Genomic DNA, 576,716 nt, shown 5'->3' with positions numbered 1-576,716 from the left:
AGGTCGATATTTTGAATTTTCAATATTCTACATATTTATACATCCTTAATTAATTTTTCAATCCACATGAAATAATTGTTTCTAAAAAACAATATTTTTTAACAATGGACATAAAAATAACCATTTTTAACATAAATATAACAAAAAAACTACACGTTTTGATAATTTTTTGCTAGAATTGACATGTCAAAATCACAATTTTTATAGGAAAATTTTAACTAAAAATGGTTAAATAATAGTTTTTTTTATGAATTTCATGTCAAAAAAATAATAATAATCACCCTTTTTTTCAAAAAATAATGATTAACTTAAAAATCAATGCGAAAATCACATATTACAAATATTGAACGCATAACAACCCTAATTGAGTGTTTATTCTTCCCATAAAATGTCAAAGTCAAAAAATTGCAAAGCTTGATTTCCAAGCATAGCTTAAATTTAATCAACAATGTCACATAATCCAAACTCTTCGTCCTCTAGAGTTTCATCATTGTCTTCTTCCACAATATTTTTTGCTTCCTTTTGCTCATATTCCTCTTCTAATGGATCTTTGATGTCTGCGAATCTCCCAATGTATGTCTTTCCAAACATTCCATGTAATGGTGGTTGGGGTTCTTTTCCCTTTTTTGCCACAAGTGATTCACTAAAGTCCCCTTTCTTCAACCCAATTTCTTGCATTGCATCTGGAAGAAATTGAAGAGCATTAATTCTTTGATAAATGAAATTGCATTATACTGGATCTTTTTCAATTGCAATGCAATTTCTTCCTTTTGAAGGCAACATGCTAGTGTTGTACCTAATTATCAAGCACAAAAGAAATAATGAACTAAATTAGTACAATGATGTATTAATTGAAAAATAACATATTGAAATTCAATTCCATATAATAAAACTTACCTGAGCCAGAAAATAAATCCAGAACCCAATCTCCTTCATTTGAACATATGTCTATAAGATAGTTAATCAAGAATTGTGTTTTTTGATAAATGTTAACTATCTCTCCTTTTGCTTCTTTGTCTTCATATGTTAGTTTTCTCACAACAACATCATAAGTCAGTATTTGGCTATGACTCTTCCCGTCTACCTGATTAAAAATCATAGACATATGGCTATCATCTTTTGCCCAACTATCAATATGATTGAACTCACAATCATCTATGAATTGTTGATCTTCATTGTTAAGAAGATTTGACTTTTGCCTGTAACATGAAACAATAAAATTTCAATTAACTTGTACATAAATGAATTTTTCAACATTAATCAAATATACATTTTAAACGTCTTACCATGTAAGCTGCATCCTTGAATTTTTTTTCCTCTTGAAGCTTGACAATATCATTGCCAATTGTGTGTCTGAATTAAATGTCACAAATCTCCATAATGGTGATGACGTGACTTCTACAAATCCCGCAACCACTTTACTAAGAGCTTGATAAGTACAAGGGTCACTATCATAGTCAATGTTTGGAATATTGAAACCATGGGGAATATCTGCAATGACTAGGGCATAATCCCTTTTAGGTATGAGTTTAGCAATGTCTTCACAGTCGCCTTGTATTACTTGATATTGAATGGTGTCTAGCCCATTCCAAATGAAATGATTAAGAGTTGGATCGAGTTCAACATTCTTAAGACGTTGCTTCCTTAGTCTTTCGATCTTTATTTTTTCAATAAAGGTTTTGAAACTATCTAGCACTCCATTATCATCCTTCCTCATCTTTTATAAAATAAACAAATTTATGTGTAAGTTATAAATTAAAAATAGTACACATATGAATAAAAATGAATGTATAAATCAAGATACCTTTTTAAATGCAAGATAAAAAGCTTTTAATGTTGATGTAGAACTTGAATTTGGATAGTTGCATACAACATCATCCCAACTATCTTCATTCAACAATCTAACCATTTGTTCTTGAATTTTCATGTAAACTTTGTGACCGCATAGATAAAGTAACAAAAACTTAATATAATGATTTGTATAACAAATACTACTAAGAACAACATGTTTTATTTAAAAGATAAATATAATCTAGAAATAAATAAAAATAATTCAAAAAACTTACTTTTGAAATTCTTCAGACATTTCCTCCAACGATAATTCCCTTGACTTCACACGGGATAATATTGTTTTGACAATTTTTTCATCTTTCACTCCTTGCATCGCCCTCCAAGGTGTGATAGTCATTTCGTCTAGAAGTTGCTTCATTTCAGGAGCTGATTTATTGTTTCTACATATCAATGGCTTAGACTTTTTGACCCTCTGGTTTTTAATGGCAATGTCTTCCCACATGATAAAAATCTCATCAATCAACTTCCAAACATCTCCAGTTCTAAATGTCAATTGGAAAATGTTATCAACACCTCTGAATGAATTACTATTTTTGTTGCCTTTTCCAGCTTTTCAATTGGTTTTCTCTTCAATTTGATAGCCTATTTCTATTCAACATTCCTTTCGGAAATCTACAGTAACATTTATCCTATCCCCACCACATTTTTCCTGAAATTTACTATGAATAAATCTAACCCTTTGGATGAAAGTCATAGACATCCTATATTCATTATCTGAATTATGATCCCATGCCACTAACTTTGCTTCTGTATCTGATAAACTAGCATAGATGATACATTTCATTGTTTCAAAATGTGGGTTATTAGGATATTCCTCCATCAATTGTCTTTGAGCTTCTACAGAATGGTTCCCCCCAAGCACATAATAATTGTATTCAAAAAATTTTGACTTATCAAATGCTTCTTTGTTGGGAAGTTGAAGTGGATCAACAAGAATCACATAATTAACCACATGAGCATATGGATTGTACCTCATCAATGTCTTCAAGTTGTGAACATGCAGATGATGTGGCTTTCTGACTTGATATTGACATTGTCCTTCACTTGCCTTATAGGTTTGGCTGACATTAAGCTGAAATGTACGACCACCATCAATTAAATTTCTCTTTGTCAATTTCTGTCGAATTCATTTTGTTTTGATAATGCCATCATCTAAATCAGCTCCTGGTGTAATGATTTCTTTGCTTTCTTTTGAAGTTTCACTAGGTTACTGACTGCTGGTAATGACTACATCAAAATCTTCAACTTTACTTTTCTTCGTCATAACATTCTCAACAGATTTATTCTTGGGAATTTTTACTTTTGGTCCTTTACGGATCTTCTCAGTTCCAATGTCATCTTCAGTAATGGCAACATATGCTTCACTGTCAGTTTCAACTTCATCGTCCCCAAAAGTAACTTGTTTACCCTTGCTAGATATATCCACCAGAGGCCTTTTTTTCTGATTCTTTGGATGTAGTTTTGTAGCATCATCAATTACTACATTTTGCTTGTTTTCCATATCTTTTTCTGATACTGAGTAAAAACTGCTGACAACTTTCATGATATCATGCTCTATGAAATGAATGCCTCCCAACCTAATTGAACAACTTTCAACAAAATTTTGCCAAACAAAATATCATATAGCAATAAAAACAAAGTTAAAAATATATAGCGAGACACTTTCAAGAATGCAAAATACAAATATAAATGGCAATACTTACGATGTTGTGTGTCATCTCATTTACGATCTGTTTACACAAATTTGTAGATGCCTCTCTCGTGTCATACAATGAATATGATAGTTGGTATTTAATCCTTTCATGTGACTTGGGAGCTTTTGTAAGTATGTAAACAACTTCAGTGTTCGGTACCGAACACATATCTACGACTCTTCCCATCACCTCAAATTTTCCCTTATCATTCGGTATATCAATATACAGATATATATTCGCATTTGTGCTTTATTTTTCTTTCACATACCAGATTCTTGATGGAAATTTCACCTCTTTTGAATTCTTCTAGTCTGAAATCATCTTCTTATCACTTGAGGCACTTGAAAGATTTGTAGTCATGAGCTCAGGTGGAGTTCGTTCACCAATGTTTCTTGAGGATGCACCTTTAAGAGTCTTTCGTCTAGAAAGATTCATAGAAATTTTCTTTGATGCCATTTTCCTGAAAAATAGAAATACATAAATTAGTAAATAAAAAAACATATTAACTTAAATTAACAACAAAAATATATCATAAATTTATTATTTGTATAATCAGAATCGCCCCGCCACCCCTAACGGGTGGGTGGGCAGGTCGGTGGGCGGACGAGAAGTCGAGTGAGGGATGGTGGGGTGGGGTGGCCAGCCAGGCAGGTGAATGTGAGCAGGGTCGGCGGGCGGGCCAGGTGGGTATGGGCGAGGGGTGCACGTGTGTGGGCGGGCGGGCGGTGGGTAGAGGCGAGCGTGCGGGGGGGGGGTCAGCACCCAACCTCCCCAACCTTAGCCACACCTAGCTTCCTTCCACCCCCATCCTGATCATCTTCACTCACACCCTCACTCCCTCCTAACCATCCCTCCCCCTCACTCGCCCTCCCCACGCCCTTCTCCACCTTCCTCAACCCCTCCGCCTCCCGCTCACCCTAACCCACACTCCGCTCCCTCACCTACCCCTCTCCCACACCCTCTTCCCCACCCTCTTCTTCCATCCCTATCCCACCCACACCCCCTTCCTACCTCCGTCCCCCTCCCCTACGCCCCCTAACCCCATCCCCTTCTCCTCCCCCCTCTCCCCTTCCCACCCCCTTCCTCTCCCTACTCGCCCTACCTTCCCCTCACCCATGCCCCCTTCCTACCCCCCTCCGCCTCCCTTCTCACCCCCCTAACCCCCTCTCCCCTCTACCCTCGCCCCTAACCCTCCCCTCTACCCTAGGCCACCCCTCCCCGTAATTACCCCTACCATAACTCTCCCCTCGCCCTACCCTAACTCCCTCCTCCCCTCTACCCTCGCCCTACCCTAACCACCCCCACCCCCTAACCCCTCTCCCCCTAACCCTCTACCATATCCCTCCCCTTAATCTCTCCCTCCCCTAAACCCCCCTAACCCCCCCAGCCCTCCCCTAACCCCAACCCCCCCCCATCCCTCCCCTAACCCCCCCCCATCCCTCCCCTAACCCCCCTGGCCCTCTCCTTAACCTACCCCCTAATCCCCTCTCCACCTAACCCCCTACCCTCGGCCTCCCCCTAACCCCCCCTCCCCTTAACCCCCCTAACCCTCTAGCCTGCCCTCCCCTAAACCCCGTAACCTGCCCCTCCCCTTAACCCCCCTAACCCTCTACCTCTCCCGGCACCTCCCCCTAACCCACCCCCTAACCTGGTGCCCTCGCCCGCCCCCCACCCGGCGCACTCGCCCACCCCGCCACCCGGCGCCCTCGCCCACACCAGCCCAGTGCCCAGCGCCCTCGCCCGGACCTGCCCGGCGCTATCACCCGCCCCGCACCCGGCGCCCTCCCCTACCCCCCCCCCCCCCAACCCTCCCCCCTACCCCCACTAACCCTCCCCTCACCCAACGCCCTCCCCTACCCTCCCTAACCCTCCCCCCTACCCTCCCAACCCCTCTAACCCTCCCCCCTACCCCACTAACCTTCCCCTAACCCGGCGCCCTCGCCTGCGGCCAGCCCTCGCCCACCCCGCACCCGGCGCCCTCACCCGCACCCGCCTGGCGCCCTCGCCCGCCCCCCACCCAACGCCCTCGCCCGTGCCCGCCACCCACTCGACGCCCTCGCCCGCACCCGCCCGGCGCGAGGCGCCCTCGCCCGCGCCTGCCCCCCACCCGATGCCCTCGCCTGCACCCGCCTGGCACCCTTGCCCGTGCCCTCTCCCCATCCGGCACCCTCCCCTCCGCTCCCTGCCCAGCCCCTGCCCAAGAGCCTCCCCCACCGCCCCTGCACATGGCTCCACCCCACCATTTGGCCGGCCACCCAATTGAGCTGTGGGGCGGGCCGCCGGGGTGGCCAACCAACTGGTGGGGCGGAGCCGTGTGTAGGGGTAGTGGGGGAGGCCCGTGGGCAGGGGCCAGGCGGGGAGCGGAGGGGAGGGCGCCGGGTGGGGAGCGGGCGAGGGCACCAGGACAAGGGCAGGCGAGGGCGCCGAGCGGGCACGAGTGAGGGCGTCGGGCGGGGAGCGGGAGCGGGTGGGTGCTAGCGAGGGCGCCGGGTGGGGAGCGGGCACGGGCGCGGGCGAGGGCGCCGGGTGGGGAGCGGGCGAGGGCGCCAGGCGAGCGTGGGCGAGGGACGGGCGAGGGCGCCGTGTGGGGCACGGGCGAGGGCGCCGGGCGGGGGGAGGGCACCGAGCGCCGGGTGGGGCACGGGCAAGGGCACCGGGTGGGGGAGGCCTGTGGGCGGGCGCGCTGTGTGGAGGTAGGACTCGTTGGCGTGGGCGGGGGCGGTTGGAGGGGGCAGCGGGGAGGGGGAGTGGGTGAGGGGGCGGGTAGGGGAAGGGTGAGGGGGAGTGGTGAGGTGAGGTGAAGGGTGGGCGAGGGGGAGAGGGTGAGGGGGGTGGTGAGGTGAGGTGGGGTGGGAGGGGTGAGAGGGGTGGTGAGGTGAGGTGAGGGGGGGGGGGGGGGTGCGAGGGGAAGGGGGTGAGGTGAGGTGGGTGGAAGAGGGGCGAGGGGGGTGGTGAGGTGAGGTGAGGGGGGGGCGAGGGGGGCAGTGTGGGGGGAGGTGAGGTGGGGTGTGAGAGGGGGGTAGGTGGGCGAGGGGGAGAGGGTGAGGGGGGTGGTGAGGTGAGGTGGGGTGGGTGGGGTGGCGACGAGGGGAAGGGGGTGGGGTGAGGTGGGGTGCAAGAGGGGGGAGGAGGGGTGAGGTGAGGTGAGGGGGGCAGGTGGGGTGGGTAGGGCAAGGGGGTGTGAGGTGAGGGCGGAGGGGAGAGTAGAGTGGTGAGAGGACGGGTAGGTGGAGCGGAGAGGATGGTGAGGTGAGAGGGGGCGGGTAGGGTGCTGGGAGGAGTGAAGGGGGGGTGGGTGAGTAGGGGGAGTTTGATCAGGCCCACCATTCTTACGATGGACGTAATTGTTATTTTGGTTCAGAAAAATTATTAATTTAAAAAAAAAAAAATTCTTCTTCATTAAAGTAATTTAATATGAAAATTTTCAAGGAAAAAATTTAACTTACCTTTCAATTGCGAGAATTTTTCGTTGAATATGTTGTTGATAGCAATGTAGCTGCTCCACAAATTCACGAGTCTTTCAATGAACTTCAAAAAACGTGGATGTGATGTGAGTAATAGTGATAATGAAATTTAATATATAAGTGAAATTACGGAGATGTTTTATCGTACAGTTAATGTGGGATAATTTGTTTTAAAATTATATAAAATGAATATTGTAGAACTGTTTTACAACGGGTTGAATGTGGGATTAATTTATTTTAGAATATATTATAAAAATTAAAAAAAAAATTCAATTGTTTAGTAAATATTATAAACTTTAACTATTAAAATAATTAATGTAGAAGTTGTAGTTTACAATTTTATTTTTAATGATTTATTTCATAAAAAAAATTAGTTTACATTTTTCAATAAATTGTAGAATAAAATAATGAAAGTAAATAAATCTAACAAACGTTTTGGAGGGAAATATTCTCGCAAAACTTTTTGGAGGGAAAATTTCATTCTTTAAGCTGTATAATATCTTTAGGAGACTCTCCATTTGTATCATTCAACATCTTCTATTTGAAAGGGATGGATTGCTCTGATAGTGAAGTTTCGATTTATACACCAACATCTTCATCGCATTTCATATTGATGAATATAGCGGGAATTCTTCCACTATGAATAGAAAGTCAATTCTTCCACTTAGTCCTGATTCTAAGGACTATGAGAGCAGCACTGATGAAAGAGGGGATGGAGAATTTCAAATAAATAAAGAGTCACAGATTCCACTTAGTCCTAATTCTAAGGACTATGAAAGCAACAATGATGAAGAGCATGATGGTGAAGTTCAAAAGAATGGAGTGTCACGATGTCCACTTAGTCCCAATTCTGAGGACTATGAGAGCAGCAGTTTTGAAGAGCATGATGGTGAAGTTCAAAAGAATGGAGTGTCACAGTGTCCACTTAGTCCTAATTCTGAGGACTATGAGAGTAGTAGTTTTCAAGAGCATGATGGCAAATTTCAAAAGAATGGAGTGTCAAAGTTTCCACTTAGTCCTAATTCTGAGGACTATGAGAGCAGCAGTTTTGAAGAGCATGATGGCGAATTTCAAAACAATGGAGTGTCAAAGTGTCCACTTAGTCCTAATTCTGAGGACTATGAGAGCAGCAATTTTGAAGAGCATGATGGCGAATTTCAAAAGAATGGAGTGTCCTAATTATAAGGACTATGAGAGAAGTAGTGATGAAGAGCATGATGATGAATTTCAAAAGTATAGAGTGTCACGGTGTCCAGTTAGTCCTAATTCTAAGGACTATGAGAGCAGCAGTGATGAAGAGCGGGATGAATTTCAAAAGATTGGAGTGTCATGGTGTCCACTTAGTCCTAATTCTAAGGACTATGAGAGAAACAGTCATGAAGAGCGTGATGATGAATTTCAAAAGAATGGAGTGTCACAGTGTCCTCTTAGTCCTAATTCTAAGGACTATGAGAGCAGCAGTGATGAAGGACAGGATGATGCACTTAGTCCTAATTCTAATGAGTATAAAGGTAGCAGTGACAAAGGACAGGATGTAGCATCTTCAATAAGTAAACAATCACATTTTCCACATAGTCCTAATTCTATGGACTATGAGAGTAGCAATGACAATGCACATGAGGAAGAATATCCATTAAACATTGAGTCAAATTTTCCATTCAGTCTGAATTCTAAGGACTATGACAGTAGCACTGAAGAAGGGGAAGATGAAGAATATCCTCCAAGTCAATATTTGAAAAGCAGAGCTGGTCATAGAGTGGATAACATTCCACTTAACGATGATGAAAATCCTTATACAAATGATGATCCAATGATGGAGATGTTGCCAAGAAATATTATATCAAGGAGTAGGAGCAGGCCTTTTCATATCAATGCAAGCTGTTCTAGTTATACAAGGGGTAGAGCAGAATATCTGACGAGAAGAAGTTCTATCAGCGCTTTAATTTCAAGTGAATGTTTCCAAAAAGATTGCTTGAAACATATGGATTTCAAATTTGCATTAGAAAGTAGGAAGAGATATTTGTCAATGAATAAAAGCATGCAAAATTCATATTTAGTTGGGTGCATGCAATCTACATTGTCAGGTTATGATTATCATATTAGGACTTTATTTATCTGTAGAAAATCTTTCAAAATGTTTCATTCGATTGGGAATTTTCATCTCTCGAGAATTCAAGCAAATTTGGAAAAGGATCCCACATTTTATTCAGAAGTATGTCATAAAAGACAGTTTGGGCTATTATCAAATACTGCAATGTCATGGATGAAATATTTCTTTTCAAAGCATGGAGAGTGTATGAGAAATAGAGAGACAATACATATTCCAGATAATTTTTCAAGATGAGAAATCTACAATTTATAGAAAGAATATGCAGAAGTTGTTGAGGGACATGGCAGGTTTATTACATATCAATATTTTGTGAAAGTATGGAAGAAAGAATTCAACAATGTCCGTATTCCTAAGAAGACAAGGATGGGGATTTGCAGTACATGTGCTTCTCTTAAATAAAAAAGGGACAAATTTGAAGGGTCAGAAAGAGGTAAGCATTCATAACTTTAACTTTTAAAATTGTAAGCCATCAACTATAAAAACATACTTCTTAATGAATTTTTTTATGTTGTGTAGATTTAATTGTCAAAGAACTTCAGGAGCATCGTGAACAACAAACAAACGAAAGGAAGAAGTTGTACAAGCATCGAAAGAAGTGTTATGATAATCCAAATAAATATTTGGGTTTGATAATTGATGGTATGGACCAGAAGAAAACACTTTTACCACATTTTGTTCGCACACCCAAAAATTTACAGGAGGAAAATTTATTCAGTTTCACTTGGTCGGTTGTATGGTCTTCAATGGGAAAATGTTGCCAAGGGTGTACTTCATAGCTCCAAATATTCATAATGATGCAAATATGACCATAACCATAATTCATGATGTGATTTCTCATTGGTTTGGTAATCTTCCTGAAGTTCTGTATCTACAATTGGACAACACTTGCCGTGAAAACAAAAATCAGGTTGTTTTTGGATATCTAAACATGCTTATTGAATCGAGAATTTTTCAAAAGGTAAAGGTTGGTTTCCTTCTTGTTGGGCACACTCATGACCATATTGATCAGATGTTCAGTCGTTTTTCAGTCATATTGAGGAGGAAGCAAGTTGGGAGCTTGCCATCATTAATTGAATGTCTTAAGAAATCATACATGCCAGAGCCTACTTTTGATGTGTTGGAAGAAACTGTTGACATGCGAAGGTTTATTTTGGGATCATATGGTGAGGGGAAATGCATTGAACAACTTAATAACATTAGCTTCCAACATCAATTTCGTATCAAAAAAATTGATGGGAAAACACTAATATGGGGCAAGAAGTATTCAGCTACTGCAGAATGGGCACCATCATCAGGTTTGCAATTTTTGAAGTTCATTCCAGATCATCCAATATTTGCATAAAAAATATTGTTATTACAATCAGTTGGTGAAGTTCAGAATGCACACAGACAAAATAGAGATATAAATTATTCTGATTGCCTAGAAGAAATTAAAAAATGTATTAGATATACATATGAGTACTTTGACATTGCTGATTCAGTTTGGTGGGAGTCATTTTTCAATAATCAAAGTGATATCATTTCAACAACAAAAAATGAAGATATACCTTTGAAAAATCCATTTATTTGGCCACAAAAGGTATTGAATGAACATGAGGAAATAAACATTGTTGAACAACAATAATCTAAAGGTATTATTAATTCTTCACAGGCAGAGGAAAGAGAGATGTATATTTGTTCTAGAAGATCTCGTGCACAACGTGAAGCCATGGAAGACCTTTACAGGGGTTCAGTAGAGGATATTAAGGAGGGTTGCATGATTGCAGTGCTAGCAGATGGAGATCCCAATGGCTATCCATTCTAGGTTGCTAAGGTTATAAAGGTCTTTACAGAAAATGAGGATGTTACAAGTGTTGAAGTACATTGGTATGCCACAAATACAAACCCATTCAATGGTGTGTATAAGCCAGAGACGGTAGTTGACAAAAAAAATGGTGGAAAGAGAAAAAGAAAGGGTACAAATATAAATCACCGCCGCACAGACATATTAAAATTGGAGGATGTTGACATACTTGTTTATGACTTCAATTTAACAAAGAGAGGAACTCTTCGCTTCAAGACGATAGAGATTCTGAAAAATTTGTTACTAGAAGGAACAGTGTTGAGATGGGAGTCTGTTGAAACCATTCGTAGATCTAGAAGAATTTTGAAACCTGAAATGTTGGGCATGCATGTGGACTTAGATGGGGCACTAGTTGATGAAAGAGAAGAATATGGAACATATTCGTTAGCATCCAATCATTCATCTGAAGATGTGAATTCTGATGGTGTGCAAGAAAATATGAGTGATTTTGAATAATTGTCTAAGACAGTTTATATAACTGATGTATGCATCGTATCTTGAAATAAAATTAATGATTTCCATATGGTGTTAAATGAGAAGTTGCGAGGCATTTTTATGTTGTTGGATTATATGTCTTAATTATGGTAATTTTTATTGTTTAAAATATCTACAATGCAATATTAAATTAGAGATATAATGTATGTTTTATTCAATATACAAATAATGACTTTTGAATTCATTTAGTGATGTAATTTGTTCATAATGTCATGGTTTTTTAATTTTATAGTTGAAAAAATTTCAATTTCTTTTGTATCTAGCATGTTATGGTTGAAAACATGTTGAATTTATATTTAGGAAAGAAAAATGATATTCTACCAAAAACATTAATGTGTTTTTTTCCTCATAAACAACTTTGTTTGGCACATAAAAATTTGGTTTTACTAGCATTTTTTAAAAAGTTTGAAAATTGACCCTAAAAAAAAATCATTGTTCCAGTATCATCACTTTCGTTTTGAAGCTATATTTTGCATGAAAATTTCGTAGTAAATTTTGTAGTCACTGCCATTTTTAAAACATGTTCAAAATTGACCCCTAAAAAATAAAATCATCGTTCTAGTATACACACTTTTCATTTTTAGCACTGTTTTTTATGTTTTTTCGGGGTTTTTTGGCCAGAGTTCCCATTTTGAATTTATAGTTCCCATTTCAAAGTTTACATAGTTTGTCATAGGTGGGGTAATTTTGGACTGTGTATGAAAGTGTCTCACTCTTATATGCCACTAGATGCCCCTACTAAGTAATAACTGCACCAATAGCATAGTCAGAGGCATCTGTATCGATCTCAAATGGTTGTTGCAGGTCTGGTAATGTGAGCACCAGTGCAGAGAATATGCGATAATTCAACCTGGAAAATGACTTCTATTGGGATTCAGACCAAAAGAACTTTTCTTTCGCTCCACCCTTGATGACTTGACTTAAAGGTCAAGTGATATGAGAGAACCCCAGCACGAATCTGTGATAGAAATTGGCAAGACCTAGGAAGTTGCGGAGCTCTGTTAGAGTGGTTTGCAATGGTGATGAGCCTCATCATTGGGTAACTATATGGACCTTAATACACATCCAAGCTTATTAAAATCAACTCTTCTCATAATTCCTTACATATTTTAATTTGAGATGAGTAAAAAGAAGGTGTTATGTCTAGTGGTCTAATGTGCATTGATTGTAGGTTTTTGAGAGAAAATCATGGCAATTTTGGCTAATTAAGGGAAGAAACTCGAATGAGACAAGGAGGAGAGATTATAGGAGACAGATCCTCCTCGTTTAATCCTCACTCATTTGAATATTCCTCAGTCAAATCACACTAGCTCAGAGTTGCAAGCAACTGAGTCATGGAGATCATAGGCAGCCGAGCCAATGACAGTTAAGAACCATTTCATATTGAGTTTGGGAGACAAGACTCCCTAGATTTAAGGAAGTCATTGAAGTCTTCAGTTGTATAAATAAAGAGGCCTAGAGCCTCATTAGGATTCAGTTTTTTATGTAAAGAGCACTAAGCATTTTCGAGTTCAAGTTTTGTTGAAAAACATTGTTATGTACTTTTTCTGATATGATAATGAGAATGAGCATTTCCTTGATCTAACACTGAGCTGACTCAGAGGGATAAAGCTATTGGGTTAGGGCCCAACCCTAGAAGCAAAGGCTCCTTTTCTTATACGTGTATGCTTAGGTGATTTCATAGATTAATGGTTGAATTGGTTTTAGCATTGTTTCATTGCAAGTAGTTGTGAATTTGATTAGTTTGCTTCCATTTGTGCATTGCTTTAGCAGTAGCTTAGAAAGATAAAGGAATAACAAAAAAGATGATAGCAGGTGGATTTGGCCTCACTCCCCCCTCCAGGGACCATGGTTTGAGGAAAAAACTGCTATGCAACCCCAAAAAGGTAGAATTATGATTTCTCATGGAATTTAGAGTTTTCTACTACTTAGGCGAGCATCTTTTCAGTTTTCAAGGATAGGATTCAATTGTCATTTCTTATATCTTCAGCTTTGTATTATATCTCATAGTGTTTCACATTATTTTGCAAATATTTCAATAGATGAACTAGACACCTAGATAATGAAATTTTGTTTTCTTAAGTTAATTGAAAATATTTATTGGTTGACATGATTCATGGATAAATGGCAGTCATTAATGCAGCGCAGGAGTTTCAATAGTGTAGGAAAATATTGTGACCAGCAACCCCAACTTATCCTCATCCACCCATGATCACCAAAAGCCACTAAGTCCCTCAACCAATTAATCATTCCATAAGAACAACTTTCCAGGTTTGTTGAGCAAATCCAACCATCTTACAAACTCTATTTTGAGCTTTAAAGAAGTCCTAGCCACTCCCTTGCCCTATTTCTTCCATCATTCACCTCCCCTAAGCCCTACAACACCTTCCAAATCACTCCTATTGCTCTCAGCCAGATCCTGTAGGAATATAGGGGATCCTATAGGAGCATTAGGACATCATGTAGGAAGCATTAGGACATCTTGTAGGAAGCCCTGTAGTGGCCTGTTACTAGGCCAATTTGTGGAAAAAAGCATCCTGAAGGATAGGAGAAGACCCCTACTTTCCTCTCAAGCCATATGACCTTTCACCACCATCTCTAACCCACCTGCCACATCACCAAGAAGATTCAACATTCACATTTTCACAAAAAAGGACAAAAAGGAAAAAAGAGTTATTGTTTTCGTTCATATGCGCAGCAATAGAATGTTTGGTCATTTCAAATTGCATGCCTAGGATAGTTAGGATTACAGACATGTTAGCCTAGAATCCTTTTGAAGCAAGATCTCTTAGCAATTAGTTAGATGAGTGGTGTGTTCAAAGAATTTGATTTCAGTCTTTCCTTACTGCAGTAGACATTGTTTCAATTCTCCCAATTAGTGCAAAATTCCCCTTTCCTCATTGGTAATCAATCTTCTCTCAAATCAATAGAAGGCTGGTTTGAGAAACCATAGTGGTCTATCGCTAGCTCAGGAGTGACAAAGAGTGGATCGATCGCATTTGCTTGTGTATATAGCACTGTCACCTCTAAGTTTGTATGAACCCCGGGTTGATAAAGTAAAGTTGGTAGCCCCAGGAGTTGCAGCATTCTTGCTGCAATACTGGTGCTCATCAGTTTTTGGCACCATTTTTGGGGATGTGTCTGAGTAATATGTGATTTCTTCTTTCTTTCTTCCATTTCTTGTCTCTAACATTCTACTATTAGCTCCATTTCTGCAAAGGTAACTGTAAATTGGTTTTCTTTCTTTTCGATTCTCCAAGTGAGATTTCATTCAACATTTAGTTTCCATTCAGTTTGTTATTTCAATTCTATAATTAGTCTCAAAGCTTGAAAAAAAAACACAAACCAAAACAAAAACACTTCTTAATGCCTCGTAGGAATAGGGATAACTTAGGAAAAATTCTACCAAATACCCCCACCACTTCAAATAGCCAACCTTCCCTCTTCTTCATTGGTTGTGAATTGGAAGACCCATTAGATGAACAACCAGAGATTTTTGAAGAGCCTACAGGGGGAGAAGAAGAAGGAGAACCCATTCCAACTGACCTAATGGATGAAAATAGAAATGACAGAGGAGATAGAGAAAGAATTGAGGGTTCCTTTCCCATCAGGGAGACTAATGGGGATTCCAAGATGAAAAACATAAGCCCCTCCACTCTTCCTCATTTCCATGGCCTGACCTCAGAAGATCCAAATACTTTCTTGTTTGATTTCATTGTCATATGCAAAACTTATGATTACACCACTGATGATCAGAAGTTGAAATTATTCCCATCCACTCTCAAGGATGCAACTTTGCACTGGTTCATGGGTTTACATGGGGATAGCATCACAACCTGGGCTCAAATGCAGCAAGCCTTCAAAAATAAGTATCGAGACTATTGCAGGTCCAAAGAAACTAAAGAGGAAATTTTTAGAATGACCTTGGGGCATGATGAATCCTTGGAGGATTATGAGGAAAGATTCCATCTTAGCTACAAAAGGGCCAGGTGCACACTTGAACCTGAGTCACTGAAGCTAGTCTTGCTCAGAGGGGTAAGGGAAGATATTCTGGATACCCTAAACCTGCTAGCAGGTGGGGACATCTACCAGCTACCCTATGAAGATATCAAGACTGTCTTTAAGAACCATTCTAGGGCAGCTAGGAAAAAGGGTAGGGGTAGTCAACCAATGGCCAGCTCATCCTCTTCCAACACATACATAAAAGGTGAAATTGGAAATATTCTGGAAGATTTCAAGAGTGAAATGTTGCAAACCCTTGCCCTACAAATGGACACTATGCACATCAAGAGGAAGCAGGAGGAAGCAGAGAGAGCATTAGCCATCTTCTGCCCTAGATGCACAAGGAGGAACCCTAGGAATGAATGTCCATTAAACCTGATAAAAATATGCTCGGTTTGTGAAGAAAACCACTCCACAGACAAGTGCCCTTCTCTACCTGGACTAAAAGTTGTGTATCAAGGAACTGAAGGGGTGACTGAACAACTCTTCTACATAAATCAAATAAGACCTCATGGGCCTCGACCATACCAGCAGGTCATGCAAGGGTCATCCTATGCATGTCCCCCCTACTCATCCTTCTTGGTCTACACCTTCTCCTTGGTCTTTTGCACCTCAGTACCATTCCCAACCAGTAAATGAGTCATTTCAACCATATACTCTGCTACAACCTCAGTGGAATGCACCACCCCGGGGGTGGAGCCCCCCATACACAATGCTCCAGCTTTATTGCCTTCACCTCCTACTCAACTACAACTTTTACACCCTGCTCCACCTAAACAACCTCAGATGCCTACCCAGCCAAATCCAAACCTGAACAACAGACATGCACAATAAGTATACAGTGGAGAGCATCCTACCCTTCTTATGCTATGCAAATTCAGGAAATCAACCTAAGGTTTGGGAGAGTACTCCCGGACAACCAACCTCCATCTCCACCTAGGGAGAGTGAGGAGGAAATAGAGGAAAGTATGCCTATAGTGAATCCACCACCCTTTTCTGAAATATTAACTCAACCAGTCCAGCTTACCCCAGAACAGAATGAACTTCTGGGTGAATTGAAAAATCTATGTGTCAAAATTCCACTTCTCCAAGCCATTAAGGATGTACCTATTTACAACAAACTGATTAAAGAGAAGTGTTTCAAACATCCATGGAGGCAAAAAAGAGACACCCCTACCATTAATGTCATTGGACAAATGTCTGACTTAATGATGGGGTAGATAGTTTGCCCAAAGTATTCAGACCCTGGAAGCACTGTAGTAGATGCGCACATTAATGACTCCATTGTCCCACATACCTTGATTGATCTTGGGGATGCCATTAATGTAATGACTAAGGACACCATGATCAAGCTCAATCTCCAGGGTTCATTAAGAAAGACCACAATAGTCTTGCAGCTTGCAAACCATTCCACAGTAGCCCCTGAGGGGATTGTTGAGGATGTGATGGTATCCATCGACTCCTGGGAGTACCCTGCAGACTTCCTAGTTCTCCAGCATAAGGCCAAGCTTAGTGGTTATCCTCTCATACTTGGGAGACCCTGGTTAGCCACTGTTGATGCCTACATCAGCTGTAGAGCTGGAAATATGACTATAAAAAATGGGCATATGTCCAAGCAGTTGGTATTGTACCCTCCTGCTCAATAATCTTTAGAGAATGATTCACCTTTATTGCTATAAGAGGAGGAAGAAGATGAAGTCTACTTAGCCCAACTTTATACCCTAGAAACTGCCATGGGAGGAGGACAGCCAGATGAAGATGATTTTATTGAACACATACTCCAAAATCCAACTCACAGCACCTTGTCCTTAGAGGAAATAGTAAAGGAAACCAAGAGCAACCATCATATTGATATATTCTTAGCTGATTCAAACCCTACTCGTGTCAAAACAATAGAATTCGGCCCTGAGAGAACTTTGAAAAATCAACCCCTCTCTTTCGATACACCGAGAAGAAGAGTAGTGCAACATGCTAAGGGAACATCTAGATGGCTTTGCTTGGAGTTACAAATAAATGAAGGGAGTGGACCCTTTAGTGTGTACTCACCACATTTATATCAAAGAAGGTTTCAAAATAGTCTAACGACCCCAAAGGAGAATTAATCTAGCTCTCAAGGATATAGTCAAAGAAGAACTACAAAAGTTGTTGGATGCAGGATTCATTTACCCTATCTGAGACAGTGAGTGGGTTTCTCCTTTAGTGTTGGTTCCAAAGAAAAATGGGAAGTGGAGGATTTGTTTCAATTACAGAGATTTAAACAAAGAAACAAAGAAGGACCATTTCCCTCTACCTTTCATTGACCAAGTGTGAGATGGCCTGGCAGGGAAAAAGTTTTTCTCTTTCCTAGATGGGTTCAGTGGGTACAATCAAATCCAGATCAGCCAAGAGGACCAATATAAAACCACCTTCACGTATAAGGTCCTTCCTTTTGGCCAATGCAATGCCCCTGCCACTTTCCAGAGGGCAATCCTGAGTATCTTTGCCGAGCTAGTCCATGATGCAGTAGAAATTTATATGGATGATTTTACACCCTATGGGTGTGATTTCCAAGAGGCTCTGTCCAACTTGGGTAAGGTTCTGAACAAATGCATTGAAATGAACTTGTCCCTTAGTCTTGAAAAATGTGAGTTCTTGATGACTTGGGATTGTTCTAGGTCATTCAATATCCCAGAAAGGACTGCTAGTGGATCCAAATAAGATAGCCATCATCCAAAGGGTCCCACCTCCACAAAAACAGAGGGATGTCAGAAGTTTTCTAGGTTTAGATGGATACTATCAGAGATTTATAAAAGACTTCAGCAAGTTAGCTTCTCCTTTATTTGGGTTATTGGCCAAAGACTCTGAATTTTTATGGTCAGAAAGTTGCCAAGAAATCTTGGACACCCTAAAGGACAAGTTGACCACTACACCTATTCTCCAAGGCCCAAATTGGGCCCTTCCTTTCCATATACATGTTGATGCCTCTCACAAAGCCATAGGAGCAGCTCTAGGCCAAATAGATGACAAGCTACCTTATTCCATCTACTTCATCAATAAGAATTTGCCAAAAGCCGAGCTGAACTACACGTGACTGAAAAGGAGCTCCTAGTTGTTGTTCATTCATTGAACAAATTTATGCATTACATTACAAGTTACCAAACATTCATACATACTAACCATGCTGCAACTAAATACTTGATGAATAAACCTAATGTAAATGCCCGGATTATTAGATGGTTACTTTTATTGCAATAATTTGATTTAACTATTATTGATAAGCCTGGCAAAGAGAATGTTGTTGCAGATTTTTTATCTAGATTGACTTTACCTGCTGGGGAGGAAGGAATGGTTGATGATCAATTACCAGATGAACACTTATTCACCATTTCAGTTCTCTCTCCATGGTTTGAAGACATAGAAAATTATTGTGTCTACATAGTTTCCACCAAATTTGTCCTCTAAGAAAACGAGCAAGATTGTGAGGAAGAGAGCCCCATTCACTTGGATTGGGGGCAAGATCTTAAAGCTAGGCCCAGATCAATCTGAGAAGATGTTTCATGGAGGAGGAAGTATTTGACATCCTTCTAAACTGTCATAATGGGCCTTGTGGAGGTCATTTTGCAACCAAAATGACAACATTCAAAGTGCTACAAGCTGGTTATTACTGGCCCACTCTTCACCGGGATGTGAGGAGGTATACTAGTCAGTGTGATCAGTGCCAAAGGATGGGAAAACCTACCCCAAGGGATGAAATGCCTCTGCAACCTCAAGTGACTTTCGAATCATTTGACAAGTGGGGCATGGATTTCATTGGACCCATTGACCCTCCATACAGGAAAAAGAAGTACATCATTGTGTGCACTGACTATTTAACTAAGTGGGTCGAAGCCAAGGCCATCAAAGTAGCAACAGAAGATAAAGTGGTTGAGTTCTTAAGGGAAAATGTATTTTTTAAGTTTGGGTAACCTAGAGAATTGGTCATTGATCAAGGCAGTCAGTTTACATCTCACATGATTGAAAAATTGTTAAGCCAGCACAAGATCAAGCATATAACATCCACTCCTTACCACCCACAAGCTAATGGGAAAGTGGAGGTAACCAACAGAGTGATGGAAGGTATTCTGACCAAAGTGATTAGCAGCAGTAGAAAGGACTATGAAGATGGATTAGTTGAGGCCACTTGGGCCTACAATACCACCTGAAAGACCACCACTGGATTCACTCCTTATGAGCTGGTCTATGGGAAGAAATCCCTGTTGTTAATATAATTTGAATACAACACCTTAAGTATGGCAGCACAACTGGATCTAGATCTCACCAGGGCACAACAGGAGAGATTGCTCCAGTTGAATGGGTTAGATGAATTTAGGATGCAGGCCCTCCTACACACATAGGTGACTCAATTTCAAAGGAAGATTTAGCATGACAAGAACATAAAGGACAAACATTTTCAATAAGTTGATTGGGCTTTGTTGTATGAATCTAGATACAAGGATTTTAAAGGCAAGTTAAGGACTGGATGGTTTGGGCCTTTTGTCATAGAAATGTCATGACAATGGTTCATTACAGAAAAGAACCATTGATGCAGAGGCTATCCCTTTACTTGTTAATGGGTACAGATTGAAGGTCTACAAGAAGCCCTTGTCAAAGGAATAATTCATTAATGGCGTCAGCAAGACAGTGATGGTGGTGGAGCAAGTCTCAAATTCTACCCCATCAAGTCCCTGAAAAAAAAAGAAAAAAAAAATAAAAAAAGGAAACAAATAAGGAAACTCAAGTGAAAACCTCCATGAGGCACCTGACTCCCACTGTTGTGTTGAAAACCTTTTGAGGCAGCCCAATGGTGTTGAAAAGAAAAGAAAAGAATAAAAATATCTCTGGTTGAAAACCTCTTTTGAGGCACTCAGAGCAAGCAGCTAGGATGAAAACCTCTTGGAGGCAAACTAGTTGTTTTCAAAAAACAAAAAAAAAAAGAGAGAAAAGAAAAAGTTTGAAAATGTTGTTTGTAGGTCAGCAGGAGGAGGAACAGAAGGACCTAAACAATCCATATTTTCATTCCTCCATCCCATATTCTTCATTATCCCATCAATCCCTCCATTTATGAACTCCTCTAGCTCAGTTTACACAGGCTCTGTGTTTTCTATAGGATTCCCTGTAATCCTACAGGATTCCCTGAAAACCTACAGGAGTTTCCTGTAGGAATTATAGTGGCTTGGGAATCCCAAGAAAAGTGACCCTAGAGCAAGGGGATGACCAGCCTGTGTCAAAAAATAAAATATTTACTCCACCACATCATCACCATGCCTCTCATCACCACGTTACCCCTGCATCCATCCAATAAGTCAATTCAAAAAATTACAGTTTTCAAAGAAGAAAAAACAAATAGAAGAGGGTGAGAATAGAGGACAAAGGGACACTACCTAAAGGCTATACCTCTCACCTCCCAATCAATAGACTCCTTCTCTACCCATTTCAATAATCCTCATGCTCCAGAAGTGAAGGAAAGTATGAAAATTTTAGGGAGAGGTAGCTACAGGACATCTTGTAGTTTTCCTGTAGGAAATCCTATAGTAGCCTATCCCACAAAAGAAAATTTCATAAGGTTGCAACCATCTTCAGCATAGAGATTCCAATGTCAAGGAAGCTCCTCCAGAGCTCAACAGCAGTAGCAGGATCATCAGCATCACTCTCCAATACCTGCACATCAAAGGAAACAAGCATCAAAAGAGGCCAATACAAAAAAATATGCAGCAAGTACACAACATAGGGACATCATTCTCCAACAAGCATCATCATCAAAGCATCTTACCCACAAGTATGTCATCTTGCTTATGCTCTCTCGTTAGCATGATATGATAAAAAATGTAGGATTATGTAAGAGTTGGTTTTATAAGCAAAGGTGGCCAGTTAACTTGGCCAACTTTGGCCACCACTCCACACGTATCAGCAGTCAAATCAGAAGAAAAAGGAGATAAGGCCAAAAATGGTTAAATTACAGATGATCGAAGTGGGAGATGATTATGAGGTAAGGAGGAATGATGGAGTGATAGTGGGACCAACGGTCCAAAAGGAGGTGCTTATACTTATGCAGCTAGCACACCATCCCACACGATCACCCATATAAGGAAATAAAACATTGATTTCCATGCAAAGAAAGCATTATCAATCTCGAGGATTCATCGAAATAAGGTTTCTCTCGGCTTCTTTAAACAGTATCTACAGGAAAGTCAGTGAACATTTTGTAGCGCAAGAGCACCTACATGATCCTACAAGATCCTATAGGAAGACCTACAAGATATAGAGAAGTCATCTATAGGATTATGAGTGAGCACTAAGGGAGGAGAGATCAAAGGTTGTCCTCATCAGACAGAGTCTAGCGAGGTAGGAGCTATACGTTCACATATTTTCCAGTTAAAATAAAGAAAAAATCCTCCATTTGGTTAAGGAAGTTGCAGTCTTGGGGAATTATAGTGCAGAGTTATCATTTAAATCTCTCACCCACTAGAATTCTCAAATTGTATCCATACAAGCCTCCACAATTACTAAGGGAAAGATGACAGGGAGTTTTAACAAGAGAGAACCCCAAAACACAGTAAGAATTTATCAGCACCCTCCTATAGTAGAAATCTTCACAAGGTGCAATTGGATGGGTTTCTTTGAAAGAATGAGAGGATACGATGATAACGTGGCCAGATACTTTGCTCTCTCACTCATACCCCTCACTAGGACCCATGCCACTGCTGTGGTGAAAGGCCTATCAGTAGAAATCACCCTTGAAGTTATAAGTAGAATCACCACACTCCCTTTAGGGTTACCTTGGAGAAAAGAAGATAAGGGTAACAACACCCTTGCAAAGAAGAAATTCTTTTTGGAAGGGGAGGAGGCAATGGAGGAAAAAAATGGGGTCAAAAGGGAAAGGCTTCCATACCCTTGGAATGAAGTTAGTTACTTCCTCATTAAATATATATCATGTGAAGGGAGATACAGTGTGGTGTATGGATACCATTTCAGACTTCTCCAAGAACTAATATTTGGAGCAGACACACCTCCTCAAAACAGACTAAGTATACCCTACTTTCTTCTTCAATCAATGATAGATATGAGCATCAAAGTGCAGGAGGGAAAACATCAACAACTAGCTCATCATGGGTTGATCAAACTTATCCTAGAAGATTCTCTACAAAACCTAAGACTCCCTATTACATGGACAAATTTCAGAGACATGCAGGTAGAGGGAGCAATTCAAGCACTTGAATATGAAAAAAGCCCCACTACTAGTGAGAGGGATGAAGAAACAGAGGGAGAAGATGAAGAGGAAACAAAGGAGGAAAAAGATGAAGAAAAGGAAGAGGAAAATGAAGAAGAGACAGAAGAAGAAACAAAAGAAGAGATAGATGAGCAAAGTGAGGAACTAAAGGAAGAAGAGAAAGAGAAAGACAAGGATGAAAAGGAGAATGGCAAAGAGGAAATAGAAGGGAAGGAAGAACAAAGGTCTACAGTTCAAGGCAAAGAAGGGAAAGACTCACAAAGGGTATCTCCAGAACCCACCGAGAAAGAGGCGGAAGCTGCTTTTACTACCCTAAGTACATCTATCAAGTCAAAATGGAAGAGATAGAGACAAACCCCATTATAATTTAGGACAAGAAAAAGCACAAGTATCACACAAGGAAGACCTCAAACACCCACCAAAATTCCTATTTTCATTGAAGACTCACCAAAGCAGCAAGAAAAGGTAGCTCCTCTTGAGAAAAATCAAGGAGAAGGATCATCAGGACAAGCCTCTCCCAAATCTCCCATCACTTATATTAGGAGGCATATCAAAAGGTCTACCTCATCAAAGGGAAAAGGCTTCCTACAGGAGACACAGAAATACCTACAGGAAGCAGAGGCCATCCTACAGGAAACTCTACTAAACCTACAGGAAACTCAGAAAATGGACCAAGAAGGTATCACTCAGTAAGAAACAAAAAAGGAAGACCCAAAACTGAGAGAACCTAGTCCACAACCCAACCTCAACTCTTACTACATGTTCATTGAAGGGGCTAGGGTCATCCCACAAAAGTTTGCCATCCCCTTATTCTTTGAGCTTGAGAAATAAAGGGAAAGGACACACAAGTGGATGTAAATTGTCAAATCAAAAGTAGTGGAGGATGTAAAGCACATGGAGGAGAAATTGAAGGAGATGGGTAGAGAACTGGGTAGAATAAGGGACAAAGAGGCAATGATGAAAGCTCAGTTGGTGGCAGAGAATGCATGGCTAAGGGGACAGCTACAAGAAAGGGAAATTCAGTTGGCAAATATGGCCAATTTATCCTTAGAGGTAATCTAGTGCAGGTTTCCAGCAAAGTCTTATGCCTTGTATATCAAGGAACAATAGCTACAATTCCAAATTAAGACTTTAGCACAGAGAGGCACTATGCCCTTCCAAGACTATAGACAATTCATTGATCTCTGTGATCAAAGAACCTTGGAAGATAGAGCAAAAATTTCTTATTTTTACATACACAACTTGGCCTTAACAGATTTGAACGTGTGGGACCCAAATTAAAAACTAGGGGACTTGCAATTGATGGCTTTAGCATCATGGATGAATCATGAGGAGGCAAGAGATGCGAAAATGAAAAAAGTAATGGCAAGAGAAGAGACAAAACCCCTCATGATAAGAGCTAAGAAATCTAATCCAATGGTTGCCATTAGCACCAACAACCTAATTGCACATTATCCTAAGCTTGCACCTAGGTACCTTGATGCACAAGAGCAATCAATCACACACTTTGAAGACATGTTCAGATTGCTAGGAGATGACAACATGCAAGCTTGCCAAAGGAGATGGAACACCTTGCCTTATAGCCTGAAAATCAGAGAATACCATTCTCCCCAGAGGATGAGAGAGGCACTAAACAAAACACCCATGTACAAGCAAGCTCTACAAAGACCCCAAGTCAATTGGATTGGCATGAGACTCAGTCCACCACTACTATTGGGAATGTTGGAAGGAAAGAAAGCAATGGGAAGAAATAGACAGCAAGGCGGGATTTTATTCAGAAGAAGAAGAAACTACACCAGAAGCATGGGATGTCAGGGAGGCCACCAGAGCAATGAAGGACATGGATATAGATTAAGTTTCTCAAAGGATGAGAAGAAATTTCAGTAGGGGGTGATGATGAGACTCATCATTGGGTAACTATATGGACCTTAATACACCTCCAAGCTTATTAAAATCAACTCTTCTCATAATTCCTTACATATTTTAATTATATTTTTCTTAATGAGATGAGTAAAAGTAAGATGTTATGTCTAGTGGTCTAATGTGCATTGATTGCAGGTTTTTGAGAGAAAATCATGGAAATTTTGGCTAATTAAGGGCAAAAACTCAAATGAGACAAGGAGGAGAGATTATAGGAGATAGATCCTCCTCATTTAATCCTCACTCATTCGAATATTCCTCAATCAAATCACACTAGCTCGAAGTTGCAAGCAGCTGAGTCATGGAGATCATGGGCAGCCGAGCCAGTGACAGTTAAGAGCCAGTTCATCTTGAGTTTGGGAGCCAAGCCTCCCTAGATTTAAGGAATTTGTTGGAGACTTCAGTTGTATAAATAAAGAGGCCTAGAGCCTCATTAGGATTCAATTTTTTTTATGTAAAGAGCACTAAGCATTTTCGAGTTCAAGTTTTGTGGAAAAACATTGTTATGTAATTTTTCTGATATGATAATGAGAATGAGCATTTCCTTGATCCAACACTGAGTTGACTCAGAGGGCTGAAGCTCTTGGGTTAGGGCCCAACCCTAGCAGCAAAGGCTCCTCTTCTTGTACTTGTATGTTTAGGTGATTTCATAGATTAATGATTGAATTGGTTTTAGCATTGTTTCATTACAAGTAGTTGTGAATTTGATTAGTTTGCTTCCATTTGTGCATTGTTTTAGCAATAGCTTAACAAGATAAAGGAATACCAAAAATGATGATAGCAGGTAGATTTGGCCTCACTCTTCCCTCCAAGGACCATGGTTTGAGAAAAGAACTCCTATGCAACCCCAAAAAGACAGAATTCTGATTTCTCATGGAATTTAGGGTTTTCTACTACTTAGGCCAGCATCTTTTCAGTTTTCAAGCATAGGATTCGATTGTCATTTCTTATATCTTTAGCTTTGTATTAGATCTCATAGTGTTTCACATTATTTTGCAAGTATTTCCATGTGTGAACTAGACAACTAGATAACGAAATTCAATTTGCTTAAGTTGATTGAAAATATTTCTTGGTTGACATGATTCATGGATAAATGCCAGTGATTTATGCAGTGCAGGAGTTTCAATAGTGTAGGAAAATCACATGACCAACAACCCCAGCTTAACCTCATCCACCCATGATCACCAAAAGCCACTAAGTCCCTCAACCAATTCATCATTCCATAAGAACAACTTTCGAGCTTTATTGAGCAAATCCAGCCATCTTACAAACTTTGTTTTGAGCTCTGAAGAAGTCCTAGCCACTCACTTGCCCATTTCTTCCATCATTCACCTTCCATAAGCCCTATACCACCTTCCAAATCACTCCTATTGCTCTCAGTCGAATCTGGTAGGAATACAAGGGATCCTATAGGAGCATTAGGACATCATGTAGGAAGCATTAGGACATCCTATAGGAAGCCCTGTAGTGGCTTATTTTGAGGCTGATTTGTGGAAAAAGCATCCTGGAGGATAGGAGAAGACCCTACTTTCCTCCCAAGCCATCTGACCTTTCACCACCATCTCTAACCCACCTTCCATATCACCAAGAAGATTCAACATTCACATTTTCACAAAAAAGGAAAAAAAGGAAAAAAGAGTTATTGTGTTCATTCATATGCACAACAATAGAATGTTTGGTCATTTCAGATTGCATGCCTATGACAGTTAGGATTACACAGATGTTAGCCTAGAATCATTTTGAAGCAAGATCTCTTAGCAATTAGTTAGATGAGTGGTGTGTTCAAAGAATTTGATTTCAGTCCTTCCTTACCGTAGTAGACACTGTTTCAATTCTCCCAATTAGTGCAAAATTCCCCTTTCCTCATTGGTAATCAAGCTTCTTCTAAATCAATAGAAGGCTAGTTTGAGAAACCATAGTGATCTATGACCAGCTCAATAGTGACAAAGAGTGGACCCATCGCATCTTCTTGTGTATATAGCATTGTCACCTCCAAGTTTGTATGAACTTGTTGAGGCCCCAAAAATCGGGTCGACAACAAGGGGGATACCCGCCCGGTCCGGACCTTGGTTGGATGCTCCTTATCCGTTTGGTATAGCGGGTCCAACTGGGGATAATGGAACCAATTTCCCAATCTATGAGTGTGTGTGGGTAGAATTTTATGTTGCTGATCTAACAGTTCCTATCTAAGCTATTCTATTTCAAACTTTTAATCTAATTCTATGCTATTGTAATCTAATAAACAACACATCTAAATCTATACTAACCCGGGATGTAATTCTTCTATTATGCGATCTAAAGAGATTTCAAATAAAAACTGGTAATAAAGATCATTCAGCGATTATAAGAAAGGAAATCAATTTAGATGAACTACTTCGCATAAAAAGATAGATGAAACAGTTGTGAACAACATATCACATAATGAGCTATTCATACATTAAACATAAATAAATAGCTATCACCGTACAAAAGTGCCAAATGATAACTCAAGCATTCATGCAATAATATATAAACAACTAAAAATTGTATATCACTTTAACATATAAGCAGAAATGGTCAAGAGATAAAAGTACCATTTATGACTAGTCCTACTCATAAGCTTCAAGCAACAATGATTTATCTCTCCTTGCTCTAACATCCTCTAAGAGTACAGAAGTGCAACATCAGTAGCAGATATCAAATGCAAACATCAACAAATCTTGATCCATTCATTCACCAAAACCTCTTCTGAGGGTGCAAAAGTGCATGTTCTGAGGACAAGTTTTTGATAAATTTCTGGACCCTTCTCTAAATGCATGAGAAGGGTTTAAATACTACTAACTAAATAACTTAATTACACAGATTCAGGATACGGTTTAAATGACCACCATTTTTCTAAACAAAACTATTTCTAAAAATTAAATCTAATATCTAACTATTTCTACATTTGCTCCTTAATGTTGCGAGCATTCAATATTTGCCTGGGTAGAGTCGGCTGACTGTCTTCCGCTTTTGGTTGAGCTAAGCAAACAGAAATGGTAAGAGCTGGCACCATTTTTTCAGCAAAATTGATAATATACTCGAGAATCATCCTCTGGCTATGTGGATTTACTGTTTATGCCCAGTAATAATCCAAGTTTCACTTGGTTAGCCCTCGAATTGCTTTTGCCTTTGCTTTCTTGCATTTTCTGGGCTTACGAGTGACTGAGTAGTTAGAGGCCTTGCTTTTTGAGAAATTTTCTCAACGATGCGCGATTAGCACTAGGCGCCAATCGCGCATCGGAAACTGCCTCTGTTCTTTGATCCGGGCCTTTCTGATGCGTTTTTCCCCTTTAGCGCCTTTTCCTTCACCGGGTATAAGCTTCAAAATTTGTAAACATACCGCTTTCGTGAGCTTCTGACCACGAGTGTTAAATTGCCTGTTGATATCAGCACTGTTCAACTACTCATTCAACCATGGCCGTGAATGAAAGATCTATAATGGATAGCTCAACAGCACTCTGTGAATTTGCGGCTCTGTTGCATGCGATATCCGTTCATGAGGGCATCTCTTCTCTATTTCTGAGCATTGGAGATTTACCTTTTCCCCCATGGCTTCTTGCACATTGCTTCGTGTTACTTCTGTTTTTCGTTCCTGCGGTTAACACATGAGGAGAGAGTAATGATAATAAAAATCGACAAGAAAGCTCTAAGCTCTACGGATGTACAAAACATGCCACCTGACGTGAACTAACTCTTTGAAAAACACAAAATTGTCTTTCATTAACAACTGGCGTATCATTCATTAATTATCGTTAAAGCGCGTATCCAATTTTTGGTTTATGGAGAGCTTTTCTTGAATGTTGAGCCGAGGAAAATCTGCGATGGAAAGTTTCTGCGATCCGCATCGCAGCATCGCAGTGTCGCATTATCGCATTTTTCATTAAGATGTGTTATCGTAGGGTTGCTCGATCGCACTATCGCAAGATCACGGATCACACTGTCGCGCTATCGCAAAATCGCAGATCGTTACAATCGTTAAATGGTTATGTGTTTTTCATGCAACATTACGATATGCGATATCGCATATCAGCTATCGGCGATTTTTTAAGGTTTTCCAATATGAGCGTTTCTTAATGCATGCGATGCGATGGAATTCGCGTCGCACTTTCGCAGTTTATCATTTTTACTCATAAGGAAATGCCCTATCAGTCTTTGCGCGATGCGATGTTTTCTTAAGGAGTAAAATACATGAGCCTTAATTGAATTTTTTGAATTTTTTACTAAGGGTCCCCACTTACCTAGTGTTATTGCTAATACTATATAAGGAGGGGGGTTGTTGGTGGCCACAACAATTGGCGATTCACTTGGAAGAGCCAGTTATCTCTGTTTATCTATTGAATTTTTCAAACTTTCAAAACAGAAAATGTTTCAGAAAATTAAACTTTTTTATGGAAAGATAGAGTACATTATGCTCTAAACTGTCAATGATATTTTGTTTCAACCACTTTCTACTCTAATTATTTGCTTCCTCAGGCTAGTCCTTTTATTTACATCAGCGATTACTTGGTCTTTTAAAGATAAAACAAAGTCTTCTCCGTAAACCAGTTTTAAATATGCTCATTTTTCATAGGTAGAGCCTCTGTTGCCAGCAGGCGTTTATAGCCTCGACAGGGTTACTTGTTACCCAACAATGATCCTGTATCCTACTTAAGGTGACCTACAACTTTCAAAGAAAAATCCATATCAACACTTATTGCTTTGATTTTCTTTTTTATTCTTAATGAAAAATGCCTTGGTTTGGTAGCCAAATTATGACACAGTCATTCACTTGATTTATAACTTTGCTGAACAAGCTAGCTCGTGATGCGACCCCTTGTATTTTGATTGCAACAATCTTGAGTCATTGCCCTGTTGTGGTGTACAGTATTGGCAAAGTCAGCAAGTTATAATATCTGTGATAATGATAAGCCGGCTCGTGATGAGACCTCTTATTCTTCAGGATAAAGTGTATCCTTGGGTTATTCCTCTGAAAGCTATGATTTCCTTAGCAGGGAGGAAGCCATTGTTTCCTTAAGATAGCTCTGGATGACAATAATAGAGTTTTTGGAAACAACTGTTCTACAGAGAATCTTTATTTTGTTATTGATACCTTTCATTGTACTGAGATAAAACAATTTCTTCACTAAAGGTTGCTTTCATCAAATTTTTTGAAGTTGAAACTAGTATCATATCTAGGCTAAAGTTTTTAACTGTATCTATCAATAATAAAGATCAGTTTTCCAAAAGATTTGCTATTTATACAAGCGAAAAGTTCAAAATCTGAAAGAGAATTGGTGTCTTTTTCGTAAATGCCTAATGTAACCATTCACAACGGGTTTTATTATGAAAAAGAAAAACTATTATACAAAAATAGAAGAATAATATTCTATGGAAAATATTTCTTGAGAATTTGTCCATTAACAGGTAAAGGATCCCTCTTACCTGCTAAATCCTGTAACACAAACGTTGATGGACCTATGACTTCAACAATCTGAAAAGAACCAAGCCACATCCTTTGAAATTTTGTATGTTTGCCCTTTTATTCATGAGCCTTATCCCACTTTAAAACTAAATCTCCCATCTGAAAATCTTTTCTGGTCATTATGTTTGAATCAAAAGAGGATTTTACTAGCGCTTGATGATGAGCATGTGTTTTCCTAGCTTGTTCTCGTTGTTCTTCTAATTTAATTATTTCCATTTGTCTTAGTTGTAAGGAGGAAGTGGGTACTTCATCAATGTATTGTACTAAAGACAAAGAGGGAATGGCTAAGTGAGTCAGAAGAACCACTTCTTTCCCATAAACTAAATTAAAGGGAGAAGTGTTGATAGAAGCTTTTTGCGTTATCCGATCTACCCATAAAGCATATATCAAAGCCTTGCGCCAATTATTTTGATTTTGGTCAACTGTTCTTTTAATAATCCTGATTAGGTTTTTATTTGTTGACTCAACTAACCCATTACCTTGCGGGTAGTAATTGGCCGAATATTTAAGTTTGAATCCTCTTTTAAGTGCAAATTCAGTTATTGCATTTCCAAAAAAGTATGATGCATTATCAAACATTAAAGCGGATGGCAATCCAAACTTGGTGATTATAAATTGATCTATGAACTCAATGATATTTTCAGAATTAGCCATCTTGATCGGAACTACTTCTACCCATTTAGTAAAATAATCTGTTGCTGTGAGGATGTATCTATGCTGCTTAGAAGAGTGAGGAACGATCTCACCTATTATGTCCAATCCCCACTGACTGAAAGGTTGCTCAATTTTTACCGACTGTAGTGGCAGGGACGGCTTCTTTTGTCTTCCAGCAGTAGTTTGGTAGACTTGACATCTTCTCACGTAACTGTGCGAGTCTTTAAACAACATGGGCTAGTAATATCCTGTGCATAAGATTTTATGTGCAGTAGCATCTCCAGCATAGTGTCCGCCTGCTGGCCCATCATGGAGTTCCTGCAAAACTTTTTCAGCTTCAGCTTTCTCAAGACACCTAAGAAGAACAGAATCATAATTTTTTCTAAAAATAATATCATTTATGAGCTGATATTGCTTAGCTTTCAACCTTAGGGCTCTTTTCTTAGTATGATCAAGGTGTGAAGGAGCATACCCGTTCTTGAGATAATAAATGATATCAGCATATAATGGTTCTGCATCGTTTAGGCTTACCTCACACATTTGTACCTCTTCAGATGGAATTTTAGAAATTTGCGATGCTCCAGCCAGCATTTTGCAGAAGCCTTGACCTCTTACAATGTTTGCTGGTTTGATCTCAAGTTCATATTCCTGTAAGGCAGTAACCCAGTTGGCCCTTTTCTCACCCACATCCTTCTGTACTAGAAGATTCCTTACGTTGGAAACGGTACTATGATCTTAGTATGGGTTTTAAGTAAGAAGGGTCTGAAGTATTTGACCGCTTTGAAAACAGCATAAGCCTGTTTCTCCATGTCTGAATAATTTAGTTAAGCACCCTGTAAATTTGAGCTAAAAAACGCAATTGGAGCTTCTGCTTTTTCTCGATTTGCTTGAGTTAGAATCGCAGCATATGACTTATTTTAGGAAAATGTGTATAAAATAAAAGGCTTTGAAAAATTCGGAGTCGCTAAAGATGGAGCATTAATAATAGCTTGTTTGATCAGGTTGAATGCTTCATGTTCATCTTGTCCCCATCTAAAATTTGAATTCTTTTTTATCATGGTTTGCAAAGGAGACACGATTCGTGAAAAATCTGGAACAAATCTCTTTACAAAATTGATCTGACCAAGGAAAGATTGCATGGACTTTTTGTTATGAGGTAGGGATATTTCAGAAATTTCTTTGATTCTGTAGGGATCAATGTGAATAACAGATTTTGACACTATGAATCCTAGAAGTTTCCCTTCACTTAGCGCGAAAAAAGATTTCTTTGGGTTAAGTGAAATTCCATACCTTAAACACCATTGAAAGATTTGTTTCAGGTCTTTGAGATGGTCGCTTCGCTTCTTCGAGTACACTGTTATATCATCCAAATAAATTACTACAGATTTATTGACTAAACCTTTGAATGCAATGTCCATGGCTCTCTAAAATGTGGCACCAGCATTAATCAAACCAAATGGCATCTTCCGATATGCGTATGTGCCCGATTTAGTTCTGAATGTGGTTTTCAACTGATCATCAGGATGTACCAACACTTGATTGTATCCGGAAAATCCATCTAAGAAAGACATTAATTCTGAGCCCGCCACTGCCTGCAGTATCTGTTCCATAGGAGGTAGAGGAAAATTATCTTTTTGACAGGCTTTGTTAAGGTTCAAAAAGTCAATGCAAATCCTAATATCTCCGTTTTTCTTTCTAACGGGTACCATATTGGAGACCCATTTGGAATGTCTGACGGGAAAGATTATCCTGGCTTTCAATAACTTATTGAGCTCAGTTTTTATCTGATTTTCTAAATTGGGGCGGATCTTTCTCAACTTTTGTTGGACAGGTTTTTCATTATCGATCATGGGAATAGTATGTTGGATGATGGAAGTGTCGTATGTTTTCAGCTCATCATAATTCCAAGCAAAAACATTTTTATATTGTCTCAAAAGACAAATATACTCTAGTTTCTCTTCAGGGGCTAGGCCGAAGCCTAGATTAATGTTTTGTGGTTTAGCATCAGTCCCTAGTTTTACTAATTCGCAGTTTAGGGTTGAACTTTGGAGTTTTGAATTGGTAGACCTCTTAAACCGATCTTTCAAATCGTACAAGTCTTCTAACGTGACCACCGACTTAGGTATAGCATTATTAGTGCTATTTTGTTGCAATTGTCGATCGTGCTGGTCTTCGTCAATTATTTGATTGGAGTAGGATCCTTCAGACGTGAGGAAATTTACGATATCAGGATCGTCATTGAATACTCTCCAATTTGTGATGTTGTCAGGAATGGACAGTCTAAATATTAATTCTATTAAGAATCTATCTGGACTAAAATCTTCGGACGAAATAAGCTTAGAAGCTACGTTAGCCAAAAGGTCTGCACTTGCGTTTTGGAGCCTGGGGATTGAAGAAATATTAACCGCTATGAAATGTTCAGTCAGATCTTGTACTAAGGATTGATATTGTTTTAAATGACTTGATAATCAATGTATAGTGTTACGTACCTGTTTAACCACAATCTCAGAGTCTCCAAAAACTTGAAGATACTTGACGTCTAACCCGATTGCTTTGTACAGGCCTTGAACGAAACCCTCGTATTCTGCTGTATTGTTTGTGCAATCGAATTCGAGTCTGCATGTGAGCATGATTTTATCTCTTTCTGGACTAATCAGAACGCATCCTTCTCCTGCTCCTTCGTTAGATCTAGAGCCATCAAAAAATAATTTCCAAAACAAAGATTTATTTACAGGTTTATCTAAAAAATTGATACATTTCGAACTATCAGTTCGTGGAAAATTTTCGACTTGGGACAAAACAGAGTGTTCTAAATAGGGTGACGCATGAGCATTGAAATTTCCAAGGAAAGAATCTATCGATTAATTGCCAATAATGCTATTGTTATACGCTACTGGTTCATTTTCTCCCTCTAACTCCGTTACTATGTATTTCTGGTGTAGCTCTCGTTCAACTTTTATTTGATTTGGTTTACCGTTGTAGGGCAGCCACATGTGTGACCAGTCAGTTGCGAAGTATCCATGGAGTTTTTCTGACCAATCCCTGCTAAGAATTAAGCCATAAAATTATGGGATATCGGCAACTAGAATGTCAATAACCTGGCATACCTTCGGGTTGTATGACAACCTTATGGTTACTTGATTTAGTTCGCCAATCACTTCGACTTGAGATCGATCTAGCTGAACTATGCGCACTGCGGATTTCTGTGGTTGAACATTTAACTTGGCACATATAGATTTGGGAAAATATTTGATGAAGCACCAGAATCTACCAAACAATTGTGCACATTTTTATTGAAGATTTCATAAGTAAGGAGAAACGGGGGAGTGTGAGATCTTGATCTTCCTCCAATTAAGGCGATGTCATTTGGATCAATCTTATTGATCACGTTAGTTGGAGGTCTTCCCATGTTATGGGAAGCTTGAGAAAGTACAGCGACAGGCAAAGGTGCAACTGGCACGGCATGTAATTCTTTCATCATTATCTTCTGTTGATGTTTCAACTTGCTCAGTTTGTAAAGGGTGATATTAGCCCTAGTATTCTTCATGTCATCAATGATATTGTACTCCATTTCATCTGACACTATCAGTGTTTTAGATGGAGTCGTTTCATCTGCTTGGACTGGGCTAGTTTGAGTCGTTTTAGATGTCGTTTTCTTTGTTGCGACTTTATCCTTTGTTGCAGAGCTTGCGCTCTTCGGCTTAGGGTTAGTTTGGGGAGGATCAAGCTGATTTTTGCTTCGTGTGCTAACTGGAAATACTTCTTGATCTTCTTCTTGTGGGAGGATGAAATCCCACATTCCTTGTAATTCCACAACTTCTTCGTCATCAGTCTACCCTTCAGTGGCAATTTCCTCTTCCTCTTCCTCGGATTCAGCATTTGAAATGGCATTGGGTGGCTTTGCATCCATTGAAGGACCTCTTTTAAAAGCTCTGTAGGGCTTTTTCAAAGAAGTTTCTGCTACTTGATTTTTTATATCGACCATTTCATTGGACATGGTCTTTAGAACTTTCTGCAATCCTTCCAAATCAAATGGATCTTTTGCTTGTTTCTTCTTGTAGTCTTCCTTGAAGGTGACGTTTTTGGATTTACGTTCCTCTATCGTGGATCTCTTTTCCAGGGCTATTATTCGTTTCTCTACTGCTATCGCTTCTTTCATGTTATCAGCTAAGATTATTTTATTTGCCCTGTCCACGAAGATTTCTATGTTCGATGGTAGAGTGGTAATATACCATTCACATCGTACTTCTTCACTGGGCTGGGAAGCATTAGGAATTTTGTTGAAAATTTTGTTGAACCGTAAATTGAAATCCTTGATAGGCTCTCTAGCTTCAGCTTTAAGATTAGATAGGTCATTGATTAACGTTACCGTCGATCTGTCATCACCAAACTTGGTTAGGAATTGGTCCTGGAAGATGTCCCAACTTGTGATGGATCCGAAGGGTAATGAAAAGTACCATGACCCGGCTGTTCCTTGCAGTGTATAAGGAAAAAGCCAAACAACAACATCTTCATTAGTAACTCCATTGAGATTAATGGAAAGCATGAAGTTGTTTATGTGCTCTTCTGCTAGCATGCCTGCCTCGAGATTGAATTTAGGTAGCCATTTCTCAGGATGGGCCGGTATTTGACTCGATGGTGAAGGCATTAGTATTGCCCCAGGGTTATTCCATGGAGACTGAGCCATTATTGAACTGCTAACAGAGGAAAGTGCAGAAGATGATCCCTGCGGCTGGGAGGATGAGGATACTACGATTGTAGATGATTGAAGAGGGGTTGTGGGGGTTCCGGTGGACGGATGGACGATGATCTGGAGTGGAGGAGTGGATGGTTGACTTCGCGGTGAAGTAGTTGAGATGGACGATGCTGACGAAAGAGTCTCACTATCAGACTCTTGCGGTGATTTCCTCGCTCTTTTCCTGGTGGGAAGAGGTAATTCGGTTGGTTGGACGCCAAACTTTTCACTCTTTAGCCTGGTCAAGGGATGAGCAGGGTTGTACTGCGAAGTCATGCTGCCTTGAGATTTATCAAACCTCTGAGGAGAAATGGAAAATCGCTGAAGTTTGTGAATCAGGGATTCAACTTCAAGAAGTTCAACGGTAGATTGTTCTGAAATATCAGGGTGTGTAGCAATGGTTGATACTTGAGTGACTTCTGACTCTGGATTTAAATGTAATGGAGAAGTCGGGGGAGATGATGAGGGCGATTTACTCTCAGAATGGTATTCAGATTTGGATTTATTTGTCATTCATAGTTCAGGCCCTCCTTCTAGCGCCAAATATGTTGAGGCCCCGAAAATCGAGTCGACAACAAGGGGGATACCCACCCGGTCCGGACCTTGGTTGGCAGCTCCTTATCCTTTTGGCATAGCGGGTCCGACTGGGGATAATGGGACCAGTTTCCCAATCTATGAGTGTGTGTGTAGAATTTGATGTTGTTGATCTAATAGTTCCTATCTAAGCTATTCTATTTCAAACTTTTAATCTAATTTTATGCTATTGTAATCTAATAAACAGCACATCTAAATCTATACTAACCCGGGATGTAATTCTTGTATTGTGCGATCTGAAGAGATTTCAAATAACAACTGGTAATAAAGATCATTCAGAGATTATAAGAAAGGAAATCAATTAAGATGAACTACTTCGCATAAAAAGTTAGATGAAACAGTTGTGAACAACATATCGCATAATGAGATATTCATACATTAAACATAAATAAATAGCTATCACTGTACAAAAGTGCCAAATGATAACTCAAGCATTCATGCAATAATATATAAACAACTAAAAACTGTATATCACTTTAACATATAAGCAGAAATGGTCAAGAGATAAAAGTACCATTTATGACTAGTCCTACTCATAAGCTTCAAGCAACAATGATTTATCTCTCCTTGCTCTAACATCCACTAAGAGTACAGAAGTGCAACATTAGTAGCAGATATCAAATGCAAACATCAACAAATCTTGATCCATGCATTCACCAAAACCTCCTCTGAGGGTGCAAAAGTGCATGTTCTGAGGACAAGTTTTTAATAAATTTTTGGACCCTTCTCTAAATGCATGAGAAGGGTTTAAATACTACTAACTAAATAACTTAATTACACAGATTCAGGATACGGTTTAAATGACCGCCATTTTTCTAAGAAAAACTATTTCTAAAAATTAAATCTAATATCTAACTATTTCTGCATTTGCTCCTTAATGTTGCGAGCATTAAATATTTGCCTGGGTAGAGTCGGCTGACTGTCTTCCGCTTTTGGTTGAGCTAAGCAAACAGAAATGGTAAGAGCTGGCACCATTTTTTCAACAAAATTGATGATATACTCGAGAATCATCCTCTGGCTACGTGGATTTATTGTGTATGCCCAGTAATAATCCAAGTTCCACTTGGTTAACCCTCGAATTGCTTCCGCCTTTGCTTTCTTGCGTTTTCCAGGCTTACGAGTGACTGAGCAGTTAGAGGATTTGCTTTTTGAGCAATTTTCTCATTGATGTGAGATTAGCGCTAGGCACCAATTGCGCATCGGAAACTACCTCCATTCTTTGATCCAGGCCTTTCTGATGCGTTTTTCGCCTTTAGCACCTTTTCCTTCACCGGGTATAAGCTTCAAAATTTATAAACATACCACTTTCGTGAGCTTCTGACCTCAAGCGTTAAATCGCCTGTTGATATTAGCATTGTTCAACTACTCATTCAACCATGGTCGTGAATGAAAGATCTGTAATGGATAGCTTAGCAGCGCTCTGTGAATTTGCGGCTCTGTTGCATGCGATATCCGTTCATGAGGGTATCTCTTCTCCGTTTCTGAGCATTGCAGCTTTACCCTTTTCCCCCATGGCTTCCTGCACATTGCTTCGTGTTACTTCTGTTTTTTTTTCCTACAGTTCACACATGAGGAGAGAGTAATGATAATAAAAATCGACAAGAAAGCTCCAATCTCTACAAATGTACAGAACATGCCAACTTACGTGAACTGACTCTTCGAAAAACACAAAACTGTTTTTCATTAACAACAGGTGTATCATTCATTAATTATCATTAAAGCACGTATCCAGTTTTTGGTTTATGGATAGCTTTTCTTGAATGTTGAGCCGGGGAAAATCTGCAATGGAAAGTTTCTACGATCCACATCACAGCATCGCAGTGTCGCATTATCGCATTTTCATTAAGATGTGTTATCGCAGGGTTGCTCAATCGCGCTATCGCAAGATCGCGAATTGCACTGTCGCACTATCGCAAGATCGTGGATCGCACTGTCGCGCTATTGCAAAATCGCAGATCGTTACAATCGTTAAATGGTTATGTGTTTTTCATGCGACATTGCGATATGCGATATCGCATATCGGCTATCGGCGTTTTTTTAAGGTTTTCCAATATGAGCGTTTCTTAATGCATGCGATGCGATGGAATTCACGTCGCACTTTTGCAATTTATCATTTTTACTCATAAGGAAATGCCCTATCAGTCTTTGCGCGATGTGATGTTTTCTTGAGGAGTAAAATACATGAGCCTTAATTGAATTTTTTGAATTTTTTACTAAGGGTCCCCACTTACCTAGTGTTATTGCTAATACTATATAAGGAGGGGGGTTGTTGGTGGCCACAACAAAACCCCAGGTTGATAAAGTAACATTGGTAGCCCCAAGAGTTGCAACATTCTTGCTGCAATACTGGTGCTCATCAAGTGGCCAATCCTAAATGACTAGTATCTTGGCTGGGTCAACATGCACACCCCTCTCATCAATGACGTACCCCAAATATTGAACGTGGATCATGCCCAAAGTGTATTTCTCCAAATTGGCACACATCTTGTGTTGTCACAGGGTTTGAAGGACCTGTTGAATATGGTGGATGAAGCATAAAAATTGATAGCTTGTAGACTTAAATGTTAAAATACACGAGGTATTTAAAATAATAATTTATTAATATATATAAAATTGTACAAGTGATGAATGTTACAATGAGGACCCACATTTATATACCTAAGCAGGTGTCCTTTCGTGAATGGGCATGTCTTTTAGACATGCCTTTTCACTTAACTTAATGACTATTTAAACTAATTAATATTTGATTATTTAATATTTATATTTATTTTATTTATTTACTTGTTATGAATTATATTCATAACATAGCCCCTTCCTTCAGAAGCTTTGTCCTCAAAGCTATATTGCTAGAAATTGTCTTTAGTGTTGTCGTCTCGGCATATGGAAGGTGGAAGGTCTCCGTCACTAGTGGCTCACTAGTAACTCTATTTTGAGTCCAAGGTTGTCTTCCCTTTTTTTATTTAAGATTTTTTTTTTTAATTTATATATATATATATATATATAAAAGGGTACGACGTGACTGTTGACGAAGCCAGAACTTCAATTGGGCTGCAACGTTTGACGGAAATAGACATACTTGACTGCAGTGAAAAAACATTCGGATGGGTTTTCTGTCAGAGGGTGTCAGAGGGTGTCAGAATGTCATCGCAAAGGGTGCTTTTTGTTGCAGTGGATAACCCACACAAATGCAGGTAGATAGTGTGGTGTTAGTGCAACGACGGGAGGGTTTTCGTAATAGTGGTAATATGGAGTCATAGTGGTACAACAACCTCTGTAAATGACAACGTTTTCTAGAATACCAAGAAGCGGGGACTTGTGAGGTTTCTGTGGGACAATGGTATGTGGCAGACATAGAATTGATGGCAGAGGTCTTTGTTGGAACGACATTTGTCTGAAAAACAGGAGTCGAGGGTGGAAGCATGAAGGCGTAATCCCCTGACAGAATTGTCAAGTTAAATTCACCTATAAATTCGATCTCCTTCATATTATTCGCAACATATGTCAGAATGAACTGTCTTTTATGCACAAACTTTCTTAAAATTTCAATGCAGTCAAGGTCACCATCAACTTCAACAGCCAAATTTTTTCTTTGCTTTTGGATGAGGGGATAGATGCACTATTCTCTGAGTTACCCCTTTCAAGGACTGCAAAATATTCAACAGCTAAGCTAACACCCTCCAAATCACTTGTTTTAACGTGCTTCCTATCCCCATACGACATCTTCTCTGAATTACCAGGTAACAACCCTTTACCTGCACAATGAGAATGGACTGTCTTATCCACTTTGGGAACCATAATTTTGATCCCTTCACACTTTTCCAGCAAATATGCCTTATCTGGCATTGCTTCTTCACAATTTCCCAATAAATCTCCTCAATCCGGCATTGCTTGATTTGTAATCTCTTTTGAAGAGATTTCCATGCATGTAGGCTTACAAGTACTCACTTTTGGAGATAACTCATTTTCCTGCTCCAACCAAACTTCATTTTCAACTCTCAGGGAAGGAACAAGAGGGGCGTTGTCTTCTATGTGGAACAAAATTGTTGGCAGATGATTGTTGTTTACATTTTCTCTAGATAGACTATGCCTCTCTAATGAAAGTTGCATTGAAGTCACTGCCTCAATCATGTCTTTAGGTTATGCTATTGTGGTTATATCACCAATGCTCTCCTTAAGATACAATTTATGTCTTAAAGATGTAGCAGGTTTCCTGGTTGTGTTTCCTCTCTACATAATAAAAAAAGAAGGCTTCAACGGTGTATGTTGATATTCTATAGAAGCTTCTGGATTCTGACATTGACTCATATGTCCTTTATTGTTATCATCCATATCCTTCTTAACCACAATATTTAGCTTGTCTCTGGGTACCTTCTTACCACTGCTTATATCAGAACTCTTTAAGATGCTTCCTGGTGTGTCTTGGATTTTGTCTGGCATATCAACCTCTATTGAAGTGTCTGCCACATTTTTTTTAACAATTTCTCCTAAGCTTGGAATATCATCTCTATCATTTCCTTTTGGATCATCATCTTTTTTATTTTCTACAACACCTTCATCTTCAACATTATCATCATTCTGATCAAAATCTTCTTGATCTATATCAGCTTCATCGAAATCATTATCTAGATCAGTTTCCTTATTATTGATTTCCTTTCGACATTCTTTAATTTCTGTAAATGATTTTTCTAAACATTGAAATGCTTCTAGAATTTTACTAGACTGCTCAACGCCATCAGGACGTGAACGTAATGGCACATTGTGCGGTGAAAAACGTTCAAAAACTTGCATGATTATATTGTGTGCCATGGCTCTGATACCACTGAAGCATAAAATCTGATAGCTTGTAGACTTAAATGTTAAATACGCGAGGTATTTAAAATAATAATTTATTAATATATATAAAATTGTACAAGTGATGAATGTTACAATGAGGACCCACATTTATATACCTAAGAGGGTGTCCTTTCGTGAATGGGCATGTCTTTTAGACATGCCTTTTCACTTAACTTAATGACTATTTAACCTAATTAATATTTGATTATTTAATATTTATATTTATTTTATTTATTTACTGGTTATGAATTACGTTCATAACAGTGGAGGTGCTCTTCCCAACTCTGGCTGAAGATCAAGATGTCATCTAAATACACCACCACGAATGCATTGGTGAAGGGTCGCAAGATGTCATCCATAAATCTCATGAAGGTTGCGGAGGCATTCGTCCAACAAATATGCATGACCAACCATTCAAAAAGGCCCTCCTTGGATTTGAAGGTAGTATTCCACACATCAGAGGGTTCGATAGGCACTTGGTGATAACCAAACTTCAATTCAATCTTGCTTAAATATTTGGCACCCTTGAGCTAGTCCAGAAGGTCATCAATCCATGGGATTGGGTACCTATTCCAGAAAGTGATATTGTTCAATGCCCGATAGTCAATACAAAGTCTCTAGGTCCCATCCTTCTTCTGTACCAATACAATTAGGCTCCCACAAGGTGACGAACTTGACCTGATGTGCCCTTTCTGCAACAACTACTAAATCTGCCTCTTGATCTCAATATTCTCTAGAAGAGGGCGTCAATAGACCAGTCCATTGGGTAGCTGCGTGCCTAGGGCCAGATAAATGGAGTGCTTGATCTGAAAGTGTAGAGGTACCCCTATAGGTGAGGTGAAAATGTCCCTGTACTCCTCCCTGACCTTGTCCATCTGTTGTTGTTGTGCTGAGAAGCCATGTCTGGAAGTCGTGACCACAACCTTATTCTTGCCCTGACGGCATATCATAAGGAAAAAAAATTCCTAGTCTGGCAAATGATCTTACTGCATTTCTTTGCAGTGATTAAAGAGATGGAGATAGGTGAGGCTACCTCTGGTATCCTATACAACTTATCGCCCAAAGTAATAATCAAAGAGCGAGGTCTAGACTCATATACAACATGTCGCTTCCACAAGTATGGTTGTCCTAATAATACATCACAGAATTCAAGAGGAGAAACATCACATAATACCTCATCACTGAAGGGCTTGATGTTATAGGGAAGGTGACGATGTTGGTTGACACGAAGATCTTGTCCTTGGTGAAGCCACCCGATGGTGTACGGTTGCGGATGTGTTGTAGTTGGTACACCTAGCCACTTCATGACCTCTACTGAAATGAGGTTCTTTTGGCTCTCATTGTCGACAATGAACTATAGTGGAGAACCCTTCACCCACATTTGTGAGTGCAAAAGGCATTCCCCCTCTTCTAGATCTTCAAGCTCATTCTTCTGGATCTTAGTGGTGGTGTTGGGAACAGGTCCCCTAGGGTGATTTTTGGAGTTAAAAGCCCAAGTTTTTGTATAAAAAGTGTAAAGTATCCACATTTTGTGGTCGCGGAGTGCGAAGATGTGAAGTATCATAAAGGGTTTCCGCCCTTAGTTTATGTAAGTCATGTCGGCTTTAGGAGATCTACCCATGGTCCGCGGACCATGGGATTGTATAAAAAGGGAAGTCTTAGAAGAGTTTAAGGCAGTTCAGTCTTGGTATGTTTTGAGTCATTGATGAATGTAATGGGTCTGTGAGAGCTAAGGGCGAAGAGTGTTAACGTAGGAAAGAGGCTCTGCAGTTGTGTGCATAGAGACTTAGGGTAGAAGTCTGCAGCTGAGTGCGCAAATCTTGCAGCTGTGTGCGCAGGACGGTCAGAGTCTATAAAGATGATCTGAAGCATCAATAAAGAGAATTATTCTGGAATTAGCTGTTTATGATCTATTTTACTTCTATTATAAATGCATATGATTATGTTATGATGAATACTAGATTTATGTTTTAATGCTGTATTAATGCGTGAATCCATATGTTTTTCTTTGTTATATGAATGCAAGTAAGAATATCTGTTTATGCGAAGATCATCTTAATGCATGTTGAAGTTATCATATACTTAAGCTAATTTGGGTAAATATGAAAGTAAGAGTAGTATTAGAGGCGCGTAAGTGTCTGATCCACCTATCTAGGGTACACGAAGGACAATCGTAGACCTTTGCAGAGGTCTAGAGGACAACTAGGAGGAGTATATTGATAAGCCCTAAAAGGATTATTGACCTACGCAAAGGAAGGTTTAGGGTATAAAACAACATCACTACCATCTCTGGGTGTGGAAACTTGGTTCTTGCACCCCCCCATACTACTTCGGGTGAGACTTCAGAAAGCACTCCGCAAATTGATGCTGAAAGGGTCGGTAGTGTAGGGATTTGCATGGATAATTAACATTGAAACTGGGTCAGGGCCCATCAAGCACAAATGGTTCTGTTTTTGGGACCAAGATCTGCATAAAGAGATGTGTGATGTCGCATCATTGGAATCCAAATAAGAAGGATATCGAAGACTAGTTCGATAGAAAGATCTACGAATTCGCGACGCAAGAAAACAGGAATCCACGATTGACGAAAGAATAGTGGTTGGATAGATATCTGTACACAGATATACATGAAATCTTCTTATGTTCCTTCCTGGTTGAATTATACGAGTGGATCGTGAAATTGGAAGATGACCTAGGAAGGTGGAGGCTTGACGGTCCAATAGTCTGGACCGCGGAGTTAGTGCAGAGATTAGAAGCCTCTGAAGATAAGATCACACATGTCGATCATTGGCTCGATCATATCATAGGAGGATTTTTTACAGAGTTTGCGGTCTATACTTCGATCAATTACAACGAAGCAGAGCACCGCTTCTTCAAGGGACCGTGAGGTAAGTATTTAAGGTCTTTAAATACTTGGATTAATATGCTCATGTGTGAAAAGCGAGTTGTTCAGCTACCTTGATGTTTATATCTACGTGAAATGGAAAGATATTCAGGGATAGAGGGAAAACGGGCCCTAAATATAACCCACTGATTGGACCTCCTCTGATTGATGACGAGGAAGCAACATAGGCTTCTCCATAGAGCACTGTTCAACTGATAAGACAAGGGTTCCAACGAATACCCCATCCACCCACACCACGTCCATCTTCACCTCCGCCGTATATGCCTTCACCCACACCACCGCCACCTCCGCCACCATCCAATATGGCGAATTTAGTAAAATTTCCTGTGTTCAAGGGGTCAGGAACTGAGGACTCAGACCAATTTTGGTTCGTCGCGAAGGCTGTATGGGAAGCTCAGGGTATTACAGATGATCAAATGAAGAAAGCAACATTGGTTACTGCTTTGTAGGAACATGCACTAACATGGTACATTAAGTACTGCACTGATAATCTGATGACTTCATTAGCAGACATTTAGACTGCGTTGAATAAGGAATTTAGCAGGCCAAAATCTGAAGCTCAATCAATTGTGGGATTCAAGGAGATCATGATGAAGCCTAGCGAGACACCCTGGGATTTCGATAAGAGGTTGAAGTGCACAATCTACGAAGCCAGCATGAATCTTACGGGTGGGAAGTACTGCGAATGGTTTGTGGCTTCACTCCTGCCTCATCTAAGGGTTGCTTTGTCACAGTAAAAGATTGGAACCCAGGCGGAATCCTTGGAGATTGCAATGAGATTGCATGAGACACTGATGAAAAATGCTAATTTAGGGGTTCAACATATCACACACAGTTGAAAAACCTATGCCTAGAATTTAAGAGTCTGAAGAAAGATAGAACAGTTTGATTAGAGATGCGCGAAGAAGTTTGGTGCCAGAATTGCAAAAGTCAGGGACATGACAAAGATCACTGTCCATTCTTCACGAATTATGTTGTAGTAGGGGGAACAATGCCTCTAAGGCTGAAAGCTCAAGCAGGGCCAAGTACAGGGCCCGCGCTATGGTGTGCTATCTGTCAGGTAGCTGGAAAAAATGCAACAGATAATTTCCATTTGTTATATAAATTTGTACGGACATCACAACAAATCTTCTGTAAATTCTGTCAATCGGTGGATCATGATGAGCGTAATTGCTTTAGTTAAGAGCTAATGATGGATAGAATGCCTACATATGGGGTGCGGGTAGAAACCCAGCCTCCGGACCAAGGTGTTGGGGTAGTGCAAGGTGAATATCAGGGGCGCAGACGAGGCCGAGGTGGAGGAGGACCTGGTAGAGGTCGGGGACAGGTCATTTGTTACAACTATGGAGGACTGGGACACTACGCTTGAGATTACACGAACCTGACACGTATGTCATGCCGATATTGTACTCAGTTTGACCATGCAACAGAGGATTGCCCTGTATTATTAGCTAAGATACGTGAAAAGGGGGCGCAACCTCAACAACCAACTCAGAACCTGTAGATGATGAGGGTTGAGCCTCGCAAGGAGGATCCTAAGGTAAATATTGTGTTGCGGAGTGGAATGACAACTGGCAAAGATAAGGGGAAGCAGCCTAAAGAAGGTGAATGGGTCCACAAAGCACCAGAAAAGGAGATTGGGTTTGATCTAGAGCATGCAATGGAAACATTTATGGAAGAAAAGAAGAGCTTTGCTGAGGCCTCTACCTCGGGAAGTTAGGATAAGCCAGCTAAAGAGATGGACCCTTCCATGCTTACTACTTTCTTGGGTACCTTTATGAAGTTGTTACATGATAGCAAGGTTGTGAAAGGACTGTAGGAGTTGATAAATAAGTGTGCTGGAAATTAAAACGTTCCTGACGGACCGCACGTATACAGGAAGATTGGTAAGCATAAGGCAAGAACGGGTCATGAGATGAGGCTCACTGCGCAAATAGGAGAATATGAGATGAATCAAGTTATTTTAGATCTGGGGTCGAACATGAATGTTTTTCCTAAATAGACATGGGAGAGGATGGGGAGACATGCACTGCAGTGGTCTCCAATTTAGTTAAGAAAGGAAAATAAACGAAAAATCATCCCCATGGGAAGATTGCAGGGAGTGACAGTTGATATTAAGGGCGCGAGTGCATTGCCTGATTTTGAAGTCATAGAGATTGTGGATGATAGCAATCCCTACCCTGCACTCCTTGGGATTGATTGGGCTACTGACATGAATGGGGTAATCAATTTGAAGAAGCGGAAGATGATATTTGAGAAGAAAGCTCTTTGCACAGTAGTGCCCCTAGACCCTGCAGAAGGACCACACTATACTAAACTGTCCGCGATTATGAAAGCGATGATGATTTGGACCAGATTTATAAGATAACTGTGTGAGACTGGGATTGGGTGAATTTGATAGTGGATGGATGCATTTCCTGGGACCGTGAAAGTTCCTGCACTTCAGATTCAGATGAGGAGTAGGAGCACTAGCAGAATCGACTGCATGAAGTATCTATGCTACGTTGTAATATGATGACCAAGTCAGTGTGTTGTGTATCATCGGAGGAAAAATAAGTTTTCCCTATTATGATGGTTTAACAGATGTAAATAAATTTTTGGATGCATTCAAAAGGGAAGTGCTAGAGAAGCATCGCTTCCAGGTCTTAGATTGGGCGTTGCACGCTATGCCTACGAGATGGTGGGGTATGCACCAAGACAGTTTTGATGATTGGAGCGTGTACAAAAAGATGATGAGATTATGGTTTGGTCACCCACAAGTGCGGCTAACAAATAAATATGATGGAAGGGATGATCAACACAATCACCTGGCCAAATGGACTAAGGTTTATGGAGCAGAGCCTTGGCCTGAATGGGTTCATCTGTTTTGTCATACTTTGGATGTAATACCAATGAACTGGTACTTGGAAACAGAGCTCTGTCATGGCACTGAAGAATGGGACATTTTGCAACAGGGATTCTTAATGATGTTTAGTTTTGAGAATGGGTTTGAAAGTGTTTATGAGGCATTGCAAGAAGTCAAGGCAGCAATCTTCAGAGTACCGTAGGATCCCTTGGACTTAATTCAACCATATTGGACCACCTAGTTGTGCCACACACTAGAGTGCTACAATGTGATTGCCAAAGAAGAGGAAGAGGATCTGATGAACATTAATATCACAGAGACTGAAGGTCACCGCGAAGTTGAAGGACCGCAAATTGAAAATCTAGATATCACCGTGCTGCTAAAAAAAAGACAAGTGAACATTGGAATAGAGGCGGAGCCAAAATTTGCAAAGATTGGGGACCACTGGGATGACACAATAGTATATAAGGTTGATTAATTGCTTTTTGAATATCAAAACTTGTTCCCTATGAATCTTTCAGAGTTGAAAGGGATAATAGGGGACCTGGGAGTTATGAAAATTATGTTGAAACCGGACGCAAAGCCGATCAAGTAGAGGCCTTACCGCCTCAATCTAAAGTATAAAGAAAGGGTTCACTTAGAGTTGGATACAATTCTTGTGGTGGGTATTATTGAACTAGTAGAAGAGTCTGATTTGGTGAGCCCAATAGTAGTTCAGGAAAAGAAGCAGAAGGATGAAATAAGGATATGCATAGATATGAGGAAGTTGAATGATGCCTATGTACATGATCCATTTCCAACTCCATTCACTGATGAAGTGTTGGATAATGTACAAGGATAGGAAGCATATTCGTTCACGGATGGGTTTTCGGGGTACCATTAGATCAAGATCGGGATAGAGGATAGAAGTAAGACGACCTTCGCCACAAACTAGGGGTGATTTTTGTATACCGTAATGCCTTTTGGACTGAAGAACGTGCCAATGGTCTTTTCGTGCGTAGTCATCACAGCGTTTAAGGACTTCATTCACAAGTTTCTGGAGGTATACTTTGACGATTGGATGGTGTTCACGCTGGTGAAACGCCATGTAGCCAACCTACGATTGATGTTGGATACATGCCGAAGGTATCAGATTGCGCTCAATTTGAAGAAGTGTTTGTTTTGTGTTCCTTTCAGAATCTTGCTGGGCCATGTGGTGTGCAGACAAGGATTAATGGTTGACCCAGCTAATATAGTAGTAATAATTAACTTAGAGGCACCAAGAAGTGTGAAACAGCTGCACGCAATGTTGGGTCATACAGGATACTATAGAAAGTTCATTAAGAGTTATGCCTAGATTACCGCGCCGATGGAGAAGGATGCTACATTCTATTGGAATGAAGAATGTTAGAAAAGATTAGATGTGTTAAAGGAAAAGATGGTCACCATGCCAATCCTAGTCTTCCAGGATTAGAAGAAGGAGTTTCATGTGCATGTGGATGCATCATGTATTGCGCTCGGGGCAGTATTGGCACAGGACGGTGAGGGAGAGTTGGATCACCCTATAACATTTGCGAGTAGGAAGTTGTCTAAAGCTGAGAAGAATTATTCAACAAAAGAGCGCGACGGTTTGGCTATGGTGTACATGATCTAGAAGTTCAGACACTACTTACTAGGTGGACACTTTAAAATGTATATAGACCATTCTGCATTGAAGTACTTGGTTAAAAAGCCTTTGTTGGGGGGGAAGATATGCAAATGGCTGCTGTTATTTCAAGAATATGATTTCGAACTTATTGTGAAGCCAGGATGATTGAATTTCGGACCGGATCATCTATCATGCATTGAAATAGGAGAGGAGCCTACTAATTTGGAGGAAGGACTGCCTGAGGTGCATCTCTTTGCAGTGCATGTCGTGGACAACCACTTTGCAGATATCATACACTTCCTGACAACGGGAATGGCTCCAGAGGGGTATACTAGTCAACAAAAGAAGGAGTTGGTCGTGCGCGAGACATACTTTTGTGTCATTGCAAGGACCTTATATAAAATGGGGTTAAATGAAATACTACGACGTTATGTTCTTGAGTTTGAATGAAGCAACATCCTCGTTGAAGCTCATGGAGGAGCTACAGGAGGAAATTATGCAAGAAAAACAAAAACGCAGAAGATTTTACGCGTTGGGCTGTGGTGGCTGACACTTCATAAGGATTCCAAGGCTTATTGTAAGGCATGTGATGCGTGTCAGAGGATAGGAATGCCATCACGAAGGGATGATCTGCCTCTAAATCCATGGCTATCATTACAACCAATTGAGAAGTGGGTGATTGATTTTGTAGGACCAATTCATCCTCTAGGAAAGAAGACAGGTGCGCGATACATCATCACCATCACTGAGTATTTGAACAAATGGGTGGAGGTGCAGCCTGTGAAGGACTGTATAGGGGAAACAACAGCAAAGTTCATCTTTGAGTATGTACTGACTAGGTTTGGTTACTCAGAGATTTGATGAGCGGTCATGGTTCGCATTTCCTTAATGAGACGATCAGCGCGTTCACGGAGGAATTCCAAGTTTATCACCAAACGAGTATGTCGTATCACCTGCAAGATAATAGGACGGTTGAAGAATTTAATAAGATATTAGAGAACGTGCTGACGAAGGTTTGCAATGCACAAATAAATGATTGGGATGTGCATGTACCCGTGGTGCTATGGCCGTACAGAATGATTTGCAAAAAGATGATTGGATAAATGCCTTTCAGGTTGGTTCATGGCGTACAAGCTATGATGCCAATGGAGTACATTGTACCTATTCTGTGCATAGTGTAATTCACAGGAATGGCAGATCGCGGAGCCCTAGAAGAGAGGCTCACGCAGCTAACAGAGCTGGAAGAGGATAGAGTTTTGGCTGGATTCCATTAGCAAGTTCAAAAGGATCACGAAAATGAATGGCACGATCGGCACATCAAGTTGCGCACCTTCAAGGTAAATGATTTAGTGTTATTATATGACAACAAGTTTCATAATTTTCCAGAAAAATTTCAGATGCGTTGGCTGGGGCCATATTTCATCAAGGAGATTACCGATGGTGGAGCAATTTAGCTGGTGAAGTTGAATGGAGATCCATTTCCAGGCAAGGTAAATGGCAGCCAATTGAAGACATACACCAGGGATCTGTCCAGATGACTATATGGTGGAAGCACAGTCTTAGCGCTCCAGGCAGCTAAAAGGAGACATGAGACTATAAACTACACTGCTCGGGGTGTAGAGCTACATGACGGGGGGACTGCGCAGAAAGGAGGAACGTCACAGTATCAGCAGATGCGTGAGGGGAGATACACTATAAGAGGAGCAACAATGCAAGGCAGCCAGAAAGTGACCGTTACGGTTATTGTTCATGATTTGACAGTGATAAAATGGCTAAGAGGAGAGGGCGGCGACATTTAAGGCCAAATTTAAATGCGAGATCTTTGAAAATCTACCACCAACCTAGCCTTTATGAATGGATTTTGGGGGGAACGGTCAAATTTGAATTCGAATTTGTCTATAAATTACAGATGGCCACCCAATGAAAAACATTTTTCATTTTGAGAATTGAGGTGTCGCGCTATTAGTTATGGATGAACCCTAAGATTTTTGAGGCTTTGGTGGCCAATTCAGTGTTTGAAATATTGCCTAAAGCAACCCAAGAGCTTCTTACTAGCCTCATGTCGGTGCCTGTGGAAACCGCAAGTGCTGGAGGATCAATGGCCTCTGAGGGAGCTGCCCCTGAGGTCGTAAGTGTTGAGGCACCCGCAAAAGTGCCAAAGCCGTCAAGGTCGCCTAGGCCAAGGCCTACACCACCAAAAGAGGGGCCTAATACAAAGAAAGACAAGCATAAAGTGACACAGCTGGTGCTCGAGTCACCGAAAAAGCACCAGAAGAAAGAGAAGCCTATTGTGCAGGAGAAAGGCAAGGTGGTAGACCTAGAATTCGATGAGGGTGTGGAAGACACTGGTATGGGCACAGAGGATATCGATATTGAGGGGGTAGACCCTATTTCCAAGTTATCAGAATACATCCCTCCACGCTAAGGCAATGTGAAGGTCTTGAAGGACCCAGAGGAGGGAAAATTTTTACTTAATACATCGTTGTTTCTAGACCATATCACATTCGAAGGTCCGCGCTTGGCATGTGTGCCAAATCTGAAGTTAGAGGATTGGGACTTGGCAGATACTAAGTGGTTCCCCCACTTGGCGAATGATACATTTATGACCGATGTCTTCTATAAATATTTTGGTGTGACCGTGCTAGAGTCGAGGTAGTGGATTAAAGGGGTGGACAAGGCATGATTTTTGAACTTGTTATGGGTGCTGCATTACAACCGCGCACCCATAAGTTTGATAGTGATCAAACAATTGTTATGCTTGGTGCATGACGGGTGCCTATGGTTAGGAGAACCGATATCAATCACCAATATGTTGATCTATAGGATCACATTGCTACGACAATCAGGTATGAATCCAGCCAAGGCATTTGGTGGAAAGACGGGCGAGTGTGACCTCGCCCAGAGAAGGAAGGACAAGTTGAAGATTATCGAGAAGCTGCATTGCTACTCAATTTCTAGCATAACGAACCCTGTGGTTAAGGTAGCCACCTAGATCCTGGCTGGGAAAATAATGAGGAAGTGTTGGCACCAGGTGTGTCATTAGAGGCCTAGTGCGTGGAGGACGTACAATTCAATTGGGTGTGCTACCTCTACAGCGAGTTCCTCATTAACTTCAGAGAAGCACAAGACTAGAGTAACACCTTCTATTATGCATGGCTTCTGCTATCAATCGTACTGGTCACATGGGAATTACCTGAGGACAACCAGTTTCCTCCGATCACATCAAATCCTCCAAAAGAAGTGAAGTTCGCTTCACTTTGGGCCACAAAGGACCCCGAGAGGGTTAAGGATAGTAAGATCTTTTGGGTGTTGATGGAAGCAAGCATCTATGTTGCGATAAACCGCAAGCCACACTATCACCAACTGTGTTCGAGTAGTTGTCGGGCTATGTGGAGTTCAAAGTGGACTTCCACTGTGTCTCCATGAGGCACAGAAGGACCCTGAGAAAAAGTGGTACGATCTCCCATACCTTGCGACAAACGATGCAATCACAGGGGTCCTTGATCAGTGGCCAACAGAGTGGCGCACGACCTCATATTTTTCAATTGGATCCAGTAAGTCCAAAGGAAGGCAGAAGAAGGAAGATGCCCGATTGAAGATGCAGCAGTTGGTTGACAGGAGGAAAAAGGAGGTTGAGGAAAAAGCCAGAGAAAAGCACACTGCAAAGGAGCAGGTCATAGAGAAGGAAAGGTAGGAAGAGCGTGACTCCGATAAAAGTCAGAGGTCCCCTTCGTCGCAAACAGAGGATGATGAGCAGCAATTGGAATAGGGTGGTGGAGACCAGGAGAGTACTCTGTTTTAGATAAAGAACAAGTCTCAGGAGGAGGAAAAAGAAAGGTCGCAGAAGAAGTCCAAGACCAGTAAATCATCGCTCGACACGATCACCTTGACAGAAGGTGACTTGGACGACATCAGAGATAAAGTACGAGATGCAACCACGGAGCTACTTTAGCAGTTTGAGAAACAGTAAAGCAAGCATTGGTTGCCATTCAGACGGGTCTGCATGAACTGCAGATCCAAACTACTCAACTGCAGACTGGTGTCAAGCGAGGTAGCGCGGCATCAACTAGTTTGGCACCAGGGACCTCTGAAGTAGCGGAGATGGTTCGCTCCTTGGATCCCCGAGTCATCGTGCTGCTAGATGGAGCTTTGACTGCTGAAGCAAAAGCTAACAGGGCTTCTGTAATCATTATCAAGAAGGTACAGTTGAACTTGGTCGCGCTTCCAAGTGAATCCCTTCACACCTTATAGGTAGGTGTGATCGCAGAACTTCAGGATCGAGAGCAGCACACAATGAGTTTGATCAGCGAATAAAAGGTGAAAAATTCGCAGCTGTTTGTCAAGAAGACTTCATCAATTGACACATGGAAGAGTGTGCACAAAAGAGTAAGCAAACTGTGGCAGTAGTCGCTGAAGCATGCAGAATCGTTCCAGATCTGCATATCCTAGAGGAAGCACCAGTGGAGGCCAAAATTCAGAAGCTCCCTGTAGGTGTGCACGACGCAAAGATAGAGTTGGCCAAGGTTCAGTTTGAGATGAACCTTAAGATCACAAAGCTTGAGTTAAAGGCCCAACCTTCAACTCCACCAAAGGTCAGAGAACAGTGCGAGGCAACTGCCAAGGATGTAGTTGCTACAGTAGATGTCATGGTAACAGATTGCACCACGCTCTTTGAACAGTCATTGGAGGTCCTTACTAGTCTGCAGGAAGATCCCAAACTGCAGAGATTAGCAATAGAGGTGAGGGAATTACAGTAGTAGTATGATGAGGTTAGTGTGACAGCATGCACTGTTGCCATCACATAGAGGTTGGCCAAGCTGCAGGAAGCAAAGGGACTGAAGGAATAGGTGGACGCAGCACAACGAAGAGAGGTAATACTAAAGGCAAGATTGGAGCCTTGGATGGATGAGGCCTATGTGCTCACTGCCACCATTGAGTGAAAATTGGCTAGCCTACAGGCAACACAACAACAAATCAAAGCAAATAGCACAGGACCAGCAACAAAGCAGTTGGTGGAACAGGTTAAGCAGGTGGCAATGTAGTGTGCCACCGAAGTTGCAGTGGTATAAGTGGAGCTGGGAGGTCTTCACAACAAGATCTCTACACCAGCAGAGTGACTCGAGGGAGAGTCACCATATTTGTGTTGGGGCCCTATTGCGAACGGGTCCCCTAGGGTTATTTTTGGGATTAAAAACCTAAGTTGTTGTATAAAAAGTGTAAAGTATCCACATTTTTGGTCACGGAGCGTGAAAATCTGAAGTTTCATAAAGAGTTTCCACCCTTATCTTATGTAAGTCATGTCGGCTTTAAGAGATCTACCCATGGTCCACGGACCATGGGATTGTATAAAAAGGGAAGTCTTAGAAGAGTCTAAGGCAGTTCATTCTTGGTATGTTTTGAGTCATTGATGAATGTAATGGGCCTATGAGAGCTAAGAGTGAAGATTATTAGCATAGGAAAGAGGCTTTGCAATTATGTGTGCAGAGGCCTAGGGTAGAAGTCCGCAGCTGAGTGCACGAACCCCTGCAGCTATGTGCGCAGGGCAGTCAGAGTTTGTAAAGAAGATCTGAAGCATCAATAAAGAGAATTATTCTGGAATTATCTATGTATGATCTATTTTACTTTTATTATAAATGCATATGATTATGTTATGATGAATACTGGATTTATGTTTTAATGTTGTATTGATGCGCGAATCCATATGTTTTGCTTTGTTATACGAACGCAAGTAAGAATATTTGTTTACGCGAATCTTAATGCATGTTGAAGTTATCAGATACTTAAGCTAATCTAGTTAAATACGGAAGTAAGAGTAGTATTAGAGGCGCGTATGTGTATGATCCACCTATCTAGGGTATGTGAAGGACAGTCATAGACCTTCGCGGATTTCTAGAGGACGACTAAGAGGAGTATATTGATAAGACATAAAAGGCTTATCGACCTATACGAAAGAAGGTTTAGGGTATAAAATGACATCACTACCATATCTGGGTGAGAAACTTGGTTCCTGCATTCCCCCATTCTGCTTCGAATGAGACTTCAACCCGCGCTGTATGGATTGATGCCGAAAGGGCCATTAGTGTAGGGATTTGCTTGGCTAATTAATTTTGAACCTAGGTTAGGGTCCATTAAGCCAATAGTGGCCACTATGGCACTGGGCTCTGCATCAATGATCTGCTTCCATTTGCCATTCCCCTTGTCAGGTTCCAAATCAGAGTTGGAACATGCATCTGATTCGGAAGCCTTCATCTCGGCCACCAGTGATTGCTTCACCCGACACTCAGTTGTGTTGTGAGTGGAGCTCTTATGGAGCTCACACCATATTCTCGTGTTCTTCTTTGTCTTCATGGTGTTGTTCTTTTCTTGTGGCTTCGGTGGGTTGTCTTGGGTCGCTCCGTCCTATATTTTTCCTTTGCTCTATGGTTTGGGGGCGCCTTTTCCTTGCTTAAGATTCGCATATCCAAAGTCTTGCTTCTTCTATTTAAACTTCTTCTCAATATTGACATTGTATCAGTATGTCATTCCAGATGTCCAGGAACTCCATCTCATCCTGTATGTACTTGTGTAGACAACTGTGGTACTTTAGTACTAAATTCCGTTCAAAATATTTGATACATAGCTTCGTGTGAAGGGTATGGAAACCATTTTTAAACTCTATCACATCTTGGTCCCTTCCCTGTTGTAGCATGGTCCACTTTATGTATTTATCATCATAGCTCCCGATAGGGTAATATTGTTCCCTGATAGTGTCTCAAAAAGAATTCCAAGTGGGTGTGGCTGAAAATAGTGAGGACTCCTACTCATTATTTTGTTCACAGTAGGTGTCCCACCAGTCCTTGATGTGTGGGGTAGATTTGACAAGTGAAAAAAGTAATCTTTTCCCGATTGGAAAATTCATGAATTGAAAAATATCCTTCCAATAGATTTAACCATTTATCTATGGCATCTACATATATTTGGCCCTAAAATATGGGAATATCAAAGTTACAATATGTATTCTATATTTATTATTTTCACATGTGTTGCACATTCTTCTCAGATCTCTATGGCACATAGTCACTAGATGTATTTCCTTTTATTTACAAATTCGTTTTAAATCAGACTTTGGTTGAAAGAAGGTCTGTGTGAATGACTGAAATTAATCTTTATATGTCAATACCAATATCTTAGCATTCATTTCGATCTTTCTCTCATCTCTTCACTTCGAATCATGTATATGTAGAATTCTTGTTTCTCTAAGCTCTTCATAGACGTATTCCTTTATTGAAGAATCTGAGGCAATTAGGAATTACAATGATTCTTCTATAACATACTCACAATTTGTGAAGTATTTAAAAAAATTATATTAACTTGATCTTTCATTCATTATCATTGTGTGTTTTTAATTCATTAAACTACTACCAAAATCAAAAGAGACAAGAACACAAATATTTGGCTTTCTTCCAGGGCCAAAACCTCTCCCTCTTGGAGAGGAAAAACCCACGCAAAAATTCTTCTTATAGATATTCCATTGAAAAATACCAATACCATGAATCTTAATACAATCTACCTCTCCAAGACCAAGACATCAATCATCTGCACCATCACTATTGAGATATTCATGATTGCTACACCTATGAAGTCCTTACTGCTGCATATTTCACACATCACTGAGATCTATTGAGATCTTCATTGTGTTCTTCATTTTATGCTTTCATTTAGGGCTCCATTCTGACAGTCCTTATGATGATTGTTTTACCATGCTTCATTCAGCACTAGGATCATCACCATACCTTACTAATCACATGTCAATAGAATATGTTAACATTGTAATCCTATTTATGCTGAGACAGTAAGTCTATAGATACATCCTTCAAGATAGCGATCTAAATCCTTATCCTTTTATTAATGTCAAGACTATGATATTGTTGTTGTCAAAATTGTATCTTCGATACTGTAATCAAGTATAACAATATACTGCGATTTGATGAGCATATGTGAGGAGGTAAGATACACTTATATATTTATGCCATGATAATATGCCAAGTATGTATGTCTACCTCTTGTAGGCCAGGTCACTTATGTTTACTACGTTTAGGATTCAATAGGAATGCCACCGAGTTCTATGAGTCAGAACTGCCATGCGAGATCATATATTTTCGAGATTGTCATTACAAGAAGTGTGTATGTCCCAGAATGCATGCTAACACAGTGTTCACATCTGCAATCTTCTCTAATCTATCCATCCAAGAATTTCACCTCTAAACCATAGGTAAGCCGAGAGTATATTAGCTCAGGATCTGCTGCTCCTTATACCCATCTGAGGAGGCAACTGTACCCTAGATCTAGCCCACCAAAATGTGGATCTTCTGCTCCTTCATCACCCGAAATTTCAGAGACAACTTGCGAGATTTCTTGTGTGATTTGCGTTGACCCCTCGTGGGTATTTATAGTAGTTTGTGCACATATAATAAGTTGACGTGAATCCATGAACCGACGTCATGTTTTTCTCAAGTTGACGTGACTTTAAATTATGCATTTAATTTATTTTGGAGCTGACATTAAGATCTCTTCATTTTTTTCGCTTGCATATTTCTTGGAGGATTATGCTTTGTATTTCGAGGGCTACCACACATATTGTAGGCTATAATACATGGCACATAGGCTCTTTAAGAGCTCTTCAATACATGACATGGCTTTTTGATAATTAAATAAAAACCTAAAGACATCAAGAAGAAGTCTTTGACCAAATTACACTTCTTGCTCATGAAACCCATGAGGTAAGATTTACAATAATAATTTATTACATCAGTTATAAAGATCATATCGTTATGAAGAACAAACCTAGTTACACTTTCTTCAACACTCCCTCTTAACGAGGGAGGTATTCATAATGGTACTTGGTCATTCTCAATCTAAATAATTTCTCATAATAAGAATCGGATTTGCAATCCATATTTTATAGCATCATTTCAACCAAAATTGTTTCCATTTAGCAAGGCCTTGACTAACAACTTCATCTCTCACTTAGATAAGTGCATAATGTTGGTGAGACTAATGAATGATAGGCACACATCATCATTGTCTCTGTTAGGGTCATACCCACCTGGGTGTTCTCTGAGTATGCCCTACTAGAACTATTCTCATCTTGGATTCCCAACCCTCAAGAATATTGGTCCTCTTGCCCACTTTTGTCTTGGATTCCCTACCACATTCTCAAAGAGTGTCGGATACTAAATGATTAAACAATCCTCCATTCTTTCTTCCAAACTGAGCACAAGAATGTCGTGTCTAACTCTCCCTCTTAACCAGGGATGAGTTCCAAGTTTCTATTAGGCCCCTATACTACTAGTGTAACCCCTTATTGTTATTAGTACAACCCCCTTATTATATTGTTGTACCCATGTAGTCCCCATATTGTTACTATTGTGCCCCATAGAAGCCCACTATTATTATTATTGTGCCCTTACATTATTATGGTTATGTCGGCTCTGATTATATTATGACCCCTTAGACTCCTATATATAGAAAGGAGGTCTTTTCATTTGTATCATCTAAGAATTGTTCATTTGTGTAATGTAAAGGAGGTTGCCCCCTCGAAGAGGCTTATTTCTAAGGCGTTCATTTATATTTTCTATCTTTTTGTGAGCCGGTTTCATAACATTTGGTATCAGAGCTTTGGATTCTAGGGTTTCGCTGCTCCAAACAAGTCATCGTGAAATTTTCACTATAACTTTGTTTCTACGATGTTTCAGAATCTAAAAGAAAAACCCATTTCAGAAGACATCGTGCTCAACGTTGGGTCCAAAGTTTAGATCTTGTCTCGCTATATTTTCAAATATATAATATGAGGAAGTTAGGGTTTCTGCAGGCTTCTGAATTACATCACAAACAGGTGACCTTGGGAAAATCATCATAACTTTCTCTTTGAGAATCAGATTGAAATTTCATAAAAAGTTACAGAAAGAGGACGACCTGTAGTTTTCTGTGTATATTTTTCAAGTCCTAAGGTCAAAACAGGGATACCTGGCACTTCGTACAAGTTTTCTCTTATGAAAAGGTATATAATCAGGTCATCTTGGGAGATTGTGCATAACATTTTCTTCAATAATCCAATTTTGATCAGACTGGTGGCATTGGAAAGAGGATGAGGAGAGATACCGCAAGTTGTGATTTCAGAAATGGAAGATCCGAAATTACAAAGTTACAGTTGTTTCAAGATCGAGCTCCAAAAATCAAGAAAAGGCGATATGAGGAAGTTTGATGGCAAGGATCTGGTAAATTGGATAGTACAGATGGAGAAATATTTTGATCTACATGGTGTACCACTGTTGCAAAAGGTATGTATTGCATCTTCATATTTAGAACAAGATCAATTTTTATGGTATAAAGGGCTTTGTTCTCGTAAACAACTTGTTATGTGGTCAATTTTCACGAAGGAAATGATAGAACATTATGAGGATATAATGAGAAACACCTTCTTTAGAGCAACACCCCAACAATTGGAATAAAAAATAGAAAAAAGGCTTTTTTACAAAGCGGAAAGCAAAATTATGGCAACAAGGAAGTCTACCCCTCACAATTATAAAGATGGAAGTATTGTTTCTCCTAGCCTTCCACAACCTACAAGGGTTACACCACAACAATTAGAAGAAAAAAGAGAAAAAGGGCTTTGTTACAATTGTGATAGCAAATGCACTAAAGGTCATAAGTGTGCTAAGAAGAAATTATTTTACATAGAGTATGAAGAGGAGGAAGAAAAGGATTAAGAAACATCAGAAGAAGAGGATATATGCCAGGACCCAACCCCAGAGAAAGAAGAAATTAATCCAACCATATCTTGTAAAGAATTGGCAAGAAATACCACTCCTCAAACTCTCAAGATAGAAGGACATATCAAGAAGAAAAAGGTTCAAGAAGTGAAATATCACATCGAGAAAGAAGAAATGAATCCAACCATATCTTGTAATGCATTGGTCGGAATTACCACTCCTCAAACTATCAAGATAGAAGGACATATCAAGAAGAAAAATGTTCAAGAAGTGAAAGATCACATTGAGCATCAAGAAATGAACCTGACTATATCTTGTAAAGCATTGGAAGAAATTACCACTCCTCAAACTCTCAAGATAGAAGGACATATCAAGAAGAAAAAGGTTCAAGCAATGAAAGATCACATCGAGCATCAACAACAAGTTCTCCAACTTTTAAAGGATAACACCACTTTGGTGCAGAATCGAATGAAACAACAAGTAGATCAACATCACAATGAAAAAACATTTGATGTAGGTGATTGGGTATTTTTACAGCTACATCTAAAGCAAGCTATTTATGAGAAGGAAATGTTGGAAATACTACATGTACTTAAGAAATGGCGACCTTATCCAATGGGAAGACACTTCAAGGTAAAAATGGATCATGATAGTCTTAAGTACTTTTTAGAAAAAAATATTATCTTTAGAAGAACATACAAAAATGGGTCACAAATATGTTGGGTTATGACTTTGACATCATCTATAGAAAAGGGAAGAAAATTTTTGTTACAGATGCACACTCAAGAAAGGATGAGGATGTGGAAGCACTATTTTGTGTTATTTCTATTATCCAACCAGATTGGATAAATGAAGCAAGGGATGAATGGAAGAAGGATGAAAAAGTATGGCCACTCATTCAAAAATTGTAGAAGATCCCAATTCAAACAATATTGCCAGAACTTGAAGAGTGTTGATTGATTCAGGTAGTACCCATAATTTTATTGATTGTAAGATAGCCAAGGAATTGAATTGCTTCCTATATCCAGCACCGGAGTGTCAAGTGATGGTTGCAAGTGGAGGAACCATAAATTGCTCTGGAAAGTGCCATAATATCAAGCTATCCATGGGATCATATGTATTGAATAGCCCAATGCTTTCCATACCAATGGGTGGTGCAGATGTTTTACTAGGAGTCCAGTGGCTACAATATTTGTGTACGATAGCTTTTAATTTTCAAGAACCTTTCTTGACATTTTTTGGGGAAGGAAAGGAAGTTGAATTGAGGGGTATCGAAGGAAAACCTAGAAAGATAATCAACTCTAATAGCATGACAAAGCTTCTAAATAAAGAACAACAAGGTGTAATTGCACAATTATGTTCGCTAACTGTTCGCACATCGAAATCATGTATTTCTCCAAATCTCCAAAAAGTCTTGGACAATCATTCCAAGGTATTTGAGACTCCCAAAGGTATCCCATGTATTCGTGATCATGATCATGTTATTCATTTTATTCCAGGATGTGTTCCTCCAAACATCAAGCCTTATAGATATTCATATGCCCAAAGGAGTGAAATTGAACATATGGTTGCAGAAATGGTAGAGGTTGGTACAATTATCCAACCAAATTTGATAAAAAAAAGGAAGGTATGAATGGAAGAATGACGAAGCAGGGTGGGAACTCATTCAAAAGTTGTCGAATATCCCAGTTCCAACAATATTTCCAGAACTTGACAAGGAAGGAAAAAGCATATTGGAACCTGGAGCAGTCACAGAAATAAGAACCCGATAGCTACGAAATTGATCAATTTCAAAGTATCTCATCAAGTGGAAGAACTTACCCATTGAAGATTCCACATGGGAGGAAAATAATTTTATACAGAAGCATCAAGAACTACTCAAGCGTTGATGACAACACTTTTTGAAGGAGAGGGGCATGTTAGGCCCCTGTACTACTAGTGTAACCCCTTATTGTTATTAGTACAACCCCCTTATTATATTGTTGTACCCATTTAGTCCCCATATTGTTACTATTGTGCCCCATAGAAGCCCACTATTGTTATTATTGTGCCCTTACATTATTATGGTTATGTCGGCTCTAATTATATTATGACCCCTTAGACTCCTATATATAGAAAGGAGGTATTTTCATTTGTATCATCTAAGAATTTTTCATTTGTGTAATTTAAAGGAGGTTTCCCCCTCAAAGAAGCTTATTTGTAAGGCGTTCATCTATCTTTTCTATCTTTTTATGAGCTGGTTTCATAACAGTTTCTCTTCACTCCAAAACTTACTCAAGTTCCTTTACTCATATGAACCTCCTAGAGCTCCCTCTTATCTAGGGACTCTATCATCAGTGATTTATAGGTTCTTCTAGTTGTCTAATGAACCAAAACTTTGATGTCATCAATTTATTCACATGTAGGGTTCAGCCATCCATCACTTTCCTTCGTCATGTCATTCCTTCTTTCCCGAAAAGTATCCTCCTTGGCTTTGCATCTGGGGCTTCCTTCATAAGGCCATCTATCTTCACATTTTCTTCAATGGTGGTTTACAAGGTACATAGTTGTGACATCCTTCACAAATCTCCTTACCTTGGCCCTGCACACATACCCAGAATTTTCCAAGAGCTCAGACACCAAAAACAAATCACATTTTACCTTTTGGTGATGGAATTCTATCAATGACATCTTCTTGTAGGCATCAATCATCTTGTATACATGTTGACACATCTCTCAACGATATTTGTTGTCAAGGGTCTTCATCTTTTCAGACTTCCATCAAAGTCTTCACATCATTCTAGAAGATTTCCTAGTCAAGTTTTCCTGATATTTTGGATGTTGATTACCTTCATCATGGTTGCATAATTCACAATCTCTTCCATCCTCATGTCTTTTATTCCAAAGAGCTCTCAAATTTCTTCAATTGTAGTCAACTACCTCATACTTCATATGAGGACATATTATGTTGATTTCATCTAGTTTGACTTATGTCTTTCTGCATCCTTTCAAAGGAGGAGATCCTTTCCCTTTTGATTATGCTCGATCCATTTTATTTGCAACCATATATCATGACATTACAATATTAAATGAAGATACAAATACAATCATACATACCTCATTTTTCCTTCAGGTATTTTCCAGCAGCTTCTTTGATTGAAAAGATCTTCAATCCCTTGGTCTGCTTCATTTCTCATGTAATTGAACCATCATCTCATGAGTTCCAAAAGTTGGAATTCCTAACGAGACATTTGTTGCCTTCCCAGACTAGGAGATCCTCCACTGAGATTTCTATCAAAGATCCTTCAGGATCTAGTATATCCCCATCTGGAAAATGTTTCCTTTGTCCTAGATGACTTCTTCTTTTCCTTCAATGTACAATGAGATTCCCAAGAGCTATATCCTTCATGATTCATACGACCTCTTATGTTCATCATGCCACGATGCATCTTCTTATCATGGTCATATCTGTAAGGACTTTTGGTTGGATCACTTTTGTGATGGATACCATCTCATTCATAATGGAGATCTATTAATCCCTCTTTCCTTTAGCTTCCTCCATCCTTCAGATGATATGAACCATTTTTCGTAATCCTTTCATAGTATTTTCCTGTCAACCTTTCCTTGGCACATATTGTCTTTCTTTATCTAGCATAGGGACCACAAACTGTTGATTGAGATGACCTTCTTGTTCATAGACATTTGTCACTTTTTTTTATCAATGATGATTATCTATTCATCATTTTACCAGATCTCTCAATTGAGATCTCATGAAGATATTTCTTCATTCTTTGGCACCTTCTGTACTTCATTTCAGAGAGTATATTCTCTAGCATTTCATGTAACCTTATTATGTCTCTTTTCTTACTTCAAAGAACCTTAAGAGTTCTCGTAACTTCAAAGGAGATCTTGATGTACTGACTTCACTTCTTCATAAGGATTCTGTCAATCATACTGCAAGAACTTTTGATGACCCATCTAACCCATAGATATTCTTGCATTGATGAATTCAATGAACCAAACTTGATTATAGAATAAAAAGACACTTACTTGATGCGTGAAGATGAGATCTTCACCTTGATCATGTTGCCTGTTATTGAGGTAGATGCATTGATGCTTCCTTCGGATATGATCTTTTCTAAAGCAGCATCGACTTGAGGTTGTTGCCCATGATGTATAGAGACCCATCAAATAGAGTTATTATGGTTGTGCCAATGAACACCTTCATTCTACATTGAGTACTTTCCATCCAACTTATGGCTGAAGTGTAGTGAGACCCATTACTATGTTGTAGATGATCTAATTTTGTATGCCCTTGAGTATCAAGCTTTTGACAATACGATGTGTCAGGACTATTCTCTTTATAGAATTAATTCAATCATTGGTATGTTGAGATTATGCCATTGTGAAATGATTGAGATCACTATGGTGTAGATCAAAACTGTGGGAGTCACCAAATTCATTGCCATGAATGCTTCATCCTTTGACTGTTGTCTTCAAACCCTTTGTTGTAGACTTGATGATGTAGACTGCTTCTTGAATCTAGGTCTTGTTCTTTGATTGTAGAACTTTCAGCTTGAGTGTCTCTTTTTTGCCCCTTTCCTTGACTGTTGAACCAATCCCTCTAATACCATGTTGAAGAATCTAGGGAAGTTAGGAATTACAATGATTCTTTTATAACATAATAACAATTTGTGAAGTATTTAAACAATTTATATTAACTTGATATTTCATTCATTATTATTGTGTGTTTTCACTTCAGCAAACTACTACCAAAACCAAAAGAAACAAGAACACAAATATTTGTCTTTCTACCAGGGCTAAAACCTCTCCCTCTTGGAGAGGAAAAACCCACACAAATATTATTCTTATATATATTCCATTGACAAATACCAAGACCAAGACATCCATCCTCTGCACCATCACTGCTGATACCTTCATGATTGTTGCACCTATCAAGCCCTTATTGTTGCATCTTTCACACATCACTAAGATCTATTGAGGTCTTCATTATGTTCTTCATTTTATGCTTTCTGTTAGGGCTCTATTATGACAATCCTTATGATAATTGTATTACCATGCTTCATTGAGCACTAGGATCATCACCATACCTTACTGATCATATGTCAAGATAACATGTTAATACTGTAATCCTTTTTATGTCAAGATAGTAAGTATATAAATACATCCTTCAAGATAGTGATCTAAATCCTTGTCCTTTTATTAATGTCGAGACTGTGAGATTACTATTTTCAAAACTGTATGTTCAATACTATAATCAAGTATAACAATATATTGCGATCTAGTGAGGATACGTGAGGAGGTAATATACCCTTATATATTTATGCCGAGATAATATGTCGAGTATGTAGGCCTACCTCTTGTAGTCAAAGTCACTTCTTTTTCTTACATTTAGGTTGCTATGGGAATGCCACCGAGTTCTATGAATCAGAACTGCCATGAGAGATCATATATTTTCGAGATTGTCATTACAAGTAGTGTATATGTCCCAGAACACATGCTCACACAGTGTTCAGATCCACAATCTTCTCTAATCTGTCCATCTGAGAATTTCACCTTTAAACCATAGGTAAGATAAGAGTAGATTAGCCTGGGCTCTACTGCTCCTTATACCCGTCTGAGGAGGAAATTTTACTCTAGATCTAGCCCACCGAAATGCGAATCTTCTGCTCCTTCATCACCTGAAATTTCATAGACAACTTGTGATATTTCTTGTGTGATTTGTGTTGACCCTTCGTGGGTATTTATAGTAGTTTGTGCACATATTATAAGATGATGTGAATCCATGAACCGACGTGACCTCTTTCTCAAGCTGATGTGAATTTAAATTATGCATTTAATTTATTTTGGAGCCGATATTAAGATCTCTTCATTATTTTCTCTTGCATATTTCTTGGAGAATTACACTTGGTATTTGGAGTGCTGCTACACATCTTGTAGGCTATAATAAATTTCACATATGCTCTTAAATAGCTCTTCAATACATGCCATGACTCTTTGATCATTAAATAAAAACCTAAAGACATCAAGAAGAAGTCTTTGACCTAATTACACTTCTTGCTCATGAAACCCATGAGGCAAGATTTACAATAATAATTTATTACATCATTTATTACATCAGTTACAAAGATCGTGTCATTATGAAAACCGAACCTAGCTACACTTTCTTCAACATCCTTTCCTTCTTTTTTTCTACCATAACACCTCTAAACCAAAATGGGTTGTAATCCCCTGAATAAAGTTGGCCATTGCTGATTGATACATTATATTATTGTGTGACTGCAAAGCATGAGGGCTTGATAGAATGAGTAATTTCCCATGTGTTTTGAACCACTCATAAACAAAAATCACAAGTGACTTTAGTAAGGTTCTCTTTACTTTCTATTGCATGATTATAGATGCACCTAATTTAGATGCCTCGGGCACTGGTCTATTTGCAATCTAGAGGTTGTCTCTGAGAACTACAACATCTTTTGGCGTTGTTGTTGGGGAACATATTAGATGATTTTTCCCCTGGGATACGACATTCAACAATTCTTTGTTAAGGTGAGAAAATAAGCCCAGATTGCAAGTTCATCACCTTGGTGACTCTACTAGTTAATTCTTGAGGTATCATCCTAGTTTATAGAAGACCTCACACCCATTCTAATACATCTCAACAAAAGACACCATCTGTGTCTGATCTAGAAAGGATAATCTCCAGGAGAATTTGGAAAAAATAGACTCCCACCATTGATGTCATTTTGTCTTCCCATCTTGATGCCTCTTCATCTAGTTCTTAGCATGTTGTTATTTATTGCCCAAATATCACTCCAATAACTCTTGTATACCCTCATGAAAATAGCTTTCTCCCTGATATTTTACCCTTAGAGATTAAAGAAGAGGACGTCTCAGTTAACACCCCTTATTTCTCATTTTCCCTTCCTCCTGATGTGGAAGAGGTAAATAATTCTCACACCTACAACTTATTCACGATTTGAGCACTTCCACTAGCCTCAGCACAAATATCCTCCCTCATGTTATCCAAATACAGAGAGATTTGATAAATCTAGCCCCATCTTTACTAGTACCAATGGTTGTCCCGGGATTTTCACTGAACAAATATGCTCCATTAAACTTCCCCGAACCATTAAATGAAATGCATCAAGATTACCTTAAAGTCATGCCTAGGTTCAACGGAGAAGATGAGATATCAGCACAACAACATATAGAAGTCTTTTGTGTGTTTGCAAAGAACCCAAATGTTGAACACCTAGATGTGGTTCTAAGGCTCTTCATTTAATCTCTTGATGGGGATGCTTGGAAGTTGTTTAAATTGCTACCAAATGCCACAATAGCTACTTAGGAAGAGTTAGAGAACTTGTTTATGTAGAAGTGGGGAGAAAAGAGAGATCACGGGTATATCCTAATAGAATTCAATACTATAAAGAAAAATCCGAATGAGGATATTTCAAAATTCATAAATAGGCTCAATAAATAGTATAACAACCTACCAGCTGAGATCAAACCTCCTCAGGTAGCAACCAGGGTAGTATTTGCTGGAGCTTTTGAATCTGAATTTGGTTTTACACTAAGAGAAAGGAAATCTCCCACACTGGATCAGATCTAGGTAGATTCCCTTGAGGTAGAGGTGAAATTTACATCCACAGGGAATTCAAGAGGAAAGACCAATCAAGGGGACAGGAAAAAAGGAAATGAGGAAGCATCCTCCTCCAACCAGATAAAGGAGACCCAAGAGAAGAAGTTAGCATAAATGGATAAGTTGATCAAGAGATTGTCCAGCAAACTAGTTAAGCTTGAAATGGAGAATAAAATCCTCCCAAGATAGAGTGCCCAAGCTCCTAATCGAAGTTTCAATCCCCAGTATCAAAGGAAACCCTTGCAAATACTACAGAGAGAAAGGAAGGAAAATTTGGATCATATTTCCCCCCCACTATATATATAGAATATGACCCAAATGAGTAGCCACAAGAATCTCATGAAATTCAAGGGAACCTATACTCTTCCTTCCCAAATGAAGAGCAAGAAGGCAGGGATTTCCAGGAAAGGTTGCATGAAGAAAATGAAGTGTTGAATGATGGAGAAATAGGTGATTATTGCAAGCAATTTGCAGAGTTCATGTAAGCCAAATTACACCGAAAATATGACCTCAGATCTTCTAGGAAAATGTCCAAAGAACAAGACCAAAATAAAACTTCTCCTCCCCCATAGATCCCTAGAGCATCAAAAAAGGAAAGGCGGCCCCTAGATCCAAATATGCTAAAAAATAACGATCACTTAAATTAGGAGTGATGTGTGCCTAAAATCCTTATACAATGGAAGCCTCCTCTTCTCAACAAGAAATAAGTTGAAAAAGAGAAAGAACCAGTTGAATTTGGTAATGTAGAAAGGGGTATGAATGTCTCTAGTCTACAAAAAGAACTAGAAATAGTCAAGATCCCAATCCCTCTAGCTGAACTCCTTAAGCAGCCTAATTACAAAGCTCATATCTCCTATTTTATGCATCCATCCACTCTAGGCCCTTCACATGACTACTTGAATCTTTAGGAAGAAAGACCAATGGTATTTTTTGGTCCCCACGTCGAAGAAAAAGATCCCTCAGTGGCACCTTTCTATGTTACTTTGATAATACATGATCTATTGCTACACAATTGCATGTTGGATTCAAGTGCCTCTCATAGCCTTATGCCCTTAACAGTAATGGAGCAACTTGGTATGCAAATAATGAGGCCTTACAAAGATCTTTACTCTTTAGGTTCGAAGAGAGTTATGTTTGGGGATGATAAAGGACTTGGTGGTGAGCTTAACTCAAATTCCAGTCAGGGGAATGGTAATTGACATTGTGGTTGCTGATATCCCTACCAGACTTGGCAGGCTTCTATCTAGATCCCGGGGCTCTAAAATTGGAGGATCTATTAAGTTAGATTTTTCATATTCCACCATCCCTACTTTTGGAGGGGAGGGGAGAAGATTGTATAGGGAGTCCAAGTTCATGAAAATAGTTACAATAGCTGAAGGTTCAAAAAATGAACTTGTGTATGAAAGAGAGAGTGATCTTTCCTGCCTACTATTTGAAGAAGATGACTACATCCTTGAGGAAACTCAAGTACACTCGACAATATAACTAATGGAACAAGGCAGAGACAAAGATAAGGCATGGAAATTATACTTTTATGGAGTGAACTCTAAGGAAGGTAATGGAGCAGGTGTGCTACTGGTATCACCAGAAGATAATCTCATTCCTCTCTCATTTAAACTAGAATTTGAAGCAACCAATAAAGTTGCAGAATATGAAGCTTTATTGCTTGGATTACAAATGACAAGAAATATGAATATAGCATGTCTATCAGTATATGGGGATTTTGAGTTAGTAGTGAAGCAAAAAAGGAATCAGTGTCAGACTAAGCATCTCAGGCTAAGGACATACAAAAATGAATTATGGGACTTAATTGATAATTTCTTCTTGGCATTCAATGTTCAGTTCTTGCCTAGGGAAGGGAATAATTGCAGATTCCCTAGCTATAGTTTCCTGTAATTTCAAGCCTCCTAATAATCCACTCCTTAGATATGAAGTGGAAGTTAGATACCGACCTTCTGTGCCTGATAAAATAAAGCACTGGTAGGTGTTCGAGGATGACGGACGGATCAAACACTTCATTGAGGTTATTGGGGAGTTTTCAAGTTCAACTATTGATTAAAAGGAGGAAAAGGAGGAAGAGAAGAAGAAGCGCAAATGATGTACCCACAAAGCCGATCGAGCAAGGGACTTACGATCAAGTAGAAGGCTGTAACAATGGGATAGAAGAGAAACCCCAGCTAATCAAATTTTCGAGAGAGATCCCTCCACACTACAAACAAAGGTATTTAAATCTTTTCAAAACTTATAAAGATGTTTTTTTCTTGGTCATATGATGATTTGAAAACCTTTGATACTAATATTATTCAGCACAAGATTCCCCTCAAAGGTGGAATAAAACCCTGTAAGAAAAAGTTGAGGAAAATTAACCCTCTCCTACTTCCATCTTTAGAAAGAGAGCTCAAGAAACGTTTGCAGGCCAAAATCATAGTACCACTTAGATATTCAGAATGGGTGGCAAACTTAGTCTCGGTCAAAAAGAAGAATGGGGAGATAAGGCTGTGTGTGGACTTTCGCAATCTATATAGAGCTTCATTAAAGGACAACTATCCACTGCCCAAGATGGATTACATATTGCAGAAAATTGGTTGGTTCAGCTAGGATGTCCATGATGGATGTATTCTCCAGATATAACCAGGTGGAAGTACATCCAAATGACCAAAAGAAAATGACATTCAATACCCCTTGGGGTACTTTCATGTATGCACGTATGCCATTCAGTCTCATAAATTCTAGAGAAACATTTCAAAGAGCCATGGACATAGCCTTTGTGGGGGAACAAGGCAGATTTGTAGTAGTCTACTTGGATGATATCACAGTATTCTCAAAAACAGATGAAGAGCACATCTTGCACTTGCAACTTACCTTCAATAAATGTAGAAGATATGGATTGTCCTTGAATCCTAAGAAGTCCCAATTTGATTTGAGTGAAGGAAAATTGTTTGGAAATATAGTTGCACAAGAAGGAGTTAAAATCGATCCCAAGTGGGTAGAGGCAATCAGCCACATCCCCCTACCAAGGAACAAGAAGGAAATACAAGTGTTTTTGGGAAGAATCAACTTATTGAGAAGATTCATACCCAATTATGATGAGATAGTAAAAGGAGCCACATACATGCTAAAGAAGGAAAGCGAGGTAAAATGGAACCCAACTTCTTAGGAATCCTTTGCTTGAATCAAGGTAGCCTTTGCAGAAGCACCTGTTCTAGTCAGTTCAGACTATGCTGCATCTTTTTATATTTTTTCCTTTGCTTCCCCTCATACTGTTGTAGCTATTTTTCTACAGAAGAATGAGGAAGGATATGAACATCTGATATCCTTTTTTAGCCATGTGCTCAGAGACGCTGAGCTAGAATACAATATTCTAGAAAAATAGGCCTACACTTTGGCCAAAGTGTTAAAGGCATTCATAGTTTATGTCCTACAATCCAATGTCATAGCCTATGTCCAAATGGTTGCATTTGAAGACATACTCATGCAAGGAGACAGTGAGGGAAAAATGGGAAGGTGAATCGCTAAGATTCAGTAATATGACTTGGACATAAAGCCTACAAAGCTCATAAAGGGCTAGGGGTTGGCCAAGATCCTATCAGAATCCAACTACCAAGCTTTGGGAATAAATTTTTAGTAGGTGAGGATGAAGCAGGGGTACAATAGAATGACATCAAGACCTCAGAACAAAGAATTTATATCAAATACAAAACGTCGACCTGGTATAAGAATATCATTCATTATATATTATTTCTGAGGTGCCCACTCGAAACAGATAAGTCCAAATATCAAACATTGAGGTTGCAAGATCAAAAGTTCATCATATCAAATGGCCAGCTCTATTGGAAAGATCTTGTTGGGATCCTGTTGTTGTGCTTATTGGAAGGAAAAACTCACAAAGTAATTGAAGAGTTCCATGGAGGTGTTTGTGGAGGTCACTACAACTGGAAGACCATTGCACACAAGATCTTGAAAGCCGGATTTTATTGACCCACACTCTTTAGATAGGTTCATTCTCAGTCCCGGGCATGTCAGAAATGCCAAGCCTTCGCTGAAAAGAAAAATCTAGCTCGTCCCCCCTTGATCCCAATAAATGTGGAAGAGCCTTTTAGACAATGGGGGCTAGATTTCATAGGAGAAATACATATGCCCTCCAGTGGTCAACATAAATGGATACTCAGTTCCACTGACTATTTTACAAAGTGTGTGGAGGCCATCCCAACTCAAAATTCTACTGATTTCTGTCGTGATTAAGTTTATGGAGAACATCTTGTCTCGTTTTGGTTGCCCTACGAAGATCATAAGATACAACGCTTAGGTCTTTAAGTCCACTAAATTTATCAATTTATGTCATACGTTTAATATCACAATAGGGTGTTCCACTACCTATTACCCTCATGGAAATGGGTTAGTTGAGTTCTCTAATAAAATAGTGGTAAGGGTGTTGGAGAAAGCCATTATAGAAAATCAAATAAAATGGGACTCCCAACTAAAAGTGACGCTCTGGGCTAACATAGTAACCTCTAAATGTTCCACTAGAAAGTATTCAAGCTGGAATATGGAAAAGCAGCAATATTCCCAATCCAATTGGAAATTCCAGACGTGAAGTTATTGCATGAAGTAGAGGAGGAACCAAACTTTGTAACTCGAAGGATAAATCAATTAGTTGAACTCAAAGAGAGCAGAGAAAGAGTGGGGGTAAAATTGGCCAATTATCAACTGAAAATGAAATCTTTGTTCGACAAAAAGGCCAAAGACAAACCTTTACAACTGCGTGATTTGGTCCTATGATGGGATGTTAGAAGAGAGGATAAAGGAAAGCATGGGAAATTTGACCCGTTATGGCTTGTTCCTTTCAAAATATCTGAAGTGAAAGGAAATAACACCTATCTGCTAGAAAACTTGGAAGGAGAATCACTAGAACTACCAGTAAATGGTCAGTTCCTCAAACTCTATTTCCATAATTAAAGGTACTCCTCCCACACACATTGTAAATACCAGTGTGTGCATGTAAATATTTTTTGATGTTTCAAGTTTTTAAATGTTTTCTTTTGTAATTTTTTTTTTTTAAAGACTCCATGCCCAAGAAAGAAATTACCAGATTGCAGGTTCTCGATGCATTGAAATCCAATGCCCTATCCCCAGTTGGAGCCAATGTTATCTCCATCTCTCTGAAAGTCCTTCTAAGGATGGAAATGGTATGTAAGACTTATAAAGTGGAAAAGAATACCCATTCTCTGATGCTTATCTCACCTACAACACACAGGAGGTGCGATGCATCCAGACTACCAATGAGAGATAGTGCGATGGTCCAGGAACGAGATTGAGCTTGGTTTTTGTTCACAGTTTGCAGCTACATTCAGGGGTTTAGGCTGAGCTAATGATAGGCAGTAAACACAAAGTATAGGGGCTAATCTAATGAGGTTACTCGAGTTACCACCAGGGCACCTAGGATGTTTGCAAGTCAGTTGTTCAGTTCATCAACAAACCCGGAGATTGACTGAAGCAGCGTTGATCTACTTTGCACTTGCATAGCAAATGCAGTTCGAAGGCTAGCTGGCTTAACTTCAGGCTCCGTCTGTAGTATATAAAGCAAACAAATAGAAACAAGCAAACAAGCTATTCGCTCCCCAGCGGAGTCAGCATTTTGTTATCGGGAAAACTAGTGTCCATACAGAGCTGCTAGACCCACTAAGACGGGTAGCTATCTTAGAAACAAACAAACTAAAGTTACTTGTGTTTTCCTTTATGAGAGATAGATGAGAGAGAAGCAGAGATTACCAACCTCAATCTTTCGCTTAGCTCCTTGCTTGTTTCCTCCCTCCTTTGACAAAGCTTCACCACTCCTTCCTTACTTGTCCTGCTTCAAAGAACACCTGTAGAGTCAAAGCAGCATAATACCATCAAAGCATAGAGATCTATAACCATAAACAATATAGGATCAGATGTATATTAACCATACAAATGCATATATCAATACAAGATTTAGAGATATACAAGAATATGGAGGAAAACTCAAATAGCTTTATTGATAGAAGTAGTAGAAGAGAGGATTACAACCCATTGGTCTGACCCAGCGCCATCCTCCCAGCATGAAAGCCCTCTTCACCTCATGAAAAGCTAGATCACCCAACAATACAATGTTGCACAGAGAAACCAACAGCACTTCCTTACAAAATACAAAATTCCAGCCTTTGGATCTCTAGGATGAGGGATCCATATATAGATATTTACAGGTGGGTGAGTCAGCTTCTGGGATTTTGATTAGTGTCATATCTCTGATAGTTCTTGGTTATACTTGAGATTTCATGATCTCCTACTCATCTCTGGGCAAATTCAGAGAGGCAAGTGTCAAATGGGCAGTTTCTAGAAGATTCTCTGGGTTTCCACCTAGCCAACTGCCTCTGCCATTTGTCTACTCTCGCTCATCGCACCCTACAGAAGGGATTTTCAGTATGCATCATACTTTTTTCATGTGGCAGGTGAGATGCATCGCACCCTTAGCACTAAGCAGTCTATATGGTCCAGTTTTGACTAGATCTGAGTAGTTTTTCAGGGAGAACTTCTAGGAGATGATGTAATCAGTTGACCTTGTTCCTTTAGAGTATGAGACAACACTTTTAGGGGCTTAGAAGCCCTTGGTTTATGGACATAGGAGATTGGGGTTGCAGTGCCCAAATATGTATATAACAGTTGCCACCTAAAGCATGAGGTCGTAAATCTTCTGACGTCGGGTGAAATTCTTTATCATGAGGATCCGAGGTTTTTCGAACTGGAAAGGTGGCCTGTAATAAGATACAATACAATACATTATATTCATGATATTTTCATGATCTATCTGAGGTGAGAATTCCCATGCTCAGCTTTATAAATTCATTTTCATGTACATAGGATAGACAACCGTCTATGTGGCAGACTGATGATTCTGGTAGAGCCATCATCCCTTAGCTTGGATGATCATCTGTGCAGCTATGATGTACATTTGATGTCTCTATTTTCCTGAATATATCACAGCCCGGATGGATGAAACTAGATCCGGGGTCTTCAAACTCGTTCAATGTTCACCCAAAGTACAAGTCGATCCATGTGAAAATATGTTCTGGTGTCGAACATGGAAAGACATCGCCTTATTACCAGCCAATGATGTAAGCTGTTAAAGGCATGAGAGGAATCACCGATAATGATAATGACCCTCAATGTACTGTAGTACAATTCACGTGGTGTGAATACATGAGTCGATGTCAAACACCACACAAAATATTTCAATCGAAGGCCATTGATGTAAACCTATCGCTGGAAGTGAGAAACTTGCCATTGAGGCATGAAAGCTTCAAAGTACTAAAAGGGTTGTTCTTAAGTCAACTTCTTGGATAATGAGCTGATGTCGACAAGAAGTGACCCGTCGTAGGAGGGCCTTAATGAATCCCACATCTACGACACGAAACGGAGCAAATGATTTTGTGGAGGTGAAAATGATCTGATGATACAAGGTTCAGGGTGGCGGTCATGAAAGAATGAAGCGTGAAGGTATTACAGTGGATGAGACATAAGCTGGGTTGGTGAATCTTCTGAGTGACTTCTCTTGAATACATTGGCGACACTGAAATGGATTGATAGCGTTAACCCCAAAAATGGATGGTACAGAGGACCAATGGTGATATGACCAGTGAACGGAATAACCCAACCCAACTCAATCATGGTGATGGAGTGAAAGTGTCATGTTCAAGAGCGACCTACTACCAATAAAGTTTCTTTGAGTTTTCTTCCCAATTTTTCCCTAGTCATTGCTGACCAGTACCTCTTTATTTTTGTCAAGCTTGAGGAGGATAACATATGCTTGTTCTAAATTTTCCTGTCGGGAAAACCCATCACTATGTTTTAACGAGCCTAGCGACAGTTAAACTCGCTCTTGTCTGCATGGACAAGTTTTTCGCCATTGTTTTAACAAGTTTAATGACAAAGATAACTTGGTCCTTTTCAATTTTAGAGAGTCTGAAAAGAGACGGAAAGGAAACTCCAGTAATCATTTTTCGAAATATAATCCCTCAAGTCCGAAAAAGTATAAAATAATACGAAATGGATGATCTTTCGATAGTTTTAATGAGCCGAACAAGACAAGCGCTCAATATTTTTGTGTAATGATCCCTCAGGTCCAAAAAGATTAAAATCTAGAGGAGGGATGGCACTTCCAATCACTTTAACGAACTAGAGAGGCCAATTGCTTGGCAATCTTTTCATATTTTACGAGTCAAATGAAAAGAGCTTAAAGTAGACTCATTTTTGAGGAACAAGCGATATTTTCGGATAGCAGTTGGTTCCAGGTAAGGTTTGGAACTTTTCAATCACGGCAGTGTAAAGAAGGTGGCTAATAGGATCACTCGTCGCAGCTGTTCCTCAAAAGGGGTAAACAATCAAATGGAGGCGTATGATCGGCTAAAAAGGAGTGGAGGTGATGGTAAGAACATGACCAAGGTTCAAAAGCTGATAATTATGCGATCGCAATGGTTATTTACCAAAGGTGGGTTCATTTTTTAATGAGCTTAAACTCTGGTGGAACATATGCTCACTGCTAGGTTTATTTTTTAACGAGCTTGAACTTCGCGTAAAACTGCTCGTGCCAGTCGTAAAATAAGGATGTCTCATCAGTAGGTTCATTTTTTAGGGAGCTTGCCCCATTTGCAACTTTGCTCCAGAGCCTTTTGTTATGCAAGCTAGGAATGACCAACCTACGATTCTAAAGGGTTAAGAGCCTACAAACTAAGAAAAGAAATGGTCGCTTTTCACTTGCATGCAAAAAGTTTTGCATGCCCCTAGGTATAAAGTAGAATTTCTAGGTCACCATATGGAAGTTTCTTGCACTAGCAAGATTTTTCCATCCGTGTCGCAGACAAAACACTTCCTTGGTGATGTCCATCGAAATGGAAAAAGGTGACTATTGTTAGCGCCAATCACATAACCTTGATGAGGGAATCTTATTCTAGTCTAATCCCATTTTCCTAAATAGATGGGTGTGTCAGACTAGTCATATATCCTCCACGAAAACCTACCCTATACTTAAAGTTTTCTTGCCGAAGAAGACCAGGGCGCATGCCCTGTGGGTTTCAGTCACAATCACCGAATCACTCACGCTCATCAGGTGGATGGACTGGATATTGATGAGACGTTCCTTGTGCAAAAAGACCAATTAGGGATGGCACTTGACTAGTAGCTATGTGTGAATCAGGGAATGAAAGCTGGTCTATGAGCTGGACCACTCTACCTTCATGCGGAAAACACATCACTCGAAAGAGAGAGGAAACAATAGCTCCCATGCTATAAATGTAGTCACGCCCAAGGAGTAGATTGTAATCTAAAGGTCCTTGGACTACCATCATGTTTAGATCAACGGTTTTCCTTCTCAAAGTTATAGGCAAATTTGGAAGGATCCCTAATGGTCGACTGGTTCCTTTGTCGAAGCCTGTTAGATTTTGAATCTCAGGTAGAAGCTATGGCGAACCAAGCACTTTCCAAGCAGTTGAGGAAAGGATACTCACAGTAGCCCCTTCATCTATAATAGTACCAACCATGATGCTTTTGTAAGCTTGTACTATGATTCGGAATGGTACATTAGATGGTAGGCGGGTCTGCCTAGTAGATTCCAATCGAAGGAAACAACCAGATTGCTTGGAGGTGGGACCGAATAAAAGGCCAGATAAATCTATAACGAACTTCCTTCCTGCGGTAAAGGAATGGGTAGATTGCCCCCATGTTCAACGGAGTTTGTGTTTACGAAAAGAATTTGAACGGTGTCGTTCTCATTCTCTTTGGTGACAGCATCATCTGAAGGTGGACCTTCTGAAGACAAGACTGGGTCGACTGCCATCTCGACTTGTTGACTTTGGTCTGGTGTGGACTCAGAGGGTTTTTATTCAATGATAGGTGCTTCAACCGACAACAAAGGTGTGTCAGTCATATTTTCAACTAGCGATGGACTCGGAAAGAGTTTCTTGTATCCAAGAGGAAGTCACTGCGGTGACGTAGGACAGTTATCCAAGAATCTTTTAGCTTCATCCAAGAAGGGACAACGATGGAGGGCATGATCGCCTTCACACAGTCTACAAGGAAATTTAGATATTCCTTTCTGTCCATTGACTTCGTTTTCACTAGTTGACGGTGTACTTTCAACATGATCATCAGAGGTTGAGGACACCGAATTGTGCAAGCGGGGAGACCAGTCCCTTAAGATCCATGGGATGCAAGGACAATCTCGATGATAGTGGTCTCCTTTGCAAATGACACATGGAGATTTAGGTTTGGATGGTGCAGTGTGTGGATTTTCGCCAGATGATGCATGGTTGCCCCCTTTCGTCGTTGGCTTCTTCTTCTTCTTCTCCTTCCCTTTTGTCGTTGGCTTCTTCTTCTTCTTCTCCTTCCCTTTCTTCTTCTTCTCAATTACTTGGTTTTTAGTTTCATTAGCTTCACCAAGCGAAGAGGAAGAAGGAGAGGGAGAAACAAATGAAGTAGAAGGTTGGGGGGTAACTCTAGTATCATCTGGTTGCTGATTTGATTGCTCAGGAATCACGGTGTTTTGAACGACAAAGGTCAAGAAAAGCCATACTGGTAGACCAATTGTAAGCCCTGGAAGGGACAATGTAGCCATATGAGGTGCACTAACATCTCCCGAAGAGGAGAAGGGACTAGGATTCCCCCCAAGGAGAAGGGACTAGGATTCCCCCCAAGGGGAAATCCTTGATTGGTGGACTCCATTTTCTCAACCTAAGACCAACAAGGGAACAATGATGTTATTCTGATTAAAATAAATTTTATGACGCTTTGACACAACTTGCTTTTTCAATTTTTAAGAGTTGAGAAAAAGCTAAAGATGACTCTAGTCGCCTTCGATTTTTAATGAGCCTAAAGTGACAAGTGCTCAGATGGAACTTTTCTTTTAAGGAATTTGAAAAGGAACAAACGTGACTACTCTGGAAATCTAGACAGAGGGATTACCAAACCAATCGCAAAACTGCAGAATACTTTTTACAGTACAACATTCAATCTTCCCGAATGCTGTGTTCAGTGCATTGCGATCGATAGGGTGGCAGACACGGCTTCCTAAGGATAAAGGATATAGCCTGTTGTGGTCTCCCAATATATACTCGACGGTACATGGGAGCACAAGTCCGTACTGGCACTTTTCGTCTCAAAGAGGAGGAATCACCCAACCTACGATGAAAGCGATAGTTACCAAGCTTTACGACATCAGAATACGTCTCTAGCCTAGACTTCTAGATGTTGTGTGTTAGGTTCCAAAGAATTTTTATGTTCATTAAAATTTATTTTACAGTTGATATTTCTTAAGAAGTTTTCCTTTAAGGTTCACCACGTGATGTAGATATACAACTCCTAAATATGCAATCTAAGATGATAAACAGTCGTTTACTTTCTTTTTGCAATGAAAATCCTAGCTACTAAGAAAAGAGAAGTAAAATCCTTTCAACATAGAGCAGAGAGCACACACTAAGATGCATTGTCCTAAATCAATTTCCACAAGCAATCTAAATGCAAATGCACATGCATGTATTTGTTTTCTGCTTTCTTAATGTGTGAATGACAAAAGGAATGTTAAGTACAGATCTGAACTATTCTTCTTTCACAGTGACAGTACTAACAATTTTCTTTTCAAAAAACGAAAGGAAGATTAAGATGACACTTTGCGATTTCGAATTCAAAAATTGCTTTCGACACTTGAAATATTAATAATTCAAATCAAATACAATGGAAAAAGTGTAATCGACTATCCAAAGAGGAAGACTCTTTTCTTTGACTGAAAACGACACTTGCGACACTTTCAAATCAAAAGACGACAATTTGATTAAGCTATTGTTTGCCAAGGAGAACTGTAAATGACGAAAAATACATAAAAACATTCACAATTCTTTATCAATGGAGGCTGAATAATGCAAAGGAAGGGAGTTTCAATAGTGACATACTGATCACAGACAGCAAAACTACTTAATAAAGCTGAAGACAATGAAGAAAAACCAAAATCTAAAGGCAGAAACAGTGTTACCTGATTATCGCACTTGTAACACAGGGAAACAGGGATGCATCTCACCTACAGCACACGAGAGGTGCGATGCATCCAGACTGCCAATGAGAGACAATGCGATGGTCCAGGAACGAGACTGAGCTTGGTTTTTGCTCACAGTTTGTAGCTAAGTTCAGGGGTTTAGGCTAAGCTAATGATAGGCAGTAAACACAAAGTATAGGGGCTGATCTAATGAGGTTACTCGAGCTACCACCAGGGCACTTAGGATGTTTGCAAGTCAATTGTTCAATTCATAAACAAACCTGGAGATTGACTGAAGCAGCGTTGATCTACTTTGCACTTGCATAGCAAATGCAGTTCGAAGGCTAGCTGGCTTAACTTCAGGCTCCGTCTATAGTTTATAAAGCAAACAAATAGAAACAAGAAAACAAGCTACTCGCTCCCCAACAGAGTCACCATTTTGTTATCGGGAAAACTAGTGTCCATATAGAGCTGCTAGTCCCACTAAGATGGGTAGCTATCTTAGAAACAAACAAACTAAAGTTACATGTGTTTTCCTTTATGAGAGATAGATGAGAGAGAAGTAGAGAGTACCAACCTCGGTCTTTCACTTGGCTCCTTGCTTGTTTCCTCCCTCCTTTGACAGAGCTTCGGCACTCCTTCCTTACTTGTCCCGCTTCAAAGAACACCTGTAGAGTCAAAGCAACATAATACCATCAAAGCATAGAGATCTATAACCATAAACAATATAGGATCAAATGTATATTAACCATACAAATGCATATATCAATACAAGATTTAGAGATATACAAGAATATGGAGGAAAACTCAAATAGATTTATTGGTAGAAGTACTAGAAGAGAGGATTACAACCCATTGGTCTGACCCAACGCCATCCTCCCAGCATGAAAGCCCTCTTCACCTCGTGAAAAGCTAGATCACCCAATAATACAATGTTGCACAAAGAAACCAACAGTACTTCCTTACAAAATACAAAATTCCAGCCTTTGGATCTCTAGGATGAGGGATCCATATATATATATTTGTAGGTGGGTGAGTCAGCTTCTGGGATTTTGATTAGTGTCATCTCTCTGATAGTTCTTGTTTCCACGTGGAGATTTCATGATCTCTTACTCATCCCTGGGCGAATTCAGAGAGGCAAGTGTCAAATGGGCAGTTTCTAGAAGATTCTATGGGTTTCCACCTAGCCAACTGCCTCTGCCATTTGTCTACTCTCGCTCATCGCACCCTACAAAAGGGATTTTCAGTATGCATCACATTTTTTGCATGTGGTAGGTGAGATGCATCGCACCCTTGGCACTGAGCAGTCTGTATGGTCCAGTTTTGACCAGATCTGAGTAGTTTTTCAGGGAGAACTTCTGGGAGATGATGTAATTAGCTGACCTTGTTCCTTTAGGGTATGAAACAACACTTTTATGGGCTTAGAAGCCCTTGGTTTATGGACATATGAGATAGGGGTTGTAGTGCCCAAATATGTCTATAACACTAGGTTGAATGGAAAGTTAACTTTGATTTCTGGCCTCTTAATATAGAGATTGAGAACGAATCCCCAGTCAGCACAGACAAAACACAAAAGAGGATTGTTGACTCTTCAAGGACAACTGACATGGAGGAGGGACATGTTCATAAGGATAAAAGAATTCAAGGGCCTGAATAGGGACAAGGACTGGAGCAGGATGAGGAAGAGGAAGAACAGGGTATACAGCTAGAAACACTAGTGTCTGAATCCTTTGTTGAAAAATGTGCAACAAGAAATGCTAAATTTAGAATGTGCTAAAAATAGACCTGCTAAAAATAGCATGTCTAAAAATAGCAGTTTGGCCAATGAGGTCATTGGCCACATTGGGTGAGAGGTGAAACTGCTAAAAATAGAAAGTTCTAAAAATAGCATTTTTGGGTCCCTTCCTATTTATAGCAGTCCTTAGTCTATCTATAGGAAGTAAAATTAATTTTGGTCTTAACAGCAGTTGGAAATATTAATTAATTAATTCAGTTGAGTTAATTAGTTAAGTAAATTCAAATTTGAAGTCTTTGTGAGCATGCACATGAGTTGTCCCACTAATTGAGAAATTTATGCTTAATTCCCTTCACTGATTGAGGGAATAAGTATGAGTTCTATAATGAGAGAATCAGTTGACTTAGTTCTAACTAGTCAAGTCCAGTTAGATTATTTTAACAAGTTGTTAAAATAATAAAATATAGTTTGTTAATGCTTGCATGTGTGTGACAACTATTATTTTAGATAACTGAGGATTCACTCATGGATAACTGATGCATGTCAGTTCTGTCAGAGACCCAGTTGAGATCAAAGAAGGGACAGTGTACTATTAGTTGGATGAATATTTTTCCTATAAAGGAAGCTCATCCATGATGAGGATTTATCTCCTTCAGGTTTGTGCAGTTAGATAAGAGGTTAGTGAGTGTGTGAAGAGGCTAATTCACACAGGTGGCAGCACTGGACCCAAGGAAAACTACACAAGGAAATAGGAGGCTTGGAGGGTAGAAGAGAAGGTTTGTGAGAATCCTTTGACTGTCTATGAGTAGTAGAGGTATTGTATTGAGAGCTGGATAGCTTCCGAGCTAAGGCTTTGTGTAATCCAAACTATATTTCCACTTGTATGATAATACAGAGATGGGGTTTTAGGTAGGTGCTTTCCCTGGGTTAATTCTTCTGTGTTATGTGTGATTGATTCCTTCTTATCAGTTATATGTGTTCTTATTGATGTTGCTCATGGTTGATTAAGCTTCTGCTAAATTTATGGTAGAAGTAGATCAAGTGTTTTTCTTTAGTACATTACATTACCAGGTTGATCTATCGGTGGGAAATTTTTACATGGTATCAAAGATAGTTGATTTGTAGAAAAAGTTCTACATGGTATCAAAGCTAGCTGATTTGTAGGAAAAATTCCACAAAATTCTAAATGGTATCGAAGCACAGGTGATCAAGGAGAGAACAGTATACTGAGAGGAGATTTCAAAGTTTTGAGTTTTGGGTCGAGAGTTTGCAGAGCAGATCTGAAAATTTCTGTACAAAATTTTTAGAAATAAATAGAAGATTTGGATTCCTTGCGGAAAAATACCCAAAAAAAAAAAAAAAAAATCGGCTGAATCGAAGTTCAGATGAGGGAGATATCGTTGATTTAAAATCAACTCTTTTTCTAGAAAATTTCGTGATGGCGGAAAAGTGGAAATAGATTGGTGTGCTAGCCAAGAACTTGTATGCACTTGAGGTACAAGATGCATGCAAAGCCTTGAGGAACAAGGCAAAGGTTAGAGACTTGGTGGTTGAGAGGGAGAGTATATTACCTCTCAAAATGCAGTGACAAAGAAGTCTCAGACAATTGTGGAGGAGCCATGATTGGTGTAGCAACTTCAGGAGGTTGTGGAGCAGCCACAATAGGAGAAGCTGAGAGAAGATCGAGTAGAGACATCTACTCACACAGAGACCTCCAGTAGGGGGAAACTTTGAGCCAGGTGGGCAAAGGGATCACATGCAGCCATACCTCTAGGTAGGAGGTGGGGCAATATAGAGTGATTGTCCCAAGGAGGAGGGGCAGGATCCTTGAGGTACCCAACCTCTTGGATGAGACCTTGTTATAGGAGCCCCGATGTGGAGTAGCAGGAACTGACTGATTGGGTAGAGATAGATGCGGATGGAGCGACAGAGAGAGCTACAGTGCAGGGAATCCTAGGACAGCACATAACTAGCAGGCTGCAGCAATGCGAGAGGCACAAGTGTTTTGCACAGTGCTAGGTGGCACAGAGAGGTGTGCAATGGTGCGAGATGCATGGAGATGTTGCAGTAGTGGAGATGTCAAAGAGGGAGCACTTGTCAGCAGCAGGTAGAGCTTCAGCATCAGAGTATGTTCCTAGCCCAACAGAGTGGTCAGTTGGGAGTTTTTTTGTTCCAAGTGTTGTTGGAGCAAGTGGACTGGGTAGATGTGTTGCATGCAGAACATTCTAGAGTTACAGGATCGGGTTCGAGAGGAAGCCTTTCGTTTTGAGAGGGAGTGTTGAAAAATGTGCAACAAGAAATGCTAAATTTAGAATGTGCTAAAAATAGCATGTCTAAAAATAGAAATTTGGCCAGTGAGGTCATTGGCCACATTGGGTGAGAGGTGAAACTGCTAAAAATAGAAAGTTCTAAAAATAGCATTTCTGGGTCCCTTCCTATTTATAGCAGTCCTTAATCTATCTATAGGAAGTAAAATTAATTTTGGTCTTAACAACAATTGGAAATATTAATTAATTAATTCAATTTAGTTAATTAGTTAAGGAAATTCGAATTTGAAGTCTTTGTGAGCATGAACATGAGTTGTCCCACTAATTGAGGAATTTATCTTTAATTTCCTCCACTGATTGAGGGAACAAGTATGAGTTCTATAATGAGAGAATCAATTGACTTAGTTCTAACTAGTCAAGTCCAGTTAGATTATTTTAACAAGTTGTTAAAATAATAAAATATAGTTTGTTAATGCTTGCGTGCATGTAACAACTATTATTTTAGATAACGGAGGATTCACTCATGGATAACTGATGCATGTCAGTTATGTTAGAGACCCAGTTGAGATCAAAGAAGGGACAATGTACTATCAGTTGGATGAATATTTTTCCTATAAAGGAATCTCATCCATGATGAGGATTTATCTCCTTCAGGTTTGTGCAGTTAGATCAGACGTTAGTGAGTGTGTGAAGAGGCCAATTCACATAGGTGGCATCACTGGACCCAAGGAAAACTGCACAAGGAAATAGGAGGCTTGGAGGGTAGAGGAGAAGGTTTGTGAGAAGCCTTTTACTGTCTATGAGTAGCAGAGGGATTGTACTGAGAGCTAGATAGCTTCCGAGCTAAGACTTTGTGTAATCCAAACTATATTTCCACTTGTATGATAATACAGAGATGGGGTTTTAGGTAGGTGCTTTCCCCAGGTTAATTCTTCTGTGTTATGTGTGATTGATTCCTTCTTATCAGTTATATGTGTTCTTATTGATGTTTCTCATGGTTGATTAAGCTTCCGCTAAGTTTATGGTAGAAGTAGATAAATGTTTTTCTTTAGTACATTGCATTACCAATTTGATCTATAGGTGGGAAATTTCTACATGGTATCAAAGCTAGTTGATTTGTAGAAAAAGTTCTACATGGTATCAGAGCTAGCTGATTTGTAGGAAAAATTCTACATCCTCAACTCAGGTAGTTTTCCCATAATCAGAGGATAGTCTTTATCCTGCAAGAACAAGTTGGTCACTAGGAAAGTTCATCCAAGTAAAAACCAGGAAAGCAAAGGAAAAGTTGCACCAAGAAATGGCCTCTAAGATAATTTCTCATCACACCAGAGTACTAATAGCAATGGACCTAGAGAAAGAAGAGATGAAGACAATATTGCAGCATCCCTCAATACAAACCCTACCTTATGGCCCTCAGTTCCAGGACTTGGACGTTTCTTTAGATTTAACTAGTGTCCCCTTGGCGGATAAAGTCTACTTACACAGGCACATTGGAGAAATGTTGTATAATGACCTTAACAAGAACTGGATGACCACCGATTGGGACTAAACTTATATAGAAAATATTGTTGAGCATCAATTTTGTTCATTTTTTATAATGTTTCTAAGGCCTTGCTTTCCCCTTTAGAACTCTTTTTTATCCTTAATAACTCTCTTTTTTCCATACTATATGTGTTTTGACCAAAAGGGTGTTGTGAGCTTTAAGGTATGCAAATCATTTTTAAAAGTATCATTTCACTTTACTCTTGAGTATTTTTGAATTTAAAAGTTACCTAATCGAATTATCTACAATTTCAAGAGTGTTAACTGAATCTTATGCAAACCAACTATCTTCCGAATTAGTTCCACAGTTTCCTGCAAACATCCTGCGATTTCCTGTAGGATCGCTGATTTACTATAGATACGTTGATTTCCTGCAACCGCTTTGATTTCCTGCAGTGATCTCGATGGTTGAGTATGTTCCGATCAGCCTCAGGGAGAATGAAAACATGGGTTATGTTAAGAAACTCGCTTACATGGATGGTGTCCTATTGGCTGCCTCAAAACTACCATCGAAACCGCCAAGACCTTCAATCCTCTCATAGATGTCCGTATTGGGAAATAGCTCCAGCAACTCAACGAGATTAGTTTGATCCATGATTTCAGTCATGGATCAAACTCAGCATGTCTATTTTATTATCTTTTCCAGTTATTGTTAGCAACCAATTGCAGTATGTTAGTTTTCCTAATTCGAGCAAGTTTATGCCTATGCACTTATATAAATACTTTTATGTTTCATTTACAAGGGAGGATGATATTCCAGAATTTTGTATCACTGTAATATTTATCCAAATTAATATAAAATTCCATGTTCTGCTGATCTTGTTGTGTAAACTCCTTTAACAATTGAAGGGGTTGTGAGTAAGGGAGGGCCTCCTTTACTAACAACTCGAGTAGTTGCAGATTTGTGTTTCCTTTAATTATTTTTATGAATTTATAGAATTATTACACAAATTTTGTTCCTATTTTCTAATTTGTAGCAACACATGTATGATGGTTAAATGGTGAAGCTTATTTGATGAATATGTTTGTAGTTATTTGATCAAGATTTAGTTTACATTGTGAAATGTTGAATTGGTTGAATTGTTGTTTGATTGTTCCATTACCTTTTTCTGATCAGCATCAACAATTTTAGGTGTTATAGAGGGATGATTAAATCCGCTCCATATCCTTTTCTGCTAAGTGTTGATGAGGAAAAGAGATATTGAAGCTGTGTGTGTGTGGTTTTGTTTGGAAGTATTAGTCTGCATATATTTTGTGCAGCATCTCATAAGGTTATCTACCCCTAGTTGATGATATGTCTGTCAAATTATAAGTCTATAAATTTCCCAAACATTTTGGCGTCATTGCTAGGGAGGTGCTAAGGGATGATACTGAAAGTGTTTTAGTTTGATTTCTTTGTGTCTGATTTTTTTTTCAGCACTGGGGGAGGAAAAGTGGTAAGTCGTAGGATAAGGCCTACACACCTGTAGAGATCAAAATTCGCCAAAGCCATGTCCTGATTTTTTGGTAAGTAGAAGTTTTGAATTTTTATAAATAGGGGCCAATATAAATTTTCAAATATTTTTATTGGTGGTGTGAGCACCACTTCGGTCACTAATAAATTGGCTGGGAAAAATAATTTTGTAAAGAACAAGGTAAAGGAGTTAGGGGAATCTACACCAAGGACTGACAGTTCTAAGCAGGGATCGACAGTTGATCCTAAGTAGATTGGTACCCCCACAACAGAGAAGAATCCTTCTGACAGAGAATCCTATGTTGCTGCTCATCAAGAATATCCTCTTACTTGGGGGACATCATTTTTTCTTAGTGGTCAACCTGAAGAGGAATTCCTCTTCAATCCTATTCAAGAACTAGAGTTCCAGATAACTGACTCTGAAGGATTTGTAGCTTACCAGGGTCCCACTCCCTTTTGGTTCAATATGGCTCATTTAGAGGGTACTAGTACTACAAATGGGGACTATCATGAGAAGGAAGAGGAACCATTTACATTTGAATTTCCTATCAAATATTCTGTTGGGGCCAGTCAGATGAAAAACATTCCTCCCTCTTCTTTGCCTAATTTTCGTGGTACCTCTAGTGAATATCTTGATGCCTTTTTATTTGAGTTTGATGTATTGTGTAGGAGCTACTATTATTCTTCAAATGCTCAAAATTTGAAGTTGTTTCCTGCCACATTAAAATATGTAGCTCTCATATGGTTCATGGGACTGACTGCAAATTCCATTTCGACATGGGATGACATGAAGAAGGTGTTCCTGAAAAAGTATCAAGATTATTGTAAAACCAGGGACATCAGAGAAGAAATCTTTGGCATGACCCAGAAGGAGGAGGAAATCTTAGAAAGATTCCAATATAATTTTCAAAGATCCAAGATGAACCAAATGAACAAGGAAACCCTGAGAACAATTTTACTAAGGGCCATAAGACCAAAATCTCTTGAGGTTTTGAACTTGATGGGAGCAGGTGATGTATCAAAATTGAGTTATGATGATGTGTGGGAGTTTTTTTGATGATATTCGAGGGGAAATTCTAAAATTTGGAGAGGATCAAGAGATACTTCTTCCAGATTCACTAAATCAATTGCGGGGGCTGGGGTAACCAGAGCTGAAATGAGAAATTTATTTGAAAATTTTAAAACTGGCATTCTTACAACTTTGTCTTCACAGTTAGATGTTTTGCAAGCTAAGAAGAAGTAGGAGGAAGTGAAGAAATCCTTGGCTTTGTTCTGCTCCAGGTGTAGAAAAAAAAATCCCTTGAGAGAATGTCCTACAGAAAGTATAGAGGTATGCCGAATTTGTGAGGCTGATCATTCTATTGATTATTGTACTTCTCTTCTAGAGATTAAAGCAGCATACCTAGTAGATCAGGAAGTTGTCAATGCACTTTATGCAATGACACCTCAAAAACCATGGCAACCACGTCCTACGGGTATGTCATAATAACATTTTTAGTTTCCTTATGCCCAGAATCAAATGTGGAACATTCCAATGCCTTGGCAGCCTTGGCCTCCACAAAAACCTTGGCAAGGGAATTTTCCTTACCCTATTGCACCAAATCCCCCTCAAAACCTTTATTCACCGCAACCCATACCACAACAAATGGTCCAGCCACAATAGCAGCAACTTCAGTTTCTTGCCCCACCAAATCAACCACATCCCACACAACTTCCTGCCCAGCCAATATCCAATCCCAACAATAAAGTCATCCAATCTACTCACAATATTGGAGTGGCCACTTATCCCACTTTTCCTACCTATTGTATTATACCACAACCTCTGTAGGAAATTTATGTTCCAGTGTTGCAAGAATTTCCCATGTCACTGCAGGAAATTAAACTCAGATCAAGAAAAGTGGTGACTCAGCCTAGAAAAATTGAAGAGATTATAGAGGAAGACACTCTAGGCACACCTGAAGTAGAAACACATCGGAACTAGTAGAAAAAACTATTTAAAAGTCACAAGAACCTTCCTCGTCCCACACTATCCAACCTCCTTTTCCAAGGAGGTTGGAGATGAAAATAAATCAGCCCGAGTTCGATCTTGTGTCCGAAATGAGAAATGTATGCATTAAGATCTCGTTACTGCAAGTAATTAAGGATATCCTGATTTATGCCAAAACGGTGAGGGAGATATGTACCAAGAAACCAAGGAGACAGAAGAAAGAACCCTCCACAATTAAAGTAGGTGGGAAACTTGCAAGTCTTATGTCCACCAAATTCGCTACTGAGAAATATGTAGACCCTAGAATCCCTGTGGTTACCACCTTTATCAATGGGTATCCAATAAGAAACATTTTAATCAATTTAGGTGGAGTCATCAATGTGATGACAATGGAGACATTATCCCACATAGGACCCTTTGACTTACTTCCTACTCCTACCATGTTAGAATTAGCAGACAAGTCTAAGGTAAAACTAGAGGGTGTATTAGAAGACATTGTCATTTCATTGGATTCCTGGGAGTACCCTGTAGGTTTTTATGTTCTTCAACCTAAGACCAACTTGGAAGGGAATCCTTTGATCTTGGGGAGACCTTGATTAGCTATAGCGGATGCCTACATAGGGTGTAGGTTTGGAAACATGACCATCACTCATGGGGTTGAAACTAAACACATCAACCTATACCCCCTGCCAAACCCCTCTTAAAATCAAAAAATACTTATTGGGATGATGAAGAACATAATTCAGAAATTATTCACCCAGTGTTGACTATAGCCCAAGCCATGAGCCTTAAGGAAAGTACGGAGGAAAATATAATAAATTGTTATATTTCTAATCTTGATTTTTCACAGCGGTTAGAAGGGAAATCTAGTCCTAATATAGATATCATTATTGACCTGCAAAACTCTTATAAACATAGTACAACAACTGAATTACATTCAGTCCTCTTATCTGCATTCCCTGCATATTCAATGACTAAATGTGGAGGTAAGGTAATTGAAATTTTTCCTGGAAAAACTCTAAATATCAATTCTGCCTTGACTCCTGAACAGGAGAAACAATTTATTCATACATTAAAAGAATTTACGAATACATTTTCTTGGGAATATACAGACATGAGGGGTATTCACAGAGACACATGCATTCATCATATCTACATAGAGGGAGATGCCAAGCCTGTCTGACAACCATAAAGAATAATGAACCCTGCTTTAAGAGAAACTGTAAAATATGAACTGCGGAAATTGTTAAATGTAGGGTTCATCTATCTTATTTCAGATAGCCAGTGGGTATCCCCACTAGTTATCATCCCTAAAAAGAATGGTAAATGGCGAGTGTGTGTAGATTATATGGAACTAAACAAAGCTACATTAAAATATCACTTTCCCTTTCCTTTTATAGACCAAGTGCTGGACACTTTAGCAGGGAAGAAGTATTTTTCTTTCCTAGATGGGTTCAACGGGTACAATCAAATTAAGATAGCTCCAAAGGACTAGGAGAAGATGACATTCACATGTCCCTGGGGTACCTATGCATATAACGTACTACCATTTGGTTTATGTAACGCACCAGCCACATTTCAAAGGGTGATACTTATTATTTTCTCTGATCTTTTGCATGATTGTGTAGAGGTTTACATGGATGATTTTACAGTAATGGGTGATACTTTTGAAGAAGCTTTACAAAATCTTAGGGGAATTTTGTAGAGATGTAGAGATACTAATATTTCATTGAGTAATGAAAAATGTTTTATGATTATGACTGAGGGTATTGTTTTGGGTCATCATGTTTATGCTGCATGAATTAAAGTTGATCCACCTGAGATCAAAGTAATTGAAAATTTTCCCCCACCAACCACTCAAAACAGAGTTCAATTTTTCATTGGACATGCAGGCTACTACAGAAGGTTTGTTGAGAATTTTACAAAGGTAGCCTCACCATTGTTTAAATTATTGACTAAAGAATTTGAATTTCATTCGAGTGTGTTGGGTCAATTTACTATCCAAATTAACACAAGTATTTACTTATCAATCTGAGCTTGTAAGCTTGGAAGCATGTCCAAAATATATGGATTTCAGTTGTAGTCAATTTTAGAAGATGAAATATAAAGATTGAAAGAAATGCATATTACAAATATAAACTCTAATTAAGTAATTTCTAATTCACTTAAATAATATGTGGGATGAGGCTCCTAACTTAGGAGAACCTGGTTGTCCTTCCCTATGATACTATTTCCATGAAGAGAAATCCAAAAGCACTAATTAACAATGGTTTATGATGCATAAGATGTAAAAGAAGAGGCTCCTAACTAAGGAGGACTAGGTTTTCCTTCTTCACAATTCTTTGCTTCAAACCAGAAATGCAGAAATAACTTCAAATAAGAAAAGGAGAATGAAATTCAGTTTTAGTTCAAGATAAAATAGAATGGGAATTTAACTTAAATTCCTGTGTGTCCCTTTATATGTAGATTAGAATTAAACCAATATTAATTCAGCAATCATCACACATCTAAAAAAAATTGAAACAAGAACTAATTTATGAAAACTATGAAAATTTAACCAAGAAATGCACTTAGCTCGGTGTGGGGGACCCTCCACCCTTGCCTTGCACACTTGAAGAAATATCAGCTACAAAAACTTTAGTAAATCAACCAAGCATGAATAAAAAATTAAAATGAAACAAGTTCTTCAATTAACTTTCAGTCTTCAAAGAGTCTCAAAATCAGATTACACAAAGTCTACATTCTTAAGCCTTCAATAGTCTTGGCTTAAATAGGGAAATAATAAACAAAATTGACTAGAAAATCTCTAATAGCCTTATCTATCCTAATCCCATCTATATTTGCCGAATCCACCCATTCAATTACACAAAATTTGGAAAAATCCCAAAAATCACTAATTTTGGCCTATTTCCTAGGGATTTTTTAGACAGCGGGTCATGTTTGACCAGAGTTGATCGAGCCTGTTTTAGATCGGTTTGACTGAACCAATAGGTACAAGTTCATTATTAGTTCTCGAGATTTCTAATCAGCTCACACCTGAGTGTCCTGCAAGTATGACTTCAATGGAGCAATTACGAGAATTTTCAGTTCTGTCCAAAAATACTCTTAAAAGCCCAATTTTTACTCAAATTTCTAAAAATTGAAAAACTTAATCTAATTGCCTGAATATGCAAAATAAGGGTAAAATGAAGCATATATGAGTGGAATAAGGTGTAATATGATGGTAATTAACAGGTTTTATGAGAAACAAAAATGACCAAAATTGAGGGCCAACAGAGTGATGAGTGTCAAGCTGCATTTGATACACTTAAGTAGAAAAGCTTTCTTCAGCACCTGTATTGAGAGGTCCAGATTGGAAATTACCCTTTCATATTTCCATTGATGCCTTTGATTCAGCTATAGGAGTGGTATTGGGCCAAAAGGGAAATCTTGTAACCCATGCTATCTATTTTGTTAGTAAAAAATTAACTCCTGCAGAATTGAGTTACACCATAACTGAGAAAGAGTTCCTTGTTGTAATTTATGTTATTAATAAGTTTAGACATTAAATCACTTGTTACGAAGTTTTTTTACATACTAATCATTCTGCTATTCGATATCTCATGAACAAACCAGTCACTAATGGAAGGATTACTAGGTGGCTTTTGTTGTTGTAGGAATTTGACATCACAGTATTGGACAGGCTGGGAAAAGAAAACCAGGTAGTTGATTTCCTATCTAGGCTCAACCATGCATGTGAAGATATTCCTGTTAATGATAGCTTTCCCGATGATAATTTGTTTGTTATTTCTATCAAAACACCTTGGTTCGCAGACATGGACAATTACCTTGCTACAGGAAAGTTACCACCCTACTTCTCATCTAGTTAGAAAAAGAGAATTATTAAAAAAGTGTTGATTACTCTTGGATAAAAGGATACCTCTTTTTCACCAGACCTGTTTTGATTATTCGCAGGTGTGTCAGAGAGGATGAGATATATGATATCTTGAGAGCTTGTCATGATGAACCTTGTGGAGGCCATTTCAAAGATAAGCGCATAGCCTATAAGATCCTCCACTCAGATTACTACTGGAAAAGCTTTTTCAAAGATGCAAAGGAGTATGTTCATAGATGTGATAGCTTCTAGAGAATAGGGCTACTTGTTCAAGTGGATGAAATGCCCTTGCAGCCACAAGTTCTCATAGAACCATTCGAGAGTTGGGCTCTTGATTTTGTAGGTCCCATCAATCCTATGTCCAAAGGTAAGAAGTATATTTTAGTTTGTACTAATTATGTTATGAAGTGGGTGGAAGTGAGAGCACTACCTAGAGCAATGGAGAAAGCAGTGGTAGAATTTCTTTTTTTTGATATTTTTTAAGATTTGGGGTACCAAGGAAAATTGTTACTGATCAAGGTACTCAGTTTGTGTCAAAGATCGTGCAGGGAATTGTACAGAAATATTAGATTACTCATCGAAAGTCCACCCCTTACCATCCACAGCCCATTGGGTAGGTGGAATCAACAAATAAGTTGTTGGAGACAATCCTGACTAAGATAGTACAATTACATAAGAAGGATTGTTCTGATCGACTTCTCGAGGCATTATGGGCCTACAGGATCACATGGAGAAACATCGTCGGCTTTTCTCCATATGAATTGGTGTATGGAAAACAAGTTTTACTGTCAATTGAATTTCATATCAGAACTTTTAAGATGGTGGAAGATTTGGGCATAAACCTTAATGAAGCACAACAGCAAAGAATCTTGCAACTTAATGAGTTGGACGAGATTAGGCGGGATGCTTTTCAACATACTGATCTAATCCAACAACAACAGGCTAAATGGCATGACAGATACATTAAGAAAAAGAAGTTCAAAGAGGGAGACTGGGCATTGCTGTTTGATTCGAAATTTAAGAATTTTAAGGGGAAATTTAACACACATTGGCTTGGCCCCTATGAAATTGAGAAATTTTTTGATAATGGATCTGTTTGGGTTAAAAAAATTGATGATGGAAATGTTACCTTCTTAGTGAATGGGCACAGACTCAAGCTATATCAGAAGCCCCAATCTAAGGAGGAATTTGTGGAAGAGATTGTGAAGAAGAAAGAGCTGGAAATGGTGGGAAAGGGAGTCATTCCTTTCACTACCTCTTCTTGATTTTCTTCCATAATAAAATGAGCTTACTTTGTTCCTTCTCGTGCTTAGTAAACCATGAGAGGAATGTCTATTGGGTATAGGTTTATTCCTTTTCTGGACCCAATGGACTAATTACGAAAAATGATCCCCCTTGGAGTATTCTTTTTCAATATTTCTGACTCTCTAAAATTGAAATCTAGCGAGCATGAACTGCCCTGGGCCCTGTTAAAATCATAGGACATTAGATCCTTTGGGATCCTCAAAATAAATTATGTCTTTTAGTTAATTTTTTGTTTTCTCGTGTTGGACTAATGTAGGATCTCTTTAGGCCCTCCTTCCAACAATATTATCCCATCGACATCAACAAATTATCTGGGTTCAAGATTAGAGACTTTTGATGCCTTGAAGCTTGTATACTTTAATGACAGGCTATCTCGTCAGTAGCAATGGAGATTCATCATGGCTCCTTGACTGTTGGATCCTATAGGGGGTTCAACAACAACTCATACATTCACACCTGATAGGATGCATCAGAGGTACCTTGGTCCTCACTCTCATTAATGATAATGGAACTCATGTTGGTTAACAACTGACCTTAATGGATGGTAATCCAATGAGATTACTATACATTTGACCTCATCACCTATATTCATGTGCAATAAACTGTACAAGAAAAAGGGAGAATATGGTTTCCTATAGAGGGATTTCCTACAGAGAAGTTTAGTAGTTTCATTTCCTGCAGCAAATCACTTATTTCCTAAAGAACGAATTTCAAGAAGAACATTATCCTAAAGAATCTGGCAAGTACTGATCATCTTCATCATTAGTTGAGGCCATGTAACTACACTATCTTGCATATGATATGGTTTTCAAGTGGTTTATTATTCCAAACGAAGTGCAGTTGTCACCCAAGGTACTCGATTGTTGTAACGTAATATCGAGAAGGTACATTTGGCATCAGAATACTTAAGATAAAAAGGTAATGGTACGAAAATTTTGAATTTTCATAAGAACGAGTCATGGCCACCCTCGTGGAATAAGGCGACTATGATTTGTTTGTGTCCTAATGCAAGTTCCCATTCCCGATTATTATTTGATGTGTACATCAGCTATCTTCCCAACACTTATCCCACATAACGGATCATGATGGAAATAATGATCATGTTCCGTGTCGTTTGAAGTTGCCTCATTACCCTACACCTTTCTTAAATTAAACCATTCTTGTTCTTAACGAGTTTTAAATTATCTCGCTTGGGCTTAGAAGCATATCAACGAATTGGATTGAACTCTGCTCTTTCCCACTCCTAGCTACTATTGAAAATGTTGTCCACCATCAAGTTTGAACCTCAGCATCCTGCATTACTGGTTGCTTACCCACAAAGTAAGGCAAGGTTTGAGAAGGCAAGATAGTTGCCTCTGCTCCTAAAGTTTAACGAGCATAACTCAGAGGTTACGAAGTATTTTGATCTAAACTTAAAAGGCAACAGGGTGTAGGTGGGTAATGTAAGTTCAGATTGACAGAGGAGTTGGTAGTCCAAGCTTGTGGAATTCCACAGGAAGGAGAGCATTGGTTTAGAAATCAGCAATTAAACAAGGAAATTTGTGCACCCTTCCTCATAAAATATCATGCAATCCCAGACTGGAGCAAGGGGATTCTACAAGATTACCTTAGAAGTAAGTACCGACATCTCTTGTTTCTCCTACAGAAGTATATCACCTGTGAAGGTCGTTTTGAGTTACCTTTCCTATTTCATATTTTTCTCCTTAACCATTTTCGAGACAAACCCTTGAATTTACCATATTATATTAGAATGTCTTTGTTGAAGATGGCTACTTCTGCCAAGGAGAGGGCATCACATATAGAGGAGAACCTCTATCACCACGGTCTTGTCAAAATTATCATGATGGAGGTTTTGAGGAAACAAAATAAAACATGGAAATGGTTTTTGGTAGAGAATTAATTTGTGGATGACGAGAAGGAGGCCGATTTACCGGAAACCAAGGAGGTAGAACCAGCAGAGAAGCCGAGAAAGAAACCCCAGACCTATGTTCATTTGACAGAGGAGGTTACGAAAGATGAGGAAGTTACCTCTACTCCTGCTAGGTGTTTTACGAGAATCCAGGTGACGAAGCTAGTGATAAAGGAAACTACAGAGGAGGGGGTACAACAAGTTAAAACTGATAAGAAGGATAAGAAGTCCCGAGACTTGTCTAAGGGGAAGCAAGTGAAGATTGAGTCAACTACATTCATTGACAAAGAAGAGTGGGAGGCCGCATCTTTCTAAGACCCACAACTACAGGAAAGTGGGGATAAAACAATCGAAGATTGTAGAGAGCGGGAGGAACCAAGTCTGCCTCAGTCCTCTCAAGGGCAGGATGGGGATGAGGGAACTTCTAAGAAAAAGAAGTCCCTAAAGGAGATGGAGGAAGCTATCACTAAGCTCATTGTGTCTGAATGGGTTCTTCGGAAGGAAAACAAAACTCTAAAGGAAAACAACCTACGCCTGCAGAAAGAAATGGATGAGTGGAAAGCGAAGCATCGAAAGGCATGTTGAGTCATGAAGAAAAACTAGGTTTAGATCGAGCACCTGCAGAAGGAGAATGAAGATTATTGAAGTAAAGCTCAGAAAGTGGAGTCTAGCAAGGCACAATTGGATCACCTGGTTGCAGTAGTTGTAGCTCAGGGAAAAGAGTGAATTTTCCTTCATAGTTGCAACATTTTTGCTTGCATAGGGGACATGCAAGGAGCTAGCTGTGGGGAAGATGTTGAGTCTCGATTTTGTTCATTTTTTATAACGTTTCTAAGGCCTTGATTTCCCCTTTAGAACTCTTTTTTACCCTTAATAACTCTCTTTTTTCCATACTATATGTGTTTTGACCAAAAGGGTGTTGTGAGCTTTAAGGTATGCAAATCATTTTAAAAAGTATCATTTCACTTTATTCTTGAGTATTTTTGAAGTCAAACGTTACATAATCGAATTATCTACAATTTCAAGGGTGATAACCGAATCATATGCAGACCAACTATCTTCCAATGCGGTTCCGTGATTTCCTACGGACATCTTGTGATTTCCTGTAGGATCGTTGATTTCATGTAGATATGTTGATTTCCTACAACCGCTCTGATTTCCTGCAACGATCTCAATGGTTGAGTATGTTCTGGTCAACCTCGAGGAGAACAAAAACATGGGTTATGTTAAGAAATCCGCTTACATGGATGTTGTCCTATTGGCTGCCTCCCAACTACCATCGAAACCACTGAGACCTTCAGTCCTCTCATAGATGGTCGTATTCAGAAATAGCTCCAGCAATTCCACGAGATCAGTTTGATTCATGCTTTCAGTCATGGATCAAACTTAGCATGTCTATTTTTATTGTCTTTTCCATTTATTGTTAGCAACCAGTTGCAGTATGTTATTTTTCCTAATTTGGGCAAGTTTATGCCTCTGCACTTGTATAAATACTTTTATGTTTCATTTACAAGGGAGGCTGATATCTCAGAGTTCTCTATCACTGTAATATTTTTCCAGAGTAATATAAAATTCCATGTTCCAATGATCTCACTATGTAAACTCCTTTATCAGTTGAAGGGGTTGTGAGTAAGGGAGGGCCCACTTTACTCACAACTCCAGTAGTTGCATATTTGTGTTTTCTTTAATTATTTTTATGAATTGATAGAATTATTACACAACTTTTATTCCTCTTTTCTAATTTGTAACAACACATGTATGATGGTTAAATGGTGAAGATTATTTGATGAATATGTTTGGAGTTATTTGATCAAGCTTTAATTTACATTGTGAAATGTTGAATTCGTTGAATTGTTGTTTGATTGATCCATTATCTTTTTCTGATCAACATCAGCAATTTTAGGTGTTCTAGAAGGATGATTAAATCTACTCCATAGCCTTTGCTGATAAGCGTTAATGAGGAAAAGAGATATTGAAGTTGTGTGTGTGTGCGGTTTTGTTTGGAAGGACACTTAAAGTATTAGCCGACATATATTTTGTGAAACATCTCATAAGGTTACCTACCCCTAGTTGATGATTTATGTCTTTCAAATTATAAGTCTATAAATTTCCCAAAAAAGGATCTCCAACAAGGTGAAGATGGAGAAGATCAATTCCCGGCAATTTTTCTACAGAAGGAGACCTATAAATATTTTATCATGAAGATGGGGGTAGATCCCAAGGACAAGGGAGCAGTACTAGCTATCTTACAGGCCACTCAGCAAGAGAACTAGGAGTTAAGGTGAAAGTTAAAGATGCTTGGAGGCGAACATGTTCAAACTCTTGAGTTGATTTAGGTTGAAAAGGAGAAGGAGGCTCTAATAAAAAAGTTGACTGAGAGCAAGATCAAAGTATCTGCCTTGGAGCAAATAGTAGCTGAGTTGTCGAATAGGATTGCCTCTCATATCTACACAATAGTAATTCTTGAGGACCCTCAAATCCCACTCAGTACCTCACTTAGGCATTAACAGAGCTACAGTTGTCTGAAGGGGAGTTAAAGAAGGTTAAGAGGTATCCAGATTTTGCCAAAGCCCAAGTAGCCCAGAAAGAAAAACAACTCCAAACTTCAAATGCCAATGCAGACAAGGTCTCTAGGTATCTATAGATTGCCACTCAGGAAAATAAGGAACTAAAGGCCAAGCTCAAAGGGAGCATGTCTCTTATTGAGACTAGACAGTTGATATGGGATGAGATCATCCACGATATCAACCTTAGTTGGGAACAAATAGCCTTGATACATGACCAAAAAATTCTCAGTGTAGAATGTTCCCTCTCTCTCCTTAACGACAAACAGGTAAGCATAACTAACTCTTAGTATGCTAAGAAATACATTCACTTCCTAACTGAGAGGTCAATTGAAGAGCTAAGGTCACTAGATATAGTCGATAGAATGGGTGCGGTGGGAGATATTTCTAAAGTAATTTTAAAGGACGAAGCTAGAGCCAGAGAAAAACAAAGTCTTACCATGTTGCAAAAAGAGGTGGTTTCTTTCAATGAGGAATTCAGAAAGCTTCTACAAGCTGGGTTACTGAATTTGTGGGGACCCAATGGGGAGTTGTTTACACGAGCGCTATATAGTCAGAAAATGATTGAGGTCAAGAGTAAGATAGGGGTATCCCCTTAGAATACATGGGTTCTCAAAGGGATAACTATAATGAATTTCCTTAAAAAGGAATTTCATCTTTTTGAGTTGGTCAAAAGTATCTTTCATCGCAAATTAGACTATTCAGGGGTGGTCTATCGGCTCAACTATAGACAATTCAACTCTATTCGTCAACCTCCTCCAGCCATGTGGCAGTGGTGTGAGCAATTTGCTAACCCTCCACTACTACAGATGGTTTTCCTCTTGCTCCAACGACTCCCATCGAGCATATTCATCATCCCATTGGCCCCGAGGACGACTCAGATTGTGCCAGCAATGACATTTTATTTTACTTTAAGTTATTTTTACTTTATGATTTTACTATACTTTGTTAAATACATTATGTGTTGGTTAGAATAGTTATTCCCTCACACACACTAAAATTTTGAAGCATGTTTTGAGATGATGTGTGAGATCAAGAGAGAATATTATTCTAACGGCATATTAATGTTTGAAAATGCCTATATATATGTGATCTCAACAAATGAAGAATGGTTCAGAATTTTGGAGGAAAAACTCTGTTTATTTTTGCAGAAAGATAATTTTTGGGTTGCATCCATGTATGCTTTTTCACAGATTATTAATGAATGATCTATAGTGATTCCCATGTTTTGGTGTTACAGTATGTCTTATATATTTAGTATTTTCACCTGTGTTGCACATTATTCGCAGATCTCTATGGCATATAGTCACTAGATGTATTTCTTTTTATTTACAAATTCATTTTAAATCAGACTTTGGCTAAAAGAATGTCTATGTGAATGACTAAAATTAATCTTTAAAGATAACTATCGAGATCGTAGCATTCATTTCGATCTTTCGTTCATCTCTTCACTCTGAATCGTGTATATGTAGAATTATTGTTTCTCTAAGCTCTACATAGACAGATTCCTTTCCTTCTGTTCTTCTACCATAACTCCTCTAAAACAAAATGGGTTTTAATCTCCTGAATAAAGTTGGCCACCGCTGATTGATACATTATATTATTGTGTGATTGCAAAGCCTAAAGGCCTGATAGAATGAGTAATTTTCCATGTTTTTGAACCACATATAAACAAAAATCGCAAGTGACTTTAGTAAGGTGCTCTTTACTTTCTAATGCATGATTATAGATTCATCTAATTCAGATGACTCAGGCATTGGTCTCTTTGCAATCTGGAGGTTGTCTCTGAGAACTACAACAGAAAGGATGAAATTAACCAACATATCAATGAAATTAGATCATAATGTAAACAATAAATGAATTATGAACAAAATTGATGGATAAGTGCACCCTCTAGTTTCAAAAGAAAGAAGAAAATCTTCAAGGAGATCATCTAAAGATACTTAAAGAGGTTAACATCTAATTGAAGTTCATAAAATTCTAATTGATAAACTTGGTAAAAAAGTTTGACAACATTATATCTCAAGAAAAAACAACTAAAATTTAGGCACAAACGCCATAACATTTTTCTTTATTAGAAAGGATGATAGGTGCAAAGTTGGTAGAAGATGAAGAAGAACCATCAAGAAATTTGAAATGAGCGATCAAAGAAATCAATGGATTAGTGTACCTATTAGTTTAGCTGAAATAATAAAATCTACAAAGAGATCATTTCAAGGTACTTGAAGAGATGAATGCCCAAAAAAATTTCATAAAATTCAAATTTACAAGCTTAAAATTATCTCGCAGTGGCCCATGGGGCATAAAGTAATCGATGAAAAGGTGTTCTATTAAGGCACTTCCTGACATGAAGGTCACCATTTCAAAACTCCACGAGGAAAAAATCTAGCCATGCTAAGGGCTAATGTGGCCCAAGAGAGTGCAATCCCTAGGTAATTTTGATGGCTTAGATGCCCCTATGTTGTTTCTACTAAAGCCATAGGTTAGTTGTGTTGAAGAATCAAGGGAAATTAAATGTAGTGTGTCCTTCTTGACTTGATAACAGTTTGTGGAGTATTTTTACTTTTTCTTGTTAGCTTAATTTTCTTCCTATTATTATTAATACATGTGTGTGTACTTCATCAAACTGCTACCAAAAACATAAGAATAAGAACACAAGATGTTGGATCTTTTCCAGGGCCAAAACCTCTCTTCTTTTGAGGAAAACCCTTTAGTAAGTTTCTCTTATTGAAGCTTCTTATTGATCAATTTCCAAACCCTAAACCGTTGACTAGAATGTCCTCCAAGCACAAGCCAAATCCTCTCTCCTTTCTGCACTTTCTTCCCAAACATTTAGTCTTCCTTCTTCCGGCACTTTGTTCCCCGACACTTTTTCCTCCTTCTTCCAGCACTTCTCTCTTCTTTCAAATATTGGTATACCTTGTTGCACTTTCTCTAGACGATATACCTTTGATGAGACCATTTCCTTATGATGGTCCCTTCCTTCTCTTCACCAACCAACAAACTTGTAAGAATGTAATGGGATGGCTATTATGATAGTAGAGACAACCTCCTTCTCTTTGCGCGTGTGACTGTAATAGGCTTTAGCACAACCTTATTAGCTTTCTTATTCTTCCTTGTATCTTCACTTGAGTGGGAGGCCCTTTAGGCCTAGGTTTCTAGCCCAAATGATGAGATATGTTGACTGTGAGTTGTTGTTGTTATGACCGCAGGAAGACCCTTCCTTTTTCGCATGCGTGACTGATTTTTACCCTAGAAATTGTCCTTAACCCTTCGGTGATGACTTCTCCTTCTTTCGTTCTTCAACAACCCTTTATTTATCCTTATACCTTCGCTGTTTTCAGAGAGAATTTTTGACATTATAATGGAGTGGACAACCTCTATATATAGAGGATTGTCCCTCCTTTAGGCCAACTAGAAGATTACAGGCCGACTTGCCATAGATAGCTCGGATTTCTTCTTTGGGGGTGTCACATGATTGGAGGAGACATGACTTTGCTTGGAGGTGACTTATTTGACTCTAATACATAAGTATACCCTAGTAACATGCCCTTAAGGTCTTCAACATAATTCTTTTGACTCTTTGACTCACCTATAACACTTTTAACATGTGCTAGATCTATTTCAACGAGAAAGAAACTCATTGACATATATTATAAAATTAATATTTCTTTTATTGAATAAATACAAATATGAAAAGTCCATTTATGAAGACTGAACCTAGTTACATTTCCTTCAACACTCCCTCTTAACTAGGGAGGTATTCATACAAAATTACAATGTGTTTAGCTATGTTTCAATCTTGAAGAATTCACATAAGAGAAACCGGATTGGCAATCCATCTATTATATCATCATAGTAACCAACATTGTTTCCATAGCAAGGCCTTGACTAACATCTCTATCTCTCAATATATCAGAGCACAATGTTGGTGAGACCAATGACTTATAGACACCTTAGTTATTGTCTCTCAAGGTACATACCCACCCGGGTGTTCACTGAGTATGACCTTCTAGGACTATTCTTGTCTTTGGTTCCCAACCCTCAAAGAATATCAGTCCTCTTGCTTATTGTTGTCTTATATGCCCTACACATCCTCAAAGAGTATCAGATTCCAGATGATTACCCAATCCTCCCATTATTTCCTCCCAAGTGAAGAAAAGAATGTTGTGTCTATATCTCCCTCTCAATTGAAGAAGATATGCCCAAGTATCCTCTGACAAGGTACTTTTCCAAGTTCCTTTGTAATTGGGAACTTCTTATAACTCCCTCTTATCTAGGGACTTGTCCATTCATCAACAACTTCTTCTTCGTGGGTCCTCCAAATGCTTGATCTCCTTCCTTCCTTTGATGTCATGAAGTATTTGCTCGAACTTCTTCTTGGTAGGGAACCATCCAAAAATCACTTTCCTTCCTGGTTGATCATGCCATTGCTTCCTTCATGGAAAGTGGCCTTGTTGTCATATATCAGGTTCTCTTGTCATCTAGTTATTCCTTTTCATATTTTCTATGCTTCGAACTACTCTTCACATGGATGCTTCTTTGTACTTTCTTTTTCCCATGCTTTGATATAGTATCCCTTCATGACTTCATCCTAATATTACTTCAACACTAAATGGTGCTTTTGTTGGATGGCTTCTTCATCATGACATCTTTGTAGAGTAGAATCAGTTATCTGCACCTTTCATATCTCCAACGCCTTCATAGGTGTCAAGGTTCCTTTGATATTTTTCTTCCTTTGTCAGAGTTGTCATGCCTTCTTTCGGAGATGTCTTCAAAGTATCTTTGTCAGATAGTGATTCATTGTGATCATGGTGTTCTTCACATTCTTGGTCTCTTTCTTCATTTTCTTCTTCATGGATGGATTTTCCAACTACCTTCTACTCCTTGTGGGAGCACTTCTTCATCATGGACTAGTCATCATTTCTTCTTGCTTCTTAGTCAAAAATATTATACTCCTTATCTGAGTATTTTCCTTTTGTTGACCTTTATTTCATTGTAGTACATGCCTTTGAGCATGTCATTGGCGAAAGAGATCCTTTCATACTTGATCATGTCATAGAACTATTCCCACTCAATAATATACATATGATAACATGACTAAACTTTGATGCATACATACCTCATCTTGATTCTCCTTTGATCATCTTAGCTTCATTTGGTTGTCCTTGGAGTGTCCCTTGTTGCTTCATCTGAGCTTGCTTGCATATTATCCTTTTCTTGAATCCCATGAATGGGATTCCCAATGAGACATCTGCTTTTGTTTATGAATCTTCTTTTGAAGATTCCATCATAGGATCTTGAAGACCCTTACCCTGCAAATTTTTCTTTCCTTTTGATGATGGAAGTCTTCTAATATTCTTAATCATGTTCAATTTTCTTTCATTGTGGATGAGGTTCTATACTAGGTATGTTCCTTCTACATGAATATCTTGAGCTATATCTACCATGCTCCTACATTCTAGAAAATATTTCTAACCATGCATTTTGTTCTGTTTATAAATTCTCCTTCTACGTGAGTATTTTGAACTTTATGTACATCATGCTTCTAGATTCTAGAAGATGTTTCTAGCCGTACAATTTTATTCTATTCCTACATTCTCCTATACTACTCAAAAATTTGAAAGAAGACTTTAAGTAAAGTGTTGGACACAGATTGTCCTTGATGTCATTATGGCAATATTCGAGGAGCAAATGGAGCCAAGTGGAGCAAATAGAGCAATCATAGGAGCTAACAGAGCAGTCAGAGCCATAGGAGGAAGCAATCAGAGCAAAGAGGCATATCAGAGTCAAGAGGAGCCAGATATGTATATGGAGCACACAAAGAAAACATAGTCATCGTATGTATATGTCATATATATATGCCAAAGCAGAGGAGCAAACAGAGCCATCAGAGAGCTTATATGCATGCATTTAATAGCAAACAAAGTTATCGGAAGCCAAACTCATATATATGTATATGTATATGTATATGTATATGTATATGTATATGTATATGTATATGTATATATATATATATATATATATATCATATATATATATATATATATATATATATATATATATATATATATATATATATATATATATATGTATGTATGTATATATATTTATGTTATCGGGCCCGTGAAACCCATGTATGCATGCTTTAACACTATCGGCGGGCAAAACTATGAAATACATGGCAAATACACTATCGGAGGCCAAAAACTCACGTATATATGCCTTTATACTATCGGAGGCGGAAAACTTGGCTTTAGGGAAAATACACTATCAGAGGCAGATTGCGGACTTGTAAATATATGCACGGGAGTTTTGGGATCCAATCGAGTCTGGGACTTACATCGCATCGGCATATCAATGCGGGAGTGTGTCAAGTGTTAAGCGCCATTGTAAATTGCAAATTGCAATCAGCGATATCGCATCGGACCAAAGGCAGAGCGCCGATAGTGTAGTCCATTGGGACCTCCAATCGGCGATTTGATCTGGACCGTCAGATCTCATCGCTCCAGATCAACGGTCACAAATGTGTGCACCGATAGTGCAGTCCATTGGAACCTCTGGTCGCTGATAAGACAATTTGATCTGGACCATTAGATCTCATCGCTCCAGATCAACGGTCACAAATGCTTGGCGTGTTGACTTCGGCATACGGTAAGCGTTCCAATAGGAAAAGATAAAAACCAGTGTTTTGGGGTATTTTTTTTCAAAGTATTTTTGTTTAAAATGAAAAGGCATGGATTATGTGGAAAAGGTTTGGGGCCTATTGCGATGAAACTATGGAGGAGAAGATCCATACAATATTAATGTGGGTGTATGGATTCTTGAAGTCCACCCTTTTGTTTTTTGGCTGTGTTCCTTGTATATTCCTGTATATTTGTGTTTATGCATTACACGGGTTTTTTGTCTGAAAGGCCTATGATAGCTGCTCCTATGATTCAAGAGGCTGAATGTCAGTTAAATGGGGTGCATCATGGCGATGGAGATTACGATTGGGGCATAACACCTCCGTTAAATTGAAAAACTATGTGTATGCCTGCAATCATTGTCAAAAGGAGCGTTGTTACAGTTAACCAAGAAGATGTGTTGTTCGTGGATTATTTGGATCTCTCTAATGAATCTACGTGTCCCGAAAAGAGTCGGTGAACTTGCACAGCGCAGAGGAAGCCACAGCGACCGAGGAGGAAGCCAAAGAGGCAATGTAAGTGGAAACAATCAGTCAGAGGTGCCTGAAACACATAAAACAGAAACACAAGGAGAAGTGTGAGTTGTTGAATGTATAATGTGAGAGAGGAAGCCTAAGAACAGGCAAGAGGTAGAAGAGACCAGAAAAGCAGGAGAACTGGAGAAAGGCGGAAGCTGAGCAATTTTTGGTGTAGAAAACTACAACAAAACAGTTGATACCAGGTTTGGGTTGGAGCCCAAGAGGTTGGAGCCTCTAAACTAAACAGGATTGAAATCCTTGGGAGTTGGTGCTCCTAAGCGTATAAGTATTGCAAGACAGAGTTGGTTCTCTGGAGGTTGGAGCCTCACTGAAGTCCAAGTTGGATCTTGACAACTAATTGCAACCAGTATATATATATATATATATATATATATATATATATATAGATATATATGGTACTCATTTCATTTCACTATTATTTTGTTAATAAAAGAATTAATTCCAACTATCTGTTTCTATGTTTCATATATACATATATGTGCTTTTGGTAACAAAAATAACAACAAAAAAAGAAAGAAATACTGATTCACCCCCCCCAGTATTTCCAACAATTGGTATCAGAGCAAGCTTCTTCATACTAGCCTAATAGCTTGAAGAAGGATCCACAGCTATGATGAGAAATCATGAAGCATCAGGAAGACCTCCTCTATTTGATCGCACTAACTTTGGTTTCTGGAAAAAATGAATGACCTACTACTTGATGTCCCTTGGACCTGAAGTCTGGCATTTTGTTCAAAATGAATACCAAATGACTACCACTCTTCCAACAAATCAAGAAGAGAGGAAAGCCTACATCGCAAATGCAAAGGCCTTGAACTCCATCACTAGTGGAATCATTGATTCCAAGTTTACAAAAGTCATGAACTGTACCTCTGCCAAAGAAATGTGGGAGAAGCTAGTTGGCTTATACGATGGAGACTCAAAAGTCAAGAAGGCAAAGCTTCAGACTCACAGAAGGCAATTTGAAATTCTGAGGATGGAAGATGAAGAAGATATTGCATCATACCTCCTTCGAGTAGCTGAAGTGGTCAACTCCCTTAAAGGATTGGACGAAAAAATTGAATAAAGTACCATTGTTCAAAAGGTATTAAGATCTCTTCTAGACAGATTTGACTCCAAAATAAGTGCCATAGAAGAAGAAAAGGATCTAGATGCCCTCAATATGGATGAACTCCATGGAACCCTAACTGCTTATGAGATGAGGAAAGGTGGCCCAAGCTCCAAAGATGAAGCATTCAAGGCCTAAAAGTCAAAGAAGGGGAAAGAAAGGAATGACTGTAGTGATGAATCAAATGTGGAATCCAAATTCACTCAATATGTACGAAAGCTAAAGAAAGAATCTAAGCTTAAAGGCAAGTACCCTCTTATCTGTTTTAAATGTGGAAAAATAGGTCATTATGCAGCAAAATGTCCTCATAAACATGGTAGTGATGATGAAGGAAATTCTAAAAGAATGGCACACAAAAAGAAAGGGTTCAATAAGAAGAAATTCTTCTCTAAGCAAGATGAGTCTGATGAGGATGAGTTTATGGTCATCAAAAATAAATGAGATGAGGAAAGTGACCATGATGAAAACCAAGAAACATTATTCATGACATTCACAAATGATGATGACTCAGGGCTGGAAGGAAATGTAGATGAATTGTTGATAAGTGACATTGAAGAAAATGAGAAACTGTAGAATAAAATCATTTCTCTCAAAGTGGAAAAAGAGGAAACAAGAAGGAGAGAAGATCTCTTGGAAGCAAAACTAAAAGAAAGAGAAGAGACTTGCAAATAACTTGAAGCTAACATTGTGTCTCTAAGAAAGGAGTTGGAGCAAGTTAAAAAGGGCTGTAAAAGCTCTCAAATACTTGAGACTATTCTAAAAAGTCAAAAACCTCAACATGACAAATCTGGAATAGGTTTCAAAGGAGAATCCTCAAGCACTAAGAATAGTGTGAAAAGCTATGCCGATGCACTTTCCTACAATCCAAAAGAGGAAAAATTATGTTATCAAAAGCGCACCCCAGATCCAAAGAATGAAGAGAGAATTACTCCAAAGAAGAATGTGGAGTCAAATCATGGATACTACAGAAAATACAAACCTGTACTTAACCAAGGGCCCATCTCAAATTCAAAGAATGAGGCAAGAGTAATTCCTAGGAAGGAAATCGACTCAAGCCATGGCTACTTCAACAGGTACAAAACTATCTTTCTTGGACATTGTTTTCACTGTAAAAACTTTGGTCATCAAGCCAGACATTGCATGGCTCGCAGAAGTGAAACGCAAAAGCTAAAGGACTGAAAAATCAATTCATATGCCCCCAAAAGGAAGGGACAAATCAAAACCTTCAATTCATTTGATCCCTTGACCAAATTTGATTTGATCTGCTCATTCTGCTACAATAATGGACACTATGAACAAAACTACCCACTCAAAGGAAGAAAGACGAGTAGTAAGAATTCCAACATGGATAAATGCAGCCTGGCTCTATATGCTCAAAATAATGGAAATCATTGGTTTGTGGATAGTGGGTGCTCCAGACACATGACAGGAGACAAAAGGAACTTTGTCTCATTGAGCAAAAAGGAATGGAATCTGTCCTTTGGAAGTGGATCTGACAGAATTGCGAGAAAAGGAACTGTTACTCTGATCAATGGAAAAGGAAAAGCTCAAGATGCTTTGCTAGTAGACGGGCTCAAACATAATCTCCTGAGTGTCAGCCAAATTTGTGATCAAGGACATAAGGTTGTCTTCAGCACTAAAGGCTGTAAAATAAGGAACTCTTCCTCAGGGGAACTTGTGGCGAGAGGGGTTAGAACAACAGACAACATTTACATTTTGAGCAAGATTCAAGAAAATAAATGCTACCTGAGTCAGACAGATGAAAGTTGGTTGTGGCATAAGCGACTTTGACATACAAGCTTCGAAAATCTGATCAATATCAGCAAGATTAGAGTCGTACAAGACATCCCAAGGCTATTCAAACCAAATCAAGGAGTATGTGGTCCATGTCAACATGGAAAGCAAACCAGAACCAACCACAAGACAAAGGAGCTCTCTACATCAAATCCCTTGGAGATCATCCATGCTGATTTGTGTGGATCAACTAGAAATTAGGCACTCCAAGGAGAAAGGTACTATGTGTTATTTGTTGATGACTATACTAGAATGATGTGGATTTTTTTCATAAAGTATAAATCTGAAATTTTTGAGTGTTTTAAGAATCTAAAAGCCCTTGTAGAAAATGAAAAAGATTCAAAAATTAAGTGCCTCAGAACGGACAGAGGGGGGGAATTCACATCAAACGAGTTTAGTGAGTTCTATAATATTCATGGAATTAAAAGGGAATTCTCTGCCGCCAGAACACCTCAGAAAAATGGGGTAGTTGAAAGAAGAAACCGAACAGTCCAAGAAATGGCAAGAACAATGCTATTAGTAGCAGACTTGTAGCCAAAATTCTGGAGAGAAGTAGTAGGGATAGATATCTATACATTGAATCGAACTCAATTAAGACCAAACTATGAAAAAAATCATTATGAGTTATGGAAAGGAAGACCTGCTTCAGTGAAGTACTTCAAGATCTTTGGAAGCAAGTGCTTCATAAAAATCAAGGATGGCTCACCAAGAAAGTTTGATTCTCGGGTTGATGAAGGGATATTTCTTGGATACTCTACACGGAGTAAGGCTTACAAGTGCTACAATTTTCGATTGAAGAAAATAGTGGAAAGAATTGATGTAAAGGTTGATGAAGACCTTCCAGAAAAATAAATTGAAAAACATGAAGATGATCTTCTCATTGAAGAAGAAATAGATGAGTAAGGAGAAGAAGAGGAGAAAGAACCACCTCATACCCCTTCAAAGATGAAGTTTATCCAGAAATATCATCCAGAAGAATAGATTTTTGGCAATAGAGATGAAGGGATGAAAACCCGAAGAAGGGTGACCATCACACCAAAGAGAAACGTTATTGCTCTGCTATCTATGATAGAACCAGAAACATTTGCAAAAGCAAGTAAGGATCCTCATTGGGTAAAAGCCATGGAAGAAGAAATGTCCCAAATTGAGAAGAAAAAGACATGGGAGCTGGTACCTCGTCCAAAGGACAAAAACATAATAGGAACCAAATGGGTGTTCAAAAATAAAATGAATGAGGAAGGATAGGTTATCAGAAACAAGGCAAGGTTTGTCTGCAAAGGCTACTCACAAATTGAAGGAATTGACTTTGAAGAGACATTTGCACCAGTAGGTCGTATGGAAGCTATCAAGATGTTCTTGGCATTTTCTTGCTCAAAAGGATTCAAAATCTATCAAATGGACGTGAAATTAGCATTTCTGAATGGGGAACTCAAGGAAGAAGTCTGCATGGAGCAGCCAGAACGGTTTGATCTAACAGAAGGAAAGGACTTAGTCTGTAAGTTGAAAAGGGCTTTATATGGGTTGAAACAAGTTCCTAGAGCTTGGTATTCAAGATTGGATCACTATCTACAACAACAAGGATTCAAAAAGGGAGTGGTTGGAAGTAATCTATACATAAAGACAGATGAAGGTAAGTTACTAGTTACTCTTATTTATGTCGATGATCTGATTTTTGCCAGCAATAATGATGAAATGAGCCATGAATTCTCTCAAAACATGTCAAAAGAGTTTGAGATGTCAATGATAGGAGAGTTGTCTCACTTCCTTGGACTTCAAGTATCTCAAACCAGAGTAGGATTGTGTATATCTCAAACCAAATATCTAAAAGACATGCTCAAACGATATGGAATGGAGGACTATGCACCCATGAGCACACCTATGACCACAAACTGCAAATTGAGCAAAGATAATGACTCCCCTCCAGTAGATGAAACTCATTACAGGTCAGTAATCGGAGCCCTTATATACTTAACAACAACAAGACCAGACATAATGCAGGCAGTAGGAATGGTGGGAAGATTTCAATCTACTCCCAAACAATCCAATTTATAGCTGTAAAAATAATTCTCACATATCTGAAAGGAACTCCTGATTTCGGTCTTTGGTACCCAAGGAACTCAACACTGACTGTATCTGCATACACCGATGCTGATTGGGCTGGAAGCATAGATGATCATAAAAGTACTAGTGGAAATACATTCTTCCTAGGAGACTATTTAGTATCCCGAGTCAGCAAAAAATAGTCATCCATATCATTATCCAAGGTCGAACCCGAGTATATTGCTGCAACAAACTGTTGTACTCAAATACTATGGATAAAGGAATCTCTAAAAGATGTTGAAATATGTACAGATCAACCGATTACCGTCTATTATGACAACAAAAGTGCTATGAGTCTCAGCAAAAATCCAGTGATGCACTCAAGGACAAAACACATACCAATCAAGTATCATTTCCTCCGTGAACAAGTAGTTGAACAAAACATCGTCCTGGAATATATCAGTACTAAGGAATAGATATATGATATTTCACAAAACCTCTTCCTTGAGAGGAATTCAAACATCTACGTCAAAATATGGGGGTTATCTCTTTATCATCACTCAATTTCATTCTTAAAGATGTAGCAGGACAGGGGGAGTCCGTAGGCATTCCTTTTCCATTGATGTCAAAGGGGGAGAGCAGAAGAATATTGCCATCAATAACAAAGGGGGAGATTTTTGGACACAGATTGTCATTGATGTCATTATGGAAATATTCGAGGAGCAAACGGAGCCAAGAGGAGCAAACAGAGCAATCATAGGAGCTAACAGAGCACAGAGCAGTCAAAGCCATAGGAGGAAGCAATCAGAGCAAAGAGGCATATTGGAGCCAAGAGGAGCCACATATGTATATGGAGCACACAGAGCAAACAAAGCCATCGTATGTATATGTCATATATATATGCCAAAGCAGAGGAACACACAGAGCAAACAGAGCCATCGAAGAGCTTATATGCATGCATTTAATATCAAACATAGTTATCGGAAGCCGAACTCATATTCATATATATATATATATATATATATATATATATATATACACACACACATTATCGGGCCCTTGAAACCCATGTATGCATGCTTTAACACTATTGGCGGGAAAAACTATGAAATACATGGAAAATACACTATCAGAGGCCAAAAACTCACGTATATATGCCTTTATACTATCGGAGGCGGAAAACTGGGCTCTAGGGAAAATACACTATCAGAGACAAATTGCAAACTTGTAAATATATGCACGAGAGTTTTGGGATCCAATCGAGTCGGGGACTTACATTGCATCAGCATATCGGTGCGGGAGCGTGTTAAGTGTTAAGCGCCATCGTAAATCGCCGATTGCGATCAGTGATATCGCATCGGACCAAAGGCAGAGCGTCGATAGTGTAGTCCATTGGGACCTCCGATCGCCGATAAGGCGATTTGATCTAGACCATCAAATGTCATTGCTCCAAATCAATGGTCACAAATGCGTGCACCGATAGTGCAATCCATTGGAACCTCCAATCGCCTATAAGGTTATTTGATCTAGACCGTCAGATCTCATCGCTCCAGATCAATGGTAAAAATGCTTGGAACGTTGACTTCGGCGTACGGTAAGCACGCCGATAGGAAAAGGTAAAAACCAGTGTTTTGGGGTATTTTTTTCAAAGTATTTCTATTTAAAATGAAAAGGCATGGATTATGTGGAAAAGGTTTATGGCCGATTGTGGTGAAACTGTGGAGGAGCAGATCCGATACAGTATTAATGCGGGTGTATGGATTCTTGGAGTCCACCCTTTTGTTTTTTGGCTGTGTTCCTCGTATATTCCTGTATATTTGTGTTCATGCATTACGCAAGGTTTTTTGGTCGAAAGGCCTATGATAACTGCTCTGATGATTCAAGAGGCTGAATGTCAGTTAAATGGGGTGCATCGTGGCAATGGAGATTACGATTGGGGCATAACACCTCCCTTAAACTGAAAAAATCTATGTATGCCTGCAATAATTGTCAAAAGGAGTGATGTTACAGTTAACCGAGAAGATGTGTTGTCCGTGGATTATTTGGATATCTCTAATGAATCTTCGCGTCCCCAAAAGATACGGTGAGCTTGCACAGCGCAAAGGAAGCCACAGCGACCGAGGAGGAAGCCAAAGAGACTGTGTAAGTGGAAATGATCAGTCAAAGGTGCCTGAAACACATAAAAACAGAAACACAAGGAGAAGTGTGTGTTGTTGAATGTACAATGTGAGAGAGGAAGCCTAAGAATAGGCAAGAGGTAGGAGAGACCAGAGAAGCAGGAGAACTAGATAAAGGTAGAAGTTGAGCAGTGTTGGGTGCAGAAAACTGCAGCAAAACAGTTAATACCAGGTTTGGGTTGGAGCCCAAGAGGTTGGAGCCTCTGAACTAAACGAGATTGAAATCCTTGGGAGTTGGTGCCCCTAAGCGCAGAACTATTGCAAGACAGAGTTGGTGCTCCTAAGCGCAGAACTATTGCAAGACAGAGTTGGTGCTCTGGAGGTTGGAGCTTGGCAACTATATTATATATATATATATATATATATATATATATATATATATATATATATATATATATATATATATATATATTGTATTCATTTTATTGCACTGTTATTGTGTTAATAAAAGCATTAATTCTAGATATTTGTTTCTGTGTTTCATATATACATATATATGCTTTTGGTAACAACAAGGAAAACAAAAAAAAAAAAAATATTGATTCACCCCCCACTCTCAATATTTCCAACATAAAGAAGTAGACTTAGTCATAATAGAGATCTAGAGGATCTTCCTTCTTTTGCTTCTTGTCTTCTTCTTTCATTTCTTGAGTCACATTAGCTTCTTCCTTTTTTATTTTTTTGTTGTTCCCCTTCTTCAGTTTAGGACAATTCCTTTTCTAGTGTCCATATTCTTGGCATCCATAGCATTTGATTTTGAACATAACTTTGTTGTTTGTTCTTCATGGACCAAATTTGCCAAATTTTCCCTTTCTCTTGGACATGGTAGAAAATTCTTGTTCCTTTGATCCCACATCTTCCTTTGCTTTAAGTCTTGTTTCCCCTATCTTGCATAGAGACCACATTTCACTTAGTGGGGTGGCTTACTTCTTAGCATATATGCTTGATGTGAAGTTTCCCCAATCCTTAGGTAGAGCATTGAGAACTATAGTTGTCATTTCCCTATCGAACATAACTTCCCCTAGCTCTTGAAGTTGATCCCTCATATTAGAGGCCTTCATGAAGTAGGGATTTATTCCATCCTTTCATATCTTCATCTTGTACAATTCATTTCATAGAGATATCACTTCTCCAGTTGTGGTTACCGAGAATAGCTCTACTAGTTTTTCATAGATTTCTTTGGATGTCTCCAACTTGGATACATAAGGAATGAGAGAGTCTTTGATGGATTCTATTAGAATCCTTTGGGATCTTGTCTCATACTTATTTTACTTGGCTAAGGCTTAAGTTTGTTCCTTAGCAAGGATAGCGATATTCCCTTTGAAGTGTTCTAGAAGTCCATTCTCCTTGAGAAGTAAATCAGTCCTCTTCTTCCATGCAAGAAAGTTATTGGTAGCTACCAATTTGTTGCTTTACTTGTAAAAATAAATTGATGTATATTCAAAAGGGGACATATATTTGATAGATTTTGAGATGTAGTGGACTTTCCTTCCTCTTGAAGACTTGATGGCTTGCCTTCCTTAGATATTGATGTTCTTCAAGTTGCTTTCTCCAAGTGGACTTGCTTGATGATGAGATTTGCTTGATGACTAGTAGTTTTATATAGGTCCTTCTTTGATTTGTTTTTCTTATAGGTTCCGTTATGTAAGGATCTTCTTCTTGCTTTATAGTCTTCCTTGATGAATGATAGATGGTAGACCTTCTTGTCCTTGAAGTGATTGAGATTTCTTGGCTAGATGCTTCAACTTTTGTAGATGTCCTTCCTTGATGAGTGTTCTTGAGATGCCCTTTCCTTGATGTGTCACCTTAGCTCTGATACCATGTTGAAAAATCAACATAAATTAGGTGTAGTGTGATTCTTCTTCACTTGATAACAATTTGTGGAGTATTTTTACTTTTTATTGTTAGCATAATCTTCTTTTTATTATTATTAATGTATGTGTGTGTACTTCATCAAAATACTACCAAAAACATAAGAAGAACACAAAATGGTGGCTCTCTGCCAGGGCCAAAACCTCTCTTCTCTTGAGAGGAAAACCCTTTAGTAAGTTTCTCTTATTGAAGCTTCTTATTGATCAATTCTCAAATCCTAGACCCTTGACTAGAATGTCCTCCAAGCACAAGTCAATTCCTCTCTCCTTTCTACACTTTGTTCCCCGACACTTAGTGTTCCTTCTTCTGGCACTTTTTCCTCCTTCTTCCGGCACTTCGCTCTTCTTTCATCTGTTGGTAGACCTTGTTTCACTTTCTCTAGACAATATACCATTGATGAGACCTTTTCCTAATGATGATCCCTTCTTTCTCTTCACCAACCAACAAACTTGTAAGACTGTAATGGGAGGGTTTTTATGACAGTAGAGACAACCTCCTTCTCTTCACACGTGTCACTATAATAGGATTTAGAACAACCTTATTCTAGCCCAAATGATGAGATATGTTGAATGTGAGTCGTTGTTGTTCTGACTGCAGGAAGACCCTTCCTTTTTCACACGTGTGACTGCATTTTACCCTACAAAAAGTCCTTAAGCCTTTGGTGATGACTTCTCCTTCTTCACTTCCCTTGGAGATTCTTCTTTCATCCTTCAACAACGCTTTATCTATCCTTCTACCTTCACTAATTTCAGAGATAGTTCTTAACGTTATAATGGAGTGGACAACCTCTATATATAGAGGATTGTCCTTCCTTTAGGCAGACTTGAAGGTTGACTAGAATACTGTAGGCCGACTTGACATAGATAGTTCATATTGTTTCTTTGGTGGTGTCACATGCTTGGAGGAGACTTGACTTGTATTGGAGGTGACTTCTTTGACTCTAATACATAAGTATACCTATAGTAACACGCCCTTAAGGTATTCAACATAATTATTTTGACTCTTTGACTCACCTATAGCACTTTTAACATGTTCTAGATCTATTTCAATGAGCAAGAAACTCATTGACATATATTATCAAAATAATATTTCTTTATTGATAAATGCAAACAACAAAAGTGCATTTATGAAGACTAAACCTAGTTACATTTCCTTCAACAAGTTGTGCATTCATCACAAGGCTCACATAAACTAGCAAGCAAAAAAACAATTATTTGAAAACATTTTATGTAAAGAAAAAGCAATTGAAAATTAGGCACAAAGGCCATAACATATTTACTTTGGTAGAAAGGAGGATGTGTAAAAGTTTGGTAGTAAGTGAAGGAGAGACATAAAAAGTGAAACCATATCAATATATTTGTTACAAATAAGCTATACACGACAAGAGAATAAAAAATAGAAAAAATAAATCGAATTAAATCCAAACAAGTGATCATCAACAACATTTATGGAACCATAAGTTGAGGAATAGTTATGCAAAAAGATATTATAGAGACCAACAACTACAATAAATTGAAGTTACAACAATGAACATAATTAAAAGGTAAAAAAATTGAACACAACATCAAATTATCAAGGACTAATAGTTACAAGAATTAATTATAGACCGATAAATTAGCAACAAGACAAAAAAAAAGAGAGGAAGTCATGTTGCTTGATTTCATCATATGTAAAACCCTCAACTATAAAGCTTTGAATTCAAAGTACATACATAGAAAGCCAAGTGGCAAAAGTACATGCGGAGCAAGCCAAGTGCCAAAAGTATTAATAAAGGTCATCCATGACCTTCATGGTCTTCATATGGTAGTAGTAAGTAATAGAGATCCAAAGATTCATAGGTAATTTTTAAAATAATTATGGGAGATGAGTGGAACAACACTAGTGATGAGTTAAGCATATCATCCAGAAACAAATGGTTAGACAAAAATAATAAACATTTAACAATTTTTAGAGAGTTATCTATGACGTTAGTCTTTAGATAAGCAATCTCAATGGATTAAGTGAGTTCATATAGAAATATGTGGCATAATACTACTTATCATACATCTACTAAAATGACTCCATCTGAAGCTCTTTATGGATATCCAACTCCCATTATTTAATATTTTTGACAAGATAAGTCCAAAGTACATGCAATAGAGTCACATATGGAGAATACTAAATAAACTTTGATAATTCTTAAGGAGTAGCTTCAAATGGTGCAAAAGAAGATGAAGTAACAAGCATATCAACATTTAAGTGAAAAGAAAATTTAAGGAGGGTGATTGGATATTTCTAAGACTATATCCTTATAAGGAATCTTCACTTGAACAAAAGAAGAATAAAAAATTAGCTCTAAAAATCTATCGACCCTACTATTTTATTTGCAAGGTTGGACAAGTAACATGAGTTAGATTTGTTTCCTTCTCATATTCATAAGGTATTCAATGTATCTTGCCTAAAAAAGGTTGTGGAACAAACAATGCTAGTGCAAACAAAACTTCCAAAATTAGATGAAGGAAAGTTGATTCTTAAACAAGAAAAAAATTATGGATTGGTGTTCTCTATCTCTTCATTATATAATCATTACGATGTACCTAATCAAGTGGATGAATATGCCTCTATAAGAAGCTACATATGAAAATTAGTAGTTGATGAAGAAACACCCTTAATTACAAGATTTGAGGACAAAGCTTTTTTAAAAAGCATGAACTAATTTAAGGCCCTTGGGGCACCTATAATAAAGCCCTATTAAGCATTCATCATTATTTTATTTTTTATATTAGGAGGTCAACTAAAACCTTTCACTAAACCCTTTAATTTTAATTGTGCTCTTAGTCTTCTATATAATATCAATGAAATCTAGTAATAAGATCATAAAATATTGTCTTATACATTATATTCATTGTAAAAGGAGGTTTCCCCTTCAAAGTGGATTGTAATTATTCATTTTTTATCATCTTTAAGGTGCAAGGTTTACAACATATGTTCTTTATGTATGTAACATATACGACTACCATCTAAATCCTCTAAATTTATTTGAACAATCAAATCATAGACAACATAACCATCAGATTGAGATGAAATAACTTGCAAATATTGCTAGCATAATCTCAATCAGAGAGAAATAAACAACCTGACAGTTAGATGTAGATGAAACAACTTGCAAAATGATCGCACGAGCCTAAATTGTAGAAAGCAATGTCTCAAATGGAATATCTTTCACAAGTTGTTAAAGGTTTATTTCATTTACAATCGGATAAGGGTGGCATACAAAAGGTGAAATGCACCTTTTACTCTTGAGCACTCATTGCAATAGTTTGCTAAATTTCATCATTGTTAGTAGTAGACATATAGCTATCAAATTTAGATACCCAAGAAAAGAACAAGGATCGTGACTCATAGAAAGGAAATACACAAAGTCGCAAACTATTAACCAATAAATATGGAAATGAAAAGAAAAATAGACAAACGCAATTTAGATATAGACCTTCTTGAAGATTTAGAAATGTAGTACCTATCAAAATGGTCTAGTTCACATGGTTGAGAGGAAAATAAATCATCCTCCCCACATGGGTCCAATTCCCGCTTTTGACATTATCTCTCTTTGAAAACCAATTTTGATTGATGTTAGCAAGGCACCAAAAATCCCATTCTTACTTATGGGATTGAGGGTGGGACAAGATATTATATGTAAAAAAATATGTATCTGTACTTCTAGAACTGAATAATGGGAGTATAAAGTACATCATAGGTTTTCCAATTGTAATGATAGATGAAAGTAGTCTAAAGCCACTAAAACAAGCTTATTACTGGATTATGATTCCTGAAAGAAAAAATATGTTTAAACCTACATTAGAAGATTTTGAAATTATATAATATAACACAAGTTTGTATCTCAATTAATGTGGATTGTTAATGTTGATTTAATCATGTAACTTGTAAGTGATGGTTATGGTGATTAAAATCATTTATTACATTAATATCTAAAAATCGTTGATTAATAACACTACCAGCGAAACATCAATCTTTATAATTATTTGAGGAAACGTTGAGACTCAAATATAAACAAAATTGCAATATTTTTCCCATTTAAATAAAACACTTGAACATTACTTGAAAACTATAGCTCAAACTTCTTGTGATAATGTACCACTCTAGCGCTTGGCATTTAGGTCCTCCTTTTCGGCATCGCAACCCCAACAAGTAAACCTTCAAATGTTGAAACAGATACCAACTCATCTGAAAATTTAACAGTTCATAGAGGGGAAATGACTAAATATCAATTGCATAGATTCTTTAGTTTAAATAGATATACTTATATATATGCACATATTCTTCAACATCCTCTCAAATTATGGTGGTGAAAATAGGAAGGTCAACTTCTGAGTGACATAACTTTTACATACAAATGATGTCAGGGATTAAGGCGGGAGATGTTTTTTGAATGTGAGTCTTTCAACATTGAACCAGCGCTAGAAGACGTCCTTGCTCGTTGGGGGCATGATGTTTCCGAGAAAAATCTGCAATATTTCTTTTCGAATAGCACAGCGAACTCACGTTTGCTTGACAAGGCGGTGGGAGGAGGGGGTTTGAAAAATGGTGCTCAGGAAAGGGTCTCTGTAAAAATCCCTATTTTGGAAGGGCTTCTCCACAGCTAGACACAGTTTTTGTCCAACGAAGAGGTAGGAGGGGAGCTAAAAGGTTCCGGAGAGGTGGGTCAAGTACGAAGACTGGTCCCGGCCTCTGGCATTGGGGTAACAAGGACGGTTGTGGAGGGTGTTGAAGGCAACAGTGACCCTGTTGGTAGGCGACCTGAGTCGCTTGGGGCAGAAGAGGCAGATGCTCCTGTTAATTAGAATCCAGGAGAAGGAGAAGGCAAGAAGGAGGATGTGGGTGGCAAGCGGAAGAAGAACAAGTCCATCAGAAAAAAGGAGGAGTGTCCTAGTTGTGTTTTTGGAGTGGATATTCGTATAGATCAAGCGATGGAAGCCTCAGAAATCATTTTAGTTGGCAGAGTTCATGGAAGAAAGTTCTCAATAGACTACATCAAGGTTTGGGCTCAGGCAGAATGGAAAGAAGCTCCGAGTCAGCCAGAAGAGATCAAGATTCTAGAGCGAGGTTGGTTTAGCATTCGATTTGGGAAAAAGGAGCATGTCGAATGGGTGTTGGAAAAGAACTGGAGCTTTGGGAAGAGACCAATTTTTTTCAAAAGATGGGCGTCCCTGTTTGATGCCCAGAAAGAAAAAATGGTGGACTCTCCGGTTTGGGTCAAATTGTCGGGTCTCCCTATGCAATTCTGGACTGACTCGGCCTTCATTTCAATTGGTGATACCCTGGGGAGTTTTCTTGATGTCGATAGATCATTCTTACGAACACATGATTGGAGTGTTGTTCGTATTCTTGTAAGTTTAAACCCTAGAGAGGGTCTGGCAGATGCTATGAATTTGAAGTATCGAGATCTAGAATTTTTACAGACCCTGGACTATGAAAATCTTCCTTTCAAATGCCATCGTTGCCATAAATATGGACATCTGGCTCGGGGGTGCCCTCTGGGTCACCATCGCCACCGAAGACAAAAGAGAAGTGCAAAAAATCAGGAGACAAAATAGGAGGTGTTCACACAGGAAGAAGGGGCTCAGATCAAGGAGAGCGATCCTAAGGCAAATGCTCAGGGGTTGGACCCGGAGCAAGTGGAGGAAGAAGATCAGGAACAGCCTGGGTTTGCAGCAATTGAGACTATCTCTTTCCCAATGTCCTTTCTGGGACCCCCATCAGTCTCTAAAAAGGCAGGGGCATCTCAGGCGAGTATGCTTCTATCCCCTTCCTTTTCCTTATGCTCTTCTATTGTTTTATCTCAAACATGTTGCGATGAGCCTGGTCCTTTTTGGCAGTTCCTGAATGACTTGCCTGACCTGAGGAAGGGTCAAGCCTTTGTAGATAGTGGTGTCATGGCCATTCCATCCTCTCCCAATTTTTCCTCTATTCCCATGGTTATTGTCTCCTCCGCCCCTTCTATTGCTTGTAGCCCTGACCCCCCCAAAATATTAGACCTTTGGCCAACAGAAAGGGGAAGGGCTTGCTGTGGGAGGCCTGGAGCTCGACTTGGTGTCAGTAGGCTCGAGGAAGCTAAGAGGAAGGAAATATAACCTGTCGAAGGCACAGTTGAAGGTTGTTATGGATATAGCTGATGGGAAGCAGATGTCTCTGTTAGGGGTGCTTAGAGCAGAGCGAACACCCCTTGAGAGTTTTTGATGATCATTTTATCCTACAATTGTAGGGGTCTAGCTAGTCTACCCAAAAAGCTAGCTCTGAAGGAACTGGTCAGGTCCAACAAACCTGATATTATTCTATGCCAAGAAACTCTGGGGAAGGGGGAAGAAGTAATAGGATGCCTCGTTAAGCTTTTTTCGGGTTGGAGCTTCCATCCCATAGATGCTAATGGACGTTCGGGAGGGGTGGCACTGGGTTTCAACGCGAAGGTTCTTCGAGATATTTCCTCTTGGGGATCGGAAAATGTATTGGTTGTAGAACTATACTCCAATGAGCTATGCATCCCTATTCTTATTCTAAATGTATATGGACCTGTTTTGGATAGGGAGAGGTTCTGGAATCCCTTTTTCGTAAAATATTTTTTGGCACACCCAAATCTTATAATCGGAGGAGATCTAAATTTTTCTTTGGGGATGTCAAAATCATGGGGGGTCATAGCTGTTGAGAATGCAACAAGATGATGGATCTTAGTGGAAAGAAGTCACCTTCACTAAGTGGGCCCGCAGACAATTTTTGGCGCAGAGTCTATTTTTAGACATATGGATCATGGTCTATGAGTTGCAGGATGCTATTTGTGGATGATTGGTCATGTTGGTAAAAATAGATGGACTTCTATTTTTAGACATATGGGCGGATTCTATATTTAGACTGCTAGGCTAAAAATAGAACAGTCAAATATTATTAGCTCATAATAATATTTGGACTATAAACATTATCTTATCCTCTTGGAGCACTTCAGTTTGAGCTACAGATGTGGCACATACAGCTATCAGAAGGAAATACGCTTTTCTTGTGGGTCAGTTGAGCTATTGCATGATGGACTTCAGTTAGAACTCATGTGGTTGTGTTTGGTGGAGTTGATTGAGGAGTTGATGGAGTTGTGTTCAGTTTGACTTGGTTAAACTAGTTGTATTTAGTCTAACTGCAGAATACACTAGTGATGAGTGATGTGAATTAATTGTTAATTAATTCACTAATTATTAACTCATAAAGCAACTAAAGAATACATCAATTAACTCAGTGCATGGACAGTTCAGTGGAGACAGGTGTTAGAGGCTGAGATTGCTATCAGTTGTGACTATAATTGTGCATGAGATCTTGCACAATCAATGGATTGAGTAATGCCAATGAGGATTGCATGGTTCAGCCAAGGAAATACGAGTTTGGATCGGCCATTCATCATTATTCTCATGCAGGATTGCGCAGTGGAGGCAGGCAGACAATGGAGGAGATTTGAACCTGTGATTGATTCAGATCTGAGCTAGTTTTGTGTGTAACAAGTGGAGATAGTATTGAGTACTTGTGAGGAGTATTGTACTATGTATTGTTACATGTTCTCAATCATTATAGTATATATATATAGTGTGGGGTTTTCAGCTGTATGCTTTCCCCGGGTTACACACTGTATTAATGTGCGCATGCGATTGATGTTTCATTGTTTTTAATTCCGCAAAATTGATGATCAACATAGAGGAGGTTATGTATTATGCATGTATTCCACAATAGTGTATAATCGAGATAATCTCTATGAATACATGTCATATTATTCAAAATTTCTACATGGTATCAGAGTTGTTGATCATCAAATCTATTATTCAGAAAGTGTTTACATTTTATTTCTTCAGGCAGAGTTTGTAACCGGGCCAGGTAGCCTCTGGATTCATCCTTCCTTTGGAAGGTGAGATATCCGGTAAAAGCCCATACAGTAAATCTCTGTACGAGAAAAACTTTGTTCTCACGAATTTCAAATCAGAAGCAGTTGAGTTTTGAGCTGGTGGAATTCGAATTTGCAACAGTGTTTTCTTGGTGTCAAAGTTGAAATGTCTTTCAACGGATTGCAATTGGAGTATGCTCTTGAGGGCAGCTCGAATTATATTTCATGGAAAGACAGGATGGAGGCAGTGTTAGATGATAATGGGCTGAAGGAGTTCATAGAGGCTGAGGTCCCAAAGCCTACTGATATTGCTCAAGTTGAGGCTTGGCAAAAGAAGACAGCAAAGTGTCGAAGGATTCTGTTGGAGGGCGTGAAGGATCACATTGTGTCCAGCCTGCATGGAAAGGCTTCTCCATACTTGATGTGGAAAGCGTTGACAGATCTATTCCAAAGAAAGAGCGACCAGAGGAAGTTGGCGCTCAAGGATAAACTCAGAAACATTAACTGTGAGAAAGGAGACAGTATGCCCAAGTATCTCACGAAGTTCACTCAGTGCAGGAATGAGCTGGGAAGTGTGGGGGTGACTATCGATGATGAGGACTTGGTGAGATTGGCTCTCCTTGCTCTTCCAAAGAGTTGGCATTCCTATCAGGACTCTGTCAATGGTCAGAAGAAATTTCCATGATGGGAGAGACTTTGGTCAAATCTTGTGCAAGAGGAGATCAGGCGGAATACCGGGGACGAATCTTCATCAAAGGCACCTAATGAAGAGAATTACGCTTTGGCTGCTAAAGAAAAGAAGGGGAAGAACAAGAAAGCTTCTCATTCCAGTGCGAAAGGCAAGAAGCAGGACATGTCCAAGGTGAAGTGCTTTCATTGTCACCAACACAGACAGTATGCCACAAATTGTCTGCAGAAGAAGAAAAATAAGAAAGTTGTTGGATCTGCAACGGGAGAGGCCTTAGCCTTGTAGTTTGAGATTGATTTCTCGTTGATCGCATGCTTGGTATCAAGTGTGATGGGATCAGTATGATTCTTGGATAGTGGTGTGCCTTTTCACATGACAGGAGATCGAGATTTGTTTTATGATCTGGAGGAGAAAGATCTTGGAGTGCACATCGAGATGGGCGATGATGGTAGATACAGTGCAACCGGTATCGGTACCATTTCCTTTGAGAGGGAGTCTCATAAACCCTTCGTATTGAAGGAGGTGATGCATGTTCTAGGATTGAAGAAGAATCTTATCTCTGTGGCGATGTTAGAAGACAAGGGATATGATGTTGTTTTCAGCGAGGGAAAGGCTTTCCTGCGCAGTAATACCACTGGAGAAACCCAGAAGATAGGGGTTCGAGTCAAGAACCTTTATCAGTTGCATGTAGATGGTTGCGCAGCAATGGCATGCAAGGCAGAAGGATTGGTGAGCCGGGATGATGGTGAGCTATGGCACAAGATGTTGGGCCACCTTCACCATGGAGCCTTGAAGATACTACAATAGATAACTATTGGGCTTCCTAAAGGAACTCTTGCCTAGTCAGATCAGTGCAAGGGGTGTACTTTGGGAAAATTTTTGAAAGCCACCTTTCATGAGAAGGATAGTCACACCACGACGATCCTTGAGAGAATTCACACAGACGTGTGTGGACCTTTCTCAGTAGCTTCGACAACAAAGCCAGGTACTATGTGATCTTTGTTGATGATTTCTCTCGAAAGTGCTGGTCCGATCTTCTTCATGCAGAAGAAGAGTGAGACATACTCAAAGTTTTGTGAGTTCAAAGCACTGGTCGAGAAGGAGTCGGGGAAGAAGGTGAAGGTTCTTAGGAGCGATGACGGTGGTGAATTCATCTTTGGCGAGTTCAAATACTTCTGCATTGCAGAAGGGATTCGAAGAGAGCTCATAGCTCCCCATAACCCACAACAGAACGGGGTTGCTGAGCAGAAGAAAAGAACGATTGTGGGTGTTGCACGAGCGATGTTGCATGATCAGGGCCTACCCCTTCACTTATGGGCGGAAGCATGAAATACTGCAGTATATGTGCAGAACGGTTGTCCTCACAGGATACTTGGCATGAGTACACTCGAGGAGGCTTATTCTGGTAAGAGGCCTGATATATCTCATTTGAGGATTTTTGGTTCTAACGCTTACATGCATGTGACGAAGGATGCCAGGAAGAAGCTGGAGCTGACCGCAGAGGTTGGGATATTTGTGGGGTACACTGATATGCCCCACAACTATCGTGTGTATTTGCCAGACAGTTGCAAGACTGTTGTGCGATGGGATATAAAATTTCAGGAGGAGAAAGCCATGAAGTGTTTGCTTGAGAGGGAGCCACACTTGCATGCAGATGAGGAGCTATTAGTTCCTAAGGATGAGCTTCAGGACGTGGATTAGCCACAGGACGAAGTTCATGGAGTGGAAGAGACCACTCATGCAGCGCCAACCATCAGAGGGCGAAAGCGCATGATAAAAGCTAAGCGACTGGCTCAAGATGTAGAGAAGGTTGTAGGACCACCTATAGCTCAACGTAGACAGAGACAGTCACCTGATCGGTACACTGGATACATGGCTCTTGTGAGAAAATGTGTTGTGACTGAGCCATCCTCTTTCGAGGAAGCTATGGAGGATCCCGCATGGGTAGATTCCATGGTGGAAAAGTATGATTTGATTGTCAGAAACAATGCATGGGAGATTGTCCCAAGACCGGAAGGGAAATCAGTGGTGGGTTCGACATGGATCTACAAAGTGAAGCAGGCCGCTGACGGGAATGTGGAGAAGTACAAGGCAAGATTTGTTGCCTGAGACTTCTCACAGATAGAGGGGATCAATTATGAGGAGACCTTTGCACCTGTCGCAAGGTATTCTTCCATATAGACGATTCTTGCTCTCTCAGCACAGATGGGGTGGCACATTCATCAGATGGATGTGAAGACTGCGTTCCTCAACGGAGTCATTGAGGAGGAGATGTACATAGAGTATCCCGAAGGTTTCGAGATCTTTAGCAGCGAGTCGCATGTGTGCAGGCTCAAGAAATCATTGCATGGGTTGAAACAAGCACCACATGCTTGGTACACACAGATAGACAATTATTTCACCAGACTTGGATTCTCCAAGAGTGAGGCGGATCCTAACCTATACCAGATTGTGGTGGAGGGTAAGTTGCTTATCATTGTACTTTATGTAGATTATTTGATTCTAATAGATGATGAGTTGTTGATACTTTCATGCAAGGATGATCTTGCTAAGGAGTTTGAGATGAAGCACTTGGGCCTCCTTCATTATTTCCTGGGATTGGAAATTTGGTAGCGCAGTGATGGACTATTTGTTTCCCAGGGTAAGTATGCACGGGAGATACTGGAGAAGTTCAACATGCATGGCTGCAAGCCTGTTGACACTCCTCTTCCTGGAGGTTGGAGGAAGGAGGATGATACTTCAGCAGAAGAAGTGGATGACACTGTTTATCGATAGTTGGTGGGGTCGCTTATGTATCTGGTCAATACACGACCCGATATATGTTATGTCGTTAACCAGCTTTCACAAGCTATGGTTAAGCCAACCAAGATCTTCTGGAAGGCAGGCAAGCATGTATTGTGTTATCTCAGAGGCACATCGGGATATGGATTGTGGTATAGACAGGAGGATGAGGTGAAGCTATGTGGCTTCACGGATGCAGATTGGGCAGGGAGCACAACGGATAGAAAGAGAACACCTGGAGGGGTCTTCGGTATCGGGTCGACAACGGTTTCTTGGTACAGCAAGAAGCAGAGATCCGTGGCACTTAGTTCAGCAGAGGCCGAGTATATGGCAGAAATTTTGGCTGCATGCAAGGCTATATGGATGAGGAAGATCCTGGTCGGGTTGTTCGGTTCATACTTGGAGCCTACTGTGATTTATTGTGATAATTAGAGTTGCATTAAACTCTTGGCTAATCCAGTATTTCATGATAGATCTAAGCACATTGACATCAGGTACCATCATATCAGAGATTGTGTGCAGCGGAGAATCATGTTACTTTCATATATTCCAACAGAGGATCAGGATGTTGATATCTTGACGAAGGCGCTCACCAGGAGAAAATTCGAATACCACCGAGGCAGGATAGGGGTTGCTGATAATCCATATCTTGTTGAGAGGGAGTTTTGATAATGCAACAAGATGATGGAGCTTAGTGGAAAGAAGTCGCCTTCACTAAGTGGGCCCGCAGGCTATTTTTGGCGCAGAGTCAGACTATGTCTATTTTTAGACATATGGATCATGGTCTATGAGTTGCAGGATGCTATTTGTGGATGATTGGTCATGTTGGTAAAAATAGATGGACTTCTATTTTTAGACATATGGGCAGATTCTATTTTTAGACTGTCAGGCTAAAAATAGAACAGTCAAATATTATTAGCTCATAATAATATTTGGACTATAAACATTATCTTATCCTCTTGGAGCACTTCAGTTTGAGCTACAGATATGGCACATGCAGCTGTCAGAAGGAAATACGCTTTTCTTGTGGGTCAGTTGATCTATTGCATGATGGACTTCAGTTAGAACTCATGTGGTTGAGTTTGGTGGAGTTGATTGAGGAGTTGATGGAGTTGTGTTTAGTTTGACTTGGTTAAACTAGTTGTATTTAGTCTAACTGCAGAATACACTAGTGATGAGTGATGTGAATTAATTGTTAATTAATTCACTAATTATTAACTCATAAAGCAACTAAAGAATACATCAGTTAACTCAGTGCATGGACAGTTCAGTGGAGACAGGTGTTAGAGGTTGAGATTGCTATCAGTTGTGACTATAGTTGTACATGAGATCTTGCACAATCAATGGATTGAGTAACGCCAATGAGGATTGCATGGTTCAGCCAAGGAAATAAGAGTTCGGATCAGCCATTCATTATTATTCTCATGCAGGATTGCGCAGTGGAGGCAGGGAGACAGTGGAGGATATTTGAACCTATGATTGATTCAGATCTGAGCTAGTTTTATGTGTAACAGGTGGAGATAGTACTGAGTACTTGTGAGGAGTATTGTACTATGTATTGTTACATGTTGTCAATCATTATAATATACAGATAGTTTGGGGTTTTCAGCTGTATGCTTTCCCCGGGTTACATACTGTGTTAATGTGCGCATGCGATTGATGTTTCATTGTTTTTAATTCCGCAAAATTGATGATCAACGTAGAGGAGGTTATGTATTATGCATGTATTCCACAATAGTGTATAATCGGGATAATCTCTGTGAATAAGTGCCATATTATTCAAAATTTCTACATGGTATCACAGCTTTTGATCATCAGATCTATTATTGAGAAAGTGTTTACATTTTATTTCTTCAGGCAGAGTCTGTAATCGGGCCAGGTAGCCTCTGGATTCATCCTTCCTTTGGAAGGTGAGATATCCGGTAAAAGCCCATACAATCAATATCTGTACGAGAAATACTTTGTTCTCACGAATTTCAGATTAGAAGCAGTTGAGTTTTGAGCTGGTGGAATTCGAATTTGCAGCAGTGTTTTCTTGGTGTCAAAGTTGAAATGTCTTTCAACGGATTGCAATTGGAGTATGCTCTTGAGGGTAGCTCGAATTTTATTGCATGGAAATACAGGATGGAGGTAGTGTTAGATGATAATGGGCTAAAGGATTTCATAGAGGCTGAGGTCCCAAAGCCTACTAATACTGCTCAAATTGAGGCTTGGCAAAAGAAGAGAGCAAAGAGTCGAAGGATTCTGTTGGAGGGCGTGAAGGATCACATTGTGTCCAACCTGCATGGAAAGGATTCTCCATACTTGATGTGGAAAGTGTTGACAGATCTATTCCAAAGAAAGAGCGACCAGAGGAAGTTGGCGCTCAAGTATAAACTCAGAAACATTAAGTGTGAGAAAGGAGACAGTATGCCCAAGTATCTCACGAAGTTCACTCAGTGCATGGATGAGCTGGGAAGTGTGGGGGTGACTGTCGATGATGAGGACTTGGTGAGCTTGCCTCTCCTTGCTCTTCCGAAGAGTTGGCATTCCTATCAGGACTCTATCAATGGTCAGGAGAAATTGCCAGGATGGGAGAGACTTTGGTCAGATCTTGTGCAAGAGGAGATCAGGCGGAATACCAGGGACAAATCTTCATCAAAGGCACCTAATGAAGAGAATTGTGCTTTGGCTTCCAAAGCAAAGAAGGGGAAGAACAAGAAAGCTTCTCATTCCAGTGCGAAAGGCAAGAAGCAGGACATGTCCAAGGTGAAGTGCTTTCATTGTCACCAGCACGGACATTATGCCACAAATTGTCTGCAGAAGAAGAAAAATAAGCAAGTTGTTGGATCTGCAATGGGAGAGGCCTTAGCCTCGTAGTTTGAGCTTCATTTTTCGTTGATCACATGTTTGGTATCAAGTGTGATGGGATCAGTATGGTTCTTGGACAGTGGTGTGTCTTTTCACATGACAGGAGATCGAGATTTGTTTTCTGATCTGGAGGAGAAAGATCTTGGAGTGCACATCGAGATGGGCGATGATGGTAGATACAGTGCAACCGGTATTGGTACCATTTCCTTTGAGAGGGAGTCTGGTAAACCATTCATATTGAAGGAAGTGATGCATATTCCAGGATTGAAGAGGAATCTTATCTCTATGGCGATGTTAGAAGACAAGGGATATGATGTTGTTTTCAGTGAGGGAAAGGCTTTCCTGTGCAGTAAGACCACTGGAGAAACCCGGAAGATAGGGGTTCGAGTCAAGAACCTTTATCAGTTGCATGTAGATGGCTGTGCAGCAATGGAATGCAAGGCAGAAGGATTGGTGAGCCGGGATGATGGTGAGCTGTGGCACAGGATGTTGGGAAAGCTTCACCATGGAGCCTTGAAGATACTAGAGCAGATAACTACTGGGCTTCCTAAAGGCACTCTTGCGCAATCAGATCAGTGCAAGGGGTGTACTTTAGGAAAATTTGTGAAAGACACCTTTCACGAGAATCATAGTCACACCACGAAGATCCTTGAGAGAATTCACACAGACGTGTGTGGATCTTTCTCAGTAGCTTCGACAGCAAAGCCAGGTACTATATGATCTTTGTTGATGATTTCTCTCGAAAGTGCTGGTCCGATCTTCTTCATGCAGAAGAAGAGTGAGACATAGTCAAAGTTCTGTGAGTTCAAAGCACTGGTTGAGAAGGAGTTGGGGAAGAAGGTGAAGGCTCTTAGGAGCGACGATGGTGGTGAATTCATCTTTGGTGAGTTCAAGGACCTCAGCATCGCAGAGGAGATTCGAAGAGAGCTCATAGCTCCCCATAACCCACAACAAAACGGGGTTGCTAAGCGGAAGAACAGAACGATCGTGGGTGCTGCACGGGTGATATTGCATGATCAGGGCCTACCCCTTCACTTGTGGGCGGAAGCATGCAATACTGCAGTATATGTGCAGAATCGTTGTCCTCATAGGATACTTGGCATGAGTACACCCGAGGAGGCTTATTCTGGTAAGAGGCCTGATATTTCTCATTTGAGGATTTGTGGTTCTAACTTTTACATGCATGTGACGAAGGATGCCAGGAAGAAGCTGGAGCCGACCGCAGTGGTTGGGATATTTGTGGGCTACACTGATACGCCCCACAACTATCATGTGTATTTGCCAGACAGTTGCAAGACTGTTGTGCGATGGGATATAAAATTTCAGGAGGAGAAAGCCATGAAGTGTTTGCTTGAGAGGGAGCCACACTTGCATGCAGATGAGGAGCTATTAGTTCCTAAGGATGAGCTTCAGGACGTGGATCAGCCACAAGACTCATGGAGTGGAAGAGACCACTCATGCAGCGCCAACCATCAGAGGGCGAAAGCGCATGATAGAAGCTTAGCGACTGGCTCAAGATGCAGAGAAGGCTGTAGGACCACCTACAGCTCAACGTAGACAGAGACAGTCACCTGATCGGTACGCTGGATACATGGCTCTTGTGAGAAAATGTGTTGTGACTGAGCCATCCTCTTTCGAGGAAGCTGTGGAGGATCCCGCATGGGTAGATTCCATGGTGGAAGAGTATGATTCGATTGTCAGAAACAATGCATGGGAGATTGTCCCAAGACCAGAAGGGAAATCAGTGGTGGGTTAGAGATGGATCTACAAAGTGAAGCAGGTAGCTGACGGGAGTGTGGAGAAGTACAAGGCAAGATTTGTTGCCCAAGACTTCTCACAGATAGAGGGGATCAATTATGAGGATACCTTTGCACCTGTCGCAAGGTATTCTTCCATACAGGCGATTCTTGCTCTCTCAGCGCAGATGGGGTGGCACATTCATCAAATGAATGTGAAGACTGTGTTCCTCAACAGAGTCATTGAGGAGGAGGTGTACATAGAGTAGCCCGAAGGTTTCGAGATCTTCAGCAGTGAGTCACATGTGTGCAGGCTCAAGAAAGCGTTGTATGGGTTGAAACAAGCACCACATGCTTGGTACACATAGATAGACAGCTATTTCACCGGACTCGGATTCTCCAAGAGTGAGGCGGATCCTAACCTATACCAGATTGTGGTGGAGGGTAAGTTGCTTATCATTGTACTTTATGTAGATGATTTGATTCTAACAGGTGATGAGCTGTTGATACTTTCATGCAAGGATGATCTTGCTAAGGAGTTTGAGATGAAGGACTTGGGCCTCCTTCATTATTTCCTGGGATTGGAAATTTGGTAGCGCAGTGATGGACTAATTGTTTCTTAGGGTAAGTATGCTCGGGAGATACTAGAGAAGTTCAACATGCATGGTTGCAAGCCTGTTGACATTCCTCTTCCTGGAGGTTGGAGGAAGGAGGATGCTACTTCAGCAGAAGAAGTGGATGCCATTGTTTGTCAACAGTTGGTGGGGTCGCTTATGAATCTGGTCAATACACGACTCGATATATGCTATGTTGTTAAGCAGCTTTCACAAGCTATGGTTAAGCCAACCAAGCTCTTCTGGAAGGAAGGCAAGCATGTATTGCGTTATCTCAGAGGCACATCGGGATATGGATTGTGGTACAGACAAGAGGATGAGGTGAAGCTATGTGGCTTCATGGATGCAGATCGGGCAGGGAGCCCAACAGACAAAAAGAGAAAATCTGGAGGGGTCTTCATTATTGAGTCGACAACAGTTTCTTGGTACAGCAGGAAGCAGAGATCCGTGGCACTTAGTTCAGCAGAGGCCGAGTATATGGCAGAAAGTTTGGCTGCATGCAAGGCTATATGGATGAGGAAGATCCTGGTCGGGTTGTTCGGTTCATACTTGGAGCCTACTGTGATTTATTGTGATAACTAGAGTTGCATTAAACTCTCGGATAATCCAGTATTTCATGATAGATCTAAGCACATTGACATCAGGTACCATCATATCAGAGATTGTGTGCAGCGGAGAATCATGTTACTTTCATACATTCCAACGGAGGATCAGGATGTTGATATCTTGACGAAGGTGCTCACCAGGAGCAAATTAGAATACCACCGAGGCAGGATAGGGGTCGCTGATAATCCATATCTTGTTGAGAGGGAGTTTGATAATGCAACAAGATGATGGAGCTTAGTGGAAAGAAGTCGCCTTCACTAAGTGGGCCCGCAGGCTATTTTTGGCAGAGTCTATTTTTAGACATATGGATCATGGTCTATGAGTTCCAGGATGCTATTTGTGGATGATTGGTCATGTTGGTAAAAATAGATGGACTTCTATTTTTAGACATATGGGAGGATTCTATTTTTAGACTGCCAGGCTGAAAATAGAACAGTCAAATATTATTAGCTCATAATAATATTTGGACTATAAACATTATCTTATCCTCTTGGAGCACTTCAGTTTGAGCTACAGATATGGCACATGCAGCTGTCAGAAGGAAATACGCTTTTCTTGTGGGTCAGTTGAGCTATTGCATGATGGACTTCAGTTAGAACTCATGTGGTTGAGTTTGGTGGAGTTGATTGAGGAGTTGATGGAGTTGTGTTCAGTTTGACTTGGTTAAACTAGTTGTATTTAGTCTAACTGCAGAATACACTAGCGATGAGTGATGTGAATTAATTGTTAATTAATTCACTAATTATTAAATCATAAAGCAACTAAAGAATACATCAGTTAACTCAGTGCATGGACAGTTCAGTGGAGACAGGTGTTAGAGGTTGAGATTGCTATCAGTTGTGACTATAGTTGTGCATGAGATCTTGCACAATCAATGGATTGAGTAACGCCAATGAGCATTGCATGGTTCAGCCAAGGAAATACGAGTTTGGATTAGCCATTCATCAGGATTGTGCAGTGGAGGCAGGCAGACAGTGGAGGAGATTTGAACCTGTGATTGATTCAAATCTGAGCTAGTTTTGTGTGTAACAGGTGGAGATAGTACTGAGTACTTGTGAGGAGTATTGTACTATGTATTGTTACATGTTCTCAATCATTATAATATACAGATAGTGTGGGGTTTTCAGTTGTATGCTTTCCCCGGGTTACATACTGTGTTAATGTGCGCATGCGATTGATGTTTCATTGTTTTTAATTCTGCAAAATTGATGATCAACGTAGAGGAGGTTATGTATTACGCATGTATTCCACAATAGTGTATAATTAGGATAATCTCTATGAATAAGTGTCATATTATTCAAAATTCTACAAGAGCCAGGGCAGATCCTCTATCTGACTTCTTTCTGAATAAATTGGCCTCATCTCTCCTGGTGGATGTTTCCCTGCTCAAATTGCGCCCGACGTGGAGGAACCGAAGAATAGGAGAAGAATGGATTGGGAAGAAACTTGATTGATTCCTGCTCTGTGAATCATTGGCGGAAAATTTATAGGTTTTTAGACATTGGGTTGGGGATGGTGTTCTCTCGAATCATCTCCTGGTCTTTCTGGAAGTAAAGGGAGATTTCACTAAACCAGGAACTCCCTTTAAATTTAATTCCTCATGGCTCTCAGATGCATCTTTTATTAGCCTCTTCCATAAAACTTGGAAGAAAGTTGACCTTAATGAAGATGAGAGTCACAACAGGGTTTTTATTGATAATTTAAAAATGATGAAGGTCGCCTCCAAGCATTGGGTCCTCCATAAGAAACTGAAGGAAGAAGAGATCCTAGAAAATGTAAACTCTGAGATTGCCCTCCTTGAAGACCCAGGCGGTAATGGATATGGAACAGTAGAGTCTCAGGCTAGACTTCAAGGGTTGGAGACGAAAAGGAGGAGAATCCTCCAACTCATGGAGGAAAGTTGGAGCTTAAAAAGTAGAGCGATTTGGTTGCAGGCAGGGGATGAAAATACAAAAAAAATTCAGAATTATGCTAAAGGAAGGAAAACTATAATACAATCTGGGAAATGAAGAAATCCAATGGTGAACTGGCTCACTCTTTTGAAGATTTGGCCTCATTAGTGGTCGATTATTTCAAGAATCTTTTCAAAGTGCCAGAGGAAGTTTCTATTGCAAAATTTATAAGAGTCGCCCAATTCTTTCCTAGGTTCATAGAGGAGGAAGGAAATGACTCCATCATGGAACTTGTTTCTAAGAAGAAGGTAGAAAACATTCTCAAAGCAATGCAAAAGGAAAAAAGCCCCGGTCCGGATGGCTGGACTATTGAATTTTTCCAACATTTCTTCGAGTTCATTGGTGATGAGTTAGTGGTTGTTGTGGAAGAATCCAGGTGTACAGGATCAATCTATCACCCCTTCAATGCCACCTTTCTAGCCCTTATTCCCAAATCTGACCACCCGGGCTCTTTTGATGAATTCAGGCCCATCTCCTTGTGCACCTATGTATACAAAATTATTGCCAAAGTTATTGCCTCCAGGCTAAAATCTTTCCTCTACCAAAACATTTCTTCAAAGCAATTTGGCTTTCTAGATGGAAGACAAATACATGAAGCAGTAGGATTTGCTCAAGAAACTCTTCATAGTCTAAAAATTGGGAAAAAAAAGGAGCCATTGTGAAAATTGATCTGTTGAAGGCTTATGACAGAATCAGCTGGATGTACCTTAGGCTTCTGTTAACCCATCTAGGATTCATGTATGATTTTGTGAGATGGGTTATGAGTTGTGTTTCTTCATCATCCATAGTTGTCCTGATTAATGGAGTGGCCTCTAGCTTTTTTAGTCCTGAACAAGGCCTGCGTCAAGGTTTCCCTCTCTCTCCCCTTTTGTTTCTACTGGCAACAAAAGGCATCAGTCTTATGATTCATGACGCAAAAAGAAAGGGGACTCTCAAAGGTATTGAAGTAGTTGTTAATTTTTGGGTCACTCATCTCCTCTTCATGGATGACATTATTTTGTTCAGCAATGGAAGCCTCGAGGACTGTAGGATGCTCAAGAGGATCTTGGACCTTTTCCTGAAGGCTACTGGTCTCTGCATAAACGAGAGAAAATCCACACACATGCTCAGGTTTGTCCAAAGAGATGGTGCATAGAGTGGAGTTGGTCCTGTATTTTGAAGTCAAATCTTTGGAGGATACTTTTAAATACTTAGGGTTCTTTCTAAAGCCTGATAATTACAAGATCAATGAATAGAAATGGATCTTTGCTAAAATCGAATCCAAACTGAAACATTGGAGTTTTAAGTGGCTTTCCAAGGCAGGTAGGATAGTGTTAATTAAATCTGTTCTTATGGCAGTTCTAGTCTATTGGGCTAGTCTAACATGGGTTCCCAAAGGAATCATATGTTTCTTTGGGCGAGGTCCAAGTCAGAGAAAGTTACCCCTTGGATTGCTTGGGATAAAGTGGCACGACCTAAAGAGTGGGGAGGCTGGGGTATAAAAAATATTGCATGCTTCCAATCTCTAGCAACAAAGCTCACCTGGACACTCATATCTTTTGAGAACTTGTGGTCCTTTGTCACTAAAAGAAAATATATTGATCCTCTATCAATGCTAGATTGGATCAGACTGCCGCAAAAGACTTCCAAAAACTCCTCGGTGGTTTGGAAAGCTGTGGTTGCTTCTGTCAAAGTTTTTGAGAACGGTTTGGCATGGAGTGTGGGGGATGGAACCCAAATCAGGCTGGGTAGAGACCCCTGGATAGGATGTACCGAGAGTTTTTCTCTGTCTCAGGGTCTGGTTTCGGCTTTAAAAGATAGGGGACTCTACACTTTAAATCAGGTGGTTGATCCCCAGGTTTCCACCATATGGAGTCAAGGGTGGATTCAGGGAAGAGATTTGCACTTGGATGAAGAATGGTTGGAGGAATGGGACAGTTATAGAAGGGACCTACTCAACTCATCAGTCAAGCTCTCTAACTCCCCGGATGAACTCAGATGGGTCTTTTCCTAGAATGGTCTTTACTCTCCAAAGATGGGTTATAAATGGTTGATGTCTCAAAATGGGTGGGAGAATATAGCATGGTGGGATAAACCACTTTGGAAGTTAAAAGGGCCAGCAAAAGTAAGATTGTTCTTCTGGTGTGTCCTGCTACAGAAAGTTCCCACTTGGGATTTTCTTCAAAGAAGAGGAAGGATTGGTCCTGGCTGGTGCCCCCTCTACAAAAGTAGTTACGAAATAGTACAACACATGTTCCTTTTATGCCCCTTTAACACTAGTCTATGGGCCAAAATGCTAAGGTTGCTCAAAATTCCTTTAAGGTGCGAAGGACAAGGAGTCTTGGAAGCTTGGCAGAGGTGGTGGCAAGAAGCTTCAAACGACAGAGAGAGATCCATCCCGCTTCTCATAACTTGGGGGACCTGGCTTGCCAAGAATCAGGTCATTTTTAAGGACACTATCTTCCCAATTGGAAGACTGGCTGCAGAAGGAGCTGCTATTTATGATAGTATCCGTTTTCCGCAAGCTCCTCCTACTACCAGAGCTGTCTGTCAAGAATCTATTAGATATTCAACTCCGTGGGCTTATTTTGACAGGGCCTATGACATTAATGGACATTGTGGGGCTGGTCTGATTATACATCTATCAAAGGAAAAGCTTGTTAAAGCATCTGTTGGTCTTGGTCAGGGATCCAATAACTTTGCTGAACTGAAAGCCTTACACTATCTCCTATGTTGGCTTATCCTTAGGAATGTGAGAGTAGTCCAGATTTTTGGGGATTCAATGAACATTTTCAAATGGTTTAATGGGACTCAACATTGCAGGAATTTCATTTTTCATCCTCTACTTAAAGAAGTTTCTCGACTTAAATGTCGTTTCATGGAGATATCTCTTTGCCATATCTACAGGGAAAGGAACCACGTTGTTGATCGCCTATCTAAAGAGGGTGTTGAGAAATATATGGGGTCATGGACAGCTATGGAGGAAGAAAATGGGGTGCTTCAACCACTCGAACAACCCAATTTTGTTTAAAATTTGATTTCCAGAAAACTGTTCTTGTTATTGTACATATTACGAACTTATTTTTTTTGTCATTGTTGCAAATTTTGAAGAACTTCTTCAGGGTACCAGGGTTGTTTTCCTCTAAAAGGAGGTCCTGGCTCTCTGTTTTAAATCAACGTTTTTTTTATTTCTTTGTATGAGAATCTGTATAGTGTTTACTATGGATTCTCTGAGGTTTTTGGTTGCCTCATTGTCTTCTTAGACTCACAGCTTCTATTTTACTACACATCTCTTCTTCGGACGTTTATCCTTTAAAGGATTCTGGGAGGTGTGCAAGGACAGGACTGGTCCGTTGGCTTGGTTTGATGGTGGGACTGTTGTGCAAATACTCTGGTTTCAAGTATTTTCAAATAGTTGTGACTGCTTTTTCCCTTTTAAAGGGTGAAAAACGAGTCTTACAGAAATGCTCTGCATATGCTTTGTAACTTTCTATATATAATAAATGGTTCGATTTTTTCCTGTGGAAAAAAAACTTTTACATACAAACTCTTATTGACATGATTCTTGTGTCATTGGAAAGGTATTTGTGTGTAGAATAGTAAAAATAGGTGTGGTCCTAAAGCACCAAAACTTTACCCCCAAAAGAAGTCATTTGATGCCTTAAAACACTCCTCGAATGTTTCAGACTTGTTTTCCTAAACTGGGTCCCAATGGTAAAAACAATTTCATTAGTTGATTCCTCCATTTTTTACACTCTGAAAGCACCGACATGGAAGGAAAAAAAATATAATGATCCAATCCATACCACTTCAAATCCTAGATGCACACATTTCTGATTTCCTTAGCATGCAAATATTTCACCCAGTAAATGTGCACTATGTCTCATGGAAATTCTTCACAATTTTCCTTTCTGAATTTCTCTTATGTATTTTGTCTTCATCCTCTCCCTTAAGTTGATTTTATAATTCTCCATAGGCCAAATCCCTAATCTCCAAAGTGATTGAGGCCTAGGATTAAATTGTATCTTTCTTTGATGAGGGATGGAGATTAGATCTAAGCCACTTAAATAATTAACTATTTATCCTTGAAAAAACATTAGCCCAAAGTCTGCAATAACAAAATAATTAATCAATATAGTTTTCCTTAGTTAAAACCTAAGGAGGAGATCATATTAGTTACTCCTATCGAACAACCACCTAAAAAGGACTTTTCCTACATGCAAGAAACAAGCCTATGCATATGACCTTCCTAAGCTACAAAAATGAACAAATGTATGAGCAACTATTCTATAAATTGTAATAATACTTTTAGGCATTGTACTCCATGTGACATCCAAAGTATTGTGCATGCAATTTTTTCTTATTTTAGTATGTATAATGTTCATTACAAGTGGTGGATGTTTCTTGATTGACCACCATCAAAGTGTATGCATCTCACTATAAAGGTTATAACTTTTGCTAGAGACCTCCAAAGTGCGAGCCTTAAAAATTGTTGGAAAGATGACATACTTGAATATCTTCAGTCAAAATTTAAGAGGAAGAGGCACTCAAATATCAAATGTACAATTCATACAAGATAAGGTTTCCACCAATTCTATCACCTTGCTAAAACTAGTAGGGTTCACTAAAACATGCATATCTGAAGATGGCCACGTCCAAATTGAGTGAGAGTAGAAGGATTTAAAAGATGCAGGAGTGTGTTACGAGTTCAAAATTTGAATTATTTTATGTGAAATTTTCAAAGCCAATGTATGTATAAAATCACTCTTCCAAAACATGACAATTCCACAACTTCCACTCAAAAACACTAAATTTGATTAGACCGATGACATTCAAGAACAAATATCTTACATTGCACAACACAATTTCAAAGAAGTTGAATTAGAAATCTCATTTATATAACAAGGATAAGGTCAATTTGGAAAGCAACCCCCCCATAGAGTTTAAATGGTAAGTGTTATAGAATCTAGGGCACAGTAGTGTTGTGATGATTCTCTGAGAATTGATAACAATTTGTGAAGTCTTTTTACTTTTATTGTTAGCTTATTCTTATTCTTCTTATTATTAATGCCTATGTGTGTGATTCATCAAAATTATATCAAAACAAAATAATAAGAACACAGAATTTGGCTTTATGCCAGGGACAAACCCTGTCCACTCTTAAGAGGAAAACCCTTTGTAAGATTTATCATATTGAAGCTTCTTATTTGGACAACTGCCAAACCCTAGAACCTTGACTAGGATATCCTCCAAGCAATAGTCAAATCCTTCCTCTTTCTGCACTGTCACTTCTGGCACTTCTTCCGGCACTTTGTCTTCTAGGTTAGGAAACCCTAGAATATTGGGGCTTACTTCTTTATAGATAGAGGCTTCTTCGATTTTCTTTGAATACCTTGTAGGCCTAGGTATACATATGAATGAGGATATTCATGTTGTTGCCTTAAACTATTTCCAAACCCTTCCTACACATCACATGTCTGATTGTTTCTAGCCCTAGAAATATTCCTATCTTCCTTGGTTATGTCTCTCCTTCCTTCATTTGTGAGGTTACCTTCAACGCTGGAGTAGGAGGCCTTTGTAGGCCTAGTTACTAGCCCAAACCCTAAAGAATATATTACTGCAACTTCACTACTAATATGGCCGCAGACTTATCGCTTATTCCTTCACACGTGTGGTTGTCGTTGTTTCTTATCTTTGTTGTTCTATCTCCTTAACTTGCTACCCTTGTAGCCCTCTTCCTCGTCTTGTCTTCGTTCACCTTTTTCTTCCTTTTTCCTTCTAGATTTCATAGATTAATTGATGTCATTTTGAGGAGTGGACAACCTCTATAAATAGAGGTTTTTCCCTCCTATTCAAGCCGACATGACTGTCCTTAAAGCTGACTTGACAGTTTGCTCTTAAATTCATTTTTATTCATTATTTTGTTGCTTGTAGACTTCGTTGCTGCTAGGAGAGGATTTGACCATGCTTGGAGGTGTTCCCATGACCTTGTATGATGAATTACATGATGTATCATTCCCTCAAAGGGTCTTATCACATTTACATTTTGACTTTGACTCTCTAGATTCAACACTTCAAAATGTGCTTGACCTATTTTCAATGGGCAAGAAACTCATTTACAAATAATACAAAAATAATTTATCTTTTCTTGAATACGTACAATTATCAAAATTACATTTATGAAGACCTAGCCTAGTTACATTTCCTTCAACGCTCCCTCTTAACTAGGGAGGTATTCATACAACATTACAAGGTGTTTGGCAATTTTCAATCTTGAAGAATTCACACAAGAGAAACCAAATTTGCAATCCATCTGTTATAGCATCATATTCATCAGTGTTGTCATAGTGCAAGGCCTTAACTAAAAGCTCCATCTCTTTACGAGACCATGAGCTACAATGCTGGCAAGACCAATGATTTATAGACACCTTCATTATTGTCTCTCAAGGTACATACCCACCTCGGGTATTCACCAAGTATGACCTTCTAGGATTATTCTTATCTTGGGTTCCCAACCCTCAAATAATATCGGTCCTCCTGCCTACTCTTATCTTGGATGCCCTACACATCCTCAAAGAGTATCGGATGCCAGATGATTACCTAATCTTCCCATTCTTTCTTCCCAAGTGAAGACAAGAATTTTGTGTCTATCTTGTGTTTACATTTCCACTCATGGCCTTCATCTACACTTATGGTTGTTAGTCCTGGTCTAGTGCATGATCCATGAAATGGAAAACACAATTCTCACTCCTTTGTAATCATGGGTGATCCAAAAACTCCCTCTTGATCAAGGATGTCAGAGCTCCCTCTTAACTGGGGACTCTTTCCTTCATCAGCAGCTTCTTCTTCGTGGGTCCTTCAGTTGTTTGATCCTCTTCCTTTCTTGATGTCATGAAGTCTTCAATCAAACTTCTTCTCTGTAGGGCACCATATCGATCACTTTCCTTCTTGGTTTGTTAAGTCATTTATTCATGGAAAGTGATTATCAGGTTCTTCTTGTCATCTTGGCTACTCCTTTGTCATCTTGTCCATGCTTCAGAATGCTCTCCTCATGGATGCTCCACCATACTTGCTAGTATCCCATCATGACTTCATCTTGGTATTTCAACATTGCTTTTCCTTTTGTTGGATGGCTTCTTCATCACAACATCTTCCTAGAGTAGAATCAATTATTTGCACCTTTTATATTTCCAAGGCCTTCATAGGTGTCAAGGGTCTTTTCTTCCTCTATCAGAATTTTCCTACCTTCTTTCGGGAGATATCTTTCAAGGCATTTTGTCATATAGTGATTCTTGGTGATCATGGTGTTTTTCACATGCTTGATCTCTTTCTTCATTTGTTTCTTCTCAAATAGATTGGTAAACCATATAATGCTTCTTGTGGAAGCATTCCTTCATTGCTTGCTTTCTGGACTTGACAACATTTCTTCTTGCTTCTTAGTCAGCAATCTTATCCTCCTTATGTGAGCATGTTCTTTTGTTGGCCTTCATTGTATTGTGGTACATGCCTTCGAGCATGTTCTTGGTGAAAGAGATTCTTTCATGCTTGATCATGTTATAGAACTATACCCATGACTAAATAATATACAACTGAAAACATGACTTAAACTTTGCTACAAACCTCATCTTGATTCTCTTTTGATCATCCTTTGGTGTGTCCCTTCTTGCTTCATCTTAGCTTGCCTGGATATCATCATTTTCTTGAATCTCATGAATGGGATTCCCAATGAGACATCTGTTTTGGTCCATAAACATTCTTTTGAAGATTCTATCATAGGATCTTAAAGATCCTTACCTTACAAATGTTTCCTTTCTTTTTGATGATGTAGGTTTTCTAAGATTCTTATCATGATCAATTTTCTTTCATCATATATGAGGTCCTATACTAGGTATGCTTCTTCTACATGAATATCTTGAGCTATATTTGTCATGCTCCTATATTCTAGAAGATATTTCTACTTATGCATTTTTGTTCTTATCATAAATGCTACATCTACATGAGTGTCTAGAACTCTATGTACATTATGCTGCTAGATTCTAGAGGGTGATTCTAGCCATGCAATTTAGTTTATTCCTACATGCTCCTATTCTACTCAAAACTTTGAAAGAAGTCTAGAAGAAAATATTTTGACCTAGTCATAGTAGAGATCCGAAGGATCTTCCTTCTTTTGCTTCTTTCCTTCTTCTTTCATCTCTTGAGTTATGTGAGCTTCTTCCCTCTTCCTTTTGTTATTATTGTCCTTCTTAAGCTTAGGACAATTCCTTTTGTAGTGTCCATATTCTTGGCATCCAAAACATTGGATCTTGGACATGTCTTTATTGTTTGTTCTTTGTGGACCAAACTTGCCAAATTTACCCGTTCTTTTGGCCATGATAGAAAATTCTTGCTCCTTTGATCCCACATCTTCTTTTTCCTTAAGTTTGGCTTCCTTTGTTCTGCATTGAGACCACATTTCACTAAGAGTGGTTGCTTCCTTCTTGGCATAAATTCTAGATGTGAAGTTTCCCCGCTCCTCAGGTAGAGAATTGAGTACAAAAGTTGTCATCTCTCTGTCAGACATGACTTCCTCAAGCTCTTGAAGTTGATCTCTCATTTCAGAGATTTTCATGAAGTAGGGAGCTATTACTTCCTTTATTATCTTCATCTTGTACAATTCATTCCTTAGAGATATTACTTCTCTGGTTATGGATACCAAGAATAACTCTACTAGCTTGTCATAAATTTATTTTGATGACTCAAACTTGGAGACATAGGGATTGAGAGATTCTTTGATTAATTCTATCATAATCCTTTGAGCTCTTGTCTCATCCTTATTATACTTGGCTAAGGCTTGAGTCTGTTCCTTAGAAGGGATAGTGATATTCCCTTTGACATGCTTTAGGAGTTCATTTTCCTTGAGTAGTAGATCAATCCTATTCTTCCATGCAAGAAAGTTATTGGTCCCTACCAATTTATTGCTTTCCTTGCAAAAAGATATTGATGTATATTCAAAAGGGGACATGTACTTGATAGATTTTGAGATGTAATGGAATTGCTTCCTCCTTGCAAGCTTGGTGGCTTGTCTTTCCTGGATCTTGATGCTCTTCAAGTTGCCTTCTTCAATTGGACTTGCTTGATGACTTGTAGCTTGATGTAGGTCCTGCTCCAATCTACTCTTCTTTGTAGGTGCATTTATGTAAGGCTCTTCTTCTAGGTTTGTAGACCTCCTTAGTGAATGATGGATTGTAGACACTTCTTGTCCTTGAAGTGATTTGAGACTTCTAGGCTTGATGCTTCGACTTTATAAATGTTTCTCCTTGATGAGTATTCTTGAGTTTCCCTTTCCTTGATGTGTCACCTTAGCTCCGAAACCATGTTAGAGAACCTAGGGAAAAGTAGTGTTGTGATGATTCTCCAAGACTTGATAACAATTTGTGAAGTCTTTTTACTTTTCTTGTTAGCTTATTCTTCTTCTTCTTATTATTAGTGCATATGTGTGTGCTTCATCAAATTGCTATGAAAACAAAATAATAAGAACACAGAATTTGGCTCTCTGCCAGGGACAAACCCTGTCCACTCTTGAGAGGAAAATCCTTTGTAATATTTCTCTTATTGAAGCGTCTTATTTGAAAAATTGCCAAACCCTAGACCCTTGACTAGGATATCCTCCAAGCATCAGTCAAATCCTTCCTCTTTCTGCGCTGTCACTTCTGGCACTTCTTCCGGCACTTTGTCTTCCAACACTTTGTCTTCTAGGTTAGGACACCCTAGAACATTAGGGCTTCTTTACTTCTTTATAGATAGAGGCTTCTTCACTTTTTTTTGGATACCTTGTAGGCCTAGGCATACATCTAAATGAGGATATTCATGTTGCTTCCAAACCCTTCCCACACCTCGCAGGTGTGACTATTTATAGCCCTAGAAACAATCCTATCTTCCTCGATTTTGTCTCTCCATCCTTTGTTTGTGAGGTTACCTTCAACGTTCGAGTAGGAGGGCTTTGTAGTCCGATTTACTAGCACAAACCCTAAGGAATATATTACAACAACTTCACTGCTGATGTGGCCGTAGACTTATTCCTTCACACGTGTGGTTGTAGATGTTTCTCATCTTCATTGTTTTATCTCCTTAACTTGTTGCTCTTGTAGCCCTCTTCCTCGTCTTATCTTCGTTCACCTTTTTCTTCCTTTTTCCTTGCAATTTGATAGATGAATTGATGTCATTTTGAGGATTGGACAACCTCTATAAATAGAGGTATATCCCTCCTATTCAAGCCAACATGACTGTCCTTAAAGCTGACTTCACAATTTGCTCTTAAATTCATTTTTATTCATTATTTTGCTGGTTGTAGAATTCGTTGCTGCTAGGAGAGGATTTGACCATGCTTGGAGGTGTTCCCATGACCTTATATGATGACTTACATGATGTAAAATTCCCTCAAAGGGACTTATCATAATTACATTTTGACTTTGACTCTCTAGAAGCACTTCAAAATGTGCTTGACCTATTTTCAATGAGCAAGAAACTCATTGAAAAATAATACAAAAAAAATTCTCTTTTCTTGAATAAGTACAAATATCAAAATTACATTTATGAAGACCTAACCTAGTTACATTTCCTTCAACAGTAAGTAAACTTAAAATTGTCATAGATTTCGTTGCAATTCCTAATTAATGTGATTCAAAATAATTTTGAGATAGGATGGAAGAATATATATGAGAAACATTTATGATAAATTTTATGAAGATATTGATGTTCAAAGTAGGGGTTCAGACAACACCTCAAATTTTAAAGTCCAAAATTGGTGAATATGCACGGTTTCACTGGAGATAGAGATGAGATCGATCCTATAGGAGGGGTGAGATACTACAAATGATAATTGAAAATTATCTTATCTACAAGTTATGTCTAGGATGAAATGTGTTGAAAATAGTGTAACAAGGTTCGGTCTTCATCATGTCAAATATTGTAACAACGTATTTTTGTATCAAAGAATTATTTTATTGTTGCTCAAGTCATGGGTTTCATGCTCAAGAAGTTTTTGCTCCAATTGAGAGCCCTAGATAAGTCATGTAAACTGAAGGCAATCATGTATTATTGTTCATGTAAATGTAATGAATGTAAGTCAAGAATCCTTCAAGATCATCAATGAAATACTCCAACATGTACCCACGAAATTGTTGCAAGGAAACCGCTCAAAGAAATTATGGAAGCCTTCTATACTCATGTCGACCTAATCATTTGATAAAAGGAACATGTCAACCTAATCTAGGATCATGTCGGATCAATAGATGAGAGGGAAAGCCTATATATAGGCTACGTTGGCTCCTCCTCAATCCACATTCACACTCACTAACTCACGAAGAGAAGCAGCAATGAAAAGGTCAAAGAAAGGAAGGGTAGCCGCAACAATTGAGGAGGTCTATTCCATCATGCAAAGATATCAACAAGTCTTCTCTCCCATACGACAATCCGATCTTGACTAGGGCTTCACGTTTCATGACTATATGGATGGGTTGAAAGGTTGTTCTAGCCGCAGATGCAAGGAGAAGATCACAGCCGAAAAGGTCAAAGGTATCATAGGGCTATAAAAGCCCTAACCCTACTCTCATATATGACTACACTCTGAAATAAAAGAGTTATGTTCTCGCTGTATTGGACAGTCACTATTGTTGCATTACGAAGCCTTAAATATCAAGCCCTAATCATCGCTATGAAAGTAGTAAGGATCTTTATGAAATGCGAGGATAGAGACAGGCTAGAAGAGCCTACCTGAGATTGCCGATGTAGACTGTCATGCTCATGCTACAGACCTAATCCACTGTAGAAATATACAGTATATTTGGGTACATGTTTGGAGGTATTGTCATTTGATGTTGAAGGCATTTCCGGGTCAATGTTTGGGTCATGTAACTTCTCAATAAAGATTCTATAAGAAAGAGTTCAAAGGGTTTTTCTTCTCAAGTTTAGGAGAGGTTTTTTCCCTGGCTTGGTGCCAATATCTTATGTACTTGTGTATCTTGATCTTCTTGTTTTGGTAACTGTTTGAAGATAATAATACATAAGAAGCATAACCTAAAGAAGTAATATCTCAAGCAGCTATCATAGTTAAGAGAAATGGAATAATTAAGATTACCCTTAATTTCTCAACATGATATCAGAGCGTGGTTCAACAAAGGGCGTAAAGAAGATCAACTCCCTCATGCAGCAATTGGCAAGTATTCGTCTATGGTTGACAAACCTCATCAATCAAAATATCAAGAAAGTATGGGTTTATCTAATCTCCAAAACTAACATATCTACAAAAGTTGATGGCTTATTCTCTGCATTCTCGGGCACATTCTAGGATGAGAACATTTGGGTAATAGACAATGGAGCTTCGAGACATATGACCAGTCACCATCATCAACTCAAGAATCTCTCCAAGGGAAAGTCCTCCTATTTTGTGGAGCTTAGTGACAACAAAAACTATCCAGTGAAAGGCATAGGATCTACCTCCATCAAGCTTGAAGACCGAAGCGACATTCATCTCAACAACATCCTCTATGTTCCACGTATGTGCAAAAATATTATTTCTATTTCATCTTTAGAAGAAAAGGGAGATAGAGTTGCTTTTATAGATGGAAAGGTAGTTGTTTGGGTTAAAGATTCAAGCATGGATAGGGATAGAACCATTGGTGTCTGTGAAGGTAGATTATATAAATTAGCCTCTCCTATAAATCAAGCACTCGTTCATACTAAAATCATTCCATGTGAATTATGGCATAGAAGGTTGGGTCACTTACACTTCAAAATTCTTCCAACCCTAAACTCCATAGTAAATGGAATCCCAAATCTTAAGAAAGAACGTGAAGGTGTATGCAAGGGTTGTGCATTGGGCAAGATTGCAAAGAAACAATTTGGACATAACACATCACGCACTCAAGAAATACTCGATCTCATACACTTTGATGTCTATGGTCCCATGAACAAATCCATTGGGGGTCATCTATACTATGACACCTTTATAGATGACCACTCCAGGAAAACTTGGGTTTACCTTCTTAAATCCAAAGATGAAGTCCTTTAAAAATTTCAAGAATTCAAAGCTGAAGTGGAAAATCTCACATAAAGGAAAGTCAAGATTTTGAGATCTGACAATGGGGGAGAATACACTTCTAAGGAAATTATAGCCTTCTGTAAGGAGGCTGGGATTAAGAGGGAGCTCATAGTTCCATATAATCTCGAGCAAAACGGAGTAGCTGAAAAAAAGAATAGTGCTATAGAAGAAAGTGTCAAAGCAATTATTCATGACCAAGATCTACCGAAATTCCTATGGGGCGAAGCAACAAAGACTGTTGTCTATATTCAAAATAGAAGTCCCCATAGGTCTCTAAATAATCAAACATCCGAAGAAGTCTTCACTGGAAAGAAGCCTACTGTGGATCATCTCCGAATATTTGGATGTCCGGTATATATCCACATTCCCAAGGATAAAAGGAAGAAGCTAGATCCAGCAAGCAAGAAGGGAATATTTGTGAGATATAGTAATTCATCCAAGGCTTACAGAATCTACATCAAGTTAGAACATCATATAGAGGTAAGCCAAGATGTAATCTTTGATGAGAATATTGCATTCATAAGGTCAAAAGACATTTCATCTGATTCCGATGAGGAAGGTCTTCCTATATTTGAGGAAGAAGTCAATAAAGAAGAAGAAAATGCTCATCAAGAAGATGAAGGTCCTAGCGAACCTGTCACTATCCCTGAAAAGAGGAAGTGACCTAATTGGTTGACCGCCACACTTAAAGACACTGAATGACATCAAGCAACGGAAAATTTAGAGAAAGCAAGAAACCTAAAAGGTACTCTGGATATGCAACCTACATGTCAAAATTGATAAAAGATGACCCATCCACATTTGAAGAAGCTTCCAAGCACCCTGAATAGAATTTTTCCATGATTGAGGAATATCAATCTATAACGAAGAATGGAGTATGGGAAATTGTTCTTAGACCGGAAAACAAATTTGTGGTAACCTCGAAATGGATTTATAGGATTAAGCATGTTGTGGATGGGAGCATAGACAAATACAAAGCCAGATTTGTGGCTAGAGGTTTCTCACAAGAAGAAGGAATTGACTATGAAGAAACCTTCGCTCCTACAACAAGATATACCACCATTCATTCACTGATTTCTCTGGCTGCGTCCATGAAGTGGAAAATGCATCAAATGGACGTAAAGGCTGCACTTCTGAATGGCACCAAAGATGAAGAAGTCTATATTGAGAAACCTTTTGGATTCGAAGTCAAAGGTACAGAAGGCTATGTTTTCAGGTTGAAAAAGGCTCTATATGGCCTCAAGCAAGCACCTAGAGCATGGTATGTCGAGATGGACGCTTATCTGCAAAGATTGTGCCTTACCAAAAGTTCGTATGATCCCAACTTTTACATCAAAGTGGTAAAAGATGAACTTGTCATCATCTTACTATATGTAGATGATCTTCTACTAACTGGTGTAGAAGAACGTATTCAGGAATGCAAGAAAAAACTGACTACAGAACACAATATGAAGGATCTATGATCCATGCACTACTATCTGGGATTGGAAGTATGGAAAGAACCCAATGAGATTTATTTGGGTCAAGGGAAGTATGTAATTAAAATTCTCAAAAGGTTTGATATGATGGAGTGCAAGCCTATGATGACTCTAATGATCACGAACCTGAGACTATTGAGAAACTCTGAATCCAGTCTGGTGGATCCCACAAGGTACAGGCAATTAATTGGATCCCTGATGTACATAGTAAATACTTAGCCATATATATGTTTTGTAGTGAATGTGTTCCAAATGGAGCCCCGTCATGATCATTGGGTGGCATCCAAGCATACACTGAGATACTTGCGTGGAACCATACATCACTGCCTAAAATATGAGAAAGGAAAATATGTACTTCTGATAGGATTTACTGATTCCGATTGGGGAGGCGGCAAGAAGGATGGAAGAAGCACAATCGAAGGATGCTTCAGTCTAGGATCCTCGATGGTCTCTTAGATGACCAGGAAGAAAGAGACAGTTTCCTTAAACAGTGTTGAAGACGGAGTATGTTCCCACTGATGAGAAGACTGCCGACATATTAACGAAATCACTTCCAAACAAGAAGCTTGTATACTTTAGAGACAAGCTTGGTATGGTTGAAATGTCATCCCTATTTGAGCGGGAAATATAGACACTACATTTCTATCTTCCTAGAATGAAGAAGAAATGGAGGATTGAGTTATCATCTGGCATCTAACACTCTTTGAGGATGTGGTAGGCATCCAAGACAAGAGTGGGCAAGAGGACCGATATTCTTGAGGGTTGGGAACCTGAGATAAGAATAGTCCTAGTAGGGCATACTCAGTGAACACCCGGCTGGGTATGACCCTAAGAGAGACAATGAAGAGTGTGTCTATAAGTCATTGGTCTTGCCAACATTATTCTCTGATCTATTTGAGAGATAGAGCGATTAGTCAAGGCCTTGCTATATGGAAACAATGTTGGTTGAAATGATGCTAGAACAGATGGATAACTAATCCGACTCTTTGCTTATGAGAACTCTTGTATTGAGAATGTTCATGTTCCATGTATGTATGAATACCTCCCTAGTTAAGAGGGAGTGTTGAAAATAGTTTAACTAGGTTCAACCTTCATCATGTCAAATATTGTAACAATGTATTTTTGTATCAAAGAATTGTTTTATTGTTGCTTAAGTCATGGGTTTCATGCTCAAGAAGTTTTTGCTCCAATTGAGAACCCTAGATAAGTCATGTAAAATGAAGACAATCATGTATTATTTTTCATCTAAATGTAATGGATGTAAATCAAGAATCCTTCTAGACCATCAATGAAATACTCCAACATGTACCCATGAAATTGTTGCAAGGAAATCGCTCAAAGAAATTATGGAAGCCTTCTATATTCACGTCGGCCTAATCTAGGTTCATGTTGGCTCAATAGATGAGAGGGCAAACCTATATATAGGCTACATTGGCACCTCCTCAATCCGCATTCACACTCACTAACTCACAAAGAGAAGTAGCAGTGAAAGGTTTGAAGAAAGGAAGGGTAGCCACAATAATTGAGGAGGTATGTTCCCTCATGCGAAGATATCAACAAGTCTTCTCTCCCATACGGCAATCCGATCTGGACTAGGGCTTCACGTTTCATGACTATGTGGTTGGGTTGAGGGGTTGTTCCAGCCGCAGATGCAAGGAGAAGATCATAGCCGAAAAAGTCGAAGGTATCGTAGGGCTAGAGGAGCCCTAAGCCTACTCTCATATATGCCGACACTCTGAAATAAAAGAGTTATGTTCTCGTTGTATTGGACAGTCACTATTGTTGCATTACGAAGCCCTAAATATCAAGCCCTGATCATCGCTCTATCAAAGTATGAAGGATCTTTATGAAATGTGAGGATAAAGAGGTGTTAGAAGAGCCTATCCAAGATTGGTGGCGCAGACTGTCATGCTCATGCTACAGACCTAATCCACTACAGAAATATACAATATGTTTGGGTACATGTTTGGAGGTATTGTCATTTGATGTTGAAGGCATTTTTGAGTCAATCTTTGGGTCATGTAATTTCTCAATAAATATTCCATAAGAAAGAGTTCAAAGGGTATTTCCTCTCAAGTTTAGGAGAGTTTTTTGCCCTGGCTTGGTGCCAATATCTTGTGTACTTGTGTAGCTTGATCTTCTTGTTTTGGTAACTGTTTGAAGATAATAATACATAAGTAGAATCTAAAGAAGTAATATCTCAAGCAGCTATCATAGTTAAGAGAAATTGAATAATTAAGATTGCCCTTAATTTTTCAACATGGTATCAGAGTGTGGTTCAACAAAGGGCATAAAGAAGATCAACTCCCTCATGCAACAATTGGCAAGAATTAAGCTATGGTTGACAAACCTCATCAATCAAAAGATCAAGCAAGTATGGGTTTATCTAATCTCCAAAACTGATATATCTACAAAAGTTGATGGCTTATTCTCCGCACTCTCGGGCACATTCTAGGATGAGAACATTTGGGTAATAGATAGTGGAGCTTCAAGACATATGACCAATCACCATCATCAACTCAAGAATCTCTCCAAGGGAAAGTCCTCCTATTTTGTGGAGCTTAGTGACAACAAAAACTATCCAGTGAGAGGCATAGGATCTACCTCCATCAAGCTTGAAGACGGAAGTGACATTCATCTCAACAATATCCTCTATGTTCTACGTCTGTGCAAAAATATTATTTCTATTTCATATTTAGAAGAAAAGGGAGAGAGTTGCTTTAATAGATGGAAAGGTAGTTGTTTGGGTTAAAGATTCGAGCATGCAAAAGGATAGAACCATTGGTTTCCATGAAGGTAGATTATATAAATTAGCCTCTCCTATAAATCAAGCACTCGTTCATACTAAAATCATTCAATGTGAATTATGGCATAGAAGGTTGGGTCACTTACACTTCAAAATTATTCCAACCCTAAAATTCCAACCCTAAAATCCATAGTAAATGGAATCCCAAATCTTAAGAAAGAACATGAAGGTGTATGCAAGGGTTGTGCACTGGGAAAGATTGCAAAGAAACCATTTGGACATAGCACATCACACATTCAAGAAATACTTGATCTAATACACTCTGATGTGTGTGGTCCCATGACCAAATCCCTTGGGGATCATCTATATTATGACACCTTTGTAGATGACCACTCCAGGAAAACTTGGTTTTACCTTCTTAAATCCAAAGATGAAGTCCTTTAAAAATTTCAAAAATTCAAATTTGAAGTGCAAAATCTCACATAAAGGAAAGTCAAGATTTTGAGATCTAACAACGGTGGAGAATACACTTCTACGGAAATTATAGCCTTCTGTAAGGAGGTTGGGATTAAGAGGGAGCTCATAGTTCCATATAATCTCGAGCAGAACGGAGTAGCTAAACGAAATAACAGAGCTATAGAAGAAAGTGTCAAAGCAATTATTCATGACAAAGATCTACCAAAATTCCTATGGGGCGAAGCAACAAAGACTGTTGTCTATATTCAAAATAGAAGTCCCCATAGGTCTTTAAATAATCGTACACCCGAAGAAGTCTTCACTGGGAAGAATCCTACTGTGGATCATCTACGAATATTTGGATGTCTCATATATATCCACATTCCCAAGGACAAAAGGAAGAAGCTAGATCTAGCAAGCAAGAAGGGAATATTTGTGAGATATAGTAATTCATCCAAGGCTTACAGAATCTACATCAAGGAAGGATATCATATAGAGGTAAGCCGAGATGTAATCTTTGATGAGAATATTGCATTCAAAAGGTCAAAAGACATTTCATCTGATTCCAATGAGGAAGATCTTCCTATATTTGAGGAAGAAGTCAATAAAGAAGAAGAAAATTCTCATCAAGAAGATGAAGGTCCTAGCGAACCTGTCGCTATCCCTGAAAAGAGGAAGCGACCTAATTGGTTGACCTCCACACTTAAAGACGTTGAATGACATCAGGAAACGGAAAAAATAGAGAAAGCAAGAAACTAAAAGGTACTCTGGGTATGCAGCCTACATGTCAAAATTGATAGAAGATGACCCATCCACATTTGAAGAAGCTTCCAAGCACTCTGAATAGAAGTTTTCCATGATTTAGGAATATCAATCTATAATGAAGAATGGAGTTTGGAAAATTGTTCGTAGACTGGAAAACAAATTTGTGCTAACTTCGAAATGGATTTACAAGATTAAGCATGTTGTGGATGGCAGCATAGACAAATACAAAGCCAGATTTGTGGCTAGGGGTTTCTCAAAAGAATAAGGAATTGACTATGAAGAAACCTTCGCTCCTACAGCAAGATATACCACCATTCGTTCACTGATTTCTCTAGCTGCATCCATGAAGTGGAAAGCGCATCAAATGGACGTAAAGATTGCATTTCTGAATGGCACCATAGATGAAGAAGTCTATATTGAGCAACCTTTTGGTTTCGAAGTCAAAGGTAAAGAAGGCTATGTTTTTAGGTTGAAAAAGGCTCTATATGGTCTCAAGCAAACACCTAGAGCATGGTACGCCAAGATGGAAGCTTATCTACAAAGATTGGGCCTTACCAAAAGTTCGTATGATCCTAACTTTTACATCAAAGTGGTCAAAGATGAACCTATCATGATCTTACTATATGTAGATGATCTTCTACTAACTGGTGTAGAAGAACATATTTAGGAATGCAAGAAACAACTAACTACAAAATTCGATATGAAGGATCTAGGATCCATGCATTACTATCTGGGACTGGAAGTATGGTAAGAACCGAATGAGATTTATTTGGGTCAAGGGAAGTATGTAATTAAAATTCTCAAAAGGTTTGATATGATGGAGTGCAAGCCTATGATGACTCTGATGATCACGAACCTGAGACTGTTGAGAAACTCTGAATCCAATCTAGTGGATCCCAAAAGGTACAGGCAATTAATTGGATCCCCGATTGACATAATAAATACTCGGCCAGATATATGTTTTGTAGTGAATGTTCTCAGTGAGTTCCAGATGGAGCCCCATCATGATCATTGGGTGGCAACCAAGCATATACTGAGATACTTGTGTGGAACCATACATCACTGCCTAAAATATGAGAAAGGAAAAGATGTACTTCTGACAGGATTTACTGATTCCGATTGGGGAGGCAGCGAGAAGGATGGAAGAAGTACAACCGAAGGATGCTTTAGTCTAGTATCCTCGATGGTCTCTTGGATGACCAAGAAGCAAGAGACAGTTGCCTTAAACAATGTTGACGCTGGAGTATGTTCCCACCAATGAGCAGATTGTCGACATATTAACGAAATCACTTCCGAACAAGAAGCTTGTATACTTTAGAGACAAGCTTGGTATGGTTGATATGTCATCCCTATTTGAGTGGGAAAGATAGACACTACATTTCTATCTTCCGAGAATGAAGAATAAATGGAGGATTAAGTTATCATCTGGCATCTGACACTCTTTGAGGATGTGGTAGGGCATCCAAGACAAGAGTGGGCAAGAGGACCGATATTCTTGAGGGTTGGGAACCCAAGATAAGAATAGTCCTAGTAGGGCGTACTCGGTGAACACCCATGTGGGTATGACCCTAATAGAGACAATGAAGAGTGTGTCTATAATTCATTGGTCTTGCCAACATTATTCTCTGATCTATTTGAGAGATAGAGTGATTAGTCAAGGCCTTGCTATATGGAAACAATGTTGGTTGAAATGATGCTAGAACAGATGGATAACTAATCCGACTCTTTGCTTATGAGAACTCTTGTATTGAGAATGTCCATGTACCATGTATGTATGAATACCTCCCTAGTTAAGAGGGAGTGTTGAAAATAGTGTAACTAGGTTCACCCTTCATCATGTCAAATATCGTAACAATGTATTTTTGTATCAAAGAATTATTTTATTGTTTCTTGAGTCATGGGTTCACGCTCAAGATGTTTTTGCTCCAATTGAGAGACCTAGATAAGTCATGTAAAATGAAGACAGTCATGTATTATTGTTCATCTAAATGTAATGGATGTAATTCAAGAATCCTTCTAGACCATCAATGAAATACTCCAACATGTACCGACGGAATTGTTGCATGGAAACTGCTCAAAGAAATTATGGAAGCCTTCTATATTCACATTAGCCTAATCTAGGTTCATGTCGGCTCAATAGATGAGAGGGAAAACCTATATATAGGCTACATTGGCTCCTCCTCAATCCACATTCACACTCACTAACTCATGAAGAGAAGCAGCATTGAAAGGGTCGAAGAAAGGACGGGTATCTGCAACAATTGAGGAGGTATGTTCCCTCATGCAAAGATACCAACAAGTCTGCTCTCCCATACAACAATCCGATCTGGACTAGGGCTTCACATTTCATGACTATGTGGTTGGGTTGAAGGGTTGTTCCAGCCACAAATGCAAGGAGAAGATCATAGCCGAAAAGGTCGAAGGTATCGTAGGGCTAGAGGAGCCCTAACCATACTCTCATATATGACGACACTCTGAAATAAAAGAATTATGTTCTCGTTGTATTGGACAATCACTATTGTTGCATTACAATCCCTAAATTTCAAGCCCTGATCATCGCTCTATCGAAGTATGAAGGATCTTTATGAAATGCAAGGATAGAGAGGCGCTAGAAGAGCCTATCCAGGTTGTTGGTGCAGACTGTCATGGTCATGCTACAGACCTAATCCACTGTAGAAATGTACAGTATATTTGGGTACATGTTTGGAGGTATTGTCATTTGATGTTGAAGGCATTTCTGAGTCAACCTTTGGGTCATGTAATTTCTCAGTAAAGATTCTATAAGAAAGAGTTCAAAGGGTATTTCCTCTCAAGTTTAGGAGAGGTTTTTTCCCTGGCTTGGTGCCAATATCTTGTGTACTTGTGTATCTTGATCTTCTTGTTTTGGTAATTGTTTGAAGATAATAATACATAAGAAGTAGAATCTAAAGAAGTAATATCTCAAGCAGCTATCATAGTTAAGAGAAATTGAATAATTAAGATTTCCCTTAATTTCTTAACAAAATGGATACCAAAAATCACTACATGTTCAAAGAATTTCTAAATTTCTTCCAAAACATACGGACAATGAAAAAGAAATCAAAGTAAATGGATACATTTCATGTTGAATATTAGGAAACAATCAATGAGCAATTGCAAAGCTAAATTTGAAGTTTCACAAAAAGATCAGCAATTCTTTAAGATGCACACTTCTAATCAAATACTTATTAAGGAGGTTAATAAATTGAAAGAATAAAAGGTGAACATTTTGAAAAAAGAAATGATCAACTCAAAGAAAAATGGAGAAAGAAAAACAAAAGAATAAAATGTTGCAAAAAAATAATCAAGTTGTTAAAAATATTAAGAATTAATGTGTCTACAAGATGCAAAAGCAAAGATCATAGATCTAAAAAAGACCAAGAAAGTTCAACAAGGAACTTGTAGAAAGGATGAAAGAAACCAACATATCAATGATATTAGATCATAAATGTAAACAAGAAATGAATTATCTACAAAATTGATGGATAAGTGCAACCTCTAGTTTCAAAAGAAGAAGAAAATCTTCAAGGAGATCATCTAAAGATACTTAAATAGGTTAATATCCAATAGAAGTTCATAAAATTCTAATTGACAAACTTGGTAAAAAGGTTTGAAAACATTATATCTCAAGCAAAAGAAACTAAAAATTAGTCACAAAGGCCATAACATTTTTCTTTAGTAGAAAGGATGATAGGTGCATAGTTAGAAGGTGAAGAACCATCAAGAAATTTGAAATGAATGATCAAAGAAATCGATGGATTAGTGTACCCATTAGTTTCAACAGAAAGAAGAAAATCTACAAAGAGATCATTTCAATATTTGAAGAGGTGAATGTCCAACAAAAGTTGATAAAACTCAAATTGACAAGCTCAGTGAAATTATTTGACAGCGGCCCATGGGGCATAATGTTAAAATTGGCAACTAGGGCCAAACTCCATATGGGTCACTTTATTCATGGCTGATAATATTTTTCCTAGATTCCTCTTGTCGAGAGGTGTAGAATTGATCTAAAGATCATCCGATTCCGATAAGTATTTATGGAGATATGAATTTATTTTGATTATGGAATAATTATCAAGCCGACCAGCAACTCATGTAGGCTCAGAAGCCCAACAGATGCATCTATTCATCATCAATAGTTGTATATAAATACAGGAGGTCTTTTCCTTATTTGTACACACACATCTCATCACATCTCTCTCTCTCTCTCTCTCCTGCACAGAAAAGAGGCTCTTCTACTATTGCGCAGAAAGGCCAGCATTGACCATCAGAGTCTCTCTCAGAACTGCACAGTAGGTGAAGCTGACTCTCCTTGGAAATCCGGATGATGTCGATGATGTCGGTGATGCCGATGACGCTAATGCTGGTGATGCCGATGATGCTGATGCAGGTGATGTCAGTGATGCCGATGATACCGATGTTGTCGGTGATGCCAGTGATGCCGATGATGCTGATGTCGGTGATGCCAATGATGTCGGTGATGTCAATGATGTTGATGCCGGTGATGCCAATGACGCTGATGTCAGTGATGTCGATGTTGCTGATGCCGGTGTTGTTGATGCCGATGATGCCGATGACGCTGATGTCGGTGATGCCGATGACGCTGATGTCGATCATGCCAATGCCGATGATGTCGATCATGCCAATGTCGATGATGTCGATGCCGATGATGCCAATGATGCCGGTGATGCCGATGATACTGATGCCGGTGATGCCGATGCTGCTGATGCTGATGCCACTGATCTAGGGTTTGCTGCTACTGATATAAATCAGATTTTTGTACTATTTCTCTCTTCTTAATTATTGAAGATAAAAGAAGATTTGATCAAAGGGTTTCCCCATATTGGGGTTTGTTCCTGGCTAGCCACCACATCTGGTGTCTCATGTCTTGGCTTGTTTTTCCGTCGATCGTTTAATGTTTTATCTGCACTTTACTTACTGTACATGTGATTGTTAATCTGTGGATAATAATAATAAAAAGAAGTAAATTGCTCTAAGCATAGAACATACCATAACTTAACATGGTATCAGAGCTGAGGTGAAGACAAAAGCCCGAGCAAGAGCAAGAGCAATCACCGAAGAGAAGATTGGCAAGGCTATCCTAAGAGAACTATGGGGTCCTCAACACTCTTCCCCACCGAAGACAAGCTCCATGAGAAGTCTGACTATCATGGATGGAAGATGTCTCTCGATCTAACCTTAGAAGATCAAGGAATGTTGGACCATGTGAGAGGCAATTTTGTTGAGCCTCCATCAAATGCACCCACTGCTGCCAGGAACATATGGAAAACGGGTGAAGTCAAAACAAAGAAGACCATCCGGGACTCTATCGATAAGCACTTGGTGGCCTCCATTCAAGAAGGCTGGAAATTCCAGGATGTATTATATGTACCTGACCTCAAAAAGACCCAGGTGTCCATGGAAGACAAAGGCTATAGGGTGACCTTCAGCGATGGCAAGGTACGTGTATGGAAAAACAACGTTAAATATACCTTTACTCTTGGGCTTCGAGTTGATTCATTATATCAGGTTGGTGGAAGTCCGCTAGGTGTCATGTCTTGTGACATATCTCTTCAGTCTAAACTTTGACATCGGAGGTTTGCCCACCTTCATTATAAAGCTCTACCTGATCTAAGACAAAGGGTGACAGGGATGCCCAAATTCCGAGTAGAGAAAGAAGGGGTATGTCTGGGATGTGCCGAAGAAAAGCTCAAAAGGGGACCATTCCCCTTGAGCCAAAACAAGACCTCCAATATATTACAATTAGTTCACTCAGACATATCTGGTATGATGCCTGTGAACTCCTTGGGAGGATGTTCATATCCTTACTTTTACAGATGACTATTCTTGAAAGACTTGGATATACTTCTTCAAAAAAAAGGATGAAGTGTTCTCTTGGTTTCGACACTTCAAAGCCTTGATCGAGAATCAAACCGAAAAGAAGATCAAGATCGTAAGGACTGATAATGGGATTGAATATGAAATCTAACTAGAACATGACTTTTGTAAAGAGGTTGGCATTAAGGGGGAGACTACTACACCATATACTCCTGAACAGAATGGTGTGGCGGAAAGGAAGAACCGTACGATTGTGGAAGATGCCCATACCATGCTCCATGATCAAAGAATTCCGAAGTTTCTATGGGCCGAAGTTGCAAACACCGCTGTATATGTACAAAACCGATGCCCTCATCAAGCATTGGGTTCCAAGACTCCTGAAGAAATGCTCGGTGGTAAGAAACCTGATATATCTCATTTTAGAATTTCTAGAAGCCCTGTATATTTTCATGTGCTGAAAGAGAAAAGGAATAAATTGGGTGCATTTGGAAAGAATGGAATCTTCGTGGCTATAGTGAAAGGCTATAGAATCTATGTAGTCGATCAAAGGGAAGTCGTGATTAGTCATGATGTCACCTTTGACAAAGATATGGCTCTCAGCCAGGTGAGCAATCTTCCTACAGCGAGGAGCTCTCAAGAAGCTGACACCAGGGAACTGAAAGAAAAAAAGTATGACGAGATATTTGCACTTGTTGCCAGATATACCACCATCCGCTCGATCATAGCCCTTGTGGCTTCACAAGGACGGAACCTACATCAGATGGATGTCAAGACCGCGTTCTTGCATGGTTCGATCAAAGAAGAGGTCTACGTGGAGCAACCCGAAGAATTTGAGATTTATGATCGAAAATCTCATGTATGCAGGTTGAAGAAGGCTCTCTATGGGCTGAAGCAAGCACCCCGAGCATTGTATGAGAGGATCGATAGCTACTTGATGAAGTTGGGATTCACTAGGAGTGACGCCGATCCTAACCTTTACTCTAAGGTTGAAGATGACAAACCTCTCATACTGGTGATGTATGTGAATGACCTCTTTCTAACAGGTGCAGACCCTCTCATTCACAAATGTAAGAGGGAGCTGGTTTCTGAATTTGAAATAAAGGACCTAGGACTGATGCACTATTTCCTAGGACTTGAAGTCTGGCAGAAGCCAAGGGAAATTTTCCTACCTCAAGGAAAATATGTGGTGAAGATATTGGAAAGATTCGGTATGGTGGACTGCAAGCTTGTAAATACCCCGATGGAGCTTGACTTTAAGAAGTTAAGCGGTAGCACTGTTGGACCTGTTTTACGAAATGCCACCGAGTATCGTCAACTTGTTGGAGCATTAATGTTCTTAGTGAACTCCTGTCCAAATATATGCTTCGCAGTCAACACGTTGAGTCAACATATGGTTGAACATCACCACATACATTGGATTGGTGCCAAAAATCTGTTGAGATGTCTTCGTGGCACGATTACTTATGGGTTAAGATACACTGCCGGAGATGTGACACTACTTGGGTATACTGATGCTAATTGGGCAGGCAGTGTGGTGGACCGAAAGAGCACTTTCGGGTTTTGTTTCTCTTTGGGATCTGCTTCGATATCCTGGATGAGCAGGAAGTAGAAGTCGGTGGTTTTGAGCACCGCCGAGGCAGAGTATATTGCTGCTAGCATGGCCACCTGTGAGGCAGTCTGGTTATGAAAGCTCTTCAGTGAGCTGTTTGGATTTACATTGGATACCACTATGATCTTGTGTGATAACCAGAGTGGGATTTGTTTATTAGAGAATCTCGTATTTCATGATCGCTCCAAACATATCAATATCAGGTACCACTATATTCGAGATATGGTGCAGCGGGGAGCTATGAGACTCCAACGTATCAGTACAGATGAACAGATCGCTGACATTCTGACAAAGCCCCTGGGAAAGGTCAAACTTTTGACTTTCCGAGAACGACTTGGTGTCGTTCAAAAACCCTCTTATGAGGGTCCTGTATGATGTATGGAACTCTTGGAGCTCCGGGCAGGTTGGGGGGGGGGAGCCGGGGGGGGTACTTCTTGGAGCGACATATGACCATAAGGTGACTCACCATCCCCTGGAGGTGTACGTGTATAGGGTAAAAGAATCAAACTTTCCCTGTGACACCCCGTGGCGACTATGTAGCAGGATGATTAGTTCTCCTGTGAGGTCTGGATGATGTGTTCTCCATGACAATTGTGTAGCACGATGATTAGTTCTCCTATGAGGTCTGGATAATGTGTTCTCCATGACGATTGTGTAGCAGGATGATTAGTTCTCTTGTGAGGTCTAGATGATGTGTTTTCCATGACGATTGTGTAGCAGGATGATTAGTTCTCCTGTGAGGCCTGGATGATGTGTTCTCCATGGCGATTGTGGAACAGGATGATTCGCTCTCCTGTGGGCCAGGATGATTCGCTCTCCTGTGGGACAGGATGATTAGATCTCCGTGGCATCCACTGGACAGGATGATTCGATCTCCTTTGGATAGGATGATTAGTTCTCCTGTCGAGGCATCCTACCCATGCAATCTGGGACTCATGGGAAGTACCTCTCATCTGATCAATGAGCAGGAAAGTGAGGATAGGGACCATAGTAGTACCGATGGATGCATCGATGTATCTTCTTGGAGCGACATATGACCATAGGGTGACTCACCATCCCCTGGTGGTGTACGTGTACAGGGTAAAAGAATCAAACTTTCCCTATGACACCCCGTGGTGACTATGTAGCAGGATGATTAGTTCTCCTGTGAGGTCTGGATGATGTGTTCTCCATGACGATTGTGTAGCACGATGATTAGTTCTCCTATGAGGTCTGGATAATGTGTTCTCCATGACGATTGTGTAGCACGATGATTAGTTCTCCTATGAGGTCTGGATAATGTGTTCTCCATGACGATTGTGTAGCAGGATGATTAGTTCTCTTGTGAGGCCTGGATGATGTGTTCTCCATGGCGATTGTGGAACAGGATGATTCGCTCTCCTGTGGGCCAGGATGATTAGTTCTCTGTGGCATCCACTGGACAAGATGATTCGCTCTCCTGTGGATAGGATGATTAGTTCTCCTGTCGAGGCATCCTACCCATGCAATCTGGGACTCATGGGAAGTACCTCTCATCTGATCAATGAGCAGGGAGGTGAGGATAGGGACCATAGTAGTACCGATGGATGCATCGTCGTATCTTCTTAGAGTGACATATGACCATAGGGTGACTCACCATCCCCTGGTGGTGTACGTGTATAGGGTAAAAGAGTCAAACTTTCCCTGTGACACCCCGTGGCGACTATGTAGCAGGATGATTAGTTCTCCTGTAAGGTCTGGATGATGTGTTCTCCATGACTATTGTGTAGCACGATGATTAGTTCTCCTATGAGGTCTGGATAATGTGTTCTCCATGACGATTGTGTAGCAGGATGATTAGTTCTCTTGTGAGGTCTAGATGATGTGTTCTCCATGACGATTGTGTAGCAGGATGATTAGTTCTCCTGTGAGGCCTGGATGATGTGTTCTCCATGGCGATTGTGGAACAGGATGATTCGCTCTCCTGTGGGCCAGGATGATTAGTTCTCCGTGGCATCCACTGGACAGGATGATTCGCTCTCCTGTGGATAGGATGATTAGTTCTCCTGTCGAGGCATCCTACCCATGCAATCTGGGACTCATGGGAAGTACCTCTCATCTGATCAATGAGCAGGGAAATGAGGATAGGGACCATAGTAGTACCGATGGATGCATCGTCGTATCTACCGTACTCCCTATGCTAGGATGACCTTCATTGATCTAGGATCAATAATACTGGTCTAGGACCAGTGGTAAGAGTTGTACCCACTATGACACTGACTTCGGGTCAGTTGAGGACTGGTCTGAGACCAGTGGTACACACTCTGAGACTAACTTTGAGTCAGTGGAGGATGGTATGATACATCCTCGATCACTTCTTCTTCTTCATAATTCAAGCAAAGCAGAACAGAGCAGAGCATAGCAAGGCGGAGTAGAGTAGGGGTCAAGTTGTTCAGGGCAGTGCACTTGATGGATGAATAGTAGTGACGGTCAAACGAATTGTAGATGGAGTTCTCCCTAGTTGAGAGGGAGTGTTAAAATTAGCAACTAGGGCCAAACTCCATGTGGGTCACTTTATTCATGGCTGATAATATTTTTCCTAGATTCCTCTCGTCGAGAGGTGTAGGATTGATCTAAAGATCATCTGATTCCGATAAGAATTTATGGAGATATGAATTTATTTTGATTATGGAATAATTATCAAGTCGACCAGCAACTCATGTAGGCTCAGAAGCCCAACAAATGCATCTATTCATCATCAACATTTGTATATAAATACAGGAGGCCTTTTCCTCATTTGTACACACACATCTCATCACATCTCTCTCTCTCTCTCTCTCCTGTGCAAAAAAGAGGCTCTTCTACTGCGCAAAAAGGTCAGTATTGACCATCAAACTCTCTCTTAGAACTGCGCAATAGGTGGCGCTGACTCTCCTTGGAAATCCGGATGATGCCGATGATGCCGGTGATGTCGATGACGCTGATGTCGATGATGCCGATGACGCTGATGCCATGATGTCGGTGATGCCGATGATGCTGATGTCGATGATACCGATGATGCTGATGTCGATGATGCCAATGATGTTGATGTCGATGATGCCGATGATGCTGATGGCAGTGATGCTGATGATGCTGATGGCGATGATGCCAATGATGTTGATGTCGATGATGTCGATGCCAATGATGCCGATGATGCTGATGATGCCGGTGATGCCGATGAAAATGATGTCAGTGATGCCGGTGATGCTAATGTTGTTGATGCTGATGCCACTAATCTAGGGTTTGTTGTTGATGATATAAATCAGATTTTTGTACTATTTCTCTCTGCGGAATTATTGAAGATAAAAGAAGATTTGATCAAAGGGTTTCCCCATATTGGGGTTTATACCTAGCTAGCCGCCACATCTGGTGTCTCGTGTCATGGCTTGTTTTTTGTTGATCGTTTAATGTTCTATTTGCACTTTACTTACTGTACATGTGATTGCTAATCTGTGGATAATAATAATAAAAAGAAGTAAACCACTCTAAGCATAGAACATACCATAACTTAACACATAGAGTAGTCAGTGACAGGGTGTTCTATTAAGGAACTTCATGATGTGAAGGTCACCAGTTCAAAACTCTATGCGAAAAAAGTTTAGCCATGCTAAGGGCTAATGTGGCCCAAGCTGAGTGAAATCCCCAAGTAATTTTGATGGCTTAGATGCCCCTAAGTCACAACTACTCAAGCCTTGTGCAGTCATCTCAAGACTCACATAAACTAGTAAGCAAGAAAACAATTATTTGACAACATTTTATGTAAAGCAAAAGCGATTGAAAATTAGGCGCAAAGGCCATAACATATTTACTTTGGTAGAAAGGAGGATGGGTACAAGGTTGTTATAAAGTGAAGGAGACATAAAAAGGGAAACCATATCAATATCTTTTTTTACAAATAAGCTATACACGACAAGAGAATACAAAATAGAAAAAAAAAATATCCAATTAAATCCAAACAAGTGATCATCTACAACATTTATGGACCCATAAGTTGAGGAATAGTTATGAAACAAGATATTATAGAGACCAACAATTACAACAAACTAATGTTACAACAATGAATGAAATTAAAAGGTAAAAAAATAAATGCAACATCAAATTATCAAGGACTAACAATTACAAGAATTAGTTATAGATCAATAGATTAGCAACAAGACAAAAAAAATATGAGGAAATCATTTTGCTTGATTTCAACATATATAAATCCTCAACTACAAAGCTTTGAATTCAAAGTAAATACATAGCAAGCCAAGTGAAAAAAGTACATGCTGAGTAAGCCAAGTGCCAAAAGTGTTCATAAAGGAAATCCATAGCCTTCATGGTTTTCATATGGTAATAGTAAGTAACAGATATCCAAAATTCACAACTAATTTTCGAATGAATTATTGAAGATGAGTGGAACACTAGTGATGAGTTAAGCATATCATAAAAAAAAAAGATGGTCAGAAAGAAATAATAAACACTTAACAAATGTTTAGAGAGTTATCTATGATATTATTCTTCAGATAAGCAATCCCAATCGATGAAGTGGGTTCATCGAACAAAATGGTGTTATGATACTGCTTTCTACTAAAATGACTCCATTTGAAGCTCTTATAGATATATAGCTCCCAATATTACATATTTTTTACAAGATAAGTCCAAAGTACATGCAATAGAGTCACATATGGAGAAGACTAAATAAAATTTTAAAATTCTTAAGAATGGCTTCAAATGGTGAAGAGCAAGATGAATTAGCAAGCAGATCAACATTTAAGAGAAAGGCAATTTAAGGAGGGTGATTGGATATTTCTAAGACTACAACCTTATAAGGAATCTACACTCTTACAAAAGAAGAATAAAAAATTAGCTCTAAAATTTTATTGGCCCTATAATTTTATTTGCAAGATTGGACAAGTAACATGTTAGATTTGCTACCTTCTCGTATTCATAAGCTATTTGATCTATCTTGCCTAAAAAAGGTTGTGGAACAAACAATGCTAGTGTAAACAAAACTTCCATAATTCGATGAAGGAAAGTTGATTCTTAAAGAAAAAGTTATGGATTGTCGTTCTCTACAAGAAGCTACTCAGGAAAATTAGTAGTTGATGAAGAAACACCCTTAATTACAAGCTTGGAGGGCAAAGTTTTTTTAAAGCAGGAACTATTTTAAGGCCCTTGGGGCACCTATAATAAGGCCCTAATAAGCAGCCATTATTATTTTATTTGTTATATTAGGAGGTCAACTAAAACCTTTCACTACACCCTTTAATTTTAGTTGTGCACTTGGTCTTCATAGAATACCAATGAAAGCTAGTCATAAGATCATAAAATATTGCCATTATATTCATTGTAAAAGGAGGTTTCCCCTTCAAAGTGGACCATAATTATTCATTTTTTATCATCTTTAAAGTGCAAGGTTTACAACATTTATTCTTTCTTTATGTAACATAAACTACTACCATTTAAATCCTCTAAATTTATTTGACCAATCAAATCATAGACAACATAACCATCATATCAAGATGAAATAACTTGTAAACGTTTCCAACATACTCTCAATCAGAGAGCAATAAACAACCTGACAGTTAGATGTAGATGAAACAACTCGTAAAAATGATCGCACGAGTCTAAATTGTAGAAAGCAATGTTTCAAATGGAATATTTTGCACAAGTTGTTAAAGTTTTATTTCATTTGCAATCGGATAAGGGTGGCATCCAAAAGATGAAAGGCACCCTTTACTCTTGAGCACTCATTTCAATAGTTTGCTACATTTCATCATTGTTAGTAGTAAACATATAGCCATCACGTTTGGATACCCAAGCAAAGAACAAGGACCGTGACTCATAGAAAGAAAATACACAAACTTGCAAACACTTAACCAATAAATATGGAAATGAAAAGAAAAATAGAAAAACACAATTTAGATATAAACCTTCTTGAAGATTTAGATATGTAGTTGTACCTATCAATTGGGTCTAGTTCACATGGTTGAGAGGAAAAAAGCCGTCCTCCCACATGGCTTCAAATCCTGCTTTTGACATGATCTCTCTTTGAAAACTGATTTTGATTGATGCTGGCAAGCACCAGAAATCCGATTCTTACTTATGGGCTTGAGGGTGATGAGACTAGATATTACGTGTAAAAAAATATGTATCTATACTTTTGGAACAGAATAATAGGAATATAAAGTGCATCTTAGGTTTTACAACTGTAATGATAGATGAAAGTAGTCTAAAGCCATTAAAGCAAGCTTATTTACTGGATTATGATGATTCCTGAAAGAAAAAATATCATTAAGCCTACATCATAAGATTTTGAAATTAGATAATATAGCACAAGTCTGTATCTCAATTAATGCTGATTGTTGATGTTGATTTAATCATGTAAGTGATGGTTCCCGTGATTAAAATCATTTATTACATTAATATCTAAAAATGGTTGATTAATAACACAGCCAAACATCAATCTTCATAATTTTTTGAGGAAACGCGGATAATCCAATATAAAAACAATATTTCAATATTTTTACCATTTAAATAAGACACTTGATTATTACTTGAAAACTATAGCTCAAACTTCTTGTGATAATATACCACTCTAGCGCTTGGCATTTAGGTCCTTTCGGGCATCGCAACCCCAGCGAGTAAACCTTCAAATGCTGAAACAGATCCCGACTCATTCGAAAATTTAACGGTTAATAGAGGGGAAACGACTGAATATCAATTGCACGGATTCTTCAGTTTAAAGAAATATATTTATATCTACGCACATATTCTTCAGCTGATATAAACATATTTATATCTATGCCTTGTTGCAAACATAGTATTAAAACAGGGATAAAACTAGTGGAAGGTGCAAATACACACCACAAGCATGTGCAAAAAAATAATTTGATTTAACTATTTTAGTGTTACTAACAAATCAGTTCTGGAAGGCAAATGAAATTGTAACATTTTTGTTCTGTAGCCCAATATGATACTGCAAACACAAGATCACAGGAAGAATGCCCTTGAGGTTTTCGATAACTGTACTGATGACATCACAAGTTATGTGCAAAGATAAATTTACATGACTTGAAAAAGAATCTTGTTAAAGCAAGGAAATATTAGATCAGAGAGCACAAGTTACCTGCCAAGTATTGCATATTAATTTTATTTGCAAACATGCCTTACAAAAGAATGGAAAATTCCACTGGGTTTCTCTGCAACAACTTAAACTGCCAGCCCATTGCAAAAATCATGAGACCAAAACCACATCATATAAGATTACTGTCCAGAGTCAAATAATTTGAAGATGGATTACTACGCCATCATGGCAGTAGAGTTCTTTTTACAAATAATAGATGTAAATTGCATACGAAAACCGTTGTTATGTAGACACTTACCATTTCCATAATGTATTAAAAAAATGTCCAATGGCTGAGCATTCCAAAGCGAATGAGGTAACAGTGCTATAAGTATGGTTTGACCTCCTTTTCCAGTTTTCAAGGAGTCTTGTATAAGATCAGGCTTCTCTCCTTGTGAAGAAAGCCAGCATATCTGTTCATGACAATAGTCTTGTCGCTGCTAGCTAGAGATTTTCTGGCCCGATTCTATATTGAATATGGCATTTAGAATCTGAGCTTGTGTGCTTATCTGGATACCAGCACACAATCTATGTGGAATGTTGTTCAAATTGCTGCACGCAAGTCTCAAGGTCCACCCTGGCACGCTGCGAACTTGATGAACAGTAGTCAATTTCCAGGCCAGCTACTGTTAAGACCTTGTGCCTGGCCTCACTACTATCAGCTTTGAACGCTGCTGTATCTGCACCAAGTGGTGCCATAAGAAAATTCGTAAATAAATAGACCTTACATCGAAGTTTGTGTATCTAACAAGCCTTCATGCAAACTTGGAAGATGCTATGTACTCCTTTTTCACAGCCTAGAAGAGAATAATATATTTTTGATGTTAAGGTTCAGATTGTTTATTTTGAAAACTTGCCAGAGATTAACATAATTTTGAGGTTAAGGTTCTAATTATTTATTTTGTCACATTTCTAGACACAGTTGGCTGCTTGAGTTTTGACTGATTCGATTTCTGTGCCGTTTCTCACTCATAAAAAATTTAAATGTTTCGGATTGTTCATGGATGTTTCTAACATTTTCCATTATAGCTATATTTCAAAATGCTTCCACTGTAAATGGATTTGAGTTCTCATAACTTGGGGAGCACATGCATAGCCAAGGAATTGTTTCAAATATATAATGGACTGTGCATACAATTAAGGTATGTTTGAACTGATTTACAAATTGGAACACGAGCCAACACTCTTCATACCACTCATAAAGGAGAATATATTGTTGAGTTACCAAAACACTGCACAGAGAAGGCGTATAGCTATACTGTGAGCCAGCTTAGACGATTTCCTAGGCACGCAAACATGGCTGGATGCTTCACTTGTACTCTAAATAATGAACAATTTTATTCCAAAGAATGAACTTCCTGTTCCTATTATTATCTCATTGAGATGTTTTAATACAAATAGCCAATATTAAGACAAGCAAATATACATATCAACCATAACTTCTCTTCTGGATGTTGGAAAATGGGACTCATAACTAGACACAACTTACCGATATGCAGAACTGTATCTTGTTTTTGAAGTCACAAAACCAGATAATTTACTACCTGCTACAGAATAAAACAAGGAATTTGAGAGACACCATGCAAATAGGGGACATTTCACACCCACCAGTGCTGCAATAGAAATGTTTCATTCAGAAAAATTGGATGCCAAGTCAGAAATAAACATATTTTTAATTATGTAGAGTTAACCCTGTTTTCTTTCCCATTTTCCCTCACGCCTGGCATCTCTTTCTCTACGCTCTACTATTTGTCTAGGTTTGGTACTGCGAGAACCTTGTCTGTGTGCAGCACCAAAGCCGCCTGTACCCATAATATCCATGGCTGACCCAGTCTCTGGGTCACCAACACTACCAGCATCACCATTATCTCTATTACCATCAAAATTATCATCATAACCTCGCTCATCACCACGCTCACGGGCATACAAAAAAGATGAAGATTGTGCATAAGACCTGGAACTGTTAGTGACAATAGTTGGTGTAGATGAAATTGTGCCAGAAGTTAACACAGAGATAGTTGAAGGACTTTCTGTTGGCGTTGCAGGGGGTGTTGTACCACTCTCACGCACACTGCTTCCGGAACTAGTAGACCTTAAGCTACCATCCTGAGCAGGCCTGCCACTCTCTCTTTCTCTGTACCTTTCCCTTGGCCGGCTGCAAAGTTAATAATTCATGCAGTTAAAAGACTTAAAACAAAATCCTCCAAAATTTAGTTTCTTAATGTTTCCCATACTAACCTGCTTGGGGTAGAGGTAGAAAACTCCCTGCGCGACGATCTCAGTCCTGATTCTCTTTGCTCCAGCTCTCTTTGAATGTCCCTCTGTCAACGAGACATGTTGATCTGAGCAAGAAATATCAACACAAAAAGGGGAAAAAAATGCAAGTAGAGCAAGAGACAAGCAACAGCTTTTCTTTCTTAATATTTTCTTCAAACGGAACTCTCCAGTCTCATTCTGCCTATTCTTTCCTGCCATGTCTTACTAAGATGCTTATTTATTTGATGTCATGAGAGACAACAGCCCAATGAGATAGGGTGATGTCAAATCAGGCACAATATAAAGGCTATTCAACCAATTTCATGAGACCAAAAATCTGAAGACACCAAGCCAGTTGGAAGAAGATAACCAGGTCGAGAAGGATCATCAAGGCAAAGCACTTATTAATGTCTGCTAGAAGCATGTGCACAGCATTTAGTAATTTCAATTTGTTGCTTTCTAATGCCTGAAAAAGATTAAGTGGCAAAGTGGATAATCAGGATTATTTTGGAAGGAATGTTATGCCAGTTCAAGGTCTGACATTTTTCCCAGTGTTTATAGTGATCATTCAACTTGTAAATTCTGGTTCAGCCTTCAGGTGCAAGGAAAGGGTTTTTCCCTTAATCAGACAGTAGCTCCAATGGCAAAGGAAATCTTTTCTTGAGTTTTCTCCTTTTTCCACCAGGTTTAATGCAGACTAACATTTAAAGTTGCAGCTATTTAATCACGAAATTTTGTTGCTATTTAAAAGGGTTGTGGTCGAAAGAGACACATCTTAATGCACTCAAACTAAGCTTGTCAAAGTTTGTCCCAGCAGTATCAAGATTGAGCTCTTATGGGATATATATATATATGTTTGTCCCAGCAGTATCAAGATTGAGCTCTTATGGGATATATATATATATATATATATATAGTTTCTTGGGTCTGTAGGGTATCCTCTTTTTGAGCTGAAAGGTATATCTCCTTTGACTTTTCAAATGTTAAATCTTGATCATTTTGTTGAAAATTGGCAGCTAAGGGATGAATTTCCCTAAGGAGAAATTTCCCCATTTGATTGAATAAACAAATGATGAGGACTTCATCAAGTCGGCTTGACATAATAAAGAGAATTTAATTTGTGCAAAGGATATAGTTATTGTGCTAAAGTTGGCTCCAATTCAAAGAGGAAAATATTAAATTTCAAATTTGGTCTCCAAAAGGATCAAGTCGGCTCACCCCGAAGATGTGTCCTTTCGCACTCAGAATCAAGTATAAATTAGGCACCTCAACATATCAAATAATGAACTCACATCGCATACATTGGTCGCACTTTTGTCGATATATGTATCTATTCTACAGGCACGATTATGTGTTATGTGGCTCGCATTAATATTCTGAGGTTCGATTCTATGTTCTATAGCTCGCATCTTATATTTCTGCGGTCCACAGGGCTGGTATTTGTTTTTCTATGTCTCAACTATGTCCCTATGGCTCGTATGACAAATCTAGCTCGCACAACATTTGGTGACTCATTATGATTTGATGATTCTCTATCAATGTCCCACATTTGATGGCATCGCTTGACTATACGTTGCGGCACGAATTATATTAACTCGCATCAAATACAGTGGCTTGTTTGACTGCACAGTGGCAATAACATCACATGTGCCATTGTTACATAGTCGCAATGACATCACTTTCCTACTGGCTCTATATTTTCGTTGCATCGCAATTCTTGGAGGTTTGTTCTTCTATATAAGTGGCCTGCAACTATACACAAAGGCACACATACTACACACTGTTGAAAAATGTGTAACTAGGTTCGGTCTTCATAAATATGAAATGTACTCTTGATTCTTGTATATTGTAAAATGAAAGAAAAATTACTATTGTTATTTTTGTAGAATGGGTTTCATGCTCAAGGTCTTTTATTTAGAGGTCAAGCACCCATTGAGTGCTTCTAGGGTTTTTCCTAGGGTCAAGAAGTCACAGAGTCGTTGTCATATGAAGAAGACCCCATCGGGCACATTGTAACTTGTAAAACAAATTATTTTGTATTTAAAAGTGTCAAAATACCCTCCAAGACCAAGTCGACCTGGTAGCTAAGAAGTCGGCCTCAATTAGGGCATTTCATCCACCTTGGAAGCCTATATAGGAGGGAACTCGATCTCCTATGGACATCATTCGTTCTCTCATCATTCAAGCGAAGGAGAAGAAGAAGAAGGCTAGCGAAGAAGGATGAAGGATAAGTGTATGGGTTATTTTCTCTCTCTCTTTTCACACGTGTGATGGAAGGTGGCTAGGGCTTTGCTACTGCAAGATCGAAAATGGAGAAATTGTAGAAAGAAGGTCAAAGGAAGGTATATTAGGTCATCCTCAACCACTAGAAGAAAGAGAAACTCAAGCAACGGTCAAAGGAAGATTTGGAAGCCCTACATATGCTCACACGTGTGAAGGTAGCAACTGTTGTAGAGGCCAAAAATTTCAGACCTGCAGTAGAGGCCGAAATTTTGTAGTTGGCAGTCGAAGTTGTGTAGCTGGAAGAGATTTGACTGGGTTTGACTTGGACAAAGGAAGCACATCATCAAGAAGTTTGAACTTAGTCTTGGAAGGGTATTGGTCCTGGTCTAGAGGTCTTGGAATTCATCATTTGAAGAATCTATAAGAAGAGAATATATTTATGGGTTTTCCTCTCAAGTGGAGAGGTTTTGGCCCTGGCTTGTAGCCTATATCCTGTGTTCCTAACTTCCTATGTATTGTTGATATTCTTGTTTTGGTAGTTGTTTGATGATAAGAATAACATAATAACAAGAGAAGAAGCTAATAAGTAAGAAAAAGTAAAAAGACATCACAAGCAATTATCAAGTTTAAGAGAAATCATCCTAACTATAGCCGTATAGGTTTCTCAACATGGTATTAGAGCTAAGCTTGGCTAAGGGCATGATGAATCAACGAATCAAGGCAATATGGAATCCCCTATTATCCATCAAGAAGAGTATGACCAAGACTTCTACAAAGGACGAAGGGTTATTCTCAGCACTTACTGGCACATTTGAAGATGAGAATATTTGGGTAATCGATAGTGGAGCATCAAGACATATGACAAGTGAGCACAAACAACTAAAGACCTTATCAAGAGGAAAATCTTCCTACTCCATTGAGCTTGGTGACAAGAAGAGCTATCCTGTAAGAGGAATTGGATCAACCTCGTTGGAGCTAGAGAATGGAGGAAACATTCATCTCAACAACATCCTATTTGTTCCAAGTTTGCAAAAGAATCTACTTTCTATTTCATGTCTAGAAGATAAGGGAGATAGAATCGCTTTTATAGATGGAAAGGTTGTAGTATGGGATAATAACTCTAGCATCAAAAATGCAAATATCATTGGGACTTGTGAAGGAAGACTCTACAGATCGTTGACTCCTCTCTCTAAGGCTTTGGTTCACATTGAAGTCAATCCATGTGAACTTTGGCATAGAAGGTTTGGTCACCTTCACTACAAAATCTTACCAACTCTAAGTTAAATGGTGAATGGCATTCCTGAACTCAAGGAGGGTCATGAAGGAGTATGCAAGGGATGTGCATTAGGTAAAAATGTTAAGAGACCATTTGGAAGCAATGCTTCAAGGTCAAAAGAAAATCTAAATCTCATTCATTCTGATGTATGTGGTCCTATGTCTACGAAGTCTCTTGGAGGTCATCTATATTATGTAACATTCATTGACGACCACTCAAGGAAAACTTGGATCAATTTGTTTAAGTCCAAGGATGAAGTATTCAACAAATTTCAAGAATTCAAAGATAAAATAGAGAACCTTACAGAAAGGAGAATAAATATGCTAAGGTTTGACAATGGAGGAGAATACACTTCTAAGGAACTCATAGCTTTTTGTAAGGAGGTTGGGATTAAGAGGGAGCTAATAGTCCCATATAATCTCGAACAAAATGGAGTTGTTGAACGAAAGAATCGATCTATTGAAGAAAGTGTAAGAGCCATGTTACATGATCAAGACTTGCTGAACATTTTGTGGGGTGAAGCAACAAACACTGCTGTATATGTTCAAAATTGAAGTCCTCATAGATCACTAGACAACATGACTCCTGAAGAAGCATTCACTGGGAAGAAACCAAGCGTGGACCATCTCCGAATATTTGGTTGTCCTGTCTATATTCACATTCCGAAAGATAAGAGAAAGAAGTTGGATCCTACAAGCATGAAGGGAATATTTGTTGGCTACAGTAATACCTCAAAGGCATATAGGATCTACATAAAGGAAGGACACCAAATAGAAGTAAGCCGAGATGTGATCTTTGATGAAAGTATTGCATTCAAGAAATCAAAGGACCTCCCGATGGACTCTGATGATGAAGAACTTCCAATATTTGAAGAAGAATGCACCAGGGAGGAAGAGAACTCAAATCATGAAGATGAAGGTCCCAGTGAACCTATGCAACCTGTGATCATCCCTGAAAGCAGAAAGAGACCTAATTGGTTGAAGTCTACTCTTCTAGATGCAGAAGGACATGGAGCAGCCAAAGGCACATTCAGGGAAAGTAAGAAGCCCAAAAGATATTTAGGGTATGCAGCCTATATGACGAAATTAATTGAAGTAGAACCATCCACCTTTGAAGAGGCTATCAAACATCAAGAATGGAAAGATGCCATGAATGAAGAGTATCAATCAATAATGAAAAATGGAGTTTGGGAGATCGTACCTAGGCCTGAAGACAAATCTGTGGTAACTTCCAAGTGGCTCTACAAGATTAAACATGCAGCATATGGAAGTATTGATAAATATAAGGCAAGATTTGTGGCTAAGGGTTTCTCTCAGCAGGAAGGCATCGATTATGAAAAGGCATTTGCACCTACAACAAGGTATACAATTATATGTTCGATGGTCTCTTTGGTAGCATCGATGGGATGGAACATCCATCAAATGGATGTCAAGACAACATTCCTGAATGGCACTATCGATGAAGAAGTCTATATAGAACAACCCTTGGGATTTGAAGTAAAAGATAGAGAGACTTATGTCTGCAGGTTGAAGAAGGCATTGTATGGCCTTAAGCAAGCACCAAGGGCATGGTATGCAAGGATGGATGCATACCTACAAAGATTGGGCTTCTCGAAGAGTTCTGTTGATTTGAATCTCTATATCAAGGTTGTGAAGGATGAGCCCGTAATCATTCTTCTATATGTGGATGATCTTCTCATGACAGGTGTAGAAGGTTGTATTCAAGAGTGCAAGAACAACTAGCAGCAAAATTCAATATGAAGGATCTAGGGCTGATGCACTATTATTTGGGGTTGGAAGTTTGGCAAGGACCTGATGAGATTTATCTAGGTCAAGGAAAGTATGTGATCGAGATGCTGAAAAGGTTTGACATGATGGATTGCAAACCTATGACAACCCCTATGATCACAAACTTGAAAAGACTAATAAGCTTTGAATCAAGCCTGATGGATTCGACAAGGAATAGACAATTAATTGGCTCACTGATGTATTTGGTAAATATTCAACCAGAAATTTGTTTTGCAGTGAATGTTCTCAGTGAGTTCTAGATACAGCCCAAGCATGATCATTAGATAGCAGCCAAGCATATATTGAGATATCTGCAAGGAACAATCCACTGCTGCCTAAAGTATGATAAGGCGAATGATGTCCACTTGATTGGATATACATATTCTGACTAGGGAGGTAGTGAGATGGATTGCAAACCTATGACAACCCCTATGATCACAAACTTGAAAAGACTAATAAGCTTTGAATCAAGCTTGGTGGATTCGACAAGGTATAGACAATTAATTGGCTCATTGATGTATTTGGTAAATATTCAACCAAACATTTGTTTTGCAGTGAATGTTCTCAGTGAGTTCTAGATACAGCCCAAGCATGATCATTAGATAGCAGCCAAGCATATATTGAGATATTTGCAAGGAACAATCCACAACTGCCTAAAGTATGATAAGAGGAATGATGTCGACTTGATTGGATATACATATTTCGACTAGGGAGGTAGTGAGATGGATGGGAGAAGCACTACTACAGGATGTTTTAGTTTGGGATCCTCCATGATATCATTGATGAGTAGCAAGAAAAAATCGATTACTTTGAGTAGTGCTAAGGCTGAATATATTGCAGCGTGTGAAGTAAGCGGGGAAGTTGTTTGGTTGAGGAATTTGTTGCCTAACTTGTTTCAAGGACTGATGGACCTTACGATGATACATTGTGACAACACTTGTTGTATAAGGTTGTTTGAAGACCCAGTGTTTCATGGAAAGACAAAGAATATAAATAACAAGTATCACTACATTCAAAAGTTGGTGCAATTTGGAGTGTTGCAGCTACAGTATATCTCCACTGGTGAACAAGTAGTTAACATCATAACAAAATCTCCTCCTAATAAGAAGCTTGTGTATTTAAGAGACAAACTTGGATTGGTTGATATATCCTCACTAGTTGAGAGGAAGAGATAGACGCATCATTCTTGTCTTCACTTCGTGAAGAAAGAACGAAGGATTGGGTAAGCATATGGCTTTTGATACTCTTTGAGGAAGAGGTATGGCATCCAAGATAAGAGTAATTGAAGAGGAAATTCCTTGAGGATGTTATATTCCAAGATAGGAAGTACATACTGTGTGAACACCTAGGTGGGGTATCTGCCTTGAAAGACAATGATGATAGTGTCTATTAGTCATTGGTCTCGCCAGCATTGTGCTATGATCTTGTGGAGAGAGAATTGTTAGTCAAGGCTTTGCTATGTGACAATGTTGGTTGGTATGATGCAAAGAGAGGGTTTACCAATCCGACTCTTCTTATGAGATATCTTCAATTTGAGAATGTCCATGTACCATTTATGAATGCCTACCTAGTTAAGAGGGAGTGTTGAAAAATGTGTAACTTGGTTCAGTCTTCATAAATATGAAATGTACTTTTGATTCTTGTATATTGTAAAATGAAATAAAAATTATTATTGTTATTTTTGTGGCATGGGTTTCATGCTCAAGGTCTTTTATTTAGAGGTCAAGCACCTATTGAGTGCTTCTAGGGTTTGTCCTAGGGTCAAGAAGTCAAAGAGTCATTGCCATGTGAAGAAGACCCCATCGAACACATTGTAACTTGAAGAAAGAATTATTTTTGTATTTAAAAGTTTAAAATTACCCTTCAAGACCAAGTCGGCCTCACAGCTAAGAAGTCAGCCACAGTTAGGGCATTTCGTCCACCTTGGAAGCCTATATATAGGAGGGAACTCGGCCTCCTATGGACATCATTCATTCTTTCATCATTCAAGTAAAGGAGAAGAAGAAGAAGGCTAGACAAGAAGGAAGAAGGACGAACGGCAAGTGTTTGGGTTATTTTCTCTCTCTCTTTTCACACATGAAAAGGAAGGAGGCTAGGGTTTTGCTATTGCAAGATCTAACTCGAAGAAATTGCAAAAAGGTCTATTAGGTCATCCTCAAACCCTAGAAAAAGAGAAAGTTAAGTGAAGGTCAAAGGAAGCATTGGAAGCCCTAGATTTTCTCACATGTGTGAAGGTAACAACTATTGCAGGGGCCGAAAATTTCAAACCTGCAGTAGAGGCCGAGATTTTGTAGTTGGGAGTCGAAGTTGTGCAACTGGAAGAAAATTGAAAGGGTTTGACTTGGACAAAGGAAGCACATCATCAAGAAGGTCGGACTTAGCCTTAGAAGAGTATTGGTCTTGGTCTAGAGGTCTTCAAATTCGTCTTTTGAAGAATCTATAAGAACAAAAGGGATTTGTGAGTTTTCCTCTCAAGTGGAGAGGTTTTGGCCCTAGCTTGCAGCCTATATCTTGTGTTCCTGTGTATTGTTGATCTTATTGTTTTCGTAGTTGTTTGATGATAAGAATAACATAATAATAAGAGAAGAAGCTAATATGTAGGAAAAAGTAAAAGGACATCACAAGCAATTATCAAGTTTGAGAGAAATCATCCTAACTATAGCCCTATAGATTTCTCAAAACACACATTGGCTCGCATTTGATTTCTAGAGACTCGCATCAGTTTATAGTGATGTATCATAGTTCGCATTTGTTATTTTATGACGATGTATGGAAAGTAACCTTAATCTGAGTTTGTGATCAATATATCAGTGAGATAGTGATCTACTTAACAACGATCTATATGGAACTGAGTCTGTGGTTTAATTAACGTGACCTAAGGACATTTGACATAACTCAATGATATTTTATATGGATGTAACCCTGACATAACAGTAACTTATATATGACAATGTCTTTGATTTATATGGCTATGAAAATAATCGTTGATGTGTTGCAGTAACCCTAACTAAGATAGTGACCCTTGATGACTGACAATGGCAATCACAGATACCTACTTCCATGATAGTTGTGACATTGTTCTTATAATACATGATAGCAGTGACATTATTCTTATGTTACATGATGATGACTTAGTTCTTGTGACACATGATAACAATGACATTAATGTTTGGTTATGACTAGTAATGCATCTCTTATGTATGGCTTGAACTATGTCTCTTAACAGTGATTATACTTATAGTTGGAAGCAATGACCTTGTCATTAGCAAACACCCCAAAATGTCGCAGATATGGCAACAACTTCTATATCACATTCATGGCAGTGATTGTGATATGAAGGTGTCGATGACATGACAATATGACTATGATAGTAACCTTGATGACAGTGATAACATGATGTATGGAAAATGTGACAGTGCTACTATGGCAGATATGATATTGTAGCAACTCTCTTGGACTTATCTCGTTCAGTTCACAAGCTAAGTTGTGAACTGACTTGGGTTGGCCCTAGGAGGCCTGATATGATTGATGTATCTCATTCTCATTGTACTTTCTATCACAGCTAAACAATTGATGAATATCTAAAAGAAGAAGAATTTGGTTGGGTTTTCCCCCTTGTAGGGTTTTCCGCTGGTCTCTAACCTAAATCATGGTGTCTCTATTCGTGTATGATTTTCTTATGTTGTTACTTATTGTTCTATTGCATTGTTAATGTTTGTTGTTACCTTTACATAATTGTTGATGATGATATGATGTTATGGGGTGAATGTAATGTAAAATGTTGAAATAGTTCATAAATGCAATTATTTATAGCTGAGAACAATCAAGCCCAAAAAATTAACATGGTATCAGAGCTCGGCTGAAGAAAAGTCATTGAGATCACCCCTGTGAAGACACTGTTGCAGAGTGAGTGGGATGAAGATAGCAGAGACCTGAAAGAACGCTAGGGTTTGTAGGAAACTCTAGGGAAGACCTTTGTTCCTGGAATCAAAAGCTAGGGTTTGGAAGAAAACCTAGGAGTGGCCTTAGATATGGTAAAGGCCTGGGTTCTATAGTATTGAAACCCTAGTATGATCAAGCCATCAAGTTATTAAGTTATTTGGGACAAATTCAGAAACCCTAGGAGAGGGTATGCTAAAGATTCAGTGGTCATTGTATACATTGATGATTGGACTTGGTTGCCGATGAAAGACATAAAGGATACATGTGGTCCTCATGAGGATGCATTTCTTCAATGGACGGTGATGCCTCCTGGCCAAGAGGGAGACAGGACCAAGAGGGCATTGTGAGCCTCCTCCAATCTACATTAAGTTACATACTTTCAAGACTTGTGTCATTTCTTTGTGTTATTATTGTGAATTTATTCTTTTCGATTATTGGTGATTCTTCCTACATGAGTATTTTATTTGTTTCACTAACTTCTTGGATGAGGATGTGATCCATCTTGAGGATCACCAAGATGCAGAGTAGTGCGGGAAAGGTTAGCTCCAAGAGGGACCTGGTGTAGAAAAATGAAGGAGCCACTCTTACATCTAGAAAAGAAAGGTACTCCTACCTCATCACAAGTACACTTTCATTATGATTATTTACTTTGCCATTATTGCTCTTGCTCTTGTTTTGGGGTTACAGGTATATCTGATGAATGTGAGGACTAAGTCCTCTATATTGAGATTGAGGAAGATGTGGAACCATCCCATGATTAGAGTGGCACTTGAAAATGGACAAGAGCTCAAGACCTCGAAGGAAGGGTTGCAGTATCCTTGGTTGATAACTATGATTGAAGAAGCTTCCTATTCAGAGGGAGTAGATTGAGTGCAACAGTCTGATATGATGTTGAGAGCGATATGTCCTTCATGCAAGGACTATTCTCGATGACTAAGATGTAGTAGTGTTTGATGCTTCCATGATATGGTTCAAACTATAATAGGAAGTATGCTCTCAATGAAAGAAGGTTATGATGAGATCCTAGCTCCTGTTGCCAAATTCATTATTATCAGATATACGTAAAGTAAGCTTCCTCTATGGAGGAAGGAGCATATTTGTAGTTATCTCAGGACTTGAAGGGGCATGAATAATAGACTCATGATTGCAGATTGAAGAAAGTTCCATATGACTCTAGTAAGTCCCCTAAGTTTAGCATGCTTGGAATGACAAACATCTAATGCAGACCCTGGCCTCTCTTCATAATTGAAGGTACGCCTCCAATATTTGGTTGTATATGTTGACAACTTATTTATGACAGAATCAAATCATCTCCATGATCAGTCCCAGAGGGAGTTGACCCCTGAGTCTTGAGATTAGAAGAGATGATGAGGACTTCCTTGATAAGAGAAGTATGTTGATGGAGATTTGGCATGATAATTTACACTAAAGTAGTTGAGAGAGACTCCGCTTCAAATACATATTTTTTGTTGAATCATGTGATGAGCAGGTAGCGCAATGGATCTTTGTTTTATGTACTCTGGGCCAGGTAAATCCTGGACATAAATATATGCTGAGATATCTACATGAAACTATTGGTTATGGACTAAGACACACTGTTAGATACTTGAGAATTTATGGATACACTGATGTTGAGAATATTGTTGACTGGAAGAGCACATCTGAGTATTGCTTTAGGTCTGCCTTGGTTTCCTAGATGATTTCCTGGCATAGAAATTTGTTTCTTTGAGAGGCAGTGTGCATTGTTGCTAGCATGGTTGGCTACGAGACAATATGGTTGAGAAATCTCTTTGGAGAGTTGTTTGAGCATATGTTGGGCATGACTATGATATAATGTGACATATTATGGGATCCAACATACAAAGAATCATGTGTTCCATGATAGGTTCAAGCACATTGAGATCAAATATCACTATATCTGGGATATGGTGCAGAAAGGAGCAATGAGACTCCATCACATTTTGATTGATGAGCATGCAAACAATTGGATCCTTGTGTTGTAGCATGTGAGCTTGTGGTTGACTCGATATTCTCTAGGTGTCATGCACTATGGCCAGGACTAACAGTGGTAAGCCTAGTGAAGGCACTAATGAGATGAAGCGGTCCTGGCTGATCAAGGACACTAAGCCATGGCCTTCCCCCCTATTTGAGCTCACAATGAGAGGAATTGAGCCAAAGAGCTCCTTCGATTAAGGGAAATTTGGACAATAGGATAGGGTGTGATGATTGATCCTTATCCTTGCGGTAAGTAGATCCTGCCTGTTGTCACTGTAGGGTGTGTGTGTGTGATCCTTGTCATTTATGACAAGTGGGTATCTCCCCCTACCATCAAGTTTGGGACTTGGCAGAGTATACCGCAATTGGCATCCTACCCACAAGTTGGGCTTGTTGGGATTGTTCCTCCCAATTTGGCCAATGGGTTGAGGTGACTTGAGATAGGGTGTGATCTTTACCATTTATGGTAACTAGTATCTTGCTCACGCGATGTGATGCATGTGTTCTACCACTTGACTCTTGAGGGTCAAGGTGGGAAGGATCAACAGACAATAGGATAAAATGTGATCCTTACCTCTCATGGTAAGTAGATCTCGCCTATTGTCATAGGTCAATAGGATAGAGTGTGATCCTTACCCTTGTGATAAGTGGATCTCGCCTATTGTCCTTGGATATAGGGTGGTAGCTAGAGCTCCCCTATGATGATTCTTCTTTAGATCGAGACATCATTGTTCAGTTGATGATCAAAGGAAACATGTTGAGACAAGATGTGATAAGAAGGATGTTTGGTTGATGTACCTGAGATGAAGGTCATGGAACATAACCTAGAGAATAGTAGGTTTTGGAAGATCTAATCGATCTCCCCTACTGTAGATTGTGGATTATTCTTCTTCTATGAGACAAGTCCAAATGCAATGAGGATGTAGTTGCATGCCTTCTTATATTGAGACATGTCATCCGAGATGAGACTTATAATGTGAATGGAAATTCCTCCCTAGTTGAGAGGGAGTGTTGAAAATTGGCAGCTAAGGGATGAATTTCTCTAAGGAGAAATTTCCCATTTGATTGAATAAACAAATGATAAGGATTTCATCAAGTCGGCTTCACATAATAAAGAGAACTTAATTTGTGCAAAGGAAATAATTATTGTGCTAAAGTCGGTTCCAATTCAAAGAGGGAAATATTAAATTTCAAATTTCAAAGTTGGTCTCCAAATAGATCAAGTCGGCTAACCCTAAGGACGTGCTCTTTCGCACTTAGAATCAGGTATAAATTAGGCACCTCAACATATCAAATAATGAACTCACACTGCATACATTTCTTTGTGGCTCGTTTGTTCTATTGGCTCACACTTCTGTGGATATATGTATCTATGTATCTATTCTATAGGCACAATTATATGTTATGTCACTCGCATTAATATTTTGAGGTTCGATTCCATGTTTTGTAGCTCGCATCTTTTATAAAGTTCGCATCCTATATCTCTACGGTCCGCATGGCTGGTATTTGTTTTTCTATGTCTAAATTGTGTCATTATGGCTCGTATGACAAATCTGGCTTGCATAACATTCGATGACTCGTTATGATGTGATGATTCGCTATCTTTGCCTGTCATTTGATGGCATCGCTTACTATACACTACAGCACAAATTATATTAACTCGCATTCAATACATAGTGGTGATAACATCGCTTGTGGCATCGTTACACAGTGGCAATGTCATCACTTTCCTTTTGGCTCTATATTTCAATGGTATCGTGATTCTTGGAGGTTCATTCTTCTATATACAATGGCCCGCAACTATACACAGAGGCACCCATACCACACGCATTGGCTCGCATTTGATTTCTAGAGGCTCACATCAATTTACAATGACGTATCATAGCTCGCATTTGTTATTTTATGATGATGTACGGAAAGTAACCTTAATGTGAGATTGTGATCACTATGCCAGCGTAGATCCATCTTAACTCTGAACCTACCAAACACTGAGAGGGATCAAATTTCTTGAGATGCAAACCTCTTTTAAAGTCAAAATAGATTTGATCTCTCGCGACACTTGGTAGATCTGGAGTTAAAATGAATCTAGGTTGATACAATATATATGTAGTTGACATTGAAACATTTTATTTATAATTCATGTCCTCCACATTAAAATGTTAAAACATGCCCCCCTCATATTTTTTTCCTGTATGCATAAATTTAATTAGTTTTATTATTAATATTTTTTAAAATATTACATAACAAATCCATATTAAGCATTCAAAGAATTACAAATATGCCTCATACATTGAATTAGAAAGCAACTATTAATAGAATAAGAATTCTCTCAATCTTTTCTCTCTATATAGGTTTCATGTTAAAATCTTTTAATCAACCTGCCTATTGAAATATTTTATTTATCCCTCGCGACACTTGGTAGATCTGGAGTTAAAATGAATCTAGGTTGATACAATATATATGTAGTTGACATTGAAACATTTTATTTATAATTCATGTCCTCCACATTAAAATGTTAAAACATGCCCCCTCGTATTTTTTTTCCTGTATGCATAAATTTAATTAGTTTTATTATTAATATTTTTTAAAATATTACATATCAAATCCATACTAAGCATTCAAAGAATTACAAATATGCCTCATACATTGAATTAGAAAGCAACTATTAATAGAATAAGAATTCTCTCAATCTTTCCTCTCTATATATGTTTCATGTTAAAATCTTTTAATCAACCTACCTATTGAAATATTTTATTTATGACCTATGTTAAACTTTTCTTGTTATTGATATTTTTTAAATCTTATATATCAACTCCATATTATAAATAAAATAATTTACACATCTCCCTAATTATGGAATGTGAAAATATAAGAATTTTTTTTAGTTTAAATTACTTTATTTTTCTATACATAAAGTAGATATAAATTATGTTATTTAAATTGGGCATTGAAATATTTTACTTATGGCTTACAGTAAAATATTTTTTTTTGTTATTAATATATTTTTGTTTTAAATATCATGTGTAAACTGAACGTAGAATGAATTACAAATAATATAATATCAATAATACTATTTCCTGCCATCTCCATGTTAAGTAGTGAAGAAATTACATTTCTTCATCATACTAATAGTAAATTAATTCTTTTAAGTCATCTCCATATTAAGTAGTGAAGAAATTACATTTCTTCCTTATACTAAAAAGTATTTTTTCTACTTTCGATTATGTTGTCGCGCGGATTGACACGACAATGCTCAGACCGGGGGCTGTCACTCTGATCCCCGATCCCTCCGTTTAAGCCTGTTTCCCGCGGCTAAGGGGGGTAGTCCCTGTGAGATGATGAGGCCAACTGTCGACCAGTTGGCCTCATCATCTCACAGGGTCTACCCCCCTTAGCCGCGGGAGACAGGCTTAAACGGAGGGATCGGGGATCAGAATGACAGCCCCCGATCCGAGCGTTGTCGTGTCAATTTGCGCGACAACATTTTTGGCGCCGTTGCCGGGGACAGAGTTTTTCTGTCCCTGGAGTTTCATCGACATTCATCTTCTCATCTTCTCATCTCTCATTTGAGCTGGCAGATTCAATATTTTGGCATCTTTTCATCACATATCAGCAGCATCTCTTCGGTGTGTTTCTTGTTTGGGTGGCGACTCCATTTTTTATTTTTTCCCAGACAAGAAGCCTCCCGCATATCTGTTTGTTGGTTACTTCTTGGATCTTAGAATCAGTTTTATTGTTCAAGTGGCGACTCCACTTCTTTCATCTTTTGATTTTCTTGAGCAAAGAGCTAGTTCTATCGTCCATCTAATCCCTTATTGTTCATCATGGATTATTCATTTAAACCATGTCATTTTACTGATAATCTCCATGATCTTCCGAAAGAGGCCATTGGTAAATTACTTAAGTTCTCGGGTGATGATTCGGTCGCTGTTAAAAGGCATTTAAACATGTTTACTTGTGTAATGATCTTATACTGTAGATTTCCTCAATATAATAATGAAGATTTCAAGATGCGTCTATTTGTCCGTTCTTTAGAGGGTGATGCCTTGAATTGGTTTAATAACTTTCCTAATGATTTTTTCACTTCTTTACAAGACATTCTCAATGCTTTTAAAGATAGATATGATAGTCCACACAGCTTGCCTTCTACCTCTAAAATTGTGCAAAAAGAAGAAAGTAATCATATTAAAGGTCAAGCTGTTGAAGAAAGAGTTCAAGATCAGAATATGTCAGATCAAGTTCAGGATAGTGAAAAATCAGTGATAAGTGACAATGAAAAGGAGGAGCAAAAGCAAATAATACAAGATTTAAAGATGCTGGTAAAAAATCTGGAAAGCAACCAAATTAATCTTATCAATGATGTTAAAACTTTACGCACCCATCTAGAAAAACGTAATAAGGAGATTGAGGACACGCAAAATCAGCATGCTAAGGAAATTGAGGCCATGAAAACTAAACATGAAACGGAAATCGGAAACATGCAAGCGAATCATGAAGAAGAAATAAATTCCATGCAGCATTGCGTGATGAACATAAAGGAAGAAAATGTTAAAGTAATAAAAGACATGGAAGAACATCATGCCAGACAAATTAGTGCTATAAAGGTTGAACACTCTAGACAGATGGATGCCATTAGAATACAGGTTCAAAAATTTCAGCAATTGGAAAATGAAAGAAAACATATAACATCAATAAACCAGGAGCCTTCTCATTTGTAAGAATGATGTTAAAACTTTACGCACCCATCTAGAAAAACGTAATAAGGAGATTGAGGACACGCAAAATCAGCATGCTAAGGAAATTGAGGCCATGAAAACTAAACATGAAACGGAAATTGGAAACATGCAAGCGAATCATGAAGAAGAAATAAATTCCATGCAGCATTGCGTGATGAACATAAAGGAAGAAAATGTTAAAGTAATAAAAGACATGGAAGAACATCATGCCAGACAAATTAGTGCTATAAAGGTTGAACACTCTAGACAGATGGATGCCATTAGAATACAGGTTCAAAAATTTCAGCAATTGGAAAATGAAAGAAAACATATAACATCAATAAACCAGGAGCCTTCTCATTTGCCGCAGCAAGTTCCACCTTACTATGAGGAGGTCATTAGGTGGATAACTGAAGGTGATCCAGATAAGCTTAAAAACGACAAAAATCAGATGCAAGACACAAAAAGACTTAGCATGCACACTTCATCTGATAGCTTCGAAACAGAAAGTTCGAGATCATCAGTAATTCATCCTGCCAGAAAGAAGAAGCGCAAGAGGAAGAAGATTAGACGAAGATTTGATGCATCAGACGGCCGTGAGCAGCTTGATTTTCGGATAGGAAAGAGTCCTACCATATGCAGAATTGGACATGGCACATCCGACAAGCAGCCGACAGATTTGCCTGAAAGCAGGCAAATGCTCAGTATGCACTATATTGAAAACATCTGATGCCGTAGGGCATCCTTTGTATCGTATTTCTAACCCTACTCCTTGTTTTTTCCGCATTTTCGTTTTTGTTTTAAATAGTTAATAAATGAAGAGCTTTTATCTTTATTGTGCTTAGCGTATATGCTGATTTTTGGATGGACGCTACTTATTTTTGTGTTGTATGGATGCAGATTCTGGATTCTCACATTCTTGCAAGCAGCAACGTGTCCCCAAGTAGAGCCAGATGTTGACCCCTACTGGTCAACTACCCATGCAGTGCACCCCGTCTTTTCTTGACAGAAAGAAGCAGCACCTGATCAGCATGTCCGTGCCATCCTGCCATCATCAGCAGTTTGATCTTTCTGATTGTAAACCCAGTCTGCATGTATTAACTGTAAATAATCTTAGCAGACATGAAGTCATGTATGTAATTTGCCTAGGTGGACCTAACTTTCTGATGATAATCTACGTCCCGGAAGGTTTTTTGTCTCACCGATCCACGGATCGGCAGAGTTTTCCTTCAAACCTGACCCCAAAGCCGGGATTGATTTTGTCATTAGAACTTTAGGAGAATCCTAGTGTGTTGATCTGCTAGATTATCGTTGTGTCGCAGAGCTGGGTGTTTTGTGAGGGTCTGTATTAAATGGGTTTGTCCCTTAAGATGTAATTTTGTAAAAGTCATGATGTAATGTGTCCTGAGGGTCGAGAAATGTTTTTAATCCCCTCATGAGTCCTAAGTCCTAAGTCCTAGGTGATGTTTCCGAAGGTTTAGTTCAGTGATCCATTTTAAAATGAATTAAAAAATTAAAAAATGAATAAAAATAATAAAATAATGAAAAATAATAAAAAATTAAAAAATCAAGCAAAAACCCTAACTAATAAAATAATAATATTTTAAGTGAATAAATCGACGGATGAGATCAAGAGATGTCTTGATCCTCATCAACGGTCGAGATCATTTCTACATGGATCACTCGAACTAGCCGTTAGGAAGATTTCCTTTATATAGGGGCTTAGGGGGTCATTTCAAGTCATCTGATCTGTGAGTCTGTATTGAGAAAGCTCTCTTGTAATCTGATTTTCTGATTAATAAAAAGACTTTGGGGTTCAAAACTGGCTGGTGTTACTCTCTGGAATTGCTGTGAGATTTTCATTTTTCTGCATATTTCAGTTTTCAGCAGTTAATAATAGCTGGTTTTCAGAGTATTGTGAGTACAGGTATCTTGCTCACGTGCTAGGGTTTGAATGTTGTAGGGTTTCTGGAATAATGGCAGGTATCTCCATTATTCCTTGAAATCTAGCAGCATTTCTTGCCCTCTTTACTGATGTTTGCTTGAGGTGTGCAGGAGATCTTTAGGTAAAAGGTACAGGTGGGCGTTTGGGGAAGTTCTGGGCTGAACCAGCCGACTCCCACAGGCTTTTCTGTGCAGAGCCCAGCTGATTGTGCCCTGGGTTAATCATTAAGAGTTTCTTTTCTGTTTTACATTGAGAGATTTTCTTTCTGTTCACAGTGAAGTTCAAAATTTCTGATATATTGAAAACAATTACTGCTGTTATTGCTAAATCTGGCATTTCAGGGGCCACAATCTGTAAATTATTAAGCTGTCTTAGGGTTTCAAATTTTTCTGTTCTAGGGTTACAATTTTTTTCATTAGGGTTTTGTATTTCTATGTTTGCAGCCACAGGGTTTTCATCAAGAGCAAATTTTTCAGAAAGAGATCGAGGCTGCCCAGATCATAGCATTCAGCTGCCAGGCTTTGGACGAGTTCTGAGATCTTTTCATACGCTGCCTCCTTCTGAGCCACATCTTGTCCCTACTTAATTAAAATCGTGGTCAGAACCAATGTTTAAATAATATTTTGAAGGATTCAAATACTTGTAACCCGAATCTGCACGTGCCTCCTAAAATAGCTGGGAAAGGGCAAAATTATGCTCATATTCTTGTGGAGACTCTGCGGATAGATGCCATGTACAGGGGTTTTCGGCCTCCGTAAATCAGCTCTTGGCTCCACAACTCTCAGAAGCACCTGAAGGGGCCGCGAGTTAGCCAGGCACGGGGTTACCATTCGACTGATAAGCATTAAAACTGGCAGTCTCTTCCTATCACCGCAAATACACCTGCAAAACGCTCAGAAATTCACCGCCGGCCCAGGGAGGTTGTGACTCTGTCGCTTATACATTTCCGATACGCCAAAAAATCTTCCGGAAAGCATTCAAGCTATCTGCCATCGGGTTAGCATATGCATCTGCATAGAAATTCGATTTGAAAAATCGATCTAAACTTGCTGCTGTCAAAGGTATCCGCGGGCAGAATTACTCAGTCTTCAGCGTGAGGACGTTCCGGGTTTACGATTCAGGTAAGGCTCAATCCAAGACGCGCAGGTATCGTTTAAGCCCTCAGCCCTTCCGCCATTCGATTCCCTTTTTTATTTATGTGGTGAAGCTTTTGGTCGTTCAAACCCGCAGCTCGAAAATTTTCACGGCCTACGCTTATTTCGTTTCAGTTTATAGTTTTTTTTTTTAAATTAAAATTTCAATCTTTTAAATTAGCGTAGGTTTGGTTGAGTTTTATAAATCAAAAATCAAAAAATGTGTTTTGATTCTATTTTTATTTTTCTAGATTTAGTTTGTAAATAATTTCATTTATAACTTTTGCATAGTTTAGAAATGAATTTTTTTTGACTTAGGTTTTCATTTGAATGATTTTAATTAGATTTAGTTTTATGTTTTAGTTTTAACTTTAATTAGATTTAAAATTTTGTTTTAAAATATAAAAAATATAAAAAAATTCTTTACATTTTAGATTTAGTTTTAAGTTTTCATAGTTTAGATTTTTTTTTTTTTTTTTTTTTTTTTTTTGTAGTTTTAATATAAAAAAAAATTAAAAAATATATATATATTAAAATTTTGGAAAATTATTTTTGCCAGATTTCAGTTGCTTTCACGTTATATCTTTATTGCTGAGATCTAAAGTTTTCAAGCCGAGATGCGAAATATGATATCTGGTTAATTTACGATTCTTGTGGTGGTTTTAAGCATTCATCTTTTCGAAGTTTTCAATTGCTGGATATCGTTTTGGCCATGTGATTTAGCTGATGATAGATGGTTGCTGTTCATGGTCCATGTTTTTATATCATTTAACAAGTAATCGTCTTATCCGCAATCTCTTAAGGCACTGGTCTGCTCAATTAATTAAATCTTTTTAGTGCTTATCCTAATCGTGTCTCGTGTCTCCCAACCAACTGGTCGACAGTTGGCCTCATCATCTCACAGGGTCTACCCCCCTTAGCCGCGGGAGACAGGCTTAAACGGAGGGATCGGGGATCAGAGTGACAGCCCCCGATCCGAGCGTTGTCGTGTCAATTTGCGCGACAACAGGTTACTTTATCTCTATATAAAGTTATGTAAAATTAAGGTGCACATTGAAGTACTTTAATTATGGCCGACATTAATTTCTTTTGTTATTACTATTTTTAATTTGTTAATTTAAATTATTATTTAATGTTTTTAAATGTAACGTTATGTGACAACATCTCTCCCATACTGGGTTGTATAGTGCCTCTCAACGCAACCAGTAAGACAACGATATACTTAACAATGATCTATATGGCAATGAGTTAGTGGTTTAATTAGCATGACCTAAGGATATCTGACATAACTCAGTGATCTTTTATATGGATGCAACCCTGACATAACGATGACTTATATATGACAACATCTTGGATTTATATGGCTATGATAGTAATCCTCTTATGTGTGGCAGTGACCCTAACTAAGACAGTGACCCTTGTTGATGACAAACAGCGGCAGTAGCAAATACCTAGCTCCATGATAGTCGTGACATTGTTCTTATAATACATGATAATAGTGGCATTGTTCTTATGTTACATGATGATGCCTTAGTTCTTGTGACACATGATAACAATGATATTGATGTTTGTCTATGGCTAGTAATGCACCTCTTATGTATGGCTTGAACTATGTCTCTTGATAGTGATGATACTTACTTGGAAGTAGCGACCTTGTTATATGGCAGACAACCCAAAATGTGGCAGATATGGTAGTAAGCTCTATGTCACATTCATGACAGTGATCATGATTTGAAGGTGCCCATGACATGACAGTATGACTGTGATAGTAACCTTGATGACATTGATAACATGATGTATGGCAAACGTGACAGTGGTGTTATGGCAGATATGATATTGTAGCAGCTCTCTTGGACCTTTCTCGTTCAATTCACAAGCAAAGTTGTGAACTGACTTGGGTTGGCCCTAAAAGGTCTGATATGATTGATGTATCTCATTCTCATTGTACTTTTTATCTCAGCTGAACAATTGATGAATATCTAATAGAAGAAGAATTTGGGTGGGTTTTCCCCCTTGTGGGATTTTGCCCTGGTCTCTGACCTAAATCATGGTGTCTCTATTTGGGTATGCTTTTCTTCTGTTGTTAGCATTCTTGATGTTTGTTGTTCTCTCTACATAATTGTTGAGGATGATATGATGTTATGGGGTGAATGTAACGTAAAATGTTGAAATAGTTCGTAAATGCAATTATCTACAACAGAGAACAATCAAACCATAAAAATTAACACATTTTGGTAATGGGGATATCATTGGACTCCTTAATTGCCATATACAACAATGAATACTATTCCTGCAATGATAGCCTTGAGGCTTTCCTTACAGGAGATGGTGATTAAAGGGGAATATTCCATGGTCCAATGTTTGGAAACTTAATGCTCTTGAATTTATGTTTGTTATTTTACCCACCTGTGGTCTGTGGTTGAGAGCTTATGAATAAAGCCACATAAACACTATTGTGGAAGAAAAGCATCTTCCATCCATATTCTATAACACAAATCAGTACGGACATCCCTAGAATTGTACCTTCCTAGCAACCTGAGTTTAGCGGATGATATTCAGGAATTTACCATAGTCACACCAAAAGGGGAATACCAACGGGTGATAAGCCACTAGATGTTTTATGATTGAAGCTAGATGCAAGCCCTGGGTGTTTTCAACAGAATTGTTACCTTATATTCATGGCTTTTTCGCTAGAAATGAGGTTAGAGCTTAATGATTAGAAGTGTGTCAAGCGTATGTATTATGATGTTCATGTTGACCTTTGGTAACTTTATGATATTAATTAAAATTGCCTTTAATTCACAAGGTGCCTCGGAGATGTGCAAAAGTAACTTGTTCTTAAGTTGAGAGATCAAATGGCAAATTATGGGATTGAATAAAGGAATTTGGACCTAACTGCCTTTCAAAAAAACTATAAGATAGAACAAACTTAGAGAAGCCTCACAAGACAAGCACCACAAAGAATGAGAAATATGTGGTTAACTGACGATATAGCATACCATCTACCTCTCTTGTTCCATCATCATTATAGAGTTTGGCATTCTGTTTTAAAGGAATTAACATTGCATTACATTGATTCATATTGAACATTTTAAGTAGTTCCCTTGTATATTTGCTTTGTGTAACCAGTGCCTGAGCAGTGTCACGCAATATTTGAAGACCTAAGCAATAATGCAATTCACACAGGTCTTTCATCTCAAACACATGTGACAATTGTCTTTTAACTACATCAATCAACTTAGATGCATGACTACTTATATTAAGATTATTAACATACAAGGAAATCAAAGCAACATGCTCCTTCTAATCTGACCTGATATACAAGCTAGGATTACTCTTTTCATAAAGCCTTTCTAAAGAAAGAAAGAGTCGATCTTCACATACCAAAATCTTGGTGTTTGTTTCAATCCATATAAAGTTTTCTTAATTTTACAAACAAGATGCTCTTGACCATTCTTTACAAATCCTTCTAGTTGAACAAGATATACTTCTTCCTTTAGTTCTCCATTCAAAAAAGCAAACTTCACATCTAGCTGATGTAGTTTCCAATTATATTTTGTAGCTAATGCAATCATTAATCTAATTGTGTTTAGCTTAACTACAAGTGCAAAGGTTTCATCATAATCAATTCCCTCTTTCTATGAGTAACCTTTTGCAACCAATCTAGCTTTATTTATCTAAACTTCCATTAGCATTAAATTTGGGTTTGAAGTACCATCTGGATCTTATGGGTACTTTATTCTCAAGCAATTCAATTAATTCCCAAGTATCATTTTTCATTATGGAATCATACTCTTCCTTCATTACATCTCTCCATTCTTTATGCTCATTAGCTTGTTCAAAATTCAAAGGTTCTATACATTCATTACTTCAATCATCAAGGCATAGTCTTTATACCTTATAGGTAGTTGAGTTTGGCATGATGACCTCCTTGGTGCTTCACTACTTTCACTTCTTCTCCTGCTTTTTGGTAAATCATCTCCTCCTCTTGGTGTGTTGTGGCTGCTAGAGGTGTCCATGTTGTTTGATTATTCCTCATGTTTCTATTCTTGTTTATCATTTGCTTCTTCTTTGACATGATCACAATCATAAGGAATATGCCTATAAGACTTATTGAATTTAGTCTGAGTTTTCAGTGTGTGATTTCGTCAAACAATTTGGGCACAAGTGGTTGTAGGTGCACTTTTTACAATGTATTTCAAAAGGGATGAACATAGTGCCAAAAATATGCCCTGGAAATGTTATAACCCATCTGAATAAATTTCATAACAAACTCATAAATACAGGTAGCATTTAAATATGTTCACCACAATGATAAATTGAACAATACTCAGCATTCCATTAGCTTACAACAGAGATAACAGTGTGCAATGAAATGAGGAGCCTGATTTTAGTTTTAACAGTGTAGGCTTCAGTACATCAATTCGATTTTTAAGAACAACTTCAACATTATATTCTTCGGGAATATCAAGGCCCAAAATGCAAGTAACTCGACCCCTTTCTCACAGGAGTATTGGTCCCACGCAAGACTATAAGCACAGTCCACAAACCAACAGCTAATCGACCCCTTACTCTTGACATTTCGCCCCTACGGATGACTATAAATATCTATCAATCCACTTAGCCAACAAACAATTAAACTTGTGGCCACTACAACAGGTGTAAACTTGACTTGCTATGATGTCAAACTCAACCACCAAGTCGTGAACTTTCCAACAAAACAAGGTACACTCGGTCCCTTTCAGTAGTGGAGCTCTATAATAGATTGACCCCTTTATAGTGAGAGAACTTAGCCTTTTTTCCCAACAAAACTTGGCCAACAAGCATAGATCGAACTCGACCTAGTCTTCTAGCAAGCCACAGTGATTCAGCCCTTTAAACAAACACAAAACTCGGATATTGTGAGCCCAAACTATTTAAGTATAGAAAACCGAAAGTCAGTGTCTAAAATCACCAGATAACACCACTAACTTACTCCCCCTGCTAATGATGCCTCCGCTTAAGCACAATGGAAAAATCTAAATGATCCCACCCCGAACTAGCTAGGGTGTATGGTTTAAACACCGAAACTAGCAACCAACAATGAGAGTTTCCACAAACCTTAGACTCTTTCTCAAGAGCTCTCCAAATTTCTTTTTCTCAAGTGAGCAAATGCAAGAATGAAGATAGACTCCCCATTTTCCCATTTTATAATTCATTTGCCACTTTTACCACCTTTTTACCCTTGTATTTCAATAAAGTCACTTTAGTGCGTTTTTTCACTTTATAATTTACAAGTGACTTTTCATTAGCCTGAGACACATGTCCCACTTTCACTATAGCTTTTGTAATGTTTTCTCCTAGGTGAATCATGTTCCCTTGATTAATTTTTCCCACCCTAGCCTATGGGAACCTTTATAGGCTAGCGGATCCCCTTCCTTATGACTCTTAAGCAAATGGGGACATTGTTGGCGCGTGGGATTCTAAAAGACCCGAGATTTGCTACGTAGTGGCCAACAAAAACCCACTCAACATCATCCCTTTCAGCAATATCCACAAAATGGATGAAGTCTCACATGAGATGCTAATGGATGACTATCGGAACCAGGTTTCCACAGTCTGACAGGATTGTCTATGACCTATGACCCTGGATTCCCACCAATGAAGCACATCACCATAAGTTTAGTACTTTGCACTGCGCAGTGCCTTGAGCCTCTCGACTTACTAGACAACGCACAAGTTAGAGGAGACAATGTGAGGGAGGTCACATTAAGTTATGCTTTCAACCATTAATGGTTATATCGGCAATATAAAAGGTCAATTCCCTCACAAACAAACAACATCATCTATCAACATTAACTGCCTTACAATTATCCAAACCATTAAACACATTTGCAAGCATAAAAAACAATTATAAACCATTTAGAACAAAAAAAATCCTATATGGCATAACCAACATCTAATATTCAAACATCAACACAAAATATAAGGGTGACTCAACCATCCATTAGATTATATTATCATAAACGAAAAAGGCGCTAAGCATTGAGTTGCAATCATGAGACCAATAGGCTCACCAGCCCTTCAATTATATACCATGCACAGACCGTGAACAAAACCCATAGTCCAAAACCCAGATATAGATATATGCATGAGTATTACAACCAAGTTGCTCAACAACTATAGACTCTAACATACACGCCTACAACTATGGACATACAAACATAGACATTACATAGCCAAGGACAGGGTCCACATTTCCACTTGCTCCTGTTGAGAAATCAAGGGTTTTGCAGATTAGGGTTTGATTCCTCTTACTAGAAAATTTCTTGTGAGATTTGTTGGCATTTAATTAATTTGTTATATCTTCTTCATCAAGCAATTACCAAAACCATAAAGTACATGAAGATCACAAGAACAAAAAAGAAACACAAGATATAGCCTCCAAGCTAGGAAAAACCCCTCTAAGGGGAAAAAAAGTAAACTATAAAATGAGAACTGTATCGAGTACCCGTTATTTTGAGGTAGCAAAAAATCATCCAAATTTGAAAAGTGATAATTCATAATATACCTTTCTTAAGCATATTTTTGACACTTTAAATTTTCTTATGTATCAGTATGAACATTTTTTTAAATCTTAGTGATTTTCACGCTGATTTTGAAAAGTGTTGATGCAGTATCAACCTTTTTTATTAAAGGGCATATTTTTGACACTTTAAATCAGGGAAAATTTTACGGATAGAAGTTTATCTTAAAGTTTAGAAACCTTGGCGAATCTTACTAATTCCTAATATGCAAATTGTAAATCTTTTGTTGATATTTTCGTAGAAATATTTAGATTCCAATGATTTTATATTATTTGATATAATAGTTTGGCGATTTTTAAGGTCCAATAATGGTGTACTATAAAATTTGGGCGAATCATTTTAGAAAAAAATGGAAATTGGCGAATCATTTTTCGGAAAAAGCATTGAAAGTTAGCCCACCTACGAATATTAGCCCCTAAAATTTTCCCTACTTTAAATTTTCTACTGTATTAAGTGTGGATAATTTTTTCTAAATGTTGGTGATTTTCATGCGGATTTTGAAAAACATCAACAATTTTTTTAAGGCATATTTTTTACACTTTAAATTTTCTTATGTCCGAAGTGCGCACAATTGTTTCTTAAATGTTAATTATTTAATTGTTTTCAAGTTGTCTTATTCCTCTTCTTATTTTTCGTCCTAAGGTGTTTTTTTAAGAGTTTTCCAAATATGTGTTTTTTGTTTTCTTTTGCAATGTTTTTTTCTAAGTTGCACTGAAATGGATACGGATACGGAGTTTGAAACGAATACGACAAATTTTCAAAAAATACGAATACAATACAGCAGGGAACGACACACACACACACACACACACACATATATATGTATATAAAACAAAATAAGAATTTCATATTACTATTCATCTTTTAGAATCTAGATTCTATATCTAAAAATACATAATCAATTATCATCTATCATCATCATCAATTCAGCATAAACATTGTCATCATCATTAATGATTATTATAACATTCATGATTCATCATTCAACATATCATCAAGTTTCTGTTTCAAATTTCAATCATCAACATGACAAGTTACAACATCATTACCAAAATTAATAATGCATACTACATAATACAAAGTACAAAATGAACTATGATTGGCAGTCTACTATCATTATTCATAATTCATATGGTTGTTCAAAAGTTTAAAAGTTAAAACACCATCATAAATTACATTTACATATCATCAAATATGTCTTCATTTTTGTCACTAAGAAGTTCCACATCCTCTCCAGAAGTGGGAGCATTGCTGCCATGTCCACTTGAAGATCCACCTATTGGTGACTCCGCATCAAACAAAGTCATATGAGACCTAGCATTCAACGTCATATCCAAGTCAGGCAACTCTGGTTCCACATCCCATAATTTGGTGTCCCCAAATTTGTATTCGTCTCTCTTGTGTGACAAAAGGTGAAGGTTTGAATGAACATACACTAGTTCCTCAGCCTTCTTAGAGCCCAATCTGTTTCAATTCACTGAATGGATGAAGCCATATGTACTCTAGTTCCTTTCTGCTGAAGAGGAACTAGCAACTTGTGACAAAATCTTGATGTCCAATTTTTGGATACGTGGAAGTTCCCCACCATAGTAGTTTCACCAATCAATTTGATTCATTGCCCTCTTGTCCCGCATACAATCAATATCAGAACCCCAACCCTTTGATCTCAAAAAATGAGCACTCTGCACAAATCCGAAGCCCAATTTCATGATCTACAAAAAGCTTTCTAAAAGCCTTTTCAAATCCTTGTGAGACTTCTGGGTCTTTGCTTGGCGCAGTTCTTTCTGAATCACTTAGCAACCCTGCAACATAATATTTTGGATTCACTGTATAGGCCAAAAGGCGCAATGGGGTAGTCATCTTGTTCCACCTTTTGGTCAATATATCTTTTACTTCTTTGTAAAAGAATTCATCTGGGTCATTCTCCTTGGCATTTATAACCACCCTTGTTTTCTCTATCATGGAATCAATGCGCTCATACACCTCTCCCAAATTAGGCATATCTATGTCAAACATACAAAGCAAATCCACAATTGGCTTAGTAAATGCCAAGAGGTACTCCACCCTATCCCACCATTCATCATCAACAACCAACTTTTTCACTGCTTGTGCTCTATCAGATTGGGATTGCCTCCATTGATTCCAAAGAGAACTGCATACCATTGATTGTAATGCATCTTTCACCTGCATAAGCCTTGTTAAGACTATGATGTGAGAAGAAAAACGAGTCTCGGCAACCTGCAGGTGCCAAATTGCCAATGTTTCAATAAATTAAAAATCATAATTTGATTGAATAACTATTATGATTCACGAATCATGACATTTGAGAATCCAATTTACATATTTGAATTTAGAGTCATAGAAATTAGAATTTATGAAATAAACTTTAAAGTTTAGGTACCTTAAGGAGCTCCAACTTCGCAAATTCCCTGTAGATGCCTTGGGACATGTGGTGGTTTGTGATGAATGCTTGAATTTCTTTTGCATCTTCAAAAATAACTCAAATCCACTCAATTTGCATCCTCGTCTTGCTCAACATGAGGTTCAATGAATTTACAACACAAAGAGTCCAAAAGATGTGCTGATATTTTCCTTCAATAATTAGGCCTGCTGCTCTACACACTGTTGCATTGTCAGTTATTACCTGGACAACATTTTCTGGCCCCATCAATTCAATTGCTTCAATCAAGATGTCAGCAATGAATTGAGAATCTTTCATCTGCCCCTCACAATCCACTGCCTTCAAAACAATTGCCCCCTTTGGGCTATGAGAAATCACATTGATCAAAGACCTATTCCTTTGATCTTTCCATCCTTCAGAAATAATGGACACCCATGAAATGCGCCATGAATTACAAATGGGGCTTAATTTAGCCTCAAAATCTAACTTTTAAACACTCAATATTGTGATGTGGACCTTCACATATCGAGGGCTCTTGAACCCTTTTGGGGCTTCATTCACTACTTTTATCATCCTTGCCCAGTAAGGAGATCACACAAGGTTAAAGGGAAGGCCATTTGCATAAATGCATTAGCCTATAGCTGCAATTTCCATCTCTCGAGCATCATTATTGAAACTCCTTTCAAGCAGTCCCAAATTAGACTGCTTTGAACCAACAATTCCATGAGAATGAAGTGGAGGTTTTGATGAAGATGCTCCCAACCTTGTTGGGTGTTTCAATTGAAAAGCAAGATTTCCCTCATTTGCTTTAGCATTTTCCTTGTCTTTTTCTTTATGATATTTTGCAAGTTTTTCCTTGCTTAAACCATTTCCATCTGTCCCATTCTCTTTAGGTGGGCCATTGCATATTCGAACCCCATTGCCTTTTAACCCAAGTAAATGTGCTTTAACCCATGTGTATGATCCCTTATACTCCTTTTTACACTCACTGCAAACCCATGCTAATGATCCCCCTCCTTGGATCTTCCCAATAGTAGTTACATATTTCCAAAGTGGTGACTCTAGATCAACTCTACGGGCAGATTCAATTTCATGTTCCACTTCCTCTACCTCACGAATCGCTGAACTTGAAGTTTCCATGAATGATGATAATGATGTAAATGAAACTGAAAAATAAAATTGACAAATATGTATTTCAAAACAAGTTACAAACTTACAAGCCTTGAAAAAGAACAATCATTATTAAAATCAATGATTGGCCATGTAATCTAAGTGATTTCACATGTAATCTACTTCTAGAAATTGCTTGTTGATTGCCTTTCCCTTTGTATAGGCTCTCGTTGTTTTAATGTCTCGAGAAATTTTCAAATTTGTTGTTGGTCATAATATCCTATGACAGGGGATACTTGGTTTACATGGTCAGTGAGCCAGTCGCACAGATAATGTTTCGCTTGTAATATTGTACACGTCAAATATAATTGATTGTATGATAGAACTGTCAAATGGACTGGACAGAGTTCCAACTTCAGCAAATTACTTTTTTTTTTAAATAGAAAATCTAACACTAGATGACAAGCTGGATCATTCAAATAAGAAAAATTATTAAGTATAAAATTTGGGGTATTCAACAAGGTTCATATATGGACTACGTGGCTAGCAATATTTTCTAGGTGCCAGAAATCAATACACTTTTTACTGTAAATTGCATTCTTTTGTCTGGTAAACTAAATGGAAGACACAGTAAGTAAACATCACCAGAGCTCCTATACAAATTTCTCTTCAAAGTACTGAAGAAAATCAAATCACAGTGCAAATGATATGATGATGCAGAAGAAAGTTACGAATCCCAAGAGAGATGAACATTCCTACATGGATGCCCTCCATGCACATAAAAATAAAGAGAAGAGCGATAACTAACAAATAAAAGAGTGAAATAAATCATAGAAAATAATTACTGCAAAATATGGAAGCGAGTAGTTCAACTAAAGAGCAGGAGCTTCAGACATATAGTTGAACCAAGACCTCCCCTAAACACACTACTCTACACATACTAGAAAAAGAAGCAAGAGGTTCGAGGAGCAAGAATACCATGTCACCATGGATGTGAAGTGAAGAGGCTCACTCTGCACAGTCGGGACTTGGCAATAGCTCACTCTACACAGTCAGCAGCTCAGTCACTCCAGCAAAAAGCAATCACTCCATTAGGCGACTCACTCCAACAAAAAGGACTCACTCCAGTCAGCAACGGACAAGTCACAAAAGGCATTGATTAGGTTAGGTTTGCACAAATATGAAAACCAAAGTAAAAAACCGTTCCTGTAGGGCAAATTTCGGGATACGTTTTACTTTAGGCGAATACGGATCAGTAAACCGAAAACATTTTAACGTTTACTGAAAACAAGTTGTTTTTCCCAAAAAACACCTAAAAAATGTTTTAAATTCATACATGTTGTTTCCGAAAATAAAAAAAGCCCCAAATACATTTTCAAGTCGTTTATCCAGCATTTCGTACCAAGACTCAGATCCGAAATGGGAAACGGTGTTTCCGGGGTTGAAGGTAGTCGTTTTCGACAATTTAGATTTTTTTATAATAATTTTTTTCCTTGCAAAGTTTAAAAAAAATAATAATAACATTAATATTTTGAGGTTAAGTTTTTTTTATATATTTATATATCATTAATTAATACTTCAATACACATAAAATAATTGTCACTAAAAAATAATAATTTTAAACACTCGACAAAAAATATACATTTTGCATATATATATATATATATATATATATATATATATATACGTATTTCATGACCTTTTCGCTAAAAATGACATGTTAAATAAAATATTTTTATAAAAAAATTGAATAGAAAAAGTTGGAAAAATAACAAATTTTATGAAATTTTTATGAATTTTATATCCAAAAATGATAACATTTGAAGTTTCATTTTTCCAAAAAAAAATGATTCAGATAAAATTTTAAGTAAAAATAACAAAAGAAAGGTTACAAAATATTAAAACATACAATTAAAAAAAAAAGAAACTAAAATAACAAAATCCTTAAAAATAAAAATTAAAAACATTAAAAATAATAATAATAATAATAATAATAATACAAATAAATTAAAAATACAAAACATCAAAAATAGTAAAAAATAAAAACATTAAATTGAAAAAAAAAACATTAAAATAAAGAAAAATAAATAAATAAAAACAAATAATAATAATAATATTAAAATAATAATAATAATAATAATAATAATAAATAAATAAATAAATAATAAATAAATAATAATAATAATAATAATAAATTAAAATTAAAATAAAAAATTAAAATATTAATAATTTTACCTGAGACTAATATTATTAATATTAATTGGAAATTAACATTATAATATTAGTTTGGAGTTAATCTTATAATATTACTAAAGGTTATTACAATAATATTACTATTAATGACAACAATTTAATAATTTGATATAAAAATAAAAATAATAATTAATAATAATAATAAATAAATAAAAATTAATAATAATAATAATAATAATAGAATATAAAAATAAAATATAAATTACCCTAATAATAATATTCAAAAATGTTAATATAGTAATATTAGCCTGAGGTTAATATAATACAATAATATTACTGTAAATAAATAAATAATAACTCAAATAATAAAAATAATAAATATATATTTATATTTATATATTATAACCATTAAAGGACTTTTTAACCGTTGCCCGTTCATATAGCCGTTTACATAGCCGTTGAAGGCCCTGCATACTCTATTTAACGGATCGCTCAGACTTGTTTCTCAACTTGTCCTGACGATGAACCACACTAGTTGATTCGAAACGCGTCAACAAATGATTCTCTATGTGATTTTGCTGAAATCTCTAACAATTAAAAAAACACATAAAAAATAAATGAAAAAAAACATTAAAAAATTTTAATTAAAAAAAATTGAAAATAATAATAATAATAATAAAAATCGCGGCTCCACGAGGCCTAGTTGGTCAATGGCCTTGCCACGCCCAGGGCATTGTGATTTTTTTTTAACTTATATATATATATATATATATTAGTGTTGAAAATATCGGTATTGGCAAAATATCGGCGAGGGTCCAGAAAACATCTTATCGGCAATATCAGCGAAAATATCGACAAATATCAGTAAAATATCGTGATATTTTGAAAATATCGGCAAAATATCGACTCTTTTTAAAATATATAAGAAGTTCATTTTGTTTTTTACATTTTTTTGTTTGGTTTTTTTCTTTTTTCATATTTTTTTTATATTTGTTTTTTTGTCATGTTTTTTGATTTTTTTTTATGTTTTAATATATTTTTTTATTTATTTCTATTATTTTTTAAAAAATTGTGTTTTTTTTGTTTTGTTTTTATTTTTTTCAATGTTTTAATCTTTTATTTTTCTTTTTTTTGGGTCATGTTTTTTAATTTTTTTTTTATTTTTTAATATATATTTTTATTTACTTATTATTTTTTTCACTGTTTGTGTTTTTTCTTTTCAATGTTTTAAATTTTATTTTCTTTCATATTTCCATTTTTATTTATTTATTATTTTGTTTTATTTTATTTTTTATGCAGGGCCTGTGTCGATCCTCGACTAGCAATCCGATCCCATTATGTGTCAATTTGATAGTTGATTTTAAAGTTTTTGTTATTATGGATTGAGTCCACTCCCACAATGTGTCAATTTTACGATTGGTTAAGTTTATTTACAATGATTCAAATTCACCTACACTTCATGTCAATTTGATGAATGATTTTTAAATTTTTGTTGCAATGCGTCAAATTGTCTAAAATTTTAAAATCGTTATACTTTTAGCATTTAAAAAATAAATTATCCTTGGTACAATGACTCTTCATTCAGTTGTTCATTTAAAAATAAAATAAAAATAAAATAAAAAATTGTCATAAAAAATTTCCATATTGTCATTGTTAAAATATGTTGAAAACTTTAGGTTTTTCCTAGTCATGATCTTTGGTTTTAATTCTATGGTTGAAAAATTGTCCAAATTTTAAGATTTTCCTGAGTCATGATATTTTTATTAGAATATTTCTATTTAGTCTTTAATGCTCATTCTTTTAGCTGTTGCTATTTTTATTCTTTTAGCAGTTTCTTAGATGAAACTATTTGTTCCCATATTCTACATAGAAACCTGATGTTTCTATTATTGTAAATATCTTTGTATTATCATTGAGCTGTTGGCTCATTCCTAATGAATTGATTCAATATTCTTTTACATGTGTGTTTCGCACTGTTTTATGGTATCAGAGCACAGGGATTTTTTTTCAAAATAATTTTTCATAGTTTGAAAAATTCAGTAGTTCATTTCGAAACTGCTCTCAGGGTCTGTAGATTCCTTGATCAGCTATCCTCTTCATTCCTTTCTAAGGTCGAGCCCTCTGTAAGCCAGGTAGCCTTCACTGAGTCTTAGCCTCGGCTTTGCTCACTGTGATAAAAGCTTACAGTCGTCAATCTCGATACAGAAAGGGATTCTTCTCCTGCATTATCATTTTATGAGGAATTAACTTTGTGGCGGTGCTCGGAATCGTGAAATTGTCTTGAAATTAAAATCCGGCATTTCGAATCCGGGGGCAGCAGTCGATTTGTCGGTTGATCAGTTTATCTGTTTTGAAGTCTTGTTTATTTCGTGGCCCGTGAATCCTCAGCCACTGAGCATATCAGTGTTCAACCCTCGTTTTCACGTGAATCCTCAGCTGAGACGTTAACCACGGGAACGTGGCATCACAGTCTTCTTCTGTCACAATACTTGGAATCACACGCATATCAATCTATTGACTTGGCATATGTCTCCTCTACCAGATCGAGAGCCTGAATCAAAACTGGAAGCGGTAGCGGAAATCAAAGTTAAATCGTTTTTGTTTGCTCACGTATTCGACAGAACCACGTAACGACACTTTCCAGCGGCACCAATCTCCCCAAGGCGTCGGGTATTCTCGTCAACACTTTCTCCGATCTCGAAGCTCCGTTTCTCGACGCCCTCCGCAGCGGACAGGTGATGGAGGGATTACCTCCCGTGTATTACTTTCCACGGACGCCATTTTCCAGATTATAGTGACGGCATTTTCCATTGAAGCGGTGGGACCAGAACAGCGTGGACAGCTTCAGTCTACGTATTTTTTTCTCTTCAAATCAGTTTTAGTGACGGCATTTTTCATTAAAGCGGTGGGACCAGAACAGCGTGGACAGCTTCAGTCTACGTATTTTTTTCTCTTCACATCAGCTTTAATCTTATAAAGATACATGTGACCTCTTGTCTGGTGTTTTGATCTGGTGTTTTGGTCCGGTGTTTTGATCTGGTACAGATCTGAGTTATTTTTTTTGTGCAAGCCTATTTCTTTCAAAGCAGAATTTGTTAAGGTTTGGTACAGTCATCCTGAAAGAGGAATTTTAAGCAGGCAGCTACATTTTTTTGTGTCAGACTTCTGTATTGTCTTTAGGAAAATGGCCACGCTCACCAATCTGATGTTAGAAGGAAATCAACGCTTTAATGGCAGCAACTATAACATTTGGAAACAAAGAATGCTGACCATTTTTGAATACAGGTGTCTTGATCAGCTCATTTTGGGCAAAGAGCCTCGTCCCGGTACAGCTGGTACCGATCAAGATAAATTTGATGATCGAAATCGAGAGGTTGTTATGCTTCTCAAGCTCTCTGTCGCTGATGATCAGTTATCACAGATTCCTTCTGCCAAGGCCGCTGCCGAAATCTGGCAACAGTTGAAAGAACTGCACGAGACATCTGACAAAAGCAGAGCATTTTTTCTCAAAAATCAGTGGTTCTCCATCATAATGGATGAACATATGTCTTTACAGGAACATCTCAACAGAATTAAAGACATTGGAGATCAGCTCGAAGCCATTGGTCGGACCATGGAGGAAGAAGATATGGTAGTTATTACTCTGAAAAGTCTACCGAAATCTTATGAACACTTCATAGAAACTCTCAACATTACGACCACAAATGTTGATCTGAAGTTTCCAGATTTATGTACCAAACTTCTGCAGCAGGATCGGTGGAAACAGCAGTTTGGTAGTGGTGCTTCATCAGTGCCCTCGGAAAATGCATTTGCTGCAAAATACCAGTCCTCTCAGTCCTTTCAGCAGAAAGGCTCTTCTCAGCCTTTTGATCCTGCTAGGAAGAAAAGTGTGCAGTGTAATTACTGTCACAGGTTCGGTCACATGAAGAAAGATTGCCGACAGAGGATTGCTTCTGAACAGAAGAAACAGGGAGGGCCACATCAGACAGCAAATGTTGCAGAACATTCCGAGCAAACAGATTCTGCCTTTTACGCCTTTATGGCTAAAAGGTCTTCAAAACATGTTCCTTCCTCTGCATGGTACATTGATTCTGGTGCATCACATCACTTTTCTCACAGGCGTGACTGGTTTATTGACTTCTCACCTTTCAGTGATTCCGTGGTATTTGGTGGAGGTGAAAAGTACACTGTAGCTGGCAGGGGTACAGTTCAAATTCAGTCTGGTGGACACACACTCATATTTTTGAATGTATACTATGTTCCTGGTATGGAGATTAATCTGCTATCTGTCAGCCAGATTATGAGGAATTCTCCTCAGCTTGATGTTGTGTTCAGTGCACACAAGTGCTCCATCATTGACAGGGAGACCAGTCTAACAGTTGCTGTTGGCCTAGAGGACCATGGTCTATACAGGCTACTTGACACCGGTGACTCTCCAGAAGTGGCTCTAGCAGCACGTGTCTCTCCCATCAGCACTCTATGGCATCAGCGATATGGGCATCTTAATATGCAGTATCTCTCTCAGCTTTCTCGGGAGGGACTTGTGTCAGGATTACCTGATATTCAGACTCAGCAGTTGGGGATATGCAGCGCCTGTCAAGCGGGAAAGCAACATCGGTCTTCATTCAAAAATGGAGAATCTTGGCGAGCATCTAAGGTACTTCAGTTACTTCATGCTGATATTTGTGGTCCTATGAATACACCTTCTATCACTGCTTGCAAACATTTTTTACTTATTGTAGATGACTTCAGTAGAAAGATGTGGGTATATTTTTTTAAAAATAAATCTGATGCTCTTAGTACCTTTCAGAAGTTTAAAACCTTAGTTGAAAAAGAATCTGGTTATAATATCATGACCCTTAGGACCGACAATGGGGGGAAATTTTGTTCCTCAGCTTTTGCCAACTTCTGTGATATTCATGGCATCAAACGTCAATTAACCACTCCTTACACTCCCCAGCAGAACAGTGTTGTAGAGCGTCGCAACCGCACGGTTGTTGAAATGGCTCGTTCCATGTTACAACACAGGAGTGTTCCAAACAAATTCTGGGCTGAAGCAGTATTTACTGTTGTTTACCTTCTTAACCGATCACCTACTCAGGCTGTTAAAGGGAAGACTCCTGAAGAAGTTTGGTCTGGTCGTAAGCCTAAGATCAGTCACCTCAAAGTATTTGGCTCAGTTACATATGTTTGGATTCCACCTGCTAAGTGCTCTAAGTTGGATTCCAAAAGCCAGAAACTCATGATGACAGGTTACAGTGATCATCACAAGGCCTATAGGCTGATAGATATAACCACTGGTCGTCTTAGCTTCAGTAGAGATGTAGTATTTGATGAAGACAGAGGATTCTTTCAGTCTTCTTCTTCTGAGCAGCGTTCTGAGGATCAGCCTCACAATGTTCTTCTTCCGGTCGGTCCACCTGATGGGAAGGATGATGTAGCATCAGTATTTGATAATACTCTATCTGAGCTTCCTCCAGCAACTAACCCTCCCCTTGCTGCCCCTATTGCTCTTGAGTCTTCTCCACCTTCTCCTGATATTGGTTCCTCTACTCCTGATATTGGTTCTTCTACTCTTCGGCCTAAATGGTGGGCTAAAACCATTGGTGATCTCCGGGATGATGAGCTCCTTGAAGGTAGAACTTCTAGACATAAGAACAGACAACAGTCTATAGTCAATTTTGCTCTTATGGCTAACCTACACAATATTTTTGAGCCTCAAACATATTCAGAGGCTAAGGGTACATCTGAGTGGGAACAGGCTATGGAAGCCGAATTCCAGAGTCTTCAAAAGAATCACACCTGGACACTCTCTGATCTTCCTGCCGGAAAAAAGCCCATAGGCTGCAAATGGGTGTATAAAGTGAAATACAAAGCTGATGGAACCATAGACAAGTATAAAGCTCGTCTTGTGGCTCGAGGGTTCTCACAGAAGGAAGGCATCGACTATGAGGAGACTTTTGCTCCTACAGCCAAGATGAGTACCATAAGGCTTGTCCTTGCCCTAGCAGCTCAGTTCAATTGGAAAGTTCATCAGATGGATGTAAAGAGTGCTTTCCTAAATGGTGATCTTCAAGAAGAAGTCTACATGACGCAGCCTCCAGGATTCAAAGTTGCTGGTCAAGAACAGAAAGTGTGTCGGTTAGCTAAAGCAATCTATGGATTGAAACAAGCTCCTCGGGCTTGGTACATGAAAATTGATCAGTACCTGACAGATCAGGGTTTTCAGCGGAGCCCATCTGATGCAAACCTGTATATCAAGCATACTGGTAATGATATCTTGTTTGTGGTTGTCTATGTGGATGACCTTATCATTACTGGCAGCTCTGCACATTTGATCCATGGGATCAAACAAGATCTATGCAGCACTTTTGAGATGACAGACTTGGGACTTCTTCATTACTGTCTGGGGGTTGAAGTTTGGCAGACTGAAAATCAGATCTTTCTCTCTCAGTCCAAGTATGCCAAAAATCATGTGGAAAGGTTCAGAATGCAGGATTGCAAACCGGCCACGACTCCTATGGAGCCAGGGCTCAAACTTTCAGCACAGTCATCCTCTCCCCTTGTGGATGAAACTTTATTCAGGCAATTAGTGGGCAGTCTCATCTATCTTACTGCTACCAGACCTGACATCAGTTTTGCAGTAAGCTACATTTCTCGCTTCATGTCAGCTCCTAAAGCTGATCATTGGATAGCAGCAAAGCGGGTGCTACGATATGTGCGTGGTACTTCTGATTATGGCCTCTTATATACTCGCAGTTCCAATCCTATTCTCAGTGGCTACACTGACTCTGACTGGGCAGGTTCGGTTGATGACCGTAAATCTACAGCTGGCTATGTGTTTAGTCTAGGATCTGGTGCTGTTACTTGGACTAGTAAGAAGCAACAGGCAGTGGCTCTCTCCTCAACAGAAGCCGAGTATCGGGGAGCAGTTAAGGCATCCTGTGAGGCAGTTTGGCTTCGACGTATGCTTGCAGATATGCATGTTTTCCAGACAGGGCCTACTTCTTTGTTTTGTGATAATCAGGGAGTGCTCAAACTTGCCAAGAATCCAGTCTTTCATGAACGAACAAAGCATGTGGAAACTCATTGCCACTACATTCGCCAGCTGGTTGAAGACGGCTCAGTTCAGTTGCAATATGTTCCCACAACAGAGCAGCCCGCCGACATTTTCACCAAGCCTCTTGGCCCTGATAAATTTGTAAAATTTTGAGGGTCTATTGGTGTTGTAAATAGATTGAGCATTAAGGGAGGGTATTAGAATATTTCTATTTAGTATTTAATGCTCATTCTTTTAGCTGTTGCTATTTTTATTCTTTTAGCAGTTTCTTAGATGAAACTGTTTGTTCCCATATTCTACATAAAAACCTGATGTTTCTATTATTGTAAATATCTCCGTATTATCATTGAGCTGTTGGCTCATTCCTAATGAATTGATTCGATATTCTTTTACATGCGTGTTTCGCACTGTTTTAATTTTATGTTTAATGCTACGATTGAAAACAGTTATAAGTATTTTATCTTTAACACCATGGCTGAAAATTGTTGGAATTTTAAGGTTTTTCAGAGACGTGATATTTTATCTTTAAAGTCATGCCTGAAAATCGTTGGAATTTTAAGGTTTTTTCGGAGTCATGATATATTATCCTTAACATCATTGCTAAAAAATGTTGAAAATTTGCCTTGGAAAAAGAAAAAAGAAAAAATGTTATTCTAGCATCAAAACTTTTCGTTTCCAAGGTTTCTTTTGCACAAAAAAATTGGCTTTTATTGGTTTTTACTGTCATTTTTTAAAAATGTTGAAAATTTACCTCGGGAAAAAACATAAAAAATAAAAATAAAGCGCTCTTCCAGCATCAACACTTTTCTTTTTCAAGTTGTTTTGTCATGTTTTTTGGCTAGAGTTCTCATTTTGAGTTTACAGTTCTCGTTTGATAGTTTACATTATTAATACCCTGAAATTTTTTCTCTTCTTTTAGAATCATTTCAAATTGAAACATTCAAGACTCAAAGACCAAGATCAAAACCTACTCAAGCACCAAGAGAGCCCTCCAACAAAGCCTTCTTCAAACAAGTAAAAGTTCACAAGGTCAACTGCATCAAAACTTGCCCAGATCAAAATTTCAACCCAACTTCACATAATTTTCGATCTTGTAGCTTCATAGAAATTTCAGCCCTGCAACAAGAGAGATTTTCAGCCCTGCAACTTGTATAAATGCCCCGAAATTTCGCACGTGTGAGCAAAAGATGTCAAAAACAGAAAAGTTCTTCTTGCTTGCCTTTCTCCCTCCTTGACGTTCACACTTCTTTTCTACTTCTCTTACTTGGAGATAGAACTTGTGAGTGAATATATCCAAATGAGGTCGAAGTCTCTTCCTTTTATAGCCTTTCATGTGGTCAAATTAGGCCTCCTTTAGGCCGACTTCTCTTGGCAAGGCCAACTTGGTCTTGGGGGTCAAATAGATTCTTCTAGACACGAAAATAATATTTCCTTTTGATTACAAATTGCCTGAAAGGGACTTTAACTCATGAGAAAAAAAATTATTGACTCTAGAAGCCCTAGAAGCATGAAGAATAGGTTTATCTAGAAAAATAATAATAATAATCAATTTTCTTCTTCTTTTTTCTATTATTTTTCATAAAAATTTACATTGATACAAGTACAAATACAATTATGAAGACCGAACCTAGTTACATTTTCTAACACTCCCTCTTAACTAGAGAGGTATTTGTAATTTCACAACAAGGTATATGAATAATCAATTTAAAAAGTTCTCATAAGAAGAGTCAGATCCATAAGCCATCTAGTAAGCATTACAACCAGCATTGTTAAACTCAAGGATAGCAAGTCCTTTGACTAACAAGCTCTAACTCTCCACTAGATTAGAGCACAATGTTGAGAGGCCTACAAATGGGCACCAACCTCTCAAGGCACATACCCCATCCAGATGTTCACTAGGTATGTCCTTCCAGGACTATTCTTATCTTGGATTCTCAATCTTCAAAAAAATATCAATCTTCTTCGACTACTCTTATCTTGGATGCCCTATCACATCCTCAAAGAGTATCGATCCATTGGACTACTTCCTTTCTTGGATTCCAAATCCTCAAGGAGTACCAGTCTCTAAAACAGTGTGAAACACGCATATGGATTTCCAATGAATGAATTGAATTGATGAGCAAAATGAAGCTCAATAATAATATAGAGATATTTATAGTAATAGAAACATCAAGTTTCTATTAGAAAATAGAAACAACCAGTTTCATCTAAGAAACTGCTAAAAAGATAAAAATAGCAACAGCTAATAAGAATGAGCATTAAACACTAAATAGTATTATTCTAATACCCTCCCTTAATGCTCAATCTATTTACAACACCAATGGACCCTCTGAATTTTACAAACTTATCAGGACCAAGAGGCTTGGTGAAGATGTCTGCGGGCTGCTCCGTTGTGGGAACATATCGCAACTGAACGGATCCGTCTTCAACAAGCTGGCGAATGTAGTGGCAATGGGTTTCCACATGCTTTGTTCATTCATGAAAGACTGGATTCTTGGCAAGTTTGAGCACTCCTTGATTATCACAAAACAAGGGAGTAGGACCTGTCTAGGAAACATGCATATTCGCAAGCATTCGTCGAAGCCAAACTACCTCACAAGATGCCTTAACTGCTCCCCGATCAGTGTTGCACGAAGCGCCCCCCCCCCCCCCCCCCGGATCGAAGCTCTGAAGCGCGCCCCGTACGGAAGCGCCTAGGAAGCGTCGTACGAAGCGCGCTTCGGAATTTTGGAAGCGCGCTTCGTGAAATTTTTAGCGCTTCCTGGAATTTCCGAAGCGCCGGCTCCGAAGCGCGCTTCGTACGGCGCTTCGGGCCGCCGAAGCGTGGCGCTTCGGAGCAGGAAGCGTGCGCTTCACGCACGCTTCCGTACGCTTCGGCGGAAAGGGGCGCGCCCAAGGGAGAAAAACACATTTTTTTTAATTTTTTTTTTAAGTTATGTTCACTCAACCTTAAGGGGGTGGGTTAGGGTGAGGTTAGAGTGAGGTTAAGGTGAGGAATGAAAAGAATAAAGCCCCCATTCATTCCTCATTTTCTCACTTTGAGTTTATGAGAGTTGGAGAAGAGAAGAGAGGAGAGGAGAAGAGAAGAGAGGAAAGGAGAGGAGAAGAGAGGAGAGCTTGGAGGAGTGAAGAAGGAGGAGCTAGGAGAAGGAGGAGGAGCTTGGAGCAAGAGCTTGGAGGACTTCATCTACAAGAGCTAAAGAGGTAAGTTCAAACCCCAAACTCCCTTGTTTTTTTGAAAAAAAATTTGTATTTTTCTCCTCCCTCTCCTACTCTTTCCCATTGTTTCTACTTGCTCCTTTATTTACAGGTTGCCGTTGTCCACCACCTATATCCATATTCCAAGATGGTGTTCTTTTGGCTTCTATGTATCATTCCACTCTTGGTTTTAATGATGGCAAGGGTGAGGAATAGAAGGGAAGAAACAGAAAAGGACATTGGTGATGGTCCTAATAGTAATGACCCAATGTATGATGAGGAGGAAGGGTTTGAAGAGGAAGGGGATGAACTTGAAGGGGACACTGAAACACAAGATGGGAAAGCTACATCAACACCCTTGTGGAACTATGTGACCAAACTTGATGGGGGAAAGGGTGGTGGATCTTACAAATTTGTGTGCCTTCATGGTTGTCATGGAGGAAAACCATATTGTGGTTCATATACCCGTCTGAGGAGGCATCTTTGTGGGGTGCTGGACAGTGATGAAAAAAAGGGTTCTGTGGGGGTACAAATTTGCCCAAACATTTCAACTGAAGAAAGAAGAAAATACATCCAAATAGAGATGGTTGCACAACAAAAAAACAAGAAACAAAAAACTCATTCTGAATCAAGTGCAACCTCTAAATTTGGTAGTTGCTCATCTCCTCATGGTACTTCTGCAAGCTCTGGAGGTAGAAGAACAATAGGGGATTTCCTTAATGTTGCTGGGAGGGATGATGTGGATGGAAAGATAGTCCGTTTTCTTTGTGCTTGCGGTGTACCATTCAATGTGCTTCGCTCTCCCTATTGGCATGAAATGGTAAAGGCCATCAATGAAGCCCCAAAAGGATACAAGGCCCCCAACTATGAGAAAGCTAGAACAGTGTTATTAGAAAGAGAAAAAGCTAAGGTTCAAAGAGCTTTGACACGTTTTACAAACGAGTGGGTAGATTCTGGGGTATCCATTGTATCAGATGGGTGGACAAATATTAGAAACCAACATTTGATAAATGTTCTTGGTGTTTCTTCTAGTGGTGCAGTATTTATTGCATGTCATGACTCCTCCTCCATCACTGCATCTGCACAAAACATTGCAGATCTCCTATTGAAATCAATCAAAGATATTGGTCCGAATAATGTGGTTCAAGTGATCACAGATAATGCAGCAAATTGTAAGGCAGCAGGAAAAATTATTGAGCGTACTCATCCACACATCTTTTGGTCTGGGTGCCTGGTTCACACATTGAACCTTTTGATGCATGATATTGTGAAACACAAAGAATGTGGGTGGATTGCTGAGGTTTACAGGAGAGGGAAGCAGCTCATTAAATTCATCACAGGGCATACAAGGGTAAACTACTTCTATGGCACTTACTCCAAGTTGCAATTGCTTAAAATTGCAAAGACAAGATTTGCTAGTTATTACCTCACCTTTAGGCGGCTAGTGAAGGTGAGACAAGCTTTAACTAATCTGGTGTGTGCTGAAACATGGGATGAAATTAACACTGACATAGATGGTGCTAATGCAGTCAAGGACACTGTTCTTGACAGTTACTTTTGGGGACAGGTTAAATATGTTTTGCAATTCACCAAACCAATTTATTACATGATCAAGTTTGCAGATTCAGATCGACCAGTAATTGGGGAGGTGTATGAGCAAATGGATAGCATGTTGGGGCAGATTAAAGACATTGTTGAGCCTATAGATATCAACTTGTACAATTATATTCGTGTAGAGCTGCAAAACCGATGGGAAATGCTAAATGTTCCATTGCATGCATTAGCATATGTTTTGACACCTAAATACTATCATCCATCATGGCTTTCAACACCAGCACCTGGGGGGGGAAGCAGGAGAAAACCACACCAAGATCAAGAGGTTCACCAAAAATATATGGCTGCATTGAGTAAATTAATCCCTGATGAGGAGGAGGCTGCATTGGTACGGAGACAGGTGAGCAACTATACGCTCAACACTGGTCCATTTGGGAGCATGCATGCAATTAAAGATCGAGAGACTTTTTCTGCTCTTGAGTGGTGGAACATGCATGGAGGGGGTACTCCACTTCTACAGAGTTTGGCATTGCGGGTGCTATCACAGGTGGTAAACACTTCTTCTGCAGAGAGGTGTTGGAGCTCTTATTCTTTCATCCACAGTGTTAAAAGGAACAGGTTGAATTTAGACCGGGCAGAGAGCTTGATTTATGTTCATTACAACTTGCGATTGTTGTCCCATTACTGTGAAGATGCAAAGTCTAATAAAGACTTGTTGATTTGGGACAAGAATCCAGAGGAGCCCAATTTGGAGGATGGAGTGTTGCGACTAGAGCAATTAGAGGATGCTCTTATCCAGGTATGTCCATTGTGGTATGAATTTTCCAATTTTCCCTTATAAAGCATTTCTCTAATTCATGTTTTTAATTTTTTTGTTAACTAGTGTTTTTTTTTTTGCATGAATTTTTTGAGCGATTCTAGGATGATGATGACCGTGTTGATATGCCACCACCCCCACCCCCATCTGGTCCCTTGGTTCCTAGGTTCCATGGTTCAACACCAACAGCAGGGGGTTCTTCTTCATCAGTGTCAGTGCCACGACTTCCACAGGCACCATCTTCTTCATTGCCACCACGTGGAGGCCCGCCACCACGTGGAGGCCCGCCACCACGTTCTATTCGTGGTGGAAGGAGGAGAGATTAGTAGATATATTCACAATCTACTACTTTTTGTCATAGATTACTCATTAGACTTGTAGACTTGTGAATTTGAATTTTGAACCTTTTTGGCTTGGCGGTGACCAAGTGACATATTTTGTAAACATTATTATTTGAATTTTGGGCATGACAAATGTTGACAGTTGCTCACTTGCTAGATAAATCATAATATGCTCTATGTTTTATGTTTTATAATATGCTTAAATGTTTTATGTTTTATAATATGCTTAAAAATTTGATGTATGTTTGTAATAGCTAGAATATAGATGATTGTTGTACATACTAGTAACTACAATGGAATCATGGATGCCATATCTATCTTGATTTATGCAAAAATATGCATGTTTTCATGTCTTCTACAATTAATTTGGTATTTGGGATGTTTGTTTTGAGTATAAATGCAAAAAAATATAAATATATATATATATATATATATATAGCAGACGCTTCCGCGGACGCTTCGCTTCCTAGATTTTTGGAAAATGACGCTTCGGCGTCCCCGCTTCCAAAAAACGCTCCCGCTTCGCTCCCGCTTCGTGCAACATTGTCCCCGATACTCTGCTTCTGTTGAGGAGAAAGCCACTGCCTGCTGCTTCTTACTAGTCCAAGGGACAGCACCAGATCCTAGACTAAACACATACCCCGCTATAGATTTACGGTCATCAACCGAACCGACCCAGTCAGAATCTGTGTAACCACTGAGTATAGGATGGGAACTTCGAGTGTATAGGAGTCCATAATCAGGAGTGCCACGCACATATCGTAGCACATGCTTTGTTGCTATCCAATGATCAGCCTTAGGAGCTGACATGAAGCGAGAAATGTAGCTCACTGCAAAACTGATGTTAGGTCTAGTGGCAGTAAGGTAGATGAGGCTGCCCACTAATTGCCTGAATAAAGTTTCATCCACAAGGGGGGAGGATGACTGAGCTGAAAGTTTGAGCCCTGGTTCCATAGGAGTCGTGGCAAGTTTTCAATCCTGCATTCTGAACTTGTCCACAAGATTTTTGGCATACTTGCACTGAGAGAGAAAGATGTTGTTCTCAGTCTGCCAGACTTCAACCCCCAGACACTAATGAAGAAGTCCCAAGTCTGTCATATCAAAGGTGTTGCATAAGTCTTGTTTGATCCCATGGATCAAGTGTGCAGAGCTGCCAGTAATGATAAGGTCATCCACATAGACAACCACAAACAAAATATCATCACCAGTATGCTTGATATACAAGTTTGCATCAGATGGGCCCCGCTGAAAGCCATGATCTGTTAGGTACTGATCAATTTTCATGTACCAAGCCCGAGGAGCTTGTTTCAATCCATAGAGTGCTTTAGCTAATCTACACACTTTCTGTTCTTGACCGGCAACCTTGAATCCTGGAGGCTGCGTCATGTAGACTTCTTCCTGTAAGTCACCATTTAGGAAAGCACTCTTTACATCCATCTGATGAACTTTCCAATTGAACTGAGCTATTAGGGCAAGGACAAGCCGTATGGTACTCATCTTGGTTGTAGGAGCAAAAGTCTCCTCATAGTCGATGCCTTCCTTCTGTGAGAACCCTCGAGCCACAAGACGAGATTTATACTTGTCTAGGGTTCTGTCAGCTTTGTATTTCACTTTATACACTCATTTGCAGCTGATGGGCTTTTTCCTTGCAGGAAGATCAGAAAGGGTCCACGTGTGATTCTTCTGAAGACTCTGGAATTCAGCTTCAATAACCTATTCCCACTCAGATGTACCTTTAGCCTCTGAATATTTTTGAGGCTCAAAAATACTGTGTAGGTTAGCCATAAGTGCAAAATTTACTGTAGACTATTGTTTGCTCTTATGTCTAGAAGTTCTACCTTCAAGCAGCTCATCATCCTGGAGATCACCAATGGTTTTAGCCCACCATTTAGGCCGAAGAGTAGAGGAACCAATATCAGGAGGAGGTGGAGAAGGCTCAAGAACAATAGGGGAAGCAAGAGGAGGGTTATTTTCTGAAGGAAGCTCAGGTAGTGAATTATCAAACACTGATGCTGCATCATCCCTCCCATCAGGTGGACCTACCGGAAGAAGAAAACTGTGAGGTTGATCCTCAGAACACTGCTCAGAAGGAGAAGACTGAAAGAATCCTCTGTCTTCATCAAATACTACATCCCCACTGAAGCTAAGACGACCAGTGGCTATATCTATCAACCTATAGGCCTTGTGATGATCATTGTACCCTGTCATCATGAGTTTCTGGCTTTTGGAATCCAACTTAGAGCGCTTAGCAGCTGGAATCCAAACATATGCAACTGAGCCAAATACTTTGAGGTGATTGATCTTAGGCTTACGGCCAAACCAAACCTCTTTGGGAGTCTTCCCCTTAATAGCCTGAGTGGGTGATTGGTTAAGAAGATAGACAGCAGTAAATACTGCTTCAGCCCAGAATTTGTTCAAAACACTCCTGTGTTGTAACATGGAACGAGCTATTTCAACAACCGTGCGGTTGCGGCGTTCGACAACACTGTTCTGTTGAGGAGTGTAGGGTGTAGTTCACTGTTCTGTTGAGGAGTGTAGGGTGTAGTTAACTGGCGTTTGATGCCATGAGCATCACAGAAGTTGGAAAAGGCAGAAGAACAAAAATTCCCCCCCCCCCCGTTATCTATCCTAAGAGTCATGATATTATAGCCAGACTCTTTTTCAACTAAGGCTTTAAACTTCTGAAAGGTACTAAATGCATTAGATTTATATTTTAGAAAATACACCCACATCTTTCTACTGAAATCATCTACAATAAGCAAAAAATATTTTCAAGCAGTAATAGAAGATGTATTCATAGGACCACAAATATCAGCATGAATTAACTGGAGTACCTTAGATGCGCGCCAAGATTCTCCATCCTTGAATGAAGACCGATGTTGCTTTCCAGCTTGACAAGCGCCGCATACGCCCAACTGTTGAGTCTAAATATCAGGTAACCCTAACACAAGTCCCTCCCGAGAGAGATGAGAGAGATACTGCATGTTTAGATGCCCATATCGCTGATGCCACAGAGTACTGATGGGAGAAACACGCACTGCTAGAGCCACTTCTGGAGAATCACCAATGTCAAGAAGCCTGTATAGACCATGATCCTCTAGGCCAACAGCAACTGTAAGACTAGTCTCCCTGTCGATAATGGAGCACTTGTGCGCACTGAACATTACATCAAGGTAAGGAGAGTTCCTCATAATCTGGCTGACAGACAGCAGATTAATTTCCATACCAGGAACATAGTACACATTCAGGAAGATGAGTGTGCGCTCACCAGACTGGATCTGAACTGTACCTCTGCCAACCACTATGTACTTTTCACCTCCGCCGAATACCACAGAATCACTGAAAGGTGAGAAGTCAATAAACCAGTCACGCCTGTGAGAGAAATGACGTGATGCACCAGAGTCAATGTACCAAGCAGAAGACGGGACATGATCTGAAGACCTTTTAGCCATAAAGGCGTAAAAGGCAGATTCTGACTGCTCGGAATGTTCTGCAACAATCGATGTCTGATGGGGCCCTCCCTGTTTCTTTTGTTCAGAAGCAATCCTCTGTCGACAATCTTTCTTTATGTGGCCGAACTTGTGACAGTAATTGCACTGCACATTTTTCTTCCTAGCAGGATCAAAAAACTGAGAAGAACATTTCTGTTGAAAGGACTGAGAGGACTAATATTTGGCAGCAAAATCATTTTCTGAGGAGGCTGATGCCGCACCACTACCAAACTGTTGTTTCCAACGATCCTGCTGCATGAGTTTGGTGCATAACTCCGGAAACTTCAGATCAACATTAGCAGAGGTAATGTTGAGTGTTTCTATGAAGTACTCATAAGATTTTGGTAGACTTTTCAGAGTGATGACTACCATATCTTCTTCCTCCATGGTGCGACCAATGGCTTCGAGCTGATCTCAAATGTCTTTAATCTTGTTGAGATGTTCCTGCAAAGACATATGTTCATCCATCATGATGGAGACCAACTGATTCTTGAGAAAGAAAGCTCTGCTCTTGTCGGATGTCTCGCGCAATTCCTTCAACTGTTGCCAGATCTCGGCAGCTGTCTTGCCAGAAGGAATCTGTGGTAACTGATCATCAGTCACAGAAAGCTTGAGGAGCATAACGACCTCTCGATTTCAATCATCAAACTTATCTTGATCGGTGCCAGTTGTACCAGGATGGAGCTCTTTGTTCAGAGCGAGCTGGTCAAGATGCCTATATTCAAAAATGGTCAACATTCTCTATTTCCAGATGTTATAGTTTGTGCCATTAAAGCGCTGACTGCCTTCCAACATCAGGTTTGTAAGAGAGGCCATCTGCACGTTTCCCAAGATACAGAAAAAATCTGACAGGTGATTCTTTCACACAGGATCGAACACCGAGAAGCACAATTTACGTAACTAATCACTGGTTTAGGAACTGTTTTAATTTGTAATACAGCAACAAATTGAGCCGCAGAATCAACGTCCAATCTAGCCCCTGACAGCTCTGTACTGGCCCCAGATTACCACGTCCAGCACCCTTAAAAAAAAATGATTTCCCTGTCCCTTTAATTTGAATCAGACGGAAACTTAGTACAGTGACAACACTCGTATTTTTAAAAACATATGCAAATAAAATTTCAGTTACCCAGCACCCTTGCCGCTGTATAAAAAAATCCGCTGGAAACACCGGTTCACACGAAATCGATGAAAAGTGCCTGGTGCTGCTAGTGGTGGGGATTGTAATTCAGCATGGCCGCTTCCATGTTTCGAACCTTAGACCTCGTCTCCCTACAATCTCGAGTCTTCATTGTATTCCTTGCCGCTACTATTCTTCGCACTTGCCTCTTTGAGATCGTGCACTGGGCATTTTTTTTTTAATAGCGCTTCCCCGCGTCTCTCATCAAACTGATTGAAAGATTCATATTTTCCATATGCAATTGTGTAATAATATTTTATTACCTGAGTTGTCCACGCAGGCAGCTCCAGGATTTACTGCAAAGGCGGCACTGTGGCAGTCTAATATATATATATATATATATATATATATATATATATATATATATATATATATATAGCCGGCTCCGCATTCCCGTGCCACAAAAAAAACAAAAAAAACGTCAGCGTTCACGCCGAAATTCCAACAAGCACACGTTGTTCCGGAATGCTACACCTGCGATTCAGTTGCCGTCGTTCTGGAAATGCTTACTGTGTCGTCGTTGTGTTTGGCCAAAGCACTGCTGCAGAAAGTGCCACATGTGGATGACACGAACCAATATGCTCGCAAACACAAACACAGGAACGAAGGCTCCCCCACTTCCCGTCGACGTCACGGTTCGAATCACCACGAAAGCCAAAATATTGACCGGTCTTTATGTTTTCTAAAGCGTATACAGCCTCTTTGAAATACGGTCCCGAGGGTTTTGAAAAAAAACCCGACTTTGAACTTGAACCCACGCGATGGTGACGGAAGGGGCTTCTAACCAGTAAGAAAAAAAAATTCTCCCAAAGGCGGCGAGTTGCTGTTTTGTGGTGCAACACAGTGGGATTTGATCGACCGGAGGATCAACTCAGATTGGGTTCGGTGCCAAAAAAAACACGGTCCAAAGTATATTCCAGCAATTAAGAAACCCTCGGAGTAGTCAAAAACCCACAAGCGCAAAATAAACAACGATGTCCAAAGAAGAACATGATGCCCAAAAAAATTTCAGATTCCAAGAGAGCAATTTGGCAAAGTCATTAACTTACTCCTCGGCTAAGTCACCTGACACAGGATTCGGGATTCGACGAATATGGGGATTCGAGTGTTGGATACAGACACGTTGACCCCCCGGGACAACACAAGTTCAGATACGATATATATTATTTTATTAATATATATATAGTAAAATTTAAAAATTAGATATATATATTTCAAACATAGATCTTCATCTAAATGTAAGTTTTACAAAGTAACATTATGCATACAAATACAACTGTGACATAAATGATAAATAATAATACAAATTCAATTCATCAATGATCCAATAGGAGAAAGACAAGATAGTAAGATAAAGATAATGTAGTTTTCTTGTTAAGTCATCAAAATCAAAATGTGTTACATAGGTAGTGCAATGCCAATGGCAAATAGAAATAGCAAAAACAAAACAACTACAAGTATACAAGCCTCAAGGCAATAGCTAGCTCATGACTCGTGAATCATCAATCCTCATAGTCATCATAAAAATCAGCACCACTATCCTCATCATCATGGTCAACACTGCCCCCCTATGTTGCATCCTCCTCCCCTATATCCAAGGTCATCTCTGCATCTGCTGGTGTGGTGGATGACCCCTCTACAGTATCACCATCATCAAATGCAACAGGCTCTAGCACTAGATCATTAAGATCCAAGTTGGCCAATGCCAACTCAACACTGTTGTCCAGAACCATATTATCAGGAAAGACATCCCACATCTTTGTCTTTCCCTTCAACCACTCATCCCTCTGCCTGTAAATAAGACAAAGGTTGGTGGGAACATACACCATTGTCTCTACCCTGGACTGCTCAAGCCTACTCTTCTTGACACTATACAAATCCCCATATGTGCTCCAATTCCTCTCGTAAGAACAGGACGAAGTCACCTAAGAGAGGAGCCTCATGGCTAACTATTGTAGAGGAGGGGCTTGTTGCCTCATGATTTGCCCACCAAGAATAGGACTTCTTAGCCCCCTTGTCTCTAATCAGATCATACCTTGCAAATCGACCAGTGCCAGTAGAAAACTCTGCAAAGGCATCCTCCACCTCATCAAGGGATGCTCTATCCTGAAAAACCCGCTTGAATGCATCTTTCCTCCCCTGTGAGATTTCACCATCCATATGAGGAGGGAATATCTGGGAAGGTCCACCATTTAGCCACTCATGGTTGTAGTATTTTGGGTTCAATGAGCGAGCCAAACAATGTAAATGTGTGCAATTATTGTCCCATCTGCTGACAAGAATATCATGTAACTGGTGAAGAAGGCTTTAGATGATGTCTCATACTCGGGGCATTCATTATGTAAAATAATGCTCCTCACTGACTCAAACATGGAATCCCATCCCTCATAAACCTCTCCTAGGATGGGTTGGTCTATATCTGAAAATCAAAGCAAGGAAATGATAGGGTCCATGATTTGAATAAATAGATCTACCCTCTCCCACCAAGCATCATCTAACATTGTGTCCTTCACTCTTTTAGACGCTACTTGATCTATCTTTCTCCAAAAAGACCAAAACTCTGAAATAACCATGGCCCCAAGAGCGGTCTTGACCTCCCTCAACCTCTTCAACATGATGAATGAAGAGGCAAACCGTGTATCCGCAATCTTCAACAATGACATATTGTTGTACTTCTTGTAGATAGTGAGGGCATTTGTATGATTTTGTACAAAATTACGGATATGTCATGCATCCTCAATAATGTTACCAATCTAAAGCACATCAAAAGCAATAGATTCCAATGCTAAGTTCAATGAATGGACAATGCAAGGTGTCCAAAACACTTGTGGATATTTAGCTTCCACAATCATGCTAGCAGCCTTGCAAACAGGTGCATTATCTGTAATGATTTGCAAACAAGAATCAACACCTACATCTTCAATAACTTTAAGAAACAACTCACCCATATATTGTGCATCCATATATTGTCCAAGTGCATCCACTGCATTCAAGAAAACTGGACCATTCAAGGAAGACACCATGAATTTGATGAGTGGGTGTCGTGTTGGATCTGTCCATCCATCAGAAACAATGCTAACCCCAGATGTTGGCCATGATGCTTTAATAAGCTCAAGCATTTTTTCCACCCCTTTTTTCCTTCATCAACAATGTGGTTCTAAGCTTCTCTGACCCAGGAGGCACATACCCTGATGGAGCCCCATGAGTTAGAGCTTTCATATCTCAGTAAATAGAGGTGAGCGTGCAACATTAAGGATATGAAGTTTTGATAGAAAAAAAACGCAATGGTGAGATCAAGCTCTTCCCATTTCTCCTTCTGAAAAATCTTGTCCATTGGACCAAGTGAAATTGCCTTTCTTTTTGTTGCTTGTCCCCCACCAGAACTCTCAAATTGGAATTTGTTGTTGTTTTTCCTCAAGAATGGAAGGGGGTCATCATTCTTGGTTTTTTTTTTATTTTGCAGCCACATTTTCCATACCAACGTTGGACTCTCTTTCCATTTCTTTCCTCTTTGGTAAAGGCACCTTTGTATAAGCTCTAATTCCACAACCTGGTAAAGCCAACGAATGACCTTTCACACGGAAATATGTACTCATGAAAGTATTGCGGCAATAGTTGCATTTCCAACTCACACTGCCTCCTCCCTTCACCTTGCTACTTGGCCCTTGATCTCTTGTGACATATTTCCACAAGGGATATTTGTTATCTTGAGGAGGAAGTCTTCCCTCAACATTTGAAGATGTTGTTGCAGCCCCACTTGCAATAGAGGGAACACTTGCAGCATACCCTGAAGAAATTGGGAGAGGAGGGGCATCTCCAATGGGGACATTCTTCCCCTTATTTTGCCCCTTCCCTATTACCCTTGACTGAGCCACGAATGCTATAAGAAAAAAACCAAAAATGCAAAAATTTGTAAAAGAAATGCACATGCAAACTATTGTAATAAAAATGCAAAAAAAATTGAGAGAAAATGCACTTATCTGTTGCATGAATCTCCTTGAAAATGCCCCCACACCCTTTGCTCCTTGCTCCAAAACACTCACAGCAAACCCACACCAAACTAAACAACTCAATGTGAAAATAGAATGGAGAAGATTGTCTTTATAACGCCGCACAAGTTCCTGATTTCCGGATTCGAATCCGAAAATCGAGACATGATCAAAGAAGACGTGTCCTGATCTTCGGACTCGAATCCGCCCGAATCGTGTTTGACTCGCCGGATACGGGACACGACGAGCCTGGGGGACGAATCTGGTTTCATAGCTCTTGGTCCTCTTGTGATTCATATGTTTGGCAATTTCCTTGTTTTAGAGTGATATAATTATTGTTGTCCTAACATCATCATAAGTAGCTCTTTCATAATTTTTTGGGTTCATAGTGGTTTGTGTTGTTAAGCTCTAACAATTGCTTGTCTTGTGTTAGATTTTGAGAATTTGTTAACTTGGCACTATGATCACTCATATACCTAAGTTCTAATCTTGTTGAAGAGTTAAGATACTGTGAGCATTTGAAATATAATTCGAATAAGAACATCAATGGAATATCTTGAGCTATTGTGATTAGAATCTTGTTTTGGTAATCATTGGCTAACTGATAAGTGGATAAGTGCCCTAAGTTTCTTTAATTTTTGTCATTGGTTAAATATCTTGTGGATTGAACTATTGTTGGCACAGAGTAAATTTGCACTTTTTTGGCTGTGAGAGTGCACATAACTCATTGATAAGTACTCTTGTCGTTAATGACTCATCATAACTTAATGTACTTAAAACATTAGGCTAATCTCAAAACTAGGAATTTCACTCATTATCATTAAATAAGCATTCTAGGCTTAGCATGCATTAAAAACTTACCTCCATGCATAAGCTTGGTTCATAGATTCCTACGACAACTCTTTCTCATCTAGCTTGAGGGATTCAGCCCTTCTTAATGGTTAACACAGTGACCTTGACCTTGCAGTCGTCAAAGCCACAGTCTCTACAGAACCAGAGGCACTGGGTGGTTGGAACACAGGGGGAGGTATTGTTAATCAAGTCTTTGCCTGCTTCTCGTTGGCTTCCATCCCACAACCTACTCTGAAGACTGTTCTCAAAACAATTAAAGGCTTCATTTAGACTAGGCATATAATTTAAAACTAACCAAGATCCGTGCATTACACCTAGATCCTAGGATTTGCACAAGCATACAGGTTAGTCAATCATTTAAGTAGCAATTCTCCATCTAGTTACTTGGCATTAATTTACAATAAGCAAGAATTGTGACTCCATAAGGCACTGGTCTCATACTTAAATCTAATATAATCATTGATCTTGCTAAAATTAAATCAAGTAGCTAGGCCACTCAATTGTGTCTCTTGGACAAGTTGGTTTCCAACTTGTCTCTCATCATCTCATTTCCATAGGGACTACCCCCCATAGCCAGTTGTTGGGACACAGCTAGAACGGAGTGGGCGGGGATCAGAGTGACAACCCCCACCCTGAGCAGTTGTTGCGGTGCCTGTACAATCTGAGTGACAACAGTGCCCAATCATGATACTTTGGAAATTACTTAGTTCATTTTGATCCTTAAACTTCTAAATGGGATGGATAATAAACTTGTCCACGAGGGAGGAAACCCAAAGGAGACAATGTAATGACAGAAAACATAGCAATAAGAACTAAACATTAGGTATATGTTTAAAGAGTTTATCTTTCAAGCTTTCTAGATAGTCAAGTCTATTGGATTGAAGTTTGAAGATGGCTTGCATGATCATGTGACCTGCCACCACCAGTGGGTGAAACCCATAGGAGAAATTTTCCCCTAGATTTGTCCTCAGCTAGCAATCAGCAGCCACTGGATAGCTCGATGTGCCACCATTCTCCACCACCTGAGCCAGTAATTATGTGCCCTCACTTGTCTATTTTGATCGTGTGTTTGAAGGTGGGCCTTCCAACGCTAAAGGTATGGATCTTGATTATGTAATTGGGTATTTTTGCTTACTTGTCATGGACACATTTGGACATTGATTAGTGGGGGGGTTCGGCAGAAAGAATTGGCTTGGTTTGTACTCTTGTCCCCTTGTCCAACTTCGTGATTAGTCTTGTATCCTAGTCTCGTGGGATCTCCTTTATTGGCTACTACCTTTAGGAGTGGTGCTACATGGGAAACCCTGATTTTGGTTGTGTAGTCCCGCTTCCCGACACCACATACATCACTCCCCTCCGCTCATTATAACCCCTTTTCACATATTTCCCATTCGCGTCCACATTTGTCCATTGGGTCCACAAAGGGTTAGCCCCCCCCTCCCCTTGTCCACACTTTGGGTTGGGCCTAAAACGATGCCCCAGAGGTTGATGCAGCTAAAAAGAAAGTTAAAAGCATAATCTGGCCACTTACAACAGGGAATGTACCATAAAATGCAAAAGTTGTTCGAACATAAATATTTAGCACATGGGAAAGACCCAAACATGAGCTTTGCCCCCTATCATTATGGCCATCACCCTAGTTCCTAAAGCCCCTATGTGAGCCCCCTGCATCATTTAGGAACCCATGATTGTCCCAACCCCTGGTGCGCGATGAACTTCCCAACCTTAACGGTGTATTCACTGTTATATTATACAGATCATGCTCTCATTCCCTGGAGCCCCGAGTAGTTAGAAGAAAGAAAAATAATTAAAAGGAAAAAGGCATATGTATAAGGGTGGAAAAACAAAGGCCAGGGTAACTCATGTACCATGATTGCTCCCTCTTACATCTATACACCCATGTGTGGGCTTCCCTCATTATAGCTACCCTTGTATCATGGCATGTGGCTTGGAGCCTTCCCTATTTCCCCGCTCTGTTTCATCATTATTTCACATGAAACCTACCATTTGACGAATGTACCATGGACCTGTCACTCCCTTAGAGATTGAAACCACCTAATAGGGTCCTTTATTTTCCTCCCTCTTCAGCCTAGGGGCACCTCTACATTCTAAAGCCCATTATGGAAGGGCATGCCACTATGAAGTGTCCACTTGAGCCCCTAATTTGTAAGTTCATTTACTCAATTGCACTAATGAATTGTTGTACTGGAAGGTGAGAAGACGCATTGGATCTTATATAGGATTGCAAGCGGCTTTTCTCCTTAGGTTTGGCCTCCCTATACGGGATATAGGCCATCCAAAGGGTCATGATGGCACTAGTAGGGTGAGCGTTGAGAGCCATAGACCTCCACAAACAGAGCATTGATTGCGACACCATAGGATTCTTCAGCACCACATTTTGCTTGCTTGTGCCCCACTCATGCAGAGATGATGCACTTGGACCAAATCGCCTAGCCGGACACAATACTTACACCAGACACTTTCCATATGTTGAGAAATCAAGGACATCGGGATTTAAGTGATTTATCTTCTAGTAGCAACTGCTTGTGAGTGTTTCTTACTTCTTAGATTAGGATCTTTCTTTCACTTGGATTATTAGTGTTCTTCATCAAACAGTTACCAATGAATAAATCATAAAGAGACGAGATAGAATGTAGGCTGACAGCCAGGGCCAAAACCTCTCCCACTTGAGAGGAAAACCCGAACAAATTCTTCTTCTTATCGAGATTCCAATTGACGAATACCAAGACCAAGACCCTTGACCTATTTGTCGCTCCAAGACCAGACCCTTGACCTATTTGTCGCTCCAAGACCAAGACACAAACCTTCTTTGATGAAGTCCTTCTTCCCTGAGTCAACGATAGTCAACCCTCTTGCTTCTTCCTTCTTCTCGGCTATTCATCAACTTCGGCTTCCTCCTACTTCAGACCTGCACTTTATTTCGGCCCTAGTTGCAGCACATATGGTGATCTAACCTCTTTATCTCCTTCGCTTGGACTGGAAGGCTTTCTTCTTCAACTCAGCTTCTTGAATGCTTCTTGATTAGGCCTTTAGCACAGCAAGAAGATCTTCAGCCCTTTTTCTGCAACAGTAACCCTTTTCCTTGCACGTGTGAGTGGAGATCAGTCCTTAAAATAGTCCCAAACAGATCTTCCTTTTGTTTTCCTCCTTCGCTTAGATAGAGAGACTTCTTATGAGATCTTCACACTCCTTTTTTTGCCTTAAACCTTGACATAATTGCGGACTTGATGACCACTGAAATATACTCTAAAATTATGTCTCTAATTGAAATCCGAATTGCGTTATTTGTAGTTGTTAGAGCATGTAATAAGCAAGCATGACTAGGAGATGAGACAACATGTCTATTTGAGAGATTCTATTATTCTTTTGAAGCCGATTTGAAGGAGGTGACTTTGTCTTGGTCTTGGAGGGCCTTCTTATACTTTTTATGACTCATACAAAATGTAATATGCCCAAGAAGGGTCCTTACCAAAAGACATAGACCCAAATTGACTTTTATGACTACATGACAAATCCTAAAGGCTCTCAATGGTAGCCATCACTAAAAATAAAATTCCTTACTCATGAAACCCATGAGACAAGCATTACAGTAATAATTTTATTTTTCTTCTTTTCATCAATTACACAAAATCACAATTAACACGTCATTATGAAGATCGAACCTAGTTACACTTTACAACATTCCCTCTTAACTAGGGAGGTATTCATAATGGTACTTGGTCATTCTCAATCTGAAGAATTTCTCATAAGAAGAGTTGGATTGATAACCCATCTATTTAGCATCATATCAACCAACATTGCCACATAGAAAGGCCTTGACTAACAACTCATCATTGTCTCTCTCAGAACATACCCCACCAGGGTTATCATGGTCTGTTCCACCAGAACTATACTTATCTTGGATTCCCAATCCTCAAAGAATACCAGTCCTCAACGACTACTCTTATCTTGGATGCCCTAATTCCTCCTCAAAGAGCATCAGATTCTAGATGTTTACCCAATCCACCATTCTGTCTTCCCAAGTGAAGACAAGAATGATGTGTTTATCTCTCCCTCTTAATTAGGGAGGACATATCTATTCCAATAAAGAAATGTACTCATTCCTACGAAAGGAATGTACCTAAGCTCCCTCTCGGCTTAGGAACTTCCAAGTTTCTTCCAAGTAAGAAACTTGTTTCCAGGCTCCCTCTTAATTAGGGATCTACCGCAGCTCCTCAAGTGGAGATGATGGGACAACTAATTGTTTGAAGAACTCCTCTTCACAATGTCATGAACTTCTTTTATCTAAGAGTCTTCATGTTTGGGGCTTCTACATAGGGCACTGACCATCTATCACTTTCATCCATGAGTCAGCCATGTCATCATCAAAAAGTGATCCATTAGTCCATATATGGCCTTCCTTCATGCCATATTGCTTTCATCATGCCATGTGCATTAGTGGTGGAAGGCATCCATAGAACTTCCCTCGGCAACCGTGCATAAACCCATCCAGATATTTGTTCAAAAATAAAGGAATGAACATTAAAATCAACATTACCTTTGTGATGGTCTTTCATCACGACATCTTCTAGTTTCTATCAGCATCTTGCATACATATTGACACATCTCCCAAAGATATATATATTACCAAGGGTCTCTTCTTCTTTTTTCATACTCCATCGGAGTCTTCATATCTTTCAAGGAGATATCCTAGTTAAATATTCTTGGTCTTTGGATGTTGATTGTCTTCTTCCATGGTTGCATATCCCATGATCTCTTCCTTCCTTTCTTCACACATTTCATTCCCAGGAGCTTCCAATCAGAGTTCCTCAATTGTAGTCAACCACATCAACCACCTCATACTTCATATGAGGACATATTATGTTGATTTCATCTAGTGAATGTGGGACCTATGCATTCCTGCATCCCTTTGAGGGAGGAGATCCTTTCTTTCGATCATGTTCTTAGGATAGAGCATGATATCTGCAACCATATGACATGACTTCCACAATATCAAAAGTAAGCACACATACCTCATTTTTCCTTTGGGTCATCTAGACTTCCCGCAGCAACTTCCATGATTGAAAGAGCTTCAATCCCTTGATCTACTTCACTTTTATGTCATCATACCATTACCCCATGAATTCCACAACTTTGGAATTCTTGATGAAACACTTGCTTCCCTTCCTGATCGGTGAACCTTTCAATGAAGATTCCATTAGAGAATCTTGAGGATCTAAAATATCCCCATCAGCAGATGTTTCCTTTTGACAGATGTATGATGAACCTTCAACTAGATGACCATGCCACTTATGTTTTCAATGAGATTCTCAAGAGCTATATCCTTGACTTCCATAGATTCTAACCATCTCTCATGCTTCTCTAAGATGATGTCCCGAGCTCTTGCTTCCAATGCTTCTATGATGCCTCGATGCATCCCATTTAGTGAATCATGATAGCCATATCTTGCAACAAAAGATTTAGGAACTTGAAAAGAACTTAGGTGAGGAAGACTATCTCAGTCATAGTAGAGATTTCTTATTTCCTCTATCTTAGACTTCTACTTTTCAGCTTCCTCAACTTCTTCGGTGTTATGAGCTTCTTCTCTTCCTCTTTTGTTATTGTCCTTCTTCATCTTAGGATAATCTCTTTTGTAGTGTCCATATTCTTGACACCCATAGCATTGGATCTTAGCCATGTTCCTTTTCTTTTTCCGAGAATCAAAATTGCCAAATTTTCCTTTTCTTCTTGTCATTGTAGCATAAGCTTGACTTTGCTCACCTGCTCCCACATTAGATTTGACCTTCAATCTAGATTCTTCAATCTTGCACAGTGACCATAAATCCTGGAATGGAGTAGCTTCTTTCTTCCCATAAATACTTGACGTAAAGTTACCCCACTCCTCTGGTAGTGCATTTAATACAATTGTAGTCATTTCTCTATTAGACTTGACTTCTCCCAGATCCTATAGTTGATCCCAAATCTCAAATAACCTCATAAAGTATGAGGTTTTTCCGTCTTCCCTTAACATCTTCAGCTTGTAGAGTTCTTGCCTTAATGAGATGACTTCTCCAGCAGTGCTTACGGAATACAACTCTACCAGTTTGTCATAGATTTCTTTTGAAGTTTCGAGTTTAGATACATATGGGATGAGGGGATCCTTGATGGATTCTATGAGAATCCTTTGAGCCCTAACTTCCCCTTTCATATACTTGGCAAGAGCTTGAGCATCTTCCTTTCTTGGTTTAGTGATAGAACCTTTGACATGTTCCATAACCTCATTTTCAATGAGATTCAAATCTGTCCTTTTCTTCCATGCAAGATAGTTTGAAGCCCCAACCAATTTGTTGCTTTCCTTGTAAAAAGACATTTTGATAGATTCAGATGTGGACATAAATATACTTACTTGATAGGATAGTCCTTCTTGTTGCTTCCTTGATGTTGATGATGATATAGAGGATATAGAACTTTTCCTTGATGAAGGTAGTTTTTTTCAAGAATGGTTCTTGATCCCACAGAGAGTAAGATGACACCGCCTTTTGATCTAGCTTCCTTTGGATGAATAGTCTTCAAAACATTTTAACTTTATTCATAGATTTCTTCAACTTGAGTAGATGTAGGGTTTTCGGCCTTCTTTTCTTGATGATGATCCCAATACTTCTTTATAGACTTCTTTGACCTAGGGCTATCATGCTTTCTTTGACTTCAAGATGATCTTCACTTTGATTCCTTCCTTGAGATTTGATCCTTGAGTGTCGTTGATAAGATGCCCTTCCTTGACTTAGTCACCTTAGCTCTAATACCATGTTGAGAAATCAAGGGCATTAGGATTTAAGTGATTTCACTTCCATTAGTAACTTCTTGTGAGTGCTTTTTACTTCTTAGATTAGGATCTTTCTTTTACTTAGATTATTTGTGTTCTTCATCAAATAGTTACCAATGCATAAATCATAAAGAGACAAGAGACACAGAATGTAGGCTATCAGCTAGGGCCAAAACCTCTCCCACTTGAGAGGAAAACCCGAACAAATTCTTCTTCTTATAGAGATGCCAATTGACGAACACCAAGACCAAGACCCTTGACCAATTTTCCGCTCCAAGACCAATACACAAACCTTCTTTGATGAAGTCGTTCCTCGAGTCAATGATAGTCAACCCTCTTGCTTCTTCCTTCTTCTCGGTTATTCATCAAATTTGGCTTCCTCTTGCTTCAGACTTGCACTTTATTTCGGCCCTAGTTGTAGCCAATGTTTTAAAACTCCAACTTGGGTTCGGAAACGGCCGAGGGTTGACTCTGACTCCGACTCGTTATCCACTCGAACGGTTTGATTTCAATGACTCGGACATTGTAAAAAATACATGAAATATTTATTTTTTATGAAAAACCATAATTTTAAAGATTTTCATTCATGTTTCCAAACACAAAGCATTAGACTATAGAGAGAAGAAAACATATGAACAAAGTAGGCTCATGAATATATCCATTATATCAAAATGGCACCTAGTGCACTATCCAATACATGCATGATATAGAGATCAAAACAAAAACACATAACCAAGGAGGCTCTAAATGGCCTCTACAACAAAAATAAATTGTAAAACGTCATTAGGCACCAGTACTAACCACTTTATCTATGCTACCTTTATTTGCTCCTTTGCTTGATCCATAGCCTTATAAATGAAGCCCATAGCCAATCTTTGCCCATCCAACAACCGCAACACCTTAACAAATTGGCCAAGGGTCCAGCTCGGTCGGCTGGGCCGGTTCGGTAATAAACTGGCCACCAAACCAGTTTTCCTACCAAGCCGACCTGGCCAGGGGTCCGGCTTGGCCGAATCCGATTCGGTCCGGCCGAATTTTAAAACACTGATTGCAGCACATATGGTGATCTAACCTCTTTATCTCCTTCACTTGGACTGGAAGGCTTTCTTCTTCAACTCGGCTTCTTGAATGCTTCTTGATTAAGCCTTTAGCACAGCAAGAAGATCTTCAGCCCTTTTTCTACAATAGTGACCCTTTTCCTTACACGTGTGAGTGGAGATCAGTCCTTAAAATAGTCCCAAACAGATCTTCCTTTTGTTTTCCTCCTTCGCTTAGATAGAGAGACTTCTTATGAGATCTTCGCACTCCTTTTTCTACCTTAAACCTTGACCGAATTGCAGACTTGATGACCACCGAAATCTGCTCTGAAATTTTGTCTCTAACTGAAATCTAAACTGCCCTATTTATAGTTGTTGGAGCCTGTAATAAGCCGACATGACTTGGAGATGAGCCGACGTGTCTATTTGAGAGATTTTATTATTCTTTTGAAGCCGACTTGAAGGAGGTGACTTTGTCTTGGTCTTGGAGGGCCTTCTTATACTTTTTATGACTCATACAAAATGTAATATGCCCAAGAAGGATCCTTCATACATGACATAGACTCAAGTTGACTTTTGTGACTAGATGAGAAATCCTAAAGGCTCTCAATGGGAACCATCACTAAAAATAAAACTCCTTGCTCATGAAACCCATGAGACAAGCATTACAATAATAATTGTAGTTTTCTTCTTTTCATTAATTACATAATATCACAATTACACATGTCATTATGAAGACCAAACCTAGTTACACTTTTCAACATTCTTTAGCACCACATTTGGCTTGCATGTGCCCCACTCATGCATAGATGATGCACTTGGACCAAATTGCCTAGCCGACCACAATACTTACACCAGACACTTATAGTGAGCTTCTTTCCTTATGAAAGCTCCTTATATGATCTCTTGATCAATCCTTTAGACTCCTTTAAGTAGATACTCAAAACTGCCTTTTTCCTTCTTCACCTTAGCTCTGATACCATGTTAGAAAATCAGAAGGTAGAAATGTTTTCTTATATAGATAAGTGCTTGTGATTATTTTATCTTTATGTTCTTCTTTTATCTTTTAGTTCATCAAGCAATTACCAAAACAATACCACAAAGACAACAGATTTAGGCGGGCATCCAGGGCCAAACCCCTATCTAGGGGAAAACCCAGTCAACAAGTTTTCCTTCGATAGTTTCTCGAGACAATCCAAGACTCTTGACCTAGACAAAGGCTTCCTCCACACCAAGTCAGCTCTCAATCTTTCTTGCAGATGACAATCCTTTCAAAAGCAACTTCAACCTAGCAGCATCAACTTGCAGTAGTAGCAGTAGCAACAGCGTCGACTTGACAAAGGAAACTTCGATCTCACTAGATAATCCTCAGAAGTGAGAGATAGATAGCTCAAAATTTCGATCTTGGTGTCTTCCTTCTTCCTCCAAAATCTCGCACTCCTTTCCAACCTCTTTCCAGTTCTTTTCCAACTTTGCACTTCCCAGCTTCCAGCTTCAAGATATCGAACTATGAGAGAGAGAATGAATTGCTCCAAATGAATTCGAACTGCCTTATATATATATATATATATATATATATATATATATATATATATATATAGCCTTCCAGTGAGGTCGAATTACCCTTCTTGAGGCTAACTTGATCTTCTTGAGGTCGACTTGATGTGGAGGTGACAAAATTCATTTTTGACTCAAAAACATTTATTTTTACATGATTCAAAAGCCCAAGAAGGGTCTCTTTTAATGGACAATAACTCTAATGACTCAAAATAAATCCTAGAAGTCCTCAATGCAGACTTTGACCTAAAACAAGATGACCCAAGTATGAAACCCATGCTTTAATAAGTCATAATAGTAATACAAATATTTTCTTCATTCTTTTGAAAAGTACATTTTATTGTGATTCAAATACATTTATGATGACCGAACCTAGTTACATATTTCAACAGGGCCTACTATGAAATGCATTAGGGTGGTCATTTCAAAGTGTAATTTGGCATGCTACTGGGTTGGGGTCTTCTTTAGGTGTCCTCCAATTTTGAAGCGAATCCTGTGGCTAGATTTGGAGAAACCTCAAACCCTAGCTCCAAAATCACATTCTTCTCCTAGGCTTCTTTGGTTAGCAGCTTTCTTAGGGTCATTTACACTTAAAACAAAAAAGAAGTTCACCTTTTATTGATGCTTCTTCTCATCCTTGCTTGATTTAGTCTTATTTTTTATGATCATCACAAACCCTAGGCCTTGATTGGATCCCCTAGATCTCTCTTGTGGTCCCAAACCTTCATATTCTTGTTATTTCACGAAAGCCTAAGAGAGGTCCTTCTATTTCTCTAAGAATCCTTGATCTAGGTTTAGGGATCCCTCCTACAAGCCTTTCTTGGAGAGCCCTTACCTTGCCTTTAAAGCAAATGAGCCATTATATGAGCCTCTCCTGTGAATGGGCTTTGGAAATCACACCATATCAAGTCATTAACCTCATCATTCTAGTGATTTCCTTCATACCGGGATTCCTCACATCGGAAAAAGTCTATAAAGAGAAGGGGGCATTGACTGAGGTGACAGTGTGTCCTTGTCTCGTTGTTTCCATTTGGTTTAGTAGTTATCCCTTAGGTACCCATCCTAGCACCCCTGCTAGATTGTCCGGTAACATGACCATCACTGAAATTATACCTACATGATCTGAGACAAACAATAACAAGTGTTGATTAAAAGCATTGTAAAGTGAGCTGGCATAGTTAAACCATGTGTCAAGCTTAGTAATGGCACATGTGGACACCTTTGTAAGAAAATGTTCTCCAAATAGATTTGGGGTTCACAATAAGTTGTTGAAGGATCTTGATCCACCTATAAAAGGAGGTATTGTTTATTCATAAGTATGTTTCAATAGACATTCCAAGGTAGCTAAGCTTTCATAAATATATGGACAAGGATATATTTCATTGACCTATGTAGGTGTTTGCAATCTACATAAAGCTAGGAGTTTTACAGAGAGAAGCCATGAAAAGAACGATGATGGGAGGCGTAGATTGAATGTGCAAAAGCATCTAAACTATAAGACCTTGGATTACGAGGGGGGAAGATATTAAGATAAGTACATATATCTATATTTCCAACAATGAACTACAACTCCAATAAAATAGATTATGTAACCAATATCTATATAAACTACACTCCAGTATGACTTACTGAGGTTGCCCCAAACAAAGTCAACAAGTGTTGTTGCTCTCTTTGAGGATAATATTATGTCTGTATGAGAAGTTAACAAGGTGCCAGAGGAACTATGTGGCTACAAGGTAGTTGTAATCCCATATGTCCTAGAGTATAGAAACACCCCTCATAATGCAATTGCTTAACCAAAGGACAATTGTATGAAATATTTCCAAAAAAATTGAAGTAAATCAAATTAAAAACGAAAAGATGGCCCATATATTTCTCATCAAATGAATCACTGAAATGAACAGTAAGTGATTGGTGTCAACGAAAGGATGCAAAATTGAAAAGAGCTTGACCTAGAGGAATCCAAAAGGACATCATTATATAGATGGTTGAAGGAGAGAGGGCAGTGGACACCTGACAATCAACAATATTTGCAACAAAGGACTATTATCCAACACATAATCAACAATGTTGACTCCTCCAATGGAAGAAAAGCAAGTGTACCTAACAAAATGACAGAAGTCCTTAGACCAACCCATGTGATTCACTTGATTTGATTAGGCATCATTCAGACCTATTAATGGTAGGGTCTATCGATCATCTTGAAGCCCTATCTAGTGGTTATCAGCCTCATGAATCATCATGGTTAGAAGAGCACTGCATCTGACTAGTTTACGCATTTATATTACCTAAAAGAAGCACATCACCAAAATAGAGAAGATCATGACCATGTGTCATTTAGATAAAGTAATATACACATCTCTTATTTTGTAGACAATCTTCATGTTTGCAATTTTCTTCCCTAGAATAAATATATGGTTAACACAGCCTCAAAAAATAGATGGATATACTTTCTTTCTCGTTTTTCCTCTTGAAAAGAGGATGGCTACTTTCTATTTGTTCCACTAGAGGTTGGATACATATGACCAAGCTAATCATAAAATTATATTCACATGGAGAATTCCTCCTGTAATCAATGTAAAAATCCTTCAAACTTCAACTTAATAAGCTTGAGAAAGAAAGCATCCATTAGAGGCATGTTCAAACCAAACAAAATATTCCACTTAGGGGTCTCATCATCGAGTTAGGCTTTTATGTTGATCCCTTATTATCATCTTCAGTATCCATCTCCTCTATATCCAGAATGGCTTTCCTTGCATGACTTGGGATTACAATTGGATCAACTAATTATTTCCTAGACCTACTAAAAGTTGAGACTTAATTAGCACTAAGGGTTAGCTAATAGATTGAACCATCCACCCAAGGCATGTTGTCGATCAAGGGATCATAGATCACACATTTGAATTCAGTCAATAACCTTGGTGTTACCAGCCGCTATTTTGCCTAGTGGTTGAGACGCACTCCATCCAGATATTCTAGGGAAAAAAGGGGGTGGGGGGGACCTAGAAAAATGTTGATATCTAATATTAAATTCCCAAAAATTAATGCATATATAATCTTTTCTCCTTGGGAAGAATGGAGGGATATCTTATATTAGCCAATATTTTAACTTTCAAAATTGTGTGGTACCTAAACCTAGTGGTCTCCAAATGTTATTTCCATACAGTCAAGAAGAACTGTTTTAAAATGATACTATTTTGCATTTACTTAATCACAGATTATAGCAAGCAACCTAGCACTTTCCATTGAGAGACATTCTACTGTCTATAGTCATTCTAAGCTAGCTAGATCATTAAAACCCTGGCCCTAATTTCAAGTTTCATTACTGTTAAGGCCATTTGCTTGTACTTAGCTAATTCATTTTGACAAAATATTTATGCTCTGGAAGATGCCTCTAAGAAATGTTTCCATAGAGAAATCAATATTAAAGCTACTCCCATTCAAAATGATTTTATAATGAAACATGCAACCAACCTGTGCTCGTCTTTCAACTTCCAGTTCAAGATTATAACGCAACTCTCTAGTTTTAGAGCGCTCTTTCTCTAGCAATCTTTGTCTCTCAATCTCACGCTCAGCTTCAGCAACTTTTTCCCTGTATTATTCCAGAAGAAAACATGTAAGCATTAGCCAAAATACAGAATTTGAAGTGTAGACAATCTCAAGTATAACAATATCATGTTAATACAGAGTGAAACTCACAATGATGCTTACCAGCTAAGCATTTTCAGCCTCAACCACAGAAAATTTAACAGACTATTTATTTTGTTCTGTAAAGTTTGGAAACATCTCAAATAAACAGGCATACAAGAACTTAAACACCAACCTATCAAGCTCTTGGAGAAGCTCCATTTCTCGCAGAGCTGCTTCTTCCAAACTCAGCTGTCTAACACGCCTTGCCATACGCTGTCGCTCTCTGCGAGCTGCTATTTCTGCTCGTGTTTCAGAGCGCTCTCTGACATTACCATACAGAAACAATTAAATGACTTAATGGTAAAGGAACACTATTTATACTCAATGACATATAACAAGTCTTTCGCATTTTATACAAAAACTCTCTTGCAGTAATCTCTGTCATATTCCAGAGCAGATCATGAATTTCATGTGTATGGTTTGAAATCATATGAACACAGTAAATATAACTGTAACATAGCAAATATAATTGCCACACCTTCATAGCAAATATAATTGCCACACCTTCAAGAACCAGTATAAGAAAATATACATATAAGTATACTCTGGTAACAGCATGATTAAAGTCATGTAAATTTGCATATATGTATAGACAAGAGAGACTTAAATGCACTTTAACACACTACATGCATGTGTGTCTGAAAGGACATGGAGAGATTGGAAAAATAATAAAAATGCTTGCATTAGTGTCTACAGGGTCAAACAATGCATATGACAATATTTAGATTATGGAATTTCGCAGCCTTGACAATAGACCATACATGTTCAACATATAAAAAAGAAAAAAAAAAATCCAGAGAGAGAGAGAGCACTATGTTCATTTGTTAAAACGCATGAAAATTTGTTCAAAAATTTATACAAACAGGAAAAGATAGATGTTCAAAAATACAAACAGAAGGGTTTGATTAATGTCTTCATAAAGAGATTTATTTGAGCAATAATTTTCAGTTTGGTCAAGGTTTTGTTAATTGTCACTGGTTTTGCTCTTGATTTCGTAAATCCCTCCAATATAACAAATCTTCTCTAGCCAATCTTTTGCCTGCATATAGTCAAGAGACCAAGCTGACATTGAGAAGATTGAAATGTTCAAATAGGTCTTGACAGAATATCCCAATGATCCCATGGGCCTTTTAATTGTCATGCAAGGAAGATGGATACCATCTGCCATGCATGACACGTTCTTTGAAGGAGTTGGACCAGAAAGCACAAAGGTTGTAGCATTTCTGATTAATCATTACATTACTAATGATGATGATAATATGTTGAATGTTATAGTAAATGTTAATGATGATGACAATGTTTATGCTGAATTGATGATGATGATTTGTTTATGTTGAATTCATGATTATGATTATGTCCAGATTTTTTAAAAATTTGTCGTGTCGTATCGTATCCAGATTTTTTGAAAATTTGTCGTATCCGTATCCGTTTCAGTGCAACTTAGCAAAAGACATAGGATACTTTTAATGATGATTTCCATAAGTAGACACCCTCATGGAAATACCTGTGTGAGCTACAAACACAAACACTCTCAACATAGAATCGATTCACATGTTGTCAAGACTTCCCATTGATATTCTTCTAATACCCTATTTTGTTGTAGATTGATAAATTTCACAAATAAGTCTTTTTCTTCTATGCCCTAAAACCTTTTAATCTATTTTGAACTTTTGCCAATTTACAAAGATATTAGTTGTCTAGGTTGTCCTTCACAAGAACTGATCGTATGAAAATCCATCCAAATAAATCATGGCAATTTATTTCTTCAGCATCTTGAAAAATGGTGTAATTCAAAAATATTTGTTGACTTTGTTTATCCATCTTGTGACGTTACTATTACCTTGACCATCGAATGTTGACATTTCAATTTTGACCTTGTTATAATGCCCTAAGGGTGCCCCATTATTTGTAATTATAGATATTCTAGCATGTCCTTGAGGTGGAGTAAAACTTAAAAGAGAAACAACATGTTTCCGGATGATATTGATTGTGCTTGCATATTTCTTAGTATTTTCAATATTTCATTAAGTTCATTTTCAAGGGTTTGCAGTCTAACATTGTCCTTGATTCTCATCCTCCTCAAATTGTTCCATCTAAAGGTGTTATCACCTTGCTAATTATCCAATCTTGTATTTATGTGTTTTAGGTCCTCCTTATATTCTTCTACACCCTCTTTTAATTCTCTGGCGTTTACATTTTTCACTTTCTTGTTGAATTTTTTCAATTTTGCGTGAGTTGGCATAGTTGTTATTAATAAATTTAGACTGGTTAGTGTAAAAAATGAATCCCTAATTTATATAAATAACCCAAAAATTGAAATATATATATATATATATATATCACAACTTGCTTTGGGTTTTGTGGCTATGTTTAGCATGTTAGGGTTTCTATATCTATCACAAACTGGAATAGGATATTTTGGTTTACTACTACGGCTTAAGTTCTTGTCCCTTGCAATTTTTCCCGTACTACAAGATTTGCATCAAGGTTCATTTGCAATGACCCTATAACAAGTTATGGTTTCAAGGGTCACCCATATCACAAGGGGTTGCCTTATATTCATTTCCCTACTCGTTGGCCAAATGAGAGGTACTTCCCATGAGCCCCAGACTGATGGGTAGGATGTCTCAAGCAAGAGAAGGATGAGCCACTCATCCTGCCTACATGTCGCAAAGGGGTATTGCAGGGGAAGGTTGAACCACTCACCCTGTACATAGCAAACCACTAAGGGAAGGTTGAACCACTCACACTACGGTTGCTCATTGCTCCAAGAAGTACCCCAAGCCCCCCAGAGCTCCCAGAGCTTAATGTCCATCTCATATAGGACCCTCACAAGAGGGTCTCTCCACGACTCCAAGTCGTTCTCGGAAGGCCAAGAACTTGACCTTCCCCAGGGGCTTTGTTAGAATATCGGTGACATGCTCATCAATCCCAATGTGATGGAGCCTTATTGCTCCTCGTTGTACAATATCCCGGATAAATTGGTACCTGATATCTATATGCTTGGAGTGATCATGAAACATGAGATTCTCTGATAATCGGATCCCACTCTGGGTGAAACCCATCTGCTGCAAGTAAGTATCAATCCTCAAATACCAACCTCTCGGAGCTTGCTTAAGTCCATAGAGTGCTCGCCTCAACCGACATACATGGGTCTCCTGCCCAAGTACCTAAAAGCCCTGTGGCTGCTCAACACACACCTCCTCCTCTATAACTTCGTTCAGAAATGAGGTCTTCACATCCATCTGATGGATCTGCTACCAGATAGAAGTGTACTGAGCTACGGGAGCGATGGTCTCATCATAGTCAACTCCCTCTATCTATGAGAACCCTCTAGCCACAAACCTCACCTTGAACTTCTCAATGCTGCCATCCACAGCATGCTTGATCTTGTAGAGCCACCTGGAAGTCACAACTGACTTGCCCTCAAGCCTAGGCACCACTTCCCAAACATTGTTCTTAATGATAGAGGCATACTCCGCCACCATAGCCTCTCTCCATACCTCCTGGCTGGAAGCCTCCTCATAGCTAGTAAGCTTAGAGTCAACAATGTTGGTAGCCTTGGCTACACAACTGCAAAACTGCTCAAGTGGCGCACTCTCCCTATTCACCCTCTTCGGAGGACCAACAGACCCCGCTTCCTTCAAGGTGTCTTGAAGCCACATGGGCCTCCTCTTCCCTAAAGAAGCTTCTCCATAGGGAACCTCATCCTCTGCCCCCCAGTCTGGTGAACCTGAAGGTCTGCCAACTGACCCCGTTGTGTTTGTACCAGCATCTGTCCTCAAAGAACCTGTACTGGCACCTGTGCCTATGTCAACAGAAGTTCCATGTGAACTCTGTCCCTATGGACTCCCTAAAGAAGTGCTCGGTGAATTTGCCAATGGTGCCCCAGATGTCACTGACACTGAAGTACCTTTTGTACCAGTCGATCCATAACCCTGAAGTCCTACTCCTTATACCTGACCTCCTACTGAGGACAACTCTGTGACTATCTCTCATCCCTCCTAATCACCACTCTTCGTTTAGAAGGAATGAAGATCCGATAGGCCTTCGAAGTCTCGTTGTAACCCATAAAGATACCCTTCTCTGCCATGGGTTCCATCTTTGTCCTCTGCTCCTTGGGGATATAAGAATATGTGAGACATCCAAAGATACGAAGATGTGCCACATGAGGCTTCTCTCCAGTGAAAGCCTTCTCCGGAGTCATATTCCCCAATACTCTACGAGGACTCTTGTTCTGAAGATAAATAGCAGTATTGTAGGCCTCAACCCACAAAAATAAAGGCAACCCCTAATCATGAATCATCGCTCTAGCAGCCCCAACAATAGCTATGTTCTTCCTTTTAGACACCCCATTCTACTGGGGGTTGTAAGGAACCATGAACTCTCTCCTAATGCCCTCCTATGCACAGAAGTCAGAAAACCCACCATCGGTGTACTCACCACCATTGTCTGACCTCAAGACCCGAATCTTCCTACCTGTTTGCTTTTCCACAAGAGCTTTGAACTCTTTAAAGCGACTGAAGACCTCACCCTTGGTCTTCAGGAAATATATCCAAGTCCTCCTAGAGTAGTCATCAATGAATATAACATAATACTCATAACCACCCAAAGACACATGAGACATACGGCCACTAACATCAGTATGAATCAAGTCTAGTATACCTGTAGATCTGTTGTCACTCACTGGGAATGGTAACTTGGTGTACTTGCCCAAAGAACACCCTTTGCAGACCTCATAATGCTCGACACTAAAATCAGGAACTCCAGTAGTGATCTCCCTCAGTACTCTCAAAGCTCCATGATGCATATGCGCCATCCTCCGGTGCCATAAATCACACAAGTCTCTAATGCTGGTGGTACCAGTGTGAGTGCTACCAAATGTGCTACTCACCAATGCTCCTGCCGACTAAAAACTAAACCTGTATAGTTTCCCAGAGCGGACTCCAATCACTTTGGCCAAAGTGATGGAAGCTCCCCTGGGATGCATCAATACCTGCCCTCCTGAGAAGGTGACGTCAAACCCCTTCTCGTCCATAGCAAACACTGAAATCGAGGTCTTCTTCATCCCCGGAACATACAAAACATCCATGACCTTCAAAGGAGGCAAAGACTCCCTCTCAAAGGTCACAGTCCCCACACCAACAGCGTTCACAGTGCAGTCATCTCCTAGTACAATCTCAATATCAAGTGCCCTCTCTGCAAGCTCTGAAAAGAACTCCCATGCACCTGTCATATGGCGAGAAGCCTCACTGTCTATGTACCACACATCAAATGATGTACTCCTACTAGATGTAAAAGTAATAAATGCAAAGTCTTGGTCAAACTGTGAAGCAAACTGCTCCACCTCTACTGAAGCTGCAATACCCTTCTTCCCCTTGTTCTTCCTCTCAAGACACGTAGCAGCATAGTGTCCCATCTTCTGACATGCCCAACATTTGACTTTGGACATATCTGTAACTTTCTTCTTCTCCTTCTTCTTTTCCTTAGCCCCATCTGATGAGGCCCCTTTCTTGGCCTGCCCTTTGTTCTTCCCCCTGGTTGTCAAGGCTACATCCTCCTCATCTGCTATCTTCACCCCACCACTGTCAGTCTTTCGTATCTCATGTTGCACACAATCATCCCAGAATCTGTCCCAATTGGGAAGATTCTCCCTAGAGGTAACAACATCTCCAAAGACCTCCCAAGACTTAGGAAGTCCTGCTACAGCTATCCTGACTAACTCTGTGGGTGCAACTGTCTCACCAATAGCAGTCAAATCATCACGTACCTATTTGACCCTGCCAAGATAATGAACTACACTTTCAGCCTTTGTCATCCTGATGTTCTTCAATTGTTCTTTGAGTACCATCTTCCTACTTTCATTGGTACTCTGATAGAGAGTGGTTAGAGCAGTCCACATCTAATATGCATATGTGTTTCCTCTCACCTGAGGAACCACATGATCCTTAAGACTGTCCATCAAAATCTTTTTTTCATTTGCATTATTTTTTATGAATTTAGCAAGCTCATCTGCAACAGTGGGAAGTACAACCACTTGTCACACTATGTCCCAAATTGTTGCCTCCCAAGACTTAGGAAGTCCCACTACAGCTATCCTGACTAACTTTGTGGGTCTAACTGTCTCACCTATAGCAGTCAAATCATCACATACCTGTTTGACCCTGCCAAGATAATGAACTACACTTTCAGCCTTTGTCATCCTAATGTTCTTAAATTGTTCTTTGAGTACCATCTTCCTGCTCTCATTGGTACTCTGATAGAGAGTGGTTAGAGCTGTCCACATCTGATATGCTTGTGTTTCCTCTCACCTAAGCAACCACATGATCCTTCAAACTTTCCATTAGAATCCTTTTTGCCTTTGCATTATTTTTTCTGAATTCAACAAGTTCATCTGCAGCAATGGGAGGTACAACCACTTGCCGCACTATGTCCCAAACGGTTGCCTCCTCAAACACTGTCTGAATTTTGTCCTTCCAAACAGCATAGTTGGATATCCCATCCATTCTGTCCTCTATCCTTAAGAACATGGCCAAGACTGCTATCCAAAATTTACAAAACCAAGAAAATGGAGAAATGAACTTTCCAACACACCTTGTTGTCCCAAAAGTTCAGTGTATGTGAAATTTCACCTTGCTGTCCCAAAATATTAGTTTGTTGTCCCAAGCTACTATCTGTTGTTCAAATTGCAATTTTTAGCCTGTAGCTCTGATACCATGTTGAAATTTGATGACCAAAAAAAAGAAGTTTCCAACAATCCAAACCCAATTTTAATTTCACCTTATCACTCCCATTCAGTGAAATGCCCTTTCCCATAAACATACATTCAACATATAGAATTTTGGAAATGAAATTTTCAGATTAAAACACATGGGACTGTCAACACATGCTGAAAATAAATATGGGCATAACCAGACCAACAATACACATGAAAATACACACAAATTTTTGGTCAACTTAGACCCAGGCAAAACCCCTTCAATCTTCTCCAGGGAAAACTTGTTAAAGAGCTCTTCAAATTCATTTGTCTTTGAAGTTCAGGAAAAATACATTTGCAGACAAAACAAAACAGCAAAATACAACTTATTTCTTTAGCCCAAAACTCCTTGAAAACTGTGCCCACTTTGCCTCTATTTTCGTGCCCACTTGAAGTTGAAAATATGTTGGCATTATGATACAAGTGTTGTCCTTGATGGCAACTCACTCAGAGGTTGATACAGGTGATGGCAACTTAATCAGAGGACAGATCTTAGTACAGCAGGTCAAGAAAGAGATATACGCAGGTTCATTGTGACAAATCAGCGTATACACGCGGGTTGGACGTGCCGAAGACGCGTATGCGTATACACGCACTTTCACGCAAGGAAAAGCACATACATGTGGGAAAACTTATGTCTTGGTCCGTGGTAGTTAGTCCTCGGTATTTGAACCTATGGTTTTGGACCATGGTGTCTCGTCAGAAGTATTGATCCCAAGTATTGGGCCCATGGTATTGATTTATTATGGTTTTGGACCGTGGTATTGAAAGAAGCCTAACCTATATAAGGAGAAGATCATTAGGCAAAGGAGAGGAGGAAGGAATGGATGTCTGACGAAGTGGGAAGATCTAGTATTGCTGGTTATCTATTTGTGATGCTTGGCTAAGGTTGGATATGACAGCGAAGGTATAAGTAATTATCTTTAGATCTGTATGCAGGTTGTCTCTAGTGAAAGCGCGTACACACGCGGTTTTGATATAGTCAAGTAGCATATGCATTATGAGATTTGGTGTGTTTCAGGTTGCTGTTGATTCTAGTGGTTGTTGCAGAGTTCTGGGCTCTGGTTTGTGTTCTGTGTTTTTGATGATAGGGTTTCAGTGATTCAGTATTGGGTGATTTAGAGATTTATGATGCAAGTATAAGTTGATGATTGTATTGCAGCAGTGATTGTTTTGTACTCATGGATCCAGTCTGAAAATTTATGAAACGCGGTCCCTGGAGAAAAGAAGGTTGTAGCCTTCTGTAGGTCAGCACCTACGTACTAGTATATTAACTAGTACAAGAGCTGAGGGGGTTGTAGCTCCCTTCCAGAAGTAGCTGGAAAACGAGAGAGGGTTGTAGCCCTCTGCAGGTTGAAGCCTACGTGCTGGTAAAGGACTGCACCAGTACATTGTAAAAGAAGTTTCTTATTAAAGGAAGAAAGAAACGAATTGCAGCAGGTGGTTTTCACCCACATTGGGTTTCCAACTTATATCTTGGTGTTCATGTGTGCTTCTTATGTGTGATGATCTGTTCTGTTTTACTGCACCTGATTACTGTTATTATGGTTAATAATGTTCTGATGAATTTACTGAAGATAAGCTAACTAAATCATAAGATTACTGCATGTACGCTAGTTGCATTTAACACAGTCGCGTTTATACGCTGATATACTGATCTGAAGCCGCATATATGAATCTGAGTGTGAAATTGAAAAGTATCTGATTTGATAATACTGATTCACCCCCCCCTCTCAGTATTATTTCCAACAAAATATGTACTGTACAGTTACGGTTGTGCGGATTTTCGTACCACTGTACGGATTTTTTCTCAAAAAAAATCAAAAACTTCTCTCGAATGGCGTGCAGCTCACAACATTCAATGTTGTTCGTATTGTACCTTCTGTTGTCTTCTATGCCTTGATTTCCATGCCCAGCTTTGCCCAGAAATCAATCCTTCAGTTTGCTGCAACAAATTTCTCCTTCAGAACTTTTCTCCAGCTCTCAGCCTCCTTTCTCCAATCTGCTCATGAAGAATGAATGTCGTCTCTCTTTTCTTTTCCCCCTTTTGTTTCCCTAAATGACTTTTGGGCAACCCTAATATCTAATGGCTCAGATTCATTTATATCAAGAGATGAGAATAAATGTGCATTTAATTCTCATTTTTTATTTTTTAACTCACCCATTAAATAAAGTACCCACATTTTACTTTATGTCTAAAGTCACTTTTCACTTTATAATTTAACATTGACTTTACCACTTATAAAGTCACTTTCACTTTATAAAGTCACACTTAGGAAAAGAATTATTTTGGACACTTTTCCCTAGGTAGAGACTAACCCAGGGGAAACCAATTGTTCAAGGTACATTAAAAATCAACAAATTAAGCCCCAAATAATAAAATAATGTACAATAATCACATGACTTGGTCACAAGCTATTAAAATTGGCAACTAGGGCCAAATTCCACCTTGGATAGCTCATTTGATGGAGATGATGATTGCATTAAATTCTTTTTTCGAGAGGACCAAAATTGGCATAAAGATCATCTCGTTTGAACAAGCAAAACTATGATTTTGAATTTATGCCCACACATGTGCAAATTGTTCAGGTTGGCCACATCATCATGTAGGCTCATGAAGCCCAATGGACATGACTCTTCACCCTCAATGACTTGTATAAATACAAGTGACCTCTCACCTCATTTGGCATCATCATCACTCACACATTCTCTCTCCTTCTCTCATTGGTTCGTACAACATTGGGCATTCTCTCTCTCCCACGTGTGGCACAAGGAGGTTGAATTATAGGAAAGAATTGCAGGGCCGAAAATCTCGGAAAATTTTGTAGTTTGACCAGCGTTGACTTTGACTTTTTGGGCATCCTTTGACTTTGATTTTCCAGGTGAATTTCTGTCTCAGCAGGTCACATTATTAGGCACAAGAACCGAGGCAAAAGGAGGACTCTAACTTGCGTTAATCATAGGCTTGTTTGACCGCATGATGATGAAGTTTGACTACAGTTTTTATGATTGTTTTTGGCTGACTTTGACTATTGTCGGAGGTCGAGTTTGACTACCTTTAACCGAGATTCAAAGGAGAAGTTTTATTGTTGCGTTGACCATCTTTGAATTTCTAGTTAGGGTTGATTTGACTATTGTTGACTGGGACAGTATTGCAGAACTTTGACACGGTTGTTTTGATCTTCTATTGGCAAGTCAATTTTGAATTTTTGTACTCTCTCTCTCAGTTGAAGATTTGATATAATAATAAGAAGATTTGATCAAAGGGTTTTCCCCACATTGGAGCTTTTCCCTGTCATCCGCCAATCTGGTGTCCTCTTGTCTTGGCTTGTCTTCTGCATTTTGTTTCATATTCTATCCATTGTTACTGTCAATGTGATTAATGGTTAATGTGATTGCTATTGGAAAACTAAATTGAAATTGTCATTGGGTTGCTAAAGGAACATTGAAGTAATTGTGCTAAGCATAGAACATACCATTGTTATCTAAATTTAACATGGTATCAGAGCACAGGTGAAGACAAAGCCCAAGCAAGAGAGAGAAAAGAAATCACTAAGAGAGATCTGTTGGTCAAGACTATTGATCTAGCTTCAATGGCTTCTACATCTTACTTCAAATCTGAGGATAAGCTCAAGGACAAATCTGACTATCATGCATGGAAGATGACTTTCGAAGAGCATGATGCCATGGACTATGTGAAGGGAAGAGTGGTGGAGCCTCCTTCAAATGCACCTGCTGCTGCAAAGACAAAATACAAGAAAGGTGAGGTCAAAGCTAAAAGAATTATTATAGACTCCATTCAAAAGCATTTGGTTGCTTATATTTCTGATTTAGGAACATCTAAGGAGATGTATGATAAGCTGGTTGGGATGTTCAAAGTGAACAATTCAAATCAAATCCTCTTTCTCAAGAACAAGTTGAAGGACATCAAGATGGATAAATGGGAGTCTATCTAATCCTACTTCATGAGGATCACTGAAATCAAGAATGACTTTCTATCTATTGGAGAAGTTATTGCTGATAGGGAACTCACTCTCATTTCACTTGGAGGTCTTCCAAGATCATGGGATGTGTTTAACACAACCATTCTTAGCAATGACAGAATTCCTAGTTTCGATGAATTATTGGCTCGATGCACTCAAGAAGAGACAAGGATGATGGAGAGAGACAAGCCCTCAAATGGAAATGATCCCATTGCCTTCTCTGCTCATGCTAAGAGGAAGAATAATGTCAGTCCAAGAAAACAGGGTCAAGGATTCAAACAAGGAAGAAAAGAAGGAAGAAAAGGAAGGTGCTACAATTGCAATAGGTATGGCCATTATGCTAGAGAGTGCCCTCACAAGAAGGATACTCCAAGGGATGGTGACAACAACAACCACAACAACTTCAAAGGCAATGGCAATCAAAAGAACAACAGGTTCAACAATAAAGGAAAGAGGAATGCTCCTGCTGCTCGAGATGGAAATGGTCAGCTCCCAAAAGAACGAGAAATTCCAGATAATGCCACCCATCCCGTGAAAGGAATAGGTTTGTCACTCTTCACTTGAATCAAGGTCAACCATTCATCTACAAGAAGTGTTGTATGTGCCTGATTTGAAGAAGAACTTGGTGTCTATTTCTGCAATGGAAGATAAGGGCTTCAAGGCAGCACTCATTGATGGAAAGGTACGTATTTGACAAAAAAACCCTAAAGATGCTTTTACACTTGGATTTAGGGTTGAAGGTCCCTATCAATTTGGAGGAAGTCCTTTGGGAGCCTTTACTTGCGATACTTCTCTTCAATCTGAATTATGGCACCGAAGATTTGCCTACCTTCATTGCAAAGCCTTACCTAGGGTAAGGAAGATGGTCACAGGTATGCCAGAGTTCAACATGAACCATGAAGGAGTTTGTGAGGGTTGTGCAACTGGGAAACTTACAAGGGGACCATTCCATTCAAGTGAAATTCAAACTTCTGATATTCTTCAATTGGTCCATTCTGACCTATCTGAAATGTTGCTCGTAACAACATTGGGAGGCTACTTATACTATGCAATTTTTGTAGATGACTTCTCTCGCAAAACATGGATCTACTTCTTGAAGAAGAAGGACGAAGTGTTCAAATGGTTCCATTCTTTCAAAGCCTTGGTGGAAAATCAAACAGGAAAGAAGATCAACATAATGAGGACCGACAATGGAGCCGAATATGAATCAAATGAATTCAATGACTTTTGCAGTAACACTGGAATTAAGAGGGAGATAGTCATTCCATACACTACTGAGCAAAATGGTGTTGTTGAAAGAAAGAATCGAACAATCATCGAAGTCACCTATGCTATGCTTCATGATCAAGGTCTACCGAAGTTCTTATGGGGAGAAACTGCCAACACTACCGTGTAGGTTCAAAATAGGAGCCTGCATCATGCACTGGATTTCAAGACACCTGAAGAAGTTTTCTCTGGGAAGCAACCTAAAATTTCTCATTTTAGAATATTTGGTTGTCCTGTGTATTTCCATGTGCCTAAAGAGAAAAGAAACAAGTTAGAAGCATCTGGGAAGAAAGGTATATTTGTGGGATATAGTGAAAATTCAAAGGCATATAGAATCTATGTGCCTAGACAAAGAGATGTGGAAATTAGCCATGATGTCACCTTCGATGAAGATACTACCCTTGGGAAGGCCCGAGATCTCCCCATTCCAACAAAGGATAATAATGATGATGCTGCGGAAAAACAGGATGAACCTCCTACAAATGAACCTATGCCTGATGTTGAAGGCCCAATGGATCCCATTAATCCACCACCTAGTGATCCCTCTACCTCAAGGAAAAGACCTTTGTGGCTCAAATATGCTAAGAGACATATTGCTCCAAGAGGGACATTTCGTGAAGGCAAGAAGTCGAACAGGGATCAAGGGTACTTAGTTGTTATGAGTATTATTGTTCAATCTGATCCATGTACATTTGAAGAAGACGTAAACAATAAGTCTAGAAGGATGTGATATGAATCTATCATAAAAAATGATGTTTGGGATGTGGTGCCTAGACCAAAGGACAAGTCCATAGTCATCTAAAAATGGTTGTACAAAATTAAACATGGAGTTAATGGGAGTGCTAAAAAATATAAGGCTAGGTTCGTTGCTCGAGGCTTCTCTCAAAAGGAAGGAATGAACTATGACAACATATTTGCACCTATTGCCCAATATACTACTATCCAATCGATTATTGCTCTTGTTGTCTCTCAAGGATGTCAAGACTGCTTTCTTGCATGACTCACTTAAGGAGGAAGTCTATTTGGAACAACCTGAGGGGCTCGAAGTACAAGATCGAAGGACACATGTATGCAAGTTGAAAAAAGCCCTCTACGGGTTGAAGCAAGCCCCTAGGGCTTGGTATGAGAGGATTAATAGCTATCTTATGAAGCGGGGATTTACGAGCAACGATGTTGATCCTAACTTATACTTCAAGGTTGAAAAGGACATGCCTCTCATTTTGGTCCTTTATGTGGATGATCTCTTTCTAACAGGTGCATACCCTCTCATTTATCAATGCAAGAGGGAGTTGGCTTCTGAGTTCGAGATGAAGGACCTAGGTCTGTTGCACTACTTCCTAGGTCTGGAGGTCTAGCAAAAGCCAGGTGAAATTTCCCTTTCTCAAGGAAGACACATTGTGAAGCTACTTGAGAGATGTGGGATGGTGGATTGCAAGTTTGTGTCTACTCTGATGGAACTCAACTTCAAGAAGCTATGTGGAAGTGTTGTTGGGCCTGAATTGGCAAACCCTTCTGAATATAGACAACTTATGGGGGCCCTGATGTTCTTGGTAAACTCTCATCCTGGCATATGCTTCGTTGTGAATACATTGAGTCAATTTATGGTCGAGCCTCATCACATACATTGGATTGCTGCTAAGAATCTCTTGAGATATCTTCGTGGAAAAATCAACTATGGACTGAAATACAATGCTGAAAATTTGAGGCCACATGGATATATTGATGTTTACTGGGCTGGCAGTGTGGTGGATCGAAAGAGCACATCAGGATGTTGCTTCTCATAAGGGTTTTCTTTGATTTGATGGATGAGCAAGAAGCAGATATCGATTGCTTTAAGCACTGCCGAGGCCGAATACATTGCAGCTAGTATGGCCTGTTGTGAAGCTGTGTGGTTGAGGAAACTCTTTAGTGAGCTATTTGAGCACATGTTGGATACCACTGTGATATACTGCGACAACCAGAGTGGGATTCACCTTTCAGAGAATCATGTGTTCCACAACCGCTCCAAGCACATTGATATCAGGTACCACTTTATCCGGGATATGGTACAACAGGGAGCAACATGGCTCCAACACACCAAGACCGATGAGCAGGATGCAGCCATCCTCACGAAGCTCTTAGGGAAGGTCAAACTCCTAGCCTTCGGAAAGAGACTTGGAGGTCGTGGAAAGATCCTCCTATGAGGGGTCCCGCTTGAGTTGGACATTGAGCTTTAGGAGCTCCTAGGGGCTTGGGGTACTCTTCTTGGAGCTATGAGTGACCATAGGTTCAGTGGTTCACCTTCCCCTATTGGTGCGCTATGTACAGGGTGAGTGGCTCACCTTCCCCTGTGATTCCCCATGATGACATGTGTGTAGGCTGAGTGGTTCACCTTCCCCTACGATTAATCACACATGTGTGTAGGGTGAGTGGTTCACCTTCCCCTACGATTGACATATGCATAGGATGAGTGGTTCACCTTCTCCTATGGCATATGAGAAGGATGAGTGGTTCACCTTCTCCTGTTGATGCCCCAGCGTACATCCTACCCATGTAGTCTCAGACTCATGGGAAGTACCTCTCATCAAGCCAAGGAGTTGGGAAACGTGGATAGGGACCATAGCGCTATCGATGGACACATAGTGTACTGCCGTACTCCCTATGTCTGTGATGCATGGTGTTCAACAACTTGATCTGGGATCAAGACTAGCATTTGTCAGTGGAGAGTGGTAATGTCTTGTGACTCACTCTCGACCAATTCTTCTTCATTATTCATATCAGTGTTCAGCAGAGCAGAGATGAGATGAGACAAAACGAGGAATTTGACCTGCATTGACCGCGGGCCTGTTTGACTGCAGGTTGACCAAGTTTGACCACATGTTTACTATTTTGCGTTGACTTTGACCGCTGCTGGAGGTCGAATTTCACTGCCTTTGACCGAGCTTCAAAGGAGAAGTTTCACTATTGCATTGACCACCTTTGACTTTCTAGTTAGGGTTGATTTGACTGTTGTTGACTGGGACAGTATTGCAGAACTTTGATAGGGTTGTTTTGATCTTCTACTTGCAAGTCAATTTTGACTTTTTGTACTCTCTCTATTGAACATTTGATATAATAATAAGAAGATTTGATCAAAGGGTTTTCCCAACATTAGGGTTTTTCCCTGGCATTCGCCAATCTAGTGTCATCTTGTCTTGGCTTGTCTTCTACGTTTTGTTTCATGTTCTATCTATTGTTACTGTTAATGTGATTAATGGTTAATGTGATTTCTATTGGAAAACTAAATTGAAATTGTCATCGGGCTACTAAAGGAACATTGAAGTAATTGTGCTAAAGCATAAAACATACCATTGTTATCTAAATTTAATACAAGCCAACCAAGATAGCTCCATAATAAAAAGATAAGCCACTCAAGAGGGAAAAATAGTAGATACAATGAGTCGTTGGGCCATTGAAGAGGCCTTATGGAGTCCAAAGTGTGTCAAGGTGAGAGAATAGGCTCCAAACATAGTGATCAAGGGGGTGGCCCCTTGATATCTAGGCAAATCAAATGTGGTGACCCCAAGTGGTCAGGGGGCACAATGACATCCTCATGGGTCTCCAAGTGGATCGATAATGTTTGTATACCATTTGTAAGGGCTAAAATGATGACATATGCCCTCCCTTTGTCTCTCATGGTGAGACACATCCTCATTTGTGCCCTGGAACATCTGCCAAGTGTGTGGTGTAAGTGTGAATCCGATTGGGCATGGTGGTCCAGGTGCATCATCATCATCCAAAAGGTGGAACACGAGCAATCAATGATTGGTGTTGAAGGATCCATGAAGTGGAAATCTGCTCTCTGCTATGGTGGAGGCCCATGGCTCTTGACACTCACCCTACAAATGCCAATATGACCTTCTGAAGGGCTTGGACCCCGTATTGGGAAACCAAACCCCAAATGGAGACCCACCTGCAATCCTGTATAAAGATCCAATGCATCCCCCCGCCTTCCTATACAACAAATCATTAGAGTAATAGAGTAAAAGAGCTTACAAATCATGGAATCAAGTGGACACTTCATAGTGGCATGCCCTTCCATAGTGAGATTTAGCATATACAAGTGTCTCCAAGCTTTATAAGGGGGTTAATCAAAGGCTCTATTAGGTGGTTTCTACATTTAAAGGGTGTGAGATGTCCATGGTACATCCATCAAGTGGTAGGTGGCACATGATATAATGGTGGAACATAATGGGGCATCAAGGGAAGGCTCCAAGCCACATACCACAATACAAGGATAGTTGAAATAAGGGAAGTCCACACTTGGGTGTATGAGTGCAGGAGGGAGCAATCATGGTACATGAGTTACCCCGGCCTTTGTTTTTCCACCCTTCTTCATATGTCTTTTGCCTTTTATTGATTTTTCTTTATAACTACTCGGGGCTAAAGGAGATGAGAGCATGACGCGTAAGATATAGCAGTGAATACCCCCTTAAGGTGGGGAAGTTCATCGCCCACCAGGAGTTGGGACAATCATGGGTTCCTTAATGATGAAAAGGGTCAATATGAGGGACCCTAGGAGCCAGGGTGATTGCCATAATGATAGGGATAGAGCTCATGTTTGGCTTTTGCCCACATGCTAAATGTGTATGTCCCTGCCATCTTTTTCATTTTATGGTACATATCCTGTTGAGGGTGGCCAAATTATGCTCTTTCTTTTTCTTTTAGCTGCATCAACCTCTGGGGCATCATTCTAGGCCCAACCCAAGGTGTGGACAAGAGGAGAGGGAGGCTAACTCCCTGTGAACCCAATGGGAAAATGTGGACCCGAATTGGAAACATGGTGAATCGGGTATAATGAGCGAAGGGTAGTGATGTCTATGGTTCCGGGAAGCGGGACCACACATCCAAAATCGAGGTTTCCCATGTAGTGCCACCCCTAAAGCTAGTAGCCAATAAAGGACATTCCACGAGACTAGGATACAAGGCTAACCATCAAATTGGACAGAGGAGACAAAAGTACAAACCAAACCCACTATTTCTACCGAATCCCCCCACCAATCCATGCCCAAAACTTAAAAGTGTCCATGATAAGTAAACAAAATTACCCAACTACACAATGAAAAGCCATGAAAAGCCATACCTTCAGGTCGGGAGGCACATGTTGAAATTTCTAAGTCTATCCGTTAGAAATTTTATCTACATTCTTCTAGTTTATTTCTCTTACTTGTTAATTACAAACGAATTATTTAAACATATAAACATCGAAATAAACACAATACAGTCTCAACCATCTACAGATCAACAGCTGAAAGCAGTGATGCGGGGGAGCGCCCCCCCCCCTTCGAACCCGCTCCCGAAGCGCGCTCCGGGCGGGAGCGGCTCGGGAGCGGGTCGGGAGCGCGCTCCCCAAATCGCTCCCGGACGGGAGCGATTTTCGGGAGCGCGCTCCCGTAAAAAAATTTGCGCTCCCTGGTCTGTGAGGGAGCGCTTCAGGGAGCGATCGCTCCCGCGCTCCCGAAGCGCTTTTTAATGCCCGGGAGCGATCGGGGAGCGATCGCTCCCTGATCGCTCCCGGGCATTAAAAAACGCTCCGGGAGCGAATTTTAAAAATTCGGGAGCGATTCGGCGGAAAAAAATTCCGCGGACCCGAAAAAAAACAAAAAATTTAACTTATTTTTTTGGATTTATAAGCCCAATGGGCCAAAACAAAATCATTTCAATGAGATTGAGCTTGAGTTTGAGAGCAAAGGAGCAAGGAGCAAGAGCTGAGGAGCAAGGAGCCAGAGCTGAGGAGCGAGGAGCAAGTGCCAAGGAGCGAGGAGCAAGCTTGCAGAGGTAAGTAACTTAATCATTTAGTTAGTTTAGCTGGTTAGGTGGTTAGTTTGGTTAGTTTAATTTACCTGTTTGAGTTTAAAGATCATTAATTTAAATTAAATTAATAAATTAAATGAATTAATCCCAATAAACTAAATTAATTTGCAGATTCAAGACTCAAACCCTACAAACATCAAACACGATGGACCTGGGGATTTTTATTGGCATTTTCCTCTTCCTGGTCCCTTTTCTGGTTATTATGGTGGTGGAGAGTAGGAAACGGAGGGGGCCTGAAACTGAAGAGGTGGATGAAGAAGCCGGAGGAAGTCAAATAGGTGAAAACCCCAGTGAGGAGGATGTGGAGGAGGGTGAACATGAGGGTCAAAAAACTAAACAAGACCAAACTCCATTGTGGAAATATGTTCAGAGGCCTGAAGCAGGGAGAGGGGGTGGAACCACTAAATTTCATTGCCCCCATTGCAATTCTGATTTCACAGGCTCATACACCCGTTTGAGAAGACACCTTTGCGGGAAAAGGGCATGGGATGGAGAGAAACAAATAGGAATCAGAACTTGCGACAAGGTGTCAACAGAAGATAGAGCCAAATACATAAAGGAAGAGGAGGACGCCCAATACAAAGCAAAAAGATCAAGGGGTTTCTTTGAAAGCTCACAAAGAACTCCTTCAGCATCCTCCCAAGGCAGTGGATATGGACATGGAGGCTCAGGGTCATCATCTTTACGCCGTAGAACCATATCAGATTTCCTTGATGAGGGGTGTAGGAATGATGTGGATTCAAAAATTTACAGGTTCCTCTATGCAAATGGGATACCATTCAATGTTCTACGCTCACCTTATTGGCACGAAATGGTTTCTGCCATAAATGATGCCCCTAAAGGATACAAGAGCCCTGGGTATGACAAGGCAAGAACAGTTGGCCTTGATCATGAAAAAGCAAAAATATCACATTCTTTGAATAAAATGACAAGTTCTTGGACTGACAATGGGGTGTCCATTATATCTGATGGATGGACAAATGTAAAAGGCAAGCCATTGATAAGTGTTCTCGCTGTGTCCCGAAGTGGTCCCATTTTTCTAGCTGCACATGATTACTCAGACAAGTTCAAGACCGCTATCAACATTGCAGAAGCATTGCTTGAAACAATTGAGCGTATTGGCCCATACAATGTCATCCAAGTCATCACTGATAATGCTCCTAATTGTAAGGCAGCGGGAGCAATTATTGAGGATAGATACCCGAACATATTTTGGTCTGGATGTTTGGTTCACACATTGAACCTTCTGTTGCATGATATTGTCAAAAACAAAAATTAACAATACCAATGGATTGGTGATTTGTACAAGAAAGGAAAAAAAATGATAAAATTTATTACAAATCATAGCAATACCCATGGCCTTTTCCGCAGTCACTCGAGATTGGAGTTGCTGAAGATTGCAAGGACTAGATTTGGTAGCTATTACCTCACCTTCAGGCGCCTTTTGAAGGTAAGAGAGGGTTTAGCTAGCATGGTATCAAGTCCAAATTGGCAGGTGTTAAAGGAAAGGGCTACAAATGTAGCTGACATTGCAGGTTTTGAAACGGTGGAGGAGGCCGCTCTTGATGGGCAGTTTTGGACAACTGTGAGACAGGTATTGGATTTCACCAAGCCAATTTATAACATGATTCGGTTTGCAGATACAGACAAACCAGTGATTGGTGAGGTGTATGAGCAAATGGATACCATGTTGGGGGAAATAAAAGACATTGTTAATAACAGAGATCCCGACTTGTACAATCTGATTCACGATTGTGTGTGTCAACGGTGGAAAAGGCTTAACCTTCCACTACATTGCTTGGCGTATATCCTTACGCCAAAATACTACTCAGATTCTTGGTTGGGCAAACCTGCAGCAGGGGGTGGTGTTAGGACCAAACCCCATTTAGATCGAGAGGTAACTAAAGGATATCTGGATGCATTAGAAAAGTTGGTGCCTGACAGGGAGGAATGTGCAGCTGTGCGCCTTGAAATAGGCAGATACTTCACTGGCAGTGGTTTGTATGGTAACTTCCATGCAATGGACGACAAAGATAAATTTGATTCTCTCACATGGTGGGAAACATATGGCGGCGACGGACTTTTGCGAAAATTGGCATTGAAAGTTCTTGCACAGGTTGTAAATTCTTCTTCTGCAGAGAGGTGTTGGAGCACCTACAGTTATATACATAATGTGAAAAGAAACAGGCTCAACGAAAACCGAGCAGAAAGCTTGGTTTATGTGCACTACAATTTGAGGTTGTTGAGCCATTACTGTGATCGGGCTAATGAAGATCCCACATATAAAATTTGGGACAATCACCCTGAGGACGACAATTTGGAAGATGGCATTGTACATATGGAAGAACTAGAAGATGAGCTTGTACGGGATGAAGCTGAAGCAGCTGCAGCAGCCATGCCACCTCCACCTCCACCATCCAGTTCTCGGGGCCCGAGTCTTGTTCCATTGCTGTCCCCACCTCCATCGACACCCTCGCGTGGAGGCTCTAGTTCTGGTCGTCGGTCTGGGCGGGAGACTCCTAGAAGACCGCCAAGACCTACTTATACTCCTGGAGACTCTCGTGGCAAGGGCCACTTGTAGATTTACAGTTTACTTGTCTTTTTTAGTTTCTATTAGACTTGTGACTTGTCACTTTAGTTTTCATAACTGTTCAGTGTTGAGTTTTGAGTCCTTGACTCTTGACTCTTGACTCTTTCATATCATTATGACATTATGATATTTTTTGTAAACATTATATCACTGGTGACTGTGACAATGAAAATTTGAAGTTTGAAGTTGGGCCTTGGCAATTATAACTCATTGGTAATGATTGTGAATTATGAATATGATGCTTTGTGAAAGACTAAAGTTGTTTCATTTCATCTCATTATTCATGTTTCATTTTATAAATTTTTAACATTTCATATCATGTTAACAGTTAGAAGTTAGGACTTAGAAATATCTTCGATATTACTTCTTGTAATGGTTAAACTTGGCTTACAAGTACAACTTGTTACTTTGGTGATCAATGATGATAAATGTTATTGAATTGAATGTTATTTTAATTTATTATTTTACTAAGGTTGATGACGATTATAATTTCTAGATGATTGATGTGATATGGTTCAATGATCAATTTATGTTTTTTTATGTTTTTTATGTCTATTTCATCATTCTACATGTTTTTGTTGACATATATGTATCAAAAATTAAAAAATATAAAAAATATATATATTTTTAAAAAATCGCTCCCCGATTCGCTCCCAAACCGGGAGCTTCTGAAAATGGTCGCTCCCGCTCCCGCTCCCCGCTCCCAAGTAACACTGGCTGAAAGAAATAGCAAACACACAACTGACACTGTTATTTTTGGACAACTCGTCCACGAAAAAACCCAATGCGGGAAAACCGGTGCAACAATTTTGAGGGTTTATTTTATTATGTAGTCCATCCTTGAGTACAACTGGGTGCCAAACTGGCTCACCCGACAATAACCGGCAGTAATACATCTCTTTTCGAAAGCAGGTATTCAGAAAACCCGCCCCACGAAACCCTCTCCAGTACCATTGACGCACTACATCAGCCCTCTTGGCCTCTGCGTTAGCCTCAGAACCTTTTGCGTCACCCCTCTCAAGCACTGCGCAGCCTCTACAGCCCTTTGCGTCACTCCTGTTGCCCAGTGCGTGGATGACCTAAGCCCCCTGGCCTCTGCGCTATCTCTGCTGGCCTCTGCTTGGCCTGCTCTGGCTTCTGTGTCTGTCTCTGTGCTGATCTCTCAGCACTATCTCTGCCTCTCTGTCCAGTGCTCACTACACTTCGCTACAAACTGATCACTGATTCGACTTTACTTAGCAAACCCCGCTCTAGTAAATCGAATGACTCATCACTCTAGTGTATTCTCCAATTGACCCTCAAGCCTCCTCTTATACTTTTTCTGTTGAGTCTTCAACGGCCTAGATTACATCTCTACTCAACAGCTAAGATTAGATTTGGCTTGATCCATGTCCTTTAGAACCTTCTAACCCAGTTTTATATTAATACCCATTAATATTTTATTTTTCTTGAGTTTAGACTTAGGAATTCCATTAAAAATATTAATTATTTTCTATGTAACCAAATTCGTCCAAAACAAGCCAAGTGTCCAAATCCCGCGAATCTGACACAATTCGATGGCAATTCGAATCCAAAAATAGGACGCCACGTGTCCTAACGGGACACCATCGAATCTCGGTCGTGTCCCGTTAGGACACATCATGTCCCGATTTTGGGATTCGAATCCCAAAAAAGTGAGGGTTTATGAGGTTTATGAGGGAGGGTTTATGAGGTTTGTGAGGGTTTATGAGGGTTTATGAGGTTTGGGAGGGTTTATGAGGTTTGTGAGGGTTTATGCAGATATTTGAATTTTGTATGTACTATGCATGCTATAATGTTACTAACTTACTTTGTAAACAGTAAAACTAACATCTAGATGAAGATCTATGTTTGAAATCAATGAACTTGTATCATTAATGAGAATTTGTGTAAGAAATATCTAATTTTTATATATATATATATATATATATATATATATATATATATATTTCTAATAAAATAATATATAACGAATCCTATGTGTCCTGTTCCGGGGGGTCAATGTGTCCGAATCTGACACTCGAATCCCCGTATCATCCTACGAATCCCAAATCCCCGTGTCAGGTAACTTATATTATTTTAATATCTCCCAAACCGGTTAGAATCTGCCCAAACCATTTCTGGGTCTCTTGGAGATCTCATGTGTTTTAGCCTCTCCACCAATTTTCATGGCTAGAGCACATCCGATGCTACCCCAACTCAACAGCACATTGCGCTATCTAGTGGCTGCAAGGGGCTACTAGCTGCTGGCTGAGGACCTCTAGGAGAAAACTTTCTCCTATGGATACTACCCACAGGTGGTGGGTAACAGGGCAATTTTCACAAAGTCGAGGCCTATTTCTACTAACTGAAGCAGGGACTGATAATATTTGAAGGAACCAAAAAACAAATTGAGAAGTTTGAGCCTGAATTACTGTTAGCTTTTAATAAAATGTAAATCTAAGATTTAAAATAAATTTTTCTCGGGCTGTGAGGGTTTCAAGGTGTCATTTTCAGATATGGCCTTCATGTATTTCAGTGAGCTTTCTGGGCCTAATCTTCAGATTTAGTTTGAGTCTTCAGTTAGCAATTTTTTGGAGTGATCTTCAGATCTGGCAGCGTCTTTTATGCCCTCTTTTCAGATCTGGTCGAGAACACAGTAGGGGTCACTTTTTGCGTAGATCGAGGGCTTTTGAGCTTGTCATTTTCAGATCTGACCTTTGGTGTTTCAAGATCTAATCTCTTGTTTTGCAGGTGGATATATCATTGAATTATCAATCCTCCTTTGAAGCTGAGATTTCTCATACTTGTCAGCCGTTTATTGAAAAAGTTGCAACTCTTTCATCTATAGCCTTGGCCGCAAGCCATTCTTAAGGTCTGATAGTTTGTTGACTCTAGACTAGGGCTAATTCTTTGTGATTGCAGGTGTACCGTGGAGCTTTGGAAGGGTTTTCACCACTGTTGCGAAAAATGCAATTTAATCGCGATTTTTTCGCTGAAACGATTAAATCGGCGATTTTTTCATTTTGAAAAAATAGCGATTTAATCCCGATTTTTTCGAAAAAAATTGCGATTTTTGTATTTTCTAATTTTTTTTTAAATAAATGTATTTTTTTAATTTTGACTATTTTTTGCCAATGCTTACCAATGTTATCCCAATTTTTACAATTTTTTCCGATTTCAGACCCTCGCCAATTTAATCCCGATCGCGATGTTTGCAACATTGGTTTTAACACTTGTTTGTGGCTTGAACCTTGTTGTTTGATCACTGCACTTGACATATCAGCTGTTGGAGGGCTGCAGGGCTTTGTAGCCTTGATCCTCTCCCAAACATCACCTATTGCAGACTGTCTAATCATATCAGATCTGAAGTATTGCATCAGGACCTAGTCACACAAAAAATTTCATATCAATAAGCCCTAAACACTAATAAAATAACATAATAATCATAAAATAGTCATAAGAGTTTGGCAAGAATTTTGGCTCCTGCTTCATGCATCTATGATGATAAAGACTGTTATTGGATGACTGATCTTAGCTTACAGTGATCTGATTTCTTCTTGCGGTGGCTTCCCCACAGTGCTTCTAGCATCAAACTTGCATATTGAATATTGGTTATTGTTCCTTGCTTCCCCGTAACTGACAGTGGGCTGCAGTGAACTGACATATCTTTGAGGACTGGTGCATATTTTAAAGTTGATCATTGTGCATCTTGGATACACAAATTGGTACTGATCTGAGTTCTTCTCTTTTCAAGGACAGCTTTGATCGCTTTCTCATTAAGCCACTAACCATCTCTGTTTCCTCTCTTAACTAACTGCATTCCTGCATCCTATTGCATAATTGCCTCTCTCTAGCATTTTTGCATTTCATGGTTTAGTCCTTATCAATGTCACATGGTTTGGGTTCGAATTCGAGCTCAGCTACAAGTAGCAAGTGCACGATCATAGTAGCAAGGATAAGCAAAATCATCGTCGCCGCAAGAGAGGGAGGTCATTTACTCTGACCATTACACCCGTCTATCTCGCATTCATAATTACAAAACCTAAACACAGAGAACGTGAACGCTGAAGCTGAACCTGGTCAAACCTAACCGAATTTTAACAAAAAAATTTAAGTTTGCCTAATTCCGAACCTCAACATTTAGGTCCTCCGAACCCTGTCACACAGGTCCTTAAAATGCATTACAATCATTGAAATCACTGTTAGCAATCTTTTAATTTTTTTTTTTGTACTTGTGGATCATTTTGTTCCTAATTGCTATTTGGTAAAGTGAATAAGCAAGTAATATAACTTATGGAGATCTTGCAATCTTGTGTTTCAAGCGCATATTTCATAAGTTGGATTGCAAATCATCTAAGATTGCTCATATTGAAAATTTGCCTATAACTGTACTTGTTTGAAGCAACCTAACATAATTTCCTAACTTGCATTCTTGAAAATTTGCTACTTGGTCTTTTCTTATTTTGCACATAATTGGTTAATCTAAGTAGTGATTTTCATTCTTGTGTCTCATTAGCAATCTCATTCACCATCTGACAAGTGTGTTTTTGCTAAGTCAATCTTTTACTTATCTCAACTGTCCAAGTAAGTGAAGGATATCCTTGAAACAGTTTTGGCAATGTGGGATTTGTTCTACCATTTCTATTGTTTCATTGAGATAATTTCCTGTTGTTTCATTGAATATTGTCATTGCTAGCAACCCAGTATCTTGAAAGTCTCTGTTTTATGATTATAAGCATATTGGCAATTTAATTTGTTGAAGCATATTCCATCGTCTCTCGTGAAGCAATTGCATTTGCATCCTAGAGTTAGTTATGCATTCGTTAAAACTTACCTCCAAGCATAAGCTTGGTGGAAAGAAAGTTAGGAAACCCTTCTCCACCCAATTTGCAAGGTTCGATCCTTACTCAATGGTTAAAACAAGTGACCTTGTAGTTCTCTTGTGGGAAATACCTTGTAGGAACGGAGGCACTTGGGTCGTTAGAAGCAAGAGGAGGTATCGTTAATGAGGCCTTAGTCTCCTTCCTCGGACCTTCTTTCTACAACCTTGGGTGAGACTTACTTCAAAACAATTGAGGAGAAGAATTTCACTTAGAATAGGCATCTAATACAAATTGACCAAGATCTTGCATCTCACGTTAGACTAGATCCTGCACCTCATCTTGCATTTGATCATTATAACTAGAATTGTGGGCTTACTTTGTAATTGCAACCTTGTAGTACTTTGTAAATCATAATTGTTGAAAATAGTGTAACTAGGTTCGATCTTCATCATGTCAAATATTGTAACGATGTGTTTCTTGCTGCTTGAGACATGGGTTTCATGCTCAAGAAGTTTTGGCTCCAATTGTGAGCCTTAAGATGAGTCATGTAAAAATGAAGATAGTCATGTATTATTACTCGTGTAAATGTAATTGAAGTAAGTCAAGAACCCTTCTAGATCATCAATGAAATACTTCAACATGTACCCACGGATTTGTTGCAAAGAAACCGCTTGAAGAAATTTGGGAAACCTCTTATTACCTCGTCGACTAAATCAAGGATCACGTCGGCTAAAAGGATCACGTCAGCTTAATGGTGAGGAGGCAAGCCTATATATAGGCTGCGTTGACACCTCTTCAAGACACAACAACTTCATTTCTCATTCGTGAATACAAGCGAAGTGAAAGGGTCGATGATAAGGGTAGCCACAGTCATTGAGGAGGTCTGTTCCCTCATCCACAAGCCTGTTCTCTATTGTGGCAGTCTGATCCGGGTTGCGGCATTCTGATCCAGGTTAAGGGCATCTCATTTCTTGAGTATATCTGTTGGGTTGAAGGTCTGATCTAGCTGAATTTGCAAGGAGAAAATCACTGCCGAAAATATCGAAGGTATTGTAGGGCTAGAAGAGCCCTAACCCTACTCACATATATGTCTACACTCTGATATAAAAGCGTTATGTTCTCGCTGTATTGGGACAGTCACTGTTTTAGCATTACGAAGCCTTGAGACAAGCTCTAATCATCGTTCTGTCGAAGTATGAAGGATCTTCATGTAGTGCAAGGATAGAGAGAGGCTAGAAGAGCCTATCTGAGTCTATCGTTGCTAACTGTCATCCTCATGCTACAGAGCTAATTCACCGCAGAAGTATACAGTATGTTTGGGTACATGTTTGGAGGTATTGTCATTTGATGTTGAAGGCATTTTCTGAGTCAATGTTTGGGTCATGTAATTTCTCAATAAAGATTCTATAAGAAAGAGTTCAAAGGGTTTTTCCTCTCATGTTTAGGAGAGGTTTTTGCCCTGGCTTGGTGCCAATATTTTGTGTACTTGTGTATTCTGATCTTCTTGTTTTGGTAACTGTTTGAAGATAATAATTCATATAAACAATAAGAAGCAGAATCCAAAGAAATAATATCTCAAGCAGTTGTCATAGTTAAGAGAAATCAAATATTTATATTGCCCTTCAATTTCTCAACATGGTATCAAAGAGTGGTTCTGCAAAGGGTGTAAAGAAGATCAACTCCCTCATGCAACAGTTGGCAAGTATTGGGCTCTGGTTGACAAACCTCATCAATCAAAAGAACAACCAAGTATGGGTCAGCGCGAAAAGGCACAAGAAGATTTTGCATTTTTTCTCTGAAATTTTGCATCTATAGAGCAGCAGAGCCGCAGGCATTTTCGGTGAAAGTCTTGACTGCACCTCGGATGGGTTTAAGGTACAGTCAAGCTAGATCTCGGTTGAATGAAGCAGAAGGAACTTCAGATGGGTATGAGAGCAGAGATCTGCACTACAGGAAGGCGTGATACAGATTTCGGATGGACACAAGATCTCGGTGATAAGGTGCAGGCTTAGTATTTTGTATAGGTGCAGGCAGACAAGACTTTGATGTCTTTCTCGGAGGTCTGAAATCCTGGATAGGCACAGCAAGGTACCTCTGTCATAAATGGCTACAATCTTGGTTAAGATCACAGTCTAAAGAAGGAGCAGTAATTCGGACAGTCTCGGCATAATACGGTGCAGTCTTGGCATAATAAAATAGAGCAGTAGCCATTACAGTCTCGGTGAATGTATATAGACTTGGAACCTTCACTGTCCTTGCGTAGTATCAGACTCACAGTCTCGGCATATGTATGTTATATATATAAACATGTTGAAAAGAATTGTGAAGTCGAGGCATATAAAAAAAATACACTGATGAGGGTTTCAAGCTGTGTCAAGAGATGCGGACGAGGAGGAAATACTAATGACAGTAATTGTTATGATATAGGCATAATGAAAGAAACTGTGATAACAATGATGATTAGTGACAAAGATCATGATCTTGCTCTGGGAAGATCATGATCTCGATGAAGAGGCCAAGATCACCTCCGTGGCAATCTCAAGAGACAATCATGGTGCAGCAATGATGTCAACAAGATCTCCGTGTTATAGTTATGGTTTCGGTAAAAGCGCAGAGATGATCTTAGTAAAAGAACAGTAAAGTTCTCAGTAAAGATGTGACAATAAAATAGCAGTCACGATCTTGTTCTTTTATGAAGACAAGGTCATGGGCATGATCTCGGCTATGATGAAGGCAAGGTCTTGATCCCTATCTCGGTGTAGCTATCATAAAGACCTCGTTGTTATAAAGGTACAGCAATAATGATCTCGGTGAAGGAGCAACAACGATGATTGCAGTCATGGTGCAGTAGTGACCTAATTGAAATGCTAGAAGACGTGCTCTCTGAAATGCAGTAAAGAAGGTCATCTTCATGAGATCTCAACTGGGAGATCTGAGGAAGATGATAAGAAGACAATCATCTATTTTCTCAATAAGCAAGATGTCAAGTGTACTTCGGGCAAGGAAGCTTCCTCATCTAACAACTTATGGTACCTGTGCAAAATGGAAAAAGGATAAGTTGTGGACAAAAGTGCTGAAGGTTAAAAGACTAAAGCATGAGGAGGGAAGTTTGGTCCTCAAACAAGACAGTTTAGTATAGCTAAGATTCAGTGCTATGGGAAGATTATGGAGAAGAGTCCATGTCATCTGAAGGATAGAAGAAGCTAAAGGATAGAGGGAGTAATAGCTCTCAAGTATGAATGAGATGGTATCCTTCTCAAAAGGATCTTATCAGAAGTCCTTGCAAATATGATCATAGTAAGAAAATGCATCGTGGCATCCTAGAAGCAAGAGCTCATATGGGAATCATGAAGGACATAGCTCTTGGGAATCTCATTAAAGGAAAAGAACAAGTCATCCAGGCCAAAGGAAGCATTTGCCAGATGGGGATTCTCTGATGAAAACCTCAGTGGAGGATTCCCTAGTCAGGAAAGGCAGCAAGTGTTTCATTAGGAAATTCAACTTCTTGGAATTCATGAGATGATGGTCCGGTGGCATGAGAAATAAAGCAGATCAAGGGATTGAAGATCTTTTCAATCAAGGAAGCCACTGGAAGTAGCAAAGGTAAAACGAGTTGTGTATGCTTGTGGTTATATGTAATATTGGAATATCATGTCATATGGTTGCAGGTAACATAGATCAAGCATGATCAAAAGTAAAAATGATCTCCTCCTTTGAAAGGATGCAGAAGGACATTAGATGAAATCAACATAATATCCTCATATGAAGTATGAGGTGGTTGACTACAATTGAAGAACTCTGATTGAAATCTCCTGGGATGGAAGATGTGAGGATGGAAGAGATCATGTTGTTGATTTGTGGTAGCATCAGATGTTCCCTAGCCATGAAAATTGGTGGAGAGGCTAAAGCACATGAGATCTCCAAGACCTAGAAATGGTTTGGAGAAATTCCACCTAGTTAGAGAGGTATTAAAATAATTAATATTTTTAATGGAGTTCCTAACTCTAAACTTAGGAAAATTAAAATATTAATGAGTATTAAAATAAAACTAGGTGAGAATGTTCTAAATGACATGGATCAAGCCAAACCTAATCTTAGTCGTTGATTAGGGACTTAATCTCGGTAGTTGAAGACTCAACAGGAAAAGTATAAGAGGAGGCTTGAGGGTCAGTGGGAGATACACCAAGATTGATCAATCAGTTCGATTTCTGGGGCAGGGTTTGCTGAGAAAATTTGAACAAGTGATCTGAGTTGCAGCAAGGGGCAGTGAGTACATATCAGAGAGGCAGAGATAGTGACAGAGGGCCAGTGCAGTGATTGAGAAGGCTACGCAGAGCCAGCAAGAACCACACAGAAGCCCAGAGAGACTGCGCAGAGGCTAGCAGGGCCTATGTGGGTGATGCAGAAGGCCAGAGAGCTGACATAGAGAGGCAGAGGGTTGACGCAAGGGGTTCCAAACCTACGCAGAGGCTAGCAAGGTTGACGGAGAACCTTGGAGAAGCGCTGGAAGAATTTTTGTGGGGCAGACTTGTTGAATAGCTGCCTTTGAAGAGAGGCATTACTGCCACATAGAAATCTTTGTTGGGTGAGCCAATTTGGCACCCTAGTTGTACTCAAGAAAGCTACTTAATAATAAAACCCTCAAAACTGCTGCACCGGTTTTTGCAAGTTGGGCTTTCTCAGGGACGTTTGTCCAAAAATAACGGTGTCCCTTGTGTGTTTGTCTATTATTTCAATTGATGATCTGTATATGAGTTGAGACTGACTGCATTTGTGTTTATCTTCAATATTTATATGGTTAAATAACTTGTTAAGGAATAAACAAGTAGGTGAAATAAACCAGATAATGCAGGAAGAATTTCTGACGCATTAGACTTAGAAATTTCAACATGGTATCTAAGCGTTGCAGATCACAGAAGTACTAAATGCACCAGCAGTAGCAGCTGTCCCAAGAAATAGAGTTGCTCCATAGCAATAAGCAGCTGAGAAGGAGTAACGCAGAGGGCCTACATCATCATTTCGAGCCAGAGAGAGGGCCAGCATCAAAGGCAAAGAGAGGCAGAAGAGGCTCACGAAGAGCCACGTCATCCTACTCAACCAAGTAGGCTTGACGCAGTTGGCCAGAGGAGTGATTCAGCGTTTGCCCGGATTGCGCAGAGATGGAAGGCTTAGTTTCTTCAGTTGTCAGATCCTAGGGAGTTGTGGGCAAATTGTGGAGCCGGTGGGGTGTTGTTTCTGTCAAAGCTGACGCAGAGAGGCAGAGGGTTGACGCAGGGGGTTCCAGAGCTACGCAGAGGCTAGCAGGGCTGACGCAGAGCCTTGGAGAAGCGCTGGAAGAATTGTCATGGGGCAGACTTGCTGAATATCTTCTTTTGAAGAGAGATATTACTACCAAATAGAAATCTTTGTTGGGTGAGCCAGTTTGGCACCCTAGTTGAACTCCAAAAAGTTGGTTAATAATAAAACCCTTAGAATTGTTGCACCGGTTTGCCCAAGTTGGGTTTTGCTAGGGACGATCGTCCAAAAGTAACGGTGTCCCTTGTGTGTTTGTCTATTATTTCAGTTGATGATCTGTATATGAGTTGAGACTGCATTTGTGTTTATTTTCAGTATTTATATGGTTAAATAAATTGTTAAGGAATAAACAAGTAGGTGAAATAAACCAGATAATGCAAGAAGAATTTCTAGCAAGTTAGACTTAGAAATTTCAACACATGCAACCATGATGAGGGCAATCAACATCTAGAGGATCAGGAAGACTTGACCAGGGAATCTCCCGGAAAGATGTGAAGACTCTGATGGAAGTTTGAAAAGATGAAGACCCTTGACAACAAATATCATTGGGAGATGTGTCAACATGTATGCAGGATGTTGATACCTACAAGAAGATGTCACTGGAATAAAAGAATAAAAAAAACAACAACAACAATCATCACCAAAAGGTAATATGTGATTTGTTTTTGGTGTCTGACCTCTTGGAAAAGTCTGGGTATGTGTGCAAGGCAATGGTAACAAGAGTTGTGAAGGATGTCACAACTATGTACCTCGTGATCTAGAACAATCACCGTTGAAGGAAAGGTGAAGATAGATGGCCCTATGAAGGAAGCCCCAGATGTAAAGCCAAGGAGGATACTTTCCGAGATGACATGATGGAGGAAAGTGATGGATGGTTGAACCCTACATATGAAGAAATTGATGACATCAAAGTCTTGGATCATCAATCAACTAGAAGACCCTATAAGGTACTGATGATAGAGTCCCTGGGTAAGAGGGAGCTCTGGGAGGTTCCTATGAGTAAAGGAACTCGAGCAAGTTTCATAGTGAAGAGAAACTTGCAAATCGTCCTTGGTTAAGAGGGAGAGTTAGACACAACATTCTTCTCTTCAGTTTGGAAGAAAGAACGGAGGATTGTGTAAACATCTGGCATCTGACACTCTTTGAGGATGTGGTAGGGCATCCAAGACAAGAGTGGGAAAGAGGACCGATATTCTTGAGGGCTGGGAACCCAAGATGAGAATAGTCCTAGTAGGGCATACTCGGAGAACACCCGGGTGGGTATGACCCTAAGAGAGACAATGATGATGTGTGTCTATCAGTCATTGGTCTCGCCAACATTGTGTGATCTGATCTATTTGAGAGATAGAGTGGTTAGTCAAGACCTTGCTATATGGAAACAATGTTGGTTGAAAAATGATGCTAGAACAGATGGATAACTAATCTGACTCTTTGCTTATCAGAACTCTTGTATTGAGAATGTCCATGTACCATGTTTGTATGAATACCTCCCTAGTTAAGAGGGAGTGTTGAAAATAGTGTAACTAGGTTCGGTCTTCATAATGATAAATATTGTAACGATGTATTTTTTGTTGCTTGAGACATGGGTTTCATGCTCAAGAAGTTTTGGCTCCAATTGTGAGCCTTAAGATAAGTCATGTAAAAATGAAGACAATCATGTATTATTACTCATGTAAATGTAATTGAAGTAAGTCAAGAACCCTTCTAGATCATCAATGAAATACTCCAACATGTACCCACGCATTTGTTGCAAAGAAACCGCTTGAAGAAATTCAGGAAACCTCTTATTACCTCGTCGGCTAAATCAAGGATCACGTCGGCTAAAAGGATCACGTCGGCTTAATGGTGTGGAGGCAAGCCCATATATAAGCTGCGTTGACACCTCTTCAAGACACTACAACTTCATTTCTCATTCATGAATAAAAGTGAAGTGAAAGGGTCGATGATAAGGGTAGCCGTAATCATTGAGGAGGTTTGTTCCCTCATTCACAAGCCTATTCTCTATTGCGACAGTCTGATCCAGGTTGAGGCATTCTGATCCGAGTTAAGGGCATCTCATTTCTTGAGTATATCTGTTGGGTTGAATGTCTGTTCTAGCCGAATTTGAAAGGAGAAAATCATTGTCGAAAAGATCGAAGGTATCATAGGGCTAGAAGAGCCCTAACCCTACTCGCATATATGTCTACACTCTAATATAAAAGCATTTTGTTCTCACTGTATTGGGACAATCATTGTTTTAGCATTACGAAGCCTTGAGACAAGCTCTAATCATCGTTCTGTCGAAGTATGAAGGATCTTCATGTAGTGCAAGGATAGAGAGAGACTAGAAGAGCCTATCCGAGTCTATCATTGCTAACTGTCATGCTCATGCTACAGACCTAATTCACTGCAGAAGTATACAGTATGTTTGTGTACATGTTTGGAGGTATTGTCATTTGATGTTGAAGGCATTTTCTGAGTCAATGTTTGGGTCATGTAATTTCTCAATAAAGATTCTATAAGAAAGAGTTCAAAGGGCTTTTCCTCTCATGTTTAGGAGAGGTTTTTGCCCTGGCTTGGTGCCAATATTTTTTGTACTTGTGTATTCTGATCTTCTAGTTTTGGTAACTGTTTGAAGATAATAATTCATATAAACAATACGAAGTAGAATCCAAAGAAATAATATCTTAAGCAGTTGTTATAGTTAAGAGAAATCAAATATTTATATTCCTTTCAATTTCTCAACAATAATTACATGCAAGTCGTTCCTAAATTGTTTACTGCTCATACTTTTGGTTGTCTTGATCTATCTTACTAACTTTCCTTGGAGCACTGCTTATCTAGTAAGTTGCAATTTTCATATTTTGCAAGTGATATAATCTATATTGAGCATTGTTCATAAGGCACTAGTCTACATTTGCTAATCTAGTCATGCTATTTTGATCTCAATTGAATCTATCTTAAAATTTTGCTCATCTAATAAATAAACTTGCTAATCAATCTCATCTCAATTTGTCTAGAGAGGTACTGATCCTTCCCTTCATCTCCTAGGACCTGTTGTTCCAACAGGTTTTCCTTTTCATCATCACCTTTAGGGACGACTCCCCTTGACTTGGCCAGGAGAGAGTCTAAACAGAGTGAGTAGGGATTAGAGTGACAACCCCTACTCTGAGCGTTGCACCTTAGGTGTACACTTTAGGTGACAACATGTTGTAAATGTGAAAGATTATACTGTGGAGGGTGGTTTGCATGATGATGCTAATAGTTATACCTATGAGTATTCATTGGATCCTGTAACCCTTGTTTTGTTGCAGTTGTTTATTTTTGGGGTTCTATAGATGTTGTAGTTGAGAGGGATGAGGAACCTAGTACTAATGATGAAATGGTGATGGAACATTTACTAGAAAAGCATTATGTTGTTGATGTGGAATTTATGGTTGGGTTTTGTAGGGGAAAAATGGTGAATTAAATGTTGGAGGCCCTTAGTATTGTGGTATTTGCAAAGATGGTACAAAAGGTGGAGGATTTGATGGTGGTTGGCCATGCTGATTTCCTACTTCCTCTATGCAAATTGAAATGCTAGTGTCCAAGACCTCAAGTGGACTGACCATTTTTTCCTCATATATAGCTTCTACATCTTTAGGTGTTGTATTTTCAATAATTCCATCCTCTTTGACATTAAGGTCAGCTTCTACTATAGGTGTTGAATATGGTGTTTCACGAAGCTTTATCGATTTTATAAGTATTTCTCTCATTTCTAGTAATAATTCTCGATTAGTTTTATGGTCATCTAATATTGTTTGCAAATATATTCCCAGGATTTTTGGACCTAAAGCTTAATGGATGGACTGTGCAGCGATTGACAGCCAAAGGATCAAATAGCTCTGATACCATTGTAGTAAACAAACATTGGTATGTTTATACTTAAAATGTATTTGTATACAAAATACACAATGTTGTATTGTAAATAATATATATTGATAGAATGAATGGTTGAATGTTATAATGAGGGGCCCCGTTATAATTAATAGGAAGGGTGCCCTTTCATACGAAGAGATGTGTCTCGTAGATAAGATGCACCTTTACACATTTTAATTAATTATTACTTATTATTATGTTTGTTATAGCGGCCAGAAAGATTTTACCCTCACTTCTTACTTTTTACAATTATAACTTTCTTAATCCTATTGCAACATTGAGTATCCTAACGATTTTGATCATGGACTCAGCAGCTAGTAATCTTATCAATATTCTTCATTTCTCGGTGTTTTGATTATGAAGATTATGTTTTCTTCTTAATATGTGAGTGTACAAGGTGTGAAAATCCCACTTCTTCAATATGCCTTCAATATGTAATTTGATACTTGCTTACTATATTTTATAAAGTATAACTTCAAGATAGATATATATATATATATATATATATATATAACTTTGAATACCTTTTTTATAACTTCAAAAAAATTCCTTTTTATATATACAATTTCCTTCACCTTTTTTGGGATATAATATAAAATATATGTCCACTTTTCACCTTTAACTCCTTGGCTAATTTCCTCCGCGTAAAAAGATAAAATACTGTTCACATAAAGAAATGTTTGTATTCTTTTTGTTTTTCTTTAACTTTCAAATACCATGGGCAATTACCATGCGTTGCCAAAACCACGAGCTTGTAAACCCCCAATGGCAATTAATGAGGAATCAAGATTAGCTTATCTACTCTTCCTTTTCTTATGTGTATTTTTAAAGATTTTTAAAAATTCATTTTTTTTAATTTCACATGCAATTTTTATTTGGAAAAAATCCCTTTCCACTTTTGCATGCACTTTTTAAACAATAATTCAAAACCTTTCTATATATATGAATGTTTTTTCCACAACCCTATAACTTTTTAGAAAAATTTTACTTTTTACTTAGTTTCTTCTTAATTACAAGAATAAGAGTGGCCAAAAGCCTAAATGTGGTTAAGGAACTAGAGAATAGGGACAAAAAATGATACGAACAAGGTTTGTTATCACACAATTATATTTAGAGTATCTATAATTTGAGAATATCCATCATAGGATAAACAATATTTATAAATAAATGTTTTTAGCACAAAAGAGATATGATTGAATACAATAATGGACCCCATATAAATATTAGGTGGGAGTAACCTTTCATGAGGAGTCATGTATGTTGAGATATGCCCTTTCATAAGGAGTCATGTATGTTGAAACATGCCCTTTCATAATTATTAATTATTATTATTTATATTATTTAAAAAAAAAATTTTTATTATTTGTATTATTCCATATTCAAGTTCATAATGTGCCCTCACAAAACTGCCCTTAAGCCTGCCATCTAATGAATACATCCCCTATAGCCTTGGCTTGCAATTTATTTGGTTTTATTGCGATATTTCCATTCCGCAGTGATAGATTAGAAGGCCAATTAATGTTTTGACCTCTGCACATACAGTGTAGTATCTCTAAGTTTATGCTCCTAGATTGAAGATTTAATATCAGAAATTTAAGAAATTAAATTCACCGACAGTCCTCATGGAAGCATACCCTTGCCAGACCATTTTACTGGAAGGATTCTATCTCAGAAAACTATGATTGCATTTCCCCTAAACACTTTGTAAGTATTGGGCATTGTATTAGATTAGCTTCCCTGTATTCCATTTGGAAAGTTAGATGTAATGCTGTCATCAATAGCACTTGGTTCACTTTTGAAACATTTCAACAATAGTTTAACGAGGTTCCCTCAATAGGAGGGACACTTGAAACTATGACCCCAGAGCTAAATGATTCTAATCTAAGGACCTTCTTGCTGTCCTTTAGATAGAATTGAGTTCTTTTCTAAATGTCTTCTTCGAGGTTAATGTAAGTAACACTTTCTCAAAAATATATTGAAGAAGATAGAGAATATCCCAAAAATAGATAAATAAATAAAACAACACAGGTAGTAGCCTAACTTTTGTCCCCACTTTCACTAAAATGCACCATTACTCACATGTTTTGTATTTGCACCTTTAGTTCCTGTAGCCGTTTATGAACATCCTTCACAGAGGAACCTACAGATCCATCAAGAGAACATGTTATCATATGAGACTATGTTTGTGCTGATAAGGTATTTCCCTTAGCAAGATAAACAGCTACCAACCACGACATAGTATACTAAATACAGGTAAGCATTTATTACTCGATGGAATGTTTGTTAGCTCTGCTAGTTGGCTGCAATTATTTGAACCTTCCTGAACCGCTTCTTTTTGATGTATAAGTTCCAATTCAATTTCTGTCTCCTCCAATTCCTAGGGCATGCTCATGAAAATACATTCAGGAAGCTTATCATTCATACTCAATGTCAAATCTAACATACTACAGTGTTGAATTAGAAGGACGTATAATGCTCTTTGATTTTTTCCTTCCTTTTAAGCACAGAATAAGCACAAGTCTTGATAAATATAATTATGCAACATCAGTGAGAAACCGCCAACAATTCAAGTACCATTCAGTGTCAAAGTGTTAATAACAGTTCAGTTTGTGACATGTATAGCTTATGACCAACTGTGGAAATCTACATGCTCAGATGTATACCTTGGTTTCTTGCATAGAAATTTCCATTAAGAGTCAATTTTAGATCAAAGATATATTCAAGTATCTAGATTCTATTCAGTGTCAAACTGCTGAAAAAAGTTTCATTTGTGACATGTATACCTTAGCTTCTTGCATATAGATTTCTGTGAAGGAATCAAATTTCGACCGAATAGAATTGAGCCTTGCCAGAACCTGCCAAGAGATATGCATCAGCAACATTTTCACAGCATGCTATTACAAAAACGAAATCATGTCATTAAACTGTTTGATAAAAATCCCAGAACCCATAACCTAATGTGAAGAGAAATAGTAATGTTCCAATACTCCTTTTCATTCAATTTAGGTTCCTTGTTGCTATGGAACTACCAGAGAATCAGAGTTGACAAGAAAGAGATTAAATGAAGGTCACCATTACTGCAGGAAAAAATGGCTTGTCAAGAAATGAATATATACTTAAGATGTCAGTCAATGTAACCAGTACAAATTTACGTTCACTTAAATGCAAGAATTGATGACCTGAACTCACCATTATATTTTGACTTACTACTAGTATTATCCTTACTGCCATGCTAAAGGTATAAAGTCAAAATGAACAAGAGGCTCTGATAACTAGCTATCCAATTTTGTCAAGGGCTTGTGTGGAAAAAAGATACTTAAGAGACCAAATAGCTGGAAATACTTGAAATTACATAACCTGATAGTTATGTACTGTGTAAAACAATAAACAAATCAATAACATTCTTTGTAGTGGTTGCAGGTAGAAAACATGAAAACACATTCCAATATTGATGACTAGTATTTCACCCTAATCACAGCTATGGATGTGTCAAGCCTATCCTTTGTTTGTAAGGGAACCATGGTCAGAACATGTACATATGTGGATTAGATAGGTCAAATTTTATACACCAGCTTATTGCAGAAGCTAAGCAGTAGTTAAGAGGGCTCATTTTTGTTGGTTAAGAGTTTTCTCAGCTATACTGATGTTGCACCATTATGAGTGTAGATACTCACATAAGACACTTGAGTTCTGGTCACATGGATCTATGTTTAATCTATCTTGAATTACAATTGTGTTGAAAGGAAAGCCATGCATCTTTATATAAGATGAAATTATTGATCACACTGCATTATCTCGTATATTGATATCTTACTATCTTTCCTTCCATTTTATTTGATTTTCCTAGAAGTAGTTTTCAATCAGAGGTAGCAAGCCTACTTAGTTGCCGTTAAAAAGAAGAGTGACCAAATAGCAGTTTTTGTAGCAAATCCCATCTTTTACTGCCATTCGTATATTAACAGTGGATATCTCATACTCAAATGTAATATGGTGTTGGAAAATGGTTATTTAGCAAGAAATTGCCGCTTTACAATCACGCTTCAATCATGACTGCTTCCCTGCCATAACGATAGACCAATTAGCATGAAACTTGTGTTGTGAAGCAAACAAGCAACATACAGAAATTGTGCCCACATGGATTGAACATCAAATGATGCATTAGGCTCTATAGTTTGTTTTAGACTCATGCGAAATATTTTACTTATAGTTTTAAAACTCGGACTCAGACTTCGACTTGGATTCAATGACTCGGTTTTCAAAAAAATACATAAAATAATTACGAAGTTGTTAACCATTTTGACATCATATTTTCCTGTGTGTCATCTTGAAAATTTTAATTAAGTTTGTGGAAGAAAATTTCATGTAAATAAAAAGTTATTCTCCATTTTGACATCATATTTTCCTATATTTCATCTTGCAATTGTTAATTTTATGGAAGAGAATGCCATGTAAATACAAATTCGATATCCATTTTGATATCATATTTTCCTATGTTTCACCTTGGAATTGTTAACTAAGTCTGTAGATTGATTTCAGTAGGAATTTGAATCTGTTTGGTTTCCATGAACACTTACCACTCTGTCCAAGTATTGCAGATCATTCGCTTCAACAAATCTGTATAATTTCAGTTCCCATCATATGTAAATTCCTAGCAAATTCCTAACTTAGCATTCAAAGAAAAACTAGGCCTCGTTTATAAGTTTTCTCGTGAAGAAAATTACAAAGAAAGACTATAAATCTGGCAGACTGGTTCCCACTGAGAGGTTCTTTTTCATGGTCCCATGCAGATAGTTATAGTATATTTTTGAAAACTCGATGAAGGCTTCCATGGAAGCGTCAAACTGCCTGATATGGCCACAGCCCCTTCTCTTGCCGAACACGCTCTATCAAGAATGGTAATGGTGCAGATGTCAGGCGGTGCAAGCAATTGCTTGGTGGTGAAGAGCATTCAATTGGTCCATAAGGTCTGGAAGGTGACAAGGCAATCCAAAGCAGACTCAGCCAGTTCAAGCCAGTTTGGCTCAATTTGGTTCCAAACTGGCTCCCCAAGCTGAGTAGAAGGCCAGGTTGACTCGGTGCCCTATAAACTCGGCCAGTTTGACTGGTTCAGAGTCAAACCTGCTCTGAGTTTTGAAACTGTAACTTTACTTAAAGAAAATAGCCTTCTGTGATGAGCACCTAAGATTACTATTGGCACTGATAAATACTAAAGAGAAAAAGTGGTTAAGTGTTATGCAAGAGAAGGAAAAATTCTGTAAGTCAAGAATGATGTAGCCAGTTAGAAAGACCTCAATGGGTCCTGGAGCAATATATGACGGTGAAGACCACAGACAAAATAGCAAGTATGTTGAAACCATCAAGGAGACATGTTATGGACAAGAATCTAACAATGATCCAGTTCCTCTGGCCAGAAAGATAAGTTAATGCTCTAAGCCGTTCACTATCTCCACTGAATGTAAAGTTTCTGAATCAAATGATGCTGAGGTTAGGCACATCTTTAATCTTAGCCTGCAACCAGATCCAATTTTCTTCTTCCTTGTTAAAGGTCATCAGTATGAGTTAGATTCATTGTATAAAATTTCTCTCCTTTGTCAATCCACAACTTATTCTCTGTCCTCTCCTTGCTCCTAAGTTTTCCGGAAAATTCCAATGCAGAAGGTCTTCAGCTAAGTTGAACAGTACCAGATGCCAGCACCAGTATGCTTACTCAGTATTGGAACAATGGCCCAGAGGGCTGATCTGCATTCTGATTTGCAGTCTGCTCTGCCTAGAAAAATATGCATCTATGGGATAAAATTTTGTACAAACATTACTAGAATTATATATCTATATATATATATATATATGAACCAGTTCAAACAGACCGTTTCAAGGTGAAGTTCACCATGAGGTCCCCAATTCTAATACGGGTGAGGTTCAAGTCTGGCTGAATCCCACAGGGTTACCAGCTGCTATTGTGGCTAGCAGTTGAGCCACCCTCCATCCAGATATTCTGGGGAAGAGAATGGATCCTGCGAGGTTTTCCCTGGAAAAAATATATTACAATGCAATGCACAATTTAACATTTCCCAACATTTCATTTCATAATTTTGACATTGACACACTATATAACAAGAAACAAGGAGTAATGTTTGCAAACATAAAAAAATTTATGAATAGGAATCTAAACAAGTGCCAAGACCCTGTATATTTTAATTTTATATTCTCTAAATATCTCTTTAGGACCTAAGGCCTAGGCTATTAAAGACCAGAGCAAAAAAGAGGATCCAAAAAACCAGCTTTGCAGACCAAAAACTAGATATCATTAGTAAGTCTCTTAGATCTGTCAAAGACCCTGTAAACCCTAAAGACATGAAAGGGTGTCTACTCAATCTCGTGTTCTTGTGGGATTCCCTACATTGGGGAAATTGGTCGCTCCATTAACTAGAGAATCCAAGAAATTGCAGCAGATGTTAAGCACAACCGTTCCCGTTCCTCAGCTTTAGTTGAACATGCGGTGAAATCCAATCACCATGTTTGCATTGAGGATTCTCAAGTCATCGCCAGGGTTGATCACTTCCATCATAGGAAGCTTAGAGAGGCCATTGAAATTGAAAAGCACGCTATTAATCTTAATAGGGACGGTGGTTGGAAGTTAACCAGAAGTTGGATACCCGCCCTCTCTTAGTAAATATTTTTTTAGTTTTTATTAATTTATTAATTTATTATTATTTTTTATAATTAATTTATTTATTTATTTATTATTTTTCCTTATCTATATATATATATATATATAATATATATATATCCTCTTTGAATTCCATAATAGAATATTCTCCAACATTTTATTATAATAAAATTTGAATCTAATTGTTGAATATTAATAATTTTATTTAATAACTATTTGATAAAAATAGATTAAACTTATTTTTAATTATGATTAATGTTGATTTTGGTTAGCATCGGATGTGCTCTAGCTCTGAAATTTTGTGAAGGGGATAGAATACATGAGATCTCCAAGACCCGAAAATTGTTTCGTGAAATTCCACCCAGTTTGTGTTTTATTAATTTAATTAATATTTTTAGTGGGGTTCCTAAGTCAAACTTAGGAAAATAAAAATATTAATGGGTAAAAATATGGGTGAGAAGCTTCAAAGTGACAAAGATTAAGTCTAATTTAACCTTAGCCATTGATTAGGGAATTAATCTCAATCGTTGATTCATCAACAGGAAAAGTATAAGAGGAGGCTTGAGGGTCAGTTGGAGATACACCAAGTGATCAGTCAGTTCGATTTTTCTGGGCGTGGTTTGCTGAGAAAATCGAATAGGTGATCTGAGTTGCAGTGAGAGGGGCAGTAGCAGAGAGTTGGATCGGAAGGGAGTTCCGAGCCTAGGAGTACTAGGCAGAGAGGCAGTAGTAACATCAGAGAGGTAGCGCAAAGGCCTAAGCAGCCCAGGAAGGGGCTCACGCAGAGCTAACGCAAGCCAAGACGGTTCTTGCAGTGGCACTGCAAGATAATAGTCGGAAGTTCGAGATTATATTGGGAGTTCGATGTTCTGAGCCAGGAGCGCTGAAGCCGAAGCTCCTGAGAGCAAATTGATCCAACAGAGAAGTGATGCAGCCTCCCAGAGGCAAGACGTTGGCCCACACAGAGCAGATTGTGCTAGGATTTTCACAGTGCTTGCCAGAATCAGCCATTAAGTGGATCAATTGTGACTTAGAGAACAAGGTAAACCCTCGTATGTATTTCTTGTTGCCGATATTTCTCTGAAAGGTTAACCGGTCTGAGAGACAACCTAGTGTATTCAAATTTTGTTTGCTTAATAATACAAACCCTCTATATGTTGCACCGGTTTTCCCGCATTGGATTTTTCCGAGGACATTGATCCAAAAATAACGGTGTCCCTTGTGTATTTGTCTCGTTCTATTTTAGTTCACGATCTGTATGTATATGTAGTCTGCAATAGTGTTTTCATCATTGTTTAAATAATTAAATAACTTGTTGAATGTAAAAACAAGTAGGAGATGATAAACCAGTGATTGCAGTAGGATTTCTGATGTGTAGATTCAGAAATTTTCACAATTATATATATACAAATATTCATTTCTTATTATATTATTATTAAGTTATTAACTAATTTGAATTCAATATTATTTTAATTAAAAATATAAATAAAATAAAATAAAACAAAACAAAATGATAATATATATATATATATATACAAATTTATTCAACTAATTTTTTACGCAAGTTGTCTTTATTAGTGCGACTTTTTGGAAGCTTTTCCAGTGGTTTTTTCCGGTTTAATTTCTCTAAAATCCGGCAAGAATTTATTGAAATCACAAGTTTGATGGGTAACCCTGCACAATCCAAGTGCCCTAAGGGTTTTTCAAGGTGTTGAATCCATATATACAATCAAAAAGCCAATTTAAATAACACAAATCAAGATTTCACCTCAATTTTTTCCGCTGGATTCCGGCATCGGAAAGTCCAAAAAGTCGCACTAAAGACAACTCCTTTTTAATGGCTAATTCCTAACAGCTATTTCCTAACGACCAACTCTGGAACCAGATGCATCTTTGCTATTTAAACATTTTGATTGACTGATTTTATCACCTTTGTCCTGAGGATGAATGACATTAGATGGTTCGAAACATCGACCAGCAACTTAGGATGTGATTAATCCGAAAGACTTTATCAAAATCAGCATTCAATTTCTCAATTTCACTTCTTCAATTTTCCAATGATAGTAGAGCAATAGTAGATAGAACAAATAAGCAAAAGAAAAATAAAAGACAGCCAAGAGACAAGAGACACAAATTTGGTCAATGACCAGGGCAAAAAGCATTGTGGGGAAAACCCTTGCAAATCTTCTTCTTATTAGATTGTCTTCAAATGTTCAGCAAAGAGAGTACATCATCCAACATTAATTCAATATCCAAATAATATCAAAATACAAAGCAACTACTCAAGACAGAGATGGGGTCAACTGTAGTCAATATTGATGCGCCTGAAGTCTGCATAAGTCAACCGCAGTGAACTGCTATCAGTGTGTGCCCTAACCAGACATAAGATAGCAGTCAAAATAATGCTCTGTCGTGGAGCAAATAATGCGGCCTGGAGAAAATAATGTGGCCTCTTTAGCAGAACAAAAGGAGCCCAAAACAGTCTGATTTGGAGTAGTCAACTTTGGTCAATGTGGAAGAGTAGCTTACGATCAACTTCTGGAATTAGGGCTTCAGCTAAGGAGCTCATCATATTGCCTTGAATTTGATCCCAAAATCTACAGCTTGATAAAACAGAAAAGCATCACCCAAAAACGTAATCAAATCATGTCACTTATGCCCAAGTCAACGTTGGTCAACCGTGTAATTCAACTCTGTAATTCGGCCCTGCAGTCAGCCCTGTAATTCAGCCACCTGTACTTCTCATGAGAGAGAGAGAAGTTTTCTTCTTTTGAGTTGTGAGAACCAATAGGAGGAGAGAGATATGTTGTGTGATGTTGTGGTGCCAAATGAGGTGAGATGACTCTTGTATTTATACGAATCCATGTGGGTGAAAAGACACGGCCTTTGGGCTTCTTGAGCCTACATGTCACTAAAGTCGACCTTGAAAATTTCATATGTGAGGGCTTTTAACTCAAAAGTGCACTTCTCCTTATCCGATTTGAGTGATCTTTAGGTCGATTTTGGTCCTCTCGGAAAGAGGAATTTAATGCAATAATTATCTCCATCAAATGAGTTGTCTAATGTGGAATTTAACCCTAGTTACATAACTTAATATTCCCTCTCAACTACGGAAAATTCCACCTGTCAATATATGTCCATAGATCATCATGTCCTCCTATCATCATGTATTATCTCTACTTGTATCTACTTCATCATATGCTGAACATTCTCAAATCTAAAGAAGAAGAAATGTTGCAGGGGAGCTCCAGCTACCACCCTGCCTCTATCACCATCGAGGAGACTCTACTACCTTCCGGAATCATCATCATCATCATTGTCATCAGGGAGCCATAGCTACCACCCAGAACCAAAGACAATGGGCGAGACCAACCTACCCCAAGCATAGGGATCACACTCTATCCCAATGTCCCTGACAATAAGTGAGATCAACTTACCAGAGGTAAAGATCACACTCTACCCTATTGTCCCTAATCATCCATCTTAGCCCTAAGGAGTCAGATGGTAGAACACATGCATCCATCAACTTGGGAAAGATCCACCTACTGCAAGGGGTAGGGATCACACTCTATCCCAAGTCCCTCAACCCATTGGCCAGATGGGAGAGGTTATCACACTGAGTGAGCAGGATGCTAATGTTGGAATTTCTAAGTTTAACCCATTAGAAATTCTTCCAGTACTATCTGATTTATTTCTTCCTACTTGTTCAATTACTTAACAAGTTATTTACCATGTAAATACTGAAAATAAATACAAGTACAGTATCAACACATATAGATCATCAACTGAAAGAAAATAAGCACACAAATGACACCGTTGTTTTTGGACTAATGTCCCCGGAAAAACCCAATGCGGGAAAACCGATGCAACTATTCAAAGGGCTTTATTATTATGTAGTTTCAGAATACAACCTAGGTGCCAGAAATGGCTCACCCAATAGAGAATGCCCTCGACAGTAGTACCTCTCAGTCGGAGACAGATATTCCAGCTAAATCACCAGATGAACAATCCCACAGCAACAATACAGCTTCTACTACTCTACGTCACCCTATCCAGCTCTCCAGCTCCAATTTGTCCCACGAAAATCTCCAAGCGCTGCCTCTAGGGCCTGTGTCAGCCTCTCAGGACCAGCGTCAACCTATCTGGCCCAGCGTCAGCCTCTCGGCGCTCTGTGTCAGCCTCTGGAGCCTTTGCGCCACACACACTGGCCCTCTATGTCTCTGCGCAGCTCCTGGTTGCCTCTGCGTGGCCTCTAGCTACCTTTGCGTGGCCTCTAGCTACCTATGTGTGGCCTCTAGCTAGCTCTATGTCAACCTCTCCCGGCTTCTGCGTTGATCCTCTTGGTACTAACTCTGCCTCTCTGCTATGTATTCACTGCCCCTCAGCTACAACTCAGATCACTTCACTCAGTTTCCTCAGCAAACCCTGCCCCAGAAAATGGAGTTCTCGATCTCTCTTGGTGTATTCTCCAACTGACCCTCAAGCCTCCTCTTATACTTTTCTCGTCAGTCCATCAACGACCGAGATTAAATCTCTAATCAACGGCTAAGATTAGATTTCGCTTGATCTATGACTTTTGGACCATTCTAACCCAGTTTTATATTAATACCCATTAATATTTTATTTTTCCTAAGTTTAGACATAGGAACTCCATTAAAAATATTAATTATTTTAATATCTCCCAAACCAGTTAGATTCTGCCCAAACCATTTTTGGGTCTTGGAGATCTCATGTGCTTTAGCCTCTCCACCAACTTTTGTGGCTAGAGCACATCCCATGCTACCCCAAATCAACACTCCCTCTTAGCAAAGACTGTGCTCTAGTAATACTCCTCACTGAGTATCACCCTGATCATCTAGCATCGGTCCCTGTGCTGATGCTAGGCCTCCCCGCCCAACATCCTCTGCATTGTTGCATCATGTACTACTACCCATGGCCTTGCCACTTCCACTGCTACATCTGCACTGCATCCCCTCTCATCATGCTGCATCGTGCTGCCCATAGCACTGCCACTGCTAACTGCTGCACTGCAACTTAGTTACTGAGAAGTAAGCAATTGGTCATCCCAATTTTGACATCTTTGTCAAGCTAGAAACACTCTTGATGTTGAAGCTCCCTCTGTCGCTAACAAGTGCTCCCTCTACTGGCCTCTGCGTTGCTGCAACAACTCCATGCATCTCTCGTTGTTGCCTCACGTTGTCCTGGGACTACTGCACTGTAGCACCCTCTGTCACTCCATTCGCATTCGTCTCTACCGACATATGCCAGTCCCGCTACTTCTCTTCGAGGCTACCGTAGCAAGGTATAATCCAAGAGGTTGGGTACCTCGAGGATCCTATCCCTCATCGCCTGTAATCGGTATGCCTACAGCTCGATGTCTCCCCACTTCCTCTCAAGTGGCGCATGAGAACTCATGGCACAGTCATCATCTGTCTCCACTTCTTTTTCCGCCCTCGCTGGCGTTGCCTTGGTCTCAGAAGCCTCTCCCTTTCTCTTCTTTCTCGGACAGTGGTTCGCATAGTGACGCAGTTCCCCATAGTGGAAGCATTTGACCTTGGAGAGGTCCTTCTTCTTCCGTTTCTCTTGCTTTCCCGCAGATGCTAGGGCAACATCCTCCTATTCCTCCTTGATTCTAACCCCCTTGCCGCTGCTTCCCACCTTGGTCAGTTGTCTGGTCTCTTCTTGACGAGGAGCCACCCACGGTTCCTCCCAATCTGGAAGGTTCAACCTGCCCAGTAAGCTCTGGACAAATACCTCCCAATCCTCTGAGACTGCGTTCAATACGGTCCTCACCAACATCTCCTCATTCGACATGGCCCCTATGGAAGTCAGCTAGTCCCGGATCTCTGTCAATCGCTCGAGGAAGATATCTATCTTCTCTCCCCTCTACATCTAGTATGAACGCAGTTGATTTTCTAGAAGCATCTTCCTCTGCACGAAAGTATGCAGATACAACTTCTTCAGGGCATCCCACATCTCATTTGTCGTGCCCTTCTCGGCAATATGTGGTACCACATGATCCTTGACACAGTCAAGAACGATGCACTTAACCCTGGCCATTGCCTCCTCGTACTTCTCATTTTCAGCCGGGTCAACTAGGATCGCTATCGTTTTCAAGGTGAAGTGTTTGATGCGATACCTATCTAGAATGGACAAGATCCTAGCCTTCAGAACTACGAAGTTCGAAGCTCCTACAGTCTATCCTGATCTCTTAGCCCATTCACTTTTATTCCGTTGCTCCTCTTTCGACTCTCTCAACTCTCTCTACTTCCCTCCTAGAAGTCCTCTAATCAACTCCTGCTGAGTTTCTCAACTTCCCGTCTGGAAGTTCTCAGTTTGACTCCCTCTGAGCCTTGATTCCCTTCTAGAAACCCCTCTGCCAATGTCGAGATGCCCCACTCCAATCGTTTGTGCAACTGCACCACTAATCCAAATTTCTTGGCTAGAAATCCTTGGCAACAACTCCCTCCTCCTTGGTCTTGCCCTGTTAGGTAATGTTCTGACCACAGTACCCCACCTGCTTTGCTCCACAACTCACCCACATCCTCCTATTCCTCGGCAATCTGAAGGTCTGAACCACTAGGCTCTGCGCAATCCCAACACCAGTGAAATCTGCACCTCCTGGCCATAGCATCGATCCTTCCTGATTGAGAAAGATGACCAGGCACTGCGTAGGTCAGGTCTACTCCTCTTTCCCTCAATGTTGATCCTCCTCCTGGCTCAAATTAATGACGCAGGCTCTCTGCATCACCCCTTCCTTGCTTCTTTCTGCTAGGAACAGCTTCTGTCACTCGGGACAATTGTTTTTGTTGTTATTGCTCTGCTCAGCTAATGCCTTCAGTTATCCTGTGATCTACAACCATGCTCTGATACCATGTTGGAATTTCTAAGTTTAACCCGTTAGAAATTCTTCCTGTACTATCTAATTTATTTCTTCCTACTTGTTCAATTACTTAACAAGGTATTTACCATGTAAATACTGAAAATAAATACAAGTACAGTATCAACACATACAGATCATCAACTGAAAGAAAACAATCACACAAGTGACACCGTTGTTTTTGGACTAATGTCCCCGAAAAAACCCAATGTGGGAAAACCGGTGCATCTATTCAGAGGGTTTTATTATTATGCAGTTTCAGAATACAACCTGGGTGCCAGAAATGGCTCACCCAACAGAGAATGCCCTTGGCAGTAGTACCTCTCAGTCGGAGACAGATATTCTGGCTAAATCACCAAATGAACAATCCCACAGCAACAATACAGCTTCTGCTGCTCTGCGTCACCTTGATAGGGACTGTGTCACCCTATCCAGCTCTCCAGCTCCAATCTGTCCCACGAAAATCTCCCAGAACTACCTCTAGGGCCTGCGTCAGCCTCTCTGGCCTAGTGTCAGCCTATCTGGCCCAGCGTCAGCCTCTCGAGGCTCTTTGTCAACCTCTAGAGCCTTTGCATCTCACACACTAGCCCTCTCTTGGCACTACGCATCTCCTGGCTGCCTCTGTGTGGCCTCTCGCTGCCTCTACATGGCCTCTAGTTGGCTCTGTGTCAACCTCTCCCAGCTTCTGTGCTGATCCTCCCGGTACTAACTCTACCTCTCTGCTATGTATTCACTACCCCTCAACTGCAACTCAGATCACTTCACTCAATTTCCTCAGCAAACCTTGCCCCAGAAAATCGAGTTCTTGATCTCTCTTGGTGTATTCTCCAACTGACCCTCAAGCCTCCTCTCATACTTTTCTCGTCGGTCCATCAACGACCGAGATTAAATCTCTAATCAACGGCTAAGATTAGATTTCGCTTCATCTATGACTTTTGGACCATTCTAACCCAGTTTTATATTAATACCCATTAATATTTTATTTTTCCTAAGTTTAGACTTAGGAACTCCATTAAAAATATTAATTATTTTAATATCTACCAAACTGGTTAGATTTTGCCCAAACCATTTCTGGGTCTTGGAGATCTCATGTGCTTTAGCCTCTCCACCAATTTTTGTGGCTAAAGCACATCTGATGCTACCCCAAATCAATAGCTAATTGGGGCATACTCTGACTAGGGGAGATCCTAGGTCTCAACATCCTATCGATCAAAGGTCTCTCATCCCCACGAGCCCTATAGCTCCATTCCACACCCTGGGAGCGCAACCAAGGGAGGAAAAGCATTGCTCAATGTTCTTGATCAAATCGGACCCTTATTCGAAAGGGTCATCTCAATTAGTCCAAGCTACTCTCTGAAGATCAAGAACATCCCTTTCAGCAAAGGCTTTGTGAGGATGTCAAGATGCTCATCTGTCAAAATGTGGTGGAGTGTCACAACTCCTCTCTGCACCATGTCACGGATGTAATGATATCAAGTCTCGATGTGCTTGGACTTGTCATGAAACACAGGATTCTCGAGAAAGATCCACCTACTGCAAAGGGTAGGGATCACACTCTATCCCAAGTCCCTCAACCCATTGGCCAGATGGGAGAGGTTATCACACTGAGTGAGCAGGATGCTAACTGGGGCATACTCTGACTAGGGGTGATCCCAGGTCTCAACATCCTATCGATCAAAGGTCTCTCATCCCCAGGAGCCCTATAGCTCCATTCCACACCCTGGGAGCTCAACCAGGCGAGGAAGAGCATTGCTCAGTGTTCTTGATCAAATCGGACCCTTATTTGAAAGGGTCATCTCAATTAGTCCAAGCTACTCTCTGAAGACCAAGAACATCCCTTTCGGCAAAGGCTTTGTGAGGATCTCTGCTATCTGCTCATCTGTCGAAATGTGGTGGAGTGCCACAGTGCCTCTCCGCACCATGTCACGGATGTAATGATATCGGGTCTCGATGTGCTTGGACTTGTCATGAAACACAGGATTCTCGGACAAATGAATCATACTTTTGTTGTCGCAATAGATGAGCGGCGTGTCCAGAACTTGATCAAATAGTTCTCCAAAGAGCTTCCTCAACCAAACTGCTTCACCACTCGCAAGGCTAGCTAAATATACTTGGCCTTAGTAACGCTAAGGGCTACGGATTTCTGCTTCTTGCTCAGCCATGATATCATGGAAAACCCCAAACTAAAACATCTGGAAGTACTCTTCCTTTCGAAAACATTACCAACCTAATCTGCATTTGTATATCCATGTAGTCTAACATCTCCAGCGGCATATCTCAATCCAAGGTTAATAGTCCCCTTTAGATCTCTCAGTACATGCTTGGCAGCGACCCAATGTACATGGTGAGGCTCGATCATAAACTGGCTCAAAGTGTTAACTGTAAAGCATATGTCAAGGCGAGTATTCACGAGAAACATAAGATCACCAACCAATTGTCCAATTGTCTGATCCAGCAGCTTCTCCACACACCTTCTTGAAATTCATCTCAATAGGTGTAGGTAAGGACTTACACTCAACCATGCCAAATCTCTCTAGAAGTTTGACAACATATTTTCCTTGTGAAAGGAAAATCTCGCCCGGCTTTTGCCATACTTCTAACCCCAGGAAATAGTGCATCAAACCAAGATCTTTCATCTCGAATTCGAAAGCCATCTTCCTCTTACATTCTAGAATGAAAGGGTATGCACCTGTCATGAATAAGTCATCAACATATAATACCGAAATGAGAGACATACCTTGGACTATTTTGAAGTACAAGTTTGGATCAGCATTGCTCCTGGTGAATCCAAGCTTTATCAAGTAACTGTCGAGACGAGCATACCAAGCACGGGGGGCTTGCTTCAATCCATAAAGAGCTTTCTTCAATCGGCATACATGGGTCTTCATGTCATGAACTTCAAATCCTGGAGGTTGTTCAACGTACACTTCTTGTTGTAGCAAACCATGTAAGAAAGCAATTTTCACATCCATTTGATGGAGAGTCCATACTTGACTTGCAGCAAGGGCTACTATAGAACGGATGGTTATATATCAGACCACATGAGCAAATATATCAATGTAATCTTCTCCCTCTTTTCGAGTGAATCCACAAGCTACAAACCTTGCCTTGTATTTTTCAGTGCTTTCATCAGCCCCATGCTTGATCTTATAGAGCCATTTGAAGGTTACAACAAATCTCACTTTTGGTCTCGGCACAATATCACATACATCATTTTTCATAATAGACTCATATTTTTCTGCCATTGCATCCTTCCAAACTTGTTCCTTCACTGCTTCTTCAAAGGTACTAGGTTCGGCTTAAATCATCTTGCTCATCGCTACAACATAGGCTTGATACTTGCATGTCTTCTTGCTTTCCCTAAAGGTTCCACAAGTAACAGCATGTTTCTCGGCATATTGTAGAGTGTCCTTGAGCCAATGTGGTATTTCCTTGTAGGGGGATCGCATGGAGGAGGATCCAAAGGGTCCATAGACTCCATGGGATCATCAACGATGTCCTTCTCGAATTCAAGCACAGAAGAACCGTCTAGAATATCCATATCATCACTCTTGTCCTCAGGAGGAGGAGGCGGAGGGAGGTCCCTTGCTTTTCTAAGGGTAGCATCTTCGTCGAATGTTACATCCCTGCTAACTTCAACCTTTCTTTGACCAGAAATATATATTCTAAATGCTTTTGAATCCACCAAACGTACATTTCCTTCCTGTAGCTTCTAGCTTGTTTCTTTTGTCCTTTGGCACATGGAAGCATACGGGACAGTGAAAAATCCAGAGATGACATATATCGGGCTTGACGCCTGTGAATATTTCCTCAATAGTCTTGTTGTCCAAAGCTTGATGAGGCAACCTATTTTGAACATATACTGTTATGTTTGTTGCTTTAGCCCAAAGGTACTTTGGCAGCTTTTGATCGTGGGGCATGGCTTGGGAAAATTCTACAATGGACATGTTCTTTCTCTTAGCCACTCAATTCTGTTCGGGAATGTAAAGCACAACAGTCTACTTCTTAATCCCTTCCTTCTTGCAAAAGTTTATAAATTCATTTGAGGTGTATTCCCCACCATTGTCAAACCTGAAGATTTTTATTTTCTTCCCTGTATGATTTTCAACCAAAGCCTTGAATTCTTTGAACATTTCAAATGCCTCATCCTTGTGCTTCAAATAGAATATCCATGTTTTCCTTGAGAAATCGTCGATGAAGTTGATGCAATAACGATGACCCCCAAGTGAATGCACGCGCATTGGACCACATCTATCAGAATGAATGAGATAAAGAATTTATTCCGTCTTGTTTTCACTAGAGGAGAATGGTCCCCTTGCCTTCTTTCCACTTGCACACCCAGGGCATATTCCATCATGTTGAGCTAGAACATCGGGGATCTTGTAAACCTACTTCAACTTCATAGTGTAGATGAGCCAACCTTCGATGCCATAATTCACTTTGAAGATTTGTATTATGGACCATAGCTAGAAGAGGTCTTCCAGAAACTTTATAGTGTCCTTCAAACCTAGTTCCCAATGTGAAGGCATTTCTCATGTAGGACTCAGCGGGCCAAGTAAGTAATTTCCCCTTAATAAATGCAACACTCATTCCTTTATCCTCCAAGGCAAATATCGAAACCAAATTCTTCTTCAATCCTGGCACATATAATACATCATGAAGCAAAACAGATTCCCTAGAGTTCAAATGAAATTTGACAGAACCAAAGCCCTTTACGGGATGAGTGGTATTGTCACCAAGAATAATGTTCAAATTTGTCTCCCTCTCTACCAAATTAGAGAGAACCTCCTTATATCCAGAAAAGTGATGAGAAGCCCCACTATCAACCAGCCAACTATCCCAAGAGTCTGGAGGAGATGAACTAGCTAATGCAAAAATAAGAATATATTCAAATTGATTAGTAACATTGCCTTCATACCTGGAGTTCCTTGGCCTTTTTGGAGGACGATAGCTATCATCACAATCATCGAGGGAGTCTCTTCTTCTTTCATTCCTTCTTCTATCATCTCTTCTTTCATACGACTTCTTGTTGTTGAAGCCATGGTTGTTGTAGGACCTTGAAGAGTTTCTTCTTGGAGCATATCTCTTTTCAAGACAATCTCGAGCATAATGACCCTTTCGATGACAATTGTAGCACTCAACATCTCTATATCGCCTTCTCAATTCCTTGGAATCTCGATTAGATTGAGGAGGTTTTCCTGATTTAAATGGCTATCCCTTTCCTTTCTTTGCATTCTTCTTCTTTCCTTGAGCAACATAGGCAGAGGGCTCTCCTTCATTTAATCCTTGAATTCTTCCTCTAGATATCATCCTTGATTCTTCTTGAGTGAGCTTTCCAACTAGTTCATCAAAAGACGGGAAGTTGTTGTTGTTGCTTATAGTAGTAATGAAGGTTTCCCAAATGGAAGGGAGACCTCTAAAAGTTACAATCATCAATTCCCTATCAAGCAAAGTTTCCCCAATTCTCTGCAATTGATCTCTAAGACGAGATATTCTCATAATGCATGATTGCACGGATTCTCTTTTGTTCATCTTTGTGTTTTTGAATTGATCTTTCAAAGAGATGATTTCGTTCAAATGGTTAACTTCATACATGCCAGCTATCTTACATGTTCTTTGATCTTCTCAAATTTCCAACATACACAAGTAGATTATCTTGTAAACCGTCAGCTATAATTTGCTTTGCTTTTAACTCACCTTTCTTATGCTTGTTTTTGACAGCAGCGGAAGCATTTTCCAGAGACTCAAGTACTCTTCCTTGAATGAAGTCCAAAACATCATTCTTGTCAGCTATGATCTCCAACCTGACTTTCCATTCAGCAAATTAGAAGAGTCACCCAGCTTCTCATGCTCCTTGAAGAAAGAGGAAGACGTTTTTACCAAAAGATTGTTTCCTTCCCTGATCAGCTGCTAGAAAATGGATCTTGCTCTATGTCTCTTGGGCTTGTCTTCAGCTCAGCTCTGAAACCATGTTAATTTTTCATCACTTTCTTCTATGCTGCAATTATTACTTCAACAATATTTAATAGCATTCAATTTCTCAATTTCACTTCTTCAATTTTCCAATGACAGTAGAGCAATAGTAGATAGAACAAATATGCAAAAGCACAATAAAAAGCAGCCAAGAGACAAGAGACACAAATTTGGTCAATGACCAGGGCAAAACCCATTGTGGGGAAAACCGTTTCAAATCTTCTTCTTATTAGATTGTCTTCAAATGTTCAGCAGAGAGAGTACATCCTCCAACATTAATTCAATATCCAAATAATATCAAAATGCTAAGCAACTACTCAAGAGAGATGGGGTCAACTGTAGTCAATACTGATCTGCCTGAAGTCTGCATAAGTCAACAGCAGTCAACTGCTGTCAGAGTGTGCCCTAACCAGAGATAAGACAGCAATCAAAATAGTCTTCAAGGAGCTCAGTGCTGGAGAAAATAATGCAGCCTCTTTAGCAGAACATAAGGAGCCCAAAACAGTCCGATTTGGAGCAGTCAACTATGGTCAACATGGAAGAGCAGCCTATGGTCAACTTCTGAAATTAGGGCTTCAGTCAAGGAGCTCAGATTGCCTTGAATTTGATCCCAAAATCTGTGGCCTGATAAAACAGAAAGGAATCACCCAAAAACGCAGTCAAATCATTTCACTTATGCACAAGTCAACGCTGGTCAACCCTGTAATTCAGCTCTGTAATTCAGCCCTGTAATTTGGCCACCTGTACTTTGCATGAGAAAGAGAGAAGTCTTCTTCGTCTGAGTTGTACGAACCAATAGGAGAAGGAGATAAGATATGTTGTGTGATGTTGTGGTGCCAAATGAGGTGAGATAACTCTTGTATTTATATGAATCCATGTTGATGTGAGTGAAAAGACACGTCCTTTGGGCTTCTTGAGCTTACATGTCATTGAAGCTGACCTTGACAATTTCATATGTGAGGGCTTTTAATTCAAAATTGCACTTCTCCTTGTCCGATTTGAGTGATATTTAGGTCGATTTTGGTCCTCTCGGAAAGAGCAATTTAATGCAATAATTATCACCATTAAATGAGCTGTCCAAAGTGGAATTTAACCCTAGTTGCATAATTTAACATGACGATCTGTAACAACAACTGATTTAGGAAAATCTGGTACCAGTACTTTAGTGAGGATAATCAGTGTAACTATGTTCTTCAAGTGGCAATCTGCAAAAGAAAGGAACTCTGGCAACTGGAAGATATAACAATTAGGAAAGAGAACACACCTGAAGGACTGATTCACGGACATCTGCAAGATCTGGATTCAGTTGTGCACTTTCTGAACTCTTCATCAATGCTTCCTTAAGAACCTTCACATCAAAAAAGATTACATTTTGAGGAAAACAGGTGTATAAAGAAACTACCATGCATATGCCTTAGACATGCATATCCAACAATCCCTGTGTTTCATCAAATTTGTATATCTTACAAAAATTAAAAACTGAGACACAACAAACCTCCTTGGCTTCATCCGTGTGCTCCTTGAGCAGCAATAAAGCCCGACAAACAGCTTGCTCTGCCTGAATGAATGCACCTCCTGGCATAATTTTCATATCAGATAAGAGAAAGAAAATAAGCTTATAACCTCCCCAAGTCAACTTTGAACAATTTGTATTCTAGGACCAATATGATCAGACCCTTCATGACAATCATTCTCACTCTGAACACAGCCCATCTCTACCATGGATACAAAAAGGATATGTATGCTAAAATCCTCCTCAAATTTCACCCATTCTAGTTTCTCCTTCAATGCATCCTTCTCTACCTTCACTCTTCCCCAAACTTAATCTCAGATGTTGTGCTTATATTTTACTTTCTACTGATCTCTGATTTCCAGATTTGAAAAAAAATAGTATTTAGTATTTACATATCTGACACATTCTAGATTTCATAATGATGTATGTGCAAGTTTAATATACTAACTTTAAATTTCCTTCTGATATCATTTTCAATTATAAGCATGAACAAAGTTATAGCAACATATTTGGTTTAGAAGCAGTAGAAAAAATACTACCATTCTTAGATGTTGCCAAGACCTCCAGATTGTTCCATACACTTGGAGGTATAATATTAATATCCTCCACTGGAGAATAGAGGCATGCGCGAGCAAGAAGAGATATCACAATCCCCGTAAGTGGTCCATCTCTCATTGAATTAGAAGATAGAGCTGGTAGTATAGCATCAATAGAACTAAAAAATGAATGCAACTGATGATGTTCAGCAAATGGTATGAATCTCAATAACAATTCCATTGCTTCCCTTCTTAAGGTCATTGATGGCTCGCAAGCTGCTAAAGATGCTATTCTGTCCCATGTGTTCGCAACCAGAGTGGAAGCAAGACCACGCTGACTTACTTTCTTGATAGCCATTCCCAAGCTACCATTTTCCCTCGAAATTCCTGATATGGATAAAGCTGTAAACTTGCCAAGTTCCTCATGTTCAACAACTCTACCTAGATGCTGAAGGGAAATACCTCTTTGCTCTGGTTTAGAATGCTCAAGCATTGTACAAAATAACTCAACCAAAGAAGAAGATGCAGAACTTGAAAAATCCAAAGATTCCCTTTCAAACAACTTCAATAACCATTTTCCTGTCTGCAAACGCCATGTAACTCTTGGTGCATGGCAGCAAACATACTTTAGTGCAGAACAGATAGAGCTCAAAATAGCATCCAAACTAAATGAAGGTGGCAAGGACAAAAGATAGTCAAGCATCACAGCAGCCACTTGCCAACAATGATTCTTTTCTAAGGTCAAAACAGCCTGAGCAAGACCTTCAAGTGAATGTTTCCAAACAATTGAACTTTTCTCACTTTCAGAGACAAATGAATAAGCTTCATCTCTTGTAGCCACTTTGCTTGAATGAAAAGACTTGTATCTGCACACCATGGATCCCGAGTAAAGCAAACAGGCTGCTGCAGTTTGAGACAATTTACTAACCATTTAAGGATGAAATTTCCAGCAAACCTCAAGTGTTGGACTTTGTGTAAAAATCAGTGCCTGCAAATCTTTTGTGAATTCTTCCATATCAGAAATACATGAAAAGTACTTTAAAGTACTACTGACACCTTGATTAGCTCCACGTCCATTAATCCCATCTTCAGCTGCATCAACATGATCCTTGATTTGTGAATAATCTCCTAGCTGGCATCTGTCTTCTTGTCTATCAACATCACATGGATCAAATTTTTGCTCTTCTCTCTTAGAAGTTGCCAATGGCACTGTATGGTCACTGCAAATAAATGCAGATGAATCTTTCTTAAAATCTGAAGGATGTTCATTCACCAATAAAATACCTAGCTCTCTTAAAGTGTCTTGGGCTAGACAACTACAGACCGCAAAGACCTTCTGAAATGCACAAAGATAGTTGTAGTAAGTTGTTGTTGCCTGGAAGCTAGTAAAATTAGCCCAACATAATAGTGATTGCATAAGTTCTCTCCTCCTCATAATAGACAAGTCAGAAAGCAGATATCGAGCAAGAAAAATCAACAGTGCACCTTGTGGAATGTTATTGTTCTTATGCTCAGGACCTGATTTCAGCTCATTTATAAGAGCATCAATGCATAAAGATTCAAAACTCATCATAGAGAGGTCATCCTCTAATAAATGCTCTGAAGCAGCTGTTGTTCCAACAGCGTGAGAAATCAGAGGCTTCAAAGTGCTTAATACAGAATCCAATAAAGGCACATCACAATAGGAAATGCTACACAAAGACAACAACAACTGAATCACCCTTGGTATCTCAGGCATAATAGCTTCCATATGTTCCACAACGATTACTTCTAGTATCCGCAATATGATGCACTTCACATTAGAAGCTACAACACCTTTCAGCATGCCACAACTGGCATCAGTCATTACATTTTCATCTCTATCTACATCCAAGAATGGGTTGGAACACAACTCTGAAAACCAACTAAGTATATCTGTAATAGAACTAGGTGGAACTGCTTTTAAATGGAAGCAGACAGCCTCCAGCATAACTTCTGCATATGTGAAAAACTGATTTCTTAGGTTTGGAAAGATCATGTCTAGCTCAGGGTAAAGAGCATGGACAAAGCCATCACTATCCACTTGATCTAAATGATCACTTTTCTTAACAGGTTTCTCATATTTATGTTTGTTGGATTCCGAAAGGGAGGCCTCTTGTAATTCTTCATTGCCTTTACCTTTATATCTTTTGACGGATGTGAGTTCATCAGAGAAAATAAACAGTAAGCTTGTCATTTGCTGCATATCTTGGGCAAGGAGGAGCCCTCTCTTCTGGTGTTCCTTCGCATAGCGAGCCAATGCCATCCAACCTATGTATCTAACCAAAGGAAATGAAGAGGTTGAGAATTTTAATATTCTTTCCATCCATGAGGAGGCAGGAATCAGGTTCCTATACTGGAAGCCCTCTTTCCTACCACACTCATCATCCTCCTCCATGATGCCACTACCACTGGCTGCAAAAACTATTCTTTGAAAAGTGTCCACTGCCGCCTAACTCCATGTATTTTTCCAGGTTCTATTGGATGACTAAACTCCTTTTGCTGTTAATGAAGAGATAAAAGCAATGTATTGAGACGCTCTGCAGCCTGCAAAATCACATCAACAACATTCTCTGGAGGACAAGACAACTGAGTAGCCGAATAAAGGAAAAAAAGAAGACCGTGTAGAAGAACTTCATACATGTTATGATGTTCCCTCTGTAACTACCGAATCAGAAAAACACAGAGTAGATCCTGATGCTGGCGTACAAGTGTAACAGCATCCACAGACTCTGCATCATCGGGAAAAATTCTAAAACCATTTTGCCTTTCTTCAAAATCAGAACTTGCTGCTTTCTCATCATATGACCTCTCATTTAAAATACTAGACTGCATTTTGTTGTCCCAATCTGCTGCTTGCATTAGAATGTCAATTACAGTTCTGTCTCTCTTTTCTTCAAGATTACCTATCATTTCCACTTCTGACTTTCTATTACTTGAAAATAGCTCATCAACCATCATCCTACCCATGTGAGAAGATTTGGAGTTTTTAATGGCAGTTTTGTTCGTATGACGGTTGCTGTCACTGGAGTTCATCATGAAATATGGATTCAGGTGGCATTCTGCTGCCAAAAGCAGTGCATCAATTGCAGCTTCATGACTCTCCAAGTTCATTTCAGACTGTTGATGCAATTCCTCTGCGAAATGGCTAAACTCCGAGGCCCGCATCTCACGGTCTTGATAATTCACAAGTTGTAAATATTCTGTTTGCAAGTCAAGATTTTCATCCGCACCTGTGACATCTAGCATTAACTTGCTCCTTGACCAAATATCTTTTCCCTTAAGCTGCTTTCCATCAACCTTCACATTAATATGACCAAAGCTCTGAGTGTCAGGAAGGTTTCCCTCAAAAAGGGTTGAGAAGTTACGGAGTGTTATGTTTTTCAACTCAGGAGGAGCAAAAAGAAGACTGCCATCTTCAGTCACATCAATCTTTGAATTTCCATCCACCATTTCAAATTTGCCATCACCATCTTCCTCAATGACATTGAGTTTACCTATTATTGTTGGATGCTGGTCAGATGAAACAGGTGTGAAGGATGATGCTTCATTTTCTGTACCTTTACTTATCGAACTCTTGCGAAGATCAATTCCAGGAGGCAAAGGCACATGAGGGGCCAAAATGGAGAGAAGCACACTGCATGATCAAAATTTGAAAACCTAAGCGCTCAATTCTTAGAACAGCTACAGTATTCAAATTTTGGAGTTAGCATAAAAATGTCATCAAAAACAAGCAAACAATCACCAATCTTAATTCCTTCAGTTCAAAATTTATCAAAATGGGATGTTAAAACATAAACTGCAAAGCCTTCAATTGAATACCTTGCTGCTACATTCCCTCGTCTCCATTCAATCTCCAGAGCTGGAAGGACAGCGGGCCTTTGCACTGCAGTACGAAGCAAATCCAGAGCCAGAGCACAAGCCTGCTCCTGCTTCTCCAAGAAAACAGCAGAAACATCTCCAAAGGCAATAGTATTCTTCACTGTTCTTATTGCTGGCACTAAAAAGGGCTCTAGCATTTCAATGAGAAAAAGTAGGTTGTGCTTTACTTCCTGCCAAGTTGCACAGAAAGGAAAAATTTCACCATTCTTGCATGTCATGGATACATACATGGGAGTAAAGTGGCCAACAGATAATCCTCTGCAAGTTAATAGAATATGTGGAAGTAAAGGTCAACAGATAAGCATATGAAAGATATAGGCACACCTTGAACTTTGCAAGAAGGTCATCCATATGCCCAGACAAAGCAAGAATTATGTAAATCAGAGCTGCACGAGCATGAGCAACTCCATGTTGAGAGCTCTGTAACAAATAAAAGAAAGAAGTGTTTTTATCAAAAAGTAATGGAATTATGACATCTAAAACAAGGAAACTGGCAACAACATATATTTAATATATATTATTTATAAATTCATCAATATTACAACAACATGTGTTCTTTCATAAACAGCCAATCTGAATTCCATTCTGCTGTTGTTTTTTCCGTAATTTATCTTGTTTTATTTCTCCTTATATTGTGTACCTGTTGGTGGAATTGAATTATCACATATAAAACAGGGAAACTGGAACCAACATATAGTTATTACATATTATTTATACATTATCAATATTACAAAAACATAGTTTTTTTCATTAACAGTATATTTGTATTTCTTTCCTTCTGTTGTTCTCTCCATATTTTATCTTGCTTTTTCTTTTCCATTATCGTATACTTCCTGGTGGTCCCCACTACTTTGGGTGGTGGTATTTTTAAAACAAATTTTATGGGCCAGAAACTCCTCTTCTACACAATAAAACAGCCAAGAAATGCCCCAAAAACATTCATATGTAATGTGCATGCATGCAAATTACATCCATACAGGAAAAGTTGGGAAGCAGTTCCATAACAATTCCCAGTTGTTTCAATTTTAGATCAGAAATATAAGGGAGCACGAATTCAGGTAGCATATTACTAAATGTATAGATCAACAGCACATAAATGGTCATAATTTGCATAGGATTATTACATCTCAACATACTGGAAAAACGTCATTCAAAGTACGTCAAAGTTTATGCGAATCAGAATTTTAATCCATTGCTTGACCCAACAAATATGGATCAGGTAACCTTTAATAAGGAGATGAGTTAACTTTACTGAAACTAGTTTATATAAAATTCAATAATAACGCACTAAATGCTTTCTTAACATTTTCTAATTCCTCTGCAAGTTATATTGAATTCGTCTTCCTCTTTGAAATAAGTGATTACTGCTTGGAGTATTTGGCTGCTAGGATTGCAATTTATATGCAATTTAAGCTAAGGCAAGTCTATCATCCCATTAGAATTTGTTTGTATATGAGGATTTGAAAGCCTTTCCTAAACCGAAAGCTGTGAGACAGGCCTGCCCTGTTGAAGCTGATAAAGCACACTTGGAGGTTTCTTAGACAGTGCCAGCCAAGGCAACCCTGGGGTGTGTGGGGCTGTTGGTGCTAACTGCTATTTACCTGTCCAACTCTCTCTTCTATACTTTCAAATCAAGCTAGGGCCAAGGTTCTAATAATTAGGCAGTGCTAAGGGAACTAGCAGCTCTTCTAAGGACAGGTCTACAAAAAGACATAAACAGGTATCAGGTGTTTGGTAACTCTGAACCCTGCATAGATTGGATCAATCAATCATAAGTCAGTTTCAAATAATATATACCTGGATCAGCTTAAGCTCGCGAAGAACAATTACTTCGTCATCTCTTTTTCATGCAGTTTCAGACAGATGAATGACCTAGCTGATCGGTTTCAAAGCAGGCGGTTCATATTCCTTAAGGCAGCTGGAGATTGTTGATCAAAATTGGCATCCCTCCACAGGAGGTTGGACATATATCTCTGAATTTTCTGTTTGAGGTTGCTGGCCTGCTGCTGATATTATGGTTTCTCTTGTGATTCTGCTCTCTGTTTCTTAGCACCTTATTGGTGAAAAATATTATTGCAGCTTTTGTAGTTAGATTTTACTAACAGTGATGTTTCCTATCAGTAGGATTTTTTAATGATATATGTAATTTTATGGATGATCTTAGGAATGTCGAATTATGGACTTTTTGGATAATTAATGGTCATTTTTTACCTGTCCTCAGATGCACTCTCAAAATGTAACTTGTTTCATCTCAAACAAAAGTTGTGCATTTTGCTTTGGAAAAAAGATGATTGTGAACCATATAGAGACAACTCAAGAAAAGAGTAATCTAGTTTGAAAACTGTAATATTCACAGAGAAGGATGGCTCAAAAAGAAAATATGAGAACCTCAAATAGAATCATTAATGGGTAGATAAGGCACTCCATAAGGGACCACAGGATACATACATTCATGTTAATATTCAGGAAGATTACTCCCTTTTTTATCATCTACAATTTCTATAAAAGAGTTCAAGGCCATCACATCAACCATGGCCCTCAAGAAACAAATCAACAATAACCGGGAAATCCACTTTCATAGCAATAAAACTCTAAACCTACAGCCTACAGTATGTACAACCATGACCATCTTCAAGGAGGAGTTCTCTTCTTTCTTCATATGCAAGTTGTATATCAGGTTCTAAGAAAAATCTGTTGAAAATTGGCAGCTACACGATGAATTTCTCCAAGGAGAAGCCCAGCAACCCCATGGAGGTACCTCTCCTCTTCAAAAGAATTTTCAAAATGGTCAAAGGAAAATTGCTTCTTTGAGTTTGACAAGTCGGCCCAGTGAAGATGACAAGCCGGCCCAACCTTGAGTAATTGGTCCTCCTAACACTCATATAAACAGAGCATCGTTGACCTCACTCTGAGACCATCCATCACATCACACATCACATCAAAAGTGGTTCGTACATCTCTGAAATTGCAGGTTGACTTCACATGTGCAAAAGAGGAAAAGGATTTCTGTTTTGCCCGAGTTGACTTTCTGTTTTGGGACTTTGTTGACCAGTGTTGACTCTGTTTGACTTGGGCTCAATTGACTTGGATTGACTGAATTTATTTCTGTTTTGGAAGGCCTCATTGACTGAGGTTTTGACCAAAATTTTTTGGGCATGTTGACTGAGGTTGACTAGGGTTTGACCGCAGGTCTGACCAGAGATTTTCTCTCTCCTTTCACCAAGATTTTGCTACTGTTTTTACTGAATTTGACTAAGGAAGGCAGGCCGAATTCATTGCTAGTTTGACCGAAGTTTTCTGAGCAGCTGTACCGTTGACTTTGACTGGTTAGGGCAGACCATTGACTGCTGTTGACTGTACTTTCACAGGGCCAAAAATTGCAGACTGGTACCTTTGACCAGATTTGACTTTATTTCTCTTTGTTGACCTATTTTGGATTGGTTGATTTGGCAGTCAAGGCTTTGAATTTGACCAGATGTTAGACGTACTATTTGGGCTATGTATCTCATGCAGAACATTGATTGACCATTAGAAGAAGAAGATTTGATCAAAGGGTTTCCCCCTTGTGGGCTTTTTCCCTAATCTTTGACCAAATCTTTGTGTCTCAATGTGCTTGGCTATCTTCTATTGTCCATTTATTGTTTACTGTTCTATCTATAATTGTTTTACTATTATTGGGGTGGTTGAAATTGGAAAAAATTGTTTAAAGTAATTATAACAACATAAAACACTGGAAAATTAACAAAATGTAGTCTAGCAGCGAGAACCCATTATTGCATGTTTAGAGTTGTGCACAACAACAGCATTTGCCAATCATTATAAAAGACAAATTTCTTGGGAATGGCCTAATGGCGCAAAAGGTCAGAAGATGAAGATCGCCGCAGATACGCAAAGTATAAAAGTTTGTGTTGATTTCGAGTAGCATCGAATGTGCTCTAGCCACGAAAATTGGTGGAGAGGCTAACGCACATGAGATCTCCAATACCCAGAAATGGTTTGGGTAGATTCTAAACAGTTTGGGAGATATTAAAATAATTAATATTTTTAATGGAGTCCCTAAGTCTAAACTTAGGGAAAATAAAATATTAATGTAAATTAATATAAAACTGTGTTAGAAGGGTCCAAAAATCATGGATCAAGCCAGAGTTAATCTTAGCTTTTGATTAGGGACTTAATCTCGGTCGTTGAATTGTCAACGAGAAAAGTATAAGAGGAGGCTTGAGGGTCACTTGGAGAACACACCGAGTTGTTCAAGAATTCGATTTTCTGAGGCAGGGCTTGTTGAGGAAATCAAAGTGATCAGAGTTGCAGTTGAGGGGTAGTGAATACAGAAGCAGAGAGGCAGAGAGGGTACCGGGAGCATCAGCGCAGAAACCGGGAGAGAGGGACGCAGAGCCAGCTAGAGGCCACGCAGAGCCAGTCAAGACCCACACAGAGGCAGCAAGGAGCTGCGCAGTGCCAAAGGGAGCTAGCGTGGGTGACATAGAGGCTCTAGAGGTTGACGCAGTGCCTCCAGAGGCTGACACATGGCGAGTTGGGGTGACGCTGGGCTGACACTGGGCCAAAGAGGCTGACGCAGTCCCTAGAGGCAGACGCTGGAGATTTCGTGGGGCAGATTAGAGTTGAGAGGTGTGGGATTGTTCATCCAGGGTTTTAGCCGAAATATCTGTCTCCGATTGAGAGGCACTACGACCGAGATAATTCTCTGTTGGGTGGGCCAGTTTGGCACCCAGATTGTATTATGAAACTGCTTAATAATAAAACCCTCAGATAGCTGCACTAGTTTTCTCGCATTGGGTTTTTCCGAGGACATTAGTCCAAAAACAACGGTGTCACTTGTGTGCTTGTTTTTTCCTTCAGTTGATGATCTGTAATGTGTTGAGCATGTACTTGTATTTATTTTCAGTATTTACATGGTAAATAACTTGTTAATTAAACAAAACAAGTAGGCAGAAATAAATCAGAAAGTACATGAAGGATTTCTAACAGTTAGACTTAGAAATTCCAACAATTTACACTTAAAAACATTTTCTTAAAGATGCACAGAATGGACTAAGGCTTGAAGATTGAAAAAGTGTAGAAAAAATAAATCACCCAAGTGTTGGAAATGTTATACATGTGAGAAAAGTGGAATCCAACAAACATTGGTATTAAATTGGTGTGTTAGGGGCTAAAGTGACAATGTCATTGAAGCTCTAGAATCAAAAGTATTTCGTCTTGTGATATGCACCTCTTTAAATATGTTTAACATGACCTTAACCCAACTATTTAACAACTAGACTGACAAATCATCAAAACGGGTTAAGGAGAATAGTTGATATAATATGTTGGTCCATCCTTCAAACATCCATATTGTAACGAACAAGTGATTTAGATACTTAAGATAAAATATGACCTGTTACCGCAACTGTTAGTAGGGTTGTTAAAGAATTGCACAATCCTGCTAGCAAGGCCATCACTATGTCATCAAACCAAGGGGAAAGGAGGATTGCTGAAATGTATACACAAAAATTTCAATTAATAGAATTTGGAGATTTATGCTTCCATTGGTATATGGTAATTGCTTAATCCAATAGAAATTGCAATCCAGTATGGCTACATCATCTGGTATGAGAGCAGGAAGATGGCTGGGAGAGGAAGAGGAATAGGAGGTCTTGCGTAAATGCGTATAGATTGTTGAAATATATTGTAGCTTCAGTCGACATTTTTCAAATAAGAAAACGATTTATTTGACACCTACAAGTCGGCTCTAAGGAAGGTCACCATGTCGGCTCCATTAGACTAATAAGCCCTCACTTGACGCCTACTAATAGGAGATGTTTGCATCATTTTGTCTAACACATTAAAAAGCATTTCGGTCTGCAATCATAAGCTAATTCGGTCCTCTATTACAGGGTTATTCTCATGTGTGAAGAAGGCAATCAAAGTTTCCTTTTGACTGTGGTATGGATCTAATTCAAGGGCTCCCTGACCTCAGTGATTTTGGTTCATTTGAGATCATCCATACTTCTGTTTTGAGGCCGAATAATTGCATAAAAGTTCGCTCTCTTTCTTATGTCATACTTCTGAAGTTTTCAACAGTTCTAGGGCCGAGTCTTTGACAGTTCATTGGTAGACTACTATGGTGACCTCAGTGAGAATCTCAGCCTTCCATCACAATGACTACATGATGCAGGGTTACCTCCACTTACACCCACAGTGTGCATGTAAAATGCATCCACACATCTGTCCCAAGCATTTAACTCACAAAGGAGTCAAATCTTCCATCTCTAATGGTTAAGGCCCTCTTTTAGTCTCATGCGGAATGATTCATAGACTTACCAAAGTCTACAAATTAACCCACCTTTTCCTTTTGAAAGGAAATTAATCACCCCACTTTAAACCTTCTATCAGGACTTTTAAACTCCTTAAGTCCGCATATATAACCTTTTCTCTCTTACCTTTGGTTATATATGGTTAATACATAAAACTTACCCATCGGCACTATTTTCCTTATAAAACCATTTACAAAGGAAAACATACGCAAACACACCTTTTTTTCCTCTCGGTACGGCCTCTGCACATTTCTTGAGGCTACCGTTATCGTAATTGGGCATCGCTCCCTTCGCGGGTCATACATACATATATGCCTCACCACCTCTCCAACTCCGATCTGCGACTATCGGAATCGTTAACATCACTTTTGCATTAAAAGACTCGGACAACACATATATCGAAATTACACGGGAACAAGAGAAATATAAAGGAAAACTTCGTCGGAACAAATAGGTCGGAACTCAAAAACATTACACCCGCGACTATAATTATGGTCGAGTCCACCTCCTTTGAGCCTTTCCACTATAACTTCCGATCTTCGTCTTCTCCGATCCCCGATCTACCCAATCTCCAATTGGCCTCATCACTTATCGGCGATGTCGCAATATCGCTATCGGCTATCGCTTGATCTTTGACTCTTCCACTTTAAACTCCGATCCAACATATATTTCGGACCCGATAGGTTTTAGGCCATATTCGATAGGGTTTCAGGTCCGGCTATACATCGCATGTCGCAATCGCTTCCTTCCTTTGAAGGATTGCGATGCGATCCTGATTTCCCCACTCTTGTGATTTAATCCTGGCCGTTGGTCTTCTCAATCCGACGGCTACTGTGCATGGATACTTCACTTATCCGTTCTTCTGCTTAACTTAATTTTTACGCCATTTTCAGTGGTTGCGATAGTTTCTGGGTTTCTTCAAAGGTTCTTCATCCTTCACTGTTTCCGCTGCACCACTTTGATCTGAGCTTAACTCCGCATGATCCTTTGATCACTATCCTCTTGGATCCTTCGAATGGATTCAATGCTCCATTACGATTTCTCCGAATCATTCCTCTCCTCGGTGTATTTCTTCAAACTCTGCTTTCTGCTTCCACTGCTCAACTTCCTCTGAGCTGAACTCCTCAGCGAATTCTTACTTCGCAACTTCTCTCCAAAGCTTCACTCTGTTTCCTTAATTAGATTCAATGACCCATTATGATCCCTCTGAATCATTCTGCTCTTCTGCGCGTTCCTCTAAACTCTGTCTGAAAACCTGTTACAGAACCTACAAATTCACAAGTAATTCATTCATGAAATACTCATTCCACACGCTGACATAGTCAGGAGTAAATCCTTGTATATATAAATATAAACACACGATTAAAATCGAGACTCTGTGTCTCGCACAGGCCTGATCCTCAACTATTCATGGCCTCCTTCTCTACTTTGCCTGTAGGCTTACATTTATCCCAGAAAAATTCGTTGAATTAATCCTGGTTCGACTCCTAAATCTACTGAACTGGCTCCTAAATCCTCTATCCTCTATGTCCACTTCTAATCTCCATTCAATTCCTAAGAGCTCTCCTTAGTTCCTCAAATCATGGAATTGCTTAAAGAGTCCTAATTGACTTTAGACTCTTTTGTCATTATTGCCCACTCATGTTCTCATTTATTCGAGAGCATTTATTACTTCCTCTCATTATCTAATTAATTCCTTAAAGGCCTAAACATTACATTAATTTGAGACTTAGGAAACTAACTTTTCTAAAACATGACCCCCTATGTCTACTTAAATACAATGATTTTCTCTTGGGTTGAATGCTCCTACATCACTATAGGACTATATTTCCGCCTTCTTATACAGTCCTTTCTTGTTTGACAGAAGTGACATCTCTCTCTCTCATTCTATGAGCAGACTTGGATAGGTACTTCATTGTTGATCATTTTGGAATTATTGGAACAATTTTGATGTACTATTGATGGACAGAATCTCTCTCTCATAAGGAAATAATTTTGGGTTTTCCACGTGTGGGGTTTTGCCCTCGCTGTGAGCATAATTTTGGTGTCTCTTGTCTCTTGCTTATTGTCTATTGTTCATTATGATCTTTATTTACTGCTCTTGTTGTAGAATTATTAGTTGAAGTTTTTCATGTATAGTTGTTTGGTCACCTAAACTGCTTACTGAAAGTATAGATTGATCCACCGGACTTTCGGAACAAAACTTGAACTGGATTGGCTTACAGGAACCGAAACAACAATCATTCTCTTTATTCTATGACCCCTGGAACTGCAACTATGCTAGCTCCATCTAGTCTTTGCATATCCACAATTTAAACATGGTTTCAGAGCTTTGGTGAAAGAAAAAGAGTAGAGAGGTCAGCTTAAGGGCACATGAAGAACACTTGAAAAGCATCTTGAGGAGCAGTTGAAAGGTTTTTGGGTTCTGTCATGTATTTTCATCATGAATTCTTCATTCATAGAGACTGAAAGTAAGTTTGAAGGAGCCCCTATCTACGAGACATGGAAGGAAAGAATTGAAATCATTATTGAAAGGAACAAAGTCTTGGGAATTGTCACAGATATCTAAAAGTAGAGACCAACATAAAGCCATTGATGAAGTATATGATAAGGAATCGATAGTTGTTGCTCTGGATGGTCTCCCTAGATCTTGGGACTCATTTGCATCAGGTATTAACACAGAAAAACAAAAAACAAAAAAAATGCTCTAACCTTTGACAAGTTATGGGCAGCATGCACTCAAGAAGAGTCAAGACTCTATTCTAGAGGAGAAATTGAAGATCAAAATATGTCCTTGAAGAACAATTCTTGCAAACAGATATAAGGAGTAAAGGCAAAGATGTATGTACAATTTTGTTTTTAAAGTTAGGGTCTTACAGCTTACTTTGCTTGATAAGAATCTAGGGCTTGTAGATCCTATTTTTCTTTTAAAGGCTTTTGGTGTCCAAGGTTTATAAACCCTTGATGGGACTTGGATTGTAAAACTGTAGAATCATGAAAACCCCAGATTGTCAAAATTGACTTCATACTCTTGTTTTCGTATATTTTGCTTGGTTGTGCTTGTCAATGAAAATTGCAGATTCACTATGAAGGAAGCAAAATGATGATGAGCATGATGGAAATGGGAAATTAATGACTAGACTCAAGAGGACTAAGATTAAGAGGGAGTTGTCTTGTCTAGAAAAAGATAAGTATCTTATATTTCTTTTATTGTTTTAATCACTACTAACATTGTTTGTTATGATTTATAAACCCTAAGGTACGGGTTGAAGATGAAATGAACCTAATTCTAGAACTAATTTTGTTTAAAAACCCTAACCTCTTGATGATCTGGATAATGATGATGTGGATTCGTAATCTCAAGACTCATTGATAATGACGATGTGAATTCGTAATCTCACTGATGATATTAATGATAATGATGTTGACTTGTTGATAACGTGGACTCCTGATGATATGGACTCATTAATGATGAACTCTTTGATGATGTGAACTCTTTGATGTTGATGATGAGTATGATGATATGAACTCCTTGAGGATATTGATGTTGAATCTTTAATGATGAATGATGCGTACTCTATGATGTCGACAATGTGTACTCCTTATTAATGATGATAAGTACTCCTTGTTGACTATGATAATGTGTATGATGTGATTAGACTCTTTAATGATGATGATGAGAACTCCTTGATGATAGCAAGGACTAGTTGATGACATGGACTCGTTGATGATGTTAATGTGAACTCGACTACTTGATGATGATGAAGATATGGACTTGATGATAATGTAGACTCCTTGATGATGATGATGTAGACTCCTTGATGATGATGACGATGTAGACTCCTTGATGATGATGATGATTCGATGATGAGCATGGACTCATTGATGACATGGACTTACTGATGACATGGATTCATGGATGACATGGACCCATTGATGATAATAATGATGTAGATGATGACCTGGATGATGATAATCTGAAATCTTTGATGATGATGATGTGATGAGATTGACTCGATCTAAGAAGGCTAAGATCAAGAGGGAGCAGACATACTCTCAAAGATAAGTATTATCTTGATTATTTTTATTGATTATTTCATTATGAGTCTCTCGGCTTGCTTGGTTGTTCTTGTTCTTCGATAACCTCCTATTGAGCGTTGAGAAATCAATGTATCTAGATACTAGGGTTTTGATTCCTCTTTTCTTGATAATTACTTGTGATATGTGTTAGCTTCTTTTACTTTATTATGTTTTCTTTCATCAAGCAATTACCAAATCAAAAATACATGAAGATCACAAAAACAAGAGACACAAGATGTAGGCACTCAGCCAGGGAAAAACCCCTCTCCTAGGGGAAAACCCAGTCAAACTCTTCTTCTCTAATAGAACCAAGTCAAAGTGATACAATCCAAGACCTTTTGACCAAGACAAAGACCTCCTCCAATCACCAAGTCAACCCTCCTTTCAAGTAGACAAACTCTACCAAAGTCAACAAGAGTCAACACCCTTTAGATTTGCTCCAACTGAAATTTCGGTCCCCTGCAACTCAAAATTTCGTACCTGCAATCATTGCAGAAATTTCGGCCCCTCCAACTTGCCTAGAGACCCTAGAAAAACTTGCACGTGTGAGAGAGAGATGCCCAAAACTTCGATTTTTGTTCTTCTTTTGATTTGTCCTTCCTGTCCTTGACTTCGCACTTCTTTTTCTTCTTCCTTCACTGCAGATCGAACTTTTGGATTGATTGATGCAAAATAGGTCTAACTCTCCTTCTATTTATACTGCTTCAACAAGGTCAAAACACCCCAAACAAGGTTGACTTCATCAAGGCAAGGCCGACTTGGTGAGGAGGTGAAAAATGGTTGTTTTGACCAAAATAATTTTTCTTTTCATGATACAAAGCCCAAGAAGGGTCTAATATATATAATAATGACTCTTATGACTCAAGAAAAACCGAGAAGCCTTTAATGGAAGATTTGACCTAACGAACAAGTGAAAAGAGCATCAAACCCATGCTTCAAAATAATTTTTCTTATTCAATTTTACAATAAATACATAATGATAAAGTACAATAGAAAATATGAAGACCAATCATAGTTACATTTTCAACAGTGAGAACTACAAGTACATAATGGAGACTGCCAAGGTGTGGTAATCACTGAAATGATAGAAGAACAATGTGATAAGAAGACTCGCAATAAGCTCTGTACTCAGAGGGAGGAGACAAGATCAACCTGATTGAAGCTCATTCTCATGAAGGTGGCTAGAAGCTTTGAAGACTGATGTTGATCTAGACATGCTAAAAATGGGCTCGTGATTTTTTTTGTAAGAGGGATTTGCGTTTGATGCATAAACCTATCCTTGGCACAATAGACTACAGGTCCATCAATATCTTCCTGATTAATGATTTGAAGAAGCTACAAGACTCTGATGTTGACTTGGTTGATTCACTAATTGGTCTGTTGTTGTCTGTTGGAATCAATTATGCTCTGCAAGATTCTACTATGGTTGTTGATCGTTGCTTTTGTAAGAAGCCACTGCAAAGGTATACTAATAGTTGTTAATGTTTGCTTTCGAGAGAAGCCCAGGCTGAATTTGAATGAACAGCTGAATAATGTTGTGTTTGATAAAGAACTGAAATCCACCATGGCTACTTTGATGATGAATTGGTTGTTGATGTTTATATGAAGAAACTAGAATGAATGAGAATCCCCTTGAAGAGGCAACACTAATAACATAGCATCATGGATTCCTCTTGTAGGTTGTGTGCCGAGAGACATTGTTGGTCGGGGAGATGTATTAATGATTCCTCCTGTAGGTTGCATGCTGAGACACATTGTTGTTCAGGAGATGTATTGATGATTCCTCTTGTAAGTTGTGTGCCGAGAGACATTGTTGTCCAAGGGATGTATTGATGATTCCTCCTGTATGCAGTATGCCGATAGACCTTATTGTCCGAGAGATGCTTTGAGATGGATGCTATGTATATTTCCTTATGATGAGTTTAAAAGAAAGAGAGGCTTGGATTGTGTTCTCTTCCTTAGGTTGTGGGCCATGTGACCTATGGATTGGTCAGGAAGAAGACTCACGAGAGAGAATGAAAAACTACCTCCCTAGCTAAGAGGGAGTGTTGAAATATATTGTAGCTTCGATCGGCATTTTTCAAAGAAGAAATCGATTTATTTGTTGCCTACAATTCGGCTCTAAGGAAGGTCATCATGTCAGTTCCATTAGGCAAATAAAGCCCTAACTTGACGGCTATTAATATGAGGTCATTGGCATCATTTCGTCTAACACATCAACAAGCATTTTGGTCTGCAATCATAAGCTACTTCAATCATCTATTATAGGCCCATTCTCATGTGCAAAGAAGACAATAAAAGTTTCATTTTGACTGTGGTTTGGACCTACTTCAAGGGCTCATTGACCTCAGTTATTTTGTTTCGTTTGAGATCACCCATACTTTTGTTTTGAGGCCGAATAATTGGAGAAAAGCTCACTCTTTTTCTTGTGTCATACTTCTGAAGTTTTCAAGGGTTTTAGGGCCGAGTCTTTGACAATTTGTTAGTAAACTTTTGTGGTGACCTCAATGAGAATCTCGGCCTTCCATCATGTTAGAAAACCAAAAAGGCACAAAGATTTTCTTGTCTTGACAATTACTTGTGATATACTTATGTTCTTATTTACTTTCTTTATATTCTTCTTTTATCTTCTTCTCATCAAGCAATCATCAAAATAAAAACATGAAGATCAAGGACACCAGATATAGGCACTCAGCCAAGGCTAAAACCCCTATGTACAGGAAAACCCAGTCAAACTCTTCCATTACTAGATTCAAATCAAACTTGAGACAATACAAGACCTCAAACCAAAAGACCTTCCTCCTCCACCAAGTCAACCTGTTAAGATGATGAACCAAACACCAGAAGTCACCTTTTGTCAAACTACTTCAACCTAGCTTCAAGTCAGAATTTTGGCCCGCAGCTTCAAGATTCCGACGCTACTACAGCCCTGCAACTTTGGCCCTCCAGTAGCTTCAGAATTTTGCACATGTGAGTCAAAGGAAAGAGAATATGGTCTCCGAACTTTTTCGCTAGGGTTTCTTCGCCTTCGCTAGGATTTTTCTCCTTCTTCCAAGAATTAGCACTCTCTTTTCTTTTCCAAGAACTGCAGATCGAACTTGTTATGGATGTGCTCCAAATGAGGTTGAGTTGTTACCTATATATAGTGAATTTTGCCTCCCAATGAGGCCGACTTGGTGGAGGAGGCCTAAATGACTCATTTTCCATAGAAATAAATTTATTTCTTGATAAACAAAGCCCAAGAAGGGTCTATTACACAATGACATGGAAAGGGACTCTTGACATAAACCCTAGAAGCCTACAATGGAGGCTTTGACCTATTAATCATTAGCCCAAGAATGAAACCCATGCTTTAATAAGTCAATTTCTTTTACAACAAGATTTCTTTCTTTCTTGACAAATACATTACATTATGGCTCAAATATAATTATGAAGACCGACATTAGTTACATTCTGGAGCACATCATAGTGACTACAGGCCTACATTTCAGCCTTCTTATATAGTCCTTTCTTGTTGGACAGAAGTGGCATCTCTCTCTCATTCTATGAGAAAACTTGGATAGGTACTTCATTGTTGATCATTTTGGAATTACTAGAACAATTTCGATGTACTATTGATGGACAAAATCTCTCTCTCATAAGGAAAGAATTTTGGGTTTTCCCCGTGTGGGGTTTTGCCCTGGCTATGAGCCTATTCTTGGTGTATCATGTCTCTTGCTTATTGTCTATTGTTGTAGAATTATTGATTGAAGCTTTTCATGTATGCTTGCTTGACCAAAAAAAAAAAAAAAATATATATATATATATAAAGAAGAAACAATTTGCATCAATAGAAGTAGTTATCAAATGGTGAAAAACTATTCTAGTCTTGGCATCTCTAGAATTTCAACATAGATATGCAGAATCTCTAACGATAAGTAGTTGATCTTACAAACATGATGGCAAATTAAAGAATGATACCAAGAGGAGATACATCTGATGAAGGGGCAAACCACGGAGATGTAGATCAACATGCAGAACTTCAAGAAGAACAATTAGAGTGCATGACTTTTAAAGAGAGAATGATCAAGGCTCTAGAAGGAAGAAATGATGGAATCAAAATGCAAGTATCAGACTATGCAAGTCATCTTAAGCGAGAGGAGTTAATAGATTGGCTGAACAAAATGAGAAAAAATTTTGAATGGAAGCCTGTGACAGAGGAAATGAAGGCAAAATTCACATGCACCAAGTTAAAGGATCATGTAATGATCTGCTATGATCATTTGCAGAAAGAAAGAACAAAAAAGGGAAAAGACAGAATTAGGACTTGAAATAAGATGGAGAAGAAGTTGAAACAGAATTTTTATCCTCTAGACTACACATACACCTTTTTTCGTAGATTTTAGAACTTGAAGCAAAACTTGATTACTATGGAAGATCATATGAAAGAGTTTTATGAATTGTCCATTCTCGTGGATCACCAAGAAACAGATGAGCAACTGGTTGCAAGGTATGTGAACTTTCTAAAATTTTCTATCCAAGATTAATCGAGCATGCATAGGGTTAGCAACATGGAAGAGGCATACAAGTTAGCCTTAAAGGCTGAGGTACATCATCTCCATTGCGCAATAGTTAAAACTATATTAGAGGAGAGTCATCCCAAGGAGCAGATAAATAAAAATGTACTCGACACAATAACCCAAATCAACAAAGAGGAAGAGGATTTCAAAGGGGTGGAGGTTACAATGGTGGCAGAGGATTGGGAAACCAATGAAGACCCTTTGTTTGTTTTAGGTGTGGTGAAGAGGGTCATAGAGCATTTGAATGCCCAAATTATAACATGCAAGAGCAGAAATAAGTAGAGCAACCTAGATTGAACTTGGCCCAAGCTGAGAATGAAGGAGGAGTTGAATCTCAAGTTCCACCAGATGTGGGGGAGAATCTCATGATGAGGAGAGCAATGGTGATTCCAGAAAAGGAGCAAAGACAGAGTAACAATAATGAAGATTCTTGGCTTCGGACGAATATCTTGCAGACCAGGTGCACTTCGAGGGGAAAGGTATGTCAAGTTCTTGTTGATAGTAGTAGTTATGAGAATATGGTTTCCAAGGAGATCGTAAATAAATTGAACCTACACTATGATAAACATCCACATCCTTACCGAATTGCATGGTTTAAAAAAGGGAATGAAGTCATTCTTGCAAAAAGGTATTTGCTCAAGCTTTCTATAGGAAAGCCTTCCAAAGATGAAATATGGTGTGATGTCATCCCAATGGATGCATGCCATATGTTGTTGGGGAGGCCATGGCAATATCACAGAAAAGTCATGCATGATGGCAAGCAAAATACATATACATTTAGAAGAATGGATCCATTAGTCATCTTACTACCCCTTAAGGATGAAGGGAAAGTTGAGAATATGTTCGTTGAAACACAACTTGTTAAGGAAGTGAAGGTAACAAGAATATGTTATGCGTTAATGGTGCAGAGAGAAGGAGGAGACATACCATTACCTACTGAAGCGGTAATGGTACTAGAACAATATGTTGATGTTATGCCCAAGGTTACTTGGGAGCGGGAACAGAAGTGGAAAGCGAGAGCGGGGAGAGGGAGCAGAAGCACAAGCGGAGAACGACATCTTCAAAAGCTCCCGGTTTGGGAGAGAATCGGGAGCGAATTTTTATATAATATATACATTTATATATTTTCATGCATATATGTCAACAAAAGCATATAGAATGATGAATTAGATATAAAAAACATAAAAACATGGATTGAACCATATAACATCAATCATCTAGAAGTTATAATCTTCTGTTGATTTGGGGTAGCATCGGATGTGCTCTAGCCACGAAATTTGGTGGAGAGGTTGGGGCACATGAGATCTCCAATACCTAGAAAGGGTTTGGGCAGATTCTAAACAGATCAGAAAATATTAAAATAATTAATATTTTTAATGGAGTCCCTAAGTCTAAACTTAAGGAAAATAAAATATTAATGTGTATTAATATGAATCTGTGTTAGAATGGTCCAAAAGAGATGGATCAAGCCAGATCTAATCTTAGCCGTTGATTAGGGACTTAATCTCGGCCGTTGAGATGTCAACAGAAAAATATAAGAGGAGGCTTGACAGTCACTTGGAGGGTACACCAGATGATCAGTCGTTCTATTCTCTAGAGCGGGGTTTTCTAAGAGAGATAGAATCAGTGATCGGGAGAGCAGTTGAGGGGCATTGAGTACAGAGAAACAGCAAAGGCAGAGATTGTGTCGGGAGAGCAGCGCAGCAGCCAAGGAGGGTGACACAAAACCAGCAAGGGCTCACGCAGGACCACGCCGAGGCAGCCAAGTGTTGCGCAGAGCACCAGAGGGGCCAACACAGCTGACGCAGAGGCTCCCAAAGCTGATGCAGGGCCCCCAAAGCTGATGCAGGGCCTCCTAAGGCTGACGCAGAGGCTCCCAAAGCTGACGCAGGGCCTCCTGGGGCTGACGCAGGCCAACAAAGGCTGACGCAGTCCAGAGTGGGCAAACGCTAGGGTTGCAGGAGCAATTTTGTGCTGAAGAGCTGCCGGAAGGGTTTTCTGGGGTTTCAGCCAAGAGATTTCTCTCAAACTATGAGGTATAGCTGCTAAGGAAATTCTATGTTGGGTAGGCCAATTTCGGCACCCAAATTGTACTATGATATTGCTTAATAAGAAAACCCTCAAATAGTTGCATCGGTTTTCCCGCATTGGGTTTTCCAAGGACATTAGTCCAAAAATAATGGTGTCATGTGGTGTGTTTGTTCTTGTTTCTTTTAGTTGTTGACCTGTAATATGTTGAGCATGCACTAGTTGTAAATAACTTGTTAAAGAAAAATAACAAGTAGGTAGGAAGAAATCAGAAAAAGTGCATGAAGGGTTTCTAAACTAAGTAAACTTAGAAACTTCAACATGGTATCAGAGCGTGATTGCAGATCACAAGAGGACTAAAAGACATCAGTCGAGCGGAGCAATAACAGCAGAAAACAGTTGTCCCGAGGTGACAGAAGATGTTTCTAGCAGCGCAGAAGCCAAGGAAGTGTGATGCAAAGCCAACCAGAGCCACACAGAAGAAGCCATGAACTGCGTAGAGGCTCAGAGAGGCCAATGTTGCTGACGCAGAGGGCCAGAGGGCTTACACAGGGCATCCCAGTGCTAACGCAAACCCATTTGGGGTGACGCAGAGCTAGCGTGGGGCAGAGAGGGGCTGACGCAGTTCACAGAGAGGCAATTGCTGGAGTCTAGAAGGCTGCAGAAATATTGCAAAGTGGAGCTGGTGAGGTACCGTAGTCAAAACAGTACCTAACAGAGGAGTTGTTACCAAGGGTTTCTAGCCGAGGAACCTGGATTAGCAGCGCAGTTGCACAAGACGATCAAAGTAGGGGACATCTCGACAAGCGGCAAAAGGATTTCCAGGAGGGAAATCAGGACTCAGAGGTAGTCCAGAAGAGAACTTCCAGACGGGATGTAGAGACTCAGAGGAGTCAAACAGAGAACTTCCAGGAAGGAAGTAGAGGAGCGTCATGGCACTACACAGGGTAAGAGACCAGGACAGGCTGGACGGAGCATCGAACTTCGCAATCTGGAAAGCCAGAATCTTATTAGTGCTTGACAGGAATCGTGTCAAGAACTTTGCCTTGAAGGTTATAGTCGTCCCAGTCGACCCTAATGAAAATGAAAGGTACGAAGAGGCAATGGCGAGGGCCAAGTGCATTATCCTTGACGGGGTCAAGGATCATGTGGTACCACATATAGCCGAGAAGGAAACAGCAGTTGAGATGTGGGAGGCTCTCAAGAACCTGTACCAGCATACTTCTGTGCAAAGAAGAATGTTGCTCGAGAACCAAATGAGGTCGTATCAGATGAAGAAGGGTCAATCGATTGAGACCTTCCTCGGAGGACTGAATGAGATCCGAGACCAGTTGACTGCTATAGGAGCGACACTGAATCAAGAGCTTATGGTGGGGACAGCCCTGAATGTTGTCTCAGAAGATTGGGAAGTGTTTTTCCAGTGTATCCTGGGTAGAGGAACTCCCCTACCTTGGGACGAGATGTGGGCAGCTCTTCGCCAGGAAGAGATCAGATGGCAGTCGAAGACAGCTAGCAGCAGCAAAGGGATCAAGGTCAAGCAAGAGGAGGAGGATGTGGCCCTAGCTTCTAAGGTAAAGCAGGAGAAGCGAAAGAAGAAAGATCTCTCCAAGATCAAGTGCTTCCACTGTGGGGAGATGGGTCATTATGCAACCCAGTGCCCAAGGAAGAAGAGTAAGGGAGAGTCTTCTAAGACTAAAGCAGCACCAGCATGGGCAGAGAAGGAAGTTTTGACAGAGGATGCTTGTGCCATGAGTGCACACACGCCACTTGAGCGGAAGTGGGGAGACATCGAGTTGTAGTCAGGCAGACTATAAGCGATGAGGGGCATGATCCTTGAGGTACCCAACATTTTGGATTAGACCATGCTATGGGAGCCCCGACGAGGAGTAGCAGGACTCGCTGAGTGGATAGAGACGAAGGCAAATGGAGCGGCAAAGAGAGCTACAGTGCAGGAGTCCCAAGACAGCGCAGAACTAGCAGGCTGCAGCAGTGCGAGAGGCACGGGAGTGTTGCCCCAGTGCAGGAAGGCACAGAGAGGTGTGCAACGGTGCGAGATGCAGGGAATTGTTGCAAGAGCGCAGAGGTCAGAGAGAGGGAGCACTTGTCGGCGGTAAAGGGAGCTTCAACATCAATGGGTGTTTCTAGCCCAACAAGGAGGTCAGTTGGGAGATCAGTTACTTACTTCTCAGTAACTGAGTTGTAGTGCAGCAGTGGACAGCACACAATGCAACATGATGAGAGGAGGTGCAGTGCGGATGCAGTGCTGGGAGAAAGGACTAGCAGCAGCACGAATGCAAAGGGAGTGGTCGTACAGATGCAGCGGTGGCAATGGAAGAACCATGGGCAGCAATATAGGAGGCAGCAGTGCAGAGGATGTTGGGCAAGAAGGCCTAGCATAAGCACAGGTACCGATGCCGGATGATCAGAGTAATACTTAGTGAGGAATATTGCTAGAGCACAGTCCTCGTTAAGAGGGAGTGTTGATTTGGGGTAGCATCGGTTGTGCTCTAGCCACGAAATTTGGTGGAGAGGTTGGGGCACATGAGATCTCCAATACCCAGAAAGGGTTTGGGCAGATTCTAAACAGATCAAGAGATATTAAAATAATTAATATTTTTAATGGAGTAGACTTAGGGAAAATAAAATATTAATGTGTATTAATATGAATCTGTGTTAGAATGGTCCAAAAGGCATGGATCAATCAAGATCTAATATTAGCCGTTGATTAGGGACTTAATCTTGGCAGTTGAGATGTCAACAGGAAAAGCATAAGAGGAGGCTTGAGGGTCACTTAGAGGGTACACCAAATGATCAGTTATTCTATTCTCTAGAGCAGGGTTTGCTAAGAGAGATAGAATCAGTGATCAGGAAAGCCGCTGAGGGGCATTGAGTACAGAGAAACAAAGAAGGCAGAAATTGTGCCAAGAGAGCAACGCAGCAGCCAAGGAGGGTGACGCAGAGCCAGCAAGGGCTCACACAGGGCCACGCAAAGGCAACCAAGTGTTGCGCAAAGCACCAGAGGGGCCAGCGCAGCTGACGCAGAGGCTCCCAGCGCTAACGCAGGGCCTCCTAAGGCTGATGCAAGCCAAGAAAGGTTGATGCAGGGCCAGTTTGAGACAGAGAGGGGCTGACACGGTCCAGATTGGGCAGACGCTGGGGTTGCAGGAGCAGTTTTGTGCTGAAGAGCTACCAGAAGGGTTTTCCGGGGTTTCATCCAGGAGATTTCTTTCAAACTGTGAGGTATAGCTGCTAAGGAGATTCTCTGTTGGGTAGGCTAGTTTCGGCACCCAGATTGTACTCTGATATTGCTTAATAAGAAAACCCTCAGATCGCTTCACCAATTTCACGCATTGGGTTTTTCCGGGGACATTGGTCCAAAAATAATAGTGTCATGTGGTGTGTTTGTTCTTGTTTCTTTTAGTTGCTAATCTGTAATATGTTGAGCATGCACTGGTGTTTATTTTCAGTATTTACTTTGTAAATAACTTGTTAAAGAAAAATAACAAGTAGGTAGGAATAAATCAGAAAAAGTGCATGAAAGGTTTCTAAACTAAGTAAACTTAGAAACTTCAACATCTTCATCAACCATGTCCACAAGTTAGTAACATACAACAAACTGAGTCTCATGATTCATCAATCTTAAAGTTTCAAGCTTTCAAAATCCAATATATAACAGTTATCATCATTGATCACTAAAGTTGTAACTTGTATTTGTAACCATTACCATTACCAAGTAACCAAACGATAATAAAGAATATCTAACATGAAATGAAATGTTCAACTTTCAACTTTCACGAAGCATCATATTCATAATTCATTACCAATGAGTTATAAATGCCAACTTCAAACTTCAAACTTAAAATTGACATATTGTTTACAAAAAATACCATAATAAATATGAAAGAGTCAATAGTTATAAAAAGTAATAGAAACTAGAAAAGACAAGTAAATCTATTATCTACTACTTGACCCTCTTTCCACGAGAAATTTTTTATTTCTTGTCTCATGCTTTATTGGGAGTCTCCTCCTGCATAGTCGAATGACCTTGGTGCTCTTGATTAAATACAAGTTCCATACCCTAGTACCCTAGGTACTCTTGCTTAGTGGGAGTTTCTCCCGCATAGAGGGCTTGGTGCTCTTGATTAAATACAAGTTCCATACCCTAGTACATGACAAAATCCAATGGAAACAATGCAATCCCCCCAATCCTTAAATCCTGAAAAAATGATAAGTCTACAGGATTCTGAGTGAGATCTTAAATTCTACTTTCTCCATAAGAAATCCAATGAAGTCAAAACCACTCTCAAACATCTTGACTCATTTCATGGTAATGTTAAAAATTTAAGTAAAAGGATGAAAATGAAAGACAAAGGAGAATGTAACTTTTATTTTAAGAATTTAACATTACCAATTTACCATGAACCGCATATCAACACTAGGGCCATAGGCTTGAACATTAGGCTACCCCACTCAAAAATAAATTGTTTCCAATCTTCAATAGCTCCCTCTGTCACTCCTAAATTGGCAAGGAGCGAAAAAAAATTAGGGAGCACGCTCTCGGGGTCGCTCCTAATGCGCTCTTGCCTACAACGCACGCTCCGGGAGTGGGTTCGAGGGGGGAGTTGGCATGGCACAGGTATTTCGCCTTGGTATGGCTCTAGTCCTCTATTTTTGGCATGACTATAATTGTGATACAGGTTTCTCTCTCTCAATGGATTCTCGCAAGGGTTTATGGTTCAGATTTGTCTCTTGCTTTCAGATGTTATACTCTCACTCTCCCGCATCACATAGAGTTCACTTATATACCTATACTCCCGCATGTCTAAGGCACTCGCATGATGGTCTCTCATGTTCCTCAGGTCTCTTGAAGTTCCTCTGGTCTCTTGCTATATACAATAGAACTTTCGCTCTTGGTCTATATTCATCAGAACTTTCGCCCTTGGTCTCTCGCACATAAACAAAACTCTTGCTCTCATGTAATTGGTTATGATCTCATCGCACTGTGATTGCTTCGCTCTTATGATTGGATTTCTTTTGTTTCATTGCGATTTGATATATCTTTGCTCTTGTTTTACTATATGTTCATTGTGATTGGATATGGCCTCCGTAATAAATATGGTTGTGAAAATTCTATCACTACAACAACTGATTTACTTTTCCTACTTATTTTTCAATAAGTTATTTATGAAATTCCTTCAATAAACATGAAAAATAAATTTTGCTACAGATATCACACCGTAATACAGAAACAAATACATACACAAGAATCAACACATTGACATAGTTATTTTGGACAACAGTGCCCCGAAAAAACCCAATGTGGGAAAACCGATGCAGCAAGGGAGGATTTTGTTATTCAATAATTCTTCAGTACAACAAGGTGCCAAACTGGCTTACCCACAGAGAGAAAAATTCTCCAGCACCTCTCCCAGTCCCAGCATCAGCTTCGCTGACCTCTGCGTGGCTCCCAGACACGCTGCGTTAGCCCCTGCTTGACTGCGTCAGCCCTGGGCCTCTTTGTGTCACCCACACAGGCCCAGCTAGTGAATGCGCAGTCTCCTGCTACCTCTACGCTTAAATGCCCTGCGTCTACCTCTCTTGCCTCAGCGCTGGTCTCTAGTGGCTGATCTCGTCTCTCTGTTCTATACTTGCTGCCTCTTAACTGCTCACCAAACCACTATTTCCAATTCCTTAGCTAACCCCGCTCCAAAAATTGAACTGACTGGTCTCCCTCAGCGTGTTCTCTAAGTGACCCTCAAGCCTCCTCTTATACTTTTCAAGTTGACAAATCAACGGCTAAGATTAGATCTGGCTTGATCCATGACTTTTGGACCATTCTAACACAGTTTTATATTAATTCACATTAATATTTTATGTTTCCTAAGTTTAGACTTAAGGACTCCATTAAAAATATTAATTATTTTAATATTTCCCAAACTGTTTAGAATCTGCCAAAACCCTTTCTGGGTATTGGAGATCCCATGTGCCTTAGCCTCTCCACCAATTTTCATGGCTAGAGCACATCCGATGCTACCCCAAATCAGCAATGGTCTCGCTCTGTCTACCATATGCATAGATCTTGTAGGCACTGTATGGATCTCGCATTTCACTATGAGTTTTATGGAACTCACATTCAATGCATGGCTCTTGAATTTATGGTATTACACACCTCAACTCACATTGCAGAGATGCCATTACATTACAGTGGTCGGGGTATCTGCTCTTGCAATTATTTCTATGGTTTCGCTTTTTATGGTGGTCGAGGTATTTGATCCTACATTCATTTATGATTCCACTCTTATAACATTATAGTGGACAGGGTATTTTCTCTTGTATTCATTTTTGTGATACAGTGATCTTACCTATGTCAAATATGATAGTGCCCTTGCTCTTATTATGGCATATTGAATTCATCTGTGACCCTAATTCCCTGACAGCACAGACACATAACTCTTAACCCTTGATAGTTGTGATGTTGATTCTACAATGATCCTGCTTATGCCTCAATGAATCGGTTCTTGACAAACATTTTTATAGTGGCCTTTTACAGTTCCTATGACAAAGATCTTCTATCCTACACATGTTAGAGATCTTGATATGATTCATGGGTCAGTGCCTCCAAGAAAGTCTATGACAACCCTAATTTTGTAAGGGTTTTGTTAATGAAATATATAATGCAACCACCTCAACACCTTGACAACAATGTCACAATGAATGAAGCATAAAAGTGATTCTCATATGATGATATCTGAATGACAGTACTCCTAGGTCAAATGTGACATCATGAATAGCAGTTTTCTTGAATTATTGGATGTCAATTCACAAACGTAGTTGTGAACTAACATAAATTGGCCCTAGGAGGCTTGTTGATGTATTTCATTGTACTTTGTATCTCAGTTGAACAATTGATGAATATATAATAGAAGAAGAAGAATTGAATTCTAGGTTTTCCCCCTTGTGGGGTTTTACCATGGTCTCCGACCAAATCCAGGTGCCTCTATTTGTGCATGCTCCTCTTTTGATGTTCTATTTATTGTTTCGCTGCAGTATTCATGATATTGTTCTTTCTATATAATTCCTAATGGTGTGATAATGTTATGCTGTGAATGCATATAGAATTGATGAAAAGTATAAAAATGCAATTATCAATAACAAGGAACCACTATAAAAACTCGGTCAAATCTCATAGTTGACCTGTTGTCAACTAGCCTAGAACAGAGATATGATTTCGATCAAATAGATTCAACAAACCACAGATGAATTCAACCTCGCATATTAGTCAAAGTCTCAGTCGAACAGAAGCAAATTCTCCCAAGTCAACATTGATCAAACAGAAGATGAGAGAGTTGGTCAACGCGGAACAGAACTTCCTCTTTCCTCCTTTGCACATTTGGTTTGGTCTTCTTGTTTCAGATAGATGTGATGATTTGAGATGACATGCCAAAATGAGGTCAATGAAATTTTGTTTATCCATGATTTTGGAGGGTGGTTTTGACCTTGGGGTCAAACTTATTCAAAGAGTGGGGTTAACTTGTGCACTTGAGGTCGCCCTAGTCAAGCATAGAAAAACCATAATTTCCCCTTTGCTTTGCCAATGAAAATACCAATTGAAGTTACAAAATTTTCAACACTTGATAATACATTTTCCTTGACCAACAAAGACTTTACCGAGCTTCTGCCATACTTGTTGTTGAGAAATCTAAGGGCGGTTATATTAAATAATTTCTCTTACTTTGATAACAGCTTGTGATATTTTTACTTAACTTGATTAGCGTCTTCTTTCACTTGATTATAAATAGTGTTCTTATCATCAATCAGCTACCAAACAATAAAGAACAATGAGACAAGAGGACACAAGATATAGACTATCAACAAGGGCCAAAACCTCTCCTCTTGAGAGGAAAACCCACAAGACTTCTTCTCTTCTTATAGAACTTCAAATGACGAATTCCAATAACTATGGCCATTGACCAAGACCCCTCCAAGACCAACTCAAACTTCTCCTCGAAGTACTTCCTTCTCATAAAGTCAACCCAAGCGAACCTTTGCCTTATAGCAGCTTCCACTTCTCTTTTGACCAAGATTTCGGACCTGCAAATTTGACTATAATTTCGGCCTGCAATTCTTTGCCTCCTGCAATCACTGCTACTTCACACATGTGAGAAGTTTAGGGCACAATTAAGAGGCTTCTCTCCTTCGTTTTTCTTGGACCCTTCTTCTCATAAATTCAGCTTGCAAGAATGATCTTTTTATGCTATATTTCAACTTCTTTTTAAGGTCTGCAATTTTCGCTTTGGAAACCCTAGTTTCAATCCACATGTGTGAGAGATATTAGCCCTAAAACAATCTTCTTAACTTCGATTTTTCACCTCCTTGGATTCTCCTCTTCTTCGCTCATTCTAGGTCTTTTTCTTCCTTTTAGATCGAACTTCTTGTGAGCTGAATTGATGCATTTCAAAGGAGGTTGATGCATTCTTATATATAGTCTTCCTTGGAGGTTGAATAGTTGTCCATGAGGCCGACTTCATGTTGCTTGTAGGCCGACTTGTTCTTTGCATGATGACAAGGTCTTGGAGGGTCTTCTATGACTCAAATATTTTTTTCTTACATAATACATTATGCCCAAATGGGTTTTCAACATAATGACTCTTATGATTTGTTGACTCAAAGACAAGCCCTAGAAGCACTCAATAGGTGCTTGACCTATAAATCAAATAACCTTGAGCATGAAACCCATGCCTCAAGAATGACAATAATAATTTTATTTCTCTTTATATCAAATACATAAAATCATGATTACACATTTCATTATGAAGACCAAACCTAGTTACATATTTCAACACTCCCTCTTAACTAGGGAGGTACTCATAATCCATACATGGTACTTGGGCATTCTCAAATTGAAGAAATCTCATAAGAAGAGTCGGATTCGTAAGCCATCTCATAAGTTATCAATTCAACTTATCTTATTGCATCTCATCATACCAACCAACATTGTCACATAACAAGGCCTTGACTAATAGCTCTATCTCTCCACAAGATCAAAGCACAATGCTGGCATGACCAATCACTAATAGACACCATCATCGTTGTCTCTCAAGGCACATACCCCACCCGGGAGTTCAAAGGTTATGTCCTTTTAGGACAATTCCTGTCTTGGAATAACACATCCTCTCAAGGAATTTCCTCTTCGACTACTCATGCCTATTGGATGCCCTACCACATCCTCAAAGAGTATTAGAATCAATCTCAGATGCTTACCCAATCCTCCATTCTTTCTTCATAAAATGAAGACAAGAATGATGTGTCTATCTCTCTCTCTCTCAACTAGGGAAGATATACTCATTCCTATAAAAGGAATATACTCAAGTTCCCTCTTAACGAGGTACTTTCCCAAGCTCCCTCTCAACTAGAGACTTGTTTCCAATAGCAACTCTTTTCTCTTTGCTCTTTGGTGGAGATCATGGTACTATCAGGTGCTTGTAGAGCTCCTCCTTTCGATGTCATGAACTTCATCTTTTTCATTATGGAGGCTTCATCTTCTAGTTCTTCTTTGTAGGGCATCAGACATCCATCACTTTCCTTCAACGAACCATAGGATTGAACCAATAGTCATGTCATCCTTCGTTTTATCGGAAAGTGATCTTCTAGTCCACATTGTTGATTTTTGGGTAGCATCAGATGTGCTCTAACTCCGAAATTTTGTGGAGGGGACTAGAACACATGAGATCTCCAAAACCCAAAATCGTTTGGAGAAATTCCACCCGGAATGCATGTTATTCAAATAATTAATTATTTTTAATGATGCGCAAGTTAAAACTTAGGAAATTAAAATATATGTCTCTGGATAAAGGTACTACTATCGAGTTTATTCTCTGTTGGGTGAGCCAGATTTGGCACCCCAATTGTATTCAGAAATCTACATAATAATAAAACTCTCATATTTGTTGCACCAGTTTTCCCACATTGGGTTTTTCCGGGGACGTTTAGTCCAAAAATAAGTGTGTCCTTTGTGTGGTTGTCTCATTTCTTTTTCAGTACTTGAACTGTATATTGGTGTACGCTGCAATGTATTTGCATTAATATTTTTTTAATAATTCTGAAAATAACTTCTTAAAATGAAGAACACAAGTAGGTAATAAAAATCAATTTACTGCAGTAGGATTTCTGATTTGTTAGATTCAGAAATTTTCACATGGTATCAGAGTGATTGCAGATCAAAGAGGACCGAAGCCATCAGCGATAGGACAGAGGAAAAATTTGTGCGTGAAGACAACTGTCCCAAGAGACAGTGCAGTTTCAAGCCAAGAGAACAAAGGAGAGGTCATGCAGTCACCAAGGAAGGCTCACGCAAAGCCTGCGTCAACCTGATTGGGTGACATTGTTGCTGCAAAAGGCAGCGCAGTGGTTACTAGGCCAACACAGAGACTGTTGAGTCTCGATTTTCCGGTTGTTGTGGTTAGGGGTGCGTCACAGATTTTATCTGGAGTTGTTGGTGGGGTGTTGATTCTCTTGGTGCATAACGGTACCTAGTGGGGCAGAAGCAAAGTAGAGGGAATCAGTTCCTTAGAAGATTTCTTGCCAAGAAATCTAGATTAAGTGTTGAGCAGCAGCAAAGAGAGATCAGAGGGGTGGTTCGACAGTGGTTGGCAGAAGGATTTCCATGAAGGAAATCGAAATTCAGAGGATCTTGTTCCTTAGAGGATTTCTAACGCCAAAGAAATCTAGATCCGAGTTTTGTCGGGGCAGCAGCGAAAGAGGGAGAAGAGAACCATTTCGACATTCATTTGTGCAGAGATGGTCGTTAACGAACTGAGGGATCAGCACAAGTTGGATGGAGCATCCAACTTCGTCATCTGGAAGGCCAGGATCCTGGTAGTTTTGGATAAACATTGCATCAAGGATTATGCCTTGAAGATGGTTGTTGTTTCGGTTGATGCTGATCCTCTCATAAAGTACGAGGAGGCTCAGGAAAAAGCAAGTGCATGATCTTGGACGGGGTCAAGGATCATGTGATCCCACATATTGCTGAGAAGGACACAGCTAGGGAAATGTGGGAGGCCTTGACCACTTTGTACAAGGGAACTTCCGTTCAACGGAAGATGTTGCTTGACAGTCAGCTAAGGCAGTTTCATATGTCAAAAAAATCGATCCCTTCCTTCTCAGATTGCAAAGGATCCGTGACCAGCGAACCTTCGTAGGGGCTACACCAGATGTTGAATTTATGGTCAGGACTGCACTGAATGCAGTCACTAAAGACTGGAAAACCTTTGTCCAAAGCATCTTGGGCTAGGCATCTCTTCCCAGTTGGGAGGAGATGTGGGCAGCTCTTCGACAGGAAGAGATCAGACGATGGACCAAGGCGACAAGCAGCAGCAAAGGGATCAGAATCAAGAAGGAGGAAGAGGAGGATGTTGCTCTCGCATCAGCGGGACAGTAAGGGCAGCAAAAACGAAAGAAGAAGGACATATCCAAAGTCAGATGCTTCAGATGTGGAGAGATGGGTCATTTCGCCATGCAGTGCCCTCAGAAGAAGAAGAGCAAAGAAGAGAAGTTTGACTCAAAAGCTGCTCCAGTGCAAGCTGACAAAGAGGACGATGATGATTGAGCCATGAGTGCTCATGCACCTCTACAAAAGAAGTGGAGCGATATAGAACTGTAGTTGCAGCTACAGTGAAGTAAATGGCAGGATCCTTGAGGTACCCAAACTCTTGGATCACATACGGCTACGGGAGCCCTTAATGACAATAGCAGGATAACGGGAGTTAGTTGGTGCGAGGGATGATGGAACAACAGTGGCAGAGCTAGAGCATCAAAGTCTAAAGCAGCACAGTCGAGTGTTGCAGCAGTGCGGAAGGCACAGAGCAGATACAACAACAGCGCAATAGCATCAGAGGGTCAGCACAGATTAGCAGCAGAGGTAGCTTCAGTGTCAAGGGGCATCTAGACTGACCAGCATGTCATCTTTTGGGTGGCTTTTCAGTTGCTTACTTCTCAGCAACTGAGTTGCAGTGCAGCAGTTAGCAGTGGCAGTGTTATGGGCAGCATGATGCAGCATATTGAGAGGGAGCTGCAGTACAGATGCAGCAGTGACAGTGGCAGTGTCATGGGCAGCAGTACAAATTGCAGCAGGTCGAGGACTGATGTCGTGGATCGGTGTGATACTTTTGTTGGGAAGTATTTCTAGAGCACATTCCTCGCTAAGAAAGAGTGTTGATTTTTGGGTAGCATTGGATGTGCTCTAGCTCCGAAATTTTGTGGAGGGGGCTAGAACACATGAGATCTCGAAAACCCAGAAATTGTTTGGAGAAATTCCACCAGAAATGCATGTTATTCAAATAATTAATTATTTTTAATGATGCCTACCTAAGTTAAAACTTAGGAAATTAAAATAATTAAAGTGAATTAATGTAAATATGGGTTTGAAGCTTCTAAGTGACGAGGATCAAGTCTAATTTAATCTTAGCCGTTGATTAGAGATTAGATCATGGTCGTTGATTTCTCAACAAGAAAAGTATAAAGGAAGGCTTGGGGTCAGTGGGAAAAAACACACACAGTGAGAGCAGCACTTGAGCTAGATCGAAATTTTGGGGCGTGGTTTGCATAGAATTTCGGAGTGAGCTTCCAGTGCAGAGAGGGGAAGTTTGGCAATGGGACTTTCGTCCAAGGCCGAGAATACATAGCAGAGGCAGCACAACATCAGGGAGAGGCAACACAGCTCTAGGAGAGTCATGCAGAGGTTGGAGGGCTAACGCAGTCACATAGAGGCAACACTGGGGTTTCTGTGAGGCAGATTGGGCATCAATTTAGCAGATCGATTTCTGAGCCGAGAAGGCTCACCAGGAGGGTAACACAGCTCCTAGAGGAGGTGACGCAGTCCCAGCGCAAAGTTGGGAGCAACCATCACTGCACAGCACTGGGGACAGCGCGATCACCTGTGGGGTTTGTTCATCCAGTTGTTGGATCTGCCAAAATATCTGTCTCTTGATAGAGGTACTTCTGTCGGGTTTATTCTCTGTTGGGTGAGCCAGATTTGGCACCCTAGTTGTATTCAGAAATCTGCATAATAATAAAACCCTCATATCTGTTGCACTAGTTTTCCCACATTGGGTTTTTCCGGGGACGTTTAGTCCAAAAATAAGTGTCCTTTGTGTGGTTGTCTCATTTATTTTTTAGTACTTGATCTGTATATTGTTGTAGGTTGCAATGTATTTGCATTAATATTTTCTGAATAATTCTGAAAATAACTTGTTAAAATGAAAAACACAAGTACGTAATGCAAATCAGTTTACTGCAGTAGGATTTTTTATTTATTAGATTCTGAAATTTTCACACACATCTGGCTTTTCTTCATATAGCTACCTTTTCCAAGTAATGTTTCTTTCAGGATCTTTCATCCATTCCTATGACTACTAGTTGTAGGTGACATCTACAACTCTCTTCTAGTAGCCCTGTTTCAACCCAACCAAATGTTGTTCAAAAACCAAAATGAACATCAAATCAAAGTTACCTTGTATGATGGCCTTTCATCATGACATTTTCTTCTTGCAATATCAACATCCTGTAAATTCATAAACACATCTCCAAGACTTTCAAGGGTTTTCATATCTTTCTCTATGGAGATGTCATAGCTAATTCTTCTCGTCATCAGATGTTGATTGCCTATCTTATCTTACATGACAATAGTTGCATCTGTCACAAACTCTTCTTCATTTCTTACATATTGCTATCCAAGGAATTTTTACACATAGTTCCTTCATCTTGTCATCCACCTCACATTCCATATGAGGAAATATTATGTTGATTCCATCTCATCAATATGTGAACTAGTTCAAGGCATATGCCTTCATGCATCTTTCTAAACGAAGAGATCCTTCTTTTTCAATCATGCTCATGAGATAGAGCATTCAACCATGCTATTTGCAACTATATAATGACATGACTTAATCTATCAAATAAATACATACCTCTTTTTTTCCTTTTGGTCATCTAAACTTCCCTCGGCAGCCTTCTTACCTTGCTTGAAAGTACTCTAACCATCTTGACACGTTGCACTCCTTTATCACCATAACATCATCCTTCTAAACAATGGATTCAACATAAGGTGAAATGTTGACTATCAACGAGACATTTGCTTCTTCCAAGTAGAGTTGAACATTCTTCTGAAGATTCCAATGAAGGATCTTGATTATCCTCATCCTACAAATGATGATGATGTATGCTGATTTGTGTCTATCTTTCATCAGCTAGATGACTTTCTTCCAACCATAGATACTACTACTTCAGTTTCCTTTTTCATGCTTTCAATGAGGACATCATGAGCTATGTTCTTTCTATCATAATGATTGCTACAACCATGTAGACTTCTACTTCAGCTATCCTTTCAAGCTTCTATAATCATGCCATGAGCTCTTTTCTGCTTTAATTGTATTCTTCTAATATGATGCCATCTTCTAATATGATGCATCTTGTCATACTTACAATGCTTCTCATCCTGACTACAATCTTTAACCATAGTAGAGGTCTTTTCACCTCCTACTTCTCCTTGCTATGTACCTGAAGATAAAAAGTGTGAGAAGTCTTAATAATGAAGATATATCCCTTCTTCCTTCCTGGATTTCTTCTCATCAGATTCCTCTACTTCTTCGATGATATGGGCTTCATTCCTTTCTTTCCTTTTCCTGTTTCCCTTGTTGAGTTTAGGACAATCACTCTTGAGATGCCCATATTCCTGACATCCATAGCATTGGATCTTTGACATATCGATCTTCTTCTTTTTCTGAGGACCAAACTTTCAAAACTTTCCTTTTCTCTTGGCCATGGCAGCAAATGCTTGAACCTGTTCATTTGACCCAACATTGCTCTTTGCTTTCAACCTAGTTTCTTCAATCTTGCATAGTGACCAGAGTTCACTGAATGGAGTGGCTTCCGTCTTTCCATAGATACTTGATACAAAGTAACCCCATTCATCAGGTATTGCATTCAGCACAACAATGGTCATCTCTTTCTCGGACATTATTTCCCCCAACTCTTGTAGTCGATCTCTTATTTGTGACATCCTCATAAGATATGAGGTTATCCCTTCTTCCTTTGATACCTTCACCTTGTATGGTTCAGTTCTCAAAGATATTACTTCTCCAGCAATGCTTGCGGAGAACAATTCTACTAGCTTATCATAAATTTCTTTTTATTTTCCCAACTTTGCTACATAAGGGATGAGAGGATTCTTGATTGATTCTATAAGGAATCTTTGATCCCTTATTTACCCTTTCATATACTTCAATAGTGCTTGAAGTTCCTCTTGTGATGATTTAGATATTGAACCCTTAACATGTCCAATAACTTCATTATCTATGAGGATTAAATCTATCCTCTTCTTCCATGCAAGGAAATTTGATAGCCCAACCAAATTATTGCTTTCCTAGTAGAACAAAGTCATTTTGATAGTAGATTCAAACATAGATAGAAAGATACTTACTTGTCATGTCAATATGCTCCTTTGATGATGATATCTTCAACTGGATGCCCTTCTTGACGATCATTGATGATGTTTGCTTCCTTGAAGATGACAATACTTCTTCTTCTAGAGATGTCTTTCTTCAAATGTGCTTGAAATGTGATCTTCAAAGATAGGGAGATCACCTTGATTTCTTTTGATGATGGCAATGCTTCTTCTTGCTTCATTGGGATGTAGAAGTGTAGAATATGGAGAGTTCAAGATGTTTCGAATTAGTCCTTCTTTCTTTGAGTGGAGGTAGGATCCTTCTTGAAAGTAGAGTCTTTAAGGTCTTCTTCTTCTTGTTGTTGCTTCTAGATGGTATGATCTTTGATGAGATGGGCAGTCTTCCTTGATGCTCCTTAGATCCTTTCTTCAAGATGATGTGTAGACTAGTCCTTCTTGATGGTTGATGTCCCTTTTGATGTCTTGACTTTCTCAAAACTATTTTTGATGATCCTTCTTCAAGTTGCCTTTCGTTGTTTTGTCACCTTAGCTCTGATACCATATTGAGAAATCTAGGGGTAGTTATATTAGATGATTTCTCTTACTTTGATAACTGCTTGTGATATTTTTACTTAACTTCATTAGCTTCTTATTTTGCTTGATTATAATTAGTGTTCTTATCGTCAAACAGCGACCAAATAATAAATAACAATGCATCAAGAGAACACAAGATATAGGTTATTAGCCAGAGCCAAAACCTCTCCTCTTGAGAGGAAAACCCACAAGAATTCTTCTCTTCTTATGGAACTTCAAATGATGAATTCCAAGACCTATGACACTTGACCAAGACCCCTCCAAGACCAAGTCAAACTGCTCATTGAAATACTTCCTTCTCACAAAGTCAACCAAATTCAACCTTTGCCTTATAGCCGCTTCCACTTCTCTTTTGACCAAGATTTCAGACCTGCAACTTTTACCGTAATTTCGGCCTCCTGCAATGACTGCTACTTCACACTTGTGAGATGTTTAGGGCACAATTAAGAGGCTTCGCTTCTTCGATTTTTTGGACTCTTCTTCTCATGAAATCGGCTTGCAAGAATGATCTTTTGATGCTAGATTTTGGCTTCTTTTTAAAGTTTGCAATTTTCGCTTTGGAAACTCTAGCTGCAGTCCACACGTGTGAGATCCATTAGCCCTAAAACAATCTTCTTAATTTAAATTTTTGCCTCCTTGGATTCTCCTCTTCTTTGCTCCTTCTAGGTATTTTTCTTCCTTTTAGATCAAACTTCTTGTGAGCTAAATTGATGCCTTTCAAATGAGGTCGATGCATCCTTATATATAGTCTTCCTTTGAGGTTGAATGGTTGTTCATGAGGCCGACTTAATGCAGCTTGTAGGCCGGCTTGTTCTTTGCATGATGACAAGGTCTTGGAGAGTCTTCTATGACTCAAATAATTTTTTCTTACATAATACATAATGCCCAAATGGGTCTTCAACATAATGACTCTTATGACTTGTTGACTCAAAGTCAAGCCCTAGAAGCACTCAATGGGTTCTTGACCTATAAATCAAATAATCTTGAGCATGAAACTCATGCCTCAAGAATGACAATAATAATTTTATTTCTCTCTACATCAAATACATAAAATCATGATTACATGTCATTATCAAGACCAAACCTAGTTACATATTTCGACACTTCTAGCCTCAAATAGTAGTGCATTAATCCAAAGATCCTTCATATCAAATTCGGAATCCAGTTCCCTCTTACACCAAATAATGAGATGTTCCACACCTGTCAAAAACAAGTCATCAACATATCGTAATAGAATCATAGGTTCATTTTTCTCAACCTCGAAGTACATGTTTGGATCAATATCGCTCTTAGAGAAACCAATCCTTGTCAAGTAACTGCCAATTCGTGTATACCAAGCTCTCAGTGCTTTCTTAAGTCCATACAAGGCTTTCTTCAACCGACAAACGTGAGACTCTCTACCATGGACCTCAAAACCTTGAGGTTGCTCTATGTACACTTCTTCCTCAATGACGCTATTTAGAAAAGCAAGGTTCATAACCATTTGATGTAAGTGCCAACCCATATAAAAAGAAATAGAAATAACAGATCTAATGGTAGTGTACCTAGTAAGCAGAGCAAAAGTCTCATCATAATCTTGTCCCTCTTTCTAGGAGAACCCTCTAGCCATGCATCTCACCTTGTATTTGTCAATACTACCATCCACTACATGTTTGATCATGTATACCCATTTGGAGGCCACCACTTATTTGGTATTCTTCTAACGTATAAACCTTCCATACTTGTTGGTTAGTTGTTTCTTCAAAGGTGGAAGGTTCAACATTAATGAGATTCGCCATCAAACGTGAGACTCTCTACATGGACCTCAAAACCTTGAGGTTGTTCTATGTACACTTCTTCCTCAATAACACTATTTAGAGAAGCAGTCTTTATAACCATTTGATGTAAGCGCCAACCCATATAAAAAGAAATAGAAATAATAGATCTAATGGTAGTATACCTAGTAAGCAGAGCAAAAGTCTCATCATAATTTTGTCCCTCTTTCTAGGAGAACCCTCTAGCCATGAATCTCACCTTGTATTTGTCAATAGTGCCATCCACTGCATGCTTGATTATGTATACCCATTTGGAGGCCACCACTTATTTGGTATTCTTCTAACATATAAACCTTCCATACTTGTTGGTTAGTTGTTTCTTCAAAGGTGGAAGGTTCAGCATCAGTGAGATTCGCCATCAAAGTTGCATAACCAGAATACCATTTTGGTCTCTTGCTTTCCCTAAAGGTGCCATGTGGTGTTGCATGTCCTTTTACTTCCTGCAAGGTAGATCTAAGCCATGTTGGCCTCTTCTTGATTTCAAGAACAACAATCGAATCCACTAATTCACTAGGCCCCTCTGGCTCTTCTTGAAGATCTTTGGGATGTTCTGCAATATTGGATGGACCAATAACTTCTTACTTGGGAACTTCACGTTCTTTGGCACCAACAAAATCCATGGAGACTTTCTTACATTTCCAATAAGCCACATTCTCATCAAAGGCCGCGTCTCTGCTAACTTCAAATGTCTTCGCCTAGAACATAGATTCTATAGGCCCTTGATGGCTCATTGTATCCAACAAATATTCCTTTCTTTCCTAAAGGCTCTAGATTCCGTCTCTTATCTTTCAATACATGAATATAAACAGGACAACCAAATACCCTTAAATGACTAACCTGAGGATTTTGTCCAGTGAAAGCTTCTTCCAAGTGTCTTGTCTTCCAGAATTTGATGAGGACTTCGATTTTAAATGTAGACAGTTGCCATCGATGCTTCTCTCCATGGAAATATAGGCAAGTCTTGATCGTGCATCATTGCCTTAATAGATTCATCAATACTTATGTTCTTTCTTTCAGCAACTCCATCTGTTGTGGATTGTAAGGGACTATTAGCTCCCTCTTAATCCCAGCTTCTTTACTAAAGGCAACGAGCTCCTTAGAGGTATATTCTCCTCCATTATCAGATCTCAGGATCTTGATCTTCTTTCCCTTCAAGTTTTCAACTTCAACCCTAAATTCCTGGAACTTGTCAAAGACCTCATCTTTTGTCTTCATAAAGTAAATCCATGTCTTACAAGAGAAATCATCAATAAAGAATACATAGTAAAAAGAGCCGACAATGGATTTCACTGGCATCGGACCACATACATCAGAATGAACTAGATCTAAGACTTCCTTAGATCTACTTTTGCTGCTTGGGAAAGGTTTCTTCACATTCTTCCCAAGGGCACATCCTTTACATACTTGTGCATGTTCTTCATGCAAATCTAGAACACCTGACACCATTTGCTTTAAGGCTAGCAAAGCTTTATAATGAAGGTGAGCATATCTTTTATGCCAAAGTTAACATGGATTAATATCATTATGTACAAGTGCTTGGGTAGGTTGTTTCAAGAGTCTATATAACCTACCTTCACGAACTCCAATCACTCTAGTGGAATCTACACTAGATCCGTTACGCCAAACAAAAACTTTTCCATCAACAAATCCTACTCTATCTCCATTATCTTCCAAGCATTAAATAGAAACCAAATTCTTCTTCAAACTTGGTACATATAATATTTTGCTAAAATGAACATTATCCCCTGATTCAAGCTCAATGGATGTCTTCTTAATGCCTTTGATAGCATTAATGTTGTTGTCTCCAAGTTTCACCTTTCATGATAATGTTCTTTCCATAATACTTGTGAGGTTGTCTCGATCTCCCGTCATGTGCCTTGAAGCACCATTGTCAACTAGCCACAAGTCTTCACTATCTACAACAAAACCAGTAAGACATAGAAAAAGAAAATTTCTTTATTACCTACGTTCTATTTCTATCATTCGATCTTCCAGGACAATCGTGTCTAAAGTGACCAAATTTGTGACATTGATAGCATTGACATATCTCTCTTTCGTTGAGGAGCAAATATTCGTTCCTCAAGTTTTCTTCCTTGATTAGTTCTTCCTCCATTTCTTCTTTGAAAGCCAAACTTCTTTCTTCCTCCACCCTTCTTGAAACATGTTGCATCTACCTAAGAGTCGCCTTCTTCTGATCTCTGAATCTTTCCTCTTGATATGAGTCTTGATTCTTCTTGAGTACACAGTACATAGTTCATCAAACTTTGGAACATCTTTTCTTGCACATATTCCTGCGGCAAATGAGACCCATGATTTAGGTATGCCATTAAGAGTTATCATCACTAGTTCATTTTCAAGGATGATTTCATCAATTGCTTGAAGTTGATCTCTCAATTGAGAAATCCTCATGAAATATGATGTTAGAGCATCATTCCTTGTCATTCTAACATCATGAAGCTCATTCCTTAAAATCATTGCTTGACCAATATTGTTGATAGTGTACAAACCAACTTGTTATTTTTTCCATTGTTTTATGCTATGTCAATTACTTTAGCCCAATTCAATTCTTCAATAAGCAATCTTTTCAAATAACAATTAATTCTTCCAATAATCAATAGTAATTGAAGATAGAACAATAAATGCAATGACAATAAGAGACAATCAAGAGCATCAACAAGAGACGCCAATTTGGTCAAAGACCAAGGGAAAACCCCACAAAATGGAAAACCCTTTGAAAATTATTCTTCTATCAGATTGTCTTCAAATGTTCAGCTTAGAGTACAATGAGTCAAATCCATAAACAAAAGTCAAAGTCAAGATTTTGACTTATCCAACAAATCAACCAACCAAAATCCAATATGCCAATGATGAAAAAGTAAAATCTGGTCAATTATCATAAAGTCTGCAATTCTGAAAAGTCAACAGCGGTCAACATTCCCTTACCAGTCCCAAGTCAAAGATCAAGTCTATCTTTCAAGAGCTCAGTAATCAGTCCACAAACTCGGCCTCAAATGTTGATCAAAGTCAGCCCAAAACACTACAAGAAATTCCAGTCAAACTCAGTCAAAATGGAGAGATTTTCTGTGGTCAAAGTCTGCAATTTATCCTTCCGGTCAACTCAAGTCAAAATGCCCAGATCACCTCAATTTTTGTGCCAAAAAATGTGGCCTAGAAGAATAGATATCCCAAGAAAAATGGCAGAAAAATGATGCCAAAAGACCCCAAACCAATGCTGCTCAAAGTGTAGAGGAACTTCAGATTTTCGGCCTCTTGAAATTGACCTTCTTCCTACTCGCACATGTGAAGAAAAGAGTTGCCTCAAACCTATACGAACCAATTAGATTGAGAGAGAGAAGATGAGATGATGTGATGTGATGTCCAAATGAGCTTCGGGTCACTTGTATCTATGTGCATTGGAGGAGGGGTAGTTTAGCGTCTAGGCTGTCTTTAACATATGTGACATCGCTATCCTTATTTAATCTAGTGCCAAGATCTGATTCTCCATCTTGTCCTGATGATGAACCGGCCTAGATGTTTCAAAACACATTGACAAATTGTCCTTGATGTGATTATTACCGAAAGATTTCTCAACATTCAAAATGTGACACTGTTGGTTCAACTTTAAAAATGCACTTTCCCTTATCCGAATTTAGTGCTTCAAAGGTCAATTTTGGTCCCCTCTCGGAAAGAGGAATCTCGTTCAATGATTTGCATTTGTCAATAAGCTGCCAAATTAATACACCCTCTCAGCTAGGGAGAAATTCCAACTGCATCATGTGACTATCGCAAATATCTCATCATCAAATCATGTTTCATCTCAGATCATCTCGACTGAACTCTATCTGTTGAATCATTCTCAAATCTAAAGAAGAAAAATCGTAGGGGAGCAACAGCTACCACCCTCTATCGAGCAATAGGCGAGATACAACTTACTGAGCAAGGTTCACAACCATCTGATTGTGTAATCAATGGGTGAGATACCACTTTCTATAAGAGGTAAGGGTCACATCCATCCTATTGCCTACAGATCTTCCCAACGATGACCTTTAAGTGTCATGTGGTAGAACACCTACATCATAATCCGAGCATGGGTGAGATACCTGACTTACCAAAGGTAAGGATCACACTCCCGAAGCCTCCTCAGCCCATTGGCCAAATGGGGAGGGGCAATCCCAACAAGCTCAGCTTGTGGGTATGATGCCAACTGGAGTATACTCTACTAGACCAAGATAGGGGGGCATACCTGACTTGTCATAAAGGAAAAGGATTACGCACACCCTATGGGTGACAATATGGGAGATACACAACCTACTACAAGAGTAGGGATCACACACACCTATTGTCCAGAGATCCCTCAACCCTAGGAGCCCCCAATGCTCCATTCCCACCTTGGGAGCTCTACCAAGGGGGAAGAGCTATGCTCAGTGTTCTCGATCAGTGCGTACCCTTATCCAAAGGGGTCACATCCATTAGTACAAGTTTCTCTCTGAAGACCAAGAACTTCCCTTTCAGCAAAGCCTTGGTGAGAATACCTGCTATCTGCTCGTCTGTCAATATGTGACGGAGTCTCACAGCTCCTCTCTGCACCATGTCTCGAATGTAATGATACTTGATCTCTATATCCTTGGACTTGTCATGAAATACGAGGTTCTCTGACAATCGGATCCCACTTTTGTTGTCGCAATATATCATTGTAGTGTCCAGGACCTACTCAAATAGCTCTCCAAAGAGCTTCCTCAACCAAATTACCTCATAGTTAGCCATGCTAGCGACAATATACTCTGCCTCGATTGTACTTAAAGCTATGGACTTTTGTTTCTTGTTCATCCAAGATATCATGGCAGATCCAAGGCTAAAACAACATCCTGAGTTGCTCTTTCTATCAACAACGTTTCTAGCCTAGCTAGCGTTGGTATATCCATGAAGTCACACATTATCGACAGTATCTCTTAAACCAAGGGTAACCGTCCCATGCAAATATCTCAAAATATGTTTGGTAGCACTCCAATGTGCATGGAGGGGCTTAGTCATGAATTGACTCAAAGTGTTCATTGCAAAGCATATGTTCGGACCTAAGTCACCTAACATGGGGATTCGGGATTCGTAGGATTCGGGATTCGTGGTGTCGGATTCGGACACGTTGACCACCCGGAACAGGACATGTAGGATTCGTTATATATTATTTTATTAAAATATATATATATATATATATATATTAAAAATTAGATATTTCTTACACAAATTTTAATTAATGATACAAATTTATTGATTTCAAATATGGATCTTCATCTATATCTATTAGCATGCATAGTACATACAAAATTCAAATACATGTCAATCTATTATCTATTTCTTATGCTTGGCCCTCTTGCCACCACGAGAAATGTCTAATTTTTTGGTCTTGTTGGAAAATTAGGATCTTTGTCATTAATATCACCCTCTAAGCATTAATATCCAGAGGTATCTTTGTCATTACCTCTGTATCTGTATAGGGATCTTTTTCATTAATATCACCCTTTAAGCATTAACATAAGATAGAACAAGCATAACATGTCAAGTCAAGATTTTGTTTGAGTGATGCGTACATTTTTAGGAGGGTCATGATACAGGAGTTCGACAACCAATGTCACTAACATCAAGGTACATAGAGGGATTGGTGCTCTTGATTAAATACGAGTTCCATACCCTAATACATGACAAAATTCAATGGAAACATTGCAATCCCCCAATCCTAAAATCCTGAAACACTGATAAGTCTGCTGGATTTTGAATGAAATCTAAAATTCTACTTTCTCCATATGAAATCCAATGAGGCCGGAACCACTCTCAAACATCCTGAGTCATTTCATGGTAATGTTAAAAATTTAAGTAAAAGTGACATCTTCATTTTCATCCTTTTACTTTAAGAATTTAACATTACCATGAATAGCATATCAATACTAGGGCCTAGACTTGATCATTAAGCACCCAAAACGCTTGCCAAATGAAAATATGCATGGCTGTAATGACCAAATGCGGCCTTTTCATACCCGTGCAAGTCACTTTTGCCACCTAACAAGTCCTGGAAAACAGGACACGCTGCCAAAATCGTGACACGCAGCCGGATTCGACGTGTCAAAATAGGACACGACGTGTCATGGTTTTTGGACACGAATCTCGAGAGAATCGTGTCGGACACAATGGATTCGGGATTCGTGGGGCCTATAGGACGAATCCGGTTATCTAGGTTCGGACAAGTGTCCTCCAAGAACATCAAAGCCCCAATCAATTGTCTATACTCAGAGGGATTCGCCAAATCAGGTCCTACAGCTTCTCCACATACCATTTTGAAATTAATTTCCATCGGTGTGGCTAGGGACTTGCATTTTGTCATTCCAAATCTCTCCAACAGTTCCAGTGTTGCATAGTAACATAGGATCTCAAGGTTTCATCATCAACCAAGTTAGATTTAATTTTATACATTCTGAAAATTGTTTTAAAATTTAATTTAATTTTTTTTACATGAGGTACATTTCCAGCACTTGATATAGGTCAGAAATCCATCTTTTCATATTGCATTAGAGCCTTAGATTTCACTTCTTAGGTCACACATTAGGTTCATGTTGTATGTTTAGCATTTCAGAATTTTCTCTTTAGAATTTCACTTTAAAATTTATGCATTTTGCATTCATATTAAACACACAAAATTAATTTCCACATTGCATTACTGAGCATATACATCTTCATCTCTTACTTGCTCCGTTTTGCATTTGTATGAAAATCTGAAAATTAACTCTCACATAAGATCATTAAATTTCAATTTTGACGAGTCTAAGAATCTAACACTGATTAACAAATACTAGATTTGAAACTTGGTTAGAAATTTGTACACACATACCTTCATTGGATACACTTAAAACCAGATTCTAAACAAAATCACATTGGTCTTTAAAGATTTCATTGACACATCTAAACCATTGAACTTAGACTTGCCTTATGGTTAGAGAATAGCCAACCTAAAGCAAGAGCAAGAGCAAGAGCTACAAAAGTGACGGTAACATTCCTGAGTTACACAAACTGACACCTTGTGCTTGGGACTTCACATTTAGGAAACACTAGATTTTGCTGTAACACTGTTCACTTCCAATTGCTCTTTTGAAGATTTTATCTTGTGGACTGTAAACATATTGCTTGTCCAAAAATTTTAGAATTTTGTATTTTGAACGAGCATGTAAAGTTGTATTTATGGCAGGGTGTTAGAGATAATGGTCCTATTTAAAAATTAGACAAATCAGGATGTAGATATATAGTAAAGTCTCATTAATAAAATGATGTAATAATGAGCCATTTGATGTGGCAGTTATTATTGAAGTATTGGGAGATACGTAATTTACTCCTACTAAGTAATGAAACACTGCAGCATCTAATTAATGGATGAATCCATTCTTTCCCATTCCAATATGTATTTCTGTTCATGATTCTGTGAGTAAAACCAACATCATTATCATAACAAATACTGAGACATTTATACTGTAGTATTACATATTACTGATAATTAAATATTGCCCAAATAATCCCCTTATTTAAATATAATTTAAACAACAATTCATCTCAATACTCATACAAGAAAATACACATCAACCACTTTTCAGACAATAAATATAGCTAATTCATCTCAATACTCGTACAAGAAAATACGCATGCATATACAGAAGCTAAGCACATGTTGCTCTTTTGCAGAAGCTGTCCATCTATTAGTCTGTACATCTATTTTATTTTCCACGCGATAATTGGGCATTTATTGAAAATCCAATATGGCGTTCAATTATTATAACTAGTTGGTTTCATTATGAAGAAAATCTAGAAAGATTGTTTAAAAAAATGGAGAAAAATGATAAATACTTTTAAAAAGTGACCTGTCCACTATGCAACAAGTTCTTACTTTAATGTATTTTCTGTCTAAGACCTTAGATATCTAATTCACTTTACACTAGGTTGGTTAAACTCTAACATTCCCTATATAAGATAAGTGCACTTTCTACTTCTGTTTAGGTTTATGATGTTTACGCCATACCCCTACATCAAATTTACATTTATTAGATCTCATCTTCCCACCAGTAAAGGATGGTCTATCCTATAGTTAACTTTAGCATCATTCACTTTTACTGCAAAGGAAAATAATGGAATGAGAATTTTTAATTGCCAGAGGAAACAACTGGTTTGAAAGAAACCTAACCTGAATCACACCCAAAAGATCCTCGAGTAGTTCAATTGCAAGATCAACCTGCATTAAAGAAAATATCAAAAATATCAACTAAAGACCAAATAATCTTAACCTGTAAAACACTCCAACCAATTTATTAACAGACGCTTGAGCATACCTTGGCTATCACCATAGGTATCCATGGTGCAAGTGGACCAGAACACAGATCTATCAAGACACATGCTGCTTTTGCCTGTTACAGCAGATGCAAATCTGATTAACTCCCACAAAAGTAGATACTATTTATCTCAGTCAGCTCATAATTCAATTTAGCATACTGCAAGTTCAACGTACTACAACTCCTACATGAAAAACCATTCCACTTTGTTAAAATTGGCAACTAGGGCCAAACTCCACATGGGTCATCTTATTTATGACAGCTGGTATTTTTCTTGGATTCCTCTCTCCGAAAGGTGTAGGATTGATCTAAAGATCATCCGATTCTGACATGTAAAAATGAAGATATGAATTTATTTATATTATGGACAAATTGTCAAGGTCAGCCAGCAAACAAAACAGGCATTCAAACCCCCAGCTCATCCTCAACGTTGCATCTAAAAGGAAGAGACCTCAAGTCATTTTATCATCATCTCATCTTCTCACATCTCTCCCTCCTCACTTGATTGGGTACACTAATCTGGGCAGCTCTCTCTCACACGTGGGAATGAAGGAGGATGTTTTCTGTTTGACTGTTTGATTGTGTTGACCAGTGTTGACCGAATTGCAGAGGCTGTATTTTGGGCTGCATTGACCAGCATTGACCTCCTTTTGACTGCGAATTGGGTGAGGTATCTTCTCCTTGGCAGGCTGCAGATCTGGGCACTGAAATCAAGGTGATCTGACCTCTCATTTGACCAGCGTTGACTGCCCTAGATCTGGCCACAGTTTGACTTTCATTGACCAGTCTTTGACTGGACTTTTTCAGACTGTTTTGGGCTGATTGAGCTTGTTGTTGGAGGCCGAAGTTGACTGGGTTTGACCAAGCTGTTTAGAGGAAGGATTCTGCCCTGTTTGACCAGCGTTGACTTTTCTGGTTAGGGCTTTTCTGCTGCTGTCATAAATTATCAGATTTGTAATTTGTACTATCTCTCTCTCTGCTGAACTATTGAAGAATATAAGAAGAATTGATCAAGGGTTTCCCCACATTGGGGTTTGTCCCTGGCTAGTGTCACATCTTGTGTCCTCTTGTCTTGGCTTGTCTTCTACTATTTATGTTTATGTTATATCTGCATTTTACTATCATGCTGATGTGATTGCTAAACTGAACATTGATATTGGGCTAATAAAGAAATTGAAGTAAATTGCTCTTAAGCATAGAACATACCATTGTTACCTAAAATTAACACATTTGAAGTTTATACATATATTCAACTGTTCCCATGAATTTTAAAGGAGTTTGATGTACATAAAAAGTATACACTATAAGCCACCTTGACATGATAATGGTTTTAAAGTGTAGAATTGAGTGAGAAAATGCTGGGGGTCACCAAATAACTTTAACTCTACCTAGTTCAGTTTTTAGCATTTACCTTGTACTTGTATGTTCTCTTATAGTCTCTTTTAGCAGATACTTAGATCCCCATCTTTATCGGCTTTTGATAGTGTTTGTATAGGAGTTGGTTTCACACTCCCAGTTTGTACTTACATTGGACCTACTCTTTTAGTGTATCTCGATATCTTTACACCACATTTGACTAAACTTCTTCCAGTGAAACAACAAAGGACCCAAATGGAGAAACAAGTCAGATTGACATTAACTTTACTTTTTCCAAGTAGATAATCTTACCTCACCAGCACATAATTAAGCAAACAATGGGGATGATGATACAATACCAGGCTCCAGCAATCACAGAGCTCTCCCCAAAGTTGCAGATGTTGGATAGGTTGTCATTGATGTCAAAGGAAAGTTGTCATCGATGTCAAGAATGTGAGGATTGTCATCAGTATCCGACATGAATGAGGCTTATGGATGCAGTGGATCAGGTTATGGTGCATAATGGTATAATGGATGGATAGCTCTTGTCGAGCCCTTTCCATCCATATGTGGTACGCCATGTAACTCCTCACAGTTGATGAAGCCCCGAAGTCATGGTCATGGTGCCCCAAAATGAATGATGTTTTGGTCCAAATTTTGTCTTGAAATTTAATGAAAATATTATAGGTCCTGGCTGTTACAAATCATTGTCCAGGTCGGCTTCATAAATTATTTAAATTATTTTTTATCAGGTCAGGTCCATAAAAAAAGGGATTTTAAAATTATTTTTGGGGACAGGTCAGCTCCCCCTTTAGTCCCTCTTGTTAACTATAAAAAGAGGCCCCGTCCAAGCATTCAGGCATCAATCTACCACGCACTTAGCTCTGAATTTTTCTGACGCCATGCACTATCATGGAAATCTGAAGCAAAGGCCAAGGCCAAGTTTCTAAGTCCAATAAGGCCCTGATCTGAGTCCATATGTGAAGCAATCTGGTGTGATTGATGGCATTTTTGTTCATGTGTTCTTTTGTTCTGGAACAGGTGTAATGGTATGGCTGTGTGTTTAACCGGTGAATTATATGTGTGCATAGTTAGTGTGATCTGAGCATAATGTATAGTGGAATCATACGATGGATCGAATTTAGATTACAGTCAGTGTGATTTGCAGCTCTGTATCATATGTAGCCATGTAATTAAATTGTGGTGGCATGGATTGATTGTTGTTTGTGCACGCTGTGATTAGAGGCTGTGATTAGAGGCTGAAGTGTAATTTTGATGTGTGAGCAAAAGCAAGCCCGCAAGGAATGCAAAAGTCAAAAGTGACATAGTATGATAAAGAAAACCTGTGTAAAGATGTGCACTATGTAAAGAAGGAATGCAATCATGTAGTAGTGTGGCTGAGTGAAACAATAGGTGAGGAATTTATCAGCATATGGAGAGGAGTAAATGCACATATATACATGTGCATTTAAAGCCAAATACAGTCTTCATAGTTTAGAAGGTGTGTGCAGAGTATGGTCCGAGTAAGTTGTGTGTTTATGCATACCCCTGTAGTGTAGTCAGCTGTGTATGGGTGCGTACAAATCTGTAATGTTCCAAAATAGGAAACAGTGATATGCAAGCAAATAATATTTTTTACCACACAAATTTTAAAGCAATTAGAACACACCCATAACAATCAGAAATATGGAAGCAGTTGAACCATTTTATTATAAACAGGTGCAAGAGTACAAAATATGGAAGGAATGCACCTGGGCTTGCCTCAAAGGCAAGCGGAGCAAAGCTCAGGTGAAGCAGTGACAACCCGGAGCTACAATCAACTGACCAACTGCTACACTGCGCAATCCCCAGCAATTATGCACTGTCTTCTGCCAAGATATGGCTGAAAACCCCACCTCCGGTGCTCAGAAAGTTCTGCAAAATTATTTTTGGGCTCCTCAGACAAAACCCACAAAAACCCAGAAATGGTTTGGTCTGGTTTTGACCTTCCAAAATTGACCCCCAAAAAGCCCTACGCCCTCCAAAACCGCTGAAGCACATTGCCTGTCAATACACCAGCAAAATCCTCCACAAATACTCCGGAAAAGTAGCAATCCCCTCCACTAATGCTTCCCTTATTTCTCCTGACAAGGATCAGCCTCGATAGCTGAGTCTCCACCTCCCACGTGTGCTCAATATCCTCCCTCTACGTTGGCCCAGGAAGTACGAAATCCCCACTGAATGATAGCTCTCTCCTCTAGCCCAAAACTCACCCAAAATGGCAGCAAATCACCAGAGCTTCTCTTTTGGAATTTCTACCGACAAAAGCTCCCCTGAAGAATGCAAAAGATCTCAACTCAGTTTCTCCACTGCGTCCTCCAGAAATACGCACCACCTGGAGAGACTGAATACAAATGCTGAAAACCACACTGAAAATCACCTCCGGAAGATTATGGATGAACCTCTCTAGGGTGGCACTCGAAGTCCCCTGAAGAAAGGGTGAGTTCTCCACTTGGAAAACTCTTGCTAAACAGCAAGTGACCTAGCTAAGTAGCTCGAGCAACTAAGAAGAAATTTGATATGCCAAAGATGATGAAATGAGGAGTGTTGCCTTCCTTTTATAGATTTCATGGAGCCTTTCTCCTTCTATTTTCCCTCCTTCGTGGGTCCCTCACTAAGCCATCGACTTTCCCTCTCATGCAATTCAAACAATTGGCTTAGGGAGTGCATATTTTCCTTGTGTGGGTGGCCCCCACATGCTACTAACAAAACCAAAATAACTTACTTCTAACTCCTAAGTCTCCTAATAAAATCAAATGGGCCCCATCTCCTCCAAAATTGGCCCCAAAATGTAGAAATTAATCTTGTTCCAAAATAATTTAGGAAGGGACATTACAGTCAATGTTGTTTGTCCCCAAGCAACTTCAATGTTGGATGCTCAAGTATATGCTCACCCTCCCAAGTAGCATCCTCATCCGGCAAGCTCTTCCAACACACCAAGTATTCTCTAATTATCCTACTTTTGAGCTTCCTTTCCCTAGTCTCCAAGATGGCTTTCGGTTCCAAAACCAGATGCCCCTCATCATCAAGTGGAGGCAGCTCCATAGCTGTTGTAACTTGTTGCCCAACACCCTCTTGAGGCATGAAACATGGAATATATTGTGGATCTTGCTCCCTGACGGTAGCTTCAACTCATAAGCTACCTGTCCAACCCTCCTGATCACCCTGTAGGGCCCATAAAATCGTGGTTGCAACTTTTTGGCCCCCTTTTGTTTAAGAGTGTATTGTCGGTACGACTGCAATCGAAGGTACACCAAGTCCCCTTCCTCAAAATGCCTCTCAACTCGATGCCTGTCAGCATATATCTTCTACTGATTTTGAGCTATCTGCAAATTATCCTTAAGAGCCTTGAGGATGTCTTGGCTCTCTAGGATCCAATCTTTGGCCTTTGGGGTTCGACTGTCTCCAAAAACAATGTCAACAAAAGATAAAGCATCATAACCATATAGAGCATGGAAAGGAGTCATACCAATGGACATATGATGTGTAGTGTTGTAGCAGTACTCTCCCAAGTGCAACCATCGAATCCATGCCCTTTGTTGCCCTGTCACATAGTTCCTGAGATAACCCTCTAGCCATTTGTTCACCCTCTATGTCTGGTCGTCAGTCTGTGGATGGTAACTGGTGCTCGGGGTGAGCTCGGTGCCTACTAGCTTGAAAAGCTCCTGCCAGAATCCCCCCATAAATCGGTTGTCTCGTTCACTGACTATAGTCTTAGGGAGTCCGTGCAGGCAGAAGACCTCCCTAAAGAACAACTCTGCCACCTATGAAGTTGAATACCATGTCGGAATGGCAAAGAAATGTGAAAACTTGGTCAACCGGTCAACCCAAGGAAGCCCAGTGATGAAGTCCATAGAGATAGTCTCCCAATTCTCCTCAAGAAAGGGGAGAGGCTACAACAATCTTGTTGGATGGGTCAACTTCCCCTTGTTCCTCTGACAAGGCTCACACTCCTGCACATATCTCAATACGTCCCCTTTGAGGCCCTTCCAAGTGAAGTGCTCTCTCATTGTGCTAATTTTTGGTATGTTCTATGCTTCAAAGCAATTTACTTCAATTTTCTTGTTAGTCCAATATCAATATCCAATTTAGCAATCACATCAGCATGATAGTAAAATGTAGATAGAACATAAACATAAACAGTAGAAGACAAGCCAAGACAAGAGGACACAAGATGTGGCACCAGCCAAGTACAAACCCCAATGTGGGGAAACCCTTGATCAATTCCTCTTATATTCTTCAATACTTCAGCAGAGAGAGATAGTACAAATATACAAATCTGATATTTTATGATGGCACCAGTAAAACCTTGACCAGAGAAGTCAATGTTGGTCAAACAGGGCAGAATTCTACCTCTAGGTTGCTTGATCAAACCTAGGCAACTTTGGCTTTCAACTGTAAATACAATCAGCCCAAACACTACTCATAATTCTGATTTCATTCTGCAATAGATTGTTGTTCTGATTAGGGAACTTGCAGCAGCCCTAAACTCCCTTGATTGTGTTGATTTGCTGATCTGGTTAGGGCATTTGAATAAGTCCTCCCTATGAAACTGTGGCACATCCTTGACTGCCCTTTGCAATCCTTGCTATGGTGCTATGGCCTGCGACCTAGCACATAGCAACCCCTGTAGCAAATGTCTCCAAAATAGTGTCTAACCACCATTAACGCAACAGCATTTTAGCCTATAAGAACGCCAACACTATTGTTTTAAACTTGCTGCAATGCTACAATTCTAGGACTGGTTAGGGCATTAATCACAGTCCCTAACAGCCCATCAAACTGGCCCAGAATTGCTCCTATTGGCTGCAGCTGTCCTCCAATGGGATGTTGCCCTCCACGATGCTCCTTTAGGGCAGTTTCAATCCCAATGCATAGACTTGTCTCCCTAAAACAGTTGCAGCACCCTACAGGACCTTAACTAGGCCTGCGGCAACCTCTTAGGAGGATTGTCCACCCTCCAGCAAGCCCTCAAACATATCTCCTTGCCTCGGCCCTCCAACCAGCAGTTATGTCCTCTAAACGAACCCCTGAAACAGCCCCTAAATGCCCTCGTTGTCCAGTCCTCTCCTTGCTGAGGCTAGGGCTTCCTTTGGCTAAGGATTAGAACTTCCTTCCGCTACGGATTAGGGTCCCTCCTTTAGATGCGGCTAAGGCTCCTCTAGATCTCGGCTGGGGCTCCTCTAGATCTCTCTTACCACCACGTCCTCGTTCTGAGAAGACATACCCAAACAGGTGGGGAGAGAGATCATCAAATGATGTGCTCTACAAATGACTTGAGGTCCCCTCTATTTAAATGCAACGCTGAGGTTGAGCTGGGGGTAAAAGTGCATGATTTGTTTGCTGGCCGACCTTGACAAATTGTTAATAATACGAATAAATTCATATCTCCATAAATACATGTAGGAATCGGATGATCTTTAGATCAATCCTACACCTCTCGGAGAGAAGAATCCAAGAAAAATATCAGCTACCATAAATAAGGTGACCCACCTGGAGTTTGGCCCTAGTTGCCAATTTTAACACTCCCTCTCAACTAGGGAGAACTCCATCTGCTAATCCATCTGTTAGTCGGTACTATCTCTGCCATCAATGCACTGCTCTGCTCTGCTCTGCTGAACTATGAAGAAGAAGTGATTGAGAATGTATCATACCTTTCTCTACTGACCCGAAGTCAGTCCCAGATGAAAGAGAGTGTCTCATACCACTCTCACTGACCCGAAGTCAATTCCAAACAAAAGAGAGTGTCTCATACCACTCTTACTGACCCGATGTCAGTTCCAAATAAAAGATAGTGTCTCATACCACTCTTACTAACCCGAAGTCAATTCCAAATAAAAGAGAGTGTCTCATACCACTCTAACTGACCTGAAGTCAATTCCAAATGATCCTAGATCAATATAGGTCATCCTAACATAGGGAGTACGGTAGTACATGATGTGTCCATTGGTAATGTTATGGTCCCTATCCTCATTTTCCTACTCATTAGCCAGATGAGAGGTACTTCCCATGAGTTCCAGACTGCATGGGTAGGATGTCTCAGCAGGAGAAGGATGAACCACTCATCCTGCCTACATGTCGCCATGGGGTATCCTAGGGGAAGGTTGAACCACTCATCCTTTACACAACAAACCACTAGGGGAAGGCTGGACCACTCACACTATGATTGTGTCTCAGCAGGAGAAAGATGAACCACTCATCCTGCCTACATAGCAAACCACTAGAGGAAGGTTGAACCACTCACCCTATGCTTGCCTATCGCTCCAAGAAGTACCCCAAACCCCCCCGAGAGCTCCCAGATCTCAATATCCATATCATACAAGACCCTCTGGAGAGGGTCTCTCCATGACTCCTAGTCGTTCTCTGAAAGTCAAGAATTTGACCTTTCCCAGGGGCTTCATCAGAATATCAAAAGCCTGCTCATCAGTCCCAATGTGTTGGAGCCATATTGCTCCTCATTGTACCATATCCCAGATAAAGTGGTATCTAATGTCTATGCTTGGAGCGATCATGAAACACAGGATTCTCTGATAATCGGATCCCACTTTGGTTGTCGCAGAGGATCACGGTGGTATCCAGCACGTGTCCAAACAGCTCACTAAAGAGCTTCCTCAACCAGACAGCTTCACAGGAGGCCATACTCGCAGCTATGTATTCGGTCTCAGTGGTGCTCAAAGCAACCGACTTCTGTGTCCTGCTCACGCAGGATATCGAAGCAAAAACCAAAGAGAAACAGCACCCAGAAGTGCTCTTGTGATCCACTACACTACGTGCCCAATCAGCGTCAAAATAACCATGCAGCCTCACATTTACGACAGTGTATCTTAGTCTATGAGAGATTGTGCCCCGAAGATATCTCAGAAGATTCTTGGCACCAAGCCAATGTGAGTGATGAGGCTCAACCATATATTGGCTCAATGTGTTAAATGCAAAACAGATATCTGAACGGGAGTTCACAAAGAACATCAGTGTTCCTATGAGTTGATGATATTCAGAAGCATTTCCCAATTCAAGTCCGGAAGCACTACTGCATAACTTCTTAAAGTTAAGCTCCATCAAGGTAGTCACAGGCTTGCAGTCCACCATCCCAAATCTTTCCAATATCTTCACAATATATTTTCCCTGAGATAGGAAAATTTCCCCTAGCTTTTTGCCAAACCTCCAACCCTAGGAAGTAGTGCATTAGTCCTAGGTCCTTCATCTCAAATTCGGAAAACAACTCCCTCTTACGTTTGTGAATGAGAGGGTCTGCACCTATCAAAAAGAGGTCATCCACATAAAGCACCAGTATGAGAGGTTTATCATCTTCAACTTTAAAGTAAAGGTTTGGATCGACTTCATTTCTAGTGAATCCCAGCTTCATCAAATAGCTATTGATCCTCTCATACCAAGCTCGAGGTGCTTGGTTCAATCCATAGAGAGCTTTCTTCAACCTGCATACATGAGATTCCCGATTATGAACCTCAAATCCCTTGGGTTGTTCCACATAGTCTTTGAAGTGACGGAACCAGGTGTTTACTTCATCCTTCCAAGAGCTTACGGCATCATAACAGATATGTCAAAGTGGACCAACTGCAATATATTTGTGGTCTTGCTATTACTTGAGGGGAACGGTCCCCTTGTAAGTTTTCCTCCGGCACATCCCGAACATACACCTTCATGTTCTACTTTGAATTCGGGCATCCCTGTCACCATCTGTCTCACCTCGGATAGGGCCTTATAATGAAGGTGGGCAAACCTTCGGTGCCATAGTTTAGATTGTAGAGATGTGTCACAAGACATGGCCCCCAATGGACTTCCTCCAACTTGATACAAAGTGCCAACCCTAAACCCAAGAGTAAAAGCATCTTTAAAATTCCTTTTCCAAATATGTACCTTTCCATCGATGAATGCCACCTTGTAACCTTTGTCTTCCATTGTCGAAATGGACACCAGGTTCTTCTTGAGATCAGGTACATATAGAACTTCTTGTAAATGAATTGTGTTACCCTGATCCAATTGAAGGGTAACATTTCCTACACCCTTTACGCGATAGGTGGCATTGTCTCCAAGAATAATCTCCAAGTTTATCGCCTTCTCTATCAAATTAGAGAGAGCTTGCTTGTATCCGGTGAAGTGCCTAGAGGCACCACTATCAATAAGAAAATTCCCCAAAGAGCTCGGAGGAGAGGTAGTGGAGAGGGTCGATATAAGATAGTATTCCTTTTGCTTATTGTTAACAACATTTGAATCTTCATATATGGAGTTCCTTGCTTTCTTGGAGGGTCGACCATTTCCTTGATGTCCCATATTCCTTTTCCCTTTGCCATTGTACCTTTCATTCCTTCGATCGTTGTCATTGAAGTTGCCCCTGGAATGATTGTGATCATCATCATCATGTGATGTGTCCCTTCTATTTGGACACTCCCTTGCATAGTGGCCAAAATTATTGGAAACAAAGCACCTGCCTTTTCTTCCTCCCTTAGATCCAGGCTTTCCATGGAAATGACCTTTAGTCCTTGCATTGTTTCTCCTTTTGGCATGAGCGGAGAATGCAGTAGGATTGCCTTTATTAAAAGGCATTTCTTACTCCACCATTCTTGTTTCTTCTTGAATGCATCTCGACATCACTTCTTCAAACCCTGGAATTCGATCATTATTGAGAATAGTGGTTCTAAATATATACCATGTTGATCTAGATTGTCATTGATGTCAATATGGCAATATTCTGGGATACTAAATGATGATATGAAGCCAACGAGAAGCAGAGCATATCCATGAAGTAAAAAGAGCAAGAAGGCAAGGAGGAAAGCCATCAAGGAAGCCATTGGAAGTCATATCGAAGCAAGAGAAACATATCGAAAATCAAAGAGTAGCTATCGGAAGTCATAGGAGCGACAAGCTAAGAAAAAGCATATGCCCAAGAATAAGAGCCATATCGGAGGAACTAAGGAGAAATATCGAAGGAAGGAATAAACCGTGGAAACCCTTTAAAAGTTCACAGCACATGGAATAAAACAAACCAGAGGAGTTAACATATTGGCATATATAATATCGACAGGTTTTATTATGTGTCACCGCTCGAAATCCCCGATTGCGATATGAGCATTGTGGACCCAATGGTTCTGTTACATCCGCCTTAATACAATATCGCATTTGCCATATCGCAAGTTTTTAAAGCCTTGTCACAATTGAAACCGCCAATTGCGATAAGGCTTGTGGACCCGACAGACCACTGATTGCGATAAAGGTGTGGACCTGAAGATTTATTAAAAACAGCTTATTGAATATTGCATCTGCTCCATCGGCAGTAGGGGTATCGAAAATGTTACATCGTAAAGCCAAAGGGTTGCGATTGTGATATTTTCACAAAGTTGTGATTGTGGGAGTCTTATAAAGTTGCAATTGCGATAGAGTGGTGGACCCCGAACCACCGATTGCGATAGTGTGGTGGACCCAATGGAGTTATCAAAACAGTTTAATATAATACGATCCAGTAAGGGAAATCAGCAACCGGCTATGTTATGAGCACGACTTGTAAAAGACCTCCAAAAGTTACAATTGCGATTGAGGTAATGACGTGGATGTGGGACCTCATGTGGGTACGGCCTCTCCAATGAAATTTTCTGTAAATAAGCAAGTCTGTGAATAATTGGATAAATATTCATAAATCGGCCTCTCCCTCCAATGAACGTGTCTCTTGGTTATTGGTGAGACTCGTATAAATACGGGTTAAAACGCCTCACCTCAAGCATCGATCTTGGCATCAGGCACAAAGTAGAATTGACAGTTCACAACTCGTGAACTCAAAGAAACAGAGAGAGCCGAAGGTCGAAGACGGAAGCCGAAGGTCCAACGTTGAAGAAGAAAGCCGAAGGTCCAGCAAAAGGAAGGAAGCCGAAGGTCGAGCAAGTCTGTTGGTTGGGTTAATCTCTAAAAGGGCTCGTGAGAAGCAGTCACTCCTGAAGCAGTTATGTAGTGCAGACAGTGATCTGTTACAAAGGTCACAAGGACAAGGAGCAGTGTAATACAATCAAAACATTTCTTGACAAAGCAAAACTATAGGGTCGGAGCCCTTGGGGTTGGTGCCTCAGAATTGGAAGGATTGGTGTCCTTGGAGTTGGTGCTCCTAAATCCAAGGTTGGTGCCTTGACTAGATAGGGTCGGAGCCCTAGAGGTTGGAGCCTCATCAAAGTCCAAGTTGGTGCTTGGCAAAATTCATCAGATATTGTATTCAATCTTTTTCTATATTTTAATAAAATCATTTCTTTGATTAAAATTGTAAAGAATCTAAACTGGTAATAATAACAATTGAAAAGAAATATTGATTCACCCCCCTCTCAGTATTTCCAACATACCATTCGGGTGGGAGCACTCCAAGGGTAGTGATAGTAAGTTCCTTGTCAGATATGATTTCTCCAATTGCAAGAAGATCATTCTTGATCTCAATGATTCTTAAGTAGGATTGAATATCCTCATCTTTGCCCTTCAGCTTAATTTTTAGAAATATAATTTGATTTGCATCACCAACCTTGAACATGCTTACCAATCTGTCATAGATCTCCTTGGAGGTGTTCAAATCGAAGATGTAGGCCACCAAACGCTTGTCAATGGAATCTCTGATAATCTTCTTTGCTTTGACTTCAGCCTTGTTGTACTTGTTCATCGTAGCAGCCGGAGCACTTGAAGGAGGCTTAGGGATTTTTCCCTTCACATAATCCAACACTTCTTGTTCTTCCAATGTCAGATCAAGAGACATCTGCCATCCGTGATAGTCAAAATTTTCACGGAGCTTGTCTTCTGCCGAGAAGTGGGATGAGGAACCACTGAGTCTTTTGTCCTCTCCAACTGTCTTCGGTGATTGCTCTTTCACTCTTGCGTGGGCTTTGTCTTCACCTTAGCTCTGATACCAGAGTTGCAGCGGGGCGCTCCCCCCCCCCGAACCCGCTCCCAATCCGCGCTCCTGGCGAGAGCGGCTCGGGAGCGCGCTCCCAATAAAAAAAATTATGCTCCCTGCCAAAATCGGCAGCGAGTTCGGGAGCGCCGCTCCCGTCACTCCCAGAGCAAAAATTACAGCTCGGGAGCGATCGCTCCCGATCGCTCCTAACCGTTTAATTTTCGCTCAGGGAGTGACACGCACGATGCCGGGAGCGATTCGGGCAAAAAAAATTCCGCGTACGCAAACAAAAAAAAAATCATTTAAAAAAAATTAGTTTTAAAACGACTTAGGGGCAAAAAACAAATTCATTGTCAATTGAATGAGTTGAGGAGAAGCTGGAGAGCGAAGGAGATTGAGCAAAGGAGCGAGGAGAAGCGAGGAGCAAGCGCCGAAGAGCAAGCCTGCAAAGAGGTTAGTTACGTTAGTAACTTAGTAATTTAGTATTTTAAACCTTAGTTAGGTAGTAATTTAGTATAGTTTAGTTAGTTTAGTTTAATTTATTTAGTAAAAAAATCATGAATCTAAATAAAATTAATAAATTAAATTAATTAATCTAAATAAATTAAATTAATTTTCTCATTCATATTCCCATTCCCATTCCCATTAAATTTTGCAGATTCAAAAGCCTACAAATATCAAACATCATGGACCTGGCTATATTTCTTGGCATTTTCCTCTTCTTGGTCCCTTTTATGGTTATTGTGGTGCTGGAAAGTAGGAAACGAAGGGGCCAAAATGAAGAGGGGGATGAAGAAGCTGGAGAAAGTGGATTTGATGAAAACCCCGGTGAGGAGGAGCTGGAAGAGGGTGAACATGACTCTCAAAAATCTAAACAAGACCAAACCCCATTGTGGAAATATGTTAACAGGCCTGAAGCAGGGAAAGGGGGTGGAACCACTAAATTTCATTGCCCCCATTGCAACAATAATTACACGGGTTCATACACCCGTGCCAGAAAACACCTCTGCGGGAAAAGGCCATGGGATGGAGATAAACAAATAGGAATCAAAACCTGTGCAGCTGTGTCAGCAGCAGATAGAGCCAAATACATAAGGGAAAAGGAGGAAGCCCAATACAAATCTAAAAAATCAAGGGGTTTCTTTGAACCAAGCTCACAATCACAAGCACAAAGAACTCCTTCAGCATCCTCACAAGGCAGTGGATATGGAGGCACAGGGTCATCAGCTTTAAGGCGTAGAACCATATCAGATTTCCTTGATGAGGGGTGTAGGAATGATGTGGATTCAAAGGTTTACAGGTTTCTCTATGCATCTGGGATACCATTCAATGTTCTTCGCTCACCTTATTGGCACGAAATGGTTTCTGCCATAAATGATGCCCCTAAAGGATACAAGAGCCCTAGGTATGACAAGGCAAGAACCGTTGGTCTTAATCATGAAAAAGCAAAAATATCACATTCTTTGAATAGAATGACAAGTTCTTGGACTGACCATGGGGTGTCCATTGTATCTGATGGATGGACAAATGTAAAAGGCAAGCCATTGATAAGTGTTCTTGCTGTGTCTATTAGTGGTGCCATCTTTCTAACTGCACATGACTACTCAGACAAGTTCAAGACTGCCATCAACATTGCAGAAGCATTACTTGAAACAATTGACCATATTGGGCCATACAATGTCATCCAAGTCATCACTGATAATGCTCCTAATTGTAAGGCAGCAGGAGCAATTATTGAGGATAAATACCCCAACATATTTTGGTCTGGATGTTTGGTTCACACATTAAACCTTCTGATGCATGATGTTGTCAAGAACAAAAATGCACAATACAAATGGATTGGTGATTTGTACAAGAAAGGCAAACAAATGATAAAATTTATTACAAATCATAGCAATACCCATGGCCCTTTCCACAGTCACTCAAGATTGGAGTTGTTGAAGATTGTGAAGACCAAATTTGGTAGCTATTACCTCACCTTCAGGCATAGTTTTAAAACTCTGACTCCAACTCCGACTCGATCGAGGATCGACTCCGACTCCGACTCCGAAACAGTAATGACTCGGCCGGCTCGCTTTCAATGACTCAGTCATTGTAAAAAATACATTAAATATTTATTTTTTTATAAAAAACATAATTTTAAAGATTTTAAACATAATTTTAAAGATTTTCATTCATGTTTCCAAACACACAACATTATAATATAGATGGAAGACAACATATGATCAAAGTAGGCTCATGAACCAATCCATTATATCAAAATGGTACCCAATGGCAATACATAGTCAACTGTCATACATGATCAAAGACTCAAAACAAAATACACATAACCAAGGAGGCTAGAAATGGCCTCTACAACAAAAGTAAATTGTGACGGTGACCAGACTCTAGTACTAGTACTACTGGCTAGTAGCTACTGCCAGAGGAGCGAAGATCATGTCGATCAATTTCTGGATCATCATCATTAGAGTCAGACAGGGGGCCCCATGGCTCCTCATCATCATCATCATCTCCAACTGCAACTGTAGAAGTGGTACCACTACCAGGTTGTGCAACTGCAGCAGATGCAAGCTGAGATAGAGTAGATATGCGGTTGTGCTTCTGTCGTGGCTGAGCAGAGGAAGCACCTACAACTGGAGTCCTTGCTGGCTGTGAGACTGAGGCTGGTGGATTGGGATCTGCATTCAACTGAACCAGAACAGCATGTTCAAGTTCAACTGATGTCTCAATATCTAAATCTAAATCAAGATCCTCATCAGGATCAAACTCTGTTGGACAACTCTCCACTACCCAATCTGATGTTGGATCAATGTCTTCCAACACAATGGGATATGAATCAGGTCTTTTGTTCAGCAAATGGTTTCGTCCGAGCCGGAGGTTGAATTGGACATAAACTAGATCATTTAACTGTTTTTTATCCAAATGATTTCTCTTCTTTGTGTGAATCCTCTCAAAAACAGACCAATTGCGCTCACACCCAGATGCACTGCAAGTTTGACTCAAAATACGAATTGCAAACCTTTGCAATTCAGGACAATGGCCACCAAAGGCCTCCCACCATAGTGCTGCAAAAAACATAGGAGTGTAATGAGTTAGCTCAACAAAATTACAAATTATATCTAACTTTCAAATTATAAACGATTTAACAAACTTTAAAAAAAAGTAAAACTATTAAGAATTTGAAAATTGAAAATTTTTGTTTACCTGGCTCATCTGCTTCTCTTGCAATCTTTGCTAGGTTCTTCCCAAAGGTACCTGATGCATTGCTGAAGATATTGGCCTGTCGGTGTATCTCCAGCTGATCAGACTCCAACGGGATCATGCGATCAATACAATCAATCAGTCCATCTCTGACCTCCCCCCTCAAAGCTCCTGACTCCTTAGCTTTATAATGATACCGTGGGTTCAAAAAATACCCAGCTGCATGTATAGGGCGATGGAGTTGATTGTTCCATCTTTCATCAATGATTGCCCAAATGGGCCCATACTTTGCCACTCTATCCTTGTATACCGTCTTTATTTGCTCCTTTGCTTGATCCATAGCCTCATAAATGAAGCCCATAGCCAACCTTTCCCCATCCACCAACCGCAACACCTTAACTAGTGGCTCAGCAAGCTTCACAATCTCTGCTGTCTTTCTCCAAAAAGTTTCCTCATAGACTTTCCTTTTCAATTCTTTACCTTCTGGCTTCTTAGATCAATTGCTTTCATTCCATTCATCACTAGAAAACATCTTTTGCAAGTTTCTATGTTCGGAAAGCATAGATTGCAATGTCAAAAAATGTGTAGCAAATCTAGTGATGGCAGGCCTAATAATATCCTTGCCCCCAGTGTGTTTCCTCATGAGGCTCAAAATCAATGTATGATTGTAGATAAATTTTGTTATGCTTTTGGCATGATCTATAGTGTTTTTGACCCACTCTATTTTTCCAATATCCTCAAGCATGAGGTCTATGCAATGCGCAGCACATGGGGTCCAAAAGATGGTCTTGTGTTTTTCCTCTAACAGGTTACCAACAAGAACATAGTTAGAGGCATTATCTGTGATGACTTGAACAACATTAGCCACCCCCACCTCCTCAACAACTTGATCCAATAGCTGAAACAACAATTGCCCATCTTTTACCTTATCAGATGGATCAACTAATTTTAAAAACATGGTTCCCCGTGGGCAGAAGACAAGAAAGTTTATGATGGTACGGTTTCTTTGATCAGTCCATCCATCTGACATGATGGTACATCCTGTCCTTGCCCATGACTCCTTGAACTCTTTCAAATACTCATTAATGGATTCAATTTCTTTCTGCAAATGATACCCCCTTAGCTCATGCATAGTAGGGCCTTTGAAGCCTTTTCCAGCAGCATGTATGGCATCAAACATAGGCTCATAATATGGTGAACGAGCAGCAATAAAGGGGATATCAGCATCATACCACCATCTAGCTATGTACTCACAAGCAGTCTCCCTCAAGTCTTTCTTCCAGTGGTCATCTAAAGTGGGTTGCATTTGACTTTTACTAACTTCAGGACGATGTGCATCTGATGGAGAGGAGGGAGTGAAATAACTTTTGATCGTCACATCACCCTTTATCATTCTACCATTTCCCTTATCTTGAACAGAACCAAAAGAGGGAGGAACATATCAGAAAGGGTTGGATGTATCAGTTTGAGGGATAGAGGAAGAACCCTCAAAATCATAATGGGGGTTGGTAGCCATCATTTTTTGTATCTCCCTCTTCCTGCCAATTTCAGCCTGTATGTCTTTTTGCGTAGTCTTATCTTCTTTAAATTTCTCAAAGCTGGCCAACAAATGCTTCCTAATCTCCCCAATTTCTAGTGAGGTACATGGGGTAATTTGGCCTCTAATCCCTACCAAGTGTTGTTTCAGCCTATTAATGCCCCCAGGACCTTCCTTAATTTTCCAATAGCAAAATTTGCATTGCGTTTGACTATCAACCATTTCAACATATGCCCAAGCACGATCTCTTGCTCTAGGTGCCATTTTTTGACTAGGAAATGAAAGCAAACAATCTGAAAATGAAAAAAAAAAACATTGATTCAATGTTCATTTCTTTGACAAAAAACACTCTCTAAGCTTTCTAGATATGCACCTAAAATTTACTAAGCCAAAACAGATTTATAGAGGTGAAAAAAAATACCTCCAGGCACAAACTACCTCCTCAAGCTTGCTCCAAGAATCAGCTCCTCAATGCTGCTCCAAATGGCTGCCCAAGAAGCTCCTCACTCCAGCTACAATGCTCCTCCAAGACTCCTCACTGCTGCTCCAAAAACAAGCTCAAGAACTGCTCACTAACTCTCAAAGAAGACTCTCACTCAAATGCACAAGATTGTTGTGAGAGAATGAGAGCACTTGAGTGTGTTAAATAGGGTTTGGGAGGGGGAAATGGACCCCAAATGACATTTAACTTATTCACACAACAGCTTGGAGTCCAAACCAATCAGCAAACACCAAAAAAATTCATAAAAAAATTGTTAAATCGCTGTTTATTTTGGGTTACGGGCCGCTGTGTATGACTCGGCCGAGTCAATACGGAAACGGCCGAGTTGGCCGAGTCATGGAAACGAGCCGTTTCATAGGCCGAGTCACTCCGGAGGGCATCAACTCGGTTCAACTCGGCTGTTTCGGTATCGAAACGGCCGTTTTTTAAAACTATGCCTTCAGGTGCCTTTTGAAGGTAAGAGAGTCATTGGCTAGCATGGTATCAAGTCCACATTGGCAGGTATTAAAGGAAAGGGCTACAAATGCAGCTAATAGACGAGGTTTTGAACTGGTGGAGGAGGCCGCTCTTGATGGTCAGTTTTGGACAAGTGTGAGGCAAGTATTGGATTTCACCAAGCCCATTTATCACATGATTCGGTTTGCAGATACAGATAAACCAGTGATTGGCGAGGTGTATGAACAGATGGATACCATGTTGGAGCAAATAAAAGAAATTGTTCATAACAAAGATCCCGACTTGTACAAACTGATTCACGATTGTGTGTGAACGGTGGAATAAACTTAATCTTCCACTACATTGCTTGGCGTATATCCTTATGCCAAAATACTACTCTACATCTTGGTTGGGCCAACCTGCACCAGGGGGTGGGATTAGGACCAAACCCCATTTAGATGTAGAGGTAACTAGTGGATATTTGCAAGCATTAGAAAAGTTGATACCTGACAGGGAGGAATGTGCAGTTGTGCGCCTTGAAATAGGCAAATACTTCAGTCGCACTGGTTTGTTTGGTAACTTCCATGTAATGGAAGACAGAGACAGATTTGATTCTCTCACATGGTGGGAAACATATGGCAGCCAGGGACTTTTGCCAAAATTGGCAAAAAAAGTTCTATCACAGGTTGTAAATACTTCTTCTGCAGAGAGGTGTTGGAGCACCTACAGCTTGATACATAATGTGAAAAGAAACAGACTCAATGAAAACTGGGCAGAAAGCTTGGTTTATATGCACTACAACTTGAGGTTGTTGAGTCATTACTGTGATCGGGCTTATGAGGATCCCACATATAAAATTTGGGACAACCACCCAGAGGAAGACAATTTGGAGGATGGCACTATACATCTTGAAGAACTGGAAGAGGAACTTATAAGGGATGAAGATGAAGCCGCTGCAACAGCCATGCCACCTCCACCATCCAGTAGCAGTGCTCGAGTTCATAATCTTGTTCCTTTGTTGTCGCCACCTCCATCTACACTCTCACGTGGAGGGCATGTGCCTTCTAGTTCTGGTCGTCGGTCTGTGCGGGAGACCCCTAGAAGACCACCACGACCTGCTTATACTCCTGGAGACTCTCGTGGCAAGGGCCACATCTAGATTTACAGTTTACTTGTCTTTTCTAGTTTCTATTAGTTTTCATAACTGTTAAGTCTTGAGTCCTTGACTCTTGACTCTTGACCCTTTCATCTTATAATGATATTTTTTGTAAACAATATATGACTGTGACAATGAAAATTTGAAGTTTGAAGTTGGCAATTATAACTCATTGGTAATGACTGTGAATTATGAATATGATGCTTCGTGAGAGACTAAAGTTGTTTCATTTCATTTCATTATTCATGTTTCATTTTATAACATTTCATTTCATGTTAACAGTTAGAACTTAGAACTTAGAAATATCTAAGATATTATTTCTTGTAATGGTTAAACTTAGCGTACAAGTACAACTTTAATGATCAATGATGATAAATGTTATATACTGAATTTTCAATTTTGAAAGCTTGAAGTTGAAACTTTAAGATTGAATTTGATGAATCATGATTCACGAGACTCAATATGTTGCAGTTGTAATATGTATGTTACTAACTTGTGGACATGGTTGATGAAGATTATAACTTCTAGATGATTGATGTGATATGGTTCAATGATATGTTTTTTTATGTTTTTTATATCTAATTCATCATTCTACATGTTTTTGTTGACATATGTGTATCAAAAATTAAAATATATATATATTTTTAAAAAATCGCTCCAGGATTCGCTCCCAAACGGGGAGCTTCTAAAAATGTCGCTCCCGCTCCCAAGCAACATTGTCTAATACCATGTTAATTGTTACGTTCTATGCTTAAGAGCAATTACTTCAATCTTCTTGTTAGCCCAATATCAATATCCATTGTAGCAATCACATCAGCATGATAGTAAAACGCAGATAGAACATAAACATAAACAGTAGAAGACAAGCCAAGACAAGAGGACACAAGATGTGGCTCCAACAAGGGACAAACCCCAATGTGGGGAAACCCTTGATCAATTATTCTTATATTCTTCAATAGTTCAACAGAGAGAGATAGTACAAATATACAAATCTGATATTTTATGACCGCCGCAGTAAAGCCTTGACCAGAGAATTCAATGGGCAACTTTGGCTTTCAACTGTAAATACAATCAGCCCAAATACTAATTATAATTCTAATTTCATTCTGCAGTAGATTGTTGTTCTGATTAGGGCACTTACAGCAGCCCTAAACTCCCTTGACAGTGTTGATTTGTTGATCTGGTTAGGGCATTTGAATAAGTCCTCCCTATGAAACTACGGCACATCCTTGACTGCCCTTTGCAGTCCTTGATATGGTGTTATGGCCTGTGGCCAAGCACATAGCAACCCCTATAGCAAACGTCTCCAAAATAGTGTCCAATCACCATTAACGCAACAACATTTTAGCCTATCAGAACACCAACATTGTTGTTTTAAACTTGCTGCAATGTTGCAATTGTAGGACTAGTTAAGGCACTAACCACAGCCCATCAAACTGGCCCAGAATTGCTCCTATTGGCTGCAGCTGACCTCCAATGGGATGTTGCCCTCCACCTAAGTCACATGACACAAGGACACGAGACACGGAGGACACATAAATAAGAGTATTCAATACGAAATGCAGCGACCTGGAAACAGGACACAAGGGACACGTTTTAGATACATTTAATATATATATATATATATATATATATACCGAAATATAGTTTTTATCCATATTAAATTGCAGGCTGCAGCTTATCTAATCAAATTAAAATATAATTACTTCAAAGTTCACATTTCGTGGGCTTAAGTCGAGGAAGTTGTTGCAGACGATGTTGGGCTTATATAAGAGTTATCCTCTTTTCAGAAGTGCCTTTGCATGAGTGGAGAATAATGATAAGAAATTGGTATAAATCTGCCTTAAATCCTAAGTATCTCTCACACTTTGGGGTAGTAAATAATTATAAATTGGAAATGATTCCTCTTGCAAGTTGAATGGATTGGTTAGTCAATGAATTAATACTAGTATAGGAAGGGATTTGGAATTTAACTAGCATGACATTTAATAGTATCATGGAATTTTAGTTTGAAAGAGGGCACAACCACAACATATTTCCATATTATTACACTTTGTGATGTAGAGGAATTGTGTAAAGAATCAAAGAAATGCAAGAGTGATGTGGCAAATTAAATGTAGTGTCTGATTAGTGATGAGAACAATAGTTTGAGAGAGTAAGAAATATGATCACATGCATTCACATAAATACTAGTTGGTTGGTTATAGAAATACCTATGCCAAATGTAAAATTATAATAAATCACAAATATAAGAAAGAATTAAAGATCAACAGCCATATTAATGGCTCCATGCACTTGTTTATAAATATAATAGTGATTGAACTAGCTATATATCAAAACTTTTTCTTGACTTTCATGGATCATTCTATGCCATATGCAAACTATGATCCTCTCTTCACGCTCAATTTCTAGAATATAGCCCTAGAGGCTACCAAATGCAAATAAACTATGGTATTCACACAAGTATATCACGATATGGATGAAATTCATTGTCGACTATATTATGCTTATCAATTATTAACCTTCTACCTGTGTAATAAATAAAAGAGAAATGTCTACCTGTTTAGTCCGAGAAGGGTATCACATTTGCAACAGGTGGGTGGACAGAAACTGAATGCGTTGCATCCAGTGATTGGACAGAAACTGATTGCGGACAGACACTGATTACATTGGTGCCGATTGTTGAACAGAAATTGATTGCGTAGTTGTTGATTCAGATATTGCAGGCATTTGTTGAACAGAGACTAAAGCCATTTCAGCCTGTGGTTGAACAGAAACTGAAGATGTTGCAGCTGGTAATTGAACAGAAACTGAAGGCATAGTAGCTAATTCAGATGTTGGGCTTATACTCGAGGAAGTTGTTCCAGATGGGCTTTAAACTACACATTTTGTGGGGTACATATTCAACCGAAGGAAAAACATTAGGGCAACGTTTTCGATCAACCTAATACTCGTTTTCCAGATGAAGGACACAACGAAAACGCCACAATACGTTTTATAGGACACGATGAAAAACGTTTTCGACGCGTTTTAAGGTCGTTTTCGTGTCTGGCACGTTAAATATGGGACACGGGACCTTGGATGACGTGTCCTGTGACTTAGCCCTCCACGTTGTTCCTTTAGGGTAGTTTCAAGCCCAACGCATAGACTTGTCTCCCTAAAACAATTGTGGCACCCTACAGGACCTTAACTAGGCCTGCGGCAGCCTCTTAGGAGGATTGTCCACCCTCCAACAAGCCCTCAAACATACCTCCTTGCCTTAGCCTCCAAGAACAGGGCATCGGCCCTCCAACCAGCAGTTATGTCCTCTAAACGGACCCCTGAAATAGGCCTTAAATGCCCTTGATGTCCAGTCCTCTCCTTGTTGTGGCTAGCGCTTCCTTTGGCTGCCGATTAGAACTTCCTTCGGCGACGGATTAGGGTCCCTCCTTTAGCTGCGGCTAAGGCTCCTCTAGATCTCAGCTAGGGCTCCTCTAGATCTCTCTTACCACCACGTCCTCCTTCTGAGAAGACATACCCAAACAAGTGGAGAGAGAGATCATGAGATGATGTGATCTACAAATGACTTGAGGTCCCCTCTATTTAAATGCAACGTTGAAGTTGAGCTGGGGGTAAAACTGCTTAAATATATGTCGGAATCAGAAGATCTTTAGATCAATCCTACACCTCTCGGAGAGAGGAATCCAAACAAAAATATCAGCTGCCATAAATAAGGTGACCCACATGGAGTTTGCCCCTAGTTGCCAATTTTAACACACTGCCATGTCGGTCTTTCTGAATCCCTGGTGCCCAGACAAAGGGGAATCATGAGTTGCATGAAGGATACACTCCCTACACTATACCTTGAAACCAAAAATATGTGCCCCTTGTAGTAAATAGCGTCATCCATCACCCTGTAGCGCTCATCTTCATAACTTCCCTCCAAAATCTCGCATGCCCGGCGATCCTTGGAGTACTCCACTAATAGTTGTGCCTTCCAGTCATGGCAGATGCTCATGAGTGAAAGTCCTACGGGCCTCCTGGATAGTGCATCGGCTACCACATTGTGCTTTCCCCACAAATATTCAATATCGAAATCATAGGACTGCACCTTGTTGACCCATCTTTGTTGTCTATTGTTGAGGCCCTATTGCCCCATGAAGTGGCAAACGCTGTTATGATCTGTCTTCACCCGAAACCGATTACCCACCAAGTACTGTCGAAACCTGACCAATGCATGCATTATGGCCAACATCTCCTTGTCGTATATGTAATACGACCTCTCATGTGGTAGGAGCTTCCGGCCCTTGAAAGCAATGGGATGCCCACCTTGGGACAAGACTGCCCTCATCCCCTCACTCGATGCATCGCACTCCAATGTGAAGCGCTATGTGAAGTCCGAGAGAGATAATATTGTTGATTTGGTGTAGCATTGGATGTGCTTTAGGCCTCAAATTTTGCAAGGAGGCTTGGGCACACATATTCCAAAGAATACAGAAAGCGTTTTGGGAAATTCCACCCAGAAACAATTTTATTAAAATAATTAATATTTTTTTAATGGGCCCCTGAGTCTAAACTTAGGAAATTAAAAATATTAATGGGTATTAATCTAATTGTGGGTGTAACTTCTAGAAGAAGACAAGGATCAAGCTAAAATGATCTTAGTCATTGATTAGCTTTAAATTTGGGTCGTTGAATGTCAATAAGAAGATTATTTAAAGAAGCTTGAGGTTCATTTGGAAAACACACTAAGAGATGAAGAGATCTAATTTCTGAAGTGAAACTGAGAAGTTCTCAGGAGGAAATTTTGCAAGAGTATATTTCTTGTAGTGAGTATCCAAAAGAAGGAAGTTTTCCTGGGCCGAAGAGTACAAGGCAGAGAGAGGGCAGAACGATGCCCAGAGAGAGGTAGACGTTGGCCCACGCAGAGCTGAGGCAATAGCAGCGCAGGCCTTAGAGGGAAATCGAATTCCTACTGAAGAAATCAAGTTTCAGTCGCTGGGAGTCGGGGTGTGAGACCGAGAGGCAGAGATTCAGATTTTTTTCCAGCCAACAGAGTGTCCAGAGAAGGAGCGGTGTGATACCTAGTAGGGGTGACGCAGGAACTACGTGGGAGTGGCGTAGTTCTATGCAGAGTGTACTTAGAGGCTCCAATTCAGGGTGATCAGACTCAGATTCTCCCAGAATTAATTTTAAGTATGTTCTATGCTTAGAGCAATTTATTTCAATTTTCATAGTTAGCTCAATACCTTTTCTAGATTAGCAATCATATCAGCATTAAAGTAAACTGCATGTAGAACATAAACATAAATCGCAGAAGACAAGCCAAGACAAGAGAACACAAAATGTGTTGCTAGCCAGGGACAAACCCCAATGTGGGGAAACCCTTGATCAATTCTTCTTATATGTTCTTCAATAGTTCAGTAGAGAGAGAGAGAGATAGTACGTTTACAACGGAAGTCAACACTTTGACTTATCTAGATAAGAGCATAGATCATCTCTAAGAAGATGATACATGAGATCAGTTGAAGACATGCTGCTTCAACTGATTCTCCAAGGTGACTCCTTCACCTATCGTTGTGCTGCATTTCGTCATCATGTTGCACCTCACCGTGCTGCACCATGTTGCACCCATCATCACTATGCTGCATCTCATCATGCTTCATTAATCATGACTGTACCCATCATTGTACTACATTATGTGCCATTGCTGCACCATGTTGCCATACTGACCTATGTGCTAGCTGCATCTTGCTTGCTTGTTGTCCCTAGCATGCTTGTTGTCCTCTACATGCTTCTTGTTGCATGCTAGTTGTCCCTTGCATGCTAGCTGTAACATTGCATGCTTGGTGTATTTGCTGCTAAGTACCATACAACTGTCCCAATGTTAGTTAGTTGTCCCTTGCATGTTGCTCTCCTTCGGAGACAGATGCTCAGGCTGTTCCGGCAGTTTCGGCAATTTTGGTTGTTCCCGGCAGTTTCGGCAATTTCGGTTGTTCCCGGCAATTCCGGCTATTCCAGCTATTCCCGATAGTTCCAGCAGTTCCGGCAGTTCAAGCCTTTCCCAGCAGTTCTGGCTTCTGCCCTCTGCGTCAGCTTTCCCGACTATTCCGGCAGTTCCAGCTGTTCCCGACAGTTTCGGCTATTCCCAACATTTCCGGAAATTTCGGCTATTCCCGACAATTCCGGCTGTTCCAGCAATTCCCGCAATTTCGGCTATTCCCGACAGTTCTGGCAATTCCGACTATTCCCGACAGTTTCGGCAATTCCGTCTATTCCCAGCAGTTCTGGCTTCTACCCTCTAGATTAGGGCAGCATTATCCCTTAGGATCTCTCCTCGTACTAAAACCCAAAGACAAGTAGAGAGGAAGAGATCCCAAGTGTCTTGAAATGACTTGAAGGCCACTCTATTTATACTAAAATGTTGAGCACAAGTGGGGTTTATTTAGTTGTTGGCCGACCTTGACGAATTGTCCCATAACACAAATAAATTCATATCTCCATGAATACTTATCGAAATTGGATGATCTTTAGATCAATCCTACACCTCTCGATGAGAGGAATCCAAGAAAAATATCAGCTTCCATTAATAAGATAACCCACATGGAGTTTGGCCCTAGTTGCCAATTTTAACAACCAGTGGCAGGGTGAGATCATTTCACCATTCATTTTGTCTAATTTCTCTCTGTATCGGGTTGCTAGTTGAGCATGCAAGAATTGTACTTAGATTTTCTCCTGCATAATAATTAAACCCTCAGATTTGTTGCACCGGTTTTCCCACATTGGGTTTTTTTGAGGACAATTGTCCAAAAACAACGGTGTCATTTGTGTATATTTTCATTCTTGCTTAGTCTCTTGTTTCCACATAGAATTTAATTAAGTGAAGGTTGCAGTATATGTATTACGATATTTGTCGTAGAAAACTGCAAGTAACTTGTTTAAAGGAATTTAACAAATAGGAGTAATGTCATCAATTGCTGCAGTAGGGATTCCGGTTGAGGAATTTTCACATTGTATCAGAGGTGCAGGTGGAGCAAGAAGAGCAGTGCCAGAGATCCCAGCGCTGAGCATAAGAGGGAGATCGAAAAGCTGCAGGAGATAGTAGTTAGAAACCCCAGAGGGTTTGCGCAGTCCAAAGGGCTGAAATTTCGAGGCAGTCTCTGTCCGAGTGAGTCGACGGAGAGGACTCCCAGTTTGATTTTTTTGCCGGGCAGAGGGAGCAACGTTGAAGTCTCAGCGTGAGGACAAGCTCGTGGGACTGCAGATTTTTCTGTAGGCAGTTTGCTGGGTATAAAATCGTCAGAAGAAATAGTAGAAGCATAGCCGAGGGAATTTCTTCCTCAAAGAATTCCTAGCCAAGGAATTCGAATTCTCTAGGGCTGAGCAACAACAAGGGGGTTTTACTAGCTCCAGCTGGGAGTGCGTAGGCTAGCCCAGCAACAGCACAGACGAGAGAGGAGATCATTCGACATTTGTGGCAGAAATAGCAACCAGTGGCTTGAGGGATCAAGACAGGTTGGACAGAGCATCCAACTACATCATCTGGAAGGCTAGAATGTCATTCCTTCTAGATGAGCATGCCCTCAAGACATACGTCAACAGCGTGGTGGTTGTCCTTGCAGATGCAGATCCGTTGAAGAAGTACAGATCAAAAATGGTGAAGGCCAAGAGGATGATCCTTGATGGAGTTAAGGATCACGTGGTGTGTCATGTCGCTAGCAGAGGGACTGCTAAGGAGATGTGGGATGCCTTGGCTACATTATATCAGGGATCTTCCGCGCAGCGGAAGATGTACTTGGAGCAGAAGCTGAGATCTGCTCTTATTCAAAAGGGGAGAGTGTGGATCCATTCCTCACAAAGCTGAAGGAAACTCGTGATGCATTGTCTGTTGCGGGGCATATACCTCAAGATTCAAAGTTGGTTAGACTGGCCCTCAACTCTGTCTCAGATGAGTGCCAAGTCTTTGTCCATAGTATCTTGTGCAGAGCAACATTGCCGAATTGGGATGAGATGTGGGCAACTCTAAAACAAGAGGAGCTGAGGAGAGACTTAGTCAAGGTTAAACTTCACAGAAGCAACAACAATGGGTCGAAGCCCAAGGAGGATGAGGATAATTCAGCCCTTGCATCGGAGGGGCAGCAGGAGCAGCGGAGACATAAGAAGGATGTCTCGAAGATCAAGTGTTTCAGGTGTGGTGAGATCAGTCACTATGCTACATAGTGTCCTCTTAGGAAGAAGGGCAAGGATGAGAAACACGATCTGAAGGCTGCGCCTACGAAGATCGAGGAAGTGGAGTTCGCCATGACAGCCTAGATACCTCCACGAGGAAGGTGGTCTGATTTGGATTTGTAGTTCGAAAGAGCTACAGAAGGGCAAGATCCTTGAGGAGTCCACCTCTAGGATCATTTCCTTGCTAAAGGAGCCCGAATCAGAAGGAGCAGGATGTACTAGTGTCTGATGGTGCCGAGGAGTGTCGAGGAGACACTTGTAGTGGCTAGGGGCGCCAGAGACTGAGCAACGCAAAGCAGAATTGGCAACAGTGCAAAGATCAGCAGCAACGCAGTAGATTCAGAGGGTCAATGCAGAGACTAGCAGCAGTCAGGCTCCAGCATTCACCTGGTATCATACTGAACACAGTTAGCTCGGTAATTTTGGATGTTTTTCCGTTGTTGATGGGGTAGTAGCAACAACTTGCAGTGCAGTGGCAGTGCTAGCAGCAGCACAGATGCAGCACTTGAGAGGGAGTTGTAATACGAATGCAATGTTGGCAGTGGCAGTGTCAGTAGCAACAACGTAGTAGTTGGTGGACAACATGTCAGACATCAGCAGCGCAAAGGACGATGCTTCAGAGTCAGAGCAGTATGCAGCAACATATATTGCTAGAGCACATTCCTTGCTAAGAGGGAGTGTTGATTTCGGGTAGCATCGGATGTGCTCTAGGCGTCAAATTTTGCAAGGAGGCTTGGGCACATGTATTCCAAATAACATAGAAAGCGTTTTGGGAAATTCCACCCAGAAACAATTTTATTAAAATAATTAATATTTTTTAATGGGCCCCTAAGTTTAAACTTAGGAAATTAAAAATATTAATGGGTATTAATCTAATTGTGGGTGTAACTTCTAGAAGAAGACGAGGATCAAGCTAAAATGATCTTAGCCATTGATTAGCTTTTAATCTGGGTTGTTGAATGTCAACGAGAAGATTATTTAAGGAAGCTTGAGGGTCATTTGGAAAACACACCGAGAGATCAAGAGATCAAATTTCTCAAGTGAGAAGTTCTCAGGAGGAAATTTTGATCAAGTAGATTTCTTGCAGTGAAAGGCAGTGAGTATCCAGAAGAAGGAAGTTTTCCTAGGCCGGAGAGTACAAGGCAGAGAGAGGGCAGAACGAGGTCCAAAGAGAGGTAGACGCTAGCCCACGCAAAGCTGACGCAGTGGCAGCGCATGCCTATGAGGGAAATCGAATTCCTGCTAAGGAAATCGAGTTTCAGTAGCCAGAAGCCAGGGTGTGCGACCCGGAGGCAGAGATTCGGATTTTTTTCCAACCAGTAGAGGGTCTAGAGAAGGAGCAGCGTGATACTCAGCAGGGGTGATGCAGGAACTGCGTGGGTGTGATGCAGTTCAACACAAAGTGTACACAAAGGCTCCATTTCAGCATGATCAGACTCAAATTCTCCCAGTGACAGGGTGAGATCATTTCACCATTCATTTTGTCCAGCTTCTCTCTGTATCGGATTTCTAGTTGGGCATCCAAGAATTGTACTCAGATTTTCTTCCACATAATAATTAAACCCTCAAATTTGTTGCACCGGTTTTCCCACGTTGGGTTTTTCCTGGGACATTTATCCAAAACAACGGTGTCATTTGTGTTGTATTTTCTTTCTTTCTCAATCTCTTGTTTCTGCATATGATTTAATTAAGTGAAGGCTACAGTGTATGTATTACGATATTTTCCGTAGAAAACTGCAAGTAATTTGTTTAAAGGAATTTAACAAATAGGAATAATATCATCAGTTGTTGCAGTAGGAATTCTGATTGAGGAATTTTCACAAATACCGGGCAACAACTCATCACCTACTTGAGCCAATCAAATGTTTTCTGAGCTCCATCTGTCCATGCAAAAGCCCCCTTCTTAGTCAGATCAATAAGGGGTGTTGCCAACTATGAGAAGCCCTTAACGAACTTCTAGTAATAAGTACAGATGCCCAAGAATCCTCTCAGCGTTGTCACATCTCTAGGCACTGGCCAATCCTGAATGGCCCTGATCTTCTCCTCGTGCACCTTGACCCCATTTGTGCCTATGATGTGTCCCAAGTAGAGCATCTTTGTAAGCCCAAACTCACACTTGGACATCTTGGCGTAGAACTATTGCTCCTCCAAGATACGTAACACCGTCTCTAGATGCTACAAGTGCTCCTCCCACGCCCTGTTGTAGATCAAGATATCATCAAAAAATACTAGCACAAATCTCCTTTGTTGACCCCTAAACACATCATTCATGCATGACTGAAAGGTAGCACGTGCGTTGGTCAACCCAAAGGGCATGACCAAGAACTCGAAATGCCCATAATGACATCTGAAAGTTGTCTTCGGGATATACTGCTCCCTCACCCGAGTCTGATGATACCTAGACCGCAAGTCCACCACGAAGAAATGGTCTGTCATCGAATAGTTCCCCATTGTCATTGTCAAAGCGGGAACATATCGAGTGCACTACATAGTCCTATCTCCTGGCACCAGAACTGAAAACCCCTCAAACTCTGCAGTGGTGATGCCTCTCCTCTGGACCATCTGAGCATCAATAAAATTGTGGGTGGCCCCACTATCTACTAAGACTGAGACACGTTGCCCCTGCATTGTGCCTCTGATCCTCATGGTCAAAAATTTGGGAACCCCACACAAAGAGGCTAGGACTCCCCCAAATGGTGCAAAAGATGCTCCCCCATGTGGTGGTGGTGGTGGTGGTGGTCCCCTCTCTACTGGATCCTCGCTATCTCCCCCACCAAGCTCCAACTCCACCTCATCCTCCTGATCGTTGTCCGAGAAGACCTCGATGTAATGGGCCTTGCCCGCTGTGCACCGATGGCCTGGTGCCCATGGCTCCCGACATGTAAAACACAACTTCCTCCTCCTGAGGTCTCTCCTGGTCTCATCGTCTAGTTGCCCTCGCCCTTGGGCTGCTCTCTGCGCTGGGGGTGCTCTAGTGTCATTCCCCTTCTGAGGGTAGGGAGTGCATGGTGGAAAGGGTGCCCGGGTCTTGGGGATGGCCCCTGCAAATCTCTCATACAAGTCACAGCCTCCAGTAGAGTAGAGGGCCTGCGTGACTTCACCAGTCCACGCAGTGGCTCTGTCAACCCCTCTACAAATGTGTATACTCGCCTAACATCCGACAAATTCAACACCGTCACTGAGACCCTCAAGAACTCTGAAATATAATGCCTTGGATGTCCCGTCTGCCTAAGTTGGGTCAACTCCCTTAAGTGAGCCTTTCGATCCCTCCGATCAAAACGCACCACTACTCTCCGCGTGAAATCCTCATACGAGGACACAATGGCATGCCCAAAAGTGTACAAGCCATGAAACCACCAGTCGTGTGCCTCCCCCTCCAAATGCAATGTGGCCATTTTAATGGCCTCTACCTCCGTCATCCTGTTGAGCTTGAAATATGTGTCCAGCTTCTCCACCCAAGCACGAGTTGTGCACTTGGTAGTGCCATCGTAAGTGGGGAAGTACATCTTCCCAATGGTATGCTGCAACTCATAGTTCTGCGTGCCATGGCCTCCATAGCTCCTTCCCTTCTCATTCTGCTTGAGTTGGCAAAAATCTCTAAAAGATAGTGCTTCTCTGAAGTCTGCTCCCATGGACTGCCACTCCCTGAAATGCTCTCCCATAGGCGATTGATCATCAACTCCTCCTAGTTCACCTTGTGCCAAGGGTAGGAAAGAAGGTAGCATTGCTCTAGTTGGTCCACTAGAGGATGGTGGTTGCGCAACAGGTGAAGGGTGGTCAAACTGCTGAGAGGCTCCCGAAGTCTCTCCAAATAGAAAATCCCGGTGAGTGCTTCGCTCCTGGTTCTGCATTTTGATCTCATCTAACATCTCCTTCTGCCCTTTTGCCAAGTCACTCAGAGCCTTCAAGAGATTGTCAAAGGCAATCTCCTCTCTGCTCTTGGGCTCTCCCATGTCTTCTGCTACCACCGCCTTCCCACGGTCCTCTGTGTCTGGAGTGATCTCTAGCTCCCTCTCCCTGCTTCGGTACCTTTGCCTCCTGTAGGTAACGTTTTGTCGGTCCTCCTCACTCCTAGGAAAATCCCCCACGGCTGAGCCAAGATCTGAGCTCTGATACCATTGTAATGTTCCAAAATAGGAAAAACAGTGATATGCAAGCAAATAATAATTTTTCACCACAAATATTTTTAAAACAATTAGAACACACCCATAACAATCAAAAATATGGAAGCGGCTGAGCCATTTTATTATAAACTGGTGCAAGAGTACAAAATATGGAAGGAATGCACCTGGGCTTGCCTCAAAGGCAAGCGGAGAAAACCCCAGGTGAAGCAATGACAACCCAGAGTTACAATCAACTGACCAATTACTACACTGCGCAGTCCCCAGCAATTCTACATTGTCTGCTGCAAAGATATGGTTGAAAACTCCACATTCGGTGCTTAGAAAATTCTGCAAAACTATTTCTGGGCTCTTAGGCAAAACCCACAAAAACCCAGAAATGGTTTATCCTGGTTTAACATTCCAAAATCGACCCCAAAAAGGCCCTACGCCCTCCAAAACTGTTGAAGCACACTACCTGTTAATCAATGTTTTAAAACTCCGACTCCGATTCGGAACGGCCGAGGGTCGCCTCCTACTTCGGTTCAGAACAGTCGAGGGTCGCCTCCGACTCGATATCGACTCGGCCAGTTTGATTTCAATGACTCGGTTGTTGTAAAAAACACATTAAATATTTATTTTTTTATAAAAAACATAATTTTAAAGGTTTTCATTCATGTTTCCAAACACAAAGCTTTAAGATATAGAGAGAAGACAACATATGATCAAAGTAGGTTCATGAATATATCCATTATATCAAAATGGCACCCAGTCCACTGTCCAATACAAAGTTCATACTTAGCCACCAATGCCAAGATTCTTTTATGCCTCAGCCTAAGGACAATCACTAGACTACAACAACAATAATACCAATTCTCTGCCCCTAACGAAGTCTCAAAACCCTTGATTTAATTATGGTCAAGCTCCAAAACAATCAGAGGTAAATATGTATTTATTAGTCCATTGCTAGAACGTTTGCCTTTTTAAAAACATTGTATGGCTCAATGCATTGTTTCAGTTTTCTAATTCATGCCACTGGGATAACCATACTTCGGCCTTGTAATTTTCAAAACTTTCTCACAGCGATAGATTACTTTAGGGCTATAAATATGCAATAAACAACCCAACCATTGATATGTAGGAGGCAGAACAATTTTTGACAAATGTGCTTCGAAATTTTTGTCAAAGAGTCGAGCAGGCCGAGTTGTTACCGAGCTAGCCGAGTCATTACCGAGTCGGCCGAGTTGTTACAGAGTCGATCGAGTCAATGACTGGCTCGGTAGCATCCCAGCCAATTGTTTTGTTTTGGCCACAGCTCCGACCCAACCAGGGATTGGCTCAGTCTGACTCGGCCGAGTCAAAGTCGACTCAACTGTTTTTTAGAACAATGTTGTCAATACACTAGCAAAATCCTCCACAAATACTTCGGAAAAGTAGCAATCCCCTCCACGAATGCATCCCTTATTTCTCCCGACAAGGATCAACCTCAATAGTTGAGTCTCCACCTCCCACGTGTGCTCAATATCCTCCCTCTGCACTGGCCTAGGAAATGTGAAATCCCCACTGAATTATAGCACTCTCCTCCAACCCAAAAATCACCCAAATGGCAACAAATCATTCCATGAAGTTTATCCCTATTGCTACTATTGGAGGTATATATTCAATCATTCCATGAAGTTTTGGATTCGTCTTGTTGGAGATAATCTATTTGCTCTTTTGCGATTTGACTACTGCATTTTTTGTGGAGCACTCCATCTAGATGCCACCTTGCACATTCATCCATGGAGTTGGTTGCCTTGAAATTTACACATGTGGATTAGTTAAATGCATCTTGTGGACTGTTGACCACTGGAGTGGCACCTGATGATTATATGAAAGACACCATGTCCAAGGATGATCCAAAGGACACTTGTACCATCAAGTATCATCAGTCAACAAAGTTTTCTAACTCTACTTCTATTTTTTCATCATCTTTCTTGTACCCAAATTCCACACCCTGCGGGGAATTGTAATAAGTGATACGAGTAATGATGAGTTTTGAGTCTATAATAGGCCTAGGATGTTGGGACTCGATCAACAAACGAGTACACCTTGGAGTGTTTTTTTTATCTAGTTAATTAAGCCTTCTTTTTAAGAGGCGGATAATTTTCTAGATTTTTTCACTCACTTTTTACCCCAAATTTGGGGTGACGGTTTGAAGGTTGAGCCCCTAACACATCTTAGTGTCTAGAGTCGATGTATATTACCATACTAGATCACACAAAAAAAATTGAGGAATTTGGTTAGGTCTAGGTAGTCATTTTTTAATTTTTTTGATTCCCGCAGGTCAAAAATTGTAAATAAAATTGTATTTAAATTGTAATAAGTGTTGTCTAGAGAAGTTGTATGGGGTATGAGTATTAAAAATTACACCTCTCACCCTCAACTTTCTACTGTGACACGCTTTGAGAGGTTAATAATGCGTTTTGGACCCTCAAAACCCACATTTCCTAAGTTTAGTGGAAATTGTGGCATTTAATTAGGCTAGAATTAAATAAAATAGAGAGAAATAAATTATTCCATGTGACAGAATGACATGGAAATGACTTTGAAATTATCCTAAGTTAAAGAGTTGAGTCAACAGACATGTGGAAGATGATGGAGCACACTGCATCGAATATACACCATTATTTGGCAAAATCGAATTTCCCAAAGATAAAGCAGTAGTTGCACATGTGGAAAATCGAATTTATTAGAGGAACTCATGTACTAAAGGAATATTCTACGAAATATTTAGACTGAGGATTTCGTGGGGCCTTCTCTCGCTGTTAGCTCAAGTTGCTTCTACACTTGCACTGTTGGAATTAAGGAATTGTTGAGAGGGGGGGATGAATCAATAATTTAAGAAACTCTTACTCTCTTTTCTTACTGTGCTTATAGTTCCTTCTTATGTTCTTTCATATGTGAAAGCATTCATTCATGAAACAGTAAATCTTATAAACTTTCAAAACACATACTCAAACAACAATCTCATGATCAACATACATTTGACACGGTGTTTTCACGTGGAAACCCAGAGGAAAAAAACCACCAAATTGTTGTTTGTTTTATGATGTAATTTAAGCACCAACTTAATTACATCTGTTTGTTTGTGAGCACCCACTCATTGGAGGCACCAACCCCCTTTTGTTTAGCAAGCACCAACTTGCCAAGAGGAACCAACCTCTTTTGTTTAGCAAGCACCAACTTGCCTAGAGGCACCAACCTCTTAAGTGTGCAAGCACCAACCTGTCATTGCCACTGTTTTACTATTTCATACAATTTTCATACTGAAAACAGAGGCATACAAATTACAAGTAAAATACCAACTTAATGGTTGTCTGCAGATTCAACTTTTGCACTCTGCTTTCTGAACACTTGTGGCAGTCTTCCTCTTGCTGCCCACTGCAACACTTGCTCTGTGCTCTGCTTTCTCTGCTCAAGGCTCTCCACTGTTTCACCACAGCACTACCCTTGCAACACTCTGCTCCAATCCACAACTCACTACACTGCTCTCTATTCAAGGCTCTCCATTGTTTCACCACAACACTACCCTTGCAACACTCTTCGCCAATACACAGCTCACTGCTCTGCACTCTCGAAAGTATGCTCACACTGCCCATTAGCTCAATGGAGGTTCACAATTTTGTTCTTGTGCTGCTCTTGGCTCGATGTAGTCACTGTCATCATCAATTCTGCCCACGCATGTACCCCAAGCATGGCACCCCATTCTTCTACTGATTTACGCAAACTCCAGTTCAGTTGTTGCATTAAACTCATAAGGATGGGCGACGATCACTTCTCTGTCATACAACTAACTCTCCATGTTGTGTATTAACTCTCAGTCCTCCTTACATATTTCACAAAGGCTCCCCATGCTTCTTTATGGTTCGCAGAGATCTACCTGTACATCATCATGGAGTCTTTGTTTTTCATTTATTTACAATGTGTGCACGAGAGGTCTTTGGCCATCAACCTTACAGTTCTACATTCAAAAACACAACTGTCGATTCATACATCTTAATGGCACCTTGTACCATCATATCAGATCTTTTCATCGCAATGTTGTGTAGTGGTGTAACACTATGAAATAGCCAATTGTCGACCTCCGATCAAGTCTAGCCCCTTTTGCATTAGACCCCTGCTATATCTCCACCATAGGACTTGGTTCGGTGACCGAGCGCCAACCATATCGGAGCCCCCTATATCGACATTTTTCATTTGTGGCCAATGTGCCAGCAACCACAAACCTGCGATTGCCAATCTCTGATTTTTAAGCTCCTTCTGCTCAACCCTTACCGCATACTTCTCACCATAGGACCGAGCGGTGACCGGGGGCTTGGCCTTAAGGCGCTAAGTCTTTCAGCGCTCTATCGGGGGCCTTTAGTTCCCTTATAAAGTGTCGCGCCCTTGGTTTCTTGTCTTTCCTCTAGACCATGCGCTTACCACATCGGAGACCCTTATCAGCGTTTTTCACTTGTTGCCCATATGCCAACAACCACAAATCGTCGATTGTCGATTGCCAATAGGCCCCTCTATTCAGCCCTAGCCTTCGATTCCATAACACTTCGCGACCGCGTGCTATCTCGCATCCTACATCTCAGAAATTTCCAAATGTGGCCAATGTGCCAACCATATTTCACAGAGGCTCCCCATGCTTATTTATGGTTCGCAGAGATCTACCTATACATCGTCATGGAGTCTCTGTTTTGCATTTATTTACAATGTGTGCACAGGAGGTCTTCGTCCATCAACCTTACAGTTCTGCATTCAAAAACACAACTACTGATTCATACATCTTAATGGCACCCTATAATATCATATCAAAGCTCTTCATCGCAGTGCAGTGTAGTGGTGTAACACTATGAAATAGTCAATTGTCGACCTCCGATCAAGTTTAGACCCTTCTGGATTAGACCCCTACTATATCTCCACCATAGGACTTGGTTCGGTGACTAAGCGCCAACCATATCAGAGCCCCCTATATCGGCGTTTTTCATTGTGGCCAATGTGCCAGCAACCACAAACCTGTGATCGTCGATATCCGATTTTTAAGCTCCTTCCCCTCAGCCTTACCGCATACTTCTCACCATAGGACCGAGGGCGGTGACTAAGGGCTTGGCCTTAAGGCGCTAAGTCTTTCAACGCTCTGTCGGGGACCTTTAGTTCCCTTATAAAGTGTCGCGCCCTTGGTTTTTTGTCTTTCCTCTAGACCATGTGCTTACCACATTGGAGCCCCTTATCGGCGTTTTTCACTTTTTGCCCATATGCCAGCAAACACAAATCGTCAATTGTTGATTGTCGATAGGGCCCTCTATTCATCCCTAGCCTTTGGTTCCATAACACTTTGCGACAGCGTACTATCCCGCATCCTGGCGATTTCCAAATGTGGCCAATGTGTTGAATTTTTTAAGTCTATCCATTAGAAAATTAATCTGTATTCTGCTAGTTTATTTCTTCTACTTGTTTAAATTTGAACAAGTTATTTAATACATTTAAATACCGAAATAACCACAATACAACCACAACATCTACAGATCATGAATTGAAAGAAAACAAGCACACAAGTGACACTGTTATTTTTGGACAAATGTCCCCAAAAAAACCCAATGCGGGAAAATCGGTGCAACTATTGAAAGGGTTATATTATTATCCAGTCTATCTGAGTAACCGGCTCACCCGACAGAGAAAAATACACGGCAGCAATACCTCTATATTCGGAAACAGGTATTCAGAAAACCTGTCCCACGAAACCCTCTCTGGCACAACTGAAGCTCAGCACTGGCCCTTCTGGCCTCTGCATCAGCCTCCTGCTGACCTGCGTCAGCCCCAGGACCCTCTGTGTCAGCCCTCTGAGGCACTGCGCAGCCTCTGGGACCCTCTACATCACTCCAACAACCTTTGTGTGGATGACGCAGTCCCTCTGGCCTCTGCGCTAACTCTGTTGGGCTCTGCGTAGCCTGGACTGGCTATTGCTCTCGCTCTCTCTGCTTCTGTGTTGGTCTCTCAATACTGTCTCTGCCTCTCTGCCTCGTACTCACTACCCCTCGTTGTTAATCACTGATTCAACTTTGCTTAGCAACCCCGCTCTAGCAAAATGAATGATTGATCACTCTGGTGTATTCTCCAACTGACCCTCAAGACTCCTCTTATACTTTTTTCGTTGGTCCTTCAACGGCTGAGATTAAGTCTCTAATCAACGGCTTAGATTAGATTTGGCTTGATCCATGACTTTTGGAACCTTCTAGCCCAGTTTTATATTAATACCCATTAATATTTTAATTTTCCTAAGTTTAAACTTAGGAACTCTATTAAAAATATTAATTATTTTAATAACTCCCAAACCGGGTACAACCTGTCCAAACCATTTCTGGGTCTTGGAGATCTCATGTGCTTTAGCCTCTCCACCAATTTTCATGGCTAGAGCACAGCCAATGCTACCCCAAATCAACACAATGTGCCAACCATCACAAACCTTTGATCGTCGATTACCGAAGTGACATCATCTCATGCCACGTGGCATCTTCTGACCAATGACACATGTCACCCAGATATGGCCCACTAGGCCATTCAAAACATCGAAACTGCCTGCCACATGTCCCTCCGTACCGTCACGTCATGTTGACGTCAGTAGCCACGTGTCACTTATCAGAACCAATCAAATTCTGCCACATGTCCTCATCGGAGCTTACCAGACATTGTCATCAATCCTTATCGGACCCAATCAAATGCCTCCACGTATCCTCCTGGAGGAAAGAGAAAGAGGCCCGCCTATCCTTGTTTTGCATCAGATTCCTTTGTATTTTCCTTTTTGGCTTCCCCGGCGATTTAACAAAGAATGCACAGTCCCAGCTTATCCCCCGATATTGTGAGACCTCCGACATACGGGATCACTGATATGCAAGTCATCGGGGCCTCCGATATGTGATTCGTCGGAACCTCCGATTGGTCGGGACCTCCAATTTGCAGGACTTCCGATCTGTAGGACCTCCGATATTCCTCACTGCACAAGGCCTAAATCATCCTGAACTTCAGCAAGCCATATCTGCCGAACCAGAAGTCCATTTATGGACTTTCACATACCATTGGAAAGCTCTTCCAGAGCATTTTCCAATGAAAGAAGTATGATTAGCCACTAAGCCCATCTTCTACCTCAAAAGATGGCTCCAATGTCTCTACCCAGCTAGAATCACAACCACGAGGCATGAAGCCCCATCATCAGGCAGGCAGAACCTTGTTTGACATCAATGTCAGAACTTACATAGCCAGCCCACCTTCATACCATCAAATGTCCAACAAGCACTTCACATGGAGGATTACGAGTTTCACTTGAGGAAATCACGTAGTTCCTAGGGATCTGCGCAGAGCATCTTTGGGATCATCATCTGAAATGGCAGCACTTGTTTCGAGTTTGATTTGGTTTGACTAGAGTTATCTCATTGCTTTGGTTCACTCATGGATATGTTTACTATACCATATAAGAGAATTCGATTTTCCTTGGGTGCCAATGAGGAATTCGATTTGCCTTGGTGTCTCTGTCATCTCCGCTTGGAACTTGACTTACTCTTTCTTGGGATTTGCTCCAACTTTAGTTCTCACATGAATTTTGCCTTGAGATTTGCTCCCAACTCGCTATATAATGAGGCTATGTGCTCTCATATTGTATCATGTTATGAGCTATTGGGCTTGAGGAAACTTTGTCATTTTGTATTTGCATGCTTTCTTAATATAATCAAGACTTTGGAGCTATCTGGCTGGTGTTCTCTTGGCATTATGAGGTGATGTCATTTCATGCTATTGCTATTGTGTTTAATTTCTTTTGCATATTGAATTAATATTAGTTTATACTACCATCTTGCTTGGATTGATGTGTGCAGGCTATCTTGCACATATCATTAATTTAGAGTAGTATTCTAGGGATAAGCTTGCCAATTCATTTAGGAGAAATATTTGGTCTATCTTATTTATTATATTGCTCTAATCATAATGATTACTTGTTCAAGTGTATAGGAAAAATCTCTTGTATCGTGTGCAGGAATCCATCTAGAAGTGGAAGAAAACTCAATTAGATCAACTCACTCGTAGAGTCACAACAATCCAAGACTCAGCTATTTTTTCGCTCCAAGTCTTCCATCCAATGAAAAGAAAAAGGGAGTTTTCTTACTTTATAGCTACTTGATTATCCATTTAAATCTAAAATACTTCTTTGATTCTAATTCTTTCAAAGTTGTATCTCCTATTCAAGAGTCATTTCCAAAGCTAGGCAAGTACAGGGGTTCACTCCCGTTACTGGAGCTACTATTTTGTATATTAAATTATGATTTAATTTTGCTTTCTTTTTCCTAATTTCACACTGACAATTGGTTTTGTGTTTTGCAGCCCATAGGCTTGATCATTGGGCAGCAAGGAGCTTGAGGAGAAGCTTTGGGAAACTATTCACTCGTGTGTATGCCGGACCCCCTCACGCTATCCAAAAACTGATTTCTAGGGAGGTCGTAAGCACTTAGGAGAGAGTTGCAAACTCATCTAGGTCGTGGGCTTTTTGAGCTATGTGAATCTCTTTTGGAGAGTTTTTACCTCTTCAAGTTTGTTGTTGTTATATTTTTTGGGAGAGAGTCTAGCTTTGTTAGATTCCTATCTTTGTAAAGATCTCTTTCATATTGTGAGCAGCCCTCTTAGAGGCATTTTTACCCGCTTTAAGCGCTAATAAAACATAAAAAAAATTGTTTGATGGAGCTTGGGATTTTTCCCATGACATCCCCCTTCCTCATTTAGAGGAAGGATTCTTGAGGAAGAATTCTTGTGGGTGGCCTAATTTTGCTTCTAGTTTTTCTTAGCTTTCTAGCATTTAATTTCATTTTGTGCATGCTTAAAATCAACACATTTCACTCCACATGCAATTTTTACTAATCTTGTATTTAAATTCTCACATGCATAAGCTTCCAAATTGTAAACTTGAACAAATCTTATCTTATCTGTAAACACTTCATACTTGAACAAGTTTTAATTGTTTCATAATTTCTTCAAGTATATGCTTTATTGCTTGGTCAATTTATGTTATATGTCATGGAAACTCTTAGAGCCCTATCATCTATTTAAAACAATTGTAGCTTAAAGCAATCTATTCCATTTTACTTGTCTATTTTCTATTTAATGGTGCGAACACATATGAACTCATTTACATTCTAGTCTCTCAAGTTTTGCAACTATCCTATTTCTCTTTGAAGCATTTGCATGTAGCATTATTTTAAATTGGGGAATTAACACAATTTGCACTTTATCTAGGCATTTTAGTATAAGAAGGCCCCAAGCCTCATTAAAATTTTACCTCCAATATAAGTTGGTTGAAGTAGACATTTGAGGGACCCTCTACTCCTCTATTGACTCCTCACTGTGAAAACCATATCTTTGGGCAAGGGAGAGGTCTGAGAATTGAAAAGTTCAATTGCAATCTTGTTGTAGAGGTAATAAATAAAATTAACCAAGAGCACTTTCCATTACATTTACTTTACTTGTCTCTTGATGGTTTGAGTTTTCATATGCAAAGTCTATTCCAAAAGCAAGTATTGTAATCCTTTCAAACAAGTGTTTTATTTTCATGCTTCAAGTCTAATTGCATATTGATGTCTTGGTTTAGCACTTCCTTTCTTTTACATTTCCAAGTTAATTACTAATTGTTGGGTTTTGGCAAGATATGTTTCACATGTTTTGATTCATAAAATTGATTATCTCAAAAGCATTTTTGTATCTTGCAATATCTTGTGCTAACAATCTTTTGTTTACATTTCAGGGTTACTTTGTTTTTTCTTTTGAGAGCATTGCATTTTACTTTGAGCAAATATATCTTTAAATTGTTGAGCAAATTCTTTATAAGGCATTGGTTTTATGGTTTTTCTCATGTTAATGATTGGCATTGTTATTTCAAGTTGCTCACATCATATTTTCTCATAAATCCTTAAAAATAATCCATTTTCACTATAATACTCTCTTAGAAACTCACATCTTTTAACTTAACTTTTCATTAGGAACCACCCCCCTTAGCTAACCTAGGAGATAGCTCAAACGGAGAGAGTCGAGATTAGTGTGACAAACCCTTCTCTGAGTTCCCTACCACCAACCACACCTTGTGGGGTTGAAGGCTTTTCTCACTAACTTATAGGTAGGTGTAGGCAATAGGTCTTTTAACTTAACTTTTCATTAGGAACCACCCCCCTTAGCTAACCTAGGAGATAGCTCAAACGGAGAGAGTCGAGATTAGTGTGACAAACCCTTCTCTGAGTTCCCTACCACCAACCACACCTTGTGGGGTTGAAGGCTTTTCTCACTAACTTATAGGTAGGTGTAGGCAGTAGGTGATAACATGGACCATTTGGAATTTTTGAAGTTGGTTATGGAGCTTTCACCTAAGAAGAATATTTTATTGTTTTTTTTCTCTCAAGCACCTTGGAGGGCACACCTTGTAAGCTCTTTTGAGTGGACCCGTGGCACATCCTCCTAGATCCGACATTATTTTATTATATTTTGCAAGCATCCATCTTTGAGGGCAAATTTCATGTGGACCTCTTGCATGTTGATCTAGTTATCATTATCTCTAGTTGTACAACATACGCACTCTCTTAGATACTTTTGATGTAATATTTTTCTTATCTTTAGAAGAAGATGATCTCTACTAAGAGGCTCATGTCCACATATTGTGACAGTCAATAATGGATTGATGGATTTAACTATTCCATTATTGTATTATTGCTATGACTTATCATGGAGTTAGTTAGCAAATAATATTTGTTTATTGTATGAAAGAAAAGAAGCACTCTATAAAGAGAAGATTTCTCTCCATTGCAATGGTTGTTGAGACTCTGGGGATTGAAAAGCCCGACCCTTGGACTTCACTTGTCCACTACATGCTTGGAGATTGAATGGAAATTTGAAGGTATCATTTTTTGTTTATGTGAGGTCTTCATGTGTGTAATTTACTTTTCAAGTGTTGGATTTTATTGTAGGAAACCCTTGAACAATGTAATGTGAGGAGATAATCCTCTTATGGTTGCTGTTGTCATGTTAAGCTACACCTAATGAACCTAATTGTTACTAGCATGATATGGCATCACCTTCATATGTTTTGAATAGCACGCCTAGCTTTTCAAGGACCATTTTCTGCAATATATTTCAGCCAGATAGGGCTGATTTGTGGCATGCATAGCAGCCTCTATTACCCTACATATTCATGAATTCACCCTCTTACTAGATTTTCCCAAGTTGTGATTGGGCACTTGGTCATGGGGTTTTCCTTTACCTTTTCCTTCCCATACCACTCGTTACTCCGCTACTGCTACAACGACTTATTTTGATTAGGCTTCCTCTGACTTTGCACATCCACTCTATAGATTAGCAATCCTACCTTTTAGGGAAGCCCCCTTGATTTGGAGAAGAGCCAACCAAAGTGTGAGGAAGAGCTATTGTTATGACACTGGGTAGCCTTCATGAGTTGCACAACATTAGCCCCTTGATCCTTGGGACTTCACATCATTTGGGGGTGGTAGATTTTGTTGTAATAATAGTGAAGAGATGCAACATGGGGATGTTTTATATGGGAATATCCTCAATTTGACCACTGGTAAGTCAGCATCAGACCACAAATTAACAAATCAAAGCAGAGTCTGCATCTTAGACAGAAAGCTCAGTTGAGGTCAATTTGCCAGCACTGAGATCTAAGGATGAGAAGAGTGAAAGTACAAACATGTGTTGGAGAATAGGATGATAAATAGCCTGAGATTGCATCTAGCAGAGGCCGGTATGTTGATGACGAAGCTACTGCTGCAATCTGTACAATGGAAACAACCAAGTAAGTAAAACAAAGGGAAATTTGCCTAAGTTCAATCAGAATATACTTGTCAGATATAATCATATTGATTAATTTCTCCCACTTACATAAGAAACCTCAAATAAAAGGCCTTTGCATGGATTATCGTTCCTAACCTGTGTTACAGCATGATGCACCAAGGGGGTTTGCCACTGCCAGAAAGTCTCATCAACTTGATCTGGATTAGAATTATTACCAGCAACAGGATGAAGGGCTGCAAATACATGAGAAGCATGTCAATCATTTTTCAGCAAGGCTGACACCATGTATTTGTGATAGTTTGATATCAAAAACATACAAAAGAGACAAGTTAATCACCTGGAAGCATTCCCTGTATAAATGGCAAGGCAGGTAGAAGTTCTGTCTTCGTATCAGACAACCTACGACACAGAATAGGCTGCATTTTGTACCAAATAAACGTCTGTTTGTAACTTTCTCGAGTCATTAAAAAGATTATCACACATATGGCACTTGTAGAAGGTCAATCTTGGATAGTAGCAGGCTTTAATATCCTTTATAAATTCACCAAAATCTGCTCAAAGTCTGACTCAACCTTAACAAATGCCATCCAGAAAGGCTTATCCGGGAACCAATAATCAACTATAAGCAACATCTATCACATATTACAAACTCCATTGAAGCAATCATCAAGAGGATTCATTTCTAAGAAACTGGACATACCTGGGATGCACAAGCATAAAGAATATGAAGAAGTGCCTCTTCTAGAGCAGCAACATCTAGAATATTTGAACTGGTGATGTCAGATGCATCCTCCTCAGGGAGTTTAAATTCTTCTCCAAAGAGATGTGAATAATCTGCCACTGGTGCCTGAACAGCCGATTCTGCTTTAGTTGTCATATCCTCGGACCCAAATAATGTTGGTGCCTCCACAACTGGAAGCAGCACTTCTGGGGAACATCCAGGTGCAGTAAGCTTGCGCAATAGTCTAGCAACCTGAAAGATGACTGAAAAACTCAGATTTCACGGTAAATATTTATACAACACTATGAAATTAATAGAAAACAAGCACAATAATTTTGCAACAAAGAAATGTAAAATTGTAAATATATCACATAATTCTTTCAGCCATACTGATCGGCACAGATTTCCAAGGTGGTTATCCTTGTAAGCTTTTCTGAGCAATATCAGAACTGCATCGGGACGGAAAACCAATGAGCTAGGAGTTAGCTGATGACTAAGCAGTGGGCCACGCACCCTCCTTGGCTGAGCCTGCAAATATCAAAAGAAAGGTGAATTATTAGCTCATTGATTTATTTAACTGAAATCAAGAGTATATTTACAAAATTGTAAAAAAAAATTAACTGAAATATTTAGAAAATTGTATATCCCCTGGCAACATCATCTTAACAAAAAAATTAACAATATAATAACCATAAAGACAGTCTGTAATACAAATACTAGCTTAACAAAAGGAACAATATTTTGTGAAGAAAAAATGATGAGCATCTTTTGTCAACATATTGTACAAATGTCTTCAACAAACCAAATAATCTCTGAATAATCAAAAATACTGCACCCTGATCTAAGAGTAGATAGCACATTTAAACATGAAGACTGAGGTGGTCTTTAGACTCCGGTTCATGGAGTCAGAATTTACAAATGTGATACCCTCTTCCTATGAGATGATCTGTCTCCATATAAGCTTGGAGAGAATAGACTCTAAGTTGTGCTAAAGCGACTCTCAGGCAACAAGGAAGCTCCATTATAATGTACACTAGAGTAGAGATGAGGTCATCCTAAAACTGCCTATAAGAGAGGAAATTATAGAGGACTACAGCAGACCATAATGTCTCATAGCTTTGCAGCGAGTTGGGACCTCTTTGAGCTCTGTATTGTAATCTCCATTAAATTAAAGTTGAAACTCCATTAAATGATTAGTTAATTAGCAATTAGGTTGAAGAGTCATGTCTAAATGTGACATGACTCTCCATGAAGAGGCACCTGCATAGTATATAAGCAGACCTCTCACTCTTATTGTATCATCATCTTATTCACACATTTAATATATAATATTTGTATCCTCACGGATATCTTTATATTCCAAGTCTTCTGGAGCAATGTTTTAAAACTCCGACTCGGCCGAGGGTTGACTCCGACTTCGACTCGGACTCAATATCGACTCGGCCGGCTCGATTTCAATGACTCGGTCATTGTAAAAAATACATTAAATATTTATTTTTTATAAAAACACATAATTTTAAAGATTTTCATTCATGTTTCCAAACACACAGCATTAGAATATAGATAGAAGACAACATATGATCAAAGTAAGCTCATGAATATACCCATTATATCAAAATGGCACCCAGTGCACTGTCCAATACATACACAATGATGATATAGAGATCAAAACAAAAACACATAACTAAGGAAGCTAGAAATGCCCTCTACAACCAAAGTCTATGACCAGTACTATTGGCTACTGCTAGAGTTGCCAACATCATCTGGCTCAGCGTTACTTGGGAGTGGGAGCGAAAGTGGGGAGCGGTAGCGAAAACGGGAGCAGGAGCAACATTTTCAGAAGCTCCCAGTTTAGGAGAGAATCCCGGAGGAGTTCGACAACCGATGTCACTAACATCAAGGTACATAGAGGGATTGGTGCTCTTGATTAAATACGAGTTCCATACCCTAATACATGACAAAATTCAGTGGAAACATTGCAATCCCCCAATCCTGAAATCCTGAAAAACTAATAAGTCTGCTGGATTTTGAATGAAATCTAAAATTCTACTTCTCCATATGAAATCCAATGAGGTCGAAACCACTCTCAAACATCCTGAGTCATTTCATGGTAATGTTAAAAATTTAAGTAAAAGGATGTCACTTTTACTTTAAGAATTTAACATTACCATGAATAGCATATCAATACTAGGGATCAGAGTCAGATAGGGAAACCCATGAGTCAGATAGGGAAACCCATGAGTCAGATAGGGAAGCCCAAGGAGTCCCCCACACTCAGAAAAATAAAAATAAAAACGGTTTTCTGGGGTTCACTGGCCGCTGTCTGTAACCCGGTTGGGTTGATACGGACTCAACCGAACCGGCCAAGTTGTGTAACAACTCGGCCAACTCGGTATTAACCCGACCGGCTGAACTAGTTCAATGGCCGGGTCAAATTTTTTTTTACGGACTCAAACCAACTCAGCCGAGTCGGTTCCGAGCTGGTCGGGTTTAAAAACACTGTTCTGGAGTAATTAAACTCAAGAAGGAACTTTGTTCACTTCATTTGGTATCGGAGCCACGTTGGTTGATCACGAGACATTTGGCCATCAACCTCCCGACAACTTTGCTGTCGTCAATCAAGCATTCACTACAAAGAAGGAGCTTCTCCATTTTGCCTCCCGACAGCGTTGTTGTCGTCAATCAAGCATTCGCTTCAAAGAAGGAGCTTCTCCATTCTACAGTTGCTACTAGGCCTTTGGCCATATCATAAAAATTAAAATTAAAAAAAAAAAAAAAAAAATATTAAAAATAAAATAAAATAAATTGAAAAACAAAGTTATATATATTAAGAAAAAGTGGGGGGGGGGGGGGAACAAATACATATTATCTACCCGCACAAGGAAAAAGTTGTTGGTGTCGTCATACCATCAGCAACCTCCACAGCAAATCGATCGACCAACGACGACAGACCCTGCCTCCTACTCTCCACAGTTGTCGTTCTGCAGCCGTACCTGTGGTCAAGCCATTACATCGACAAAGCAGCCACTGGAACCTCTGGAAGCCACGCAACGTAACACCGATTCGGCACATCCTTCCTACCGCATGCAACAATTGACGGATCCACTGCCCACCCTAGTCACATTCATCACCAGCCGACCGAGCCTCCATCAAAAGCACCGACTATGTTGTCACTTCTATGCATCCACGACAGTTGTGTCCATTTGCGGAACCGCTGATTCAGCGATTGACATCTAGTTGACCTTATTACTGCTAATACTCTCTACTGCGAATATAGTGTCAATCAAATTATACTATTAACTTGACATATAATTAAGTAAATTAATTGTTAAGTATATAATTAAATTATATATTTAATTTACAAAAAAAAATTGAAAGGTTATTTATAAGAAAAAAATTAACAAGTACGGAAGTTGTTTTGTTAACAAAAAAAAATTAAAAGGTTCCATACAAAGTTGAAAGAAGTGAAGAAAAAAGAAAAACAATATGGGTTTCTTTTCAAAATCTCCTCTTTGTTCAAAGGGATATCCTAATTGTCATGAATCATTTAGAAATCAAAATGTCCTCTGCACAAAATGTTACAAAACTTTTACTTTAGTCAAATCTCTAAGTAATGTACAAAAACAATTAATCGCAAGAGATGTAAAACAATTAATGACAATATTTAAGCGACGACATGCAAATTTTAATGAAGAGAAAAAGAAAATGGAATCCAAATTGCAAGTTGAACGTCCATCATCACTCCTACAAAACGATGTAATCCAGTGTATCGAGAAAGTGCAGTTGGAAGATCAAGAGAAAGACAAAATAACCAAACTTCAGCAAAACAAGAAAGCGTTAAAATAGGAACATGAAGCCCCGAAGGATATGCATTACAAAAAAGTAATGGAAAAAGACGAACAAATTTCTCGCTTCAAGGACCACGTTGAAAAATTAATTGCACAAGTCAAGAAGACTAAGGTCACAAAGAAGGAACTTGAGAAGCACCTATCCGAAAAAGAGGAGGAAAATTTACGTTTAAAAACCTTAATAAAAAATTATTAGAACAAATCAGAGATCTAAAAGATGAAAAACTTAAAAGTCAAAACATTGAAAATAAGGTTGATGAATCAAAAACCAAAAAACGTTTACGTCTGAGAAACCATTATCAAAGTCTACTCACTCAAATTAAGAAACTTAAGGATGATAAGAAAGCATTAAAAGACAAGTTAGAACAATTTACTCAAGAAGAAGTATCGAAATCTCCAGTCATAACAGTCCAAGTTGAAGATAAGGGAACAAATACCGATCCAGTGAATATCATAACTCAAGAAGAATGCAAACTAGTTGAAGAAAAGACGCACTTAGATGTTGTAGTTCAGATGATAAACACCCCAAGTGAAGGTTTTGTAACCAACTCAACAACATCGTCACCTGAAGTAAATAAAAAAAATTCCACACTTAATAAGGGAAAGTCAAACCAAAAAAGTTCCCTATCGACATTCGAATCATGAGAGTAGACAACTCAACCATGCTACATATCGGGACCATTCAGAACAGAAACAACAAACTGATGTTCCAAAGAATATTGATGTAACCTCAATCCAATCCTATAATGACAAGTCGTTACAAAATTCTAGTGATCAAAATATTCCAAAGAAGATTAATCTAGGATGGTCTGATCCCTTCTCAGTGCAACAGTTTTGTTTGTCACTTAGAAGATCATATCAACTTGTATCGACGAAGATGACTGTTCCAAGACGAGAAAACATTCAAACCCGAAAAAGAGATCAAGCCTTTTTCATCAACAAGCTTTGAGGACAAAGCTTTTTGAGGAGGATAATTAATAATGATTAGTTAATTAGTAATTAGGTTGAAAAGGCACCTATATAGTATATAAGTAGACCTCTCACTCTTATTGCGTCATCATCTTATTCACACATTTAATATATAATATTTGTATCTTCATGGATATCTTATATTCCAAGTCTTCTGGATTAATTAATCTCAAGAAGGAATTTTGTTCGCTTCAAAAACACAACATCATTATTTTTTGATGGAGTTCTCACCCTCACAGGTTGATCCAAGGTAAACATTGTTGTCTATTGTTTATGGAGCATTATTTGCAATAGTATTTATGGCTAATGCATTTACAATTTTGTTTACATATTAGATATCTGTTAAATCTATGTGCAGTAGAGTGTAGACTCAATTTATTGCAGCTATAGTTGATAAGTCTGTTGTGGCAAACAGTCCTATGGAATATCCAGAATTATTTACATAGCATATTGTATCAGAATAGTTTTATTGGGGGACTAGCATGGTTTATGTGCAGTATATGTTTCCCCAACTCGGAAAGTCTAAATCAAAGGGAGAGCTGTATTCTGTGGATCCCGCAACCGACATGAGAAGGCCAAAGAAGCAGTTCCAAGCCTCAGATATGGTGGATGAACACACACAAAAGCTCATTGATGCAGGGTAGGTAAAATTTACATGAAGAGGAATTAAACTCATTGATGACCTCTGAATTGTTTAATGGTTTCTTGAGGTACAAAAGCAGAAAATATATCCTCTAACTTTGCTGGAACTAATTGAATACTACCACAACAGACCAAGATTCCAGAATAAGGAAAAAGTATGATTTTTTTATGTGAAGAAAAAATACTCTACGAAAATTCCTCCCTAGCAATGTACAAACCTGGAAATTCGAAGATATCGTCAGAACAGATCCTTGATTGCTCCTTATCGGGTCCAAATCAAGGGCTCCAGCTCCAGCTCCAGCCTTTGCATTTTCCCTGCAAAATCAAATCTGTAATTGAGTTGCCAACGCTATAAAATCATTGTACCAACACAACACCAATATAATAATGAAATTTGATGCTTCTTACACAAGCGGGAGAGGAAGCGGAAAGCGAGAGTGGAAGCGGGAGCGGGAGCAACAATTTTCAGAAGCTTACAAGTCAGAGCATTTTTGACATAATATATATTTTTATATATCTTGATACATATATGTCAACAAAAGCATGTAGAATGATGAATTAGTTATAAAAGGCATAAAAACATGGATTAAACCATATAACATCAATCATCTAGTAGCTATAATCTTCATCAACCACAGATCCACAAATTAATATATCTCGATTCTCATCAAGCTTGAAGTTTCAAAGTTTCAAAATTCAATATATAACATTTGTCATCACTAAAGTTGTCCTTGTAACCATTACCAAACTATAACAAAGAATATCAAACATAAAATGAAACATTTCACAAAGCATCATATTCATAATTCATTACCAATGAGTTATAATTGCCAACTGCAAACTTCAAACTTAATTTGTCATACGTAGGGCATGTTGACCACTCAAGTGTCAACCACCACAAGAGCACAGTTTAGAGCAGTCAATTTTTTCAGACTTTATTATCATCATGCAGCTTCTTGTCTACAGATGTAATCCAAATTCTGCAGCCCTATCGGCCATTATGTAAAAATAATTCTAGTATGTTTATAAAGCCATGTAAAACAACAGGTAGCCTAAGATTTTCTCTAGAAAGTTTCACTCTAGGGAGTTTTTTTTCCTCAGCTAATTATTTGTGTTTTTCAACAGTTATAATTAGTTGAGTTTTTCTCTCGAATATACCCCAAAGCTAGAGTGGGGCTTGATGGTAAAGTCTTAGGTGAGTCCTAGTGTATAGAGTCGATGTAAATTATCATACTAGATCATGTCTAGAGTGTCGCAGAAGTTTGTTGTGTCTATAGGTCATTTTTTAATTGTCAAAATTCCCCTTTTGAATGAGATTTCTATGTAATATTTGATGTAAAGATGTACAAGGTGTTATCTATAGAAGTTATAGGGGGTATGAGTGCTTAAAATTACACCTCAACTCCTAAATTTTCCATCTAGACACACTTTGAGGGTGGAAAGTATGTTTACACCCCTCTAGAGTCATTATTTCTATTTTCGGAAAAAAATGGCAAAATAATTAGCCGGAAATTGGTCAGAAAATTAAAATGAGAGAAAATAAAATATTCTCCAACTGGAAAAATAATTAAAAATTAATGAAGACTTTTCCAAAAAAAGGAATCAAATCAAAAGAATGAGAAAAGTCTCATTTACAAGGCAGAAAAATTCCACAAAAAAATCGTTGGCCCAGAAGGTGGTTATTTTGAATGAGGAAATTTCAATGAAAATATTTTTGAAGGCATTCTAGTTGTCCAAAACCACTCCAAAGTCAAAGAATGTCCATCCAGCTCATCCATCAAGGCCAACGAATATTTTTCCTTTGGATCTCTGCAGCAAATCAAGGGATCGAATTTTTTGGAAGCATCTAGCCACGAATCAAGTCAAGCTATATGTTTTTTCCACTTGGAGGGTTCTGGCTCTCTCATTTTCTATATAAGGAAGCTCTTGCTCCTCATTGTATCATCATGAAATTTGTAATTGAGCTCTAAATCAAGCTCTGTGGTCTGTAATACACTTTCTGGAATAATAAAGAAGTTTTTGGGATCAATTCATGTTGGTGTTCCTCTTCTATTTTCTATGGTAAATTCTTATTGAATATTGTTCTTAATGCTCTACTGGGTTTAAATTCAGTAATTGTTATTTCACTAGCCAGTTGTGGATTAACTATTTGCACAGGTATCTTGCATTAGCTCTTGGGCTAGAGAAGCAATTTAAATTTAATCGATCTAGCAGGTATCTCTAGATCTTTTGGTTTATTGTGTTATCTAACACCTGTGATCTAACAATTGAATTTTAAGTGTGTAGAGATCAACTGTGATTCAAATCTTGGGCGTTAGGGGACGTTTCTGGTTGGACCAGCCAAATCCCAAGACATAGGAATTGAAGAGTCTGCCTTGTTTGGTTTCAGAGACTTATCTATGATTTATTTTGCAGAGTTTCTTGGCTATTGCTCATCTAAAATTAATTATCTCATTTATCTCTCTATCTATTTGTGCTTTAAATTAAATAGATCTGCTACTAAGGGCCATTATTTGCTAATCAAAGAAGTTATAATCCTTGAATAAGCTCTTGTAAATTTGTAAATAGATCTTGTATATATTTTTATTTTAACCCTTGTATATATTTTGTTCATCTTGTCTATATCGATTTGGGGGATTTCTTCTTTATTTCCTTGCAGATTTAAAGAGAAGAACAAGGGTTTTTCTTCTGGATTTATTTTGTAGGTAGATTCGTCTCAAAGATCAAAGGGAAATTGATTTTTGAAGGGTAACCCGTCATCTAGCCTAGATGGCTATGGTTTCAGTGCAATAAATCACTTTTTTGAGGGTCATCTAGCATTAAAAGTTAAAACCCTCTCTCTTCAGGGTCGCAAGCCTAGAGGCCTCTCTATCCTCTTTTAAAGAAGGATTTTAATTTAAAAAATTGGTTTTGTGGCTTGTGGAATTTTCTTGAGCATTTTTTAGCCTAGCCGCAGGCCTTTTTGGCATCTATTTCACCTAGCCGCAGGCCTTTTTGGCACCTATTTCACCTAGCGCCACAAGAACTTTAGGGATTTATTTTGCTCTTGGTGTCAAGTGACTAACCATTGGAATTTTTTGCAAAGAAAATCATTTTGTTTTGAAAGGGTTTCCCCATCAAATTTTGACAAGGAATTTAATTGTTACTGTTTGACTGAGTCATGTCTCCCTCATTGGCCTGGACAAGTTCAGTTAGTAAATGGAACGATTTATTATGGTTATATGAGTGAAATCCTTGCTGTGTCATTGCCTGAGCATTTGTGCTGCAGATGGACGTGTTCTGCATTCAGAAACTGAGCCATTAAAATACATACAACAGCAGATTGGTTACAGGACTGAAGGTAGCGTTGAAGGGTGATAATCCAGTCCCACAAGAAGGTCGAATCCCTGGTTCCTGGCACATTCTAGCTGCTGTTCACAGAGAGACAAATTCTGATATGTGTACAAGTTGTTGAGGGCTGAGGAACTTCCTCCAATCCTTTATTGTACCCAGGTTCCTCTAAACCATTTAATTTCCAATATACTTGCACAGTGAAATATAATGGGTCTGTTCTAGTTGATATTTATTATGAAGACCCCGGATGCGGGTGACACGATGGAAGGCAACGAGGAGCCACATGCTAGTCATGTGCTGCCTCAGGGGTAGTGCTGGCATTCAATGCCCGATCGCCGCCAAGGAATATATGGCAGGGATTAACGCAGGTTTTCATTCAATGTTCCGTTCAGATTGTAGGCTCGCTTGCAACGAGCAGTTATGGCGTTCGCGAATCGAGATTACGATGCAATGGTTAATAAAGGTGATGGGGGGGCTCAGCATAAGCTGGTTCATGCTCAGCACTTGGTGTTTGAGGTTCAGGCCTTCGCCTGGTCTTCAGCTCTCCGGGAGACAATACCTGCCGTCCCTCTGTTTACTGTATACAATTTCAAGTGCCGCCCACTCGCCTCTGTGTCAATTCCGCCTCCCTATCTCGCTCTGCTCCTTACCCTTGGCGCTTCTGCAAAAATGGTCAGGCCTCGACAGCGCATGCTTAGCCGTCGAGGCTCTGCACGAGGAGGGTCCTCTCGGCCTTCAGTTGAAGAACCTCACTCCCATTGCTGTCGCTGCCGCTGCCATCGCATTACTGAAGCCAATCCTATCCAAGCCAGCCAATTCATGGACTCTAGCAGCCCAGACCCTGACTCAGCTCCTTCGCCTGCCTTTGGTTCAGCCATTTTTACCTTCAGCAGCTCGATGGACAGACCCCGCATCAATGCCCATGTTTCGGTACTTTTCCTGGAGGAAGCGCAAGCCGATAGCGAGGAGCACCGCGGCAAAGGAAAGCACCAGGGAGAGAGGTCAGAATTTGTCAAGGCAATGCCAGGGAAGGATGCAGAACAGTCCCCCAACCTTCCCCAGCCTCAGGAAGCGTCAACATCCAAGGGGGTCGATATCAACCTGGATCCCTTCCCTTCTGCAGAGGAAATGGAAAAATTTGGTTGGTGCCCGGTGGTCGAAGAGGAGCCGGAGGAGTAGCTGGCCTTCCGCTCAGCGTCACCCACTCCAGCAACACTCAGGTTTTGCTTCGGCTTTCGGTTTATGTTATGTGGTCTTAATGCTTGTTCTTGTCATGTTTTTTGGGGCCCCTGCGTGGGAAAATGCTGTTGGTTGTCTGCTGCCCCTGCGTGGGTTATCTAGGTTGAACTGGTTGCTCTTTTTTGAAAGACAAAGAACCCCTGCGTGGGATGTTTTGTTCAGTTATGGTGCCCCTGCGAGGGCTGCTTTTATGATTCCTCACATTCCAGAGTGCCAAGGTCTGGCCTCTGATGAAGAAACTCTATGATTGTAATGTTTTTCCTGTTTCTGTAAATAATAGATTAGTCTTTTAACGAGAAAAAAAAAAGATATTTATTATGAAGAAAAACATATTCCTGGTCTATATAATTTCTTGGGATATTAAATATATCAGTTGAATGCTTGGGAGGTCTTGTTTGAGTTACATACTGCTCTCTGTGTATATTTTTTTGAAGTGGAATTCCTAGAGAACACCTACAACAGAATAGAAGCTAATTGTTCGAACAAATACCACACTGAAACTCAAACTAAAAACTCAGAAATTTTTAAATGAAAATCAGAATTTTGGGGAGAATGGATATTACATTGACTGAGCTGTTTTGGGCTGAATTTATCCTCCTGATCAGGCCGAGTTTGACCAAGGAAGACCAAGCTGCTTCAAGGAAGAATTGTTGTTGTTTTGACCAGCGTTGACTTTCTGGTTAGGGTTGAAGTTTGATTGCAGTTGACTGCAGAATTTGACAGGGCTGATTTGACTTTGTATTGGGCTAATCAATTTGACTTTTGTACTCTCTCTTTACGCTGAACTATTGAATAATAATAAGAATATTTGAACAAATGGTTTTCCCCGCATTCGGGTTTTTCCCTGGCATCCACCAAATCCGGTGTTCTCTTGTCTTGGCTTGTCTTCTGCAATTTTGTTTTATGTTTTATCTGCATTTACTGTCAATGTGATTAAAGTTTAATGTGATTGCTACTGGAAATAATTGGAAATTGTTATTGGGCTGCTAAAGGAACACTTAAGTAAATATTGTGCTAAGCATAGAACATAACATTGTTATATTAAATTAACATTGTCGGATCACATCAAGATGGCAGTTGTACTGTTGGATGGGTTAAAATCCAAGTCCTAGGGTTTGGGTTCCTTGAACTGAGGATGTACCCTGACCCTATCGATGGTTTTTGAAGGGTCAAACCATTGATTTTGTGTTGGAGATCTAGGTCACTAGATTCTCCTCGAAGAGATGTTTCTGTTGATATGTGGTATGCCCTATGTTGCGGGGGAGCGCTCCCCCCCCCGATCCCGCTCCCAATCCGCGCGGGAGCGGGTCGAGAGCGCGCTCCCTAAAAAAATTTTCGCTCCCTGCCTTTTCGGGAGCTTTTTCGGGAGCGTTTTGCCTTTTTTGCAATTTTTTTTTGTAGTAATGTTTGAAATGCATTTTTTTTAAATAAACAAACAATTTTTGAGTGGGGCAGCTTAATGATCAAGTCTAGGCCCTAGTATTGATATGCTATTCATGGTAATGTTAAATTCTTAAAGTAAAAGTGACATTTTCCTTAATCTTCATTTTCATCCTTTTACTTAAATTTTTAACATTACCATGAAATGACTCAGGATGTTTGAGAGTGGTTTCGGCCTCATTGGATTTCATATGGAGAAAGTAGAATTTTAGATTTCATTCAAAATCCAGCAGACTTATCAGTTTTTCAGGATTGGGGGATTGCAATGTTTCCATTGAATTTTGTCATGTATTAGGGTATGGAACTCGTATTTAATCAAGAGCACCAATCCCTCTATGTACCTTGATGTTAGTGACATTGGTTGTCGAACTCCTCTATCATGACCCTCCTAAAAATGTACGCATCACTCAAACAAAATCTTGACTTGACATGCTATGCTTTTTCTATCTTATGTTAATGCTTAGAGGGTGTTATTAATGACAAAGATCCCAATACAGATACTAAGGTAATGACAAAGATACCTCTGGATATTAATGCTTAGAGGGTGATATTAATGACAAAGATCCTAATTTTCCAACAAGACTAAAAAATTAGACATTTCTCGTGGTGGCAAGAGGCCCAAGCATAAGAAATAGATAATAGATTTACTTCTCCTTTCTAGTTTCTAGTAGCTTTTATAACTATTGACTCTTTCATATTTATTATGATATTGTTTTTTAAACAATATATGACAATTTAAGTTTGAAGTTGGCAATTATAACTCATTAGTAATGAATTATGAATATGATGCTTCATGAAAGTTAAAAGTTGTTTCATTTCATTTCATTTTATAACATTTCATTTCATGTTAGATATTATTTGTTGTAATGGTTACACTTAGCTTACAAGTACAACTTTGGTGATCAATGATGATAAATGTTATATATTGAATTTTGAAAGCTTGAAACTTTAAGATTGATGAATCATGAGACTCAATATGTTGTATGTTACTATGTTACTAACTTGTGAACGTGATTGATGAAAATTATAACTTCTAGATGATTGTGGTTATATGGTTCAATCTATGTTTTTTTTGTTTTTTATATCTAATTCATTATTCTACATGTTTTTGTTGACAATATATGTATCAAAATATAAAAATATATATATTATATAAAAAGCGCTCGAGGGTTCGCTCCCAAACCGGGAGCTTCTGAAAATGTCGCTCCCGCTCCCCGCATTCGCTCCCGCTCCCAAGTAACATAGCGGTACGCCCCATGGTTCCTCCTGGTTTGAGAGAAAATTGAGATTGAAATTGAAGACCCATTTTTGTGGGCTAAAACCCCAAGGGGTAGTCACATGACACCTCCTCCTACTGTTGTCAATAAATGACAATGTTTATCACCGTAATCTCACCACGTATAAGTTGAATAATTGCAAGAACCAAAGGCAGTAAACCAATCATTGACTTAACAACTAGGTAGGACCATATGCACTAAGCCAATCATTGATTTCAAACTTTAAATAGCGTCCTTAAAAGTTAAGAGTTAGTGTACAAATTCCTTAGAGCTTAAATAAACAATTTATCAATAACTATTAAATTAAATTAATTTTATTAAAAAAGAACTTTTTTCTGAAATATCCTAAAAGGGCCTACCTAACAAAGCCACTTCAAAACTATCCAAGTCAATAAACTTTATGAACACAAGTCACTCCAACATATACGTAATGTATATCATCAAAAGAAAAGTAAGTTTGTGGTCTTGTAAAAGGATATCAAAATGCTGATAGGAGCCCCTCTTATACCCACATATAAGCCTATAAAAGGACCGTGCATACTCCTCCAAAATTATCATTTCAACAAACTATTTTATGTCCTTTGGCTCTGAAATTTTCGGCAACCTCAGGCTAGGACAGCGAAGAATTACAGAGCTTTTGGGTTTAATTTTATTTTATTTTTAGCATAGAAAGGAATTCAGTTTGGTGTGTTGAGACTGTTTTGGATTGCAGCCACCTTGTTTAAGAACAATGAACGTACAGTCCTCACCTTATAGCTCTCGGTCTCCTACAAAAGCTTGTTTCACGATACTCAGCCTTATACAGCAGTAGTTTCTTGTCGTTGCAGGGTTATGAGATGTTTTTTTTATTGTGTTTTTATTTTCGATAATGGGATTCATTTGAGCTCTGTTTGCAGGAACATTAGCTGCTTGGTTCAGTTAGAGTAGGCCTATTTATATAATATTTGTAAGGGCTTTTACTAGACCCTTGTCAAAGTAACCTCGGCCTGCATTTAGAGCACTATTTGTATTAATGTTCAAGGTTTTTATTTGCAATTTTATCTTGGTATTACTTTCTTATTGGGCAATTCTCTAAGCGTTTGAAGTAGTTCCTCGAGTGTAAGTAACCTGTGACCTCAAAGTTAGCTACAGCATTCATAACAGCAGTACTTAACTACGGTGATTTGATGTAAACTTGACAATAAAAGATGAATGCAGTAACATGTGCAAGCATCCTTTGGTGTATTGATTCCATCATCAGCAAGAATGCATCTGAAGCATTCTGTTGGAGAGTTGTGATATATCTTGTAGTTTCTTGTTTACTGGTCACTTTCATGTTCTACATTAAGCATCATCATTTGGTGCAAAAACAATACTATGCTGTAACATCTATAAGGAAAAACTATCAAGCAACTTTGTGACCTGATATTGGAACTGATAATGCGTTTTGAGGCAGCAGATCTGTGACTACTTGCAGATGATGACACTGACTTAAAGACCGAGTGATCTTACATCCAATGATATGATAACATGACTGTGATAATGTATGAAGCAACAGACTAGACATAACTAATGGACCTGACATATAAATGACTTAGCAATGACATATGGTTGACTATATTAATAAAACTATTATGATTGTGATACATTGAAACAATTAGATCCGACCTATAGGATGCAATGATACTTGAAAGTTGACATAGACTATGATGACCTAAAGATTTGTCTTGTAGTGATGACCTAGAGAGTGTACAGTGACACAAATGTAATCTTGCAGGGCAGCAAGTGTTGAAGGCATTTTTCATCCAGTTGTATAGCATATTGATGAAAATGGATACCAGGGCTTGACCAGTCAAATAGTGTGTTGACCTATATGTTGGTAGCTCTCAGGGGACAGAACTTGAGAACACTGACTGCAGGGCATCAGGATGACCTGAGACACCTTGGGTTGTGCCATCATTTGATAGCAGTGCCAGATGGTTATTGCATCGTGTGCAGCCTGATGATAGCTGTGTTTGAGCATTGATGACTATTCATTCGTGAAGTGACATTCAGTGGTAGCCAGCAGTTATGCAGTGATTTGCAGTGACAGTGATTTGTAGTAACAGTAATGACAGTTGTGCAGTGACAGTGACATGCAGTATGTAGTGACAATGATGTGCAGTTGTACAGTGATAGCTTGATGTGCAGCATCATGCAGCAACTAATTTGTGAGAACAATGATCAGCGGCTACCAGGATTCGATATCTATTCTACATCTTCCTTACAGCTATTCTACATTGATTCAGAGTACAGGGGATCCAGTCTGAAAATTGTGAAACGTGATCTACTGACTCTTCTGGGTGATTGGAGTCACCTTCAGGTTGTGGCCTAAGAACACTTCAGGTGGCAGGGTGGTGCTAGGGCAAGTTGTGGTTTGCACAGGGTTTTGTGGTGTCCATTCAGTTGTGATTGATAAACTAACAGGGCAGCAAAGCATCATTTCCGATAGTAGCTAGTAAACAGAGTGTTGAGGCACTCATCAGTTTGTGGCCTAATCTACAGGGCATTGGGTCGTCCTTCTAGTTGCAGCAAGATATTAGGGTTTAGTAGCGTCCTACAGGTTGTGGCATGTGAATTAGGGGGTTGACGCATCCCTCAGTTGTAGCTGAAATCTTGATGTAATTAATATTTCTTTTAAAGAGAGAAGAAGACAATTACTAGAGAAGCGTTCGGTGGTTTTTGACCCAGAGGGGGTTTTCCACCTAAAAATATTTGTGTCCATTGTTTTATCTTTCTGCATTGTTGTATGGTGTTGTCTACTATGGATTATTATCTGAAGAAAACAATAATAATAACTGAAGATTAACTATTGCTCCGAAAAAAAAAGATTAAAAAGTGCAAATTGCTAAGAAATACGGATTCAACCCCCCCCCCCCCCCCAAGGATTTCCAACATACTGTACTTTGCAAGCAACTCTCTAGATTGGATTCAATATTTCAATAGTTGGTTTTTTCCATTTTGCAATAATTAACTTACCTCCAACATTGTTGGTTGAAGTAGTAACTTAGGGACCCTTCTCCCCTTATTGACTCCTTATTATGGAATCAGGGCCCGGGCGAGAATAAGGTATAGGGAAGAAGTTCAATTGAAACTTGTTTTAGAACTTACAACTAACCCAACTAACTTAACTTAAACTAAACCAAGAGCATTTCACTACATCTATCTTGCAACTTTAGTGCTTGAGCTTATATTTCATTTGCTTCCTTGTCTTGAAAAGTTTATCTATCTTTTGGAACTGTTGTCACGCATTTCATTTACTTTTCAAAGCATTTCTTTTGGGCATTATCTATTGAGTAGTTATTTCCAAATTTTATTCTTAAGATTATCTTTCTTCACTTGGAATATTTACCATTTATGCAAGTACCCTATTTAGGCACTGGTTTATTTGCTTCAACTTGCAATATCTTTTTCATAGATGGTTATAATTATCATGCTCATGAAATTTATGCTTTGATTTTATTGATTGCATTTACAATGTGGATATATCTTGGCTAGTAATTTTAACTCCTAGAACTCAGCTTATCTAGCATAGATTAGTTGAGCATCAGTTATTCTTATAGCGTTCACCCGCTTGGTTTTGCTAGGAGCTATAGCATAGACAAAGAGTTGAGAATTGAGTGACAGCAACTCAACTCAAAACTTGCCCCCAAGGCCACACCAAGTGGAGTTAAAGCCTTTCTCCACGATAATACCATGTGTGGATTCAGGCGGCAACACCCTCTCCATCAAAGAAACATTCAGCCATAGATCCTAGTTCTTGCACACCTCATTGTGCCATGAGACTACTAGGAGGATTACCTCATACCTCCATGTCACACCGCCTAATTAGGGCAACAAGAGATGTGGAGATCTTCAAAGAATTCCACACCAAAGAGTGGTGAGACGCCATGTCTCCCCTCAACCTTCCCATCAAGAGGTTGACCAATATCCTCAAGACCATTTCAAAGGTGTCAGACTAGACCTCCAACTGCACATCACCCTAGTGAATTAGTGACAGATGGAGCAACTCCAAATGGATCCAGAGCATGGCACCTCCCTGCCTTAGCAAAGTAGCCAAAGTTCTATCCAAAGCTTCTTTCCTTCAACCTCGGATGGTAGGAGAGAAAGGTTCCCTCATTACTACATCCCTCCCAAATCACGCAACTAAATCCCACTATGGTGCCTGACAACTTTGATAGTGAGCCAGCACCCTGATCACCCCCTTCTCCCTCTATCATCAAGAGTAGAAGACTTTGACATCACCCTCATTTCCCTCATTTTCTCTCTCTTTCTTGATCAGCATTAAGAGTCCAATCTTAGACTCTCACTTTGTATCACTACATTTATGACACTATTATATATCTTTTCGTTTTGGTTTTAATTAGACAGTGATTATAATAACCAAACACTTGTCTAAGCTGCACTTTACATTTAACATCACCTAGCAGATGTTTTTGCACTCCCATATTGTATTCACACTGGTGACTGGATGTATCTTTTAGTTCCATTGACCTACTTTTATGGTCATTAATAAAATTATCTTATCTAGATGATCTTATCTAATATAATAACAAACACTATCATCCTAAGTTTACCAACTATGGTTTTAAAATATATCATCTGACTCAGAAGCAAATAATTGTCAATGAATCATTTCCATCCTACATTGCTTCATTTTTATCATACCTCGATATTTTTAGCCAGAGCAATTTTTATTAATAAGACAACAGTTGTCCAAATGCCATAAAATATATCTCTATCAGTTATTAACATGAACAATAAAAGCACTTGAAACAGACAAACCACAATGGTATCTAGGAACTAGCTCAACGAGAATTATGTACTAGACAGTCTCGTCTAGAAAGGAATGACACATTTTAAATGAACACAATATAATGGAAAGAGTATCATGTGAGATGAAGCGATACCAATTTTTTCAAAAAAGGAATATGCATGACACACTTGCAACAAACAGCCAACCATAGCCCACTTTGCACACATAATTTTCTTGCAGAGTATATAATACTGCTAAATTTATCATATGATTATCTATCAATGCTAAGCTAAGTTAGCCAGGTTCAACCATGGATTTGCAGGATTTTTAGGAAGTCATACGAGGAAACAACATATACATAATAGTATAAAAAAAAACTGGAACATAGAAAATTCAGATTTCAAGGGTCAAAATCATTCATAACTTTGAAAATAAACCACAAAGATAGTTACCGTTGTTATATTACATAAACCATAACAGTCGAGACAAAATATGTAAAGTATAAAAATTGCATGCATACGAAATGAGTGTGTAAACAATGCACATATCATGAACTCAGAAATGCAAACGGCTATAGAAAACTCAAATTGCTGTGCTAGTTCGTGAAAGGGGTTCATTTATAGCCAATAGTGAAGATTTTAGGACCCCAAAAATTTGTTATTTCTTATTTGTTACTTCTCTAGTACTTCTAGGTTTTTTTAATGTGTTTTTATTAAAAAACAGATTTTTATAGAGGATCTGTTCGCATTCTGCTTCTCATAGGCCAAAAACGTTTCCCAGGGGGGTTCTCCAACATTTCATATCCAGAAACAGATCCTGCCACAGAAACTTAGATCCTGAATCTGACCCAGGTAGATCCATTGGCATACATGTTAAGTTAACACATTGTATTATGTGCCATTAAGAATTATAGCAGAAGGAGATCGCAAGTAATTGAGTGGAATGTGCACATACTCATTAGTTGATCTACAACAGAAAAATTAAGTATACAACAAAAGTAAAACGAAAATGACCCATGAATTGAACCACAAAGTTATGTACATAAGATTCCTTACAAGTTTTAACATGAAAAAGAAAATAATATATAATGACCTACGAGTTGAACTACAAATATAAAAGTCGTTTCAACATGATATATATATGCACACACATAACACGCAATGAAGTATATTTAACTAACCTTCCTTATGTGTTTTAACATGAAAAAGAGAATGCTAAATAACGACCTACAAGTTGAACTACGAATATAAAAGTCCTTTTAACATGAAATAGAAAAATGATATATAAAATAACTTTTAACATGAAGTAGAAAATTATATATATAACTAACCTTTCCCCTGCAACACAAAGTATGGGATAAAATGGTCCAGCCAGCATTGCCAGAAAACGAATGCTGGATTCAACAGCGTCAGTGAAATTTAAGAGCTCTGCCTGCAATTCATGTACTACAGAAATTATCAAACTATTATAATTATGGATACACTTTCAAATTGAAGCTGAAATCCAGTAGCTTTCCTTTATTAAAATAATGTCTTCAGTGAAATCTTATACAGAAAATATGTGATATATACCTCTAGGTGAGGAATAAATGGAGAGAGGCGTGATGTAATATCTTGAAGAAGCTGTCAAAAATTCCTGAGTCAGTGTTTTAAAGCTACAAAGATAATCTGCCCAGATAATTATAAAGTTTCTTTCACAAACATGGAATATACCTGAAGGTATATATCATGAGTGTCTTGCTTATGAGATACAATGTGTGGCAGCAAGTAGTCAATAACAGGTTGGAACTCTAGTTCCAGTCCAGGTACAGGGACTCCAATCAACTGCTCAAATAGATTAAAAACGAAAAAAACATCAATGTATTGAAACCACTGAAGGACACCCTGACTAAATCCTTCAATACAGTAAAATCCATGCAAATGAGGGCTGTTTTGAATGATAACAATTGATAAGATACAAAAAATCATCCGAGTCACATCAAATGCAGAATAAAGCACACACAAAACAAAGAGCTTCAAAGGCTGCTATTAAAGTAAATGTCAGATTAGAATGGTAAAATTGATAATAGACATGGCCATTAATAAAGTCACTTCAAGTTATTTAATGTTCTTATGCTTTAATTCACTTTATTTTGTTCCTCAGTTTATCCCACTTTCATTAAGTAGATTGACTCGACTTGCTTGTAACCCTTTATAAGAAAGCTTTTGCTTTCTCATTAATTTATGCAATATTGGTTTTCTTTTTGGGTTTCTGTTATCGTGATATGGTATTAGAGCTCAAAAGTTTAAAGTCATATCAAAAGTCTTGGGCCTTTGAAAGGCAAGGTTTCCACTATTGCAAATTCAACACTCTAAGTGCCACTGACTTCGTGCGAACACAAAGACCTACCCATTTATACTCATTCATATTAACTATTTTCCCACTGACATGTTAACTCTCAACTTGCATTTTAATCTTAGAACATTATACTATGTTCATGTAGAAATGTTTATGGTTGGGTGGTATATCTATCCCTTAGCAATCAGTTTGACAACTCTCTCTCTCTTGGAAGAATGTCTTGTTGAAAAACATTAGCTCGCACCTCCTCAGCCAGCAACTCAACTCCTCAACCCGCACCCACAGTTCCTTGGCGACTATTCATGACAACTCGAACGCCCATGTTTTTCTTATACCTATCATCCACCGACATCCAAGGAGCCCATCCACCCACTTCCATGATCCTTGTCGCAGGCATGTAGCCCACGACTATTTAAGCATGCAAACATCACACTTCTTCAACCTAAATCTTTGTAGCAACCTACACTTGACCCTACTCAAAAACCCTTTGCTAGCACAAGAAGTTCAATTGTGACTGCTTAGCTTAGTCCGCATCTTCTCACCTTCGATTTTTTGCTAATGCGCATAAGCATGTTTTAGCTAGATACCCATCTCTCCCCTCCTTCCACCCCTCCCTCTCCCCCACTCCTCTCTGTATCAACCCCCTCTTCATTGTTTTCCATTCTCACAGCCCCCGCAACTCAAAACCCCCTCATATTTCCCATTTCTTTCACACCATCACCCCCACACCCTCAGGCTCTCACACTCACACCTATTCTAGATCAACAAGCACATAGCCCACTGATATGTTGTTACACATAGAGGAATATGTAATTCACAGTAGGACAACGGATTATGCCACGAATGCAAAGGCAAATTTACAAAGCAAATGCGACAAATCTATAATTCATCCCTCATCCACTCTCTTTACAAATCCTATCCTACTAGCAGCTTAGATTTGCAGCTTAATGAAAAAATTTAAGCAATTGCAAGTTGAAGTGAGAACCCTATCATCTAGAGTTTCTGAGGTGGAATCAAAGAACTTATCTATCAGGAAATTGCTACATGAAAACGAAGTGCAAGATACCCTACAACCACCACATGACACTCTACATGCAAAAATTCTTGATCTCAAAACCAACAAGAAGGAATCCAGAGACAACAAGCCACTTTAAATAGGAATCCGAAAGGCATATTAAATCATGGGCAAAGGTGGTTAAGGGTAAGGACAAGAACCATCCCCCTCTTGTTGAGATCGAAAAAGCAGTTCAAGCCAAGCTATGGGCAGAGCACACTAGCAAGGCTCAGAATCTGAATTTAGAGGTCAGGGGGCTTCCCTTACCCTTTCCTTCCCCAAACCTCATGTAGGTAGGCACCATTTTCCTATGAAATAACCTTTCAATATCAAACCTTACTCTTGAGAGTCCCTGGTTCATAACTAACTCTACTCTTATCATCTGGTTCTGGTTAATGAGTGATCGATTTCAGGTGCTTCATCCAAACCATAAACTATTCTCCCCTCCCAACAAGATATTTTTTGATGAGGATCTCACTCAATCCAAAGTAGCAGAGCTAAAACACTCCAAAGAGTTGGTTGTGACAGCACGAAAGGAAAGTAAATGAGTGTTCATTCATAACATTCGAGCCATCATACTACGTGACTCCAATGCCCATTGTTGAGAGTTTTAGATTCCTCTACATGATCACTCAAAGGACGTGTTTTGCATTCAGTAAAAAGATTCATATTTAGGAGTCCAATTATTATTTGATGATGTCATTGGGCATCTTATAAGTTATGTCAAGCACCTTTTGCAACTCAGTGAGTCTCATAAGTTATTGACCTTAAATGGCCTCCTCCTCTTTGGAGTCTCATTTCTTCACTTGTTTACCACTTTTCCCCATTATCAACCATTTCTCAATGACTCCAAGCATCATAGCCCCCTATTTTTGACATCCACCCTCTCACCCCCCACCCCCCGGAAAACATCTGGCCCACCTTTTTCTTTGATGAGGGTGATCCCAACATCTTCACTTCTCATAGTCACCCATCTAAGACTGAATTCTCATGCATTACTTCTACCAATGCCAAACACACTTGACTTTCATACACTATTTCACAAGTTGTTCTCCAATCCTACCCCCACTACACCAAATCCACCTCACCTTCCCTCAAAAGTAGACCTTGTCCCATGAACAAGTGGGGTATGACAATGAATGTCAAGACCTCCACAGTCAGCTTCAACACGCCTTCACTCACAGTCACCCTTCCTACCCCCATCTTAAGGCTTCTCAGTGCCACCTTATCCATAATAAGAAACACATCTTCATTTCCCAACGAAGATGTAGGTTGTATGCTTCCTTCTCTAATCCCCTAAACACTTTTAGTGCACCTTCTTTCCTCGCCTCTCTCCTATTCCTCCCAATTTGTACCTCTTCTATTTATGATGTGCCTAGGCAACCCCTAATTCAAGTTACCTCTCCCTCCCTTCTTGCCACCTATTCTCATACTAAGATATCTAAGAGGCCATTTATGTAAAGATTTGCATACGCTGAAACCCACAAGCACTAGTAAAATTCCAAATTGATAACATCATCTTGAATGTGAGATTAGTCCCATGTTCCAAGAGTGGTGGTTAGTCCATGAGATCAATTCCCAAAGGTGCAATGATTAGTCCAACATCCCTCCTCCGACATAACTCGATGGAATTGAACCTAGGCCAAGGCTCAGATACCATGCATAGATTTGTCATTACACCAAAACTCACATACAATAACAAACTTACAAACTAGTAATATCATCTTGAGTGGGTAGTTAGCCCATGTTCCCATGATCTAAGTCACAGGGTTTGGCTACTTTTGTTCATCAAATTTGAAATTCGTCAAATTTCAAGGGACAATGAATTAGTTCCTTCAAATTCGTCCTTTATATTATGTTGAATCTCATTTCTATAATTTGACAATTAAAATTGCCACTAATTCCATGCCTTTTAAAGGGGAATTCACTGAAATTCATTTAATTCTCATAATTGTAGAAATGTATTGTTCACATTTATATTTTATGGGTCAAGGCTTGAAGATTTTCAGTATGGGCATACTCTTTTGCCCTAGTATTGTTATACCCTATAGCTACATTGATTATAATCGATACCCTTGCTCAGTTTTGTTCTTGCAAATCTGGGTTTTAGCTTGATTCCATTGGGAGAAGCATGGATCAACCTTAGCATATCCAGTGTCTTGATGAGCCCAAGAGATCCCTCGAGTTTTGATTTCCCAAAAGAAATCGTATGCCTTATCCGAATAGAAATCCAAATTTTGCCCAAGACAATATGATTCTTGCAATCTAACGAGTTTGAAAAGAATCATATGCCTTACCCGAGAAATCATGATGTCGTTGCAGTCGATATTAGAATGTCACTCAACCTTATTCGAATGGAAATCAAAGTGCCACTCCAAGACCATATGATTCCTGCAACCTCACAAGCTTGAAAAGAATTATACACCTTACCCAAAGAGAAATCGAAATGTGGTTGTAGTCGAAATTAGATTGTCGATCAAGGACCACTACCCTAAATCTCAATTCCTATTCATGCATGTGCCCATATTTTAACATATAAACTTAGGTATAAATTCATATAAATTAGTAAATTATGTTATGATTTAATATTTGTGTATTATAGTTTATATAAGATATAATTAAGTTATATTATTTTTATTATTCATAGAATTTATATTAATAAAATTGTATAATTTAAAATTGATTAATTATTGGGCCTGGAGTATGCCCTAAAACTCCTTATGCTTGGCTTAAGGGCTCGTCTTCCTCGGATGTAAGGAAACAGGTTTGTTGTCGCACAGATTGTCCAAGCAGCGCGACAACGCTCAGACCGGGCGCTGTCACCCTGATCTCTCCGTTTAAGCCATCTCCCAATAGCAAGCTAAGGGGGGTAGACCCTATGGGATAAATGAATACCAACTGGGAATCAGTTGGCTTGGGAGACACAGCAGGGGAAAACTACCACTTGATCGATTTTAGAATTTGATTAGATCTTTAAATGCTTAAGAACAGTGCCTTATGGAGTCAATGAAAACCAAGTAATTAATTAGTTGTTGCCGCTTATGAAGTAATTTAATGATTGCTTGAAAATATTTACGAAATATCGAGCATAATATAATCCAGGCAATGCTTAATTTCACCAGATGCAAAATATTCAATAGATGCGCAATGTTCTAGCACATAAATTTCAAAAGATCAAATTCTTCAAGAAACCACGAAATTTTAAATGCTAACCAGCTCACAAAATGATTCACCACTTTTCAATAGCTAATCTTTAAATAAACATTTAAGCGCATTTAACTATAGAGAAGTGGAACATAGATACCACAAAAGACACCAAAATAAATTTTCATTTTTTAGTTAATCTTTTCAAAAAAAAAAAAAAATTTATATACTACTATATTTTTTTTTTATGAGATTTTTATAGATTAAATGAAAATCTAAACCCAAAATAGGTCAAACTCTAAAATTAACTGTTTATGCCTTTTTATATTTTTTTTTATTTTTTATTTTTTAAATGTTTTTATTAAAGTCAAATAAACAAAAATCTAAATCTAAATGATAACAAAAACAAAAAAATCTAAACTATACAATAAAAACAAAATATCTAAGTAAAAGCCTAAGGATTAACTTTTTATGCTTTTGGAATTTTTATATTGTTAAAAATAAATAAATAAATATTTTTTATTTTTTTTAACTTTTAGGAAAAATTCATAAAAAATTAAAAATGAAACTAAATAAATTCTAACTTAAGATGGATTTTAAATAAACTAAAACAAACCTAAAATTAAATTGAAGTTGAAACTTAACGAATAAAAAAAAAAGGAAATATATACAAGCATATAAATTAATAACCCCAACTATCCTAACTATAGTCTTAACGCATGTACATAAAATGAAACCAAAAGAAATGGAATTCGAATGTTTGTTTGGCTTGTTGTTTGCTATCACAGGTATGCGTGAGGCGCAGAGTTCGGAGGCAGAGAGGGCTCGATGGACGACATAGGGTAAGCAGCACGCTGGAGCAGGATCCGGAGAGATCTGCGTGAGGGTGAATGGCCAACGTGAAGGAGAGAGAAGATCTGGGGATGAAAACACAGGTTTGCAGCAATGTTTGGGCGTGCAAATCAAGATGTGGAGCTGAGGCTTATTTTGCAGGTTGGACGCGGATTATGGAGCGAAGAGGTGGCCAAGGAGAAAAACGTGGTTGCGGCAGCGTTGAGGAGAGGATGGAGTAGGCAGAAGCGTATATATGGTTGCGTGGGAGTGGCAACAGTGAGGGACGAAGAGGGATTGCCACTGTTTTACAAAACGGCCGAATCGACTCCGACTCGGCCGAGTCGAACCGAGTCAAAGGCCTGGGGAGTGACTCGGCGAGCTAACCGGTCCGGTTGACCGAGTCACATATGACTCGGCCGAGTCATATGTGACTCGGTCAACCCGGCCGGGTCCGTTATGACTCGGCCGAGTCACTGTTGGGACGGCTGGGCAGCGTAAATGTTAAAAAAATTTCACTTTTTTTGTAATTTTTGACAAAGTTAAATGCAGTTTATGGATTCCAAAGGGTAATAGTAATTTGTTAAATGCTTTTGGGGTCCATTTCCCCCTCCCAAACCCTATTTAAGACACCCAAATGCTCTCATTCACTCACAGCAGTCTTATGCATTTGAGTGAGAGTCTTCTTTGAGAATTAGTGAGCAGTTCTTGAGCTTGTTTTGGAGCAGCAGTGAGGAGTCTTGGAGGAGCATTGTAGCTGGAGTGAGGAGCTTCTTGGGCAGCCATTTGGAGCAGCATTGAGGAGCTGATTCTTGGAGCAAGCTTGAGGAGGCAGTTTGTGCCTGGAGGTATTTTTTTCCACCTCTATAAATCTGTTTTTGCTTAGTAAATTTTAGGTGCATATCAAGAAAGCTTAGAAAGTGTTTTTTGTCAAATAAATGAACATTGAATCAATTTTTATTTTTTTTCATTTTCAGATTGTTTTCCTAGTCAAAAAATGGCACCTAGAGCAAAAGATCCTGCTTGGGCATATGTTGCAATGGTTGATAGTCAGATGCATTGCAAATTTTGCCATAGGAAAATTAAGGAAGCTCCTGGGGGCATTAATAGGCTGAAACAACACTTGGCAGGGATTAGAGGCCAAATTACCCCATGTACCTCATCAGAAATTGAGGAGATTAGAAAAAATTTGTTGGCCAGCTTTGAGAAATTTAAAGAAGATAAGGCTAGGCAAAAAGAGATACAGGCTGAAATTGGGAGGAAGAGGGAGATACAAAAAATGATGGCTACCAACCCCCACTATGATTTTGAGGGTTCTTCCTCTATCCCTCAAACTGAGGCATCCAACCCTTTCCGTTATGTTCCTCCCTCTTTTGGTTCTGTTCAAGATAAGGGAAATGGTAGAATGAATTTGACAAAGGGTGATGTGACTATCAAAAGTTATTTCACTCCCTCCTCTCCATCAGATGCACATGGTCCTGAAGTTAGTAAAGGTCAAATTCAGCCCACTTTAGATGACCATTGGAAGAAAGAATTGAGGGAGACTGCTTGTGACTACATAGCTAGATGGTGGTATGATGCTGATATCCCCTTTAATGCTGCTCGTTCACCATATTATGAGCCTATGTTTGATGCCATACATGCTGCTGGAAAAGGCTTCAAAGGCCCTACTATGCAAGAGCTAAGGGGGTTTCATTTGCAGAAAGAAATTCAATCCATTAATGAGTATTTGCAAGAGTTCAGGGACTCATGGGCAAGAACAGGGTGTACCATCATGACAGATGGATGGACTGATCAAAGAAACCGTACCATCATAAACTTTCTTGTCTTCTGCCCACAGGGAACCATGTTTTTAAAATCAGTTGATGCATCTGATAAGGTAAAAGATGGCCACTTGTTGTTTCAGCTATTGGATCAGGTTATTGAGGAGGTGGGGGTGGCTAATGTTGTTAAAATCATCACAGATAATGCCTCTAACTATGTTCTTGCTGGTAAACTGTTAGAGGAAAAACACAAGACCATCTTTTGGACCCCATGCGTTGCACATTGCATAGACCTCATGCTTGAGGATATTGGAAAATTAGATTGGGTCAGAAACACTGTAGATCATGCCAAAAGCATAACAAAATTTATCTACAATCATACACTGGTTTTGAGTCTCATGAGGGAACACACTGGAGGCAAGGATATTATTAGGCCTGCCATCACTAGATTTGCTACACATTTTTTGACATTGCAATCTATGCTTTCCCAACATAGAAACTTGCAAAAGATGTTTTCCAGTGATGAATGGAATCAAAGCAATTGGTCTAACAAACCAGAAGGCAAAGAATTGAAAAGGAATGTCCATGAAGAAACTTTTTGGAGAAAGGCAGCAGAGATTGTGAAGCTTGCTGAGCCACTAGTTAAGGTGTTGCGGTTGGTGGATGGGGAAAGGTTGGCTATGGGCTTCATTTATGAGGCTATGGATCAAGCAAAGGAGCAAATAAAGACAGCATACAAGGATAGAGTGGCAAAGTATGGGCCCATTTGGGCAATCATTGATGAAAGATGGAACAATCAACTCCATCGCCCTATACATGCAGCTGGGTATTTTTTGAACCCACGGTATCATTATAAAGCTAAGGAGTCAGGAGCTTTGAGGGGGGAGGTCAGAGATGGACTGGTTGATTGCATTGAACGCATGATCCCATTGGAGTCTGATCAGCTGGAGATACATCAACAGGTCACATCCTTCAGCAATGCAACAGGTACCTTTGGGAAGAACCTAGCAAAGATTGCAAGAGAAGCAGATGAGCCAGGTAAACAAAAATTTCAATTTTCAATTTCTTAATGGTTTTACAGTTTTACTTTTTTTATTAAAGTTTGTTAAATCATTTATAATTTGAAAGTTAGATATAATTTGTAATTTTGTTGAGCTTCAGCCTTCATCTAACTCATAATTCATTACACTCCTATGTTTTTTGCAGCACAATGGTTGGAGGCCTTTGGTGGCCAGTGCCCTCAATTGCAAAGGTTTGCAATTCGTATTTTGAGTCAAACTTGCAGTGCATCTGGGTGTGAGCGCAATTGGTCTGTCTTTGAGAGGATTCACACAAAGAAGAGAAACCGTTTGGATCAAAAACGGATGAATGATCTAGTTTTTGTCCAATACAACCTTCGGCTCAGACGAAACCAATTGCTGAACAAAAGACCTGATTCAAATCCCATTGTGTTGGAAGACATTGATCCAACATCAGATTGGGTAGTGGAGAGTCGTCCACCAGAGTTTGATCCTGATGAGGATCTTGATGAACTTGAACATGTTGTTCAAATTTAGCTTGTTCAGTTGGATGCAGATCCCAATCCACCAGCCTCAGTCTCACAGCCAGCAAGGACTCCAGTTGTAGGTGCTTCCTCTGCTCAGCCACGACAGAAGCGCAGCCGCATATCTACTCTATCTCAGCTTGCATCTGCTGCACAGCCTGCTAGTGGTACTGGTACCACTTCTACAGTTGCAGTTGGAGACGATGATGATGATGAGGAGCCATGGGGCCCCTTGTCTGACTCTAATGATGATGATCCAGAGATTGGTCGAGATGATCTTGGCTCCTCTGGCAGTAGCTACTAGCCAGTAGAACTAGTGTTGCAGTCTGGTCACCATCACAGTTTACTTTTGTTGTAGAGGCCATTTCTAGCGTCCTTGGTTATTTGTATTTTGTTTTGAGTCTTTGATCATGTATGACAGTTGACTATGTATTGCCATTGGGTACCATTTTGATATAGTGGATTGGTTCATGAGCCTACTTTGATCATATGTTGTCTTCCATCTATATTATAATGTTGTGTGTTTGGAAACATGAATAAAAATCTTTAAAATTATGTTTAAAATATTTAAAATTATGCTTAAAATATTTAAAATTATGTTTTTTAATAAAAAAAATAAATATTTAATGTATTTTTTACAACGACCGAGTCACTGAAATCGAGCCGGCCGAGTCATTACCGTTTCGGAGTCGGAATCGGAGTCGATCCTCGGCCGAGTCGGAGTCGGAGTCGGAGTCTTAAAACATTGGGGATTGCGCACTGAGCAGAAGGGAGGAGGACGCAAATAGGAGGCTGAGGGTTTGAAGAATGCGTGAGGGGTTAGATAGGCACAGAGAGGGCAGCGGACAAGGGTAGATGGTGACTTGGCTGCGTGGAGGAAAAACACTGAGTGCCAGAAGATGGGGAAGGGAGAACCCAGGCAACAGCAAAAGGCTGTGGGACCTTAAAAAATTTCGAAATGCACAGTGAACCCCACAACCAGGCAGCAACAACAATCCCAAAACGATTTCGAAAATAATCTACCTGAAAGACCTCGAGGACAACAAAAAATCGAAATTTTCCTGCTCAGAACTTCTAAATATTTTTCAGAACTCTTAATAAAAAAATTTAAATCACTCTGCTCCAGATTTATCAACGAAAACCTTCGAATGACAGTTCCCAAATTTAAAATATTCGAACAACGAACGAAGAACAAGAAACAGAAAAGAATAAAATAAAATAAACAAATTAATAAAGAACAAACAAACAAATAAAATTAAACAACCAACAGAGAAAACCAAAAAAAAAAAAAAAACTTGGACTGCAGGAATAATGCCTCTGCAAGAGATGGTTCTGAGGCCAGATTTTACCCTCCAGCCTAGATCTGGCTTCAAAATCAAATTTCGACTTCAGATCTGCAACCCGCAACCTGTTCCTGAAAACAAACAGCCAGAACCCGAATATGCAAAAAATAAATGAAACCCTAGAAACTCTAAGAAACAGCTAAATAATTACAGTATTCACAAGTTAAAAGCTCTAAGCATCCAGATATGTCAGTATGCCACAGAAATATTTTCAAAATTTTAAGTTCGATATGAGGTGCTTCAGAAAACCCTTCATGCATCCGCAACAGAAATTCTAATGATAAGCCCGGGATCAAAACTAGCTGGGCTCTTCAGAAAATGCAATCCGGGAGTTGGCTGGTTCAGCCGAGAACTTCCCCGAACACCCGGTAATCTCAAAAAAAGGATTTCCTGCACAGCTTAATTCAACCATTAACGAAGAAGGAGAAAACGATACTAAAATCCAAATGTAATGGAGATACCTACCATCATATTCAAAAATTTAACTACCATTCAAACCCTAGCGACTAAACAAGATACCTGTGTTTAAAATCACTCTTCATAAAGCTATCATCAATGGTTGAAATTAAAATCATGCACAGAAATAAAACATCTTACAACATTTCCAGAAGAGTAATACGAGCAAGATTTCAACCCCAAAGTCTTTCTTTATTGCACAAAAAAAATGACTACAAGAGAGCTTTCTTTAGCACAAGACTCACCGATCGAATCGTCTCAAATGACCCCTGACACCCTATTTAAAGGAAAATTTCCCAACGGCTAGTTCGAGTGATCCATGTCAAATGTGATCTCGACCGTAGATAAGGATCAAAATCTCTTTTAATCTCATTCTTCGAAATTTTAAATGCATTTTAATATATTAAAAATTAAAAGTTTGCATTTATTTCCTCAAAACTTTAACTTGTTATTATTTTATTATTTTATTTTATTTTTCAATTTTTTATTTATTTATTTTTTTTAATTATTTTTTAATTTTATTATTTTGTATTATTTTTATTTTTGGACCCTCGAACTTAGCCTTTGGAAAAAACACCTAGGACCTAGGACCTATGAGGGGATAAAACATTTTCTAACCCTCAAGACACTTTACATCATGACCTTTACAATTTTACATCTCAAGGGGGAAAACCCATTTGACATAGACCCTCATAGACTACCCAGTTCTGCGACACAAATATAATCTAGCAGATCAAGCAATTTGTAATAACCTAACCGAATAGTTAGAATTATTTCCAAATTACTTTTACATAGACTCGAAGCACACTAGGATTCCCCTAAGATTCTAATGACAAAATCCATTCCGGCTTTGGGGTTAGGCTGAAGGAAAACTCTGCCGACCATGGGTCGGTGAGACAAAAAACCTTCTGAAACGTAGATCATCACTAGAAGATTAGGTTTACCTAGGCAAATACATACATGACACAGATCTACTAAGATTATTTACAATTTACACATGCAGACTGGGTTTACAACATAACATGATCAGGCTGATGATGACAGTTGAATGGCACGGACATATCGATCAAGCGCCATCCCCTTTGCGAAAAAGGGGGTGTACTGTTATGGGTAGTTGACACGTAGTGGTCAACAAGGTTAACAGCGCATGACCCAGAGGCATCTGGGAGGAGTGAAAGCCTACCCCCTTACGAACCACCAGTGGGTAATACCAGGTGGCGTGGGTTTCCTTGAATAACAGTGATGAGTCAGTTTGCATTTGTGGATTGTAACCAGTGATGGTTGTCCCTAATTCTAGTTTGACAACTGAGTTATGATAGGTTTTCCCATATATTATGTGATTCACATGTTATTTTTATTTTTGTCCTATGTTTCTAATGTGTGTGTTAAAATTTAGGATATTATATTTATAATTTTCTAACTTTTATAGCATATTGAACTTGATGTTGAATTTTATTGCTAAAATTTTCGTTGTCGAATTTTCATCGTACTTAATCATCGTCGAACTTGAACCAAGTGACTTAGCCCATGGTGGTAGTTAGTCCATGAGAATGATTCCTAGAGATGCAGCAATTAGTCCAATAGTTCGAATGACAAACACTAGCAAAATAGTCGATGAGGAGGGTTCCAAGCATATCTCTTCAAATAGGGTCTTAAAGTTATGGCCAAACAGTGAACACATAACCAACTTGTTCAGCCATCGAGTAATCGTTATCACAGAATATTGCACCTTGGTTCAAAGGCATTCACAAGATGCTAAGACAAGTGTAACATAAAAGTGTTACCATTGTCACCTAGGAAACCACTTTCCTCTCTTTAGTGAAGGATGAATCCTACACAAAGGAGGCTTTCCTGGTAGCTTCAAGGATTCCTATGGCAAAAAGAAATACAATTTAAGGACTCCTATATTAACTACTTAACAACACCACCACTAAGATATAAATTTCAAGAAAAAGACAAGTTGATTTAATTAGGACAAATTTCCAAATTTGAGTGAAAGAAGTCCTCAAACAATTTAAGATATTTAGCAAGTCAATATTGGTCAAAAAGGGAACCACAAACACTACAAAAAAACCTATCATTGTAATAAAACTTGCACAAAGTATGTTGGTTGAGTCCCCATCATTAAAGTATATCTGTTATTGAGAGGTCACGAGTTCAATTCTCTTGACACTCTCGAGGTCAGGCTCCATGGTTGAGTCAACAAGAAGTGATCCCTTCGAGTAGATCTGCCTGGTACAATTATTTTGTGGACATCGCAGTCGCTGATCTCTAGGGATCGTGAACCACATGAAATACATTAAATGAAATAAGTAAAAAAAAAAACTTGCAAAAAGGATGATATTAAACAAGAAAATTTATTACATCAGCAAATAAAAAAGCCTTTGAACAAGTAATTGCCAATGAAAATTAGGCCTGAAAATAAGAATTGCACTAGGATTTAATTAATACAATCAATCTGAAAAATTAAACGGCATATAACATCCCTAATATGCAAGATGTCTTGCCCTAGAAGGCATGTAAAATAAATCAACAATCTAAAATATGATTATAAGATTTATTTTTACCATACAAACAATCAATAACCCTGGATGTCTAGCCTAAATATGGCTGAAAATGAAAAAACTACTTATAAATCCTAATCTAACCCTAGGGAAGAAAATAAAAGGTAAAATTTTGGATTTTATCATTGACCATTGGGAGAAAGAATAATGCCTACTTATTCTTTAGGCATATGGGATCAACTAAGGAGTCCCTTGGGAAAAAGCATGAAGATCTAAGGTGATATCTAAGATTGTCCACTACTAACCCTCAAAGGTCTACCTAGTATATTTCAAATCCGAGAAATCCAAGGGAAGAGTCTCTACTATAAATTTTCCTAGGGTTTTTTAAGAAAGGATTTATCCAAAAGAAACTAAGTGAATGCACCCTCTCCACTAGAAAATTACAATTGAACTTGATAAATTGTCCATAAACAAATCCAACAAGATTAGAGAGAACACTTATAAAATCAAGATCATCCATAAACCCTATCCATGAGAATTCATAGATACTGCAAGATCACCACTAAAACCATCTCCACAAGAAATCACTCTAGTCATCCATACATAGTCTTTTAGAATAAGAGAGAATAAGACAAGTAGTGATATGTATCCAGAGGTAGCAACAATTTACAAATGAGGAATGCTTCTCTTATTTACATGAGAAATCTAGCATTTCCTCATCCACTAAAAACCCTAAAAATACAAAATAATTCCTAAATCTCTTACAAACCCTAGAGGTAGGGCAACAATATATAAAATATCCATGATACAAGAGTGGATAAATCTCAATACCCACAACAATGCCTCATAAGTGAGGAATAATGCTCAAAATATCAATGCATCCTCATAAAAGTGTGCTCCAAGGCCAAATATGTGGTATAAATGTTGTCTAGAAGTGAACGACTCACTCCAAGAGGCAAGTCAGGAATCCTAAAGTGAAATGTTGCCTCCAAAAATCACAATGCTTAATCCCCAAGGGTCACATCAAGCTACAAAAGGTGTGATATCATCATCAAGGGTGTCACATCACAATGTAGACTACAACATCCATCATCAAGTGCCACATCAAGGTATAGGTTCAACGTCTCATCTCTAAGGTGCAACATCTCATCACCAATGCATCATGAAGTGTCTTGAGAAGGATGTCATGTAACAAAGAAGCCTAACACTCTCCAAGGTGGAACAACCTCATCAAGTGTGGAAGCACGGTGTCAACAACAACCTCCAAAAGACCATGTGTATGCAAGCATCATCATCATGGAGGGGCTCCAAATATCCATGTGAGACCATCTAACGTAAGTACTATGTACAAGAGTTAATGCACGACAAAAAGTGATTTTCATATTCAATGCAAAAGAAATTAAATAGATCACAATAGGTATCTTCTTCAAACTTCACACCAATTAATCATTTGTTGCAATTTTCCAAGACTAGGTACTATATGACTTAAGTTTTACCTTATGGAAATAGCATCGTTGACATGCAAGCCTATGTATGATATGTAGCAATTTACAAGGTAAGTTCCTCAAATAGAACACCAAAGGACACCGCTCACAAACAGATCACAAATCAATACACCAGTATTCTTAACGTGGTTAAAACCCTCAAAGAGGAAATTAATCCACGGCCTGAGCCAACGCAGCCACTTCAGTTAATTTATTAATAAAAGAAAGAAAATTTACATAAGCTTCACTCATAAACGGTCACCTTAAAATGACCCTCCATGCTCTTTAAATAGAGATCATGGGCCAATCGGGTATTAAGCCACGGATCAAGTGTCGATAATACCGAGGAGAGAATGAACCGTCGGATCACTTCATGTCTAGAACATATCGTGACCGTCAGATTGTAAGTCACAAAAGTACATAGTAAAGAAACACACTTTACCTAACTCTACACTAGACCAAGTTATACTTAACTATTTTCTATGTGTCAGAATATCCTAACATCCCCCCTTAAGAACAACTTGGGATAGGATTGAACGATGTACAAATATGACATAATAGGAAAAGGAAGGAGGCATTAGAACCTATCCCCCCTTAGTGACAACTTCCTGAACTCCAACCATAAATCGAAGTTTAGTAAACTTCGCCTCTGTGAGAGCCTTTGTAAAGGTGTCTGCAACTTGATCATCGATTGAACAATATTGCACTTCAAGAACATGGTCATGAATGAGCTTTCTGATGAAGTGCATGTGAAGTTCAATGTGTTTGTTGTGCTAATGTTGGATTGGATCTTTGCATAGTTGAATGGCATTTTGATTATCACACCAAAGTGTAGTCGGATGTTGTTGTTGAAAGCCAAACTCTGAGAGGATCTGACGAAGCCACAAGGCTTCCTTACTAGCTTCTACGGAGCCACGATACTTTGCTTCTGCTGAAGAAAGAGAAATGGCACTTTGTTTCTTGCAAGCCCGTGTAATAGCTCCAGAACCAAGAGTGAAGACATAACCTGCAGTAGACTTCTGATCATCAGGGTCACCAGCCCAATCGAAATCAATGAAACCAACCAATAGAGGAGATGCTTCTGCAATGTAATGAATCCCAAACTGAACTATACCTCGAACATAACGAAGTATTCTTTTAGTTTCTTTCCAATGACTTTCATGTGGGTTTTACATAAACCGAGCAATAAGGCCTACAAGCTGACGATATAAGGTAGCATCAACTTTAGGGGAAGTACAAGTGACTGAAAGTTTGGCTCCAGACTGAAAGGGAGAAGGGATTGGCTTACAGTCTTCCATGTGAAAGTGGCGTAGAAGATCACAGGCATACTTGGACTGGGAAAGGGAAATACCTTCCTTGGATTGCAAGACTTGAAGACCAAAAAATAATGCAAGTGTCCTAAGTCTGTCATTTCAAATTGCTTTTTAAGGTTGGACTTCACATGGTTTAAAAGGTTGGGATCACTACCAGTAAGGATAAGATCATCAACATAAAGAACAAAAATGATAAGAGACTTACCCACTTTCTAGGTGTAGACAGTATTGTCAAAATGACACCTAGAAAAGCCAGTATCTAAAAGAAAGCTATCCATTTTGGCATACCAAGCCCAAGGGGCTTGCTTGAGGCCATAAAGGGATTTCTTAAGCCGACATACAAGGCTGGAGTTTGTTTGTATAAAGCTAGGAGGTTGTTCCATATAGATTTCTTCATGCAAGTCCCCATGCAAGAAGGAAGATTTAACATCCATATGATGGACTTCCCATTTGAAAGAGGCAGCAAGGGAAAGAACAAGGTGGATAGAGTTCATTTTAGCAACAGGGGAGAAGGTTTCAATATAGTCAATGCCTTCAACTTGTGAAAAGCCCTTAGCAACAAGACGAGCTTTATGTTTATCAACTTTTCCATCTAGTCCAAACTTGGTTCTGTAAACCCATTTACATCTAACAAGTTTTCTTCCCTTTGGAAAAGGAACAAGATCCCATGTATCATTTGCCAAAAATGAACAATATTCCTCATTCATAGCTGCGTCCCAATCTGGATGGCCTGAAGCTTCTGCAAAGGTGTCAGGATCATAATTCGTTGAAGCTTGAGCCAGTAAAGAAGAGGCTCATTGAACTGAGAACGTGTACTTCATTGATCTGTAGGATCACCTGCAAGAGAACCTGCTGCATCCCGACTCCCGAGTAGCACGGACCCATTCTGGAAGCTAGGGAGCTGAAGAAGGATCCTGAGAAGGTGGGGGAGGATTGTCATCCTCGTTGTCATCATCTGAAGAATATATATTTTCAAAAGTAGAAGGGATAGAGAGAGGTGGCACATCCACCGAACTAGGCTCGTAGGCCAATATATTTTTAGCAAACTTTACATCCCTTCTAATGATAACATTTTTGGATTTAGGTGAAAGAAGTCTATATCCTTTGACATCTTCAGAATATCCAACAAAAATACATTTTTCACTCTTAGGTTCTAAGGCTTTATGTTTCTCATCGGCAATATGGGCCCATGCTTCATTTCCAAAAACATGAAAGTGACTTACATTTGGCTTAATTGAGCTTCATGCTTCTTCTGGAGTGATATTCTTTAAAACCTTAGTAGGAGTACGATTTACTATGTAATTTTCACAACTAATTGCTTCTGCCAAAAAATTAAGACTAAGTCCTTTAGATTGAAGCATACAATTAGCCATTTCCTTTACGGTGTGATTCTTCCTTTCAGCTACACCATTTTGTTGTGGAGTATATGGAACAATATGTAGGAATTTACAGGGTAAGTTCCTCAGATAGAACACCAAAGGACACCACTCACAAACAGATCACAGATCAATACACCAATATACTTGACGTGGTTAAAACCCTCAAAGAGGGAAACAGTCCACGGCCTGAGCCAACGCGGCCACCTCAGGCAATTTATTAATAAAAGAAAGAAAATTTACATAAGTTTCTCTCATGAAAGGTCACCTTACAAATGACCCTCCATGCTCTTTAAATAGAGATCATGGACCAATCGGGTGTTAAGCCACGGATCAAATGTCGGTAATACCAAGGAGAGAATGAACCGTCGGATCACTTCATGTCTAGAACATATCGCGATCGTCAGATTGTAAGTTACAAAAGTACATAGTAAAGAAACACACTTTACCTAACTCTACGCTAGACCAAGTTATACTTAACTATTTCCTATGTGTCTGAATATCCTAACATGATATTCATCCCATGATCATCTTTATAGAGGGAACGCTTTATGCATTGAGTTACCCTTTCCTCAACACTATCTTTCCAGCCCATTCTTGCCTTTTTCTCACATTATTTGTTTTTCTTTGCAAGTCTTCCCTTCATGTATAAGCATCTCATTGTATAGGGGTCGAGATAATTCAATTAGGTCCTTTTTTTCATTATCCATCTCATTGCATGAGGACTAGGGGTGATGCTCATAGTGAGGGGATTGAGCTCAAGCTGCTTTGGATTTTGATTTGTCATTATCCATTTCGTTTTTCTTTTGCATTTTAAAATTTACCTCAAGCTCCTTCTTCTTTTTTTTAAAGAGATGCATCATCCTTAGGCATCCAAGCCCCTTCTTCTAACACAACTCTAAAACACAAACCTTTTTGGCATAAATCCAACCCAAAAGAAAGGGAATTGAAGAGGGAATATATGGAGTATGTTATGTACGGAAAGAACATGGGCATGTTACTCCTATCAAGGTCCTCTAGTACTACCCCTCCCTAAGAGAGGCACCAGTTGACTATGAAATGGATGATGATCACCAAGATGAAACAAAGCAAAACGCATAACTTCCAAGTACCATGATTCATTATCTTAAACAACCCAATGGTCCCTACTATCATGCCAAATATATTAAATTTAAATACTTCATATGAAGCAATGAATAATGTACCTCATGAGTGTCAAGGCACCGTCATGGTCAAATGAGTGAGCTTCGCTTGATATGAGAGGCATTTGTGGGTTGTTATCTGTAGAGAATGCTTGATGTCATCGACAAGATCTTTGTTTGCAATGTGGATCATCAGAGAAAAATCTCCTATCAACAATGTTACCCACCCATGTGGGTAACCCCTAGGAGAAAGAAAAAAATTCCTACCTTTTCAACAAACCAACCAACAGCACTATCAGATCCACAGATAGTTAGACTCAAATTTGCCTCTTATCCATGCATCTGTCAATGCTTATTCTCATCTAGCCTACTCATTTGAAGAAGGTGGGTAATCTATTGTAATGTACATTAACCATTTTTGAATTAAGGTGCTTTCATATAATTTTTAAGGACATTCTAGTATGGATCACAAGTTGAATTAGAAGAGAGATTGCTTTTGGTTGTTCTCTTGTTCCCATGCTTCACCTTGGTGGTTATCTCTTGCCCCTAGTCTAGTATAACCTTCCTTGAGGCCTTTCTTTCACCATCTAGAAGGAGCACAAATAAGAGGCTCTAATTGATGTTGCATGTCCATGGTAATCCATCCTCATCACTTCCCATCTCTCCCTTACATCCATATCCCATCTTCGGGTTGATTGTTGTTTGTCACTAGTATCGCTTCCCTGACTTCCCCATCCATGAGTAGAGGCCCGGAAACATTGCCCTAAGAGATTAATGCAAGAAAATAAAAGAAAGAGCATGAGCCATAATGTTAAAACGCAAAATATTGGCAGGGATATATATAAGTGTGCAAACAAAATTCTAGCTTGAGCTCTATCCCCCTCATTGGCCCTCACCCATTTCTTAACTAATGCACGAGCTATCTAAATAAAAGGAACTTTGATTATCCCAACCCTGATGAGCAATGAAATTCTTCATTTTTAAGGGGTTAATGATGTGTCAATAAAAGCTTGTAACTCGAGCTATATCTGCAAAGAAAAAGAAAATAGAATAAAAAGTCGCATGAGAGGGGTGGTAAAAATAGGTCGAGGAAAGGGGTGACTTAGGTTCCACGATTGCTCCCTCTTCGTATCATAACGCTTACAGATGTTAAAATTTCATAGCTAGTACAAAGACTGTGGCATCCTCCATGAAGTAAACCCCTACCATGTCAATGATCACTTGCACCTACTGATTGATGAGTCAGTCTAGGGATTGTTCCTCCCCTTAGGGTGGAAGCACCAAATAGGGCCTTGTGATGACCCTCGCATATATAAGCATTGTAAGTTGTTTACAAATCATAAGCAAGACATTTGAAGATCTTGCTTGTGTGAAGTACTTTGATGCCTTTTACATTAAATATGGCTCACTATGTTACTCTTATGATTCTTGCACCCATGTCTAATTTAAGGTAAAATCGACTTAGTTGCCCTCCTATAAATAGAGGAAAGTTGGTTTACCTTAGGATCATTGTCACACTCACATTTGAAAGAGTGCGCAATAGCTTGTCTCTTTTCTCTTCATTGCTAGGATCATTAAATGAGCAAATTGTCCTGCAAAGGATATTGTGATTAAATGTTTCCTTCTCTTGGATGATGAATGGTGATTCTATGGAGATTTTGTACAAATTTATTGTGAGTATCATCATCCATCTTGTATTTCTTATAGAATTAAAATTCATTGAATTTTACGCCAAAGTGTTCAATCTTCTATGGCTCTACATCTCCTTAACAAGATTATCATCAAGTTTTTACCAAGAAGCATAATTATAGTTTCCTTCCATTTTCCCTCCAATTTGATTGAAAGACACTAGAGTTTGAGAAGTTGAGCGAACTCATTGTAGCTTTCTCTCTTTCCCTCAAATCACTTCCATCAATTGTATAGATTTTTGCCTTAGACTCCATAAGCCCTTGATTGCGAAAGGCACTAGTCCACTATTGTGTTGATTCTTTAAAATAACAAAAGTAAAACCCTAAATGTTATTTCTTTTATGTCTTCTAAGGTAAATTAAGGTTAGGTTAGGGAAAAATATGCATTTTCCAGCATTATTTACCTTGAACCTTATAGTCCTAGGGTTATACATTGACGCAGCTAATTGGAAGAGTATAAATAGCAATTTTCATGCAATTTTCAGCAATTAATGATCCATAAACTACGGTGGATATTCCACTAGATAGTTCAGCACAACAAATATGATAAAGATTTATTGAAATCCGAAAATCTATACTATGGGGGTCAAATTATTGTTTCTACTTATGCATGCAATATATAAAATGTGGATAATAGAGAACAAATAGAACTATCACTCCCAAAACCACAATAACAAAAAATATGATATGGAAAACCCTTTCAGGAGAAAACCCAATTGGAAGGTGAGGCTACTCTACACTCTCTTTCTTTGAACAGAAATGGTGCAAAGACAAACGAGTGAGACCTATGCCCCATGGGTTACTACAGAACACAAACCCTCTCTCTATTCACTCTCAACTACTTTCCTCTACTCTGGAACAAAATGAAATAGAATAGAATCGAACCCTTTTTCCTCCTAGTGGCTCGGTTATAACCCAGCACAATAGCCAACTAAGGCTTAAATTTGACCCATTCAACCCTCAATATGAGTTACAACTCAATCATTCTAGAGTCTTCTTCATCATGGTCACATGGCTAGCCCGTTTTCCATGAGTAATGGGGTTGATGTAGCATCCTCTTGAATCATGGTGGACAAAAGAAGAAGGTCAACTTTCGAGTGGCATAACTTTTGCATACAGACTCCGTTTGAGGTCTTTTTTGCATTGTTATAAGGGAATCTCAGTGTAAAACAGTGTCAAGGGATTCTCGTGCAAGCGAGAGTTTTTGCACCCCAAGAAACTCTATCAAATGCCTCTAACTACCTCCGGAAAGTTTTAAACCCTACTTCACCAATCTAGGACCCACCAGTAAAAATGGTCCTATGAGTTGATTCCCCACATATTTCCACCCTAAAAGCATCAATATGGATGACAACTAACATAATGATCCAATCTGAATCATAACTCCCCATTTTAGGAGGCATTTAGCCTCCAATAGCTTTACCTAAATGAGGTGAGGAAATTTTCATCTATCTTCTCCCTAGAGTAGTATTTAGCCTTGCTTGGAAGTTTTCCTTCCAACCCAATTTGCAAAAGCTTATGCTTCCCCTATCTTGTAGTTTTGGACCTCTTCAACAAAATTGTATCCCATGTCAACTATGTCTGACCACCTATTGTTAAATCCTTAATAGAAAGTAGTACATGCTCCTCTTCTTGATCCAACATGGAAGGTTCATAGAGTTTCAAATTCTCTACATTAACCACCAAGTCAATGCACATGTATGGGGGTACATTGAGTCTACAACAATGTTTCTTTTGGGACCAAAAACCGTGGGGATGAGGGGAAGTGTCCCTAGGACAGCTAGAGAGCACCTCCAAACTTTTCAAGGAATAGCTATATATATATATATGCAATTTAAAAAAGGGTTGAGTGACATTTTATTATTGGCCGCTAGACATGAGCAAAACACAATTTAGCTTTGGGAAACTTATGTGTAACTATTTTCAAATTGCAGTGAGGCTCGTAAAAGGTATGTGAGACAGAGAATCGTTTCTTTAGCAATTTTTCTTCCTCATATTTCTTGTTATGATGATTATGTTAAAAGATAGAAGGCATTCCCTTCCCAATAGGTTTGTTACACTTTTACAATTGCGTTGAAAACCACCGTAAAATACTTTGGTTCTGTGAAGAGATTATATTCATATTTTAGATTAAGTTGATGATTGAATAAGAATTTATTCAAACATTTAGTACCCAATCCAAGTCACTACTACCTAATTGTTTTACATTTTCACAATGTCTAAGGTCAAGATGGTGGAAGCACTAGACGTGAATGACTCCTATAAACCAACGTACAATATTTAAAGAACAAGGGCAATAACCAAAATGATCAGCCTTTTGAAATGTTGCATTCTTGTTTTCATGACATGGATGCTTTGCTTGGAATTTGTTGTTGAAAATATAATATTTAAATCACCAAAAACCCATCATACAAAACCCATGTTTTGAGTTGCAACTTGTATAAAAAATTTAGATTCAATGCAATACAAAAAGAATGGATGAGAAAATTCATCATATTATCCTATCATTAATGTCCATGATTGTCAAAACTAAAGACATATGCCTAGATTATCACAGAAATATGCCCAGAACATCCCTAAAATTTGCCCAAGACATCCTTATAATTGTTTGGAATGTCCTTGAAATCTACTTGGAAATGTTTTGGGGATGGCCAACAAGTCTCAACTCCCCAATGAAGTCCCCAATAGTTTGGGGATGTTGCATAAGGGTCAATCAGTCCCCGAAATGTAGGGAATGTGAGTTTTTTGAGGGGGAGGGAAGGGTCCTCCTGTAACATAGGTCTGTAGGCATTATCTCCCACCTTTTTTTATATCTCGAAGGAAGCATATCACAGAGCCTTGATTTTCTTACAAAGACCTTATAGCCTCTCCTTATTCAACTGTAGCCATACTTTGTTTCCCACTCAAAATGACTTCTCTGTTTTGTGTTGATCATGCCTGCCATCTACAATATTCTCCATGTCAAGTGTGCCCTAGGAGAATGTGCCAAGGTGGTTAGAGCTCATCAATAAAGTACTCCTCCATATGCCATGTCATATAAGTGCCCAACCAACCCAAGAGAGTGTTTCCTAGAGAAATGTGCCAACCTCTCTAAGACACAAATAAAATATTGCATGACTTGAGAATTGTGCCCAAGAGGGGGATGCACCATTAGCAAGCTCCAAATAGCCACTCCAATTATCAAAAGGAAGCATATAAAGTAGGGTACCCAAGCTCTTAACCTTAATTTGTTAGAATTCCATGCACCCCAAGTCCAGTTTATGTCTGAACTACAAAACGCAAACACACTGAAAGTGCCTAACTTCAATCTTTTGCACAACGGAATATACCAGCGATTAGATCAATGTAGTGTACACAAGAATTATGCCTAAACTTGTTTAATTACAATTCCATTAATAAGAAAAACCTCAAGGCTCTTGTACCAGTGATAGTGGCCCTTTACAACCCACTATAAAATGTTAAATATCAGGTCTATCCTTTGACCAAATCCTAGGGCTGAGAACTTGTACCCTAAGCCTTTCCTGCCCAAACAAATACACCTACAACATCCAAATCACATAGTTGTAACAAACATTGATTTGCTTAACTAGCAGGCTATTTTCACCTTGCTATAGCAGACCTTCTTTTCTATCCATAGCAACCATCCTGTAGCATTGGCCTGCTCCCTTCCGCCCTTGGCTTACTCCTTTCGCCTTTTGCTAGTCCTTAACACACTTAGCCTTCTTCTACTACCCTTTTCCAGCCTATTCTTGGTTGCAGTTTGCCCTATTAGGCCTCTTTAACAAAGCGACCAGTTGTTTCAACCTTGTTTTAGCCTCAACTCCAACTATAACCCTCTCCTTCAGCTACGGCCTTCCTCCTTTAGTTGTGGCCTTCCTCCTGCAGCCCTTCTCAACTAAGTCTGCATCCAACATGTTATCCAACCCAAGCATGAAGACTTACTTCTCTAGCTATAGCCTCCTTTCCAACTCTCTGAAACATACCTCAAGTGCTCCTTTCGCCTTACATCAACTATGGTTGTCTTTCCTAGAACTTGGTATGTCCTTAAACACTCCTCCAATGTGCCAAAACAGAACTATCCTTTGCTCTTGTGGCTAGGGCACACATGTAGCTCCTTTTGCTACATGTGGCTAAGTAACTTGTAGCCTTGATCCTCAAAAGAATAATTGTTTTTTTTGTCTCCTTGCCTTTGTATTTATACTTTTCAAAGGGGTGTGAAACCCCAATAGTTGTGTCTCTTAGCCTTGTTGGCCGACCTGAGTTGACTTGACCTTCAAGGCGACTTATAATTAAATTAGATTAGTAAATTATTTTCCTTGGTTTCCAAGCCCACTTCTTTGGATACAAAACCCTCAACTTGGTTGCTATCCAACCCAAGCATGAAGTCTTACTTCTTTAGCTATAGCCTCCTTTCCAACTCTCTGAAACATACCTCAAGTGCTCCTTTATCCTTACATCAACTATGGTTGTCTTTCCAAGAACTTGGTATGTCCTTAAACACTCCTCTGATGTGCCAAAATAGAACTATCCTTTGCTCCTGTGGCTAGGGCACACATGCAGCTCCTTTTGCTACATGTGGCTAGGTAACTTGTAGCCTTGATCCTCAAAAGAATAATTGTTCTTTTTGTCTCCTTGCCTTTGTATTTATACTTTTCAAAGGGGTGTGAAACCCCAAGGATTGTGTCTCTTAGCCTTGTTGGCTGACCTGAGTTGACTTGACCTTCAAGGCGACTTATAATTAAATTAGATTAGTAAATTATTTTTCTTGGTTTCCAAGCCCACTTCTTTGGATCCAAAACCCTCAACTTGGTTTTGTTACACACCACAAGTGGGTGACCCAATAGAAGAATTTTTCTCCTAGTCATCTCTTCCAGCTGGTAGCTAGCAACCATTGAGGGCCACCTAGTAGCTAATGTGATGTGCCATTCATATCCGTCCATTGCATCAGTCATATGTCCCATCACCCATTTGTCAGGAGACTCCAATCTCCCCCTTGCACCACCCTGCACCCTATTCAGCAAGTGGACCACGTTTTACAATTTTCAGACTAGATTCACTTGTGCTCAAAATCATAATAAGTAACAATAAGAACAATATGTTGACTTTGTCGATCTGCAATACTGGCACAAGGTCATAGCAGCAACAATAACTTCTTATGCTCAAACAATCAAAACCTAGCTCAACAATCAGCGACATTCTTAGCTCAATGATAAACTTTTGGTCTCATAACCTAGCAGCATCAATATGTTCTCAATAGTGCATTCTTTTATAGACTCAAATCAGCAACCTATAAGGCAACCCTGAAGCTTCTGCTCATAATAAGCAACAAATCCCTACTACAACTCAGGCAGAAACCCTAGCAGCAACATATCACAAATTTGGTCACTGTTATTGCAGCATATATCAATCAACCAACCAATCTGATCTGAATCTACTTCTCAGGCAGTATTCAGGCATCAAGCCAAACCCTAGCTCTAGTAGCCAACATTCATATTCTCTCTGCCCAAATATCAAATCCTAAATGGACATTTCAATAGCATTCAACATTCTATCATTAATAAGAGAATCCTAGCATCTCTGCTCTGCTTAGCAACATAAAACTCAGTCAAGTGCACTGCCACAACAGCGTTGCTCAAGTTACATCATGGGTCAATGTACAGTTTCAACACTTGGTCAATAATTCAATCCTTAATAATCTCTGCTCTGCTTCTGTACAAAAGGTCAAACCCTAGTTCTACAAAACACTGTCAAACCACAACAGCAACTTTACATCAAGTTCCCAAACCCTAAATACTCAATGACAAAGCGTAACAACATCAATCCATTCACAAATTCTGTTCAAAAAGCATACATTGTCATCAAAGCACACTCTCTCAACAGCATACTCTGACCAATCAACTCAATTAGGACAACACATCAAGCCTTCTCAAATAGCAGCATGGATACATAGGGAGCTGGCATAAAAACTTAGCTATCTTAACATGTTCACATACAAGTTCTTTGCTTTAGTCCAAAGGTCACTTGATACACACTGTCACTTACCTGTAGCAGCACACATCAAGGTGAAGGCTCCCTATAATGTACAAACCCTGGCAGTGGCAACATATAGCTTTTTTGCTGACCTATCAATTTCGCTCATAGATGATCAGACGAGCTATACAAATACTTTCACAACAATGCAAGGCTCATGGCAGAATACTGTTAATGTCATGAATTTTATCCTTGTAGTCCAATGCTTTGTCCTCGTGATATTAGCATACTCAAGTTACTGTAGCAATGATATTCAGATAAACACTTTGCAGATCTATTTGACGCTTCAATACACAACATCTCTTCATAAACCTATGACAAATACTGTCATCAATGAACCTAGCCACAATAAGCTTCCATCTCCTGTCATCAAGATGCATTGATTGTTCCCTGCCAAAAAATCATGAAAATTCTACAGCAGCACTATCACTTGCTCAGCCCTATAGAGTATATTCAAATTTGATTAAGCAAACTCATACTAGATAGCAATTCAATTACTTCTGTCCCCTTTGAATATCATCACTTACATATCTGACAGGAAAGCTCTGCATTCTTGATCTTCTGCTAAATACAGCCTTTGCGCCCTTTGTCTTGGTCCCACGTGTACACGTAACACCAAAGATCAAGACAATCGCACTTTATCCTATACCACAGTGTGTTTGTGTCTAGCGCTCACGCATTAATCTACTCACTTGATTATCAGCTTTGAGGCGTTTCTTTACGGGCTTTGAACGTATTCTGTTGTTCATTCAAGTCAACAAGCACGCCCATCAGCTCAATGCAACAGTCATGCAGTCAAGCCAAATCACCATTCTTTTGCCATACATCAAACTCTCCATACGTTGATCTTTAAAGCTTCCTCCGACAGTCCTCTCACGTAATTGCCGAGGTATTTATGTAACAGGTACGCTACTTTGTCCTCCAACATTTTGACTATGCCAAAGTTCACTATGGATCCTCCTATGCCAAAGCTCACTATGGATGTCATGGTCATGTATGAGGGAAAACAACTATACCTGTTGATAGGTCAGTTATCATGATCATGGTCACTAGGACTCGCCTCTTGCTAGGATCACCCCCTTTCAGCCTAACAGCCACTTCACCTCCTGTGAAGCTAACTTCTAGTCCACATATTCTATGGCTGAAACTGAAATGAGATTCCACTCCGACCCTGGTACAAACATCACCTCCTTCACCTTCATAATACTCCTTGAGTCCATCTAACACTGTATGTTGCCTGTTGCACCTATTTTTTCACAAATCCAAGAAAGCAGTGGTACAAAAATTTTCAAAGTTCAGAATCATCAGCTAGCTACCTATCATGTCATTGTAAACCCAATTTCTACAAATTGTAATGTAAATGATGTTAGTACGATCGTTTAATTATGTAACAACCTAGGTAAGCCTATGATTTTGGCAACGAATTTTATCATAGGAGCGTTTTTAACCTCATCGCATTATGTGTGTTTCTAAACACAGATAATCGGCAGAGTTTTTCCTCCAACTTAAGCCCCAAAGCTAGGCTGGAATTTATTTACAGAGTCTTAGCTGAGTCCTAGTGTTATATCGAGTCTTTGTAAAAGTGGTTTGGGAATAATTTAAGTTATTTGGCTAAATTATTTTATTACAGATCACTTGGTCTACTAGATCATATTGTGTCGCAGAATTGGGTAAATATTATGAGGGTCTATAACGAATGGGTATTCCCCCTTTGAGGGTTGAATTTGTAATATCTAATGTAAAAAATATTTTAGTGCATGGTCCCTCACAATCAAACACCATGGCTAAAGTATTTGAAAGTGGGAAAAATAATTAATCCCCTCTTATGTCAATTAATTAATTTTTCTAACAAAAATAAAATTAAATCCTAAGCAAGAAAATTATTTAATTTAGAGTCAAAAATTTAATTTTAGGGAAATTAATTCTCCACATGGAAAATGCCAAAAAATTCATGGGTTAAAAAGAAGTTGATTTTTGGAGGTCCCCCACTAAGGCAAAAATGGAATTTTTAAGAAAAATTAAGCCCTTGGACCTTGGTGGTTAAGTCAAAGTCAAATTTTTGAGGAAATTAATCCAAAAAAATAAATTTTGAATTAATAAAATATGTGTTCTATGAGAAATTCAATATTTTCCTCAAAATAAAAATTTTCAATGGCAAAGATTAAAAGATAATCAAAATTTTATCAACAGTCGAGATTACTATGACGGGGATCAAGCCAACTAGTCGTTATTTTCCGCTAGGAGAATTTATCTATAAATTAGACACCATTTTGCCTCTCAAGTCATGATGATCACTCTGGTTCTAGACTGATGTAATTTTGTAATGCTGGTGTTGAGCCACTATTCGGCTGCGAACGTTTGAATATCATAATAAAAGACTTTGGGGTTCAGTTCATGGTGTCTTTGTCTCATCAATCTGTGGTACGTGCTGGCTATGTTCTTTACTATATTGTGCTAGAAATTTTTATATAAGCTTGTTATTACATTTTTCAGTGATAAGAGCATTTTATTGGTAGATTTTGGGTCAATCTTAGGTTATCTGATTCACCATATGCCTAACAAGTTTGCTTGAAGAAATATATAGATATTTGCAAGTACACTAGCCCTTAGGCTCCAAGTTCACAGATTGTGGGCACAAGTTGACTTTGTTTGGGCTCCGGGAAATTTATATGATTTTCTTACTTCGCTAAGATTGTGGTTAATACTCTATCTTTCGAAATACATTGAGACATTGTCATTATTTAAAAAATTATTTCTCAAAAAAAAATCATTTTTACAAGCATTGTATATTTGTACATAATTTCGTAAAATAAATTTTTGTAAAATATTTTTCTAACCCTTGTTTTGCAGCAATTGGGTTTTGGGGTTTTATTTTGAATTTTTGTATATATTCGGGTTTGGAACTAGATCTAGGCCTTTGAGGGTAAGATCTAGTATCCATTTGATTTGCAAGGCAGGCATCAAAGAATTTTGCAGTGAATTTGGGCACTCTTGAAGATCTGTAGTGAAATTCGACTTTGCATGGGTTTAAATAAATTTTTAGGGCCTTCTAGGCCCAACGTTTAGCCTCCTAGCCACAGCCCTCTTTCCCTCTCTAGTTGAACTACAAGTCTAAATTGGCCTTGGTATCCCGGGTATGTTAGATTTCAATGAGAGGTATCGTTAACCAAGCCTTTGATTGCTTCACCTTGACTTCTCTCTGCCACTTACTTTTGAGACTAGCCTCAAAATAGATAAGGATGAAGGGATACACTTAGCTAGGTATATAATTAAAATCGATCAAGATTCTTGCATCTCACCTACATCATAAGGTTTGCATCTTGTATAGGATAGCTAAGCAATTAAGCAGCAATTGTTCATTCGGTCACCTAGTTTTCAATTGATGTAAGGCAAGTAGTTGACTTCATAAGAAATTGGTCACATAAATAATTCAATCTAATCCTTTTAACTTGCTCTAATCAATCAAGTGGCTAGGCCATTCAATCGTGTTTCCCGGACTTGTTGGTTGCCAATAAGTCTTGCATTTTCATCTTCCATAGGGACTAGCCCCCATAGCCTACTGCTGAGAGACAGCTAGAACAGAGAGGTCAGGGATCAGAGTGACAATCCCCGACTTGAGTCGTTGTCGCACCGTGCCTGTACAATCTGAGCGACAACATTTTCTGGCGTCGTTATCGGGGATAGGTTTATCTTGTTCTCGGCGCTTCAACGACATTTTCTTCATCTTATCATATCTCATCATTCATTAGCCCGTCAATCGACACATGTTTGGTGTCGTTGATATCTCTTCATCTTATCATCACCTTATCCTTTGTCCTCTCACTAATATTTTCATCTTCTCTATTCGCACTTTTAGCACCTAGACATTTCGGTTGGTTTCCTGTTTGAGTGGTGACTCCACTTATTCATTCATTTACAAGAGCTTACTCTAGAAGAAATCTTGGCAGCTTGGTTAATCCCGCTCCCGATCCCGAAAAGGCTCTAAGAGCTCGGTTAAACAAATTACATTCTAGTAAGCATTTAATCCTTCTCGGACATGAATCCCACCCTAATATCCACTTGCTTTTCCCTAACCCTGTGAATCATGACTTCATGGGTTGCTACGGGCCTTGCAGCTTTGCCAACATTCAAGGGTATTCTCACGACCTTCCGGATGATTCTACTATAAACAAGCATCCAATCTTCTAGGGGAATAATGCGATCAACTTTGATGCTCACATAAGAAAGCTCACGACTTTCCTGCAAAGATATGCTCATGTGGTTGCATATAATCATGACGATGTCATAATGAAGCTCTTTGTCCTTTCATTAGAAGATGATGCATTGCAACGGTTTTAGGACAAGCCTGATAATACCTTTGACTCCTTGCAAGATCTTATAGGTGCATTCAAAGATAAATCTGAGGACAAAAGAGAGGGAAAATATTTGGTCAAAGAACTTAACTGTATTAAGAAAAGGGAAAATGAGACAATTGACGAGTTTAATCAAAGATTCAATGGTATCCTCAAAGATATGACTCAAGATTACAAGCCACCTGACAAAACAGTGTTGGAGCAATATCTTAAGGCCTTTTCTGTTGACACTCAATATGAGATAAGACATGCCAAACCTGCCAATTTAGTTGTTGCTCAGAACATGGCTGAGGAATTAGAGAAAGATAAGAGAGCTTCTGGAAAATCAGAGATTCTTGGTTTTGAAAGAGGTCCAGTCAATGTTTTAAAACTCTGACTCCGACTCTGTCTCGGCCGAGGATCGACTCCGACTCCGACTCGGTATCGACTCAGCCGGCTCGATTTCAATGACTCGGTCGTTGTACAAAATACATTAAATATTTATTTTTTATAAAAACACATAATTTTAAAGATTTTCATTCATGTTTCCAAACACACAACATTAGAATATAGATAGAAGACAACATATGATCAAAGTAGGCTCATGAATATATCCACTATATCAAAATGGCACCCAGTGCACTGTCCAATACATACACGATGATGATATAGAAATCAAAACAAAAACACATAACCAAGGAGGCTATAAATGGCCTCTACAACAAAAGTCTGTGACCAGTACTACTGGCTACTGCTAGAGTTGCCAACATCATCTGGCTCAGTGTTACTTGGGAGCGGGATCGAAAGTGGGGAGCGAGAGCAAAAACAGGAGCGGGAGCGACATTTTCAGAATCTCCCGGTTTGGGAGCGAATACCAGAGGAGTTCGACAACCAATGTCACTAACATCAAGGTACATAGAGGGATTGATGCTCTTGATTAAATACGAGTTCCATACCCTAATACATGACAAAATTCAATGGAAACATTGCAATCCCCCAATCCTGAACACTGATAGGTCTGTTGGATTTTGAATGAAATCTAAAATTCTACTTTCTCCATATGAAATCCAATGAGGCCGGAACCACTCTCAAACATCCTAAGTCATTTCATGGTAATGTTAAAAATTTCAGTAAAAGGATGAAAATGAAGATTTAGGAAATGTCACTTTTACTTTAATAATTTAACATTACTATGAAATTTGAATAGCATATCAATACTAGGAGAAGGGAATGGACCCCAAAGACCAAAAAACCAATTTTAATAAAACCATTTGGGGTCCCCCACACTCAGAAAAAACATAAAAAAATAAAAAAATAAAATGCATTTTTGGGGTTTACTGACCGCATGAAGTGACCCGACTGATTTGATACGAACTCGGCCGAGTTAAGACTGACCCGGCCGAGTTGATATGGACTTGGCCGAGTCGGCCGAGTTAAGACTGACCCAGCTGAGTCATACCATGACTCGGCCGGGTCAGTCTTATCTCGGCTGACGAACAGGTTCGACGGCCGAGTCGCAAATTTTTTTACCAACTCGGCCGAGTTGGTTCCGAGCCGGCCGGCTTTTAAAACACTGGGTCCAGTTAAATCTAAAGGAAAGGAAATAAAGGAAGTAGAGCATGACTGAATTAAAGAATTAACGCAAATGATTAAGGAAATGAGAATTGAACATGCTAGGGAAATAAGTGCCATGCAGTCTAGGCTGATTGAGATGGAACGAAATCAAACTCAGAATGTGAAGCCTATAAATAACAATAATAATAAAGGTAACAACAATCCATGGCCAAGAAGAAACCCTCCAAATGATCAAAGAGCTCCTACTCCACTTGAGTCTGCCAATGTTGTTGACCAACCTATCCCATTTTGCAGACCATGTGAAAGTGTCCATGAAGAAAGTACATGTGTTATTGCTAGAAAATTCTTGGATGAAGCAACAAATGAATAGATAAATAATGTAAGTCAAAATTCCAAGGAAGGTTGTTGAACAAACATGATTTCTTCATTTTTCGCCATCAACAACTCCAGTGATGAAAAGGATCCTATCACACAAATGTATGGTGAAACTCCATCTCAAGAACAAAATATGGAAATTGCTAGAAGTAAGGTGATTCAGATTTAAACAGGATGCAACAAATTACAAATATAACCATAAAAACCGAGATGCAGCAAAAATAACACTTCAATTCATTAATATCAAATATTGAAGTATGCTTACAAACAAAATGGAAATAAGACTAGCTCGAGCGATGGTAGCTTATCTCTGAGAAGAGATGTGGTGGCTAAATGCCTCTAAATTGTGTTACAATGAGGCTCAAAGGCCTATTTATTATTAAGAAACAATGGAAAACCCTAAACGTCCAAAAAACTAACCCTAGGAGATGAAACGCCAAACTATGCGCCCCGTTTGGGTAAAGTGGTACATTAACTTCCCGGGGTTGTAACTTTGGCATACGATCTCCGTTTGATGCGCACAAGACCTCGTTAGAAAGATCTATCCGGGGACTATAACTTTCGAGTGGCCAAAATGGGGCCCCGGTTTTCCCAAAAAACATCGTTTAGGGCCTCAAAACAGCTTCGAAAGTTCAGGACCCGAAAAACTGCCAAAAATAGTAAATTGTGCTACAATTTAGGAAACTGAAAAACTGAAAGAGACAGTGGTGGGGGTCCAAGTGGAATAGGCGGGTGGCCACCAACATCCACCTGGATCATTCCTCCCCCCTAAGGAAGCAATGGTCCCCATTGCGTTGAGTTCCTCCATGAGATGAGGAAACTTCTGCTGAACTTGGTCCTAGTGAGTTGTTCTGCAATCTCTGATGTGTCCAGTAATGGTGGGAAGCATGGTCGAGGGCGATACACATTGAAGACTGGGTGCAAGCCAAGGAATGGGGGAATGTTGCGCTCCAAAGCATTGTCTCCCACATCTTTGGTAATGGTGTAAGGACAATATCAGAGTTGTATGAGCTTCCGATGCTCTGGTAAGGCATTCTTTCTACAATTGCAACTAAGCTTTGTCGCCCACCTGAAACGTGTGTGACACCCAATGTTGATCATGTTGCTACTTGTACTTGGCATTTTCCACAATGGAGCGGCGATATATCGGCCCGTTGGGTAGAGGTGCTCCGAGAGTCAGATCGAACGAATGCTTGACCTGATAGTGCAATGGTATCCATGTAGGTGAGGAGAAGATGTCCCTGTATTCTTTCATGACCTTATCCACCTGCTTCTGCTGCGTGGCGGAACCCTTCCTGAGGGCCATGGATGTGGCAACGATCTTCCCCTTACTTTGAGAGCGAACCAGAAAGAAAATAAATTTCCTAGTCTGGGAGATGATCTTGCTGCATTGCTTAGCAGGGATCAAAGAGGTGGCGGTAGGTGGGGCTACCTTTGGTATCCTGTATAATGTATTACCCAAAGAAATAAAAACAGAGCGAGGTCTCGACTCATAAACAGCATGTCACTTCCACAAGTATGGTTGTCCTAATAATACATCACAAATGTTAAGAGGAGAAACGTCACACAATACCTCATATGTGAAGTGCTTGATGTTGTAGGGAAGTCGGCACCGCTGGCTGACTCGGAGATCTCGTCCTTGGTGAAGCCACCCGATACTATACGGTTGCGGGTGTGGCGTAGTCAGTAGGCCCAACCGCTTCACGACCTCTGCTGAAATAAGGTTCTTTTGGCTACCACTGTCGACAATGAATTGTAGCGGCAAACCCTTCACCCACATTTGTGAGTGGAAAAGATGTTCCCCCTCCTCTAGATCTTCGGGCTCATTCTTCTGAATCTTGGCGGTGGCAACAGTGGCGCTAGGCTCCGCATCAATAATCTGCTTCCCTTTGTCATTCCTCTTGTCGGGTTTTGACTCAAGGTCGGAACATGCATCTAAATCTGAAGCCTTCAACTCAGCCACCAGCGATTGCTTGGCCCGACACTCACTTGTGCTGTGAGTGGGGCTCTTATGGAACTCACAGCACTTTCATGTGTCCTTTGACTTCATGATGGTGTTCTTTTCTTGCAGCTTCGACGAGTTGTCTTGGGTCACCCCGCCTTGGCTTTGTCCTTTGTTCTTCGGATTCGGAGATCCAAAGTCTCGCTTCTTTTGTTTAAATTTTTGCTCGACCTTGACAGCATATCGGTACGTCGTGCCAAGCAAGGAGATGTCCAGGAACTCCATCTCATCCTGAATGTAGCTGTGTAGGCAATCACGGTATTTGAGTACCAAATGCCGCTCAAAATCCTTGATACCCAACTTTGTGCGAAGGGTATGAAAAATATTGGTAAACTCTAGCAAGTCTTGGTCTCTTCCCTGCCGCAGCGTGGTCCACTTTATGTATTGATCCTCATAGCTTCTGACAGGGTAGTACTGCTCCTTGATGGCGTTTCGGAATGAATTCCAAGTGGGTGCGGCTAAAAACAGTGAGGCAATACTTTCATCCTTCTATTCGTAGTAGGTTTCCCACTAGTCCTTGACGTGGGGGGCAGCTTTGAGAAGTGCAAAAGTGATCTTTTCCCGCCTGGAAAAATCATGAACAGAAAATATCTTTCTAGCAAATTTAACCATTTATCTATGGCGTCCGTATCTATCTGACCCTCAAATATGGGAATGTTAAAGTTAACTTGTTCCTTAAAGGGTGTGGCGCTTCCAGAGTAGCTACTAGAAGTACATGCATCACCCCTGGGTAGCCGCTGAATGATTTGGGCAAAGTTGTCCATCATCGCGTTCCTTTGTCACTCGAGGGCTTCTTCGAACAAGATTTTGATAGGCTCTCCCGCCCCCTCATCTTTCTTTTCATCCGCCATGGAAGGCCGTCGGGATTTGCGAGGCTGGTCTTGCAAAGGTTCGACCAGTTCAAGCCCTAACTCCTTATATCCCGACCTCGTTGGGGACATGCAAAGAAAAACAGAGAAAGAGCAAACCGCTCTGATACCACTGATCCGGATTTAAATAGGAACGCAACAAATTACAGATATAACCATAAATACAGAGATGCTGCAGAAATAACACTTCATTTCATTGATATCAAATACTAAAGTATGCTTGCAAACAGAATGGAAATAAGACTAGCTCGGGCGATGGTAGCTTATCTCTAAGAAGAGATGTGGCGGCTACATGCCTCTGAATTGTGTTACAATGAAGCTCAAAGGCCTATTTATTATTAAGAAACAATGGAAAACCCTAAACATCCAAAAACTTAACCCTAGGAGATGAAACGCCAAACTATGGGTCCCATTTGGGTAAATTGGTACATCAACTTCCCGGGGTCGTAACTTTGGCATACGATCTTCGTTTGGCGTGCACAATACCTTGTTAGAAAGATCTATCAGAAGGTTTGCATCTCATCTAGGATATCTAAGCATTTAAGCAGCGGTTGTTCATCCGGTCACCTGGTTTTCAATTGATCTAAAGCAAGTAGTTGACTCCATAAGGCACTGGTCTCATAAATAATTCAATCTAATCCTTTTAATCAACCAAGTGGGTAGGCCATTCAATTGTGTCTCCCGGACTTGTTGGTTGCCAATAGGTCTTGCATTTCCCTCTTCCATAGGGACTACCCCCCATAGCTTGTTGTTGGGAGACATCTATGTTGAAAATAGTGTAACTAGGTTCGGTCTTCATCATGTCAAATATTGTAACAATGTATTTTTGTATCAAGAAAATTTTTATTTTTTTGAAGTCGTGGCTCCAATTGAGAGCCTTAGATGAGTCATGTAAAATGAAGACAGTGATGTACTATTACACTTGTAAATGCAATTGATGTAATTCAAATCCTTCTAGATCATAAATGAAATACTCCAACATGTACCCACGGAATTATTGCAAAGAAACCACTTGAAGAAAATTCTAGAAGCCTCTTGTTTTAATGTCGGCCTATCCAAGAATCATGTCGGCTTAATCAATGAACACGTCGGCCTAATCAAAGGATCTAGTCGACCTATGGGAGAGGAGACAAGCCAATATAAAGGCTACAATCACACCTCCTCAAGACATACATTCAATCATAATTTGTTCTTGAAGGAAAGCGAAGTGAAAGGGTCAACGAGAGAAGGTAGCCGTAGTCATATGAGGAGGTTTGTTCCCTCATGCGAATTCTATTCTCTTAAGCGGCATTTTGATCTGATCTAGGGTTTCATGTTATATGGGTAATATTGTTGGGTTATAGATCCAATCTAGCCGCAGATTGAATGAATAGATCAATACCAAAGAGATCGAAGCCATCTAAGCGCTAGAGGAGCCCTATCTCTCCCATCACATGCATCCGCATACTAATGCAAAGGGTTATGTCTTTGCTGACCTATAACAGTCATCCATTTGGCATCACGAAATTGCAAATCAAGAGACTATTATGTATGAGATGAGTCTACATGAAGTGCGAGGATAGAAAAAGGCTAGAAGAGCCTATCCGAGATCATCGTTGCTGACTGTCATGCTCTTACTACAGACCTGATTCACTGCAGAAGTATACAGTATGTTTGGGTACATGTTTGGAGGTATTGTCATTTGATGTTGAAGGCATTTCTGATTCAATGTTTAGGTCATGTAATTTCTCAATAAAGATTCTATAAGAAAGAGTTCAAAGGGTTTTTCCTTTCAAGTTTAGGAGAGGTTTTTTCCCTAGCATGGTGCCAATATCTTGTGTACTTGTGCATTTTGATCTTCTTGTTTGGTAGCTGGTTGATGATAATAATTCTTGTAAACAATAAGAAGCAGAATCTAAAGAAATAACATCACAAGCAGTTATCACAATTAAGAGAAGTCGAATATTTAAAATTGCCCTTCATTTCTCAACAAGCTAGAACGGAGAGATCGAGGATCAGAGTGACAGCCCCCGACCTGAGTTGTTGTCGCACCGTGTTTGTACAATCTAAGCGACAACATTGCCAATGCCTTTTATTGCATACCTAGTGTTGTCACCAAGCTCCACATAGATTTCTAAGCTCCTTGGCCATACTAGTGAAAAATATCCCAAGATCTTGTCATGTGGCGAGATGCACCACTATCCACTAACCACACCCCTCTCATAATAGTGCTAGAAAAGCATGACAACAAGGCAAAGTTCTTCCCGAAATGACTCGCCTCTCGCTAGGATCACCACCTTTCACCTTAACAACTACTTCACCTCCCATGAAGTTGACTTCTAGTCCTATGTCCTCCATGGCCGAAACTGAAAAAAAATTCTTCTCCAACCCTGGTAAAAACATCATCTCCATGATACTCCCTAAGTCCATCTGAAACTGTATGTTGCCAATGCCTTCTACTACATACTTGTTTTTGTTACCAAGCTCCACATGTAGATCTCTAGGCTCCTTGGCCATACTGGTGAAAGTATCCCAAGATCTTGTCATGTGATGAGATGCACCACTATCCACAAACCACACCCCTCTCATAACGGTGCTAGAAAAGCATGACACCAAGGCAAAGTTCTTCTCGAACTTCTCAGCCAACTCATCCATCTATGTTGTGGTTGTCATAGATGTCTTCCCTTTACCCTTCTTCTTGTTTGGGCATTGTCATAGGTGTTAGAAATCCAAGTACAGTGCAGTACAAGCAATATTTTATGAACTTCAGATAATTATTTTTGAGGTTAGCAGTGCTTCTTTTTAAATTTATTCTTAAATCAACAAGTAATTATACTTCAGAAATTGACAAACAGTAGTAAGGAGAAAGCAGAGATCACAATGCATAATAAGGGACACTAGAAATTAGGTCCAAGACCAGGGTAAAACCCCACAAGGGGAAAACCCAACCAAATCCTTCTTAGGGAGATCCTTCAAAATACATCAAGACAAGGACTATACTGACCCAAGAAGACTACCACAAATGCAAGGTTTCCAAAACTAAATGTCCAACAAAGATCACAAAGGAGAGGTTGATCTTCTCACAAGAATGGAATGTACCCTTCCTTGAGCTCGGACTTCAACCAATAATAAATCTCAAACTGATAAGAGAGAAACAATGTGTATCTGCCACTACAGAACTTAGATCTTTGTCACATTGCTCGGATCTGCCACCACAGAGCTCGTATTTGTCACCACAAAGCTCGGATCTATGTCACAGAGCTCAAATCTGTGTCACAGAGAATTTGGATCTTGCACCACAGAGCTGGGATCTATCTCACAGAGTTTGGATTTGCCACCACAAAGCTCGGATCTGCCACCAAAACTCAGATCTATGCCACAAACTTTTAGATCAGGCCACCAGAAGTCAAATCTATGCCACAAACTTTTAGATCAAGCCACCAGAAATTAGATCTATGCCAGAGTTTCAGATCAAGCTCTCGGATCACTGCTACAAGTGTCACACAATGAATTAGACCTTAGTGAGAGAGAGAGAAGACTTTCTTGCTTGAGTAGACTTTAGATTGCTTCTTAAAATACCTTCGCTTAAGTAGGACAAATAGATATGCTTGAGAGGTGAATGCATGGCAAGGAGAGCAAGTAGCCTCTTTATATAGTCATCAAGGTGATCTGAATGGGTGCCAATGAGAGTAAGTTGACTTAACTGTCTAGAAGGGACGACTTGCACTTGTGGAGCCTTCATAAATTACAAAATATTTTTTCCTTCTTTAAAATATAATTTTCCTTCTTTCAGTGCCATGTAAAATATGGCTTACAAAATTTATTTTGACCATGAAGAACATGCTAGAAGGAAATAATAATTCATTTTTCAAGTTACAATGAAAATAAATATTTCATGAAGACCGACCATAGCTACATTTTCAACATCCGGCATGATGGCCAAACTTGTGATATGCAAACCACTTGACTTTGCTCATGCCCTTCTCCTTCTTTCCTTGTGAAGATCCTCCTCCACCCTGAGTCTTCTTTACCTTTCCCTTGTCCTTCTTAGCTTGTGTAGCAAGAGCAAGTTTCTCATCCCCACCTCCACTCTTACATTGTCCACCAATTATGGAACTTTCCCAGATTTCTTTCTAGATGAAGTCATCCCATAACTGGCTATAATCAGGAAGTTGGTGTCTAGTAAGGATCCCCTCCACAAAGGTGGTCCATTGCTTCGCGCAACATTTCAAAGCTACCTTCACTAGCTCTGAATCACTCACAGCTTCTCCTACAGTTGATAACTCATCACAAGCCTGCTGGATCCTGGTGAGATATGATATCATAGTCTCTGATCTGTTCATATGAATGTTGTTCAGCTTCTCTCTTAGCACCATTTTTCTATTCCCATTTGTACTATGGTATAGACTAGTCAAGGTCGTCCACATCATGTGTGTTGTGGTCTTCCTTGTTATGCGATGGATCACATGATCCCTCATACCATCCAAGATGATACCTCTTGCTTTCACATCTTCTAACTCATGCTCAGTTATTGTGGCAGCATTTGAAGGAACTGGAACCCTATGATCTACAAACCCCCACAAACCATTGGTCTTCAAGATAAAGGTTTTGCGCTCCTTCCATGGACAAAAGTTATTAGCCCCCTTCCAACCTGTCTTCATACCTCAAGCTCAATGATGCCATGTCACGAGATTAACCTTGGCCACAAAACCCTTAAAAATAAAATTGAATTTCTGTTGTTGAAACCCTTATGCCATTGATCTCTCCCACAAAGTTTCTATAGCTCTGATACCATGTTTGTTCTTTAATACCATATCAGATCTATTTTATCTCAGCAATTTACACAAAACCCAGAAAAATATTTTACCTAAACAAAATTTTTGAAATTGCTATAAAAATAAATACCCTAGTAATTTAATTTCTTAAAATTAATTTGGAGTGGAAATAACAAGAGAAATCAGACATAAAACAATAAAGAAATGACCCAAAACAACCCTCCACTTTTATATTAATCAAGAAAATTAGGGTCAGACCCTCAAAGAATTTTCAAAAAATTTTCTTAGTTGGAGCAAAACCTGTAACTCAGCTTGTTGTGGGAAATCAATTAGCGTGTTGTAGCGTGTTGTAGGAAGAAATCGACCTCTAAAATGCCTTGGAAATTCAGCCCCTCTCTACAATAAATTTGGCCTCTAGCCCTGTTGTACGGTTTGCTGTACAGTCTTGTTCCAATGTTGTACATGTTGAAGAATGTAACTAGTGTCAGTGCTCATAATTGTATTCGAGTCATGGTGTAATATATTTTTCAAAAGAAAGAAAAAGAAATTTATTTACAAAAGAAAATTGTTTATTAGCATGGGTTTCTAGCTCTTATTATTTTATTTTTAGTTCAAAGCCTCCATTGTAGGCTTCTAGGGTTTATGTCATGAGCCTTAGTCCAAGTAATCATGTAATAAACCCTTTCTTGGGCTTTATGTAAACTAAGTCAAATAGACCTCTTCCACCAAGTCGACCTCAAAGAAGACAAGTTGGCCTGAACAGGAGCCTCAAACCACTATATATTGGCAGCAACTCAACCTCATTTGAACAATCAAGCAAGCAATTCGATCTGCAATTGAAGGAGGAAGGAAAATGAGTGTGCAATACCTAGAAGGAGATAACCCTAGCGAAGGAGGAGACACTTTTCAAGCAAGAAGAAGCCTAAATTCTCTCTTTTCTACCACACGTGCGAAGTTTTTAGGTTGCTGCAAGAGGGCCGAAATTGCAGACATGCAATAGGGGCCAAAATTCTAAGTTGTAGCTAAGCTAGAGCTGGTTGACTAAAAGTGACTACTAGTTTTGCAAGTTGTTCTGGAAGGCTGAATTGGTGGAGTGAGGAAAGTCTTTTTGGTTTGGTCTAAGGTCTTGGATTGTTTCAATTTGACTTGAATCTACTAGTGGAAGAGTTTGACTGGGATTTCCCCTTCATTTGGGTTTTAGCCCTACCTCAGTACCTATATCTGGTGTCATTGATTGTCATGTTTTTGATTTGATGATTGCTTGATGAGAAGAAGATTAAAAAAAAAAAAAAACACAAGAAAACCTAATAAGAATACAAGAATTTTTGGAATTTTTAAGTCTAACTATTAGAAATCCTTCATGTACTTTCTAAGTTATTTATGCCTACTTGTTATGTTTAATTAACAAGTTATTTACCACGTAAATACTGAAAATAAATACAAGTACATGCTCAACACATTGCACATCATCAACTAAAAGAAAAACAAGCACACAAGTGACACCGTTGTTTTTGGACTAATGTCCCCGAAAAAATACAATGCGGGAAAACCAGTGCAGCTATCTAAGGGTTTCATTATTAAGCAGTTTCAAAATACAATTTGGGTGACAAACCGGCTCACCCAACAGAGAATGATCTCGACCGTAGTACCTCTCAGTCGGAGATAGATATTCTGGCTAAAACCCGGATTAACAATCCCACAGCTCTCAGCTCCAATCTGCCCCACGAAATCTCCAGTGTCTGCCTCTAGGGATTGCGTCAACCTCTCTGGCCCAGCGTCACCCCAACTCGCCCTGCGTCAGCCTCTAGAGCCTCTGCGTCACCCACGCTGGCTCTCTCTAGCACTACGCAGCTCCTAGCTGCCTTTGCGTGGGCCCTGACTGGCTCTGTGTGGCCTCTAGCTGGCTCTGCGTCCCTCTCTCTCGGCTTCTGCGTTGATGCTCCCAGTACCCTCTCTACCTCTTTGCTTCTGTATTCATTGCCCCTCAGCTGCAACTCTGATCACTCCTTCAATTTCCTCAGCAAGCCCTGCCCCAGAAAATCGAATTCTTGATCAACTCGGTGTGTTCTCCAAGTGACCCTCAAGCCTCCTCTTACACTTTTCTAGTTGACAATTCAACGGCTAAGATTAAGTCCCTAATCAACGGCTAAAATTAACTCTGGCTTGATCCATGACTTTTGGGCCCTTCTAACACAGTTTCATATTGATTCACATTAATATTTTATTTTCCCTAAGTTTAGACTTAGGGACTCCATTAATAATATTAATTAATTTAATATCTCCCAAACTGTTTAGAATCTGCCCAAACCATTTCTGGGTATTGGAGATCTCATGTGCTTTAGCCTCTCCGCCAATTTTCATGGCTAGAGCACATCCGATGCTACCCCAAATCAACAAGAATATCACAAGTAATTGTCAACATAAGCAAGTCTTTTTGCCTTTTTGATTTTCTAACATGGTATCAAAGCTAAGGTAAAGGAAGAGAAGGAAAAAGGCAGCTTGTGGATCTATTGAAGGAAGGGTCAAAAGAAGAACATAAGGAGAAGGAACATATGAGAAGTGGAAGGCCTACTATCTAAAAGAGATATTATAAAATCTTTGGCATCTTCAATGAAGAGAAAAAACAAACTAGAAGAAGCCACCAACTATAGAAGCATGGAAGAAGAGGATAGATCTCATCCTTGCAAAGCACAAAGTTTTGGATTTTGAACTAGGAAAAGTCAAGGAACCCTAAGATGATGTAGGAAAAGAAAAGTATAACGAAAAAGACATCTTGGCCATGAATATAATTATAAATGGTGTGAAGGATAACTTAATTCCCTACATATCCAATATAGGTACTGCAAAGGGATGTATGAAGCTCTCTCCAAACTATTCACCATCAAGAACATTGGACAAGTAGCCAATCTCAAGAATGAACTAAGGACAATAAAGATTACACTTTGTCCTCTTATTTTGTATGGATCTCTCAAATAAGAGATGAACTCCAAGCCATTGATGTAGTCACACCGGATAAAGAACTTGTGATTGTTGCACTTCTAGGTCTACGAAAATCATGGAGCTCCTTTGCATCAGGTATCAGCGGTTGGAAAGAAACACCGTCCTTTGAAGAAATGTAGGATACTAGGATGTATGCAGTCAAGAAGAAGCTCACATCTCATTAGTAAGTGATAAGAATGAAGATGAAGAAAACAACACATCCAATGCTTACTTTGCTCATCACAAGAAGAAGGGAGGATACAAGAAGTTTAAAGGATCAAAGAATAAGATTGACCTATCCAAAGTAGAGTGCTATCATTGTCATAAGATGGGGCATTATAAGAATCAATGACCTGAAAATCCTAGGAACAAGGACAAGAAGAGAAAAAGAAAACATGCAACAATTGTTGATGAAGCTCCACCTAAAAAGAACAAGAAAATTATTTATTAGCGTGGGTTTCATGCTCTTATTATTTTATTTTAGATCAAAGCCTCCATTGTAGGCTTCTATGGTTTATGCCATGAGTCCTAGTCCATGTCATCATTTAATAAACCCTTCTTGGGCTTTATTTGTCAAGAAAGAAAATTATTTTTGAAGTAAACTAAGTCAAATAGACCTCCTCCTCCAAGTCGGCTTCAAAGAAGTCAAGTCGGCCTCATTAAGGACAAGTCAGCCTCAATAGGAGCCTCAAACCACTATATATTGGCAGCTACTTGACCTCATTTGGATAATCAATCAAGCAATTCAATTTGCAATTAAAGGAGGAAGAAAAAGGAGTGTGAAATACCTAGAAGAAGAAGAAAACCCTAGCGAAGGAGGAGACACTTGTCAAGCAAGAAGAAGCCCAAATTCTCTTTTTTCTACCACTTGCAAAGTTTCTGGGTTGCTGCAGCAAGGCCGAAATTCTGGGAGTTGGGTGCCGAAATTCTGAGTTGTCGTTGGGCTAAAGATGGTTGACTAGAAGTGATTGTTGGTGTTTTGCTAATTATCCTGGAAGGCTGACTTGGTGGAGTGAGGAAAGTCTTTTGGTCCGGTCTAAGGTCTTGGATTATCTCAACTTGACTTGAATCTACTAGTGGAAGAGTTTGAATGGGTTTTCCCCTTCATAAGGGTTTTAGCCCTGACTGAGTGCCTATTTCCAATGTCATTGATCTTCATGTTTTTTATTTGATAATTGCTTGATGAGAAGAAAATAAAATAACATAAAGAAACCTAATAAAAATATAAGAATATCACAAGTAATTGTCAACGTAAGAAAATCTTGTTGCCTTTCTAATTTTCTAACAATACATTACCGTTTTCCACCCCATAATTTGGCCTCCTCAAGCTTGTATGGCTTGTGCACACGTAGGCTTAGCTCGCTGCTAAATCAGCCTGTCTTTAGCAAATAACTCGGCCTTATTTCTAGTTCTACTCGACCGTCTCTCTTTCCTCCACCTGGCTCCATTCGACCTTCACTCGGCAAACTTCCTGCCTCTCTTCAGCCAAGTCACACTGCTCTTGAAAAACACTCTCTCTCAATCGCTCAACCCCAAAATGTATCACTCACTCTTGTACTTATACTTTTCCAAAGGGTGTAATACCATGGGTCTATATCTTCATCCTCTCCTTAGGGTCCTTTATAATTTTCCAAGGCTAAATCCCTAAGTCATTTAAATAATTAATTATTTATCCTTAGATAAAACATTAGCCTGATTAGTCCCAAGGGGGCAACTCACTGGTGATCGAAGTAATGTGAAATCTGTGAAAACTAAGAGATCCAAGGTTCAAATCCCCCTAGTTGTGTCCCAGTTTACGGAGAGGAGAACAAGCCATAGACCCTCAGAGGTTTACTAGTAGTTACGTGTGAGGTGGGTTGTTGGGTTCCTCTAGGGTACCAAAAAAAAAAACAATAGCCCAAGTCTACATTAATCACTTAAATTAATCAATGTACTTTTCCTAAGTAAAACTTAGGAAGGAAATTATATTAGTTGTTCCTCATGAACAACCACCCAAAAAGGACATCTCTTCCACATGCTAAGACACCAAGCCTAGTAAAAGACCTTCCGATGTGTTGAAAAATGTAACTACGTTCGGTCTTCATAAACTGTACTTGTCAAAAGAATTTTTATTATTGTTACAATGACTTATTAAAGCATGGGTTTCATGCTTGGGTCATCATTTTATTAGTCAAAGTCCCCATTGTTTACTCCTAGGATTAATAAAGAGTCATTAGAGTCGTTGTATATTTTACAAGACCCTTCTTGGGCTTTCGAACAATGTAAAAAGAATTATTTTTGAGTCAAAAATGAATTATGTAACCTCCACACCAAGTCGGCCTCAAGGAAGGCAATTCAACCTCTTTGGAAGGCTATACATACTCAACCTCAACCTCATTTGGAGCATCTCATTCTCTCACACAGTTCAATATCTAAAGCTGGAAGTTGGGAAAAGTGTGAAGGTGAAGAAGGAGGCTAAAAGGAGTGCGAGTTTGGTCAAGAAGGGAAGGACAAAATCAAAGTTTTGGGATCTCTCTCTCTCTCTCTCGTGTGAGCTAATTTGGGAGATCAAAGTCTCCTTGTCAAAATCGAAGTTGTTGCTGATGCCGGAAGTTGCCAAGTTGAAGTTGTTGGAGTCGAAGTGTTGCTGCTACTAAATCGAAGGTTGGATCGAAGAAGGAGAGGTTGGCTTGGTGTGGAGGAGGTTTGTGTCTAGGTTGAAGGGTCTAAAGGAAAACTATTGAAGGAAGAGATTTTTACTGGGTTTTCCCCTAGATAGGGGTTTTGCCCTGGCAGAGTGCCTACATCTTGTGTCTTGTGTTTTTATGATCTTCATGCACACATAATTTGGTAATTGCTTGATGAAAGATAATATAACAAATAAGTAAAGGAAGCCAACATAATTCACAAGTAATCATCAAGAAAGAGAAATCTAACCCTAATTCTACTAACATTGATTTCTCAACATGGTATTAGAGCTAAGGTCGAAGAAGATTGAAGATCACTTCGTTGGCTTGAGGAAAATGATTACTCCCTCTATGATAAGAATGGGATTCAATTCTACAGGAAGATGGATCAAGAAGATTGTCTACTACTTATTCAACAAGGTCAAAAGTCAAGGATTCTTAGTTGCACTTACAGGATCACTTAATGATGATAATGCATGGATCATTGACAGTGGAGCATCAAGGCATATGACAGGGGAAAGTAAACAACTACAAACTCTATCAAAGGAACCATCTTCCCATGCAGTGGAATTGGGAGACAACAAAAGCTATGTTGTTAGAGGCTTGGGATCAACATCTTTGAAGCTGGAGAATGGAGCAAAACTACATCTCAACAACATACTATATGTTCCAGGTTTGAAAAAGAATTTGCTTTCAATTTCTTGCTTAGAAGATAACGGGGTTAGAGTTGCTTTTACTGATGGAAAAGTCTTGGTTTGGGGAAAAGATTCAAGTATTGATAAAGCTAGGGTCATTGGAGTTCATGAAGGAAGCTTGTATAGAGTCATTACACCACCTCCTCAAGCCCTAGTTCATATGGAAATCACTCCTATTGAGCTATGGCATAGAAGATATGGTCATCTTCACTACAAGGTCATTACCACTCTTAAACATCTAATTCATGGCATCCACGATATCAAAGAAGATCGTGAAGGAGTTTGCAAGGGATGCTCTTTGGAAAAACATACAAGAAAACCATTTTCAAATAGTGAAACAAGGTCTAAAGAAATATTAGACCTCATACATTCTGATGTTTGTGGGCCCATGTCTAACAAATCACTTGGAAGTCATCTTTATTATGTAACATTTATTAATGATCACTCTAGAAAGACATGGCTCTACCTTCTCAAGAAAAAGGATGAAGTATTTGAGAAATTCAAAGAGTTTAGATGTGAAGTGGAAACCCTAACCGAAAGAAAAATAAAGACTTTGAGATCCAACAATGGTGGGGAATACACTACTAAAGAATTGGTTGCATATTGTAAAGAAGCGGGAATTAAGAGGGAGCTTATTGTTCCATACTATCCCGAACAAAATGGAGTGGCTGAAAGAAAGAATATAACAATTGAAGAAGGTGTACGAACAATGCTCCTTGATCAAGACCTACCAAAGTTTCTATGGGGAGACGCTGCAATGACAATCGTATATATTCAAAATAGAAGTCCGCATAGAATTCTTGAAAATATGACACCCGAGGACGCATTCATAGGGAAGAAGTCAAGTGTGGACCATCTCTGAATCTTTGGGAGTCCTCCCTACATCCACATTCCAAAGGACAAGCGAAAGAAGCTAGATTCTCCAAGCAATAAAGGGATCTTCGTTGGCTATAGTCTCTCCTCAAAGGCATATAGTGTTGAAATTTCTAAGACTGACACATAAGAAATCCCTACTGCATTATCTGGTTTATTTTCTCCTACTTGTTATTTTCATTAACAAGTTATTTATAAATATAAATAGTGAAAATAAACACAAATGCAGCCTTAACACATATACAGATCAGCAACTGAAATAACTGAGACAAACACACAAGGGGCGCCGTTATTTTTTCGGACAAAATCGTCCCCGGAAAAACCTAGTGTGGGAAAACTGGAGCAGCAGATATGAGAGTTTTATTATTATGCAGTTTTTGAATACATCAAGGGTGCCAGAAATGGCTCACCCAACAGAGAATGCCCTCGGCAGTAGTACCTCTCCTCGGAAACAGATATTCTAGCTAATCAATCACTGGATGAACGATCCCACAGCAACAATTGCAGCTCCTTAGCAGGACAGCGAAAGCTGCTCGAAGCTTCTCTGCTGCTCTGCGTCACCCTTCCAGGCTCACCAGCGCTCAGTCTGCCCCACGAAAATTCTCCCAACGCTACCTCTTGGCCCTGTGTCTACTCTACTAGCCTCTGCTCAGCTACTGAAGCCTTTGCGTCATCCCCTTGACTCTTGCATCAACCCTCAGACCCTTTGTGTCACCCACGCTGGCCTCTTCAGCCTCTACGTAGCTCCCAGCTGCCTCTGCGTCAGCCTCTCCAAGCTCTACGTTGTCTCTCCCGCACTATCTTTGCCTCTCTACTATGTATTCTCGGCCTCGTGCCGAACTACCCCTCACTGCAACAGATCATTTGTTCAATTCTCTCAGTAAACCCTGCTCCAGAAAATCGAACTGACTAATCAACTTGGTGTCTCTCCAACTGACCCTCAAGCCTCCTCTTATACTTTCCATGTTGATGATTCAACGGCCGAGATTAAGTCGCTAATCAACTACTAAGATTAGATTTGGCTTGATTCTCGTCCTTTAGAACTTTCTCACCCATCTTATATTAATACAGATTAATATTTTAAGTTTCCTAAGTTTAGACTTAGGGTCTCTTTAAAAATATTAATTATTTTAATATCTCACCATCCGGGTGGAATTTCCCCAAACGATTTCTGAGTCTTGGAGATCTCATGTGCCTTAACCTCTCCACCAATTTTCATGGCTAGAGCACATCCGATGCTACCAAAAATCAACATATAGAATCTACATCAAAGAAGGGAGACACGTTGAAGTAAGCAGGGACGTTATATTTGATGAAAATCAAGCCTACAAAAGATCGAAGGATATTCCTATTGATTCCAATGACGAAGATCTACCTATATTTAAAGAAGAAGTACAACCTGACAACCCTTCTACAATTCAAGAAGAACAAGAAGGACCAAGTGAGCCTATTCAACCTGTGGCCATACCGAACACAAGGAAGAGGCCAAATTGATTAAAATCTACTCTTGAAGATGCTGAAGGGCATGGCGCTGCGAAAGGAACCTTTAGAGAAAGCAAAAGGCTGAAGAGATATTTTGGATATGTTGCATATATGACAAGACTAATTGAAGCATAACCATCTACATTTGAAGAAGTTGCTCATCAAGAAGTTTGGAAGAAAGCTACGCAGGAAGAATATCAATCCATCATGAAGAATGGGATTTGGGAAATCGTTCCTAGACCTAGTGACAAATCGGTTGTCACCTCAAATTAGATCTACAAGATCAAACACATTGTTGATGGAAGTATAGATAAATACAAGGTCAGATTTGTTGCAAGGGGTTTCTCTCATAAGGCATAGATTATGAAAAAACCTTTGCACACACTGCAAGGTATACTCCCATTTGATCTTTGGTTTCATTAACTGCTACAATGGGATGGAATATCCATCAAATGGACGTGAAGACAACATTTCTAAATGGGACCATCGATGAGGAAGTGTACATTGAGCAACCCGGAGGCTTTGCGGTAAATGGCAAAGAAACGTGTGTTTGTAGACTCAAGAAGGCCCAATATGGTTTGAAGCAAGCTCCTAGGCCATGGTATGCAAGAATGGATGCATGCCTTCTAAAAATTGGGTTCGTGAAGAGTTCTATTGATCCAAATCTCTACATCAAGGTTGTGAATAATGAGCTAGTCATTATTCTATTGTATGTGGATGATCTATTCATTACAGGTGTGGAGAGAAGAATACAAGAATGCAAGAAGATGTTGGCAGTTGAATTTGAGATGAAGGATCTAGGATTGATGCACTATTACCTAGGTCTGGAAGTATGGCAAAATCCTGGGGAGATATATTTGGGGCAAGGAAAGTATATCATCAAGTTGTTGCAGAAATTTGGGATGATGGATTCCAAGCCCATGACTACTCTTATGATCACCAATCTCAAGAAGTTGAGGAGCTTCGACTCAAGTCTCGTGGATCTCTGATGTATTTGGTAAAGACTAGGCCGGATATATGCTTTGCTGTAAACATCCTCAATCAATTTCAGTTGGAGCCTCGTCATGATCATTGGATAGCTGCCAAGCATATATTAAGATATCTTCGTGGCACGATACATCACTGCCTAAAGTACAATAGCAAGGAAGTCAAGTTGATTAGCTTCACAGATTCTGATTGGGGTGGCAGTGAGACCAATGGAAGAACCACTACAGGTGGATCCTTTAGTTTGGTATCTGCCCATCATCTCATGGATGAGTAGAAAGCAAGATCTCGTTGCTTTGAGTAGTGTTGAAGCAAAATACATGGTTGTATGTGAAGTAGGAAAGGAGGTTGTATGGTTGAGGAAGCTTCTAACAGATTTGTTCGAGAAGCCTCTGGATCCTATTGTGATTGATTGTGATAATCAAAGTTGTATCATGATGTCTGGAGATCCCGTGTTTCATCCTAGGACGAAGCATATCAACAATAAGTTCCACTATATTAGGAACTTGGTGCAGGATGGGATCGTGAAGCTACAGTATGTCCTGACAGATGATCAGGTAGTTGATACACTAACAAAGACTCTTCCTAATAAGAAGTTTGAATATCATAGAAGCATGCTTGCTTTATTTGATATTGTTGATTTTTTTGATGATGATAAAAGTTTGGAAGAGATGTGTGGAGGACTTATGCGTGAGACACATTGCCTGGGAAGACATTTGGTCGGCACTATGTGTTGATGTCTAGTTCCCGAAGTAGGGAGGGTGGCGTTGGTCATGGAGCTCTTGACTTCGGATACGCACCTAGATCCCTAGATTTATGGTTAGCAAGTAAGCCTGATGGTACCTAGAGAGGTTGAGAGCTTTAGTCCATCTTAGTCCCGCTTGGATATATTTCCCTATCCAGGAATCTAGTTTGTGCCATTGCGGTGCCTAAATTGTTGAGAGACTTTAGATAGATTGCCCTGGTTAGCAATCTAGTCCATGGTATTGCAGTGCTAAACTCTTCATAGTTCATATAGTTTGAGATATTCCTCGTACTTGTTATGAATACCCCCCTAGTTAAAACTTAAGACGGAGTGTTGAAAAATGTAACTAGGTTCGATCTTCATTAAATGTATTTGTCAAAAGAATTTTTATTATTGTTACAATGACTTATTAAAGCATGGGTTTCATGCTTGGGTCATCATTTTATTAGTCAAAGTCCCCATTATGGACTCCTAGGATTAATAAAGAGTCATTAGAGTCATTGTATATTTTATGAGACCCTTCTTGGGCTTTTGAACAATGTAAAAAGAATTATTTTTTAGTCAAAAAAGAATTATGTAACCTCCACACCCAGTCGGCCTCAAGGAAGGCAATTTGACCTCATTATAATGCTATATATACAAGGCAGTTCGACTTCATTTTGAGCATCTCACTCTCTCACACATAGTTCGATATCTGAAGCTGGAAGCTGGGAAAAGTGCGAAGGTGAAGAAGAAGGCTAAAAGGAGTGCGAGTTTGGTCAAGAAGGAAGGGAAGGACAAAATCAAAGTTTGGATCTCTCTCTGTCTCTCTCGTGTGGGCTAATTTGGGAGATCAAAGTCTCATTGTCAAAATCGAAGCTGCTACTGATGCCAAAAGTTGCCAAGACGAAGTTGTTGGAGTCGAAGTGTTGTTGCTACTAGGTCGAAGGTTGGATCGAACAAGGAGAGGTTGGCTTGGTGTGGAGGAGGTTTGTGTCTAAGTTGATGAGTCTCAAGGAAAACTATTGAAGGAAGAGCTTTTGACTGGGTTTTCCCCTAGATAGGGGTTTTGCCCTGGCAGAGTGCCTACATCTTGTGTCTTGTGTTTTTGTGATCTTCATGCACACATAATTTGGTAATTGCTTGATGAAATATAATATAACAAATAAGTGAAGGAGTCCAACATAATTCACAAGTAATCATCAAGAAAGAGAAATCTAACCCTAATTCTACTAGCATTGATTTCTCTTCTTCTTCTTCGCCGCATCATTAAGTGCAAACTAGCAATGTCGTAGCACATCATCCTTGCAGAATTTGGAGCTCAGCCCTTTCGGCTTGAGACGGTCTTCAGATTGGTTTCATTCTTGCATCGTGTCCAGGGTTTTGCAGACTCAATAAAGAGTAGGCACTGATATCCTTACTTGGCATATTGCTCTTCGGAGACTATTGCCCATTCTACGCCCTCAAGCTGAGCCAAATGTTGGTTTACAAGAGTTTCAAATCTCTTAGAGTCAGTGGGAATTCAGTTGGATCGTCTCCCTCCTTTTTGATATTCCTTAGATGCTCTTGGTCACCTTTTACCTACTAGATAGGAGCTAAACAAGATTATCAGGGAGGACATCTATAGGCAGTTCGTCCAAGTCACCTAGGTCAATCCTCCGAGAGGGTTGCACCCAAAGATGGCCTTCTACGCTGAGCACTTCTTAGAGTTGAGATACGGACTCATTGTTCGACCCCAGTGTATGTTTCACCACTGGATGCATGCTCTTCCCATTCCTCTAGGCCAGTTCAGAGTAGGTTCTCATAGACTTCGGGTAGAGACAGACCACTAGGTGGATAGACCAGACAAACTCTGCCAACTATGTCATATATAGGAAGTGTACACCGAGGTGCACTTCATTCTTGGATGCCCTGTCTACTACGAGATCAAAGGAAGGTTTCATTGCTTGTTCAGAGATTCTTGGACCCTCGCCGACTTTTTCAGGTATCTCAATCAGAGATGTTTGGCCCTATATATGCAAGAGGCTCTCAGGTTCCGAGCGCATATTCTTCAGCCTCCCATCAGACCAGACCCCACACAAAGGATCACAACATTTTTCAGGGTACTACCTTCAAACAGGGGCACCAAGAGATCGATTGATACCAGTACGTATCCAGACTCCAGATCAGTGAGGATCCATGGGACCTCACCCTGCCAAACAAGATCTCAGCAGCAATTCCGTCTCAGATCCATTTTTGGGAGACGGACTAGGTCCTCCAGCATTCAGCAGCGTGCGAATCCCCCCAGGAAACGATTTAGTGGATAGTCTGCACTTGCCATCGGCTCTTCATCGGGCCAACAGACTTTGTTGAGTTTCTTCAGTGTTATTCATTCAGCCTCGGATGTTAGGAAAGATGGGTCTGATCCTCAGACCTATTAGCTCCTAGATCTTCTCCACTAGGGCCAGATGTTGATTTACTTCACGCATTATATCTTTTATAGGAGACCGTATGTTTCTCTCGCTTGGTATATACATCAGTGTACTCAACAGTCCCTTTGACCTACTTTGTGGTCATTAGTTGGACATAAATATAATTATCTTATCATATCTCATCTCAACACGGTGTTACATAAATCAACAACAAATACAAGGCTAATTTGCAGCAATAAGAATATGCTTTACCCTAAGAAAGCATGAACAATTTTTTCAGCAGTCATATTTAAACCTACCCTTGAAAAGAAATGCTTGAAACAGCTGCAAGGTGATTTTTCCATATTTCTTAAATCCTCCAGTACTTTACACTCAACTGTAAAAAACATCGTATCATAATTTGAAAATTGTTGGTTTACAAACAAGGGGAAAAGCTTTAAATTTCTGAAACTACTTAGTACACCTTTATGTAATCTCCAACCATTCGCTGATAAAAATTAATTTACATACTTAAAGAGGAATAAGAGAAATGTTTCTTAGTAGAAACGTGTTCTATAATTTAGATATTCTAGCATAGACCAAGGTCAACAACACTACAGTTGAGTCTAAGAAAATCCAGAGACTTTTATTAGCGCAATGAGTTCTGCAAAGAATGGTGTATCTCAAGGATCTAACATCCCTCGTGAAAGCAAAGAATTGCCCATTGGATATTTAATATCAAGATCTTACCTGAACAAAAAAAATAGCAATTGGATTCCCCCGCAAGCAGGAAATTCGCACAAAGCGACATGGCATGTAATTCATTGGATACAGCATATCACGCCTAGGTGCTTCACAACGGGGTCGTACTTTTAAAAATGTATCAGGCTGCAAAACCACAAACAATATCAATAATTAATGGACTAAAATCTTGTGATGAGCAAATGCTGGATAATACCATTTCAGCAATTAGTTTAACTTTAAAAAAAAATACAGACAGGGATCATATTTACATAAAACAGTGTAAACATATTGTATTCAAATATTTCACCACAAAGTCTGAACTCAATTTCTGATGTTACGTTCATAAAATTAGGCCCATAAATACAACTCCTGAGACCTCATATTCTTCCTAAACTTTCACAAACACAAGTTAACAGATGAGGTTAATTGCCAAAATAAAATAAAATAAACAGATAAGGTTAATCTAGTAAGGGAGATATTAGATGTGCAGCTAGAAAGTAAATTTGTCTCAATCTTGATGACGATGCACCCAAAATTTGCATCACTCTTGACGATAATGCTCCCCTGTCAGATGCTGAATATCCGCAGTCCCCAACTGACAATGTGAGTTTCACTATGCACTGCAGTGGATCATCAAATACACATCTTATTCCCAATTGACTGTTACAAAAACCAAGAGTCTTTTGAGAATAAAAAGAGTACATCTAATGTTATGTCATAGGTTACCTTAGCAACCAGACAATTATCACAAGAAACTCTCAAAGGTTGTTTTTAATTGTGAGAGCTATGTGAAAATTCACTCTGATGCAGAAGTATATCAAAGCACGATGCATCTTTCAAAACAAATCTCAAATTATACATCCCTGTCCTCTCTGAATATGAATCACCAGTCATATACCGATGTGTCTGATGCCAAATGAACCCTTTAGTTCCCTTTACACAAAGGGGTATATGTACTTGTTTGTGGGACGTGTGGGAGCATGTAAATTTGTTACAAATAAAAATAATAAATAATAAAAATTTACAAATAAAAATAGATAATAAAAATTAATTAGCAAAGAGTGTGTACCATACCCCCTCACTTGTGACCAGGCAACGCTACATAGCACACCATCCAAGTGACATTGTAAATCATATTCATTCATCTTATTAAATAATAATTATTATCAATTCATATCTACAAGTGTTCTTGTAACATTGGTAATAGAGCCACAAATCCTATCTGTTGTTCAAACAAGCTGCCAATTCTGTTCACTGCCTAGAGTTCTGTACAAGCGTCGTACATACTACATACCATGTTCCTAGTATCCACACTGTCCCACCCTTGACACCCGACATTGTAGCAGCCACCACCCGACCCTGTAGCAGTCATTGCCACCACCACCCTGTAGTAGTCGGAGTCGTCGCCACCACCAACCCTGTAGTAGTCGCAGCCGTTGTCATTGTCCTGTCTGTCCCACAGCCACATCGTCCCGTCACGCATCTCGTGCCTCTCTGCATCGTCCCCGCCACTATGTTCCCCTATCCCCACACTGTCCCCCACCATACCATATCTCGTGCCCTTTAATGCCGCCTCTTCACCCACACCATGCGGATATGACGTATAGATTTTTTTAAATTAATTACACTAAGGCCAAAAAAATTAAAAGGTTACTTTATAATATTTACTTAGTAAGTATTATAAAGTACACTTCATAAAATACTATATATCTATATATATATAACATAAAATAAAAGAGAGAAAGAGGAAGTGAGGTCTGCAAGGAAAAATGGTTCATAACAAACATTCACTTGCAGACATTAATTGATACAGAAATGAGGTCAATAGTGTAAGACATCGTCTTGGCAATGTTGAAAAGGGGCAAACAGAGTGGAGTGAAGGACAAAGAGTTAATAGAGAAATTTAATAAACTAATAGAAAAGGGAGGCAAAATTGATAATCTAATAGCAAAATCAGAAGATCGATGGAAAATTGCATTAAGAATGAGGAACGACAACAAGGATGAAACTACAAGAACAATTAACTACCATGGCGAGCAAAATGACTAGTTAACCGAGAAGATAGATGCATTATTAGCAGAAACCTTAGTCTCTCAAACGTCGACATCAAGTCCACAATCAAAAAATACAAGTGAACAAGGAAATCAAGAAGCACCTGAAGTAATTTTTTCCAGCAATAAGTATCACACAATAGTTCAAGATAGAGATTATCAACGAATTAAGAAGAAATTACCGAAATATAATGGTAGGGACTATTACCCACCAATTTGTGGGTGATATCCCTAGGAGAAAATTTTCTCCATGATGGTCCTCAGTCTGTAGCCAACAGCCCCTTGCAGCCACCAACTAGCTCGTTGTGCCATTTCTCTGTGACCTGAGCCAGCCATGTGGTCCCTCACCCATCTGTCATTAAGTATGTCTGAAGGTGAGCCTCCCAAGCCTAAAGGTATGCCTTGTCATTTGGTAATTGAGTATTTTGGTTTACTTATCATGTAAACTCTTGGGCATGGAATAATGGGGGATTCAGCGGAAAGAGTGGACTAGGTTTGTGCTCTTGTCCCCTAGGTCTCTTTTGGGATGTTAACCTTGAACCCTAGTCCCATGGGATCTCTTTTACTGGCCTTTGGGTTTCTTGAATGGTATTACATGGGAAACCCTGATTTTGGATGTGTGGTCCCGCTCCCCAATTCACATATATCACTAACCTTCCGCTCATTATAATCCCTTTCATCACTTCTCCCACTTAATCCACATTCCTCTCCTAGGTCCACATAGGGTTAGCCACCTCCCTCCCCTTGCCCACATCTTGGGTCGGGCCTGAAACGATGCCCCGAAGATTGATGCAACTAAAAAGAAAAGAAAAAGCATAATTGGCCACAGTCAATAGGAAATCGTACCACAAAATGCAAAATATGGTCGAGACAAACACATTTAGCACATGGGCAAAAGCCATTACATGAGCTCTACCCTTTCCATGGCAATCACCCCAATTCCTAGAGGCCTTAGATGAGTCTCCCTTATCATTCAAGAACCCATGATTGTCCCAACCCCTGGTGGGCGATGAACTACCCCACCTTAAAAGGGGGTATCCACCGTTATACTTTGCACATCATGCTCTTATTCCTTTGAGCCTCGAGCAGTTAACCAAAGAAAATCACAAAAGGAAAAAGGCATTCAATGAAGGGTGGAAAAAGCAAGGCCGAGGTAACTCATGTACCACGATTGCTCCCTCCTACACATTATTTACCCAAGTGTGGGCTTCCCTTTTATTAGCTACCCTTATGCCATGGCATGTGACCCAAGTTGTTCCCCTTCACCCCTTTCTCTGTTCCATCATTGTATCACATGCCACCACCATTTGAAGGATGTACCATGAACATATCACCCCCTTTAGAAGCAGAAACCACCTAATAAGATGATTGGTTAACCCCCCTTGGAGCTTGGAGACATTAGCACATACCAAAACCCATTATGGAAGGGCATGCCATTATGAAGAACCCACTTGTTTTCCATGGTTTGTAAATACTTTTACTTGATTGCTTTAATGACTTGATATGCTGGAAGGTACGGGACGCATTGGATCTTATGCAAAATTGCAGATGGTCTCCATTTAGGGTTTGGTCTCCCTATACGGGATCGCAACCCTCCAGAGGGCTACAATGTCACATGTAAGGTGTGTGTAGATAGTCATGGACCTCCACAGCAGCAGGTACCATTCCATGGATCCGTAGAGTCATTCAAAGATCGCTTATGGTTCACTCTTGGACGAAGAAGATGGACCTGGATCACCATGTCTAGTCAGCCCCACAATTACATTATGCACTTGGCAGATGACCCAGGACTTGTATGATGATGTGGCATCATTTATACTATCATCCGAGCCCTTGCAGATGGTCTACAAGCATCTTCGATTTGTTTGGAGACCCATGAGGACACTTGTGTGCCCCCACACCCACTTGGGAGCACCACAGGTTTACTACTTGGAGAACAAGGGGCCACCCCCTTGTCCACTGCTTTTGGGAGTCATGTTTCACATTATGGCACCTATGGACTTCATTAGGCCTCCTCCAAGGCCCAATGACATGCATTATTGATCATTCGACCTCTTGAGAGGCTTATTCTTTTGATTTTGAGCTAGTTTGGTGGGCTTGTCACCAAAAGTTAGTTATCTTGTACATTATTTTATTTTAGGGGCTCAATTAGGCCTTCGCTATCCTTCTTGGAGGACGAAATTTTGGAGCATGGAATGAATTTTGATGTTTGGATCACTTTCTCTTGTCTTGGAGCTTCTTGATTGGCAAAGTTTTGATGGTTGGATATATTCTTATACATGTAAGTGCAATTTAAATGCTATTTTCTCTTTCTATTTTGTCACATACATTGTTGCTAGGATTTCGCTATACTAGGGCTAATTTACAGCATCCATTTATGCGAAGTTGTGGAAATTTTGTTTCTAGAAAGTGTTGCTTCATGTATGGGCCATGTATAATAAATGAATGTTCCTAGGGATATTTCATTGTTGAAATTCATCTATGTTGCCAGGAAACGTGGGTGCGGGGACGGGGACTGGGACAGGGACGGGGACGGGGACGACATTTTTGGAAACAGGGTGCGTGGGTTCGTCGGGTAATATAATAATATTAAATTTTAATAATTATATTTTATAAATTATATATTTATAATTAATAATATATATGAAATTTGAATTTGTATATTTTTTCAACTTTAAACAAGAAAACTTTAATGATAATCATTTAAATGGGACAGATTTTGTCACACACAGCTAACTGAGATACACTAGCCAAGTTTCCTACAAACTCAGGAGTACGCTCAAAAATCCTAAAGTATTCTGAGTTCTCAAAGACTCAACATTTTAAACTTTATTTTATTGGGCTGCCTTGTGTGTTTGGTGGGACAGCAGTGAAATATATGCTGCCAGCAACCATAATTTATACTTTAATGTAGCCACAAGCCTAAAAAAAACCACAGAATTTATATGTTAATGACAAATGTAATGATTCAATTTTTCAAAAATTAAAATATATATACTATGAACTGTTTTTCCTGAACAAATTCTGAACCATTTAATTGGATTTTGTTGATCCATGGTGAAATTACATTGCAAGGGCAAGCAACACCATTGTTAGAGGGTAGATAATGAACTGGCTTGAATGTTGTGTAGATGATTGAGTTGAAAATTTGAAATACATTCTCACTGAACGGTTTATATTGTAAAGAATAGCACAGAGCTATATTCAGTGTATGAATGCAATTATGTAATGCCATTCATTAATGCAAAAAATGATGAATATTTTTTGCGCTTTATTAATCTAATTGCAACTATTTCAGGTTAAAAGAACTGAAACGTATACTTCTCATATTATAGTATATAGTATAAAAAATTAAAAATTTAACAAGTCTGGGTTGAGTAGAGGTAAGTTTGTGGCATTGTCATCTTTGTTTAGGGCTTCGGTTGGGTACAGGAGTCTGCATAGGGAGGCCGAGGTCTGTTCCTTAGTGAACAGTGAGCTGTTTTGTGTAAACAGTGGCATGAATCAAGCCCTACAGCTCAGTGTTTGACAACAACAAGGAGGAGGGACTATGCCGCAGCTGTAGGAGGCAAATTGAGTGTATAAAAGTGGACTGACAGTTGTGGCTCATGTTGCAGACAGTCCGAAACAGCAAGAAATTGTGACATTCATTCCGGCAATTCTGCTTAATGTAGTTGAGCCCCTGTGGGTGTTCACTGTTCAAATGTGTAATATAATGCACCTATATTTTTCACACGCGGGTCTTGTGAAACTTTTTCATGGAATAATAAAATTTAAAAAGAAAACTTGTAAATACTACTGCCGCTGAAGCTGCCCACTGCTGCTGAAGTTGCCCACTGCCGCCAGAAATGGTAAACGGGGATGGCTCAAGCCTCAACCAAATGGAAAAAACTTAAAAGTTAAATGAAATCAGTAATCACGTATCAAATATTTACTTGTGTGCGTTCATAAAGAGTTAAAGTCTTCAAGATTTAGGGTTTTTTAAGTTTTTTACCTTTGTTATAAGTTATTTTTAAAATTTCAATAAAAAAAATTATTTGAAAATTAAATTTTTAATATAGTTTTTTTTATGAAGAACCCAAAGAACCCAACCCGAAGAACCCAAGAACCCGTTAAAGGAAAAGAACCCAAATTTTTTTTTTGAAGAACCCGGTTTTTCATGGAAGAACCCGGTTCTTCTAGGTTCGTCTGGGAAGAACCCGTAGCCGAATCCGGTACTTGGGTGCGGGAACCCGGGACGGGTTCAAGAACCCCACCCCCGGGTGCGGGTACCCGTGCAACATAGAAATTCATCTTTATAAGCCATCTATTTTTCAAAACAAAGAGTTAAGTCTCTGAAGTTGCTTTTCTTCTGCCCTAATGATAAGCGAAGATGTTTTTAAGGCCTCCTTGACCTAGAAAATCAAATCCAATTTCATAATCATTCTTGACTCCAATCTCCCCAAAGGATTAGGCACTGGTCCACCATAGGTGATCACCCTAAAACCCTAAACATTTCCCCTCTTCCTCTCTTTTCTAGGTCTAGCCCCATTGGGTCACCTAGGGCATCAAATTTCTTGCAAACCACCTATCAAAAAAAATTGATCTCTTGGCTCCTATTGCACTGATGTGTCTCCTAGGTGCCCTCCAATTTTGAAGAGATTCTAACAGTGGGATTTTGAGATATCTCAGGCCCTAGACTCAAGATTGAATTTTGCCATTGGTTTCCTTAGGCTAGTAACCTCATTAGGATCCTTGCATTACCTTTCATTCAAAATTTATTCTTTGATCTCTTTCTCCTCCCTGATTAGGTCAAGCATGTCATTGGTTGCTAAATCCTATCCCCTTGAACTAACCTCGGATCCACTTGGTCCAGTGTGGTCCCATTTCCTATCAAAGTTAGTTCCCTAAAGACCACTTGGGAAACCAAGTTCCATAACAATTTTGAGGGTTAGCAAGCTCCTTTGCATCTCATATTCCCTAAACCTAGTCCTCAAATCCTCATCAACCCTCCTGGAGGACCCTACACCTTGCTTACAAAGCAAGCAAGCCCTAGTTTTGAGTTTGTCCTAGGAAAGGGTCATTGGAATCACTTCCTATCCATTTCATTAATCTACTCTTCATAGGTGATTCCCTATATACCGGGTCTCCTCCCACCGGGAGCCTTAGCTGAGGTGACAGTGGGCTAAAGCTCAATTGTTGTCATTGACCTAGTAAGAGCCCTATAGGATCCCTTCCTAGGCCCCCTACTAGTTTGGGCGGTAACAAGGACCATAGAGGAGCAGTCATTTTGGTCAACAAAATGGAAGAAATTTTTTTATCAAAACCCTCACAATAATGATAGCTTCCAATAACATAGCTTTGATTCAAAAATTCCTTCCATATGACTCAAAAATTCCTTCCATTTTGTTTCTCTTTCATAGGTGAAAGAGAAACAATAATGATAACTTCCAATAACATAGAAGTTAAAGCTTACAATTGGTTCCTATGGTGGACTACAAAGTGGCAAAGTTTCATGACAACCCTATTTAAAAGTTTTCATGCTGAAAAATACCTCAAGCATTTTCTGTTTATATTCCATGGATTAGTTCGCAATAGATTTACCGACAACAAGACCATAATTTTTTTCTGATATGCCCATGGATCTGTGGTCTCATGGCAAGCAGCAAGGTGATCAGGCTTGCATTAACACAAAGACCTGCATTCAACCTCCCCTGGTTTGGGTGTCGATGAGGCCAAAGGCAAGCTCCAGGTGATTTTGAAAACATATATACGCCCATCATAGTGCGGCAATTTAGTTGAAGGACAATTGTAATCTATTATAAGCAGCATTTCTAAAAATAAAACTAATGTCTAGGTGGGTAGTTTAAGATTGAATGAAAACAATAATGGTGGATTAGTATTCTCTTTCATGTTACAGTGGCAGATTATGGAAGAAGAGAAGCAGGGAGTAGTTGTGAAATGACTTTATCACAGAAATGTTAGTTTTTGTAGCATCGGAGGTGTTCTAGTCTCAAAACTTTGTGGAGAGGCTAAAACACAGGAGTTCTCCATAACCCGGAAATCGTTATTGGAAATTCCACCTAGAAGTATCTCAATTAGATTATTAGCCTATTTTTTAATATTTCCTAAGTGCTAAACTTAGGAAATTTGGTTAATTAATCAGAATTAATTGAGATAAGGTGTGAATCATCTAAAAACTGACACGGTTTGACAGAGAAATAATCTTAGCCATCGATTAAGATTTAATCTTGGTCGTTGGAGGTCCAACAGAACATTATAAGAAGAAGTCGATGGGTAGATGGAGAACACACACACTAGAGATTGATTTCCTTGGAGAGTTCGATTTTTCAGAGCAGCAATCAGTTGTCAGAAGAGTTTGAGCTTCTGAAGGGCTTTGTAGCAAGGCTAAAACACAAGAGTACTCCATAACCTAGAAATCGTTTGTGGAAATTCCACCTAGAAGTATCTCATTTAGATTATTAGCCTATTTTTTAATATTTCCTAAGTCTAAACTTAAGAAATTTAGATAATTAATTAGAATTAATTGAAATAAGGTGTGAATCATCTAGAAACTCACATGGATTGACAGGGAAATAATCTTAGTCATCGATTAAGATTTAATCTTAGTCGTTGGAGGTCCAATAGAAGATTACAAGAAGAAGTTGATGGGTAGATGGAGAACACACACACTAGAGATCGATTTCCTTAGAGAGTTCAATTTTTCAGAGAGCAGCAATTAGTTTCTGGAAGAGTTCGAGCTTCTGAAGGGAAGCAAATCCAGAGAGGGGCAGGGACAGTGAGGTCGAAGGAAGATTTCCCCGATCCAACGAGTACTTTGTAGAGAGGCCAAGAATTTCTCCAGGAGGTTGCACAGAGGCAGCGCAAACCCTAAAGTGACCAGTTTGATTTTGCTAGAAGGGAAGACGCTTTCAGTTCCAGAAGCCGGGAAGAGTTTCCAGAGGGCCAGAGAAGCATTTTCCTAGTCAACAACAAGCAGGACAAGTAGATTAGCAGTTGATTCAAGCAGCACGTGTGGCAGGCAACTCCAGACTAACGCAAAGCCTACACAAGCCAAGTTGGACGGCTAGCCTTTCAGAGCTCAAATAGTGTTGGGTTTGTTCGGAGTGAGGGTAATTTCCCTCAAATAATTTTTGCCAATATTTTCTCTACAAGATTGCCAATTTTCGACATCCGGATTGTACTCAGATAATTTCACTGCTGCATAATAATAAAAACCCTCAGTTGTTGCATCGGTTTTCCCAATTTGGGTTTTCCCGGGGAATTTTGTCCAAAAATAAGTGTGTCAAATTTTAAGTGTGTGCTAGAATATTTCTCAATTTCCAGCGCTATTATTTTCCGCAGTTTTATTTGTGAAGGTTGCAGTGTGACTATTTGGTATTTGTCGTAGCAAATAAATTGTTAATTAATTAACAATTAGAAGAATTAATTCCAGTTGCTGCAATAGGATTTCAAACTTGAAATTTTCACATGGTATCAAAGTGATTTTGATCAAACAGGGAAGCTCAAAAGCGGAGGCAGAAATTCATTGTTCAGAGGGAGCAGCAGGACAAATTTATGGAGGTTGCGCAGAGCCTAAGCTAGGCAGATTGAATTGCTTGGGGAAGTTCGATTTTTCAGTGCAGGTTGGCAAAAAAATTTGGCTTGCTAGTTGAGTGATTCCAGCAGGCAGAGGAAGCAGCGACAGCTCAGATTTTTCGCTGAGCAGATTCCCTGTTTAGGAGAAGAGGGTTTTGCAGCAGTTTGCAGAGGCAGAATCAGAGCCAGGTGGAAGAGAAATAACACACATTGAAGGAAATTTCTCTCAAGGGATTTCGAGTTTTAGAAATCCAATTTCCTTGTTGCAGATTGGCAGGAGTTGTAAGCAGAATTCCGCACTCCAAAAGGGAGTGCGTGTGGCAAATCCAACAGCCGAGTAGAGGGAAAGAGGGAGATTTTTGACCAGATTTAGAGATGGCCAAGCGAGGCTTAGAGATCAAGATAGGTTGGCGGAGCCTCTAACTATGTCATATGTAAGGCTAGGATGTCCTTCCTTCGAGATGAATATGGCCTAATAGCCTATGTGGACAATGTGGTAGTAGTACCCCAGGATGCAAATCACCTGAAGGAGTACAGGAAGGAAATGGCGAAGGCGAAGCAGATGATCTTGAAAGGAGTCCAAGATCATATAGTCTCACATATATCTGACAAGAACACTACCAAGGAGATGTGGGAAGCTCTTTCCAGCTATATCAGAGTTCTTCCGAGCAGTAGAAGATGTTTCTCTAGGAGAAGTTGAGAAGCATCAGGATGCAAAAAGGTGAAGGCATAGATCCCTTCCTCATCAGGATTCAGGAGGTCCGAGATTAGCTTTCCGCAGTTGGAAAGGCGCCTCAAACAACAGAGCTTGTACGGTTGGCACTGAACAGTGTCTCAAATTGGCAAGTGTTTGTCCAAAGTATATTGGGCAAAGACACATTGCCTCAATGGGACAGGATGTGGTCTGACCTACAGCAGGAGGAGATGAAGCGGGCTCTAGTAAAGAGCACCGTCAGCAGAAGCAGCAGCAAGGCTGTGAAGGGTGAGAAGGAAGGGGAGAATGTGGCCCAAGAATCAAAGGGTCCCAGTCAAGGGCAAGGGGAAAACAAGAAGGAAAAGGACCTATCGAAAGTCAAGTGCTTCAGATGTGGTGAGCTTGTCCACTACAGTACATAGTGTCCTCTTAGAAAGAAGGACAAAAAAAAAAGCAAGACCAGGCGACAGCGTCTGCAAAGATAGAGAAACTGTCCTCTAGGCTAGAGGAAGATTTCGCTATATTTGCAGCCATACCTCCAGGAGTGAGGTGGGGCAATATGGAGCTATAGTCCCAGAGTTGTTGAAATGGGCAGGGCCCATTGAGGTGTCCTCCTCATGGATCATTACCTTGCTTTAGGGGCCCATAGTATTCAGTGGCAGGATGGATCAATGTCACTGATGCAGTCAGATTCCGAAGTGACAGTTGCAGACTAGTAACAGTCAGGTGCTAAAGAGCACAGTGCAGTGTTGGCAGCAGTGCAGAGTGGCAAAGTACGGATTGGCACAGTGCAAAGTCAGCAGTAGCGCAGATTCTTTTGTAGACAGTGCAGTGGCTAGTAGCAGTCAGGACTTAGGAGACAGATGTAGCAGACACATTTTATTCAGTATTTAGGATGCTTCTCAGTTGTAGTGGTTGCAGTAGCAGCGGCAACAGATGAGAGGGAGTTGCAGTGCAGATGTAGAGTTGGCAGTAGTACACCAACAACACATATGCAGCATCAGAGTTGTGCAGTGGTTGGTGGGCAGTGGCAGGCAGTCATAGTGGCCAACCGCCAGACATTAGCAGCGTGACAGAGGGTGATACAGAGACACGGTGTTGTAGCAGTAGTGCAGCACCAAAACACCTTCTTCCATAAGAGGGAGTGTTAGCTTTTGTAGCATCGGAGATGTTCTAGTCTCGAAACTTTGTGGAGAGGCTAAAACGCAGGAGTTCTCCATAACCCATAAATCGTTCCTGGAAATTTCACTTAAAAGTATCTCAATTAGATTATTAGCTTATTTTTTAATATTTCCTAAGTCTAAACTTAGGAGATCTGGACAATTAATCAGAATTAATTGAGATAAGGTGTGAATCATCTAGAAACTCACACAGATCAACAGGGAAATAATCTTAGCCATCAATAAGATTTAATCTTGGTCGTTGGATATCCTGTTACCCACCAACTATAGGTAGTATGCATAGGAGAATTTTTTTCTCTTAGATGGTCCTCAGCGGGTAGCCAGCAACCCCTTGCAGCCACCAGATAGCTCAATGTGCCATTATCGCCGCCACTTGAGTCAGCGATGTGATTCCTCGCCCATCTGTTATGATTGTATGTTTAAAGGTGGGCCTCCCGACCCCGAAGGTATGGCTTTTCATTGGTATATTTGAGTAACTTTCCTTACTTTTCATGGACACTTTTGGGCATGGATTGGTGTGGGGATTTGGTGGAAAGAGTGGGCTAGGTCTTTACTCTTGTCTCATATGCCCGATTTGATGGTTAACCTTGTATCCTAGTCCCGTGGGATCTCCTTTATTAGCCATTAGCTTCAGGGTTGAAACCACATGGGAAATCCTAATTTTGTTTGCGTGGTCCCGCTTCCCGACACCATATACCCTCTTCCGCTCATTCTAACCTTATACATTATTTTTCCTATCTGGGTCCGTTGGGTCCACATAAGGTTAGCCTCCCCTTGTCCACACTTTGGGTCGAGCCTGGAACGATGCCCCAAAGGTTGATGCAGCTAAAAAGAAAAGAAAAGGCATAATTTTGCCACTCTCAATAGGAAATGTACCACAAAATGCAAAAGATGGCCAGGACATACAAATTCAACACGTAGGCAAAGGCCAAACATAAGCTCTACCCCTTATTTATGGCCATCACCATGGTTCCTATGGGCCCTAGATGAGCCCCCTCCACATAAAGGAACCCATGATTATCCCAACCCCGATGGGCAATGTAATTCCCCACCTTAAAAGAGGGTACCTACTGGTATATCCTACACATCATGCTCTCATCCCCTGGAGCATTGAGCAGTTAGCAATTAAACGCAAAAGGTATATGAAGAAGGGTGGAAAAACAAAGGTCGGAATAACAAATGTACCACGATTGGCTCCCTCCTACATTCATATACCCAAGTGTGGGCTTCCCTCATCATAGTTACCCTTGTACCACGACATGTGGCCCATAGTTTTAAAAAACGACCGTTTCGAAACGGAAACGGCCGATTTGGTCCGTTCCATTGCCCTCCGGAGTGACTCGGTACAAAAAACGGCTCGGTTGGCCGAGTCATGGCTGACTCAGCCAATTCGGCCGTTTCCCGTACTGACTCGGCCGAGTCACAAACAGCGGCCTGTGACCCACTAAAACAACGATTTAACATTATTTTAATGAAATTTTAAGGGGTTTGCTGATTGGTTTGGACTTCAAGGTATTTTATGAATTAGCTAAATGTTATTTGGGGTCCATGTCCCCCTCCCAAACCCTATTTAACACACTCAAATGCTCTCTACTATTGATATGCTATTCAAATTTCATGGTAATGTTAAATTCTTAAAGTAAAAGTGACATTCTCCTTAATCTTCATTTTCATCCTTTTACTTAAAATTTTAACATTACCATGCAATGACTCAGGATGTTTGAGAGTGATTTCGGCCTCATTGGATTTCATTTGGAGAAAGTAGAATTTTAGATTTCATTCAAAATCCAGCAGACTTATCAGTTTTTCAGGATTTCAGGATTGGAGGATTGCAATGTTTCCATTGAATTTTGTCATGTATTAGGGTATGGAAATCGTATTTAATCAAGAGCACCAATCCCTCTATGTACCTTGATGTTAGTGACATTGGTTGTCGAACTCCTCTGGGATTCGCTCCCAAACCAGGAGCTTCTGAAAATGTCGCTCTCGCTCCCGTTTTCGCTCCTGCTCCCAAGTAACACAAAGAAGAGAAACCGTTGGGATCAAAAACGGTTAAATGATCTAGTTTATGTCCAATACAACCTCCGGCTCAGACGAAACCATTTGCTGAACAAAAGACCTGATTTATATCCCATTGTGTTGGAAGACATTGATCCAACATCAGATTGGGTAGTGGAGAGTCGTCCAGTAGAGTTTGATCCTAATGAGGATCTTGATTTAGATTTAGATATCGAGACATCAGTTGAACTTGAACATGCTGTTCAGTTGAATGCAGATCCCAATCCACCAGCCTCAGTCTCACAGCCAGCAAGGACTCCATTTGTAGGTGCTTCCTCTGCTCAGCCACAACAGAAGCGCAGCCGCATATCTACTCTATCTCAGCTTGCATCTGCGGCAATTGCACAGCCTGCTAGTGGTACCACTTCTACAGCTGCAGTTGGAGATGATGATGAGGAGGAGGAGCCATGGGGACCCCTGTCTGACTCTGATGATGATCCAGAGATTGATCGACATGATCTTGGCTCCTCTAGCAGTAGCTACTAGCCAGTAGCTATAGTACTAGTACTGGAGTCTGGTCACAGTTTACTTTTGTTGTAGAGGCCATTTCTAGCCTCCTTGGTTATGTGTTTTTTGTTTTGAGTCTTTGATCATGTATGACAGTTGACTATGTATTGCCATTGGGTACCATTTTGATATAATGGATTGGTTCATGAGCCTATTTTGATCATATGTTGTCTTCCATCTATATTATAATGCTGTGTGTTTGGAAACATGAATGAAAATCTTTAAAATTATGTTTAAAACCTTTTAAATTATGTTTTTTTATAATAAAAAATAAATATTTAATGTATTTTTTACAACGACCGAGTCATTGAAATCGAGCCGGCCGAGTCATTACCGTTTTGGAGTCGGAGTCGGAGTCGATCCTTGCCGAGTCGGAGTCGGAGTCGGAGTTTTAAAACTATGATGTGGCCTGGAGCATTTCCCTAATCCCCACTTTGTTCCATCACTATATCACTTGCCACCTACCACTTGATGGGTGTACCATGGACATGTCACCCCCTTTAAAGGTTGAAACCATTTAACAGGATCCTTGGTTAACCCCCTTATTAAGCTTCGTATCGAGAAATCTAGGGCATTCAGAGTTAAAAGATTTATCTGCTTGATAATTGTTTGTGATGTACTTTTACTTCTTAGCTTATAGTCTTTTCTTCATTATGTTATTATTGTGTTCTCTTCATCAAGACAATTACCAATATGCACAATAAAAGACAAGTGACATAGTCTGTAGGCTTCTCTGCCAGGGCCAAAAACCTCTCACCTCTTGAGAGGAAAACGCAATCAAAATTATTCTTCTAGAACTTCAATTGATAAGTACCAAGACCATGACACAAACCCTTGACTCTAGTATCCTCCCAAGAACGTTGTCACTAACCTTGATGCTCTACCTCTTTCTTTCTCAACTTTCTACTTGATCTCGAACTGCTCTCCTCGGCACCTTCTAGAGAAACTTGGTCTTTATACTTTACACTACTTCTACTTGGCTTCCTCTAGAGAATCTCGGTCTCTAGGCTTTCACTAGTCTCTAGATCTTAGTCACCCAAAAGAATTCTTCTCTCCGCTGCCCCAGAAGAAACCTCCTTCACCATACCCAGAAGAATCTCTCCTTCGCAGATCCCAGAAAAATCCTCCTTCGCTTGCCCAATAGAATCCTATCTTCGCATGACCCAGTAGAAACCTTCTGCTCTCTTCTTTGCACTTCCTTGAAGCCTCTTTCTTCGTACTTCTCTTAGACTCCTTCGCACTTTTGTTTTCCTTCTACTTCGCACTTCTGCTTATCGAAGTCAAGTCGAGTTGCTTGATTGAATGTGTGTGTTCAAGTGAGGCCGAGTTAGGCTATATATACACTTCTTATCATGTCCTTTAGGCCGACATGACTATTGGAGGTTAGATCGACTTCTTCTAGCATGTTCCTTCATCGTTGTAGGCCGACTTGAAGAGGATAGGTGACAAGGTCTTGGAGGATACTTTACATAGACAAGATTGACCTTTTACAAAGTGTAACGTGACTTCATTACATGACAATGACTAACATTTTATGACTAGATGACAAATAAATCCTAAAAACTATCAATGGGAGACTTGACTCAAAAGCAAAATCCCTTGCTCATGAAACCCATGAAGCAAGTCAGTAAAATAATTTATTTTTCTTATTTACATCTCATTACATAAAAGCATATTTACATGTCATTATGAAGACCGAACCTAGTTACACTTTTCAACACTCCCTCTTAACTATGGAGGTATTCATAGTGGTACTTGTACTTTCTCAATCTAAATAATTTCTCATAAGAAGAATTCGGATTTGTAACTCATTTGTATAGCATCATATCAATTAGCATTGCTACATAGCAAGGCCTTGACTAACAACTCCATCTCTCCACGAGATCTGAGCTCAATGCTGGCGAGACCAATGATTTATAGACACCCTCATCATTGTCTCTCTCGGAACATACCCCACCTGGGTTCTCTTAGGGTATGTTCCATGAGGACTATTCTTATCTTGGACTCCCCAGTCCCACAAAGAATATTGGTCCTCCACAACTACTCTTACTATTGGATGCCCTATCTCATCCTCAAAGAGCATCGGATGCCAAATGATTACACAATCCTCCATTTTGTCTTCCCAGGTGAAGACTAGAATGACATGTCTATCTCTCCTTTTCAAACTAGGAGGACATATTCCAATAAAGGAATGTACTCATTCCTATCACAAAGGAATGTACCTAAGCTCCCTGCTTAGGAATTTTCCAAGTTTCTTCCAAGTAAGAAACTTCTTTTCAAGCTCCCTCTTAACTAGGGACCTACAGCAGCTCCTCATGTGGAGATCCTGGAACAATCAGCTGCTTGAAGAGCTCCTTCCTTCGATGTCATGAGTTTCTTCTTCGTCAAGGAGTCTTCATCTTTTGGAAACTTCTACATAGGGCACAGACCATCCATCACTTTCATCCATGAGTTAGTCATGTGCTCACCTTATCAGAAAGTGATCCATCAAATTTTCCATTTGGCTTTGCTTCATGTCATTCTGCTTTCATGCCATATTTTTCGGAAGGATCTTACATCCTTCAATATGGTCCACTTGCAAGTCATGCATAGATTTCCCTTTGGCAGTCCTACATAAGCCCATCCAGATATTAGTTCAAAAATAATCAATGAACACTTATCAAAATTACATTTGTGATGATCTTTCACCATGACATCAGCATCCTGCATGCAGATTGACACATCTCCTAAAGATATTCATTGTCAAGGGTCTTCATCTTTTTCAAACTCCTATCAGAGTATTCATATCTTTTTGGGAGACATTCCAGTCAACTCTTCTGGGTCTTGGATGTTGAATTCCTTCTACCATTGTTGCATATCTCATGATCTCTTCCTTTCTTTTCTCACGCACTTCATTCCCAGGAACTTCCAATCAGAGTTCCTTAATTGTACTCGGCTCCTTCATGATTTATATGAGAACATATTATGTTGATTTCATCTAGTGTGACTTATTCTTTGCTACAATCTTTCGAAAGAGGAGATCCTTTCTTCTCTTGATCATATTTCCCAAGATGGAAATAGTGATCCATATTATCTGCAACAATCTGACATGACTTTCATAATAATCTATGTAAGCATACATACCTCATATTCCTTTTGGTCATCCAGACTTCTTGTAGCAGCTTCATTCGAAAGAACTTTATCCTTTAGACCTGCTTTCCTGTTATGTCATCATACCATCATTCCTTGAATCCCATGAGTTGGAATTCCTGATGAAACATTTGCTTCCTTTCTAGATCAATGAATCATTTGATGAGGATTCTATCAAAAAAATTTGAGGATCTTTCATATCCTTACCCAGCAGATGTTTCATTATTGACTATTGTCTGATGATCTCAGTCAATGATGACCTTTACTTATAAGTATCAATGAAGTTTTTCAAGAGCTCCCATTCTTTGTTATCAGTAGAATTTGTACCAGACATATTTTTTGCTTCCCATGTCACGAGCTCTTACTTCTAATGCTTATATCATGGTGTTATTTCTAATCTGATGCATTCTATCTATAACTTACAAGTGAAAAGTAGCTTCTACTGAAGAAGATCATCTCAATCATAGTAGAGATCTTTTCGCTTCTTCCTTCTTAAGCTTCTTTGTCTAAGGTTCTTTCACTTCCTTAGTAGAATAGTCTTCTTCCCTGTCCCTCTTACATTTAGGACAGTATTTTCTATAATGCCCAAGATTTTGACAACCATAGCATATTTTCTTAGCCATGTTCTTCTTTTTCTTTGGAGTGCCAAACTTTCCAAATTTTCCTTTTCGTCTTGTCACTAATAGTTCCCTTTTATCTGATCTTTTGTTACTTTCTTTTTTCATCCTATATTCTTCTACCTTGCAGAGAGACCATAATTTGATGAATAGGATAGTTTCCTCTTCCTTAGTAGATATGATGTTACCTTATTCATCAGTTAGTGCATTTAGAATAACAGAGATCATTTCTTTCTCAGATACCATCTCTCCCAGATCTTGCAATTGACCTTTTATTTGAGATGTTTTTGAAAGACATGACGATATCCCTTCATCCTTTGATACTTCCAATTTATACACATCAAATCTAAGTGATATGGTCTTTCTTATCATTCTTTCAGAGAAAATTTCTACCAGCTTATCATAAATTTCTTTAGATGTCTCCAGCTCGGATACATAGGAAAGGAGAGGACCTTTAATGGATTCCTTGAGAATCTTATGAGCCTTTAGATCCCTTTCCATGTATTCAGATAATGCTTGTTCTTCATATGGTTTGGAGACTTTTCCATGAACATGATCAATGACTTCATTTACTTCGAGGACTGTGTCTATTCTTATTTTCCATTCAAGGAAGTTTGATATCCCAACCAACTTATGCTTCTCCTTGAAACATGAAGCCATTTTTACTAAATTAGATTATAATAAAAGGTGCTTACTTGTGAAGATCGAATCTTCAACTTGATGACGAACTTCTTGTTTCAAATGATCCCTTTCAAATGAGATCCTTGCTTTGATAGAAGATTGTCTTTCGATCTATCTTCCTTTAGATTTGAAGAGCTTTCACTCCTTTGGTGATGAATGATTTTTGGAGTGCTTCTAGGATTTTGGTCTCTCTTCCTGCTTCCTTCTTGAAGATAATTTCAAGATTCTTGCTAGAGTATATTTCTTCAATGTAGTTCTTGATCTTTTGCTTTGATAACCTTCGACTTGCTTTGATGCCTTTCTTGAAACTCGATCCTTGAGTCTCCCTTTGATTAGATGCTCTTCTTTTGACTTTAGCACCTTAGCTCCGATACCATGTTGAGAAATCTAGGGCATTCAGAGTTAAAAGATTTATCTGCTTGATAATTGCTTGTGATGTACTTTTACTTCTCATCTTATAGTCTTTTCTTCATTATGTTATTATTGTGTTCTCTTCATCAAGACAATTACCAATATGCACAATAAAAGACAAGTGACACAGTCTGTAGGCTTCTCAGCCAGGGCCAAAACCTCTCACCTCTTGAGAGGAAAACCCAATCAAAATTATTCTTCTAGATCTTCAATTGATAAGTACCAAGACCATGACACAGACCCTTGACTCTAGTATCTTCCCAAGAACCTTGTCACTAACCTTGATGCTCTACCTCTTTCTTTCTCAACTTTATGCTTGATCTCGAACTGCTCTCCTCGGCTCCTTCTAGAGAATCTCGGCCTTTATACTTTACACTACTTCTACTTGGCTTCCTCTAGAGAATCTCGATCTCTAGGCTTTCACTGGTCTCTAGAGAAACTTGGTCTCTAGATCTTGTCCACTATGTCTTGGAGTCCATCTTCTCACCATGGCACACTTTGGACTTCATTAGGCCTCCTCAAAGGCCCAACAACTCATTATTTTGATTATTCTGCCCTCTTGGGAGGCTTGTTTTTATGTTATTGAGCTATTTTGGTGGGCTTGTCACCAAGGGTGTTATTATTGCACATTATTTTATTATTTGGGGCTTAATTAGGTCAAATAAGCAAATTGAACTCGTTAGAGATGGTATAAATAGATGAGAGGTGATTCATTTCTCTCATCATCACTTGGATTTGGGTTTAGTAGCTACTTGGAGAATTTCACATTCCCTTTTGGAGGACGAGTTTGGTTTCATGGATGAATTTTGATGTTTGGATTCTATCTTCTTGGTCTTGGAGCTTCATTATTAGCATAATTTCATGATTGGATGTACTCATTTGTAAATGTAAGTGATTATTTTCATGTTTATTCTTGTTATTTAACTTGTCACATGAATGTTGCTGGATTTTTGCTATCTAGGTCTGAAATTTATTGATATTATATGCGAAATTGTGGAAATTTTGATCTTTTGAAGCATTGCATCATTGCATGTGTCGTGTATGAATGGGTGAATGTTCCTAGAGGTTTTTTGTATATACCTTGATAAGTCATCAAACATTGCACATTGAAGTATAAAGTCCTTGTGTAGCTACTCCCATGTCCTAATTGCCATGCGAAGTTGCCTAAAGGCCTCCTTGATTAAGTTAATTGTCTCCATATCACAAATTCACCTTGACTCCATCTCTCCCAAAGGCAAGGCACTGATCCATCCATTGGTGGTCACTTAAATGATAATCTTTCTCACCTCCTTCCTCTCTTTCTAGGCCTAGCCCTAATAGGTCACCTAGGGCATCAAATAAATTCCATTGTAGCCATCAAAACACCTTGATTTTTGGTACACTATTGTGTTGGGGTTTTGTTAAGAGGCCCTCCAAATTTGAAGTAATTCCAACGGTGGGATCCCGAGATATAACAAGCCCTAGCTCAGGTACCATTTCTTACCCTAGGTTTCCCTTGGCTAGTGTCCTCATTTGGATCATTGTATTCAATCCTCAAAAGAAAAATTGTCCTTTGATCCTATTCTCTACCCTAATTAGGTCAAGCCCCTCCTTGGTCAATCAACTACATACCCTTGACCTAATTTTGGGTCCACTTGGTCGTGTGTGGTCCTACAAATTTACAACTCTAATTTCACAAAGATCACATAAAGGCCAATTCTCCATAAGGATTTTCGGGTATAGGAACCATCTTGACAAGATATATTCCCAAACCCAGGCCTCAAGGATCCTGTTAGCCCTTCCTAGAGAGCTTATCACCTTGTTTTTCAAGCAAGAAAGCCATATAATTAAGTCTCTCTTGTGAATAGGCCTTCGGAATCACCCTTCATCCTTTCATTGATATATTCATTCTTGTGATTCCCTTATACCGGGTCTCCTCCCATCGATGAAAGTCTGTAAAGAGCGAGGAAACTTAGTTGAGGTGATAGTGGGCTATCGCTCCGTTGTTGCCCCTTGACCTAGTAGTTTCTTTATAGGATCCCCTCCTAGGACCCCTGCTAGTTTGAGCAGTAACAGGGCCAACAGAAGATTATAAGAAGTCGATGAGTAGATGGAGAAAACACACACTAGAAATCGATTTCCTTGAAGAGTTCGATTTTTCAGAGAGCACCAATCAGTTGCCAAAAGAGTTTGAGCTTCAAAAGGGAAGCAAAGAAAGATAGGGGTAGGGACAGTGTGAGGCGGAGGAAGATTTTCCCTATTTAGTGAGAGAAGATTATAAGAAGTCAATGAGTAGATGGAGAACACACACACTAGAAACCGATTTCCTTGAAGAGTTCGATTTTTCAAAGAGCAGCGATCAATTGTCGGAAGGGTTCGAGCTTCAAAAGGGAAGCAGAGACAAATAGGGGTAGGGACAGTGTGAGGCAGGAGGAAGATTTCCCCAATCTGGTGATTACTTTGCAGAGACGTTGAGATTTTCTCCAGGAAGCAGCACAGATCCTCAAGTAAGCAATTCGATTTTGCTAGAGGGAGTTCCAGAGGCCGAGAAGAGTTTCCATAGGGTCGGAGAAGCATTTTCCTAGTCAGCAGCAGGAAGGACGGCTAGATTGGCAGTCGATTCAGGCATCACGTATGGCAGGGAGCTCTAGAGTGACGCAGAGCCTACGCAAGCCAAGTTGGACGGCTAGCCTTTCAAAGCTTAGACAGTGTCGAGTTTGCTCAGAGAGGGTAATTTCCCTCAGATAATTTTTGCCAGTATTTTCTCTATAGGATTGTTAGTTTTCGACATCCAAATTGTACTCAGATAATTTCACTATTGCATAATAAAAAAACCCTCTAGTTAGCAACACGCGGGATGGCTAGATTGGCAGTCGATTCAAGCAGCACGTGTGGCAGGAAGCTCCAGAGTGACGCAGAGCCTGTGCAAGGCAAGTTGGACGGCTAGCCTTTTAAAGCTTAGACAATGTTGGGTTTGCTCAGAGTGAGGGTAATTTCCCTCATATAATTTTTGCAAGTATTTTCTCTGCAAGATTCTCTATTTTCGGCATCCAGATTGTACTCAGATAATTTCACTACTACATAATAATAAAAACCCTCAACTGCTGCACCAATTTTCCCAAGTTGGGTTTTTCAAGGGACTTTTGTCCAAAATAGGTGTGTCAATTTTTGTGTGTGTGTGCTAGAATATTTCTCAGTTTCCAGCACTATTATTTTCTGCAGTTTTATTTGTGAAGGTTGCAGTATGATTTATTCGATATTTGTCGTAGCAAATAAATTGTTAATTAATTAACAATTAGAAGAATTAATTCTAGTTGCTGCAATAGGATTTCAGACTTGAAATTTTCACAAGAAAACTATTTAACAAAGTAAAATATGGAACACTTATAAGTTGTAACTCTGACTGATGTAGTTTGCTTTCAATAGCAATATTTTCCAACACAAAATAAATTTCTTACTTGGCCTGATATAAATCTTGGCCAAACCTCTTTCTACCAACAACTTTCCTACAGCTCAGAGTACCTTATGCAAGTAGGATTCCTTTCATACTATCAAAGCAAGTATGCTCAGCACCCTAACACTTCCATCTTTTTTCAAACAGAACATGCAACAATGCCTAGAAAATCCACTGCAGAAAAAAAAACATCTAATAATCATATCTAATCAAACATTTCACATCAACGTTTGGAAAATCATAAGATTAAATAGGACAAGAATTGCATATCTGCCAGAGAAATATTATTGTAATCAGAGAAATTGAAGGCCACCTTGTAGCGTAGACCAACTGCTATCTCCCACTCCAGAACTGACTTATTGTGGATCCTTATGTGAGATAACAAGCATGCTTCCTGCATACACAAAATACAAGGGTCAAGTCAACCAAAAAGCCTAAACAAAATTGCATCCCTTCTGTACAAGACTAAACAATGCTAGTTCAATGCTAGAATCATATCAGTTCCAGACAATTATATGGGCCTTGAATTGAACAAATGTCTCCTCCTCAGATGGTACCAACTTTGCTTCAAATAGATTGGCAACATAGATATCTTTCACAAAACTCCCTGATTATAACTAGGAAGATCATTCGCAAAAAAACCCATTGCAGGTACCAATAATAATACAAGTAAACATATATCAAATAATAAGGAAATGACTTCCACATACAAGAAGCTGCAATTCTATTTTCACCAATCAGCGTATGTTATAGGCTACAATTATGTCTAACAGGTATCTGTAAATTATGTCTAACCAGTTTCTACACATCGGAATCCTCGAGGCACTGCTCCAAAATCCTGCCACATGCACGTACTAGTGGTAGACACATTGCTCAATGTTGTTGCACATGGACTCAGGACAGACTTGGCTAGCCTGGGACTAGGCAAGACCCAGTGACTTGGGAAAGACTTGGCAAAGGCTTAACAAATAGAAAAAAGAAAAAACTTAAAATATACTATATTATGTGTACCAAAAAAATGACAAGTTTATAGCAAGTATGGAGAGTTTCCCATGAGTCTTAGGCCAGTACACATCCCATCCAAGACAGACAAATCTTAGTTGAGTCAATCTACACTGATCTTCATATATTTTGCTGAGACAGTGAGGGATCTAACAGTTGACTGGGCATAAAGATAAGACGTGCAATGGTGAAAATCAAGGCACAACTATATAGGAGACCAGGGGCCAAATCAAGGCAACTGAGATTCGGCCATGCGTATAGTAGAAACATCCAAGCCAAGTAAATTGCATAATGTAGAAAATTGATCCTGCTACAAAAAACGAGCCCAGCTCAGCAACACCATAGCTATGACCAACTCAGCTCCACGTTCTACTGTAAAAAGGAAGTTTATTACTTACTAATATTTTGCATGGTCTCTCTAATCCTTTTTATATAGGTTCAGTCTTGGTTCTCATATCAATTTCAATCTTATTGTAATACAAATTGTAATGTTAATAACCAGAAACCTTTTTGTTGCTCCGTTAAGAAGTATGGTAGTAAAACCAAGTATGACAAAAAAACTTATGAATCCATCCAAGTTGCAGTTCCCATTTTGCTGGAAAGGAGATGTGCTTGGGACCTACAATAACACAACTGTGATGGAAATCAAGAATGAAATTTAGATCCATCTTAGTGCCAACAACTACTGCAAAAACAACAGATTTATAATTTCTTAAAAAGAAAAAGAATATATCTGGGTGTGCAAAACCCATTATGTCCCCATTGCCCAAGGTAGGCAACTTGAGACTTTAAAGCATATTTTCTGATTCTATCTCCTAGCCAAGCCTGTGTGGGCCTGGGTCCAAACCTTGTGTCAGTAATACCTCCCTGCCTCAATTTCATGGAATACTGCACTGTTAAGTGACCATCTACCTTTGGCTCTTGAATTCCATTATGCCTAGTTGTTTGTAAGCATTGAAGTGGTTTACTTCATTTGGAAAAAAAACGCAGTGATGTGTTGTTTAATGACAAAAAGCTTTCTCACAAATGTTCAAACTTCATAGTACATGCTACATACTACACAAAGCCCTAACATGTACCAAGCAGTCATTGCATATTATAGCGCAAATGTGAATGGTTCAAATGAAAATGCAAAGATATTTTTGCCAAAATGTACACGTACCATATACTACTTTCTATTGCTATTTATAATGGTTATACAAAACTAGGAGTGGTAAAAGTTGACAATGTAACAAGTTAATAATTAGCTCATTAAAATAATAAGAAAATAAGAAAACCCTAGCAAACTATTAAATGCACTCCATATGTTCAATAATTACAATCCATATGGTTCACAAATACCAAACAAGCTTTAGGAGTTGTTTCCACACAAAACAGCACCTTGGGTCAAACTCCTAAAGATGGAAGTTAGCCTTGTGAAACTCAAGAGGCTGGCCACTATCACCTATGTGGACTACTTTCTATTGGCATTTATAATGGTTTTACAAAACTAGGAGTGGTTAAAGTTGACAGTGTCTTGACTCTTCAGTAACATGTTAATAATTAGCTCATTAAAATAATAAGAAAACTCTGACAAACTATTATATGTGATCCATATGTTTAATAATTACAATCCATATGGTTCACAAATGCCCAACAAGCTTTACGAGTTGTTACCACACAAATCAGCACCTTGGTTCAAAGTCCCAAAGATGGATGTTAGCTTTGTGAAACTCAAGAGGCTGGCCACTATCACCTTACCAACTCTCCTCTCATGAGACCCAAGTACTAGGTTCACTTCGTGTAGTAGGAGTTGGAGTGGAAGTAAAAAGAACTTAGCAACAAATGTAACTGAAAAAAAGGTGAAATAAAGATGAGCTTGGGGTGATGAGTGAAAGGGAGATCAGTACCTCACCTACTTGGACTATGAAGTCTCTTGGGTAATTTCAAGAGGGTATGTCCAGTGTCTATAGACAGCCAATTGACATGTTCTAAACACTTAACTTTATTCAACAATAGTTTTGGTTTTGGTAGTTATGATTTTACAAGATAAGAAAGACGGAAGGTCACTTAAGACACCTTCTCAAAGCAAATGTAAGGTAGCCCCTTACCGCAATATTGCACACATACACATATAATACTTAAAGATAGCATTAAAATGTTGATATCTTGATGGTAGATGGCTATAGACTATACCTAAGACTTAACTAAGTTTAAAGGAATCCATGGCAAACACAAGATTATTCTATCATTAATCTGGATTCTAGCACAAAAACATATGCATAAGTACAAATTTATAAGCAAATAGAGAATATTTATCTTTTAACCAAAGATAACCCAAGAAACTATTGATGTATGCGTGATTTTCCACCCAAACATAGGCATCCAATGCAAATGCCACTCCCAAGCCAAGCTATGAGCATTCTAGGGTGAAGCAATCAAACTACAAATTACTAGCTCATTCACCCCAGCCCAACTGGTCTCAAGTTCAGCTAATCTGCTCACTACAAAGCACTCCAAGTAACTCATGCACACATCAATCAAGCATGGCATTCATCCATTACCCTACACAACACAATGATGATCTTTCCTTTCTCTACTCAATAGTCCCTCGAGAATCTTCTTACCATCTAATGCTCTTCAGTGTAGGCAAAAAAATCCATTATGTCGATTGCCTTCAAGGCTTCAAGGAATAACTTGGCAAACTAATGCTTTGGCTCTAGGACATTCAATGACTAGCAAATAACAAGGAAAGGAAGGTTTCCTAAACAACCCATCCTCTATGCTCCACAAAAGCAAAAAGACTACAATTTCCTTCCTATTGTGGAATGTTGAAATTTGGTACCGGAGGACAGGTGGTTCCCTTAGGCTTTGATCTTTGGCCTAAGGAAAAGTGTCCAAAAGAATTTAATTTTTCTCCTAGAGTGACTTTATAATTTTATAAAGTTAAATCTAATTTAAAAGTGACTTTAAGTGATAAAGTTATTAAGTCTAATTTTAAAGTGACTTTTATAAAGTCAATGAAAAATTAGAAAGGAAAAGTGACTTTGGAAATAAATGACTAAGTGGGTCTTTATTAAAGTGGGGTGAATTAAAAAATAGAAAGTGAGATTTAAATGAGCATTTAATCTCAACCATTGATCTAAATCTATTTCAGCCATTGGATTTAGAGATCACCCAAAAGTCACTTGGATCACCCAAAAGTCACTTGGAGTTATATTAAAGGAGGAAAAGGTCATTCATTCTTTCATTCTTTCATGAGCAGATTGGGAGAAGGAGAGCAAGAGAGCAAGAGAGATTTCTGAGCAGGGAGGAGAAGGAGACAGCAGCTTGGCACACATTCCAAGGCAGCAGTTGAGCAGATTTGTACAGCTGATTCAGCACATAGTGAAAGGCATATTTTTGCACAAAAATTGAGGAGCAGTTTGCTGATTTTTCTGCACACAAAACGGAGGTCGTACAGCATTTATTGCTGTCCTGTTTGCTGTAATTTCCAGATTGCTGTGAGGCACGGGAAAGGAGATAAGTTGTAAATTTGCTTGCTGATTTTTTGCTGAATAATTCTCACTGTAAAAAGACAATTTTCAGAAATAAAGAAGAGCTCTCAAACTGGTTTTCCCCAAGAGTTGTAGGGGGTTTTTCCAGGGTCAAGTTGACCAAAAATATCAGTGTTTTAATGTGTTTTAATGGCTGTTTTTAATTGCTGATTTTTAATTTTGCAATTTCCAGCATTCTGAAAAATTTCCAGAATTTGTGTTTTCAGCAATATTTATTTTTTTCAGTCTGTTAAATGTATGGTTATGGGAATGGACATTTAACTACATGGGAGAAATAAGGAGAAACTGAAAACCGGGGTGGGAAAACAGAAATTTTTACATGGAATGGAAACCAACCCATTGGAACCTTCTACAACCCCCATCACAATCAAGGTTGAGTTGTTGCTTATGCAGGTACAGGGGCAAGCTGGAGCTAGTGCGGTTTGGAGTAGATTGGCAGGTTGGAGCAAATGCCAACTAGAGCATGGTTATCAAGTTGGTCACAGATTGAAGCTAGTGCTATTCAAACATAACCACTCGAAGAGGTCACTTACTTGGGTTCACAACTGCCTTAAAAAGCTCTTCAAAAAAACATTAAAATCAAGTCACATGTGTTTTTCCCCAAAGAGTGCAAGTATATAAAGAGTGTGTGTTGCTTCACCAAGGAGAGCACTACTCTTATATCAGCAAACAAAGATGAGTGATGGACTAAGGCTCTATGAATCTATTATTCTACTTGGAAAAGCACCAAAAGTTTTACACCATATCAATTGGTGTATGGAAAGTAGGTGTTTCTCCCTATTTAGTTGGAAGCGAAGATATTAAGAACTACTAGTCAATTGAGAATGATTTTGGACAAAGTCCAAAAAGAGATATTAGCCTAATTAAATAAATTGGATGTATTTTGGGAAATGGTTCTAAACCCGACTTGCACAACAACAAAGTACAAATGGTTGGGTGCTTATGAAGTTGTCGATGTATTTTTTAATGTTGTGGTTAAAATTAGTGTTGAAAATGTAGCGAGCAAGGTCTTTTGGCTTGTGCCTTAGCCAGTGAAGAGAACTTGAATTGTCCCCATGAGTGAGACTGTAGTTAGGATGAGTTATTTCTCGTTTACTAGAATATGTTGAAAAGTGTAGTGAAGAAGGTCTTCTTCTTGACTTGTGCCTTGGTCAAGATAAACCACAAACAATCTTCCTTTAGCATGCACAAGTTCCTAGGATATAGGATGAGTCATGGAGCAATTAACTCATGCGCAGGAGTTGGAGGCTCAGTTTTGTTTGTCTCCAAGTGCAAGTTTATTTTTGGAAAAGGACGAGTTATTGAGCTTTAGTTTCTAATTGAGGCAGGACGAGTTAGAAGAGTTAGTTTGACTCAATGAAAAATCAACCACAAGTCTGAGTTCTAAAATGAACTTGCCAGATTTACCATGATCGAAAAGCTTATAAGGAGGACGAAGGCACCTTTGTAAATCACTCTTGTATGCACAGGTTATATGTGTGAGAGCATCTTGCTAGTAGGGTGTGTAAGGAGTAGCCTATACGCAGTTTTGAAAGGAGAATTTCCTAAATAATAGGGGCCAAGGTCTGCGCTAGGAAATAGGGATTTCCAGTGCTAAGGAATAGGAGCCAGATTGCGCAAGGAAAGAGGAGTTTGATCAGAGGTTCTTGCAGGGAGTTTCAACAAAGTACTAGCAGAGAGAACACTTATGTATTTCTATTGAATCGGTTTGTAAAGAAATCTAATTGCTCAGAAATTTTTCTCAATAAAATCTACAACTGTTGTTTTTCCATGATCTTGGTGTCTGGGATAGAATCTTAAATCTCTGAAGCTTCCAAACCAAGAATCACAACAAAGCTCTTTGCACAACAGAATATAAACAACAATAAATCTACTACTGCACAAAATATAGACAACTTTTACAATTTTTAACCCAACTTCGTTATATTAATCAAACTGAATAACACAACAGTTTAGGGCTTCCATACCAGGGATAATGGCCCTCATACATCCACTGATACAAGACACAAAACTAGGGCTTGGTGTCAATCCATCGACAACCAATCTGCCCATACAAGATACATTGACCATCTAGCTGATGTAGCACGCTCCCTCAGCTCCTCTCAGTCGTACCCTGTACCTACCCGATCCTTCGGCTCCTGATCTATAGCTCATGCCTCTATCAATGCTCTAAGTCCATCTGGACACTAAATCTCGATTATCCAATCTGTTCACTAGTTGTGCCTTCGTCCATCAAGGGCACAACACATCGAGACTCGTGTCGAGTTGTTCACAGCTCCACTTGTGAACAACTCTCAACTGCCCACTGCTACTCCTCAACTACTCACGGACTTCAGCCCACTATAGTCTTCCTGCGCTGCCCCAATGAAGACTAACATAGGGCATGGAGGGTTGTCGCCTATCACTGCAAGATGTCCATCTCCCACAATGAACACGGGCTAGGAGGACTGCCCATCATCTGCCATAGATGTCCTTCTCCACACATAAGTCTAGGGCTCCACAAATTGCTCCTAGTTGATCAGACCCATGAGCTCAACAACTGCCACTCTAGCAACTACTTTTGTCCATCAAAGTGTTGCACACCAAGCTCCAACTTGGGCAGTATCAAGTTGTCACTGCAAGATGTCCATCTCCCACAATGAACACGGGCTAGGAGGACTGCCCATCATCTGCCATAGATGTCCTTCTCCACACATAAGTCTAGGGCTCCACAAATTGCTCCTAGTTGATCAGACCCATGAGCTCAACAACTGCCACTCTAGCAACTACTTTTGTCCATCAAAGTGTTGCACACCAAGCTCCAACTTGGGCAGTATCAAGTTGTCCTCCAGCAAACAATAAATGCCCAATCACTATCCACACTTGGTCCACTCTCACGCTGCCCTCCAACAAACCACGAGTGACCAATCCTTGATGTAGTATCTGCTCCTAGTTAGGGCATCCAATCACCTAGGAAACCCTTCCTCTTGGCTACTAACAGACTTCCAAATTGTCCTCTCCTAAGACAACATCCACTAGCATCAATTCAACCTTAACACATCAATACAATACATACCTAGCCCTACTTAGCTTCTGCATCACCCTGGTGTAGTCTTCTACATGCTCAGCCCTCACTCGTGCTGCCTGTACTAGCGTTCCTGCACTCGCGTGTTCCCGCACTTGCGCGTTTCTCCACTCGCCCGTTCCTGCACTCCCGTGTTTCTACAATCACATCCCTGCACTCACGCATTCCGGCACACGTTCCCGCACTCGCGCTTCTCGCACTCAAGTTGCCTTTCTTGATGTGTAGACTATGAAAGATGCTTCTTGGATTTGTTAAATGACTCTCCTCCACCTTATATTTATACACAATACAAAGGGCTCCATCAAATCACATGTGTAGGCTTGACAACTTGTCACAAGGTCTCTAAACACCTAGTCAACCTTGACCAAACCCACATATTGACTTCAAAAATTAATATCTTCATTTCTACAACTCGAATTTCGACGACTTTCGTTACGTCCAATTCGTCTCGGTGTCCTCTATCATCTCCATCCATCACATGTAGAAATCTCCTCATGGTTTTGGCCCCAACATCGATGGGTACAAAACCCCAAGCTTGGGTTTCAAGCCCACAAGCCACACTTGTGTGCCAACTCCTCCACAACCCTCAAGCCTAGGGTTTGGAGTACCTCCCAAGCTACAAATCTCAACATTCCCTCTTAGCGAGGGAGATACTTCCAAGACTAGGAAGTAACCATCATCATCGGCGACACTAGCCTATCTAGCGTCCATCACTACAGCATACCCTGTAGAATGAACCCTGCAATTTCGGTAGTGCCTCCACCTCATCACATCTAAGCCTGAAGATCCTGAACATCCATAGGGATGCTCCCTTTGAGCCTACACAATCTTTACTAGCTCAGTCCTACAAGCACTCATACTCCTGGATCAAATACCACTCGTGCAAATCCCTCCAATCTCGAATATGCAACATCACAATCCAATGAATACTCTAGCTATCGAATCTGAATTCCATCACATGAAGCCATCTCGATCAACCTGATCTCGTCCATGACAAAGCAATCCGGGAGTTATCCCAACCATCCATGGCAAATCACCGGAAGTCCATGATCAGCAATTTGCCCTACAACAAATTGTTATTCACCAGGCTCACCACCAATCCACCTGAACTCCCAACCAATCTCGCTGCCAAGCCAATCGAGACCACATCTCCATGTCTTCAACTGAACCTTTTGCTCCATGATCTAAACACCCACAACTCCCTCTCAATTGCTTTGTTGTCCACACTCTGATTCACTACCCCTCAAAGTAGATCAGATACGCTCTGATACCATGTTGTTTTTCCACGATCCTGGTATCTAGTATAGAATCTTAAATCTCTGACGCTACCAAACCAAAATCACAACGAAGCTACTTTGCACAGCGGAATATAAACAACAGTAAATCTACTAGTGCACAAAATATAGACAATTTTTTACAATTTTTAACCCAACTTCGTTATATTAATCAAACTGAATAACACAACAGTTTAGGGCTCTCGTACCAAGGGTAATGGCCCTCATACATCCACTGATACAAGACACAAAACTAGGGCTTGGTGTCAGTCCATTGATAACCAATCTGCCCATACAAGATACATTGACCATCTAGTTTATGTAGCACACTCCCTCAGCTCCTCTTGGTCGTACCCTGTACCTGCCTAGACTTTCGGCTCCTGATCTACAGCTCCTGCCTCTATTAATGCTCCAAGTCCATCTAGACACTGAATCTCGATTATCCAATCTACTCACTAGTTGTGCCTTAGTCCATCAAGGGCACAACATATCGAGACTCTTGTCGAGTTGTTCACAGCTCCACTTGTGAACAACTCTCAACTGCCCATTGCTGCTCCTCAGCTACTCATGAACTTCAACCCACTATAGTCTTCCTGCACTGGTCCAATGAAGACTAACATAAGGCACGGAGGGCTACCACCTATCACTACAAGATGTCCATCTCCCACAATGAACACAGGCTAGGAGAACTGCCCATCATCTGTTGTAGATGTCCTTCTCCACACACAAGTCTAGGGTTCCACAAACTACTCCTAGTTGATCAGACCCATGAGCTCAACAACTACCACAACTGCCACTCTAGCAACTACTTTTGTCCATCAAAGTGTTGCACACTGGCCTCCAAGTTGGGCACTATCAAGTTGTCCTCCAGCAAACCATAAATGCCCAATCATTATCCGCAGTTGGTCCACTATCACGCTGCCCTCCAACAAACCACGAGTGACCAATCCTTCTTGTAGCATCTGCTCCTGGTTAGGGCATCCAACCACCTAGGAAACCCTTCCTCTTGGCTACTAACAGACTTCCAAAGCGTCCTCTCCTAGGACACCATCCACTAGCATCAACTCAACCTTAATACATCAACACAATACATACCTAGCCCTGTCCAACTTCTACGTCACCCTGGTGCAGTCTTCTACATGCTCAGCCCTCCCTCGCGTTGCCTACACTGGCGTTCCTACACTCACGCGTTCCTGCATTTCCACGTTCCTCCACTCGCGCATTTATGCACTCGCGTTTCTACACTCATGTTCCTACACTCGCGCGTTCCTACACTCATGTTCCTACACTCGCGCATTCCTCCACTCGGGCATTCCTACACTTGCGTTCCTGCACTCGCACGTTCTTGCACTCACACGTTCCTGCACTCGCACTTCTCGCAGTCGCGCTGCATTTCTTGATGTGTAGACTATGAAAGATGCTTCTTGGATTTGTTAAATGGCTCTCCTCCACCTTATATTTATACACAATACAAGGGCTCCATCAAACCACATGTGTGGCCTTGACAACTTGTCACAAGGTCTCTAAACGCCTAGCCAAACTTGACCAAACCCACATATTGACTTCAAAAATTAATATCTTTATTTCTACAACTCAGATTTCGACGATTTTCATTACTTCCAGTTCGTATCGAGGTCCTCTATTATCTCAATCCATCACATGTAGAAATCTCCTCATGGTTTTGGCCCCAACATCGATGGGTAGAAAACTGCAAGCTTGGGTTTCAAGCCCACAAGCCACACTCGTGTCCCAACTCCTCCACCACCCTCAAGCATAGGGTTTGGAGTACCTCCCAAGCTACAAATCTCAACAACAACAAGTAGAGGGTTTTCCCAGTTAGGTTGCCTAGAAAAATGCATTGTCTCTTGTGTAATTGTGTTTATCTCTGTGTTTAATTCAATTGCTTATATGTTAAGAAATTTTGTGTCTTCGTGAAAGGAAAAGTACTTTTCAATTGTTCATTCAAGCAGTTGCATAATTTTCATGGAACATTAACAAAATAATCATCAAGTTAGCATGCATAGAGTTAGAGTTGGAGCTTCAATTAAGTGGAGACTTCATCAATTTGACTACAAACGAGGTGACAATTAGAAGTTTAGTTAAAGCGAGTTAGCCTTCAATCTTGATTGAAGGAAGAGCGAGTTTTGATTGGAGAATGAATGAGTTAACAACTTCAGTGATGATTGGAAGGAGAGCAAGTAACACTCTCAATTAAGTCGCAACCAAAACTCCAGTGATGATTGGAAGGAGAGCAAGTAACACTCTCAATTAAGTCGCAACCAAAACTCGAGTTCTAAATTTGGAGCTAGGCCTCCTTGCATGTTTAAATTGGGCCTATAAAGGAAGGACGAAGGCACAAGGATTATACAATTGTTTAAGCACGAAGGATTGTGACAAGACAAAGCTCACAAGTTAGTGTGAAAGAGTCATGATTGTGGAGCCCAGGAATTGTGTCCTAAAGAATAGGAGCACAATAACATTAGGATTTAGGAGGATTGGTTGTGTGTAGGTTTTGTGGAGTTAGGGTCCTAAAAAATAGGAGCTCAAGTGTGCAAAGAAAAAGGGCCTGGAATGTGCTAGGAAATAGGAGATTAACACAAGGAATAAGGAGGCCAAGTGCGCAAGGATCGAGAAGCAGAACTAAAGTAAGTTAGCAGGGTTTGCAAAGCAAGTCAAGGAGGTAGCAGAGGAGCAATTTTGTGCTAAAGGGCCAATATCAAGCAGGATATAGTCCAGCCAAGATCAACAGTATCAACTAAGATTTGTGTGAGAAGCAAAAAGCTTTCTCAAGATAGACAGATTCACTTGTAATAGATTCAATTGCTCCAAGAAAATCAATAAAATAGCCACATCAAGCAAGCAGGCTTTCCCTGTTGGCTTTCCTGAGAATACAATTGTGTCAATATTTGTGTGATGTGTTTTTATCTCTGTGTTTTTATTCCATTGCTTATAAGTTGTTCAGAGACTCTGTATCTTGGTGAAATTAAACTAACTTTAGTTTTCAGTTATCCATCTAAGTAGTTGCAGAGTTTCGTGGAAATTTAGCAATTCGAAGGCTTGACAAGGTTGAAGCATATGTGATGGATAATGGATCAATTGTATATGTAAACTACTTTTTTCAATGAAAGTAGTTTGTTTTTGTTCTGTGGAAAAAAAGTGGTGGATAACGGATAAAGATTGAGGAAGTACCCAAAGCAACTTGATTGAGAACACTTCCACTGACAGTGTCCAAAACAAATTGAATTGCAAATTTTGAGTTATGTAATTAAACTAGATTGTCTCTTCTTGGACTATGCAAGTTGTGTGACCATCATGCAACTTCTTTGTGTGGTCCTTAGGTGATCAAAAAGTATGTAAAATGAAGATTGAATTTTTCTTCTTTATGGATTTATGAAAAAGGATTTACAACAAAAAAGACTAGTTGCTAAATCATTAGAAGAAGATGTTAGCTTTCAAGGTTACCCTACAAGTGTTTACACCATGTTTGGGGTTGCTTCATGAGTCTTGGGGTACATGGTGTCTTATAACCCTTGGATGATCCTTGATGTACTTGCACAATGAAGGTGGCTTACTCAATGGTTGCTTGATCTCAATTGAATGCTTGCATGACATCCCTCCTTGGAGCGTTGGAGAATTTCAAACAACTTGGGACATTTTTCATGATGGCAATGTGGAGCTTAGTTGCCTACTTGAGAGAACACACTACACTGGAGGAGAATAAGATAAGATAAATACATTAATGTCCAACAAATGACCACAAAAGTAGGTTAATGGGATTGTTGAGTCCAATGATGCATATCCAAGCAAGAGCATCAAAAGGTCTCCTATATAAAGAACAAAAACAATAAAATAAAAAACATAATGTCTATATGTGAAAACAAGGAAAACCCTCGACTCCAAGTGCAAGCAACCACAGAAAGCAGCTAAGGACTAGGTCATGATCCACTAGATCCCTCTCCTAATACTCAAGGTCGAATGAAGAAAACTAATAATAGGATGTTGCCCTGTGGCAGAGCTAGAGGAAGATCTGGACTCTCTGTTGTGTTGTTGTTAAGAGGAGCATTTGGCATTTTGGAGGAGGGTATTTAGCCCTACACAATATGGGGTAACTTGGATGCTTGCACAAAGGCATAGGGACACTTAGGTCGCAATAGTGTTCATGCAAGTGCAATGGATTGAATGTAGCACATGACTTAAGAGGAGCAATGGAATCCTTGGAAGACTATTAGGAGTGTTAGACACATCTCATGGAGCACCCTTGCACTAGAGCCTTGCTTGAGAATGACAACACCTTGGAGCTCGAGATGTGTACCCTTGGAGTATAGTGCTTCACATGTGTGAGCCTATTGGTGTTGTAGTAGGTTGCTTGCAAAAGTTTGGGCCCACATATGTGTTAGTGGCCTCCTTTACCTATCCTATATATAGAGGAAAGAGAAAGTCCTTTCATAATCACTACATCACTTCATCATCTTATATTAGAGATGTGAGGGGAAGAGCACACTTGTCTTTGTTTCCCCCTTCATACTTTATTTCTCTTGACTTGGAGGTATTAGGGTAGGATTGCATTCCTTGAAGACATTAGAACTAGGGTTTTGTGATTAAATCATGGGTTGTACTGGTTCAAGTATAGAAGGGGAGATATCTTGCTAGTGTTGATGCTAATTTGTGGAGAAACTTTGGTGGAGCAAGGGTTTTCTTGGTTTTCCCTAGTTATGGATTTGGAGAGTTGGATGATTGTACTAGCCTTGGGAAGAGGCTATGGTATGTGCATATACTTCATCTTATTGGAGATTTGAATTTCAGCTATCTTTGTCTTCAAGATTTGGTAATTCTATCACTTTTATGTCTTGCTGACTTGACATAAGTTAAAATTGAAATTGTTAAGGGTTTTAAGATAATCTTGAAGAATAAAGAGCAAATTTAATGCTGCAATTAATGTTGTTATAAAGTGAATTTCAAATCCCGCTTATGCTTCATAAGATTTCCCTAAGGTAATGAAACTTGTTAGCATACATTTAGTATATTCTCTCTTGGATTGCCTTGTTTATTAGGCTTTGAATATGAGTGAAATATCGTATGTTGCTTGCTGCTGTAAAAGTATATTTCAAAATTGTTGTAAGGCTGTAAATTCACAAGGTTGGGCACCCTTTTGAAGTTGAAATAAAGCTCGTCTTTCATGAAATTTCTACATGTTATCAAAGCCATTTTCGCTGAAGTCACTTTCTCAGTGAAAAAGCAAATTGGTATTTCGGTTGTGGTGTACCTAGAAGAGATGCTTGACCATGTTAAGGTTATTGGGTGGAAAACTTTAAGTCGCTTGGCTGAAGTGCTTAAACCCTAAGAAGGGTTTTGTCTTCTTCATATTGCCTATTTTTCAGGATGGATATGACTATGGTATGTTGCTTGCCTTCTAACATTGCATCTAGTGTTGGATGGTATGTGGATAGTGGAGGTTGAAGGCACTTGACATATGGCAAGTCATTATTCTATAAGTTTTAGGTGCAAGAGGGAGGCATGAGTGCGTGTCTTCTTCATATTGCCTATTTTTCAGGATGGATATGACTATGGTATGTTGCTTGCCTCCTAACATTGTGTCTAGTGTTGGATGGTATGTGGATAGTGGAGGTTAAAGGCACTTGACATACAGCAAGTCATTATTCTATATAAGTTTTAGGTGCAAGAGGGAGACATGAGTGCGCAACTTGGGATGATGATACTTAACCTATGAGCAAGTTGGCTCCATTTCCTTCAAGATGGCTTCAAATGATGTTATTGAGTTCAGTGATGATCTATTTGTTCCTAGTTTAAAGAAGAATCTTCTTTCAATTTCTTATATGACAAATGTACAATGGAAAGTTGCAATTGAGGGACAATAGTGCGCCATCAGTGATTGTATTCTAGTTAGTCCAAGGACTTGTTGAGAAATGTAACTAGTTTCGATCTTCATAATTCTTGTACTCATTTCAATATGTATCCTATGTAACAAACAAGAGAAGAAAAAAAAAAGTTATTATTATTAAAGCATGGGTTTCATGCTCATTATTGATGGTCTTCTAGGTAAGAGCATGTTCTTCGAGCTTCTAGGGTTTGTTAGGTCTTAGGATTTATTGTCATCAGTCAAAGGAGTCAACATCATGTTTATAAGACCCTTCCAGGCAAAATGTAATTGTAAAAGAATTAATTTTTTAGTCTATAAAGTCCTAGAATCTCCAAAAGTACAAGTCAACCAAAAGGAGGGAATTCGACCCCTTGAGAAAGCTATATAAAGAAGCAGTTCGACATCATTTGGACTCACTCACTCCACAAGTGTTGATCTATCAAGGAAGAGTTTACTCTATAACTGGGAAGCTAGAAGGAGGAGAGCAAAGGTCTAAGAGAAGAAAGAAGGATGAAATATCTTGGTTTTGGGCTCTATCTCTCTCACACGTGCAAAGTTCTAAGGTTTTTGGTGTTGCGGAAGTTTTTTGGTGTTGCACATGTGAGAGAAATAGAGCCCAAAACAAGATATTTCCATCCTTCTTTCTTCTCCCAGACCTTCGCTCTCCTTTTTAGCTTCTCCTAGCTACAAATCAAACTTCTTCTTGTGATATTAAACTTGTGGAGAGAGTGGGTGCCAAATGAGGTTGAATTGCTCCTCAAGCGATCAAATTCCCTCCTTTAGGCCGACTTGTACTTTTGGAGTTTCCAAGACTTTCTAGACTCAAAAATAATTCTTTTTTACAATTACATTTTGCCCAGAAGGGTCTTATAAACATGATGTTGACTCCTTTGACTCGTGATAATAAATCCTAAGACCTAACAAACCCTAGAAGCACGAAGAACATGACCTAGAAGACCATCAATAATGAGCATGAAACCCATGCTTTAATAATAATATCTTTTTCTTTTTCTTTTTTTATTTGTTACATAGGATACATATTGAAATGAGTACAACAATTATGAAGACTGAAACTAGTTACATTTATCAACGCTCCCTCTTAACTAGGGACTGAAACTAGTTACATTCATAATTGTACAAACGGTACAACATCATATCTCAAACTGAAGAGTTCTCACAAAAAGAGTGGGATTGATAAGCCATATTGTAAGCATCATCATTATGACCAGCACTGTCCCTGAGGCCTAACTGGACAAGCTCTCTTTTAATCAAGAGCAATATGTTGGGAGGCTTTATGTGTGATACCGCACTACTTCTACAAGGCACATACCCCATCCGAATGTCCACAAGGTATGTCCTTTTAGGACTATTCTTATCTTGGATCTCCATACTTGAGTCCTCAAAGAATATCGATCCTCTTCGACCACTCTTCTCTTGAATGCCTATCCCATTCTCAAACGGTGTTGGTATCTTTCCTTTCTTGGATGTTATATACTCAAGGAAACCACAAATGCTTATCCAATCCTCCGCCATTCTCTCTTCATCACCTGAAGAGGAAAATGCACATGTGATGTCCAACATCACTCCCTCTCAAGTCGAGAGGACATTCCTATTCTCCTTTAATCTTGAGAATAAAACCTTACTCCTATTCAAGGAGACTCCTTTGCTCCCTCTTAAATTCATAGGAGATTTCCGACTTCCTTTCTATTTGGGAAGTCAACACCACAAACCTCATAGCTTGTCATCTTCAAAGTATCAGCTACCAGTTCTTCATAGCTTCCTGGCTCCCTCTATCCTTCACATCTCTTGCATCGAACTTGCTTCCTTTTGGGGTATCATGGAGCCATCTTCACTCTTCAATCTCGTGACAGGTTCTAGGCCATTCTTCTTGCTCATCACTTTCATCTTGACATGAAGGCATTATATTGAGCCTTCCAAAACTTTAAGTTGATCATAGCTTCTTCATGAAAGTGATCTCCTTTGACCTTCAGGTTATCTTTTCACACAGCTACCCTTTAAATCCCAAGATGGACACATCTTGACTTCATATTTGCTAGGTACCAGATATTGAGCTTTCTTCAACATTCTTCATACATTTTCATCCATACAGTTGAACTTGCCTCAACTGTCATCAAGTATTCCTGCAACATTCTTTCACATAGCAAAATAATATGTTAACCAGATAACCAAATCATAAACATATTAGACTTACCTCACCATGATGACCTCCTCGTTCCACCAACATCCTCATCAACCATCTCCACTTGAAACTTCCTTCATGCATCAGAGTGCCCAACGATCGAACTTGATTACCAAGTTACAACTTTTTCTTGCAGAGATTATACTAGAGGTTAGTCATCATTATATATCATAGAGAAAGTCTTATATTATTTATACATCTTAAAGTAAGTCAAACCTTGTTCTTTTCAAGCATCATATATCCATATACTTAAGCATATTTTATGACCAACTTTCTTCAAGATTCAATAAATATGAATCTTATCCAAAGTTTACTTTCAACATGCATTCTTGTGCTTCCATCCAATCATCTAGCTATATGTCCTAAAGTGACCCTTGCAACCTGACCCATTGCATTCCTTCATCCCTTTACTAGTATTGTTTCCACATTACATGGAATGCATACTATCCTTGTCATAGTGCTTCTCCTAAGAACCTTCCAAGATGATGGTTCTTCTAGGATCGTGATGATCCACTTAAGCAAGATGACAACCTCTAACATAAAGCTAGGTAATATCGGGATGAACAATATGCAAAATGGTCTAACATTCTATCCTAGATGACCTCTACAAAGTAACTTAACCATGTAAATTCCAAATATGCCACTATGATATGCTTCTTTCTTATGATGCTTATGCAAAACATATCATCCTACAAGAAAGATTAATCTTCATAAAGAACCTGACAACCAATGAACCTTCTTTAGTAGTAAAGATCCTTCACTTCTTCCTTCTTTGCCTTCTTCTCAAGTTCTCCCACTGCTTTGGCTACATGAACTTCACTTCTTCCTTCCTTTACTTCGATCCTTGATTCTTCCAATATGCATTGAGCCCACAACTCATCAAAGGGAGTTGAATCTTTCTTGGAGTAGATGCTTGTACCAAAGTTACTGCATTCTGGTGGCAATGCATTCAGTACACAGATGGTTACTTCTGAATTAGTAATAAGTTCCCCAAGTCCTTGCAGATGGTCTCTTAGTTGAGAGAATCTCATGAGAAAGGATGCCACATCCTCACCCTTTGATTTCTTCATTCTATATAACTTATTCCGCAAAGACATCTTTGTTCCTGGTGTACTTACAGAGTACAAATTCACTAGTTTGTCATACATATCCTTGGAAGTCTTCAAGTTTGCAACAAATGGAACAAGAGAATCCTTAACTTATTCAACTATGATCCTTTGAGCCCTTACTTCCCCTTTTCTTGTACTTTGCTAGTTCTTGTGTCTTGTCTTTGCTTGGTTCAATGATTTCCCCAATAACATATTTCATTACATCTTGTTCTGTGAGTATCAAATCAATTCTTTTCTTCCATGCTAGATAATTTGATGTCCTAACGAGCTTATTGCTCTCCTTGCAAAAAGAACCCATATGACTTGTAGATTCAAACATGATGTAATAATATGATACTTAATTGAGACCAAGATTCTCCATGATGATGTCTTCAATCTTCTTGATGCCTTCAAGGTCTTTGAAGTGTCTTTAGATAACAACTTTCAAAGTCCCTCGACGCTTCCTTCAAAGATGCCTTCTAAAGAGATCAACATTCTTTCTTTCTCTCGGGTCTTCTTTTGATGCGAGCTTGATGTAGACTTGATCTCTTTTAATGCAGAAACCCTCCTTCCTTGAGTCCTTTCTCAAATGATACCTTTTGACAATCAATTTCTTCTTGAAGAGGTCCCATTTTCCTTCCCATTAGCAAGTAATTAGTATCCTTTCAGTTGCCTTCCTTGTTTACCTTAGCTTTGATACCATGTTGGAAAATGGAAAGTGGCAGCTATTTGTTGAAATTTCTAAGTCTGACACATCAGAAAGCCCTATTGGATTATCTTGTTTATTATCTCCTACTTATTCTTTCCATTAACAACTTATTTATTAATATAAATATCGAAATAAACACAAATGCAGCCTTCACACATATACAGATCAACAACTGAAATAACTGAGAAAACACACAAGGGACACCGTTATTTTTGGACAATTGTCCGCGGGAAAACCCAATGCAGGAAAATCGTTGTAGCAGTTCTGAGGGTTTTATTATTATGCAGATTTCTTGAGTACAACTAGGATGCCAAACTGGCTCACCTAACAGAGATTTTTACACGACAGTAATAACTCTTCTCGAAGACAGATATTCAGCAAGTCTGCCCCATGAAAATCCGTTTGGCGCTTCTCCAAGGCTCTGCGTCAACCCTGCTAGCCTCAACGTAGCTCTAGAACCCTTTGTGTCAGCCTTCTGCCTCTTTGCGTCAGTTCTCTGGCCTTCTGCGTCACCCATGCACGCCCCTCAGCCTCTACGCAATCTCTAGCTGCCTCTGCGTGGTTCTTGCTGCCTCTGCGTGGCTCTTACTGCCTCTGCATCAACCTCTTCAGTCATTGCCCTCACCCTCTGGCACTATCTCTACTTCTCTGCTATGTATTCACTACCCCTTCGCTGCAACAAATCACTTGTTCGAATTTTCTCAGCAAACTTCGCTCTAGAAAATCGAACTGACTAATCAATCTTGGTGCTTCTCCAACTGACCCTCAAGCCTCCTCTTATACTTTTCCTGTTGAGTCTTCAACGGCCGAGTTTAAGTCTCTAATCAACCGCTAAGATTAGATTTGGCTTGATCCATGTCATTTAGAACATTCTCACCCAGTTTTATATTAATACCCATTAATATTTTAATTTTCCTAAGTTTAGACTTAGGAACCCCATTAAAAATATTAATTATTTTAATATCTCTCTAACGAGGTGGAATTTCCCCAAACCATTTCTGCGTCTCGGAGATCTAATGTGCTTTAGCCTCTCCACCAATTTTCATGGCTAGAGCACATTCGATGCTACCAGAAATCAACACTATTAATATTATTTTCCTTAACCTTGATATTTGCTTGTGAATCGTATTTATCTTCTTTATGTTTTTTAGTTAGATCTTTTCATCAAGCAATATCAAGAACAGTAACAACAACAATAGAGGACACGGAAACTACTTCAAATGAGATGCAAAGACCCAAGCCCTAGACCAAGTCCTTCTCCAAGTACCAAGTTGGCCCTTCTTCAAGTCCTTCCTTGATTTTGCACCAAACGTCTACACACTGCAAATTAGACTTGCCAGCGTTGATACTACTACTCAGCATGCAACTTCAACCTTGCAATTTCAGCCTTGCAGCGTCCAAGGAAACCCTAGATCAACCTCCTCTTGAGACCTTCCTAGAGCAAGGCAGCTCTTCCTAAGGTCAACTAGGTCTAGAGAGAGTATCCTTCCTCCTAGCTACAAGATCCTGCACTTTGTCCTACTGCAACTCAGTCTTGCAACTTCCGCCTCTTCCTGCAACCCAGAAACCCTAGAATTTTGCACATGTGAGAGAGATAGAGACCAAAACAAGATATTTTTGTCCTTCTTTCTTCTCCCAGACCTTTGCTCTCATTTTATGCTTCTCCCAGCTACAGATCGAACTTCTTCTTGTGATATTGAACTTGTGGAGTGAGTAAGTGCCAAATGAGGTCGAACTGCTCCTTTATATAGCCTTCTCAAGGGGTCAAATTCCCTCCTTTAGGCCGACTTAATGCTACCAAGGCCAACATGTACTTTTGGAGTTTCCAGGGCTTTCTAGACTCAAAAATAATTCTTTTTTTACAATTACATTTCGCCCGAAAGGGTCTTATAAACATGATGTTGACTCCTTTCACTCGTGACAATTAATCCTAAGACCTAACAAACCCTAGAAGCACAAAGAACATGCTTTTACCTATAATACCATCAATAATGAGCAAAAAACCCATGCTTTAATAATAATAACTTTTTCTTTTTCTTTTCTTGTTTGTTACATAGGATACATATTGAAATGAGTACAACAATTATGAAGACCAAAACTAGTTACATTTCTCAACATTGTCCAAGCCAACAGAACAACAAGAGAAAGGAAAGGAGTGAAGCTCATGTAGCTAAGGCAAAGGGAGAACCAGAGAAGAAGTCGAAGAAAGAAAAAGTGAAGGATCTTTACTATTAGAAAAGGCATCTTGGTTGGTTCTTAATAAAATTGACCTGCATTGTTTAGAAAAGAAGCATGTGATAGTTGCATAAGTAGAGTCTACTTGGTTAAGTTGCTTTGTAGAAGTCATCTAGTCTTTAAAAAATAGATAGATAGACATTTTGTATATAGATCATCCACACATTATCGAACATTATGTTAGAGGTAGTCATCTTGCTTAGATGGATCATTATAATCATGGATGAACCATCATTATGGAAGGTTCTTGAGAAGAAGCACTATAACAAAGTTAGTATACATTCCATGTAATGTGGAAACAATACTAGTAAAGTGATGAAGGAATGCAATGGGTCAGGATGCAAGCTCTTTATGAGATATATATAGCTAGATGATGGGATTAGAAGCATAGGAATGCACATTAAAAGTGACTCTTGGATAAGATTCATGCAGAATCTTGTAACATGCTTAGTATGATTGTATGATGTTTAAAAGAAAGAATTTGACTTACTTTAGGATGTATAAAAGATTAAATCTTTTTGTAGAATATGTAAAATAATAATTAAATCCAATATAATTTCTGGAAGAAGAAATTGTAACTTGGTAATCAAGTTCGATCCTTGGGCACTTTGATGCATGAAGGAATATTCATATGGAGATGGACGATGAGGAGGTTGATGGAACAAGAAGGATATCCTGATGAGGTGAGTCTAAATTTTGGTCATTATTGTTGGTTATTTGGTTAACATGTAATTTTGCTACCTGGAAAAGATGTTGCAGGAATATATGATGGCAATTGAAGCAAGTTCATCTGTATGGATGAAGATTATTGAGGGAAGCTCAATATCTGGTACCTGGCATCTGTGAATTCAAGATGTGGCCACCTTGGGATTAAAAGGTAGCAATGCGAGAAGATAACCTAAAGGTCAACAAGGGAAATCACTTTCACATAGAAGCTATGATCAGCTTGAAATTTTGAAAAGGCTCAATATAATGCCTTCACGTCAAGATGAAAGTGATGAGCAAGAAGAATGACCCAGAACCTATCACAAGATTGAAGAGTGACGATGGCTCCATGATACCTCGAAAGGAAGTAAGCTCGATACAATGAGATGAGAAGAAAGGAGGGAGCCAGGCAACTGTGGAGAACTAGTAGTTGGTTGTAGCATATCAGACCTGCAAATATAATGAATTATTTGATAAAATAAACCCCAAGAGCCAATACAAGAGATTGCTAGAATGAAAATACTTCTTTATTGATATCTTCAGAAAAACCCTTGAGGTAGGGTAACAACATACAATTACTCCTTCAGGAAGGAGATCACTACACAAGCCATCACTTGTCAATACAAAACCAAATTTGACATCCTCAATGAAGAGTCTCTAGCCTCTATATAGGCTACATACATACAATACCATGGGTAATTACCATGGGTCTCTCAATACCATAGATCCATTACCATACATCCAATACAATGGGCTTATCACATTATTTCCTAACTACTTGTGGTCCCTTTCATAATGTGGGTTAACCACTTTATTTATTAATTATGGCCCATTATATTATTACACCACATTATTCCCTTGGGCACCTCCCTCTGTACCCCATATTATCCACCCTAGGTATACTACATTGGTACTCTTATGAAGACAAGCTATAAGGCTTGTGATGTTGACTTCCCAAATAGAAAGGAAGCCTAGATCTCCTCTATCTTTGAGAGGGAGTAAAAGGAGTCTCCTTGAGTAGGAGCAAGGTTCAATTCTCAAGTTAAAAGGAGAATAGGAATGTCCTCTCTGGTTGAGAGGAAGTGAAGTTCGAAATCAAATGTGCATTCAGCTCTTCAAGAGATGAAGAAAGAATGGCGGAGGATTGGATAACCATTTGTGGTTTCCTTGAGGATATAACATCCAAGAAAGAAAAAGTAACAACACTCTTTAAGGATGTGACAGGTATCCAAGAGAAGAGTGGTCGAAGAGGACCGACATTCTTTGAGGACTTAGGATTGGAGATCCAAGATAAGAATAGTCCTAAAAGGACATACCTTGTGGACATCCAAATGGGGTATGTACCTTGTAGAGGTAGTGCGGTATCACACATAAAGCCTCCCAAGATAATGCTCCTGAATGAAGAAGAGCTTGTCTAGTTAGGCCTCAGAGATAATGTTGGTCATTATGATGATGCTTACTGTATGACTTATCAATCTGACTCTTCTTATGAGAACTCTTCAATTTGAGAATGATGTTGTGCTTGTTGTACAATTATGAATACATCCCTAGTTAAGAGGGAGTGTTGAGAAATGTAACTAGTTTCGATCTTCATAATTGTTGTACTCATTTCAATATGTATCCTATGTAACAAACAAGAGAAGAAAAAGAAAAAGTTATCATTATTAAAGCATAGGTTTCATGTTCATTATTGGTGGTCTTCTAGGTAAAAACATGTTCTTCGTGCTTCTAGGGTTTGTTAGGTCTTAGGATTTATTGTCATGAGTCAAAGGAGTCAACATCATGTTTATAAGTTCCTTACGGGCAAAATGTAATTGTAAAAAGAATTATTTTTTAGTTTAGAAAGTCCTGGAATCTCCAAAAGTACAGGTCGGCCTAAAGGAGGGGATTCGACCCCTTGAGAAGGCTCTATAAAGAAGCAGTTCGAACTCATTTGGACTCACTCACTCCACAAGTTCGATATATCAAGAAAGAGTTTGATCTGTAACTGAGAAGATGGAAAAAGGAGTGTGAAGGTCTAAGAGAAGAAAGAAGGATGAAATATCTTGGTTTGGGGCTCTATCTCTCTCACACGTACGAAGTTCTAGGGTTTTTGGCGCTGCAGAACGAGGCCAAAGTTGCAGATCCGAGTTGCAAGAGGAAGAAGTGCAGAATCTTGCAGCGGGAAGAGAGAATACCCTACCTGGACTTTGTTGACCTTAGGAAGAGTTGTCTTGCTCTAGGAAGGTCTCAAGAGGAAGCAGAATTGGGGTTTCTGGAAAAGCTGCAAGGCCAAAATTGCAGGGTCAAAGTTGCAGAACGAGTTGCAGTATTGAAGTTGGCAGGTCAAAGTTGCAGTATTAAAGTTGGTTGGTGCAGAATCAGGGAAAGACTTGTTGGAGGGATGACTTGGTACTTGGAGAAGGACTTGGTCTAGGGTTTGTGTCATTGTGTCTCAATTGAAGCAGATTCTAAGAAGAGAAGAGTTTTTCAGGTTTTCCCCTTAGAAGGGTTTTGCCCTAGCTGAGAGCCTAATTTCTGTGTCCTCTATTGTTGTTTCATTCTTGATATTTGTTTGATGAAAAGATCTAACTAAAGAACATCAAGAAGATTAACTAAAATTCACAAGCAAGTATCAAAGTTAACGAAAATAAGAAATAATAAGCTGCCACATTGCATTTTCTTACAGGACTTTGGCTAAAGGGGCAAGAGAGGTGTCCTTTATAGGTTCTTGTTGATCTAGTGGTACTTGTACATTCCAATGAGAAACTGGATAAACCTTCTAAACTCAAGGAGGCACATGTAGAGCAAGTATGGCGAGACAAACAGAAATTCCAAGCTTGTCGTTGATAGGAGTGTTATGGAGTATGGGGATAAAGTTGTTGGATTATCTCCTATAGAGGGAATCAACCTTGATGATACTCTTGCTGCAATATTCTATCAGAAAGAGGAAATGGTCATGCTTAGGTTGATCTATCAGTTGTCCAAAGTTTTGAGGTGCATGAGAGGGATTCTCATGTTCATAGGTTGTTAACAGTTGTCTTACCACGAGTGTTATCACTTATACCATGAGATTGGTATTTTAACATGGATGTGACTTGTGTAGACTTCTATCTTTGTGATTTTGATATATGTGATCCACTACTCTTGACCTTGTATGGAGATGTGATTATCTTTGCAAGATGTCTTGGACAACTCATGAACGGTGTGAGATGATTTTGGCCTATTATGTTGATTTGAAGGATGATGGAGTTTGACAAGTCGTTGACGATCCAAAGTTAAATTCCTTCAAATTCACAAGTAATTAGAATTCCTTGAAGGTTCAAGATGTTGTGATAACATTTTGTGTTGATGGATAAATCAATACCTTCTACCATAGGATATGCATTCTAGTGCAATGAAAAACATTCGTAAGCAAAGATGTGAAGTTCAATGAGGATGCGAGATCCTCTAGTTCACAGGATTCTCCTTTAATGATTGAGGGGAATGAGTAGATTGTTGTTATAAAGACTAGCTCATGACTGGAGATGAGTATAATTCAAGGGTAGATGAGCTGAGATTAGGAGTAGATATGCCCTCGCCCTCCACCCCAATATGCAACAAATTGAAATGGCTCACCTAAACACTGCATAAGACTAAAGAGCATGTAGGAGGGCCTAGATCTTTAATGGGAGTATAGCTCCAAGTATATATTCTAGGAGTGAGTATACCTTCGAGGATATATTCTAGACACATTGAACTGGCTTCTTCAATCTATGATCCTTCTAGTTATCTTGAGGAGGAGAGGGCGATATCTTGATGGAGGATGGTGTTTGGTTTGATTTCAAGACTACAACAGGTATTGATTTGTAGATGGATAGTTTGGTGGAGTTGAAGAGGGAATCAATAGATGTTGGTGAAAACACTTCCCTCATAAAGAGGGAGTGTTAGCTTTCGAGGTTATTATGAAAGTGTTCACACCGTGTTTACAGGTGCTTCATGGGATTTGAGGTATATGGAGTATGATTAGCCCTTGTATGGTTCATGATAGACTTGCACATTGAACGTGGTTTACTCAATGGTTGTTTGACCTTAATTGGATGTTTACATGACATCCTACCTTGGAGCATTGGAGATCTTTAAACAATGTGGGATGTTCTTCATGATAACCACGTGGGATTGGTTGCTTGCTCAAGAGGATGTATAATATCCTAAGGAAATTTTTCCCATAGGGTTCTTTTGTGACTAGGGTTCTTTTAAATAAATCAAAAAGATTATGTATGTGCAATGCACATTCAAATAGCAGCGGGTATCCTTCTATGTATACATGAACATAAAGTTTTCCACAGCAATAAGATTCTTCAGCCAAATCACAATCATTTAAGGTTCGCTGCCCAACAAACAGTGGGTATATCCAACCAATTAAATTCCCATATACAACACTGATTTTGCAATTGGCAAATTAAGTAAACCAATGTTCAACAATGGCTAAACTATACAATCCAATTCAATTGTTATTACCCTAACTCGTCGTCTATTGTGCAGTTTTGAGATCACTGTATTAGAGGGCAAGTCTTCTCCCTGTGGATAGCCACAAAAAAAAACTTAATAGCTGCAGGATTACCCTCATAGGTGGCCACAGGTATCGCCAAGTGCCTAATGTTAGTCGTTTCTATAGTGCGGATGGTTGCCCTAGAAAACTAACCCTCAGTCGCAATAGGAGATTGCCCTTCATTGCATGCCTAGGGTAAATTCATATGTCTATCTCTCATATAATTTCGCACCCTAGATGTGCGATGATACCACAAAACAATTCGTTGTGCCACAGAAGTTTCTGACGTCAGCTCTATGGGGAATAAGAATGGCCATCCCACAAACCAAGAACCGTTAGCTTATCTTAGGACCCTTTTTCGAAGAATCTTCACCATCTGTCCAGAAATTCAGTGGCTAGGAAATTTGGCTTGTCGTCTGGATTAGGGCATTCGTTGGCCTTTGTTTTGCATCTGATTCAAGATTATAGAGGATTTGTTTTAATCAAATTCCCAAGGAATACTTTCATTACTAGAGCTTGCTAACCAAATAAAACATCCGTTAAAAACCTTCTTTCTACAAGTCAAAACAAATATGAGTTGCTTCCAAAGAGAATATGTTGTGCCTGAACAAAGAAAAGAGGTGTCTAGGTAGGGTGGAATTGGCTCCATCTTAACTAGATGGGAGGATTAGCTAGAGTGGGATCACGTCCACCAAAACTAATCAAGAAGAATGGGTCTTAAAAACTTCAAAGCCTTGAGCGAAAATCAGAGATATTCAAATCCAAATTGATGATCCAAAACAATCCCAACTCTCCTTTATGTATAGATTTCCCCATGGGATTTCCTCCAATTTGGGCAACTCGCGATTTGGGCTTTTTGCCCCAGCTACCCCAAAATTGACCAAATGTTGCCCCAAAACATTGGATAATGGGATTTCCCCCTTATCAATGACTATAGCCCACAGGTTAGATAGGCTAATTCGTCCTCCCTTGGGCAATTAATCCATAGGGAACATTACAGGATGACCTACACTGGAGGAGTGTTTGACATTCCAAACGAGGGCATTAAGCCCTATATAGTATAGGGTAGCTTGGATGCTTGCATGGAGACATGGAGTTGACTTAAGGATGCCTAGGTTGCAATGGTGTTCATGCAAGTGGAGTGGATCTAGGGGAGCACATGGTTTAAGAGGAGCATTGGAGTCCTTAGATGTTTGTATGAGGAGCAATGGACACATCTTGTGGGGTGCCCTTGCTTTTGTATGACATCACCTTAGAGTTGACAAGTGCACACTTGGAGTGTAGTACTTCACAAATGTGCCTACTTGTGTTGTAGTAGATTGCTTGTGAGAGTTTAGGCCCACAAGTACTGTTGGCCTCCCTTACCTCTCATGTATGTAGAGGAAGGAGAGAGACTCTTCATAATCCATTACGGGAAATTTGAGGTCTAAAATGGGCCTCCTAAGGAAAATAATAAAATAATGGTAAATATAATAAAATAAGAGATGTGAATTTTTAAAAGAAAAGAAAGAAAACTAACTTTTTTTATTATATTTTTTACTTTATTTACTAAAATTTCAAGGGTGTACACTCATTGGATGTAGAATCCAATTCCACATCCAAAGAGTGTACAGTGTACACACTTGAAATTTGAGTAAACCTACAAGGAGATGAGTCAAAAATACAATTAATAAAAATAGTTTCCTTCTTTTCCCCCCAAAAATATTTACCCCTAGGGATGACATCATCATCTTCATCCTATTGGTTTTTTTAAAGTTGATTTTGTTAGTACAATTTTCATTTTGAGACCCATTTTTTACCTCTAAATTCCCCTAATGACTACATCACTTCATCATCTTGTATTAGAGATGTGAGGAGAAGAGTGCACTTGTCTCTCTCTTCCCCTTTGTGAAGCACTCCCCCTTTGTACTTTATACCTCTTGTCTCGGGGACACATGAGTTTCTTGGAGCAAATTGAATACTAGGGTCAAAGTTTTATCCCTTGGCGACATCTGGAATACTAGGGTTAGAGTTTCATCCCTTGTTTTGTGATTGAACACTAGTTTGTACTTGTTGAAGTGGAGGCGAAGAGTAGACGTCTCACAAAGGAGGCTTGTAGTGTTGATGCTAGCTTGTGGAAAATATTTGGTGGAGCAAAGGTTTTCTTGATTTCCCCTGGCTAGAGTTTTGGAGAGCTAGAGGATAAGGCTATGGCATGTACTAGGGTCAAAGTTTTATCCCTTGGTGACATCTTGAATACTAGGGTTAGAGTTTCATCCCTTGTTTTGTGATTGAACACTAGTTTGTACTTGTTGAAGTGGAGGCGAAGAGGAGATGTCTCACAAAGGAGGCTTGTAGTGTTGATGCTAGCTTGTGGAAAATATTTGGTGGAGCAAGGGTTTTCTTGATTTCCCCTGGCTAGAGTTTTGGAGAGCTAGAGGATAAGGCTATGGAATGTACATCATCTTTATACATATATATGAAGTTTTCAGTTGTCCAAACTTGGCTTATTGTAGATTTGATTTTCAGGTACCTTTATCTTCATGATTTGGTAATTTACAACACTTGTATGTCTTACTGATTTGACATAAGTTAAGGCTGAAATTGTTAAAGGTCTTGACATTAATCTTGAAGAAGGAGAAGATAGGGCATATTTACTGCTGTAATTATTGTTGTTATAAAGTGAATTTGAGATCTGGCTTATACTTGATAAGATTGCCCTCAAGTGCTGAAACTTGTTGGCAAATATTTGGTATCCTTTTCTCTTGGATTGCCTTGTTAATTGGGGTTGAAAATGAGAAAAACATTGCCAATTATTTGCTGCTGTACAAGTATACTTCAGATCAACCCTACTACTGTAAATTCACAGGGATAAGATCTGGGAAACCTCTATAGGAAATAGGTGAAATTTCTGACGTTGCATTAAGGCCTGTCTTTCACAATTTTTTTATAGGAGATTTTGCTAAAATATCCTAGAACCAGCTACAAGCAAACAGATCAGATCTAGTTACTTGCTGGTCATATTAATTTTTACACGCAGCGGAAAACAAGAAAAGCAATCACACAGTGCACAAATATTTCTGCCCTTCTAGATCAGTTCATCATTCAAAATTATCTTCGAAACTTACAAGAGCTCCCTTAAATGGAAAAATGGCTCTGAGAATTAATCAAATGAACAGAAAACTGGAAAACTACAGTTTGCACGGAAATCAAGGCATCCTGCCCTCAAATCAATATGATTGTACATAATACAGCAGTACAGTCTGCTCTGCTGGGCTGTATGACTGCTCTTTTCCTTGCTACTAATTGGCTGTCTGTGGTTGCTGAAGACTGGCTGCCTTCTCCTTGCTAAAATACTGCTGAAATCCTTGCAAATGGCTGAAAATCAGATCTCTGATTTTCTCTTTTACTCATGTGACTTGTGGAATGAAGGTTCTGTGTCTTTGTCCTTTGCTCTCTCTTTCTTTTATAACTTTGACATTAACCAAAAACCTAATCTTCAACGGTTGAGATCTAATAGTGAGATCAATGGCTTTCTTTTAATTAAATTATTAAGTGACCCATTTTAGTCACTTTATTAATTAAAAATAACTTTAATAAAGAATTTTCATTTTATTAATTAATTAATTAAGTGAACTTCTGAAAAAACATATGATACTTTTAATAATGAATTCCATAAGTAGACATCCTCATGGAAATACCTATTTGAGCTACAAACACAAACAGATTTTAAGCGACAATTGCATTTATATGTGTGCAAGTGTGGTTGAGCATTGGAGTCGATGGCATCTAAGCTAATTATTGTTAAGCAAAATAGATGTTGTCAGGTATTTGAGAAATTGCTCGAGTTCAAGCATGACAACTGTGAGATTTATGGGCAGTATTGATGAAAGGTTTTAATTGTAAATGTTTACAATTTTCATGCAAATCCTATTTTACAAGTCCGTGACTAGTTTGACCAACATTTTTGCATATTTAGTGACAACAAATGTTTATGAAGGCAATTTTGGTCATTTCTTATAGCAGTGTTTTCAATTTAGACCTCAAAACTAAATGTTGAAGACTATACATCGTGCTCGCAAATTCATCACAACAGCGAATCAATGTAGATTGAATGACCATGTGAAGTTTATCCTATACGACAAAGGGCTGGGAAAGCATATCATGCTAAAAATGCCCCAGCTATTTTAGTTGATGTTTGGAGTCATAAGATGCACTGCAAAGAAGCGTTTGAAACTGGTTTTGTTTAACTTATTTATTGAATCCCAAATGTTTATAGCACCAAGATTTATATTCTAGAAGGTTTTGGGCCTTGGCGGATGGTTATTAACTTATTCGTAGTTCATACCCTACAAACATTATCAATATTTACTATTTTCTGGACCAATATTTTCCAATTAACTTGTTTGTTTGAAATCTCAGTCTGAACCTTTTTTCTTTGGCTACAACACTCGTAGAACTCTGTTTTTCCCAATCAAATTTCTAAATCATTTTCTCTGCACTTCATGTTTTAGGAAACTTGGGTAGACTATACAATGGGCTGAATGCCAGAACTAGTTAGTTGAGAGGGAGTAACAATAAAACCTCAAATAGTACTATCCAAAGCGAGCACACTAAATAAGCTGTAAACCGAACTCCAAGTATTATTAATCTCAATAATGGCAGACCTTCGCTACTGGTTATGTACGGTGCCTAGAAATTTCCCATAGAAGTGACCCATTCGTAAAGATAAAACGCTGTGTTAGCTGATAATCAAGTGGTTTTTAACTTCCTTCGTGCATAGTTTTTTAGTTCGATCACTGGCTACACATAACACGCTTGTAAATATCAACACCACAAACCCCGCCTCCCACTTTCCAAAGAAATCAGCTAATCTAGGTCTTTGTAATTATGAATACGAGTCGCCACCAAAGGCCCAAACCGGGGTCTTCATTGAGGTACTAATTTCCCATTCACTTTGGCATGTGCCTAAATGTGTCGACAGTAACCAGCACTTTAGGTACAGACGCACCTCGGCAAGAATTGAACCTGGGTCTTTGTACTTGTGAATATGAGCCTACAACAGAAGACCAAAGGCCTTGTGGATTCTAATTACTTTAATATAAATACCATGAATGAGTTGAAACTGTAGCTTACAGTCCTGAGATAGACCACCCAAAGACTTTTTGCTGCAATTTCATGAAAGCATTGGCTGATTGAAAAGCTTGCAAAAAGACTAAGTAAAGAATGGTAATAAAGGCCACGGTAATGCATATGAACTTGACAAGGCCATGGAATCGACCTCTTGACCACTGGTTGGCAAAACAGTACAAACCTAATTTCTACGATGATTGACACATCAAACATTTCGCGAGAATCGACCTCGTGAACGTTGTACTCGGACAAGAGTAAGTTGATGAAATTTTCCAGAATTATGTGAAAGGAGGATGAAATTTGTACCTCTAGCTCAAGTAGAATCCATTCCTTGGTGTTTGTGGCGGTGGACCAATGGGTTCGGAGATCTGAATCCAACACATGGACTGCCTTCTGAGTGGGCGATTCTCGGGACATGCCCCTTATTTTGTAGGGCAATGCCTTTACTCTGGCCTCCAATTCCACCTCCATTGCGCCCTGGATTCAATCTATTCAGGATTGAATGCTGTTCAGATCGAAAGCAAGAAGCTATTGCCGTAGAAGACGTTGTCCATGGCGGTCTCAAATTAAAATTCTTGGTTCTAATTTTCCTTTTTTGTACTCCTTGAGAGGAATAAGATTATAATATATATAAGTAAAATTAAAATAATTTTGAACTTATTATATAGTTTCATCGTATGGTCACTTGTGGTAAGTTTCCGATTTCGCATTCTATTGTTACGTGGGGTGGGGTAGTAAGTTTAGTTGAGTTGGAACTAATAAGTGATTAAACTTGGGTAACTTCATGGATAAATTTATTTTTGTCCTAAAGTTTATAAATGATTACAGTCGGTTCGTTAGTTAAGTTTGTTGGGTTTTGAAAAGCTCACCAAGTATTAGCCATTTAAGAGGACTGGTAATTTTACCATTCCAGGGAGGTGTTATTATTTATATTTATATATTTATATATATATATATTAAATTTGATGATAAAAAGTTATATTTTACTATTGAATTTGGTAATAAAAATACAATTAGCACAGGGGAAAATAGTTCACTTATGGGGAGATAAAAAATTTAGGTGTATGTGAAATGTAAAATAACACTTTTGATAATTAGTTTTACAAAAATATTGTAACAAACTTTTTCTATCTTTCATTTGAGGAGGAATTTATAACTTATCTTTTAGCAAAAAAATAATTCTCTATTTTTTGAAGAGTATGATTTGGATAAATGTGTGGACAAGTGAATCGTTGAAATTGATGTCAACAATTTCAAGAAATAATATTTCCAACTCAAAACCCTAAGGGTTAATTTATGGGTTCATGGGCCTAAGGCTTTTGAGAAAAGGCTTTCAAAAATTGGATTATGAAGATTGGAAATTGTAAAACAAATATTTCCAACTCAAAACTCAAGGGTTAATTTATGGATTCGTGGGCCTAAGGCCTTTGAGAAAAGACTTTCAAAATTTGGATTATGAAGATTGGAAATTGTGATTTTGAAATATCACTTTTGGGTCTAGGTTATTGTCTAGTTGTATTTTTCCTCCTTTTAAGAATGTAAATGGAATTTTGAAGTAGGGCATGAGTTTGTCAATTGCATTGGTCTCTATATGAAATATTGGGCTATTATTGGTTTTTATTCCAAGTTCCATATCACATCAATAACTTTGATCTACATCCAACGTCACATATTATCCGTTGAATTCTACATTCCTTTAGTATGATGATGGTGTAGTCACCTTTATCTAATAATCACAACATACTTTGAAAAGGAAAACGTGCATTTGCAATATGTTATTTTGGATCTCGATAGACATTTACTTTCCAACATCACTTTGAAAGCAATAATTCTTATGGGGAGTATATCATAAAAATGTCTCCTCTAAATGTTGCTTTTATCACAAATGTGAGCAAATTGAAAATAAATTCCCCTCGAAGCTTAAGACACAATAAGAGGAGGAACAACTCTTCGAAAATTCAACTCAAAAAAGTGATGAGTCCTGATATTGCAACAAGAATGTTGCAACTCCCAAGGCTACCAGCTTTAATTTATCAATTTGTAGTTTGTACAAACTTAAGAGGTGACAGTGATATATGCACAATAAGCAAGATTTCTACCTAAGTTGCTCTGAAGTAATGGATTGAACTGAAATGTGCAGAGAGCATTTTGCAAAATTCCTAAGAAGGCAAACTATTAAACTTAACTTTGTAAGAAAAGGAAATAATTGAAGCATTATTTGTGCTACTACATCAAGGAAACTCTAATCTATTTGCATGGAAAGAAAGATTGCAAAGGAAATCTTAATTTGTCTTGTAGAAGATAAATAACAGAAAAGTAAACCCTAGCTAATTGCACAAAATCAGTTATTCTAATCTATCTTACAAGAAATCAAACCTATATTATTGCAATCAAGGTAAACTCTATTCCGTTTGCATAAACCATCAAATGCTTAGAACAAATCAATAAAAAACATTTCTATGCTACTTAACTCATAACCAAAACAGTAAACCCTAATTTCATTTTTAAAGCTATAATGAAGAAAGAAAGATATACAAGGGGTTTATGGTATTCTCAAGTTGGATTCCAAGGCTTAGGGAATGTTGGAGAGTGATGAAAGCAAAAAATAGGCTTAAGAGGCAATTATGGCCGAGTTCTGATCAATTCTGTGAAGTGCTATAGGATGCCCTATATTGCTACAGGGTTGCATTTGAGAGTGATCTAAGGATTCTAAAAGCAATCTGAAGGTGGGAGAAGGTTGTGGGAGGTTATGAAATAGTGCCAAGGACCTTTCCAAGCTTAGATCTACTTAGTAGCCCATCTTGCATAAGGGGAAAAAGCAAACTAACGGTCTCTTACAACTTTGTAATGTAATTTTTTGTGCACAGACAGTTTGGAGGAATGAAAGGAAATGGGAAGAAGGGTGTTGAAGGAGATGGTGTTGGTGATGGAAAATGATGTTATTTTGCCTTCTGAACCAATAGATCTCACTTGCACACAAAGTGATTATTCAACTAGCAAAGACATCATGATTAAAGGACTACTAAAATACTAATTGCAGAAAACCAAAATGCATAGGAAAGGATGAGTTGAATTTAAACTAGGATCTAACTATTACATAAAAGAAAGATTATATTTGTGTGCTTTTCCTCATAAGACCTACAACCAACTTCTAAAGAGACCTGACTGATCAATCTACAGAGACAAGACTTTTACATATAAATAGATTTGCAAAAAGAGACACAACTAGGCTAAGTGCAGAAAAAGAAATGCATAACAATAGTATACAATAGAGGGGTTTGAGTGCTTGGGTTGGCTCCTAACCTATGGAAACTCAGCTCCATTAAAACAACCTCAAATTGGAGGCAAAAAGATGATTTTCATTGATCTCAGAAACTATTCAAATACATAACATGACAATGGAAATAACAAGTAGCAAGCTCTAGCTCTAATATTCACTATCTTACTCTAAAAAGTTGAATCCTATTGAGATGCTAAGCTCTTTTATTTATACAAAAATGAGTGAGTGGAAGCCTCCTTTAAGGGAGGGTTGTTTCCCTCCAATCCCACAAAAATGGATCTGGTCTCTTGAGATTTTCACAGTCACTGAGGGGTAGTAACTGCCCACAAGTCAGTTGAGTTATTGATGGATTAATGCAAGGAACAAGCCTCCTACATTTCTTCTTGTTGGTCTCCAACGTTCTCTTGCAAATAAATGCTCCTTGTCCTGCACATTTAATGCATTAGGCTACAGGATATGACAAATATTCCTTAACCTTCCTAGTGAACACATTATAGCTCAAAAAGATGTCATCAAATGCAAAGAGAGAGGTTAAAATGTGTTGAAGGATGGTCAAATGGGCCTTGAATTGTACCTATTTGGGAGGCCCATTATACCCCCTATTGAAAGTGTTGTTAATCCTTGAAGCAACTTAGTCTCTTAACTATACCTCATTCATGGCCCTGGTGGCTTCTTTGACATCCCAAGCCACCTTAGAAGGGATGCCTTATTCAAGATGGAAACATGCATTTTTCTCAATCTCTACCCATTATCTTTGTTCCTTTACATGTTCCTTGTTTTCTTGTAAGCCCAATAGTAGAGGAGGGTTGAACTTTAACCCAATCTAATCGATCCCTAATCTCTGGATTATCCTCTTGTACAGAGGGATATTATCCAAATAATTTATTAGCCTTTCGGGGAGTGATATTCTTTCATCTTCAAGCTATGTGGCAGAGTATGACACCTTCTTTGACAAGCTTGCAGGCTTTCATTTGCTAGTAATCTAAAGGTACCCTCAAAGTGTAAAATGGCTTGCTTTTGTTTCTTAGTGTATGATGGTGCTAGCCTGGGATCTGCAGCAATGAGCTTATGATTACTAGTGACAAGGAAAGGGCCTCTTGACTTTGCTTTGATCCATAAGGGTTCATTCACCTCCCTATCCATGACTCTTTTGATTCCTTCAGCTTTGGCCTCTCCATGGGTAAGACATGAAGCCAAGGCTATTAATTGTGCATCCCACATTCTTAAGTTGGGGTCCCAAAAGTTCATGTCAGTCGATGTCAAATTATGCATGTAAAATTCACACATTTTATCTATATCCTCAATACTAGCTTTATGACAAACTCAATAATTTTTGTGTAATCTTGGAAAGGGAGAGAGTTGTTGAGAAATCTAGTGCAGCTAGATTAGATGATTTATCTTACTTTAACAACTACTTGTGATGTTTTTTTACTTATCTTGATTAGATTCTTTTTCACCCTCATTATTATTATGTTTTTTTCATCAAACAACTACCAAACCATAAATAACAATGAAACAATAGGGCACGTGATATAGGCAATCAGCTAGGGCCAAAACCTCTCCACTTTAAAGGAAAACCCACAATAATTATTCTTCTTATAGAATCTTCAATTGACGAATTCCAACACCTATGACCCTTGACCAAGACCCTCCAAAACCAAGTCAAATTCTTTAGCAAGTCCTGCAATTTCAACCCCTCCAGTAGGTTCTTCTGCAACTTCGACCCCTTTAGCATATTCTTCTACAACTTCGACTCCTCTAGCAGATTCTTCTACAACTTCGTTCTTCCAACATATTCTTTTGTAGAAACCCTAAGTGACATGTGTGAGAGAATGATGGAGACCTTATCCTTCTTTTCTTATTCGCTTGAGATGAAACCTTCTTCTTATCAACTTGACTTACCAAATCAGAAAACTCATTTTTCCTGTCTTCTTCTAGTCTCTCTCTTCTTCGCACTTCTTGCTCTTCCTTGTACGAATTGTTGAGTGAATGTGTCTCTACCAAGTGAGGTCAAAGTCTCCTTTATATAGGTCTTTGACTAGGTCGAATACTTTATATAGGTCTTTCACTAGGTCAAATTTCACCTTTTAGGCCGACTTGTCCATGTGTGTAGGACAACTTGATCTTTGCACCATGACGAGGTATTTGGAGGGTCTTTTGACTATATTTTGACTCAAATAATTTTTTCTTTACAATATGTAACATGCCCAAATGGGTCTTCAATTCATGACAATGACTCAATTAACTTTATGACAAACCTTGAAGGACTCAATGGGTGCTTGACCTAAAAATAAATTTCCCTTGAGCATGAAACTCATGCCTCAAGAATAACAATAATAATTTTTTTTTCTCTTTACATTAAATACATAAAATCATGATTACATATGTCATTATGAAGACCAAACCTAGTTACATATTTCAAGAAGAACGATGTTGTTCCAAGGTTTTGATATGGAATTGGTACCATTGTTCCTTTAATAACATTGAATGAGTTTTTGATGGATGCTTACACTTAATGGCTTCCATGATGGCAAGTTGCTCCTCTTTCTCCTACAGTTGGGCCTTTAGCCTTCTATTATATGTTTTCAACTACTCCCTCATATTATCTTCCTTGATTATGAGTTCAACCATTTCCTCACCCGTCTCCTTCATCTTCTCTTCCATCAGACCCACATCCTCAACCCCTTTGGATTTTGCAATTTGCATCCACCTGTGGGTCCGACCCCTTTCCTTCTTAAGCTCAAAGAATAATGGAACTACAAAATGTGTAGGGAGGATCTTCCCTTCTTCAAACCATCTGTAGTAGGATGCCAAGTCTGGTTGGGGATCTGGCTCTTGTAGGTCTAAATTTTGCTCTACCATCCCCACAACCTCTTCTTATATCTATCCTTCATGTTCTTGTAGTTGTGTAGTGCCTTCCTGTAGCACTGTCAATTTCTCTTGTAGCTTGATGGTCTATTTAGGGATTTGGGTTATTGTTGGGTGTGGAGCCTGATTATCTTCTTTATTCAAAGGTATCGCCACATTAGACCCTAGTTCGTAATGGGGCGGCAACACTGCCCGTTATTTGTGCTGCAAGGGGGGTCCGGGGGGGAGCCCCCTCTGGCGGGGGATCGAGGGCAACGCCCTTGAAGCTAAAAATAGATGTAAAATTGCCTTGTAAAATGTTGTAATTTCGTAGTCAATCTGGTCCATTCATTAGGCATAAATATGACGGTAGAAGTTATGTTTAATTTAGGGTCTTTTGCCCTAGAAGGCAACCCCTCGCTATATATGAGGGAATTGTATTGCGTCTATGTAGAGGTGTGTATTCTAAGTGAGAGAGAGAGAGGAGATTGTGTGAGAGCGAAGAGGGAATTACAACAGATCTATTGTAGGTTGTATCTCTTCATTTTGTTGGATAATATAAAAGGAAGGATTGGTTGTTTCTCCGTGGACGTAGCCCAAATTGGGTGAACCACGTATATCCGTGTCTCTCTTGTTTTATGCAATTTCTGTGTTTATATTTCTGCAATATATTTTATGTGTTCCATTGCTTTGTAATAAATAATTTTCTAACAGTTTTCTTGGTACGTAACCTCTTTTGTGGGGCCTATGGTTGTTTTCATTTAGTTTTGATGGAGGTTATTTCTTCTAATGGCTTCATACCTTTTTCCAATTCTCCCCCTTGTTGTTTGACAGGGGTTGAGGCTTCCCTTGCCTTGTTATGTTGCTCTTCCTTCTCTTGAAGTGAATAGGGGGTTGTCTTGGCCTCCTTACCTTTGGTTTAGTAGGGGTACTTAGGGCTGTCAGGGTGGCAGCAACTTCCGCTTCTCTATTCCTCTCTGAAGTACTTTCCTTCTACTCCCTTCTCCTTCTCTTTTGTGGCCTAAAAAATGTCCCAGTGGCCTTGGAGTCCTTTTTTTGCTATTTGTGTCATAATAGGATTGATTGGGTCTTTCTTAGGCAGTGTTGTTTTGGTTTTTAGTTCAGTTTGCACCTTTTCTTCTCCTTCTTCCCCTTTTACTTCCTTTTCTGGTTTTTCTTTTGGCTCATCATCTCCTCCTCTGGCCTCTTCCTCTTCTTCTTCTACATATCCCTTCTCTGTTGTTGCTTCTCCAAGTTCTAATTGGGCTTGTGCTTATGTTTCAAGGAAGACCTTATTGTTTGTTTCCACGAAGTCAGCCCAAACCACAGGGTTTTGAAGACCCTCCAAAGCATCTATGACAATTAATCTTATGAGCCCATGGTGTGCCATGTATTTATGTTTCCCTCCTCTTACTTTTTGGCTCATCTCTATGATGGACTGGAAAAGAAAGTGAGGAATGCTCAATCTGTCTTGGATGGGAAAATTCATTTGGAACCTTAGTTGGTAGAGCATCCTAAATTGATAGGCATAGATAATGTTAAGTCTTCCTTCACAAGATATGTACTTCAAAACATGGTATGCTACCTCATCCTATAGACAGGGTAAGCTTTCTCTTCTGACCCCATTTTCCTTAATGAGTTGTTATTCTATAAGGAAAAAGTCCTTCTTGGTTATGATAGCCTTTGTCCTCTCTTCCTTGCTCCATCCCACACCCAGGGACAGTGTGGTTACTCTGTTGATGACTTCTTCGGTCAAATGGATGATGTGTCCCCTTATAATGGTGATGGAATCATTTTATCCTTGAGGTTGGAGACCTGCAACAAACTCTTGAGTAATCTCATCATCGAATCCCATGAATTTTTCAAAGAACCGTAACCATTGATTACTGGAAAAGAGATCCTTGACAGCAGGATGTTAGCAAATTCTTGATGAATTTGTGGGCTCTCTATGGTTGAATCTATTGAGATTTGTAGCTTGGGAGGTACTACAAGCCCTTGGGTTTGGGGTTTTGGAGGAATTGAAACCACAGGTGGCTTTTTGGGATAAGAACCCAAGCATGTGGGCTTTTCACCCAAGTTGGTGTGTGTGAAACCACAAGAATATTTTGACTTTTTACTTTTGGAGATTGTACAGGACCCTAAAAGGAACAAGGGCCTCAAAGAAAACCAAAAGAGGAGCTCTACAAATGAAGATATTAAAATTTGTATTTTTCTGTTGGGCTAGTGGCACATAAGACAAGTTGACTAGCTTAGTTATGTGCCCTCAATGGATGCATTGGATCCAAAGGTGAAGTGTATAAATAAAAGGTGATGCTAAGCTCATTTCCGCACATCCAAGGAGAAACATTTCATAAGATGCACTTTTGTTTTGCCCGTAGAGCAGGAGTAGACCCCAACGAAGGAGATTAGGAGCAAGGCCTAGTTGTTTTGGATGGATTATAGGTTATTTGCATGACATATTGAGTGGTTTTCTATCTGATTTTGGAGGTTACATATCCATATGGCATTTGAAAACCTAGGTCGAAGTCTATAACAACTTGTGGAGGGGACGAAAGGCCTAGAAACCAAGTGTAGATCAGTCTCGGTAGCCAACAAAGGGAAGAGGAGCATAGGAGGAAGGAGCCGCAACTGTGGAGAAGGTTTTGGAAGGAGAAATAAGGTGTTGAAATAGACTGACATCAAGCCTAACCAGGATGAAACCTACAATAGGAAGAAACAAACCTAAGACAATGAATAAAGGTATGTATTGATGTGCATAAGGTTGATTTTTTGATAGTGAATGAGTTGTCTAGGTTAGACAAAGTGCATTAGGAATCTCAAGGTTGTTGGAGGGCAACAAGTAGGTGCTCAAAGTAGCCCTAGATCAATTGCTAAGAAATCTAGGTAGTTGTAAGGAGGGTGAAGGTTGGGGGCTCTAGTGTTAACGTCTTAAAGGACAAAGGACATATAAGAAGAGTCAACCCAAGTTCATTTTGTTGGAAATGTAACTAGTTTCAATCTTCGTAACTGTTGTTGTAGTCATTTCAATATGCATCTCATGTAACAAACGAAAGAAAAGAAGAAGAAGTTATTATTGTAAAGCATGGGTTTCATGCTCTTCATTGATGGTCTTCTAGGTAAAATCACGTTCTTCATGCTTCTAGGGTTTGTTGGGTCATAGGATTTATTGTCATCAGTAAAGAGAGTCAACATCATGTTTATAAGACCCTTTTGGGCAAAATATATCTTGAAAAAAAAATATTTTGAGTCTAGAAAGCCTTGGAAACCTCCAAAGTACAAGTCGTTGTTGGAAGCTTCAAGTCGACCTAAAGGAGGGAATTCAACCCCTTGGAAATGTTATATAAAGGATCAGTTCGACCTCATTTGGAACTCACTCATCAACAAGTTTGATCTCAAGGAAAAGGTTCGATCTATAGCTGGGAACCAAGAAGACAAGAAGATTGAAGGTCTAGAGGAATAAGAACGCTTGTTTTGGGTTCTATCTCTCTCTCACACATGCAAAGTTCTATGGTATCTATAACTACAAAAAAGGCCAAAATTGCAGGTTTGAGTTGCAGTTTCAAGTTGCTAGGAGGAGTTGTCTTACTCAAAGAAGGATCTCTTGAAGAAGTTGCATCAGGTTTTCTACAGTAGCTACAGGGCCAAAGTTGTGTGACAAATTTGCAAGAAGAAGTTGCAGGGTTGAAGTTATGGTCAAAGTTGTAGTTGGAAGCTAGTTGATGCAAGATTGAGCTATGATATTGGAAGGGCTAACATGGTACTCGGAGGAGGACCTGGTCTCGATTTTGGGTATTTGTTTTCTCACTTGAATTAGATTTTATAAAAAGAGAAGAGTTTATGGGTTTCCCCTTGGATGGGTTTTTCCTTGGCTTGGAGCCTAACTTTAGTGTCGAATGTCTTTATTATTTTTGTTTGATCAAGAAAATCTAATAAAGAAACATGAGAAGAATAATAAAGTTCACAAGCAAGTATTAAGGTTAAGGAAATTTGAAACTAATAACTGCCACATTGCACCTTCCAACACATTGAAGAGAAGGACATCTTGCAGTGATTGATGGAAGCCCTCCAACCCTAAGTTTTTCTTCATTGGAGCAACACAAGAAGGCATTAGAGGGAGAAGTTCCAAAGGAGTTGAGGAGTAACAATGGGAAATTGAGAGTTTTTCACAAACAGAGTTGTGAACAACTCAACATGATTCTCTATGTGTTGATGCATTGAAGGACTAACGATTAACTAGAGAGAAGTTGGTGAAGCTGTGTTCGGTGACCTAAAGGAGAAGGACCGTTGATATTGGCAGAAGCTGCAAATTGGGAGCAAACGGACCAGCAAATGTGTTCAAGGTACAACAAGAGGAGTTGTGAGTGTGCACTACATTAGCTAGACCATCAATGTATCTTGTTCTTCTATTCTTGTACTAGTGGATGTATGAAGGACATTATCCTTGGTACGGGAGCCCTAGACATCAGTTTGTTAATATAACGAAGTTGGGTTATTGTAAAAATTCTAAAAGGTTGTATATATTTGTGCACTAGTAGATTTACTGTTGCATATCGTTTCGTTGTGCTAAGTAGTTTGTTGTGATACTTGGATTCGTAACATCAGTGATTACAAGATTGTAACCTAGATTCCAGTATTGTGGAAAAATAATAGAATCTACCCCGCATAGTCTTCAACACAAATTTTCCAAAGTTGGTCAAGCAATTCCCTCTCTCTACTACAAGTTTTGCAGATTTTTGAGCAATTAGGGTTTTTAATACAAAGGTAAAAGGAACAATTTATTTACATTTCATGGAAGAGGGTTGGTTTCATGATACAACTCAAAACAATCACATTTCCATTTCTTATCATGCTTAATTAAAAAAAACATCCATACTTCATTTTCATTTCATGACCAAATTAACATCAAACACTGCTACAGGATGTATCTTTTAAAAATTGAAAGATTTTACAGACTTTTTACCAAAGGTGGCAAGGAAAAATCATACTTTCCCTCATGTTGATGCTCCTCCTAGAATTCTATAGTTTGGATGATGAAGTTGCTCAAAATTGGGCTCTTTGTAGCTCTTTGGACTTTGTTGTAGCACCTGGAAATGATCATGTAGCACTATGTGTCTATCATGTGGCAACAACCTACACATCCTGTAGTCTCTTCTGTAGCAGTCTATGAAAATGATGGCATAGGTAGCTCGACTCTCAGTGGTAGTGGTAGGCCTCCTTGCATTTAAAATATGTTTTCTATGCCAAATGTGGCTCAAGGACCATCTTATGCTATTGATGGCTAGGTGGTTGGGCTCAACCCATTGTGTGAGCTGGCCCCCACCTACCACCTTCGCAAACCAATTGTAAGAACTTTGGCCCACTCTTCGTAATCATCACCCTTCTTTTATTGTTTCTCTCAGCACGTGTGATGGATGAAGAAGAAAACTTTAGTTAACCGTCGAAGGTGGCCGAGAATGTTGAACCAACCATAGCTTATAAAACCTCTTCTCTCATGCATTGATAACACTTTTTTAAACCAAGATGTGCTCATAAGGAAAGGTTAGGAATTTGCATACTTGAGCCTACTTGATGATGCTTGTGTTGATGGTGTTGTAGCTTATGATTTGACCACTTAATGTTTGCATGAGGTTGTTGGAACATGGATGAGACTGTTTGAGTTCCCTCTGAGGTGCAATTTGTTGTCTTCATTGATCCATTCATTAGCTTGATTTTTTTTATGATCATTGTGTATTGAAATTCCATAATGCAAGTGATCAGGAAATAAGTGCCTCCACTAATCAAATATTGTTGTGGTTGAATACTAATGATCTTGTAAAAACCTACAGGGGGTCCTGCAACTGCTCAGGACTAGTGCTAGAGCCTCCTAAATTGTCTTAATACTAAAAAATTATTAGCGTCGTGCATCAAATGTGACCCTATATGGTTTATGCAAACTACTACAGGACTGTGTGTCTACCTATAGGAGTCACACAGACCCCTTAGCATCACAATTTTCAGTGAGTGTTGCTTGTCAGAAATATTGATAATTCATGGGAGGGTTGTTGATGGAGTGTAGGGAGTTTTTATATGATGGAAATGGGTGGAAAGGAGATGAAGGATTGGGTTTGGGAGGGATAGTGAGTGGTGGAAAATGTGACTAATGGAATGGGTAGATGATTGAACTCTCATGGGTCCCCTCCCTTGTTTTGAAGTGAAAAACTTCCAATTCGCTTCATCCTTTCATGTTGATCAACTTCTTGTAGCAATACAAGACTACCCTATAGCTTTCTAGGAATTGAAAGAATTGATTGGGTAATGATGTAAAAATCTCAAGAATAGTCATGGGATGGATGGAGTGGACACAGAGAGTTGGTGAAAGTGTGTGGAGGTCAATTTTTTATTTTGCTTCCTTGATTGTGCTGGCCTTCTTTGACTGTCGTTCGGAACCTATTGTACCTACATAAATGTTAGAATGAATAATTTAAGGGATCATTTTCTTTTTCTTTTTCTCTTTTTTATTTTTTTAGACCTGTAGGCTGCCTTAGAGGAGGTTTTCAACCTACTAGGACAGCCCCAGGTGCCTCAAGGGAGGTTTTCACCTAGGGATCTTTTTATTCCCTTTTCCTTTTTCTTTTTTTGTCTTTTTAGACTCTTTGGCTTCCTCGTGGAGGTTTTCAACCTAAGAGTTTGCCTCAAGTGCCTCATGGAGGTTTTTAGTTGGGGATTTTTATTTTTCTCTTTTTCTTGTCTTTTTTTTTTTCTGCCTTCTCTGCTCATCGAGGGCTAAATGGATTAGGATTTTTGAGACTCCCAATCACATTTAATTCCTTGCTTATTATTCTATTAAATTCCTCCTTTGACAAAGGTTTCTTGTAGAGTTTCAGCTATAACCTTTGGAAAAAAGTAGGAACTTCTCCTCATTAATTGATTGTATCTGAACAAAGCCATTGTAACGGCATTTTTCCACCATGTAGTGACCCAACCATATTGTCATCAATTTTCCTTTGAAGTCCTTGAATCTGGAGTCATATAAGAGGGCCCAATCACCTTCCTGGAAGGTCTTCTCCCTGATGTACTTGTCATGACAAACCTTTCTATGCAATTGAACCACTTCAATATGCATAAGACTTTGCAGCCCAAATTCATCAAGGGAATTCACCTTCTGCAACCTCTCTTCCTAAGCTCTTGTGATGTCTAGATAAAGTTGTGCTGCCAAGGTGTTATATTTATATTCAATGGATAACAATGCTTTCTTACCATAAACCAACTCGAAGGAGGTGATACAAATGATGTTCTTCCATGTAGTATTGTAGGCCCAAGTGGCCTCCACAAGTATGGCTACCCAATCCTTCTTGTTGTTGCCAACAACCTTGGTCAATATGCCTTTTAATGCTTTGTTGGTCACCTCCACTTACCCATTTTCCTGAGGTGATACAAGGTGGACTTCACATGTTTGATGTGATGCTACTTCATTATCTATCAAATTAGAAGTGAATTGAGTTCCTTGGTCTAGTTCCCTTGGGACACCAAATTTGTAGAAGATTTTCTCTCTTGGGAATTTTTCCACCTTTTGTTCCGCTACTGCTTTGACTGCCTTCACTTCAACCCACTTTGTTAGGTAATATGTACATACAATAATATACCTCTTATATCCAAATGGAGGATCAATAAGTCCAATGAAATCCATGCCCCACTTCTCAAATGGATCTACAACCGCTTGAGGTTGTAGTGGAATTTAATCCTTTTGTGTGGGATTACCCGTCCTCTAGCACTCATCACATCGAGCAATGTACCTTCTGGCATCTTGATGTAGGGTAGGCCAATAGTATTTTGCTTGGAGAATATTTAAGGTTGTCCTCTTAGCAGCAAAATGGCCCCCATAGGATCCATCATGGCATGCTAAGAGGATATCAAAGACTTCATCTTCCCTTACACATCTCCTCAAAATCTGATCTGGTTCCAATCTGAAAAGGTTGCCCCCTATCCAAGTGTAAGGGGCACTATTCTTGACAATTTTACTCTTTTCCTTGGTGGATAGATTGGGAGGAATTTGTCCAACAACCAAGAAGTTTGCTATGTCATGATATCAATGATATGGAAAAGAGGTGCTCATCTAAGAGTTGATCATCTATCATCTCTTCAATCTCTGTAGGCAAGGTCAGTATAGACAAGAAATTTTCAACCACGTTCTCCTTCCTTGGCTAGTCAACCATGGTTAGATCAAACTATTGTAATAACAATAACCATATAATAATCTTATCATTGACATCAAGTTTGTTCATCAAAGACTTAATGGTTACACGATCAGTATACACAAAGACTTGGTACCCTATAATGTAATGTCTAAACTTATTCAAGGAATGTACAACATACAAGAGCTATTTTTTAGTAGCAGTATAGTTGAGTTCAACCTTGGAAAAAATCGTATTGATTAAATAGATAACATAAGACAACTTACCTTCTAATCATCCCAAGGTTGCCTCTACAATTTTGTGAGATGCACCTTTGTGAATATGAAAAGGAAAGGCCCAATTTCAGTCTCTGAGAACTGGTGTAGTTGTCAACTTCTCCTGGAGTTCTTCAAATGCTTCTTGACACTAGTTTGTCCAACAAAAATCTTAGTCTTTTGTTAGACAACCAAGCAAAGGTGAGGCCATCTTACTAAAATCCTTGATAAATCTCTTATAATATCCAACTAGTCCTAGGAATCTCCTACCATCCCTTTGTTTCCGAGGAACATGGACACTTCTAGTAATGGAAATCTTGTTAGGGCCAATTTGAATCCCTTCCTTAGAGAGGAAGTGGCCTAGAACAATCCCTGAATTACTTAAAAAATCATATTTTTCTGAAATTAAAGAGAGATTCATTTCAATGCATCTTTTCAAGACTTTACACAAGTTAGAGAGGGATTCCTGGAATGTATATCCATAAGGAGTGAAATCATCCATATAAATTTCAAACGAGCCATGAGCAAGATCAAGAAAAATACTCAATATTGTCCTCTAGAAGGTAACAAGGGCATTATGCAAGCCATAAGGAAGGACCTTATAGGAAAATGTTCCCTGTGGACATGTGAAGGTGGTATTATTCTAGTCTTCGGGACTGATTTGGATATGATTGTACCTGCTTAAACCATCCAGAAATGAAAATAACTTTTTCCCTGCAAGACCATAAAAATTTTGATTAATAAATGGTAAGGGAAAATGGTCTTTCGTGGTAGCCTTGTTAAGTTCCCTGTAGTCAACAAAAAATCTACCTTTCCCATTATTTTTGGGCACAATAATAATAGGCGATACACATTCACTATCTAAAACAGGATAAATGAATCCTGCATCAAACAATTTTTGTAGTTCCTCATTTACTATGTCTTTAAGTGCAAGGTTCATCCTTCTTTGAGGATGGTGAATAGGTTCGTGACCTTCTTTGATGTATATGTGATGTGTACAGACTAATGGATGGACCCCTTTCATTTCTTTGCAATCCCAAGCGAAGGCATCAAGGTGATGCCTTAAGATAGTGAGAAATTGTTTTTCTTGTTCAGTTGAAAGGGAAGGACTGATTTTCAGGGTTCTAGATGGGCTAATTTCCACAATTTTGACACAGTCTTGATTAGAATCAGTAATGAGAAATTCTTCCCATGGACTATTTTTAGGATGCCCTAATGGATCCTCTTTTAGCTCATCAATTTGCACGGTAACATGATGTTTGTTCTGCATAAAATTATCAATAAGATTATCTTCATCTAGTTGCTTACTTCCAACAGTGGCTTCTAGTATACAGATTGGGTAGGGGGTGAATGATATAATTCTTCCTCTTCTTCTTCCTCTACCCACATAGGCAAATCATGCTCAACAAGGGGTTGAGTAGAGGGGTATAATACAAGTTGTTTTTTGAGCTACCCATTCTTGATTGTCATGTTCCCAACTCTACAACTGATATAAGCATCAACAGTAGTTAACCAAGGTCTCCCTAAGATGAGAGGATACCCATTGAACTTGGTATTGGGTTGGAGTACAAGGAAATTAATGGGGTACTCCTACGAATCGATGGAACCCATAACATACTCAATGAGATCCTCAAGTGTTATTCTGGATCTATTTGCAAGTTGCGGTACTGTTGTGGTTTTCCTCAGGGTTCCCTGAATGTTGAGCTTAAGCATGGTTTCCCTAGCCATGACATTGATTACAACCCCTAGATCAATGAGTGTGTTGGGGACTACAATGTTGTTAATATGTACATCCACTACCAGGCTACCAAGATCCAAATACTTTGGGGAGATGATCTTCCCAAGCATTAGATCAACCAATTGCCCAACAACATTTATAGTGAGGGCATCTCTCCTCTTCCTTCATGGCCTCTTGAAACACTCTTCCTTGATGAATTTATTATATATGGGAACATCTTTGATGGCCTGTAGGAGAGGGATTTTAACACATAGGTTTTTCAGTTCTCCTAGAAGTTCAACCTCTTCTAGGGTGTGTGATTTGTGATTGACCAACCTTTCAGGATAGGGGTGGATTGTCTCGAGGAGTAATTTCTTCCTTCTCTTCTTCAGATTCTACTCTACTTGTAGGAATCAATTTTTGTCTTGTGGCTTACTAGCCAGTCCATGCTGATTAACATGTCGCATGAGCCCAATGATAGCAATTTCAAGTCCACGGAGGTGTGCATGTCATTTACCACTCCTAGGCATGATTTCACCACATCTTCAACTTGTCTTTGGGTTCTCGTGGCCAACTGAACTAATGACGACCTTTCATGGACTATCTTCTGCAATGCACAATTCTCTGCAACCTTTGGGCTAGCGCGACTGAAATTAAATCCTGGGTCTATCATAGTTGAAATAGGATGGTTATTGACCATACCTTCCATTTCAATCACTAATGCTTGGTGACCAGTCTGCCTTTTGTTTAATGCGACATAGATTTGTGACACATTCCGAGGCAAACCCTTCACCATCTCTACTCCTTGCACATTGTACAACCCCATGTTGTTCTTATATCATCGAGGAAAATATTTCTTCATGTGGTTTTCTCCACAAGTTCAACACTATACGAGTTCCCTTATGAGCCCCTCAGTTCCTCTCTTGTAGGCTTAAAGAACCAACCTTTATCTGCAGTAGTGGATTTATGTTAAAACCCTCCCTTGGTAGGAATGGCAACCTTCACACTCCTTCATCACAATTCATGTATAGCTCCCCTCTACCATTTTCCTCTAAAATTGTGCTTACCTTTTTCCTTCCAATTAGTTCAAAACACAATCTCGTGCTTGGATTGTTCATAGCAATACTTCATCTTTTGGATGGAATCCTCTAGTGTTTTTGGCTCATCAAATTCTATTATGTCCCTACAGCCTTAGTAACTCCCAAAATCTATTGGTATATTCCTCAGCTGTAAGTTGCCCTAATTTGTGCTCATAAAACTCCTTCACCTCGTTGTCGTAGTATATTTTAGATAAGTACTTCTCTCGGAAATATTTCTTAAATCTCCTCCAGGAGAACTCCTTTTTTCTAATGTTCTTGACATTCCTCAGGTCTTCCCACCAAATATCAACTTTTCCCTTCAAGCTGAAAATGACTACTCTTGCCTTCATATTCTTAGAGTAATTGTTGTAACCTATAAATCAATTTATTTTCTCATTTTATATATTAATTTTTGGGTTGAAGTGTATCAAAGAAAAGCAAAAAGTAAATAAATTAATTTATTAGAAAATTGGAAAAAAATATTTTTTTGAGGTTTTGACTCCTCTTCTAGTGGACAAAAACTCTAAAAGGGGTAGAGTTGTATTATCTTAAGAAAATTCTCAAAGTAGAGTGACCAAAGGTCTAGATTTGAGGAGATAGAGACAAAAGTATTTTTTGAAGGAGTTGTTGATCCACTCTCATCCATAAGCCATTCAAACAAGTGCAAACAACTAGGTTGTTGAAGAATGCATTGAAGGTCATCAATCAGAGTATGGATTTCATGTTCATGTACTAGTCTATTTAGAGATTTTCTTCTCTTCAAATTCTCCACTATCATTTCATTGTTTCTTAGAGGCTAATGCAACTAGACATTGTAATGGAGCAACTATCTCATCAACTAATGTAATTACTAGACACAAATTTCAAGCATTGGTTACTCAAGATATTGGAGGGGTTATTTGACTTTGACGTGTTCATATTATGCAATGATGACATGGAAATATTATGAAATGGAGATTGAAATCTAATGCTCATAAAATCTAGTGAATCCTAAGACAACATAAAATATTACTACAAAAGAAGGAAATCAACTTCCGAATTGTTTCCAACAACCTAGGCGTAATGGGAGTTTTAGATGCTTGTAGAGACACTTACGGGGATGCCATAGTCGTAACTCTTCAACTCAACTCACTAACTCTGCAGTTTATGTGAACAATGATTTATATTTTGATTTGAGAAGGGAGGTTATGTGCTTTTTTGGTCAAGAAATCGAATGGTTACTCTAGAAATTTGGAAGTTTTGAAAAAATTATTAGGCTATGTGCCCAATCATTAACTGAAGCCAACCTACACCTAGTTCAACCAAGCTACTAAGTATACCAAGCACGATTGTTCAAGGATATCATCCACACATGGCTTCCAAGGGGATTTCCAAGAGGCCAAAGTTCATGCATTATGCATCAATGTTGTCAACAAAGTGATAGGTAATAAAAAGGGTTGTTTTATATTATTCTTTGTGCATGTAGGATTATTCCCACTAAAGAAAGAATAAAAAGTCTAAACACAAAACCACCAATCAACATGACCATCTGTTGAACCCAAATGCCAATAGAGAGAGCTTGATGCTAAGTGTTGGAGTTTAGTACCACACGTAAACATTCGAGTATCAAATGACTACCCAAGGTTTTAATTGTTTGAGGGAACCACAGTGTTGTGTATTTGTTTGGCATGTCCATGTGCCCAACTTCACGACAACTAGAAGTGATGGCAAAAGAGTTTGCGAGGATAAATAAAGAACTCAGTAAGTTGGTGAAGTACATGCCTTGTATCAAATACTTGAGAGCCAAAAAGAAGGAAATTTAAGATTTGAAAATATTGGTGTTTATTATTTGTGGAAAATTTTCAAATAGAGTTACTTGAAAAGCTAAATTTTGTTGCATTTAAAATGTGTCATATGATACAAATTGTATAGTAATTGTGGGATAAGTATTCTCATGTGGTACATCAAACTCATGTATCTTTCGACGTTTTCACCATAGGATTTCATCCGAGAGCTTTGGAATTGGTTTATAATGGCATTAGGAAACAAAAATCTCCCTTTATTTCAATGCACAATGCTTTTGTTTCCAATACGTGGACAAGTTGTTTTACATGGTCTTTCTAGACAAAGGTTTAGAGGTTGAGCTATCAGATTCAGCTTCAATTAGGGATCTTCCAACAATTCTGTCTCCAACAATTTTAGACGTGAATTGGTGATGTGTGAAAGCTTAAGATGTTATATATGTAGCGAAAAAAAATGTTCCAATAGAAGTCTATACTCTGATATATTTCTCTTTGTGAAATTTATGTGAATATAAGAAAACAAGGAGTGATAGTACCAAATATGGGCAATATTTGGCATACTTTGTTGCAATTTTATAGTTTTATCAACAACATCCAATTGTGGTGGGTTTTTTACGAAACTTGGGTGGAGAAACAACATGGACTATATGTTATTCCTGGTATGACTGTTATAGCAACTTGTCTTGAAGTTGCAAGTGGGGGAACTAATGGTGGCTACAATTTAGTGAATGATGTAAGCCAATCAACATGGGGAAGGCCCCATCTTCCTCTTCGAGTTTTAGAAATAACTACTGATAGTAAAGATGGATCCGTTTAATGAAATTACCCAGAAGAAAATTTAGGTGAATGAAGAACTCGAGTGGGAACTAAGCTAAATGAACTTGGGGTATGATAATTCCAACTACTTTTGATGTTTCTATCATTGAAAGCTTGAAAGAGTGGCTGCATGAAGAAGAACATCCTTATCCGTTCCTTAATGTGAGTATTGATGGGGAAATAAAAAATAACAAAGATTCCAATGTTTATTTTGATTCTGGGGATTTTGATATAGGAAATGAACAATGAGATTATTCACTTTTTGACCCAAACCTCTTAGCCTCACTTAAGAAGGATCTTGAGCAGGTGTGTGAAGAGGAACAACATGTATTGAAACAAATAATCAGCAAGTTAAATTTGTTGTGTGGGAAGAGCTATGTAATATAGAATGAACATGGTCTATAAGACATGAGTGGAACCCTAATTGCACTTCGTCTACCATGATGAAGTTGATTTATTTAATTTTGATAGGATTTTAATGTAATGTGTTTTCTTTAGTTAGCTATATATATATATATATATATATATATATATATATATGTAGTAATAACTTGGCTTCTCCAGAACAAGATTCATGGGGGATACACCAGAGGAGGAAGGAAATCCTAGCACCCACATTTGCTCCGAGCTGGGAATACAAATAGGGTTACATCATTTTGGAGTTACCTCACGAGCCCTGCAGTCTTGCGTTGTCACTTTCTGTTAACGGTTGGATGCCCTTCGCGACTGTTGTTGTCACCTACTGCTTTTTGTTTCCACTGAGGCTACTACAAAATGTCGGACATGGAGTTAGAGGATGAGGATTATTCTGAGGACCTTAACCCCTATGTCCCTATCTTGCGCAGCCCTAACCCTACACCAGTTTCCTCGCCTGCTGATCACTAGGATCCGTCTGATCCTCTCTTATCCGTTTCACCCTCCACTGTTACCCTCCCCGATATATCAGCTTCTAGTCTCCCCTTTGTTGCCCTCTACATTGACTCCCCGGATCTCGATTGTTTTCCACTCTCTCTGGAAACCCTACATCTGCTAATCGCCTACTCGCCGTCCTCCCCTCCATTTGAGCCATCACCTTCAAGGAATTTGTCTCATCTATCTCCCTTCGTGCTTCCTACCTCGGTTGGCTTAGATTCAACACCCAAAATCGACCTGCCCGCGTTCTATACTCTTTCCATTCCTTCTGCAGCGTCAAATCCCTCTTCCATCCCATTTGATTGCTTCGAAAGCTCGATCATAAATGTCTGGCACTCAACTCAACAGTCCCATCAGAAGCACGAGGGCTCCCATGACCCTTTTCAGAATGATTCGACTATGCCTCGCTTGGGTAAGAGGAAAATCAAGTGCGTGAAGGCCACGAGCAAGGACCTGACCCTCAAATTTGGCGTAGAGATTAATATGGGGGAAGTTGTTGACACAGCTGGTAAGGTACTCGTTGGTAGGGTTCGGGGTCGTGCCTATTCTGCAGAGAGACTCAGACTCTGGGTTAAGGATATTTGGGGAAATATATTTAAGGATCTCCCTGAGGTGTAAATATTGGCTCGTGGGTGGTTTGCGCTACATTTTCTGCAGGAGGAATATACCAATTTGGGCTCTCACCAGATATTGGCACATAGAGATGGCACCGATCATGCTAAAGTGCTGGAGTCCATTTTTTGATCTAAAAAGGGAACATATAGGTGTTGGACCATTATGGGTTAAGTTGCCTGATCTTCCCCTGTAATATTGGTCCGAAGACATCTTCATCTGTATAGGCAATGCACTCGGCACCTACTTGGACTATGACAAGTCTTACATCAAATCTGGTAACCGGTCGCTGGCTCGCATATTGGTCTATTTGGATACCAGAGAAGGATTGGAAGAAAAAATCACATTGCAGTGGAAAAAATTCACCAGGATACAAATCCTGGACTACGAAGGAGTATCGTTTAGATGCCGTAGGTGCCACAAGGTTGGGCACCTCTACAAGGAATGCCCTTTGGTTCGGAAGGCTTCGAACCCATCCAAAGAAGCAGTGAGCGAGGCAATTAGGGCATCAGATATCGCTCCCGGGCATACTCCATCAGCTAATGCACCTCTGCCAAAGAAATGAGCATCGAATCAAGTGCCATCCTCGAGCAATCCACGCCCTCCATCCCTGCCGATGACAAGATCTAGGGCTGCTGCTAACGCTGCTCACTCCTCGGGTACTCCTCCTCTCCCTAGCTCTGATTTTTCTTCTACTTCTACATGCTCTGCATTGCATTCGCACACCGCATCAGCTTATTTTTCGTATTTCATTCCACAATCCATTCCTTGCCCTCTTGTCTCCCACCTTCTAGTTATCTCTACCACTCCTCCCTCTTTCCCTTCCTCAGAACTTGCCTCTCTTGCGGCCTCTTCGATCATCTCTAGAACACCACACCCCTATAACCTCCGTCCCTGTACCTCGCACCCTCTGAAGAGCTCTGTAACCTTCGAGTTGGGCCTAATTTCCCCCTCCAGCGTCCCTAAATCCACCAGAGGTCATAAATCTCATTTTTCGATGGCCATTCTACTTTCTGGGGTAGAAGTGGCATCTGGTAAACAATCATGTCTTGATCAAGTACTTAGAGCATAGACTACCCTCCCTATATCTCCCCCATGAAGTGGCTTTCTTTTAACTGTCGGGGTCTGGCTAGCTCTCCCAAAAAACTAGCCCTCAGACAACTCTTTGAATCTGAGCTTGTAGACATTATCTTTTTACAAGAAACCCTGGGGTTAGCTGACCTTATTACTTGTGTGCTTCAATCACTTAAACTGGGATGGACCTTCTAGTCTCTTGATGTCATGGGACGATCGGGTGGGTTGGCCTTGGGTTTTAATCCTCGTACTATTCATCTCAAGGCCTCATGGGGTGGCGTTGGATTTATTGGCATGGATATTTTCTCCTCGGACTTGGGCATGGATCTCAAGATTGCCAATATATATGGGCCTTGTCACAATAGAGAGGTCTTTTGGAACCATTTTATAAATCTCTCCATTGGATATGGGGAATCTTGGGGTAGCAACGCTCAGGTGGATCCTCTATCGGATATCATGGAGCTGCTACTTGAACTGCATCGCTTGAAGGACATTCCGATGGTAAAACTCCATCCCACTTGGTGCAATCGTAGAATTGGAGAGGTTTCCCTGGCTAAGCGCCTGAATCGCTTCCTCATTAAGGATTCTTTGCTGAGAATATTATCACATTACAGACAATGGGTTGGTTCTGGAGGTATATCGGACCACTCCCCCATCTTCATGGAGATCTCTGGTCCTTCTCAGAAGCCAAGGGCACCTTTCAAATTCAACTCTACTTGGCTCTCAGACCCCTCCTATATTCAATTGGTCATCGGATACTGGTTATCTCACCCACCATCCTCGGGGAGATCCATGGCGAAAGGTTTTTGTGCCAACCTCATTGAGATTAAGCGACTATCCATTATATGGGCCAAGGAAAAAAGAGACCGGGACGATCAAACCCTCAACTCTATCGAGCAGTCTTTGGCCAATCTTTTGGACGAATAGAGTCGGGGATTCACAACAGTTGAGGCTAAGTCTCATCTCATTGATTTGGAAGAACAACGATCCAAGATTTCAAGGGAGAGGGAAGAAACCTGGCGTCTCCAAAGTCGGGTTGTATGGTTATAAGCAGGGGATGAAAATATAAAGTTTTCTCACAACTTTGTAAAGGGAAGGAAAGTCAACAACATTATTTGGACCATGCCCATGGAGGATGGGAGATTGGAAAGCTCCTTTAATCAACTGGCTCACCTTGGAAACTCTCACTTTCAAAAACTTTTCAGGGCTCCCCCTGGGACCACTCTTGCTGAGATTGTCTGGATTGCTGGACACTTCCCCAGCTTTGTCAACCTAGATGAGGCTGAGGAACTCATCTCCCCTATCTCTATTGGGGAATTGGAAAGGACATTAAAATGGTTTTAAAAAGATAAGAGTTCGAGGCCTAATGGTTGGACTATTGAGTTCTACCTCGCCTTTCATGAGACCATAGGACCAAACCTTCTCAAAGTGGTGGAGGAATATAGGACTTTTGGGCGTATGTATGAGGCCATCAACTCCACTTTCATTGCCCTTATTCCCAAATCCGACTCCCCCTCTTTGTTCAATGATTTCCGGCCCATTTCACTCTGTAACTGCCTCTACAAGATTATCGCCAAGATCATAGCCAATTGTCTCAAGCCCATTCTTTCCTGTCACATATCCCCTGAACAATTTGCTTTCCTCCATAACAGAAAAATCCATGAGGCTATAGGCTATGTGCAGGAAGCCCTTCATTCCATGAAAACTAAAAAGATCAAAGGGGCCATCCTCAAGATTGACCTTGCTAAATCTTTCGATCGGGTCAGTTGGCTCTACATTAAAATGGTTCTAACCCACCTGGGCTTCCCCCTTCCCTTCATCGATTGGATTATGTGTTGCATCACCTCGGCCTCCTTTAGTGTTCTCATTAATGGCTCAACATCACATTTCTTTCATGCTAAGTGTGGTCTCCGGCAAGAATTCCCGCTCTCACCTCTCCTCTTTCTGATCGTTATGGAAGGTCTCAGCAGACTCATTGCATCTGCCAAGCAGGATGGGCGACTTTAGGGACTCAAAATATTTGATCAGTGCTTCCTTACTCACCTGCTCTTCGTAGACGATGTGCTCATCTTCCTAAATGGAAGTATAAGTTACACCTCTACTTTCTTTGATATTCTCACACTTTTCTCCAAGGCCACAGGTATGGAAGCAAACCACTAAAAATCCACCATTACTCTCTCTGAGTGTTCTCCTCATGAAGCAAGGTTTGCACAACAAAAATTTTCGTTTCAGAGCCATCACCTGGAGGATGGACTCAAATATCTGGGGTTCTGGATCAAACCTCATTGCTACAGGATTGCTGACTGGATCTGGCTTGTGGTCAAGATCGAGAAACGATTACTCAATTGGAATCACAGATTCCTCTCCAGAGCTGGACGGTTAGTCCTCATCAAATCGGTCTTGGAAGCTACACCTGTTTACTGGATGTCTCTGGCTTGGATTCCTAAAGGAATCTTAACCTGAATACAAAAGATTTGCTGCAGATTCCTTTGGAATGGATATAAGGAGGGCAAACCATTTTCCTGGGTGGGTTGGAGTCATATTTCTCTACCCAAGAAATGGGGTGGATGGGGCCTGAAGGACTTATCTACTTTCGCACTATCACTTGTAGCCAAGATGGGCTGGAGCATACTCACATCTAAAAGTCTCTGGACTGAAGTCACTTATCATAAATATATCTGGCCACTTCAGCTTATGGATTGGATTCGTCTGCCCTCCTGGCAGCGAATTGGGATATCCATGGTCTGGCGTGCAATACTTCACACTTTGCCTACTATCAGAAATGGATTAGCATGGCGAATCAATGATGGTACATTGGTGCGCATAGGTTTGGACCCCTGGTCGGGAGGTGGGAATATGTTTCGATTACCTCCTGATCTCATCCATTTTCTCAATCATAGGAATATCAAGGTGATTGCACAGGTGGCTGATCTGGAGAATAGTACCATATTTGAACAAGCTTGGTTATTAGCAGTGCATTTAGGTATTCCCGATCAATGGCAGCAGGACTGAGAAGGTTATGTCACTGCTCTGACTGAATCCCATGTTCATATAAAAGAAGGAGCTGATGAGCTTATCTGGACCCCTGTTGATCACGGCTTATACTCCCCGAAAGTCAGATATCCCATCATCCACTCCACGCACAGACCACTAGTACTCTTGGACTGGTGGGGAAAGCTTTGGAAGCTCAAAGCGTCATCAAGAATGAGGCTCTTCATGTGGAATGTCATTCGGAACAAGACACCAACAGGTAACAATCTTATGCATTGATCATTCTACGGCCCGACCTGGTGTGTGCTCTGTCAACAGGCAGAAGAAACCAATGATCATCTCTTCCTATCTTGTCCGATGATTGTTCAACTTTGGAATCAAGTCATAGATGTGCTTTCTCTATCCATCAGATGGCATGGCCAAACTGTAACTGAAGCTTGGGATTTCTGGCGAGTTGCGAGTTGTGATACAAAAATTCACTACCTACCACTCCTTGTTTGTTGGTCCATTTGGCTGACAAGGAATGGGATTATTTCCAAGGGAATATTGGCTAGATGGCCATTCATCACAACTAAGATAATTGTTGCATATCATGAATTACCGGACGAGGATCACACTCCTTCAAACCGAGTAGTTACTCTTGAAACTATTGATCGTTCTATACCATGGGCTTATTTCGATGGCGCAGCTCAAGCACAAGGATGTGGTGGGGCAGTTTTACTCCATCTATTTGAACACCACCACTTCAAAATTCAATGGGGGTTAGGAGTGGGAACAAATAACTTTGCATAATTGATTTCCCTCAGACATCTCTTACATTTTGCCTTGGCTCATTCATGCATTCATCTACAGATTTTCGGTGACTCTAAAATCATTATAAATTGGTTCAATAACATTAATGCATGCCATGTGCACTCACTCAGGAACATATTGGATGAAATTCTGATTTTAAAAGCATAATTTAACTCTGTTAAATGTCAACATATATACAGGGAACGTAACTCGGCTATTGAAAAATTATCTAAGGAGGCTACGACACATCCCGGAGGCTTGTGGTTGATACAGGAACAAATTGGAGAAGAACAATATCAGTACTGTCACTGGCCCTACATTGATAGGGCATATCCAAGGGATACCAGGCCCTAAGTTATTTTTGTTTATTATTAGCAGTTTTTAGTCCATCTACTTGCAAATGTTATGTATGTATTTATATTCCTGTTTATAGGCTTATTAGTATACCTTGCATGGTAATATATGTACAGATCTATACTTTTTGCAATGACTTCGGTCATTTGTTTTTGAATTCTACTTGAAGGCTTACTTGAACCTGGGACCTCAGGGGATCAACATCCTCGCTAACTCAAGTGTCACCAATTGGGAGGCCTTTTTTGTTTTGTTTTTGTTTTTGTTTTGTTTTGTTTTGTTTTTGTTTTTGTTTTTGTTTTGTTTTGTTTTGTTTTTTTTTTTGTTTTTGTCTCCGTGTGTGTATATTTTCATTATTCACCTTTTTATCACTTTTGTTCACCTTTGAGTACAATTTTCACCTAGGGAGGACTTGAACCTGGGACCTCGAGGGACCAACGTCCTCACTAACTCGAGTGTCACCAATTAGGATGCCTCACCTTGCTCAACTAAATATATTTTCAGTTATTAATTCATTAGGAGTAAGTTACAAAGTCGTTATTGAAACAATTTTTGCAAGAAATGTATAAAAGCAATGAATAACCAAGAAAAAGGGTTTGGAATTTTTGGCTTGTCAACACAATTTTTGTATGAGGAAGTTTGTGAAGTATGTAAGACATTTTCTTTTTTTGCTCAAGCAAGAGACAATCCTTCTATTAACTTAGGTAAAAAATGGTTTACACAAGTTACAACAGACGCACAGAGGTGCAAACTCCCAAAGCATCCATAAAATCCTCCAAAATTCAAACAAAAACAATGCCAAGACTGCCCTGGAACCGTAAGCGGGCTAGTGGAACCAAAGTCCATGCCTCAAAAATCACCTTTGATCTGTCTCCTTTCTATACGGCGGTCAAAAAACAAACATGCATAGAAAAAACCCTTAAGCTGCTCGATCAACGCTGATTGTTGATCTTTTCCGTCTGATCCAACGGCTGGTGTCCATATCGCGCGGCTTAAAAGCCCGCTGAATACCGCACAATGAAGGCGGTTTACTTTTTTCGTACTCTGCCACGTGTTGCTTCTTGAGTGGAATTACTGGCTTTTCAGAAAAACCGTCTTTGGTTTGGATGGCGCCCGATAAAGGTGGTAAACCATTAGTAGTTTTACCCTTTTGGGCCCACCAACTTGCACGCCAAACGGTGGCCGTAGATCTTCCCTCTCCGGATCTGACGGCCACAAGCCAAATCGGACCGCAAATCCGCTCACGGATTACCCAGCGATGAAGGTGGTAATCACTTTTCTCCCACCACCATGCGTCGCTTGCTGAATGGCATCGCTTGTCCTCCGAGAAAACCCCTCCCAGGTCAGAGGGCGCCCGATGCAGGTGGTAAATCTCGAGCAGTTTTTTACCCCGGTTTTCTTTTCCTTTGACCTCCAACGCATTGCACAAGGAGGACATATCCAGAAGGGGGGCCTCCTGAATAGAATGCCTTATGCATGGTGTTGTAGCTCTGAGACGATCATCTTGGTAGCATATTCTTTCATCTCTTCTCCTGTCACGATTTCTGCCATTGTTCCTGCTTGTAGAGGCACCCTTGGAGAACCGACAGTGAATATCCTCTGATAAACTTTTTGATGTGAACTTAATCTTCATTGACATGAAGTAAAATTTTGTCTCTTGATCTGTTCTGGTGCTGTTGTCTGTCGGTGAGGGCCCGAGATGAGCATTCCTTCTTCAACTTGTCATCCATTACCTCCTCCCACCAATAGCACAAGTCAATATGCTTGTTTCGAACCCCCTCATTGGAAAGCCAGTCCGCTACTTTGTTGGCTTCTCTGCGAACATGCACCAACCTAAGAGTTCTTAGCACTCTTAAGTGTGATTGGATTCTTTGGTAGACTTGCAGAAGCCGCTAGTGTCCTGAGATTTTCTATGGTGCTGCTCCAACATTTATCCTCTTCACCGAATTAATGGCTAATTCCGAGTCAACCTCAATGATCACATTATGTATGTTGTACTTGAGCAGTGTTTCCAAGCATAATTCCATAGCCATGAGCTCATCCATATTGTTGGTTGCTCTGCCTAGATAACTGTAGAAGATTACCTGTATGTTTCCTTCATCATCCCTCATGACCTCTCCATACCCTGCTTCTCCCAGATTTCCTTTTGAAGCGCCATCTATGTTAAATTTTACAAAACCTTGTGAAGGAGATTGCTAGAAAGTCTTTATTGCTGAGGTATTCTTGTTGATCTGTATAGAACCACATGGGAGATTAACCTTAAGCTCTAACTTCTCTAGGATTCTGGCCTCTCTTTGTCCTATGGGTTTTCCAGTAGCGACACCTCCCAGTATATGAACAGTCTCTTTGAGTTGCTTAAGGATTAGCTTTAGGATGTTGTTCATCGGGCTCGCCTTACCCTTGAAAATCCTGTTGTTGTGCTCCTTCCAAACATTCCAGATTAAGAACCCTGGGGTCAACACCCAGGCGGAGTTTAAAATCTCATTATCCGAAAAAAATTTCCACCAGTTTTTCAGTGTAGCAATGATGTCATTTACATGTCTATCTGTCTGCTCAAAGACATCTCCAACCCAGTTCCAAAGTGTTGTAGTGAATGAGCATCTATTCAGGATATGATTAGTGGTTTCTTCCTGATGTCCACACAGGTGACATCTTGAGGGGCCAACAAAGCCTCTTTTCCTTAGGTTATCCCATGTCAGAATCTTGCCCTGTTGAACCAGCCACTTGAATAGTTTGACTTTCATCCAATGAGGATTATCCCAGAGTTCTTTCCACATCTTATCAATGTTTGAAAAATTAAGCCCTGTGTCTATCCTTTTGGCCTCTTTAAGGGTGAAGAGACCTGCCTTATTCTTTCCCCATCTTAATTGATCGTCCAAGGTTGAGCTTAAGATTTGTCTCTTTTCCAAAAGACCATTAAGGGCTATAGCTTGAGTATTCAACATGCCCATTTCCCTGTAATCTGGAAGTTTCCATATTCGCCATTTACCATTGTTCCTTGATTGATCCCAATAGTCACTTACCCTCCTTAATCCTTTGTTGATGGTATCTATGTGAATGTCTGCTAATTCTTCAATGCGGAGATTGTCCTCCTGCTGCCAATTATCCTCCTAGAACCAGGCCATATTTCCATTTTTGATCTCCCAGAAACTATGATTTTGGATGAGAGCCCTGTTCTCCCATGCCCTATTCCAAATTGGTGAACCTTTCACTTGTCCTGTCATTCTTATGAGGTTCTTCTCCTACCAATCCCTAGCATACTTTTGCTTCCATAGTTTTTCCCAGGGGGCTTGTATTTCTTTTAGCCATCTCCACCAGACTTTGGCTCCTAGAACTCTGTTAAGAATTCCTGGGTCATGAAGACCCAGGCCACCATGGGATTTAGGTTTGCATACCCTGTCCCATGCCACTAGGGCCCATTTCTTCTTTTCTTCACCTTTCCCCTAGAGAAAGTCTCTCTGAATGTTTCTTATTTTAATAATTACACCAGCTGGTGCCAGAATGGCTGATAGCATATAGATAGGGATGGATTGGAGGATAGCCTTAGTTAGAATCAGCCTCCCTGCTAGATTTAGGGCTCTATTTTTCCATTTGTTGATCTTATCTCTTAGCTTATTTAGAACAGGCTCCCAGATGTCCTTGTGTAACAGTTTGTCAGTGAGGGGAACTCCCAGGTACTTCGAGGGCAAAGACTCTCTTTGAAAGCCCAAAATTCTAGAAAGATTTCTTTGAATCGAAATGTCCGTATTGAAAAATAAAATCTTTGATTTAGTAAGACTTACCTCTATGCTTGCAGCCATAGCAAACTCACTCAGAATTTGCTTAAATGCTTTGGCTTCCTTGACTGCGGGTGTGCCTTGAAGCATAGTATCATCAACAAATTGCTTATGAGTCACTGTGTCCCCACCTTGCGTGAGTCTTAGACCCCGAATTCTCCCTTCCTCCTTAGCAACATTGATTGCCCTCCCTAACGCTTCCATCATTAGAATAAAAAGGAAAGGAGAAAGAGGATCACCTTGCTTGAGACCTCTGATAGGCTTGAAGGTTTTGGTGGGAGAGCCGTTGAGAAGAATTGAACAGCTGGCAGTGGTAACTAGCGCCATGAGCCACTTAATCCAATTGTAATCAAAGCCATAGGCTTTTAGAACTGCTCTTATGTATGACCAACTAAGTTTATCATAGGCCTTTGCTATGTCCAGCTGAATTATCATACCTGCTTGTTTATTGGTAATGAGTGAATGAACCACTTCATGTGCTTGAATTATGTTATTAAGAATTTGTCTTCCTTCCACATATCCCATTTGCTCCTCTGACACTAGGGAAGGGAGGAGAGGTTTGAGACGGTTAGCAATTACTTTGGATATTATTTTGTACACCACATTACATAATGCTATAGGTCTAAATCTATCTAGAGGGGTGGCCTTTTCCAGTTTGGGGATTAAGGCTATGAAAGATTCATTGAGTGCATTCAAGACTGTTTTAAATCTTCGCGAGTCTTCCACTACCTCCAGAATATGCTGTTTTACTATCCTCCAACAAGTTTTGAAAAAGTCCACATTGAAGCCATCCGGGCCTGGTGCTTTCCCACTGTGCATCTCTGTAATGACTTCCTCAATCTCTTCCTCTGTTACTGATCTGTTGAGATTGTAATTGTCTTCTCTAGATACCAATTCAGGTATGTATTGAGTAAATATTTTCGTAAACTGATATCTATCTACCATAGTTTCCTTAGCAATTCTCTGAAAATGCTGGACTAGAATCTCTTCCATCTCTTCATGAGTGTTTCTTTCTATTCCCTGCTGATCTGTTAGTTTCACAATTCTGTTATTGTTTCTATGAGCTATGGTAATCCGTGAAAGAATTTGGTATTTCTCTCCCCTTCCTTAATCCATTGAACTCTTGATTTCTGTCTCCAGAATATTTCCTCTTGTAGACATCTATTTTCCCATTCATGCTGCAGTGACTCTGCCATCTCTTTTCTTTCATCTGTATAGCCTTCTGTGATGAGAATTTGGTTTATTTCCTTTAATTTCTTTTCCACTTCTCCCTTACCTTTGAATATATTGCCAAATTCCTTTTTATTCCACTCTTTGAGTCTGTTTTTAATGTGTTTGAGCCTGCAATGTAGAAGGAACATCTTTGTACCTTGAAAGTGTAGCTCTTCCTTCCACCATTTTTCAATGTTTGTGAGAAAATCTGAATGTGTAAGCCAAGCATTCTCAAACCTGAAGGGGTTGTTCCTCGGTTTACCACATAAAGAAGCTTCCAATTGAATGGGCCAATGATCTGAACCTCCAAAAGGTAGGATGAGTGCAGTCAGGCTACTTCCCATGAGAAGAAGTTCCTATGAGATAATGAATCTGTCTAATTTTGAGGCTACTTGGGTAGAGCCCCCCCTTTTGTTATTCCAAGTGAAGATCCCATTGCTGGTATCCATATCTACCAGTTTCATGTCGGTGAGGAAGTTCTGGAAGGCAACAAAATCCCTACCAAGTGTTCTTGTTCCTCCTTTCTTCTCCGTGAGTGATTTTATCATGTTAAAATCACCTCCTAGAATCCAGGGTAGAGCTGGGTATCTCTTCTTCAAATCCTCCAGTGTTGTGAGGAGTCGAAGTTTGTCCTCCATTGGTTGAGGCCCATAGACATTGGTGATCATGTAACATTGCCTGTCACCCACCGGTTGGATAATCAAAGAGAGATGGTGTCTGGACGCCTCTGCATCAATCACACCAAATTTATGTGGATCCCATAGAGTGAGAATTCCCCCAGCAGATTTATTAGCCTTAACCTCAAGGTATTCAAATCTATTTAACCATTTGTTGTGTTTTTCTCTAATCTTCTCCACTGAGCATTTTGTTTCCTGTATGAACACTATGTCAGGTTTTTCCTCTCTGATCCTATTACCTAGAATCCTTTGTTTTCTTCTACTCCCTAGTCCTCTAATGTTCTAGGTTGTGATTTTCATTGAGGTGGGGTTTTGAAGGAGTAACTGGAAAGATCTTTCATCCTTCCTGAGTCAATCATGAGTTTGCCACACTCCAACAACAGTTCTTTCTGTCTTTTTCTTCCCCTCCTCTTGCCTGGGTTTTTTGTTAATTTTCCTATTATTAACCCTATTGTTGAAGTCCCTTTATTTTCCTGGTTATCATGTCCTCTTTTGACTCCTGCAGCTATTTGATGTGACTTGTTAAGGAATATTTATTGTACCTTTTCAACATCCTCCTGAGGTATGGAGTTTATTCCCAGGTTTCCTCCTTGTTCTAGAAACTTTTCTAGCTCTAGGTTCTCCCTTTCCAGGATCTCCTGTAAGTCTTGGTCCTCTGTGCCACTTTCACTTTGAGTCATTTCATGGTCTTTCTCTATCTCCATGGTACTCAAAGGGTCCGTCGTGTGTTCATTCTGTTCTTGTGTGAACTCCATGCTGGTCTCTTTTCCTTTCCCCCTTACTTCCTGATTCTCTGTACTTTTTTGGTCACCTCCATCTACTTCTTTTTCTCCTAAGATCTCAAAACTATTGTAGCTTCTTGTTTTGTTATCATTTTCAGTATGGTTCTTTTGTGTCTTTCTTCCTCCTCCTTTTCCTTTTCCTCCTACTTTGGTGAAACCTGTCTGATCTTTCCCTTTGCTGGTGTTTAGGTATTCTTCCCTTTTATTAAGAGGACAATCTCTAGATAGGTGCCCATGCTCATGACATTTGTGACATCTGAACAGGATGTGCTCATAGTCAACTGTTTGAACCCATTCTTCGTCATAGACTTCTAGAATGACCTCATCTGGAAGGGCTCCTGATAGGTCCATCTCCACACATATACGAGCATAGGAGGTATATTTTCCTCTTAGAGTTGCCTCTGAAATCTTTAAGAACTGACCTAATTTATTACCTATAGCTTTTAAAGACTCTGGCATCCAATAATCTAAAGGTAAGGAGTAGAGTCTAATCCATACCGGTACCGAAGTGAAGGTTTCTTGTTTCGGCACAAAGTTCATCGTCCATGGCCGCATATAGAGACCAACAGCTGCAAAGAAGTATGGTCCTCCTTCAAAAATCCTGTCTCTGTCCTCCATATTCATGAACACCACTGTAAAAAAAGCCTTGGATCCAAGATGTATATTTAACTCTCCCTTTGGTTTCCAGTTGTATTTTATCCAAGTGTACAATGCTTTCTCTGATGGCCAGATTCCCATAAAATTGTATATAATGGCATAGTTTGCCATGTGATCCCTGTGCTCTTGCAGAGATGGATCATTCAAAATAACCCGCGGTTTAATGACAGTTTTGGGTTTGCAGGGCCCCAACTTGGTCCTATTCTCTGGTCCCTGACCTCTGTCCTTTGCTTTCTCCCCCTGTCGGTCTTCCTTGTGGGTCCCTTGTTCTGCATGGGTTTTGCTGCCTTCCGCCTTTTGAGTTTCAGAGTTTTTTGTCTTGACCTCCAAGGATAGTGGAGGCTTGTTCTTGTTCCCTGCTCTTCCTCTGTTAGAAACCGCATTATTGTAGGAGGGAGTGGAGCTCCCTCCTCCCTTTGCCTCCATGGTTGCTTGTTACCTGTTGTCACTCTTTTTTTGTTAAACCCTAGAACCTCCCTCAATCCACCACCATCCGGGTCTCCTCTATGGCATTATCATCTCTATCCTGAATTCCAAATTCTTCTAGTTCTTATTTTGTTTTAGAATTGAGCACTTTGATTATTTTATTAGCTTCTTGAGGCATGTGCTCCAAATCTTCTTTGATTCCTATGATGACTAAAGTATGTAAGACATTTTCATTAACCAACAAAGATTCTATTTCTTGAATACATTTATAGTATGTTTCCTTCTTCAATTATTTGTATTATCTTTGCATCACCTTGTTCATTCTTAGTAGTATTTTGGAACCCGAATGACTTTTATTCCCTAAAAATGTATAAGACATACGTGGATAGAGATTTATTTGTGTAAGTTAGATAGATTTCTACAAGAGACAGTTTGCTTCAATCACACATGTTATCTTATATGAGTAAAATAATTACATTTGTGGTCTTTATGATAAACACTATTACATAAATGGTCAGGAAATTGGTTCTTTTTCTGATTTCATCTATCAATCTTTTAGCTTTGAGTCTGTGGATATTCAAGACATGTCCTTCTCGTTATAAAAAGTAACTCTTTGACTTCAAGATTCATTGCATGATAAGCTTTCTTCTTGAAAAAACTTACTGCAGAAAAACTTAGATGCCTAGGCATTGATTCCATAAACAAGAATTGCCTATAGGAGTCACATCAGTAATCATGCACTCTGAAATAATTTTTCATTCCTAGTAACCATGCTTCTACTTTGCTGACCTTCTCACTTCTCCATCAAATGTAGGAGATTTTGCCTCTTAAATTTTTTCAACATCAAATATTTCTTTATTCTTCTGCTAATGTTGTCTCTTAGTGGTAGCACTAGACAATTACTTATGATTGCCTCCTCTCTGGAGTACTAAGTGCAGTTCCTATTCTCACCATGTGTTCACTTGCTTGTCTACATATCTTCTTAGATCTACTTCCCTTTGCACCATCAGTCCTTAATTCATGCTTCCTAAGTCCTTATGGATATCAACTAGTTGCATTTACTTTTGCCTCCTATCGTGAGCTATGACAATCCTCTATTTTCAGCCTTATAACTTCTAAGCTCAACTCTTAAACTTCCAAGGGTGTTCACCCAGACAAGGGATTTCTCCTCTACCCTCTTTCTAACTAGCTCTTTTTCTTAATAATGTTGGAAAATGTTGGAATCTAGCAGTGTTGTATTGCACCATTGTAGAGCTTATCCCCCTTTACTCTCTTATTGTTCATTAGTGTCTTCTTATGTCGTACATAAGATTTCTCCTTTTAATTGTTTACTAAATATTCCATTAAACCAAAAAAGAATATACATCGAGTCTTTTGTATGAATTTTCATAATTTTAATTAATATAAAACAAGATGAATTTTGAATTATTTCGTTAATTAACTACTAATCCACACTCTGTCACATAGGCAGTTACCCTTAAAAAGTAGTAATTGAAATTGACCTAATACGATATAATTGTCAATATTATTATGATTCGACGGTTGTTACTTATGTCAAGTTTGAACATGCACATCGGTTAAATGTAACACGAAAATCCAACAAGATATAACGATGACCATTCATCAGATTTGACGATCGTGATTCATATTGGGTAGAAACATGTGTGCATGTTAATGCCCTTATTGTTACGTGATGTGATCTGATGGCCTGAAATTGATGAGATCGATGATCGTAATTCTCATCGTGTGCGAAATTAATCTAATGTTAGGCCATTAAGAGTTACTTGATCCATCCAATGATCAACATTATTTTCATCAAATGATTTATATTCAAGCGATTTTCATTCACATTAGTTTTACACCAAAACCAATAACATTGAGTAAATGTGGTGTATTGTCAAGATTAACTCATAATGTACATCTGAATTGAGCCTTATTAGGTTAATCATACTCACGCTTTCTCATTCTATGCTTTGTATTTGGCTGTTACAATGAGAAGGTTCATGTTTTCGTTCATGTGTGAGCTCAAGGCGAATGTAGAACTCGTTATATCAACTCCTAAGAAGCAGGTAAGCTCTCCAAGTCCCACTATAGAATATTAATAGTAATCAGTGTAATTTATAGGTCCAGAATGGACTCTTAACGCCAAATTAAGTTTTTCATCAACACCTTAATTGAAAGTTATGATACCCATGTACAAAATGTCATGCCAACATACATGCCGTTAGAGCTCAATTATAGTCAAATGACCAATCAAATGGTTCAAAAAGGTACTTGTTCAATACTGGCTTACTCAGAGCTAAATTGCCACCCATCTATTTCAAATCTGGCATAATTCTTCTTTTAGCCAACCATCATGAGTCATCAACCCAAAATATTGTTCATCCTACGAATGGATGTGCCTTCTTAGAAGTGTCAGAGGAAGTTACAGCAAGAATGTTGAGATTACATGTGAGCATAAAAAATATTAGTGACAAATAAATGAATAAGGAATTTATAATTTGGGCAAAAGAAGAGAAATTGAGTTTTTTGTAGAGCTTAGTCGAAAACCCTAGTCAAATGTTGAAAATTGAATTAATAGTGGCTAGCAAGTTATTAAAACCACAAGTTTGGGTTATGGTTTCTTTGCTAGCTATCATTTTAGGTTATGTCAATGACTTAGTCATGGATGAAGCTATGTTTATGTGTTTAAGGGAAATCATGACAAATCCTAGGGAAATTATAATTAACATCCCCGGTTGTCTAGCTTAGAGCATGGACTTTGCTCCTCAGCCTATTCAAGCTTTTGATTTGTTTAGACATGTTACATACCTCGTACATCTAGTCTTGTTGTTTGCCATAATATTTTATAAGTAAAGGACTATTATCATTGAAGTGTTATACCTAGGAAAATAAGAGATAATCTCCAATATGCAAATTTCTTCCTGTTTCACCTTGCAAAAAAATTGCTTAAAAAAAGCCCTAAAATAATTCCAAGCGATTTCAGAGAGATTTTACAGTTAACTAAGGAAACCAATACAGGGGACTGATATATTTTTGAGAATTGGACTGTAATATGAATTTACGTTTCGAAGGTCAACCTTAATGTGTACCAAAATTTAGTATTCCACGTATTTTTGCTTTAGAAGTAGTGAGACAAAATTTATATGTTGATGAAGTTCATTTTTTTCTTTCTAAAAAACAAAAAGTAAATGATTGCAATGCCTTTTTATATTTTGTGTTTGATGATTAGAAATATAAATGTTTTCAAAATTATTGAAAAGAATTTAATTTCATATGGTTTGGAAAGAGTTTATTTTTGGAAATATGATCCATTTCATATTTATATTTGAATTAAGGAAAAATGTAAGTTTATCTTCTTATGTCCAAATATCTAATCAACTAACACTGACACATGGGGTGAACACAATGATAAACAAGAAAGTTTTCATAACTCATAAAAATCTATAGTTGGGACATTACAAATGGAGATTGGGTCAGTTAAGGGAGATCCTACCAATGACTCATAAACAAAAAACTCAACATTAGATACTATTAGGCAAATGATAGATCTTATTGAAAAAGCACCTTCCACAGAGCCATCGACAACTTTCACTAAAAAGAAAGGTAGCAAATATAAGCCTTTATAAATAGGGTCGTGTGGTTAAGAACAAAAAAATATGATGAAGACGACGTCTTCGAGAAGAGTAATGAAAATTTATCACAACAGGTACAAGGTTTATAGAAAGAAATGCAACCCAAAGAGCCTGCAGGATCATCTGCGCTCAATTATATAAATGTAAATACTAAGAAACCTATAAAGACCAAACATAAAGAGATGATGATTGTAGCAAAAAGAATAGAGGTTATAGAAGAATCAATCAATGGAGCAATGACTTCTATTCCATATGCTTTAGGTGAAAGTGCAGGCCCCGAGTTTCGACCCTTTGCTAAATTTAATTAAAATATTTTTAACTTAATTGTTACTCTGTTGGAGATCAAAGTCGGAACTGAGCTCATTGTTTGAAGGACCATTTAAATTAATGTTGATTTAAGCCATGCACTTGATACTAATATGGTGGAATGGCACAAGCAAACAAAGATGGTTGTTAAAAGACTAATTGAGTCCACTACCAACATTAAAATATTACAAACTCTTTCAGCTAGAGTTGAGGTATAATTGAATAATGCCAAGGTAGCAATCAAAAGAAAAACAAATAATTTTAAAGATTTGGAAAATAAGATAGTTAGTTTATCAAGTTTTCCTAAAGATGGTATTTCTATCAAAAAGTTATTCGATTTCAAAGACAAAGAATTCAGAGACTTGAAAGAAACCTTCAAGTCCTTTGAATATGAGATGTTAGATTTAATAGTGGTATATCAATAGAAGGAAGAAGAAGAAGAAAAGTGAAAGAATTACAAATAACAGTCGATGTAAAAGAAGCACAACTAAAGGATTTGAAAGAAAAAAATGCTAAATAGAATAAAGAGTTTGAGAAAAAGGAAAAGAAATATCACGATAAAATTAATGAATTCAAAGACAACATTGATAGTGTTCTTCAATAAGACACTGTGAGGGATATTGATACAGATAAAATTAAGCTCTTTGAAATAAAAGTTGTTGAACTCGAGGAATAAATTAAAAATCAACAATAGGAAAGGAACAACTTACACAAATTTGGTCCATTGAAGTTAAGTAGAAAAATGAGGTTATTGAAGGAATCTAGTCTATATTAAAGCCAAACAAAGATGAATTGTAGTGCTTACACCAATATATAGAAAATGCTACATTGGGAACAACCACACTATCCGAAGAAAAGGATAAGGTCTAAGAAATGATTAATGAAAGGATTACTAGAATTAAACCTTATGTGAATGTTCTAATTCACTTTGAGACAATCATCATACAAATGCTTGCATAAACATGAAGGTTGTGGCTCCTATAGTAGATGAAAGGTTGAAGAAAATTGACCAAGTTTTTAATTGTTTAAATTCAATTGATAATGAAGCTATAAATTTCTTCGATCTGCCTAATAGGGAGGAAAGTTCTATTAATTTTATGAGTTAAGGAAAATAATACAACCATGGATGAAATGAATGCTAAAATCCTCAAAGCCAAAAAGATCATCACAAAATTTAAATTAGAATGGGAATATATTCAAAGGTTCAAGATCCCATCCTTTTTGAATAAGTAGACTTGGATTATATCAAAAGTTCAATTTCAAGTTGCATTAAAAAAATCTTGAGAATATCAGGGATATGCTCCAACTAGTAGTGAATAAGATGTTTCAAGGTAACTGTTGGTAAATTCTCTTTGCAAGTATTTCAATGTATTGACTCTTATAGATAATATGATTCAACATCTGCCTACTACTCCTTATCAACTTCAATCTGAGCTTGGTGTAGCATATTTAAAGTTTAAAAAACAATAGTGGTTATCAATATTTGAATGGGATGAATTTATGAAGCTGAAGAAATATTTTGCTAATGGAGCGGGTTATGTTGTGGTTATACATGGTACCGAATTGGTTCAACCATTGTAGTCGGTGATTGAGGAAGTTGCACAAGTAGATGAAGAGGAGACATTTGTTATTTTCTAACAGCCTAAAAAGGAAAGCACCCAGGTTATGGGAGGCTCGATAATTGTCACCTTAGCGAAAGGAAAGGTCAAAGTGACTAAGCAATATTAAAATCTTAAAAATATATTTCTCAAGTAGATTATATTTTTTTGATTATGTTATGTAGTACTTAATTAAACTACAGGTGCATGGGAAGTTGATGGGGGAATTTGTTTATAAGGACCACAATCTTACTTTGAACGGGGCTGTCTTTTGGATGTGAAACTTTACTTTGAATGGGCATAATGCACACATTGTGTTTACTTGCTCCGTGATGGTAGTGTAAGTTTGTTATATGAAATTATGATAAATGGGGATTCTTTATAGTGTTCAATGTTTTGTTAAATTTTATGTTTGTATACACTTGCACACATGAATGACTAACAATTTGACATGATCGAATTGATATCTCATTTCATATATATTACTTGATCTATTACTTCCCAAATATACATTATTTAGAAGATCTAAATCAGGATTCTGATTAACTTGTTGCAGATTGAAATTATGCAGATACACGATGTCATACGATTTCATTGCACGTTTCATTTAAATAAAAATACATATTAGTATGTTTTATTTTTACCTTTTCTTTGTTAGTTCTCTAACTTTATGTTCTCTCAATTGTGTTATGTACTTTCCTTGTAAGTTATTTTGAAGGACTTATTGATCACGCTTGCATGTTTGAAATTTATAGTTTAAGTCATTGATGGTTCATTTATATATGAGTTTCACATATTCTAAGCCTTACTATATATTATTTTTTTAAACTCTCTATCTGTAATTTGGATAACTTTTAAAATATATCATAAAAAATAATTCATGAAATTACAGGAAATGCCCTCTGTGGTTGACGAAGACTAGTCCTTCAACCTAAAGCAAGAGTATCATTGATCCTCATTGAATTCCTTTTGAATTGTTTGTGCCACCATAACAATCTAAGGGACAACATTCTTTTTGGTGCCATCGTCAGGGATCGTATTTTTTAAGTTGTGTGAATTCATGAAGAACATTAATCGTATTCAACCTCAAATTATTTTTAGTTTAGATGATCAATGATGTATTTTTAATGAATTATACAAACTAATTTTATATATTTCTTGAACACTACTGCAGAGGAATTGGGAAGTGTTAGCTCGTGAAGATCATTTAGCACAACCTAACCCCCATGCCCCTCAAAGATAAGATAGTTCACGAAGGTGAACATTATTCAAAGATTCATTTCTAAAAACTTTATATATGTCCTATAACATTGTTAGCTTCTAAAACTTAGGTATGGCTAATTATTATCTTCTCGAGAAATTGTTAACACTATTATATGAGATATTGATTTTAATGATTTTAATGTTAAATTTTTATTAGCGACTCTAAATTGGATCCCTCTAGAAGAATAATGAGGTCATACTTTGATTCAACTTTTTTTTTTTGTTGATAAGTGGGTGAATCCTGAAAATCACTCTTACCCTGTGGCTGAGAGGCCACGACTCAGGGGCATCTAAGCCGTCAAAGTCACCCGGGGATCGCACCCGGCTTGAGCCGCACCAGCGGAAACCATGCTGGATTTTTTTGGTATCGGCGAGACTAGAACCGGTGACCTTTGCATACGGAGCGCCTTAACAGCGCGCTCCTTCACCGACTGTTCTATATCTCTTTGATCATACTTTGATTCAACTTATTTAGCTTTGTAGAATCAATAAAATCTCATAATTATAGCAAACAGAAGAAAGAAAAATTGAAGCATCTAAAGAAGAAATTAGTTAACCTAGTTTTCAAAATTTTCAATTTGAAGAAATCTTTCAACCCCTAACACCCACTAGAGAACCCATAACACCTTTCCATAAATGAGGAGATCAAGTAATAGTTGGCTCTTAATCTATTCCCATTCCCTTAATAAAAACTACACCACAAAATCTCCAACATCATTATCTCATTCCCCCTCCTTCATCTAATATGAATGCTTTAGTAAATGTTAGTTATAGACTTATGGTCTTTCCAACCAATTTAAATGGTCTTCCAAATAAATATGATGAAACCTCCCAAATTTTGATGATGAGGGAGATTGCACAGTCAAAGATGATGTAATTAAATTCCAAGATTACACTGGCAACTTAGGAGTATAATACAATGATTTTTGTATGAAAATGTTTGTACAAAGTCTAGAAGGATATGCTTGTAAATGGTTTAGGAGTTTATATTGACAAGTTAGTAGAATTATTTTTAATAAATCTAGAGTAAAGAAAGATAACCATCATTACTTAACAAAATTCTCAGCCTTAAATAAAAAGTATAATGAAATTGTTGCAAAGTTCTATATAAGGTTTAATAATTGTTATAATAAATTTCTTGATGCAATCAAACCATCAGAGATTACAACTCTCGTTGCTTATGCTACTTCGTTTGATTACGATTTCCCCATGATATTGAGAGAAAAAGAAGATTAGACACTAACAAAGGCTTAAAGCAATGCATGTGCTATAGAATGAAATCTTATGGTCTATGGGAAACATAAATAAAAAGAAGAGAAGAATGAAGGAAAAAAGAAAGTTTGTGAACATACTCCAGAAACTTCAAACTCTAAAAACTCTCAAAACCACAAATTGAGGAAATTATGCAAATTATTAAAGCCTTATCTAATAAAATTCAAAGATTGGAAATAGGAAATAAACATTTTGGTCAGGTGCCCATAATTAGGTACCACAACGAAATTTTCAAACAAATATTAACTTGCTTAATAGAAATCCCAATGCACCTTTTAGAAATCAAGGCCCTTATAGGAGACCATTTAATCCCCAGATCTCGCAAAGAGATCAAATGGCAGAGGAACCTCTTATTCAAACTCCTTTGTGTAATAATCCAAATCTTTTAAAGGAATACGATGATGAAACAACTAGCCAATAACCGATACTAGATGAATAAGACTATCCTAAAATTAATTGTTTTGAGGATGGTACAGATAAACACAATGAGGGTTATTTTGTTAATTATATTCATTGTATTAATCAAGAGCCTTTAACTCCCTAGCTTAGGCATTTCGTTGAATTTATTGAGGCACAAATGAAAAACAAATATGATTTGAGGCCTAGGAAAGAAACTACGAGATCAAAAATATCTCAACCTAAACATGATCAATTGAAGAAGGTAACAAAGGAAAATAAACATAATCAAACTAATGGTAAATGGGAAATTTCTAAAGAAGTGGAAAAAGAAGAAAATACTCTAAGGAACTCACAAAATTTTGATTTACAAAATGAAATAACCAAGGCTATGATTCATATTCCATTATTTGAGATTGTTAAAATACCTTCATACAAAGATGAAATAGATAAATTTAAACAAAAATCTAGTATTTATGATCAAACATATGACATCGTGGCTGTTAACATAATTAATATTCATTATTACTCTCCTAAAATTAGTATTAGGCCACATTGAGAAAAAGAGGAAAACTTAGTACCTATTTTTTATATTTGTCTAAAAATCCATGATGTGACATTGCACAATTTCATGTTAGATTCAGATGGGTCACATAATTTAATTCCCAAAGAGATAATGGACAAGTTACATCTTGAAATTACAAGAGAATACAAAGATTTTTATGTTGAAAATGCAACGAGAAAATCCTAATTTAATTTTGTCTTCGAATTAAATTAGGAATAAAATTGTAATTCCACATCACAAGATAACTTGTATTCGTTAACTAAGTTAATTTGACTTAGTTGGCTTAGTTAATTCGAGTTGAGGGTCTAACTTGAGTCATGTATACTGTCTCCTACTTTATAGGAGCCCTAGTTGAGTTTATTTTGAGTTGTAATTAATTAATTCAACTTAACTAAGTTAAAGTCAATTAAACTAGTTACAACTGTTGAAGGAACTAATGGGAGGTCTAGTATTGTGGTGACACCTGTAGTGATCAACCAATTAACTTATGATTCACTCATAAGTAACTTATGCATGTCATATCTGAGAGTTAGCTAGTTGAGATTAGAGTTCAGGGACAATGTACTATCAACTGTATATTAATCATTTCGAATTGTACAGGTGGTGCATGCAGTTAGAGGAATGCCTATGAGGATTACATAATTCCAATTGAGGAATTTCCCTAATTAATAGGGGCTAACTCCCATGGAAACAATGTAAGGAAATAGGGACTTGGGCAAGAAAAAAATTGGTTAAGTATTGGCCTAGGATTGTTTAGGAAGTTGTGAGACAGATAGAGATAGTGCAGAGGTTGCTCAGGATTAAGAAAAGCATTGTAATATTCTTATATTTTCTAACTAATGCAATATACAGATAGCAAGTGTTTTTAGTTGTGGCTTTCCCCAGGAAATTATTGTGTAATGTGTTGATTGAATTCTTTCTCTTGTATGCTTTGTGATTTCACAATCGTTTAATTGTTTCCACTGATGAGTAGAGTAGATTCAAGTCTATTGTTTTAGTAAATTACAATTATCAGTTTGAATCTACAAGGAATTTCTACATGGTATCAGAGAAAAGATCACTCTAGAAGATGAGAATACGAGTTTGTCTTTTGTAGGTGAAATTGAATTTGTAGCATCATACTTCAAAGTCAGCAGGATGTCATTTTAATTATTGAGACTCGAATATGCCCTTGAGGGTAATTTGAACTATATTTCTTGGAAGGACTGGATGGAGGCAACGTTGGAAGACAATGGGCTTAAGGAATTCATAGACAAAGATATTCCTACTCCTCTAGCAACTGATGCTCAAAATATAACAGAGTGGAGAAAATGTGTTGCAAAGACGAGGTGGATTATCCTAGAAGGAGTTTGAGATCATATTGTCTTGAACCTCCATGGTAAGGAGACTCCATATGAAATGTGGAAGGCCTTCACAAACCCGTTTAAAAAAAATAGTGACCACAGGAAAATGGCACTGAAGGACAAGCTCAGGAAAATCAATATGGAGAAGGGAGATACAATACCAAAGTACTTGACGAACTTCAGATAATGTTGGGATGGGCTTGGAAGTGTTGGTGTGATAGTTGCTGAAGATGATCTAGTTAGCCTAGCAATTCTAGGCCTTCCGAAGAGCTGGCATAGCTACCAGGATTTAGTAAATTGGAGGTAGAAGCTACCAGAGTGGGTGTGTTTATGGTCCGACTTGGTGCAAGAAGAGATTCAAAGGAACACCAGAGATGGATCCTCATCCAAGCATGAAGATGAGGAGAACTGTGCCTTAGATGGAAAGGTGAAGAAAGGGAAAGGGAAGTCATCCCATTCCAAATTTGATTCCAGTCAGGGCAGAAATAAGCCCTCAGGAGGAGCGGTAGGTGAAGTTATTTCTTCACAATTCGAGTTGGATTTCACCCTCATCGCTTGCATGGTGACATCGATGATGGATAGTGTGTGGTATCTGGATAGTGGAGCCACATTCCATATTACTGAAAACAAAGAATTATTCAGTGATTTGGAGGAGAAGAACCTCCAAATGCACATCAAAATGGGAGATGATGGAAGGTATAACGCGACTGACATTGGTACTGTTACTTTTCAGAGGGAGTCTGGTTCTCCTCTAATATTAAAATATGTCATGTATGTTTCGAGTCTTAAGAAGAATTTGGTTTCAATTTCTATGTTGGAGGACCATGGCTACAATGTGATATTTAGAAAAGGAAAGGATTTCCTTCATCACATAGCCTCAGGACAAGTGAAGCGGATCGGGGTTCGGGTGAAGAACCTCTACAAATTGGATGCAGAAGACTGTGATGCCTTGAGCACAAAAGTAGAGAAGGTGCAAAGCCGATACATCAGTGAGTTGTGGCATATAAGATTGGGTCACTTGCACCACAGAGCTTTGAAGATCATGCAATAGATTTCTACAGGACTTCCCAAGGGTGCACTAAAGCAAAGAGATACATGCAAAAGGGTGTGTATTGGGGAAGTACACCAAATCCACCTTTCATGATAAGGACAATTGAGCGCAAGTGATCCTTGAAAGAGTTCAATCAAATGTGTGTGTACCGTTCTTGACAGCCTCCACGGCCAAGCGCAAGTATTATGTAATATTTGTAGATGATTTATCACGTAAGTAATGGATTTTATTCATGCAGAAGAAAGATCAAACGTTCTCTAAATTTTGTGAATTTAAAGCACTTGTTGAGAAAGACACTGGTAAGAAACTGAAGGCTCTCTGGACCGATAACAATGGAGAATATGTGTCAAATGAATTCAAGAAATTCTGTGTATCAGAAGGCATTCGATGAGAGTTAATAGCACCCCATAACCCACAATAGAATGGGGTGGCTGAAAGGAAGAACAAAAGTATTATGGGAGCTTCATGGACAATGTTACATGTTCAGGGCCTACTGTTTCACTTGTGGGTTGAATCATGCAACACATTTGTATATTGAGTGCACCAAAAGAATTTTTTTATTTTTTTTTTACACCAAATCCACCTTTCATGATAAGGAAAATTGAGTGCAAGTGATCCTTGAAAGAGTTCAATCAAATGTGTGTGTACCGTTCTTGACAGCCTCCACGGCCAAGCACAAGTATTATGTAATATTTGTAGATGATTTATCACGAAAGTAATGGATTTTATTCATGCAGAAGAAAGATCAAACGTTCTCTAAATTTTGTGAATTTAAAGCACTTGTTGAGAAAGACACTGGCAGGAAACTGAAGGCTCTCTGGACCGATAACAATGGAGAATATGTGTCAAATGAATTCAAGAAATTCTGTGTATCAGAAGGAATTCGATGAGAGTTAATAGCACCTCATAACCCACAATAGAATGGGGTGGCTGAAAGGAAGAACAAAAGTATTATGGGAGCTTCATGGACAATGTTACATGTTCAGGGCCTACTGTTTCACTTGTGGGTCGAATCATGCAACACATCTGTATATTGAGTGCACCAAAAGAAGTTTTTATTTATTTATTTATTTATTTTTTTCAGGTAAGAAACCATATGTGGCACACTTCAGGATCTTTGTTTCACCAATTTACTGTCATGTTACCAAGGATGCAAGGAAAGAGCTAGAGCTAATAATTGAGTTGGGCATATTTGTGGGGTACACTGATACACCTCACAACTATCAACTGTACCTGCCATCTCACAGGATGATAATGGTTCTTAGAGATGTGAAGTTTGATGAAGAGAAGGCCATGATACGTTCCCTTGAAAGGAAGCTCCAGTTACATGGAGATGAGGAGCTTTTAGCTCCAAAGGAAGAACCTTAGGATGATGTGGAGCAACCACATGCAGAGGAGTAGAGAGTGGAAGCACCCACTCATGAAGAGACTTCCAGAGATGGAAGGAAGCACACGAGAGACTGATAGATTGATGCATGATGCTAGAGAGAATGTAGGAGCACCCACATCACATCGCGGGTAGAGTAGGTCACCATATCAGTACACTGGCTACATGGCTTTGATGAGCGAGAGTGTAGAGATTGAACCATCCTCATTCGAGGAAGCAGTGCAACGACCAGTATGGGTTGATGCCATGGTAGAGGAGTATGACTCCATTATGAGAAATAATTTTTGGGAAGTGGTCCCAAGACTAGCAGACAAGTTAGTGGTGAGTTCCAGATGGATTTACAAGGTAAAGCAAGCAACAAATGGGAATGTGGAGAAACAAAAGGCCATATTTGTGGCGAGAGGGTTCTCTTAAGTGGAGGGAATTGATTATGAGGAGACCTTTGCTATAATAGAAAGCTACTCTTCAATCATATCTATTCTAACACTTTCAATGTAGATGGGATGGAAGATATATCAGATGGATGTGAAGACAACATTCCTCATCATAGTGATTGAGGATGAGGTGTACATTAAGCATTTAGAAGGATTTGATACCTTCAACAGAGGGTCACATGTGTGTAGACTCAAGCAAGCGTTGTATGGATTTAAACAAGGACCCCATGCTTGGTACACCAAGATTGATAATTATTTCACCAGGTTGGGCTTCACAAAAAGTGAAGCAGATGCAAATGTTTACCATATTGTGGTTGAAGGTAAATTGTTGATTATAATATTATATGTCGATGATTTAATTCTAACAGGTGATGAGAAGCTAGTAAAATATTACAAAGAGGATCTTGCAAGAGAATTCGAGATGAAGGACTTGACGCTCATGCATTATTTCCTTGGTATGGAAGTATGGAAAGGAGATGAGGAACTGTTTGTCTCTGAGGGCAAGCATACCAAGGAGATACTGAAGAAGTTCCACATGGAGAGAAAAAAACTCATGGAGACCCCTCTAGCAGGGAATTTGAGGAAGGAAGATGCTACTTTAGGTGAAGTAGTTGAGGCTACTATTTACATGCAACTTGTGGGTTCACTTATGTATTTGGTGAACACACGACTGAACATATGTTTGGTAGTTAACTAACTTAGTCAAGCCATGGTTAAGTCAACCAAACTCTATTGGAAGGCAACTAAACATGTGTTGAGATACCTCAGAGGCACCACTCAGTTTGGTATTTGGTACAGACGGGCAGAGGGAGTGAAGCTACAGGGCTTCACAGATGCAGATTGGACAAGGATTCCACCGACATGAAGAGCACATCCGGGGGAATCTTCAGCAGTGGGTCAACAATAGTTTCTTGGTTCAACATGAAGCAGAGATCAGTTGAATTTAGTTGAGTAGAAGCAGAGTACATTGCTGCTAGTCAAGCAACTTGTGAGGCTATCTAGATAAGGAAGATCCTTGGTCGGTTATTTGGTCGGCAGATGGATCCTACAATGATTTACTGTGACAATCAGAGTTATATCAAACTCTCTAAGAATCTAGTTTTTCATGATCAGTCAAAGCATATCGACATCCAGTATCACCATCTACGAGATTGTGTGTAGAGGAGAATCATGTTGTTGGAGTACATTCCTACAAAGGAACAAGATGCAGATATTTTGACAAAGGCATTATCAAGATGCAAATTCGAGTTTCATAGAGGTAGGATCGGGGTAGCAGATAATCCCTTTCTTGTTGAGAGGGAGTGTTGAAAATGTAACAAGAAAATCCTAATTTAATTTTGTGCTTGAATTAAATTAGGAATAAAATTGTAATTCCACATCACAAGACAAATTTTATTAGTTAACTAAGTTAATTTGACTTAGTTGGCTCAGTTAATTCGAGTTGAGGGTCTAAGTTGAGTCATGTATAGTGTATCCTACTTTATAGGAGTCATGGTTGAGTTTATTTTGAGTTGTAATTAATTAATTTAGTTTAACTGAGTTAAAGTCAGTTAAACTAGTTCCAATTGTTGGAGGAACTAGTGGGAGGTCTAGTAGTGTGGTGCTGCTTGCAGCAATCAACCAGTTAACTAATCATTCACTCATAAATAACTCATGCATGTCAGATCTAAGAGTTACCCAGTTGACATTGGAGTTTGGGGACAATGTACTATTAGTTGTATAATCATTCGAATTTTACAAGTGGTGAATGAAGTCAGAGGAAGGCCTATGAGGATTGAACAATTCCAATTGAGGAATTTCCCTAATTAATAGGGGCTAATTCCCAAGGAAACAACACAAGGAAATAGGGACTTGGGTAAGCAGAAAATTGGTTAAGTATTGGCCTAGGATAGTTTAGGAAGCTGTGAGACAGATAGAGATAGTGTAGAGTCTGACCGGGCTTGAGTAAAGGATTATAATCTTCTCATATTTTTTTACTAATGCAATATATAGATAGTAGGGGTTTTTAGCCACGAATTTCCCTAGGAAATCATTGTGTAATGTGTTGGTTGAATTATTTCTCTTTTATGACTCATGATTTCGTTATCGTTTAATTGATTCTGATGATGAGTAGAGTAGATTCAAGTCTATTGTTTTAGTAAATTACAATTAGCAGTTTGAATCTACAAGGAATTTATACATTTTATTCCTTTGATTCCCAGAGAGTCAAATACGTAGGAATGATGTAGGATTTGGTAGTTCTATTAGCACAAGTACCAAGTAAATGTGTGGTGATGATTGTGGTGGTGGTTGATGTGCCCCCAAACTATGGCATGCTTCTATTAAGATCTCGGGGAGCCAAATTGGGGGGGTCACTCCGGTTAGATTTATGATATGCCACAATTCCTATTTTTGGAGGTCAAACATGAATATTATATCACGAGTCTCTATTAGCATATAATTTAAGTTATGAACAAAACCCAAATAATTTTCCTTTGTATGATTTTGATGACAAGCTAGGGAATTATATTTTAACATTAACAAATGGAGAGTGAGCCTTGGAAGACACAAAACTTAATCATAAAAATAATGTACATGATATAAATATAATTTGGAAAATGTTTTTGGATGGAGCTTCTTCTAGAAGTGGACTTGGAGCAAGGTAGTTTTTATTTCTCATCTACAAGAAAATGTCACTTTCCCATTCAAATTAAATTTTGAAACCACAAATAACGTACCATAATATGAGGTTTAGTTTTATGATTACAAGCCACTCGAAAATTGAACATTTAGAATCTCTTAATATTTAGGGATTTTGAGCTTGTCATAAAACAAGTCACTGACAAATGTAGGCCAAACATCCAAGACTAAGAGCCTATAGAAATCAAGTATGGGATTTGATTGAAAATTTCTTTTTCACTATCAATTTTATTATGGTTTCGAGGGATACAAATCAACTAGCTAATGTGTTTGCAATGACTGTTGTAACATTTATTCCTCCTGAAGAAATGAAATGAAAATATAAAATTGAGGTTTTATATAGAACTTCCATACGTGATAACATTAAGTATTTGCAGGTTTTTGAGGATAATGAAGAAATTAAAATATTTATTGAGATGGTTGGCGAATTTTCCAAATCATGTATAGATGAGGATGAGGAATATGTTGGAATAAATGTCAAATCTTTTAAGCTTAAAAAAGGAAATTTGGTAAACATGACATTGTACAACTTAAAAACAATTATATTCCCAGAGGGATTGTTCCTTTCGATTTTTTTTTGGTAAAAAAAAATGTTGCGTCAACTCCCATGTTAAAATCCCTTAATAAAGATGTAGAGGAAATAAATATGGGAACCAATGAAAATTCTAAACTTATTAATTTATATAGGTCCTTGTTAGAAGAAATTAAGAAACTACGTATTTTACCTTTTCAAATATTTGTAAATGTTTTTGCTTGGAGCTATGACGACCTCAAAACTTATGAAAGACAAGTCATTGAGCACCAAATTCCTTTAAATGAAGGGGTCAAACCTTTTAGGAAAAATCTAAGAGAAGTTAATCCCTTACTACTTCCATCCATAGAAAAAGGGACCAAGAAATTACTGGATGCCAAAATGATAGTGCCTTTAATATATTTGGATTGGGTAGCCAATCTGATGTTAGTAATGGAAAAACTATGAAATTTGACTATGTATTAACTTTAGAAATGTAAATATAATTCCATTGAAAGATAATTATCCCTTGCCTAAGATGGATCAAATCCTTTAGAAAGTGGTGGGAGCCCATCATATTTCTGGCTACTTGGGATACAACCATATCACTGTACAAATAGATGATATGTATAAGACCACTTCTACTACTCCTTGGCGAACCTTCATGTATGAAAAAATAGTTTTCGGTCTAATGAATGTACAAACTACCTCTCAGCGAGCTATGGATATAGCTTTTACTGATTAGAAAGATCATTTGATTGTAATTTATTTGGATGATATGAAAGTGTTTTCCAAATCCAATTCTCAATATTTGAAACACCTTGGGAAAGTGTTTCAAAAATGTGAGAGAAATGGTCTATCATTGAACCCATCAAAGTCTCTCTTTGCCATGATTGAAGGAAAAATGCTTGGGCATATGGTGTCTAAGTAAGGAGTCCAAGTAAACCCTGAAAGAATCTAGGCTATTGAGAAAATACCTCTCCCCAACACTGAAAAAGAATACAATATTTTTTAGGAATAATTAACTTTTTGAGACATTTTATACCAAATTTTGTTGAAATCATTAAAGATATTACTAATATGCTAAAAAGGGAAAAATAAATTAAATTGATTGTAACTGTACAACATTACTTCACTCAAATAAATAAATATTTAATGGAAGCTCCAATTCTCATGAGTCTATATTATACTAAAAATTCTATAGTCTTCCCTTTTGCATTTGAACATATTATGGCTGTCGTTTTTCTCCAAAAGAACCGACATGGATTTGAACAACCCGTAGCTTTCTTTAGTAAAGCCTTACAAGAGACTAAAATTAAATATAATATAATTGAAAAACAATCTTATGCTTTCGTTAAATCTTTAAAAAATTAGAAATTATATTTTATAGTTTAAAACTATTGTTTATTTACCTAGCCTTTGAAGATTATAACCCTACACATAAATTCCTTGCAAACAAATTCTTAAAAAAACATAAAATATACAATGGCAAGAACATAAAATATACACAGATTTTTCTCATGGAACCCAAAACCAAGAAAACTAGATTTAATTTTCATTGTATTCCTTTCAATGTTACAATACATTATATTCATGTCGAAGTATTCATAAACCCCAATCCATTAACCTTGAATTAGAACATAATCATAGTTCCCTTGAATGGATCTACAAAATACCATGGACAAAACCATCACACCTAAAGCCATGCGCAAAAAAACTATGCACAAAATATAACACATACCCAACGTTCTCACACTTCTTGTTTTCTTTGCCACACGAGACTGCAGGAGTATACAATGATTGTTTTAGGGCCGCAACACCCATTGTTTCTCTACACCAAGAAAACTTCTCAGTGATCACAAACTTTGTCAATGTATCCATAACATTCTTTAAAGTATTTGTCTTTACAAACAACACCTTTTTGTCTTCAACCATATCCCTCACAAAGTAATACTAAACATCAATATGCTTTGACTTCTAATGATAAGAAAGGTTCTTTTTCCAAGAAAATTGCACTTTGGTTGTCGCAATTTATCCTTATAGCTTGTTGTACCAACCCCATACTTGAAAAAAATCTTTGCGATCAAATTGCTTCCTTGCTTGCATGAGTGGCTACCATGTATTCAAACTTTGCAGGTGAAAGTGCCACTACAGACTATCTCTTGCTCATTCAACTGATTGCTCCTCCAAATAGGTTGGTAGGTGGTCCCGCGAAGCTTTCGGAGAAGGGTAGCCTAGTGTGTAAGCACAGCAATGAAGGCGAACCCTCGGACGACCAATCTAAGATTAGGGGGGAGATCCCAAGTAGTGGTGACCTTGTAACTCTTCCACCTATGCATGTACCGAATGCTCATACGGGGAAGTGCACTCCTGGGTCTGGAACCAGGGAGGGTTGCTCCGATAAAGACTTTCCCGTAACATACCCGCTTGTAGATCTTCTCCAGTCAAGATCTTCAACCTAGTCTGCATCAACAAAGCCACGCATGTCCAACACTTTGTATAATCCCAATCTTCCCTAGTAGCACAAACAATAATCACTAATGCCACACAGATATTTGAAAAACTGATTTACTACTATCTAATGCTCCTTCTCTTGTTTTGACATAAACCTGCTCAATACTCCCACTACATGTGTAATGGATGGCCTCATACAAACCATTGCATACATCAAACTACCAACTGCACTCACATATGGAACATGGGACATGTCCTCTTCCTCTTCTTGTATCTTGGGACACTATTCTATAGATCATTTTACACCTATAGGAATAGGAACCTTCATTGGTTTACTATCTCGCATATTAAACCTATACAATATTGTCTCAACATACTTCCTATGGTTTATCTAGGGCTTCCTCTTTTCCCGATCTCGTTTCATTTCCATGCCCAAAATGAAGTTTGTAGAACCAAGATCCAAGATAATTTCTATGTCATTTCTGATCAAAAGCATATCATCTACATATAAGACCAAATAAATCACACGATCACCAAGTAATTTATAACACACACAATGATATAGTTTGCTCATTGTGAAGCCAAGTCCTTGTATATATGTATCAAATTTTTTATACCACATCCTTGGTGATTGATTTAACCCATATAGGGACTTCTTTAACCTGAACACCGATTCTTTCTTACCCTTCACTGCAAAGCCTTTTGGATGCTTCATTTAGATCTCTTCTTCCATATACCCATGTATGAATCTTGTCTTCAAGTCCATCTGTTCTACCTCAAAATCCAAATCAACAACAACAGATAAAAGTAATCTAATAGAAGCTAACTTGGCGAAAGGAGAAAAATACCCCCAAAATCAATTCGCGACACTTGGGAATAACATTTTTCTATTAACCAAGCTTTGCATTTCTCCACTTTGCTTCCTGCATTCATATTATTCTTAAACACCCATTTGCTTTTAATGGGTTTTATTCTAGCTGGCAACTCTACTAGATCCCAAGTCTCATTGTTGTCCAAATCTGCCATTTCTTCAATGATGGCCTTCTTCTACTCTGTTCTACCTCAAAATCCAAATCAACAACAACAGATAAAAGTAATCTAATAGAAGCTAACTTGGCGAAAGGAGAAAAATACCCCCAAAATCAATTCGCGACACTTGGGAATAACATTTTTCTATTAACCAAGCTTTGCATTTCTCCACTTTGCTTCCTGCATTCATATTATTCTTAAACACCCATTTGCTTTTAATGGGTTTTATTCTAGCTGGCAACTCTACTAGATCCCAAGTCTCATTGTTGTCCAAATCTGCCATTTCTTCAATGATGGCCTTCTTCTAAAGTTTTCCATCCTCTGAATCACTGTCTCCCTCACAGTTCTAGGATAATAATTAGTAAGAAATAAAACAAAATTTGAAAATAAATCAGATGGACTATCCCTCTATGGCTACCTTCTTTCTCGAACTAATCTCCTGGAAACTAGAGTATGTGGTTCTTCTTCTTCTTCTTTTGGTTCTCGTTCTTTTGTGGAGTCGAAATCGTCATTCTTCAGATCAAATTCTATATTCTTTGGTTCCTTTTCCCTTGGTAGGAATTCCTATTTCATGACATCCTTTACTTCTCTAAATACCACATATTGATTGTACACAACCTTCCTTGTTTCTGGGTTCCAAAGCTTGTAACCTTTTAAACCATCTTTATATCCAATAAAGATGCACGTTTCAGATTTACTATCCAACTTGGTTATTTTCTCCTTTGGAACATATGTTGGAAAATTCAATGTGGCAGCTATCAATTTTGATTTTCCTTATCCTTAATATTTGTTTGTGATATTTATTTATCTTCGTATGTTTATTTATTAGATCTTTTTCATCAAACAAATATCAAGAGTAAAACATTAAATACAATGGACACATAAATTAGGCTCCAAGCCAGGGAAAAACCCCTCTAAGGGGAAAACCTAGAAAAACTCTTCTCTTCTTATAGAATTTGCTTCAAATGAGACAATAAATACCCAAACCCTAGACCAAGTCCTCCTCCAAGTACCAAGTCAACCCTTCTAATAGAATCAGATCATCATAGCTCAATCTTGCATTGACCAACTTCTAGTTGCAACTTTTACCAGAACTTCAACCTTGCAATTGAGCAAGACAGGTCCTCTCAAGGTTAATGAGGTCAATACGGAATAATCCTTCTCCCAATAAATTGATATTACAACTCGAACTTGCGATTTCGACCTTACTAGAAGCTGCAGAAACCCTAAATCTTTGCATGTGTGAGAGGGATATAACCCCAAAACAAGTTTTCTTCATTCTTTTCTCCTTATATAGCTTCACTCTTCTTTTCTTCTTGCTTCCCAACTATAGATCGAACTTCCTTTCTTGAGATCGAACTTGTGAGTGAGTGAGTAATAAATGAGGTCGAATCTGCTCCTTTATATAACCTTTCCAAGGGGTCAAATTCCCTCCTTAAGGCTGACTTGAAGCTGCAAAGGCCAACTTGTACTTTGGAGGCTTCTAGGACTTTGTAGACTCAAAATAAATTCTTTTACAAGATATATTTTTGCCTAGAAAGGTATATTAACATGATGTTGACACTATTGACTCATGATAATAAATCCTATGACCTAACAAACCCTAGAAGCATGAAGACCATGATTTTACCTAGAATACCATCAATAAAGAGCATGAAACCCATGCTTTATTTTTATTTTTATTTGTTACATAAGATACATATTGAAATGAGTACAACAACAATTATGAAGACCAGAACTAGTTACATTTCCAACAACATGTGCATATGCATCACATCCAAATACCTTAAGATGTGTGAGAGAGGGTTTCTTACCAGTCTATACCTCATGTGGAGTATTATCCTCCAACATTGATGAAGGTGATATATTAAACACGTAACATGCATTATCCATTGCCTCTGCCTATACTTCTTGCCCTTATTCAACACCATTGAGCATGCTCCTTGCCTTTTCCATCAACATCCTGTTCATTCTTTCTACAATTCCATTCTATTAAAGTGTGTGTGGAGTAGTCTTCTACCATGTTATCTGACCTTACTTGCAGAACTCTTAGGATTCCTTCTTGTAGAACTCTCCACCATTATGTATCCTCAACACCTTGATTTTATTCTCTCTCTGATTTTCCACTAGAGCCTTAAATTCTTTAAACCTGTCAAATGCTTCAAATTTCTTCCCAAGGAAATATATCCATGTATTCTTCAAGAAGTCATCCATAAACGAGATATAATGTTGGGTTGTGTTATATTCTTTCCACGTAGTTAACAGGGGGTTTGAAGGGCACCCGTAACCCCACTTTATGGGGCTATGTTAGGTTGGGCGGACCCACCGATGGTTTTGTGCATGATTTTCGCACATGTTTTTTGGACGCGATGGTTTTCGGTCCATGGTATTGGATGCTTCGACATGTATAAATATGTATTGTAACATTGAAAGGAACATAATGAAAAATCAAGCTGGTAGTCCTGGTTTTGGGATCCAGGGGAAAATCTTTGTATATATGTGTTTTATGTGTTCTGCTCTCGCATTATTTATTTTCTGTGTTTTAGAATTCGTATGCAGGGAATTTTTGTACAGGGTTAAAACCTACATTTGGTATCAGAGCAGTTTTGGCTTCAAGGGGACGCCTTTGTTGCTAAGGGGTTTTGCTCGGGCCTGTGGTAGACCTTGTTCAGTGGGAGATCTGCGAGATTGATTTTGGTGGTGAAAGAAGATGGCGAGCAGTGGAAAGATAGAGATCGAGAAATTTAATGGTCAGAGTTTTGAGTTGTGGAAACTCAAAATGGAGGATCTGTTGGTGGATAAAGACCAGTGTATCGCTGTAGATCCGGGTACTAAACCAACAGGAGTGTCTGATGAAGAATGGAAGAAGTTGGATCGGAAGGCAAAGAGCACAATACAATTGTGTGTCTGAGATTCAGTATTGCTGAATGTATCAGGGGAAGCTACGGCGAAGGCTTTGTGGGACAAGTTAGGGAATTTGTACCAATCTAAGTCTTTGGTGAATAAATTGTTCCTGCGGAAAAAGCTGTATAACCTAAGGATGAAAGATGGAGAATCAGTGACAGAGCATCTAAATGCATTTAATACTGTGGTAAGTTAGTTAGCATCTGTTGATATTAAGATTTCAGATGAAGATAAGTGCATTAGTTTGTTGTGTTCTCTACCAGATTCGTGGGATAGTCTGGTTATTGCAATAGGTAGCAATGCAACTGCCTTGCATTTTGATGAAATAGTCTCATCCTTGCTGACGAAGGAGATGAGACGGAAAAATATGGAGAGCCAGAATGGTGATGCCTTGTCTGTACGAGGACGGTCCCAGAACAGAAACAAAAATAAGTCATCGAGTGGGAGATCTAAATCTCCAGGAAAACCTGTAAAGGTGGTGTGCTGGAAATGTGGAAAGGAAGGGCACTACAAAAGGGACTATAAATCTAAAGCTCTTGACAAAGGAAAGGGATCTGATGAGGCTCCTTCTGCAGAGGTGAAAACCACCTCAGATGAAGGTGCGGATGTGTACTTGGATTCTTCAAGTACACATGTAGATCATGAGGCATGGTTGATTGACTTAGGTGCATCCTTTCACTTCACTCCCCATAGAGAGTGGTTCTGCGAGTATGAGAATTATGATGGTGGTGATGTCTTCTTGGGGGATGACAAGAAGGCTAGAATCGTTCGTCGCGGAAAAGTAAAGTTGAAGTTGCAAAGTGGAAGGGTTAGAACACTGCCAGGTGTTCTGCATATTCTTGCATTGGCCATAAATCTAATTTCTGTAAGCAAGTTGGATGGTGCAGGTGTAGAAACAGTGTTCGAGAAGGATACCTGCAAGATGGTTCAGGGAACACTGGTATTGATGTGGGGAGTTCAGATAGGAACTTTGTACAAGCTGCAAGGTAGCACTGTTATTGATGGGTGCAATAGTTCTCTGGTTCTTGAAAGTGGAGTAGAAAATCTAGTGGTATCTCGAGAGAAGACCATGCTGTGGCATCAAAGGTTTGGACATATTGGAGAGAAGGGCCTTCGAATACTTCATGGTAAAGGTATGGTAGAAGGTATGAGTAGTAGCTCTCTGGATTTTGATTTTTGTGAAAATTGTGTATGTGGAAAGCAGAATCGGGTGAGTTTCCCCTCTGGTAGTAAGAGGGCGAAACAAATATTAGAGCTTGTGCACAGTGATGTGTTTGGACCTGTGAAGGTTCCATCACTAGGTAAGTCTATGTACTATGCATCATTTATAGATGGTTTCTAGAGGAATACATGTATATATTTCCTTAAGAAGAAATATGAAGTCTTTGACAGGTTTAAAGAATTTAAGGCTCTCGTGGAAAATCAGACAGAGAAGAAGATAAAGGTGCTGAGGACAGATAATGGTGGAGAGTTTTGCAGCAACAAATTTGAAGAATTATGTAAGAAGTGTGGTATATCACGGCAGAAAACTACTCCATATACACCTCAGCAAAATGGAGTTGTAGAAAGAATGAGCAAGACGTTGATGGAAAGGGCAAGAAGCATGCTCAGTGGTGCCGAGTTAGGATAAGAATTCTGGGCAGAGGCGGTGGATACTACATGTTACCTAGTCAATAGGTCACCTTCATCAGCGTTGGAATATAAGATTCCACAAGAGGTATGGATTGGTAAGAAACCCTCTCTTTCACATCTGAGGGTATTTGGATGTGATGCATATGTACATGTTCCAAAGGAGAAACAAACCAAGTTGGATAGTAAATCTGAAAAGTGCATCTTTATTGGGTATAAGGATGGTTTAAAGGGTTATAAGCTTTGGAACCCAGTCACACGGAAAGTTGTGTACAGCTGAGATGTGGTGTTCACAGAGGTGAAAGATGTTATTAAACATGAATTCCAACAAAAGGAACTTGAGAAGATAGAGTTTGAGCTAAAGGAGGAAGAATCAGACTCTACAACAGAGGAGGAATCAGAAAATGAAGAGCCACAAACTCTGGCTGTGAGAAGATCAGTTCGAGAAAGAAGGCAACCTGAAAGGTATAGTCCATCTGCTTTTTGTTCAAATTTTGCTTTATCTATTACTGATGATGATCCCAGAACTGTGAAGGAAGCAGTAGATTTAGAGGATGGAAAACTCTGGAAAGCGGTCGTGGTTGATGAAATGGCATCTTTGCACAAAAATGAGGCTTGGGATCTGGTGGAGTTGCCGACTGGAAGGAAACCCATTGGTAGCAAATGGGTGTTCAAAAAGAAGACAAATGCAGAAGGAAAAGTGGAGAAATACAAAGTTCGGTTGGTAGCAAAAGGTTATTCCCAGGTGCCGGGAATTGATTTTGGTGATATTTTTTCTCCTGTTGCCAAGGTAACTTCTATTAGATTACTTTTATCTGTTGCTGCTGCTTTTGATTTTGAGGTAGAAAAAATGGATGTGAAGACAACATTTCTTCACGGGGATCTGGAAGAGGAAATCTACATGAAGCAATCTAAAGGCTTTGCAGCGAAGGGTAAGAAAGAACTGGTATGCAAGTTAAAGAAGTCTCTGTATGGGTTAAAACAGTCACCAAGGTTGTGGTATCAGAAATTTGATACATTTATACGGGGACTTGGCTTCACCAGAAGCAACGCAGATCACTGTGTGTATTTTAAATTAATTGGTGACCGTGTTATTTATCTGGTCTTGTATGTGGATGATATGTTGCTGGTTGGAAATGACAAAGAAATTATCCAGGATTTGAAGACCCAATTGTCCTCCAAATTCGACATGAAAGATCTTGGTGCTGCAAACTATATTTTGGGCATGGAAATTAAAAGAGATCGGGCAAAGAGGAAGCTTTGGTTAAACCAGAGGAAGTATGTCGAGACAATACTGCAGAGGTTTAATATGCAGGATAGTAAACTGGTGAAGGTTCCTATTCTTGTAGGTGTGAGGTTATCTGCTGAACAATGTCCCAAGACACAAGAAGAGGAAGAGGACATGTCCCGTGTTCCATATGCAAGTGCAGTCGGTAGCCTGATGTATGAAATGGTCTGTACTAGACCAGACATTGCACATGCAGTGGGAGTATTGAGCAGGTTTATGTCAAAACCAGGAAAGGAGCATTGGACAACAGTGAAGCAGGTTTTCAGGTATTTGCGTGGCACTAGTGATTATGGTCTATGCTACCAAGGAAGACCAGGATTGGACAGAGTGTTGGATATTCGTGGCTTTGTTGATGCAGACTGGGCTGGAGATCTGGATCAGAGAAGATCTACAAGTGGTTATGTGTTTAACCTATTTGGAGGTGCAGTGAGTTGGATGAGTAAGAAACAATCTGTAATGGCACTATCAACTACAGAGGCAGAATACATGGAAACCACTCGTGCAAGCAAGGAAGCAGTTTGGTTGCAGAGATTGTGTTCAAGTATGGGGTTAGTACAGGAAGCTATAAGGATAGACTGTGACAGCCAGAGTGCAATTTTCTTGGTAAAGAACCCTACATATCATTGAAAGACAAAGCACATTGATGTTCAGTATCACTTTGTGAGGGATATGATAGAAGACAAAAAGGTGTTGCTAGTAAAGGTGGACACTTTGAAGAATACTGTAGATGCATTGACAAAATCTGTGAGCTCTGAGAAGTTCTCTTGGTGTAGAGAGACAATGGGCATTTCAGGGCTGGGAAAATGACTAAGCTCTCTTGTGGCTCCCTGTGGAAAGAAAACAACAAGTGGGAGAATGTTGGGTTGTGTTATATTCTTTCCACATAGTTAACAGGGGGTTTGAAGGGCACCCATAACCCCACTTTATGGGGTCTGGGGTAGCGCCCTGGAAAATTTTGGTTTTGGACCCTATGTTAGGTTGGGCGGACCCACCTATGGTTTTGTGCATGATTTTCGAACATGTTTTTTGGACGCGATGGTTTTCGGTCCATGGTATTGGACGCAATGGTTTTTGGTCCATGGTATTGCATGCTTCGACATGTATAAATATGTATTGTAACATTGAAAAGAACATAATGAAAAATCAAGCTGGTAGTCCCAGTTTTGGGATCCAGGGGAAAATCTCTGTGTATATGTGTTTTATGTGTTCTTCTTTCTCATTATTTATTTTCTGTGTTTTAGAATTCGTATGCAGGTAATTTCTGTATGGGGTTAAAATCTACATATAATACACATATTTACCCAATGATGGAAATGACACAGGTCCAAACACAACACTCTGCACAAACTCTAATATTCCTTCTTCCCTCTTAGCACTAGAGGGAAAACTCACTCAATTTTGCTTCCTATATACACAATTTTCATAGAAATAAAAACCTAAAGAGCAATTCAACATACCTTCTACCATACCATTATCATGTAGCATATGAAGGCCCTTCTCTCCAATATGACGCAATCTTTGATGCCATAACATAGTCTTTTCACTAGAGATTACAAGATTTTATGCTCCACTTTTAGGAATAACAAAATTGTTACACCCATCATTAACATTACTTCCCAGAAGCTTGTACAAAGTTTCAATTCGAACTTCCTTCATCAATACCAGTGATCCTCTAACCATCTTGCAGGTATATTTCTTCAACATTGTATTTACACTTGCATCATCCATATTGCTTACAAAAATTATATTTCTAAGCAATTGAGGAATATGTAAAACACCATAAAGTGTTGTAATCCTTCCACCTATCAAATTTAGCTTGATTTTTCCTTGTCTTATGATTCTAGTATTCCTATTATCAACTAGGAAGACATCACCACCATCATACTTCTCGTATTCGTAGAACCACTCCCTATGAGGATTCATGTGGAATTATGCACCCGAGTGAATCAACCATGCCTCACGATCTATGTGTGTACTTGAAGAAGAAGCCAAGTACACATCCCCACCTTCATCTGTGGTGGTTTTCACCTTTGCATAAGGAGCATCATCAAATCCATTTCCTTTCTCAGGAGTTTTAGATCTACAATCATTTTTGTAGTGCCCTTCTTTTCACATTTTCAACATACATTTATAAATTTCCCTAGAGGTTTAGACATCCCACTTGAGGAATTACTTCTATTTCTGTTCTGGGACCATTCTCTTACAAACAAGGCATCTCCATTCTAGCTCTCTATATTTTTCTGTTTCATCTCCTTCGATAACAAGGTTGATACCATTTCATCAAATTTCAAGGTAGTTGTATTGCTACCTATGGCAACAACCAAGATATCCCACAAGTCCCATAGAGAACACAAAAAATTGATGCACTTATCTTCATTTAAAATTTTAATATTGATAGATAATCACTGACTCACCAAAATATTGAAGGTGTTTAGATGCTGTGTCGTTGAGTCTCTATCCCTCATCCCCAGGTTATAATTTTTTTTTCAGAGGGAACAATTTGTTCTCTAGGGACTTAGATTGATATAAAGCCCCTAACTTGTCTCATAAAGACTTTGCTATAGTCTCTCCTAAAACATTCAGTAATACTGAATCTAAGACACACAACTGTATAATTCTCTTTTCTTTCCAATCCAACTTGGTCCAATATTATGTCAACATTGTCATTCGTTTAGTATCTGGATTCACCACAATCCATTGATATTTATCCACCAACAAATCCTCCATCTTGAGCTTCCACAACTCAAATCTTTGTCCATTGAATTTCTCGATCTTTAGCTTCCCACCATTCACCATCTTCTTCCACTACAAGAATCGATCCCATATATCTCCCACTATAATAGCGTTTGCCACAGGCTTGATAAAAACCCCTCAACCATAAAGGCGTCCCCTCAAAGCCAAATATACTATGATGCCAAATGAAGGTTTTATCCTTATACATAAATTACCTGCAAATGAATTCTTAGAGAATATAAAATATATACAAATATTTTTCTCTTGGAACCAAAAACGGGGAAAACTAGATTGATTTTTCATTATATTCCTTTCAATGTTACAATACATTATATACATGTTGAAGCATTCATAAACCCCCAATCCATTAACCCTGAAATAGAACATTATCATAGTTCACTTTACTGGATCTACAAAATACCATGGGAAAAATCATCACGCCCAAAACCATGTGCAAAAAGCTATGCACAAAACCATGGGTAGGGCTGCCCACCATCCTTGGGTTGATCCCCCATCCTTGGGTCCACATAAAAAAATATCACAGTGGAGTATATGGTGGACATTATGCATGGAAGGTCACTACTCATAAAAGTTTAAGGAGTGGTTTTTATTGGCAGACTCTATATTTTGATGTAAATAAAAAGGTTAGGGCATGCCATAAATGCCAATTTTTTGCAGGAAAACATAAATTAACTACCCTTCCCCTAAAATTGGTTTAGTCTAAAGCACCTTTTAAGCAATGGAGATTGGATTTTATTGGAGAGATAAACTCTCACTTGAGCAACCAACATCACTGGATTTTAACTATTATAGACTATTTGATTGAATGGGTTGAGGCCATACTAGTCAGACAAATAAATGACAAAACTGTAATGAACTTTCTAGTAGAGAAAAATTTCTCTTGTTTCGATTATCCCAGGAAGATAATCATAGATAATGTTAAAGAATTTTTTCAGTGGATTTCAAATATTTCTGTGATAATTACAATGTTACTTTAGATAATTCAACCACCTATTATCCTCAAGGAAATGGGTTGGTTTAGTACACTAACAAAAACCTAATGAAAGTCCTTAAAAAATCCTTAGGATCTAAGAAGAGGAATTGGTTTGTAGCATTGAAATACATTATTTGGGGTGATCGAACCAAATATCAAACGATCCGTAGGGACATCACCATTCCACCTAATGTGGCATTGATGCTCTTATTCTTGTTCATCCAGGTTAAAAAATTATGAAATTATTACAAGAAATTAACATATACATATATAAAAGGAAAAAAATAATAATATTAAAAAATAATAAAAATATATACATATAAAAATTCTAAAATAAAAATAAATGGAATTACAAGACTAACTCAAGTATTTTAAGTTTCAAAGTTCAAGATTAATATTGCATGAATATATCTTTGTCATATTACACCTTTTACTTTGAATATTATGAGATATTTTATTTCAATAGTACAATATATACAAATACAAGTTTTGGTATTGAGAAATTCTCATATATAGATTAGAATACACTGAGGCTATTTGATGAACTAATTATTGACAATTTTGATTTATGCATGTAACCTTCCTTAATTGCCGATATTATTTTAGAATTAATAGAAACTTAACATTTCTTGACATGGAGGAAGCAGATAACTTTGTCGGGGCTACAGATGCTCGTTGATAGCGAAGAGAAGCAATATTTGTGGTATTGTTAATCCTGATTCGTAATGATCACATAATTTTTAGGTTGCTTCGAAATGGGTGAACCAGATAACTCCCTCGGGGTTATGGACATTTGTTAGCAACATAGCAATGTCTATGGTATTGGGTTATTCCCAATGCATAATCATCTCATATTTATTCATAAGGAAAAAATGAATACTATATAAAATATGCTAAAATGCAAACGAGAAAGTGATTAAATTTATTGTTCCGAGAGGCACTCTACAACTCAGTATGGGGGAGATGCATAGGCGTTAGATGTTAGATGTGTAAGGGTTAAATATGCCAATATTTTTTAAAATATCAACTTATAAATAAACCAACCTAGATCCATCTTAACTCCGGATCTATCTAGCGTCGAGAGGGATCAAATATCTCGAGATGAAAACTTCTTTTTTTGAGTGCAAAACTTAAGGAAGGGTTTGCACCACGAGATATTTTATCTCTCTCAATGCTTGATAGATTCAGAGTTAAGATGGATCTAGGCTGGTTTTGGTCGTGTGCTACCAAGGAAAATCTATCGAAGATATGATTAATTTGATCAATAATATGTAAATACATCTAATATTAATATAATAATTTTAAATATGCTAAATATGTCTAAGATTAATTTGGTCATTTTAATTTTAAATTTTCTTAGTTACCTCAGTTTGTTGAGATGATAAATATTGTTAATAACTTTAATGACGAAAAATGATGAAATATAATTTTTGAAATCAAAGTGACAATGTAATAATGTTGAATGATAGAAAATGTGAATAATAATAATGTAGTCAATTACAAATAGTCTTCATTGTGATCAATCTCAAACTATTTTCTTCTACTATTCTTATTGTCACCCTTGTCATATTTTCATATTGATTATATGAAAAGGATAGTTGAAATCATAAACCATTCAAATTTGTAGCTTGAGCTGTTGTAGTAAACATCATACATTGTCTCTCTTGCTCTCCAATATTAATAAGTTGAATTACTATAACAAAAAAATCAATGTACATTGCCAATATTTTTTGTACTTACATTGAAATCAAAGCACATTGTTAATCCAATCACTTTAAAATTAATGTACCATCATGCATCCAATTACATCAAATCAGAAATCAACATCTACACTGAAATCAATGCATCTAATGCAAGCAATCAAATATGATTAGAAAAAAGCTTCTAACTGAAATCAATGCATCTAATGAAAAAAATCAAATAGGATTAGAAATCGACATCTACACTCAAATCAATGCATCTAGTGCAAGTAAGCAAATAGGATTAGAAACCAACATCTACACTGAAATTAATGCATTTAGTGCAAGCAATCAAATAGGATCATAAATGACCATCTACACTGAAATCAATGCATCTAGTGCAAGAAATCTAATAGGATTAGAAATCATCTACATTGAAATAAATGCATCTAGTGCAAGCAATCAAATATAATTAGAAATCAACATCTACATTGAAATCAATGCATCTAGTGCAAGTAATCAAATAGGATTAGAAATAACCATCTACACTGAAATCAATGCATTTAATGTAAGCAATCAAATAGCCATCTACATTGAAATCAATGCATCTAGTGCAAGCAATCAAATATCATTAGAAATCAACATCTACACTAAAATCAATGCATCTAGCAAAAAATCAAATAGGATTAGAAATCGTCATCTACACTGAAATCAATGCATCTAGTGCAAGAAATATTCTTCCCTCTCTCCCCCCTCCATCTATATCTGTATCTACCTCCATCTCTCCTTTGTCTCTCTATCTCACCCCCCGAACACACATGCTCTGTCACTCCATATCTATCAATATCTCTATCACTCCCTCCCTCTCTCCATCTCTCTCTTCTTCCCTCTCTTCACCTTCCATCAATATCTCTATCTCCCTCTATCTCTCTATATCATCCCAAAAACATACACTCTCTTTCTCCAATCTATCTATCTATCCCTCCATCCTCCTCTTCCTCTCTCTCTCTCTCTCTCTCTTCCCCTTCTCTCCCTCTCCCTCACTTCTCTCTCTCTTTCCTCCTGCTCTCCTCTCTCCCTCTCTCTCCATATTCCTTATCACTCCCTCTCTCTCTCTCCACCTTTCTCTCTCTATGAATTTCTTCTTACCTTCCTCTCTCTCCCCCTCGAACTTCATCTCTCTTTTCCTCCCTCTCTCCACTCTCTCACATCCCATCTCCCTCTCTCTCTCTCTTCACCCTCCAACTCTGTTATTATATCCCTCCCTCTCTCCTTTTCTCCCCCCTTCTCTCCATCTCTCCATCTTTGACTCTTTATCTCACCCTAAACATACACACTCTCTCTCCATATCTCCCTTGTCACTCCCTCTCTTTCCACTTCTCACTCTTTATGTCTTTCTTCTTCTCTTCCTCTCTCCCGCTCCAAGTCCATCCCTCTATCCCCCCCTCTCCTCCTCTCTCTTGTCCTTCCTCTCTCTCTCTTTCTCTCCTTCCTCCCTCTCTCTTCCCCCATCACTCTCTCTCTCTTAGGTCCCTATAACACTAGTGTATTCCCTTATTATTATTGTCATTGTAGCCCCTTATTTTTATTATTGTGCCCATGGTGTCCCCATATTGTTATTATTGTGCCCCATAGAAGCCCACTATTTTTATTGTTGTACCCTTACATTATTATTGTTATGTCAACTTTGACTATATTGTGACCCCTTAGACTCCTATATGTAGAAAGGAGGTATTGTCATTTGTATCATCGAAGAATTGTTCATTTGTGTAATGTAAATGAGGCTTCCCCCCCGAAGAAGTTGATTTTGAAGTTATTGATCTATCTTTTCTTCTATTTTGTGAGTTGGTTGCATAACAATTGGTATCAGAGTTTTGGATTCTAGGGTTTCGCTGCTTCAAACAGGTTATCGTGGAATTTTTGCTATAACGTTTTTTATGCGAAGCTTCAGAAGCTGAAATTAAAACCCATTTGAGATGAAATCATGATGAACCTTCATGACCAAGTTTTAGATCTTGTCTCGCTATATTTTCGAAGATATGAACTGAGGAAGTTAGGGTTTTTGCAGGCTCCCGAATTCGATCTCAAACAGGTCACTGTGAGAAAATCATCATAACTTTCTCTCTAAGAATTGGATTGCAATTTTGTAAAAAGTGACAAAAATAGGATGAACTTTAGTTTGTTGGGTATAGTTTTAAGAACTGAAGGTCGAAATAGTGACACGTGGAACTTTGTACAAGTTTGATCTAATGAACCAGTCTATTATCCAGTCATCGTGGGAGATTTGGAATAGATCTTTCTTGGAGAATCCAATCTTGATCAGACTTGCTGGGTTGGAACGAGGACTCAAAGGGCTACCATAGGATGAAATTTCATACCTTGGAGATCTGAAATTACAGAGATACAACAGATTCAATATCGAGCTCCTACAAAGCCAAAAAAGGTGTGTAGTCTTTTTAAAATTTTGCATAATTTTGGTTTTAAAAATTAGTTTGAAGGAATTAAAAGGACATAGTGAAGCATAATTATCATTAATTGATGTTGCAAAGAGAGAAAATGGAAACACCTAGTAAGCAACCTAAAAGCTCTAGCATGACTCATGAAGAAGAGAAAGAAATGCAACATGATATATCAAAATTACGAGACCAATTGTAACAAATTTCACTCTCACAAGAAGTTTTAGAAGCTAAGATGGATGGTTTAAAGAAATACGTGGAAGCTAAGA

The 576,716-nt window shown here is 39.1% G+C and overlaps 3 protein-coding genes and 1 pseudogene across 3 annotated transcripts; 3 read left to right on the top strand and 1 right to left on the bottom strand.

The window, feature by feature from the left end:
• The first annotated feature begins 118,543 nt into the window (after positions 1-118,543).
• Positions 118,544-119,170, top strand: LOC149254119 (uncharacterized). The gene has a single exon (XM_089454685.1). It carries the CDS (start codon positions 118,544-118,546, stop codon positions 119,168-119,170), a length of 627 nt encoding a protein of 208 aa, XP_089310811.1.
• A 47,709-nt stretch (positions 119,171-166,879) lies between these two features.
• Positions 166,880-509,249, bottom strand: LOC149254117 (uncharacterized). Its single transcript, XM_089460071.1, is given in 27 exon segments — positions 166,880-167,939; positions 168,023-168,105; positions 234,700-234,817; positions 235,049-235,177; positions 271,438-271,498; positions 271,627-271,735; positions 272,142-272,213; positions 290,143-290,226; positions 290,374-290,453; positions 290,931-293,381; positions 293,384-294,582; positions 294,768-294,997; positions 295,152-295,247; positions 337,874-337,921; positions 338,019-338,093; positions 381,184-381,267; positions 381,423-381,520; positions 381,625-381,703; positions 381,988-382,260; positions 382,399-382,536; positions 387,686-387,782; positions 400,861-400,961; positions 401,102-401,152; positions 401,243-401,353; positions 454,988-455,125; positions 477,635-477,715; positions 508,941-509,249. Coding segments are annotated over 27 exon segments (6,720 nt in total). The 5' UTR covers positions 509,106-509,249; the 3' UTR covers positions 166,880-167,470.
• LOC149254118 (uncharacterized) lies at positions 210,531-212,434 on the top strand. The gene is made up of 2 exons (XM_089456988.1): positions 210,531-211,937; positions 212,060-212,434. Exons 1-2 carry the CDS (start codon positions 210,840-210,842, stop codon positions 212,279-212,281), a joined length of 1,320 nt encoding a protein of 439 aa, XP_089313114.1. The 5' UTR covers positions 210,531-210,839; the 3' UTR covers positions 212,282-212,434.
• An 18,436-nt stretch (positions 509,250-527,685) lies between the features above and the next one.
• Positions 527,686-528,580, top strand: LOC149254116 (uncharacterized; annotated as a pseudogene).
• Positions 528,581-576,716: the final 48,136 nt, after the last annotated feature.

Source organism: Pinus tabuliformis, chromosome 7 (genome assembly GCF_031772625.1).
Source record: "Pinus tabuliformis cultivar Carrire ecotype Pingquan chromosome 7, CPIR1, whole genome shotgun sequence".
Lineage (NCBI taxonomy): Eukaryota > Viridiplantae > Streptophyta > Pinopsida > Pinales > Pinaceae > Pinus > Pinus tabuliformis.
This window is presented reverse-complemented; position numbering and strand designations above follow the sequence as displayed.

Bases quoted from the DNA above. Each gene is read 5' to 3' on its own strand.
- LOC149254119 (XM_089454685.1), top strand. From the start codon at position 118,544: ATGGAAGCCTCAGAAATCATTTTAGTTGGCAGAGTTCATGGAAGAAAG.
- LOC149254118 (XM_089456988.1), top strand. From the start codon at position 210,840: ATGCATGATATTGTGAAACACAAAGAATGTGGGTGGATTGCTGAGGTT. The intron at 211,938-212,059 runs GTATGTCCATTG...GAGCGATTCTAG, and splicing joins TAGAGGATGCTCTTATCCAG to GATGATGATGACCGTGTTGA.